General features: G+C 46.2%; 3 protein-coding genes, 1 long non-coding RNA gene and 1 other non-coding gene across 16 annotated transcripts; 3 read left to right on the top strand and 2 right to left on the bottom strand.

Annotated features, from left to right (window-relative positions):
• Positions 1–65,037: 65,037 nt before the first annotated feature.
• Positions 65,038–246,825, top strand: ARNT2 (aryl hydrocarbon receptor nuclear translocator 2). 10 transcript variants are annotated; one of them, XM_043489616.1, is made up of 20 exons: positions 65,724–65,833; positions 74,972–75,066; positions 99,294–99,408; positions 106,684–106,731; positions 117,586–117,799; positions 122,937–123,150; positions 160,766–160,868; positions 163,449–163,514; positions 164,037–164,122; positions 194,019–194,095; positions 204,708–204,842; positions 207,336–207,410; positions 213,811–213,962; positions 223,396–223,468; positions 224,672–224,795; positions 229,551–229,650; positions 232,255–232,393; positions 233,108–233,273; positions 240,307–240,472; positions 242,767–246,825. In XM_043489616.1, exons 3-20 carry the CDS (start codon positions 99,296–99,298, stop codon positions 242,927–242,929), a joined length of 2,214 nt encoding a protein of 737 aa, XP_043345551.1. In that variant the 5' UTR covers positions 65,724–65,833; positions 74,972–75,066; positions 99,294–99,295; the 3' UTR covers positions 242,930–246,825. The 10 variants fall into 10 exon arrangements, with proteins under 10 accessions (XP_043345554.1, XP_043345556.1, XP_043345557.1 ...); XM_043489619.1 differs by lacking the exons at positions 65,724–65,833; positions 74,972–75,066 and adding an exon at positions 65,038–65,162; XM_043489621.1 differs by lacking the exon at positions 74,972–75,066 and having other exon boundaries at positions 65,580–65,833; positions 233,123–233,273; positions 240,307–240,443.
• On the bottom strand, positions 68,311–78,705 carry LOC122454975. Its single transcript, XR_006273560.1, has 3 exons — positions 78,601–78,705; positions 70,445–70,550; positions 68,311–68,419 (listed from the first exon to the last, which is right to left on the bottom strand). It is a non-coding gene; the product is annotated as an uncharacterized LOC122454975 (long non-coding RNA).
• An 80,987-nt stretch (positions 246,826–327,812) lies between the features above and the next one.
• On the top strand, positions 327,813–383,747 carry ABHD17C (abhydrolase domain containing 17C, depalmitoylase). Its single transcript, XM_043490204.1, has 3 exons — positions 327,813–328,542; positions 377,453–377,632; positions 382,273–383,747. The coding sequence occupies exons 1-3, from the start codon at positions 327,950–327,952 to the stop codon at positions 382,490–382,492; spliced, it is 993 nt and encodes a 330-aa protein (XP_043346139.1). The 5' UTR covers positions 327,813–327,949; the 3' UTR covers positions 382,493–383,747.
• A 15,603-nt stretch (positions 383,748–399,350) lies between these two features.
• Positions 399,351–399,486, bottom strand: LOC122419907. The gene has a single exon (XR_006263114.1). It is a non-coding gene; the product is annotated as a small nucleolar RNA SNORA1 (small nucleolar RNA).
• An 8,473-nt stretch (positions 399,487–407,959) lies between these two features.
• Positions 407,960–568,798, top strand: LOC122454886 (cell migration inducing hyaluronidase 1). 3 transcript variants are annotated; one of them, XM_043489572.1, is made up of 29 exons: positions 407,960–408,249; positions 497,607–497,717; positions 500,211–500,357; positions 500,871–501,009; positions 501,740–501,976; positions 506,272–506,451; positions 509,684–509,754; positions 510,522–510,617; positions 511,222–511,343; positions 517,220–517,352; positions 518,155–518,346; positions 526,418–526,593; positions 528,725–528,934; positions 535,636–535,841; positions 536,616–536,685; positions 537,973–538,101; positions 540,571–540,656; positions 541,671–541,802; positions 543,017–543,052; positions 543,133–543,288; positions 546,539–546,719; positions 547,985–548,200; positions 553,131–553,342; positions 554,541–554,726; positions 558,109–558,313; positions 558,492–558,578; positions 559,503–559,660; positions 563,655–563,755; positions 565,878–568,798. In XM_043489572.1, the coding sequence occupies exons 2-29, from the start codon at positions 497,624–497,626 to the stop codon at positions 566,003–566,005; spliced, it is 4,086 nt and encodes a 1,361-aa protein (XP_043345507.1). In that variant the 5' UTR covers positions 407,960–408,249; positions 497,607–497,623; the 3' UTR covers positions 566,006–568,798. The 3 variants fall into 3 exon arrangements, with proteins under 3 accessions (XP_043345507.1, XP_043345508.1, XP_043345506.1); XM_043489573.1 differs by lacking the exon at positions 407,960–408,249 and adding an exon at positions 495,085–495,913; XM_043489571.1 differs by lacking the exon at positions 407,960–408,249 and adding an exon at positions 495,713–495,913 and having other exon boundaries at positions 558,495–558,578.
• Positions 568,799–575,986: the final 7,188 nt, after the last annotated feature.

Raw genomic sequence — 575,986 nt, 5'->3', positions numbered from 1 at the left:
TGTAAGCCATTGGTGGCTTGAAATCACCTGTAACATTGTTAGCAGTCTTCCCTGGTGGCTCAGTGGTAAAGAATCTGCCTGCCAATGCAGAAGATGCATGTTTGATCCCTGGGTTGGCACGATCTCCTGGGGGAGAAAATGGAAACCCACTCCAGGATTCTCACCTGGAGAATCCCATGGGCAGAGGAGCCTGGTGGGCGACAGTCCTTGGGGTCAAAAAAGAGTCGGACTGAGCAAATCAACAACAACATCCATTGGAGGATGGCCACTGCCTGGAGGCTTCCCAGGACAAGGGCTTGGGGCTGGGGAGTGTTGTACTGGTTGGTCTCCAAGGCTTCTTCTCTACCCAAGGTTCCTTAATGCCCCAGGTCAGGGCAAGGCAGCCTGCCATCTGTGGCTGGCTGCTTGCGGGTGTCAGTGGACTGAAGTCTTCTCCTGAGTCCCACAGAGGGAGCATAGCCAGAGAAACCAGCTCTGCTATTGGTGAGGAGGTTCAGAAGACAGACTCCTCTCTGCCTCCAATCCTCAAGTCATTTTCCATGTGTTTTCTTACTCTCCACTTAGTAGTTCTGGTTCTATCTACAGAATACGTTCAGAATTTGACCAACCCTCCAAGCAGCAGTCTGAGCTACCCTCCATAAAAACCTAGCACTGCTGGGACTTCCCTAGTGGTCCTGTGAAGAGTCCAACTTTCAATACTGGGGACATGGGTTCAATCCCCGGTGGGGGAACTAAGGTCCTACATTCTGTGGGGCAACTACTGAGCCTTCAGGCCTCAACTAGAGAGAAGCCCGCGCCACGATGAAAGATTGCTCATGCCCCAACTAAGACTCAATGCAGCCAAAAATAAAAAAAATATTTTAAAGATAAATAAAACAAAAGGTCTCTTTGAAACAAATGAACAGGGACTTCGCTGGTGGTCCAGTGGTTAAGACTGTGTTCCCAACACAGGGGGCCTGGATTTAATCCCTGATCAGGGAACTAGATCCCACAGGCTGCAACTAAGACCCAGTGCTGCCAAAACAAAACAAAAAAAGAACAGATGAAAACCCTTCCACTGCTTTGCAAAAATCTTCATGGATTTTCCATTTCACTCAGCATACTAGCCAAAGTCTTTTGATGTAGGAGATCCCTCTGGTCCTTCTCTACCCTCCCCTCCAGCCCCTTCCACCCTTGCTCCAGCTTCTCCAGCGTGAAAGTCAATAAACTCTTCTGCATCCTCAGATCCTTCCTGCCCCAGGGGCCTCTGCACTTCCTGCTCCCTCTTACCAGGACCTTTCTTTCATCAGAGATCAACGAGAATAACTCCTTCTCTCTTTCCTTTGCTCAAAGATCAGATAACTCCTGTGACCATTGTATGCAAAATAGGAGCTTTCCACTGTCTCCCCTACCTTGCTTTGTTTATTTGTAGCATTTATCCTTGATGTGCTTATTTAACTTATATGCAGAGTACATCAAGAGAAACCCTGGGCTGGAGGAAGGGTAAGCTGGAATCAAGATTGCAAGGAGAAATATCTATAACCTCAGATATGCAGATGACACCACCCTTATGGCAGAAAGTGAAGAAGAACTAAAGAGCCTCTTGATGAAAGTGAAAGAGGAGACTGAAAAGTTGGCTTAAAGCTCAACTTTCAGAAAACTAAGATCATGGCATCTGGTCCCATCACTTCAAGGCAAATAGATGGGGAAACAGTGGAAACAGTGTCAGACTTTATTTTTGGGGGCTCCAAAATGACTGCAGATGGTGACTGCAGCCCATGAAATGAAAAGACGCTTACTCCTTGGAAGGAAAGTTATGAACAAGCTAGACAGCATATTAAAAAGCAGAGACATTACTTTGTCAACAAAGGTTCCTCTAGTCAAGGCTACAGTTTTTCCAGTGGTCATGTATGGATGTGAGAGTTGGACTATAAGGAAAGCTGAGAACCGAAGAATTGATGCTTTTGAACTGTGGTGTTGGAGAAGACTCTTGAGAGTCCCTTGGACAGCAACGAGATCCAAACAGTCCATCCTAAAGGAGATCAGTCCTGAGTGTTCATTGGAAGGACTGATGTTGAAGCTGAAACTCCAATACTTTGGCCACCTGATATGAAGAGCTGACTCATTTGAGAAGACCCTGATGCTGGGAAAGATTGAGGGCAAGAGGAGAAGGGACAACAGAGAATGAGATGGTTGGATGGCATCACCGACCCAATGGACATGAATTTGTGTAAACTCCAGGAGTTGGTGATGGACAGGGAGGCCTGGCGTGCTGCAGTCCATAGGTCACAAAGAGTCGGACACGACTGAGTGACTGAACTGAACTGTACAGCACAGGGAAATCTACTCAGTGCTCTGTGGTGATCTAAACGGGAAAGAAATCTAAAAAAGAGGGGATATATGTATACCTATAGCTGGACTTCCCTGGTAGCTCAGATGGTAAATCTGCCTACAATTCAGGAGACCCGGGTTCAGTCCCTGGGTCGGGAAGATCTCCTGGAGAAGGAAATGGCAGCCCACTCCAGTACTGTTGCCTGGAAAACCCCATGGACTGAGGAGTCTGGTAGGCTACAGTCCATGGGGTTGCAAAGAGTTGGACACGACTGAGCGACTTCACTTTCACTTCCATTCATAGCTGAGTCACCTTGCTGTACTAGCAGAAACTAACAGAACATTGTAAAGCAACTATTCTCTGATAAAATGTAATTAGAAAAAAAGAAAAGCCTGGACTCCAAATGGTACAGCCGCAATGTGGTAGAACTTCTATCAGTCAGGCTCCTTGAAGGTCTATGTGGAGCAGAGCTCCCTGCTGACCCCTACTGGTCATGGGCAACTTCAGCAAGAAAAAGATTTGGTGGCATTCAACCACTGAGATTTGTTAGTTACATCTTGCACAGCATAACGCAGCCCGTACAATGTCCAAATTCGAGTCTCCTGCATTGGCAGGCAGACTGTTTACCGCTGAGCTCCCAGAGAAGCCCATGTGTACATATGTGTGTGTATATGTAACTATATGTGTCTATGTGTGTGTATGTGTGTAAGTATGTGTGTTGAGAGCTGGTGCTGAGGTGTGTTCCTGTCCCCAAGAAGATTAGGATGAAGTTGGTGCTGCAGAGTCCCGTCTACTGTGAATCCTCTTTCCCATCCTTGCTGAAGCCTGGAGCTACTCCTCCTCTGAGAATGTGGCCTCCCCATCTCACCTTGTCTTTCAGGCTTCCTCTTGAAGTGGAACTGAGCCCCAGCCTCCCTTCTGCTTACCCACAGAGACAGGCTTGCACTGTTGCTTTAAGGGGCTCCTGGGATGCTCTGGGCAAGCAGAAGGCAATGACAAATGGCTAGGGGTGGGTGGAGTGCAGAGTTTCCGGGACTCACAGAGTTCTCTTTATAGTCCGGATCCTAAGTCTGTGGTTCCTGACTCTCCTGCAAGTGGGTCTGGACGGATGCTTCCCAGGAGGCCCTCAAAAGCCCACAGTTCCCTACAGAGCCCTAAGGATCCCCACTCCCAAATGGATCACTTGCCTCATAATCCCCAGGCATCCTGCTCCCCTTGGGGCTGGGTATGAAGGCTCAGCGCCAGGCACCACTGGCATCTCCCCAGATCCTCTGATTCTAGGCTCCAAACCTCAGCATTTTCTGCCAGATGGGGCGCAATTCTAATTCAAGGAACCTGTGTCCCCATGAAGGTATGAGCCAGTGGAAGACAGGAAGAGCTGAGAGATAAGACTTTTTAAAAGCTTTGAGCTTGAGGTAGGAAAGGAGAGAGGCTGAAATGAAATCTCAGGCCACTCAAATCTCTGTCTGTCATCAATTCTTATCTTCTCCCCTAAGGCTGATGAATTTGTCATTGAAAAGGGTCAGCCAGACAGTAGTGGGGGCAGAGTTCTGGGTACCCTTTACTGTAATTTCTATTGCCATAATCACTGCCGATGTCCCTTCGATGACCTGCCTCCAGGGAGCCTGAACATTCAGAATGCAGGGCACTGACCTACCGTCTCTAGCTACAGAAGAAGGAGGGGGAACCCAGTTGTTCGTGTCCGCTGTTCTCTTATCCTGTGCCTGGTAATTTCATATTCCCCGCAAGCCTGCCAAAGGATGACAAATATTTCTCTCATTCTCTCTCTCCCTCCCTATCCACACACATATATGCTTCTTCCCTCTTCTCTCTGGCTCTGCCTCTGTCTCTGTCTCTCTCTCTCACACACACATACATACACACACTCATTTAACAAGTATCTACCAGGTTGCCATCGTAGATTCAGTGAATAAAGAAGACAGAGTCTGTGTTCTCACAAAATGTATAATCCAGTGGATAGAGTTGCATTAAAGAAATGTGTACTTGCCACAGAGAAGAACAAAACCTGAGTCCACATTGGATCTGTTTCTTCTACTTTAACCTTTGCTTCCTGTTGCTACCGGTACTCATCACTGAAAGGCTGCTGTCTATAGCTATAAGCACGTATAATGGCCTGCCTCAGGGAACCCTGCTGCTCTGCCTGATGTTAAACTAAAGTGCCTTTGTTCAGTCCCCAGGGAGATACCCTGACCCTGCCCACATGTGAGTGGCTACAGGAAAGAAGGAATTAACACATCCCCATTTAACACATCCTGTCCCCAGTGCTGGCCAAGCCAGGAGATGTTTTGTAAGACTCATGACCATTTTACTTTACCACCTCACCTCCTCCCCTTCTCTGTTCTATAAAAAATCACCATTCAGACCCTGGTAAGATGCTACTCTAGGACACTAGTCCACCATCTTCTCAGATGCCTGGCTTTTCAAATAAAGTCACTGTTCTTTGTCTCAGCACCTCATCTCTTGGTTATTGGTCTGTTGTGAGGCAAGCAGACCAGGTTGCAATTGTATTGTGTCATCATGGAGCATCACAGGGTGTCTTAAGAGAATGTAACAGGATTTGGGCACTTGGGGAGGCTTCCTGGAGGCAGTGGCATTTGTGCAGACACTTACAGTGAGAAGGAGTTATTAATAGAAGACAAGGATTAGGGAGAGGGAGGTAGCAGCATTCGTGAAGGTCCTGAGGTATCAATGAGCTCCATGTAGCAGAGGAGCAGCTGAAGGAGGGCTAGGGTAGGAGTGGGCATGGCGGGAAATAGAGCCAGAGCAGGGAGCAGAGGTCAGACATGAATGACCTTGGAGGCCCCACAAGGATTTTGCCCTCATTCTAAGAACAGTGGGTGGCCTGAGAATGGTTCTAGGAAGAGGGACACTTGGTCAGATTTGCATCTTTTTAAGAAAAGTTTTTATTATTATTATTATTATTATTTTGGCCACACTACACTGAATTTGGGATCTTAGTTCCCTGAGCAGGGATCGAGGCTGAACCCCTGCAGTGAAAGCAGGAAGTCCTAACCATTGGACCATCAGGGAAGTCTCCAGATTTGCATCTTAAAGCCGCCTGGAGAGAACTACAGGAGAGCAAGGTGGACGCAGGTGTCCATTCAGAGGGACCAGGGTGGCGGTGAGGATGGAAGACAGAGAAGGGGGACATCCAGACATGTTTAAGAGCAGAGCTAATGGGACTCGGTGGGAACTAGTTTTGGGTGTTTTGAGAGAGCGGCCTGCCAGGGACAGCGCTCAGGGTTTTAGCTTGAGCCATCAGGCAGGGTTGGGGCCGAGAAGTCCTTCGCTGAAGTCAGGAGTGAAACTGGGGACAATCGATCTTTGGTTCAGACTTGATATGTCAAGTGTGAGGTGTCTGTGGGGTACTCAAGTGGGGATTTCTGTGAGATCCACAGAACAGGAGCTCAGAAGAAAGGCAAAATTGTGGGGATGTGTGGGTAACTGAAGTCCTGCAGCAGACTGCCTGCCTGGGAGACAGCAGAGACTGCAAGAGCGGGGCTCCAGGGTTTACATCCTGAGGGGGGAAGATGAACTGGCTAAGAAGAGGGGCATGGAGTGGCAGAGGGCAATCTTGGGGAAGGTGCCAACTACGCCAAGAGAAGCTCTTTCAAGAAGGAAGATGTGTTGGATGCCATCGAGAGCCAGGAAAAGCAAGTCAACGCAGACGGAGAAGCGAGCCTGGGGCTCAGCATGTCAGAGCTGGGAACAGTCTTGAACTTCGCTGGAACAGGTGTGGTGGGGGTAGTAGAGGGAACAAAGGTTGGAGCTGGCGGAGGAGTGAGCAGGAGGGCGTGAGGTGGAGGAACTAAGGTCTTGACAGCTCTCCAGGAGTGGTGGAGGTGGGGGAGCATGAGAACTTCAGGAAAAGGGCTGCTTGTTTATTTCACTTGCTGGATTTTTGTTTTGTGTGTTTTTTTTTTTTTTCATCTAGGAATGACTTAAGGAGTGGGAGGCTAATAGGATGGATCCAACAGAGAGGGAGAGGCTGGTGAGGATAATGGGGGATTCTAGAACCCTGAGAAAGCTGGGAGTGGGGTGCAGGGGGAGGGGCTGACTGCTACTGGGAGGCGGGGGTTGAGGGGGCTCCTCTATGGGATCAGGGTGGGAAGACAAAGCCTGAGAGCAGATGAAGGCAAGTCTGTGGATGCCAAGGAGGTTCCTGTCTGGTGGCTTCTGTCTTCTCTGTGAAAAATGAGGCCAGCTGATACTCAAAGAATGGGGGAGACAAAGGAGAGGGCAAAGGTTTTAAAGAATAAAGAAAGTATGAAACTAGTGAGTTTTAGCTTTTTCATCAGCAAGGTTTAGGGATAATGAAAGGACTCCTGTTATCACAAATGGCAAAATTTATTTTTTTTTATGACTGGGTAATATTCCATTCAGGCTTCACAGGTGGCTCAGCAGTAAAAAATCTGCCTGCCAATGTAGGAGACGAGGGTTCAATTCCTGAGTCAGGAAGATCTCCTGGAGGAGGAAATGAAAACCCACTCCAGCACTCTTGCCTGGAGAATCCCATGGACAGAGGAGCCTGGCGGGCTACAGTCTATGCAGTTGCAAAGGATTCAGACATGACTTAGCAACTAAACAACAACAATTTTCCATTGTGTATATGTACCACATCTTCTTTATCCATTCATTTATCAATGGGTACTTAAGTGGTTTCCATATTTTGGCTTTTTGTAAATAGTGCTGCAATCAATGTTGAGGTGCGTATATCTTTGTGAATCACTGTTTTCATTTTCTCCAGAAAAGTGCCCAGAAGTAACATTGCTCGTAGTAGATCATATAGTAGGTCTATTTTTAGTTTATTGAAAACCTCTATACTGTTTTCCATAGTGGCTGCGCAGTTTACATTCCTAGGAATGTAAGTGTTCCCTTTTCTCCACATCCTCACCAGCACTTGTTATTTTTTGTCTTTTGTATGATAGCCAGGCTGGCAGAGGTGAAGTGGTACCTCACTGTGGTTTCAGTTTACATTTCCCTGATAAGGAGTGATGTTCAGCATCTTTTCATGTGCCTGCTAGCTATCTGTATGTCTTCTTTGGAAAAATGTCTCTTCAGATCCTCTGCCCATTTTAAAAATAGGTTTTTTTTTTTTTATATTGAGTTGTATGAGTTCTTTATATATTTTTAATATTGTTTTGTTTTAATTTTTTAAAGTTGTTTTGATGTGGACCATTTTTAAAGTCTGTATTGAATTTGTTACCATATTGCTTCTGTTTTATATTTTGGGGTTTTGGTCATGAGGCATGTGGGATCTTAGCTCCCCAACCAGGGATTGAACCCATACCCTGCACTGACAGGCAAAGTCTTCCAATGTCCAAAGTCTTCCAGTCTTAACCACTGGACCCCCAGGGAAGTCCCTGTCTAGTTTGGGTCATCAATTCATCAGATTTTGGTTGCAAGTATCTGCTCCCATTCAGAGGTTACCTTTTCATTTTGTTGATGGGTTTCCTTTGCTGTTGTCCTCAAAAACTCAATTAGCAATCAAGTTTAGAATAAAAATAGGAAAATTTATTCAGGCCTGACTGAGGTTGATAAGCCAGGAGACAGACTCTCAGAGGCTCTTAGAACTATTGTGCATGTTAAAAGTCATAAGCACAAAATGTTCGTTTTCTAGATAAAGGATCATTCATCAAGATGACCTACTGATATTTACATAAAGTTCACCAAAGACTCATAAGCCAGGGAAGCACGGGTACCAAGTGAGCAGCAAGTCACCATGACCCCTTACAGAGCCGGGAAAGAATGTCTTTCTTTTCAGAAGTTCATTGCTGGCATCAGAAGGAAGGAAGAAAATTGATCTTCAAGCTTGAGCAGGCACTCCCATCTCCGAGGAGGTCTGGTTAATGTGTAACACAGACGCACACTGCATATTAGGGAGGGAGGGCAGAGGCCCACAGGCACACACACAGAGAATTTTATGTTTAATTTTTCTTTGTCCTGCCTTAAAGTATAAATTTTATTTCATCGCTCTGCAAAAGCTTTTCAGTTGGATGCTGTTCCATTTGTTTATTTTTGCTTTTGTCGCCCTTGCCCAAGGAGACATAATCCAAAAAAAAAAAAATTGCTAAGACTGATGTCAAAGAACTAACCGCCTGTGTTTTCTTTTAAGAGTTTTATGAACCTTGAAGGTATTATGCTCCGTGAAATAAGTTAGACAAAGACAAACGCTGTATGATTTCACATATATGTGGAGTTTAAGAAACAAAACAGATGAATGAACAAAACACACTGAGACTCAGAGATACAAACTGCTGATTACCAGAGGGGAGGACAGTGAGGGGTGGGCAAAACAGGTGAAGGGGACGGAGAGGTTCAAATTTCCAGCTGTAAAATAAGAAGTCACGCGATGTGACGTACAGCGTGGGGAATACAGTTAACTGTTGTTTGTCAGTTGCTCAGTCCTGCCTGACTCTTTAAAAAAATAAACAAGTAAAGTAGGCAGAGTCTTAACTGCTGGGCCACCAAGGAAGTCCCAGCAAATGCGTCCTTGACAGCATGTTGTACAGACGGCCCCAGGGTCTATGACAGCTGTTGCCATGGCAGCAAAGATTGGATCTTTGGGGTCTGGACTTAGCAAGAATGTTAGGCTGCTTCTCGATCTTGCTGTGTTATTACCCTTGCTCTACATCACTCTCACACATCCTGGGGCTCGTGGGAGCCAGCAGAGTCGCCCCCGGTTGTTGTCAGCACTGGGCCATATGGTGGGAAGAACAATGAATTCCCCGTGTGGCTGAGCCAGCGCAGTATGCTTTTCTGTTAAGTGGAGGAACAGTCACCTCCTTCCAGGTGCCATGGAAACAGGTCACATAGCATGCACTCTGCCCTGGGGAGTGGGCAGGGGGTCCTCTCACCCAGACACTACCTGTCATATAGACAAATAGAAACTAAAATCCTCCCTGTTTTATTGATCAGCTCTTCTGTATTAGGCACCACTGGGGCAATAGACAGAAACAAGACTGTCCCTGGAATTAAGCTGTTTACCAACCAACTGGGGAGGCAGACACATTATCAAGTGAAGTTCAACTGCAGGGTGTTAACTTCTGGATGACCAAGAAGACGGAGTATAAGATTACATCACCCAGCCCCCTACTGGGTCTTCCAGGCACCTCTCCCTCACTGCTTCCCTTCTCAAGTGTGTTCTCTGCACTTTCTCTCTATAGCTCTCCCTCAGTTTACTGCAGTCCGACTTCCTACCCATAACTTTCCAAAAAGCTTATCTTACCTACGGTGTCCGTGACCTTAAATAACTAAATCCAACAGCCCCATTGTTTTTTCTTTCCCTTCCCTCTTCCTTCCTTTTCTTTCTTCTGCCAACATTTAGCTCAGTTCCCATGTCCTCTGTCTTACACAGCTTGGACTGCTATAACAAAATGCCATAGACTGGGGGGCTTGAACAACATGCATCTCTTTCTCGTGGTTCTGGGGACTGGAAACTCCAAGATGAAGGTGCTGGCAGGTTCTCTTTCTGGTGGGGGTCTTCTTCCTGGGCAGGCAGACACCACCTTCTTCCTGTGTCCTTCCTTGGTGGAGAGTGAGCTCTGGGGTCTCTTCCTCTTCTTGTAAGGGTGCTAATCCCATCCTGGGAGTTCTACTCTCATGGCCTCATCTAAACATAATTCCCAGACTCCTCAGGTGGTCCGGGGTTAAGTATCCACCTGCCAATACAGGGGTCACAGTTTCAATCCCTGGTCCCGGAAGATCCCACATGTCTTGGGGCAGCCAAGCCTGTGTGTGACAACTACAGAGCCTGTGCTCTAGAGCCCATGCTCCACAGCAGGAGAAACCACCACGGTGAGAAGCCCTCGCACCGCAGCTAGACACAGCCGGAGTGCAGCAGTGAAGGCCCAGCACAGCCAAAAATAAAAATTAATAGATAAAGCATTAAAAATAAAAAACAAACCTAATTACCTCCCAAAGGCCTCACTTCAAGCTATTAGCAAGTTGGTATTCTACACAGAAATCCGGGAATTAGGTTTATGAGGCCATGAGAGTAGAGCCCCCAGGATGGGATTAGCGCCCTTATAACTGGAGGAATAGACCTCAGAGCTCACTTTCCTCTCCCAAGGAAAGACACAGGAAGAAGGTGGTGTCTGCCAGCCCTTAGTCAAACTGCAGGTTAGGGCTTCAGCATATGAATTTGAGGGGACACAAATGTCCAGTTCATAGCACCTTCCTTCTTCTGTTGACTCCACGTTGTCCATCTCCTGTGGCTTTCCTCCTCTCTGGTAACTGTCTTAGGCTGCCCAGTTGGCCTGTCCTTCTTAGGGAATGAAGCTCCCTGTGCAGGGCTCAGTCCTGGGCCCTGTTTTTGCCTCATCCATGCACCATCCCTTAGACATCCTGCTCCCTCCCAAGGCTCCAATGACCATCTCCATGCTGACAGCTCCCAACAACCAAGCTACCCTGTCTCTCCTGACCTTCAAACCCACACCTCCAAACACCACTGGCTGCACATAAGGCCAATCTATCTCCTCGTGTCTAAGACTCAACTGATAATTTTCCTCCCTACCCCAGCTCCTCTCCTCTTCCCAAGTGTTTTGTCTGTTTTGGTGGCACCATACCCACCCAACTTCTCAAATCCAAGATGTAGAAGTCATTCATGAGCTCAACTCTACTCCTCACTCTCAACAATCAAGCCTGGGTATTTGTCCATTTCCCTCCATCCCTGTTGTCTGCCCGTCATCCTCTCTTTTCCAGATTATTGCAGCAACCTCCTAACTTTTATTTACAGGTTGGCCTTTCCCATTCTTCATCATGTGGTTGAAATGATCTTTCATAACTCAAATCAAGGTCGGGAGAGAGAGGGTAGCTTGGTTGTTGGGAGCTGTCAGTACAGAGATGGTCATTGGAGCCTTGAGAGTGAGCAGGATGTCCTTTAAATGGCTTAAGTCCTTTAAATGCTTAAGTCCTTTAAATGGCTCCAATTGCAATTGGAGTAAAGCAAAATCTATTATTATAGAGGTATTTTAGGACCTTACTGAAATCCACATTGAGTTCTGCCTTGGTCCCAGAGGAAATTTCAATTTATTTACAGCATAGAAATAGGAGAGGACAATCAAGTCAATTAAAAATGGGCAAAGAATCTGTATAGACTTTTCAGCAAAGATATGTGCAAGATAGAATATTTATCTGTCTATCTATCTGTCAGTCTTCATCACCATCTCTCTGTTCAAGATGGTCAAGAAGCACATGGGAGAACATTGAAAACATTATGCTGTGTTAGAGAAGCCAGTGGCAGATGGCCTCATGTTGTATGATTCCATTTATCTGAAATGTCCAGAACAGGCAAATCTGTAGAGACAACTAGATTAGTAGTTTCCAGGAGCTGGGGGATTGCTTAGGAGAAAATCAGGAGTGACTGTTAATGGGTATGGTGTTTCTTGGGGGAATAATGAAAATATACTGAAAGTAAATAGTAGTGATGGTGGCACAGCTTTGAACATACTAAAACCCACTGAATTGTATACTTTTAAAAGGGTGAGGGACTTCCCTGGTGGCCCAGTGGCTAACACCCCATAGTCTCAATGTAGGGGGCCAGGGTTCTATCCCTGATCAGGGAATTAGATCCACATACCACAACTGAGAGTTCACATGCTGCAATTAAGACCTGGTGCAGCCAAGTAAAGAAATATTTTATAAATTAAAAAAAAAAGGATGAATTTTGTGGTATGTAAATTATATCTCCTAGGGGCAGTGGTAAAAAATCTGCCTGTAATGCAGGAGACCTGGGTTCGATCCCTGGGTTGGGAAGATCCCCTGGAAAGGGGAATGGCAATCCATTCCAGTATTCTTGCCTGGAGGATCCCATGAACAGAGGAGCCCAGTGGGCTACAGTCCATGGGATCACAGAGTCAGATAAGACTGAGCGACCAAGACACACGCACGCACAAAAAGTTGTATATATAAAAAGAGTGCCTGGGACGGTGTTGAACCAAGTCATAGAAGAGGAAGCAGCATGGGGAGCTCTGTGGGGAGACCTGGAACATTCTGACTATGTGGGTGGCTGGGGTAGGATTGTGTCCTGGCAGGACGTTCTTGGCCAGGATGTGTGGAGTGGGTTTGGACTGGGAGGAGGTGGGGATGTTTATCAGGATGAAAGATATGACCTCTATGCTTAGTGAACTGGAGCATTTCCTGGTCCTGACCTTAGCACCATTTGCCATGTGCCCAGCTGAAGAGGCGTCCCAGGCACTGAGAAATGACTCACCGCTCTCCGTGCTCATGGTCCTCATGAAGATGGATTATTCCCCAGCTGCCTGTACTGTCAACACCATCTGGGTGGTGGCCTGGGTCATGGCCCTTCCTCCCTGAAAGGATCCCAGCAGTGTGTGGGCCAATGGGCCCTGGCTCCTGACCACGAGATGATTGGTCTGCAGTCACTACTGACCCCAGCCGGGGCATCTTAGTGTCTGTCTGGGAAGCAGACACAAAGAGATACAGGCGGGGTCTGTCTGTGGCCTTGAGATGAATCTCAGATTTCTGGGTCTCAGGTTTCTGACACTGCCCTGGCTCTGCCCTTCCTGAAGCCTGGCAGTAGCGGGGCAGTGGGTAGAGGTGGGGTGAGGGGTCAGCTATCCCACAGATGCCCTGAGCCACCCTATCTCTTCCAGGATATCCTCTTCTGAATGTCCCCCATGGGCTGGAGAGGGGTCATCCTCCAGATGAGTCATCAGGGCAGTTGAACCCCATGTGGCCTTGAAATAGTGTGGGACCCTATGATCCTTGTTCCGCCTGTGTCTTGTGCCTGCCTTTTGCCTGTGGAAAAACTCTAGCCAAAGAATAAGCTTAATCAGAGAAGTGAGAACATGCAGACACAAAGGAAAGCAGTCAAAGCAGGCCAGTGCCCACTGTGTTCTGGAATTGGGCATCTTTGTGATTTCTGTCTTCAAAGCCCCTAAGTCTAGCATCTGGGGCCCATCAGGATACATCCTGAAGGACTTGGCACTTTTTTTTTTTTTTAAGATTTATTTATTTACTTATTTTGGATTGTGCTGGGTCTTCATTCCTGCACAGGCCACCTTCAGGTGCGGGGAAGGGAGGCTCCTCTCTAGTTGTGGTGCTCAGGCTGCTCTCTGCAGTGGCTTCTCTTCTTGCAGAGCATGGGCTCGAGAGTGCTTGGGCATCAGTAGCTGTGGCTCATAGGCTTAGTTGCTCTGAGACACGTGGGATCTTCCTGGACAAGGGATCAAACCTGTGCCCCTTGCATTGCAAGGCAAATGTTTAACCACTGGACCACCAGGGAGGTCCAGGACCTAGTACTTCTTAATCGTGATTAGGAAGGCACCGCATCTGGCCTCCCCATCAGCCTATGGTCCAGAAGGCCTGCAAGCCCCTCTTGTGGTTCAGGAAGTGCATCCCCTTCTCCGCCACAGATCAGTATCTGTAGAGAGCTGCTGTGACCCACAGTGGACTCACCATAGGCGCAGTGAGAGAACCAGGTACAGTGAGGCCATCTATGTGGGTGAGAGGCATAAACCATCAGCCTGAAGGTTTAGTTTGATGTAATAGGACCAGATCTATAGAGTGCCACAAGTCAAAATTCTTGGGGAAAAAAAAAAACATCAGGAGTCCGAAGTGAACTTAGTCACGTTGCCAGGGCTTGGAAGGGCCCCAGAGGCTACTCTGTTATTCTTCCAGGTCCTGGGAAGGTGCTGCCCAGAGTGACTTGGAGGGAGTGACAAGTATGGCTGGGGGTGATTCTTGGTCTTCTGATCAATCCAGGAAGTTATTTTGAGACAAACCTAGGACCTGGGATCCTTCACTGCAGTGTCTGCACCTGGACACACCTCTCCTCCAGCAATAAAATAGAAAGAAATTGTAGGGGACTAAAAATAACCATGTGCATGAGCAGTTGGGGCAGACTCTGGACCTAAAGATACAAAGAGACCAAAAAACCCAACTGTCACTTCCGAAGAGCCAGGAGCAAAAGCAGGGTACTGCCCATGCCCTCTGCACACACAGTACCACCTAAGAGGTGGGCAGACCACCTAAGTCACCCCTCCAGCCTGGTCCTTGGATACACCCCTCCCCTCACCCTATATAAGAAACAAGCTCACTGCCCCTCCTTTTGGGGAGTAAGCAAGCGAAGGACCCTGCTGTTTGTTGTCTCTACCTCCAGCTGCAGCAGGGACCCCAATAAAGCCTCGCCTGAATTCTTGTCTGGCCTCTAGTCAATTTCTATTGATTAAGGAGGCAACGAACCCTGAGAGGTAATAGTTCATCTGGAGGATTTTTAGCAGTGGAAGTTTGACCCCATCAACTGAATTGTGTGTGATGTCAATTTCAGGACCTAACTTGGAGTGGGCATGGGGGTGGAGCATGAGTGGGGGCTACACACAGGATCAGGGTCACCAAGTTTCTCAAATATGACTTGGCACATTCTTGCCAAACGAGATTTGTACACAGATGCATTGTGTTTTTGTGCACATGTTTTAAAATGTTGTTTTCATTAAACATAAACATTTAAGGTAGACTATAACTTTCCTAAATCCATTCTGATACTTTCTCACTTTTTTTCAGATACTGGCAGCATTTAAAAAATAAAAAAGCAATTGGTTTGAACCCTTCTCAACAATGATGGTCCTCCCAAATTATATTAATCAGTCATCAAGTATTCAAATATTCATATAACACCCACTGGGTGCAAATATGAGTGAGAAATACAAGTTATGCAAATTAGACATTTCAGTCATTTAAAAATAATTTCCTACCCATATGGGCCCTGTTGTTTTAAGTTTCAACCAAATGATAGCACTTGTCTTTGGCCCGCCGCGCTGTTTTCTTCCCCATGATCGCAGCCTCCCTGGAGTTGTTTAAAGGCCAAGGAAGTGTTTGAGTCTCCACATGCAGGAGGCCTGGTCTGGGTGGGAGCCCGTGGTCCCCGCACACCTGTCTTTGACATCAAAACAGGGACCAGGCAGTCTCACTTCTTGGAAAGTGAGAGAAGGGGCATTTGGTAAAAGTGACAAATTTTTTTTCTCAACTTTTAATTTTCTATTAAAGTATAGGCAATTAACAATATTGTGATTGTTTAGGTGCACAGCAAAGGGGCTCAGCCATCCATACACATGTGTCCATTTCCCCTCAAACTCCCCTTCCTTCCAGGCTACCACATAACATTGAGCAGAGTTCCCATGCTGTACAGTAAGACTTTACTGGTTGTCCATTTTAAATATAGCAAAAAAAAAAAAAAGAATATATAGCAGTGTGTACGTCCACCCCAAGGTCCCTAGCTATCCCTTCCCCCATCCTTCCCCGCTTGGTAACCATAAGTTCTGCTCTCTTAAGTCTGTGATTCTGTTTCTGTTTTGTAAATAAGTTCATTTGTATCATGACTCTCTTATTTCATACTTCCTCTTTTATGCTTTCCTCTCTTTTCCAACTATTATTTGTTAAGTGCTAATATTTTTTCTTGCTATTTTTTTCTTTATGCAGATTAGAAGCTATGTATCTTATTTATGACATTGGTTACTATGTTTAAAGAAAAAACACATTCGAACTTGTCTTTACTCCAGTGAAAAATAACTCTAAGTAAAATAAGAAATTTGATACGCCTTTAAATGTCTCATTATCTCCCCCAACATTTAACATGATATTTTGCTGGAATAATCTATCTACTCTTTCAGTGCCAAGTTATTATTAACAGTCTCTTTTTCCCTAAAACTTTTTTGAGGATGTATATAATGTCTGCATTAAGTTAATATTCGTGTTAGTGGGTGGTTTTAAACTTAACTACACATTTTATAGGTTTCATACATCATGTCTTTTGTAATTTGTCTCCTCCGTGCCTGCGGGCTTCATTCTGACCCTTTTGGGGACGTGGGGGGAGTGGACTGATGTGCACCGCAGCATGGAGCCCGCCCTGCCCACGCCTGTGCTGTGGCTTACCTGGGGTGGGTGTCATTCTCCTTCCCTTGGCCTTGTCTTTGGCCGCGTGTCTTGTCGTGGCCAGTGGTACAGTGGCTGAAATGCAAACAATATCAGTTCTGAGTTTGGACTTCAAAAGTCCTCCCTCTTTTCTGCTCCTCCTCTCACCCCTCGGGCCCCACCAGGGGAAGAGACGTTCTTGCTCCTCTGCTGGTCCCAGGGAGGAGGCCTCCAGCGAGGAGCAGTGCTGTCCAGTCACATCCCTCCAAGACCAGCCAGGCCCTGTGGCCACAGATGCCTGCAAGGACATGCAGGAAACACACTGGGTGAAGACCAGCCTTGGCACGTTGCCTTCAGAGCTGCCTCCATGGGAAAGCTCTGCCAGCTGGGCCAAGGGTATACTCACCTGGGCAAACATAATTCTGTCATGATAGGGAGTAGCTTCTGGTTCAAGGCCAGTGTGTGATTGGCTTTCTCCTAAAAACCAAGAAAACTAAAAATGATGTTACACACTGCTCTCAGTATAACCCCACTGTTGAAAGTTCTCTGACACTCAACCAAGAAAGGAAAAGAAACTTTGTAAAAATTTATTTATTTATTTATTTGGTGCCATGGGTCTTGGTTGCAGCACACGGAATCTTTAATCTTAGTTGTGGCATGTGGGATCTAGTTTCCTGACCAGAAATCGAACCCAGGCTCCTTGCATTTGGAGTGAGGAGTCTTATCCACTGGACCACCAGTGAAGTCCTAAGAAGTAAAAGAAGCTTGATCATAAGGAAGGAGAAGGAAAAATTACCATGACTTATTTATAGGCAATACAATTGTCTACTTAGAAAACTGAGAGAAGAAATAAAAATACTGGAAAAATTAAAGTGGCTGACTACAAAATAAGCATTCAAAAATCCATAATTGCCCTGGTAATAATTAGATAGGAAATATCATGGACTCCGTGAGCGAATAGCAACATAATTTATAAAATGCTTAAGAGGAAACTTAGGCTGAAATTGGCTAGGTCTTCATTTTTAGCAATGTTGTGTTTTTCACTGAGGGACATAAAAATCAACTTGAATAATTGAAGCAAAATGCCTAGGCAGTGAAACAGTTATTCCAAGATATTAATTCTCTCGAAACCAATTTATAAATCTAATGTTGATTCTAACAAAAATACAAGATCATTTTTGAACTTGTCAAGTAGACCTAAGTTCATCTAAAGGAATAAATGCTCACAAACAGCCAAGAAATTCTTGAGGAAATAAAAATGCCAGTGCTTGTGCTATGAGCATTGGCTGAAAGCTATGATAACTAAACGAGTCTGGTTATAGTTCAGAAATAGGCAGATAAACAGAAAGAAACAAAATTTAGTCTAAACTAAATGCATTATATCTACTACTGTGGGCAGGAATCCCTTAGAAGAAATGGAGTAGCCATCATGGTCAACAAAAGAGTCTGAAATGCAGTACTTGGATGCAATCTCAAAAACAACAGAATGATCTCTGTTTGTTTCCAAGGCAAACCATTCAATATCACGGTAATCCAAGCCTATGCCCCAACCAGTAGTGCTGAAGAAACTGAAGTTGAACGGTTCTATGAAGACCTACAAGATCTTTTAGAGCTAACACCCCAAAAAGATGTCCTTTTCATTTTAGGGGACTGGAATGCAAAAGTAGGAAGTCAAGAAACACCTGGAGTAACAGGCAAATTTGGCCTTGGAGTATGGAATGAAGCAGGGCAAAGGCTAATAGAGTTTTGCCAAGAGAACACACTGGTCATAGCAAACACCCTCTTCCAGCAACACAAGAGAAGACTCTACACATGGACATCACCAGATGGTCAACACCAAGATCAGATTGATTATATTCTTTGCAGCCAAAGATGGAGAAGCTCTATACAGTCAGCAAAAACAAGACCGGGAGCTGACTATGGCTCAGATCATGAACTCCTTATTGCCAAATTCAGACTTAAGTTGAAGAAAGTAGGGAAAACCACTAGACGATTCAGGTATGACCTAAATCAAATCCCTTATGACTATACAGTGGAAGTGAGAAATAGATTTAAAGGACTGATAGACAGAGTGCCTGATGAACTATGGATGGAGGTTTGTGACATTGTACAGTAGACAGAGATCAAGACCATCCCCACGGAAAAGAAATGCAAAAAGGCAAAATGGTTGTCTGAGGAGGCCTTACAAATAGAAGAGAAGTGAAAAGCAAAGGAGAAAAGGAAAAATATTCCCATTTGAATGCAGAGTGCCGAAGAATAGCAAAGAGATAATAAAGCCTTCCTCAGCAATCAATGCAAAGAAATAGAGGAAAACAACAGAACGGGAAAGACTAGAGATCTCTTCAAGAAAATTAGAGACACCAAGGGAACACTTCATGCAAAGATGGGTTTGATAAAGGACAGAAATGGTATGGACCTAACAGAAGCAGAAGATATTAAGAAGAGGTGGCAAGAATACACAGAAGAATTGTACAAAAAAGACCTTCATGACCCAGATAATCACGATGGTGTGATCACTCACCTAGAGCCAGACATCCTGGAATGTGAAGTCAAGTGGGCCTTAGAAAGCATCACTATGAACAAAGCTAGTGGAGGTGATGGAATTCCAGTTGAGCTATTTCAAATCCTGAAAGATGATGCTGTGAAAGTGCTGCACTCAATATGCCAGCAAATTTGGAAAACTCAGCAGTGACCACAGGACTGGAAAAGGTCAGTTTTCATTCCAATTCCAAAGAAAGGCAATCCCAAAGAATGCTCAAACTACCACACAATTGCACTCATCTCACACGCTAGTAAAGTAATGCTTACAATTCTCCAAGCCAGGCTTTAGCAATACGTGAACTGTGAACTTCCAGATGTTCAAGCTGGTTTTAGAAAAGGCAGAGGAACCAGAGATCAAATTGCCAGCATCCGCTGGATCATCGAAAAAGCAAGAGAATTCCAGAAAAACATCTATTTCTGCTTTATTGACTACATGAAAGCCTTCGACTGTGTGGATCACAATAAACTGTGGAAAATTCTGAAAGAGATGGGAATACCAGACCACCTGACCTGCCTCTTGAGAAACCTGTATGCAGGTTAGGAAGCAACAGTTAGAACTGGACATGGAACAACAGACTGGTTCCAAATAGGAAAAGGAGTACATCAAGGCTGTATATCGTCACCCTGCCTATTTAACTTATATGCAGAGTACATCATGAGAAACGCTGGGCTGGAGGAAGCACAAGCTGGAATCAGGATTGCCGGGAGAAATGTCAATAACCTCAGATATGCAGATGATACCACCCTTATGGCAGAAAGTGAAGAGGAACTAAAAAGCTTCGTGATGAAAGTGAAAGAGCAGAGTGAAAAGTTGGCTTAAAGCTCAACATTCAGAAAACTAACATCATGGCATCTGGTCCCATCACTTCATGGCAAATAGATGGGGAAACAGTGGAAGCAGTGTCAGACTTTATTTTTAGGGGCTCCAAAATGATTGCAGATGGTGATTGCAGCCATGAAGTGAAAAGACGCTTATTCCTTGGAAGGAAAGTTATGACCAACCTAGGCAGCATATTAAAAAGCAGAGACATTACTTTGCCAACAAAGGTCCATCTAGTCAAGGCTGTGGTTTTTTCAGTGGTCATGTATGGATGTGAGGGTTGGACTGTGAAGAAAGCTGAGTGCCGAAAAATTGATGCTTTGGAACTGTGGTGTTGGAGAAGACTCTTGAGAGTCCCTTGGACTGCAAGGAGATCCAACCAGTCCATCCTAAAGGAGATCAGTCCTGGGTGTTCATCGGAAGGACTGATGCTGAAGCAGAAACTCCAATACTTTGGCCACCTCATGCGAAGAGTTGACTCATTGGAAAAGACCCTGATGTTGAGAGGGATTGGGGGCAGAAGGAGAAGGGGACGACAGAGGATGAGATGGCTGGATGGCATCACTGACTCGATGGACATGAGTTTGAGTAAACTCCGGGAGTTGATGATGGACAGGGAAGCCTGGCGTGCTGCAATTCATGGGGTCGCAAAGAGTTGGACATGACTGAGCGACTGAACTGAACTTTAAGGAAATTAGTATATGATAAAGATGCCATTTCATAGCAGTGGTCTAAATAATGTTAGTTTTTACAAACTGGAAAAGTTCCACTGTTTGTAGTAATGTAAATTGGTGCAGCCACTATGGAAAACAGTATGGAGTTTCCTCAAAAGATTAAAAATAGAACTACCATATGATCCAGCAATTCCACTTCAGGGTATTTATCCAAAGAAAATGAAAACAGTAACCCTTATTCATTGCAGCATTATTTACAATAGCAAATCATGGGAGCAGCCTAAGTGTCCATCGATGAATGAATGGATAAAGAAGATGTGGTGTGTATATATACACATACAATGGCATAGAATTCATCCATAAAAGAATGAAATCTTGCCATTTCGACCACGTGGATGAAGGAATCACGTTAAGTGAAATAAATCAAACAGAGAAAGACAAATACTGTATAATCTCTCTTCTATGAAGAATCTAAAAAGTAAAACAAAAATAAAAAACCAAACTCATAGAACCAAAGAACAGACTGATGGTTGCCAGAGGCAGGGGCTTGGGGGGCAGGGAGAAATGAGTAAAGTGGGTTAAAGGTAAAAAGGAAAAATAAAAGATAACTTAAAAAAAGAGCTGCAGCCAAGACTCTGAACCTGGGGAGACCACCAAAGGGACGTTACATGCCACGGAAGCAAGTCTGGGGCTTCAAGGACCTTGGCAGGGGACCCCAGAATGACTGCTAGTGGGCACTCTCCTGATTGTGGTCACTCTGGGCAGGCTTGGGCTCCGCTGAGCCCTGGCCTTCAGCCCCTTAAAGGTATGTCCTAGCTTCTAATAATTCTTTTGTACAAAGCAGGTGCACAAGAAGTACCCAGCACATTCATTTTGCTATACAACAGGAAACTAACATTGTAAAGCAACTATGCTCCAAAAAAAAAAAAAAAAGCCTGGAAAAAAATAGATAACGAATAGGGAACTCTACTCAATATTTTGTAATAACCTATAAGGGAAAAAAATCTGAAAAAGGATACACACACACACACACACACACACACACATAACTGAATCGCTGTGCTGAACACCTGAAACTAACAGTGTTGTAAATCAACTTCAATAAACAAAGTTTTAATTAAAAATTTTTTTAAAGTACCCAACACAAAGTAGGTTCTCAGTAAGTATATCCTAAAGAAAGGAATGAATGAAAATGGATTTCAGCCTTATATGCTATTCAGTGAAATACCAATTGATTGATCACATATGTATTTATTTGGCTACACTGGCTCCTAGTTGCAACATGCAAGATCTTTAGTTGCAGCAGAAGACTCTTAGTTGTGGCATGTGGGATCTAGTTCCCTGACCATGGATTGCACCCAGGCCCCCAGCACTGGGAGCGTGGAGTCTAGCCACTGGGAAGTCCCAATGAAATAATGATTTAAATTGGCTTGTTTCCACAGTCAGTCTTAGGACTTATGCATGGAGCCAGAGTTTTCCCCCTTAAATGCAAAAAACCATGAACATAAATTAAACTTGGAAGTATTAATGAGAGATACCTTTGGAAAGGTAAGCAAATGAGGATATTAAAAAAATAAAGCTAGAAACTCTGCCATATATATCAGAAATAATTCCAGCTGGATAAAATATGTATATGCTAAAGTAAATGAGAATGTTGTTGATTTGTCCATGTAATGCCTTTCTGACTTCTGTTTCCTAGCCTACTTCGTCTGTTATGAAATCCTTCTATTATTTCTCTACCATGTTTCTTTAGAAAATCATTATGTTGTAGTCAAACATACTTCTATTTCAACAAACTCAAATAAACAGAACAATATGCAAACTACAGTTTTGAAAGAAGCTAAAGTGTTAAAATTTTACAGAGACAGAAACAAATTTCACGTTTATTTACTGGCCAATCAGGACTATGTTTGCCTTATGCTGTGATCTGAATGTTTGTGTCCCTAAATTCACACATTAATACTATTTGAAGGCAATGCAGAAGGAAGAGCTATAGTGCTTTTCATTCCAATGAAATGTTTATTTCCCTGATAAATGGGCTGTTACCACATAACGCATCATGGGTCCTCTCTGAAATCATTGCTCATTTTCATCCAAGAGACCGATTTCCTCTACTTTCACTGCATAGCCTCATGGCGGATACTTTGCAAGAGTTTAATAATGCATTTGCAATCTCAGACTCTTCCTCTCCAAAGGACTGTCTCTGTCCTTCAGGCATCGATGCAACTGCGACCAATGTTCTATTGTTGTATTTACTCTCAATCACATATGAAATAGCCAAGCACCTGAGTTCTCATGGTCTGAGCCTCTCCACTGTTTTCTACCCTCATTTGTGTTACTTCTCTTTTTGGCAACATCTGAAAAGTGAAAGTGTCAGTCGCTCAGTCATGTCCAACTCTTACTGCGATCCCATGGACTGTAGCCCACCAGGCTCCTCTGTCCACGGAATTCCCCAGGCAAGAATGCTGGAGTGGGCTTACATTTCCTTCTCCAGGGGATCTTCCTGACCCAAGGATTGAACCCAGGTCTCCTGCTTGCAAGCAGATTCTTTACCATCTGAGCCACCAAGAAGCCCTGGCAACATCTAAAGTCTGTGTCAACGCCCATCCTGTTAATAAAGATGTGCAGATAGATGCAATGAGCCTTGGGACTTCCCTGGTGGTCCAGTGGTTAAGACTTTGCCTTCCAATGCAGGGGGTGCAGATTTGATCCCTTGTCAGGGAACTAAAATCCCACTTAAGTAGAACAGAAGCAATATTGTAACAAATTCCATAAAGACTGAAAAAAAAAAAAGAAAAAGATGCAATGAGCCTCAGCCATTTGGGGTATCTGAGGGACAACAATGAAACATTTTTTATATCTTGCAATGAATTCCCTATAATAGATGATTACATGTCACACTCCTCTGCAGAGGATGCTGATTCTACTGTATCAGGAGAAGCAATTTATGGTGTCAAATGAGGTGGAGAGTGAATGTGAGTTTTCCTAAACTTTCTCCTGTATGTTCAACTTTCTCACTGAACTCATTAGAACTGATTTATGAGAAGTCACCAGAGACATTTCCAAGTTGATGAAAAAAAGGTTACATTCATTCGTCAGAAAGACAAACTGAGTGGGTTCTCCGTAAAAAATATACACTCAACAGACAAAAAAGCTCAGTACATTTGTCTGCGCTCTACAGTCAGTGCGGCAAAGTAACCCTGTGCTGAAAGGTGTTAAATCACTCACAGACAGGCGCCGTTTTGATTTGGTAGAATTTGTAATGTTTTGCAAAGAGGATGCTTGGTCTGTTGGTCACCTAAGTGACTTATGTCAGGAAGATCTGTGTGCTGATGTCTCAAGGGAAAGACTAGTGAACCATCTCTAAAAAGCTCCAAGTTAGAGTTAAATCCTTACAGCATCCATACAATAGATCTGGGACTTCCCTGGTGGTCCAGTGGTTAAGACTTTGCCTTCCAATGTAGGGGGTTTGGGTTTGATTCCTGGTCAGGGAGCTATCCCACATACTCCACAGCCAAAAAAACACAGAACATAAACAACAGGAGCAATAATACAGAAAATTCAATAAAAACTTTAAAAATGGTCCACATCAAGATACATAAGTAAAAATGTTAAAGAAAAACAAAGCAAGCAAAATGAATAGACCAAATGCTAAGTTGAATTTATTCTCAATTTCTCTCTCTCTCCCACCCTCCTTGCTATGCTAGTCTGTTTTAGATATTGAGCTAAACAGGGCACTGGTTGTAACCTCAGCTTAAGGGTCCTACTTTTGCACTTTGCAGATACAGGCAACAAGCCCGAAGTGGCTAACCAAGCACAGATATGAAGATGTGTATATGTCTGCACTGAGACTGCTTTATTTTTGAAACTTTCCATCCATCCATGCTTCCATCCATTTCTTTATCTCCTTACACACACCTCCACCGTCATTAATTTGTGGCATAGCTCTCCAGAGTAGATACAAACCTAAAATTTTAAAGTCTTTCTTGAATTAGTTACAACATTGCTTCTGGGCTTTTTATTTTGGTTTGGTTTTTTGGCCTCAAGGCAGGTAGGATGTTAGCTCCTGGACTAGACCAGGGATCAAACCCTCACCCCCTGCACTGGAAGGTGAAGTCTTAACCACCGGACTGCCAAGGAACCCCACAAAGGTAAACTCAAGTTCACAGTCTCCCTTTTGTATACAAAAGATAGCATATTATTCCTACCGTTCTGCACTTTGTTGTTTTTGGCGCTCTGATTCAGCAGAAGAGAGATTTATTCCTGCTCCCCCTGCCCCATCCAGTGACAGACCATTCCATCCTGTGGAATCACTACACTGTTTTCAATTTTTTATAAAACACAGTTTTCTTCTTCTGAGCATTTTGGTCATTTCCACTGTTTTAAACTTAAAACTACAGCGAATAGAAACTAAGTTATTCCGTGCCAGTGCTAGAGTATCTGGTATAATTTTCAGAAGTGGAATTGCTGAATGAAAGAGCAAAAGCGCTTGTAACTTGGATGAAGAGTGCTACATTCTCCTTCGGGGGCGATGTGGTACAAATTTCTGCTGCTTCCCAGTCGCACACGGAGTGCAGGGAAGTGGGGAATGTCGCCCCCTGGTGGAGACAACCAGGTATGCATTATCTGTAGAAAACTTAAAAAAGCGATACTAAAATACTGAAATCTGGAGTGTTTTCTTTCTGACCCCGTGAACTGACCCCATAGACTGTTGCCTGCCAGGCTCCTCTGTCCATAGGATTCTCCAGGCAAGAACACTGGAGTGGGTTGCCATTCCCTTCTCCAGGTGATCTTCCCAACCTAGGGATCAAACACAGGTCTCCTGCATGGCAGGCAGATTCTTCACCGACTAAACTAGGAGGGAAACTTGGAAACTTGACAGTTCCTGATAAAAGACTTCTTCCCTCCCCCAAGATCTTTGATCTAAATTCTAAATATACAATATTGTAAAGTAACTAGCCTCCAACTAATAAAAATAATTGGGAAAAAATAAGAAATAAAAAAATTTTAAAAAGTTCTAAATAATTTCTGCAGTCACTGTTGGATTTTAATAATCTACATGTAATCATTGGGTTCTGTCTACGTGGAAATTAACCTGGAGGACTCATAGTTAGGCTGTTAGCCCCCTTCAGAGTCAGCTATTGGTGCAGAATGAGAGGCAAATGGTTACCTAGTCAGGGTATGTTTCTGAACTGGGGGCCTACTTCTGATGCAGTCCTATCTTGAGTCCACATGGTCCTCCATATCCTGGGCTTAAACAGTACTTCCCTGGTGGTCCAGTGGTTAAGACTCTGCGCTGCCCAGAGAAGAAATATTGTTTGACATTTCTTATATGTGGAATCTAAAAAGAAATGAAAAAAATAAACTTATTTACAAAACAGAGACTCTCAAACTTAGAGAACAAACTTATGGTTGCTGGGGGGCGGGGTAGAGGGGGAATGGTGGAGGAAGGGATAGTTAGGGAGTTTGAATGGACATGTACACACTGCTGTACTTAAAATAGATAGCCACCAAGGACCGACTGACTGGCACAGGGAACTCTGCTCAGTGTTATGTGGCAGCCTGGATGGGAGGGGGGTTGAGGGAGAGCTAATACATGTATATGTATGGCTGAGTCCCTTTGCTGTTCGCCTGAAATTATCACAACATTGTCAATCAGTTATACTCCAAAATAAAATTTAAAAAGACCCCGCTCTTCCAATGCAGAGGGTGTGGCTTCAATCACATGGAACTAAAATCCCATGTGCCCTGGAGTGTGGCCAAAAGATTAAAATTACAAACAAACACAAAACTAGGATCATGCAATGACTATAAAGATGAAAAAACAAAACTCAAACTACTTCAGTTCTGTCGTTCTGTGTGATCACTTAAAGCTTCTACTTGCATTTAAAACTTTATAAAAATTAATCTTGGAAACAGAAACTGCAATGTTATTCCTTATTAGCAAGACAGATGAATAGGTAAACATATAAAAATGTTTGTTAATGAAATGCAAAAGCACTGAGCTGTGATATTTGTGTACTGTAGGTTCATTTCTGTGCCTCCTAATCTTTTTTACTGATATGATTCATTAAGGGTGTGAAGTTCAAGAAAGAAAACAAAATAACTGCACTTCTCTTCTGGACATAATAATAACATTTCCTTTGACTTCATTTTTACTGAAAATAATTAATATATATAACAGAAGAGGCGTTATATTAACATACGATCTTCTCAGGGTGTCAAAATCTGCCTGGTATCTACTTCTCCTCCAGCAAACATGAGGAGGAGCCCAATAATGTCATCAGTGAATACTGTCATTATGTTGTAGGATGTCTGCCAAGCTGAACATTGGATAAAAACACCTTGGTGTACCCTTATTTTATATTTCTCTTATCACGGGTTATGGTGGACATTTTTTCCTATCTTTAAATGCATCTTCTATTTCCTCCAGCTTTTTAAATTTGGGGCATTCACTTTTCAGTTCTTTTTCTTGTTCCCTCTCCTGTTTTCTTCTGGGAAAGTCTCCTTCAAACCCAGAACAATGTGACACTTTCAGTGGTTGATTGCTCAATAGAGACCAAGACCATCTGCTCCCTTGTTCTGGACACCGCTTCTATGAATACAACCCCAGCACCCATTATTAACAGCTTCCTCAACTGCTGACTGATGTTGAGTTTAGAGTTCACTAACCTCTTAATTCCTTTGGATAATGACATCCCCCCTTAGCCCTATCATCCGTATTTCTGTATATGTGCACTTAGCTTTTGGAACCCAACCAACGATGCCTTGTATCATGTGGAAACTTTATTAGATTTATGCCATTATTCCAGCTTGTGGAGATTATTTTGCTTTTTGCTTCTGGCACCTGCAGAAGCCTTTAAGGCTTCCAGCATCATATCAATGGCAAATTGAATAGTCAGAATCATCTGTCCTTATTCTGATCACTAAAAAATGGGGGAGTGATGCCCAGGCTAGACCCTTAGGGAAGATGAGGAGATAGTTCCCTTCAGTTGACATTATCTCATGAATGAGCACATTGCAGGAACAATTTTGACATACTTTTTAGTACTTTACCATTATTTAGAAAGAAATATATGCTCTTCATAGAAAGTTTACAAGATACAGGAAAACATAAAGTAGAAAATGAAACCTCCTCTCCAGAAACAACACTGTATCATTATATAATGTTAATATTTCTTTATAATATGTATCTGTGCTGTCTGAGAGAGTAACGCCCAGCCACATGTCATTATTAAACCCTGAAAAGTATGCTGGTCCAAATTGAGATGTGATGTGAGAGTAAAATACACTGGAGTTTGAAGACTTAGCATGGAAAAAAAATGTAAATATTTCATTAATAATTATTTATACTTATTACATTGTTAAAATCATGCTAATTTTGGAATATTGGATTAAATTATATTAATCAATTAATTTGAGTTGCTTCTTTTTACTTTTTTAATTTGGCAACTAGAAAATGTTAAATTATGTGTGTGGCTCATTATATTTCTATTGGACACTGCTGCATATTTTCTGCACACTAGACCCTCATGTGCTGCGCTTGGATACTTAGCTGTGTCTGATGCTTTGCAACCCTATGGACTGTAGCTCTCCAGGCTCCTCTGTCCATGGGGATTCTCCAGGCGAGAATACTGGAGTGGGTTGCCATGCCCTCCTCCAGGGTATCTGCTCAACGCAGGGATCGAACCCAGGCAGATTCTTTTTTTTAGACCCTCATGGTTTGACCTTTTTAAAAATTTCTTAGTTTATTTTTAATTGGAAGATAACTGCTTTACAATGTTGTGTTGGTTTCTGCTATACAACATGAATCAGCTGTATGTGTGCATATACCCCCGTCCCTCTTGAGCCTCCCTCCCACCCCTCACCCCGTCCCACCCTCTGGGTCATCACACAGCGTGGAGCTGAGCTCCCTGCGCCATGCAGCAGCTTCCCAGCAGCCATCTGCTTTGCATTTGGGATTGTACATATGTCAATGCTACTCTCCCAAGTTGTCCTACCCTCTCCTTCCTCCACTGTGTCCACAAATCCATTCTTTACATCTGTATCTCTATGCCTGCCCTACAAACAGGTTCATTAGTCCCATTTTTCAGGATTCCATATATATGCATTAATATACAATATTTGTTTTTCTCTTTCTGATTTACTTTGCTCTGTGTGACAGACTCTGGGTTCATCCACTTCACTACAACTGATTCAATTTCATCCCTTTTTATGGCTGAGTAATTTATTCCATTGTATATAGGTACTGCATCTTCTTTACTGATTCTTCTGTCGATGGACATCTAGGTTGCATCCATCTGAGTGATCTTAAAGGCTCACGACGTGGATGGGTTATCCATGTCTTCTTTCAGGTATGTATCCAATCACATGTGCTAGAGGAAGCAACTTAAAGAAAAATGTCCATTCAGTGGACATGAGTTTGAGCAAACGCCAGGAAATAGTGAAGGGCAGAGAAGCCTGGCATGCAGCAGTCCATGACTGAGCGCCTGAACAACAACAAAGCGTATTTAATATTGAAAACATAGTATCTACAAGCCCTAACGTCAAAAAATCATAATAATCTTTCCTCTCCCTTTATTTACCACCCCTCAGTTGACTCTTGCTACTCCATAACCAAAAATTCAATCGTTTTCCTTAAATCCTTGTATTCCCATCAGTTTCTGGCTTTGAGGGAAGGAGGAATAATAAGGTTTTTTTCTTTGTTTGTTTGTTTGTTTTACCTTCAGAGAGCACATTTGAAATACAAAAAAAAAAAGTTAAAAAAAAAAAGAAAAATGTCCAGTAGCTCACCACCACCTTAGCCCCTATAACTCTGGTAAGAGCTAAGTCCAAGTGGGCTCAGAGGTGCACAGTCATCCAGGCCTGGCTAATGACAGATTCCATCCTCCAATCAGCAGTGAGCACGTGACCCAAGTTATCACAATTGCAGTCAGCTCCAGACCTGTACAACTACCTGAAAAGAGATGTGGTTTCCATCAGGGTGGCCTGTAGAATAAAACCCTCTATCTGCTGGTGACTGTTGCTAACCACACACAGAAATACAGCAATGGGGAGGGAAGCAGTACAAGAGATGGTCAGGGACAGACCACCTTGTTTGTGCACCTGGATACAAACATTCCTGAAGCTGGCATCCCTGGGCTTTTCATTGAAAGAGTCAATATAGTCTATTTCCCACTTTTCCCTCTTAATTCAGTTTTAGTGACATTTCTGTCACTTGCAACCTGAAGAAGCTTAACTAGTACATGTACTGTGAGTATTTTGTGGAGAAGCAAATGCTTTTTCTGGTAAAAGAGTCTGGCACCGGTTCAGCATCTGTAACTTATTGGCAACATCCCTTTTGACTCATTCTGTCTATACTGTTAATTGCTCTGAAATACCAAATGCATCTTTCCTTGGGATGTTCACCACCCTACCTTTCTCCATACACTGTGTCCCAAGCCAACTGCTATGTTGATGATGTAAATGAAGAAAAACTGCAATGTTTTCTTGTATTTTTATGCAGTTATTCAACATTATCAGCAAAGAGAGAAGGAGTTGTGAAGATATCAGAATTTACTCCTTGACCAAACCAAGGGTCTGTTTTATCTTTACTTATCCCTGTCCATGCCCATATTGTTTATTTTTGTTTTTGTTTAGTCGCTAAGTCATGCCTAACTCTTTGCCACCCCATAGACTGTAGCCCACCAGCCTCCTCTATCCATGGGAATCTCAAGGCAAGAATACTGGAGTGGGTTGCCATACCCTCCTCCAGTGATGTTCCTAACCCAGGCATCAAACCTACATCTCCTGCATTACAAGTGGATTCTTTACCACTGAGCCCCCAAGGAAGCCCCATATTGCTCATACCTGGGGGATTTGAGATCACGCTATCTGTAAAGAACATTTATGATTATTTCACTCATGGTTGTATCTTGAACATTATGACAAATGTCAAAAACATTTGAAATGCAATCTGTAATGACTGATGATAATTATGTTAACATGGTATCAATTTTCCCTTCTTTATTCAGTAGAATTTGGGAGAGTGGTTTTTAATATCCAATTAGATTTTTGGTTTTATGTTTTATAGCTTTAATTGATTCATGAGTGTTAAATGTGGCTCCTGCAATTCCTACTTTTTGGATCATAAATTTTATATATTATAATATGTAATATTATATAATTATGATTATAATTTATATGATCCAAATGGATCTTGTGTTTTTATAATAAAATTTAATGATTTATGTAGTCATTTTTAGAAATGATTAATTGTAACTTGAAAATATGATGTCATGTACAGTTCAAGGTATGATTATGTATATTTGTACATATACACACACACACATATATATATACATGCATAGTGCTATTGATTCAATAAGTATTCAACCTCTCAAGTTTCACGTTTGGTCTGTTTTATCTATAATGCATTCATATTGCTATGTTAAATCTTCCAATACCAAGGGCAATGCCAAAGGACTTTGTCAAGGCTTTCATTTATGCATGTTTGCTATCAGCCAACAACTTCTAAAATCATTCCAAATAAACATACAGTAAAAAATAAAACAACCCAACCCTGCTTTGCAGCGCACATTTAGCTTCAAGGTAAGTCCCTCAGGCCCTTCTTCTAACGGGATAATTTGACTCCGATTGTAATTGTGATCCTGGCAAATCATTTAAAAACCTTTCAAAGGACTTTCCTGGCGGTCCAGTTGTTAGTGTGCTTCTACTCCAGGGTGTGTGAGTTTGAACTAAGATAACGCATGCTTCAGCCAACTTAGATCTTTAAAAATCATTCAAGAAATATTTATTGAGCAGCCACTCTATTTTAGGTAATATGCAAGATTTCAGTTCCTCTTTGTGTATCAGATAAATTTGCTTTGTTTATTTTTACCTTTTCATTTTGTGTATAGCTTCATGGCTATTATGCTTTTTATTGTTGATTAAACCTCTCAATTTAAAAGCCTTCTCACCCGACCTACCCAGGGTGCCAGTTGTCAGCTGGTTTCCTCTCAACTTCCCATATATCCTTCATTACTCTGCTTCATGTCACTGGAGCTGGCCCCTATAAACACTGGATATAATATGTGTTTGCTATTGCTGCTTGAATGAAGAATTTTTGTATCTTTATAAGTCAAGTATTATGCCTTTGTAAGTCAAACAGCTCAGGGACTCCTTTTTCTCAGCACAGTCTGTATGATCTGACTCCATACAATGCCTTTGTTATCAATATACTGACCGTGGTATTCACTAATCGGGCTGCCTATTTCATAAATAACAAAACAAACATTTGTTCAGGCTCTTATATGTCCACAGCACTGTTGGGGAGGAACCTTGGGAAAGCATCGTAAATTCATTCAATCTAAATTCTTCACTGGGACTTCCCTGGTGGTCCAGTGGTTAAGACTCTGCACTTCCAGTGCTAGGGGTGTGGGTTTGATCCTGGCTCAGACAGTAAAGAATGGCCTGCAATGCAGGAGACACAAGTTCAATCTCTGGGTTGGGAAGATCCACTGGAGAAGGGAATGGCGACCTACTCCAGTATTCTTGCTTGGAGAATTCCATGGACAGGGGAGCCTGGAGGACTATAGTCCATGGTGTCGCAAAGAGTCAGACATGACTGAGCAACTAACACTTAAACTTACTAAGGGCTTCCCAGGTGGCGCTAGTAGTAAAGACCCTGCCTGCCAGTTCAGGTAGATGTAAGAGACACAGGTTCAATTCCTGGGTTAGGAAGATCCCCTGGAGGAGGGCATGACAATCCACTCTAGTATTCTTGTTTGGAAAATCCCATGGACAGAAGAGGGCTGCAGTTCATAGCGTCGCAAAGAGTCGGACACAATGTTGAAGGGACTTAGCATCCATTCAGGGAACTAAGATCCCACATGCCAAACTGTGCAGCCAAAAAATACAGTATTTCCTATTTGTCAGATTCTAGCCTGGCTATTGGAGAAGGCAATGGCACCCCACTCCAGTACTCTTGCCTGGAAAATCCCATGGATGGAGGAGCCTGGTAGGCTGCGGTCCATGGGGTCACTAGGAGTCAGATATGACGGAACAACTTCACTTTCACTTTTCACTTTCATGCATTGGAGAAGGAAATGGCAACCCATTCCAGTGTTCTCGCCTGGAGAATCCCAGGGACAGGGGAGCCTGGTGGGCTGACGTCTATGGGGTCGCACAGAGTCGGACACGACTGAAGTGACTTAGCAGCAGGAGCAGCCTGGCTATTGAGGAGATATGAGTGAAGGCAGGTGTGTAGCTTTGGCTGTCTGAGGGGAAGGTAGACAGCGCAGAGCCCAGCAGAGGGCAGGGCCCTGGTATTGCCAATGAGTCAGTGTAGGAGTGGCGTGCATAGGCAGGCCAGACACAGAAACTGTGGCTGTGTCACACTGTGAACCTCATATATTCACCAGGGCAGTGGGACCCAGGCCGTTCCAGAGAGAGGCCTAGGGGCTTCCAGTGGGGACACACCTGCTATATCCCCAGAACGTGGTCTGCTCCACGCCATTTTTAAGAGACTGTTTCCATGACCAAGAAAGACAGACCTGACAGCGTACAGGTGGTGATGGGTCATGGTAGTGAGATGATTTGGGCTTTATAGTCATCCATTGTTTTCTTTGTTTTTAACTTTTAATTTTGTATTGGGATATAGCCAATTAACAACGTGATAGTTTCAAGTGAACAGCCAAGGGATTCACTATACATATACATGTATCCACTCTCCCCCAGACTCCCCTCCCATCCAGGCTGCCACACAGCGTTGATCAAGGTTCTGTCTATACAGCAGGTCCTTGTTGGTTACTCTTTTAAATTATCTTTTTAATTTTAATTTTATTTTTAAAAACTTTTTATTTTTCATTGGGGTATAGCCTATTCACAACATTGTGATAGCTTCGGGTGGACAGCAAAGGGGGGACTCAGCCACACATATACCATCCAGTCTTGTAGATCAGTGATTTCAAACTCAGAGAGGAAGCCTTGAAAAGTGATTGCAATAGAAAAGGGAAAATGGAAAAGAAATGACTTGTGCCTAAGCGCGAGTGATTCATGGACTGCCATTTAGTTTTTAATCCCCAGCAAGCTTGCTTCATCTTGGTTCCTGTGCCATCAAAGGAAATATAACGTGTGATTTCATCACATTTATTCCCAGTGATGTTAAATAAAGCTGAAAGCTCGGCTGCACATTGATGTGCACTCAGAGCGTGGCCTGAAGCTTAATAAAGCTAATTTAAAAGAACTCAGGCCATAGCATTTATCTTTCACCCAAGTCAGAGGAAGAACTTGGATGCATTCTTTTGAGCAAATGCATCCCCTTCTTTAAATAAAGCTGCATGGTTCACTCCAGCTATATCTGTAAAAATGCATACCTCCTAAAGTTTATACTTTAATTTCTAATTCTGTGAGCAATAATACGTACACAAATATAAGACTTAGAGGCTAAGTGGAAAATCACAGGAGCCCTAAATGTTAGGGATTAAACTGTCACTTCATCCTTTTCATTTCACAGATGCAGGATCAGGCCTGGGCATGAGAAGTGACTGACCCAAAGTAGACAGTGTCTAGCTCCTTAAGGCCCAGACAAAAGGGAAAAAAGGGAATGTGGAAAGCAATGAGACACTCTGTTCAAACAAAAGCAAGAACAAAATAAGGCTTCTTTTTCAAACCTGAAATGACTTGAAGTTTAGATGCTAAAGCAATTCAAGAGGCATTTTCCTTTAGAAGTAGTTTACTTCATTTGAGGCCATTTGTCTTCCTTCCTTAATCCTCTCGGGCATGAATTTAATATCTTTACTCTAAAATAAATAGCTCCTGTAAGGCTCAAATGACAAGAAGGATATTACAGCCTACCAAGTCCAATAAGATAATGAATTATTTTGCAGGCTATTCTCTGAGTTGGTTGAAAAGTTATGGGTTGAAAGTTAAAGTATTAACTGCTCAGTTGGGTCTGACTCCTTGTGACTCTGAGGACTATAGCCCACCAGGCTCCTCTATCCATGGAATTCTCCAGGCAAGAATACTGGAGTAGGTTGCCATTGCCTTCTCCAGGGGATCTTCCTGACCCAGGGATCAAACCCAAGTCTCCTGGGTCTTCTGCATTGGCAAGCGAAGTATTTACCATCGGTGTCACCTGTAGTAAATAACTTCTTACTGACTTTAAAACTAATATATCTTCTTTATAGAGAATTTAGAAAGCAGGATTTGGCCACATGTCAGCCTGAGCTTCCATGGAGAAGGTGTACCTCCTATTACAACTACATGGAAATGGTAGATAGAATGTAACTGAATGATGGGATGTAGCATTCAAGTTCCCCTCCTCACTAACCTCATTGATGCGAAGGAAAGTCAACACAACACACATAGAACGTAATGGCAGAAGGGGTTCTCTTATTTTAAAGGTGTCCTCTCTTCACTGTGAACTAGAGCAAAGTAAACTGTTCCAAAAAGGACTCCGTGAACTCAGATACATGAAAAAGAGGTTTCAGTTTAATTTTACTGGTTTAACTTGCTGCCTCTCCAGATCTCTTGAGTTCTCCCTCCTCCCTCCCTCCCTCCCTTCCTCCCTGTCTTCCCTCCCTCCCTTCCTCCTGGTAATGAAACTGACAGAAGATACAAAGCAGGGAGGGATCAAGAAGATGCTTTGGAGGGGCATGAAGGACTAACAGTTGAATGCCTTCCAGGATTGGGGGTGTGCTGCTGAAGGTGCTAGGAGAGATGGATGGGGCTATTTCAGAAATTTCCCCTGGAGTTAACACTTCACTTAGCATTCTTCCTGCAGATCCTGACACAATTAAAAATTCTGTTTTCATCTTCTTGCAACTTGTATGAGGCCGGAAGGGATTTTTCTTCAGGGCCATTGAACATGCACAGAAAGATGATTTAGGGAAACATTAAACTGCATGTAAAGTCTTCCTATATTTTCTTCCTGATCTACCTCATTGCAAGGAGAAGTTGAGCTCTGTGAGGCAGGCGCTGCCCAAAGGGCACGGCCCTCAAGTCTGCTGTCAGAGCCTCGGCTCTCTGAGCAGTGACCATGCCCAGGGAACTGGAGAGGCTGAGGGGCAAGTCGGGCAGGGGGTGGAGAGTCATGACATTGGGAGGGGCCAGCCCTGCTCCTGGCCGGTGCCTTGGAGTAGAGCGCAGCACCTTGGAGGGAGATGGCTGCACCTCGGGGAACAAAACCTCTCCTGGGGTTCTCAGCCCTGCCAGAATGCTGGTGCTCAAGCTGGGAGTGAAAGCCACACAGTGATGCTTCTAGAAACACCGCGCATCATATCCACATGCTCATTTTGTTCCAACCTTGGACAGCAAGGAGATCCAACCAGTCAATCCTGAAGGAAATCAGTCCTGAATATTCACTGGAAGGACTGATGCTAAAGCTGCAACTCCAATACTTTGGCCACCTGATGTGAAGAGCTGACTCAATGGAAAAGACCCTGATGCTGGGAAAGATAGAAGGCAGGAGGAGAAGGGGACGACAGAGGACGAGATGGTTGGATGGCATCACCGACTCAATGGACACGAGTTTGAGCAAGCTCCAGGAGAGTGGGTGTAGTTCATGGGGTCGGAGAGAGTTGGACACAACTGAGTGACTGAACAACTGTGCGTCAGGCCTCATTCTGATAGGCAGGGCAATGAACCCAATTCATTAGAGTATGAGCCCAATTTCCGCCGAGCCATCAGGGAAGCCCATAGAAAGAAAACACTAAAGAAAAGGATCTACATGTGTGCCTGTGACTGCATACAGATATACCCAAGCAAGGAAAATGAAAGCAGAGATACACAAATATTTTTGAAAATTGAACACCTTAAGACAGGAAGGATGATTTACATATGAGGAGGTGGTTGCCACAATAACTACTTCTTTTTTAAAAACTTGTATTGTTAAACTTGCCATAGAAACATAAGACTTTATAAGCTGAAAAACAACATACTTTTCAACAGATATAAACTTCGAACATATCATTTTAAAAAAAGAGTGACATTCAGTTAACATCTTATTTTTTTTTCCATTTATTTTTATCAGTTGGAGGCTAATTACTTTACAATATTGTAGTGGTTTTTGTCATACATTGACATGAATCAGCCATGGATTTACATGTGTTCCCCATCCCGTTCCCCCCTCCCACCTCCCTCTCCACCCTCTGGGTCTTCCCAGTACACCAGGCCCGACCACTTGTCTCATGCATCCAACCTGGGCTGATGATCTGTTTCACCATAGATAATATACATGTTTCGATGCTGTTCTCTTGAAACATCCCACCCTCGCCTTCTCCCACAGAGTCCAAAAGTCTGTTCTGTACATCTGTGTCTCTTTTTCTGTTTTGCATATGGGGTTATCGTTACCATCTTTCTAAATTCCATATATATATGTGTTAGTATACTGTATTGGTCTTTATCTTTCTGGCTTACTTCACTCTGTACAATGGGCTCCAGTTTCATCCATCTCATTAGAACTGATTCAAATGAATTCTTTTTAATGGCTGAGTAATATTCTATGGTGTACATGTACCACAGCTTCCTTATCCATTCGTCTGCTGATGGGCATCTAGGTTGCTTCCATCAGTTAACATCTTAAAGATATAAATAAACTTATTTTGTCTTAAAAAAACTTTTATTTTTATTTTTTTCATTTATTTTTATTAGTTGGAGGCTAATTACTTTACAATATTGTAGTGGGTTTTGTCATACATTGACATGAATCAGCCATGGTTTTACATGTATTAATTGAATCTATTTAAATATTTAAAAAGAAACTGTTGTAATTGGATGCAAAGATTTCAATCAAATGATGAAAATACACAATAACCATACAAAAGTCAAATCAAGCAGAATTTTATCTTGGTATTTAGAGACAATGACCTCTTCTGGTCTTTATACCTAAAAATGATCAGAGTATTTGGCTGTTTTCTTTTTTTTTTTAAGTCTTTACTGAATTTATTACAATATTGCTTCTGTTTTATGTTTTGGGTTTTTGGCCAAGAGGCATGCAAGATCCTAGCTCCCTGACCAGGCCTTGAACCTGCACCCCCTACATTGGAAGGCGAAGTCTCAACCATGAGACCACTAGAGAAGTCCCCAGAGTATACTGAGGATCAAAGCATCATTACTCAATATCTACTGAATGTCCATGCCTACTGGTGAGGAAGAAGGCTGGACACCACATATGATTCAAAATAACGTGTGGGCAACTTCCCTGGTGATCCAACGATTAAGACTCTGTGCTTCCAATGCAAGGGCCATGGGTTTGATACCTGGTCAGGAATTAATATCTCACATCCTGTATGGCATGGCCAAATTCACTCCTCTCAAACAAAGCAAAACCCAAAATAACATGTGGACCACCCCAAGTTTCTTTACTCTGATAGGCACCAGTCCCAACTTCCTGCCCCAAATGCCCTACTAGAAAACCCACCATGGTGTATTCTAGGACATTTTTGGACTATACATAGAAGAAGTGAACTAGGAGTATGCAGTTTTTCAGGCTTCCCTGCTGGCTCAGCATGATAAAGAATCCACCTGCCAGTGCAGGAGATGCTGGTTTGATCCCTGGGTCAGGAAGTTTCCCTGGAGGAGGAAATGACAACCCACTCCAGTACTCTTGCCTGGGAAATCCCATAGACAGAGGAACCTGGTGTGCTACAGTCCATGGGATCGCAAAGAGTCAGACACAACTGAGCGCAACAATAAGCAAACTCTGTCCCAACCGAATGTGTGGCCTCACATAAAATATCAAACTGGATCTCAGCCACCAGGGGCTTCCACAAGAGGGAGTGGTTATGATGTAGAGGGTGTGAGGGGAAGGAAAACTAATTCATACTTATGACTTAATATCTGTGATATGCATCCTCAAGCATGACTTCTTCACTTTCGCTGCATGAATACATGAATATTCATATATCTTAGTTACAGTTCAGTTCAGTTCAGTTGCTCAGTCATGTCCGACTCTGTGACCCCATGGACTGCAACATGCCAGGCTTCCCTGTCCAACACTAACTCCCAGAGCTTGCTCAAACTCATGTCAATTGAGTCTGTGATGCCATCCAACCATCTCATCCTCTGTTGTCCTCTTCCCCTCCTGCCTTCAATCTTCCCCAGCATCAGGGTCTTTTCCAATGAGTTGGCTCTTCACATCAGGTGACCAAAGTATTGGAGTTTCAGATTTAGCATCAGTCCTTCCAGTGAATATTCAGGACTAATTTCCTTTAGGATGGACTGGTTTGATCTCCTTGCTGTCCAAGGGACTCTCAAGAGTCTTCTCCAACACCAAAAGCATCAATTCTTCAATGTTAAGCTTTCTTTATGATCCACCTCTCATATCCATACATGACTATTGGAAAAACCATAGCTTTGACTAGATGGACCTTTGTCGGCAAAGTAATGTCTCTGCTTTTTAATATGCTGTCTAGGTTTGTCATAGCTTTTCTTCTAAGGAGCTAGCATCTTTTAATTTTATGGCTGCAGTCACCATCTGCAGTCATTTTGGAGCCCAAGAAAGTAAAGTCTGTTACTGTTTCCATTGTTTCCACATCTATTTGCCATGAAGTGATGGGACCGAATGCCTTGATCTTAGTTTTCTGAATGTTGAGTTTTAAGCCAGTTTTTCACTCTCCTCTTTCACTTTCATCAAGAAGCTCTTTAGTTCCTCTTTATTTTCTTCCATAAAGGTGGTGTCATCTGCATATCTGAGGTTATTGCTCTTTCTCCTGGCAATCTTGATTCCAGCTTGTGCTTCATCCAGCCTGGCATTTCGAACCATGTACTCTGCATATACAGTGATGTGGTGTTGGAGAAGACTCTTGAGAGTCCCTTGAACAGCAAGGCAATCAAACCGGTCAATCCTAAAGGAAATCAGTCCTGAATATTCATTGGAAGGACCACTGCTGAAGCTGAAATTCCAATACTTTGGCCATCTGATGGGAAGAACTGACTCATTGGAAAAGACCCTGATGCTGGGAAAGATTGAAGGCAGGAGGAGAAGGGGATGACAGAGGATGAGATGGTTGGATGGCATCACTGACTTGCTGGACATGAATTTGAGAAAGCTCTTGGAGATGGTGATGGACAGGGAAGCCTTGTGTGCTGCAGTCCATGGGGTCACAAAGAGTCAGACACAACTGAGCAGCTGAGTTGAATTGAACTGAACTGAATTCTGCATGTAAGTTAGATAAGCAGGGTGACAATAGACAACCTTGACGTACTCCTTTCCCAATTTGGAATCTGTCCATTGTTCCATGTCTGGTTCTAACTGTTGCTTCTTGACCTGCATACAGATTTCTCAGGAGGCAGGTAAGGTGGTCTGATATTCAGTTCTGGTTTGTTGTGATCCACACAGTCAAAACCTTTAGCATAGTCAGTGAAGTATATGTTTTTCTTAGTTACAGTATATCACAATTTAACTACCCATTTTCCTGTTTACCTATGAGATATTTCTGGGTTTTAGGTGTTATGATATTACTTGAAATGCTTATATACCATCTCCTGGTGCATTCATGTAAAGATTTCTCCAGGGTATATATTTATAAGTGAAATTGTTAGGTTATAAATCATACACATTTCTAACTTTACTGGATATTGCTGAATCTATTTCAAAATAGTTCCCTTCATTGTCTCAAGGTGGCTGCAGCAGTTCCAGACATCACATCCAAACACAACAACAGTCCAAAGAAAAGACATAGTCTTTTTGGATTCTTCTTCTTAGAAATGAGAGAACCTTTCTCAGAGACTATACAACAGACTGCTTTAAATCTAATAAACTGAGATTGGCATATTCCTGTCTCTAAACCAAGCATTGGGAAATGGAACCCGTTAGGCCTGACCTTCTCCTTCTTTCAGATTTATTTATTTATTTGTTTATCTTTGGCTGCACTGGGTCTCCGTTGCTTTGTGCAGGCTTTCTCTAGTTGTAGAGAGTGGGGGCTACTCTCTAGTTGGCTTCTCATTGCAGTAGCTTCTCTTGTTGCAGAGCACAGGCTCTAGGGTGTTCAGGCTTCAGTAGTTGCAGTGCATGGGCTCAATAGTTGTGGCTCTTGGGCTTAGTTGCTCTGTCGTATGTGGGATCTTCCAGGACTAGGTATTGAACCCAAGTCCCCTGCATCGGCAGGTGGGTTCTTAACCACTAACCCACCAGGGAAGCCCAGATCAAAGTGTCTTAACTTCTGCATTATTATTGATGTTTGGAGCCAGGTACCTTTGTCGTGAGCAGCTGTTCTGTGCTTTGTTGAAGGTTTGCAGCATCCCTGTCTTCTACGAACCAGATGCCAGTAATACCTTCTCAGATGCCACAACAAAACTGTGGTCAAGATACTGCTGGATATCATCCAGGATGGGAGGAGGGATGAACAAAACAGCCTCTGGTTGAGAACCACCGGCTTAGACTTGGAGTGGAAGAGACAGAGGGAATTCAGCCACCATGACCACCGTGACTCCAAGCAAGGGTCAGGGCAACAAGCATGTGAGTCTCCCAGAATCGTGTGTGAAGTGCCTCCATGCAGAACACTGCTGTTTCTATTACAGGCTTCTTCCTAGGAGATGCTGGACTGATAGGAGTTTCTGCTGTCAGCCCGGCAGAGGATTCAGTCCAGAGTCTGGAGTGAGGCAGAAGGTACCTATGAACAGGAAACAAACTCAGTTGTGCAAAGAGGAGAGCTGTCAGGACAGGAGCCAGTCACATCATTACTGTGGGGGTTTGGTTTCATTTCCAGGTCAAAATGTCGCTGAAAACACGATTCTAGTTTCTCTTTAGCTCCCTGACTCTTTTAAAATCTCTTGCGAGGGCCTTAAAAATATTGTTGGATATTGAAACAAGATGTGCCTGGTTTATTTTTTTTCCCACTCAATGTATAGATAGCATGGGCTAATGTTCAGTCTTCTGTTTCAGGGACAGTGACATGCTGTTCCTAAGGGGTGACAGAGTTGCAGCAGCTTTCTCTGCAGTTATAGAACCCTTATTTCAGGATCTCTCCACTCTCACAAGCTCTTTTGTCTTAAGCTGGAGAAAGTTCATCCTAGGAACTATTGCAGCAACAGCTTCCACCCCCTCAGTGTTCTCTGAAGGTCATGATAAACTTAGGACATCTTTGACATAAGTGAAATTGTTCTGTCGACAGTTGGAGATGAGAAACTAGCATTCATATATTTTTCAAATGTGATCAACTGCAGGACTTACTTCTAATGTACCCACTTTACAGATGAGAAAACTGAGGCACAGAGATGTTAAATGAATTGGACCTCTTGGTATCAGTAATCCCCAGGGCAGGGGCATAAGATTCAGAAACTAAGCAGGTGGAAGGAGAGACAGGTGGTTCCTGCTGAGTCACTGGAGACCTTGGTTGGACCAGAGATGTGACTGTTCGGAATCCAGCCCCTGGGGAAGTGACCTACAAGTGGACTTGAATTCAGACTTCTCACCTAAAAGCCTTTTTCTTTCTTTTACTGAGAAATACTTTTTTTAAAAATTAATTTTTATTGAAGGAAAGTTGCTTTACAATGTTCTGTTTCTGCTGAATAGCAAAATGACTCCGCCATAAGTATACATGTATCCCCTCTTTTTTGGATTTCCTTCCATTTAGGTCACCACAGAGCACTGAGTAGAGTTCCCTGTGCTGTACTGTAGGTTCTCATTAGTTATCTACTAATATTTTACACATAGTATCAGTAGTTTATATATGTCAATACCAATCTCCCAGTTCACCCAACTCCTTCCCCTCTTGGTGTCCATATGTTTGTTCTCAATGCCTGTGTCTCTATTTCTGTTTTGCAAATAAGATCATCTCTACCATTTTTCTAGATTCCACATACATGATATATGATATTTGTTTTTCTCTTCCTGACTTACTTTCACTCTGTATGACAATCTCTAGGTTCATTCATGTATCTACAAATAAGCCAATTTTGTTCCTTTTGAGGCTGAATAGTATTCCGTTACATATATATGTACCACAGCTTCTTTAACAGCCTTTTTCATTACTCCTAGTTGCCACCTCACCACCCCATTGATTTTTACTACTTCTGTCACATTTTCCTCCACCACAGTCCTGGTGGCCAAGAGAAGCACAGGCAGCTTGTGGCATCTTCCCTGTGGCCCAAGACCGCCTTAGAATAGGAGACCAGAGAGCCTCTTTACCTTTTGTCTTCTTCAAGGACGGCTATCTTGGGAAAAGTAAGAAGCTCTTGGAAAAAGTAAGAAGCTCATTAGTAAGATGTTGAGTCTTTCTCAACATGCAGGTCTTTTCCTTATCTACAAAGAAGTTTCAACCTGCTCAGGATTTGTAAAGAAAACGCTCCCACCAGCATCTTCCAGGCTCCTGAGAGAGTCTGTGACACTAAAATCACAGGAGCAAATAGTAGAAGGAATACTTCCATCCTGCCCAGCTCTAAAACTGCCTTTTGTGTCTCCTATAAATGTATTCATTTTATTCATTGGACAACCATGGAAACCAATAGCAAAAGCACTTTTAATAAGTTTCCTAATTCAAAAAGCTTAATCACATTTTGGCAGCTTTTCCATAGGACACCAAAGCAAAAACTCTGTCCTCTCCTGCTTGCCACTCAGCTCTGGGTATTAGGCACGTTTTTCATATAACATCTCAGGAGTTAAGGAAGGAGAAACTGTCAGCTTCCTGACCCACAGTTGGCTCTGCTTCCCCTCTTTGTGCAAACTAGACCTCTTCTGTGAATCAATATCTTCCTTTGAATTTGCAAAGGAGGGAGAGGACCTGTGAAATGTAATTCATGAATAAAATGTCGGGGGGTGGGGGGTGGGGTGGGAAATAGCACCTGCCTGAAAGTTGGAGGGATGCTGGGGGTGAGGTGAGCAGAGCAAGGCTTGAGCAGAGGGAAGCGGGGAAGCCCTCAGAAGGTGCAGGAATCAGAACAGACCTGCAGCAGACAGAGATCAAGATGGCCCAACTTATCCATGCTGAGGGCTAAGAACTGAAGGATGCCTGGGATGGGGGACAGGACAGGGGGCCAGACCAGGAAGTGGTCTGTGTTGGGGCCAGTGTGAGGAAAGCAGGAGAGACTCCATCTTGAAGCCTGTCACCCATCTTAAAGACAGGATGTGAACTGGGCCTAAACCCTGCCCAAGAGTGAGGAAACCGTTGCTAGTGAAAATCAGGTCTCCTGGAGACTTCCCTCCCTACAGATGACAAAGGGAGATTGTAGTTGAGGTCAGGCTGCCCCTGTTAGATTAACCATGGAGACATCCCCCCTTAATGTATAATTATCATCCCCCCTTTACCCCCACCTTTAACCTTAATTATTTGTTCTCCTAGCACCTATTTGTTATAAAACTCAGTCAGATACAACAGAGGTTGCAGATGATAGCTTATAGTAAATGATGTCAGATTCGTGATCTCTGAAGAAGATTTAGCTCCAGGACCAGGGACCAGGCTTGATCACTCAAGAGCTTTTGTGTAGCTGAGTTTTATTAAAGTAAGAAAAGGCATAGAGAAAGCTTCTGACATAGACATCAGAAGGAAGATGGAGAGTGCCCCTCTTGCTAGTGTTAGCAAGGGAGTTATACACATTTTTAATTAGTTATTACAATTATTCAGAAGAACGTCTTGAGGTTATAAAGATCTTACTAGACTCACTCCCATAATTTACATTTTAAGATAATAGGATTAGCCAGAAGGTTTTCAGGAAGGAGAAACTGTCCTCAAGCAGGATACATTGCTGTTATATAATCCTTAGTACGGAGTTCAAACTGAATTGTTTGTTGTGTAATCATCAGTTCTGGGCTTAAAGAAAAAAATGTTGGTGAAAAGACAGCCCTCAGATTGGGAGGAAATAATAGCAAATGAAGAAACAGACAAAGGATTAATCTCAAAAATATACAAGCAACTCCTGAAGCTCAATTCCAGAAAAATAAATGACCCAATCAAAAAATGGGCCAAAGAACTAAACAGACATTTCTCCAAAGAAGACATACAGATGGCTAACAAACACATGAAAAGATGCTCAATATCACTCATTATTAGAGAAATGCAAATCAAAACCACAATGAGTTACCATTACACGCCAGTCAGGATGGCTGCTATCCAAAAGTCTACAAGCAATAAATGCTGGAGAGGGTGTGGAGAAAAGGGAACCCTCTTACACTGTTGGTGGGAATGCAAACTAGTACAGCCACTATGGAAAACAGTGTGGAGATTTCTTAAAAAACTGGAAATAGAACTGCCATATGACCCAGCAATCCCACTTTCTGGGCATACACACTGAGGAAACCAGATCTGAAAGAGACACGTGCACCCCAATGTTCATCGCAGCACTGTTTATAATAGCCAGGACATGGAAGCAACCTAGATGCCCATCAGCAGATGATGGATAAGGAAGCTGTGGTACATATACACCATGGAATATTACTCAGCCATTAAAAAGAATTCATTTGAACCAGTCCTAATGAGATGGATGAAACTGGAGCCCATTATACAGAGTGAAGTAAGCCAGAAAGATAAAGAACATTACAGCATACTAACACATATATATGGAATTTAGAAAGATGGTAATGATAACCCTATATGCAAAACAGAAAAAGAGACACAGAAGTACAGAACAGACTTTTGAACTCTGTGGGAGAAGGTGAGGGTGGGATGTTTCGAAAGAACAGCATGTGTATTATCTATGGTGAAACAGATCACCAGCCCAGGTGGAATGCATGAGACAAGTGGTCGGGCCTGGTGCACTGGGAAGACCCAGAGGAATTGGGTGGAGAGGGAGGTGGAAGGGGGGATCGGGATGGGGAATACGTGTAACTCTATGGCTGATTCATATCAATGTATGACAAAACCCACTGAAACGTTGTGAAGTAATTAGCCTCCAACTAATAATAATAAAAAAAAAAGAAATAGTGCAAATAATAAGTTTTTTTCCTATGTACCATTATGTATAATAAATTAGGAGAAACATTAAACAAATTAAAAAAAAAAAGAAAAAAATGTTTCATGTGACTAAGGAATGTAGAGAAACAAAGATGTTTGTCCTTTCCTCCTCCTTGAGAATTCTAGACCCCATCTCCTCCTCTGCTTCTGTTAGGTCTATACCATTTCTGTCCTTTATCAAACCCATCTTTGCATGAAATGTTCCCTTGGTATCTCTAATTTTCTTGAAGAGATCTCTCGTCTTTCCCATTCTGTTGTTTTCCTCTATTTCTTTGCATTGATCGCTGAGGAAGGCTTTCTTATCTCTCCTTCCTATTCTTTGGAACTCTGCATTCAAATGGGAATATCTTTCCTTTTCTCCTTTGCTTTTTGCTTCTCTTCTTTTCACAGATATTTGTAAGGCCTCCTCAGACAACCATTTTGCCTTTTTGCATTTCTTTTCCATGAGGATGGTCTTGATCCCTGTCTCCTGTACAATGTCACGAACCTCCATCCATAGTTCATCAGGCACTCTGTCTATCAGATCGAGTCCCTTAAATCTATTTCTCGCTTCCACTGTATAATCATAAGGGATTTGATTCGGGTCATACCTGAATGGTCTAGTGGTTTTCCCTGCTTTCTTCAATTTAAATCTGAATTTGGCAATAAGGAGTTCATGACCTGAGCCACAGTCAGCTCCCGGTCTTGTTTTTGCTGACTGTATAGAGCTTCTCCATCTTTGGCTGCAAAGAATATAATCAATCTGATTTTGGTGTTGACCATCTGGTGATGTCCATGTGTAGAGTCTTCTCTTGTGTTGCTGGAAGAGGGTGTTTGCTATGACCTGTGCATTCTCTTGGCAAAACTCTATTAGCCTTTGCCCTGCTTCATTCCGTACTCCAAGGCCAAATTTGCCTGTTACTCCAGGTGTTTATTGACTTCCTACTTTTGCATTCCAGTCCCCTATATTGAAAAGGACATCCTTTTTGGGTGTTAGTTCTAAAAGGTCCTGTAGGTCTTCATAGAACTGTTCAACTTCAGCTTCTTCAGCATTACTGGTTGGGGCATAGGCTTGGATTACTGTGCTATTGAATGGTTTGCCTTGGAAACTAACAGAGATCATTCTGTCGTTTTTGAGATTGCATCCAAGTACTGTATTTCGGACTCTTTTGTTGACTATGATGGCTACTCCATTTCTTCTAAGGGATTCCTACCCACAGTAGTAGATAAAATGGTCATCTGAGTTAAATTCACCCATTCCAGTCCATCTTAGTTCACTGATTCCTAGAATGTCGATGTTCACTCTTGCCATCTCCTATTTGACCACTTCCAATTTGCCTTGATTCATGGACCTAACATTCCAGGTTCCTATGTAATATTGCTCTTTACAGCTTCGGACCTTGTTTCTATCACCAGTCACATCACAACTGAGTATTGATTTTGCTTTGGCTCCATCCCGTCATTCTTTCTAGAGTTTTTCTCCACTGATCTCCAGTAGCATATTGGGCACCTACCGACCTGGGGAGTTCATCTTTCAGTGTCCTATCATTTTGCCTTTTCATACTGTTCATGGGGTTCTCAAGGCAAGGATACTGAAGTGGTTTGCCATTCCCTTCTCAAGTGGACCACATTCTGTCAGAGCTCTCCACCATGACCCGTCCATCTTGGGTAGCCCCACATGGCGTGGCTGTTTCATTGAATTAGACAAGGCCATGGTCCTTGCGATAGATTGGCTAGTTTTCTGTGATTATGGTTTCAGTCTGCCTGCCCTCTGATGCCCTCTCGCAACACCTACCCTTTTACTTGGGTTTCTCTTACCTTGGACTTGGGGTTATCTCTTCATGGCTGCTCCAGCAAAGCGCAGCTGCTGCTCCTCACTTTGGACGAGGGGTATCTCCTCATGGCCACCCCTCCTGACCTTGAACGTGGCCTTTCTCCTCTCGGCCCTCCTGCAACCACGCAGCCGCTGCTCCTTGGACGGGGGGTTGCTTGCCGGGCCTGCCGGCAAAATAAACAGGTCGAGGACGCAATCACCAGAGCACCTGAGAAATAAAAGACTAGGAAAGATGGGGTTGAGAGGGACGGAGTCAGCTTGTGACTGATTCCGACGACTTTATTGAGGGGTAACATACATGTATATACTAACAGGATTCACCAAATTTTAGATCAAAGACTTGCATACGTGCAGAACTGCAGACACTAGTTTTAGCTCAGGAGTTTTATCTTAACTCCAGCAGAGCATGGCACCAACGTCTTACAATCAGGTAAAGAGTACCTAGACATAAGCCATTCACAGGAGCCAGATAATCTTATCAGAGTCAGGAAAATGGGCAAATGGTGGCTGCAGCGATTTCCTTGAGGGAGGTGAGAAAGGCCAAGTTGCACTTTAACAAATCAGGGGTGGCGGGACAGAGAGGGACCTCTTGATGTCTCTCAGGGCCGAGAAGGGGCCTGAGCAGTCAGGCCGGCTCCCTGCAGTTGCTCCTCTTGGCCGCCACCCCTGACCTTGGGCGTGTGGTAGCTCCTCTCCACCGCCACCCCTGACCTTGGGCGTGGGGTAACAGAAGCAGAAGATATTAAGAAGAGGTGGCAAGAATACACAGAAGAACTGTACAAAAAAGATCTTCATGACCCAGATAATCATGATGGTGTGATCACTCACCTAGAGCCAGACATTCTGAATGTGAAGTCAAGTGGGCCTTAGGAAGCATCACTACAAACATAGCTAGTGGAGGTGATGAAATTCCAGTTGAGCTATTTCAAATCCTAAAAGATGATGATGTGAATGTGCTGCACTCAATGTATCAGCAAATTTGGAAAACTCAGCAGTGGCCACAGGACTGGAAAAAGTCAGTTTTCATTCCAATCCCAAAGAAAGGCAATCCCCAAAAATGCTCAAACTACCACACAATTGCACTCATCTCACACGCTAGTAAAGTAATGCTCAAAATTCTCCAAGCCAGGCTTCAGCAATTCGTGAACCATGAACTTCCAGATGTTCAAGCTGGTTTTAGAAAAGGCAGAGGAACCAGAGGTCAAATTGCCAACATCTGCTGGATCATCGAAAAAGCAAGAGAATTCCAGAAAAACATCTATTTCTGCTTTATTGACTATGCCAAAGCCTTTGACTGTGTGGATCACAATAAACTGTGGAAAATTCTGAAAGAGATGGGAATACCAGACTACCTGACCTGCCTCTTGAGAAACGTGTATGCAGATCAGGAAGCAACAGTTAGAACTGGACATGGAACAACAGACTGGTTCCAAATAGGAAAAGGAGTACATCAAGGCTGTATATCGTCACCCTGCCTATTTAACTTATATGCAGAGTACATCATGAGAAGCACTGGGCTGGAAGAAGCACAAGCTGGAATCAAGATTGCCGAGAGAAATATCAATAACCTCAGATATGCAGATGACACCACCCTTATGTCAGAAAGTGAAGAGGAACTAAAAAGCCTTTTGATGAAAGTGAAAGAGGAGACTGAAAAGTTGGCTTAAAGCTCAACATTCAGAAAACTAACATCATGGCATCTGGTCCCATCACTTCAAGGCAAATAGATGGGGAAACAGTGGAAACAGTGTCAGACTTTATTTTTGGGGGCTCCAAAATGACTGCAGATGGTGACTGCAGCCATGAAATGAAAAGACGCTTACTCCTTGGAAGGAAAGTTATGACCAACCTAGACAGCATAGTATAAAGCAGAGACATTACTTTGCCAACAAAGGTCCGCATAGTCAAGGCCATGGTTTTTCCAGTGCTCATGTATGGATGTGAGAATTGGGCTATAAAGAAAGCTGAGCACTGACCAATTGATGCTTTTGAACTGTGGTGTTGGAGAAGACTCTTGAGAGTCCCTTGGACTGCAAGGAGATCCAACCAGTCCATCCTAAAGGAGATCAGTCCTGGGTGTTCATTGGAAGGACTAATGCTGAAGCTGAAACTCCAATACTTTGGCCACCTCATGCCAAGAGTTGACTTATTGGAAAAGACCCTAATGTTGGGAGGGATTGGGGGCAGGAGGAGAAGGGGATGACAGAGGATGAGATGGCTGGATGGCATCACTGACTCCATGGACATGAGTTTGAGTAAACTCCAGGAGTTGCTGATGGACAGGGAGGCTTGGCATGCTGTGATTCATGGGGTTGCAAAGAGTTGGACACAACTGAGCAACTGAACTGAACTGATCTCTTCCTCGAGAACCCCAGACCCCTTTCTCCTCCAACTTGAGGACCCCAGATTTCTTATCAACCTGCCTAGGAGGTGACTCTCACTAACAAACAACCAGCCACGTATTGGGGGTATAAAACTGGGCCTCTCTGAAACATCAGGGTCCTTGTTGGGAACAGATTACCCTCAGACCCGCTGTCATAATAAACTGTTCTCCACTGTCTTGGGCGTCCTCCGAGGTGTGTTTTGTGACTCTGGATTCCACAACAGTCTGGAGTGTAAGAGGTGGGCTATGTTAATTAATTCACATGGAGTTCAGTTCAGTTCAGTCGCTCAGTCGTGTCCAACTCTTTGCAACCCCGTGAACCGCAGCACGCCAGGCCTCCCTGTCCATCACCAACTCCTGGAGTTTACACAGACTCAAGTCCATTGAGTTGGTGATGCCATCTAACCATCTCATCCTCTGTCATCCCCTTCTCCTCCTGCCTGAAATCTTTACCAGCATCAGGGTCTTTTCAAATGAGTCAGCTCTTCGCATCAGCTCTTTGGAGTTTCACCTTCAACATCAGTCCTTCCAATGAACACCCAGGACTGATCTCCTTTAGGATGGACTGGTTGGATCTCCTTGCAGTCCAAGGGACTCTCAAGAGTCTTCTCCAACACCACAGTTCAAAAGCATCAATTGGTCAGTGCTCAGCTTTCTTTATAGCCCAATTCTCACATCCATACATGAGCACTGGAAAAACCATGGCCTTGACTATGCGGACCTTTGTTGGCAAAGTAATGTCTCTGCTTTATACTATGCTGTCTAGGTTGGTCATAACTTTCCTTCCAAGGAGTAAGCGTCTTTTCATTTCATGGCTGCAGTCACCATCTGCAGTCATTTTGGAGCCCCCAAAAATAAAGTCTGACACTGTTTCCACTGTTTCCGCATCTATTTGCCTTGAAGTAATGGGACCAGAGGCCATGATCTTAGTTTTCTGAATGTTGAGCTTTAAGCCAACTTTTCAGTCTCCTCTTTCACTTTCATCAAAAGGCTTTTTAGTTCCTCTTCACTTTCTGACATAAGGGTGGTGTCATCTGCATATCTGAGGTTATTGATATTTCTCTCGGCAATCTTGATTCCAGCTTGTGCTTCTTCCAGCCCAGCGCTTCTCATGATGTACTCTGCATATAAGTTAAATAGGCAGGGTGACGATATACAGCCTTGATGTACTCCTTTTCCTATTTGGAACCAGTCTGTTGTTCCATGTCCAGTTCTAACTGTTGCTTCCTGATCTGCATACACGTTTCTCAAGAGGCAGGTCAGGTAGTCTGGTATTCCCATCTCTTTCAGAATTTTCCACAGTTTATTGTGATCCACACAGTCAAAGGCTTTGGCATAGTCAATAAAGCAGAAATAGATGTTTTTCTGGAATTCTCTTGCTTTTTCGATGATCCAGCAGATGTTGGCAATTTGACCTCTGGTTCCTCTGCCTTTTCTAAAACCAGCTTGAACATCTGGAAGTTCATGGTTCACGAATTGCTGAAGCCTGGCTTGGAGAATTTTGAGCATTACTTTACTAGTATGTGAGATGAGTGCAATTGTGCGGTAGTGTGAGCATTCTTTGGGAGTGGAATGAAAACTGATGTTTTCCAGTCCTGTGGCCACTGCTGAGTTTTCCAAATTTGCTGATACATTGAGTGCAGCACATTCGCAGCATCATCTTTGAGGATTTGAAACAGCTCTACTGGAATTTCATCACCTCCACTAGCTATGTTTGTAGTGATGCTTCCTAAGGCCCACTTGACTCCACATTCCAGGATGTCTGGCTCTAGGTGAGTGATCACACTTTCTATTACCTCTAGCTTAAATGAGATATAACTGACATACAACACTGTACAAATTTATGATGTAAAATGGGCTTCCCTGATGGCTCAGTTGGTAAAGAAAACACCTGCAATACAGGAGATCTGGGTTCTATCCCTGGCTCAGGAAGATCCCCCTGGAGAAGGAAATGGCAACCCGCTCCAGTATTCTTGCCTGGGAAATCCTACGGACAGAGGAGACTGAAGGGTTATAGTCCATGGGGTTGCAAGAGTTGGACACAGCTTAGTGACTAAACCACCACTAACGTGTAAAATATGGTGATTTGTTACACTTACATATTATGAAATACTTATCACAATAGAGTTAGTTAACACCTCCATCATTTAGTGTAATTTCTTTTTTTGTTTTTTTTTTTGTGGTATGAATATTTAAGATTTACTCTTTAGACAAATTTCAAGTTTATAACATAGTACTGTTAACTATGGCCCAGGGATCCCCAACCTATAGCCCAGGGGTACCCAACCTCCGCGATCTGATGCCTGCTGATCTGAGGTGGAGCTGTCACAATAATGATAGAAATAAAGTACACAATAAATGTAAGGCACTTGAATCATCTCAAAACTGTCCTCCACACCTCTGACCGTGGAAGAATTGTTTTCCACACAACTGGTCCCAGGTTCCAAAAAGGTTGGGGACCACTGCTATGGCCAGGCTGCATGACCACGTGTTTTCATTGCAGAACTTCTCACAATGGCATGATCGCTCCAGTGCGGGATGCTGTTAAAAGCAAGAGAGCATCTACATTTAGCACAGATGGTCAGAAGGAAGCCTTTAAGTAGGACAATGTGTGTGTACTAAGTCACTTCTGTCATGTTCGACTCTTTGCGACCCTGTGGGCTATAGCCCCCCAGGCTCCTCTGTCCATGAGATTCTCCAGGCAAGAACACTGGAGTGGGTTGGCATGCCCTCCTCCAAGGGATCTTCCCAACCCAAGGATCGAACCACGTATCTTATGTCTTCTACATTAGCAGGTGAGTTCTTTACCACTAAAGCCATCCAATAAACGTGTTTAACTTCTGATTTATTTAAATATGAAGAGAAATTTAAGCACTCTTTGAGTGTCAACAATTCCAGCCTCATCAATTAGATACAACTATAGTAAACGCATTTGATAGCATTTAAGCTATTCTTTTTTTCTTTTTGCCTAATTGTAAAGCAAGGGGCTAAAATCACTCATTTTGATTTACCCAATTTCCTACTGTCAAGTCCTTGCCTGATGTGATTATGTTAACGTGCTAATTGAGTGTGATGTCCTTCATTGTACAAGTTACCTTCAGCAAAATAAGAAAGTAGTTCTGAAGCATGTTTTCTTTGATGGTGTTCTGGGATATAAATAAAACAAATGCCTTGTGAGAGCAGGAAATGTTATCTTTTGGGTTGAGCTGGCTTAGGTACAATTTAATTTAAATAATTGAACATATTTATGAGGTGCAAGAGACAAATAAAAAAAGAGCATTTGAGCTGTGTGTGTATTGTTCTTTGCCTTCACCATTTGAGCTGCAATAACAGTGAGCATGCTGCTATGTGGGTCACAGTGTTTTAGGGGGGACACAAGCCAAGAATATTCTGCTTATGTGCCCCTCAAAGCCATCTTTTACTTGAATTTATATCATGTTCTATTTTTTCCTGACTCAGCTTACACAGACATTTTTGTTATCTTGCATGTTAATATTACTTCTGATTCTTATCTTGAAATCTCAGAAAAAGACCTGAGGCCCAGGTCTTGTCTGAGACAAGGAATATTTTTTAAAAGACTGAAAGAATCCATTGTTTTCATTTGCAAATAGTCCCAAGAGTAGAAAGAACTTAGGAATGTGAGGTCCCTGCTCCCAAGATCATCTCAATGGGCTTGGGGATTTCTGGTGTCGACTTAAAAAAATGCACAATGGGAGAGTTGTGAATTAAGCTTTATTTGGGACAAAATGAGGTTGATAGCCCAGAAGAATAGCACCTTAGAGAGCTCTGAGAAACTCAGATGATAAGGCAGTGGGGGAAGGTCAGTATAGATGTGATTTTGGTGACGGGGGAGGACATGCAATCTAGCATGCATTTTTTGCAGAAGGTTACTGTTAGTCACAAGGAGCAGTAGTCACCATGAAGGATTTTAGTGCTTGTCTACATGTGAGGAGATACAAGAATTTGAAATCAGCTCCTGAAAATATATACCTAAAGACTTGTCCTGCCAGTTTCCCCAGAGCACAGAGTGCCTCATTTCTGCTCTCCACCCTGAACTCCTTTCCTGGGGTGCTGAAGGTCAGCAGCTGCAGTAGCACCTGATTTAATCCTTGTAGAGGTAGATGGCAAGTGCCAATTTATAGTTGACACTGGTTAACCTGTACTGCCTCAAGACAGAGCCAAATGTCTGTGTGTCAGTATTCTGTATTAGGAGACCTGTAGGGCAAGTCAGGTGGAGACCATAACATCGAAACCAGAGCTGTGAACAGTGTGGTGCAGACTGCCTAAGAGCTGATATGTGCAGTCAGACCTTGGATCTGTCTCTTACTCGCTTGGTGAGTTACTTAATCACCCTGAGCCTCTGTTTCCTTATCTGAACAATGGGAACAACACTGTATTTCATTGACACCATCAATTGTAAAATATATTTATTTATTTATCTATATATTTATTTATAATTGATTTATGTACCACTGCAAAAATCACACACACACACACACAAGAAACACTTGGGTTTTCACCATTTCCATAGGTGTGTGGCCGTGAGATGTTTCTATCAACATTTCAAAAACTACCCTCTGTGATATTGTAATAAGAGATGAATGTTTTTATATATTTGTTAAAACCCATAGAATACATACCACCAAGAGTGAACCATGATGTAAACTATGGACTTGGAGTGATTATGATGTATCATTGTAGGCTCATCAATTGCTTTTGCTTTAAATATTTATTTATTTTTATTTATTTGGCTCTCCTGGGTCTTAGCTGAGGCAACGAATTCTTAGGTGCAGCACGAGGGACCCAGTTCTCTGACTAAGGATTGAACCCTAGCTCCCTGCATTGGAAGTGCAGGGTCTTAGTCACTGGACCACCAGGGCAGTCCCTAGACTCATCAGTTGTGACAAAAGTACCACTTTGGAGCATGATGTTGATAGTGGGGAGGTTGCACTTGTGTGTGCAGGGGGTATATAGGAACTCTTTGTACTTTCTGCTCAATTTTGCTGTGACTCTTAAAACTGTTCCAAAAAATATACAGTCTACTAAAGAAAGAAGTGGAAACATTTCTAGATTAGAGGAAATGACAGAGACATGGCAACATGCGATCCTGCACTGGACTCTAAGTCAGAATTTTTTTTTTTCTATAAGGAACATTTTTTGGGTAATTGGGGAAAAATAAGTAGGGTGTGTGGCTTAGATAATTATTTAATCAGAGATAACTTCTATATTTGAATAATTATAATGTGCTTATGTAAGACAGTGTCCTTGTTTTTAGGAAATACACACTGAAGTATTCAGCAAGGCTTCCCAGGTGGTGCTAGTGGTAAAGAACCCACCTGCTAATGCAGAAGACTTAAGAGACGTGGGTTCGATCCTTGGGTTGGGAAGATCCCCTGGAGGAGGAAATGGAAACCCACTCCAGTGTTCTTGCCTGGAGAATCCCATGGACTGAGGAGCCTGGTGGGCCACAGTCCATGGGGTCACAAAGAATCGGACACGACTGAAGAGACTTCGCATGTATTCCGCAGAAAGGGCTGTCATGTCTCCAGTTATTCTCAAATGGTTCAGAAAAATAATGTGAACATGTACAGAGAGAGAGGAAGTGAGAAAGCAAGTACTGTGAAATGTTAACGATTGGGGTGACTGGCAGGTGTCTCAGTGGTAAAGATTATCCACCTGCCAATGCAGGAGACATGGATTTGATCCCTGGGTCCGGAAGATCCCCTGGAGACAGAAGTGGAAACCCACTCCAGTATTTTTTCCTGGAGAATTTCACGGACAGAGGAGCCTGTCGGGACAATAGTCCAAGGGGTTGAAAACGAGTCAGACACTGCTTAGCGATTAAACAACAACAACAGATACAACAAGCAGAGAGAACTGGAAAATTTCAAAGGTTCACCTCTAAATCATATACTAGATGGGTTTTCAAGTTCCCCTCTAGAAGTCTGTGACCATGATTAAAACAGGTAGATATTCAAAAGACCAAAAGCTAACCCCTCAACAAGGGAGACTAAGCATTCCCAAAATAAATGTTCTTGAACAGAAACAGATTTCCCTTGAACACTGTGTCCTACAGGAAAGGAAATCATTGTCACCTGCCCTTTATTTGTGGTCATTTGCATTCTAATGATTGAACAGTCACAGACCAGTTGGCTGGATAATGAGTTTGGTCTAGACGTGTCGTATCAGAGAGACCACAGTGGATGCCAACAGAATTTCGAATATCACCTGGAAAGAGAGATTGATCATTAACTCTGTTAATTCACTGGGCATTTTTAAGCAAAAATTACCTCTGTAAATATATAACATGTGAGAAGACCCAATGCACACAGTATTATCTGATAAAAACACCCCGAGAACCTGGTTACGCTGAGAAAGAAAACTGTTGTCGACTGTGAGGTGGTTGCCAAAGTGGATTCACACAAATGGGAATGTGATTACCTAACAAAATATCACTTTCACATGCTGAATTTCTTCATTTTTAAGACCAAATCAAAAATGCCCTAGCTTGTGAAAATTGTTGTCGTTTGTGAGATGGTTTCCAAAATGGATTCACACAAACGGGAAAGTGATTATCTAACAAAATATCACTTTCACATGCTGAATTTCTTCATTTATAAGACCAAATCAAAAATGCCCTAGCTTGTGAAATAGTAGTGTCAGAGTGATGTGAGAGTCAGAAAGTGCTGTACATAGAAGAGGAGTTGTTATAATTCCTACTGGAAATGGAATTATTAAAATCCTTCTCATGCACTGGGAAAAAAGGAAGACTTACATGGGCTTTCCTGGTGGCTCAGCTGGTAAAGAATCCGCCCAAAATGTGGGAGACCTGGGTTGGATCCCTGGGTTGGGGAGATCCCCTGGTGAAGGGAAAGGCTACCCACTCCAGTATTATGACCTAGAGAATGCCATGGACTGTATAGTCCATGGGGTCATAAAGAGTCAGACATGACTGAGCGACTTTCACTTTCACTTCACCACATGGCATAGAGCATTGAGCTTTGGGTGGAAGACCTTTTTTCATACTCATTTCCCTCTTGTTCTCCAAGAGTAACTGATGTAGCTTTTCATATGGATCAAAACTATAGCAGGAAATTAAAAATAAAAATCCAGCCTAGAAAAGTTAAAAAATATAGATGCTAGGGTTCCTTCTCACTGGAAATGTGTGAGATGTTATAGAGAGAAGCAACATTTCATTCTGTGTATCCTATCAAGGAGGGGATAGTAGAGAGGCATGGTGGATCACATGCTCACTCATGTCTGATAAGATACTTAACCACTCTTTCCATGACTATTAGAATACTTCATGAAGAAAGAAAAAGAAAAATAGTCACTCAGTTATGTCTGACTCTTGTCGACCCCATGGATTGTAGTCCATCAGGCTCCTCTGTCTGTGCAGTTCCCCAGGCAAGAAACCTGGAGTGGGTAGCCACTCCGTTCTCCAGGGTATCTTCCCTACCCAGGGATGGAACCCAGGTCTCCTGCATTGCAGGCAGGTTCTTTACCACTTGAGCCACCAGCAAAACCCCAGAATGCTTCATAGGGGTCAGGATATGAACTCAGTATCAAAGGAAAAAAAGCATAAAGGCAGTAGCTCACAGCTTAATGAAACAAAAACATAAAAAATCAATCCCAGTATAGTTAGATATGTGCTGAAACAAAGGAAACGGAGGGAAATGGAGCCCCTCCGTGGGAGAAATCATGAAGTCACTGCTTTTAAGTGAGGAGGCAATAATGGTAAGAAGCTCATGGGTTGCTGTTGTTGTTTAGTCACTAAGTCGAGTCTGATTCTTGGTGACCCCATGGACTGTATAGCCTGCCAGACTCCTCTGCCCACAGGGTTTCCCAGGCAAGAATACTGGAGTAGGTTGCCCTTTACTTCTCCAGGGGATCTTCCGGACCTAAGGATTGAACCCATGTCTCCTGCCTTGGCAGGCAGATTCTTTATTTTATTACTGAGCCATTAGGAATGGGGGCAGGGTGGGGGGGCAAAGGAAGCCTCTTGGTGTGTGTAGGAAATAACAAGTCCTGAATTTTACTGGAAGATAATTGTTGATGGGGAATGGAGATTGAGTGTCAGAGGTAAAGGTCCTTTCCAAAGGCTCAGCCCTTGAACTAACTGGTAAGTGCTTCTTTTGTTGCCTGCTAACTTCCAGATGTTCAAGCTGGTTTTAGAAAAGGCAGAGGAACCAGAGGTCATATTGCCAGCATCCGCTGGATCATCGAAAAAGCAAGAGAATTCCAGAAAAACATCTATTTCTGCTTTATTGACTATGCCAAAGCCTTTGACTGTGTGGATCACAATAAACTGTGGAAAATTCTGAAAGAGACGGGAATACCAGACCACCTGACCCACCTCTTGAGAAACCTATATGCAGGTCAGGAAGCAACAGTTAGAACTGGACATGGAACAACAGACTGGCTCCAAATAGGAAAAGGAGTACATCAAGGCCATATATCATCACCCTGTCTATTTAACTTATATGCAGAGTACATCATGAGAAGCACTGGGCTGGAAGAAGCACAAGCTGGAATCAAGGCTGCTGAGAGAAATATCAATAACCTCAGATATGCAGATGACACCACCCTTATGTCAGAAAGTGAAGAGGAACTAAAAAGCCTCTTGATGAAAGTGAAAGAGGAGACTGAAAAAGTTGGCTTACAGCTCAACATTCAGAAAACTAAGATCATGGCCTCTGGTCCCATCACTTCAAGGCAAATAGATGGGGAAACAGTGGAAGCAGTGTCAGACTTTATTTTTGGGGGCTCCAAAATGACTGCAGATGGTGACTGCAGCCATGAAATGAAAAGACGCTTACTCCTTGGAAGGAAAGTTATGACCAACCTAGGCAGCATATTAAAAAGCAGAGACATTACTTTGTCAACAAAGGTCTGCCTAGTCAAGGCCATGGTTTTTCCAGTGGTCAGGTATGGGTGTGAGAGTTGGACTGTGAAAAAAGCTGAGCGCCGAAAAATTGATGCTTTTGAACTGCGGTGTTGGAGAAGACCCTTGAGAGACCCTTGGACTGCAAGGAGATCCAACCAGTCCATCCTAAAGGAGATCAGTCCTGGGTGTTCATTGGAAGGACTGATGCTGAAGCTGAAACGCCAATACTTTGACCACCTCATGCGAAGAGCTGACTCATTGGAAAAGACCCTGATGCTGGGAGGCGTTGGGGGCGGGAGGAAAAGGGGACGACAGAGGATGAAGTGGCTGGATGGCATCACCGACTCGATGGTCATGAGTTTGAGTAATCTCCGGGAGTTGGTAATGGACGGGAGGCCTGGTGTGCTGTGATTCATGGGGTTGCAGAGTCAGACACGATTGAGTGACTGCACTGAACTGAACTGATGTCACTTTCTGCATTTCTCTTTGTTAATTTTCTCTCCTTTAATTTTCTCTCACTTTGCAGTGGCCATCTGTGCAAACATCTTTCTAGCCATTCCATCCTTCTCTTGGAATGGCAGCCCCGTGTTCTTGAGTGCTGCTTCTTCATGGCTCCAGCCACAGGGCTTCATCAGGAGTCTCGTTCTTCTTACATGATCAGGCCTCCTATCCCAAGAAGGGACAATCAAGGTCACCTGCCAAATGGGCACAGCTGGCATAGAGGCAGGCATCCAAGCCAGGGCGAGCCTCAGCCTCTCTCTGTTCATGGGGGCCACAGAGAGTATCAGAGAGTTTGAGAGCATCTCCCAAGAGACAAACATCTCCAGGGAGGAAGATAATGCCTGTCCTATGTGGTCCAATCACTGTCTGCAAACCCACTCAATCACAGCCACCCTGGGGGCCAAGTGACTCTGGCCCATGCTAAAAGGAAGAGCTTCAGTCAGACTCAGGAGCAGAGTCTTAGGGTCCCAAGCTACAGCCAAGAGTAAACAATAAACTTCAAATCAGCATATCTTATAGTTGCTTTTGTTGTTGTTCTGTCAACAACCAGAAAAATCTTAGCTAAAATCTGTACTGCCACTGTGATTTTTGTCAGTTTCTTCTTGAATTCCATTTCATATATATTTTTAATTGGAGTACAGTTCCCTTACAATGTTGTGTTAGTTCCTGCTGTACTACAATGTGAATCAGCTATACTTGTACATATATCCCTTCCCGCTTGAGTCTCCTTCCCATCCCACTCCTCCAATTTCTTCTTGAATTTCTAGTAGCATCTGTTGTATATATTTTCATGCCATGTGTTTACATTCCTAGCCTCTTGCCATCTTAAAGTTAAAAGAAGACAACAATTCCTGGGATGTTATGCATCATACAAAGGAAGTCCTGTCTCTCATACCAAAGGGATACAAGCAGAGTCAAGGTGCTTGCTTTCCCCCACCCGGTCTTATCAGCATTTTGTCTGGCAACCCAAGTCATTTCTGGGAATACCATACCCAGAATCACATGCTATGGGCCCCAAGGGTCTGTGTGTGTGTTTTTTTTTAAATGCAAATCTCAGCTTCCAAAGCAAGAGCCTCATTTGGAATTTAAAAGAGTTCTAGGTTGTTTAACATTTGAGTGGAATTCCTGAGCCTGTTAACTGGTCACAGTCTACTAGCTCTCTTAATTAGCAAGAGACACTGTATTGTGGAAACACCACTCAGTATTCAACAATGACTAACCGCTCTGTTTCAGACTGTTTACTTAAGAGTGAGGTTTTCATCCACAATGTTTCTGGGTAGTTACTTATTTAACACTGAGAGACGAGAGAGGATGAGCACCCAAATCACTCATTCCTCTACTACTTCTCAACACCCTCTTCATTCCACGCCACCCCCTCGTCCCAAATCCCAGCACTGTGGGTAACTTGGCTCCACGTCTTATCTGGCTAGAAATACAGATCAATGGAACAGGATAGAAAGTCTAGGGGTAAACCCATGCACCTATGGTCACCCAATCTATGACAAAGGGCTTCTTTGCTTGGTGGCTCAGTAAAGAACCTATAATGCAGGAGATCTGGGTTTAATCCTTGGGCTAGGAAGATCCTCTGGAGGAGGGCGTGGAAACTCACTCTAGTATTCTTACCTGGAGAATCCTATGGACAGAGGAGTGTGGCAGGCTATGGTCCATAAGGTCGAAAAGAGTTGGACATGGCTGAAGCAACTTACCATAGCACACACACAGCACGATCTACGACAAAGGAGGCAAGTGCATACAATGGAGAAAAGACAGTCTCTTCAATAAGTAGTACTGGGAAAAGTGGACTGCTACATGTAAAAGAATGGAATTAGAACACTCCCTTGTAACATCATACACAAAATTCAACTCAAAATAGATTAAAGACCTAAATGTAAGGCCAGATACTATAAAACTCTTAGAAGAAAACATAGGCAGAACACTCTGACAAAAACTATAGCAAGATCTTTTTGATCCACTGCTTAGAGTGATGAAAATAAAAACATAAACAAACAAATGGGGCCTAATTAAATTTAAGACCTTTTACAGAGCAAAGAAAACCATATAGAAAACAAAAAGACAACCCCTATAATGTGGATGGTGACTGCAACCATGAAATTAAAAGACGCTTGCTCCTTGGAAGAAAAGTTATGACAAACCTAGATGGCATATTAAAAAGCAGAGGCATCACTTTGCTGACAAAGGTCCGTCTAGTCAAAGCCATGGTTTATCCAGGAGTCACGTACGAATGTGAGAGGTGGACTATGTAGAAGACTGAGTGCTGAAGAACTGATGGTTTTTTTTTTTTTTTTGAACTGATGGTTTTGAACTGTGGTGTTGGAGAAGATTCTCCAGGGTCCCTTGGACAGCAAGGAGATCAAACCAGTCAGTCCTAAAGGAAATCAACTCTGAATATTCTTTGGAAGGATTGTTGCTGAAGCTGAAGCTCCAATGCGTTGGCCACCTGATGTGAAGAGCTGTCTCACTGGAAAAGACCCTGATGCTGGAAAAGATTGAGGGCAGGAGGAGAAGGGTACGACAGAGGATGGGATGGTTGGATGGCATCACTGACTGAATGACATGAATTTGAGCAAGTTCCGGGGGATAGTGAAGGTCAGGGAAGCCTGGCATGCTACATGCAGTCCATGAGGTCTCAGAGAGCCGGATACAACTTTGCAACTGAACAACAACAACAAATTATGGGATATAATATGTGCAAATTAAGCAACTGATAAGGGATTAATCTCCAAAATATACAAACAGTTCATGCAGCTCAATAGAAAAAAAAAAACACCACCACCAAATCTTGTCTAGCTATTGAGCTGTGTGACCTTGGGAAAGTCAGTTTCCTGCCCTGAGCCTCAGTTCCCTCATCTGCAAACTCTGGGGGCTGAATTGGGTGATGCCAAAAGTCCCTTCCACCTGGAAGGTGTGGGGATTGGGGGAGAAGATAAAACATCTCCTTCTCTGTTAAAACTCAAATATGTTTATTACTTACTAAAAACCACAGCACCACAGACTCCAAGCAGACTATGGGACACAAAGTGTCCCAGTGTCTTGTAGCCGCCCACATTCTAACTTTTATTGCCATGGACAAATGCAAGAAGGACTAAAGATATTTGTAGAGTAACATTTTAGAAAAATGGGGAGAAGGCAACAGCACAGTTAAGGCTTCCCCAGTGGCTCAGACGGTAAAGAATCCACCTGCAATGTAGGTGTTCAATCTCTGGGTCGGGAAGATCCCCTGGAGAAGGGAATAGCTATCCATTCCTGAATTCTTGCCTGGAGAATTCCATGGATAGAGGAGACTGTTGGGATACAGTCCATGAGGTCACAAAGAGTCAGACATGACTGAGTGACTAACACTTTCACTTTTCAACAGCACAGTTGAATATATGTGTGCCTGCCAGTACAACGGTCATGTTCGCTACAATTTTAGTTTTTTAGGGAGACTATTAAAAATATGTTTGGAAAAAAAAAATATGTTTGGAGATAATACCAAAATGAGCCACATGGAGTGGCTGACATGTGAATGCCAAGGGAAGGAACTAGCTTACTTAAAAGGGGTGTGGAAAGTTGGAGAAGGGAAAGAGTTTGGTGGCAGCGAGGGTACAGTGATGCTGGGGGCTACGTGAAGATGCTCTTACAGAGCAAAGCCTAAAAAAGAATCGTCTGGGTAGCAGAAGCATTAAAGATGGATTTTTACCTTGCTTGAGATGGAGTGACAAATCTTCAGTCAAATATCCTTGTTGTTCTTGATTAGTCGCTAGTCATGTCTGACTCTTTGTGACCCTGTGGACTGTAGCCCCCCAGGCTCCTTTTTCTATGGGATTTTCCAGGCAAGAATACTGGAGTGAGTTGTTAATTCCTCCTTCAGGGGATCTCCCCAACCCAGAGATCAAACCTGTGTCTCCTGCACTGGCAGGTGGATTCTTTACCACTGAGCCGTCAAGGAGGCCCTGTGTATTTGTTAAGTGCATGGGGGTATTTGAGTGTACTACCATTTGGGAGGATATGGAACAGAGCTGAGCTCTCATTTAACTGACGTTGGGAAAAATCATGGGCAGCAACTTGATACAAGGATGGGGTGGTCCCAGCTGATACCTAGGCTGTTCTCTCTCTATACTGCAATATCTGTCTGGGCCTAGTCCACCTTTTTAAAATTATTTTTTAATATTTATTAATTTATTTGGCCACACCTAGTCTTATAGTTGTGGTACGTGGGATGTAGTTCCCTGACTGATCTCGGGTAACCTTGGCCTGCAGTGGTTTGAAGCGGGGCTTCAGTTGCCCACCAGAGATTGAGATGGGGTCTTGGAGATAAAAGGACCAAATCTTAGCCACTGGGTCAGTGGTCAGTGACAAGGTCCTTCGACTTTGCAGAAAAGAGTTCCCACAGAGATAGAAAGTCGTGAAACCAGTATTTACTAGAGGACAGTTGGTGTGGATAGACACACAGGCAGGCTGAGAGAGAGAGTCATGCGCCCTGGTGGTAGTTTGAATCACTTTTAGGGGGTATTTCTTCCCGGTTTCCTTTGGCCAATCATTTTTATTTGCCTGCTACTGACTCTGTATTTGGTTTATCTCAGGATCCCTTCAGTGTGCGTGTGGGCATCTCTTAGCCAAGACAGACTGGAGTGAAGAGGCCTATGGGTAGGTTGATACCACTTACTAGGGTGGCGCCCCCTCCCTTTTTGACCACCATGGAGCCTTTCTGTGCATATATAGCTGGGAAGGTCTTCTTAACTTTGAGAATGAGGAATATGTGGTCTTTTATGTCTTATTTGGGCAGGGCTCAGGGTCCTCCTTGGGCTTCCCAGGTGGCGCTAGTGGTAAAGAACCCGCCTGCCATTGTAGGAGACATGAGACTCAGGTTTGATCCCTGGGTCAGGAAGATTCTCTAGAGAAGGGCATGGCAACCCACTCCAGTATTCTTGCCTGGAGAATCCCATGGACAGAGGAGACTGGAGGGCTACAGTCCATGGGGTCACAAAGAGTCAGCCACGACTGAAGCGACTTAGCAAGCACAGCCTCCTGTGTCATCCTGTTTTTGTGGAATTTCTGCTATTTTTTAAAAAATAATTTTTATTTATTTATTTTTGGCTGGGCTGGGTCTTCCTTGCAGCACATAGGCTTTCTCTAGTTGCAGTGAGCAGGGGCTACTCTTTAGCTGCAGTGCTCCGGCTTCTTGTTGTGGTGGCTTCTCTCGTTGGGGAGCATGGGATCTGGGGCATGCAAATTTCGGAGGCTAGGGCACATAGGTTCAGTAGTTGTGGCTTTTCGGCTCTGGAGCACAAACTCAATAGTTGTGGCGCTAGGGCTTAGTTGCTCCATGGCATGTGGGATCTTCCTGGATCAGGGATGGAACCCTGGGTCCCCTACATTGGCAGGTGATTCTTTACCACTGAGCCACCAGGTAAGCCCCGGGATTTCTGCTGTTATGGAGTTTCTGTCTATAGAGGAGAAACTGTTCAGCGTGGGGCCCATCTATCTCCTGCCTCATGACCAGGGATGGAACCCAGGGGCCCCCTGCATTGGGAGGTCAGAGTCTTAGCCACTGGACCACCAGGGAAGTCCCACCGGCCTGGCCCACCTCGGTGCTGGTTGCATTCGTGCCCTAGTTTTCCCTTGAAGTGTCTTTCTTTCCACCTCTCCATATTCTGCTCATTTTTTTTCAGAATAGTTTGTGTGTTCTTGATCACTCTGGCCTCTCTCTGCCCCCATTCATTCACTCACCAGTGGCCACACTGAGCCCCAAGCAGCTGTGTGCTTCTGGAGTACAAACACCTTATTCTGCTGCCCTCATGGCCACGCAGACCAGAAGTCCAGGGAGGGCAGAGCCCCTGTGGCTCTCTTTCCACAGTCCACCCAGTACATCGCCTTGTCCAGGCACACGCAGACATTCAATTTCATGGAATCGATAAACAAATGAATATCATTAAGCGCCTATTAGTCAAATCAATAGTGACAAATACTCCCCTGGAAGACAATGCTGATTTGAAAATAACATCCCAAGCATTTTTTTTCTCTACTCGCCCCCTCCCTCTCCTCCAAGTGCTTCTTTGTAAGGATTTAAGACAGTCTGATGCTTTTGCAAACGTGTCCACATTAAGAGGCCGTCTTGCCCTTTGTGGGTCTCACCTGGGAGGGGTTCATGCTTCACTGGAGCCGTCTCAGTGGGTGCCATCTCCTTCCTGTGAGCAACCGTGTTGTCTGGAGAAGAAACAGTCCCTCCCAGCTCCCTATGGCTAACTTCACCAGGATGTGCAAACAAAAGCTCCCAGAGACTCTTAAATTCTCAGGTGGTTGTGTAAAAGCTCCTGCAACAACTTTGGGTGATAACCAAAGACAGTCACCATGCAGAAAGGAAAGTCGAGCTGACAGCCTTTCTAAGGGCCGAATCCTGCACAATTTCCCGGGTCTGGTGTTCATTGGATGCCCTCGGCAGCTGTCCTTCCGTGCCCGTGGCCTTGGAGGTGCCGGGGGCTTTAGGAGTCTCGGCCCTGGGAGCCGAGCGGCGCGGCGCCGGCATGCTAAGTGGGCAGCACTGGGGCGCCTTTGTTTCTCTCCATCTTCCCTCTGAATCTTAATGGGCGGCCCCCCACCCTCTCGGGCCCGGCCCCCGGGCCCAGGGACAGCGCTCCTCGGAACTGTGTCCTGGACCCCCGGGGTGGGGGTGGGCGGGGGGAGACTCGGACCCGGAGAGCGGGGAGGGGGCGCGCCTCCAGCCCGAGCCTGGGCACCTGAGCGGCCCCGAGGGGGCGGCCCCCGACTCGGGGGTCCGGCAGCCCGCCGCCCCAAGTCTCGCGGTGCTGCGGCCCGGCCCGGGGAGCGGCGGCCGGGGGCCCCCCGCCGCGTGACAAAGGCTGAGGCCGGAGAAGGAGGCCGGGGAGGGGGCGGAGGCGACAGAGGCGGGGGCGCGGGCGGCCGGGCGGCGGGAGAGCGCGGAGCAGCGCCCGCCCGCGCCGTCCTTTGTGTGGCGGCGGAGGGGCGGCGGAGGGGCGGCGGCGGTGGCGCCTAGGCCTACGCCGGCCGCGCCTGCCCCGGGGGGCGCCCGGCTCCGCGCCGCCCCCGCTCCGCGCCCCCGCCCGGCGCGCGCCCAGCCTCCCGAGCAAGATGGCAACCCCGGCGGCCGTCAACCCTCCGGGTGAGTAGCGGCCGCGGGCCCCGCCGCAGCCCGCGGGCCCTGCCGGGGGCCGGAGCGGGCCGGAGGGGCTGGGCGCGCCGAGCGACCCAGGGGACGCGGAGCCGGGGAGCTCAACACCCCCGTTCCCGGGTGGGGTTGTGGGGGGGGGAGCCGCTGTCATTCTGCGCGGCAGCCTCAGCACCAGCTCCAGGATCTCCATCCCGGTCTCTGCCCATCCCGGTCTCTGGACTGCGTCCCCTCCGATCCGGGAGCGGCGCACGCCGACCTCGCATCCCTGGGAACCAGAAGCGCCTGTCCGGGGTCCCCTGAAATTCCGAAAATATCCACCTTCGCCTTCCCCATCCAGCGCCTTTTTCTCTTCCGGCCCCTGCCCCTGTGGCATCAGGCGTCAGCCGGTCGGGACGGGTACGAGGGTACCGCGCTGACGGAGGGAAAAGTTCGGAGCCAGGATTCAACAGGGTGGAACTCCGGGATGGTCCCCTGCCCGCCCCGCGCCTCAAGCTTTGGTCCTTTGATCCCTTGGCGACTAGCTACTGTGTGTCCCCATCTTTAATGGACACACACACACACAGCCTGTAGAAACAGCGTGGAGAAGCCCAGGCCAATTCAACGTCCTCTGATTTATAAGGCTGACCAGCTCCCAGGGTGCGGTCTATGACAACTCTGCTTACTGGACAGATTTCAAAAAAATGAGAAGAGGTCCTGATTCAGTGGGAATAGCGACATGGTTTGAAATAGTAGCAGAGAAATTCTATTGTGTTTGGAGAAATGCCCTATCTTGTGAATAGGACAGCCGGAAAGGTGTCCGAGAATGCAAAGGTGGACAGCTCGGCTGACTGCTGCAAAGTTTTGGTTGCTGTGCAGTGACTGCGATGGCCATGGCGTGGTGTTCGGGTGCGGGGGAGTCAGACGGAGGTCAGCCCTTGGGGAATTCCCGGTAGCGGGTAGCCGGAGTGCGTAGCGTGCAGGGTGGGGGGCAAACACGCGCAGTAGCTAGCAAAGAAAGAAGTGTCCTCAAAAGTTAGAAAGGAAGGATCCCTTCCATCTGAAGTGGTAAGGCAAAGCCTTTGAAGACTGGGCACTTTAGAACTGGACTTTGAAGAGTTGGAAGTGTGAACACACAGACCCAGGTGCTGAAACCACTTGCAGGTGGAAGGGATGGTGTGAGTCACGGCGGACTTACTCTGAGCATGCGCAGATGCAGTGAGTGATTGAGGCTCCAGGGGTGGAAGAGAGAGCAGGAGATTTCACAGGAGCGTTTTGGCAGTGGCCAGACTTTAGAGTAGGAGGAGAAGGGAACAACAGAGGATGAGATGGTTGGATGACATTACCAACTCAATGGACATGAGTTTGAGCACACTCCAGGAGATAGTGAAGGACAGGGAAGCCGGGCCTGGTGCAGTCCATGGGGTCGCAAAGTGCTGGACAGGACTGAACAACAACAACAAGGCTTTAGAGTGGATGGACTGAGGATATGGACTCCCGCGTTCCTCATTAAGAGAATTCTCTATGGTATTGCACAGGGAAGTCACATGATCACAGTGCTTCTGGAAGATCAGTTTGTCAGCTCAGTTGAGGTAACATACGAATGAGGGAGCAAGACTAGAAGCAGAGAGTCCGGGTTGAGATGAGGCAGGTGCTGGGGAGGTGAGACTTAGTGGCCCTGGCTTAGAACACAGAGAAGAAGGACAGTACTGTTGGGCAGGTGGAGGAGCTCAGACTTGCACCACTTAGACTGGGGGCAAGCCTAAAGGAGACACAGACACAGAGGTGAGGAGCCTGAGTAGCTCCAAGGATGGAGGTTCCATTTGCAGAAACAGGGAGTCTAGGAAAAACAGATGAGTCTCCTGTCTAGAATGCTGAGTTTGAAAGCAGCCTTGCCAGTTTGCTTGCGACTGAAGCCTGCAAGTTCAACCTGTTCAGCTACTTAAAGATCAGTGTTAAGTTAATGGATTTAAATGTTATATTAGAAAAAGCAAGGGACATTAAATGAAGATATTTTAGTCCAATATAGGTTTACATTGGAAATAGGAATAAAATCAGAGGCAATGTACATTTATATATGTAGGCTATGGGGCTTGCCCAGTGGCAACCCACTCAAGTATTCTTGCCTGGAGAATCCCATGGAGGGAGGAGCCTGGTAGGCTCCAGTCCACAGGGTTGCGAAGAGTCGGACACAACTGAGCTACTTCCCTAGCTATTCACTAGCTTGCTAGCGTGTGAGATGAGTGCAATTGTGCGGTAGTTTGAGCATCCTTTGGGATTGCCTTTCTTTGAGATGATGGCAAGATCCATCATTGTTTTATGAGCTTCCAAGAAAAAAAATTAACTAATTCAACTCTGACATACTATCAATTGTTAAATGCACCTCCATTTCAGTGACATTTTAGACAATTGCATTTAGAACCAGTGAAATACCATGCCTTAAGAAAAAGTCAGTTTTGCTTCCTGACCACTTGTGGGTAAAACATACGGTCTTTTCTTTTCCAATAAAAAGCTATATAAAGTGTACCCTTTCGGCATCTGCCAGGGAGTCCAGTGATGAACCAATAGCCTTTTAGCTTCTTCAAAAAACAGGAGTGATATCTGAAAAAGAGATATATTTATTTCTCAGTCACGATTTATTGAGCAACTAGTATGTGTCAGTTGCTAGGTACTGTGTTAGCTTGAAGTTGGGAAGAGCTGGGCTGGTTTGAGGACCCAGAGAAGGCCAGGGTGGCCAGAGGACAGTGGGTGAGCAGGGGTGATGGTGATGTGGGAGGTTGGAGAAGGGGGTAGAAGCCACACATGGGAGGCATGGATAGGGATAAGGGGTTGAGATTTGATGCTAAGAGCAATAGCTAAGAAAAATAGCAAGATTTGATGCTAAGAGCAAGAGGGCTTGAAGGGTCTTGAGCAGTTGAGGTACGTGGTACCACCTGCAGTGACTGCTGTATGGAGAGTGGACTGGATGGAGGCAAGAGGAGAAGCCAGCATCCTGTTAGATCTTGCTGACATGGACAAGGGCGGCGGTGAGCATGGAGGGAAGGGGATGGATTTTAGATCTATTTGGAGGCCAGATTGCCATGCCGGGCAGCTCCGGAGGCGCCAGGTATATCCTTGGCCACATTGCCTGCAGCAGCCCTTTTTTTGGGTTAGCACCATAGCTATATGGTATGGGGTTTGGAGAAAGAACAGTTGAGGTTGAGTCCTGACACCTGGGTGGTAGGAGGTGATGGGGAGATAGTGAGGTGCATGTGGCCGTGTGGTGTCCGTGAGGCTCCTGCACTGGACACTGGGGTGGAGGTGCCTGGGAGACACTGGAGAGGAGCCGCTGGGGAGGCCGTGGGCCACGTGGATTTGAGCAACCAGGGCTGGAGAAGTAAGTGAAGAGTGGTTTTTGCCAGGCTCTCAGCAGCTTCTCTAAGCCCTTTCCTTGGGGGACGTGAGCTCCCAGAGAGTGGAACACCTGGACCACATCCCCTGAGTCCCCCAGTCACCTCCATAACTGCCTCATCCTTGGCATGTGCTGAGATGCACGGGGAAGTCATTTTTGTATCTTTTCCAGAACCACGACTCCACTGCAAGTGTCAGCTCAGTGCTGGGCTGTCCTTAGGAAAGGAGTGTGCAGTAGACTTGCCCAGTGGTGGGATCCACTGCGTGGGGAGCCAAGGAGGTCCTCACACAGAAGCGGGTGGAGCTCCTGTCATGCAGGTCAGGCTGGTGGGCTAGCTGAACACACAGAACTTGTTCAGTGAAGAGAAACGGGATCTCCCACTTCTGGTCAAGCCCTTTCCCTCTTGAGGGCTTTAGCCTGTGCTGCTGTGTTCTCTTCTGAGGATGAAGAACTGCTGACCTGTCCTTCCTGCTGTCTCCTACCCACTCCCCACACCTAACCATTTTCCCCCATGCTACTCCTTTTGTTTCCTTCTGGTCTCAGCTTGAATTCTTACTCCATTGGAAGAGGTTCTCCTGATCCCTTTATCTGCGGCTCAGTGATAAAGAATCCGCCTGCCAATGAGGGAGATCCAGGTTCGATCCCTGGGTTGGGAAGATTCCCTGGAGAAGGAAATGGAAAGAAATCCCACTCCAGTATTCTCGCCTAGGAAATCCCTTGGACGGAGGAGCCTGGTGGGCTCCAGTCCATGGGGTCACAAAGAGTCAAACATGACTTAGCGACTAAACAACCACCACCACCACCACAGCAGAAGGAGGACAGGTCAGACGGATAGCAGCCTGGGGACCAACTGGTGGTCTCTGAAGACCCATATCCCCACCAGGTTCCCTGTGGACATCCCACAAGGTGCTCCCCTTCCCAGCCTCCTGCTCTGGGTGTGGAACTGCTGCTGTGTCTTGTGTGACCATCAGCAGTCACGGATAAGGCCCCCTGGGCTGTTCTCATTTGCCTGCCTCTCCCACCCTGCCAACCCAGGGGTCGACACGGGTCTCAGGAAGGTGGCATTGAGGACCACTGGCTCTGCAATTGAAAGCAAGGCCCTTTGCGGATAAGCAGAGCCTGCATGGTTTCCCAGACTGTGACAGTTGGGCCATTTTCCAGGCAAATTCATAGAAAAGCAAAAATGTTCACCGGTTAGGAGTTCTTGATTTTACACCTCATGTGGGACATCTTACCGCTCTGGTTATGTTGCGAGGGCAGCTGAGCAGAGCCTGGAAGGGGGGTCTTCTCCCAGCACCCTTCTGAGGAATTGGATTCTTTCTTCCCATAATCACTTTTTCCCTGAATACAGCAAGAAAGATGTGTGGATTATAAGAAATTTGGAAAATACACGAAAGTGCTAAGATAGTTCTCCTAACCACCATTAATATTTTTGCATATGTTGTTACAGACTTTAAAAAAACATTAGAAATTAACACAAAATAGAATTTTAGTGTATATTACATATCGTATATTGTAAATTAATTCTATATTGAAATAAAATGTACAGTTTACCATTTCCTTCTCCAGGGGATCTTCCCGACCCAGGGATGGAACCCATGTCTCCTGCGTTGGCAGCTGGATTCTTTACTGCTGAGCCACCAGGGAAGCATTTTATTCCTAGTTATCACCAGATGCTATTCTTTCTTATTTGAAGAGACTCTGACTGAGCCAAGTGGCAGAGCATCTAAGAACCCAGACATGGGGGCCCAGAGATGTGTCTGTACAGTGCTTATGAACTGTGGGGGCGCATTCCTGGTTGTCACAATACCAGGGTGGGTGGGAAGGTAGGGGGGTGGTGGCATCTTGGGGGTGGTGGCCAGGGATACTGGCAAACATCCTCCAGAGCACAGGGCAGCTCCCACCACAAAGAATGATCCAGCCCTAAGGGTCACCAGTGGGAGGCTGAGAAACCCCGGTTTACAGGGACAGGACTTCTCGTGGGTCTCTGGGCAGTGGCCACTGGGAAAGGAGCCTGAGAGTTCCAAGGGGAATGTGGCTGACAGATACAAAGGGGCCTGCCCCCGAGACCACCACTCCAGAATAAGAAACCACGGTGGCTTTAGAAACAAGATGGTACTTTTCAGAAAATTATGATATCCGCAGTGGAAGTTAATTTAAATATGAAATAACAGAACTGCATGAATTTTTTTATTATTATTTTTAGAACAGCATTGCTTTTTCTATCACATCAGCAAGTTCGAAATGAGGCCTCGTCTGGGTTCATTTGCTATAATTTGATATGCTTGATGGATTCCAAGCCCCCCAAAGAATGAAATGAATGAATGTGATCAAGGATCACAGCTGTGTTCTTTCTCTTTGAAAGCATTTCAGACCAGAAGACTTCTAATTCTGTTCAGCCAGCCTTCCCTGGGCACCCCTCTGCCCCCCGTACCCGATTCTGGGCGGGTGGAGAGATTCTGAGTGAAATAGGTTGGCCGCACTGTGTGTGCAGCTGGTCTCCTCAACAGGCGGTATTGGGACAGCCTTATGCCAAGGACCGGGGGACTGTCATGGACAGGAGAGAATGTGGACCCCCACCAGCTCCTCCTGGAGGGCAGAGAGAGAGAGTTACAAGAATGGCTTAGGACAGGGGCTCCCAACCTCCAGGATCTAATGCTTAATGATCTGAGGTGGAGCTGATGTCATAATAATAGAAATAAGTGAGTGAAATGAAAGTCGCTCATCGTGTCCAACTCTTTGCGACCCCATGGGCTGTAGCCCACCAGGCTCCTCTGTCTATGGGATTTCCCAGGCAAGAATACTGGAGTGTGTTGCCATTCCCTTCTCCAGGGCATATTCCCGACCCAGGGATTGATCCCAGGTCTCCTGCATTGCAGACAAATTATTTACCATCTGAGCCACCAAATGTAAGGCACTTGAATCATCCCCAAACCATCCCCTTCACCCCTCTCCCTGTCTGTAGAAAAATTGTCTTCCATGAATCCAGTCCCTGGTGTTAAAAGTTTGGGGACCGCTGGCTTGGGGGGTGCATAGCTCATTTTAGCACCAGAGTGTATGCCTTTTCCTAACGTCAGCCTCACAAACCACAGGTCTGTTTCCTGCTGCCTGCCCAGCATCTCCCTCCACGTGTCCCCCTCATTTTGCAAAGCCAGTACCCTCTCCCCAGGTCCCCTGCAGCAGTGAATGGCATCTCTCTCCATTTACTGGTCCAAGCCTGACATTAATTATTTTAATTGCTTATCCACCTAATTAAGCAAATATTAATTGAATGCCAATTGTGTGTGCACAGCAGTGTGCAAAGCCAGGCGTGGTCCCCACGCCCATGGAGATCCCTGTGGGGAGAACTGGTTGTTTATTAAAGAGTCATGAGCAGGAGGGTATTATTAAAGTAAGTATTAGGGGAAAAATGTGTCTTTGTGTCCAGATGCAATAGGAAGCCATTGAAGTGTTGTGAGCAGGAGGTGGATTTTGAAAAGACCTCCCTGGCTGTTGAATCAGGCCTACAGGCTGAGGGCATCCATCCCCATGGTCCAGGGAGGGGACTGCAGAGGCCCTCTCTAGGTGGCAGTGGACATGGAGAGAAGCAGGTTAACCCCTGAGATGAAGCCAACAGAACCAGATCAGAACCAGATGATGGATCAGGTGGAGCTGATGAGCGCGGCAGTGGCCAGGTTCCTGATTCAGTCCCTGGAGAGGCAGGGTACCATTTCCCAAGACAGAGGTTGTTGATGAAGTCCCAGTGCTTGCGGGTATATTGGTGGAAGGGGCAGGGAAGTGATGGATTCAGTCCTGGACCTGTTGAGTCTAAGGCATCAAGAGTTCAAGGCATGCAGGTGGGGCTTTGCCAGAAACCCCAAGTTGCTTCATTTCGCTTAGAGCTGAGATTTTCTTTCCCGCTGTAGGAGCCTCGATATTAGGGGCTTCCCAGGTGGCTCAATGGTAAGGAAAATGCCTGCTAAAGCAGGAAACACGGGTTCCATCTCTGGGTCGGGAAGATCCCTTGGAGAAGGAAACGACAACCCACTCCAGTATTCTTGCCTGGGAAATCCCATGGACAGAGTAGCTTGGTGGGCTATAGTCCATGGGGTTGCAAAAGAGTCGGAAACAACTTAGCAATTAAACCACAACAACATATCTAATATTCTTGAATGAATGGATGGATGGATGGTTTGGTCACCCAGTCTCCCACATTTCAAACCAATGAAAAGCAGCGTGACCATGACAAGGTTCGTTTTTTTGTTTTTAGTAACTTTGTTGTAGTAATTACAGGCTTACAGAAAAGTTTTGAGAAGACTACAGAACTCCTGTATTCCCATCATCTAGATTCTTTAAGTGTTAACATTCACATTTGCTTCATCAGTTTCTTCAGGTTTTTTTTTTTCTCTATTTTCTGAACATTTTTTTCTGAACCGTTTGATAATACCTGGTAGACAAAAATGAAAATGAAAGTGTTAATCGCTCAGTTGTATCCGACTCTTTTGTGACCCCGTGGACTATAGGCCACCAGGGTTTTCTGTCCATGGAATTCTCCAGGCAAGAATACTAAAGTGGGTTGCCATTTCCTTCTCCAGAGGAATCTTCCCAACCCAGGGGTCGAACCTGGGCCCCATTTTAATTCTAAACACTTGAATGTGTGTAAACTGAAAATAAGCACATCCTTCTACAGAACTGTGATTTATGAGCAAGATCGGGAAGCTGGCATTCATATAACAGTATATTCTAAGCTGCAGACCTTGTTCATATTTTACCAGTTGTTCTTCATAGCCAAAACCATTTTTATGGCTTTAGGTTTAATCTAGGATGTCAACTTATGATGTCTCTTTGGTCTCCTTTATTTATGGAATAACTGGTCTGGTTCCCCCCCCACCCCCATTATATTTTTAATGAGTACAGGCCAGTCACTTTGTAAAATATCCCGCAATCTGGTTTTGTTCGATGTTGCTGCATGATGACCTTGGGATTGTGCTTTTAAACTTGTTTGTTATCAAGGACACAACAAAAGTGATGTTATATCATAAGGCTGTTTTTAGCAGGCATTACTTAAAAAGCAAGTCTCTGGGTTGATAAGTCAAGATCTTGTGCAGACAAGGCTATGCAAAGGTGATTAGTGGTTTCAGATGCCCTTTCCTGTGTAAATGCAGAGAGTGTGTTAGTTGCTCAGTCGTGTCTGACTCTTTGAGACCCCATGGACTGTAGCCCGCCAGGCTCCTCTGTCCGTGGAATTCTCCAGGCAAGAATACTGGAGTGGGTGGCCATTCCCTTCTCCAGGGACCATTCCTGACCCAGGGATCAAATCTGTGTCTCCTGCATTGCAGGCAGATTCTTTACCATCTGAGCCACCGGGGGAAACCTTTCCCCGTGTGCTCGGCAAACCTTGGTGGGTTCCATACACCATACATAGGCGGTTTCAGGTGTTCCTTGTCAAGTGCAAGTCCCAGGTTTTTTTCTATTTTTTAAAGACTGTAAGGGTAACATTTTCCTAAATAAGTATCGACTTCATTTGACAAATAATTATAATCTAACTATGTAAGGATTATCATATCTCTAATAAAGTCAATAGGGAGTTGAAGGGTTTAATTACCAACTTTCCTGACATACAAATTGGAAAGCTTTTCAGGTAAGTTGCTCATGTGGAATTCCTGAAACGCATTGCAATTAACAGTCAGATCTCCATTCAAACAGTAATTAGTGTGTGATTTGACCTGTTCTTTGTGGCTGATGCGTATCTAGGGTTAGATATATATTTGTGTTTATTTTAGGAAGTGAATTTGCTGCTTTTTTTTTGGCTGTGCTGTGTATGGAATCCTGCACATCCTGCGTTGGAAGTATGGAGTCTTAACCACTGGACCACGAGGGAAGTCTCTTGCTGCTGCTTCTACCGTTCATTTAAAAACACATTTGCATTTTACTGTAACTTCCTAAAGAAAGACCTAGTGACTTAAAAATCAGATTTGGGGGGGTTCGTGATTTGCCTGCAGAAACTTGCTGAGTTTTTCCCAAGGTCTGAGAATGCCCCCCCACTGCCGCTCTCTCCTCTCTGCTCCCTTCCCTCTCCTGTCTCCTCCGTCCTTTCTTCCTCCCTCTATCTCTTTCTCCTCCACCTCTTCCTTTCTTCCATTTGTCCTCCCTCCCTTGTCCTTCTCTCCCTCCCGCTCCCACTTCTCTTTCATCAAAGACCCAAAGGAACCAGACAGGGTGGAAGTGTTCAGGTCACCCCAGTAGTTCATGCTGGGTCATCCTGCTGCAGGTATTTAAAAGCCCAGACTCTGACTGTGTGAGTGGTGACGATGCAAACACCGTCCGCTGGAAGATGGTACAGGTGAGGGCCTCAGTCTTCCCATCTGTAAAATACGCTGAATTCTCTATCAAGCACGACAGTGCTGTGTGCTCAGAATTCAGAGGCGAGGAGGACACTGCCCCCTGGGGTTGAGACAGGCCACGGCGGACCTGGTGTCCGTGGCTTGTGGGCTGGCTAGCTACCCCCTCGTTTCCACTGCTTCCTTACCTGTATAGTGGGGCTCCTCACTTGGTTTTGATGAGAATTAGATGGTTCTCCCTAAGAACTCTGGGGATGAGGCTGGCACATGGTAAACACTGGGTCAGAGGGCCCTTTGCTCCTTGTGATTGTCACAGGAGCGTGGAACACAGCACAGGGTTCAGGAGTGAAGGGCGGCTTTCCAGCTGGGCAGGGAAAACTTGGGGAGCAAATAACCAAATGTGCTTATGAAAGAGATGGGGTTCTTGTGCAGTAGGCAGTCTGGGGTTGCTGGGGCTCTTCTGTGCATGTGGGGGTCATTAGCTCTCCGTGCTCCAGTATTCCTCCTCCCAGGCTCAGGGTTGAGAAAGCCCTGGGAAGAAGTCCATCAGCTGTGGCAGCAGTCCCCTCCCCCACCCTGCTGGACTCCAGCTTTCCCCTCCTGTTGTGCTGTGATTGTCCTTCTTGCCATCCCTCCCTGTTTGCTAGACTTTCTGCCTTGGTCTTGCCCCTAAGTGCAGACCAGTACATAATGCCCTGTCACCCCCCTTTCTCCTCTCTCATTGGCATAGTAGGGTGGGGGGAGGGTCCCATCACCCTAGGACTAGTCTCCCTCTTGGCCCCTCCATCCTCTAGACAGACTGTGATGGGCTCCCCACCCAGGAGGGTCCCCCGTTGAATGCCCAGGGCTGCTGCAATTGCAAACATTATACCGGGATGCCTGGAAGTTGCCTCTGCAGGCAGTGGCTTGGCACTCTCCCCTACCGTGTCTCCTTCCACCTCTTAAACCTGGCTTCACTGGGCCTCAGGCTGCATCCTAAGACATTTCAATTTCCTCAAACACTTTGTGGACAGAATAGGCATTAGAACGTGTGTGTCTTTTTAAGTTTATTCATTCATCTTCGTGCATTCAACCAGTATTCATTAACTGTCTGCCTTTTATTAATCATGGTGCTTAAGTGCTGGGATTATCCTGGTTAGAAAGCACAGCACAGTCTGTGCTGTTGAGCATCCACAGTCTGCACCCATAGTCTGCTAGCAGCCCTTCCTTTCCTTGGTCATTCAGGCTGAGTATTCTGGTCCTTTCCCAGAGCATAGGCGCTGTTGTGCCTATTGACCACTAGGTGGCGGAGTCACACAGGTAGCTCAGTCACTGGTATTAGACCTGCTTGTTAATACCCAGTGCTGGCTAGAACTAGCCTCTAGCCCAGTTCTAGAGGCTCTGCCCATAGGTGGTGGTCAAGTCGGAAGGAGGTTGGCCTGACATTTGTATTTCTTTCTTTAAAAATTTTTTTTAAAATGTTTATTTATTTATTTGGCTCTGCCAGGTCTTAGTTGCGGCACTCAGGATCTTTAGTTGCGATGTGCAAGCTTTTGGTTGCAGTATGTGAGATCCAGTTCCCTGACCAGGGATGGAACCTGGCCTCCCTGTTCCAGTGGTTAAGACATCTGTTAATTAGATGCAGACCTCCTGGATTGATTCTCTATCTCTTCTCTCATTCCCCAGCTCCTTGATTGCTTTCTGTGTAGGGGTATATTTCTTTAGAAAGCAAACCTTCAGTCTCGTTCCTTGGGAGAAATGTCAGCCCGTTGGCATTAGGGGTTAGAAGTTTGTTATTATCATTAATGGGTTGCTGTTGGGAAGGTAGAGAGGATGAGACATATGTCATTGTGCTGCCTTTAACTGGAAAATGTGGCTTTTTTTTCTTTTTTCTCTTTTGGACTGTGCTGCACGGCATGTGGGATCTTAGTTCCCCAGCCAGGGATTGAACCTGCTGCATTGGAAGCATGGAGTCTTAACCACTGGACCTCTAGGGAAGTCCCAGAATATAATGGCTTTTAAAAGAAGCATCTATATTCACTTTTTCTTTTAAAAGATTTTCTAATTGGGTAAAACAACAGAAGCCAAACTATACCATTATGTACTACTATTTACAGCTTGGAAAAAGTGATTTAAAGGTTTGAAAATAGAAGGACCAGCCTTGGTGTGTCAGGCCAGTGCAGACAAAAACAAAGCTGTGGTCACAATGTTAAAATCAGTAAAAATGAAATTATTGTCAAAACATCTAATGGTAAGAAGAAATTATTAGCCTGTGATTTGTTGGTTTTGATCTTAATACACCAAACAACATTTTATAATTGATATGAATTTCTTATCACATGCAGTGAAAGCCCATCTTATTGCTTTACTTTTAGCCATCAAATTAAACCTGCCTTATCCCTTCCAGCTGGCTGTTGGAACATCCAGTTTCATGTTTCCTGGGGAATACCACCCCCCGCCCCTCCCTTGGTCATTTGTGACACTTTGGACCTTACAGCACTCAGGAGAATTGGAAATGGGCGGTCTGTTGTTTAGTTCAAGTGGGCCATCAGGAAGTTACAGTGCCAAAAAATAAGCAAAATTAGGAAATTGGTGGATGAATTATTTATTTTTAGTTAACGCATAGTTTGACAGTCTTTGTTTCCTAATCCAGAAAACTGAGTCCCTTTATTGGGGCCATTTATATGTACAGACTTATTTCTACCACTCTTTTTCCTTTTTGTCCCACTTTTTCTTTTTCTTTCCCCCTCCTTTGTTTTATTGGAGATAAGGGTTATATTTACCATTCTGTTCTTTCTTGCTCTGCTAGTTTGGAGGTCATATATAGTATGCATGTTAATTACCACTTTGGAAGCATGATTACGCACACTCAGCAGACTTTAGTAATACTGAATGGTCTAGCATCACCTCAGATCACGCCATGAAGCACATACTAGTATTATTTACTTATAGTCAATGCATATTTATATTTATTATGTGGTCATCACTCTCTTTGCTCAGTAAAGCAGAGAGTCCTCCCTGTGCCTGAGACCTTCCATTTGGGGTTGCTTTGGTTTCCTTATCTGTAAAATGAAATAATAACAAATACCTACCTTCAGGAGCAGATGAGGTGAGCTGTTGAAATGAGACGATGCATGTGAGGTGTTTAGCGGTGTTTAGCAGTGTGCTGGATGGTGTCTGTGCTCAGTATGTGTTAGCTCTTCCTATCATTGGAGTCATTCTGGCTCTGAGGACCATTTCCACAGGGATCTGAGAAATAATTTGTAATGGAGCTAAGCAATGGCAGCCTTGAGCAGTAAGCGTGGAAGCACACAGCAACTCCTAACACTAGGAACACAAACCTGTCAAAGCAATGAGTCCCATGATCAGTTATGTCACATGTCCTTTTCAGCGTCTATTGAGATAAACTCAAGTTTTTTTTTTTAAAGCTTATTTAAGCTATTAATAGATCTCCTAATGGTGAATTATCTGCATCTTCCTGGAATAAGAGGAACATGGTAACCCTGCACGGTTCTCTTAATATTATTATTGCAAGATAATGCTGGATTTGATTTACTAAGATTTTATTTAGGAATTTTCCATCCATATTAATGAGGGAGATGTTTTTGCAAATACAGAATTTATAGTGTAGTCGGTGAAGTGTGCTTGTCGAATAATTCATATATACAGATTACAAATATTCATTGTGTCTGTGAGAGAGAAGAAGGAGAAAGAAGGGGAGGGGAAAGGAGAGAAGGAGAAGGGGAAAAAAGGAAAGACGGGGAAGATGAAGCAGGGGAGGAGGGGTGCAGGGGAAAGAGGAGAGTAGGAAGAAGAGGAAGGAGAGGAGACACAGAGAAAAGGAAGTCACAATATATTTGTCAGGATTGTCTCACTCTCAAAAGACATCCCAGAGACTTCCCTGGTGGTCCAGTGGTTAAGACTTCACCTTTTAGTTCAGGGGCTATGGGTTTGATCTCTGGTCAGGGACCTAAGATCCCACATGCCTGGCAACCAAAGAACCAAAACTATAAAACAGAAGCAATATTGTAACAGATTCAATAAAGACATTAAAAATTATCCACATCAAAAAAAAAATCTAAAAAAAAAAAAAAGACAGCCCTATTCAAACCAGACAGTAATTGTTCCTAAAGTTAAGATAGCCAGGTGGGCATTTGGCTTCAGGTAAAGATCCAGAGGTGCTAGCATTGTACTTTTCACCCTGTTTATCTTCCGTAGGTCCTCTCGCCCTCCTTCCTTGTACTGGTTTTAATCTCAGGCAGAATCCCCCTAGTGGTGGTGACGTTTACATCTCATCAGCGAAACTCCGGCAGAAGTCAGATGACATTGCTGAGCCAGGGTCTCTTGCCAGGGCATGCAGTGCTCTGAACAGACCTGGGCATGTGCCCACCTTTGGGAAGGAGAAAGAAAGACTCTCTCTCTCAAAGGGAGTCTCCATCACAGCTTTAGATGTTCTCTCTGGCCTCATCTTGTCTTGACTTTAACATGTCTGGCTCTGTGTTTACAGGTCTTTTTTATTTTCACTTTTTGGCTGTGCTGCATCTGTAATGCAGCGCGTGGGCTTCTCCAGTTGTGGCACTTGGGCTCTCTAGTTGAGGTGTATGCATTTGGATCCCACTTGAGCCATACAGACTATGAGTGGAAGGGGGGACATACCTGAGATGTGGTTCCTAGCACTGTCACTGAAGTGAAGAAGGGGAAGTCAGGACAGGCAGTACAAGACCTTCTGGATTATCCCTAATTGATCAGGTGCTTTTGTGTGTCCCAGATTCCAGTTACTTCATTTGGGTTGCACAAAACTCCCATGAAGTTTTTTTAAAATATTGTCTAAAATTTTTATTATTTATTTTTGGCTGTGCTGGGCCTTCTTGCTGTGTGCAGGCTTTCTCTAGTTGCGGTAAGCAGGGGCTACACTTCTTTGCAGTGTGCGGGCTTCTCATTGTGGTGGCTTCTCTTGTTGCGAAGCGCGGGCTCTAGGGTGATTGTGCTTCAGTAATTGCCCCGAGGCATGTGGGATCTTCCCAGACCAGGGATTGAACCCATGTCCCCTGCATTGGCAGGCAGATTATTAACCTCTGGACCAGCAGGGAAGCTCCCATGGAGTTTTATTTGATATCATCTTCCTCCCTGTGTTTATGGAGGAGATGCTCAGAAGCGTTCCCACTTCAGCAAGACAATAGAGTGGGACAGCTGGTCCTGAATGAGGACTCCTCTCCCTTAGTGGGGCTGCATCTCCAGTCAGGATGGCCCATGCCTCCTCTTCCAGAGTATCTTCTCAGGCAAGCCACCATCTGTGTCCCTCGTGGCTTTACTATAGCATCCTCTCGTCTGTAACAGTCAGGTGAAATCTACCTGCAGGCGGAAGACAAAATGCCTGGACCCTTACTGCTTCACTGTCACCTAGAACCTTTCCTTTTCAGTTGTCTGAGTCATAATTTTCCTTTGGTCTATCGACAAAGCAACTTTTACTTTTTTCCTCCCAAACATTCCTAAAAAAAACAAACAGGCCAACAAAGAATGGATTTGTAAAAGCTCACAAACTCAGGCTTCCAGACACAACTGAAGCCCAAAATCTTTGCCTCAGAGATATGAATGTGGAGCTGTCTCTGTCTATGGTTGCTTCCAGGAATCTGACATGAACTTTGTCAAAGTCCTCGTGAAAAACAAATCTTGTTTTGCAGCACAAAGAGCTCAAGTTGGAGAATCACATAAGACATATAGCAAATGAGTTGTTAAAGTAAAAGCATATCACAAAGATATTTTCACAAAGTACCTGGGATTATTAATCCATATCTATTTGCTCTTAACCAAATTTTGGCACATTGGGTTGTTTTGCTTAATAGTATATTCTCTAGGGGACCCAGGGATTGAACCTGGGTCTCCTGCATTGCAGGCAGATTCTTTACCGTCTGAGCCACCAGGGGTGTCCACTGAAGGTCTGCTTAGAGTAGCCTTGCTTCTGTCAAGATGAACACAAATGAGATAATCAAGATGAAGATGAACAGGTACTCAGAACAGGGACTGGAGCCTTTAAATAGCTCAAGAAAAGGAAGAATGTCCTTCCTGGGAGCCTGAAATGCTGTGTAGTCATTGACTTTTTAAATGGATAGACTTTGTGCTTCTGCAAGTGTGGCTCTCTGAATGGCATTTTTAAAATCTGAAGTCCTAATGGGCATGTTTCTTTTCCACTCTCTTCCATGAAGATGGCTATATCAGTAGCATCTCTACAGGATGACCACTGAGGATCCTGATCCTTGTTGTTTAGTTGCTCAGTCATGTCTGACTCTTTGTGACCCCGTGGATTGTAGCCCGCCAGGCCCCTCTGTCCTTGGAATTCTCCAGCCAAGAATACTGGAGTGGGTTGCCATTCTCTTCTTCAGGAAATCTTCCTGATCCAGGGATTGAACCCAGGTCTCCTGCATTGTTCTTTACCATCTGAGCCACCAGGTAAGCCCATGATCTCTATTTTAGGTTCCCCAGTCCATCCATGAGGCTCAATTGAATTAAGTACTTTAGAACTGGAGGTTTATCATTTTATTGGTGTATGTATAAAAGAGAAAAGATGGAAATGTGATTGATTGCCTTGCTCCTTCTGTGGTCAGGAAGGTAGATTCTTGAGGTCTGTGTTTCTTCTCAAGATAAATGTTGGTTTTTTACTGGTAGCTCCTAACGGCTCCTGGGTCATGCTGGTCTCTGTATTTACTTTAAAAAAATTTTTTTTTTTCATGTGGACCATTTTTAAAAAAGATTCCCAAGTGGCTCATTGGTAAAGAATATGCCTGCAATGCAGGCGATACAGGAGACTCGGGTTCAATCCTTGGGTCTTGAAGATCCCCTGGAGAAGTAAATGGCAACTCACGCCAGTATTCTTGCTGGGAAAATCCCATTTACAGAGGAGCCTGGCAGGCTACAGTCCTGCGGTCACAGAGTAGAACCTGACTGAGCAACTAAGTGACAGAGCACATTTTTAAAAAAGTGTTTTTATTGAACTTGTTACAATATTGTTTCTGTTTTATATTTTTTAGTTTTTTGGCTTTGAGGCATGTGGGATCTTAGCTCCCAGATCAGGGGTCAAAGCTGCACCTCCTGCATTGCAAGGTGAAGTCTTAACCACTGGACTGCCAGGGAAGTCCCCTTGTCCCCATATTTTCTACTTTGAGCATAGCTGGACAAGTAGAGTTGGGTTTTAGAATATCATCTTAGAGAAGATGTAAAACAGCGATCACAGGAGCTCCAGGCTGCCACCAAAATTCACTTCCTCTCGATCTTCTTTCAATCAGAGCAAAACCCAACTTCTTAATGGCGCCTTTCTCCCAAGGCTACTACATAGGAGGGGAAGGGCCAAGGAAAGAAAGGATTTGGTGAACACAATGGTGTGGTCATCAGTCATTGGGTGATTTTCTGTCTGTCTTTATGAAGAGGAACAAAGTTTTCACTTCTCCTAAGCTGGTTAAATTATCTTGTTTATTTTTTAAAAGAATATTTATTTATTTGGCTGCACTGGGTCTTAGTTGTGGTTTGTGAGATCTTTAGTTGTGGCATGTGGGATCTAGTTCCCTGACCAGGGGTCGAACCTGGACCCCTTGCATTGGGAGTGTTAGCTCCTGGAACACCAGGGAAATCCCTAAATTATCTTGTTTAGAATGCATTTCACAAATGAAAGGCATTCTTTTTGACACAGTGCTGTTGAACAGCTATCTTCGCTTTGACTGTGATAACAAAATACTGCAGACTGGGTGGCTTCAACAGCAGAAATTCATTTTCTCACCATTTGGAGGCTAGGAAGCCCAAGGTCAAGATGCTGGCCTGTTTGGTTCCTGACAAGAGCTCACTTCCTGGCTTGTAGATGGCCACCTTCTTTCTGAGTCCTCACAGGGTTGGGAGCAGAGAGACAGGGAGAGGAAGTCAGCTCTGTCCTATCTCTACTTAAAAAGAAACTAATTCCATCATGAGGGCTCCATCCTTATGACCTTATGACCTCCCAAAGACCCCACCTCCAAGTACCGTCCCATTAGGTTTTAGAGTTTCAACATGACTTCCAAGGGGACACCCTTCAATCCCTAGCATTGGCACAAAATTATTTTTAGGATATGCACGTGAGCTTCATCGAGTCCTACTCTTTGCAATGCCCTGGACTGTAGCCCACAAGGCTTCTCTGTCCATGGAATGTTCCAGGGAAGAATACTGGAGTGGCTTGCTATTTTCTCCTCCAGGGGATCTTCCTGACCCAGAGATCCAACCCACATCTCCTGTGTCTCCTGCATTGGCAGGTGGATTCTTTACCTACTGAGTCATTGGGAATGCTTATTGTAGTGATCCGTGTTTGGGTGTTAAGATCCTAGACTCCGGTGGCAAGAGTGAGAAGAGGAGACCTGACTTGCAAGGTGGGGCTCTGTGGCTGTGTTTGTTCTGCTGAGACCTGAGCATGTGTGCTTTATGTACCTGTCCGCCTCTCTTCTGAGACATGTAAGAGTGACTTCTTGGTTCACTGCTCAAATTCATCCTGCATTGAACTGTCTCACTCCATTCTGCATTTGTGTCAGTGACTGGTGGTACCTGATAGAAGACAGGTGCTCAGAATACCTTAGCGGGAGGAAAGCAGGGAGTTTTGAGCCTCAAGACTGAAAACAAGCGAGGTTCTGCTGATGGGAAGACTGGAAATCAGCTTACCAGATGGTTTGGGAAGGAAAAACGGAGTTCCATTTTAGACTATGAAAGTGTGAATTGAAAGTTGCTCAGTCGTGTCCTACTCTTTCTGATCCCGTGGACTATAGCCCGCCAGGCTTCTCTGTCCATGGAATTCTCCAGGCAAGAATACTGGATTGGGTTGCCATTCCCTTCTCCAGGGGACCTTCCTGACCCTGGGATTGAACCTGGGTTTCCTGCATTGCAGGCATAGTCTTTATCATCTGAGCCACTGGGGAAACCCTTAAAATATGGAGGCTGACGTTAACTGTGACACTGCCGTGGTGGTGGTAGTTTAGTAGCTAAGTCGTATCCAACTCTTTGAGATCCCATGGACTGTAACCTGCCAGGCTCCTCTGTCCATAGGATTCTCTAGGCAAGAATACTGGAGTGGGTTGCCATTTCCTCCTCCAGGAGATTTTCCCGACCCAGGGATTGAACCCGCATCTCCTGCATTGCATTGCTTCTCTTGTTTTGGAGCACAGACTCAAGAACACAGGCTCAATAGTTGTGGTGCACAGGCTTAGTTACCACTTGGCATGTAGGATCTTCCCAGAGCAGGGATCAAACAGGTATTCCCTGCATAGGCAGGTGGATTCTTAACCACTGGACCACCAAGGATTCTTTACCACTGAGCCACCTCTATACATTATTGCCAAGTAGTTGAAGATCACATAGTCATACATCTTAGGAAGATACAAGTCCTTTATTTTAATCCTGTAGTCATGGCAAGGATCTCTAGGATAAAGGTGTGGCCCCATAGCCCCCCAAGCCCTGCTTGGTACTCTCTTGGTGACTTAATCATTTACAAGGCATTTAGACAGTCCCATCCTATCTCATGCAGCATTCTCTGCTGCTCTTCAAGTCTACTACAGTTCCTCCTTATTCCTGAATCTGTCTTCTGAGGGATTGCAGTTTGTATCTAAGTAGCTTGGGTCTTCACTGTTGTGCGCGGGCTTTCTCTAGTTGCGGCGAGCGGGAGCTACTCTCTAGTTGTGGTGCATTGGCTTCTCATTGCTGTGGCTTCTGTTTTGGAGCACAGGCTCAATAGTTGTGGTGCACAGGCTTAGTTGCCACTTGGCATGTAGGATCTTCCAAGAGCAGGGATCAAACAGGTATTCCCTGCATTGGCAGGTGGATTCTTAACCACTGGACCACCAAGGAAGTCCCATATATCTTATATATAGGGAGGTTTTCAATCTTAGCTCATCTAGAATGCCTGTTTATGTTTGAAACTGAATATTTGGAGAACAGTAAGTTCATGTGGCATGCCTTGTCTTGGGATTGCTGTTAATATACTATCAATGTAGATGATGATGACCCATGTGATCATAGGGTCATTGATCACCCACAAGTTCAAGGATGCCAGAAATGATCCTGAAATAGGTATTCCACTGCTTGTCCATTCAAAATTTGAGTCATTCATTCAGAAGCCAGGGCCAGATGCTAGGGCAAATATTGTAAAGCTGAATTTCATTGGATCCCTGACATCTATGTCTGCCTCTAAGCTTTTGTATCCTGCCCTACTAATGTACTCTGAGCATTTTCCTGTGACATTATTCTTTAAAATCGTGATATTTAATGGCTGAGTGATTTTTATCTGCGTGGGTGTTCCATAATTTATTAGCTTTTAACTTTATGTCAGATGTTTTAGTTCATTTGGTTTCTGTTCAACTTCAAACTGTATTTGGACAGTCAGTATGCATCTGAGTCATTCATTTTTCCCTTATCCTTCATATCCTTGGCCACCATGCCAAGGCCTCAGCAATAATCAAGAAGTGGCCTCTTCTGCTTTGTACAGGAAGGTGTCTTGCATATTTGAAGACAGTTTCATCTCTCCTTCTGCCTCAAGGACTCTTCTTCAACCTGGGTTTTAAGCGAGGCTCCCTCTAAGATGCTCTCAGGGCAGCCTGTCCATTGATCGACCCAGAGCCTTCAACCCAGGTGACCTGCCCTGTCTTCTGCCCGACGCATGAGACCCACTTTCCTCTGATGGTCTCCGGCTGTTGATTTGACTCAAGCATGAGATGATCCATGGTGGAGGCCCCACTGTGGTTAAAGACATGGGCCTTTGTTTGTCATCTCCCAGAGGGGGCAGATTTGAATGCCAAGTTCATGCTTACTGTCTTCCTCTAGAGTCATTACCTCACCGGTGACCTCCCGACCTTCTTCTTTGGCTGTTACTGGTTACTCATCTTCTCCCTAGGTCTGTGGGTTTTGCCCTTTTTATAAAGCTCAAGGTGGGCTTGGACAGTGGCAGGGATACAAGTGCTGACACGCTAGTAGACTCTGGTGCAGTGTCTTCAATCCAAAGGGCACAGCATGGCCCAGGTGGGCCAAGGAGCAGGGCTCTGCATAAGCCAGCATTGTTAGCTGAGGTGGGAGGCTATCTCCCAAGGCTGCCTTGGGACTGGTTCCAGTTCCCTAATGCCAAACCTGCCTGCCAGCCAGAAGTGACTCAAGCCTGCAGACAGGGCTGTGTCCAGGTGGGAGGAATCAGCTGATGGGGGCAGGACCTGGCCTCTTCTTCTCCTGGGTCCGTTGGCCATCTCTTACCCTGTCCAGCACCTCCTGCCTTGCTGCAGAGAGCACCCTCCACCACCACCACTTCCTGCTTGTGGATGAAGGCTGCCTTACAGAGGGTGCACAGCTGGTTAAAGTCTAGCAAGGACCTGGAGTCAGAGTCCCTTGCCTCTCAGTCTAATGGCTTTTCTGTACATTGTTTTTGTTTTGTTTTGTTTTGTTTTTGGCCACACCTTGAGGCCTGCAGAATCATCCTGGACCAGGGATTGAACCCATGCCCCCTGCATTGGAAGTGCAGTGTCTTAACCACTGGACCGCTAGGGAAGTAAGTCCCTTTTCTATGTTGCACTGTGCTTAGTCACTCAGTCGTGTCTGACTCTTTGTGATCCCATGGACTGTAGCCTGGCAAGCTCCTCTGTCCGTGGGGATTCTCCAGGCAAGAATACTGGAGTGGGTTGCCACTCCCTCCTCCAGGGGAGCTCCCCAACTCAGGGATCAAACGCAGGTCTGCCACATTGCAGGGAAGTTCTTTAGCATCTGAGCCACCAGGGAGGCCCAAGAATACTGGGGTGGGTACCCTATCCCTTCTCTAGGGGATCTTCCCAAGCCAGGAATTGAACCGGGATCTCCTGCATTGCAGGTGAATTCTTTACCAGCTGAGATACCAGGTAAGCACCCCTTTTCTATACATTGTGCTATAAAAACCCCACCCTCCAGAGGATCTTGGGGAGTCCTGTGCCTTGCCTTCCTTCCAAAAGTGGAAGGGACCCTTTCTCCCTTGCTTGCTAGGAGGACTTCTTTTTTATCTCTCACTGAAATATTTTGATAACAATCTAGAGATTTCAGTATAGATTGTGGTTGCACAAGAAATCCAAGTCACCAATTTTTCAGAACCTAAGCAGTTAACATTAGAAATTTTGCTGCAAATAAATTGATCAGTATGCAAGACAGTTGTCACGGCTGAATCATGGTCCACAGTTAAGGTAAACAGATCTGTGATGACATTTTCTGAGCAGAATACAAATGTAGCTCATTTCCTCCCAGAGCTTTCTGACATTTCTTCTACACGGATAACAGATTCTCCCAAGAAGGTGTTGGTCACAAGGAAGAAAGATCTTTGTTTAATCCCTCTGTAAAGGTATGGCCGTGATATTTGATGTGCTTTCCTTGGAAAAAAATTGTTCTAAGAGAGATGAATAGTGGGGAGAGAGTTTTTCTTTGGTTAGCTGCCCCTCACTCCCTCCCAATCATAGGGGAAACCTTTTGGGTTTTTGCTTATTTGAATGGTTATTAAAATATTACATTGTCGTATTGTGAAAGTTTGCATGTCATTAATTTTTTTTTTTTGCAATGTGACAAACAAGGGATATTTTTCCTTATTTAGATTCATATGAAATAGTAGTGGGGGGAGACGAAACAGAATGTTTTTCCATTTCCTCACGGTTTTTTCATCTGTAATGCTCTCAAGTTTCACATTTTCCCCCAGGTTTTCGCTGCCTGTACTGTGTTTTAGAAATTCTATACACCGCCTCTGCATTTGAAATGTGAAATAGTCCTTAGCTAGATGCTGCATTGTAAGCCAGCTCTGTATTCTGTGTTATGGTGAAGCTTTCAAAAGCCTCAGCTTGTGCTGATGTTGAAATGAGCTGAAAACCTGCAACTTTGGGTAAGGGTAGGCAGAGAGTCATTCCATCCCTGTGTGTAACAGGAAACAGAGTTTCCTGGGGTGGGGGATGGATATTGGCATTTGGGGTGGGGTTGCCCTGGATAGAGCTATGCCTGTCTGTCTGTGCATTTGTCATTGGTTACGACCAGAGATCCTGAGCAAGGAGTTATGCTGGAGGGTTGCATTTGAGGTGGGGGTTTCATTCTAGATCCTGTTGGGAGTTGCATTTGGGAGAAAATACCTGAAAGCTCCAGTGACTGGACATGAACAAGAGGGCATGCCCCTCAAAGCAGGGACGTGAGTCTGCTCAGAAATTATGGGGCAATCAGGGGAATCCATTTGGGAAAAGGGCATCTTTCACACCATGCTTCATTCCTTCCCAAAATATTTACAGTCCTTGGCCAGGATAGCGCGGGTGCAACCTCCTCCAGGAAGCCTTCTTGGATCTCCCCAGCCATTCTCACCACCCAGGGTCCAGTCTTTTGCACAACTCAGAGCTCTCAGTGTGAAATTACCCGACTATGTGTCATCACACTCAGGACTGAACTTGTCAGCGGCAGGATGGGGTCTTTTCATCTCCAGCTCTCCCACTTGAAGCACAGTTCTTGGCTCAAAATCAGAGCTTTGCAAATGCTGTTTGTATGGATACAGGCCCTGTTTTCTTATAGCAGCTTCTGCATAAAGAAGGGATGTCCTGATTAACCCCATTTCTTAGTTGAAGAATAGATGGGGAAACTGAGTCTCATGGCAATGAAGCCAGAACTAGAAGCAGATGCCTCTTTAGTGCGGAGGAAGGTATAAACACTCATGTCTCCACTTTTTTCCAGTCCCCATGTATCAAGTGCATGGAGTGGTTGATGTAAATATGCGACCAAACCAACCACATTTTTCTTCCTCCTCCAGAAATTTTTTTGCCCCGTGCAGTCTCAGTGTAGGAGGATCAGGTGACCAAGGCTTTTTAGAATCTTCCTTTCTGGGCTCTGACGATGACACATCATGTATTCTGAGGCATTGACATCATCTCCTTCCTCCTGAACGCCCTCTTGGCAGCTCCATCATTCAGGCTCTGTCATCTTTCACCTGGACCATTGTGACCTTCATTCATTCACAGGAGAAGTGCAGGTACAAGAAGAATGAATCACCAGGGACAAGACCTAGAATGGGAGGGGCAGGGACTGGCCAAGGACAAACTTCCTTGGAAAAGTGATGTTTGAGCTGAATCTAAATGAGCGTTCGGCGTTAGCTTGGTGAAGAAAGAAGAGAAAACTTACTGACCACAGGACACAGCGCATGCAAAGGCCCTGAGGTGGGAGGGAATGTGGTGTGTTCATAAAACCGGTGCGGCAGTGTGGCCAGAGCCCTGAGGTGGGCAGGAGAGGTGGATGGCAGTCTGACCACCCAGGGACTGGCTGGGAGCTCCACATTTGTGCTGAGAGCAGAGAGAAACTGCTAGGGGATAGAAAGACGCAAAGCCTGGACCGGTCAGCTCCAACTCCCCTGTGAATGATGAGAGGGGGGAAAGAGAAGCAGAGAGGCCACGGGAGGAGGCCCTGTGACAGGCCCGCAGCAGAACCCAGGGGACAGAGGGAGCGTGAGGACGTAACGGCAGGACTTGATGACTGGGTTTGGGAATTGTCACTGAAGAAATGGTATTGATGCCGGTGCCTGTGTGAGTTCACCTGGAGAGAGAGCAGAGCAGAGGGGGCTGTGTGAGTGCCTGGAGACCTAGAGGAGGGGGAGTTGGCTGAGGAGAGGAGGAGGAGGGGTCTGCGAGGTTGGAGGGAGAGGGTGCGGCCCCTGGCAACCAGGAGAGCCTGGTGATGGAGTGGGCAGCCACACCCTGCAGAGAAGGGCAGGGGTGGAGGTGAGATCCCCATGATGATGGCAGCTCCCTAGCAGGGCGACAGAGACACAGGCCTGATGGAGGGGGATTGAAAGGAGACTGCAGGGTGAGGAGATCCTGAGGGGGATGCGACGGGGAGCAGTGACTCTGCCCCATGTGACAACTCTTACTCTGACGAGTTCTTCATCTCCTTTCAGGATCAATTTGCATTTTGATATGTGGTGTTTTGGTCAGTAGGATGCATTCATGTTTCTGTGGCACTCAAGCTTCTCCTTTTGTTTATTTATTTATATATTTGGCTGCGCCGGGTCTTTGTTGCGGCATGCAGGATCTTTAGTTTTCTGTGTCCATGAGGAGGAAGAAAGTTTTCACTACTCCTACCCTGGTTACATTATCTGTTTATTTTATTTTTTTTAATATTGTTTATTTGGCTGCACCAGGTTTTACTTGTGGCGCTTGGATCTTTAGTTGTGACATGTGAACTCTTAGTTGCAGCACTTGGGGTCTAGTTCCCAGACAAGGGGTGAAACCTGGGCCCCTGCAATGGGAGTCTGGAATCTTAGCTACTTCCCTGGACATTCAGCAGGGCAGTCTCAAGCCTCTGTTTTTTTTTTTTTCAAGGTGCTGACCATGACCTCCACACACCTCTCAGTGGAATTACTTTGCTGGTGTCCGCTTGGGACACCCAAGGAAAACCAGAGTGGAGAGGCTGTGGTTGGTTCACGCAAGATTTCTGGGCTCCCCTGCTGGGCTGTGTGAACCCTCTGAAGGCCGAGTAGAGCTGTGTAGGGCCGTGGGGCCCCAGGGCTGTGATGGGGGCACGTGCACCTGTTTAGGTGAGGCTCTCATGGATGAGAGCATGGCATCACCAGGAGGGAGTCGTGTCCACATTGGTTCAGGGCGGAGGGTGTGTGTGGGTGAAGTCCTGCAGGGGCCTTGGGAGAGTGGAGGTTGGGGGCAGCCAGTGGACGCACTCTCAAGGCCTATCTGCTGACCCTTCCCTGGGGTATGGGGTGGGCCAGCCAGGTTAAAGGCAGAACTCTGGGTAGGGAGCTGGTGTGAGGTCAGTGAAGGACGAGAATCCCAGCTCAGGCTCCTGGGGCTGTGGCAGCCCCTCTTGGCCTCCCTTTGCACGGGTATCACCCTGGGGACATTTTGCGTGGGGGCTGCAGAGGAGTCAGTTGTATGGCCAACCCCCTTCTGTGGCCCACTGTCCCCTTTCCTGTACTCCTGTGAGACATAGCCGTAAAAGCCAAATCACAGAAGTGATCTAATTTCTTACAGAAAGTAATTATACTAAGTTTTGTTAGTGTCTATGTATATGTTACCTGGTTTCCCAAGTGGCACTAGTGATACGGAATCCGCCTGCCAGCACAGGAGATGTGGGTTCAAGCCCTGGTCTGGGAAGATCCCCTGGAGAAGGAACGGCAACCCACTCCAGTATTCTTGCCTGGGAAATCCCATGGACACAGGAGCCTGGTAGGCTACAGTCCATGAGGTCCCAAAGAGTCGGACACGACTGAGCATGCGCACATGTATGTTACTTAGCAAATGCTTAGACGTCGTTTCTGTGTGCCAGACATCATGCCAAGTGCTTTACCTATATTAGCTTTTTTAATCCTCATGGCAATGTCATGAGGAATTTATATTATTATTATAATATAATAATATTATGGCTATTTTATAGACAGAAGACTGGGGCATAGAGAAGCTAAGTTTTGCTCAAGGGTTGTGGAAAAGTACAGACATGCACACACAATATCTGCTTTAAAAAACATTCTTGTCTTGGGAGGAAGTAAAAGGAGAAGAGGGACCATACCTTCTGCCAGGTATCTGACATAAGGGATCTTCCTTAAGCACCACAATAACTGTCAATAATGTGGGCATTTTCGTTATTTATAGATGAGGCGTCTGTAGCTTAAGGGGTGATCCATAACTTGCCTGTGGCCACAGTGACCCAAAGCATGGACACTTTGTGCACATCACAGAGTGTCCACCTGGGTCTGTGGTTTAGAGCCTGGACGGTATGATGGCTCCTGTTGCCCCTCCTCCCCTACCTGGGAAAGGGTCTGCTGGCTGCCCAGCCTCTGCCTGGGCCCCTTGAGGTGGCGAGGGCCCTGCAGGGGTGGGACTGACCCATGAGAGCCCGCTACCCCTCTTCTCAGCCCCGTGGCCAGGGCATGGCACTGACCTCTCTCTGCCCCTGCTCCCTCGTCTGTAAAATGGGCTGATTTATGCCTCTCTTGTAGGCTGGATGTAAAGCTCATGTGAAGAGATTACAATAGAGTGAGCACCTCATGTAAATCTTTTAGGTGAATCTCTGCCTGTCAGTTGTAGGTGTAAACTTAGCCCCTCCTTTTCAGATTTCCTCCCCATTTTGGTCACCATAGAGCACTGAAGAGAGTTTCCTGCTCTCTACAGTAGTTCTCATTAGTTATTGATTTTATACACAGTGAAGGTAAAAGTGAGGTCGCTCAGTCATGTCCGACTCTTTGTGACCCCATGGACTGTAGCCCACCAGGGTCCTCTGTCCATGGGATTTTCCAGGCAAGAGTACTGGAGTGCATTGCCATTTCCTCCTCCAGGGGATCTTCCCGACCCAGGGGTTGAACCTGGCTCTCCTGCATTACAGGCAGATGCTTTACAGTCTGAGCCACCAGGGAAGCCCCTAGTAAGTGTATATATGTTGATGTTTATCATCATCATTAAGCCAACCCATTCCATTGTTGGACACTCTTTTTATTAAAAAGTCATCCTCTTCCTTTGACTCATTCATTCACTGCTTCTAGCTCTCCAGCTATATATGCTTTTGAATGTGTCTTACAGTGAAACCCTTTAAAAATATTTATTTCTCTATTTGTGATCATTAAATTAACACATCTTTTGATTAATGTTAACTTAGCACAAGTTATTTGGGAAAAAATCCTAGTATATTTAAAGGTAAAAAGAGCTTTTAGGAGAAAATAAAACCCACCTGTAATTTCCACAACAAAAAATAGCCAAGTTTAACACATTGGTGTACTTGTATCTGCCTTCCAGTCTTTTTCTGCACATATAGCAAGTACACACACACACATAGCCCCGGCATCCTCTTGTGCGTGCATGCTCAGTTGCTTCAGTCATCTCTGACTCTTTGAGACTCCATGGACTGTAGCCCGCCAGGCTCCTCTGTCCATGGGATCCTCCAGGCAAGCATACAGAAGTGAGTTATGCCCTCTTCCAGGGGATCTTCCAGACCCAGAGATGGGATCCTTATACTCCTGTGGTTCCTGCATTGCAGGTGGGTTCTTTACTGCTGAGCCACCAGGGAAGTCTTTCTAATTGAATAGCATTTTCTATTCCACTTAAAACCATGCTCTGCCTTGGAGACCCTCACCTCTGACACCAGGTGAGTGAACTCTTTCTGCCCACTTTTCCTGGGTGGATGTCCTAGGAGCTTTGCTAACTTATAGTCAAATCATATGGAGAAGTTGCCAGGTTTAGGGAGCAGGTAGTCGCTTATCCAAAGAAGGCTGACAGCAGATCAGTTGGTAGATATGAATGTAGGTTATAGATGAGAGAGATGTATATTTTATATTTTTATTTGAATGTACTAAGAGTGGTTTTTAAAAGACGTTAGAGAAAAGTTTAACCTTTCAAGTGAATTTTGGTCCCATTGATTGCATGTTTTGCTTGGTTTGTTTGGTATCTAAAACACTATGTTAGTTACCACGATGGTATTTGGTAAAATGAGACATCCATTCCATGAATCAGTTAAGAAATAGGAACAGCAGCAGATTTCCTTGATGTCATAAAGTGTATTTGTCTTAAACCCACAATTATATTCAAGGACCAAGCAAGTTTACTTACCATCACCATAATCATGATCATTTTAATCATTGCTGCTTTAGAGTTTTTTTCCCCTCCCAGACACTGTTTGAGGCTCTTTATAAACATTATCCTTAATTTTTCAAGTGATCCTTTAAAGTAGATTATTATTAAGAAGTTTTTGGGTTGTAATTTGAAATCAGATATGTTTCACTGCAGAACCCCATGCATGGCCTTTCTTTTCCCAGTTACTGGTCATTATTATCAAATATCTTGGAAACTCTGGCCAATGAAATAAAGACTTGAAAAGAAATGAAACATTTAACTCTTTGAAGTGAGAAAATAGTATTATTTATAGCCCACAGGTTTGGTAAAATTATAAAATTCATGAGACTTAATGACAAATTATTAGAACAAATTTGAAAATCTGGTGAAATGGCAGGACACATGGCAATGGCCCTAGAAACTCTTTATCCAGGAATTCAGATTTTGAAAACATAATACATACACAGAACAGCAAGGGAGGGGAGGGCAGCACCTATCTTAGCTGCTGGTCAAATCAGTTGACATCACTTGTGAAGAGTTACTGCAGCACAATTGTCTTCATAGCTACTAACCAATCAGAAAGTATCTGGGAAAGGTGATCTCATTCATACTAGTAGCAATGATCATAATACACAACACAGTATCACATCTTAGTAGCATCATAAAGTAGAAATAAACCGAATGCTGGGACTTCCCTGGTGGTCCAGTCGCTAAGACTTTGAGCTCCCAATGCAGGGGGCCCAGGTTTGATTCCTGGTCAGGGAGCTAGACCCCACATGCCACAAGTAAGCATTTTCATGCTGCAACTCTAGATCCCATATGCTGCAATTAAGACCTGAAGCAGCCAAATCAATAAGTAAATAGAATGAAAGTGTTAAAGAAAAGTTAGTCATTATTTAAAAAGAAAAAAACTTACGGGAAAAAGGAAGGACTAGAATAAATGAGGTTAGGACAATTGATCTTTTCTTCTGCTGTGGACTGAATTGTATCTTCCCAAAATTCGTTTGTTGAAGCCTTAGTGCCCCAGTTGACTGTTTTGAAGATAGAGCTTATGGCAGGTAGTTAAGGTCATGAGGTCATGAGTCCAGTGCCCTAGGACTGGTGGTCTTGTAAGAAGAGAAAATGTGATGACGTGGAGGGAAGGTGGCAGTCTGTAATCCAGCAAGAGGGTTCATACTGGCAGCCAATTTGGCTGGCACCTTCACCTTGGACTTCCCATTCCCCAGACTCTGAGGAAATACATTTCTTTTGTTCAGGCCACTCAGTGTATGGTATTTTGTTATGGCAACCGGAGCTGACCAAGACGTCTTAGTTAACTCTACCTCTTAAGGCTTTGTCTAGTATTAAAAAATCTTTCAACCTAAAAAAGCTAGCAACAAATAGGAGAAAGATTGTCAAGTATTTTCAGAAAATTTGGCAAAGCTTCAGTATCTTTGTCATAAAAAACGTCTTACAACTTGATGAGAAAGAACATCTGAAACTTAGAAGAGAAATGGATATAAGATATAGGAATGCAGGAGGAGGTCCAAGAGGGAGGGGATATATGTATACCTGTGCCTGATTCACTTCACTGTACAGCAGGAACTAACGCAACATTGTGAAGCAGTTATCCTTCCATCTAAAAAAAAAAGAAAAGAAAAAGAGATCTACAAATGCAATTTACAAGAGAAAAGCAGAACTAGAATGAGCCACTTTTTCTTAGAAATGCTTCTTGAAAATGGGAAAGAAATCTAAAAGAGAGGGGATATGTGTATACATGTGAGTGATTCAGTTTGCCCTACAGCAGACACTTAACAGTGTTGTAAAGCAACTATGTTCCAATAAAAACTAATTAAAAAAGAAATGCTTTTCAAGTTGGAGAGGGGGTAGTTTTGGCCATTGTGGCTGATGAGCTGACATCCATCTGTATGTTTGGGTAGCCCTCTTTGCTGCGGATGCATTTGTGCCTCTCAGTCTTCAAATTCTGTTGATGTGTTTGCTCCCTTGCTCCTCTCCCTTTAAAGCCATGGTGCTCTGGCTTTATAGCACATGCATGTCACATGTAAAGATGGCAGCTGGCTCAGTGTACCCATCACGTGACCTTCATGAAACATACACTTTCTCCATGGTAGAAACTACTTGTGTCTACCTGCCAACTTACACTTGGCATCTTGTACCAAGCCGGGAGGGCACAAGAATATACCCAGTGGGCGTTGATGGAGGCAGGCTGGTTGTGGGCCTGTCCTCACTGGCCCTTCTTCTGGGTGGATGAAACTTAATCATGGGAAATGGTCACGAAGAATAAGATGACAGCAAGTCTGGGCCCTCCCCCTGGCCTGGCCCCTGGTCCAGGGGGCACACCTGGGCAAGTCACTGGATCTCTCTTTCCTTGCATCCCTCATCTTTCTGAAGAAAGGACTGGACTTTCCAAACTCCTCAACCCTTGCCCCATAGGCAGGGTTTTTGTGGAGCATTACAGTCCACAACTTTGTTTTCCCCACATAAAATGGGACAGATACCATCTTCTTTCCTAACTGCACATTGTCTTCCGTTTTCCGCTCCTTCCTCCTCCCCGTCAACCTCTGAGCCAGAAGGTAACTGCAGGTGGGCCTTTCCAAGTCTGCAGACACGGGTGAAGATCTCTCACAGCTTGACATGTCCTTAGTTCAAATGCAGGAACGAGGTAGTTGACTTTAAAAAACTAGAGTCACGTGAAACATTATTTGTTCAGAAAATGCGTTTTAGGAGTCTCCACATGGACTTCCCTAGTAGTTAAGTGGTTGAGAATCTGCCTGCCAATGCAGGGGTTCCTGCATGGGTTCGATCCCTGATCTAGGAAGATCCCACATGCAGCTAAGCCCATGTGCCACCACTACTGAGCCCGCCCGCCTTGGAGCCTGTGCTCTGCCGTGAGAAGCCGCACACCACAACAAAGAGTAGCCCTGCTCGCTACAACTCGAGAAAGCCTGTGAGCAGCAATGAAGACCCAGTGCAGTCCCCCTAATTAATTAATTAACGTTAATTAGAGACCTTTATGGTATCCTGGGATAGTCACAGTTAAATAAATGTCCTCCTATTAGGACTTCTCAGTCTATTTTGGGTGGACGTTGAAATCTTGGAGAAGGGAATAAGTGTGTGGCTTTTCCCCGGCCTGTATGACCACAGAACCCTTTTCTTGGAAAATCTTAAGGGCCTGATGTTCTGCGGGACTTACTTTGGGAAGTGGGGACTTTTGTTTTTGCCTGTGTTTGCACGGGCACTGAGTCAGCCTTCACTTTGAGGCCTTAAGACTTAACAAGGTTTAGCCTCCATTTCAGGAAAAAATACAAATTTCTTATCAGAAGCAGACAGATGTCAGATTATGAGGTCATTGCTGTCCGTACTGCCTAGCTGTCACAAATACAGTACAGTCACTGTCTACAGTGGAGAGGATTACATTAGTTGAAAGAAAAACCTGATAGCTCTCAAATTTTTGTAAATATAGCGGAGTGGCTAAATTAAGATTATGTCTGTTAGTACTGTGAGATTCTTCTTCAGAAGTTTCGAGGGGACTAGTTCAAGTTGACCTTAGAATATGTTTATTAAACACAATGTCTTTGGACATAACTGAGGATCAGATGCCTCTGTGGTTTCTGGGAGGAGGCAGAGAGCTGTAACTTCTGAGCATCACCAGCATTCCTTCACTAACAAGGGTCCAGATTTTCATATTTATCCAAGACTGTCTTTCTGAAATACATTTTTGTAGACTCTTGCTTCCCTTCTGCCCTGGATAAGAGTCCGGCTGAGAAAATCGAGCCCTGTGCAAGTCATTCCCAAGAGCAATAAACAGAATCAGAGAGGCCACTGGAGGATTTCTCTTGCCATTTAATGGTCTGAGGACAGGGCGTCTGAGTTCACGAACTCGAAGCAAAGTGGGAAGGAGAAATTCTTTAACTGTGGTTTCTTTGAAATGTAGAATGCTCATCATTGCCTTAACAAGCTTCCAAAAGTTTCTAGCTCGTAAGAAATAATATATTATGGTAATGAAGAACAGGGAAGGCACTCTCATCTAATGACAGGCCTACTTATGCTTTAAATTAATCTGCCTTGGAAGGCCTGGCTGTGGAGAGCCGCCATCACTGGCTTACCGTGCAGCCTGTTGTCGTTGTTCAGTCTCTGAGTTGTGTCTGACTCTTTGCGAGCCCAGAGACTGCAGCACGCCAGGCATCCCTGTCCTTCACTATCTCCCGGAGCTTGCTCAAACTCATGTCCATTGAGTCGATGATGCCATCCAACCATCTCATCCTTTGTTGCCCACTTCTCCTCCTGCCCCCAATCTTTCTCAGCATCAGGGTCTTTCTAATGAGTTTACATCAGGTGGCCAAAGTATTGGAGTTTCAGTTTCAGCATCAGTCCTCCCAATGAATATTCAGGGTTGAGTTCCTTTAGGACTAATTGGTTGGATCTCCTTGCAGTCCAAGGGACTCTCAAGAGTCTTCTCTGGCACCACAACTCAAAAGCATCAGTTTTTCGGTGCTCAACCTTCTTTATGGTCCAGTTCTCCCATCCATACATCCCTACTGGAAAAACCATAGGTTTGATGATATGGACCTTTGTCAGCAAAGAGATGTCTCTGCTTGTTAATACACTGTCTAAGTTTGTCATAGTTTTCCTTTCTTGTGGCCTGAGGGGGTGTTTTTAAGGCCCTGGGACCTCACAGTCCTCATCATGAATGGAGGGCCAGGAAGGGCTCTATAGTCAGGGATTCTGAGTCCAAATTTAAGTGGGGAGCAGACTTTCTGCTTGAACACAGATGCCCAGGGTGAGGTCGGAGCATTTGTGATGCTGCTGCAGGAGACTGGCTCTCCAGGTTTGCCCCAGTGGGCTACCAGTATTTGGGACCAACAGTGGTTCTTTCCCTGTAGCTTTTGCCATGTGCCTGAACTCCTGAACACCTTACCTGCCTCCAGGGGACAGGAAACAAGAGTTCTTTATGAATGCTGTTAGCTATGAGAATTTTTTTTTTTAACCACCGAAACTAAATACAGGTGTGCTGCCTGGGATGTTGTTTTCCAGAGGAGAAAGGCAGAGCCCAGACTAGGGAAGGGCTCAGTAGGATCACATGACTAAGGAAGGGCCAGGACCCAGGTCCCCCGGTTCTCCTCCCAGGTGGTGCTTTTGGTCAGCCGGACAATTTTTCTGCTCATCCCTGGACTTCTCTGTCATTAACAAAACCTCTCCTCTTTGCCGAATTACAGAAATGGCTTCAGACATCCCTGGCTCAGTGACGTTGCCCGTCGCCCCCATGGCGGCCACTGGACAGGTGAGGATGGCGGGGGCCATGCCCGCCCGAGGAGGAAAGCGGCGATCCGGGTAAGCCCCCTCGGCGTTTCTGGGAACTGCGTTGGATATGCGTTGCACAACATTCTTGACCTGTTAGGAAAATATTGTCTCTCCCTGTCCCAGAGAGTAAGAGCTCAGCAGTTTGCATCCTGTTTATTAGATTCCGCGGGATTCCTAACCAGGCATGTGATTGCCTCTAAGTGTTTTCGGGCCTCGGCACCCAGCTGGGGACTTCTGTTTGCTTGTCCTTGCTGTGCGAACGGCTCTGTGGTCCTGCTGGGCCTCGCTCCTGCTGGGCCACCTCTCTCAGGGAGGGGGCTCACCCATCCCTCTGCCTGAGCCCCCCAGCCAGAGGCAGCCCTGAGGGTCGAGCTTCAGCTCCTGTGGGCAGCAAGGATCCCGCTGGTGCTTTCTGTTCTTTGCTCTGGCTACCAGTCTTTGCCAGGTGCTGTGCAGGAATTCCTCTCAAAAAAAAAAAAAAAAAAAAAAACTGGCTCTAGTCCCGCACCTAAAGGCTGGGCAGCTTCCATTGTAACCTACTCTGCCCGTAATGTTGGTAAGAGTGATGAGTTCTGATGGGACCAGAAAGACCATCACTCTTGAGCCAATGGAACCCAAAACAGCATCTACTCATGATGTCCCACATCTGTGACTGAGCGCAGGCCTCAGAAACAAATCAGCCATCACAGATCCCTGAAGGAAGAACACAGTCGACATTGTCAGACTCTTGTTTATCAACCAACTCCTTTTCTTCATTGGATCAACTTCATTTTCAATGAAATATTTGATATACAAAGTTTCTCACGTAGAGTCAGTTTGTCCTGTGAATGCATTTTCCCATAACACAGGTTCTCCCCGGGAAGACAAGGCTCCTCATTTGTAAAATGGTCGAGCATTTTAAACCCGAGAGTCTCCTCTTAACCAATGCGATTCTTAAAGGTGCCTGGACTGGCCCCAACAGGCGTGGAGGTGAGGGGCAGGTGCGTTTTGAGGATCTAGAATGAAATAGGGTAGGATGAAAAAGCGCCTTCAGCGTTATCATTTCAGATGGTGAGAAGACTGCTGCCTGTGTGCTGGTCTTCAAAAGAGAGGCTAAGATTTTGGTGATTACGGAGGGGGTTATGGAGCCTGGTTCCCCACCTTCCCTTGGTTCAGCTCCCTCCCACCCCTAAATGCCCCCAGGGTGCTGATGCAGCCAGAGTTCCATCTTGACAGTGGGACCCATGGAGCTGTTGCGAGCAGTGGGGGGTTGCGAGCAGTAAGCCTGCCTCCGGGGCTTACTGCAAACCCAGATATCCTCCTTTAACCAGCTCTTCTTTCTAACTAGATGCTAAGCTCAGTGGAATCTGGGTTGTTAAAAGAATGCACTTCCTGTCAACATATCAACTTACTGCATGTTTTTTTTTTTTAAAGAATCCAGGTCTTTTAAAAATTATTTTAAATGCCTATGCTCTCTCACGTCCATTCCCTGGGGACAGAGCCTCAGTGCGGGCCCAGTCCTTTTTAAGAAGCCGGCACAGGACTCTCTGATGCCGGAAGGTAGGGCTGGGCCAGCACCAGGGACAGGCAGAGAGGGAAGTGGTCTCTGAGAGACTCTGCCCGGAGTCTGTGCCACCTCCCACCCCCTGCCCCCACAGGCTGTGTGCTAGGCTTCAGCGAGCGGAGGCTCCTCCTCTCCTCCGCCGCCGAGTTCCTGGCCCCAGCCTGACGTCTGGACCCTGACTTCCGCTGGCTCCCTGACTGATGATCGGACAGTGGACTCAGGCGTCTTTGTGAAGGAGTCCTCCCAGCTGCCCCTTTCCCTCCCAGATCACATATACTCAGTGTGACTCTGGAGGTGGAGGGGGACCGTGGTAGGGGGAGACTGGGACACAGCCTAGAGCAGGGGTCCCCAGCCAGCTGGGTCCCCCACGGTACTGCTCCATGACCTATTAGGACCTGGGCTGCATAGCAGGAGGTGAGCTGCAGCAAGCAATACTTGCAGCCGCTCCACATCACTCGCGTCACCACCTGAACTCTGCCTCCTGTTGGGTCGGTGGTGGCATTAGATTCTCATAGGAGCTCAAACTCCACAGTGAACTGCACATGCGAGGGATCTGGGTTGCCTCGCTCCTTGTGAGAATCATCCCGAAACCTTCCCCCCCCACCCCATTGGCGGAAAAACTGTCTTCCATGAAACCGGTCCCCAGTGCCAAAAACGTTGGGGAGTGCTGGCCTAGAGTTCTGCTCCACTTAGAACCAAGGAAGCCCAACGCCAAGCAAAGGAACCAGAGGTTCAAGGGGATGAGCAACGATTTTCTGACACACCCTCCCAACCAGGAGAAGGAGGGCACACACCCCCAGAGGCAGATCAGGGAACCAGCCGCCTCCCGGAGGCCTGTCCTTCATTTTCTTCATTCTTAGAGCCCTGCACCTGCCTCCATTTCCCGCTTCAGAGGGAGCAGCCAGAAAACTGTGCTTCCTTCTGCTAAGGCCCTGGGCCTCACGGGGGGAGCTCTGTGTCTCAGCAAAGAAACCTCCCTTTTCACAGGGTGGTTTCCAGAGTAATTCTTACATCTGATATCTTTACACGTTTTGCTGAAATTCTGTGATGGAGGCCATCAATGTTGTAGAGTTGCCACAGCAGTGATAGGCTCTTCTGCTTTCAGCCCCCATGCTTGTACAAAGGAGACCCCGATGGAAGTCATGTTCCTCAAATAGCAGGTCACCCCACTCAGGGTCCCCGCCCGTGAACTGTGGCACATTTACACACGCTTCCCCACCCTTGCCACCTTGCCCCTCCTCCTCCTTCTCTCCTAGAGTGTTTGGCACAGTTGGAGACACGGGGCGGGGGGGCGGCGTGGGAGAAGGAGAGAGGAGAGGTGGGCTGTGTTGTTGTTCAGTCGCTCAATCGTGTCCAACTCCTTGTGATCCCAGGGACTGTGGCACACCAGGCTTCTCTGTCCTTCACTGTCTCCCGGAGTTTGCCCAAACATGTCCAGTATTCTTGCCTGAAAAGTCCCATGGACAGAGGAGCCAGATGGGCTACAGTCCATGGGGTTGCAGAGAGTTGGACATGACTAACATGACTTAGCATATTAGCACACATATCCATTGAGTTGGTAATGTCATCCAACCATCTCATCCTCTGTTACCCCCTTCTCCTTCTGCCTTCAATCTTTCCCAGCATCAAGGTCTTTTCCAGTGAGTTGTCTCTTCACATCAGGTGGCCAAAGTCTTGGAGCTTCAGCTTCAGCGTCAGTCCTTCCAATGAATATTTAGGGTTGATTTTCTTTAGGATTGACTGGTTTGATCTCCTTGCTGTCCAAGAGGTGGGCTGTGGCGGGTAGAAAGTTCCTTCCTCCCGCTCCTCTTCCCTGCCCAGGTCTTCCCACTCTGACTTGGTTATTCTGGTGGAGGAACTTGTCCCAATTCCCAGGATAACTACCCAGCCCTGGGGTTTCAGAGCCAAGTAGAACTGACCCCTAGCGGGTTTGGCTCCCCTGGCCACATGCCTGGCCCAGTGCCGGGGATCCTCTGGCCCGAATGTTCCTTCCACTCCCTGACAGCCTCCCCAGTACACGTCTTAGCAAGCTGCGTGCTCTGCGGGCAGTGGGGACACAAGGTGAAGGTTCAGAAGTTTCAGATTCTTTGCAAAGTGATTCCACATGTGTGGGAGAAGGAAGCAGAAGCCAGTCACCTGGGCTGCATTTTTGTAGAGCGCTCCCTGATCCCGGTGAGGGGGTGGGACGGGGCTGGGGGCACCCAGGGGGCACACCGGGCTCTTTCCAAAGACAGGGGAGTGGGCTGTCATTAGGTTGTGCCCGCTCCAGAGTCAGCCCCTGTTGGGAAGGGGAGCTAAGGGTGGTGGGGACCAGGAGTCCTAGCCCCTTCCCGCTGCCTTGGAGTCAGATGCGGGCTTCTAAAGCATCATCATTGAGGGGAACGATTTCCAAATCGTGTGCAGCCAGTACACCGGCGTCTCCCTGCAGTGTAAGCCCATGGCTGCTGGAATGTGGTGAAATAAAAGGCATGTTACGTAAGTACATGTTTTGCTTGGTTCGGATTTATGCAGTAGTGATGTTGTCATCTGGCATTTGCTGGCACCCATGTCCCTTCTTCACCTTTTGTCAATAGCAGCTTTGAGCTGGCCCAGGGTTGCTCCTTTACTGAGCTCTACAACCAGCCTAGCGGGCACAGCCTCTCATCTTTTCTCATAAGAACAAAAGTGGATTCTTTGATGACTCACAGTGGATGATGCATTATTATTATTATTACACAATCGCTGTGAGGCAGATTCACATTGCTCACTGTGAACCAGATGCAAGCTCAAAAGTGCCTTTCATGACTTTTTATTGAGGGTAGAAATCATGCAACAGGAAAGTGAGGCAAAAGGCATTTTCAGCCCACCTTTGGAGGACTCTTGTATCATCCACTGATGGTACCGAATTCTTCAAAGTGAACACAGTAGGACTTAAAAGTCATATTTTGATCTCTGTCCTTTATTATCCAGATGCTGTGGTATAATAGAGATACATAAAAGACGTAAAACAAAGGATGATTTACTTGGAGGTTTTATAGCAGGAGAAATAAACAGAACTATTGGAGTCATATTTAAAGTGGAGTATCTGAATTGGTGACAGAAGACCCAAAGACAGGGTCTTGGCAAGGAGTCTTCCAAAAGATCCTTCTGTCCTCATAAGTTGCAATTTTTCTGTGTGGCTGATGAGCAGTGAGTCGTTTTGGGGTCAAGTGAGTTACCCTGAGGATCTGAACAGTCCTTTGTGTCCTGTTTTCTCTCCTGAGTTCACCCCGACACGATACATTTCACAATTCCTACATGTGATCGCAGCTCATATGTGATCACACACCTGCATGGGTAGAAAGGTACAGATTGGTGGTCCCTGAATTTCCATAGAGAAGTCCTGCTTCCTGTTTTCAGCAGACTTCAGAAAACTGCCTCCAGAGCCTGGCACTCCGTCTCTTACACTCTGCTTGATTGAGTTGACGTGGTCCAGACTGGGACTGTTTACCGTAAAGCTCTCCTCTCTACCCGTCTGCCGCTTGAGGATGGGGTAAAGAATTGAGCTGTCCTTATGAAAACGAGGGTGATGAATAGTCCTGATTGGCCTGGGGCTTCCCCGGTTTCAGCACTGAAGTCCTGTACCCCCACGGATCCCCTCCTTCTGGGAAAATCAGGACAATTGGTCACCCTCAATACTCCAAAGATCCTGCAGGCTGAGGAGGGACAGCTATCTAAAAAATTGCATCTTGCAGGAGTCAGATGATCACACTCCTATCAACTGGAGCTGAAAGGCATTTTAAAGATAACTGATCATCTCACAGCCACTTGAGGTTTTTCTAAATGCTTGCATAAATCCATTGGAATTCTGAAAATGCGATTTCTTTTTCTCAACAACTGAGCTGTTTTTGACAGCCCAAGGGTGTTAAGTAACCTTTCTGTCTGCAGCAAAGTCGCTCTTATGCATGATTAACACTAGGTGGCAGTGTGGTTCCGCAGTGCTGCAGGAACCCAGAGACAGGCTTTTTGGTGCTTTCTTCTCCCAGATGTAATTTTCAGGAAAGGTGAGGCCAGGCCTTAGTAGCTAAGAAGCATATTGATGACTTTCCTTCGTTTAGAAAGTTGTGCATTCAGCCTTAATTTTCCCACAACGTAGACAACTCTGCTGCTGCTGTCTGGTACCCCGTTACCCAGTCTGCATTGTGGGGGGTCCCTGTCTCTCTCTCCCAGGGATGTTTTAATTCTGTTTTTCCTTTCTTATAATTTTCTTCCCTGCCTCCCCTCCTCTTTGTGCACAAGTATTTTTGCTATCGTTACCGTCGTCTCTCCAGTTATATATATAACCCCTTTCGTTCCTTTATTCTGAATGCAAGCCCTCATGTCTGGAAACTGGGGGTTCTAAATGGGCATAAATCCCATCGGGTCATCTCAGATCAGAACTCTGGTCACACTGCTCATGAAACAAGATAAAAATAAACAAATGATTGTAAAAAAGACAGTGTTCCTTTGCCCTGTGTCATCCCAGTCCTGTGGTTTCCCAAGTAACCCCAAGGCCTCGAGAGTTTACCTCTTTAGGGGGCTCGCCCATGTGCTTGTGGAGTGATAGCTCTTCTCTTGAAAGTTGGCCTGGGAGCCTTGAGCCCTCCCCACATTACCACTACCCCCTGCGCCCCAGCCTGAGAGCTGAGGATGGGGTCATATCCCCCATGAGGCCAGCAGCTGTGGCACCTATAGTGTGGTCCTGGAGCACACCCGCCGTTCTTGTGGCAAGCTCCTGGCCACCAAGCAGGCTGGACTCCCTTCTGCCTGGAGTCCAGCGGAACTGTGTCCTACTCAATCCATCAGGTCCCCTGAGAACAAGATGGGGAGTGCAGAATGCCCGAGATGTTCTTCCCCAAGGAAGCCCACTCCCAGAGAATGTCCAGGAGAGTCAAAACATCTGTACTGTTTTTATTTTGTTCCTGAAGACTCTGTACACCTCGTACTAATTAACTGTTCTGCCCTAACATCTTCAAGGAGTAAAATTAATTGACATTAGAGAGGGCTGCTTTGTTGTTTTTCTTTTATTGAGAAGGAGAGTTTGGGATATCAGCTAAACAAATATCAGTCAAAACTTTTTGTTCTGTGTTTGTTTGGAGAGACCCAGTAAAGTGGGAATCCGAGTATGTCTTGGGTGAGTTTCAATAAGCAGACGGCCACTCTGACTAGCTCAGGCACCAAACAACTGTATCTCCTCCCACGTCCATTGACTTGGACCCAGAGTTTATAGGGTAATGGCCTTAAATGCCTTTTTCACTTAGACTCATCGAGGCCAGCCAAGTCGTCACATGGCACAACCAGCAGTATGTCTTCTTTGCCTCTAAAGCTTCTTGTTTCCCAAGCTCCCTGGAGCTCTCTTCATCTGTTAATATACCACTAGATAGTCAAAGGAGGAAGTCCAGTGTTGACACATGACGTAGAGGGGTGCAGGTGTCCCCAAAGACAGTGGGAGATAAGAGATGTTGATTTTTCCAGCACGGCAGCCTGTAAAGTGTTCTTGAAGGGTCGAGTCAGTATTTCAGCACTTTGCAGAAGCCCTCAACCATGTGATTAATAACGCTGGTACCGTAGACCTTTCATTTTGTCTTTTCTTGTCCCAAACCTGTTTGAGGACTGTGTGGAGATACTGTTTATTGCACTGTCAAGGGCTGGGATTGTTGGAGAGCAGTCTGACCAAATCAACCCCCCTCTGAGCCAACAGCTCATGTGTCCAGTTAAATGTTCTACTTCTAACGAATGTTCACTTGTGAACTTGACTTTTCCAGAATGGACTTTGATGATGAAGATGGCGAAGGTCCCAGCAAGTTTTCAAGGTGAGTTTCCTTTATGTTCCCTAGATTTAAAGAAGCCCAAACAGCCAGTTATCACCTTGTTGGAATGTACAGGGGTTTGAATGTCTTTCATCACTGAAGAAAACCATTGCCTGTTACATGGCATGGGAGGGGAGTTTGGGGGAGAATGGATACGTGTATATGTATGGCTGAGTCCCTTCACTGTGCACCTAAAACTCACAAGGTTGTTAAATGGCTGTACTCCAATACAACATAGTTTTAAAACCTTTAAAAAAAGAAGAAAAAAGCCATTGCCTGTAGCTTGATGGCCTTGTCCTTCATTCTGTGCTCATATTTGGCTCAGGGACAGGTCACTCTTAGCAAAACCTGCTATATCCCAGCCTAGATTTTCAAAAGTTAAGTATTAACAAGTGACTAACTCTCTTAGCTTTTTAAATTAAACAGACTGCCAGTTTTAATGGATCCCTTTTTAAAATACAGGCCTAAAGTTCAAGTTTAGAAAAACAATCAAGATAAAGCCTCTTTTTCTACCATGGGAAATAAGGAGAAATATAAGAAACCTGGGTGGCCCTGTTCTGGATGCAGAATACTGGACCTTAAGTTCCTAAGAGCTACATCACTCACTGGCCACATGACAGCATCTCTAACTAGGCTCTGCAGGGCTGTCTGGAGTGCAGACTGCCTTCCAGAAGGATGCTAGCCTATGGGTGCTGTGATGGTAGGTGCGTCACTTACATGAAGGATGAGGCGTGCCCAGTCCCATGGCTCTTTATTATTATTATTATTATCTTGTTTTAAGTTACGGGAGGAAGTTTGGCAATGTTGAGAAAAAGAGCAAAGATCATTCCTTCAATTTTAGCAAACTTCCCATCTGGAAGGACCTGCCTTGACATTCCTCCCCCCGCCACCCCCCACTGCCCAAGAATTCCTAATTCTTGGTTGCTGATGAATTTGAAAACCTGCCCTGAGTGATGGGTACCTTTCTCTGGTATGCACAGCCCACAGTTTGGACTGACAGCCTCGGTTATTTTATAAAAGCTTTTGAGGACTTTCCCGGCGGTCCAGTGGCTAAAACTTCGCCTTCCAATGCAGGGGGTGTGGGTTCGATCACTGTTCAGGGAGCTAAGATCCCACATGCCTCATGGTCAAAAAACCAAAACATAAAACAGAAGCAGTATTGTAACAGATTCAATAAAAGCTTTAAAAATGGCCCACATTAAAAAAAAAAAAAAGCAAAAAACTTTAAATGTTTAGAAGAATGATGTCTGTATTGAACTCTGTACCCATGACCTCCCCCAGTTTGCTCATTCCCACGGAAGTTACTTTTGGTCGGGTTCCTTTTACCCGTATTATAGGTGTGAATCCTTTCCCCAAACCCAAGAGGAACAGGCATCTAGTTCCTATTCCTGGGCCCGGACTCTCCAGGTCCATTGAAAGTCTCAACCTTGATTCACTTTCCTCCCCGAGAACTCTTGAGTTCCATCCTCCCCTCAGTTCCCGTGAGACAGGAGCGAGGAGGTGGAACCCTCTTTGATCTCGGATGACCCTTCTAATCAAATCAAGATACAGGTTTCAACAACAAGAGCATGTATTATTTTCCCCTGGGTGCAGACAGAACCCAAGGGACGTCCACCTCTTTCTTAGGATACAAATGAATAGCAGGGAGCACTGTGTTCCTGAAAGGAAGCTGGCCTGGGAAATAAGGGCACATGTCACCCCAGGTTGGTTTGTGCTAGCCTTACACAGCTTCCCTTTGTGAGGAAACAAAGCCTTGTGATTCCTCTGGATCAGAATTCCCCTGGAGATAACGTTCCATAGCATGTTGACCTTAGGAAGTGACAGTTCCTGGGTCTCAGAACAGAAGGAGGAAGAGAGAGATGAGGAGTGACATTTGTTTGACATGGAAGATCAGTGTCAGTGATGAAATAACAGTGCAGGGACACAGAGAACTCATTGTCTGAGGTCCCTCCAGGAAGAAACAGAAACCCTAGACTCTGTGCTGTAAGCCTGCCCTTGAGTCAGGTTGTACATAAGTCAGGGTTCAAACCTGGGCTTCTGTGAGCCACATCCTCCCCCCTCCCCACACATTAAAAATAAGAGGGAAAGATGGGGCGAGCTAACAACATAGGCTGGTGCTGGCGGGAGCCTGGGGCCGCTTCAGTCTGTCGGCAGAAGGGTTGATGGACCCATCGGCTGCTGGGGACATCTGAGCTGCTCCCAGCTGGGGAGACCACTGAGTCCACCCCTCCCTTCGCTTTGCCAGCTGCACTGGCCACCATCCAGAGGCAGGCCAGAGAGACTGCTGCAGGCTGTCTCCCTTGGTGGCAGGCATGGCATGCCTTGGGGCGGCTTCTGTTTCCTGCTCCTTGTTCACAGTCAGCCGAGGGAGCCCTCAGGCCAGGTGTTGGAAGAGAGAGGGGCTGAGAGGCAGGCGTCTCGCCAGCAATTTGCTGTCTCAGAACCCAGCCAGTGCACTAGACCATGGTTTCTGTCACCCTGAGCTACCCTGGTGGCTCAGACGGTAAAGATCCCCCCTGCAGTGCACGAGTCACAGGACATGGGTTTGATCCCTGGGTCCAGAAGATCCCCCACAGGAGGGCATAGCAACCCACTGCAGTATTCTTGCCTGGAGAATCCCATGGACAGAGGGGTCTGGTGGGCTACAGTCCATGGGGTCACAAAGATTCAGACACGACTGCGCAACTGACACTTCACTTCTTTACATCACCCTGATGTGTGCAGCCAGCTTTCCCAGCTTCTCTTGACTGTGGTCCCAAATTCAAATGTCCCACCTGACATCAGGCGTTGTGTCTCAATTTCGGATTTGGGGAATATGGTCACAGTCACATAGGAGGTACATTGTGGCCAATTAGGTTTGCTTCCTATGTTCTCACAGCAGGTCTCAAATATTAAGCTGCTTACAGCTGGCTGCCTGATCACACAGATGTGCACACATGCATTTTTTAATAGATAAAAGAAGATTTATTTATATATGTGTGTGTGCTAAGTCTCTTCAGTCATGTCGGACTCTGCGACCCCATGGCTATAGCACTTAAGGCTCCTCTGTCCATGGGATTCTCCGGGCAAGAATACTAGAGTGAGTTGCCATTTCCTCCCCCAGGGGATCTTTGCAACCCAGGAATTGAATCCTTGTCTCTTGTCTATTGCGTTGGCAGGTAGGTTCTTTACCACTAGTGCCACCTGGGAAGCCCTTATAAATATATACATGTATATATATCCCCTGCCTTGGGCTTGATCCAAAAAATACTGATGGTGGCTTAAAAAGGGATTGCAAAAAGTTTTTTTAAAGATTTATTTATTTTATTTGGCTGTGTTGGGTCTTCACTGCTGTGGCAGGCTTTTCTAGTTGCAGCCAGTGGGGACTACTCTGTAGTTGTGATGCGTGGGCTTCTCATTGTGGTGGTTTTTCTTGTTGCCACCACCACAAGAGAAGGGCTTGTGGGCTCTAGGCATGCAGGCTTCAGTAGTTGTGGTGCATGGGTTTAGTTGCTCTGAGGCATGTGGGATCTCTGCAGACCAGGGATTGAACCTGTGTCCCCTGTGTTGGCAGGCGGATTCTTAACCATTGTACCACCAGGGCAACCCCATAGTAACTTTTTGAAAAATGTTCAAATTCTTAAGTATATTACTCTTCCCCTAGAGCTGGCTGCTTCCAAACTTAATATTTTGCATGTTTTCTCTCTATTGCTTGGTGACTATATTTGCTTCTCCTTTCTGCAGTTGTCGTCTTACAGCTGATTTTTGCTGATTTGTCAACAGATGTTTTACTTTCTATTTCGCCAGTTCTGGAGGAAATGTGTAGGGGTACTCAGCTGCTGTGCACATGTCCACACCTGTGCACACGAAAGGGCGCACACACCTGGTGCCAGGGCCAGAAATGCCCGAGACTTGCTTCACCGTCCTCAGGTCTCAGGCTTCCCTCCCACATGCTGGTAATGCTGCTCTGGGGGCTGGGACATGCAGGACAGGGCTCTGCTGACCAAGGTGCTCCCTTCCCCACACACAAAGTCACGGGCAACCTGGGGACAGAAGCTGGTCTGCAGGGGCCAAGGAGTAGACTGGGGATGAGGAACCGAAGACCAGAGGGGACAGTTTATTGAGCAGTTTGTTGTTCAGTCACTCAGTGGTTTCCGACTCTTTGTGACCCCATGCACTATAGCCCACCAGGCTCCTCTGTCCACAGGATTTCCCAGGCAAGTATACTGGAGTGGGTTGGCATTTCCTCCTCCAGGGGATCTTCCCAACCCAGGGATCAAACCCGTGTTTCCTGTGGCTCTTGTATTGGCAGGCAGATTCTTTACTGCTGGGCCACCTGTATTGTGTAGTGGTCATTAAAACAGAAGAGTGGACACATGAAATAGAGATGTTCTTAAATGTTGGTTTTTTTTTTAAATTTTTTAATTTTTGGCTCTGCTGGGTCTTCCTTGTGGTGCCCAGGCTTCTCTAGTTGTGTCACATGGGCTTTAGTTGCCCCACGGCATGTGGGATCTTAGTTCCCCGACCAGGGCTCAAACCCTAGTCCCCTGCATTGGAAAGCGGATTCTCAACCACTGGACCACCAGGGAAGTCTCTAAATTTGGAGTTTATATCTTAGGAACACCCAAGTGCTCACTCCCAAACCTTTCATTTTTGTTGCTATGTGCTATCACCCTGATTTTTTGCTGCGTTCTTACTCATTCTGCATCCTTTCTCAGAAGACTCAGAAGGTCTTGGAAGGAGTTCTCATACCTGTTGCTCTGAATTTATTTATAGTGCATGGGGCCGTTTACAAACCTGGAATCAAAAGACCTGGATGGGTTTTATTAGCCTCTCTTCCACCCCTTCCTTCACCCTTCACCTTTTGAGGACCGTCTCTGAGCTTCCCTGTGTTCCACCTTTAATCTGTATGACTTTCAACTGTTCCCTCGGACATGGTCGAACCCGGTTGCATTAGTTCCTAAGGAGTTGTGATATTTTGCAGGGTTTCGCAAGTGAACTGCCAACATTATCTAAAAGTAAAGCTATCCACGATAGGAAGATTTTCACAGAATTTTTTTCCTTTTTCTTTTTTATTTTTCATTTATTTTTATTAGTTGGAGGCTAATTACTTTACAATATTGTAGTGGGTTTTGTCATACATTGACATGAATCAGCCATGGTTTTACATGTATTCCCCATCCCGATCCCTTTTTTTCCTTTTTCATCACACCCATTTTGACATTTTCCTCTTGGTTTTGTGCAGTATTTATGCTTGTGGGCATTTTTTTTTTTCTGTCTCTCTGGGTTGTAATGGTATTTTCATCTTTTCCCCTGAATTTACCACCCTCTTTTATTTAGAGCTCTGACCATCATAACCCCATTGATAAGGGGGAAACATGCAATGTGGGTGTGTCCTTTATTTTCTTCCCGGCAGAAAAAAGAACAAGATTGTCATTTCACAGAATTCTCAGTGTGCATCTTAGCTTAGAGAGCCAGGCGTTTTGTTTCACGGTGGAGGATGTTCAGAGTACTTCTGATGCAGAGAGGACGGCCAGGAGGGACCAAGGATTACCCTCATCTTATCAGTCACCTTGTGGGGGACACCCTGACTTGGCCGTGTGGACTGTGTTTAGAGTAAGGAGAATTTCAGCTGAGCCTTTGACACTGCCGAGTAAACACCCTTGTGAGCACTCTCAGCCTTTCCAGACGCTCTCCCTGCCTCGACAGCCTTCGTTCCTTTTATTTTTTACTGTGATTTTTTCTTTCCTTTTTAAATTGGATGTAGTTGCTATGCAGTGTCGCGTTCGTTTCTGCTGGACAGCACAGTGAGTCACTGTACGTCTCTGCCTCCTATTTGGATTTCCTTCCCACTTCAGTCACCACAGAGCCCTGAGTAGAGAGGTCCCTGAGCTGTGCAGTAGGTCCTCCTTAGTTATCTGTTTTATACACAGTATCAGTAGTGTATGTGTGTCAATCCCAATTTCCCAGTTCATCCCACTCCCCTCCTCCCTTGGTAATTAACAAACTTGGTAAGTTTGTTCTCTGCATCTGTGACTTGAATTCTGCCTTGCAAGTAAGTTCATCTCTACCATCTTTCTAGATTTCACTTGTAAGCAGTATTAGAGAACCAGCCTGTCAATGCAGGAGATGTAGGAGATGTGGGTTTGATTTCCGAGTTGGGACAATTCCGTGGAGGAGGGCACGGCAGCCCACTCCAGCATTCTTGCCTGGAGAATCCCCATGAACAGAGGAGCCTGGATGGCTGCAGTCCGTAGGGTCACAAAGAATCGGACATGACTGAGCGACTTTGCAAGCACATACAGTGTTTGTGTTTCTCTTTCTGACTCTCTTCGCCCTGTATGACAGCCTCTAGGTCCGTCCCTGTCTGCAGATAGTACAGTTCTGTTCCTTTTCATGGCTGAGTAGGCCCGCTCTGGTGTTCTTGCCCGGAGAATCCCAGGAATGGGAGAGCCTGCTGGGCTGCCGTCTAACTCCAGTGTTCTTGCCTGGAGAATCCCAGGGACGGGAGAGCCTGCTGGGCTGCCGTCTAACTCCAGTGTTCTTGCCTGGAGAATCCCAGGGACGGGAGAGCCTGCTGGGCTGCCGTCTATGGGGTCGCACAGAGTCCGACACAACTGAAGTGACTTAGCAGCAGCAGCAGCAGTATTCCATTGTATGTAGGTACCACATCTTCTTTATCCGTTCCTCTGTTGATGGACATTTAGGTTGCTTCCATTTCCTGGCTATTGTAAATAGTGTTGCAATGAACATCAGGGTGCGTATGTCCTTTAGAATTATGGTTTTCTCCAAGTGTATGTCCAGGAGTGGTACCACTGGGTCATATAGTACCTCTGTTGTTAGTTTTTTAAGGAACCTCCATACTGTTCTCCATAGTGGCTTTGTCAGCCTTAGTTCTTATGAACCAGAGAGGTCTGGCAGAGAACTTGGGTAGAACCTACGCAGTGTAGCCTGTGACGAACCAAATTACCAGGGGAGATAGCTTGAGACAGTCTTGTCGTTTCGGTGGGTTGGGGCTGAGATTAGGGCTGGAAGCTGTGGGATTAATGCTATGTCGCGTGGAGACAGTCCTCTGCCATCAGGCCTGTCTGGATCAGTGACCTCTTCATAGCTGTTTGGCTCTCATGTCATTGGCTTCAATTCTGATGTCCTTCTCTCCTTGTTCAGTGACCCCAGCTCCTTCTGTTCTCCTGCAGAGATTAACCTTGATGTGAAGTGGCCCGCGTATCCTGCACTGCAGGCGACTTCCTTACCCTCTGAGCCACTGGGGAAGCCAACGGTCCTGGATAGCCCCAGGCTTTGTGGGGAAGAGGGGATCATTTCTGGAGGCCTAAGTAGCCCCAAGCTGTGTCTGTAGAAGCTACCACGCTTCTCTTCCCCGTTGAGCCTTAGGTGTCTCTGCCTGTCTGTCTCCCTGGAGTTCCAGCTCTGACTCTGGGACCAGACAACGCTCTGCTGGGGAGCTGAGTTCAAGTCCTGGTAAATCAGCCCCTCTCTGAGCCCCAGGGTCCTCCTCCACAAAGGACATTCCTGAAGACAGTGTGGGATGGACCTGAATCCCACTCTTTGGTTTCCCTTCGCAGACCCCCCGGACGCTGAGTTGGCAGAGAAGCGCGAGGCAGCATGCAGCCGCAGCTCCTCCTCCTTGCTCTTGGCTTCCGTAGCCATGTTCCTGGGCCAGGCAGTGGGTCCTCTGGTCCTAGCGGAGGGGTCACGGCTGATGCTGTGCTGTGTCCCTAGCGGTCACCGTTGCAAGGCCCCCACCCTGGTGCCCATGTGCAGAGGGGCTCATTGCTTTATCGATGCTGCATGTGGGGCCCATGGAACTCAGATGCTAAGTTCACAGGCCGCCCCTGCAACCCCTCCAAGCAGATTCCCATCACTCTGCACCCTGTGGAGGAGGTGGCTTTGGTCCTGGAGACACTTCCTTCTGTTTTCACAAGATGGCATTGTTCCTGTTTCTTGCCTCTGTGATCCTTCAAAATGAAACCATATATATATATGTATTTTATTCAAAATGAAACCACATATATACATATTTTATATATATTTTAATAGATTCAGTAGCTACACTCACTTGTTTATCGGATCTTGTTGCTAGGTAATTTGCAGCTCTTCCTCATTTTGACCTTCTGTTGGTAGCTCTTTTAGTCTTGTTTCATGAAGCAGAGCATTTTCTGCATTAGCCAATCGATACTGTTTTAAACAGTTGTCCTCATGTCTCCTTCAAGCACCTGTTCTCATGAGTTGGGTTGAATCATCATGATGATGAAATTGCTTTAGATCCATTTTAAGAACTTCACAAAGACTCTTCTCAGATGTTTTAGAAAACAAATTGGTCTATGGATCTTTTGGAAATGGGATCAGAAGTAGACATGCCCTAGACCTGCCTTGGGGTGGTCGCCGTGGTAACTAGCAGGAAGCGGGGAGGGAGGGGGCTTGGACTCTAACCTGTGTATTTGGGACATGCTTGAAGGAGTGGAGAGGAAGGTCTGGGTCTGCGTTTTTAGGAATATCTGCAGGATCACAGCACACAGACTGAACTGAGGGCCTGTCTACTCCTGCCCAAAGGCTTCACCCCAATTCCAGCCCTTTCTTTGATCCCACTGATACTCTTCCCATAGTGCACCCCCTTTACCTGCTGCCAGGTCAGAGCCAACTGCCTCTCAGCTCCTCCCCCACCCTCTCAGCCCCTGTCGCCCCCAGGACCACCTCCTCCTCTCCTCTCTTACTCTCTCCTGTGGGCTTCACTTTCCATGTGCCCCTCAGAGCGTTTGATCACTTCTGCCTTCATTTCCACTCTTCAGGGTGATGTTTTACTGTCCTGACCAAACGCTTCGCTCCTTAAGGACAGGAGCGGGACATGCCTTGGTTCCTTTGGCCTATCCTCTTTGGGCACCTGGCTCAGTGCTTTCAATACAGAGGTGCTCACCAGGCCACCCAGATCCACTCACTGCAGTCTTTTATTTTTTTTTAATATTTATTTACTTATATTTATTTATTTGGCTGCACAGAGTCTCGGTTGTGTCACCCAGGATTTTTAGTTGAGGCATGTGGGCTCTAGTTCCCTGACCTGGGATGGAACCCGGGCCCCCAACATTGGGAGGGCCGAGTCTTAGTCCCTGGACCACCAGGGAAATTCCCTCACCACAGTGTCACTCCCCCTGTTTTCTTTGTATGTTCAGGTGAGACCTGCCCGCAATCAGGCCCACTTGGCATCTGCTCCTGGCCTGGAGGGCAGGGTGTACAGAGTCCCGTGAATACAAGCGGTGTGTGAGGCAGCCTTGCCCGGGGCTCTTCCTTTCTTGCTGTCACTGTCACCCTCATCCTATGAGCACCCGTGAAACCCTAAATCCCACAGCAGACGTATGATGTCTTTTTAGACAGTTCTTTTACCCCACATGACAGCTTCGTCTCAGTGTCGTGGAACTGGGCTGGCTGTTACTCCCTGTCAAGCCTAGAGGTGCTCATTTCGAGACAGAAACACTTTCCTGTCCCTTCTGTTCGTTTTTCATCTTAAACACATCACCGAGTGTCGCTTTCAGAATTCCTGGCAGCGCTGGGTTTTTCTTAGCTGGCTCCGTTGTTACAGAGCAGGTACACATATTCTGTTACTAGGCTGTAGGAAATGTGCTGCCGGTAGAGCAGGGGCTTGTTCACAGTGTGATGGGATGTGAGTCTATGGCATGGCTGTCTGCTTAGGGATACCAGGAATGGCGAGGAGGCTAGATGTGTTTCTCATTGTGGGTCAAAGTAAACCATTTGTTCAAGTCGGTGGTAACTATTACGTTCAATGTGTGTGTGGATATTCGTGCAAGCCTAGCATTCGTGGGTGCACTTGGAAAGCGTGTTTGGTTCAGTTTGGACGCCTGAAGGGTCATGTCTTCATGCTTTATGCTTATTTAAAAATATTAATACCTAGGTACATGGGAACAGTGGAAGCTTTGAGGACATATTTAGAGATGAGACTGAGGTGTCTGTGGAAGTCTGTTCCCACCCCATGCCCTGAGACAGAATCTTCCTAAGGTGTCCAGAAGCTGCTTTAAGATGTTTCCAAAGCATGGAGGTTCCTTAAAAAAAGTAAAAATAGAACTGCCATATGACCCAGTAATCCCACTACTGGGCATGTACCCAGAGAAAACCATAATTCAAAAAGACATACACTCCCCAGTGTTCTTTGCAGCACTATTTACAATAGCCAGGACATGGAAGCAAGCTAGATGTCCATTCACAGAGAAATGGATAAAGAAGATTGGTACATATATACAGTGGAATATTACTTAGTCGTAAAAAGGAACGGAATTGGGTCATTTATAGAGATGTGGATGGATCTAGCCTGCATACAGAGTGAAGTCAGAAAAGCATATCATATATGTATGGAATGTATATTAACACATTTATGTGGGATCTAGAAAAATGGTACAGATGACCCTATTTGCAGGGCAGGAATAGAGATGCAAACATAGAGAATGGACGTGTGGGGAGGTGGGACGAATGGAGAGAGTAGGATTGACATATATACACTACATGTGTAAAACAGATAGCTAGTGGGAAGCTGCTGCATTCCACAGGGAGCTCAACTTGGTGCTCTATGATGACCTAGAGGGGTGGGATGGGGGATGGGTTGGGAGGGAGGTCCAAGAAGGAGGGGACATGTGTATACATGTGGCTGATTCACGTGGCTGTACAGCAGAAACTAACACAGCTTGTAAAGCAACCATATACCCCACCGACACACACACAAGGCACTGAATGAGCCATCACGAGTTCGTCTTCTGGTGACTTGGTGTTAGGGGTGTGCCGTTTTACCCCATTAGACAGTAAGCCCTGGTCTGATCCGTCTCTCTTCCCCCACCCTGGTCTCGTGCTTTCGGGAAGAGAGAACCACAGTGAGATCGAGAGGCGGCGGCGGAACAAGATGACTCAGTACATCACCGAGCTCTCGGACATGGTCCCCACGTGCAGCGCGCTGGCCCGGAAGCCCGACAAGCTCACCATCCTGCGCATGGCCGTCTCTCACATGAAGTCCATGCGGGGCACCGGGAACAAGTCCACGGATGGTGCCTACAAGCCTTCATTCCTGACAGAGCAGGTACCCGTTCAACCCTCGTCTGTGCTCCTTGCTCCCCTGGGAACTACATTCCTGGGAGGGCAGAGAACGGTGAGAAGGATGGCGTCACCGAAAGGCTGAGGTGGGGACGAAGGCAGGAAATTTTATTCCTACGCTTCACCGGGAAACTCTCTTCTGGGGACTCTGTTTCTGATTTTGCATCCTCTGCTTTTTTTCCCCACCATGTACCTTAATAAGACAGGCTTCCCTGGTGGCTCAGTGGTAAAGAACCTGCCTGCCAGTGCAGGAGATGCAGGTTTGATCCCTCGGTTGGGAAGATCCCCTGGAGGAGGAAATGGCTATCCACTCCAGTATTCTTACCTGGAGAATCCCGTGGTCAGTGGAGCCTGGCTGGCTACAGTCCATGGGATTGTGAAAGAGTCAGACACGACTAAGTGACTGAACAACAACCACCTTAATAGGACATCACTCAAAACAAAGCAAAAAGAGATATTGTGCTTAGCATATGCTAACCCAGGAAAAAGCCAGCAAACCCAGTTCTGTGCTAGACTAGCAATGACGGTGTCATCATGATGAAAGTTTTGGTAGATGTTGCAGCAATCATAGTGACAGGATTTACCAGCCAGCACGTAGCCGGCCTCTGCCCTGAGCCCAGTTGAAGTCATGTCCTTTCTGGGCAGGATTTCACTGAATCCTTATTCTGCTCAAGGAGGAAGCTGCTGTTATTCATCCCTGCTTTAGCGATGAAGAAGTGGAGGCTTTGAAAGTGTCTACTGCTCAGTGCAGACCAGGGGTTGACACAGGGTGGTCAGACCCCAGAACCATGTATTTTAACAGCTATCCTAGCCTTTGCAGACTTTGGAACAGTGAACCCATAAGGTGGTCTGTGGGAAGTATTGATATATTATAACTTGACCATTCCACGCCCTGGAAGGCCTGTGTTCTGGGTCCTTGTTCTTCCCCGTGCTGGTCAGACATTGTCAGCTTGTATTCGCTCATCTGTGGACAAACATGAGCTTTCTGCCTTCCTGACCCTGAGGGCTTCTGCAGGATAAAGGGGACAATGGACTTGGTGCTGGCAGGGGGACAGGGAAGTGATGTGTTGTCAGGGACACAGGCAGGAAGAAGTGCTCAGGCTCGTCAGGGGCTGCCCGGGACAGAGTCAGCACTGGCCTGCTGGGAGGGAGCCCCACATTTGCATAGAAAGAGAGCAGAGGAAGGGGTTACATGGGGAGATTTGGGAAACCAGTGAGAACAGAGCGTTGGAGGAAAGGGTGAGAGGTGTGTCCAGAGACAGAATTGTGTGTTTTGCTGGAGTGAGGAATCTAAGCATTAGGTTTAGAAAAAGAGCAAGGAAAGAGGAGCTCACGTGAATTCCTGTGCGGCAGACTTTTTAGCAAGGGTTTTTTTGTCATCCCAGTGCCCATGTGCTCTTCACCCCAAGGTGTGAAGAGGTGTGGCAGTGGGGAGACCCTCGCTGGGAGCCGTGGAACACAATAGTCCAGGGCAGAATGCCCAACCCATTTCCACCTTTGTAAAAGGGTTAGGGTTAACACAGCGATGGCTCCCACCTGGCAGGGTTGTGGAGACAGGTAAGGGAGGAAGCAGAGTAGAGTGTTTAACACGGGGCTGGAGTGGAATGAAGGATGACTAACTGGTGGATAGTGTGAAAGTAGTGTTGATTGCTTAGTCATGTCGGACTCTCTGTGACCCCATGGACTATAGCCTGCCAGACTCCTCTGTCCATGGAATTCTCCAGCAGAGAATGCTGGAGTGGGTTGCCATGCTTTTCTCCAGGGGATCTTCCCAACCCATGGATTGAACCCAGGGTCTCCTGCATTGGCAGGCAAGTTCTTTACCACCTGAACCACCAGGGAAGCCTAGCTGGCAGGTCAGCAGACAGAAATGCATTATGCACGTCCTGACCGCTGGGGTTGGTAAAAGGCTTTTCCTCTACATTTCTTTAATCCTTATAAAAACCTTGTTGGGGTCCATATTTGACATTAATCCCTTTAAGTGACTGGGGATTAAAAACGTGGAGGGCCTTTCCTAGTGGTCCAGTGGCTAAAGACTCTGTGCTCCCAATGCAGGGGGCCCAGGTTTGATCCCTGGTCAGGGAACTAGATCCCACATGCCCTAACTAAGAGTCTGCATGCTACAACTGAAGATCCCACATTCCATAAGTAAGACCTGGTGTAGCCATATTAATAAATATATTTTTTTAAATGCTGTTTAAAAAAGAAAGAAAATGGAGAGAAGAGAGAAGGCAGTTATGCAGGTCATATGCATCCTCTCCCCCTATTCATCTCTCAGTTCCTTGGTAGGCTGTTGATAATGACAACAGCCACATGTGTTAAGTACCTACTGTTCGCCAAGCCCTTACTAAGTCCTTCACATTCAAGATCTCATTTAACCTCACAAAATCTGCCCCCCTACCCCAAGAAAAAAGCATGAAAAAAAACAGAAGCCAAAGATATTACATCGGGAGCCCAGACTTGCACAGTGAAGTGGAAGAGCTGGAGTTGGTGGTCTCCTTTGACTCCACCATCTGTGCTTTTAGACCTTCATGTTGGCTTAACTGGAGGATAGGGGCAAGGCTGCTTCTGGATTCAGGGCACAGAACCTTGGTCATGAGTGGGGTGCTCCCAGAAGATGAAAACCAAAGGCGAGGGTGTAGAAAGAGGGGCCCGTGAGGATGGTGAGCTCTGGCCCATAAGCCCTTCCCATAGTCCCTAAAAAAGGGCTGAAACTGTGAAAACATAAATGGAGTCAACTTGTCCACTTCCTCTCCTTCGGAGACACAGAATTCTCTACTTTCCCAGACAACCTGTTTTATGTGTTACAGTCCTTCCTGTTGGGAAGACCATCTCAACACTGAAAATAAAACCGCTGACCCAGTCTTCTGAACTAAGTCATCATCAAGAGGGATGGCACAGCGGAAGTGCGAAGCAAGACAAAGGGGGAAAATAAACGTTTCTTTAAAAAATGATTGTATAGCCTGCTTCCGCACCCAGTTCCCAGGCAAAGGATGTTAGAGTTCTGACTCAGCCGAGGGCTCGGAGACCTCCCTGGGTTCTGCTCACCAGCTGACTCATGTTTCCTAGTCTTTGAGCTTTTGGGCGCCCTCAGGTCGGGCACGGGGCGGGGCCGGATGCTCCAGGCTCCACACAGGTGGCCCTTACTCTGTTACAGCAGGGCTTCCACATACAATTTTTGTTGGTTGTTTAATCATTCAGTCATTTCCAACTCTTTGTGACCCCATGGACTCCTCTGTGTCTGTCAGTCTCCTCTGTCCTTAGGGATTCTCCAGGCAAGAATACTAGAGTGGGTTCCCATTTCCTACTCCAGGGGATCTTCCCAACCCAGGGATCGAACTCGAGTCTCCTGCTTTGACAGATGGATTCTTTACCACTTGAGCCACCAGGGACGCCCACCTGCAATTACACGGAAGCAAGGAATTTGGGGCTTCCCAGGTGCTCAGTGGTGGAGAATCCGCCTGCTCATGCAGGAGATATAAGAATTGTGGGTTCAGTCTGTGGACAGTCCATGGACAGAGGAGGCTGGCGGGCTACAATCCATGGGGTCACAAAATAGTCGGACACAATTTAGTGATTAAACAACAAAACAGCAAAGAATTCCCAGTAAGAACTGTTTGCCAACTGCTGATCAGAAGAATCCCTTTTTGCTTTGGGGCCTGAGCAGTGTGTGAGGTGCATGGAAGGCTGGCTGTGGACTCCGGCGCACGTGGAAGAGTTGGTCCCCAAGTCCTGCAAGGACGGAGCCCCTTGCATTCAGCAGGAAAGGGCCCCTGAGCCTGACATGAGACTGACAGGGGAGACAGCTGCACCTGGGCTGCCTGCAGGCCCTGCAAAGAGAAGGCATCTCATTTGAACAAAGTTGATCTTGCCAGCTCTGCATCCCTCTTGGGATGTTGAGGGCTTCCTGCCACCCATTCATCCTTCCTGCCGGCACCAACAGTCATGAGCTCTGTGAGTCAGTGTGACTCCAGGGCTGGCACAGCTAAACTCTCTTCTCACCGCCAAGGGACACGGACAGTGTAGGTATCCCTGCCACCTCCTGGGATTCCCCTGGGATTCTGTTTAGATGTCGGCTGTCACAGAGTTCTGGGAGTTTCACAGATAAGACAATGTAAAGTGATGCCCTTATATCTGCTGCCAGCCTTCAGCTCAGCAAGGAAGAGAAGAGGAGTGAGAGCCCTGGCAGCATGGCAGGCAGTGGCTGGGGGGACTCCTGGGGCCTCTCCTTCTCTCCTCCCACTGTCCCACGGTCCTCCCCTCCCTTCCCGGACCATCCTGTGCTCCAGTGACATGACTGCAGTTTGAATATTTAGGAGAGGCCATTCACACCTCTGTGACCCAATACCTTCTGATTCCCTTGGGCTGGGAATTCCCTCTTTCCTTAAGAGAGAGCAAGTTAAGGGACTTCCTTAGTGGTCCAGTGATAAAGACTTCACCTTCTGATGCAGGGGGTGTGAGTTTGATCCCTGGGCAGGGAGCTAAGATGCCACATGCCTCATGGCCAAATAAAAGCATATTGTAACAAATTCAGTGAAGACTTTAAAAATGGTCCACATTTTTTAAAAAAATCATAAAAAAGAGGACTAGTTAAAGACAGTTAACAGTGTTTGGAACAGCTGTTTCTTAGCGCTTAGTATGAGCTTTCCAAACTTCTTTAAAAAAATAACTTATTCATTTATTTTTGGCTACATTGGGTCTATTTGGGTCTTCATTGCTGAGTAGACTTTCTCTAGTTGTGAACAGCAGGGAGTACTCTTCCTTGTGGTGTGAGGGCTTCTCATTGCAGTGGCTTCTCTTGTTATGGAGCACAGGCTCTAGGCGCATGGGCTTCAGAGTTATGGCGCACAGATTTAGAGCTCCTAGGAATGTGAAACCTTCCTGGATCAGGGACTGAACCCATGTCCCCTGCACTGGGAGGCAGAATCTTATCCTCCGTACCACCAGGGAAGTCTGTCTTGTGCACTTTTAAAGCTCATTTTCCAGAAAAAAAAAAAAGAGTTCCCAAAAGCATTTGTGTATCATAATGAGCTTCTGAATGAAAGTTGAAGGTTGCTGATGAGACTGTTTACTTGACCTGGGTTCGTCCGTGTCGGGTCCTCATGGTGATCTTCTCTTCCCAGGAACTGAAGCATCTCATCCTCGAAGCGGCTGATGGGTTTCTATTTGTAGTGGCAGCTGAGACGGGCAGAGTGATTTACGTGTCCGACTCTGTCACCCCTGTGCTGAATCAACCCCAGTCAGAGTGGTTTGGGAGCACCCTCTATGAGCAGGTACATCCTGACGACGTGGAGAAGCTGAGAGAGCAGCTGTGCACCTCAGAAAACTCAATGACAGGTCAGTGTTGCTCTCTCCGTGAAGCTTTCTCCCTAGAAAATCTTTCCTTAAACATACCGAGGAATAACACTGGAACAAGTGTATTACCATATGTAAAATAGATAGCCTGTGGGAGTCTGATGTGTGATGAAGGGCACCCAAAGCTGGTGCTCTGTGACAACCTGGAGGAATGGGGTAGGGAGGGAGGTGTGGGGGGTAGAGAATAGAGGGGACACAGGTTTGCTTATGGCTGATTCACACTGATGTATGGCAGAAACTATCACGATATTATAAAGTAATTATCCTCCAGTTAAATAAATTTTTAAAATACCAGGAAGAGGAAGTTTGAGGTCAGAAAAAGTTGCCTACAGGTGAAGGACATGTTTGACTTAGCTTGTTTAGTAGCTTCATTTATCCTGTAACATGTTTTTTTTTTTTAATTTTTTTCATTTATTTGTAGCATGTTAAAAATTCATTTTTAATGCATGATTTTTTCCTATATTTTACCTTCAATTATGGGATGTTGCCACTAGGAGGCATTGTTGACACATTAGCCACAACCCACTCAAGTGTGTGATTATTTGTGAACCTAATTGTAGGTGTTGATTTTCCAGGCTTTACTTATGGGAAGTGAAATTTCTTATTGAGACATTTAAATACAGTTAGCTCTGCTATACCACAAAATAACATGTTATAAAAATCACTGCAAGAAACAAAATGATGAAATAAAAACCACAGGGCTTGGGAGGGGAAAGTGGGCTAGACATGACACTAAAAATTTGTCAGGGACAGATAAGAACAAAACTAGGAACCTAATAAAAATGGGAGCATGGCTTGACACATTAAGTGGTTAAGAAATTTATGGCACTTGACCTTGAAACCTAACTTGAAGTTAACTTGTGTAAGTGAGCCTCAGAACTTGGGTGTTGGTGTGAAAATGGTCCAAGGACCATCATGTGAAATCAGGCAGAAATCAAGAACTGTAACCTAATATGTGGATAGTTGTGGCTCATAACAGACGTGGTAAATCAAGGCAGCTTCTGTGTGCCAGACTGTGTACATTTTGTGAATTCCTGTGTGGCTGTATTCAGCTGGGTGCAGTTTCTATGTTCATGTAGTACTTCTTAACAGATAAAATCAAGCATAAGCAAACACAAAATTCACATTCTGATCAAACTGTCGCCCAATGTATCAGTGTCACTGGAGCAGAATTGCATTTTTAATTATTTTGTTTATTTATTGGGCTGTGTTGTGTCTTAGTTGTGGCATGCAGGTTCTTCATTGTGTCATGCGGAATCTTCCGTTGCAGTGCACAAACTCTCTAGTTATGGCTTGAAGTCTCAATATTTGCAGCACATAGGCTTAGTTGCTCTTTGGCCTGTGGAGTTTCAATTCCCCGACTAGGGAATGAACCCGTGTCCCCCTGCATTGCAAGGTGGACTCTTCACTGCTGGACCACCTGGGAAGTCCCAAGATTTGGTTTTTCAAAAAAACCATTATAGTAGAGCTGAGTATACCATGATAGGGCTTCCCTGGTGGCTCAGACAGTAAAGAACCTGCCTGCAATCCAGGAGACCTGGGTTTGATCCCTGGGTCTGGAAGATACTCTGGAGAAGAGAATGGCCACCCACTCCGGTATTTTTGCCTGGAGAATTCCATGGACAGCGGAGCCTGGGGGGCTCTAGTCCATGAGGTTGCAAAGAGTCGGATGTGGTTGAGCAACTAACACTTCATACCATGATCTCTACGTTCCGCTTTATGACAGATCTGTTTGTGTATCGTGTTCTTCCTACCACACCGAGAGCCACTGGAGCCTCATTTTCTTCCGTGTCTGCCTAAAGTACCTCACTGAGTGCTCGGCACACAGTAGGTATTCAGCAGAAGCCTGGTGAGCAGTGAGGCAGTGCTTTTATACTGTAGTAGTCCGCTAGGGTTGACGTAACAAAACACCACAGACTGGGTGGCTTAAACCACTGCCATTTATTTTCTCACAGTTTTGGAGGCTGGAAGTCCAAGATGAAGGTGTTGACAGGTTTGATTTCTGGTAAGAGCTCTCTCCTGGGCTGCAGACAGCCACCTTCCTGCTCTGTGTTAGGGTTAGTTTCTCAGTTGCATCTGACTCTGCAGCCCCATGGCCTAGAGCCCGTCAGGCTCCTCTGTCTATGAGATTCTCCAGTGAGAATACTGGAGTGGATTGCCATTCCCTTCTCCAAGGGATCTTCCCGACCCAAGGATCAAACCTGGGTCTCCTGCATTGGTGGGTGTTTTACCGTCAGAGCCACAGGGGAAGCCCCTCCCTCCAAAGGGCCCAAATCTCTGGATAGGAGTCCCATGTCCAATCTTCTCACCACTCAGGATGAGCTGGGTCTACACTATACTCCAATAAACCAAACTATACCCCAATAAAATTAATTTTAAAAATGTTTTTAAAAAGTGACAGGAGTACCGCTGTCTGAACAATAATAGTAATTTTCTCAGTGTTGGTTATCAATGACACACACAAAGAAGGAAGATAATGAAGGATTAAGGTGTGTGGACTGATTCTATGATGTGCGGGGATGAGCTTTCCGTATGTGTAAAACAATGGTGCTGAAACAGACTCAGAGAAAGACATGGTCTGCCATCGCACAGCTGGGGCTGAATGAGAGAACTCCCTACAGACATCACAGGGGACACGCCTTGGGAAGTTAACGATCTTGGAAGGGATGTGAAAGGGAGAATACATCAGCCAGGAAGTGCTGGTTTGACAGCTGAAATCACCTTCCCTGAAAAGAGCTGTCTTTTTCCCCCCCCCGACTCCAGTATTTGAACACAGGATGTGGCTTATGAAAGCAGTCAGGAGACCCAGCTGGAGCAGTCAGTGGGTGGGGGAAGTGATGGTCAAAGGCAGGTCAGTCTCCGGACCAAGGGTTTAACAAACCAGCTCGCCAGAGTTGGGTGGACACTTCTGTCTGTGGGAAGTCTTAATGTGTGTGGCAGTGTTGAAAGGGGCAGCGTGAACCACATTTGGAAAGAAAGGTCCCTGGAGTGGACGTTGGATGGTGGCCTTGGCAGCCAGAGCCAGTGTAGTGGAGTGAGTCCTCCAAGACGCCAGAGAAGAGCCAGTGAACCCTGAGTGGCTGGGCTCCATGAGGTGGGGTGGAGAGGGTGGTGAAGAGGACTGGGTCTCTTCTGGAACCAGAGAGGGTGCAATGTGAATCTCCCAGGACACACAACGTAAAAGCACATTGATCCAGTGTAGGGAGCTTGGGATAGCTCACTGCAGCCAGGCTGCCACTGGCCTCAGGGTTTTGCTGGACCAAGGACTGGACAGGAGCTGGGCTTTGTAGCCAGCCAAAGTGCAGATGTAATGAAAACTAGTAATAAAAAACCACAGGGATGATATGATGCCTTCAGTGATTGGACTAGGGCTTCTCAACCCTCCTGTCCTTAGGCATGGTGGGTTTCAGGCCCGGAGAGAGGTGACATGGCCCGTTGGATGGAGTGTCAGGGTGGGAGGCAGGGTGTGGGGGAAAGGAGCCAGGCAAGGACTGCTGGGGTGGGGCTGGTTTACCCAGGGCAGCCTGGCACACTTGACCCAATGAAGTTCCCCTTCTCTGAGCCTCCCAGTCAGTAGAGAGTCCCTGTTCCGTACATAGGTTTTGCAGGGCGGCCTGGACTGAGCATGTGGGGCCTTGCGTGTGCATGGCAGCCGGGGGACAAGACGCCTAATGACAGTGGGGCCTGCAGACGCCCATGCTGACTTGAGGATCCCAGAAAAACAATGCTTGCACAGAATTGCAGTCACTGGGGGTGGTGGTGATGAGGGAGTTCTTCTTTGTGGAATTGAAATTTTCCCCTGGCTGGAGGAGTGATGACAAAGAGTGGGTCAGAAGATTCACAAAGTCTCCTTAGAATGGAAACCAGGCATCATGGAATTGTTCAGTTGCTAAGTGGTGTCGGACTCTTTGCGACTCCATGGGCTGCAGCACACCAGCCTTCCCTGTCCTCCAGTATCTTCTGGAGTTTGCTCAGATTCTTTGTCCATTGAATTGGTGATGCCATCCAACCATCTCATGGAGTGGTGTGGACCAGTGCAATGATGTGACTTGTCTGTGAATAAAAGCTGGGGTTTGTCAATGTGAGGAGGGGCTGGGGGAGCCCTCAGCTGGCAGGAGCAGCACTGCTCATAGAGAAAGTGCTGGGAGGGCCTTGGGAGCCGCTTGCTGGTTTGCGCTCTGCGATCTTGGCTGGTCCCTCTCTTCTCTGCCTCTTGTTCTCCTTATCTTAGCCCAGGACATTGCTAGGCCCCTTCCAGCTCTGTTCTACCCTCTTGCCCAAGGCCCCGGTATAGAACCTAATCTACTGATTGGAGAAATGGTAGGAGGTTGGAGAAGAGGAGCTAAAAGCTGCCACCAGGTTCCTGGCTCAGGGCCACACCCGCAGGCCCCTCTGGGCCCCGTTCCCATGAACTCTGTGGGTTGTCTCAGCCTGGTGGGCAGGGTGGCAACATTGGCCCTGGAAACCCAAGAGCTATGCAGGACACAGGACATCAAAAGTAAGTGGGGAAATCTTTTCAGATCTCTAAGAAAAAGTTAATTGAATCTTAGCTTTCCATGAAAATTAAAATTATATTTTAAGTATTATTTTTAAATATTGTTTTAAAAATGCTACACAGAGACATGCATCATGTAATAAGGGTGGAGTTTTCTCTCTCTGAACAGTTATATAAGTGGATTTTGAGTAGCAGGAAAAAGAGGTCAAGAAATGACTGAAACTTTGTGCATGCCAAGTCTCTCAGTCGTGTCTGACTCTTTGTGACCCTATGGACTGCAGCCTGCCAGGTTCCTCTTTCCATGGGATTCTCTAGGAGAGAGTTAACATGACTTCCTCCAGGGGATCTTCCTGAGTCAGGAATTGAACTTGCGTCACTTATGTCTCCTTCATTGGCAGGTGGGTTCTTTACCACTAGCACCACCTGGGAAGCCTGACTAAAACTATAAAGGAATTCTCAATGGCCAGTATCCAATAGATTGAAATTGAATAGCCAGTGACCAGGAGATTTTTGCACATCCAGCTTCTTAGGTTCGAATCAACAAAGTTCCCAAAGGGAAAAAGAAGAGCCATAGAGAAAGCATATTCATTCTCCAGGACTTGGATTGGCTGTAGCTTGAGGGAGATCCTGCTGAGGAATGTTTACTCACAAGAAGAACCTAGCTCCTTGTGAGAACTTGTCTTGGTAGGAGGGTCAAAGGGATCTGTCGTCTCATGCTGAGTGACTCTGGATGTAAACCTGGAAAGTCTCTCCACCAGTGCCTTCCTCCCAGAGACCTCCATGCCAACAGGAAAGAGCAGCCATGGAACCGGCCTGGTTCAAGTGACAGAAGATCAACTCCTGGGGATTGAGTGAAGAAGGAAATTCATTGGCTCGGGGAACTGAAAGGGGTGTATTAGCTTCAGGCTCAGAAGGATCCAGGTGATTTGAACCCTGCTAACGAAAGCAGGCTATGGTTTTTCCAGTGGTCATGTATGGATGTGAGAGTTGGACTATAAAGAAGGCTGAGCACTGAAGAATTGATGCTTTTGAACTGTGGTGTTGGAGAAGACTCTTGAGAGCCCCTTGGACTGCAAGGAGATCCAACCAGTCCATCCTAAAGGAGATCAGTCCTGGGTGTTCATTGGAAGGACTGATGCTGAAGCTGAACCTCCAATACTTTGGCCACCTCATGCAAAGTGTTGACTCATTGGAAAAGACCCTGATGCTGGGAGGGATTGGGGGCAGGAGGAGAAGGGGTCGACAGAGGATGAGATGGTTGGATGGCATCATCGACTTGATGGATGTGAGTTTGAGTAAACTCCGGGAGTTGGTGATGGACAGGGAGGCCTGGCGTGCTGCGATTCATGGGGTCGCAAAGAGTCGGACGCAACTGAGCAACTGTACTGAACTGAACTGAACTGAACGAAAGCACAGTTAGTCTGTTATTCGCACATTTGGTGTTGATGAATTTGATAGTAGCAAAATTTACTTGTAACCCCAGCATCAGTACCCACAAAGTGTTAGAGGTCATTTGAGGACTGGCACAGAGGCCAGGGTCACACGGGATGACACCCTGCCTTCTGGTCTCAGCCCCCGTAACTAGAAACACGTGCTCTTCTCGTGTTTTGTGCTGTGATGTTTGGTCTCTGTGCTTTCTGCTGGTGACTTTGCTGTTTAACGTGACCCCCTAGAGCAGTGCTGAAGTCGCTCTAATGTCCTTAAGCACAGGGCTGTAGTGTGCCCCCCAGAGAGAAGACATGTGTTGGATAAACCTTGTTCAGGCATGAGTCATAAGTGCTGTTGACTGTGAGTTCAGTGTTATGAATCAAGATGTGTTAAAGAAGGTGTCTTTAAATAGAAACACAGAAAATAAGACTCTACGTCCGTCCATTGATTAATAAGAGTGTTGTGACCAGAGGATGGCGGGAATGTAACCCTCAGTCTCCCTTAGGAGCAATGGTTCAGTGTTTGCTCATTCACTGTTTGCAATGACTTCACAGAACAGAACTACTGCAAATGGTGAGAATCAGCTGTATGTCTTTGTTTCTTTTTAAACCTTTATTGAGGTGCAATTGATATACCAAAGATTGCACATATTAAATGTATACAATTTGATGAGTTTGGACTTAGGCCCACACCTTTGATACCATTACCAGCTTCAAGATATTAAACATACCCTTCATCTCCAAAACTGAAGAAGAGAATGGCTACCCACTCCAGTATTCTTGCCTGAAAAATCCCATGGACAGAGGAGCCTAAAGGGCTACAGTCCACAGGGTCTCAAAGAGTCAGTCAGACACAACTTAGTAACTGAACAACAAAGCTTTATAACACCAGCAGAAATAGGTTGCCTTTTCAATACTTCTAGCAAAAATCCTGGGACTGGCTATCCTGGATCAGCTTGGACCACCTGCCTTGCCCGATTCCAGGGGCCAGGGAGGCTGAGCTGGCCTGTGAGGCCAGCGTCTCCACCCAAGACACTTGGACCCAAGAGCAGGGGAGATGTGATTTCCTGGAGGAAGTTAGTGCAGTCACTCAAAGGAAGAGGGGGATGCTGAGCAGGCAGACTGCAAATTGGTGCTGGCTGGGAGAGCCAGGCTCAGGGTGATGCTCCTGGGGAGGGGTGGGTGTTCTCCCAGAGAATGGGGAGCACCTCCTTTTACCGGGAATGCTGGGGACACTGGGGTGACAGGATTCTGAGCTGAAGATGGAGCCAGTGTCAGGTATAAAGGAGGGCAGTGGTCAGATAGAAGTCTGATGGAGGGAGGGGCCACAGAAATAATTATTATGGATCTCAGAGTGACCGGAGCCCCAGCTCACTGTGGAGGGAGAGGAACCAAGAAGAGGTCCCAGTGGTACCAGAGTCTGTGACTGTAACAGGATGCGCCTGAGGGGTAGGGTTCAGAGGACCAGCAGTGCAGCCAGCTGCCCAGGAGAGCACAGAGGGGGCAAGCCCTTCTCTGTGTCTTACATGAGGTAGCCCAAGACCCCTCCCATCCCCCAAGCCTGTCTGCCGACCCTATCCCTGTGGGTACTGAAATCTGGACAGCCCTGGTCCTGGCTGGCAGACACAGGAGACTCCTGTTCAGTGGCCTCGAGCACTGTGCTGTGTAGGAAGGGCTTGGATCCATGGACTTGTCAGACTGAGTATATCGGTTCCTTTCCCCACTTTCCTTTTCTGTGGCTCTGTTTCTGATCAGCTCTTCCTTCGTTCAGAGAATTGGGTCAGCCTTTTGGTTTAATATAAGGAAAAACTTTGCAGTTGTTAGAAGTATCCAAAGGCACAGGGTATAAGCAAGGCTGGGTTATCTTTCTTCTTCCCTCCTTCCTTCTTTCTTTCTTTTTCTTTCTGTCTTCCCTTCTTTGCTTCCTCCTCTCCCTCCCTCTTTCTTCCCTTTCTCCCTCTCTTCCTTCCTCCCTCCCTCCCTTCCTTCTTTCCTTCCCTTGTCTTCCTTCCTTCTTTCCTCTCTCCCTCTCTTTCTTTATCCAGTCATTACTTTTTCAAAGTCATGTATGTGGGACTTCCCTGATGGTCCAGTGGTTAAGACTTTGCCTTCCAATGCAGGGGGTGCAGGTTCGATCCCTGGTCAGGGAGCCAAGATCCCACATGCCTTCTAGTCAAAAAATCAAAACATAAAACAGAAACAGTATTGTAACAAATTCAGTGAAGGCTTTAAAATTTAAATCATGTATTTATTCATTCATTCATTCATTCAGCAAATACTTGTTCTGCACAGCAGTAGAAAGCTCATCTGGGACACAGCCTCTCCTCATCACCGACAGGCGTTTCCAGCTGCTGTTGGATGAATGGACCCCCATTTCCTAACTGTTCCAAATGATTTGTGATAATCTGGGGCGAGCCCCAGCAGGGCTGCTCCCCAAAGGCTTTGGCAGGAAAGCTCCCGTGCATGATTCACATGTCCCAATCAGCTGTGATTAAGCTTCCCTATCTCCCCGAGAGCTTTGCCGAAGTCCAGAGATGCTTTCAGTCTTGGATCACTGGGTTTGGCCAGGCCACGGTTGGGCCACAGGGAGCAGCTCCCCGGGAAGCCTGCTCAGCCAGCTCAGCTTGAGGACCTGTCATCACACCGCTCCTGGGAGGGGTTAGGATGTTACACAGGCTCTGCAGTCTCCCTGCTGTCTGCGAGAGGGGACGACGCCTGTGGGACTCAGTGCTCGTTTCACTTTTCTTTTTCACCCAACCCCAACAGTGAACTATTCATAGCTATAGCAAACTCTTTTACCTTTTTAAATTAATTAATTAGCTAATTAACGTATTATTTTTGGTTGTGCTGGGTCTTCGCTGCTAAGCACGGGGTTTCCTCCAGTTGAGACGATTGGGGGCTTCTCCCTAGTTGTGGTGGCTTCTCACTGTGGAGCATGGGCTCTAGAGCCTGCAGTCTCTAGAATGTTGTGGCACACAGGCTTAGTTGCTTCGAGGCGTGTGGAATCGTCCCAGACCAGAAATCGAACTGGTGTCCCTTCATTGGCACGCGGATTCTTAACCACTGGACCACTGGGGAAGCCCCATCTTACATTCTTATAGCACATTTCTACCCTGTTAGTAGGAACGTGCTGCAGATTAGACCCAGTCATGTGAGGAGAGGTGACCAATACACCTGCCCAGGACTGGGGGAAGGTGTTGGCGCTGGTACTTTATAAAGGCTTTCTGCTGACTCTGCTGCATAGATGGGCTTCAGAACCCTCACTTCTCTGGGCCTGAGTGCAGTTCTGTTCATGGAGTGAGGGCGGGGGTGGGGGTGGTGGTGTTGAACTTATTTCACAGGTGAGGAGCATGGTGCTTGACGTCACTGGGAGCTTCCCAGGACCACACAGCTGAGGCCCAGCAGCTCCTATAGATGGAGCGCGTCCTCAACGCAGACAAAGCATCTGTTTCTTCTGAGGCATCGAGATACAAAGAAGCCTGGAAAGCCTTGGCCTGGCCTGATGCAGCACATGCAGAGCAGTCCATCTGTGAACTCTGGGGGCCCAGCTCAGAGGGAAGACAGGGCAGCAGCCCAGTTCAGGGTCACATGACTTGTAGATGGTGTCAGAGCTTTGAGACTACAGTCAGATTCCCCAGGGGTCTCCAGGGTCCCCTGGTCTAGCACAGTCGTTCTCAAAGTGTGGTCCATGGTCCAATTGTGTGAGCATCACTTGTAAACTTGTTAGAGACATTGATTGTGGGCTGAACCCCAGACCTACTGAATCAGAAGCTCCAGGGGCCCAGTAATCGGTATTTTTTCCCACCCTCCACATCATTCTGATGCACACTGAAATCTGAGAATCACTGGTTTCCAGAAACCATCCTGGAACTTGAGCTCAAATCACCTGGATTGAGTCCACCTCTATTTTGACCTTGTTAAGCTCTTTGATGTCTTGAGTTTAGCATTCCTCCTCAGAAAGATGATACATGGTTTTATAAAGTGTCTTATGAACAGTGAAGCTGAAGGCACATGTGTAGTTGACCTTGGAAGGTAGACCCTGGTAAGATGTAGTAAGTGGGCTCTGTGAACCAGCAGCACCTTCGTCTCCTGGGAGCTTCTTAGCAATGTAGTCCTAGGCCCCATCCTGAGCCTGCCGACTCAGAGTCTGTTGGGTTGATCAAAAAGTTCATCTGGGTTTTTCTGTATGATGTTATGGAAAAACACAAACAAACCTTTTGGCCAACCTAATACATTTTAATGAAATGTCCAAGGGATTTATGTGCACAGTCTAGACTGAGAAGCCCTGAACTAAAGAATTCAGCAAGTTGTGGTTGGGGGCATGCAGCAGCTGGGATCAGGGGCATCCTCCGACTGCTAGGCATGGCTGGGTGCTGGCAGGAAGTGGTGGAGTTGGCCCCAGCAACTATTTTTTTTTTAAGACTTTTGATGTGGACCATTTTTAAAGTCTTTATTGAATTTGTTACAGCATTGTTTCTGTTTTATGTTTTGGTTTTTTGGTTGTGAGTCATGTGGGATCTTAGCTCCCTGACCAGGAATTGAACCCATACCCCCTGCATTAGAATGCAGAGTCTTAACCACTGAACCACCAGGGAAATACTGGTCGCAGCAATTTCTGCTGACCAGCTTGGATTTGCCCTCAGGTCCAAGGCCAGGCCTTCAGGGAGAGCAGTTGGAGGAGCAGCCTTTGGAGGTTTGCAGCCCTGGGACCTCACTCAGTAATCTGCACATGACAGATTCTCCATCAGTATGGGGAGGAGGTTTGCAGGGTTGGTGGTTAGCATCCTCCGCTGGGGAAGAGGAGGGGAGCAAGGAGCTGAGGATGGCCCGTGAGAACCCGAGCTAGAGCAGAAGCAAGTCCAGTTATGAATGACACCACAGAGGACAGCAGGCACGCCTGGGAAAAGAGCCAACGGTTGTCAGCATTGAGCCTCACCCACCGAGGCAGCTGGGCCTCCTTCATGACACTTTGCACAGGAGAGCAAGGACAGAATTGTGTTAGACTCAGCCACACAGTTGGGTCCTTCAGGGAAAAATGTCAGGCTGATAATTGGTCCCACAGGGGTCCCTGAACTAGGAAGTCCACCCCAATGGTATCAGTTCTGGAGAAAGATGGTCTATTTCCAAATGTCAATCATAAAGGTAACTTCATGAAAACCAGACTTGAAAATCTATAGCTTATTTTCCTTGGAATAGCCAAACTCCCTCTTTGGACTGATGCCAGACCCTGAAATCCTAAACACCTTCAGCAGTCCATCCGTTTGTTGCCATATTAGGTAACACCAATACATGTGCCCCCCCACCAAAAAAAAATCCCCACTTTATCCAAGTCAACTGTGAGCACTGTTAGAGCATTTCTGTTGTTTGAAATAAAAATAAAGTGTGTTAGTGGCAAGGAAATTATGTTTATTTGATTCCAGCTCCTTAGAAATTGCCCAATTGTGTAATAAACACTTAGGCCACTGGAAAAAGCCGTTTAGAGTTGGGTCGCCAGAGGTGCTTGGTGAATGCACGTGAGAGTGAAATCTGAACCTCGCGGGCTGGCTATTTTCAGGTCTTCCTAGTGCCTTTCCCACTGGAAACCACAGCCTGCTTAGATGTGTTACCCCAGATGTCTCTCTGGCGCCTGTTCAGTTCTTTCTCATTGTTAAATATTTATACAACCTGCCTTGTTTTGCTTTCCTGTGTCCATAGCTTGCTGATGCTGCTCAAACATTGGTGTTTTTCTCTCCTGTTTATGGTGAAAGTTATTTCATGAGTCTGGACAGATTTCCAACTGGGGCTGCTGGGTTCATTATCACTGTGGTGTCACAGCAGATAAAGGGCTCGGGCAGTGTTTGCACACACATCCGCAGATTGTGGCTGGAGAGTCAACTTCTCTGCTGGCAGGGAGAGCAGAGAGAGCTCCCCCAGCCCGCGTGTGTGCTCACCAGGGTGACTGGAGGATGACAGGGGTGGGCATGGGGGCGAGGCGAGGCCCCTGGGGGTCATGGAAGGATCCCTACATGTGGAGTCAGATGCACCTGGTGACAGTTATGGTTCATGACCCTTTCTTTTGGGTGAATGACTTAACCCTCCTGGGCTCAGTTCCTCACCTGTAGATACAGACCTATAGGACTATGGTGAAGTTTGTGCGACATGACACATGCGTGTGTGCTAAGTCACTTCAGTCATGTCTGACTCTTTGTGATTCTATGGACTGTAGCCCGCCAGGCTCCTCTGTCCCTGGGATTCTCCAGGCAAGAATACTGGAGTGGGTTGTCATTCCCCTCTCCAGGGGATCTTCCTGACCCAGGGGTCAAACTCACATCTCTTATATCGCCTGCATGAACAGGTCGGTTCTTTACTACTGGAACCATCTGGGAAGCCTGACATGACACGTGGGATAGTATTAATGATTGCATTTGAGAACTGGGGAGATTTCGTTCACTTTTAAAATTTTATTTATTTATTTATTTATTTTTGTCTGTGCTGGGTCTTTGTTGCTGCAAGTGGGCTTTCTCTGGTTGTGGCACGCTGGGGCTACTCTCTAGTTGTGGTGCTCGGGCTTCTCACTACAGCGGCTTCTCTTGCTGCAGAGCAGCAGCTCTAGAGCACAGGCTCAGTAGTTGTGGCACAGGGGTTTAATTGCCCTGAGCCATGTGGAATCTTCCTGGGCCAGGGATTGAACCCACGTCCCCTGCATTGGCAGGTGGGTTCGTAACCACTGGACCACCAGGGAAGTCCTCATTCACTTTTAAATAATTTAAAATTAGATTAAAACACCTTTCTGAATCAGTGGTTTTCCAGACTATCCGTCTTGCTTGCTTTATTCCTCTTCTTGCCCCAATAAAGCGTCACTGAGGATTTTGGCACTGTTGACAAGGGAATGCAGGGTAGCCTGTGACCTTTCTGAGTTTTGTCCAATTGTGAAAGGATGGCTTCCTCCTCCCACCCTGTGCTTGAGGTCATCTATCACGCATTCAGGAGGAGGGGGTGTGAAGATGTGTGTGCTCTCTTTCTCTCTTTGTTCTGTCGATTCATTTGTTCATCCGGTATGTATTTATTGAGTACCTACTCACTTTGTGCAAGATGCTGTGCTGAGTGTTGGGGATACATGTGTGCTCTATCGCTTTAGTCGTGTCCCACTGTTTGCGACCCCATGGATTGTAACCCACCAGGCTCCTTTGTCCATGGGATTCTCCGGGCAAGAATACTGGAGTGGACTGCCATGCCTTCCTCCAGGGAATCTTCCTGACCCAGGGATCAAACTCACATCTCTTACATCTCCTTCAATGGCACCACCTGGGAAGCCCCACTAAACTGATGCAGTCTATACCAGACTGATGCTCTCGTGGAGGTTACAGTTCAGTGAGGAAGAAAAACAGCAAAGAAATGATGACTTGCAATACACTGTGACAGGTGTTAAGAAGGCAGAGTCCAGAGGGCAGGGAGAATGAATAACATAGGATCTGGCTCATCTGGGCAGGCTGGAGTGGGCTCCTGTGAGTGCATGAGGCTTTGTGAGACCTGGCATGGAAGCTGAAGGCTACCCATGGAGAGGGTGGTGGAGGGTGAGGAACGTTGGTGCTTAGTCCCAGAGCAGTACGTAGCCAGGTCACTGCAGGTCTTTAGCCAGGAGAGTCCTAGCTTCCATGTTGCTTCTGAGAAGCTCATTGCAGCTACAGAGTGGAGAACATGTAGGGAAACCAGCCTGGGGGGTGGGAGGAGTCAAGGTAACAAGGGTGTTGGAATTGTCCAGGGAAGGTGATGGAAGCAGGGATTAGGATGGTGTCCTTGAGCTGCAGTCACAAATCACCACAAACTGAGCAGCTTAAAACAACAGAAATTTACTGTCTCCCAGTTCTGGAGGTCAGGAGTCCAGAATCACGATGTCAGGAGGGCTGAGTCCTTCTGTAAGCTATGAGGAGGCTGTACCAGGCCTCTCTCCTAGCTTATGGTGGTGGCCAGCAATCCTGACATTCCTTGACTTACAGACACATCATTCCTGTCTCTGCCTCCATCATCACATGCTTGTATGTCTCCATGTCCACATTTCTTCTTCCTATAAGGATGCTGATTGTGTTGAATTAGGAGCCTCCATGATAAGAGCATTTTAACTTGGTTATAGCTTGATTGGGCTTCCCTAATGGCTCAGACAGTAAAGAATCTGCCAGTGATGCAGGAGACCAGGGTTCAATCCCTGAGTCCGGAACATCCCCTAGAGAAGGAAGTGGCAACCTACTCCAGTATTCTTGCCTGGAGAATTCCATGGCAGAGAAGCCTGGTGGGCTAGACAGTCCGTGGGGTCACAAAGAGTCGGACATGACTGAGCAACTAAACAACAACAACACAGCAATATGTTTTCCATCCCATTATAAAAGCATGTGAATTAGACTTGAGAACTCTGAATCTTGCTTCAAATTCACTCTGAGATTTTACCACATAAAAGAACCACTGGTGCATTTCTTTGAAATGCTAAGATCACCTCCTAAAGATCTGTTTTCTACAGGACCATTTTTGTATCCTGGCTTTTCTTGAACTGAGGAACATGCAAGAAGTTCTTGAAACACAACCACTTTGTAAATAAGTTTTTAAAATTTCCAGCTCCTGAAATGGTGGTTCTCAAATCTCCATGCACATCAGAATCTCACTGGATGTCTTAACAATTGTGATATCAGGTCTTCACCCCATTTCTCTGGATTCAACTGTGTCAAGCCCAGCATCTGTGTTTGTAAAAGCAACGCTGGTGATTCCTGTATGAACTAGATGCTGCACCCTGGGGCACCTCCTGCGGGATAAACCCCCATCCAGTCAAATAATACAGCCTCATCTGCGTACACCAGGAGAGAGAGTTCAGCAAGATCAAAACCACAAAGAAACAAAATATTAAAAATGTAATCAGTTAGCAACACCATTGAAAAATGAGCAACTTCAGCATTTTTGAACCTCTTTGCAAGTCTTGATTTCCTTCTATTTTTTAATGATTTTTTTTTAATTTTTTTTTTTTTGGCTAGGTCTTCATTGCTTAGCTTGGGCTTTATCTACTTGTGGCAAGCAGGGGCTACTCTGTATTTGTGGTATGTGGGCTTCTCAATGTGGTGGCTTCTTTTCTTGCAGAGCACAAAGTCTAGGTGAGCGGGCTTCAGTTGTTGCAGCACACAGGCTCAGTAGTTGTGGTACGTGGACTTAGTTGCTCCAAGGCATGTGGAATCTCCCCAGACCAGGGATGAACCCATGTTCCCTGCATTGGCAGGTGGATTCATATGCACTGGATCACCAGGGAAGTCTGAGTCTTGATTTCTTAATAAAGTGTCTTTTGTCCTAACGTTGTGTCTTTTTTTCTTAAATGTATTTATTTAGCTGCAGGAGGTGTTAGTTGTGGCATGCAGGATCTTTAGCTTCGGCATGTGAACTCTTAGTTGTCACATGTGGGATCTAGTTCCCTGACCAGAGATTGAAACCAGGCCCCCAGCACTGGGAGAATGGAGTCCTAACCACTGGACCATCTGGGGAGTCCCTTTTGTCCTAACTTTGATGCTCAAGAAATACAGACAAGGACACTTTTCCCCCTCCATGTGTCAATATAAGAGATAAATATAACAAAAATAACCTAGAGTAGCATTGTTTTTAGACAGATGAAATTATCTGGACTCATTGCTTCCTGCTGGTATGATTTCAGTTTCAGTAATATTCTCACATGACGGTCATATTTTGTAATGCTTTGGTTAAAAATAACTCAATTGCAAAACCTCCAGTGTGATCAAGAAAATTAAAATAGTTTCCTTTCACTTCACTGAAAAAAAGAGATACATTCCCCTCTGAAAGGTTGTGACTCACACCTAACGGTTAAAGAAAATGCACTTTTAGCACTGGTCTTTCCTGTTTATTGCTTGCTCAGGAGACGTTAATTGAGGAAAACATCTGCATACGTTTTTCCCGTTATTTTTGTAGATTGTTTTCTTATCCTCCAATTTTCTCAGGCAGCCATCCGGGTTTCAGTTCTCCATTCTCTGGTGATGACATGAATTACTCTCCAGTAAGTAGCTGATAGTGTTATTCTTTAACCTTGAGTTGAAGGCTCATATGCTGGGGACCTAGAGTCACTAGAGCAATGTGCTGTGTGGACCCAAGAAGTCACAGGGCCAACATTTCTCTGGGTCACGCTGTGCCTTCCAGAACACGCCTGACTCTTTGTGGAATGTCCACGGGGCAGAGCTGACGGCCTCGGCAGTCAGTCCCATCTGCTTTGGAATAATATCCTTATGCTCAGCCAGTTTGGTCACCCCTGTGGTGGTGGTTTAGTTGCTACGTCATGTCCGACTCTGCGACCCCATGGACTGTAGCCTGCCAGGCTCCTCTGTCCGTGGGATTCTCCAGGCAGGAATACCAGAGTGAGTAGCCATTTCCTTCTCCAGGGGATTTTCCCAACCCAGGGATTGAACCTGGGTCTACTGCATTGACAGGTGGGTTCTTTGCCAATGAGTCATCTGGGAAGCCCTAGGGCCTGGAGTGGCAAGCATTTCCCTAGCCATGGGACTGACATGTGCAAAGGCCCTGTGGCATGGAAGCTGCTGTAATGTTGGGGGAGGTGAATAAGGTCATGCAGTGTGATGAGGGGAAAGACCAGGCCATGGTAGCCCTGGAGGACAGTTATGCACTAGAATTCAAACCATGTGCAAGAAATGGTCCCTGAAAAAACATTCACATAATCTGTTCTTCATTTTTATGCCTTTTTTGCTCCAGGGAAGGAAATGGTTTCATTTGGAATCCAAGAATGAAGGGAACTAATATATAGAGAGATGCTCTGTGAAGTAACTTTGCAAATATTTCTCATTTAATCCTCATGACAAGATGTGGTTTTTGGAGTTTTGATTTCTTTTTTTTTTTGCATATGGATATCCAGTTGTACTTTGGTCACCTGATGTGAAGAGCTGACTCATTGGAAAAGACCCTGATGCTGGGAAAGATTAAGGCTATTTGAAGAAGGGGATAACAGAGGATGAAATGGTTGGATGGCATCACTAGCTCAATGGATATGAGTTTAAGCAAACTCCAGAAGATAGAGAAGGACGGGGAAGCCTGGTGTGCTATGTAGTCCATGGAGTCGCAGAATTGGACTTGACAGAGTGACTGAACAACAACAATCCATTTGTTCTAACACCTTTGTTAAAAAGACTGTCCCTTTTTTACTGAATTTTCATATAGTTGTTTTTTTTTTTTTAATGTGGGCCATTATTGTTTCTATTCTGTGTTGGTCTCCTCTGTCAACTCTTTTGCAGTTCCTGTGATGATCTCCTGATGATTCCCACAGAATGTTAGATGTTTGCTTGTCACACTCACCTCCTTTTTCTTTTTTTTTTCCTGTGACTTCTGGGACAATTCTCAGAGGGTCCTTCTAATTCATCAATTGAGCTTTCAGCAAGGTCACTTTGTACTGCCTCCACTTGAGTTTTCAATGCTGAAATCATGTTTTTCATCTAAAACTAATCTCTTCTGGTCTCAGGTTGTTCCCTTTTTTATTTATAGAAGATCTCCTCAAATATCACTGAGATTTGGTATTCCGAAATATTGTTTTCTTTCTCAGAATGTGTTTCATAGAGTGGCATGGTATTCTTCTAACTTTTCAGATCAACTTCCTTCCTTTTGGAGTAGAATTTTTTCATCTTTTATTGATTTTCATCTATTAAGCTAACCTTGCCCACTCCCTCACCTTTTTAATCCTGGGTTCCTAACATTTATTAAGACTTGAAATTACTCAAGTCTCTGTATATTTCTTTGAAACTTAATTTGTTTAGGTTGAGGGCCTGGTTGTTTGGGAAGGGCTGAGGTTTTGCAGGCAGCAGCAGCTATGTGCACTGGGTAGCCTCAAGCCAGCAAGAGCGTCACCCACTGCTCTAACTAAAATGCTGCCCCTTGGAAGTGTTATGCCCGATGTCCGAATCCCCGAGTGGGAAGAGAGAAGGCCTCCAAGACAATGCAACTCGCAAAAAGGGAAGTTTATTGTTGACTCGAGTCAGGGCTCCTGCCGCATCCAACGCAGTGGTGCGGGGTCAGAGAGCCCCGAGCCCAAGCTGTTACACAAATTTATAGGGTGAGCACACGCCGTTGGTAGTTGGTTTAAGTGGAATGGTTACAAGTTTGCAAAGCAATTTCATTGGTCAAACACAGTCAAAACTTTCGAGCGTGCAGTACTTTCCCGGGGGTTTCCGCCCCGTTCCTAATTGGCAAACAGCGGTCAGTGTTAAGCTGATTGGTTGTATCCAGGTGGCCTGATAATCTTACCACCCAGAAGTAGGAAGGCCTACTCCTAATCTAAGCTGCCTGCCATGGCGTTACTTCTGCTTGCCTCACAGAAGCAGCCTCTCCTCTTTATGGGGCAGGTGGCTGCTGTATGTCAAGGTCATGTGAGAGCTCTGTCCTTGGCCTTTCTGGGTCCAGACCCTGGGCGACCTCTCCTCTGCTTTCTGACCCCCTGTCTCTTTCCTGCTTGCAGAATTTGTTGTTGGTCAGTCACTAAGTCATGTCTGACTCTTGGCAACCCCATGGACTGCAGCATGCCAGGCTTCTCTGTCCTTCACCATCTCCCACAGTATGCTCAGACTCATGTCCATTGAATCGGTGATGTCATCCAACCATCTCATCCTGTGTCACCCCCTTCTCCTTCTGCCCTCAATCTTTCTAAGCATCAGGATCTTTTCCATAGAGGCTTCTATTAGGGAACTCTTTCACATCCTTCTCAGGCAACCCATTCCTTTGCAATTGTTGGGCTACAAGACTGCTCATATCCATTCCCATCACATCCTTAGATGTACGGTTTCTTGCAGAAATCCCTCCATGTTTCTGATCCCTCCATGTTTCAAGGCCCCTTCCACTGTTTTTCTACATAGGTGCAATTTTTCCCTGATACTTTTTTTTTTAGTATTTTTTAAAATTTTTATTGGTGTATAATTGCCTTACAGTGTTATTTTGGTTTCTGCTGTGTAGCAAAGTGAATTGGTTATATGTGTACATATACATTCATGCATGCATGCTCAGTTGCCTCAGTTGTGTCTGACTTTTTGAGACCCCATAGACGGTAGCCCACCACGCTTCTTTGTTTTAGGGATTCTCCAGGCAAGAATACTGGAGTGGCTTGCCATTTCCTCCTCCAGGGGATCTTCTGGACCCAGGAATCGAACCCTGCATCTGCTGTATTGCAGGCAGATTCTTTATTACTGAAGCCCATACATACACACATATGCCCTCTCTTATAGATTTCCTTCTTGTTTAGGTCGCCACAGAGCACTGACTAGCCTTCCCTGTGCTGTACAGTAAGTTCTCTTCAGTTATCTGTTTTATACATAGTGGTGCATATATGTCAATCCCAATCTCCCAGTTCCTCCCACCACCACCTGCTTCCCCCTTGGTGTCCATATATTTGTTCCCTGCATCTGTGTCTCTATTTCTGCTTTGCAAATAAGATCATCTGTACCAATTTTCTAGATTCCACATAAAAGTGATAGTTGTTTTTTTCTGACTTACTTCACTCTGTATGACAGCCTCTGGGTCCGTCCATGCTCTTTTTGTATTTCTCTGATCATTTCATGAGCAATTTTCAGGGCAGGCGATGCATGACCTGCATTTGCCTTCTTGAACTGCGTGTCAGTCTGGGCTCTGTTCACACCCCAGGCAGCCCTTCTCTAGCCGAGGATGGAGAGTAGGGTTAATCATCTCCCCTTGGGCTTACATTTCTGGCATTTTTGTAGCATGATACCCCGAGAGGAATGTATTTCTTTAAATCACACTCCAGCATATTCCAAACAGGACGAGGAATTTGTACTTTGTCTACAGATTGAATAGCAGAAGAGGTGCTGGCCGCAGGCGGGCTGGGGGGGTGACGATTTTCTAATGAATAGCAGAGCCTGGGCTGAGCACGAGGCACTCATGTGATTCATGTTTGGAATGCAAGCACTGGAGAAAGTGGTCAGGCTCTCGGTCTTTTCAGGGACTTCTGAGAACTGTTGTTCAGGTGATTGAGGTTGATGTGGCCAGTCACCGGTGGTGGAGCTCTGTGCTTTGGATTTACCCCAAATGTTCTGGTCTTGGGCTTGTCGTTGTTGTTCAGTAGCTAAGTTGTGTCCAACTCTTTGAGACCCCATGGACTGCAGCATGCCAGGCTTCCCTGTCCTTCACTATCTCCTGGAGCTTGCTCAAACTCTTATCCATTGAGTCATTGATGCCATCCAACCAGCTTATCTGCTGTTGCTTCCTTTTCTTCCTGCCTTCAATCTTTCCCAGCATCAGGATCTTTTCCTATGAGTCAGCTCTTCACATCAGGTAGCCAAAATATTGGTGCTTCAGCTTCAGCATCAGTCCTTCCAATGGATATTCAGGGTTGATTTCCTTTAGGATTGATTGGTTTGATCTCCTTGATGTCCAAGGGATTCTCAAGACTCATCTTCAGCACTCAGCCTTCTTTATGATCCAACTCTCACATCTGTACATGACTACTGGAAAAACCATAGTTTGACTATATGGACCTTTGTTGGAAAAATGATGTCTCTGCTTTTTAATATGCTGTCTAGGTTTTTCATAGCTTTTCTTCCAAGGAATCTTAATTTCATGGCTACAGTCACCATCTGCAGTGATTTTGGAGCCCAAGAAAATAAAGTCTGTCACTGTTTCCATTGTTTCCCCATCTATTTGCCATGAAGTGATGGGACCAGATGCCATGATCTTAACTTTTTGAATGGTGAATTTTAAGCCAGCTTTTTCACTTCCCTCATTGCACACAGTGATTATCCCTCTGATGCCCTCCTTTTGCAGAGATGTCACCTACTCCCACCTAGTTAGTGGCTCATTAGCACCTTCCCCAGATGGTGGGGTGGGGGGAAACAGAAAGACTGACATGAAAACCAGACTGCCTGACAGGGAGGCTCCTTCTCAGTGTCTGCTCGGAGGCTCTTAGTTACTGCACTCAGTCCTTTTTGCCAGCTCTAGTCAAGGGTTCCCATAAGCCCTTTTTTTATTTCCCTGTTTCACAGCTACAGGCTAGAGTTATAATCCAAACCTAGTCACTAGTTCCCTTGGTCCAGAAAAGCTAGAGGGCTCAGAGGATCAATGTTACCCCTCAAAACTATCTCTACTCCTGAAAACAGTCCACTCCGGGGTTGCCCTGGATCATGGTTCTGCTCAGTGAACATTGTTCCTGTTGCCAGTTACTTCTTTTCAATGTTGATTTAGGAAAAAAAAAAAATCACAACTTAAAGGTGAGAGTTATGTTCTATCCAAGGACCTTACTGAGGACTGTGGCCTGGGAATCAGCACTCAGATTGCTCTGAGGAGCTCCTCCAAAGACGTAAGGGGAGAGTCAGGATGTACAGGTGCTCCTGTGCTCATTCGCTAACTTGTGTCTGACTCTTTGTAATCCCATGGGCTGTAGCCCGCCAGGCTTCTCTGTCCGTGGGATTCTCCAAGTAAGAATATTGTAGTGGGTAGCCATTTCCTTCTCCAAAGGATCTTCTCAACCCAGAGATAGAACTTGCATCTCCTGCGTTGGTAGATGGACTCTTTACCACTGAGCTACCAGGGAAGCCCCAGATATATAGGAGTTTTTGTGAAAAACAAAAACGAATGTGCCAGATAGTTGAACATGCAAACATTATCGTTAATCACAAAAAACAGACATCTCAAACATGTTAGTCCTTTCTTTGTATGGGAAGATGCAAGAATCTGGGCTTAATGAAATCATTCCTCTGATCACATCTCTGCTATCTGGGGCCAGTATCCTGTTTTTCTCCATCCTGAATCCCCTCAGGGCACACCATCAGGCTGCTGCAGATGCTGATGGCTTGATGGCAGGCAACATTTATTGTTTACCTAAAAGACAGGCAACAATTTTCTGTCCACACCAGCCAGCTTTTTCACTGCAGACTGAATGCTGTCTGTGGAGAGCTGGGGCCATGAATCCCCAAGTCCGGCATCTCTCTTTCCCTGAGTGGCAGAGGTGGGCAACATTGGAGAGTCATGCTCTCCTTACAAGTTTTTTGCTTCTGAAATCGAAATGATTGTTATTCTTGCACTTAACGTACAAATCATAAGAGTTTCCCCAGGCAGTTCTGGGGTAGTTAGAAGGTTTGCTTTTTCAGTATGATGTGGCCTTTGCAAAGCACGTTCAGTATCTGTTGCCAGCGACATCAGGGGATGGGTGGGTCTGTGCGAAGCACATTTCCTAAAATCTGGCAACTCTGGCTCTTCTGCCTCTGTGTGAGAGATGGCGGAACAGCCCCAAAGACTGGGCTCCTCTGTTCTCTCCTGTTCATGCCTTCCTGGCTGCTATGGCTGGGCCTCAGCCTTTCACACTGAGGTCCATCTAGACAGGACTGCACCCCTTTTGCAGACCCCTCACTCCATTATGCCTGGGCTTGGGGCACCCTGCCTCTCCAGCTCCACCTCTCTGGACATCCAGGGCTCCTCTTCACACCGCCTGTTCCAGGAAGCTTCCCTTGATACCCCTTGGTGCCCTCTAACATGAAGCACTCTCTGCTCTGTGCTGCCCTTGCATTGTCTCTCTGTGCCTTGTCTGGACTGCTCCTCCTTAGTTGAGTTGGTTGAGTAGCTGGGTGAGAATGGTGTCTTGTCTCCCTGTAACTGTGAGCCTGCTGAAACCTGCACTTGGAAGTTTCCATCAAGTGGAGCCGATTCATAGATTCCCGCTCCCTGTGAGCTTCTAGGTGTTCATGAGCTTCCATGCACCTTCTGTTGACAATATTATTTTGACAAAAAACTACTGTATGGTTTATTTCTGTTTTGGGGTAATTGGGCTGCCTTTTGTAGTCCATTCCTGTCCCAAACTCATCGCATGGCTACTGCCCTCCTCTTCCCTCCTTCTGTGAGTTGTGAACACTGGATGTGATGTGGGAGAGCCTGCCCAGCACATGGTCTCAGTGGGCAGCGTGTAACTCTAGCTGGGTAGAATGGCCTCCCTTGGTTGCTGCCATTAAACCACGTGTCCTTTCTCATAAAACACCTTCCAGAGAAAGTGCCAGTGTTCCCAGCAGATAAATAGCTCTGAATGGGCTAGTGTGACACTCATAGCCTGCCATTTACTGGAGATGCAGGTTTGAAGGAGATGCAGCTTTGATCCCTGGGTCAGGAAGATTCCCTGTAGGAGAAAATGGCAACTTATTCCAGTATTCTTGCCTGGGAAATCTGGGCTTCCCTGGTGGTTCAAAAGGTAAAGAATCTACCCGCAGTGCAGGAGACGCAAGAGATAGGGTACTAACTCTGGGTTGGGAAAATCCCCTGGAGAAGGAAATGGCAACCCACTCCAGTATTCTTGCCTGGAGAATGCTATGGACAGAGGAGCCTGGTGGGCTACAGTCCATGGGGTCGCAAAGAGTCAGATATGACTGAGCACCCACACACACAATAGAAAAGAATACAGGTACCATCCTATCAGAGAACAAAGCATTCCCTGAGCCGTAGGGGATTCCTAGAGGAATAAGACAGTGTCCCTTGTGACCTCCCTGGTGGTTCAGTGGTTAAGACTTCGCCTTCCAAAGGGGGTGAAGGTTTGACCCCTGTTCTGGGAGCTGAGTCGGACATGACTGAGCACACATACACACTCACGGAAGCTAAGATTCCCCACATGCCTTGCAGTCAAAAAAACCAAAACATAAAACAGAAGCTATATTGGAGCAAATTCAATAAAGACTTTAAAAATGGTCCACATTAAAAAAAAAAAAAAAGTCCCTGTCCTGAGAAGCCTGAAGGCTGTCATCACTAGTAAATGATTGCATGTGGATTTGAAAGAGTAGAGCAGTGTTGCAGACGAGATAATTATGAATGTATTCTTGATGAGAAAAAAAGTGTGGAAAAGTCTTCTCTCCAGGGCAAGAATTTTAGAGGCAAGGGAAAAGGGAAGCACTTTCTGATACATTTCATCTCGTAGCTTCAGCTTCATATTCATCTCCAAGCATCTGCAACTTCAGACCCCTGAATGTGACTTGAGCAGTGCTTCTGGGTGGCGTTAGCCTGGCACGGCTCGGAGCAGAGCAGCAGGAATCCACTCAGCCACTCCTCCCCGGCGCCCAGAGGCTTCTCTAGAGAAGAGTTTTCTCACTCTCCTTTCCCAAACCTGAATGAGCTTTTGCTCTTTGTGAACCTGTCCCATTGAACCATGGACTGCATTGCTAGCCCACCCTATTCTCTGAGAGGCTCTTGGAGAACTGCCCTCTGTCCCTAAAGACAAATGGAAACCAAGTTTTTTAAGGAATCTCCAATAGTGTTCTCCATAGTGGCCATATCAGTTTACATTCTCACCAACAGTGCAGGAGGGTTCCCTTTTCTCCACATCCTCTCCAGAATTTATTGTTTGTAGACTTTTTGGCAATGGCTATTCTAGCTGGTGTGAGGTTAAGACATGTATATAGATGCAAATCTATACTACAATGAGAGTGAAAAGAGACCCCACTAATAACCATGCTGGGTCATTAGGCAAAAGCTAGTATGTGCAGGTGTGGTCATTCTAACCACACCTGCTCTGAGGGGTGCTGCCCCTTCCAGAACTCCATTCAAATACAGATGTAAATCCCTTCCAGTGGTGTCCTTGGGATGACTGAGACGGGCTAGCATGATCTACAGGTCTCTAAAATCAGAAGGAAAAACTGAAAAGCAGTAAACACGTGATAAGAATAACAGGGTGGGGGGAACTGGCATTTTCCCAGTCTACATTTATGATTCTGAAACAGCTACTGGCTGGCTACAATCCCCTGCAGATGGCTGACCTACTGTCCCCTCACTGCCCATCTGCTTCTGTTTGGTGGGTGCTATCTTGTTTTCTGCTGAGGGAAGTATGCTGTGAAGAGCACAGACTTTAGATCAGATCCTGACTCCCCACTCCCCTGTGATGAGGCCCATCTTGGCTGGATTTTTCAGTATCTTTGGGCTTCAGTTTCCCCATGGGAATGGGGCAGTCCACCCAGGGGCTAGCAAGAAGAGGATGTTGTGGGTCTCTGCCCAGGGTGCCAGGAATAAAAGGTTGCATTGTTTAAGAGAATCACAAAACACATGTAGAGAATGAACTTGTGGACTCAAGGCAGGAAGGAGAGGGTGGGATGAATTGAGAGAGTAGCATTGACATGTATACACTGCTGCTGCTGCTAAGTCGCTTCAGTTGTGTCCGACTCTGTGCGACCCCATAGATGGCAGCCCACCAGGCTCTGCCATCGCTGGGATTCTCCAGGCAAGAACACCGGTGTGGGTTGCCATTTCCTTCTCCAATGCCTGAAAGTGAAAAGTGAAAGTGAAGTCGCTCAGTTGTGTCCGACTCTTAGCGACCCCGTGGTTAGCGACCCCGTGGACTGCAGCCTACCAGGCTCCTCCATCCATGGGATTTTCCAGGCTAGAGTATTGGAGTGGGGTGCCATCGCCTTCTCCATATATACACTACCATGTATAAAATAACTAGCTAGTGGGAGGCTGCACTGTAACTCAGGGAGCTCAGTCAGTCAGAAATTTTATTCCAGGGGAAAAAAAAAATAAAGCCTAGTAAGAGTTAATGGCTGTTTATGATCACCCTGTACCAGCAGTTCTTGGCAATATCAGTGATAAAATATTTCTCCCCTCTGAGGCTGGTGGGTCCCAACACCCTTCTCCCCAGTCTAACTTGGTACACCACTGTGACCTAATTCCTCGGGTTGTGATGTAGATCAAACAAATAATGCACAGAAAATGCTTAATAATATTTTATGATAATAACCGGCCCTTAGTAAAATCCTCTAAAAGTTGATCCTTTGTCCTTCCTTTTCTGTCCAAAGTCAGAGATTGTTGTATTGATCTGGACTATTTGGTTACATGCTTTAGTTGTGTCTGACTTTTTGCAACTCTATGGACTGTAGCCCTCCAGGCTACTCTCTCCCTGGGATTCTCCAGGCAAGTGACAGAAATTAAAATGGAACTAGTTTAAGCATTAAAAGAGGGAACTTTCTGGCACCAGTGATTTGAACACTGAGAGGGTACTCTTTCACTGGTTTATGTTTTCATTGCTTTCTTAGAATCAGCTTCATTGTCTTAGATCCAATTCTCCATGAAGTTGGACTCTTTACCGCTGAAAAAATTATGTTCAGATTCCTAAAGAAAAAGAGAGGAATGGTAGAAGTGGTCACATTTTGCCTTTGGAGGATTCTGACTGACGTGGCTGGATCATGTCCTAGTCTTCCAGCCAATCACTAAGGACGGAGGAGTAAGGTATGGTGATTGGTCCAACTTGTGTCAGGTTGCCCCGCCCTCACCCAGTCACTTTGGGCATAGGGTGGATGAGGTGCTAGGATTGGCCTCAGTTCAGTTCAGTTCAGTCGCTCAGTTGTGTCCGACTCTTTGCGACCCCATGAATCGCAGCACGCCGGGCCTCCCTGTCCATCACCAACTCCCGGAGTTTACTCAAACTCATGCCTATCGAGTCAGTGATGCCATCCAGCTGTCTCATCCTCTGTCGTCCCCTTCTCCTCCTGCCCCCAATCCCTCCCAGCATCAGGGTCTTTTCCAATGAGTCAACTCTTCGCATGAGGTGGCCAAAGTATTGGAGGTTCAGCTTCAGCATCAGTCCTTCCAATGAACACTCAGGACTGATCTCCTTTAGGATGGACTGGTTGGATCTCCTTGCAGTCCAAGGGACTCTCAAGAGTCTTCTCCAACACCACAGTTCAAAAGCATCAATTTTTCGGTGCTCAGCTTTCTTCACAGTCCAACTCTCACATCCATACATGACCACTGGAAAAACCATAGCCTTGACCAGACGGACCTTTGTTGGCAAAGTAATGTCTCTGCTTTTCAATATGCTATCTAGGTTGGTCATAACTTTCCTTCCAAGCTTGTGTCATTTACTCAGTCCTCAGCCAGTCACCATGGATACAGGGTGGATGAGGTACTATGATTGGTCCAACTTGTGTTAGGTACCCAACACTCAACCCAGTCACTGTAGCCTGCGAGATGGGATCTTATAAGATGACCGCTTCTTGTTTGACTTTCATAATAATGGAATATAATACGTGTTATTTGCTCAATCATGTCCTACTCTTTGCAGTCCCATAGACAGTAGCCTGCCAGGCTCCTCTGTCCATGGAATTCTCCAGGCAAGAATACTAGAGTGGGTGGCCATTCCCTTCTCCAGGAGATCTTCCCAACCCAGGGATTGAACCCAGGTCTCTCGCACTGCAGGTAGATTCTTAACCATCTGAGCCACCAGGGAAGCCAATAATGGAATAGCACAAGGTAACCAACAAGGACCTACTGTATAGCACAGGGAACTCGACCCAATATTCTGTGATAACCTATATGAGGCAAGAGTGTTAAAAAGAATGAATATATGTTTATGTGTATGTATAACTGATGGACTTCCCTGGTGGTGGTAGTGGTAAAGAACACACCTGCCAGTGCAGGAGATGTAAGAGACACGGGTTCGATCCCTGAGACAGGAAGATCCCCTGGAGAAGGACATGGCAACCCACTCCAGTATTCCTACCTGGAAAATCCCATGGGCAGAGGAGCCTGGTGGGCTATATATAGGCCGTGGGGTCACAAAGAGTTGGATACAACTGAAGAGACTGAGCATGTCTAGCTGAGTCACTTCACTGTGCACCTGAAACCCACACCACGTTGTAAATCAGCTACAATAAAGTAAAACTTTTTTTTTTTAATTTATTTTTTTATTATTATTATTTTTTTTTCCAGTGGGTTTTGTCATACATTGATATGAATCAGCCATGGATTTACATGTATTCCCAATCCCGATCCCCCCTCCCACCTCCCTCTCCACCCGATTCCTCTGGGTCTTCCCAGTGCACCAGGCCGGAGCACTTGTCTCATGCATCCCACCTGGGCTGGTGATCTGTTTCACCATAGATAGTATACATGCTGTTCTTTTGAAATATCCCACCCTCACATTCTCCCACAAAGTTCAAAAGTCTGTTCTGTATTTCTGTGTCTCTTTTTCTGTTTTGCATATAGGGTTATCGTTACCATCTTTCTAAATTCCATATATATGTGTTAGTATGCTGTAATGTTCTTTATCTTTCTGGCTTACTTCACTCTGTATAATGGGCTCCAGTTTCATCCATCTCATTAGAACTGATTCAAATGAATTCTTTTTAATGGCTGAGTAATATTCCATGGTGTATATGTACCACAGCTTCCTTATCCATTCATCTGCTGATGGGCATCTAGGTTGCTTCCATGTCCTGGCTATTATAAACAGTGCTGCGATGAACATTGGGGTGCACGTGTCTCTTTCAGATCTGGTTTCCTCAGTGTGTATGCCCAGAAGTGGGATTGCTGGGTCATATGGCAGTTCTATTTCCAGTTTTTTAAGAAATCTCCACACTGTTTTCCATAGCGGCTGTACTAGTTTGCATTCCCACCAACAGTGTAAGAGGGTTCCCTTTTCTCCACACCCTCTCCAGCATTTATTGCTTGTAGACTTTTGGATAGCAGCCATCCTGACTGGCGTGTAATGGTACCTCATTGTGGTTTTGATTTGCATTTCTCTAATAATGAGTGATGTTGAGCATCTTTTCATGTGTTTGTTAGCCATCTGTATGTCTTCTTTGGAGAAATGTCTGTTTAGTTCTTTGGCCCATGTTTTGATTGGGTCATTTATTTTTCTGGAATTGAGCTTCAGGAGTTGCTTGTATATTTTTGAGATTAATCCTTTGTCCGTTTCTTCATTTGCTATTATTTTCTCCCAATCTGAGGGCTGTCTTTTCACCTTACTTATAGTTTCCTTTGTAGTGCAAACTCCTAGAGGAGAACATAGGCAAAACACTCTCCAACATAAATCACAGCAAGATCCTCTATGACCCACCTCCCAGAATATTGGAAATAAAAGCAAAACTAAACAAATGGGACCTAATGAAACTTTTTTTAAAGAGAATACTACAAAAGCATTGTGGTGGAGGAAGTTCTGGGTGGGCAGAGAAACAGATGTCCCTAGTATAACTCTACTGCCCAGAGACCCCTCTTCTAGTTTGAGAGGAAAATAGTTTGGCTACAACTTGAGTACTAGAGAAGACTCTTGAGGGTTCCTTGGAAAACAAGGAGATCAAACCAGTCAATCCTAAAGGAAATCAACCTTGACTATTCATTGGAAGGACCTGAAGCTGAAGTACCAATACTTTGGCCCACCTAATATGAAGAGCTGACTCATTGGAAAATATCCTGATGCTGGGAAAGATTGAAGGCAGGTGGAGAAGGGGGCGGCAGAGGATAAGATGGTTGGATGGCATCACCGACTCAATGGACACAAGTTTGAGCAAACTCCAGGAGATGGTGAAGGACAGCGAAGCCTGGCGTGCTGCAGTCCAAGGGGCCGCAAAGAGTCGGACATGACATGACTGAATGACTGAACAACAATAGCAACAACTTGAGAATTGGTATATTTATACCCTTTAGCTGTGTCGACACCTGGCAGAAATAGTGAACTATGAAGAAGACGTATCCACCTCAGTGGCAGAAGGGCGGCTCTCTCCTAGGCTCCAGAGATGCAGTTTATGGTCTGGAGCATTTGTTCTGGAGCAGGCCTCGGGCACACTGCTTAGATTCCTGTGTTGTGGAGGTGGGGTGGGGGGTGGTGTTTGTTCCTGTGTGCACAGCTGCTCTCATGGCTGGGCTCAACCTCCTGAGAATGAGGAAGGACACATTGTCACTGGAACAGCAACCAAAGTCTCTTCCAGCCCCTGGGCTTCCCTTTCAGGGGCCACACATTTTTGGAACAACATCAAATATTGTCCATCATGGAGCCATCACTGTGCTTTTGTTGCTAATCATTTTCTCTTGTTTTCCTCCCTTTTAAACCAAGATAAGATGTTTCCAGTTTTCTTAAGGATTCTTTTGATGAAATAATTCTAATTTATATTTGTATTTCTGTGGTAGCCTGGGGAGCTGTTTTATGAGCACAAAGCCTTCTTTTGTGATCTTATCCAAGACAAACTTAGGATCCTTCTTTGTTTCAAAAAGTTACTACCGACCAAAATAGTACTTAAAAAATCAGCTTACTGAAAACAATTATAGAAGGGCCCTCTGCCCATATAAAAGGCTACTCTGTTGTTGGAATCATTATAATCATTGCTCTTCTAATGTAGGAGTCAGCAAATGTTTTTTTGTAAAGGGTCAGATAGGAAATATTTTTGGCTTTGTGAGCCATGTATTTATTCTCTTTCACAATTAATTACTCAATTCTGCCTTCATAGCCTGGAAGCAACCATAGGCAGTAAATAAGTGAATGGCCAGGGCATGTGTTCCAATAAATATTTAAAAACCAGAGACTGAGCCAGCTGTGGGTCATAGGTCAGAGTTTGCCAACTCTTATTCTAAAGCATCTTTTCTTTTTAACTGTCTTTGAAAAATTGTAGTTAAAATCTGAGATGCGTCATAATTCTTTCCATTCCATGGAGTGGAAACACTGAATATTGGTCAATGTGTTGGCCACAGGGTTCACTAGGAGCTGGTATTAAGAGCCTTAAAATTTTTTTCATTTGATATAGTAATTCCATTTTCAGGAATCTGTCCTAAGATGATACGGCTATTTTTTCCTTTATAGTTGTTTACCACTGCATCATTTGCTGTGGAAAACCTAGGAGTGAGTTAATATCCAATAATAAATTCTCTACTCAAAATAATACCACAGAGCCTTTCAAATAACATTGATGATTAAATCCTTATGAGTTTATGTTGTAATAAAAAATGGAAAAATATACACCATGAAACCTCATTTAGTTAAAAGAAATGAGCAGACACGCATAGAAAAAAGATTGACAGAAAATATGCCTAAGTGTTGATATTGGATTGGTCAAAAACGTGCTTCGGGTTTTCCTGTACAATGTGACGGAAAAATCTGAACGAACTTTTTGGTAACTCAATAGTTTAGAGAGGAAGATTATCTGGGCTTTTACTGTATGTATGGTTGCTTGATTTTTTATTTTTTTTTTTTAAGATCACTTTAGTTTTAGAGGCTTCCATGGTGGCTCAGATGGTAAAGAATACGCCTGCAATGCAGGAGACTGAGGTTCAATCCCTGGGTCGGGAAGATGCCCTGGAGAAGGGAAAGGCAACCCACTCCAGTATTCTTGCCTGAAGAATTTTGTGGACAGAGGAGCCTGGTGGGCTACAGTTCATGGGGTCATAAAGAGTCGGACACAACTGAGTGACTAACACTTTAGTTTTATAATTTAAAATTTTTAATTTTAAGGAAAAAAGTAAGGAGTTCTTCAACCTTTTAGCCTGAGGCAGTGTTGTGTGCATTATTCTTAGAGCAGCCAAGAGGCAGGGGCTGGGCCAACTCTAAGAGAGCTTCTCAGACCTTTGCTCTGTATTTCAACACAGTTATCTTAAAGCTCACAAAGTGGCTGCCTGGAGCCTGCCAGTCACTTATATTCTAATTCTCAAAGGAGGTTATTGAGCTCCTCTGTTTAAGTCTTTGAATCCCCACAGAACTGTCAAAGCAGGCAGGTCTGATCCTGTTTCCAGTGAAGGAGACCAAACACAGAGAAAGAAGGTGACCTGCTCCTCTCCCACACTTTCACACACAGGAGCTGTGACTCCTATTGTTGCTGCCCTGTTCACTTTGAAGTGGCAAACCTAGACAGTGTGTTAGAAAGCAAAGACATCACTTTGCTGACAAAGGTTCATATAGTCAAGTCTATAGTCTTTCCAGTAGTCATGCACGGTTGTGATAACTGGGCTGTAAAGAAGGCTGAGTGCCAAAGAATTGATGCTTTTGAACTGTGGTGCTGGAGAAGACTCTTGAGAGTCCCTTGGACAGCAAGGAGATCAAACCAGTCTATCTTAAGTGAAATCAACCCTGAATACTCACTGGATGGACTGATGCTAAAGCTGAAACTCCAGTATTTTGGCCACCTGATGTGAAGAGCTGACTCATAGGAAAAGATCCTGATCCTGGGAAAGATTGAAGGCAGAAAGAGAAGAGGGCAACAGAGGACGAGATGGTTGGATGGTATCACCGACTCAATTGACATGAGTTTGAGCAATCTCCAGGAGATGGTGAGGGACAGGGAAGCCTGGTGTGCTGCAGTCCATGGAGTCGCAAAGAATTGGACACAGACTGAGTTGTCTGAAGAACAACAACTTCAGATTTGGGCTATGTCATCAAATTTCTCCCAGATTTGGGCTATGTCGTCAACGGTTCTCCTTCGTACATTGAATTCAGACAAAATATCTGCTTCCACAGCTGCCTGTTGTGTGGAACATTTCTGGGGCTTCTTTGGCAAAGGGGCCATTGTGTAATGTGAGCCCTCTGCCCTGGTGACCAGCTCAGAAAAAAGCTTGTGGCTTTTGTCCTAAAAGAAGGAAGCTGATTGGGTGGGAGGCTTTGGGCACTGGACTGACTACGTTCAAAGAACGATGAAGCCAGAGAGCCAGAGTGAAGGGACTAGTGGATGTGGATGTTGTGGTCCAGAAGGGGATATCTGATTGTAAAGCCTCAGAGGAAGCAGTTGTGGATGCCTGTGAGTTCCACAAAATGGTGGTGGGTGTACTGTCTGCCAGGGAGTTGGGGGAGCATGCTCAGAGTTGAGGAAGGCAAGGACAGAGGCAGGGAGGTTGGGTGGATCCTTCACATGGATGCCGAGCCCATCCATGATGGATGGTAGCACGTCTTGGGGGCAAAGAGAAAAAGTATGAGTGATGTGCTGATGTCTAAAATGAAAGAGGAGAGTGACCCTAAGGTGGGAAGACTCCGGAGACCACAAGGGCTTGTGGGTGGATGAGGCTGACCTGGTGTGTCTGGGAGGAGCCAGGGTTATGTGAGAGGAGTGCTGACTTGGAAGGGCTCTGGATGCCCAGGAAGATGGCAGACCTGCCTCTGAGCCCATAACACATAGGATATGAGAGAACAGGTTTCTTCTGAGAAGTGATGCCACCAAGGAAGAAGGTCAGGCTTTCTGAAAGGAGTTGAGGATGTAAACGGTTGTTAATTTCAGAGTGGACATTCCAGAGGGCACCCTGGAGGAGATTAGGGAGGAGAGGAGCAGGGGGCTGGGATGGCTGTAAAGAGGACAGAGAGAAGTGACCGGAGTGGCCGGGAGTTTAGGCACTGGCTGCAGGAAAGCAGGATGGGATTCATGGTGGGACCAGCCAGTGATGGGATTGACAAGGAGGGAGTCCTCCTGACCTAATGGATGTGGTTGGGGGTGGGAGGAGATTCTGGAAGGGGTCAGCATTGGTCTGGTTGATGGTGCATCTTAGGGACCCACTGGGGACCTGCCCTAGAAATCCAGACCCATGGTTCTAAGCAGACCTGAGGTTTCTGTGGGTCAGGAAAGAAGTAAAAGCAGTGTGTGTGTGTGTGTGCGCGCGCATGCACATGCTCAGTCATATCTGACTCTTTGTGATCTCATAGACAGTAGTCCACCAGGCTTCTCTCCATGGGATTCTCCAAGCAAGAATACTGGAGTGGGTTGCCACTTCCTACTCCAGGGGATCTTTCCAACCCAGGGATCGAACCTATGTCTCTTGTGTCTCCTGCCTTGGCAGCCGGGTACTTTACCACTTGTGCCACCTGGGAAGAGCAGTATAAATAGTGGGTATGTCTCCATATTCTGGGGAACCCTATCATAAGTAAACCCACTTCCCAGCTGTCCATGGAATAGGGGGTGATTCTCAGTCCATCATGCTGGGACTCACTGCCCAGGGCCAGGGGATGGTCTCATACCTCCATACATCTTCCCTGCTATTAAATCTGTTGAAAATCCAGTTTCCATTAACCCTCAGGAACACACCTACTGCAGAAAATAGGCATGCTTTCCATTCCCAAGGAGCCTGGAAAGGGGGTTCGTTGCGCCAGAGGAAATTGGAGAAGCACACAGAGAAATAAACTCTGAAGGAGTCATCCCTCGGGGTCACGACAGCAGACTGTGGAAGTGTGTTTTCTCATTTCCTCATGTTCCAGGGCTCATATGCTTCACAGCTGTGATTTATTTTCAGAGCACACTTTGGAATTTGACAGACTCTCAGGCTGGCCCTTTTCTCAGCTGAAGCCGTTTGCCATTTGGCGGATGACAAAGCCAGTGACAATTTCCACTAAAACAGCCGTGAAAAGAAGACATCTGATAGACAGGTGTCAAACCTGGGATGCAGACAGCACTGAATCGCTGACAGACACCTAGGGTCTCCGCTGCGTGGGAAGTGCCAGAGTCTCCCCCACCCCCGATCAGCAGACTGAGAGCTGGGCTTGAATTCTGGGATACATGTCCTGCTTGAATTCTGGGATACATGTCCTGCTTAAAGATGTGTGGCTCCGTAGTGGGCATGATGTAATTGCTGGTGTTTAGAGAGCTGAGCACCTCACACCCTACAGAGCCCTGATCCACATGGGGTATGAAGGCTGCAGGGTCCCAGCTGCTGCAGCAGAAGGTAATGGGGAAAGATAGATGATCCCGCCATTCAAAGCCCCTACTGCCTCTTCTCTGCTTGGGAGTGTGAGCCATTGTGGCTGGGGGGGTGCCTTCTTCAAGGGCTTTTTTATTTCAAGTGATAGAAACCCATTCAGGGACTTCCCTGGTGGTCCAGTGGCTGGGACTTTGACTTCCACTGCAGTAGGGGGTGGTGTGGGGTGGTATGAGTTCGATCCCTGGTTGGGGAGGTGGGATTCCACATGTCTCATGGCCAGAGGACCAAAAAGCTTGGAGCAGAAGGGTTATCATGGTAGATTTGATGAAAGAAAAAAGTGTTAGTTGCTTGGTCATGTGCGACTCTTTGCGACCCCATGGACTGTAGCCCACCAGGCTCCTCTGTCCATGGGATTCTCTGGGCAAGAATACTGGAGTGGATAGTCATTTCCTCCTCCAGGGGATCTTCCCAGCCCAGGGGTCGAACCCTTGTCTCCTGCAGCTCCTACATTGGCAGGTGGATTCTCTACCACTGAACTGTCTGGGAAGCCCCCATACTAGCATGTTACTTAATGCCAATTGTGTTAAACAGTCCTTTCATGGATGGGTAAAAATGACTCAGTCCAACTAGCATATATAGTCCTGCCTCAGTGCCCATGCAGGACCTGACACAGAAAGCAAAATCCACAGAGGCTCAAGTCTCTTCTATGAAATGGGGTAGTATCTCTTACATAAAATCATGTAGCATTTGTACATATCCTTGGCTGTGTCTCACATCATGTAGGGTCTTAGCTCCCCAATCAAGGATCAAACCTTTGTGCCCTGCAGTGGAAGCTTAGAGTCTTGCCCACTGGACTGCCAGAGAAGTCCCCCTCCTGTACACTTTAATTAATTTCTTGATTACTTGTAACAGCTATATGTAATAATAGTGTAAATGTACGTGCGTGTGTACTGGGTCACTTCAGTCATGTCTGACTCCTTGGGAGGAAGGAAGGAAGGGAGGGAGGAAAGAAGGGAAAAAGGAAAGAACGAAGAAACAGACATGAAGCTCTGCATGAAGAACCTAGAAAAGATTTCCCAGAGGCTGTGCCGTATGAGGTGGTCCTGAAGGGTGAATTTACCAGAACGACAGCTTGTGTGGACAGGGAGAGAATTTCTGGCAGGAAGGACCACATCTGCAAATGCCGGAGGGCGCAGGGCGCTTGCAGAAACATCTGCCTGCCGAGGGCTCTGATGAGGCCGCAGTCACAGAGAAACACTTGCCTGTCGAGGGCTCTGATGAGGCGCAGTCCACAGAGCTGCTCCCTGCACCGTGTGGAACTCTCTAACCACATCTGGGCACTGAGCACCCAAAACGGGGCCAGTTGGAACTGAAATGTGCTGCTCCTGTAAGATACACCCCAGTTTCAAAGATATAGTATGAGAAAAAGCGACATAGCCCATTAATAATTTTTGCATGAATTGCATATTGAAAGGATAATGTTTGGGGTATATTTTTAGAAGTAATTTTACCCGTTTCTTTTAACTTCTTAAAAACCGCTTCTGTTAGAACATTTACAATCACATAGGTGGCTCTTAGTATGTTTCTCTTGGACAGGACACTCGGAAGTGTAGGGGAAATGAGGTTGAGTGGCAGACAGGGACCAAAGACTCTCTAAGGAGCTCCTGTATGCAGTGCAGTTTTAAAAGTTTTTATTTTATACTGGAGTACAGTTGTTTACAATGTTGTATTAGTTTCAGATGTACAGCAATGTGATTTAGTTACACATGTATCTGGGCTTGTCTGGTGGTGCAACAGTAAAGAATCACCTGTCAATGTAGGAGACGTAGAAGATACAGGTTCTATCCCTGGGTCGGGAAGACCCTCTAGAGTAGGAAATGGCAACCCACTCCAGTATTCTTGCCTGGAAAATTCCATGGACAGAAGAGCCTGGCGGGGTACAGTCCATGGAGTTGTAAAGAGTTCGTTATAAGTGAGCAACCGAACAATAAATACATGTATCTATTCTTTTTCAGATTCTTTTCTCATATAGGTTATTACAGAGTATTGAGTAGAGCTCCCTGTGCTTTACAGTAGGGATACATGAAGTGGTCGGGATATACTCATCACTATATGGAGCTTCTCTGATGGCTCAGATAGTAAAGAATTGCCTGCAGTGCAAGAGACCTGGGTTCGATCCCAGGTTTGGGAAGATCTCCTGGAGAAGGGAGTGACAACTCACTCCAGTATTCTCGCCTGGAGAATACCATGGACAGAAGAGCCTGGTGGGCTACAGTCCATGGGGTCTCAGAGAGTTGGACATGACGGAGTGACTAATACACACACACCATATAAAATAAATAATCAACAGGGACTTATACCTAGCAATGCAGTTTTAAACCAAGAGGTGCACAGTCAGATATGTATTGTTTAGACAGCCATGTGAAAGGTGGATCAAGGAGAAAGGATGCTGAGGGCTGGAAGTGAGTCTCCCTTGAGGAATAAATGATGAGCCAGACAAGATGGCAAGACTGAGTGTTTGGGAGGTGAGGGAGAGAAAGGTGAAATGACATTTAGAATTCTGACTTTGATTGTTGTTGACTGGAGATGCTTTAGCTGGTGTCTGGGTATGGTTGATGCTGCCTTTGAGGTGTGCAGTCATCCACTGGTGGTTTAGATCTTGGTGCTGGAGGTGTAGATGTAGGTTCGTTAGGGTAGAGGTGATGGTTTGGGATGATTTAAATGCATTACATTTCTTGTGTACTTTATTTCTAATCTGATGCTGCCGCTGATCTGACTGGAGGGACCAGTCCATGGCCCGGAGGTTGGGAACTCCTGGCATAAGGGATACATAGAACAAGGAGAGAAGATGGCTGAGGTTGGAGCCTCTGGGAGAGGGAGGAGCCTCTGGGGGAGGCGAGTGGAGAGTGCTTGTCAGAAGCCAAGGGGAGGGAGGATTTTCAAGAATCATTGTGCCTCAGCAAAAACAGTCAGATAAGTCAAAGGGAAAGCATGTTTTGGATTTAGCAATAAAAATGTCGTTAGTGACCTTGGTGAATGCCGTTTCCATGAAGCCGTGGAAGACAAAGCCAAACTGGGAGGACTTGTGATGGAATTGGACAAAGCAGAGACAGCGGGTGTGGACCATTCTTTGAAGAAAACAAAGCATTAGGATTGTGTGGATTTCATTGCTTAAAGAATGTTGGGAATTCCAAGAAACAATTTGCATGGCCCCATGTGTTTTCACTTGGAGAGCTCTCCCCTCACCTGTACCCCACAATCAAAGACAGAGGTTCATGCAAATGTCTTTTCTCTCTCTCTGTCTCTGTCTCAGGCCGGATCTTGGACCTGAAGACCGGGACAGTCAAGAAAGAAGGGCAGCAGTCATCCATGAGGATGTGCATGGGTTCCCGGAGGTCCTTCATCTGCAGGATGAGGTCTGTTTGGGGGAGCAGTGGGCTGGGGCTCTGGTGGGGATACTCCCTTCCCCCCCTGCTGCTGAGCATCCTGAGGGGCTCTCAGATCACACCTTTACCCTGGTGACGTCACCTCCTAACTGCAACCCCATGTCACCTCCTTCTTGGTCTGTCTCACCTGTAAATGGAGATGAGGAGTTGGCAGTTGGACGTAGAATTCTGGAACTCATGGGAGAGCTTGAGGCTGAAAATACAGAGTTGAGGGTTGACATCAGTGAGGTTGGAAAAGACCCTGATGTTGGGAAAGACTGAAGGCAGGAGGAGAAGGGGGCAACAAAGGATGAGATAGTTGGATGGTATCACCGACTCCTTGGATGTGACTTTGAGCAAACTCTGAGAGATGTGAAGGACAGGGAAGCCTGGCGATGACAGAGAATCGAACATGACTGAGCAACCTAACAACTGCAGGGGCCGGCAGGGGCAAGCCGAGTGGCTCAGACTCACATGCATTAGTGTCCACCAGGGACAGAATGCATCAGTTAATGTAGTCCAGCACAGCAAGGGCTTTCCTCAGTGCTTTGGCCAGTAGAGTAAATGCCCGTCCTAGCTAGGGGGACATTCATTGTAGCACAGCAGGGTGAATTCTTCATTGCACCATCTAAGAAGTTGCCTTGTGCATAAATTTATTGGAAGTATCAAGTATTCCATTCCTAAGTAGCCTCCAGTGCCCTTATTTAATTAATTTATTTGTCTGTGCTGGGTCTTATTTATAGCATGCAGGATATTTGATCTTCATTGTAGCATGCAGAATCTTTAGTTGCAGCATGCAAAGTATTAATTGAAGCATGTGGGATTTAGTTCCCTGACTAGGGATTGACCCCAGGCCCCTTACATTGGGAGCACAGAGTCTTAGCCACTGGACCACCAGGGAAGTCTCTCTAATATCATTACTGTGCTGTGCCTAGTTCCTTAGTCATTTCCAACTCTTTACGACCCCATGGACTAGAGCCTGCGAGCCTCCTTTATCCATGGAATTTTCCAGGCAGGAATACTGGAGTGGGTTGCAATTTCCTCCTCCAAGAGATCTTCCTGACCCAGGGATCAAACCCAGGTCTCTTGCATTGGCAGGCAGATTGTTTACCACTGTGCCACCTGGGAAGCCCTCCAATACCAGTATCACTGACCTATCGACCAGAACCAGGTGGTTCCCTCCCTGCCCTGGTACCTTTGGGTTGCTTTTTCCAGTGCCACACCCACACTACCTGGATTTACCTGTGAGGCAAGGAGCACTGCCATCTGCTGAGAGCATGGCCTTCCCCTCCAAATAAAGCAGCTTAGTTTCAGGAAGACACTGGGCACAACCTGCCAGAGGGCAGAGGGCTGTGCCAACATCCCTAGGCGGCTACCTCTTGGATGGATCCTGCTGTGAAAACATGCCCATTCTGGCAGCTGCCCCAGGCCTCAGAATATAAATGGACTCTTGTCTTTGCTACACTGAATACCGAGACATTGAGGACATCATCTACCGTGAGGTTGGGAAATGGAAGTGTGAAATGAGAACACAGGTCAGAGGTTGACCACAGTGCAGGCTGTGGATACTTGGAACCTGGGATGCAGAGACAGTTATGGAGAAGGGAGGCAGAAAAGATGCTGCTTGAAAGGGCAATGGGACACCTCACACCCCCTGCCTCCCAGAGAAGGACCCATAGAGAGATCTGATTCCAGACTCATCCTCCTCCTGTCCCCAGTTTGTCCGTTGCCATTCACAGGCTCACAATGGTTTGCTCATTTCTAGTGCCAGAACATTACAGGGGAGGAGGGACTTTCTACACTGTTAATCTGAAGCCTGAGAAGATGATTCTGTTTGTCAACTGGCAACATCTGTTTTGAGTTGATGCCTCTGCTTGGGCCTGAAGAGATGCTGTAGCTGTCATCACCACCCTTCCCTTGTTCCCTGAAAGCCCCCAAGTTACACTGAAATGATCTGCAGGGTGGAGCATGTGTCTGTCCTTAGGTCTCTGGCTCCTGGGCTGGGCCGGAGACCGTCTGCCTGTGCACTGAAGAATGGGTCCCCTCCCTTGCCTTCGGTGATGATCAGAATTCATAGACATGCAGCCCTGCTTCTGCACTTTGGGAAGAAATTAGCTGTACGGCTCACCTGAGTAAGTGTGGTCACAATAGATAAGGTTCATATACTTGCCTTAAGGTCAAACCAGTCAGTCCTAAAGGAAATGAACCCTGAATATTCATTGGAAGGACTGATGCTAAAGCTGAAGCTTTAGTACTTTGGCCACCTGATATGGAGAGACAACTCTTTGGGAAAGACCCTGATGCTGGGAAAGACTGAGGGCAGGAGGAGAAGGGGGCGGCAGAGGATGAGGTGGTTGGATGACATCACTGACTGAATGGACAGGAGTTTGATCAAACTTCAGGAGATAGTGAAGGACAGGGAGGCCTGGTGTGCCTCAGTCCAAAGAGGGTCACAAAGAGTCAGACATGACTGAGTGACTGAACAACAATAAATATACCTGCCTGCAGCACTGTGGGCTTTATAAGGTTGGCTGGCTCTTCACCCGTTCTAATGTGTTTCTCACATCTTAGGTGTGGAAATGCTCCTTTGGACCATCTTCCTCTAAACAGACTAACCACCATGAGGAAGAGGTTCAGGTCAGTAGGCCTTTCAGTTTTTATCTTTATTTTTAAAAATATTTATTTATTCGGCTGTGCTAGGTCTTAGGTGTGGCACATGGGATCTTTAGTTGCAGCATGTGGGATCTAGTTTCCTGACCAAGGATCAAATCTAGGCCCCCTGCATTGAGAGCACAGAGTACTAGTCCCTGGACCACCAGGAAAGTCCCAGTAGGCATGATGGATGTTTCGGGCCTATGCCAGTAGATAGCTTCAATGCACTAAGCTAAGGAATAGCTGAACTTGAAGACAGGTTAGCCATGGAAAGCACCAAGAGACTCACACTTCAGAGTTACTGTGGCTCAGCTGAGAAAGGTGTTGGGTGGATTTATTGTGGACGTGCATACTATGAGGGAGGAGGGAAAGGAGGATGCTGGGAAGTGAAGATTCAGAAACACAAGGTCAACAGGTGAACCCAGAAGCTTAGGTACTAAAGGAGTCATGGGCATCCTTGCCTCACCCCCAGGTGCTGAAAGCCTGCTCATGATGTTCTTTCTCTAGGAATGGCCTTGGCCCTGTGAAGGAAGGAGAAGCCCAGTATGCTGTGGTCCACTGCACAGGCTACATCAAGGCTTGGCCACCAGCAGGTAAGGAGAACCTGCATCTTCATTCCCAGGGAATTGAATGCTGGTTCATGTCACCATGGTATCCTGTTAGAAATGCATTCTTATAGAAAGAGACTGGAAAGTACTCTTATTTTCCATTGTAGTTAGAATGTAATGGTCTTTGTAATGGAAAAAAAATCTTGCTACTTGAAACAAAGGTTTGTAAAAGAGTGATCCTGCAAAGGTGATTGGCGCCTCACAAATCCTTTCTGTGATCTGTCACTGAGAGCTCTCTGGAAAGTCAGAGGGACATTTGAAATGATAATTGTATTCAAGTTGCTAGAGAAATGCAAATCAAAACCACAGTGATGAAATACCTCTCACACTCACTAGTATGGTTAAAATAGACAATAATGCATGTTGGTAAGGGTTTGGAGCAACTGGAACCCTCATCCTTTGCTGGTGGGGGTGTAAAATGAAGCAGCTGCTTTGGAAAACAGTCTGGAAGTTCCTCAAAATGTTGAGCCTAGAGTTGCCATATGACTCAGCAGTTTCACTCCAAGATATATACTCAAGAGAACTGAAAGCTTATATTCACAAAGAAAATTGTACCTGAATGTTCATAGCAGCATTATTCATGGTGGCCAAAATATGGAATCAAATTACACGTGTACATTTATGGATAAATAAAAAGTGGTATACGCTTATGATAGCTTCAATGCACTAAGCTAAGCTAATAATAATTCAGCAATAAAAAGCAGTGAAGGAGAAGGAAAGGGTGGGACAAATTGAGAGAGTAGCATTGATATATACATTAATACAATACCATGTGCAAAATAGCTAGTGGAAAGCTTCTATATATCACAGGGAACTCAGTTCAGTATTCTGTGATGATCTAGAAGGGTGTGATGGCAGAGGTGGGAGGGAGGCTATGTATATTATGTATGGTGAAACAGATCACCAGCCCAGGTTGGATGCATGACACAAGTGCTCGGGCCTGGTGCACTGGGAAGACCCAGAGGGATCGGGTAGAGAGGGAGGTGGGAGGGGGGATCAGGATGGGGAATACATGTAAATCCATGGCTGATTCAAGTCAGTGTATGACAAAAACCACTACAGTATTATAAAGTAATTAGTCTCCAACTAATAAAAATAAATGAAAAAATAAAAAAATAATTAAATCACAACTTTTTTTACAAATAAGGAAAAAAAAAAATAAAGCTAATGAGAAGAGCATTAATCCTCTAGAAGAAATTTATAGCTACCTTCCAGGTCTAAAACTTAAAAATGCCTTTCAATTATTTTGTATATTTCTTCATACAAATTAACAGTTAATAGTTATAAAGATTTCTTCAGGATAGATACAGTCAGCCCCAAATCTTCTGAAAGAATAAAGCTAAACACTGTTTAGCTTTGAGAGTCCTTTGGACTGTAAGGAGATCAAACCAGTCAATCCTAAAAGAAATCAGTCCTGAATATTCATTGGAAGGACTGATGCTGAAGCTGAAACTCCAATACTCTGGCCACCTAATGTGAAGAACTGACTCCTTGGAAAAGACCCTGATGCTGGGAAAGATTGAAGGCAGGAGGAAAAGGGGATGACAGAGGATAAGACAGTTGGAAAAAAAAAAAAAAGAGGGAGGGGTTATGTGTATACTTATAGCTGATTCACATTGTTTACAGAAGAAACTTAAACAACACTGTAAAGAATTGTCCCGCAATTAAAATTGACTGGCAGATACCAGGGCTGGAGAGAGAGGGAAAAAAAGCAATGAAGTACTGATTCATGCTATAATATGGGTGAACCTTGAAAACATCATGCTAAATAAAAGAAAGTTAGACACAAAAGGCCACATTACAATTCCATGTATGTGAAACGTCCAGAATAGGCAAATCCATTGAAACAAAAAGTAGATTTGTGGTTTCCAGGTTCTGGGGGGAGAAAAAAATTGGGAGTGACTGCTAATGGGTTATTATTGTTCAGTTGCTAAGTCGTGTCCTACTCTGTAACCCCATGAATTGCAGTACGCCAGGCCCCCCTGTCCTCCACTATCTCCCAGAGTTTGCTCAAATTCATGTCCTTTGAGTCAGTGATGTCATCCAATCATCCCATCCTCTGCCACCCCCTTCTCTTTTTGCCTTCAACCTTTCCCAGCACAGGGTCTTTTCCAATGAGTAGGCTCTTCTTGTCAGGTGGCCAAAGAAGTGGAGCTTCAGCTTCAGCATCAGTTCTTCCAATGAATATTCAGAGTTGTGTTTCTTTCTGAGGTGACAAAAATGTTCTATATTTAGATAGTAGTAATTGCTGCATAACTGCGAATCTACTAAAAACCATTGAATTGTATTCTTTAAGATGGCAAATTTTATAGTGTGTGAATATTTTATTTTACCTTAATTATATTCCTTCGCTGATGCTCTTCCTTCCTTTGTGGAGATCTGAGTTTCTGATCTGTATAATTTCCTTCTTCATGAAGACCTTCTTTTTAACATTCCTTACAGGACAACTCTGCTGATGATAAATTCTCACCATTTTTGTTTTTCATAGAAGGTCATTATTTCTCCTTCACACTTGGAGGATAATTTCACTGGATATAGAATTTTAGGTTGGTGGTTATTTTCTTTCCACACTTTAAATATTCACTTCACTTTATTGTTTGCATGGTTTCTGATGAGAAGTCTATGTGATTCTTATCCTCATTTTTCTATATGTAGTGTGGGACTTTTTTTCTGGCTTCTTTCAAGATTTTTCTTTGTTTTTGGATTTTTGCAGTTTGAATATGATAGTATAGTTTGTTTAGTTTTTGTGGGATTTTTTGGTTATCATTGTTGTTGTTGTTGTTTAGTCCCTGTGTCCAACTCTTTGCGACCCCATGGACTGTAGCCCACAAGGCTCCCCTGTCTTTGGGATTCTCTAGGCAAGACTCCTAGAGTGGGTTGCCATTTCCTTTTCCAGGGGATCTCTCCAGCCCGGAGATTGAACCTGCATCTCCTACTTGGCAGATGGCTTTTTACCACTGAGCCACTAGGGAAGCCCCCCATTGATTATTTGTACTGGTTGGTATTTTTTCTGAGCTTCTTGTGTCTGTGGTTTGGGGTCTGTCATTAACTTTGGAAAATTCTTGGACATTATTTCTTCAAATATTTCTTTTGTTTCATTCTATTCTCCTTTTGGTATTCCAATTACACGTATATCTTTTGAAACTGGACTACAGTTTGAGGGTATTCTGTTCTGGGTTTTTTATTGTTTTTTGTCTTTGCATTTCAGTTTTGGAAATGTCAGTTGATATATCTGCAAGCTCACTAATTCTATTCTTAAGTATGTCCAGTCTACTGATGAGACTGTCAAAGGCATTGTTTTCTGTTAGTGTTTTTTTGTTTTTCTAGCATTTCCTTTTTATTCTTTCTTAGAGTTTCCATCTCTCTGTTTACATTACCCATATGTTCTTAATTTTATCTACTTCTTCCACTAGTGCTTTGAGCATATTAATCATAGTTATTTTAAATTCCCAGCCTAGTCATTTCAAAATCCATGTCATAGCTGAGTCTGGTTCTGATATTTAGTTGTCTCTTTGAGCCATGTTTGTTCCTGCCTTTTAGCATATCTTGTAAATCTTTGTTGAAATCCAGGTGCGATGTATCAGGTAATAAGAACTGAGGTAAATAGGTCTTTACTGTGAGGTTTTATATTAATCTTGTGATAAGTTGGCAATGTTTAATGTTTGAGATATAGATAGATATTGATATATCTGATTTATTTATAGTATATCTTATTTGTATATGTTTTTCTACTTAGACCATGCTCGTGCCTGTGCTCAGTTGCTCAGTCCTGTCCTACTCTTTGCGACAGTATGGATGGTAGCCCACCAGGCTCCTCTGTCCATGGAATTTTCCAGGCAAGAATACTAAAATGGGTTGCCATTCCCTCCTCCAGGAGATCTTCCCAGCCCAGGGATGGAACCTGCATCTCTTGCATATCCTGTATTGGCAGGCAGATTCTTTACTACTACACCACCTAGGAAGCCCATACTTAGATCATAATGCATAAAATCATCAAGGTGTTGCTTGCCTTAAGGTTGAGCTCAAAGACAGGAACTCAGAAGGCAGTGATTCGTGTACAGTGTCCAGAGCCTGGACCCTAGCTTTGTAGTTCCATAGTCCTGACCATGCTGCAGAACTCACCAGACCCAGGGTCTTAAAGAGAGTCCTTCAAAGCTGACGTGTTAATCAGGTAGAACTCTGTGATGCCCTGGGGCTTCCTTGTCACTGGCATGGATGCCCATGGCTATTGTCCGGGAAATCTATGAGGTTTGAAAGTACTTGAGACAACAGATTTATGCTGGAAGGTTGTTTGATGAGAAGCAAAGAAGAGCAAAGGGCTGTGGGCAGCCTGGTGAAAGATTTCTAGCCGTGGCTCTCTGGGACATGTGATGGCCTCAACCAAGCCATCTGCTGAGCAAGGCTCTTGGGCACTAGACTGAGGCCCAGCCCTTGGGGAATGCAAAGATGTGTTGGTGAGGGACAAGCAGGTACACAGATGACTCCAGGGCGGTGTGGCCAGGCAGTCAGCCCTGTGGATGGAGGTGGGGTCCTTTACCCGCCCCAGCGTCAGGAGAGGCTCCCCAGATGAGATTCTAGAAAGCTACTCCAGTCCTGCCAAATTCAGCCTCTTGGGACCAGTGGACCATCTCCTTCTTGATGCTCTCCTCATTTGAATTCATCGTCCTTGTTATACCAGGCAAACTTTGCTTCCTGTTTCTGGCCTCAAAGTGCTCTTTTTCTACCATTTTATTTGAGTGCCATGCCTGCCTACCACAAGAAAGGAGGCTAAGGGCAAAGGCAGGTGACTGCATGCAGAGAGTCTGCCAGGAGGATTCAGGGCAAGACTTCCCTGGTGGTCCAGTGGTTAAGATTCCACTCTTCCAATGCAGGGTACATGGGTTCGATCCCTGGTTGGGGAGCTGAGATTCCACTTGTCATGTGGCCAAAAAGAAAAATTCTAAAAAAGTGATTCAGGGCCCGCTTTTCTGGAGTCCTGTGGAGTTCTATACCCAAGAGAGCTGAAGGGTACAGGCTAACAGGGCGGAAGGGCTTGTGAGGCATTAAATCTCCAACAACTGCCCTTGAAACTTTGCCACATGAGAAACAGTTGAAGGAGCCGGGAGTGTTTATCTTGGAGAAAGCAATGCATGACTTTTGTCTTCAAGTATTTGAGGGGGTGTCATATGAAGGAGGAATTAAACTTACTTAGGATAGTTCCAGAGGGCACAATTTGGACCAAAAGGCGGATTTTTCACTGAATAGGAAGAAATGAGCAAAAGCTCTAAACAGGGTGTTACATACATTTACAAATATGAATACACACACATGCTAAGCATCTGGAAAGAATTCAGCCTCCTGTTCATCAGAACTGCAAGTTAAAATAATTTTATACCATCTTCTTTTACCTATCAAGTAGCAAAAAATTTATAAGACAAAATACACACTATTGGGAAGGTTCAGAAAAATGGACACTTTTGTGTTCTGCTGTGCGTGTGTGCTCAGTTGATTCAGTCATGTCCGACTCTTTGCAGCCCTATGGACTGAAGCCCACCAGACTTCTCTGTCCGTGGAATTTCCCAGGCGAGAATACTGGAGTGGGTTGCCATGCCCTCCCCAGGGGATCTTCCTGACCCAGAGATCAAACCTATGTCTCATTAAGTCTCCTGCATGGCAGGCGGGTTCTGTATTCACCTGGAAAGGTGAATATTCTGCTGATGGGAATTTAAATCAGTACAAACCTTCTGTAGAATAACTTGAGAATATATATTAAATGCCTTAAAATGTGCAGTCAATATACGGGAATTAATCAGAGATGTGTGTATTGTATGGTTAAACATTGTTGTGAAAACCTTGAATTGTTTTAAATTTCAAAGTCTAAATATTGTAAATATCTAAATTTCAACAATAAAGAATTGGCTAAAACTAGCATGAAATGTCTATATGATAGGATACTGTGCTGTGTGCTATGCTTAGGTGCTTCAGTCGTGACTAACTCTTTGTGACTCCATGAACCATAGCCCACCACTCTCCTCTGTCCTTGGGGATTCTCCAGGCAAGAATACTGGAGTGGGTTGCCATGCCTTTTTCCATCGGATCTTCCCAACCCAGGGATGGAACCCAGGTCTTCTGCATTGCAGGTGGATTCTTTACCGTCTGAGCCACCAGGGAAGCCATGATAGGATACTGGACAACCATAAACAGGCGTGCTTTCAGAAGGTATTTGAGAATGGAGCATGAGCCTTTCCTAGTAGTCTAGTGGCTGAGATTCCACTCCCAATGCGAGGGCCTGGGTTCAGTCTCTGCTCAGGGAACTAGATCCCACATGCTACAACTAAGAATTCACATGCTGCAGTTAAAAGATTCTGTATGCCAAAATGATAAAGATCAAAGATCCCACGTGCCATAGCCAAATAAACAAATAAATCTTTAACAATAAAAAAAGAATGAAGCAAAGTGCTAAGAAGTATTAAACAGAATGACAGGTTATGCAATCATGATCCCACTTTTATTTTTAGATTATAAATGAATGGTGTATCTATGTGTTGAAAAATTGTACATAGAATAGTAATCATATTTCTGTGTAGTATATTATTGGTTACTTTTTTCTTCTCTCTTTGGTCTTGCATTTTCCAAATTTTTACATGACTTTCATCATCAGAGAAAATGGCATTTTTAGGCAACCAAGTAGAATTTTCTAAACAGCGTTTCATACCACTGGATTGAGTGGTTTGCTATGAATTCAGAAATTGTGTCATTTTGTTTGTTGTGTGTGTGGTTTTTTGTTTTTTGGTTTTTTTTTGGTTTGGTTGTTGTATTTAGTTGCTGTGTTTCTATCAAGATAGAAATTCTGGAAATTAAGCTTGTATCCACACATGATGATTCAATCATGCCTCCAGCATCATGAATTGCTATATGTCTTGTTCTGTGGCTGTTAATGCTGTTTCTTGATTAATAACTCCATTTTTCTATTTAAACTTTTTAAAAATATATTGGAGTATAGCCAATTAGCAATGTTGTGATAGTTTCAGGGGCACAGCAGAGTAACTCAGCCATTTTTATACTTGTACCGATTCTCCCCAAACTCCTCTCCCATCCAGGCTGCCACATAACATTGAACAGAGTTCTCTCTGCTATTCTACTCTAGGTCCTTGTTGGTTATCCATTTTAGATATAGCATGGACTGTATTTATGTGATTGATAACTCCATTCATTACACATATCATACACTATTTTTCACTTACATTTAGAGCCCTCAAGGCCAAATGCATGCTTCATTTTCTCAACCCAGTGGTGAGCACATAAAATGTATTACTATTTCACACACTCTCCAGGAGATTGTGATGGACAGGAAAGTCTGGTGTGCTGCAGTCCATGGGGTCACAAAGAATCGGACATGACTATGTAACTGAACAACAACAGACCAGATGGGTGGATGGATGTGTGAAAGGAAAGAAGAAAAGGGTCTTCCCTAGATTAAAAAAAAAAATAGTTGTTAACCTAAGGGGAATGGGTTTTGAAAGAATTCTTTGCCAGAATTTCCAAAGATGTTTATAGAATCCACTTTCCCAGAAATCTTCTGAGATGGCACAGACAGTCATCTGACATAGATGAGGTGGCTGGAATGAGGTCATTGACACGCTTACTCTATAATAAGGTCATGGTACCAGAGCACTGGAACGGCCACTCACTTGATGCTTGAATGACGCCTTGTAAATGTCCACGAGGAATGCTGTCCCTACTTGCTCATGGGCTCAAACTCCTTAATTATAAACAGTGACTTGGTTAGGAGATATGAAGGTGCCTAAGCACCAAAGTTGCTCAGAATACCTACAGGCGACCTTAGAAGTCTCTAAAGGTGAGTAGGAGCAGTAGATTTTGTGAAGCAGCAGGGACCTTGTGAATAATTCTTTGACAGCCCCCTGGCAACACTTGTGCTTATTTCTGAACCAACAAGTTGTGCAGGCAAACTTTTACCTGGTACCTGTTGACTCCATTGTAAATATAAACATCCCCCAAAATTCTGCTATATTCCAGAAACCCTTTCTATTACACAGTGACTTTCCCAGTAGCAAAGGAGACATCACCCTCGGTGCAGAAGAGATCACCAACGGCAGGTTGCGTTTTCCAGTTTGTGAGGTATGCTTAGGGTCCAGGGGTAGCTTTGAAATTCTGAAGATGGGAATTGCCTCCACCCCATGGTCACTGCCCCAGCGCCTTGCATTTTTCAGACTGGCATTCTGCTTTGAGCCAGACTCCATGTCTATCACAGGGACCTCTCCTCTAGTCATCATCATCTGATGTGCTTGGTTCATCACCACAGAATAATCCGTGGAAAATGTCTGATTAACTGCTGTGTGTCTGCACAGGAGAGCCAGGATCTGCCCCGGTGGAGGGGGCTGTGCTTGACTGAGATCGGGTTACCTCCCTCTGGGACCATCCTGATCAGGAAGAGGCTTGGTTCTTGGCGGCCTCTGGTGCTTTCTCATCGGCAAGGCCGATGCTTTCCTTCATGATGCTGCTGGACTTTCAGTAAGCCTTGGCCACAGCATGCCAGAGGCCTGAGGTTATTTCAGGGTTTTGGCTATAATCTGCAGTGGTCAGGCCAGTGTTGCCACTTCAGCAGACAGCTCAGCCCCACCATGAGCTCATCCACAACAGCCCCGCGCTTCTCACAGTTTTCCGGTTGAACACTGTGTTTGTTGTTTTTTTTTTTCCCTTCATTTGAAAGTCTCCAAAGACTGCTCTTCTGTTGGAAGCTACGCACCCACAAGGCTGGATTCCCTCCTCTCACCAACCCTCAGCCATTCTGTCCTGTCCAAGATGGACATATTGATGTTTGATATTCTGGTTGGACATAAGAGCCATGATCTTAACTTGTGAGATGGAGCATTGGCCACCTCTTCCATCCTCCTCATTCTCAGGCAGGGTAAAGCCACTCTTCCATTTCTTTCAGTGGATACTTTCTGAGCACAAGCCATGGGCCAGTTACTTTCCTAGTTCCTGGGGAACCTAGGGAGAGTCTGATATAGCACCTGCCCTTTAGAAGCTCACAGTGTGGACTTCCCTTGTGGTTCATTGCTTAAGAATCTGCCTGCCAATGCAGGGGACACTGGTTCCATCCCTGGTCTGGGAAGATCCCACATGTCTTGGGATAACTAAGCCTGTGCACCACAACTACTGAAGCCTGTGCTCTACAACAAGAGAAGCCACTGCAGTGAGAAGCCTATGCTCCACAAGAGTGTGACCCCACCTCATTGCTATTGTAGAAAGCCTGCACACAGCAATGAAGACCCAGCACAGCCAAAATAAGTAAACAAGTTAATATTTAATTAAAGTAAAAGAAGTCACAGCACAGTGGAGGAGACAGTTAGACATGTGGGTCATTGCAAAGCCCTAGATCAAGGGTCACACAGAGGACTCATGAGAGAAGCACATGGACAAGAGATCCTGTCTACTGGGAGTGTCAAGGTTGTCTGCTCTCTCCTATGCTCTGTGGCCAAGCCTCGCTGAAAGTCTAATAGGTGGAGAGTAACGTTTGAGCTGAAATGTGAACATAAAGGAGTTTTCTAGGTGGAAAAAATTGCTTTCTAGGCATGCAGAGTTGTGTTATGTAATGACCATGGTCTTCATTTCAGAGTGCTCACAACATGCGAATCACTGTGCTAAGGACTCTGTGCATTGTGCTTCAGTGTTTGTGAAAGTGTTTGGTCACTCAGTTGTGTCTGACTCTTTGCGACCCCATGGACTATAACCTGCTTCTGTAGGCTCCCCTGTCTGTGGGATTTTCCAGGGAAGAATACTGAAGTGGGTTGCCTTGCCCTTCTCCAGGGCATCTTGCTGAACTGGGGATTGAACCCAGGTCTCCTGCATTGCAGGCAGATTCTTTACCATCTGAGCCACCGGGGAAGCCCACTTCAGTGTTCACAACAACTCTCATGAGGTCCAGGCATTGTGATTACCTCCCTCCTGCAGGTGACATGCTGGAGGGTCAGCATAGCAACTTAATCAGCCCAGTTCACACAGTTAGTAAGCAGCCAAGTCAGGGAATGAATCTAGGCCTTACTGATGCTCTGATGTCGGGGAGAAGAGAGGTGCTGCCTTGGGAATCATGTGTGATTGACTGTGGCTGGAGGGAGTGTGGCCGGACAGGTGGGTAGACTCAGATCCTGGAGGCGAGGCCTTGTATGCTAAGCCTGGGGGTTTGGACCCTCCTCTGCTCTCTATGGAGTGTTACTAAAAGCCACTGAAAGTTCTTAAAGATCATTCTACAAGCTGGATTGAAGTGAGAGGAGGGACAAAGATAGGCCTGATGGTGGGGGAGCCCAGAGAGGACTGACCCAGGAGAAATTGTGAGGCCTGAATGAAGGCAGTGGCCATGCAGATGGAGGGTTGCGTGTCGAGTGTACAGACAGCAGGGAGATGTGAGCTGATGGGAGAAAACAGGTAAGGGCTGGGCCATGCTGGATACACAGCTGGTGGATGAGGAGGCTGGAATTCAACCCCATGGAGGCCATACCCCAGAGTCCATGTGTTTTAAGAACTATGAGAGATTGCCTACCCCACACCTGCCAATTAATGTGCAAATAATATGGGACTTTGGATCTGCGATTTAGATTTTAGATATGTTGTTGTTGTTCAGTTGCTCAGTCATGTCTGACTCTTTGCGACCCCATGGACTGGAGCATGTGGTCATTAATTTATATTATTCATCTGTCTTTCAAGAAACAGGTTTGCCATTTGCAGTCAAGTCCAGGACTTTGTTACTGACAATTCTTCCATCTTTCTGGTTTACTTGCTCACCTCTGCTGGCTTCTGGACTGTTTCCTCCATATGTGATATCACGTCTCAGTGCCAGGTGGGCCCTTTCAGTTTGCAGACTTAAGCCCTTCCTTTGTCCATGCTCAGTTACTGAGTGCATCTGATTCTTTGCAAGCCTTTGGACTATAGCCTGCCAGGCTCCGCTGTCCATGGGATTCTCCAGGCAGGAATACTCGAGTAGGTTGCCATTTCCTCCTCCAGGGGATTTTCCTGACCCAGGGATCAAACCCCCGTCTCCTGCATTGGCAGACAGATTCTTTACCATTGAGCACTTGGAAGGTGCACTCCCTCAAGACTTGCCCCCGTTCTTGCCACTGTCAAGCCAAAGCAGTTCTGAGCTTGTAGTTTGGTCTTGCTGGGGACCCTTCCACAGCCTCCCTTTTCCTTCATGTGTAGCTTCCTTAGCACTCCCCTTCACCCCATCTTGCTCAAACAATCCTCCCTGGTTTCTGATATTGAGGTGTTTGTCTCTCATCTCAGATTCTGGGAGTTTCCACAGTAACTTGGGAGGGACAGGTAATTAGTTACTCACGTGGTCTCAGGTTGCTCTTTTGACCCCAAAGCACCTGTTGTACTTCTAAGCTTTGCTTTGTAAGTGGGAGATCCAGGTCTTTAAGGTCACCAGCAGGAACCCTAAAATGCAAAACACCTACAAGTCAGCATTTCCTAAAGTATATCCTGAGATCTCAGTCTCAGAGATACTTCATAAAGAAAGGAGTCCCTGGTCAATAATTAGGGTACCTTTCTCTCTCTTAGGGATTCCCTTGTGGCTCAGCTAGTAAAGAATCTGCCTGCAATGCGGGAGACCTGGGTTTGATCCCTGGGTTGGGAAGATCCCCTGGAAAAGGGAAAGGCTACCCACTCCAGTATTCTGGCCTGGAGAATTCCAGGGACTGTATAGTCCACAGGATCGCAAAGAGTCGGACACGACTGGGTGACTTTCACTTCACTTCACTTCACTTCTCTCTCTTAGAGACTCGTACTCCAAAGTTCCATGTTTCCTGAGCATGCCTACAGTGATGAAACTTCTTTGTCTTTGTTTAAACTATGTTTCCCAAATGTATTTGGCCAGAGAATCTTTTTTTTCCCCTAAAACTTTTAACTGTCCCCCAGAGAATACTTTGGAAACATGCTGTGAACAAGTGGCTGTTTTTTTCCCCTGTGTTTGGCGGAATGCAAAAAAAAAAAAAATATATGTCTTAATTCTCATGTGAAGATGTGAGTCCCAGGATAGACTCCACCCGGCATTACTGAAAAACAACCCAACTTTCCGTGAGTGTTTGCACAGGTTAATGCAACCCTTTAGTTAAACATGAAGAAGCCTTTCTGGCCAACAACTCTAAACTTCATCTGAAACAGCAGTCTCCAGTTACACTTCACTTGTGAGTTGTTTATATGACTCGGGGTTTCTTTAGACCTGGCATTAGTGGAGCGTATTTCCAAAGAAAAGGTAATTGAATGTGGGGCAAAACGGGCTTGTGAAACCAATTAGGAAATCATTGAGATCTGTTTAAATGGCTGGAGTTATTCCATTCCTATTAAAAACCACTCTGAGAAATGCTGAGGTTTCTGCCAGGAAGCATTCCCTTCTGACACCATTCCTGCCAGCCCTGGCATCCAGCCTTGGCCACCCGCCCTTCCTCAAAGCAGCCTGTTCTTTTCTCTGTTGTAACACTTACCACCTGGCATTGTGATGCTCTGGTTCTCTGCTTCCCCCACCTGCTGGCAACTCCTTGAGAGCAGGAGCTGGTGGCATGCACGCTGAATCCCTACTCTGTAGCATACTGTCAGGCACTTAACAGGTGCTCAACAGGTATGTCAAAATGATCCCATGGCCAAACTCTGAGCTGGTGTCGGACCAAGAAAGTCAGAGTCAAAGAGAACCTTCAGCGTTACCCCAAGCCAGCCCCTCCTCTCCATAGAGGGGAAATCTAAAATCCTGTAAGACTCCGCATCTCAGCTGACCCCAGTGCTTCTCCCCTCCCCTTGACCACAACCCAGACCCTGCATGGGAAACCTGCAGCCAGGCAGAGTTCAGATGCCAAGGGCCAGCTCAGGAATGAGATGATTCTGTGTTTGTTGATGAGTGCCAGGGAAGCCGTCACCAGCATCATAGCAAAAACTAGAGCTGGACATATGGAGCCCCACCTGCCAGTTGTTGTTACTGTTCAGTTGCTAAGTCGTGTCTGACTCTGCGACCCCACAGGCCCTGAAATTGGTGACCAGCCTTTGAGGTTTTTTGGAAAAGGAGCTTGAAATATGGTCAAGGCTGTGCTTTGGCAAAATGAAAAGTAGCAATAGCATAGGGAGAGGTGGGACCAAGGAGGGAAGATGGTTGGAGTACGTGCTAGAAGAAGAGACTTTTGAGCACCTGTAACAGGAAGGTCAGGCTTACCTGGTGGCTCAGGAAGAATTTGCCTGTGCAGGAGATGCTGGTTCGATCCCTGGGTTGGAAAGATCCCCTGAAGGCAGGCATGGCAACTCACTCCAGTACTCTTGCCTAGAGAATGCCATGGACATAGCAGCCTGGCAGGCTACAGTCCATAGGGTCGCAAAGAGTCGGTCACGACTGAAGCAACTGAGCGTGCACGCAACAGGAGGGTTGTATGAAGGCAGTGTCTGGAGGGGTCCAGGGTCCGTGACTGGGGGCTGCTGGAGAAAGGAGCATCCTCTCCTGGGAAGGGAGTCACAGTCAGGGAGATGGAAGCAGCCAGATCACAGAGTCTTTGAGACGTGGACAGCTGAGGATGCCGGTCTTTGACTACAAAGGGTGAAGTTCCCAAGGACCACGTAGAAGGAGGTTATTTGGGAGCTGGTTACTTTCAGACAAGTTACTTTGAGCAAGGCCAGGTGGAGGCTTGTCGTCATTGGAGAGGAATGTGGAGCAGAAAGCAGCAAGACACTGATGGTGGTAAAAAGTGACAGCAGAATTGGGATGTGAGTGCTACCGGGAGACTGGCTATGATGAGTGCTGAATTGGCATCGTGGCAGAACTCTTGGTGCCAGCCAGTGCCCAGCCTGCCCAAGACAGAAGTATTATGACCAGAAGCTGGAGAGACAGTGTAGCCCCAGAGCAGGGATGGGTGACAGGTGGGCTGTTAGACAGCCCTACTTTTTAGATGCCTGTTCTGTACCAGTGAGGATTTATAGCTTCTAGGAGCTATTAATGGGGGAGAAGTCAGTCAATGAAGCATGTCATTTATTTCTGAACTTTGTATGTGCCTGCATGCTAAGTCCCTTCAGTCATGTCTGACTCTGTGTGACCCCATGGACTATAGCCCACCAGGCAACTCTGTGGGGATTCTCCAGGCAAGAATACTGCAGAGGGTTGCCATGCCCTTCTCCAGGGGATCTTCCCGACCCAGGGATTGAACCTGAGTCTCCTGCATTGCCAGGTGGATTCTTTACCGTCTGAGCCTGAACTTTCTATTACTGAAAGCTAAAGATAGCATGGAAGAGCCACAGCTAAGCCACAGAGAGAATGAGAGGGTCAGTCTTCTGAACTTCCTTTGGAAAACAGTCCACTGCTTTCCAGTGACATCCCTCTTCTGTCAGGGGGAGGTAACATGGACTCAAGAGTCTTGAGGTGGGCAGGAAAACTAGGGGCACCTCGTGGCCCACTCCTCTCTATACCCCTGGTGAGACTCAGGCCTGGTAAGGGCAGTTCTTGTGCCCCCTAATTCCTTTTTTCTGACATCCCTGCTGGACCCCCGTATGGCTTTATTGTTATAGGCCCTTAGCCCTTTGTTTATAGATGACACCTTACTGGAAATGAAGCTCTATCTTCTGAGTCAACAAGTTTATACAAGAAATATTGCTGATTCATGTCAATGTATGACAAAACCCATTGAAAAAAAAAATAAATAAATAAATTTTTTAAAAAAGAGAGAAATATAAAAAAAAAATACATAAGTATTGAAAAAAAAAAAAAGAAAGAAATACTCATGTACAGCCTTCCCTTTAGGCACAAGAAGATGGTGTGTTTATTCTCATGATTCAATGGCAGTTAATTTGGAAAGAAATGTTGCATCTCTGCCAAACGTTTGACAATTAAATGTCTAGCATCATCATGTGCATTTTCCCTCAATTTGGTAATCAGGAGCAGGATTCTAAAGGCTGAATTTAAGTACAACATGCTCATGTTTCTGACATGGTTGGAGAATGAGGTGTGAACTGGGAAAATTCCCCAGGTGTATGAAGCCCACTTTTTAAAATACAAACATCACAGGCCAGCCTTTTTTCTTAATCATTTTTTATTATTATTACTATAAAACAGCCCATCTTATTAAATTTAGAAGATCTATAAAATCTTAAAAAATAAAATTCACTTAAAACCCATTTTTTAACAGATTTTTTTGATGCGGACCTTTTTTAAAGTCTTAATGGAATTTGTTACAATATTGCTTCTGTTTTTATGTTTTGGTTTTTTGGCCATGAGGCATGTGGGATCTTAGTTTTCCAACTAGGGAATCGAAACCACACCCCATGAGTTGGAAATCAAAGTCTTAACCACTGGACTGCCAGGGAAGTCCACTGAAAACCCATTTAAAAAATTTTTTAATGTATTATGAAGTAAAAAAAGAAGTCTCCCTTTTCACCCTGGTTCTATTCTAGACATTTTTAACTTTTCATGGGTATCATAAATGTTTCCAAGTTGGTACTTAAAACACTACTTAATTCTTTTAAATGACTGCATAGTATTCCATCAGCTGCTCCCCAAATTGGAATGTTAAGATGGTTTTCAGGGACTTCTCTGGCAGTCCAGTTTTTAAGACCACCTTCCAATGCAGGGGGCACAGTTTGAATCCCTGGTCAGGGAACTAAGATCCTACAAACTGCAAGGTGTGGCCAAAAATTAAAAATAAATGAAAAAAAAAATTTTTTTAAGATTGTTTTCAGTTTGGGGCTCTTGCAAAGGGTACCATAGTGGATGTCATTGCACATGATTCTTTTCCCATGAGCACTTCTGTTTCTGCAGGATGGTCTCAGAAGTGGAATGGGATGATGCAAATACATTTTAATAGATGTTATCAAATTACCTTACAAGGCAGATTGCAGATGGGTCCATTCTTCCCCTCTCCTCCCAACTCTGAATGTTTCCATTCTTTTGTAAGTTTTGCCAATCTGATAAGTATTTTGGGGGGGTGAGGGGAGATGATGTATTTTAAATTGGATTGTCTTCGTTAGTGAAATTGAGCATCTTTTCTGGATATATCAACTATCTGTACTTTACTGTGAGTTGCTTGTCCATGGTATATATGCACATTTTCTTGTGGAGTGATTTGTGCTTTCCTTATTTATTTGTCCAGATGTTAGTTGTTCAGTCATATCCGACTCTTTGTGACCCCATGGACTGTAGTCCTCCAGACTCCCCTGTCCTTGGAATTCTGCAGGCAAGAATACTGGAGTGGGTTGCCATTACTTGTAGGAGGTCTTTATAATATTATAAATATTACAGCTTTGTCTACTGTGTGTTGCAAATCTTTTCTTCCAGGCTGTTGTTTCTCTTCTCATTCTGTTTGTATTATATTTCATTGCACAGAATTTCTCATCTGCTTACATAAGGGGCCCAGAACATGCTCTTGTCTTTTCCCCTAATAATTCAGAGTTGGCTTGACAAAAGTCTAGAGCTGGATGGGAATTGAAATGGTAATTCAAAGGTGTCCTCAAGGTTTTTCAGCTCACTGCTGTCTCCCCTGTGGCTATTGTTTTTTTTGTGTGTGGGTTGTTTGTTCCTTTTTATGCTCCGTAAGGATTCCCTGTCTTCAAATTCACCTGCTGGTAAATAACTTCACTCTTTCCAGGTGTCTTTTTTTATACTGTGCTATCCAGTCACAGATTTCTGGTTCTCATCCTTCATGGTCTAAACCAGGGGTCTCCAACTTCTGGAATCTAAAGCCTGATCATCTGAAGTGGAGCTGATTGATGTCCCAGGTAGCATAGTGGTGAAGAATCTGCCTGCCAACACAGGAGACACAGGTTCAATCCCTGGGTTGGGAAGATCCTTGGAGGAAGAAATGACAACCCACTCCAGTATTCTTGCCTGGGAAATCCCATGGACAGAGGAGCCTGGCGGGCTACAGTCCATGGGATCACAAACAGTTGGACACAACTGAGCACGCATGCCACGCCATCCTTCATGGTATAGAGGAGGGGTCCCCAACCTCTGGGATCTAATGCTTGATGATCTGGGGTGTAGCTGATGTAATACTAATAGACTTAAAGTGCACAATAAATGCAATGGGCTTCAATCATCCTGAAACCATCCCCACTGCCTCTCATGAAAAAATTGTCTTCCACAAAACTGATCCCCATTGACAAAAAGGTTGAGGACTACTGGTCTAGACAACTTGTTGGTACCATGGGTAGAAGGAATGAAATAGACTGTGAGTGGGGCTGACAGCCTTTCCTGAGAGTGAAGTGCCCAGACTGTAGTGAATGACCTTTGAGATCTCTGTTTGGGCTGGTAGAGACCTTGTTCTGGTTTTCTGAGACTGATAAACATAAATTTGTTCATGGAGAAGTTGGCTTTTGTAGGCTTTTTTCTTACATGAGAAATACTTATTCAGTGCCTCGCCCTTGACTGCATGGGACTCAGAACTGTGACACTGTAAAGGAACTGTACTGGACTTGTTAAGACACCTCCTTCCCCTGACACATCCCCAGAGACATTTTTCTCTGGCCAACGCTGATCCCACCAGACACAGAGACACACCCGACTCTGATGAACCCTTGTCTATAAAGCCTTCAGGAGTATTCTGCCAACAGCTTCCCAGCCAAGAGGTGTGTCACAGAGTACTTCTTGTTATAGGTTTTTTGCATCTGTTTGTCTCCCCTGCTTATGACAGGACCAGATCATATGCATTGCTGTATTATTTGAGCTACTGAGCACAGGGCTTAGAACATAGAGGGGCCCCGGTGAGTGTTTGGTGACTGAGTTTCTTTTTCGTCTCCTGCTCATACACCCTGCAGAACCTACCTAGAAGGAACCCAGGTTTACTAATGGGTTCCTTACCCATTAGTGGGTTACTACCACTATTTAACACTGTTATTTAATCATTGCTATGGAAAGAATTTGTGCAAGTTTATAATAAAACACTAAGCTAAGATAACAGAAGCAGCAAGCAGGTTTTATTTTACGGCCCGCTTTGATGAACTGTTTTGTGCCTGCTTTTCAGTAACTGGTAAGAGGGACATCCCTGGTGGTCTAGTGGTAGAAAGTCCACCTTGCAAGTCAGGGGACAAGGGTTTGATCCCTGGTCAGGGAACTAAGATCCCACATGCCTCAGAGCAACTAAGCCCACACACAGCAAGTACTGAGCTACATGCTCTGGAGCCCACTTGCCGCAACTAGAGAGGCTGTGCATCACATCAAAAGATCCCACATGTGACGAAGACCTGATGCAGCCAAATAAATGAATGAATGAATGAATGGATAAAATAGCTGGGGGGAAAATATGCCATTATTTATTAGTGATTAGTGATGCTTGTCTTGGGTACAGAAAGGGGGTGTCTCAGTTCACATGTTAGATCTGTGTCACGGCTAACCTATATGTTCAAAAGTGAACATATAGAGCATTCACAGAGGTGTTATGGGTTGGAATGAATTCCCTACAGAATTCATGGGTTGAAGCTCAGTATTTTAGAATGTGACCTTATTTGGCAGTAGAGCCCTGCTAAGTTAAGATGAGATCATACTGGTGTTGTGTGGGCCCCTAATCCAGTACAACTTGTGTCCTTATGAAAGGGTAAACCAGCTACAACCTTTGTGCAGAGAAACCTGTCTTTGAAGGGTGAAAATCACAATTAAACTCTCATTACAGACTATTTCATAATTAACAACTATGGCCCCATTCCATATCAAGACTTCATGATGTGACCAAAACAGTAGGGAAGCTGTGGTTTGAAATGCCTTTCTTATTAAGTGTGGGTAAAGTAGGATTTGCCTTATGAATTAAGAATTTAACTTATGAAAATAGAATTTATTTAACTTACAAACATAGAAAAAGAATAACAAAATAACATGAGCAAACTAAAAGGACAGAATTAATGAACAAATATAAATGAGAAAGATTAAATTAGAAAACAAAATTATTCTCCTGTTGATAATAGTTATTCATCAAGACTGGTAAAAGAAAACCTATAGGGGTGGGATGGGATGGAGAAGATGGGAAGGAGGCTTAGGAGGGAGGGGATATATGTATACGTATATGGTTGATTCATGCTGTTGTACAGCAGAAACAAACACAACATTGTAAAGTAATTATACTTCAATAGTAAATAAATCAGTTCAGTTCAGTTCAGTTGCTCACTCATCTCTGACTCTTTGTGACTCCATGGACTGAAGCACATCAGACCTCCCTGTCCATCACCAACTCCCGAAGTTTACTCAGACTTATGTGCATTGAGTTGGTGATGCCATCCAATCATCTCATCCTCTGTCATCCCCTTCTCCTCCTGCCTTCAATCTTTCCCAGCATCTGGGTCTTTTCCAATGAGTCAGCTCTTTGCATCAGGTGGCCAAAGTATTGGGAGTTGCAGCTTCAGCATCAGCCCTTCCAATGAACACCCAGGACTGATCTCCTTTAGGATGGACTGGTTGGACCTCCTTGCAGTCCAAGGGACTCTCAAGAGTCTTCTCCAACACCACAGTTCAAAAGCATCAATTCTTTGGCTCTCACCTTTCTTTATAGTCCAACTCTCACATCCATACAACTGCTGGAAAAACCATAGCTTTGACTAGATGGACCTTTGTTGACAAAGTAATGTCTCTGCTTTTTAATATGCTGTCTAGGTTGGTCATAACTTTCCTTCCAAGGAGCAAGCATCTTTTAATTTCATGACTGCAGTCACCATCTGCGTTGATCTTGGAGCCCCCAAAAATAAAGCCTGACGCTGCTTCCACTGTCTCCCCATCTATTTGCCATGAAGTGATGGGACCAGATGCCATGATCTTAGTTTTCTGAATGTTGAGTTTTAAGCCAACTTTTTCACTCTCCTCTTTCACTTTCATCAAGAGGCTCTTTAGTTCCTCTTTGCTTTCTGCCGTAAGGGTGGTGTCATCTGCATATCTGAGGTTATTGATATTTTCCCCAGCAATCTTGATTCTAGCTTGTGCTTCCTCCAGCCCAGCGTTTCTCATGATGTACTCTGCATATAAGTTAAATAAGCAGGGTGGCAGTATACAGCCTTGATGTACTCCTTTTCCTATTTGGAACCAGTCTGTTGTTCCATGTCCAGCTCTAACTGTTGCTTCTTGACCTGTATACAGATTTCCCAGGAGGCAGGTCAGGTGGTCTTGTGTTACCATTTCTTTAAGAATTTTCCATAGTTTGTTGTGATCCACACAGTCAAAGGTTTTGGCATAGTCAATAAAGCAGAAGTAGATGTTTTTCTTGAACTCTTTGCTTTTTCGATGATCCAACCGATGTTGGCAATTTGATCTCTGGTTCCTCTGCCTTTTCTAAATCCAGCTTGAACCTCTGGAAGTTCACGGTTCACATACTGTTGAAGCCTGGCTTGGAGAATTTTGAGCATTACTTTCCTAGTGTGTGAGATGAGTAAATAAATAAAGACTGGTAAAAGAGAAAGCTTTTAATGAGTCTAATCCTTATTTTCTAAAAAAGAAAATAAATGCTTGTTAAGGGTGAAGAGATTTATCAAAGAAAGTTTAAAACCTTATAAACATAGTGTGCATGATTTAAATTTATATATGTTAAAATTTTGGGGAAGAAAGTTAATTTCTGGGAAAATTGAATCAAAGAAAGGTTTTTTTTTGTTTTTTGGTTTTTGGTTTTTTTTTGTTTTTAGTGAGAGGAGATCAAAACTAGGCAATAACTTGAAAAAGCTCACAAAGAACAGCTCTCCCAATGGTGCCAGGCCTCAAAGTTTTATGAGCAAATTATTTCAACATTTACAAAGCATAGGAAGACAGCAAGTGTTTGGCTTTGTTTCTTAAAGTTCCCAAAACTTTAATACAAAACCTGACATGGGCACTTCAAAAAGGAAAACAATGAACCCAATTTCATTTATGAACATACAGGTGCTGAATACAACATTAGCAAATCAAATTATATATTTATTTATTACAAGACTACTTGAATGGTTTAATATTAAGAGACCTGTTAATTTAATTAATTAATGGAGGAAAGTGAATTAATTTTATCCATTAATGTTTTTAAATAAGTATTTATAAATCAGTAATAGAAATATGTTTTCTTAGTGCAGACAATACAAATATCTGAAACCAACAATCAGTATCTTACAGACTGGTGAAATATTAGAAGGGTTTTTATTAAAATGAAGACTATAAGAAGAATGTTCACTACTACCTCTATTAATCAGCATTTGTGTTGGAATTTATACTCCAGGCACTAAAATAAGAAAAGAAAGTAAAGTATAATTACTTAAAAGGGAGAAAAGAAAGAAAGTTATAGAATTAACATTACTTGCAGATACTATGATTACCTAAAATATCAAATCAAATCTACTGAAAATATTTTAGAAAATTGGGTGCAAAGCCATTTATAAATACTAAAAAAAATCAGTAACACATTGGAAAATAAAATGTGAAAAGAATACCCATCTATAAAAATAGCAACACTTTATATATAGAAAACTATAAAACACTGATGAAAGAAATCAAAGATGACACAAATAGATGGATAAATATACCATGTTCATGGATCAGAAGAATCAGTATAGTGAAAATGAGTATACTACCAAAAGCAATCTGTAGATTTAATGCAATCCCTATCATGCTACCAATGGTATTTTTCACAGAACTAGAACAAATGATTTTACAATTTGTATGGAAATGCAAAACACCTCGAATAGCCAAAGCAATCTTGAGAAAGAAGAATGGAACTGGAGGAATCAACCTGCCTGACTTCAGACTATACTACAAAGCTACAGTCATCAAGACAGTATGGTACTGGTACAAAGACAGAAATATAGATCAATGGAACAAAATAGAAAGCCCAGATATAAATTCACACACCTATGGACACCTTATCTTTGACAAAGGAGGCAAGAATATACAATGAGAAAAGAGAATCTATTTAACAAGATGACACCACCCTTATGGCAGAAAGTGAGGAAGAACTAAAGAGCCTCTTGATGAAAGTGAAAGAGGAGAGTGAAAAAGTTGGCTTAAAGCTCAACATTCAGAAAACTAAGATCATAGCATCTGGTCCCATCACTTCATGGCAAATAGATGGGGAAACAGTGGAAACAGTGTCTGACTTTATTTTTGGGGGCTCCAAAATCACTGCAGATGGTGATTACAGCCATGAAATTAAAAGATGCTTGCTCCTTGGAAGGAAAGTATGACCAACCTAGACAGCATATTAAAAAGTAGAGACATTACTTTGTCAACAAAGGTCCGTCTAGTCAAGGCTATGGTTTTTCCAGTAGTCATGTATGGATGTGAGAGTTGGACTATAAAGAAAGCTGAGTGCCAAAGAATTGATGCTTTTGAACTGTGGTATTGGAGAAAACTCTTGAGAGTCTCTTGGACTGAAGGAGGTCCAACCAGTCCCTCCTAAAGGAGATCAGTCCTGGGTGTTCATTGGAAGGACTGATTTTGAAGCTGAAACTCTAATACTTTGGCCACCTGATGTGAAGAGCTGACTCATTGGAAAAGACCCAGATGCTGGGAAAGATTGAAGGCAGGAGGAGAAGGGGATGACAGAGGATGAGATGGTTGGATGGCATCACCAACTCGATGGATATGAGTTTGGGTAAACTCCGGGAGTTGATGATGGACAGGGAGGCCTGGCGTGCTGCGCTTCATGGGGTTGCAAAGTGTCGAACACGACTGAGCGACTGAACTGAACTGAACTTAACAAGTGGTGCTGGGAAAACTGGTCAACCACTGGTAAATGAATGAAAGTAGAACACTTTCTAACACCATACACAAAAATAAACTCAAAATGGATTAAAGATCTAAATGTAAGACCAGAAGCTATAAAACTCCTAGAGGAAAACATAGGCAACAGACTCTCTGACATAAATCACAGCAGGATCCTCTATAATCCACCTCCCAGAGTAATGGAAATAAAAGCAAAAATAAACAAATGGGACCTAATTAAACTTAAAAGCTTTTGCACAATGAAGGAAACTATAAGCAAGGTGAAAAGACAGCCTTCAGAATGGAAAAAATAATAGCAAATGAAGCAACTGACAAAGAATTAATCTCAAAAATATACAAGCAACTCCTGAAGCTCAATTCTGGAAAAATAAATGACCCAATCAAAAAATGGGCCAAAGAGCTAAACAGACGTTTCTCCAAAGAAGACATATAGATGGCTAACAAACACATTAAAAGATGCTCAACACCACTCATTATCAGAGAAATGCAAATCAAAACCACAATGAGGTACCATCTCACACCAGTCAGAATCGCTGCTATTGAAAAGTCTACAAACAATAAATGCTGGAGAGGGTGTGGAGAAAAGGGAACCCTCTTAACACTGTTTGTGGGAATGCAAACTAGTACAGCCACTATGGAGAACAGTGTGGAGATTCCTTAAAAAACTGAAAATAGAACTGCCATACAACCCAGCAATCCCACTTCTGGGCATACACACTGAGGAAACCAGAATTGAAAGAGACACATGTACCCCGATGTTCATCACAGTACTGTTTACAATAGCCAGGACATGGAAGCAACCTAGATGTCCATTGGCAGACAAATGGATAGGAAAGCTGTGGTACATATACACAATGGAATGTTACTCAGCTATTAAAAAGAATGCATTTGAATCAGTTCTAATGAGGTGGATGAAACTGGCCTATTATACAGAGTGAAGTAAATCAGGAAGAAAAACACCAATACAGTATATTAACACATATAGATGGAATTTAGAAAAATGGTAATGATGACCCTATATGTGAGACAGCAAAAGAGACACAGAGGTAAAGAATAGACTTTTGGACTCTATGGGAGAAGGCAAGCTTGGGATAATTTGAGAGAACAGCATTGAAACATGTATATTACCATACGTGAACTAGATTGCCAGTCCAGGTTCAATGCATGAGACAGGGCTCTCAGGGCTGTGTGCTGGGACAACCCTGAGGGATGGGATGGGGAGGGAGGTGGGAGGGGGGTTCAGGATGGGGGACACATGTACACCCATAACTGATTCATGTCAATGTATGGCAAAAACCACTTCAATATTGTAAAGTAATTAGCCTCCAATTAAAATAAATTAATTAATTAAAAAAATAGCAACACTTTAAAATGCATGTTAGCATTAACATGAAATGCAAAATGTTTCTTAAACTATAAAATAATATTGAGGGATATGAATGTAACTAATATGTGAATTATGTATGAATATAGCTAAGTGGAGAGTCGTGTATGCTTTGATATAAAGGCTTAGTATTACAAAGATTTCAGTTTTTTCTAAACCAATCTATATGTTTAATACAATTTTAATAACTGTCCCAGTGGAATTTCTTTCAAATGAAAGTTAATTCTGAAATTTGTATAGTCCACTAAATATAAAAGTAGCTAATAAAATTTTCATTAGCAGTACTAGCGAGTAATTGCCTTACCGTATGTGAAAATTATCTTTTAAAGCCTAACTAATTAAGATGTGATCAATGAACTTTCTAAATCCAATTATTGAACAAACATAAGACCTAAAACAGACCCAAGTATCTTTAGAAATGTGGTGTGTGATGAGGGAAGCATTTTCAAAAGGAAAAAGTAGTGCACAGTTTGAGGACAACTGATCATTTACAAAACCATGAGATACAGCATATCAAAAATTTCAGATATATTAAAGGTAAATGTGAAACTATAAAGTGCTATATGAAAATATGAGTGAATATTTTACATGATCTTGGGGTAGAGGTTGTACTTTTCAAAGAATGACCCCCAAAGGCAAAAACCAGAGTAAAAACTGACAGTTTTGATTATCTATACTTTAATAATACTCTAGAAATAAATGAAGAAAACACTAAGGAAAGAAAAACATAAAAAATAACTTAAATGAGACCCACATATATGTGTGTAATAAAATATCTTTTTTTACTTAAATTGTTTATAACCTGCTTTGGAAACTTTTCAGCTTATTGAGAAACATTTATGTATTTTCATCTTTCTCAATAAGCTGAAAAGTTTCCAAAGCAGGTTATAAAACAATATTAGTAAAAAAAGATATTTTATTACACACATATACACACAGTAAAGGACATAAGGATTTTACTGTAATCAAGGTTAATTCCAACATTTATCTTTTTATTTATCTATAGTTTTCTAGGGTCTTTCCTGAGATCCAGTGGTTTAGACTCTGTGTGTCCACTGCTGGAGGCTTGGATTCTATCCCTTGTCAGGGAACTAAGGTGCTGCATGGTGCGGCCAAAATAAAAAATGATATCATATAGTCTTCTGAATTTGCTTCAAAAAGGCTGGCCAGAAATATACCAAGATATCATTTTTTTATATTCTTTTGGTAGGTGGCTTTTTACTCCCCTTATTTCTATCCCCCTTTTTTCCAAAATATTGTTTATATACCAGCTGCATTGAAATATAATTCATGTATCACGAAGTGTATAAATTAAAGTATACCATTCAGTGGTTTGGAGTGTATTCACGTAGTTTTACAACTATATCATTACAGTTAGTTTTTAAATATGTTCATTATCCCAGAAAGAAATTGCACACCTATTAGCAGTTAGCAGTTACTGTTTCCCCCCAAATCTTAGATGACCACTAATCTACTTGTTTGTTTCTATGGAATCATCTGTTCTGGACATTTCACATAAATACACTCATGTAATGTGTGACTTTTTGTGATGGACTTCTTTCACTTAGCATGATATTGTCAAGATTTTCCAGGTTGTAACAGGTGTCAGTATTTTCTTTTTTTATTGCCCAATAATATGCTAGTATCTGGATCTGCCACATTTTGTTTATACATTCATCCCTTAATAGATATCATGGTTGTTTCCACTTTGGGACTGTTGTTGCTGTGAACATCTATGTACCCATGTTAGTGGACATATGTTTCCATTTCTCTTGAGTGCACATCTAGGAGTGGAATTGCTGGGTCATATGGTAGCTCAGTGTTTAGCCCTTTGAGGAACTGCCAGATTGTTTTCCAAACCGACTGCACCATTTTACATTCCCACCAGCAGTATATGACGGTTCATTTCTCCATATCTTTACCAGCACTTCTTATTGCATTTTTTAAAAATTGTAGCCCATCCTAATGGATATGAAGTACTCTCATTATGGTAGTGACTTACACTTCCCTGATGACTAACGATGTTGAGTATCTTTCCATATGCTTACTAAGCATTTGTATACTTCCTCTGGAGGAATGTTCACATCCTTTGCCCTTTTGTTAACTGGGGCTATATTTGTCTTTTTATTGTTCAGTACTAACCGTCAAAACCAGTTTAAAAGATCATCTATTACTTGGGAATATTACCCGAACGTTTGGAAAATAGAGAACATCCAGATATCTGGGTGATAATCTGGAGATTATGCATCATTGCCCTGTCAGAGGCTTTTGGTCAGAAAAGCATGTGAGAGCTTGATCCTGAATCCTTTCCGCCAGCTGGTGCCAGAGCCCACCCCTGCCTTCCTGTGGTCACCCACAGCCTCCTCCAGACCCTGGTAGTCTGAGCGATGATGATCACAGCTTCCTTGGCACTGGGGTCCCTACAGCTGCAGAGCCACCTATGCAAATATTCAGCCCCAGTGTTTTAGGTGCCAGCCCTTCCATGGGAAGACTGAGCCCAGCATCCTGAGGAGAACCTTGAGACAGGCACATAAATCAACTTCTTTAAGGAAGTTTGGGTTTACTGAAGAATTTTCTGGATATTTCAAAAACACTTGGCTCTCATTCACAACTAAAGATTACCTGCCCACATTAAGACCAAAACTATTTATTTAATAAGTTACAATTTTCCTCTTCATTTCTACAAAGCCAAATTATGGTAACATAATTTTAGCTGGTGTATTAAAATGCATTCTTACAAAGGAGCCTATTTATACACTTCAGTTCAGTCCAGTCGCTCAGTCATGTCTAACTCTTTGTGACCCCAAGGGCTGTAGCACGCCAGGCTTCCCTGTCCATCACCAACTCCCGGAGCTTGCTCAAACTCATGTCCATCGAATCGGTGATGCCATCCAACCATCTCATCCTCTGTTATCCCCTTCTCCTCCTGCCTTCAATCTTTCCCAGCATCAGAGTCTTTTCCAGTGAGTCAGTTCTTCACATCAGGTGGCCCAAGTATTGGAGCTTCAGCTTCAGAATCAGTCCTTCCAATGAACATACAGGACTGATTTCCTTTAGGATTGACTGGTTTGATCTCCTTGCAGTCCAAGGGATTAAGAGTCTTCTCCAACATCACAATTCAAAAGCATCAATTCTTCAGCACTCAGCCTTCTTTATAATCCAACTCTCACATCCATACATGACTACTGGAAAAACCATAGCTTTGACTAGACAGACCTGTGTCAGCAAAGTAATGTCTCTACTTTCTAGGTTGGTCTAGATGCTATCTAGGTTGGTCATAGTTTTTCTTCCAAGGAGCAAGCGTCTTCTAATTTCATGGCTGTGGTCACCAACTTCAGTGATTTTGTAGCCCAAGAAAATAAAGTCTGTCACTGTTTTCATTGTTTCCCCATCTATTTGCCATGAAGAGATGAGACCAGATGCCATGATCTTTGATTTTTGAATGTTAAGTTTTAAGTCAGCTTTTTCACTCTCCTCTTTCACTTTCCTCAAGAGGCTATTTAGTTCCTCTTTGCTTTCTGCCATAAGGGTGGTGTCATCTGCATATCTGAGGTTATCGATATTTCTCCCAGCAATCTTGATTTCAGCTTGTCCAGCCCAGCATTTAGCATAATGTACTCTTTATACACATTATAATATAATATATATTATACATATGTATATATATATATATATATATATATGATGTACTTTTTAAACACTTAAAGGACTTGTATCTTTGGTTCCCATTAAGTCTTCTCTGCACTTCTAGGCTGATGCACCTTCTTTTTTTTAATTTCTAAAATAATTAAATTTATTTATTTATCAACTGTACCATGTAGCATGTGGGATCTTGGTTCCTTGGCCAGAGACTGAACGCATGCTCCCTGCACTGGAAGGCAGAGTCTTAACTGGACCACTGGAGAATTCCTGATGCAGCTTCTGAGACATTTTATTTTGATGATAAATCAGGGCTTCCCAGGTGGCACTAGTGGTAAAGAACCTGCCTGCTAATGCAGGAGATGTAAGAGATGCAGGTTCGATCTCTGGATTGGGAAGATGCCCTGAAGAAGGGCATGGCAACCCACTCCAGTATTCTTGCCTGGAGAATCCCATAGACAGAGGAGTCTGGTGGCCTACAGTTCATGGGGTCGCAAAGAGTAGGACACGACTGAAGTGACTTAGCACACACTCATGCATTTTGTTGATAAAACCACCACCATTTTATTATACTCAGATTCTGTGGGCTAGGGGTGGAGACAGGGTGCAATATGGATGACCTGTCTCTGATCCTCTGAGTGTCTGGGGCTCATTGTCTAGAAGCCAAAGAGCATCACTTCCACTTATTTCATTGATCAAAGTAGTCTCAAGGAAATCTAACTTCAAGTCTTGATAGAAGGTACATAAAGAGCATTTGTGACTACTTTTAAAAATCTACGAAAGCTCTCAACACTGGTGGGGTGAAGAATCAATCAACAAGTGAACTGTGGTGTCTCTAGGCAGATGGTCTCAGGGGTCAGCCAGTGACAGCCTCGTCCTGCAGAATCCCTCCTTCCACAGGGTAGAACAGAAAAACATGATTTTTTTTCATCCTGACTGGATTCAAGGGTTCTTCCCACCACTCACTGTCTCCTCTGCTTCCTGTTCTGGACTGTAGCATAGCACCCTCATCCTTAGTGTGGCAAAGGTGTATCTGAACCCACTGTTCTCTTTGTACACAAATACACCGTGCATGCATGTTCAGTCACCTAAGTCATGTCCAAATCTTTGCAACCCCATGGACTGTGGCCCACCAGGCTCCTCTGTCCATGGGATTTCCCAAGCAAGAATACTGGAGTGGGGTGCTGTGCTCTCCTCCAGGGCATCTTCCCAACCCAGGGGATCGAACCTCTGTCTCCTGCATCTCCTGAATTGGCAGGTGGATTCTTTACCACTGAGCCACTGGGGAAGCCCACAAATATACCTGCTACCAGCAATTGGGGAGTGAAATCAGGGGAGTGAAAAAGAAGCTGACATTTGGGTCTTGGGTTGAGGGGGGTTCCACACCATCCTCTCACTCAAGCCTCACAGCATGCGATGGATTATATCATACCCTTTTGGACCTCAGTTTTAATGCAGGCTGAGATGGAGCTTGGCTCAGTGGTGAAGAATCTGCCTGCCAGCGCAGGAGATCCAAGAGACTCAGGTTCAATTGCTGGATCAGGAAGATCCCCTGAAAAAAAAAATGGCAACCCACTCCATAATTTGAAGTGTCTGTATATACTTCTTACCCAACTTTCCTGTATAACCAAGTGTTTTAGCCAAGTTTTGCAAATGTATACATGAATAATTTGTTTCATCTTCCTTTGGTTCCTCAGCATCTTCCATAGATGCAGATGATAATGTGCCATGAAATTATCAAAAGAGGGACTTCTCTGGTGGTTTAGTGGTTAAGACTTCACCTTTCAGTGCAGGAGGTACAGGTTCGATCCCTGGTCAGGGAGTTAAGATCCCACAGGCTGCAATGAGCAGTTTGAATGCCTCAACTAAAAAAGATCCCGTGTGAAAGATCCTGCGTGCCTCAGGGCCGAAACATAAAATAGAAGCAATAGTGCAACAGATACAATAAAGACTTTAAAATGGTCCACACCAAAAAAAGTCTTAAAGAAACAAATTATCAAAAGATATCTGGCAGAGAACTGAGCAGGAAATGAGCAAAGGACTGGTTATTCATTGACTGACTCCCTAGACCCTGCGGGGTCCACAGTAGATCTACATTTTTAATCATGTAAGTAAAATCATGGACACCTGTACCTCTTTTCAAGTCACCCTGGACATGTTGCTGACTCTGGCATCTTTCATTTCAGGAATGACTATACCTGAAGAAGATGCCGATGTGGGACAAGGCAGTAAATATTGCCTGGTGGCAATTGGAAGACTCCAGGTAAGAAGGAGCTCACTGCCTTTTTAATCTCCAAGGAGGGCTTGCTATTGCAGAGAGCAAGAGTCTGTGGTCTGGATGACTTTTTCCATCTCCCGTGTCCTCAGCACGGGTTCTGCATCTCACCTTATGGGAGAAGATGAGGCTGAATCTGGGAGAAGAAAGGGGGGACTGTGACCTGCGAGTGGCAGAGTTCTCACTTCAATGAGAGTCTGCACCAGCCCATCCTGATATGCACCAGTTATTGCAAAGTTGAGCTCTGCTCACATCACACCTGTTTTCTTTTTTAATTGAAGTATAGTCCATTAACAATTTCATGTTTGTTTCTGCTGTACAGCAAAGTGAATCAGCTCTATGTATAGAAATATCCCCTCTTCTTTAGGTTTCCTCCCCGTCACCACAGAGCATTGAGTAGACTTCCTTTTGCTGGACAGTAGGTTCTCATTAGTTATCTATTTTATACATAGTATTGGGCTTCCCAGGTGGTGCTAGTGGTTGAGAACCCACCTGCCAATGAAAGAGACACAAGAGATGTGGGTTTGATCCCTGGGTGGAGAAGATCTCCTGGAGGAGGGCATGGCAACCCACTCCAGTATTCTTGCCTGGAGAATCCCATGATCAGAGGAGCCTGGTGGGCTATAGTCCATAGAGTCGTAAAGAGTCAGACACGACTGAAGTGATTTAGCACATCAATAATATATACATGTCAATCCCAATTTCCCAATGCATTCCACCCCACTTGGTGTCCATAAATTTGTTGTCTACTTTTGTCTCTGTTTCTGTTTTGCAAATAAGTTCATCTGTACCACTTTTCTGGATTCTACATATTTGTTTTTGTTCAGTTATTAAGTTATGTCCAACCCTTTGTGACTCCATGGACTGCAGCGCACCAGGCTCCTCTGTCCTTCATTATCTCTCAAAGTTTGTTCAAATTCATATCCATTGAGTTGGTGATGCTATCCAACCATCTTATCCTCTACTGCCCCCTTCTCCTCCTGCCCTCAACCTTTCCCAGCATCAGGGTCTTTCCAATGAGGTGACTCTTTGCATCAGGTGGCCAAAGTATTGGAGCTTCAGCTTCAGCATCAATCCTTCCAATGGATATTCAGGACTGATTTCCTTTAGGATTGACTGATTGGATCTCCTTGCTGTCCTAGAGATTCTCAAGAATCTTCTCCAGGACCACAATTCAAAAGCATCCACATATAGGTGATATTGTATATATTTTTTCCTAATTCTTTTCCATCGTAGGTTATTACAAGATACTGAATATAGTTCCCTGTACTATATACACCGTCAGTCCTTGTTTCACACCCATGTCTAGTCACTGTGAGTGTTTCCCTGTGGTCTGCAGGATAAAGTACCCTCTCATCTTACGATCCCATCTCCTCCCTCCCCTCTCTCATGCCCTATTCCCAAACTACATCATCACCTTTCCACAAGCCTGCCATGCACATCCCCACCATTGTGGACATCCACAGGCTGTTACTTCTGCCTGTTGTTAAAGGAGGCTCCTTAAACAGGAGAACTCCTTCCCCTCTTGTTTACTTCTATTTCCTCATCCTTCAAGATTCAGTGAAACAACTCCCTTGTCTGCTTAGTCAAAATGAATCACTCGCCTCCCTACTCATCCAGCATCGAGTTTATATGTCAGTTAAGATTCTTCACTGTCTGTTTTCATATAGTTAGTTGAGGGCAAGGTCCTTCCTTGCAGACTCCTCAAGGGCAGGAAATGTGTCTTTTTCATCTTTTGAGAATTAGATATTCTGAATAATGTGTTAATGTATAAATCCCACTGGCCTGATGTCTAGTGCACCCAGTAGCCACTAAGTCTTTCTTCCTGTGGCATTGAGGGCCTTTCAGGTACTGATGGTGAGGCCGTAGTAGATATAGTTCAGAGAACACTGGTACCGCATGTCTGTGGCTTCCTGGATCTCACCGTTTTCAGATAGATGAATAAGCTGTTTCATTAACACATGATAAGCATTGTTTATTCCTTGCAAACAGGGGAAGAAAGAATACTTGAGTGAATTCAGTTCACAAATGTAGAATTTCCAAACGGTGTAATCAGTGCCTTAGACTCGTTTGGGCTTCCTTGGTGGCTCAGTGGTAAAGAATCCGCATGCCAATGCAGGAGAAGCAGGTTCAATCCCTGGTCCTGGCAGATCCCATGGAGAAGGAAATGGCTACCTGCTCCAGTATTCTTGCCTTGGAAATCCCATGGACAGAGGAGCCTGGTGGACTCCAGTCCATGAGGTCACAAAAGAAGCTCAGAAGTGTAGAGAAAGTGGTCTGCTGTTCCAGTTAGTCCAAGGTATGACCAGGGCAGTTTCAAACATTTTATTTGTTTTTTAGATTAATTTTATTGGAATATAGTTGCTTTCAGGTAATGCTGTATTAGTTTTGCTGTACAGCAAAGTGAATCAGCTACACATATACATATATCTCCTCCTTTTTAGATTTCCTTACCATTTAGGTCATCACAGAGCAGTGAGTATCATTTCCTGTGCTATACAGTGGGTTCTCATTAGTTATCTATTTTATACATAGTATGAATAGTATATAAGTGTCAGTCCCAATCTCCCAATCCATCCCACTCTTCCTTCCCCACCTTGGTGTCCATATGTTTGTTCTCTACATCTGTGTCTCTATTTCTGTTTTGCCAGCAAGCACATCTGTACCATTTTTCTAGATTCCACAGATAAGTGATATTATGTAGTGTTTGTTCTCTACTGACTTACTTCACTCTGTATAACAGTCTCTAGGTCCATCCACCTCCCTAAATGGAACAATTTCATTCCTTTTTATGGCTGAGTAATATTTTGTTGTGTACATGTACCATATCTTCTTTATTTATTCCTCCATTAATGGACATTTAGCTTCCATGCCCCAGCTATTATAAATAGTGCTGCAGTGAACATTGGGATGCATGTATCTTTTTTCAAAATTTGTTTTAATTGGAGGCCAGTTACTTTACAATATTGTGGTGGTTTTTGCCATACATTGACATGAATCAGCCATGGGTGTACATGTGTTCCCCATCCAGACCCTCCCTCCCCATCCCATCCCTCAGAGTCATCCGGGCACCAGCCCTGAGCACCCTGTCTCATGCATCAAACCTGGACTGGTGATCTATTTCACATATGATAATATACATGTTTCAATGCTATTCTCTCAGATCACCCCACCCTCGCTTTCTCCCACAGAGTCCAAAAGACTGTTCTTTACATCTGTGTCTCTTTTGCTGTCTTGCATATAGGGTCATCATTACACCATCTTTCTAAATTCCATATATATTCGTTGATATACTGTATTGGTGTTTTTCTTACTTCACTCTGTGTAATAGGCTCCAGTTTCATCCACCTCATTAGAACTGATTCAAATGCATTCTTTTTAATAGCTGAGTAATATTCCATTGTGTATATGTACCACAGCATTCTTATTCATTCATCTGCCAATGGATGTCTAGGTTGCTTCCATGTCCTGGCTATTGTAAACAGTGCTGCGATGAACATTGGGGTACACATGTCTCTTTCAATTCTGGTTTCCTCAGTGTATATGCCCAGCAGTGGGATTGCTGGGTCGTATGGCAGTTCTATTTTCAGTTTTTAAAGGAATCTCCATACTGTTCTCCATAGTGGCTATACTAGTTTGCATTCCCACCAACAGTGTAAGAGGTTTTCCTTTTCTCCACACCCTCTCCAGCATTTATTGTTTGTAGACTTTTGGATAGCAGCCATTCTGACCAGCATGAGATGGTACCTCATTGTGGTTTTGATTTGCATTTCTCTGATAATGAGTGGTGTTGAGCATGTTTTCATGTATTTGTTAGCCATCTATATGTCTTCTTTGGAGAAATGTCTGTTTAGTTCTTTGGCCCATTTTTTGATTGGGTCATTTATTTTTCCAGAATTGAGCTTCAGGAGTTGCTTGTATATTTTTGAGATTAATTCTTTGTCAGTTGCTTCATTTGCTATTATTTTTTCCATTCTGAAGGCTATCTTTTCACCTTGCTTATAGTTTCCTTCATTGTGCAAAAGCTTTTAAGTTTAATTAGGTCCCATTTGTTTATTTTTGCTTTTATTTCCATTACTCTGGTAGGTGGGTCATAGAAGATCCTGCTATTATTTACGTCAGAGAGTCTTTTGCCCATGTTTTCCTATAGGAGTTTTATAGTTTCTGGTCTTACATTTAGATCTTTAATCCGTTTTGAGTTTATTTTTGTGTATGGTGTTAGAAAGTGTTCTAATTTCATTCTTTGACAAGTGGTTGACCGGTTTTCCCAACACCGCTTGTTAAAGAGATTGTCTTTTCTCCATTGTATATTCTTGCCTCCTTTGTCAAAGATAAGGTGTCCATAGGTGTGTGGATTTATCTCTGGGCTTTCTATTCTGTTCCATTGATCTATATTTCTGTCTTTGTGCCAGTACTATACTGTCTTGATGACTGTTGCTTTCTAGTATAGTCTGAAGTCAGGCAGGTTGATTCCTCCAGTTCCATTCTTCTTTCTCAAGATTACTTTGGCTATTCGAGGTGTTTTATATTTCCATACAAATTGTGAAATTATTTGTTCTAATTCTCTGAAAAATACTGTTGGTAGCTTGATAGGTATTGCATTAAATCTATAGATTGCTTTTGGTAGTATACTCATTTTCACTATATTGATTGTTCCGATCCATGAACATGGTATATTTCTCCATCTATTTGTTTCATCTTTGATTTCTTTCATCAGTGTTTTATAGTTTTCTATGTATAGGTCTTTTGTTTCTTTAGGTAGATTTATTCCTAAGTATTTTATTCTGTTCGTTGCAATGGTGAATGGAATTGTTTCCTTAATTTCTCTTTCTGTTTCTCATTGTTAGTGTATAGGAATGCAAGGTATTTCTGTGTGTTAACTTTATATCCTGAGACTTTACTATATTCACTGATTAGCTCTAGTAATTTTCTGGTAGAATCTTTAGGGTTTTCTATGTAGAGGATCTGGTCATCTGCAAACAGTAAGAGTTTTACTTCTTCTTTTCCAATCTGGACTCCTATTATTTCTTTTTCTTCTCTGATTGCTGTGGCTAAAACTTCCAAAACTATGTTGAATAGTAGTGGTGAGAGTGGGCATCCTTGTTTTGTTCCTGACTTTAGGGGAAATGCTTTCAATTTTTCACCATTGAGATAATGTTTGCTGTGGGTTTATCGTATATGGCTTTTATTATGTTGAGGTATGTTCCTTCTGTGCCTGCTTTCTGGAAGATTTTTATCATAAATGGATATTGAATTTTGTTAAAGGCTTTCTCTGCATCTGTTGAGATAATCATATGGTTTTTAATCTTTCAATTTGTTAATGCGGTGTATCATATTGGTTGATTTGCGAATATTGAAGAATTCTTGCATCCCTGGGATAAAGCCCACTAGGTCATGATGTATGATCTTTTTAATATGTTGTTGGATTCTGTTTGCTAGAATTTTGTTACAGATTTTTGCATCTATGTTCATCAGTGATATTGGCCTGTAGTTTTCTTTTTTTGTGATCATGATGCTGTGATCACTCACCTAGAGCCAGACATCCTGGAATGTGAAGTCAAGTGGGCCTTAGAAAACATCACTATGAACAAAGCTAGTGGAGGTAACGGAATTCCAGTTGAGCTTTTTCAAATCCTGAGAGATGATGCTGTGAAAGTGCTGCACTCAATATGCCAGCAAATATGGAAAACTCAGCAGTGGCCACAGGACTGGAAAAGGTCAATTTTCATTCCAATCCCAAAGAAAGGCAATCCCAAAGAATGCTCAAACTATCGCACAATTGCACTCATCTCACACACTAGTAAAGTAACGCTTAAAATTCTCCAAGCCAGGCTTCAGCAATATGTGAACCATGAACTTCCAGATGTTCAAGATGGTTTTATAAAAGGCAGAGAAACCAGAGATCAAATTGCCAACATCTGCTGGATCATTGAAAAAGCAAGAGAGTTCCAGAAAAACATCTATTTCTGCTTTATTGACTATGCCAAAGCCTTTGACTGTGTGGATCACAGTAAACTGTGGAAAATTCTGAAAGAGATGGGCATGCCAGACCACCTGACCTGCCTCTTGAGAAACCTGTATGCAGGTCAGGAAGCAACAGTTAGAATTGGACATTGAACAAGAGACTAGTTCCAAATAGGAAAAGGAGTACGTCAAGGCTGTATACTGTCACCCTGCTTATTTAACTTATATGCAGAGTACATCATGAGAAGCACTGGGCTGGAAGAAGCACAAGCTGGAATCAGGATTGCCAGGACAAATATCAATAACCTCAGCTATGCAGATGACACCACCCTTATGGCAGAAAGTGAGGAAGAACTAAAGAGCCTCTTGATGAAAGTGAAAGAGGAGAATGAAAAAGTTGGCTTAAAGCTCAACATTCAGAAAACTAAGATCATGGCATCTGGTCCCATCACTTCATGACAGATAGATGAGGAAACAGTGGAAACAACGGCTGACTTTATTTTTCTGGGCTCCAAAATCACTGCAGATGGTGATTGCAGCCATGAAATTAAAAGACACTTACTCCTTGGAAGGAAAGTTATGGCCAACCTAGATAGCATATTAAAAAGCAGAGACATTACTTTGCCAACAAAGGTCCGCCTAGTCAAGGCTATGGTTTTTCCAGTGGTCATGTATGGATGTGAGAGTTGGCCTATAAAGAAAGCTAAGCACCAAAGAATTGATGCTTTTGAACTGTGGTGTTAGAGAAGACTCTTGAGAGTCCCTTGGGCTGCAAGGAGATCGAACCAGTCCCTCCTAAAGGAGATCAATCCTGGGTGTTCATTGGAAGAACTGATGTTGAAGCTGAAACTCCAGTACTTTGGCCACCTGATGTGAAGAGCTGACTCATTGGAAAAGACCCTGATACTGGGAAAGATTGAGGGCAGGAAAAGAAGGGGATGACAGAGGATGAGATGGTTGGATGGCATCATCAACTCGACGGACATGGGTTTGTGTGGACTCTAGTAGGAGTTGGTGATGGACAGGGAGGCCTAGAGTGCTGCAGTTCATGGGGTTGCAGAGAGTCAGACATGACTGAGCAACTGAACTGAACTGAACTGAACTTGTCTGGTTTTGATATTAGGGTGATGGTTGCCTCATAGAATGAGTTTGGAAGTTTATCGTCCTCTGCAATTTTCTGCAAGAGTGTGAGTAGGATAGGTGTTAGCTCTTCTCTAAACTTTTGGTAGAATTCAGCTGTGAAGCCATCAGGTCCTGGGCTTTTATTTGTTGGAAGATTTCTGATTACAGTTTCAATTTCTGTGCTTGTGATGGGTCTGTTAAGATTTTCTATTTCTTCCTGGTTCAGTTTTGGAAAGTTACACTTTTCTAAGAATTAGTCCATTTCTTCCAAGTTGTCCATGTTATTGGCATGTCATTGCTGATCCTTTGTATTTCTGTGTTGTTTGTTGTGATTTCTCCAATTTCATTTCTAACTTTGTTGATTTGATTCTTCTCCCTTTTTTTCTTGATGAGTCTGGCTAATGGTTTGTCTATTTTATTTATCTACTCAAAGAACCAGCATTTAGCTTTGTTGATTTTGGCTATGGTCTCCTTCGTTTCTTTTGCATTTATTTCTGCCCTAATTTTTATGATTTCTTTCCTTCTACTGACCCTCGGGTGCTTCATGTCTTCTTTTTCTAGTTGCTTTAGGTGTAGAGTTAGGTTATTTATTTGATTTGTCTCCTGTTTCTTGAGGTAGGCTTGTATTGCTATGAACCTTCCCCTTAGCACTGCTTTTACTGAATCCCATAGGTTTGGGGTTGTTGTATTTTAATTTTCATTCGTTTCTATGCATATTTTTATTTCTTTTTTTATTTCTTCTGTGATTTATTGGTTATTCAGAAGTGTGTTGTTTAGCCTCCATATGTTTGTATTTTTAATAGTTTTTTCCTTGTAGTTGACATCTAATCTTACCACATTGTGATCAGAAAAGATGCTTGAGATGATTTCAATTTTTTTGAATTTACCAAAGCTAGATTTATGGCCCAGGATGTGATCTATCCTGGAGAAGGTTCCATGTACACTTGAGAAAAAGGTGAAATTCATTGTTTTAGGGTGAAATGTCCTATAGATATCTATTAGGTCTAACTGGTTCATTGTATCATTTAAAGCTTGTATTTTCTTGCTAATTTTCTGTTTAGTTGATCTATTCATAGGTGTGAGTGGGGTATTAAAGTCTTCCACTATTATTGTGTTACTGTTAATTTCCCCTTTCATACTTGTTAGCATTTGCCTTACATATTGCAGTGCTCCTATGTTGGGTGCATATATATTTATAATTGTTATATCTTCTTCTTGGATTGATCCTTTGATCATTGTGTAGTGTCCTTCTTTGTCTCTTTTCATGGCCTTTATTTCAAAGTCTATTTTATCTGATATGAGTATTGCTACTCCTGCTTTCTTTTGGTCTCCATTTGCGTAAAATATCTTTTTCCAGCCCTTCACTTTCAGTGTATGTGTGTCCCTTGTTTTGAGGTGGGTCTCTTGTAGGCAGCATATATAGGGGTCTTGTTTTTGTATCCATTCAGCCAGTCCTTGTCTTTTGGTTGGGGCATTCAACCCATTTACATTTAAGGTAATTATTGATAAATATGATCCCGTTGCCATTTGCTTTGTTGTTTTGGGTTCGAGTTTATAAACCTTTCCTGGGTTTCCTGTCTAGAGAAGATCCTTTAGCATTTGTTGACCAGCTGGTTTGGTGGTGCTGAATTCTCTGAGCTTTTGCTTGTCTGTAAAGCTTTTTATTTCTCCTTCTTATTTAAATGAGATCCTTGCTGGGTACAGTAATCTGGGTTGTAGGTTTTCCCTTTCATCACTGTAAGTATGTCCTGCTGTTCCCTTCTGGCTTCAAGGGTGTCTATTAAAAGATCAGCTGTTATCCTTATGGGGATCCCCTTGTGAGTTATTTGTTGTTTTGCCCTTGCTGCTTTTAATATTTGTTCTTTGTGTTTGATCTTCATTAATTTGATTAATATGTGTCTTGGGGTGTTTCACTTTGGGTTTATCCTGTTTGGGACTCTCCGGGTTTCTTGGACTTGGGTGGCTATTTCCTTCCCCATTTTAGGGAAGTTTTCAACTATTACCTACTCAAGTATTTTCTCATGGACTTTCTTTTTGTCTTCTTCTGGGACTCCTATGATTTGAATGTTGGGGCATTTAAGATTGTCCCAGAGGTCTCTGTGGCTGTCCTCATTTCTTTTAATTCTTTTTTCCTCTCTGCTTCATTTATTTCCACCATTCTATCTTCCACCTCACTTATCCTGTCTTCTATCTCAGTTTTTCTACTCTTGGTTCCCTCCAGAGTGCTTTTGATCTCAGTTATTGCATTATTCATTGATTGACTCTTTTTTATTTCTTCTAGGTCCTTGTTAAACTTTTCTTGCATCTTCTCAATCCTTGTCTCCAGACTATTTATCTGTAACTCCATTTTGTTTTCAAGATTTTGGATCATTTTAACTATCATTATTCTGAATTCTTTTTCAGGTAGACTCCCTATCTCCTCCTGTTTGGTTTGGTTTGGTTTGGTGGGCTTTTATCATGTTCCTTTACCTGCTAAATATTTCTCTGCCTTTTCATCTTGTTTAGGTTGCTGTGTTTGGGGTGGCCTTTCTGTATGCTGGAAGTTTGTGGTTCCTCTGTATTATGGAGGCTCCTCCCTGTGGGTGGGGTTGGATGAGTGGCCTGTCGAGGTTTCCTGGTTAGGGAAGCTTGCCTTGGTGTTCTGGTGGGTGGAGCTGGATCTCTTCTCTCTGGAGTGCAACAAAGTGTCCAGTAGTGAGTTTTGAGGTGTCTATGGGTTTGGTGTGACTTTTGGCTGGCTGTATTTTTGTGCTCAGGGTTAGGTTCCTGTGTTGTTGGAGAATTAGCTTGGTATGTCTTGCTCTGAAACTTGTTGGCTCTTGGGTGGAGCTTGGTTTCAGTATAGGTATGGAGGCTTTTGGATGAGCTCTTGTCGATTAATGTTCCTTGGAGTCAGGAGTTTTCTGGTGTTCTTAAGTTTTGGATTTAAGCCTCCTGCCTGTGGCTTTCAGTCTTATTCTTACAGTAGCCTCAAGACTTTTCCATCCATACAGCACCGATGATAAAACATCTAGGTCAATGGTGAAAAGATTCTCCACGGTGAGAGACACCCAGAGAGGTTCACAGAGTTATGTGCAGAAGAGAAGAGGGAGGAGAGAGATAGAGGTGACCATGAGGAGAAGAGGGGGAATCAAAAGGAGAGAGAGCAATCTAGCCAGTAATCAATTCCCTGTTTGCTCTCCACTGCATGTATCTTTTGAATTATGGTTTTCTCAGGGTATATGCCCAGGAGAGGGATTCTTGGGTCATATGGTAGTTCTATTTTTAGTTTTTTTAAGGAACCTCCCTGCTGTTCTCCATAGTGTTTGCACCAATTTACATTCCCACCAACAATGTAGGAGGGTTCCCTTTTCTCCACACCCTCTCCTGTATTTATTGTCAAACATTTTGAACTCGTACTCATGACCTAGAAGGATCTGTGATATTAAATCCACGTGGATTGTTCTCTAACTCAGTCTCTATCACTGTCTCTGTCTCTGTTAAAACTGCTTCCCTGTGGATTTCTCCATTCCAGGTGACCAGCTCTCCTGTGTGCATGGACATGAGTGGGATGTCGGTGCCCACAGAATTCTTATCTCGGCATAACTCTGATGGGATCATCACGTTTGTGGACCCAAGATGCATCAGTGTGATTGGCTACCAGCCTCAGGTAGGTGGTTTTGAGCTCATGGAGTCGGCTGGAAATTTAGTTTTATTTAAAGTGCACTTGGGCTTCCCTAGTGGCTCAGATGGTAAAGAATCTGCCTGCAATGCAGGACACCTGGGTTCAATCCCTGGGTTAGGAAGATCCCCTGGAGAAGGGCATGGCAACCCAATCCAGTATTCTTGCCTGGAGAATCCCATGCAGAGGAGCCTGGCAGGCTACACACCATGGGGTCACAAAGAGTCAGACACGACTGATTGATTAACACTTTCACTTTCAAAATGCACCTACCTCATTTGTTCAAGATATAATACAGTGACGATACAGGGAAACACAGCATAAAAAGCCATCTCCTTGCCTGGGTAATGGCCTTCCAAAGCAAAAAAGGTTATTGTATGCAACTGCACTGCTTAAAATTAACTCTCTATTTTTTGCACTAACCATTTTGTTTAATCTAGCTCTAGATTTTTCTCAAACTAGAATTAAGATGTGATTCCTGCTAATTGTTCTATGAAAAAGAGACTCTCATATCAATTAATTTTGATGAATACCAAACAGGAAATCTCCTTAGAAACGTTAAAAGTATATTCATGTGAAAGACCCTGAAATGTCTTAAAGATGTTCCCTGAATTTTGTCTCACCATTTGTTTCTCAAATGTATATGGATCCTCTTTTTACAAGAGGCACATTTTCAAGGTCTTTTTTTTTAAAAAAGTGAAAAACACAAAAGTAACAAGAAATGCCAAAAGGCAGGAGAGATTGTTCCAAATTAAGATAAACCATAGAGATAAAATAACAGGATGCAATGTAAGAGCCTTCATTGCGTCCTCAGCCTGAAGACGTATAACTATAAAGGACAACTGGGAGACAAGTAAGGAAATGTTAATATGTTTGGTGATTTTGTCAAATAATTATTGATTTTTAAAGGTATAATATGGTACATTATGGATTTGTAAGGAAATGTCATTTATATGGGGCTTCCCTGCTAGCACAGATGCTAAAAAATCTGCCTGCAATGCAGGAGACCCTGGTTCAATCCTTGGGTCAGGAAGATCCCCTGGAGAAGGGAATAGCAGTCTATTCCACTGTTCTTGCCTGGAAAATTCCATGGACAAACCATGGGGTCGCAAAGAGACACATATTTCATATGTGAGGAGTGTCGTGATTCCTGCTAATTGTTTTCAAATGATTCAACAAAAACTTAAATATATAAATATATTTTAAATGTATTTTAAAATAAGATACATGTAAATATATTTTAGATATATTTGTGCATAGGTATGATATTTCATTTGCATTTACTTTTTATGTTTCACTTATATATTTGCATATATATGAAAGAAAGAGAAAAATGCAAATGTGACAAAATACTGACAGTTGATGAATCCAGTTAAAATGACCCACAGGTGTGAATTGCACTGCCCTTTCAGCTTTTCTGTAGATTTAAATTTCTTCCAATATAAAAAGCATTTGAACAAAAAAAAAAAGAAGAAAAAGAATCTTTGTTCTGATGAACAAAGTTTGGGTGACATTGATGGGTTTTTTTTTAATTACATGTCTATTTTAGAACTAGAAACAGACTAAATTGAAATATGGGAACCATTCATTGAATTCTTCATCTCCAGACTGATGTAAACCTCAGAATACTGGGATGGAATGAAAGGGAAAATTAATCTCTTTCCACATTCACTGTGACCTCTGATGGCCTCTGTTTCCAGCCAGATTCATTTATCCACCAGCCATCTTCCATGGGCATCTGGATCTAGGTGTTTCTTGGCACAGATAAGACTCCTTTCCCCTGTCCGCGTCAGCACCCACTGAGGCCTTTTGCTGATTTGGGTTCTGATCGATGACTTTGTTGAAACTCTTTGCCGCTGAAGATACTTCCAACTGGACCAGTTTCCTATAACCCATTTGCTTTTGGACGGTTTCTCTCATTCCAGTTGGTTTCATTGCAAAACACTTTTGTTTGGGGTTAATGCTGGGTCCTTTGAATAAAACATAGATGAACAAAGGTAGGTTGTCAACAGACTTAACAAGTTTAGTTATTTTATAATAACTGCTTTTCTCCAGGCACGAGAGAGCTGCAGTTCCCCGCATTTAAACGATTCCAGGTTTCATAGGCTACACATCCATCTTCATGCTACCACTTGTGTTCTTTTTATGTTTATTAAAATGTTTGTTAGAGCTTGCCTGTACAGTCTGCCTTTCCAAGGCAAACAGAAATAAAATTGCATTCTGAAGCTGCTGCTCTAGTGCCTTAGCAAAATTAGAAGTCAGTACTGAACATGCCAGAGGCACTGAGGATGGGGCACCAGATGCCAGCTCCTTAATCGCTCAAGGAGAACATTTTCATCCACTTTTTTTTCCCCCTTATGATGGTGTGAGCTAGAGGAGATGAGTTGAAGGGGATGTATGTGAACCTTCTTGTCTAACAGTGATATATAAACAATGAAACTTGGGGTTGGGGAGTATTAAAGCTTGTCTCTCTCTCTTTAGGATCTTCTAGGAAAGGACATTTTGGAGTTCTGCCACTCCGAGGATCAGAGCCATCTTCGGGAGAGTTTCCAGCAGGTACCATGAATGTTCATTTCCAGCTGATGTAGAAGCCGGGTACACATGGATATGGTCCTTCCATGTGCCAGGCAGGCAGCAGGGACCCCTTCTCCAAGGCATCAGAGGGCCTCTCAGACCGAGGGGAGGCAACAATCAGGATGGGTCTTAACAGATGAGCAGAGAAGAAATGACAGAACATTCTAGACAAGAGGCCAGCACCAGAGATGCAAGGAAGAGCACAGCCTGTTGGGAGAGTTTTAAGTAGTTTCTCATGGCTAGAGCGACACTGGCCAGCTTGTAGGGAGGAGGTGGGCAGTGGTCAAAAATGAGGCCGATGAGGCCAGATTCTGAAGGGCCTCATATGCCATCACAAGGAACTTAAATTCTCTCCTGAGTCGTTTAAGTGAGGATTCCCTTGAGGATTTGAAGTGGAGCGGTGTTTTTGAAAAACCATTTTGGCAGCCCAGGTATGTGGAAGAGACAAGGATGCAAAATAAATGGAACAAATGACAAATCAGAAGGCTGCTTCTGTTGCCCTGGTGATGAGACCAGAACTGGGGCAGGAGCAGCAGAGGAGGTGGTTGCTGGGGTAGCGATGCTGACAATGTGGATAGAGACAGTGAAGGAGCGAGAAGGACCAAGGGTGACCATGGGGGTCTGAGAGAAAGGCCAGGGTGCTCACTGCATCCAGAGCATTGTTAGAATTGGATGCTGTTTACTGAGCACCTACTATGTGCCAGGCAGTGTGGAAAGCCCTTTTGCACACACTGCTTTCCTGAAACTTCACAACAGTCACAGGAGTGGGTGTTATTATCCTCATGCTACAGGCAAGTCAAATGAAGCTTCGTGAAGGAATTCCATAAGGTCACATGGGTAGGGAGTGAGCGAAGCAGGACTGTCACTGCAGACCTGCCCCCTCTGAGCCCGGGTCCAGAGAGAGAGCCAGTTCCTCAAAGGGCTCCGAGGACTCGCTTTAGTCCCTGCAGGGAAAAGAATGGGTGATGTTACAGAAGAAGGGCCTTTGAATTGCTTTTTAAGAGGGAATCATGGTTTGTCATTCATTTGAGAGAATAAGTCCTTGACATTCTGCTTTGCAAGTGGTTCAGAATGAGCTCCTCCGACACTGAGCTCTCCTGTGAAAGGCATGGAACTGTCTGCATGCACAGGCCTAGGGCTCCAGTTACACCACACCTGTATGTTCACATCACTTGTGCCCTGCTGCTCTGTTCTTCCCAGATATCACCAGCTCCTGGTTACCTTTCCAACTGCTAGACTGCTTTGTTGTCCATCCTTCCTCTCTGCCTGCATCTCCAAGCCGTGATACCCTAGGGCTCTGTTCCTGGCGCCTTCTCTACTTCTCTCTGGTATCCAGGTGATTTTACCTCCTGGATGAGTTCAGTCCAGATCATCACCTGGGGATGTGCAGATACCGAGCCCACACCTGCACTTGAGCGCCCGTGAACCTTCCCACACAGCGCTCGCCTCTCCTCACAGCCCCCAGTCTCCTTTGTGCCACTGGTCTTCTGGCTGCAAAATCAGAAACCAAGAAAGTCTTCACTCTTCCCTTGATCTCCCACATCCTGCCCGATTGGTCCTCCTGTCTCCAGCCCACCTCAAAAGACACCTGTAACCTGCCCTCTTCTCCCTCTCTTGTTCTTACTGACCTTGCCCAGGCCACCCGTCCATGTATTTTGAGTTTTACAACAGCTTCCTTGAGCTTCCCAGGTGGTTCAGTGGCAAAGAATCTGCCTGCCAATGCAGGAGACAGGGGTTTGATCCCTGGGTTGGAAAGATCCCCTGGAGAAAGAAATGGAAATGCACTCCAGTTGTCTTGCCTGGGAAATCCCATGGACAGAGGAGCCTGACAGGCTGTAGTCCATGGGATCTCACTCAGACACAACTTAGCAACTGAACAACAATGGGCCCTTTGCCACATATTATCCTGTATAATCCTCAACCCTTCACAATATCTTATCATTACTACTTTTTGCAGTGAAAACCAGGACTCAGAGAGGTTCAGTCACTTGCCCCAAGTCACACAGCAAGGTGACAACAGAACTGGAATCAGAGTCTGCCTCCTTCCGAAGTGTCCACCTCCGTCCCCAAACTCCCCACACAGGCCTCTCCATCTGACAGCACCTTGGAGATTTTAAACTGCTGACACTGTCAGAACCTGGCTAGTTTGGAAGAGAAAGAAGAGTAAAACATCGATCCCACCCTAGGATTCTGCTTAAGTAACCCTTGCTCTGAGAGCAGCCACCTCATTCCAGGGGCAGGAGGTGAAACCAAAGCAGCCCCACCCGATAGCCGGCGGCTAGGGTGGGTCACCTGGCTCAGCAGGCAGCAGCCAGCAGCCGCCTGGACAAGCTGGAGAGCCAGGCCAGGGCTCCTCGCCTGTGTTCTTTGGGTTCCAGCCACCAGCGGTCGGGGTGGAGGACAAATGTTGATAAAAGGAAGTGACTTATTTTTGCAAAAAAGCACAGAGGAGGCTGTGTGAGTTCAGAGCAAGCTCTTTAACTCTGGATTTAAACAGAAGTTTTGAATGACCCAGATGTGACACTTTAGAGTGGGATCGCGAGTTCATGAGGAATTTGTGGTTGGTGGGATGACAGCATGCCAGACGGGGCCCCGGTGGGTTGGGAATCCAGAGTCTGCTCTGGACTCTGCTGTTGGATCCCCTCTTTGGATCCCAGGTGACCTGGATGTCAGATGGAAGAGTGGGACCCAGGGAGATTAAGGCAGGCTCCTCTTTTTCTCTGCTCAAATGTCTTCCAAAGTGATGATGGTGGTGGTGGTGGTGGTGATGAGTAAAGGTGTTTGCAGGAACAGCTGGGCTGGGCTGGCTTTATACCTGGCCTTGGTGGTCTCAGGTACTAGCATCATACCTGAATAAAGCACAGGTGAATGCACCAGCCTGGTCTCCAGGCCTGGACTGTGACACCCCCACTGCCTTACATGCGTGGTCCCACTCACATGGCACCTTAGGTCTCCCCACCTCCAGACATGTGCTCATCTGCGCTCTCTGCCCCAGGGGACCCTTCCCCAAAACTTTGTTATTGTTCAGTCACTCAGTCATGTCTGACTCTTTGCGACACCATGGACTGCAGCATGCCAGGCTTCCCTGTCCTTTACCATCTCCCAGAGTTTGCTCAAACTCATGTCCATGGAGTCAGTGATGCCATCCAACCATCTCATCCTCTGTCACCCACTTCTGCCCTCAATCTTTCCCAGCATCAAGAGTCTTTCCCAGTAAGTCAGTTCTTCGCATCAGGTGGCCAGTACTGGAGTTTCAGTTTCAGCCAGAGCATGTCACCCAAACCCACCTCCCTCCAGGAACCCTTTCAGGATCCTGAGAAAGGCTGTCTCCTTGACTTCCTGGTAATCCATGGCACCTGATCTTATGTTTCTGTCGTTGTGTTTGCTCTCCGAGTTACAGTTACCCATGCGCCTGCCCTTCCTGTGCTGGGTGAGAGGCTCTCTGGGGATGACATGACTGTTCTGTCTCAGCTCTAGCGAGTCGGGGAAAGACAGAGGTCAGGTAGAGGTCAGGTACGCGTGGGGTCCCGTCCTGCCCCTGCTCCTCCTCAATCATGAGGCTTTGGCAGGAGAGTTCCCTGTTTTCATTGTTGTGGTTCAGTTGCTCAGTCGTGTCCAACTCTCTGCAACTCCATGAACTACATACAGCACACCAGGCTTCCCCATCCTTCACTATCTCCCTTAGTTTGCTCAAACTGATGTCCATTGAGTTGACGATGCCGTTTAAGTGCCCTATGTTATATCTTTTTCAGTTCTCTGATACTTCGGAGATCCTTGGCCAGATGCAGTGGAAGCTAATTGCTTCTTGGGACTTTCCTGGTGGTCCAGTGGTTAAGACTCTGAGCTTCCAATGAGTGGGACCTGGGTTTCATCCCTGGTCAGGGAACTAGATCCCACATGCCACAACTAAGACCCAGCACAGTCAAATAAATAAATAAAAAGAAACTAACCTTTCCTTTCATGGTGCCCCATGGGCAGAATCAGATTTCTGTCCCATGAGAATGGGGTGAATGGGGCTCTTTTCATTTCTGAGTTGAAGACAGCAGGCCTTTAATTTTGAGATTAACCTCCTCTGTCACAAGGCTTTGGCAGGGGAGTTCCCTCCTTTGTGGCTCAGCTTCCAGATACACCAGGCACTGTTATGAGGACCACGGGAAGAGACACGCACAAGATATTTGTAGGTCAGCCCCCGTCAGGTTCAGGGCTGGGCTCCCTCCCGCCCTTGCTCTTTACCCATGGCTCCAGGGGCCAAGGGGCTTCCTTGGTGGCTCAGACAGTATAAAGAATCTGCCTGCAAAGCAGAAGACACGGGTTCCATCCCTGAGTCAGGAAGATCCCCTAGAGAAGAAAATGGCAACCCACTCCAGTATTCTTGCCTGGAGAATGCCATGGATGGAGGAACCTGGCAGGCTACAGTCCATGGGGTCACAAGGAGTCGGACACGACTGAGTGACTAACAGCAGGGGCTGAGCTCGCATACAGGCGGTGCCTGAGAGTGTGTGTTCCATGAAGTTAAAATATTCACACCATCTCAGGCATCCTGGTTAGAGGAAGCAGGAAAAGGCACCATCCTCAAGCTTCAGAGCACAGTAGACATGGTCTCACCATGGGGGCGCTGCCTGCACCCCAGGTGCTTTGTGCAGACTCAGAGAACCCCCCTGGAAAACGGTCCTGAAGGGCACGTGGCCTTGACCTCTGGCCCACTTCCTGTTGAGGCTGCAGCTTTGCTAGCAGGCATCCCTCGGCATCCTGGCCTGGCCTCACCCCACCACATAGATGTGTTGAGTCAGCTCAGAAAATGTGCTTGAGGCGCCTGCTCCCTGCCAGGTCCTGGGCCGAGGGTGCAGGCACTCAGTGACCATGGGGTTTCTGCCCCCGGCTGCTGCTGACATTCAACCAGAATAAAGTACAAGTGCCAAGGGTTGGGGGCAGGGGCCCGGGTCCCAGTTCTTATCTCTCGTCGCACTGTGATCTGCAGTCAGGAGGCTGGTTGCCTTGCAGCCCCAGGATCTGGGACATACAGACCAGGAGGGGGCGCTCCTGTCCCCCTTGCTTTGTGCTGGAGGCGTCATCACACCCAGCCCTGGACCCATCAGCCGTCTGTATCCTTTCTCCTTCTTTCCTGATGCAGCTGAGAGCTGCCCCTGGTGTCACCTGCACCCACACCCTGCCATCTAGTCTCTGCATCTTGGGGTTTCTGCGTGTGATAGATTGTGTGTGTGCATAAAGCTGGAAAGCCAGCTCTGTGTCCTCTGAAACACCCTTGTGGTTTGGAAATAAGATTTCGGTTCCTGTCCCAGCGTTTCTACCCAAGTTTTCTGATCTCAGGCAACTTATTTTATTTCTGTGACGCTCAGCATTATCTTTGTAAATTGTAAAAGCCCACCTCTCCAAGTTCCTGTGAGGGATTACATTGAGAAGTATCTTGGAAACTGTACTGCAACATAAAAGTCATAATGGAGGAGCTTCCCTGGCAGTCCAGTGGTTAAGATTCCCACTGCAAGGGGCAAAGTTTCCATCCCTGCTCAGGGGACTAAGATCTCATATGCCTCATTTTGGGGGGTGGGCAACAAAAAAGTAACAATAGATAATGCATAGAAATTTGCTATTTTACTGTATCTCCTCCCAGAGAGTATATTTAATCCAATCTGCAATGTTAAATGGAGTTTAAGAGTTTCTTAATGTGAAGCGTGAAGAAATAAACCCACGAGTACAACGTCACTACATACCTGAGTTAACCTCATGGGGGCACGGGCACCAAGCTCGGAGTGCCCTAGTAGCCAAGGCAAAAAGGGAAACCCTCCAGCTTATAGAGTTTTCATGGCCTGAGTTCTAAAAGCTAAAATATATAAAATGGGCTGATATAAAATGGGCTTTGAAGGGGTGGGTGGAACAAATTGGGAGAGTAGCATCAACATAGGTACACTATCACGTGTCAAATAGCTAGTTAATGGGAAGGCGCTGTATAGCACAGGGAGCTCAGCTTGGTGCTCTGTGATGATCTAGAGGGGCGGGACGGGGGGGTGAGAGGGAGGGAGACTGAAGAGGGGACGGGATATGTCTTTATGTAGAGCTGGTCCACGTTGTTGTACAGCGGAAACGAACACACCATTGTAAAGCAATTACACGCCAGTATTTTTTAAAGGGCATTGCTTTTCACAGCGTGGTGACAGAACTGCCCCAGTGCAGTGTCCCATCTCAAGGGGGAGTGGACTGAGCTTTCCCTGAGGGTGACCGCCCTCCCTCCGTGCCCGTCGTGGCCGTGATGCTCCTGCTCTGGGCTCCCGCTGGCCCCCGCCAAGCCAGCACTGCCTGCTGCCTCCCCGCTCTGTCTGGCACCTTCCTTCCTCCTGCTGACTTCCTTCTCCAAATGTTTGCTCAGGTGGTGAAGCTGAAAGGCCAAGTGCTGTCGGTCATGTATCGGTTCCGCACCAAGAACCGTGAGTGGGTGTTGATCCGCACCAGCAGCTTCACCTTCCAGAACCCGTATTCTGACGAGATCGAGTACATCATCTGCACCAACACCAATGTCAAGTACGTACCCGCCCGCCCCTCCCCAGGTCCCAGCCGGCGCTGGTGTTCCGGGCCGCTCTCCTCCCTGCAGGCTCCGGCTCTGCCGGCAGCTGCAGATCCCTGCAGGGGGCTAAGGAGCAGGACGAGGGGGAGATTGGCCCCTCTTCACTATCTCCTCCCCGGTCCCCCTTCTCAAGGCCCTCCTGATTGGGAACCCTCAGTGCTGACTGATGACCCTGGTGGTACTCCCTCTCCATCACACTGTCGGTCAGTTCAAGTTGCTCTGGTTTCCATGATCTTCTCCTCCCCGAGTGCAGGGCCCAGCAGAGTGGAGCTGGGGGCTTCCTTGGGGCTCCCTTCTGTGCCAGCTAAAGCCGGGAGGTAGAGGAGTGAGGCTGAGCCTCTTGGTAGTTCTGGGACGTGAGGGGGCAGGCGGCATGGGGATGAGCACCTCAGGGTTACAGGGCTTCTTGGCTGTCTGGTCACCGACTCAGTCCTCTGAGATCCTTGCTGGCTTTGCTGCTGTACCCTATGTGTGTTAACACATAGACCTGAGCTCCGGTCCTGGCCCCCAATTCCCTGCTGTGTGACCTTGACTGTGTCCCTTCATCTCTCAGCCTCTTTCCCCATTGGTGGAAGGGGTGATAACAACTCTCTCTCAGGTTCCCCGGAGGGTTTGATGAGGTCAGGCTTCTAGATACAGGCAGGTCACACCTCCTTTCTGGACTTATTCTCGAGGAAATATCAGAAGTCCAAAGAACCAACATGGACAAAGGCAAAATGATGTCCACATGCAAGGGAGCACGTGGAAGCTGTGCCCAGTTTTGGGGGTGGCAGGGGGGCAGGGCGTGAGACGAGCTTACATGGTGGGAACTGTGCCCATGCGTCCCCGTGTCTCCGGTCAGCGGCACTGCTGCCCTCCACTTTCCCAGGTTCCACACTAAGCTGTGGAGTCTGTCCCCAGCCTGGCCACCTCCCCGTCCTCATCTATGACAGCCCTCCTCGCTGGTCATCAACACCTCCAGGCCATCACTGTGAGTGACCTCCTAGCTTGCCCAGAGCTCTCATTGCCATCCCCGGCTCCCTGAGTTTGGTGGTTCCCGTCTGGGTCCCCAGAAGCAGCCTCCTTTCTAGCACCACCCTGAGTGTCTCAGCTTTGGCCCTGCTGCTGGACCACAAGGCACAGAGCTGGACAGATGGGTCCACACAAGACCCCTCAGAGGACCAGTGACCTGGGCTTCAGTCCCAGCTCCCACCTGGGCAAGTCACCTGCTCTTTCAAAGCCTCAGTTGCTCGTCTGTAAGATGGGGAGAATGACAGACCCCACCCACCCATCCACCCTTGGATCCTCAGTGTAGATGGTGCTTTTATATCTCTCTGGTGGAGCAGCAGCCCTGGGCGGTGGGATGGGGGGGTCTCCAGTGGTCATTACTGATTGGATAGAGGCAGCTCCATCCCCCCTGCCACGTGGCGCAGATGCACGGCAGTTTCGTGGCTTGTTCTCTGCCCGTTCCACCAGATTGGCTAAGCACGTGCTTGCTTCTAACTCTGGGCACATCGTGTTGTCTTCCAGCGAACAGGGAGCCAGGGCCATCTGCGTGAACCCCTCTTTGTTCATGTGGGTCTGTCTAGTCGCCTCCTCTCCTGCTCTGCTGGCTGCCAGCCAGGGCGAGGCCACCGTCTCCAAGGCCAACCCTCCACTTTCCTTCTAGCTCCTGGTACATCCTGTCTCCCATGGCCCAGTGCTTATCCAGTCACGCTACAGGTTTCCTCCAGAGGCCCTTACCTGGGCACATGCCTCCTGATCTTAGAAGACCCCTCTGTGGCCACCCTGCTTGCTTCCCTCCCTGCCCTGCCACGTGTTTGTATTGGACGCCCTCGCTGTTCATCTCTCCTTGACCTCCGAGAACCTGGTGTGGTACCAACTCTGCTAACTTGCCACCAGGGACCCCCATCAATAACCCGTTCTCACTGGTCACTTTTCCCCAACTGTCAGGCCATCTCCTCTCTCTTTACATCTTACTCCTTGACTCACCTGATGCTCTGACTTTTCTTACACCTCCTTCTCCTAGTCAAGACTTTCTTGGTGGTAAGAATAGCAGGAGTGAATCTAGTTAAGTTGTAGATCCACTAATGCAAAAAGGTAACATTTTTTTTTTTTTGCTGGGCCTGTGCCATGTGGGATCTTAGTTCCCTGACCAGGGATTGAACCCGCCCCCCCTTGACCACAGTGGAAGCATAGAGACTTAACCACTGGACCACCAGGGAAGTCCCATATCTTTATTGTTTTTTAATATCTGACTTTGTCCAGTCACTGCTTGGTAAACTTAGTCCAATGAAGGAGTTTTTGCTTTTCCCACTCTCCCCGACTTGGGCAGGAGAGGGAACAGAGTGTGGTGCCTGTTAGTGCTGGGCCTGTGTTCTGCCTGGCCTTGGAGAAAATGACAAAGCTTGAGAAACAGGAGGAAGAGTGAGACATGCAGAGTGCAGAATCTTGTAGCTCCTTCTTTGTTCAGCAGCATGGGGTGTAGAGGTGAGACACAGGCCGGACCTGCAGGGGCTTCTAGGATGAAGTAATAGGTGGGCTCATTGACCTGGAGCCGGGGTTGGGCAGCAGGAGCCCCACGGGATGAGGCTGAAATGAACAAGAAAGCAGGTCTGCTCAGCATCTGTTCAAACTGCAGCTCATCTGCAGGCTCGCCTTGCCCGTCCCAGCCCCACCAGCTACCTGTGCCTGGAGCTGTGGAGATGGGCCAGCCTGCCACCATGCCAGGCCATGGGCAGCATCCGAGAATGTCCACTGTTTTGATACTGACATATTAACCAGCTCTTAGTGATAGCTACATCCACTTATGATCCTGCCCCTTTTCTGTTTACCTCGTCTGCCTTCCTCCCCACACCTGGGCTCTCTCCTGGTCCTCCCTCTGCATGCGTGATGCCTGGTGTCCATGGCCTGATCCAGGAAACCTCGGAGGGTGTGATGTAAACAGCCCACCTGTCACTGAAGCCACTCACGTGCGGGCCGCGCTCAGCAGTAGAGAGCAGATTGCCAAGCTGGGGATCGGCAGAGTCCTCTGGATTTGGGGCAGAAGAACAGACTGAAGCTCTCCTTTTTGGGGTTTTGGTTGTTTTACATTTATAACTATTCTTTTTTTTTGTTTTGGTTTCACTGCATCTTCATTTCTATGCACGGGCTTTCTTTAGTTGTGGTGTGCAGGCTTCTTATTGCAGTGGCTTCTCTTGTTGCAGAGCATGAGCTCCAGAGTTCAAGCTTCAGTAGTTGTGGCGCACAGGCTTAGGTGCTCCAAGGCATGTGAAATCTTCCCAGACCCCTGTCCTGGGATCGAAACCATGTCCCCTGCATTGGCAGGTGGATTCTTAACCACTGGACCACCAGGGAAGTGTGCACCATGCTTCATTCACCTCCAACATGAGTACACGCTTCAGCACTCATAGTTGCATGCCTTGTAATGCAGCACAATGGATGGTCACTGAACACGTGTGCCAGGCGCCCAGTACTCTCAGGATGCCTCTGCTCTGGTCCCTGCCACCCCAGGTGTCTCCCATCACATGGAGAGTGTGAGAAGTGAGTGGCAGGAGGGAGGGAACGCAGGAGGGAGTAAAATGCCACAAGGAGGGCATGGGGGAGGCAAAGAATCAACAACTTCCACCCAGGGCCTCTGAGAACGCATCCCTGGCAGGTAGTGTCACAGGGGGGCCTGGAAGGAAAGGAAAGCCCCCTCCTCCTAAAAGCAGCCACAGGCAGAGGCTCTAACCTATTTTCCTGGAAGTCAGGCATCATGGACAAAACAGAGCACTCTGTCCCAGGGGTGTCCTTACATCTCTTCTCAGAACGATTGCTGCCCGCAGCTCACTGAGGTTGGACCGGGTGAGGAGCTCCCTCCGCACACAGACTCACAGCAGAGGCTGAACTAGTGTCTGCTGGCCTTTAAGGCCCTCTGCGTGAGGATGTAGCAAATGTTGCCTGTGGACAGTAGAGGGCAGTGACAGCCATCATGTGAACAGTCTGGCTTCCAGTTTGTACCTGCCCGTCCTCGCCAGCAATAGGCAGACTTATTGTGGAAACGTTCTTTCATGCTCTCTGCCTGTGGGGGGGACAGGGGAAATTGCAAACCCAGTTGCATTCAGTCCGGAGCATCCAAAAGAAACATCCTAGGGAAACAGAGTGTGAATGGTTAACATTTGAAGCTGCTGAAAGGGAGGCCTCTTTGTCCCCCACTTGCCTGTTTTCCTATTACTTTGAGGCAGGAAAAGGGAAAGTCCAGAAAACACAGGCTCCCGTTTTACATGCTGGAGGCCCAGCTTTGAAAAGTGCCCGCGTCCGGGTGTCTGGGAATGGACACCATCAGGAAGACACGCCGTGGGCTGCCGCTAAGCAGGGGTCATTGGCATGACTCAGGCGCTGTGTCTTCCTGTGTCCCACTTCTTAACAGGGGATGGAAGGCATTCCTTCACATCTGCTGGGGCTGAGCACGCGCCCTCCTGTGCGACCACCCCTTACAGAGTCCCTGCGGGTCTACATGACCACAGCTTCCTGTTGTGCTGGTGTGTGTGTGTGTCCTTGAAACTCCACGGTCCCCATATCTTCCGGGAGGGCTTCCTGGGGGGTCCAGCCTACCTGGCTGGTAGTTGGCAGGATGTGAGAGCAGAGAGTAAAAGGAAGCAAAGAAAACCTACAGGGAAGGTGTCGCTCCTGGTCTGTGCAGTTTAGTGAGGAAGGAGCCGAAACACCCTGTCGAATCACTAAGCCCCATCTTATCTTGGGTCCCGCCCTCTCGTCCACCTGCAGCAGACAGCTGGCAGAGAGCCGGGACCCACGGATTCTGTCTGGGGTCCTCTCTGGCCCACCTCCTGCTCCTCTACTTCTGCCTCCATCAAGGCTTCGCCATCTCCCAGGTGACCATCCATCATCCCCACTGGTCGGTTCTCCCTGCCTTCCGTCTGGCCCTGGAAGCATCTCTCTAAAACCACACTCAGGCTGCTCCCTGTCCCGGATCATACCAGTTCTGAAACCTTTCACAGGCACCCAGAGCCCTTCACAGCGAGCATGCAGATGGTGCTCAATCCGTGGGGGTGAGGGGACAGGATATTATTATCCTTGCTCTGGTCAGCTGAGCTCTCCCGCCCCCGCCACCCTGCTGGCTCTGAGCTGGATTCCCATTACTCCCAGGGGTATGATGGCAGACTGCCCCCGACAGCCCCCCTAATGGCTGGTTGCTCACTTACTCTGGCGGAGTAAAAACCTCTGCCCTGGGAGCATCAGAGATAATTGACAGCATCTGCCAGCGTGCTGTACCTCCTGATGCAGCCAGGCCACTCTGACAGGAAGCCGGTGCTTGGTGTGTCTGCGGATCATTAGCTCTGGGCCCCCAGCTAATGGGTGGTGGGCGGGGGCAGCAGTCTGTGGAACGGGATCCGGTTCCCTTCTGTGTGCTGTCGGTCAGCTTTCAGCCCAGCCACCCTGTTTCTCCCTCTCTGGAATTTGCAAGCACACCAAGGTTTATTTTCATTCCATTGCCATGAAATGTCCGAGAAAGCTCCTCAGACCGCTTCTCAGGATGAGGCGGCCCTCGGGTCAGCACTTCTTCCCCACGCGCTCAGCTGCGGAAGCGGAAGCCAAAGGCCCAAACTGAGCATCTCATGTCCAGACCACAGGGACAGTGAGGTTGGCATCCTGGGTCTTTGCCAGCCAGGCCTGAGACTTTGTTTTCTTTCTATATCCTAGCAAAAGTCACTGTCTGTGGTCTTAGAGCCCCCAGAGCTCAACAGAGCAGAGAGCAGACGCCCATTGTAATACCTCTGGCTCTGATCACGTCTGATCATGCTTCTGTGCTAACTAAAGCCCTCGCCCTCCTCCATGCATCACAGACACACACCAGGGCGCACAGCTGGGCAAGTGGAAAGGGCTGGGTTTCTGCCTCATTCATCCCACGCACCAGGCCCCCCGGCACAGCAGCACAGCTGCCCACTCATCAAGATTCTGTGCTTGGGCTGGACACCAGGGCTGAACCACGAGGTAGGAGTGGTTCTCATATCCTGGAAAACCTTCTGTGTTCAAGGTTGAGCATTTGAAAGCTTATGAAAGGAAGAGGGGGGTGGTTCATGGATTCCTGCCCTGGAAGGGAGCTCACTGCTACAAAAATCCCACAAAAATCCCAAAGAACAGGTTTTTGTTTTCTCCTACCTGGTGGCTCAGGACGGTGTCTTGGGCTCACAGCTCTGGGATGGGATGCGTGGAAAGGTGGTTCCTATTAAATCTTTGGGATGGAGTGCAGGGGCTGATGCAAGACACACTTGGTTTTGAATCCTGGGTTTGCCATACTGACCAGTGTCACCCTGGGCACGTCATTGAACTCTATGAGCCTCAGTTTCTTTATCTGTAAAATGGGACGTTTTGCAGAGATGTGAAAACGTTGATGAGGTTCTGACTCAGTACCACACTTGGATTTTAGAGGGCGTGCCAATGAGAGATGAGGGTGCCTGCAAGATGTAAATCAAAGTTAAACACAAAGCTGTCAAATCAGAATCAGAAAATACAGAAAGTTGTCATTTTTCAATAGATTATATCAATTCTTTAAAATGTTTTTGAAATGTCCATTTTTTTGAAAATTATTTTTAGTGCTCCTGTTTCCTGGTGTTACTGGGCTTAGGCTGCCTGGTGGGCAGTCACATGGTGTTGGTTTTATTGTTAAGCTTTTCTCCAGGCTCTCACGCCAAGGTTGGGAGACATACTGCGGACTTCCCAGGTGGCTCAGTGGTGAAGAATCCACCTGCCAATGCAGAAGACACTGGTACCATCCCTGGGTTGGGAAGATCCCCTGGAGAAGGAAATGGCAACCCACTCCAGTATTCTTGCCTGGAGAATTCCGTGGACAGAGGAGACTGGCAGGCTGCAGTCCACGGGGTCACAAAAAGTCAGACACGACTGAGCAACTAACACTTTCACGCTTTTCACTTTCTGATAGAACCTCCCTTCTTCCTGTGTTGTGATCTCTAACTCAGCATACTGCCATTGTTTTTGCCAACTTACCTGTCTGCCCCTGGAGGCTGTCAGCTCCCCAAGGCCAGAGACCACATAAGTTCTGAGTTATCTTTTCTCTCCAGTGCCTGGCAGACACTTGGCATAGATAGCTCAGCACACTTCACTGAAGACATGGCTCACCTGGGCTTAGTTCTTTTTTTTTTTCCTGGCTGCACTTGGAGGCACATGGGATCTTACTTCCCTAACCAGGGACCGAACCCACGCCCCCTGCATTGACAACTCGGTGTCTTAACCACTAGGCCACCAGGGAAATCCTGCCAAGCTTAGTTTTAAATAAACTATTCACTGGGTCTTCCAACTAGGTGGGGTCCTCTTTTAAGATGTCTTCTCTTGTAGGGGGCACACACGCTAGGGGCCCCAGTTAAAAGGAGTGGCTGGAGGTGTAAACAGTGTTTAGATTGTACACCTCTGAATGCTGAGGAAAAGAGTTGAGAACCACAATTTAAGTTATTTTGTGTTTGTCCAAAGCAGAATTGGAACTCAAACTGGGAGTCGTAGGGAGGTGCGTATGTGCTAAGTCGCTTCGGTTGTCTCCAACTCTTTCGAACCCATGGATTGTAGCCTGCCAGGCTCCTCTGTCCATGAGATTTCCCATGCAAAAATACTGGAGTGGGTAGCCATTCCCTCCTCCAGGGGATTTTCCCAATCTAGCGATTGAACCCAGGTCTCTTGCATTGGCAGGCGGATTCTTCACTGTCTAAGCCACCTGGGAGTTTTAAATATAAAGGGGGTTTTAAATATCTCTATCCCAAGGACTGTAAGCTTACGTTGTGAGGCTAACATGGTCCATATGAGTGCAGACTCTGAGCAGAAAGCCCTCTGACCAGCATCTTTGCTCTCCCCCTGACCCAATCACACCGCTCCCCCCCGGGAGCCCTCCAGGTCCTCAGATGCTGATTCAGGTTGAGACTGTTCAGCAGCGGCCCCTCTGCAGGGACCTGCTCCCTAACTGAGCTGGTCCACAGCTGCCCTGCCTCTCCGTCCGCTCCAGGGAGGGTCTCATGGGCTCTCCTCCGTACACCTCAGGCCGCAAGTGAAGGGTGCAGGGGATCTGTGAGCTGTTCTTGCTGCAGTCCTGCCTGCCACCTTCCCGTCCCTGGTGTGGCCAGGGTTGACAAAGGGACACCCTAGCATCATTCATACTTTCATAGTGAAAATGAACACAGAAAATCTTTACAGTTAATGCAAGGACTTAAGATTTTTTTTTTCCATGTTCCAAATCTCACTCAGTCACACAGGGTGTAACGTTTGTAGCTGTAATCACAGCATCCGTAACATTTGGTGCTCAACTTTTCCGCACACTCTTGTCACACCTTGTGGTGTTTCCAGTCTTCCCTGTGGCCACCGCTGCTGACCGTGTTTACTCAGCAAATGAATAGATGTGGTTTACAAAGCCGCTCCCCTGTCACAGCCAGCTGTGCGGGGACAGCTCTTGTTTCCTGCCCCTGAATCATTTCCTTAGCACAGCCCCTGCTGCAGAGCGACCACCTGCAAGGCTGTGACCGCAGCCGCCCTTTCTGATGTGGCCTCCGTCCTGTTTTCCGAGAAGACTGCGTCCACACAGGCTTCTCTTGCAGGGTGTGAGCGGGATAGTTTCAGTACCATGCCAGCACACTGCGCACTTTTACCAACTCAGTAGGTGAAAAATTGTACTTTGAGATTATTTTAATTTGCGCTTATTTTGCTTATTTTAATGGTGAAAATATTTCCCTACTTGCTCATTATATGTATATAATATATATATTTATGTATTATTGTTGTTTAGTCGTGAAGCCATGTCCGACTCTTTTGCCACCACATGGACTGTAGCCCTCTAGGCTCCTCTGTCCATGGGCTTTCCCAGCAAGAAATCCCATTTCCTTCTTTAGGAGATCTTCCTGACCCAGGGATCAAACCTATGTCTCTTGCGTGTCCTGTGTTAGCAGGCAGGTTCTTTACCAGCTGAGCCACCAGGGAAACAAAAGCAACTATACTCAATAAAATTGACTGTTTAAAAAAAACCCACTTATTTCCTAAATATTGGCAACCTAAGCCAGGTTTGATCCCTGGGTCAGGAAGACCTCCCCTCCTCCCAGAGGAGGAAACAGAAACCCACTCCAGTATTCTTGCCTGGAGCATCCCGTGGACAGAGGAACCTGGCGGGCTACAGTCCATGGGGTTGAAAAGAGTCAGACACCACTGATCGACTAGCACTTTCACTTTCCAACTTACAATATAAGACTTGGAGCCTTGATTTGGAACATGAAGAAATAAAATCAGTCAAAACTGAAAACGATTTAGAGATCCAACGGTTGTCACCTGCTGTGCCCTTGGGGAGCAAGGGACATTCAGGTTCCACCCTGTCACCCCCACATCTATTTTTCCTGACTCTGCTGACCCCTTGTTTCACAGGCAGCTCCAGCAGCAGCAGGCAGAGCTGGAAGTGCACCAGAGAGACGGGCTGTCATCGTACGACTTGTCGCAGGTGAATTTCTGGAAAACGCTTTCCCAATTAGAACTGTCTCCAACCAAAAGACTGCAGACTAAATCCCCTCAGCCCAGCAGGTGCTGTGGCTCCCTCCACCCACACTGCAGAAAGCATTTTGGGCCCCATAGAGTGTGTGTGTGCAGTGGAGGTCTACCGTGACTCTTCCATGCAGAACTGAGCCATGCAGAGTGTAGAACGCAAGTGTTGGGAGCTGCGGTCAGCCAGTACAGTAAGTTCCCTCCATACAGAGTTCAAGCTATGAGCTTTCAAAGATGCAAATGTGGGTTTGCATATCCAACCGCATGAGTTAGTTCTCATGTCTGGCGTACACTATCATGTGTGTACAGCATGTACAGTGGTTGTGCCTGTGTGTATTTTACTGTACAGTACTATATAGAGGACAGCAGTGCAGTGTCTATTTCAAGCCCAGGGTGTCGGGAAGCAAGCATAAAAGCAGTGATGATGTAGCTGGTGCTCCTGTACTTTTTAAGGTACTGTACTGTAAGATTAAAAATGTTCTCTTAATTTTTTGTGCAGATATGTGTGAAAAGTATTATAAACCTATGAGAGTAAAGTACTATATAGCCGAGTGTGTTAGTTGGGCACCTAGACTAACTTTGTCAGACTTACAAGCAAATTGGTCTTGTGAACATGCTCTCAGAACAGAACTGGTTCGTATGTAAGGGACTTACTGGTACTGAGATCCAGAGGCTGTGTGGGAACTCGGAGACCACCCAGCTCTGAACCTTGTCAGCCCTGCAGCCTTTACGCTGCCCCTCCCACCTTTAATCTGCACCCCAATGTTCTCAGGGCACCTCTTCCTGGCCATCTCCTCAGGCCCCCCTCCTTCCCTTCTCCTTCCGCCTCTTCTCACTGCTTCTGGCCTTAGAGAAACTGAAGCTTGTGTTGATACTTGGCGTCTCACTCCAATTAAACTTTATGTTCACTTTCCCTGATATTTAGACTAAGTTGATCATTTTTATTTCTCTCTCTCCAAGTGATCGGTGGAACTCCAGTGAGCCTTCTGTGACCCCTTGTTCACACCCACACCTGTGTGTTCTAGGCTTTCACATATACAAAACTCCCTGCCCTACCCAGCACCCCAGCCTGAGATGCCAGCGATTCCGAGGGAGGGGAAACTGGTGTGTCTGTTCTGCCCCTCACACCCAGGGATGCTGTTGTGTTTTCATTTGCAAACAGGTGCCTGTCCCCAACCTACCAGCCGGGGTTCATGATGCAGGGAAGTCTGTGGAAAAGGCAGATGCAATCTTTTCCCAGGAAAGAGATCCACGGTTTGCCGAAATGTTTGCAGGAATCAGTGCATGTAAGTTCCCAAAGAGTGCTGACGTGGTGGGATGGTGGGGTTTATAGTCGCCACAAGCCAGCTGGAGGCAGCCACCCTTGAGGGTGAATTTACGGTGACTGCTGCAAGGTGTAAAAGGAACACAAAATTCAGGGGTCCTAATGCATCCTCTCTATTCTCAAACTCACCTCTCATTTACCTGTTACCTGGGGCAACCACCTGACATCTCATGGGCCTCTGACAAACACCTGGGCCTCTGACATCTCATCTTCAAAATTTGAGGAATTGGAGTAAATGAGCTCTATTCATCATGGTACAGTTTAGTATTATCAAGCCAAAGACATGTCCCTATTTTTAAAAAATGTTAATCTCTAATGTAGAGAGGACCATATTTTAAAATAAAAATATGCATAAAAAGGAAAGTAAAAATTATCCAGTATCCTACCACATAGATTTAATCTTTTTTAACTTTTTAAAGCTTGTCCTTTTTGTCTTTCTACACATTGTTGTTGTTCGGTTGCTAAGTTGTGTCTGACTCTTTGCAATCTCCTGGGCTGCAGCACACCAGGTTTCCCTGTCCTTCACTATCTCCCAGAGCTTGCTCAAACTCATGTCCATTGAGTCAGTGATGCCATACAACCATCTCATCCTCCGTCTCCTGCTTCTCTTCCTGGCCTCAACCTTTCCTGGCATCAGGAACTTTTCCAATGTGTCAGCTCTTCGTATCACGTGGCCAAAGTATTGGAGCTTCAGCTTCAGCATCAGTCCTTCCAATGGATATTCAGGGTTGATTTCCTTTAGGACTGACTGGCTTGATCTTGATGTTCAAGGCCAAACAACGAACATGGAGGGAGCACAGCGCCCCCTCCAGCAGGAGACAGCTGGGTTAAAGATTTACTGAGCATGGCCCTGCCCATCAGAGCAAGATCGTTTTCTCCACATATGAATTCTTTTTATATACAGAATTGAGCTCATACTTTTTGGTAGCTTACTTTTTCACATGTCTATTACAACCATCTTTCTAGGTTATTAAATAATCTGCATTGTTACTGCCTGCATAGTGTTCCAATGTATGAGTGTTCATAAATCATCGTTTGTGGTGGTCACCAAGGTGTCCACCTGTGTTAGTGTCACTATTAGAGAAAGTGGTACCATTCATGGGACTTCCCTGATGTCCAGTGGTTCGGACCCAGTGCTTGCACAACAAGGGTTGCAGGTTCAATCCCTGGTCAGGGAACTAAGATCCCTACTTGCTGCACGGCGCAGCCAAAAAAATAAATAATAAAACGATATAAGAAATTTTATAAAGAAACAAAATGGTGCTGCCAAAGTTCAGGTGTCACATGGAACCCACTTGTGTAGCCGCCTCACTCGCCCACTCAGACTCCCACTGAGATCAGCAACATATAAAACTTGGAAATGTTGTTGTCAGTTCCAAAATTCAGGAAAAAAGATTCCATTTTCATGGGATCAGCGAGGTACAGCACAACTGGGATCAGTTTAGGGAGATACCAGCCGACTCATGCCACAGAATCGTGGGAAATGCAAAAAAGGGACAGGACCCCAGTGCCTCCCAGGACCAAGGAGCAGGGACGGCGTGGCCCAGGGGAGGACAGAGAGGCCCTTGGCAGGTCCCAGTCCTTCTGTCAGCTCGTGGGGTGGAAGACCCCAGCCCTTATTCCCACGTGGCTGGGGACCAGATGCTAAGAAAGCAGGAAGCTACCTGAACGGGTGGCTCAGATGGTAAAGATTCCATCTGCAGTGCGGGAGACCTGGGTTTGATCCCTGCGTTGAGAAGATCCCCTGGAGGAGGGCATGGCAACCCACTCCAGTATTCTTGCCTGGAGAACCCCATGGACAGAGAAGCCTGGTGGTCATAGTCCATGGGGTCACAAAGAGTTGGACACGACTGACTGACTACGCACAGCACAGCCTGAGCTGAGGGCAGCAGGTGCCAGCACAGCACAGCGTCCAGCCCCGAGCAGAGGACAGACCTGTTAGCATGACGCGAGGGCTCCCTGCTGGTGCTCCCCCTCCTCCCCATCGCGGGTCATCCACATGTGCCAGCTGCCCACAGCAGTATTTCCTCCACTTTCATAGAGAGATGTGGTTTCATCCAGCAAGAGGAAACAATCCCACATCTCACTGGTTCCTCTTCCTCTCAGATAAGCCTGAAATATTTGGCCACACCCACAGCATTTCTGGGAAATCCTTTTGAAATTTTAATATTGTACAGACATAGACATCTTCCCATAGAGATGACAAAATAGAAAAAAAAAGTTAACAGAAAAGGAAAAATAAGGGGAAGGAAAATACATAATCTCAAAATTTTTCCAGCAACCGAGCTGCTTTCCTATATGAAAAAGCAATAGAGAGTTGGCTCAGTGGTTAAGAATCCACTGTTCCATGCAGGGGACGTGGGTTCGATCCCTGGTCAGGGAACTAAGATCCCACACACAACGGAGCAACTAAGCCCACGTGCTAGAAATACTGAGCCCTCACACTCCGGAGTTTGTGCTCCACAATAAGAGAAGCCCTAGTGCCTCAACTAGAGAAAAAACCCGCACATCACAAGGAAGACCCAGTGCAGCCAAAAAAAGGAACAGAAGGACCTTCTCAGATATGTGCCATCTACTTATACTTCCTGGAAAAAATGACTTGCAGGAGAAGTCATTGTGAAATGAATCAAAATACAGAACACAAGATTGGAAATGATAGGTTGGAAAAGCAGCAGCAATGAAAAAGTGAAACTAGTGACATGTAGAATTAATATAAAAATTGTTAGAAGATACAAAAGATATTTAAAAATAAAAACCCAAGTCAAATCAGTTCAGCAAAAATACATACTTTGGGTGAGGGGACTAACAACCAAAATTTCTCATCAGTCTATACTATTTTATCTCTGACATTTACAAAGATATATAACTTCAAGTATTTAAACATAACTACTAATGAATGGTAAAAAGAAAGAAAAAAAAAAAGGAAAGGAAAGAGGTCTCACTGCCAAACCATTTCCAAGAAAAGACAAGGACATTTTTAGCAACTTGCAAAATACTTAGAAGAAAAATAAAGTGAAATAGCAAGAAACTATGAATAGCATGAGTAGTGCAATAAGTTGATGCCCAAGGGCTCCTGACTGATAGTTCTGGAATAATTGGATAGTTCTGGAATGGTATGCCCCCCAAAAATGATATTACCATAACAAAATGAAACTATTTAACCTGGAAGAGTTGATGGTGATGATGCTCCAAAACCAAGGAGGAAAGCAGAGGTGTTGACCTTGCCACACAAAGAAAAGTTAGAGCGTTCAGTGGGCAAAGAAGCTTATTTTATATAGATAAAAGGTGGAACCTAAAAATGAAGATACATCATGAACATTGAAATGTGAAATCCAAAAATAGTCTGAAACACAAGAGATCCTGATAAAGCCAAATTGCAGTGGAAGATTTCAATATGCCTTTCTCCATCTCTAACAACTCATGTAGCTCAAAGTAATAAAAAAGATATAGAAAATTAAAAATTATATATATATATAATTTTAAGTGTATGCGTGCTCAGTCGTGTCTGACTCTTTGCAACCCCATGAATGATAGCCTACTAGACTCCTCTGTCCATGGGATTTCCCAGACAAGAATACTGGAGTGGGTTGCTATTTCCTCCTCCAGGGGATCTTCCCAACCCAGGGATCGAACCCATGTCTCCTTCATTGGCAGGCAGATTTTTTTTACTACTGAGCCACCTGAGAAGCCCATGTGATTTTAGAGACATATGTAATTTTGTACCACACAAACATCCTGGAGCTTTGAGAAAAATAAATGTTTCTTATTTAACCAACAACCAAAAATCTTAAATACATGAGAGAAAAATGGCTTGTTTATAGTCAAGAGAAATTCAGAAGTCTTTCTTACTCCTGCAACTTTTAATTTTATTTAATTTTTTGGCAACCTCATGTGGCTTGCAGGATCTTAGTTCCCTGACCGGGGATCAAACCTATGCCCCTAACAGTGCGAGCATGGAATCTTAACCACTGGACCTCCAGGGAAGTCCCCCTCCTGCAACTTTTAGCCTCGTCTCTTTCTCTCCAAGATGCAAGGCCTTGTGATTAGGTTAGAAATACACACCCAAGAGTCTGATCCCTTTTGGTCCTGTAGGGATTTCCCACTGCGCAACATCATCATTGCAGCAGAAGACCATGGAGCAGTGAAACTGCTCAGCGCCTCTGTGTTTTTAAAAACGTCATGGAGGTTTGTTGACACATGTGGGACATTTAACCATGGCCCCTTTAGCCCAATCCCGGGGCCCCAAGTCTGGGATCCTGAGTGTTCATCACTGCTAATGGCCACCCAGGGAAGGATCGGCCTGCTCCGCCCATCCCCCCACCAGCAGGCCCAGAGACAGGTGCAGATGTGGGGTCTGTCTAGGCACAGAATAGCTGCCGTGTAACTCATCTGCATCTCCTTTATTCTGGTATCTTGCTGCAAGTAGAGATGTTAGAGATTATAGGAATAAGATGCAAGCGAGGTCTTTGAGCTTCTGGGGAAATGGGAGGGTGCTTCGAGGGAGCCCTGGGCCCCTCGATTAGAAGAGGGAGTGAGAGAGCTCCCATCCCCACTTCTGTTTCTCAAACTACCGCCCTCTTGCTCGTGTCAGATCTAAAGGCCCAGCTGGGATTTAGCCCATTTCTTTAGCCTCTCTCTGTGGGTGCTCGGGGCTCCCTGCCCTGGGGTCTGTAGGGCTGGAACTCTTCCAAGGTGACCCTTGCTCTACTTTTCCCAGCGGAGAAGAAGATGATGAGCTCAGCTTCTGCAGCAGGAACGCAGCAGATCTACTCCCAAGGAAGCCCGTTCCCTGCTGGACACTCGGGAAAGGCCTTCAGGTACCAGTCAGGAGTGTGGGGCACCGGGCAGGGGTGGGCAAGAGGGCAGGAAGAGGGCCCTCCCCAGTGAAGCCCTGGGTCTCAGAGTCTGGCTCTGTGTGCAGCAAATACTGCCAACCTCACTTAGTGCTTACCCATTCGAATGCCCGGGCTTCCCAGATGGCTCAGTGGTAAAGAACCCGCCTGCCAGTGCAGGAGATGTGGGTTCAATCCCTGGGTCAGGTAGACCCCCTAGAGAAGGAAGTGGCAACCCACTCCAGTATCCTTGCCTGGAGAATCCCATGGACAGAGGAGCCTGGCGGGCTACAGTCCATGGGGTCGCAAAGAGTCAGAGATGACTGAGCACACACACACATACACATTTGTATGCCAGGGCCAGGCTGAGGGGTCCAGGAGCTCCAGTTCTGACCTGCAAGCCCTTGATGAGCCACCGTAAATAGAAGGTGTCAGTTACTCTTTCTTGGATGTGAACGGTGCCAGCCACTGTGTTGTGCAGAGGTGCCTGCCATGGAGAAGGGAGTGGGGTGGCTCTAGCCAGGACAGACCTAGGGACACCTGACAAGGCAGCAGGAAGTACCCTGTCCCTGGGTTTCTGGAGGCCAGAGCGACCTCCAAGGGGGAGAGGACCACTCAGCCCATCAGCCTAAAGGGCTGCCTATGGGAGGTATAAGTAGGATGTTGTGCTTCTGGGGGTTGGTTCTTAGCATCAGGGATCTCTTGTAAGTCACTGAGGAAGCCAACAGCACCACCAGGGATGGGGTCTGGCTCCAGGGGCTCCCAGGGCAGCAGGAGCAGGGGCTGGGGAGCTCAGACAGACACCTTCAGGGAGGGCGGTGGGGACTTGTGTGAGCCATCGGGTGCCCCCAGACCCACTAGAAGAAGCATCTCAGACCCGTGCCTGGTGGGATGGGGCTCCCCAGGCAGCCCAGCCTCTGACTGACTCGGCCAGAGCTGAATGTCCAGTTGAGAATCAGGCAGGGACCAAGACTGGGCAGGTGGACCAGCCACCCCAGGGAGAGGTCCCAGCTGGGATGGCCCTCACGAGGGGTCAGTGGACCGACCTCAGGGAAGCAACAAGTGGTCAGCAGCTGCTCCATGAGACATTAACCCCTGAGGTCACAGAGTGGCTCTGCCAACCCCGCAGCTGGGCTGTAGTAGATGGTGACTTGTTCTGAGTCTCTGGGGAACTCTGTCCTGGTGCAGCTACTCTCTAGTCTGGGGATGGGAGGACAAGATGGTGGCCCCCTGTGAGCTGCCCCTGAGACATGATCCCTGCAGGTCACCTGGCTCTGCGAAGCACTGGCTAAGGCTCCAGGCTCTTCCCCTGCTGCTGGTTACTCACCCACTCAGCACATGGTAATCTGCTGTAGTTCCATGCCAGGACCGCCTAGGCCTGTGTTCATTGAGTCCTTGTAACACTTGCTGCTTCCCCCTCTCCCTCCCCGCCCCCTGCCATCTGGACAGAGGGCAGCCAGGATGAAGCAGAGGCCAGAGATGAGGAGGCTAGCCAGGCACAGCATGGTGGGGGCAGAGGTAGGGGGAGGCCCGGAAGCAAAAAATCAGATGGGCACCTGCTGCAAGGGTAGGTGCACAGGCATCAGGATTGTGCTGAGCGGAGTCCAGGAGACAGGAGACATGGGGACTCCTGGAGTCTGGGAGAAAAAGAATAAGATGAATACCTGAGTCTTGACTGCTCTGCTTGGCTTGGGAGTTTGGTCTCCATCACTGGGACGGCTCATGATAGAAAAGGGGCTTGAGGAAACGAGGTCCTGGAGAAAGTTTGTGATGACAGGGTGTAAGGGGTGGAGTGGAGGAGTGAGGCTGCAGGCAGGTGCTTAGAACAGATGGTCCAGGCAGAGATGCAGAGTCTGCACCAGCTGTTGTCACTGAAACAGAAGAGGGGGGCCAGTCCCCTTGTGGAGCCTGGCATTGGGAGGCTCTCACTAGATCACTGGTCTATAGAACAAATGTGTTAATTAGTTAAGAGTGCCATGAAGCTGTAAGCTTGTAGGATGGACAGTTTCCTGTACATCTGCAGGGCCTGAGCTGGATTGAGTGGGAAGGGACATGGGGTGAGTGGCACTGAGCCCTTGGCAGGATGGCACAGCTATGGCTGCATGTCCCTGAGTTTGTCCCCCACCCAAGTCCTGCTATGGTCCCACGGGCCCTGTGCACCAGGACACTTTTCCTGGGGTCCACAGCACTCCTGCCAGCTCTCCAGTCAGTGCTGTGAGGGCAGCCAGGGCCAAAGGGTGGAGGAGACCCCAGCCACCCCAGTAGAGAACAGTGATCAGAAAAGGCCCCGAGGTCACATACACACATCAAGAGGGAGATGGGAAATGAGCCCTGTGTTAAGTGAGGAAGGGATCTTGGGAGTGAAGTTCTTAATCACGGTTAGTGCAGGAATTTTTTTTTTTTTTTTTGCTGCACTTCATTGCGGCACTCTGGCATCTCTAGTTGTGGCACACAGGCTTAGTTGCCCCTAGGCATGTAGGATCTTAGTTCCCCAGCCAGGGATGGAACCTGAGCCCCCTGTGTTGGAAGGTGGAGCCTTAACTGCTGGATCACCAGGAAAGTCCCATGGTGCTCTTTCTTCCCTCGCAGCTCTGCCGTGGTGCACGTGCCTGGAGTAAACGACATCCAGTCCTCGTCCTCAACAAGTCAGAACATGTCCCAGATCTCCAGGCAGCTCAACCAGAGTCAGGTGGCCTGGACAGGAAGCCGGCCGCCCTTTCCAGGACAGGTATGGGCATCAGCAAGGGCGTTGCCCCAGGTCCCCAGAGGGCGCAAAGCACCTGAGCTGTGCTCTCTGGGGATCCCGACTCTGAGACCAGGTCAGTACATGGAGCTGGAGCTGATTGCCTCAACCACGGCCGGGCTCCTAGGAGCACAGAGGCGAAGGGTACTTTGAGAACCAGGTACACATCAATGATACCAAGGTTTCACAGCCTTTTCTCCCAGCAGTCTGGAGGCAGCTCTGGGGAACCCAGGGGAGGGGATAGGCACTCAGAGACCCTCCATCAGGAGCAAGCCCCTCACCACTCAGGACCTCAGTTCCCTTGGCCCAGGAGTGCATGAGGACATCAACCTGGGGATGCGCCTGGCTCCCTGTCGTCACTGTGGGGACATCTGTATCCTGGACTGGTAGAGTCCTTGCCAAGGTCCCCTAAGCAGAAGGCAGAGGACTTAGATCACTGAGTCCCTGGAGGGCAATTTCAACCAGACCCTGAAGATCCAGGGCCTGAGTCCTGTTTCTTGGGCCAGCACATGTTGGCCTGATCCTGGGCATGGCGCCCAGCAGGCCAGGAGGCCACTAGAGTCACTGTCAGCCCAGAGCAGGGCTGCCAGTGCAGGCTGGACCTGCGCGGGACAGTGACCAACCAGGGCCGCTGCGGGGGGGGGGGGGGGGGATGCTGCTGGTGATGCTGGCCTTCTCTCCGCCTTGTCCTGATTGTAGCAAATCCCCTCACAGTCCAGCAAGACTCAGTCTTCTCCCTTTGGGATCGGAACGAGCCACACATATCCCGCAGACCCCTCGTCCTACAGCCCTCTCTCCAGTCCGGCTACCTCCTCGCCCAGCGGGAACGCCTACTCCAGCCTGGCGAACAGGACTCCAGGCTTCGGTAGGTGGGGACAGAGGGGAAGAATTTCTGGAAGAGCCAGCTAAGATAATTTCTGAACATTCTGGGTTTGGGGGTTTGAGCCCTAGGCTCTCAGAACCCTGGTACCAGGTCTGGAGATTTCCAAATTCTCTTCTCTCTGGCCATCAGGAGGCCAGTGCTGTCCCTAAGAGACTTGCTGCCTAGACCTGGACTTTGTAGATTGACTTTATCATTGTCAAGGCTCTCAGTCTCCTGTGTACTGACGTCATCTGAGTGCTATTTTAACCATTTATGGCCCTTGGCAAGGACTTTTAGATCACCCAAGTCAAAAACCCTATACAGTAAGTCCCCTACTTATGAATGAGTTCTGTTCCAAGAGTGCATTAGTGAGTCCAACCAAGTTAGCCTAGATATCCAACTAACACAACTGGCTATATAGTACTGTACTGCCATAGATTTATAATACTTTTCACACAAATAATACATTAAAAAAAAGCAAGCATTTTTAATCTTAAAGTTCCATACCTTGAAAAGTACAGTAGTGCAGTACAATAGCTGGGCATAGTTGCATCTTTGAAAATTTTTATATAGGGAACTACTGTGATCTTGTTTCAAAAAGCTAGGGAAGTATGGGTCATAGGGATGATACATTGCGTCAATAAATTGTGTACATGATAAACATTGTAAAGTTCTCTCTGTTTTTAGTATTACAAGAGGGATCCTATCCCACAGAAGAACACCTTGCTTAGCTTTGTTTGCACAACTCCAGGCCCTAAAGGGTTAAGTGTCTGCTCCCTCTGGTGGACTTCCCAGGAGCCCCACCACTGCTCACCCTGCGGGTGTTTAAATGACTCACTCCGAGTGTCTGCCAGGGTCCGAGTCCCACGTCACAGAGCAGGAACTCAGAAAGGCTCCTGATGCTGGCAAGAAGCCTGAGCTGGTGTCCCCTTCCTGCAGGGCTGTCTGTGGAGACAGTCATGCTCAGGGGGCATTTCCTCTGCAGAATGGATCATTCTCAGGCAAGCATGAAGCAGAGTCCAAACACCTGAGTTTCCATTTGAGCTGCAAGTGTCCCTTTAGGGCTATGTCAGCTTTAGGAAGTTTGTGGTGCCTTGCCCCTGGCCCACACCTGAGTTGTCAGCTGCCCTCATGCCCTGTCCAACCCCACCACTAATAGCAGCACTTTTGGCCCCGCAACCCCAGGTCTGGTGGTTGGGGAAGCATTTCCCAGCCCTTTAAGTGTCCCTCCCCCTCAGATTCAGGTGTCTCTCTGAGTGAATCCCATAGACTTGTAGCAGGTTCTCATACTCAGCCTTTAAATATCCTTGCCAGATGATCCGGTGAGTTTAGAAGCACAGCCCCCTGTTTCAGGAAGGAGAGGCCCTTCCTGAAAGGCAGCTGCTTTCAAGCCAGCCAGGAGCTCAACTTAGACCCACCCTGAGGTTGGAAGTCTCTGGTTCCCAGGAGGGGCCCCAGCTTGCTGCATGTGGAGAGACACCACCCGCACCGCCAGTCTCAGCACACTTGGCACGCGGGCACCTAGTCCTTCCTGGAAGCACAGGGCCCACCGGGCACTGACCTACTTGCTGGCCCTCCTGACGCCAGGCCCTGTGCTGAGCCCTGGGAGGAGACTCGGTTCTGACCGGGTAGAAGGTTATAGTGCAGACCCCGAGGCAGGGGAGACAGACAGGTACAGGGAGGCAGGCAGGCCCGTGCTGGAGGTGCAGCAGCCAAGTCTGTTGGAAGCAAGTGGGGGAGTCAGAAGAGGCTCCCAGGAGAGTCAGCATTTCCCCTGGTGTGGCCTAGAAGCATCTCAGGGCGGCTCTAATGAGAAATGAGAGGAAGCCATCCCCTGCCCCAGCGATTAGAGCTTTTAGCTCTGTGCCTCTGTCTGGTCTCCACTTACCAAATGCTGGGCTCTGAAGTGCAAACGGAGGTGGAACACAGGAAGGACAGAGCCGGGGGCTGAGGCTGCCATACAACCCGCTGACCACGAGCAGGACTGCACAAACGGGGCTCCAGGCTGAGCGGCCACTGTTAGAGCTGCCAGGCTGCTAGCTTACTTCAGATGATGATAATACTGTAATAATCATGAGAGCAGCTCACTCATACCACATGCTTACTTTGTGCTCAACGCTTTGCACACTTGAATTTATTTAAAGCTCATGGAGGGCTTCCCAGGTGGTGCTAGTGGTAAAGAACCCACCCACCTGCCAATGCAGGAGACATAAGAGAAACAAGTTCGATCCCTGAGTTGGGAAGATCCCCTGGAGTAGGAAATGGCAACCCGCTCCAGTTTTCTTGCCTGGGAAGTCCCATGGACAGAGGAGCCTGGCAGGCTACAGTCCATAGGATCACAAAGAGTGAGACACAACTTAGCGACTGAGCATGCACACATATACATATGCCTTCTGAGATGGCCCGCACCCTGTCTGTGAAGTGTGTCTCTCTAAATAAGTCTACTTCTTACCTATCAGAAAAGAAATGTCTTTAAATGTTGCCAAATGTCCCTCCAGGATGAGGGTAAGGGCAAAATCACCCATGCCTGAGAACCACTGAGCTAAACCCAGCCACTTAGGACCTCTGAATGGGACTTCAGGTAAACCTTGAGACTTACTGCAGTTTCCAAATCAAATGAATCTCACCAAAATTTTTAGTTAGCAAAAGTTGAAAGAACATTGAGTGCCAATAATTTTTTTAAGGAAGTTGTCATCCCCTTTGTCTACAGTCTAGAAACTGACAAGCTCCCCAAGATTCTGACTCTTGTGAAAGCCCACCCGGTCAGCCCAGATGGTAGCAACCTACTCGTATATTCTGTTTGGAATCCCTGGGCTGGCAGGTGGCCCAGGCATCCAGCCAGGGGATGTAGCAGCCTAGGTCTTACGCAGGCCGCCCACAGAACACAAGAATCACGGCATGGCTGGAACCCATGCTTAAGGTTTGCAGTCACACACCTGGCTTTCGGATAGATGAGGCAACAAGAGGATGTTGATTACCACTGGGGCTTTTTCCAGAAAGAGGCTTGTAGGTACATATCCTGGGGGCGGGCCACGAACATGCCCTGTTCAGGGCTTCAGCATCAGAAGGATCTCGGTTCAAACCCTGGCTCTGGTATTTATAAGCTAAATGAGTTGGGCATATTTCCTGACATCTTTGAGCCCCAGTCTCTTCATCTGAAAAACGTGGACGATGAACTCATCTCATAGAGTCAGAGTGAAGAAGAAATTAAAGAATGTCTAAAAAGAACCCCAAAGGATGCCTAGCACCTGGTCAGTACTCCAAAAATGCCAAGCCCTTTCCCACTTCCTTAGCTAGCTTATGCTGTTTCTAAAGCAAACCAGTCCTTCCCTGATGGCCCAGTGGTTACGACTCCGCATGTCCAGTGCAGGGAGCATGGGCTTGATCCCTGATTGAGGAGCTAAGATCCCCCATGCCACGCATCAGGGCCATAAATAAGTAGACACACCCTATAGCAGTGTTAACTATTTAGTTGTCATGTTGCACTTTACATCCCTATAAAAATAAATAAATGAATAAAGCAATCCAGTTCATTGATTTTTTTTTTTTTTTCTATTGCACACAGTTAGGAAGAGCACTTCCCTTCCCAGAAGTTTAAGAATTTTTGTTCTGAAATCTTGTCTTGTTCATGAATACAGCCACCCCCAGACACAAGTTGGGGAAGCTAGTCTTCCTCTAATCCTCCCCCTCCACCCCCTCCCCTGGCTCTGGCTGTCACCAAGGAAGACTGATGAGAGGATGGGTATTAGCTTCATTATAAGTTGGTGATATCCAGGAAGCCTTCAACAGGAATAGAAGTGAAAGTGTATAGAGCATTCTTGTTTCTTCCTCCTTTGCTCCTCTTTCCTTTCCTTCATGCTTGCCTTCAGCAGATACTTTTTAAAATTTATTTGGCTGTGAGGGATCTTAGTTTTGGCAGGTGGGATCTAGTTCCCTGACCAGGGATTGAACCTGGACCCCCTGCATTGGGAATGCAGACTCTTAGCCACTGGACCACCAGGGAAGTCCCAGCAGACACTTATGGAGACCTGCTTTATTTCAGGCACTGTACTCAGTGAGGCCTGGAACAGACGTTTTAATATACAAGGTCCCTGCCCTTGAGTTACTCACATCTGGGGATGAGTCATCTTAGCATGACGGACACCATCCTGAGAGACAATGCAAGTGCCACAGGCCAGCTGAGGAGAGAGCATGGAGTCAGTCGTTCAAGGTCACAATCGATCAGGTCTCGGAGTACGAGTAGAATCCTGCAGGCACAGAGCAGGGGGAGGACACACATGCCAGAGAGAACACAGGTACAGCAGCACCAAGCCAGTCATCCCTGAATACATGAGGCCAGCCCCCATGGTCTGCCCCAGCCTCACCTTCAGCAGAGGTGCCTGTGTCCATCCATCCTCTGTCCCCGAAGCAGATGGCCCAGCTCATGCTCAACCTTGCGGCCTCCAGGATGGGGTGGGTATCTGACCAGTGGGGCTCCCGTCACTGCTCCAGCTGGGGCTGCTGCACATTTCGTCTTCTTTTTTTAAACATTTTATTTATTTATTTATTTTTTGCTATGCTGTCTTTGTTGCCGCATGTGGGTTTTCTCTAGTTGGAGCTAGCAAGGGCTACTCTTTAGTTGCAGTGCACAGGCTTCTCATTGCAGTGGCTTCTCTTGTTTTGGAGCAGTCTCTAATGTGCACGGGCTTCAGTGGTTGTGGCCCTGTAGCATATGGGATCTTCCCAGACCAGGGATCAAACCCAGTTCCCCTGCACTGGCAGGCAGATTCTTAACCACTAGACACCCAGGAAAGTCCTACGCATTTAGTCTTGCCACAGTTTTGAACCAGGACTGTTCTAGATTGTTCTATTCACAAATCATGGCAACCCACTCCAGTGTTCTTACCTGGGAAATCCCATGGACAGAGGAGCCTGGTAGGCTACAGTTCATGGGGTCGCCAGAGTCGGATACGACTTAGCAACTAAACCATCACCATTCCCAAATCGGGCCAGGGGATATGATTCTATGGAAAAGTTGTCCCTGGCTCATGGAATATCATGAGAGAGTGTTCTGGAAAGGCATTTCAGCAAAGCCAGATGCATTTGTTTAAACAACAGAATCCTATGTGCACAGTAGATTGAACTCCTTCTTGTGTACAATAGGGACTTGTATCCTTACCTGAGCTTCTGGACCCCTTTACCAACTGTATTCACGCAGACCTTGAAAGGTGCCGTGGTGAACCATTCAAGGGAGAATGTTTTATTAAAGCCCTTCGTGTCTCAGGCAGTAGGTGAGATGTGAGAGAGAAAGGGATTGACTCTTCCCTCTGAACACCATCTAACACTCCACCTGGGATGAACCCAGTGCCCACTCATCAGGCGGGGAGTGGGGTCGCCCATGGTCAGTACGACTTGAAGAACAAGTGGGGCCAAGATGGGATCTGTTTATCCAGAGCTGCACAGTGAGCCCATCACCTCCAAAATGTCATTGAATGGTTTGGAACAAGGAAAAGTGCCTGCAGTTTTTAATATGCCTTAGGATAAACCAACCCTGGTAGACTTAAAAAATACTCACAACCTGAAAGTTGGGAGTTATATTTTATTTGATGGGAATGGGCTTTCCTGGTGGTTCAATGATAAAGAATCCTGGCAATGCAGGAGACCAGGGTTGGATCCCTGGGTTGAGAAGATCCCCTAAAGTAGGAAATGGCAACACACTCCAGTATTCTTGCCTGGAAAATTCCATGGACAGGGGAGCCTCGCAGGCTACAGTCCATGGGGTCGCAAAGAGTCAGACATGACTGAGCACGCACAGGATTTAGGACTTCAAGCCTGTGAGGTAGCATCTCAAGTAACCGTTAGAGAACTGCTCAGAGGAGGCGAGGGGAGAAGCCAGGTCATATAGAAGTTTTGCAACAAAGGGCAGGTAGTCTGAACATCAAAAGATTATTGTTAAAGACCAGATAACCAGGTTAAGGAATTTAGCACTTTTCCATGGATGGGAAGATACAAGAGTCTGGGCTCACTGAAATCATTCCTTTGATGTACACCTCACCTATCTGGGGCCAGTATCCTATGTTTTCACACCCTGAGTTTCCTCAAGGTTCCCAGTAGGGAGTGGCTGCAGACTGATGACTGCTAGATGGCAGGTATTCTTTTCTTCCTCAGTCCCCTCAGGGCTCACCAGCTCACAATTGTAGTAGCTGCAATTGCTGATGACTGTGACATCCTTGTTTACTGTTATGGCAGGAAATATTCCATTTCTCGCCCCCTCGGGTTAATCTTTAAAATGTTTTAGGCAAAATTCTGCTCTTTTTTCTAAGTTTTGTTTTTCCACCAGGTATTTTTTGTAAATTATGGAGAGAAGCAAGGTCTCTCTTGTTCACAAATTAATTTGACAATTCCCACAAAGAGACCTATCCCCTTGTCTAAGCTGTACCCAAAGGCCTTTCCTCTCAAACTAGTGGTGCTGAGAAACACTGCTAAAGAGACGGGCAGAAAGAGCCATGGCTCTTGGCCCCCATGGAAGGACCCTCATGGAATGCCATGTGTTGCTTCAGCTGAGTTACCCAGAAGGCAGTGAGGCTGGTGGAGGTCAAGTTTTGCTGGGTGAGGCTCTTCTACCGGCAGGACAGGGTTCCTTTAAAGAGCAGTCTGTGAGCCGGGGCATTTGCAGTGGCAGAGACTGCATATTCATTCTCCTGCACATCTAGGAGATGGCTTCTCTCAGCCACAGACCTGCCTCCAGCAGTGATCATGAAGGACTGAGGTTTGTAAGACTTTAAGCACCCTGGCAGGTGCGCCTGGGGAGAACCACCCTCACTGCCCGATACCCCACCGTCTGGCAGAGAGCTCCTGTTTCTGTTTCACCCACCCAGCTCTCAGGTGCCAAACCAGCTTCTTATCTGTCAGCCAGCATGAGGCAGAGGGGGACAGTGAGCACTGTCAGCCTGCCCTGGATGGAGTGCTGGGGTCCTCTGGGCTGCAGTGGTTCTTGGGTCTCCCAAAGTCATGGGCTGGCTTTTAAAGGAAGTGTCCTCTACGTCGGATCTTTCAGCTGAGAGCGGACAGAGTAGCGGGCAGTTCCAAGGGCGGCCCTCGGAAGTTTGGTCGCAGTGGCAAAGCCAGCACCACGGACAGCAGAGCGGTGAGCCGCACTCCCACCAGCAGCCCGGTCAGACTGAAGTGTTCCAGGTAAATCAGCGAGCACCGCCTTCTCGTAGGTACCCGCGCCTTCTCTCTGCTTCCTTTCCCCCTCGGTCTCTGCCTCCCTGCTGTAGCACCGACTGCTGATAGATTGTGAGTTCTGGCCCCTCCCAGGAAGGTCGTAGCCCCGACTCCAAGGGCTCCAGGAGGAGAAAAAGGCGAGGCTCCCTTCTCAGCCCCACGCACGTATTGCTGATTGAAGCTGCCTGGGCGCCTTGCAACTCCTCCGTTGTCTGATCCAGCTATCCTCAACCTTTTTGGCACCAAGAACCAGTTTTGTGGAAGATGGTTTTTCCACAGATAGTGAGAGGGGATGGTTTCGGGATGATTTAAGTGCATTACATTTATTGTGCATTTTATTTCTATTGTTATTACATCAGCTCCACCTCAGATCATCAGGCTTTACATCCAAGACATTGGGGACCCCTGGTTTGAGCCATACCCTAAGTGTGCAACAGATATTGCTGGCATACCACAGTGCAGGACTCGACCCCCTTGGGTGTCAGAGCCCCACTTTCAGCCAGAAAAGTTCTCACTGGGAAGAGGCTCCAAATGGGGGTGTGAGCCTCCTGGTGTCCCATCCACCCCACCAGGTCTTCATGTGGGAGAAACACCCGATAACTAGAGCCCCAAGTGCCTTCTGTCACATTCCAGAGCCTGCCCCCAAGGCAAGGCTGGAGCAGGGACACCCGGGACCCACAGGACTATAAAGCCCTCATGGGAGAGCTCTCCATTTACCCCACTGTCACCCACACTGGGTCTTCCCTAGTGGCTCAGTGGGAAAGAACTTGCCTGCCAATGCAAGAGACGTGAGTTTGATCCCTGGGTCGGGAAAATCTCTTGGAGGAGGAAATGGCAACCCACTCCAGTGTTCTTGCCTGGGAAATGCTGTGGACAGAGGAGCCTGGCAGGCCACAGTCCATGGGGTCACAAAGAGTCGACCATGACTTAGTGACTAAATAGCAGCAACACCTCAGGCTCCTTTCCCCCCAGTTCAAGCAGCACCTTCACAGGCAAAGTTCTAGAACCCAGGTCCCCAAAGAGACAGAATCCTTTTATACTTGCAGAGAGGTGCCTCACCCAGGCCCTCACCTGACCACTCCTGACCCGTGATGACTATCCCCCTTCCTCCACCCGTCATGCTGAGCCCTGGCCCACCCTTGTGCCTCACAGTCACCGTGTAAGGCAGATTTCCCTAACCTGGCTCTTCATGGTCACGATGCTAAAAGGAATTTTTGGTCAAATACGTTTGTGAGACATGATTAAACAGTTATTCAGTTTCTTTTTTAAAAAATTATAATTGCTTTACAATGTTGTGTTAATTTCTGCTGTACAACAAAGTGAATCACCATATGTTTACATGTATCTCCTTCCCCTTGAGCCTCCCTCCCACCCTGCCATCCCACCCCTCTGGATCATCACAGAGCACTGAGCTGAGCTTCCTGTGCTATCTGGCAGCTTCCCACTAGCTCTCTGTTTTACACATGGTGGTATATATCGGTCAATGCCACTGTCTCAGTTTGTCCCACCTTCTCCTTCCCCTGCTCTGTCCACACGTCTCTTCTCTACATCTGCATCTCTATTCCTGCCCTGCAGATAGGTTCGTCTGTGTGACTACAAGACTTAACAGAGCCTTTATATACTATTGATGACTGAGGGTTTTCAGGTGAGCAAAGTACACCTCGTTTCCCAAACTCATTTGTCCACAGCATTCTTTTCTCCCGGAGTGTCTCATGGGCCGAGAATTGGACACAGCACGCTTTGGGGAAATTGCCATAAAGGATTGAAATATAGCTCTGCCCATTTTCTGGATGGGTAGTCTGAGTCCCAGAGAACTTGAAGGACTTGTGAAACGTGAAGTCTAACCCCACAGGGATTTGGCCTTGTCCTCGATGTACACGGTGAAGACAGACCACTCAGTTCTCCTTACACGTAACCCTCCTGCCCTTCCCTGCATTGCAGTGCTCTTGTATCTTGATTGTTGGTTGTGTGTATAACTTGCTTGGTACCAAACTAGTACCAGTGGGCCTCTTGTTCACCCTGTGTCCTGACTAGGCTTTAAATAGACAGAGCTTCCTGCTGCAATGACATCTCCCAGGACAGCAAAGCTACCCAGGGTCTAAGACATTGGAGGAACCCAGCAGAGCATCTGTCAGATGGTGGGGGCAATAGGGAGGGTATGTGTTCCCAGGCTGCCCTGTTGGAGAGATGCCGTGAGGGTGGCGGGCAGGCTGGGCTCCTGGGACATGCCACTGCCCGGGAGAATGAGGGATAAGCCGACTCCCCTGCGCTCTTTTCCTCTCTCCCACAGGACATGCTGCCCATGCCCGGAGATCCAACCCAGGGGACCGGCAACTATAACATCGAAGATTTTGCCGACCTGGGCATGTTCCCGCCGTTTTCGGAGTAGCTGCGGGCAAAGCCAGGCTTCACAGAGCAGTGTCCCCCCTGCTGTGACGTCGACGCCGTCATGAACGGGACCCCCTTGGCCTGCTTGTCCTGTGGCAGGACCGCCCCCCCCCCCCGGCAGAAGACACCTCGTTTCCCCCTGCCCGTGCCGTGTTCCCCCTGCCACCGTCTCATTGCTCAGCTTCTAACCCTCAGCAGTGGCTGCTCTGCCACCAAACAGGAGCCTGGTAGACATCAGGGGTGGGTTTATTTATTGTATTTTACTTGTGTGTGCTTGGGAGGCCGACCCATTGGGTTCCTAAAATCTGGTTGTGAATAATCTCCTGTCGGACAATTCATGTCTATGAAAAGTTCACTTACAGCCCAGAGAGCCCAAGCGGCATGCCCAGGCCTGCCCTGGAAGCTGGGACCTGGTTCCTCCTGGCTTTTAACTTCCGTCCGCGTGGGGCTCAGGGCGGAGTGGGGAGAGAGGACACAGCCTGTGTTCTCAGAGCTGGGGGTGAGCAGCCGGGGACCCACAGGGGGACGCCGGCTCCCCCGTCTCCCGGCCCAGCCGCGTCCGTCTGTGTTGCCATGAGACGTGTCCTTTGTGCCGCGTGATGTGAATCCCTGTCCTGATGGGTGTGTTGTGCCCGTGTCTGTCGTGTGTGGCAAGAGCGAGTGTCTAGACCCCAGGGTGTGTGGCGGAGGTGGAGCCCCAGCCAAGCTGAGGAGGACACGTGACCAGAGGGAGCCAGGCCTGGGGCCTGGGTGCCAGGCCAACAGGCTGAACTGAGCAGGCGGGCGCTTGATAGCATCCCCGGGAGTCCTGGCCCAGAGCTGCTCCATCTGCTAGGTCAGTTCTTCGGTCCAGGTGGGGACAGCGGCATCTTGAGAGGGGCAGAAGGTGGGTCTTTGAGGGAGAGGACTTGGGCTCCAGTTCTGGTTTTGCCACACACCCCCCACCCCAGGGCCTTGAATCCCTCAGGTTGTCTCAAGACAGAGTGAGAGCTGACTTCTAGAAGTTTGCCTGGCTACCTTCTGAGCCCCTGGCCCCTGGCTTGCTGTTTCTCTCCGATCTGAGATGATTCCCCATTTTTACTTACCACCACTCCATCCCGTGCCCTTTACAGTAAGGAAAGAAACTCCTGTGTCCTTTTCCCCATGGTCCCCCTCCTGTCCTGCCTCCCCATCCCATCAGCTCACCGACACCCATAGGGAGACACACTACCTACCTGTGGCCACCTCTCGGCAGGCAGAGGAGCCCATGCCCCCTGCAGGCGCCTGTCTCGGAACAATCCTTGTACCCGTGTTCCCAGGGTTCTGAGGGGCCTGGCGGAGTGGAGTTGCTTCTAGGCTGCCTGAACCGGGAGTGAGCCCCACCTGCAGCAAGGAGCCACTCGGAGAGTGTTTGCTCTCACCCTCTGCATCTCAACCCGAGCACTGGCCGGCATCCAGAGCGGATGGGTGTCCATTCTGGCCTGGGAAGCTCCAGCTTGAAGTCCAGCATTGTTCACGAGCTTACCCTCGGCTGGTAGCCAGCTTTGTGTGATCCCAGGTCATGGGCTCTAAATTAAAACTGACACTTTCTAGAGTGGCTTTTAATCCTCGTGTATATAGTGGCGATTGGATTTGGGGTTTAGATGCACAGGATATCGTTTTTAACCTTTAGAAGCCTTTTGGCTCCTGGGGAAATGGCAGGTGGCTTGAACGTCCCCCGACCCTGACAGAACCAAGACCCAGAAGGGGCCTCCCCTTGGTGTGCCCCACCCCTGGGGTCACCTCTGCCCCCCCTGCAGCCTTGAACTTGTCCCAGACAGTAGACTTAATTATTTCCCAAAAAGAGGCACCAAAATAGCTTTTGGATCAAAGAATGGGTTCTCAGTGAAATGAAAACAGACTTCTTGTGACTTTGAGTCTATAAGTCTGAAAGTTTGAGGGGGGAGGTATGTTTGTCTCTTCTGGTTTTGGAGGGAATTTGGGGGTTTTCTGACGTACACACACTGATCAGCATGCTGACTGGGAGCCTGCCACCCACCTGGACTGTACTGGGTGCTGAGGGGATGCAGAAGGACAGAGGAGAACAATCTTGCCCCCGGGACCTTTTATCTACTTACACAACGTCTAGGATGAGAACCTCTCAGTTCTTAGTCCTAGTAGGCAAGAATTTGTGGGCAAATGAAAGCCAGATGTAACGGGAGAGCATCATAACTAAACAGCCCCAACCTGACTTCTCTGGTGGTCCAGTGGTTAAGACTCTGAGCTTCCACTTCTGGGGCCTGGGTTTGATCCCTGGTCAGGGAACTAAGATCCTACACACAGCACAGTGTGGCCAAAAAAACTAAATAAATAAGCCCACCTCCCCTTCCAGCTTTGTCCCAGGAGCCCTGGAGGGGCATCTGACTGCAGTGTGACTGGCAGTTTGAGTTTCCTGTTTTCTTTATTCCCCATTCCACGATTTGATTGTGTTAGAAGCCATCATGTGGCCTCTCAGAAAACAGGAGCACCCAGAGGACCACACGTCTGAGGGATTCTTCCCCACCCCCCCCCCACCACACACACACACACACACACACACAAGGAATTTTGAGACAAATGAGCATTAAAGTCCTAGAGAGCCTAGTAATGTCAGTTTGCAGAAACCCCTCCCTCTGGTCCTGCCCATCCAGGAGGCCAGAATGCCCACGGACCCTGCGTCGGCGTGGCCTTCAGTTCAACTTCCTTTCCTACTGGAGATGGATGAAAAGCTGGATTGGGAAGGGGAACAACACTAGGACTTTGGCTCTGGGACTCTTCCTCACTCACACCTCATCTTGCATCTCCCAGGCCTTCCAGTGACTTCCTTCGGCTGAGCAAGCAGAAGGCTCTCCCCCAAATAGAGCCATGTGGTGGCTGCCTGAACCATTGGTGAGCACACAGACACAGCCACGCTGAGCAGGGCTTGGCCAAGGCGGGGTTAGTGACTGTGATGGTGGCTACAGGGGTTCTACTGGCTTCATCTTTAGTTTTGGTTTCAGGGAGCAACAGAGCCATCACAGACACCCACATTCTTCTCTGCATCCCCCAGTTGGTCAAATTCACCCTTTTGTTGTTTCGTGAATACCTGTTGCAGTGAGAATACTGTTAGTTGGTGGGACTGACGTTAAAGAGCATGACTCTCCTGAGTCCATAAGAGACTCTGTCCCCCAGACTAGCCACCCTTGACACTGTCAGTGCCGTGACCAGGCTCAGTCTAGAAATGAGTCAGGCCCCAGGGAAATGACCATGTTCCCTCCCCTCTACGTCAGCACCTGGACTAGCAGATGAGCCCTGAATCTCTACCCTGCCCCTGACGCACCTGCTCCCTAACATTTATGACATAAGCAGGACCATGCTGGTCACTTCACAGCTGTAGCCAGTCATGAGTCAGGGTGGAAATGCTCCTTCTTTTACTGGGAAGTACGGGTTTGATCATTAAGTCGCTGTGTTCTGACTTGCCAGGGACAACCCAACTTGTCCATCCAGCCCTCTCTCCTGGCCAGATCCTCATCTTGGGTACAAAGGGATCTGACTATCCTCCTTTTCCTCACTGCCTAGGGGCAGAGCAGCTTGAGAGGCATCATGCTGGAATACCCGCACCTCTTCATGCATAGGTAGGTGTGCCTGGGTCTTAGGGCCAGAGACCGTGAGCGGTAACCATGAAAGTGGAAAAAGGCAGGTTTTATGGGAACAAGGCAGTCTGCTTCCGGTTAACAATCTCATTTTCCTCCAAAAACAAGAGAGTTCCCAGATGAGCTTCAGAGGACAGTTTCAGCACTTAATCGTTTCTCTTTTAACCCTTCTTCTTATGAATGTGAACCGTGCTGTGGATAAATCATCATTTGTATTGCTCGAATGTTCTCTATGACTAACAGTTATTAAGTCAGTTGTGTATATGTGTAACTAATGGAACTGCCTTTTAAAATTTCATTACAATAAAAATGACTTTGCTCTGAACACTGAATAGCCCAGGCCAGCTTTGTCACTGAACAATTCATAGAACCTGCTCTTGAAGTTGGGTAGATGCTCTCATGTTACTCTTCTGAAGGGCTGTGTATTCTTGTCCCCAGGAAAGGGTGTAGAAAGCATATATGCTTAAGAGTGACTCTGTCAGGGGATCAGGCTACATAAAATTTTTAAAGAAACTAATAATTCTCAGCTTTGTGTGTTAGGCAAGGCTCTCTGGAAGACTGTTTGCAAATGCTATTTTTGTGACCATTATTAACCTCTGCGATGTGGATATTACTCCTGGTTTATAGATTCAGAAACTGGGACTCAGAGAAGTTAAGTGACTTATCTAAGAACACAAAGGTTGATCTTAGGTCTCATTACAAAACCTTGTATCTGTTGTACTCTTCAAACACTCTCTTTCTTAAATTCTCCCAGGGACTTGCCTGGAAGTCCAGTGGTGGTCCCATGTTTAAGACTTCTCCTTACAATCCTAGGGGTGCAGGTTCCATCCCTGGTTGGGGAACTAAGGTCCCACATGTCTTGTGGCCAAAAAATCAAAACATAAAATAGCAAGTATTGTAACAAATTCAATAAAAACTTTTTAAAATGGCCTACATTTTTCTTTTAAAAGAAGATGTGGGATTGGCATAAAGAAAACTAGATCAGTAGAACACCATAAAGAATCTTAAAAGTATGCACATGTTCAGAAAGGAGAATATTTGGTATGTGCGCCGCTGAAGCAAGCCAAAGCTGTTATTTACAAGAGTCAGCATTACAAATCATGGGACCAGACAGACTTCCAGTAAATGGTGCCAGGGAAAAGCACATGGGAAAAGAAGTAACTGTACCCTTATCTTACACAATGTACAAAAGATAAATTCCCCACAGATGAAAACATCTGAGTGTTGAAAAGCAATATATGTAAAATCTTTAGAAAAAAATCTGGGAAAATATATTGATGAAATCAGTTAGGGAAGGAGATTTTAAACCAGGCACAAAGACCACAAACATACAGAAATTTTTAAAAAGTTTTGTTTGAGGTCACTCAAAAATAATCAGCTTAAAGAAATGGACAAAAAAAAAAAAAAAAAGAAATGGACAAGACAACCAAAAAACTGGTAGAAATATTTGCAATGTATGTACCTAACCAAGTGGTATTCGCATCATTCAGAGAGACTATTCTGAATATAAGGATTCATAAAAATGAATAAGAAAAATACAGCTCAACAGATAAGTAACCAGAGGCTTCCCTGGTGGTCTAGCTGTTAAGACGTTGCCTTCCAGTGCAGGGGATGCAGTTTCAATCCTTGGTCCGGGAGCTCACTTCCCTAAGTACCAAAACATAAAACAGAAACAAGATTGTAACAAATTCAATAAAGACTTTAAAAATGGTCTGCATCAAAAAAAGAATTGTTTTTCATAGATAAATGATCAAAGTTTGAATTGCCAGTTCATAGAAACTCAGTGGCATTAGATGTGTGAGAAAAGACTGAACCTCACTAGTAATGAAGGGAAATGCAAAGTTTAAGCAAGATAAGGTCTATCTCTCAGACATACCAGGTCTGATAACTCAATTGTTATGATCATATGGGGAAACAGGACAGACACTCTGGGAAGGGTTACACAATATCCCAACATGTCAAAGATGTACGAACCCTATGACTCAGTGAATCCAACTCCAAGTGTCTTTCCTAGGAAACCTCCCACATGTGTACGACAAGGCAGGTGAAAGGAGACCTACTGCACTGCTTGTTGTAGTGAAAAACTGGGAACCTGTCTAAGCATCCTTTAGTAATGAAATGAATAAACTGATTGATGTAGGCCCACAAAATTTGTGTGCCGCACTTAAAATGATTTTGTAGAAGTGTGCGCACCTTCTAAAAACATACTATTACATTTAAAAGATTGTACATATTTTATAACTCAAGGCGATTACGTATTGTGTTTCTGCATAAATAGGCATGCAGCAAACATTTTTTAAAAAGCACCTCCTGGATGGGTAGGTACAACTGTGAACAGAGAGAGGAGGAGTGGACAGAGTGACTTGTGTGGTTGAATTCCTTAAAGCAGATTAAGGCACAGGAAAGAAAGAGGTGTTGATTGAAAATAAAGAGAAAGATATGGTATTTGTTTTTCTCTTTCTGTGTTCTCTTACTTCACTCTGTGTGACCGTCTCTAAGTCCATCCATGTCTCTACAAATGATCCAATTTTGTTCCTTCTAACGGCTAAGTGATACTCCGTTGTGTATATGTGCCACATCTTCTTTATCCATTCATCTGGAGAAAAAGTATCTGAAGCAGTTATGGCAAAATGTTAAACAGCTATTTCATCTTGGTGATGAGCATATGGTATACTTTTCTCAAATTTGCTGTATAGTAGAAAAAGTGTTAGTCACTCAGTCATGTCCAACTCTATGCGTCCCCATAGACTGTAGCCTACCAGGCTCCTCTGTTCATTGGATTTCCCAGGCAAGAATACTGGAGTAGGTTGTCATTTCCTTCTCCACAGATCTTCCTGACCCAGGAGTGTTCCATTGCATTGATATAAAATTCTGTGTGCATTTATATTCATGAAAGATGAAACTCTAGTAACCTATCTCCACATGATAGAATCTCAAATGAATTTACCTTTTATGTACTTTTAAAATATATATATATATTTGTTTGCTTACTTGAGTGCACCTGATCTTAGTTGCAGCATCTAGTTCCCTGAAAAGGGAATTGAACCTGGGCCACCTGCATTGGGAGCTCAGAGTCTAAGCCACTGGACCACCAGGGAAGTCCCTATCCTTGTAATTTTTAATGTTATTTGTTTTACGAAGAATGTATGTTACTTATAAAGTCTTGAAAAATAATGAAAAGCAAATCACCTGTCAGAATAAGAGAATAATTCACTTAGCCACACTACCTTGAAATCGTTGGATCCCTGGTCGAGGAATTAAGATCCTGCATGCCATATAGCGAGGCCAAGTAAATAATTTGTTTGAACCTTGAAACTTTGAACTTAAAAAGGAAAAAAAGAAAGAGCCATAGCTGGACACAGCTATGCCAGATCAGGCAGTGCAGGAATTGCCAGGTAAGTTCAGAGGAGAAGAAATAGTGAAAAAAGCCCGAACAGTTGCCAGGACATGGCTTCACCTGCATCCTCCCTTTAATTCTTCCCCCAGCAATAGACAACTAGATAAAAGCACACTCTCATCATAGATAGAGCAATAGTAATTATTTTCCTGGTGTTACTAATGATGTACACTCATTATTTTTAAGATTGTAGCATATAGAAAAGCATGAAGAATGAACGATTGTATTCTGATTCACGCTATTGATGAGGGCCCCAGTGAACAGAGAAAGGCGATGGGGATGAAGCACAGGGGTGTGGAAGCGTGAGGCTGCTCAGGTTGGGAGGGGGAATAAAGCAGGAAGAGCATCGGCCAGGTTCTCATGGTGCTTTCTCCACTCCCTAGACCCACCTCCCAGCCTCCCCTCCCAACAGCTCCTTATCGTCCTCTGGGAGGAAAATAAGGTCATCTCCCTGTTAACCATGTTGAAGCCCAACAGTTATGAAGTTAGTTCTCCCACAAACCCTCTCAAGCGTGTTCTTTCCATAAACACTTGTGTGGCACCTGCCACTTGTCACACACAGGGCTGGAGCTACACAGTGAAGACCCAACCCCACCCCTAGAATATGAGGTTCCTAACTTATGGTTCCTGGGGGAAGGATGGGGGAAGGGATAGTTAGGGAGTTTGGGATGGACATGTAAACACTGCTGTATTTAAAATGGATAACCAACAAGGACCTACTGTACACACAGGGAACTCTGTGTTATGTGGCAGCCTGTATGGGAAGGGGTTTAGGGGAGAATGGATACATGTATATGTATGGCTGAGTCCCTTTGCTGCCCACCTGAAACTATCACAACATTGATAATCAGCTATACCCTAGGACAAAATTAAAAGTTTTTAAAAATGCATTAAAAATTTATTTAAAACCTTGATATGAAATATCTGAAATTATTGTCATATTTGTGATGGGATGTTGTTTAATTATTGCTCTAACTTTATCTTTGTCTCATCCAGTATTAAAGCATGCAGTAGGCACTTGATAGGGCTTCCCAGATGGCTCAGTGGCAAAGAATCCGCCTGCAAATGCAGGAGACATGGGTTCGATCCCTGGGTTGTGACAATCCCTTGGTGAAGGAAATGGCTACCCACTCCAGTATTCTTGCCTGGAAAATCCCATGGACAGAGCAGCCTGGTGTGCTATAGTCCATGGGGTCGCAAAGAGTCAGATGCCACTTAGCGACTAAACAACAACAGCAATGAGGCACTTAATGTGTTTGAATTAATAAGTGATATTATTTAGTTATGATTGAATGAGTAGCATTATTGAATGCCATTAATGAATGACAAATGTCATTTTAAAACCCTCTTATACTGTTGGTGGGAATGCAAACTAGTACAGCCACTATGGAGAACAGAGTGGAGATTCCTTAAAAAACTGGAACTAGAACTGCCATATGACCCAGCAATCCCACTCCTGGGCATACACACCGAGGAAACCAGATCTGAAAGAGACACGTGTACCCCAATGTTCATCGCAGCACTGTTTATAATAGCCAGGACATGGAAGCAACCTAGATGCCCATCAGCAGACGAATGGATAAGGAAGCTGTGGTACATATATACCATGGAATATTACTCAGCCATTAAAAAGAATACATTTGAATGAGTTCTAATGAGATGGATGAAACTGGAGCCCATTATGCAGAGTGAAGTAAGCCAGAAAGATAAAGACCAATACAGTATACTAACACATATATATGGAATTTAAAAAGATGGTAACAATAACCCTATATGCAAAACAGAAAAAGAGACACAGATGTACAGAACAGACTTTTAGACTCTATGGGAGAAGGCGAGGGTGGGATGATCTGAGAGAACAGTGTTGAAACAAGTATACTATCAAGGGTGAAGCAGATCACCAGCCCAGGTTGGATGCACGAGACAGGTGCTCAGGGCTGGTACAATGGGATGACCCAGAGGGATGGGATGGGGAGGGAGGTGGGGGGGGGATCGGGATGGGGAAAACATGTAAATCCATGACTGATTCATGTCAATGTATGGCAAAAACCACTACAATAGTGTAAAGTAATTAGCCTCCAACTAATAAAAACCAATGGAAAAAAATTTAAAAATAAAAATAAAATGCCCATTTTGATTGCTAATATGAAGTAAAAAATTTTATTGTGGTTATGTTAATAAAAAGAAATCTTTATGAAGAAAAAAGTAAAATGGATAACCGACAAGGTCCTACTGTACAGCCCAGGGAACTCTGCTCAGTGTTAGGTGGCAGCCTGGATGGGAAAGGAGTTTGGGCGAGGACAGATACATGTATCTGTGTGGCTGAGTCCCTTTGCTGTGCATCTGAAACAGTCACAGCATTGTCAATCGGTTACACTCCAATATAAAACAAAAAGGAAGGAAAGAATCTGACACTCCAGAATGTGCTAAGGGTTTAGGCGGAGAGCACCCACCCTGCAGATGGACAAAGGGAGGTGGGTTGGGGGAAGAACTCAGAAGGCTGTGATTCGCATGACTTCGTCAACAGGTCCCAACAGATGGGGCCCATCAGAAGCAGAGCCTCCCCACTGGGCACCCGGCTTGTTGGCTCAGCTTTTGCAGAAAGCGCTTAATGGGTTCCCGTCTCCAAGCCCAAGACCCTTATAAATCATGAAATAGGTACGCCGCCCCTCAGCAGGACACCGGATTAAAATGCCTGGAATGCAGCCGGCCTCTGGTTCTACAGCCCAGCTCCTAATTCTTCCCACACATTTCACTTAAGACTGAAATAAAAATGCCAAAAACAAAGAAACGTGACCTGGCGCTGACGGGGAAGAGAAAAAACATTTCATCACAGCGGTTTATCAGTGTGTGAGCCCTGTTCTTCCACCAGGGTCCTTGACAGTAAAAGCCATACTGGCTCATGTTTCTCATGGAGTCTCCACATCCCTAGAGGGCTACCATGTTTTCATCATGGCCACATTGGGGCGTAAGCTGGACCCACAGAACTGAGCTCCATCATGATGGCATCACACATGGGTTATTGGAAACCTTGGTGATCCCTCAGATTCCCGACTAGTCTTCTGAGATCTGCCTTTGGAAGCCACGGAAAGTCACCTTGTCACATCAACTCAGTGAGCAGCCAGGATCCCGAATGCTCATAAGGTGCTAGAAACCTTGGAGTTATGTTTTCTTAGGTTCATTTCCCACTGGCAGAATGCAGTGTTAATGTGCTTCCAAGTCACCACGTAAGGGGGGTGGGGAGGAGACTTTTGTCTGAAGCATGGGTGCTCACACACTTCCTGTGTGGCCTCTTCCAGGGGCCAGCTCCTGGGAAGGTGGGACAGAAGAGAGAAATGATCCAGGGTGTGGTCCTGAGGAGGCTTTCAGTGGGGGCTTCTTCAGGCTTTCTGTTCATCAGTCTCTGTGCAATACTTGGGACAGTACATGGAACTCAGCGAATGATCTTTAAATGTTAAGGAATTCTTTTGCTGGACAGCTGAAACTAACACAACATTGTAAATCAACTCAACTCCAATATAAAATAAAAATTAAAATTTTTTGGAAAAACTGTAAGAAATTCATTTTGCTCTAAGTCACAAGCATTGGACAGAGGAGGCAGAGGCAGGTTCCTCAATTGTCCAGCTCCACAGTGAGTTCATCACGACTGCTGGCAGCTTGAGAGTTTTCTGGATCCTGCGTCTGAGCCAGGGACGGGTGTGCACACTTGTATTGTCATTCCTGTCTGCCTCAGGGAGATGGAACGTATTGAGGGCAGTGGAGAGCTGAGATGAGATGCAGTTAGCATTGGGTCATGATGAAAACTGGCTGAGCTCAAGTGAGAGGGATGGGCTGGGAGTGGGGGCAAAGGGGAAGAGGACCAAGGTCAGGAGGATTGGGGAAGAAAGAGCCTCAACTCTGGAATCTTTGAGCTTTGCCCTTGACTTTGAGTGGTTCTCTTACAATTTTGTGGGTGTGTGGTCGGGAAGGAAGTGTGAGGAGGTGCAAAGAATAGTAAGTAAGGGGTGACACTTAGCCTAATCCGAACCAGGATCAAGAAGGATTTCTAAAAAACAACATATAGGAAACACTTGAGAACCCAAGGGTGAAGGCACTTCTTGTTGCCTGAGAAGACAGCTTCATGATGCTGGAGCCAGGTGATAGAGAAATGGCATATTCCAAACAGATAGCCTGAAGATAAAAAAGAAATGACAGAGGGACTTCTCTGGTGGTCCAGTGGTTAAGAATCCACCCACCAACGCAGGGGGTATAGCTTTGATCCCTTGTCTGGGACCTAAGATCCCACGTGCCTTGTGGCTGAAAAACCAAAACATTTAAAATAACAGAAGCAATATTGTAATATGTTCAATAAAGACTTTGAAAATGGTCCCCATCAAAAAAAAAAAAATTGGAAGAAATGGGAGAGAGGCAGAAAGTCAAGCTGTGTGGCAAGGGCCAAGATGGGAATGTTGGTTCTGAGTGCCCAGGGTCTGCCAATCCTGGAGACGGCCCAACATCCAAAGGAACTGAACTCCAGCATGACTTTAGACCTTCTGAGCAGAACACAGAGGTCCCTGGGACTCTGTTATTCTGCTGGGGAGAAAAAAGTGGCTGCCCATGGACCTCCATCCATGTTCACACATCCCAGCTCTCTGCTTTCACTTTCAGGCACCAGAGTCTGGGTCTCCTTATCGAAAGGCTGTCTTCAGCCTGCTGGATTCTACTTTGCAGAAGCATACAGAGCCCAAGTGCCTAAGGTTTTTACATCCGCCAAGACCAGCCCTTTACCAATGATCAGTGACAGTCCAATAACAAATAGTACACTGCAGCAAAGAATAGGAACAGTTACACTTCATTTTTCTATCAGAAAACAAGAAATTCAAAAATATTTTTAAAACTATGCCTGCAAAGAATTTCACCTTTCCTTTTCAATAAAAATAAATCTTAAATTTTAGAAATATTTGATAGTGTAGATGTGGAAAGGACCTTGTCCACCAAGAAACCTGTTTTTCAGAACTTCCCTTTTGGTCCAGTGGTTAAGAATCTGCCTGCCAGTGCAGGGGACACTGGTTTGATCCCTGGTCTGGGAACTAAGATCCACATGCTGTGGCCCAGGTGCCACAACTACTGAAGCCCGCACACCCTGGAGCCTGTGCTCTGCAACAAGAAGCCACCGCAATGAGGAGCCAGCACACCGCAACCAGAGAGGAGCCCCTGCTCACAGCACACAGCAACAAAGACCCTACCCAGTGCAGTCAAAAATAAATAAATTAATTAATTAAAAAACAAGAATGGGGAAGAAAGTGGTCATCTTAAAAAAAGGGGCGGGGGGCAAAAAAAAATCTATTTTTTCCAGGACTAGGGAAATCTACTTTATCCTGGTTGACCTGAGACTTTTCCTGTTTTAGCAGTGAAAGTCCTATGTCCCAGAAATGAAGAAAACCAGGACATCTGGTCACCTACCCAAGACCTCAATATTTCCTGACAAAGATAGAACCCCTGAAAAGGAAGGAAGATGTTGACGGGGTTTTATGGAACCACAGAAGTTTAATGCTAGAGGGAATTTTGGTAATAGATGAGGAAAAGGGGGTTCCGAAGTTTAGTCTGTTTATTCTGTTTCCCAGAAGCTTGGGCAACAGAGGAAACTTATCTCAGCCTGATTATTCTAGATGAGTGAAGCCAAGAATCATACCCACAAACAGCCCGTGAGAAGCTGGGGACTAGGTGGCACAGTGGTAAAGAACCCGCCTGCCAATGCATGAGACACAAGAGATGGGGGTTCGATCCCTGGGTGGGGAAGATCCCCTGGAGGAGGGCACGGCAGCCCACTCCAGTATTCTTGCCTGGAGAATCCCATGGACAGAGGTGTCTGGCAGTCTACAGTCCATGGGGTCATGAAGAGTTGGACACAACTGAAGCAAAACATTTTTCTTCTCTCCATCACTTTCAACACAGCAGGTATATAGAGAATGATCCTTCCACTTTGACCTGAAAAAGGCTGACCAGGTCATATGTGCACATTCTACCCGAGTCCATCTCATAAAAGGAATAGCAACTGAACACAAATCTGGCTTGGCAGTTTGGCTCACGGACAAAAACCCTGAGTTTTTTAGTATTTTTTTTTTATTTTATAACTTTTTTTTTTAAGGTTCTCATCAGTTTTCTATTTTACAATAGTGTATATATACACAGTATCAACAGTGTATATATGTCAACCCCAATCTCCCAATTCATTGCACCTAACCCTGAGTTTTTGAGGTTGAATTTCTGAGAAGGGGCTTCCCTGGTGCCTCAGATGGTAAAGAATCTGCCTGCAATGTAGGAGGCCTGGGTTCCACCCCTGGGTTGGGAAGATCCCCTGGAGAAGACAATGGCAACCCACTCCAGTATTCTTGCCTGGGGAATCCTGTGGACAGAGGAGCCTGGCGGGCTATAGTCTATGGGGTTGCAAAGAGTTGGACACAACTAAGAAACAGATCAGGTAGGCAGGACGATCAACCCATGACACAAGGCAAGGGGCGGGGGAGAGTTCCACTTGCCTGGTCTTCCACCAGAACACGCAGGAATGCAGACTCTCTGTCTCAGACGTTATGGCTCAAACAGAATATCCAGAAGTGCCTGAAGCAACACGGAAGGTCCCTTCTACCTACACAGCAGCCAAGGAAAGCATGTCAGGTCCTGAAGAAGCACTTGGACAGGCAGAGACAACAGCTGCCTGAGCTGGAACGACGGGTGGATCGGATGCAGAAACAGCAGGCCTGGGAGTGATGTCAAGCAGCTGGGCATCCTCAGTGCCAGATGGTGGTCATCATGGACTCCCACTGCCAGAGAGCACTGACCAAGCAGGAGGGTTCCCCCTCTTCCCTGAGACCCTCCTTTCAAGCATGTCCATCTGCCACCACCACCACGCCACAGTTGCACAGATCTAGAAGACATATGCTGAAGCTGAAGCTCCAATACTTTGGCCACCTGATCAGAAGAGCCAACTCATTGTAAAAGACCCTGATGCTGGGAAACACTGAAGGCAGAAGGAGAAGTGGGTGATCGAGGATGAGATGGTTGGATGGCATCACCGACTCAATGGGCATGAATTTGAGCAACTCTAGGAGATGGTGAAGGACAGGGAAGCCTGGCATGCTGCAGTCCATGAAGTCGGAAAAGAGTCAGATATGACTAAGCAATTGAACAACAACAACAAAGAAGATGTGGTGCTTATGGAAGCCTCGGACAGCTGACCCCAATCCCCAGGGCACAGACTCCTCACCCCAGGAGGAGGGAGGGAGTGCAAGATCTCCAGCAGAGAGGTGGTTCTCAGGATGCTGAGAACCAACTTCACTCTCTCTAGGAACAGAGTGGACTCGTTGAGAAATGAAAGATGGAAGGGGAGACCATTTCTGGAGAGGCAGCTCCTAGCTCTAATTTTTTTTTTTGTAATTTATAAAATAATTTGTTATTTATTATTTTTAAAATTTACTACTTATTTATTATTTTTCTTCTGGTTGCCCGGGATCTTTGTTACCGTGTCCAGTCTTTAGTTGTGGCACGCAGGCTTCTATTATTGCAGAGCACAGGCTTAGTTGCCTCATGGTACGTGGGATCTTACCTCCCTGACCAGAGTTGGAACCTGCATCCCCTGCACGGGAAGGTGGATTCTCAACCACTGGACCACCAGGGAAGTCCCCCCAGCTCTGTAATTTGTTGGGACAAAAGGAGGCAGAAATTATGGCGAGGTTAAAGAAACAGGGCAGGGGAGACCCCTGACAGGATAGGAGCAAATGGCACAAATCCCTAAAACCGGAACTGTCTCTTCTTGCCCAGCAATCTGCATCAAAGAAGGCAGTGTGGCAGAAAAAAAATGTAACACAGAGAGAAAGACCAGCTGTTCTAAAAAATGTGAATCTACATGTTTTGATTTTCTTTAAAAATAGCATCTCTTTATTTATTTGTTTTGGCCATCCCACGGAGTATTCAGGATCTTAGTCCCCCAACCAGAAATCGAACCTGGGACCCCTGCAATGGGGGCACAGAGTCTTAACCATCAGATCACCAGAGAAGTCCCTGAATCTACGTGGTTTGAGACTAACAAATAGGTTCACTGACAAAGGTTAGGGATTTTTGTTCTTTTTTTCCTTGTTTTGTTTTGCATTAGAAGCGTTGCATTCTTATCTTTCTGAAACCTTTTTTCTTAGGAGGCCAAGATTATGCTCCAGAAATACCCTAGAATGGATAGATACCTAGGATGCAGTACAGGAATATTCATCTTTGTATCTCTACCTTCCAACACAATGTCTGGAAAAGTGATCAAGCATGTTTTTAGATGGATTGAATATCAGAAAATGCATCCAAGGGCCATGATAAATTTGCCCACTGGGGTACCATACTCTCCATCTGTATTCACCTCCTTGGCCTGGAAATAATGGTGATGTACTCACAAAAACACAGAGACTACAGGGGGTTGACCTAAACTTGCAATTACAACTTTGACTTTTAGAGGGGGTTATCATTCACGCAAAAGGGTGGAACAAATCCCAGAGAAATTTCCAGTGGACCCTGGAGACTCCTAGATGGTTATGGATCAGTGGCTAATGTTGAGTAGGAAGAAGTTCAAAGGAGGGGCTGGATGTCTGCATGTTTATCTACTGGACAGTGTCTCATCTCCAGTACCTTTACTGCCTGCTGCCTGACCCAGCCTCTCTGAGTCTGATGAAATGCTCACTCCTGGGATCTTCCAGGAGGGACCCCACACAGGAACGCCTGGGATAGGCAGGGGCTGGACCTGGAAGTGTTGTTCAGAGACTCAGTCTGTGTGTGGATCTGTAAATCACAGACTGTTGCTCTATTTATTTACATTATGTATATTTTTTGCTTCCATATGGGCCTTTCTGATTTGTGTTGGGATCTGAAGACCGCAAGAAGAGAGGAGCACAGTTTGGGGAATAACAGTCAGATGGTGAGTCTGATTGAGCTTAGAAAGAGGGGAATCCACTCAGATTTCAGAGATAATGTCTTTTGTCCTTTATCTGGGCTTTCCTGGTAGCTCAGACAGTAAAGAATCCGCTGCACTGCAGGAGGCCTGGCTTTGATCCCTGGGCAGGGAATATCCCCTGGAGAAAGGAATGGCTACCCACTCCAGTATTCCTGCCTAGAGAATCCCATGGACAGAGTAGCCTGGTAAGCTACAGTCCTTGGTGTCAATGGTCCTTTATCAATAATAGAGGGTGTTTGGGGAAAGCTAGGTCACAGCTACCATGCTGAGTCTGAGGCTCAGAGCGTCTGTGGAGATGAGATCAGCATGGTGGGGTAGAGTGTGATGTACGTGTGGACGAGGTTCAGCTCCAGTTCCAATACACACAGTCTCCAGCTGCTGTGTTTGCATTTCTCAGCATCAGTGATGTCTGCAAAGGTGCTTCTCTCATGGGGTGAACAAAGGGTGGAAAATGGTATTTCCAACTCAAACAAGATAAAGATGGAGGTATTCCGGAGCAACACAGGAGGTGTCCATGCTGACCTAAGATAGCAAGAGGACCCAAGATAGCAAGACCAATACCCATTCCAGGCATGGGTCAAAGGCAAAAGCAACTGGGCAAGAAGCATGGAGCTAGAGAATACTGCCTTTTTGGAATGGGTACACCAGCCAATGCGATCTTCCCTCTTTTTCTGTTCATAAATAAATTAAAAAATACAGGAGGGAGTGTGTTTTAGGAGGAGGATTATTCTGGAAAGAGGATGGTGGTTACATTTATTGAAATTCTTCCAATGACACGTGTTGCATTTTTCAAGTGAAGATAAAATTCACATAGCATGTTCCATTGTACAATTCGGTGGTTTCAGCCTATAAACAAGGTTGTGCAACCGCCGTGACTAATTCCAGAACATTTCATCACCCCATAAGGAAACCCCATACCCCTCCTCTTCCCCTCCTCCCTTCAACCCCTGCAGCCACTAATCTCCTTTCTGTCTGGATGGATTTGCTTGTTCTGTACATTTCATATAAATGGAATCCTACTGAATGCGGCCTTTCGTGTCTGGCTTCTGTCATTTAGCCGTAAGGGTTTCAAAGTTCATCCATGTTGTAGCGTGTATCAGTACTTTAATCCCTTTTATTGCCAAATAACATTCCTTCGTATTAACATGCCACTTCATTCTCTTAACAGCCTTTCAAAAAGCAAACTTTTTTATTTTACCCAAGTCCCAGTTATTAACCTTTGTTTTTGTGGACGTGCTTTTGGTGTTCCTAGCTAAGAAATCTCTAACTCAGGATCCCCATGGTTACCTCTATGTTTTTCTACTAGACATTTTATCATTTTTTTAAGATATTTTAAACCAAGATGTTATTGTTAATTTTTAAAATTTATTTATTTCCAACTGAGTGGGGGCTACTCTCTGTATTCTGTGTGGGCTTCTCACTGCAGTAGCTTCTCTTGTTGCAGAGCACAGGCTCTAGGGCGTGTGGGCTCAGTAGTTGTGGTTCCTGGGCTCTAGAGCACAGGCTCAGTAGTTGTTGGCCCACAGCATGTGGGATCTTCCCAGATCAGGGATGGAACACATGTCTCCTGCATTGGCAGGTGAATTCTTTACCACTGAGCCACCTGGGAAGCCCTGATATTTTATCATTTTAAGTTTTATCTTATTCTTGGGTACTTTCTCTTCATATGTGTTGCTTCAAGGGGGTTATTTCACCTTTGTTTTTTGTTTCATTTTTCTAATTTTGGAGGAGGGAAACATTCTCAGCTCCATGAGACTGGGGATCTCTGTTAGTTCACTGATCTCTCCTACAGCTGGGAACATTACCTGTCACACAGTGGATACATGATGTTTGATAAATGAATTAATTATTTCTAAATTTCCCTCTCCCATCTGCCAGAAGCACCTCAGCTTCCTTGTCCTACTTGGTGAGAACTTCTTCTACTTCACATTCTTCTTCCTACACAATGGACTGCATTGTCCTAGGTGTGAGCCACGCTCCCATTCCTTGAGTTTGTAATCACAGAAAGGCCTACGGAAGGAACATATCCAGGGACCTCCCTGGTGGTCCAGTGGTTAAGAACCCACCTTCCAATGCAGAAGATATGAGTTCAATCCCTGGCCAGGGAACTAAGATCTCACATGCCACGGGGCTACCAAGCCCTTACTCTGTAGAGCCTGTGCTCTGCAACAAGAGAAGCCCACGTGCCGCAGCAAGGACCCAGTGTGGCCAAAATTTAAAAAGAAGGAAGAACCTATCCAAATTACTAAGAGAGAAAAGACATTAGAATGTATATCAAAAATGCTTCCCACACTACTTTAGGCATTGTGGTTGTTGCAACAGAAAATTTATTTGATTCAGATTATTTTAGAGTTATAAGGGAAGCCTTTCCTATCAACAATATGAGGCCTTTACATATTGGGGAATTAGCTAAAGTAAAACTACAGTGAGACATCCCTCCCATCCATCAGAATGGCTGAAATGAAAAATAGTGACAACACCAGACACTGGTGAGGATGTGGAGAAGATATATGGCTCAGACATTGCTGGTGAGGATGCAAAACAGTACAGCCACTCTGAAAAGTAGTTTGGCAACCCCTTTCAAAACTAAAGAAGTGGATTTACCATACAAATCAGTAATAGCCCTCTTGGGGATTTATCTTAGGAAAAGGGAGACTTATTCTTCACTCAAGAAATTGTAAATATTTTTAAAAATTGTCAATGAATGCTCAAAACAGCTTGTAGCACAGGGGAGAAAAGAAGCTAAAGTTAACTTAAAGTTAATCTTTAAAATATATTTCAATATGCAGTACATGCTAAATTGCTTTAGTCATGTCTGTCTTTTGTGACCCTATATGCAGTTCAGTTCAGTCGCTCAGTCGTGTCCAACTCTTCGCGACCCCAGGAATCACAACACGCCAGGTCTCCCTGTCCATCACCAGCTCCCAGAGTTTTCTCAAACTCATGTCCATCAAGTAGGTGATGCCATCCAGCCATCTCATCCTCTGTCATCCCCTTCTCCTCCTGCCTCCAATCCCTCCCAGCATCAGGGTCTTTTCCAATGAGTCAACTCTTCGCATGAGGTGGCCAAAGTATTGGAGTTTCAGCTTCAGCATCAGTCCTTCCAATGAACACCCAGGACTGATCTCCTTTAGGATGGACTGGTTGGATCTCCTTGCAATCCAAGGGACTCTCAAGAGTCTTCTCCAACACCACAGTTCAGTAGATACAGACAAATACTACTTGATTCCACTTATATTAGGTACCTAGAATAGTCAAATTCAAAAATACATTGGTAGATGCCAGGGACCAGGGGAAGGTGGGGGGAAGGGGAGTTAGGGTTTAATGGGGACAGTTTCAGTTCAGGAAGGTGGAAAATTAAGAAGATGGATGACGGTAAGAGTTGCACAAGAGTGGAATGTACTTAGTGCTACTGAGCTGTGCAGTTATATATGGTTAAAATATTATGTTTTACATTATGTGACTTTTACCGCAATAAAAAGATATTTTAAAAAAATAACAGACTATTGATTCATGTAATAGCTTGGGTGAGCCTTGAGAAAAGCCATTCTCAAAAGGATACATGCTACTTGATTCCATTAATGTGAAAGTCATCGTGAAATAACATCATTACAGAGACAGAGAGGGGATTAGTGGTTGCCAGGGGTTAAGGAGGGACAGATGGGTGTGGGTAGAGAAGGTAACATGAGAGGGTCTTATGGAGATGTTACAATATCTGCACTGTGGTGGTGGTTCTGCAAGGCTCTACACACACACATGTCTTGCATAAAGCTACACACACATGCACACACATACAAGTGAATATAAAACTGGTAACATCTGAATAATCTCTGTGTATAGCACCAATGTCAATTTCATGGGTTTGAAGTCATCTAAGCTATGAAAGGGGCTTCCCTGGTGGCTCAACAGTAAAGAATCCACCTGCCAATTCAGGAGACACAGGAGACCTGGGTTCGATCCCTGGGTCAGGAAGATCCCCTGGAGGAGGGCATGGGAACCCACTTCAGTGTTCTTGCCTGGAGAATTCCATGGACAGAGGAGGCTGGTGGGCTACGGTCCATGAGGCCACAAAGAGTCGAATATGACTGAAGTGACTGAAATGCACATACAAGCTATGAAAGAGGAAAACAAAGGGGCAGAGAAGGCAGGAAAAGGATGGTTGCGACTTCCCTGTACATTTCTCCACAGTCTCCTATGAAGCTATCATTATTTCAAAATAATTTTTTAATGAGGCTTTAAGTACAGTATATTTCTAAATTACAAAATGTTTTTCCAGTTATGCTGATATGAACTAGTGTCCAACCTTCAAGAAAGCCAAAAGGGAACCATAATTTTTTTTTAACAAACATGTATTAAGGAAGTACCATCAGCAGTGTCAAATGACACAGCTGTCAAGTAATATCCGGCCTGGAAAGTGTCCATTGACCTTGGAGCTTAGGAGTCACTGGGGACCCGGCTGGAGCAAGGCCAGCGGTAAAGCTAAGGCAGGATCCAGGTGCCCCTTCTGTGAAGACTAGCCCCCAAGGGCACAGATTCCAGGAAAAAAAAGGTCCCCAGACCTCAGTCACAAGGTGACACCCAGCTTTCAGAAAAACTCAGTGAGTGAAACAAGCAGCTAGTTGACTGGATGATTTTGGGCAGAGCCAGCAGGTGAGGTTGTGAGGTTCAGAGGTCCCAGGAGCACGCAGAGAGCCAGGGGGCAGGGAGATGGGAGGCCCTGATGGACACTTTTTATTGTACAAGCACATGTTCAAGGTCATCTAAGGATTGTAAATGAAGTACTCACCCAGGCTGCGCTCGTGCCGGCTGGACGTGCCGTCCTTAGACGACAGTCTTAGGATAAAAGATGGGACCTATGTGTGCTTTCCTTCCTCCACTAAGTGGTCATTATTGATCTCGGGAATACAGCGTTGGTCTCATGAGGCTAGAAAAGACAGTTGCGAGTTTCTGTCATTCAGTTATAGACCCTTGGCCACACAGAGCCATGTGCAAACCTTCTGATCCATTCTCTCAGAACCTGGGAGTTTATTACATCAAATTTACTCAACAGAAGGAAAAGATAAACCCACAGAATTCTTCATTTCAGTTGTATTTGTGTAATAAGTAATGATTTAATATTAAACTATGAATATTTCATTCCCTTTGTCCTCTTCTGCCCTGACCAGCCTCCACTCAGGGAGCAGGAAGAGCCCCCATCTTGGGAATAGAAAGCACCTTTTTAAAAAGTATTTATTTATTTGGCCATGTTGTGTCCTAGCTGCGTCATGTGGAGTCTTCCAGTTGCAGTGTGTGGGCCCAGTAGTTTCAGTGGGCTTAGATGCTCTGTGGCACGGGGGGTCTTCGATCTGCAACCAGGGATCTCCTGCTTTGCAAGGTGGATTCTTAACCATTGGAACAACAGGAAACTCCCAGAAAGCACCTTTAAAAAGAGAGATTATATACAGACGCAGAGAAAATACTGAAGAGACTTTGCAAGATTCGGCCTGTATCAAAAGTTTGAAAGCATTTTCTAGGCATCCTAGGATCTAGACACAAAAACACAAAGCCAAGATTGGAGAGCTGAGGGGAGCTTTCACTTCCCTTTGGGTACAGAAGACTCATGATGACCTAATGATGATCGTTTTGCCTGCAAGGGTTCAGAATATGTCACCCCCAAATATGGCATTTTGGCGTAGTGATTATTTTTAATTAAAGATATTTGAGAAACAGCCAGTGCAGGATGCACAATCTGACCCTCTTTTGCCCCCTCGAAAGCAGAAGATAAATCTCCCATGAAACTGCCCTCCCATTCCTGTCTGGGAAATCCCCTGGACAGAGGAGCCTGGCGGGCTACAGTCTATGAGGTCTCGAAAGAGTCGGACATGACCTAGCCACTAAACAACAACAACCAGGAGGGTAGAAGGCAACCTTATCACCAGAGACAGGGAGTTAAGGGCTGAAAGGCTGTAGAAAAATGTCTTGTTACTTTTTTATCATCTTGCTATACTGAGCCCCAGTTATTTTTCTGTTAATTCTTCACAAATGTATTGTTTCTTTGTTATAACTTCATTTTATTTTTAATTGGAGAATAATTACTTTGCAATGTTGTGATGGTTTCTGCAATACATCAACATGAATCAGCCATAGGTATACATGTATCTTTTATCTGAGAGGGATAAACCTGTTCTGGTCACTTCTTTGAGTTTCATATTTAGAGGGATTCCTATTTATACAGCCTTAATCCAACTTGTTTGTCTTATTTTAATCTGTCCTTTTACTACAAGTTTGGGAGCCACTTACTCCATCTAAAACATGAACGAGAAAATGCTAGTCACTTCTGTTGTGTCCAACTCTTTGCAACCCCATGGACTGTAGCCCACCAGGCTCCTCTGTCTATGGGATTTCCCAGGCAACAATACTGGAATGGGTTGCCTTTTCCTCCTCCAGGGGATCTTCCAGACAGGGACTGAATCTACATCTCCTAAGGCTCCTGCATTGCAGGTGGATTCTTTACCACTGAGCCACCAGAGAAGTCCATCCTGGTCAATATCAGCACCCAGTGTCTGATCCTGAATTAATACAACACACAGATTCTGATCCCGGGTCAATACTAACCCCCAGTGTCCAATCCCGGGTTTGCCAACACAACAGAAGGTGGCAAGGTCAGAGGATGTCACCAACAAGAGAAGCAGCCCTTGCCAATGTCTAGGGATCAAGACTTCTCTTAATCCCCTAGAAATTAGACCACCTTCAGGGAGCTGAAAAGTAGAGCAAAAGCGAAAGGAGAGTCTCAGATTTGATTCCAAAGGTACTAACTTTTTTTTTTTTTTGACGTTTTATTTATTTATTTTTTATTAGTTGGAGGCTAATTACTTCACATTTCAGTGGGTTTTGTCATACATTGACATGAATCAGCCATGGAGTTACATGTATTCCCCATCCTGATCCCCCCTCCCACCTCCCTCTCCACCCGATTCCTCTGGGTCTTCCCAGTGCACCAGGCCCGAGCACTTGTCTCATGCATCCCACCTGGGCTGGTGATCTGTTTCACCATAGATAGTATACATGCTGTTCTTTTGAAACATCCCACCCTCACCTTCTCCCACAGAGTTCAAAAGTCTGTTCTGTACCTCTGTGTGTCTTTTTCTGTTTTGCATATAGGGTTATCATTACCATCTTTCTAAATTCCATATATATGTGTTAGTATGCTGTAATGTTCTTTATCTTTCTGGCTTCAAAGGTACTAACTTTTAAAGCAGAGTTGAGTGAAAGAACAAGTTTCCTACCATCTACAGAACTAACCTGAGTCCAGTCACAGAAAAATAAAGTTGTATTGACACACAAGAGAGGTATGGCTATATCTTGTTGCCGTGCCTCCATGACAGCAGGGGAAACTTGAACATGGGGGACTGTTAGGCAGCCACAGAAATCATCTCCATGAAAAGGTTGGAGCAGCCTGACTGAATGTGGGCGTAGCCTTGACAGAAGCAAAGAACTTAAAATTTGTCTGTTTGTTTCAGATGCAGGGCTGTGTGGCTTTGTGTGCATCTAGCCGTCAAGTACAAGGAAAGTGTGGATGGGGAATTAAGGAATTTGGTGGTAAAGAATCCACCTGCTAATGCAGGAGATCTGAGTTAAAGCTCTGGTCCAGGAAGATCCCACATGCATCAGAGCAACTAGGTCCATGTGCCACAACTACTGAGCCTGTGCTCTGAAGCCCAGAAGCTGCAACTACCAAGTCCATGTGCTGCAACTACTTAAACCCAGAGCCCTAGAGCCCATACTCCACAACAAGAGTAGCCACTGCAAAGAGAAACTCAAGCACTGCAACTAGAGAAAAGCCCACACAGCAACGAAGATCCAGCACAGCCAAAAATAAATGAAATTAGAAAAAGAAAAAGGAACACCAGTTTTCTGGGATTTCCTAGAAGGGAGATGCTAAGCTCAAAGTGTGTCTTTAGGGAAAAGAGATGTGCTGTGTTAGTTGCTCAGTCGTGTCCCACTATTTGCAACCCCATGGACTATAGCCCGGCAGGCTCTTCTGTCCGTGGGATTCTCCAAGCAAGAATACTGGAGTGGGTTGCCATTCCCTTCTCCAGGGGATCTTCCTGACCCAGGGATCGAACCTGAGTCTCTTGCATTGCAGGCAGATCTTTTACTGTATCAGCCACCAGGGGAGCCCAGGGAAAAGAGGCAGGATGTCCTAAACCGACTGTGGGAGTGTCTCTCTCTTTCAAGCAGCCCCATTACTGAACAGACTGCTAGATACCCCCTCAGACGTACAGCCTTTGAGGAAATCTGTCTCGGTGTTTGACCACCAAGCCAGAGCGACACAGGTGTTCCCCAGGAGTCCCCACAGACCTGTCCAGGGTGTGTGAGGTCCCATCTGGGAAGTAGGGAAAGCAAGGCTGGACTTAGACACCTGCTTCTCCCTCTGTGCCTCACAACCAGATTTACAGCACAGGCGCAGGGAGGAGGGTGGTCCAAGAAGGGGGCCAAGTCCAAACAGCACAGCATCCTCAGCCAGGTGGTTGATAGAAAGGTGTATCCTCATCCAAGGATGTGTGTGTGTGTGCATGCGGCAGGGGGCTGGAGCAGGGTGAAGCAGAGAACCACTGCCTTCCACCCCCACCCCCCACCCCTTTTACTAGACTGCCTCCCTTCTAAAGCCAACCCAGCTATGAGCGGGAGCTTGCTGATCCCTATGGCTCCTTTGCTGGGAAGAGAAAAGAGGAGCGTTCTTGTCACCGTATTCAGCAACACTAGACTTGCCACTCAATCCATGTTGACTAGATAAATCATACCATCAGAATGGTCACCCCTCCAGGCCAACCTGCGATCCTCTCACCCAGCCCCTCACTCATATTCATCACTAGATCAACCTCTGAAAGACTCTGGATTTTCTCTGAATTCCCAGGTACGTATTGTAGCTGCTACGCAGTGTGGCCGTACTTGTTTGATTTATTACTCTCTGAGAGTCCTGGAGGTCAAAAATCCAAACCCAGTCTCACTGTGCTGTAAAACTAAGGTGTCTGCAACTGGCTCTCTTCGGGCGGTTCCGGGAGAAATTCCTCTCCTTTCCTTTTCCAGCTTCCTTGGGCTGCCTGCACTCCTTCTCTCAAGACCCCTCCCTCCGATAACTCCAATCTTTTCTTTTCACAATCAAACATCTTCAACTACCAATTCCAATCCTCCTGCCTCCCTTTTATAGGGTTTGTGATTCCCTTGGTCCACCCAGATAATCCAGGGTCATTTCCCATCTCAAAATCCTTAATTTCATCACATCCGTAAGGTCTCTTTTACCCGTATAAAGTGACATAGTTCCAGGATGCAGGCATAAGGATGTGGACCTCTTTGGGAGGCATTGTTCAGCCTACCACACCTCCCAAGGGAACTAGAGTCTCATTCAATCGGAAGTGCCGTGGTTCTCAAAAAGCAGCCGTGTTGGGACTGCCCTGGTGGTCCAGTGGTTAGGAGTTCTTCCAATGAAGGAGGTGCAGATTTGATCCCTAGTCCTGGCCAAAAAACAGAAACAATGTATAGTGAATTCAATAAAGACTATAAAAATGGTCCGCACCAAAAAAAAAATTTTTAAAAAAAGCAGTCATGTTACAATATGGTCTGTTCTCAGAGTTGCCTCGCAACACACCAAGGAGGAGGGACAGAGCCGTAGACAGTCAGGAACTCTGAATTTGAGCCTTTAGGGTGTTCACTACTCCACATTCTCATCCTCTGGTGTTTTCTGGTATTAATATAAAAGGCAGTAACATGGAACTTCCCTAATGGTTCCATGGTAAAGAACCTGTCTGCCAATGCAGGAGATGCAAGAGACACAGGTTCCATCCTGGAATTAAGAAGATCCCCTGGAGGAGGAAATGGCAACCCACTCCAGTATTCTTGCCTGGAGAATTCTATGGACAGAGGAGCCTGGTGGGCTACAGTTCATGGGGTCACAAAGGGTTGGACACAAGGTTATTGACTCAACAACAACCACCACCCAAGGCTGCTGTGCAGATGCGTGGAGATGACACATGCGGGCAACACTCTCCGTGCACCTGGGAAATCTGCCTCCTGCCCTTATGTGCCCCTCCCTACTTAACATGTCCTGCTCTCTCATACCTGTGATGCCTACAAGTGCTGAATTTGACCGTGATGAAGTCGGCTCCGTGACAAGAGCCATTTTTCCTCTGCTGGCAGACTTCAGTGAGGGCCTCTGCCATTCAAAATGCAAATGACTCACACTTGATGGATGTGCAGCATAATTCAAGCATGTCTGGGTTTCCTGTCACTGTCAAGGTTGGTGGAAACTCTAAACAGATACGCACACGCACACTCATGCACATTCACCACCCAGGACACTACGGTCTGCTGATACAACTTCCTGCTGAGTCAGCAAACATTGAGTGACCCTGCTCCCCGCCAGGAGGCCATGACCCGGGCAGATAGACGGTGGGGACCCAGAAGGAAAGGAGAAGTGGTCACCGCTGTCCCGGCGCCTCTGCAGCCTCTCAGCACCTCTCCGCCCAGGCTCCTGCCCTCTAGCTGGTCTTCCACACTGTGGCTCACAAAACATCTGTTTAAAAGTGCAAATCCGGGGCTTCCCTGGTAGTCCAGTGGTTAAGAATCCTCCTGCCAACACAGGGGACGCAGGTTCAGTGCCTGGTCTGGGAAGATCCCACATGACACAGAGCAACTAAGCCCATATGCCACAACTACTGAGCCTGTGCTCTAGAGCCCTCAAGCTGCAACTATTGAAGCCCGCACGCCCTAGAGCCCATGCTCCACAACAAGAGAAGCCACCGGTCATCATAATTTGAGAAAGCCCATGCTCAGCAACGAAGAAGCATCACAGCCAAACAAATAATAAAAATCAATTAATTTAGAAAAGATAAACATGCAAATCTGATTGACGCTTCTCTTCTTAAAACCCTTTATGGTTCCCCCCTGGCAGAGACCATGCTTTGGCACATGGCCTTCAAGCGCTGCCTTAAGGCCCAGCACACCCGTCACTCCAGCTTCATTGCCCGCTGTTGCTTCCCTCACCCACTGGCCTCCACTTGACTGCTCCTGCAGGCTGTCTCTGGCCTCCTTGCCTTTGGCTTTGCAGCAACTTTGTTTTTGATGCCCAAGTCCTTAACTAACGTTCCTTCCAAATTTAGCTCAGGCCTGACCCCTCCAGGAAGCCTTCTCTGGGCCCCGGCCTGATGAGGCTTTCCTACCCCCAAGCTCATATCTGTGGCTGGGGCCACTTTGCATGAAACAGCTGTGGGTATTTCTCAACAGATGGTCCTCTTAAGGACAGCGGCTGTCCTGCTCACTTCCATATCTCCAAAGCCTCATATAGTGCTCGGCACCCAGTAGGAGAAGAGGATTAGAATGAATTCAATCCGGATTTCGGTGGTGGTCCCACGGTTAAGACTCCCAATGCAGGAGGCCCGGGATCAACCCCTGGCCAAGAAACTAGATCCCACATGTCACAACTAACTGAAACTGAAAAGATCTCGCACACCACAGTTAAAAATCCTTCATGCATGCTACAAGGAAGATGGAAGATCCCGAGGACTACAACTAACACCTGGGACAGCTAAATAAATAAGGGACTTCCCTGGTGGTTTGTGGCTTCCCAGGTGGCTCAGTGGATAAAGAATCCACCTGTAATGCAGGAGACACAGGAGACTGAGGTTTGATCCCTGGGTCAGGAAAGGTCCCCTGGAGGAGGGCATGGCAACCCACTCCCAAATTCTTGCCTGGGAAATCCCATGGACAGAGGAGCCTGGTGGGCGACAGTCCGTGGGGTCACAAGGAGTCAGACACAACTGAGCAACTGAGCATGCACACACTGGTGGTCCAGTGGTTAAGACTTCCCCTTCCAAAAAAGAGGGTTTGGACTCAATCCCCTGTCAGGGAGCAAAGATCCCATACCCCTTGTGTCCAAAAAACCAAAGCATAGCGTCGAAGCAGTATTGTAACAAATTCAATAAAGACTAAAAATGGTCCACGTCAAAAGAAAAAAACTTTAAAATAAACTAATTAAATAATTTATAAATAAGCAAACAAATAAAATGAATTCAACAAACGTTCATCCCAGCAGAAGATGTTGAGCTACCCTGTTTTGTGCCCTCTTCAAAGTGCCTCAGCTCCCCAGTGTCGGTAAAGCTGCCCGTAGATGCTGCAGTTTACAAAAATCTCCCTTGGTGGCAGTAAACCATTAAACCAGCAAGTCCAGCACTTTGGAAACTCCCAGAAAAGGACAAATGTGACGGAAGCTGGCATTCATTACTCACCACCAACATTTGTTTTTCCACCAAATGTGATTCTTGATTAATGCTTTTGTAAAACATTTGGGAAAAATAGAAGAAAACGATTAACGTGATATTCTCTGATTCCCATATCCCTGTCTACCATCATCAGCAATATATTACCCTCAGGCATCTGGTGAGCATCTCTCCTCTCTGCTCAACCCTTTGGAGTAGCAGGGAGAGATTCAACAACCCCATTTGAAGCAACCATGTCGATGAGCGTCACATTGATGTCACTGACCCCAGGAAGATGGTGACACAGAACAGTCACCGTCTCCTGCTTGAAGGCTGACGTGTGAGCCGAGAGAGCTATTTTATTTATTTCTTCATTTCCCCCATTCCCTGCCCTCAAATGGCTTTGGGGAAAAAAATTATTTTTTCCAACCAAGATTTGGACTCAGCTGATATAGAAGGCAATCAGCAACCGACGAAGATTTCTTGTAATAATTGTTCAACAACAGTTACCTCTTGTTGACACTAAATGTGCTGTCATTTTTCCCTAACAGGATCTTGGTTTCATAGTGACCAACCCCACATTTTACAGATGTGGGAGCTGAGTGAGACTCATCTTAAATTTTTATTTATTTATTTTTGGCTGTGCTGGGTCTCTGTTGCTATTCAGAAGCTTTTCTCTAGTTGTGATACAAGGGCTTCTCATTGCAGTGGTTTCTCTTGTTGCGGAGCACAGGCTGTAGGGTGTGCGGGCTCAGCAATTGTTGGGCACGGGTTTAGCTGCCCCATGGCTTGTGGGATCTTCCCACTTGTGCCCCCTGCTTAGGCAGGCGAATTCTTAACCACTGGACCACCAGGAAAGTCTCTCATCTTAATTATTGACCTGAGACGTATTTCTATGTGTTTTGTTATTCGAACATTTCTGACCAGAGACTTACCAATCTGCTGTTAGAGAGAACCAAGGGAAGTTGTTAGAGCTTCAAATTGACCAAATGTTCATTATGCAACTTATGATTGTCATAATCACTCACATTTTGCTATGTTAGGTTTTTGTTCCAACCTTGTGTATATCATCAATGTGAAATTTCAAAAATAATACATCCTGAAATTTTGAGTGAAGAAGCTTTTGGTGAACTTTATACTTTCTCTGATTGTCCCAGTGACATATATGCTAGCGTCTCAGAAGATGATAGTTCTTCAGAACATAGTTCTGATTCAGATGATGTGAATATTAGACCAACAAAAAGACAAAAAACCTTAGTGATTGATTCTGATACAGAAGGTGAACATGAAACTCACCATACTAGAGAAGGCTCCTTTGCATCAATCCTTTGTTTTGAGTTGAAGACAACATTTCATGAAAATTAGGCTTTACAGGTGTGTCAGGTATAACTATTGAATGTAATAACCTGCAAAGTGTTAGTGAAATAACAGAATTAATTTGGGGGCCAGCCAAAATAAAAACCGTCATAGGCGATAATTTCTGCAAAAATCCTCCAGTCAACAATGAGTTAACTAACTTTACAAATGACTCAGTCAGTAAGTGACTGAGCCTGAGGTTTGACCTTAGGACAGTTCTGACTCCAAAGCCCATGCTCTGAGCTACTGCATTCAGTGTGTGTGTGTGTGTGTGTGTGTGTGTGTGTGCGCGCGCGCGCGCGCGTGTGTGCCTGCCAATGCACGTGGCGTGCTCAGTCACTAGGTTGAGTCTGACTCTTTTCGACCGCATGGACTATAGCCCACTATAACTCCTCTGTCCTTGGAATTCTCCAGACTAGAAGGCTGGAATGGGTTGCCATTTCCTACTCCAGGGGATCTTCCTGACGCAGGGATCGAATCCACATCTCATGCATTGGCAGGCAGATTCTTTACCGCTGTGTCACCTGGGAAACATTCAGTGTCTGAGTCCTCAAACTCTGCCCCAAATCCATGAGTTCTGATTCAGACAATCCTAGCAGCCAGAGGTCATTGGACCCACCACTCTCTCTTATCACCCACAGCATTTCTGCTAAAGCAGCGAGCTGTTGCCTCCCAAGGTGGTCTGCTCAGCAAACATTGTGAGGTGAGCCTCCCCCCGCCCCCCCGCCAGTTCAAAGCTATTATCGCTCCACCCATTCACACTAGTTTGACCTCTGGGACCTCACAGAATCATCTTTTGCAGGATGGCCCTTGGGATATCTGGAGACATTAATCCCTTTCCTAGCCTCTATCAGGACACAGGATGGAGCCCAGGGACTGGCCAAGGGGCCAGCACAGAAGTTGAATTGAGAGAGGGGACTGATCTTGAGGAGGTCATTGGCACTTAGAATTGCTGGGGTGACATGTAAGGTCTTCCCAAATTTTCCATCTGCCAAATGGAGCTGAACTTAGACTTCTGCCTGGGGATGAAGATGGCAATGGCTGCTCCCGTAAGAGTGGTCCAGAGGCACACCGAGTGACGAGGAAGGTGAGAGGGGTGAGAAGACACAGCAGCAGGGGCAGTCACTAGGCCTGGCCCATCCCTCACTGCATCCAAGGGCCCCTTGTGGAAACAAACGGCCAGATCTAAGAAGTGATTCCCATGCTCTAATCCTGTCTGACCAGCTGGACTCCCCATCTTAGAGGGGATGGTTGTGACTTGGCTCTCCTCTGTTCCTTTTTCTTCTTTTGCTACTGCAGTCTCTGAAAAAGAGTTGAATACTGGGACTTCCTTGGTGGCTCAGTGGTAAAGAATCCACCTGCCAATGCAGGAAACACCATTTCAATCCTTGATCCAGGAAGATCCCATATGCTGTGGGGCAACTAAGCCTGTGTACCACAACGACTGAGCCTATGCCCTAGAGCCCAGGAACCCCAACTACTGAGCCCACAAGCCATAGCTACTGAAGCCTGCCCACACTCAACAAGAGAAGCCACGGAAATGAGAAGAGTACCCTGAACACCACAATGAACAGTAGGCCCCAACTGCCGCAACTAGAGAAATCTCCCAAAGCTGATGATGAATGGCATCAACGACTCAATGGACATGAGTCTGAGCAAACTCCAGGAGATGTTGAAGGACAGGGAAGGCTGTCGTGCTGCAGTCCATAGCATCGCAAAGAGTTGGACATGACTGAGGGACTGAACAACAACAGAGAAACCCCTTTCAGCAACGAAGACGAAGCACAGCCTTAATATATAAATAAATAAAATCATTTTAAAAAACAACCGGATACAAGGATAGCAGACTTTCTCTGCAGAGGGCCAGAGAGTAAATATTTTAGGCTCCTATGGGCCATACAGTCTCTGATACAACTACTCTTCTAACACAGTAAGAAAGCAACCATAGACATAGGCACAGGTCAGTGGATGTGGTGGTCTGCGGCAAATCTTTAATCTTAGACACTGAAATTTTAATTGTATACCATTTTAATGTCAACAATATTACTTAATTTTTTTTCAAATACTTAAAAATCACTCAAAGTTTGCCAGTCATACAAAAATAGGCAGGGGTCTTATTTGGTCCAGAGCCCATAGTTTTCTGACCCTTGGTCTAGGATGTTTACTGATGCCAAGTGTCAGCTGGGGTGAGAGACTCTGGACCATAGGATTTCCCAAGGGCTTTGACCCAGGACTCTGAACTTGAGCCACGTGCAGTTGTATTCTGATGACTCTTCTGGAAATAATGTGGATCCTGGCTCTGAGTGGATCCTCCCCTGCAGCTCCATTTCTTTGCCCAGGGCTGTGCCAAGTCCAACATCAGGTGCCTCGTCACATCCGTTTGCGTCTTCACTTGGTGGTGTCACTCCTTGGAAGGCTTGGCCCGCACAAGGGGAATATTTGACAACTGCCTGGAGCTTTGACTCGTTGCTGAAAAAGGGCCTAGGGGAAGAAATATGATCAAGAGGAAACATGAAGGCTTCGGGACAATAGCAATTTGACAGGAAACCAGGCACTTGGGGAAGCAGGAATGAACAAAGATTTGGGGCAGGCCACTGAGTGGATCAGCTAAGTTGCTTCATTCATGTCCAACTCTTTGTGACCCCATGAAGTGTTGCCCTACAGGGTCCTCTGTTCATGGGATTCTCCAGGCAAGAATACTGGAGTGGGTTGCCATGCCCTCCTTCAGGGGGATCTTTTCAACGCAGAGATTGAACCCGGGTCTCGTTATGTCTCCTTCATTGGCAGGCAGGTTCTTTACCGCTAACAACACTTGGGAAGCCCCAGTCAGCAGAGGACTCTGTAGTTATTCTTCCTGGAGCTGAAAGTTTCTATTTTCCCATCATAAAACATTTCTTAAACTTGATGTACCTTTTTTTGGGTGCTGTGATGAGAGAGTTTCTAGTAAAAAAAAAAAATACAGCTAATTTTAATATCTTCCGTTGTTTGTAGCAAGTTGTTTTCTTAATCTGGACTTGGGGTTTTGAGTTCTGTTAAATATTGTTATTTCTTTTAAATCCTTTGTTTGTCTTAGGAAAGTCCCAGGGCTCTTATTCCCGTTTGTGTGTTGACTAGTTCGCCAAAACCACTCTGTTCAGTTCTGTTCTGTCCTGTTTTCTGTGCTGCCTGGGGAAAGGAAGACCATATGGTTAGAATGGAAATAACAGGGTCAGAAGACAGAGGCTATCACTAACCAACAGGTCAAAGGACTTACCTTCACCCTTCATTGCTCCTTGCCCCAGGAACGGGTATAAAACTCCCCAGGCCCTGTCGTGAAGGTGGGTGAGAGGTACGGAGTAGACAAAAGAGTCAGGTCTTACTGCTCACAGGAGAAGTCCAAGGTACGTAAGTCTCCTACATACAAACCTTCAAGCTGCAAATTTTCAAAGATGCTAATGTGCATCACTGGATCACTTTTTCAAGAGGGTAGATAAAATTGAGTCCCGCAAGGAATCAGAACCTGTGCCATCAATGACAGACATGAGTGACATCTCAGCTTGCCCTCCATCTCCTGTTGCTGACGACCCTTCCGCTCTACCATCTCCCACCTCCCCTCCCACCTCCAGTCAGTAACTCTTCTTGCCTGTTCACTTGATGCCAGCCCCTGTGTGCCCACTGTTGTACTGTACTCCTGTACTTCTCAAGGTTCTGTACTGTAAGATTAAAAATATTTCCTTTATTTGTTGTGTTTGGTTTTTATGTATTATTTGTGTGAAAAGTATTATAAACTTATTACAGTATGGTACTATACAGCAGATTGTGTTATTTGGATAACTAGGCTGACTTTGTTGGACTTAGAAACAAATTGGACTTACAAACACGCTCCCAGAATGGAACTTGTTTGTATGTAGGGAACTTACTGTCCTTTTGCCAGTCGAGTTCTGACCCACTAGCCCAAGGAAGGAAATGAGACATTTCCAAGTTGTCAGCAGAGTGATTATGTGAACCATATGTTGAAGGCATTGTAAATATCTATTAGTTCACAGATTATGGGACATGTTGATGGGTTCTGAGAACGTATGATTTCACTTAGGCGAGGTATCAAGTGTGATCAAATTAATAAAGACAGAAAGCAGGGTAGAGGTGACTAGGGGCTGGAGGAAGAGGGGACCGGGCAGTCAGTGTTTATTGCAGACAGAGATTCACTTTGGGAAGATGAAGTTCTGAATATGGATGCTGATGACAGTAAAGTGAATGTACTTAATGCCACTTAAAAATGAATAAAATGGTAAATTTTATGTCTATTTTACTACAATGAAAAAATTACCCATTCACAAAAGAAATATAGGGCTTCCCTGGTGGCTCAGTGGTAAAGAATCTGCCTGCCAGTGCAGGAGACACGGGTTCAATCCCTTGTCTGAGAAGATCCCACATGTCGAGGAACAACTATGCCCATGCGCCAAAACTACTGAGTCTGTGCTCTGGAGCCCAGTAGCCACAACTACTGAAGCCAGCATGCCCTAGAGCCCACGCTCCACAACAAGAGAAGCCACCACAATGAGAAGCCCGCGCACCGAAATAGAGAGTAGCTCCCACTCACTGCAAGTAGAGAAAAGCCCACACAGCAGTGAAGACCCAGCACAGTCAAAAATAAATAAAACTATTTTTAAAAAATGCAAAACATACATTCCAAAACCTACAAAACTTTGTTGAAAGAAACTCTAGAAGACCTAATAAATGGAAAGACATCCCATGTTCTCAGATTGTAGGACTCAGTTCTGTTAACCTGCTGCTGCTGCTAAGTCGTGTCAGTCGTGTCCGATTCTGTGCGACCCCATAGACGGCAGCCCAGCAGGCTCATCTGTCCCTGGGATTCTCCAGGCAAGAATACTGGAGTGGGTTGCCATTTCCTTCTCCCAGTTCTGTTAAGATGGCACTACAAATAGAGCTACAGATTCAATACAATTCCTCTCAAAATTCCACTTAGTTTCTTTGCAGACACTGACAACTGATTCTAAAATATATATGGAAAAAAAAAATATATATATATGGAAAGCAATTCCCTGATGGTCTAGTGGTTAGGATTTTGGGGTTTCACTGCTAGAGCCCAGGTTCAATCCCTGGTCAGGGAACTGAGATCTTGCAAGCCTTGCTGCATGGCTATATATATATATACACACACACATATATATAAATTCGAGGGACTCAAATTAGTTAAAATTTCTTTAAAAGAAAACATAAAATTGGAGGACTCACACTTCCTAATTTCAAACTTACTGCAAAAATGTAATTACGGAGACTTCCCTGAGGGTCCTAGTGGCTAAGACTCTGCACTATCAATGCATGAGTTCCATGCTTGATCTAGGAACTAGATCCTGCATACCACAACTAAGACCCAGATGCAGTCAAATAAGTAGATATAAACATATAGTTTTTAAAACTTATATATATATATATATATAAAGCTGCAATTATAGAGAAGCCAATGTGATAGCAGTGTAAGGTTAGACATATAGATCAATAGGATTGTGCTGAAAGTCCAGAAATAAACCTCACATTTAAAGTCAATTGATTTTCCACAAGAGTGCCAAGATTATTCAATGGAGAATGAATAGTCTTTTCAACAAAATGGTTTTGGACAACTGTATATCCACGTGCAAAAGAAAGACTTTGGACACCCTACCATATATGGGGTATGAGTTAGGGGGTCCAACTTCATGTGCAAAATTTAACTTAACATGGATCAAAAGATTAAATGTAAGAGCTAAAATAAAGCCCCAGACACTGCTGGTGGGATTATAAAATGGTGCAAACACTTAGGAAAACCGCTGGGCAGCTCCTCAAAAGACACACAGCAATTCCACTCTTATGAATATACTCAAGAGAAACACAAAGATGTATTCACACAGAAATTTGTACAAAAATAGCTATGCTACTCTTAGTCACTCAGTCGTGTCCGTCTCTTTGCGACCCCACGGACTGTAGCCTGCCAGGCTCCTCGGTCCACAGGGATTCTTGAGGCAAGAATATTAGAATGGGTAGCCTATCCCTTCTCCAGGGGATCTTCCCAACCCAGGAATCAAACCAGGGTCTCCTGCATTGCAGGCGGATTCTTTACCAGCTGAGCTACCAGGGAAGCCTAATATTCATAGCAGCATTATAGCCAAAAGTGGAAACAGCTCAAATATCAATTAACCGATGAATGAATAAAGAAAATCATGTGGTATATCTATATGATAGAATATTGAAAGTGAAAGTCACTCAGTCGTGTCTGACTCTTTGTGACCCCATGGACTATACAGTTCATGGAATTCTCCAGGCCAGAATAAAGGAATGGGTAGCATTTCCCTTCTCCAGGGGATCTTCCCAACCCAGGGATCAAACCCAGGTCTCCAACATTGCAAGCAGATTCTTTACCAGCTGAGCCACAAGGGAAGCCCAAGAATACTGGAGTGGGTAGCCTATCCCTTCTCCAGCGGATCTTCCCAACCCAGGAATCACGCCCGGGTCTCCTACATTGCAGGCAGATTCTTTACCAACTAAGCTATCAGGGAAGCCCTGATAGAATATTATTCAATCAAAATTAAAGAGGAAGGACTGCAAGGAGATCAAACTGGTCAATCCTAAAGGAAATCAGTCCTGAATATTCACTGGAAGGACTGAAGCTGAAACTCCAATACTTTGGCCACCTGATTCAAAGAACTGATTCATTGGAAAAGACCCTGATGCTGGGAAAGATTGAAGGCAGGAGGAGAAGGGGACGACAGAGGATGAGATGGTTGGATGGCTTCACTGACTCAATGGACGTGAGTTTGAGCAACCTCCAGGAGTTGGTGATAGACAGGGAAGCCTAGTGTGCTGCAGTCCATGGGGTTGCAAAAGAGTCAGACACAACTGAGCAACTAAACTGAATTGAATTGATTCAAGTTACAGCATGGATAAAACTAAAAAAACATTATTTTAACTCTATTGTATTCTAAATAAAAAGGACCACATATGTTTTATTTCAGCTGCATAAAATACATTAAATAGACAAGTCAAGAGAGACAAAGGTGATTTGTGGTTGGCTAAGGCTGAGGGGCAGTGCCTGCTAATTGCTACCATTTCTTTTTGGGGGATAAAAAAGTTGCAATGTTGATTGTGGTGATGACTGCACAACTTTGTGAATATGCTAAAACCATTGAATTGTGTATTGTAAATGGATGACTTTTGTAGTATGTGAATGGTATCTCAAAAAAGCCATTATGGAAAAAATTATCCATAATCATCGTTAATATGTTGGTATGTATTTTTACAACATCTTTATGGCCTTTTCCCCACTTATTTTATTAAACACGTTTATTTATTTTTTTTGGCCACACCTTGTGCATTATGTGGAATCCTAGCTCATACCATAAGGTGTAAAGGGTGTAGTGCCCATCACAGGGGTCCTTGGGAGGCTGGGGTTCTCTGTTCCTCCTACACAGCTCCCTATATGCTCCACTGGTCTCCCCAGACTACTGGTTTTTCCAGTAAGTCACATACGGGTATGAGAGGTGGACCATAAAGAAGGCTGAGCACCAAAGAATTGATGCTTTTGAATTGTAGTGCTAGAGAAGACTCTTGAAAGTCCCCTTGGATGGCAAGGAGATCAAATCAGTCAATTGTAAAGGAAATCAACCCTGAATATTCATTGAAAGGACTGATGTTGAAGCTGAAGCTCCAATTCTTTGGCCACCTGATGCAAAGAGCCAACTCATTGGAAAAGACCCTGATGCTGATAGATTGAAGACAAAAGGAGAAGGTGGTGGCAGAGGATGAGATGGTTGGATAGCATGACCGACTCAGTGGAACATGAGTTTTAGCAAACTCTGGGAGATAGTGGAGGACAGGGAGGCCTAGTGTGCTGCAGTCCGTGGGGTCCCAAAGAGTGGAACATAACTGAGCAACTGAACAACAAGATGCTCCACAGATGCCTCAGAAGCAATGAGCATAGGGTAGTGGGTGCCAGCTTTTGTCCATTTTTGCTTCCCAGGTCACTGAGTCACACAACATTGAATGTTTGTTACTCATTGTCACTGAGCTCAGTACTTTATGGTGAATCTGGTCACTTACGTCTTCATCAGTCCCACGTGATAGACGTGGTCTTTTCTTTACAAATGAGAAAATGGAGGAAGTGTAAGTCGTCTGAGGGTACAGAGAAATCTGTCACCAACTCCTGCCTTCTCAGATCACACTGTGAAATGTGGGAAACCCAGGGATAAAGCTCCATCTGATTTTGAGATTCTGTGGTGTACATCCTTCATCTTGTGGGCAAACATCTATTGAAATCCTGCTTTGCTCACAGCAGGTCCTGTGTATGGCTGTTGCAGGCAGATGGGTAATGTTGAATACAAGATCCCTGTCTTTAGGAAGGTCACTGCTTGCTCAGTCCCTTAGAGAATAAATGCAGCTTCATTTTCCTATTTCTTTTCTTTCTTTTTTTTTTTTTTGGTTGCACAGCATATGGGATCCTAGTTCCCTGACCAGAGATCAAACTCATGCCTCTGCATTGGAAGTACAGAGTCTTTAAACACTGGACCTCCAAGGAAGTCTCTTGCCTATCTCTCACCTGATGAAACCTCCTCATTCTTTTTTTATCTAATGTAGCAGAAACCTTGATAAGCTTTTCTTTCATCTCTTCATGGGCCAATGGTAAAATGCCTCTGACTTTCCCTAGTCTTTGGACAAGAAGAGCTAAGGGAGCCATCTACCTATGTCTAGGCTCAGTCTTTATTCCTTTGGAGTCCAGCCCCTCCCCACCAATGGTCAGTCTCCATGGTGACGGGGTAGGCACTTGAAACTGCCCCCAGGGAGCTGGTAATGGCTTTCTGAGTGATAGCTTTGCTGCTTGCTCCCCGCCCCCTACCCACTTACCCTTGGCCCTGGGAGCAGGAGGGTGAGTGGTGATGGGGGAGGGGCTGTAAGGATTCACAGTCTGCTCCTGGGGCTGTAGAACTCCCAGGGCATCTTCAAGGTTGAAGCACTGTACCGAGGCATCAGACATTCACTGTGCTTGCTGTCCTCTGGGTGGGAACTGCTACCTGTAAGAAGTTAAGACAGACTGATTTCTTCCAAACCCAGCCCATTCTGAGAAAGGAAGTTAACCAGTAGCTGAGGCTGGTGTATTTTTAATCAAAATGTAGTTCTCTGACCGGCAACATTAATGTCTTCCAGGAACTTGTAAGAGGTGCAAGTTCTTTCCCCTCCAACACCCTCCTCCCAAGGTAGACCTACTAAGTCAGAGGCTGAGGGTGGGGCAGGCACAGTGAAATCATTTGGTGGTGTTTCAGGGGGCCTCCAGGGAGCTCTGGTACCATCGTCGTTTATGTCTCAGCACAGAAAAGAATTCAGTAAGAGACAAAATGATAGATAAAAAGTGGTTTATTAGAATAGGACACTTGTGAGGTTTATAGGCAGACAGATGAGAAATGCCACACCCTGAGAACACACTGGACTGGGCCAGTTTTATGATGAAAGGAAAAGTGGGGCAGACAAGGAGGACTCCTTTGTCTTTCTTGAGTAGACGCCGTGCTTCCATCATCACTCCTCCTCCAGGTTGGGCAGGCAAGTTTTCTTGTCCCTACAGGTCAAGTTAGGTCCACAAATTACTGTTTTTCATGTGTGCAGAAGCGTGTCCTAGGGATAATTAACTTGCTGAGCTCACTGGGTAGGATATGGGGCTCACGCCACCATCGTTTTACTGTTTGGGGGCATATCGCCTGCTTCTGCTGCATGGTTTTGTTGCTAAGCAAGTCTGCTTGGTTCCGTGGTTATGCAAACCTGCTTTCTTGAGTAATCATTAACTTACAGGCATCCCATATTTATTCTACTTACAATCCCCTGTGCTAAGTCACTTCAGTCATGTCTGACTCTGTGACTCGATGGACTGTAGCCCACCATGCTCCTCTGTCCATGGGTTTCTCCAGGCAAGAATAGTGAAGTCGGTTGCCATTCCCTTCTCTAGAGGATCTTTCTGACCCAGGGATCCAACCCAGGTCTACCTGCATTGCAGGCAGGTTCTTTACCCCTGAGTCACAGGGAAAGTCCCCATAAACCCCTGGTGGGGTTAACTATTTAATCACCTACTTTGTCCCTTTATTCTGTCCCTATCACAGTAGTCTGTGCTTCATCAAGCCCCCCACATGATCCCAAAGTATGTTAAAACTTGAGAGCTGTTGTTCTAAAGCAGTGGGATTCAAATTTATCTGCACTTTGGGCTCAACTGGAAGCTTCAAAGGGGGCTTCCCAGGCTGCCTGTGACACAAGAGATGCAGTAGACAAGGGTTCGATCCTGGAGGAGGAAATGGCAACCCACTCCAGTATTCTTGCCTGCAGAATCCCAAGGACAGAAGAACCTGGTGGGCTACAGTCCATGGGGTTGCAAAGAGTCGGACACGACTTAGCATGCAGCACGCAGACACACCCATCCCGGTAGTGGGCTGCAGCCAGCTTGTACCAGCTTGCAGGATCTGGATAAAGGGAGTTGGTTACAAAAGCACTGAGAAGGCCAGAGAGGCAGAAAAAGAAATGGAGTGAGCCCTACAGGAGAGAGCTGACAGGGAGCAGGTGCTGGAGTCTGGGATCTAGACAGTCCTGAGTGGCAGCTTGCACCCCTACCATTGCCATCACTTTGGTGTTCCAGGAAGTCAACGCCTACATTTCTGCCACATCTCGGCAACCTGAACTGGAACCCAGGAGTCCAGCCTCCCCACTGCTGCTGCAGGAACAACAGCTAGGAAAGCCTTCTAGTATCCCTCTTCCAAACTTCCCCTAGTGCCCACCCTGGCCAGAGTCTAACTGATGTGCAGGAGCATCTAAATGCAGTGTGCAGGGCCCAGCCTCCCTTCACACAAGGCAGTGTACGGAGGAATGGAAAGGGGTCTGAGGGCCGAAAGGACCAGCACAGAGTGAATGGGGGAGACTTTCATGACCTGAGGTACCTAAATAGGAAAGTACAGTAAGTTCCCCTTATACACGAACCTTCAAGCTGCAAACTCTCAAAGATTCGAATGTGAGTTCACATGTCCAATCATGTAGGTTAGCTCACGTGTCTGGCGTACATTGCCATGTGCTTGCATCCTCTAGAAGTGGTTGTGATGCAGGAGATAGGCGGACTCCAAGTTAGACATTTCCAACTGGCCTCCTGTTTGCATTTCACGGGGCACGAAGAAGTGGGCTTCAGGCTGGACACTTAGAACTGTTAGCATTTCTTGAGAGAGAGGTGGACTCCAGTTAAGGCATTTACAATCAGTCTCCTATTTGCCCTCTGAAATGAAAGTAACAGAAACAAGGTAAATAGCCTATGTTTGTCTCTTGTAAAACCTTAAGGTAATAGTCATGGTAATAGTCAAGGTAATAGTCAAGATAGTAGTCATGGTAAGGACAAAGAGAGGCAAAATACTGTTTGAGGAAAGGATTAAGGGATCTCCGTTCCTCTATTTTTGGGACAAGGTAGACACTATACATTCGCAGAAAATGACTCCTTGTGGATCAAAAGTCAGGGGATAATGCCAGGCTGTAATGAGTCTTTTTCCTCCCAGAAACCTTCACTTCAAGATCCATCTTGGCTGAGGGGTGTGTATGTAGGGGAGGGTCCTAGGGTAAGTCAGGTATAGAAAAGGAACCAGACAGTTGGTCTGCAGGAAGCCAAAGACCCAGAAGAACGGACATATTAAATGACTTAACCATGTCTTTACTGTGTTCCTCTTCACTAGGGGGGACGCCCATACCCTTCTCTCCAGGTGTGCATCTCTGCCTTGCTTCTGTCTTAACTAAACAAACCATTTCTCTGTGTTCTCCTACTGGTTCTTGTGCTATGTCTATAATAATAAACTTTGTACCTGCATTTACAGTTTCTGCCTCTGTGATAAGTGCATTTTTCACCGGAGGCAAAGATCCAGGGTAAAATAGCTTCTAGCCTCTAACCCTTGCAGGCCTGGTAGTTAGGATTCCTGGCTCTTCAGGCTATCCAGGTTCAACTCCCAGGCAGAGAATTAACATCTCACTTCATGCCACTGCTCACTACTGCCTTGCTGAGATCAGTTGTGTTTGTGTGTACTTCACTGTACAGCCATGTATAGTACACAATAGTACAGCATCTTTATTTCAAGTCCAGAATGTCTGGAAGCAAACATAAAAGCAGCACTGATGTTACCAGTCCTACTGTACTTTTCAAGGTACTGTACTGTAAGATTAAAAATGTTTTCTTGGGACTTCCCTGGCAATTCAGTGGTTAGGACGCTTCATTCCAAATGCAGGGGTCATGGGTTCAATCCCTGGTCAGGGAAATAAGATCCCAAATGCCGCATGGTGTGGCCAAATAAAAAAATTGATTTTTAAAAAGGTTTTCTTTAGTTTTTGTGTTTGTTTTTCATGTGTTATTTGTGTGAAAAGTATTATAAGCCTATGATAGTACAGTACTATTAATATATAGCTGACTGCGTTAGTTGGGTACCGAGGCTAAGTTTGTTGGACTTAACAAACAAATTGGACTTATGATCACTCTCTCAGAACGAGACTTGTTTGTATGTAGGGGACTGACTGTATCTCAACTGCACCCCAGGCAGAATATCAGCTCAGAGTGAACTTGTCTCACAAAAACAGGTTTGTCCATTCTGTTATTCACTCATGCATTCACAAGCACGTTCATTTAGTTATTTGTTAGTCCAACAAAAATCCAGCCAACAGTGAGTGATGGAAGCATCCCTCCTTCCCTCTTTTATACCCTACTGACTCTAAGTCTCTGTGTGGGCTTTGAGGATTCCATGCAACCATTTGTCCTGCACAGAAACTGCAGCCAAGAGCAACAGGAGAGTGGGTGAGGACACCTAGCCAGGCACTTCACAAGCTCAGTAAATGGCCTACAAACCTGGCGCTGTGATTCCTCATGTTTTGCCACTGCTCGTGGTTCAGTGTGTTAGCACAAGTATGTGTGCCCGACACACAGTGATGCCAAACACACCAAAACGTCAGAGTTTGGAGCGGGGGAAGTTTTATTGTAGGACCATGCAAGGAGATGGGTGCTTGCACGCTCAGTCCTTCACACCCTAAAAAAGCCCCAAGCTCTCCAAAGGGTTTCAACAAAGCACTTTTAAAAATCCACTGAGCCAGGGGGTCAAAGGGTCTGTGATCAGTTTATGCACAATTCTCTGATTGATGGTGAGCTAACATGGGGGTCCCAGGAGTGAACTTAGGCTCCAAGAGGCCTGGGGCTGTGTGCTCGGGGTCTTCAAGTAGTTAACATCTTCCATTTGGTGGGGGGTTTCACATCTGTAGAACAGCTCAGGAAATTTGCCTCAAATACTATTTGTATCCCTGGAGAAGGGCAAGGCAACCTACTCCAGTATTCTTGCCTGGAGAATACCCATGGACCGAGGAACCTAGTGGGCTACAGTCCTTGGGGTCGCAAAGAGTCAGATATGACTGAGTGACTGAGGGACTAAACACTATATGCGTCAAATACTATTCAGAGAGGAGCTAAAGCACAAGATATGGGGAAAGGCCTGTCCTGGGAAGGTCCCAGAGGGTCCTGGTGGGTTACAAGTTTACCTCCAGGAGAGCAAAGAGAGCTTTCACATCAGTCTTTCTATTAAACAGGCAGAAGCACACCTTCTCCTTGAGGGAGCGGGCCTTTCTCTGGCACTGAATTCTAAATAGAATCTGTTGAGTGGAGCTTTCTAAGACAAACTGGTCCAGCAAAGTCCATTTGACCACTTCCAGTGTGGACATCAGAGAGAAGCCCAGGGACCAACAAGAGTCCTCTGTGTCCAGAGTACCTGCTCCCGCAGGCACTTGGGAGTCTGGGGGAAGACCGTGTATTCTGGGGGGTGGGTATCTGTGATGAGACGAGGCCCCCTGGTGCCCTCCAACCTCAGCTTTTGCTGATCACAACCACCTAGCAGAGCCACCCTTGGGTTGGGATGAGCAGAGGGTGCATCCACCGGGGAGGGTCACTGTCCTGCTGAGTTGTCTCCTGCTTCCCATTGAAGTCTGCTACGGGAGGGGAGGCTGATGATGGTGGGAAATGGCCCTCTCCCTCACCTAAGACAATCCCCCGTTTTAAAAATCACCCTTCCAGCTCCTCTGGCAAGAGCCTTACACGGAATCAGGGGAGCCTCTGTGTGAGTTGAGCGGGGATAGTCTGAGGGGAGGAACGAAAGCACCTGAGGACAAGGATGGCCTTCAGGCTAGAGTGTTGCTGTTGTTCAGTTGCTCAATTGTGTCTGACCCTTTGTGACCCCATGGACTGCAGCATGCCAGGCTTCCCTGTCCGTCACTATTTCCTGGAGTTTACTCAAACATCGAGTCAGTGATGTTATCCAACCATCTCGTCCTCTGTCGTCCCCTTCTCCTCCTGCCTTCAATCTTTCCCAGCATCAGGGTCTTTTCCGCCGACTCTTCACATCAGATGGCCAAAGGATTAAAGCTTTATCTTCAGCATCAGTCCTTCCAGTAAATATTCAGGCTTGATATCCTTTAGGATTTATCTCCTTGTAGTCGAAGGGACTTTCAAGAATCTTCTCCAGCACAATTTGAAATAATCAGTTTTTTGGTGCTCAGTTTTCTTTATGGTCCAACTCTCACATCTGTCCGTGACTACTGGAAAAACCATAGCTTTGACTATACAGACCTTTGTTGGCAAAGTGATGTCTCTGCTTTTTAATACACTGTCTGGGTTTGTCATAGCTTTTCTTCCAAGGAGCAGATCACAGTGGACCCAGTGAATAGATGTGGCAGTTCCAGAGAGGAGATTCTGGTGCAGCTGAACGAGTCTTGGTTAGCCACCCTGGGTGGGGTGGGCACGGAAACAAGGGGAGATGTGAGGTTGAGTCTCAAGGAGAAAGCAAAAGACAGAAAAAAGGATCTGACATGAAGGATAAACAAAGAGAATAAGTAATACATACAGTAAGAGGTGACAGATACAAATTGGTACTTGTCATGGGCACATGCCATCTACTTCTACAAGAGTTAAATCATGTGATGCTGTGGCTTCTGACTTTTAACATCCCCTGGAAAGAGTTCTGGGTGGAGAGCAGGAGGAGGAACTCTGTGCTCTGGGAAAAATGGGTAGAACAGGCCTTTGAATAGTTAAATATTTTCAGAAGCTGATTTTTACGAGCCTTAGGTAGGAGTTAGAAGGGTTCCAGATTAGGTGTTTACAAGAGACAAACACTGGCTATTTACCCTGTTTTTGTTGTTATTTCCATTTTGGAGGGGAAAGAGGAGGCTGATTGTAAATTCCTCAACTGGAGCCCACCTATCTCTTGTTTCAGGAGATGCAAACCGGAAACTAGTTGTAAGTGTCCAGCCTGAAGCCCATTTCTTCATGTCCCATGAAATGCAAACAGGAGGGCAGTTGTAAATGTCTAAACTGGAGCCCATCTAACTCCTACCTCAAGCCCAATTTATATATCTCCTCAGATCTAGAAAAGCACTAAAATCCTTCATGGTGATGACTGCTCCTCAGGATTAGCAGAAACCTTCTGTAAATATATGTGCTTGATTGCATGTAGTCTCCCTTCACCAAAGGGCTTCCCAGGTGGCACACTGGTAAAGAATCCATCTGCCAATGCAGAAGACACAAGAGATGCAGGTTCGATCCCTGGCTTGGGAAGAGCCCCCGAGAAGGAAATGGCTACCCACTCCAACATTCTTGCCTGGGAAATCCCATGGACAGAGGAGCCTGGCAGGCTACAGTCTATGGTATTGCAAACTCTCAGACATGACTTAGCAACTAAACAGCAGCACCCTGGAGGAAAAACCATAGTGTCTCCTAGAGGGACCAAAGGCTGATTGGCACATTTCTACTGTTTTTGGCTATGGTGTTCTGTGGCCAGAGTGACCAGGATGCAGAGGCTCAGCAGGAGGAGGAAAGCCATCATCGCATGCAATTTGACGTTCTCATGGCAGGAAGTCAGTAAGTTGTATGAGAATTCTCTAGAGGTCAAGTTGACAGTCTCATTGTGTTTTGCAAGGATAGCAAGGGAAATATTTCATTTCCTGTTTGGTATGTGTCATTTTGCCATCTGGAGCTGACATCGACTTAATGGAGTCAACCTTGATGGATTTGTCTTCCAAAACCAAGAGGCCAATAGCCTATCGGAGGGCACCTGGTGATCAGCCCGTGAAAGGAAGAACATCTCAGTGACCATGAAGCCGACCACACGTGGAGGCACCTATCGGCACTAGGAATGAACTGTTCTCATGGTGGGAACTACCAGAGGGCCGTAAACATGTAGAGATATATGGGTGATTAAAATCCAGGTGAGCTGTGTCTCAAGGACACTGTGCCCTTGGGTCTTACCCTTCTGTATGCTATTTTTTTTTTTTTTTTTTGGCCATGCAGCATGTGGGATCTTAGCTTCCCAACCAGGGATTGAACCCCTGTCCCCTGCTTTGGAAGCTTGGAGTTTTAACTTTTGGACCATCAGGTAAGTCCCTGTATGCTACTTATTGATCCATCCTTTTATCTGCTGCTTAACAGAGCTGGAGCAGAGACTCTGCCAACTCCATTTCTTGGATCCACTTGCCAGAGGGGGTCCTTTTAGAATTTGCCAAAAAAGAAGCATTAGAAAGAAACTGAAGAGAGGGAAGGGGAAGAGGGACTTCCCCCCTGTTTTTCCCTGTTCTTGGCCAAATTGCTCCAGAGCAGCATCTCTGGGCACCCCCCAGGACCAGACACCTGTGGAATGCCAGGTCTGGAGTGAATAATAAAGGTATTTCTTTAAGAAGGCCTAGAATGGCATCCAAAATGTGTTCAGCGGCTTCTGAAAGAAGACCAGGGCAAATACCATCATAGGGGACAAGAACAAGTCCAGAAAGCCAGGTTCCTCCCTAGATATGGAGGATGAAGCATTCAGAGACAATTCAAGGAGAAAAAGCTACAAGCTGGTAAAATAAAACATAATACAACCATGCACATACACAAATGTTCAACTCCACCAGTAATTTTTTTTAAAAAAAGGAACAAAGAATCAGTAGTGAAATGCCATCTTCTACTTGTGTAGACAGTTTAATGTAGATGATAAACATTGATTCTCAGGAAATAATTATTGTTAGGCACAAAATAAATTATGTAGTGGCTTCTTTACTGATATGTTATTTACAACAGTGAAAAAGTTAAGACTATATACCTAATAGAATGATGTTAGGTAATTATTGTAACTTGACAATATGAAATACTATTTAGATATTTAAAGGTCTAAATCATACATTTACAATATACAAAATGTACTTTGTAGGCTAAGTCTACCATATAGAATAGTACCTTTAAAATGTCTAAGTTAACATAATCCTGTAAACAAGAATCTATTGACATATAAAAGTGTTTGCAGAATAACATTACTTAATAAAATAGAAAAAGCAAAGTTAATAGCAAGTAGTATAAGGATTTTCCTGGCAGTCCAGTTGTTAAGACTTCACTTTCCAGTGCAGGGGTTTTGGGTTCGATCCCTGGTCAGGGAGCTATGATCCCACATGCCTCATGGCCAAAGAACCAGAATATAAACAATAGAACCAACATTGTAAAAAATTAAATAAAGACTTTAAAAATGGTCCATATAAAAAAAACAAACGTTCACTATGATCCCATTGAGTTAAATACATGCATGTATGTGTATGTATGTAAAATAAATTTCTTTAAAGGGAAAATTTTCAAAGTCCTCTTGCCCAAGTCTCACCCCAAACCAATTAAAGCATGATAATAATTTATTGGGGGACTTCCCTGGTGGCCAATACAGGTGACACAGTTTCAACCCCTGGTCTTGGAACTAGATCCCATAAGCCATGGTCCAACTAAGCCCCACAGCTACTGAGCCTGAGCTCTAGAGCCCACAAGCTGCAACTACTGGAGTCCACTTGCCTAGAGCCCATGCTCTGCAACTACAAAGTAGCCTGGCTCACCACAACTAGAAAAAGCCCTAGTGCAGCAATGAAGACCCAGTGCAGCCAAAAATAAAAACAGTAAATTTTTTTTAAAAAGTACTTAGTAGTATAGTACTCAGGCCTCAGTAACACCTCAGGAGATTACCACGTACAGTCAGGATTGCAAAACAGTGCTGTAAACACACCTTGTCTTAATCTATGCCCTCTTCTCTATACCTCTAAAATTAAAGTGCTATTTCAATTTTTTTATTAAATTGGTTTGATTTAATTAAGTTCATCAAAATTGGGTTCCTTCTGATTGAATTGATTCTTTTCGAATTTAATTTTTGATGAATTCCACTGGATCCCAATCGATTTGTGTGTGTGTGTGTGTGTGTGTGTGTGAGCATTTGGTCTTTAGGAAAACAGATAGTTCTCATGGGACAGGCTTGTGGCAGAGAAGTTTGGAGCACTTTGCTGGATCGAGGTGTCTGGAATGTCTCCGTAGCCATCCTGACCTCACCTGGGTAAGCCATCTTCCCTGCTCCCCATCTGAAGAACATCTATGTCCATTTATTCCACCATGCCTTTTTATTATTTTTATTTTATGTTTTGGCAGTGCCATGCAGCACCCAGGATCTTAGTTTCTCAACTAGGGATCGAACCTATGCCCCCTGCATTAAAAGCGTAGAGTCCTAACGTTCCCAGCAGAGAAATTCCCACCACCAAGCTTTTTTTTAAAGGAGTCAGGAGTCAGGTGGATCACAGCATAGCCGAGGGGACTGAGCTGTCTAGTGGACTCACCTTTGCAAGGAGGTGGTTCCAAATGTTTTCAAACATAAAAAAAATGGCATTGAGCACCTCAGCAAACTCAACATGTAGGGCCAACAGTAGGGTGAAAGCCTCCTGAAGAGCCCCATCCAGCTCCACCCAGCTTGGTCCAACTATTGGGACCCCTCCCATCACTCAGGGTCTGTCTGGACTTACCACCTGCTGCCTGTCTTTGTTTCCATGGAGACTCTGTTGCTAAAGGGGAGGAAAAAGAATGTTCTCTCTACTCTTCTGAGTTCTGTGGCTGAGATCCTGTATGCAGTACAAGATTAACAAGGGAAAATTTTAATAACATAAATATACACCTTGTGTATGGGTTTCCCTGGTGGCTCAGTGGTAAAGAATCCTCCTTCCAGTGAGGGTTCCATCTCTGCATCAGGAAGACCCCCTGGAGAAGGAAATGGCAACCCACTCTAGTATTCTTAGTGGAGGATTCCATGGACAGAGGAGCCTGGTGGGCTGCAGTCTATGGGGTCAAAAAGAGTCGGACACGACTGAGAGGCTAAACAACAACAACAATATGAGCCCCACATTCTGTCCAATGAGCTCAGTAAGTTAATGATCCCTGGGACATGCTCTCTGCACACACAAAAAACAATAATTTGTGGACTCAGCTTGACCACGTAGAGACAAGAAAACTCTCCTGCCCAACCTGGAGGAGGAGCTGATGATGAAAACGTGATGTCTACTCAAGAAAGACAAAGAAGCTCTTTACCCCCTCTCCATTTTTCCTCTGATTATAAAACTGTAGCCCAATAAATTCTCAGGGCGTGGCATTTCTCACCCAACTGCCTGTAAACCTGACAAGCATCTTATTCTAATAAATTACTTTTATCCATCACCTTTCTCTTGCTGAATTCTTTTCTGTGCTGAGACATAAAGGACTAGGGTACCAGAGCTCTTTGGAGCCCCCCAAAGGACACCAAATGGTTTCAGAATCAGATGAGTTTGAGAAACACTTGTCCTTCCTGGGAAGTTGTTAGAAGTATCAACTACTGAGCCTAACCTCAGGCTTAGGAATTAGTGACTCAGGTATTTTTTAACATGCTCTCCGGATGATTCTTGGAGTGAAAAAATGGGAGAACTGCTGTTTCTTTCTTTTTTTTAATCAAACACATAGCAGTTCTTTTTTATTGGAGTGTAGTTGTTTTACAGTGTATGCTATGTCTTCTCTACAGCAATGTGAATCAGCTATATGCATCCATATATCCCATTCTTTTTGGATGTCCTTCCCCTGCTGTTTGAAAACAATGGTCTTAAAACCTTACTGTTCAGTAGAATTGGTAGGGGAGACTTAGTCTGAAAACAGTACTGAAGCTTAGGCCTCAGAAGGTGATCCCCACTCAGTCGCTTGAAGTGAGGTCCAGTCATTGATTATTTTTGTTTGTTTTTTTAAAGTTTTCCTGGTGATTCTAATGCCACCAGGTCAGAAAATCTTGGTTTTTAAAATTTTTAATTGAAGGATAATTACAATATTGTGTTGGTTCCCGCCATACATCATCATGGATCAGCCATAGGTATACGTATGTCCCCTCCCTCTAGAGCCTCCCTCCCACCACTCATCCCATCCCAGCCCTCTAGATTGTCGCAGAGCCCTGGTTTGAGTTCCCTGAGACAAATGAAAACCTTAGTTTTAAAAAGAAAGGTGGTCTTGAGCAGAATACTCTAGAAGGAGCACTGACACACACACACACACGCACACACAGATACACACACACACACACACACATACACACAGCAGGAGCTCCAGCTGGTCCAGCAGAGTTGCAGCATCTCTGATGTTTATAACGCAATTAAATTCATGCCTTTCGTTAGTGACCTTTGGTTAGGTTGAATCACTTCCTTTGGAAATAAGAGAAAATGCCTCCATTGTTTTTGACAAGTTCTCCTCATCTTTGAAAATATTTTGCGAAACGACTTTTCTCCGACTTGGAAGCCTCCAACTTCCTCTAGATTTTGTCTCTACTGACCTAAGCAGACAACCACATAATGTTGTTGGAAAAAATGCTTGGTTTAATAGGGATATTTTTCACATCGAAATTGGAAGTGCTCTTCAGCTTCAGCCACTGCAACCCACCCCACCCTATTTTATGGCGGGGATGCTGAGACGCAGAGAGCCTCCAGATATCTCGTTGAGAGTGAACAGAATATTTATAGCTGAGCTGGGAGCAGGGCCAAGCCCTTGCCACCTTCCCCAGGTTTATTTTTTCCAGATGACACTATATGGGCAGTAAACATTACACTGGAACTTTCCCTAGTGCAGTTGGAAAGTGTAGGGCCTCTGGGCATCAGCATGTCCAGGTTCAAATCCTAGCTCAACTAGATGCCAGCTGTGAGAATTTTGACAAGTGACTTCCTCTCTCTGTGCCTCAGTTTCCTCATCTGTAAAATGGGGATTGGGACTTCCCTGGTGGTCCAGTGCTTGAGAATCTGCCTGCCAATGCAGGGGAACATGGGTTTGATCCCTGATCCGGGAAGATCCCACATACTGTGGAGCAATTAAACCTGTGAGCCACAACTACTGAGCATGTGTTCCAGAGCCTGGGAGCCACAGCTACTGCCCCTGCCCTAGAGCCCATCTCAGCAACAAGAGAGGCCACTGCAATGAGAAGCCTATACACTGCAACTAGAGAGTAGGCCCCACTTGCTGCAACTAGAGAAAGCCCTTGCAGCAACAAAGACCCAGGGCAGCCAAAAATAAATAAATAAATAAATTTAAATGGGGATGCACAGAGTTCTTGTGGGAATTAAAGGTAAGGCACACGGAATGAGCTTGCATGTAAGTAAGTGACAGTCCTTTCTCTGGTCCATGAGGTGCTTTGCCCCATTTTTTTGCACCAATTTCCAGCCCTTCTCTCACTTTGGCCTTATGTCCCCTCCCGGCATTCTGTTTCTCTGTCCTGGGGGTCTGTGTGCTAAGTCAAAAAGCCTGGACCCTCACACTCCAATAGCGGGAAATGCTGCTCAGTAAACTGAGTAGGTGGAAGTTTGGGATCCGGGAGTAGAGGGCGCCCGAGATGAGGATTTTTGAGCACTCTTGTTCAGAGCACAGACATATTGATATATCTAGGCCATCAGCAAACCTTGCCAACTGGGCTGCTTGGGATGATGACCTTGGTCCAGGGGAAGCTTAAGCCCTTTCAACAGTGATCAGAGAATTCCCCATCATCAGAGACTTGGCCTGGAGTGTGGAGACCACTGCAGACATGGTTTGGCCCTTGATGGGCCATGTGACATCTGGCTGGACACCGGGCTTCTCTGACCCATTCTTCCCCTTGGCCCAGCAGGTACAGATGTTTTCCACTGGTTATAAAGTGCTATGACCTTGTTGCAATTGATCCTCACAATGATGGGTAGTGGGGGCAGGTGTTGTTACCCCATGTGATGAAAGGAGAAGCCGACTCTCAGGAAAACTTGCCCAAGGTTGTGGTTTAATACAAGGAAAAGGCACAGAGGAAGCAGCCCCCAGCCTCCCAATGCCACCCTGTTTTCTTATACCCACCTCCATGGGCTGACCTCACGCCCCCATCCCTCCCCCCACCATCCTGGCCAACCAGCCTGGGCTTCTCTCCTCTGTCCTTCCTTTTCCATGAAAGTTTACCTTTTTTCTCCACCAGGGCCTAGTTTAAGGCTAGACTTTTTAAAAAGATTTTTGTTGAAATATAGATAGTTGATTTAAAATGTTATGTTGGTTTCAGGTATAAGGCAAAGTGATTCATATATATATATATATATATATATATATATATATATATATATCTCCAATACTTTGGCCACCTAATGTAAAGAGTTGACTCAATGGAAAAGACCCTGATGCTGGGAAAGATGGCAGGAGGAGAAGGGGGCAACAGAGGATGAGATGGTTGGATGGCATCACTGACTCAATGGACATGAGCTTGAGCAAACTCTGGGAGATAGTGAAGGACAAGAAAGCCTGGTATGCTGCAGTCCATGGAATCGCAAAGAGCGATTATATATATTATATATATATATAAATATTATATATAATATATATATTCTTTTTTAGATTTTTCACTATTATAGGTTATTACAAGATATTAACCCTGTGATTGTAGGCCCTTGTTGGTTATCTATTTTATAAACAGTAGTGTGTATATTTTTAATCCCAAACTCTGATTTATCCCCCAACCCAGTTTCCCCTTCAGAAACCGTGTTTATTTTCTATGTCTGTGAGTCTATTTCTGTTTTATAAATAAGTTCATTTGTATCTAAGGTTTAGATTCCACAAATATGAATATTTGCCTGTCAGACTTACTTTACTTGGTATCTTGATCTCTAGTTGCATATATATTATTGAAAATGGCATTATTTCATTCATTTTTATGGCTGAGTAGTATTCCATTGTATATCTATCTGTCCCACATCTTCTTTATACATTCATCTGTCAGTGGACATTTAGGTTGCTTCCACGTCTTGGCTGTTGTAAATAGTGCTGCTATGAACACAGGGGTGCGAGTTTCTTTTCAAATTATAGTTTTCTCTGGATATATGCCCAGGAGTGGGATTACTAGATCACATGGTAGCCTTATTTTTGTTTTTTTAAATGAGGCTAGGCTTTAGACAAAGTGATCCAGTCTGGCCCACAGTGGGTTCATGCTTTACCACTGTCAGGAAACTGAACTAATATTTAGCATGACTTCCTCAGATGAAATGTCACTCCGGAAGAGAATGACTGACTCATGCATGACAGAGATTTCTGGTACCTTGGCAGGTCAGAGAGACAGCTGCTGCTGTTGTTGGAGCTGGCCCCTGGAGGGTGGAAGAGACACGGAACTGAGGAAGAACTGAGAGGCTAACCATCGGGCGTACTGCACTCCACTTTCTGACCTCAGCTTCTCCGTCTGTACCAAAGTGAATCTAGGTGCTGGCTGATGCAACATGCAGCTCCAGTCTTCCCATCCTCCTTATCGTCTCAACACCCATTGCTGTGGGTCTGTGGATTCAGGGGATATACTGGTGCTTTCCCCTCCACTTCCCTACCTCCCTTATGAGGAATTCCAAGTTCCCTAAAAAATCTCCAACCCCACCGTCTCTCTTCCAAGAGCTTTGACACACTTCAGGCCTTTTCAACTTCACCCAGGCTTCTACCGTCCTGTTTGCATCTTGCAGACAGAGAAACTAGAAACAGGAAAGCAAAATGTTGGATCCAGAGTCTTTCCTGGTGGTCCAATGGTTGAGAATCCAACTTGCAATATAGGAGACATCGGTTCAATCCCTACTCGGGGAACTAAGATCCCACATGCTGTGGGGCAACTGAGCCTGAATGCTCTGGAGCAAAGATCCTGTTTGCTACAACTAAGACACAAAGCAGCCAAAAATAAATAAATATTTTTTAAAAATAATTGTTAGCTTCAACAAATAAAACTTTAGTAGCATTTGGCTGTCAGACTTGTGGAGTGAGTACAAAGTGGGTGGGATCCTGTTCTCTCCTTCAAGGCAGTCAGCATGGAGCCAGTCAGCAATGGAGCCAGATGAGGGCCACTGGAGGGGAGGAACCAAGAACAGGAGGGGTTTGGAGGAAGGAACTTTGCTCCGCGTGGAGACACCCAGCCAGTCAGGAGCTGGCAGAGTCTGTCCTGGAGTGGCAGTCCAGGAAGGAAGGGAAAGTGGGTCACTGTGGGGTGTTGGTCTTCCTTTGCATTTATTGCACAAACAAAACAGCAACAACAGAAATCAGGGGGGAAAAAATAAAACAACCACAATCTTTTCCCCTTAACACATCAGATGTTTCTATTTTTCCAAGTCCTTTTCCAGGCCCTAGTGACATTTATGCAAAAATGTTTTGTTGCACTAAACACAGCAGGGCCTGACTCTGAACTCAGCTGTTCCCACTCAGCCTCACATACGAGCATGCTTCCATGTTGCTACACAAACTTCCCCGGTTTAATAGCTGCAGTACGCATCACTGGATGCTTTCGTCAATGCCTCCGACGACAGATGAGTTGTACAGTTTCCTGAAGCAAGCATGATCATTAATGTGATTCAACAGGTTTACTCACTTATTCAACACTGAACTTCATGTTATATTTCTCTCACTTCCTTGATAACTTGGGAGGTGAAATATGTATCAGTTCTCTTATTGGCAAATTGTATCTCCTTGTCAACCAAGTACTGCAAGAAGGTTAAATTATCTCACTTCTTCATACAGAGAAGGAGAAATGTGGTATGACATCCCTTATTTGTAGAATCTTAAAAGAAATGATACAAATGCAAAACAAAAAGAGACTCACAGACTTAGAGAAAGAACTTATGGTTGCCTGTGTGTGTTAGTCACTTAGTCATGTCCGACTCTTTGCAGCCTCATAGACTATAGCACGCCAGGCTCCTCTATCCATGGAATTCTCCAGGCAAGAATACTGGAGTTGGTTTGCCAATCCATTCTCTCCAGGGGATCTTTGCCTGTACACACTGCTATATTTAAAATGGCTAGCCAACAGGGACATCAAGGAACTCGCTCAATGTCATGTGGCAGCCTGGATGGAAGTGGAATTTGGAGGAGAATGGATACATGTATATGTATAGGTGAGTCTCTTCGCTGTCCAGCTGAGACTATCACAACATTGTTAATTGGCGATACTCCAATACAAAACAAAGTTTTAAAAAAATTATCTCACTTCTGTGAAATGAAAAATGTTGCTGCCAAATCAGTAAAGAAATACTGTTGTAGCCATCCATTCATCACATTATAATGGCCCCAACAGTGGGCCCTGAGGGGACTCAGGAGGAGAAAACACAGGATGCTGTCCCCAGACAGTTAGGATGCATATCAGTTCAGTTCAGTTCAGTTCAGTCACTCAGTCATGTCTGACTCTTTGCAACCCCATGAACTGCAGCACGCCAGGCCTCCCTGTCCATCACCAACTCCTGGAGTCTACCCAAACCCATGTCCATTGAGTCAGTGATGACATCCAGCCATCTCATCCTCTGTTGTCCCCTTCTCCTCCTTCCCCCAATCCCTCCCAGCATCAGGGTCTTTTCCAATGAGTCAACTCTTCGCATGAGGTGGCCAAAGTATTGGAGTTTCAACTTCAGCATCAGTCCTTCCAATGAACACCCAGGACTGATCTCCTTTAGGATAGACTGGTTGGATCTCCTTGCAGTCCAAGGGACTCTCAAGAGTCTTCTCCAACACCACAGTTCAAAAGCATCAATTCTTCGGAGCTCAGCTTTCTTCACAGTCCAACTCTCACATCCATACATGACCACTGGAAGAACCATAGCCTTGACTAGGTGGACCTTTGTTGGCAAAGTAATGTCTCTGCTTTTTAATATGCTATCTAGGTTGGTCATAACTTTCCTTCCAATGAGTAAGCGTCTTTTAATTTCATGGCTGCAATCACCATCTGCAGTGATTTTGGAGCCCCAAAAAATAAAGTCTGACACTGTTTCCTCTGTTTGCCCATCTATTTCCCATGAAGTGATGGGACCAGATGCCATGATCTTAGTTTTCTGAATGTTGAACTTTAAGCCAACCTTTTCACTCTCCTCTTACACTTTCATCAAGAGGCTTTTTAGTTCCTCTTCACTTCCTGCCATAAGGGTAGTGTCATCTGCATATCTGAGGTTATTGATATTTCTTCTGGCAATCTTGATTCCAGCCTGTGCTTCTTCCAGCCCAGCGTTTCTCATGATGTACTCTGCATATAAGTTAAATAAGCAGGGTGACAATATACAGCCTTGACGTACTCCTTTTCCTATTTGGAACCAGTCTGTTGTTCAATGTCCAGTTCTAACTGTTGCTTCCTGACCTGCATACAGGTTTCTCAAGAGGCAGGTCAGGTAGTCTGGTATTCCCATCTCTTTCAGAATTTTCCACAGTTTATTGTGATCCACACAGTCAAAGGCTTTGGCATAGTCAATAAAGCAGAAATAGATGTTTTTCTGGAACTCTCTTGGTTTTTTGATGATCCAGCAGATGTTGGCAATTTGATCTCTGGTTCCTCTGCCTTTTCTAAAACCAGCTTGGACATCTGGAAGTTCACAGTTCACATATTGCTGAAGCCTGGCTTAGAGAATTTTGAGCATTACTTTGCTAGCGTATGAGATGAGTGCAACTGTGCAGTAGTTTGAGCATTCTTTGGCATCGCTTTTCCTTGGAATCGGAATGAAAACTGACCTTTTCCAGTATTGTGGCCACTGCTGAGTTTTCCAAATTTGCTGGTATATTGAGTGTAGCACTTTCACAGCATTATCTTTTAGGATTTTAAATAGCTCAACTGGAATTCCATCAAGGGGTGATTTTCAGTAAGCCCACTCTCAACTTCCCATATATACTGCTACTAAGTTGCTTCAGTGATGCTTAACTCTTTGCCACCCTATGGACGTAGCCCTCCAGGCTCTCCTCCACGTACAGGAGCATAGCCTTCCACATTCCTCTGTCCATAGGATCTCCAGGCGAGAAAACTGGAGTGGGTTGCCATTTCTTTCTCCATCCCATATGTAGAAAAGTGCTAAATTCCTTAACTCGAGATGTCTGGTTTCTTTAATTACCGGTAATCTCTCTCTCTCTCTCTTTTTTTAACCTATAATGGGAACATGATTAACCTAATAATATAAAATAATTACATACAATATGGCTGGTCAAGCAGAGAGATGGGGTAAGTGGAAGTGCATGCATGCACATGTTTTCATCTGCTCAGCCAGTCTATGTCTTTTGGTTGGAGCATTTAATCTATTCACATTTAAAGTGAAAGTGAAAGTGAAGTTGCTTAGTTGTGTCTGACTCTTTTCAACCCTGTGGACTGTAACCCACCAGGCTCCTCCATCCATGGAATTTTCCAGGCAAGAGTACTGGAGTGGGTTGTCATTTCCTTCTCCAATTTATATTTAAGGTAATTATCAATACGTATGATCCTATTACCGTTTTCTTAATTTTGGGGGTTTATTTTCTGTGGGTAGGGCTTTTCCTTCTCTTGTTTTCTGCCTAGAGAAGTTCCTTCAGCATTTGTTGTGAAGCTGGTTTGGTGGAATTCTCTCAATTTTTGCTTGTCTGGAAATCTTTTGCTATTCCGACTACCTGATCTTTGTTGCAAAAACTCCTATATATCGTGGCTCCTCCCTTGCCTCTTTGGTGCAGAACCTCAGATTGTTCTGAGAGTCCCCGGTCTCCTTCGCTTTAAGTCCTTAAAATTTCCACCAAAATAAAACATGACGCTCAACATTTAGGTTGTGTTTTGTTTTTTTTTCAGTTGACAATTTGTCACCCCAACACCCTCTGCTTTATATGTAGAGAAACAGGGCCTCTGAGCACTTAAGTAAGTTGCTCAGGGATTTCCCTGGTGGTCCAGTGGTTAAGACTCCACCTTCCAATGCAGGGGGTGCAGTTCGATCCCTGGTCTGGGGACTAAGATCCCACATGTCTCATGGCCAAAGAACCAAAACATACAACAGAATGATATTGCAACACATTCAGTAAAGACTTAAAGGAAAAGAAATTTGCCCAAATGACACAGGTTGTGAGGGGCTGAGCCAGCTGGCCGCAGAACCCGGAATCGCCTCTCTCTATGAGGAGCTGGATGTTGATGGGAGGTTGATCCATGAACACTAGAGATCAGCTTTTCTTAATTTTCAAATTCTGTCACGTGCTGACTGTTTGTACACTGACATCATCCTCACAACGTCTGTGGCTTCTGGAGTGGGAAAGAGAATTTTGCTTCCTGGGAGGCCCCTGAGAGCCTCTGTCACCCTGAGTGGAGGTGACACCATCGGCTGGTGATCACACAGGTGCCATTAATGAGCGAGTGCCTGTGCCCACATACAGGTACCCTGCCTTGCCTCTCCCTCAAGCTTATCAGCCAAGGTGCCGCAGACCCCAGCAATCAAAGGTCAGGCGAGGAGGGACTGGCGTTGTGTTCTAGACAGGGTTTGACCGAGAGGAGAGTGTGCACTGTGTCTGTCTGGGTGTGTATACTGGGGCAGGTGATGCCTCCAGGCCAGGTGCTGGGCAACCAACCCTCTCATCCCACGGCAACTGGACCAAACCTGAGGGTCAATTCAGATGGAGGCTCCTGCAAACACAACCTGTCAGTCCCCACACAGTGTCTGCCCTGGGCTGGCGGGCAGCCTCCAGCTTCCTGCCTGGGTACAGCACCTTGGTTGATAAGCTTGTGTACATAGGGTATCCAGTTATAAAAACTGAATTTGTCATCTCTCTGCATGCGTGCTAAGTCACTTCAGTCGTGTCCAATTCTTTGGCACCCTATGGACTGTAGCCCGCCAGGCTCCTCTGTCCTTGGGGATTCTCCGGGCAAGGATCATCTCTCTAGATTTAACTAATTATAGCAAATTTAGGGTTGACTTCTAAATTTTTAATTTTATATTGTTTATTTATTATAGAGGCACAATAAAAACCCAATCCAGTATTCATGCCTGGAAAATCCCCTGGATGGAAGAGCCTGGCAGGCTACAGTGCATGGGGTTACAAAGAGTTGGACACGACTAAATAGCAAAACAACATAAGCAAAAGTGCCTGTTGTGGCGGCACTGCCTGGAATAATTTGCAATCCACACGTTTTTCACGACCTTCTCAGGTTTTCCCCTTCATCCTCCAGGGGACAGAATGGGAATGAGTAATTGCATCTGACTCTACTATGACCTCAACTGGCGCATCTTCTCAAGAAGACTTTTGTCTGCTGACTGCCCTTTAGGGGAGTGTGTTTATATTTATGTCTCGTTTATTCTCCTCTTCAGTGGGTTGTGGTTTTCCGGGAGAGAAGTACATTTCGCTTTAGGATAAAATGGAAAATCCGATTGTTCAATACTCAATAAATCCCATTTCCTCTCCTTTTTTTTTTGAAAGATGAGCTGTTCAGGCATGTGAGGAATGATGACTGCTTAAGAAATACAAGGCTTCCGGTATTGGTCAGTTTCTGTGGTATCTCGGCCTTTTCATTTTAATGACGTGAATCTTCTCTGCCATTAGGTTAATCTTACTAGAGCATCCCGTGTTCATTGATCACTCAGATCTTTACTGACAGGCCCCAGCATGCACTTTGTCACTTTCCACTCACATGCCTTCTGCTTTGGAAATATTGAATTAAGTTCCCAGCTTCCAGAGATGCTGTGCTCCTCCCAGGTCTTCACATGTGCTGCCGGTTTTGCAAAGAACACCTTTATTTTCATTACCTGCCTGGACCATTCCTCTGCATCCTTTAAGCATGAGGTGAGAACATTCCTGCTGGCACAGTGGATAAAAATATGCCGGCCAATGAAAGGGACATGGGTCCTCAATCCCTGGTCCAGGAAGATGCCACCTGTACACCACAACTATTGGAGTCCAAGAGCCCTAACACTCGAGTACCACGATACTGAAGCCTGTGCACCGAGCCTGTGCTCTGCAACAAGAGAAGCCACCTGTAGTACAGAACCTGCCCACAATTCAGGAGACCTGAGTTTGAGCCCTACGTGGGGAATATTCCCTAGAGAAGGGAATGGCAACCCACTGCAGTATTCTTGCCTGGGAAATCCCATGGACAGAGGAGCCTGGTGGGCTACAGTCCATGGGATCCCAAAGAGTTGGACACAACTGAGTGACTTTCACTTTTTCACTTCCACAAAGGTCAAATATACACCAACTTTCAAAGACTAAGTAGAAAAAAGAGAATGTGAAATATTTCAGTCATGATTTCAATGTTGATTGCCTTACTCTCACTGCAGTGGACATGGGGTCAATCCCTGATCAGAGAAGTTCCACATACCATGCAGTGTGGCCAAAAAAAGTGGATATATGTACGTGTGTAACTGATTCACTTTGCTGTACACCTGAAACTAACAGAACATTACAAATCAGCCATACTTCAATAAAAACATTTTCTAAAAAGATTTCTGATTTGGTCCCCATTGTCTCTTAATGAGGCATTTCTCCTTCCTCCCTCACTCCCTCCCTCCCAACACCAGCTACTTCCATCTCATTCCATCTGGGAATCTGACCTGCCCACTGTCTTCCTGGTCACTCGTCCCATATTCATGAAGTCTCCTTGGCTCTCTGCCTTCCTCTCCACCCTCACTCCTGCCTTAGTCCTTGGTGACTTCAGTATCTAAGCTTCTTGACCTGAATCCCCCAACTCCCCTCCCTCTTTTCCCCATTAAATTTCCAAAATCCCTTTACTTCCCTCGTATCTTTGTGGGTCATTATCACAATCTAGTCTTTAAAATATCTTCACTTCCCTTATTCTTTCTTCCTCTGTCATCATTCCCTGGCAAAACTCCCATCCTGGTTGATTCCACCTCGTGGCTTTCCTTGTCCTTGCTCCTGATGCCCTGAATGTCATTGGAGGAAAGTTCACAATCTAGATGTCTGGTCCACTTTGCTTATTTATTTACTTGGTTGCACTATGTCTTTGTTGCTGCGCTCGGGCTTTCTCTAGTTGAGGCGATCGGGGGCTACTCTAGTTGCCGTGTCCAGGATTTTCATTGTGGTGGCTTCTTTAGTTGCTGAGCATGGGTGGGGGCTTCAGTAGTTATGGTGCACGAGCTTAGTTGCCCTGCAGCATGTGGGATCTTCCTGGACCAGGGCTCACACTTGTGCCCCCAAGAATTGGCAGGCAGATTCTTATCCTTTGGACCACCAGGGAAGCCTGACTAGTTCACTTTAAAAGTCATAACCGCAAGCTGGAACAGGCAGGCAACACCCCGTGGCAAGTCCTTTTTTTTTTTTTAAAGTAAATCTGCTTTTCTCTTCCTCAAGATGACAATTTTATTAAGTCAGGCTACTTCTCCCTCCGTGTCCATCTGAGGACCAGATGTCCACTGAGAGGCTGTGTCTTCCCTTAGAACAGTTTTCAGGACCACCCATGCGTGTCCCTGTAGGGACAGCAGTCTGTTTTGGGCTAGAACCAACATTCGGAGCTGATTGATTCATGCATGACCCAAGCATTGGTTTTTCCTTCCTCCCTCAGCTAGGAGTAGAGAACCTTCTTCAGGACACTGGGTGTGAGCTAATGCCTTGATGCATCATCTCAGGACTTCCCTGGTGCTTCAGTGGTTAGTACTCTGTGCTTCCACTGCAGGTGGCACAGGTTCAATTCCTGGTCAGGGAACTAAGATCCCACATGCTGTGTGGTGTGGTCTAAAAATAACAATAATAAAATACAATAATTCTTTTTAAATCTTAAAGAAATGTATCATCTCAGTACAGCACAGAGATTATAGCCAATATCTTACAATAAATTTAAATGGAATATAATCAGTAAAAGAGCTTCTCTGGTGGCTCAGACAGTAAAGAATCTACCTGCAATGCAGGAAACCCGGGTTCAATCCCTGGGTCGGGAAGAAAGGAATGACTGGAGAAGGGAATGGCTACTCACTCCAGTATTCTTGCCTGGAGAATTCCATAGACAGAGGAGCCTGGCGAGCTACAGTCCACGGGGTTGTGAAGTATATTGAATCATTATGTTGTACACCCGAAATAATACAATACTGTAATTCAACTATACTTCAATAGAAAGAAAGGAATAAAAGAAGATAGTAAGAAAGAAAGGAACAAAGGAAGAAAAAAGAAGGAAGGCAGCATTTCAGATCATGGCCAGACCTGCTGAAACAGTGTATGTGCCAAGTTGTGTTTGACTCTTTGAGACCCTGTGGACTGTAACCCACCAGACTTCTTTGTCCATGGGATTCTCCAGGCAAGAATACTGGAGTGTGTAGCCATTTCCTCCTCCAGGGGATCTTCCCAACCCAGGGATCGAACCCGGGTCTCCTGCACTGCAGACTGATTCTTTGCCACAGAGCCACCTGGGAATTTGAAACAGAATCCACTTTATAATAGGATCCCCCAGGTGAGTCCAGTACACACTAAAGTTTGAGAAGCAGTTATATAAAACATGCTATTCTGCTTTTAGATAAAAGAAAGCAATCCATTTTTATTACGGAGGGCTGTTGATAATGGCAGGAATTGTGACTTCAAGTTGGTAGCCTTTATGTTTTCATTAAATTACTATTATATATCTGTAATGCTATTTTCTCAATGTTATTGTGACTGTATTTCTGAATGGTTATGAACTCTCTATTTATACACTTGATTGAAAAGATTCCAGAGAAACAGTCCTAAATCTCTTTCCATTCCTTTCTCTCAAGCTTTAAATGGTACTTAAGCCTTTGTTTGGGCTTCCGAGGTGGTGCTAGTGGTAAAGAATCTGCCTGCCAATGCAAGAGATATAAGCGTGGCTGGTTCGATCCCTGGGTTGGGAAAACCCCCGGAGGAGGGCATGGCAACTCACTCCAGTATTTTTTTGTAAAAAAAATATTTTACTTTTTAATTGAAGGATAATTGCTTTACAAAATTTTGTTGTTTTCTGTCAAACCTTACTCCAGTATTCTTGCCTGGAGAATCCCATGAACAGAGGAGCCTGGCAGGCTACAGTCCTTGGGGCCACAGAGTCAGACACACTGAAGCAACTTAGCACACACACATGAGCCTTTGTTTAACAAAATGAAACTTCGTTTTTCACATTCAATCAGCAGACTTCCTGAGGGTTTACACTGAGAGTGATGTGGGAGGGTGAGATGGGGAATTAAAAACTACTGACAGGTCCTGTTTTCAGGGGGCTTACAGTTTATAGCAGAAAGCTAATACACCCATCCAAGCAGCCACAGAACAAAGGAGAATGTGGGTCATGGAATGAGATGCTTAGACAAAGTGTCCTGTGATTCAGAGATGGGAGTGGTCACTTCCTGCTCCTGGGCTTAGGGAGGCTGTCATTAAGAGGTGGCCTTTGTGCTGAAGGATTTAGACAACCAGAGGTGGAGGGAAGCTGTTTTTATAGGAGAGGACACAGACACACTTGGGTGATGCTGATTCAGTTCTGTTCAGTTCAGTTCAGTCACTCAGTTGTGTCTGACTCTTTGCAGCCCCATGAACTGCAGCACGCCAGGCCTCCCTGTCCATCACCAACTCCCGGAGTTTACCCAAACTCATGTCCATCGAGTCAGTGATGCCATCCAGCCATCTCATCCTCTGTTGTCCCCTTCTCCTCCTTCCCCCAATCCCTCCCAGCATCAGGGTCTTTTCCAATGAGTCAACTCTTCGCATGAGGTGGCCAAAGTATTGGAGTTTCAGCTTCAGCATCAGTCCTTGCAATGAACACCCAGGACTGATCTCCTTTAGGATGGACTGGTTGGATCTCCTTGCAGTCCAAGGGGCTCTCAAGAGTCTTCTCCAACACCACAGTTCAAAAGCATCAATTCTTTGGTGTGATGCTGATTAGGGTGTCTTAATTAGGAGGCTTGGTTGTCAGGGGCAGAAACTCAACCCACTTCCTCATTAAGGCAGAAAAGGAGATTTTTGGCTCATGGAATTCATGGATTTTTTAATTTCTATTTTTATTTATTTATCTATTTTTGGCTGCTGGGTTGTCGTAGCTGCGTGCAGGCAGAAAGCAGGGTCTCCTCTTTCGTGTGGAGTTCTGGCTTTCTCACTGTGGTGACGTCTCGTTGTGGAGCACAGGCTCTAGGTGCAGGACAACCTTAAGACATGAGGGCCATTCAAAATCTGTTGTTTTACATACTTTTTTTTAAAAAAAAGTCTTCATTAAATTTGTTACAATACTGCTTCTCTTTTATGTTTTTGTTTCTTTGGTCACAAGTTCTCTGCATCAGAGATGGACACTTCCTGCATTGGAAGGTGAAGTCTTAACCACTGGACTGCCAGGAAAGTCCCTCAAAATCTGGTCTTAAATCAGTTTTCTGGGGGAGGGCTAAGCCACACAGCTTGCAGGATCTTAGTTCCCCAACTAGGGCTTGAAAGCAGGCACGCTGCAGTGGAATCTCAGAGTCTTAACCACTGGAACACCAGGGAAGTCCCCAGTTAAAAAAATCTTTTAAAGCTTCTTTCCATTTGTACCCACTTGGGTCTATACATCAGATATTTATTCTTCTATACTTCTGCCTATGCTACTTCTTCTATACGAACATATTGGCCGAATTCTACAATTTTGAACTTAAAACCAACCTCCTTTCCTAAAATATTCCCTCCCTTCCCCAGCAGCGCCCATTCTTCTGGGTGTCATCTTACACACCCTTGGAGTTCAACACTTGTAACATGGCTCAGTGATTACCTTTTCACATTTGCATCCTCTGACCCCCACGCAGAAACCCAGTTTCAATCACAATAAGTGTTTTCCCTGTACCTAAAATAATGATTAAATGTCTCGATAAATTTGAGAGCTATGACACAAAGTGAAAGGGAAACTGAAGTCGCTCAGTCGTGTCCGACTCTTTGCGACCCCATGGACTGTAGCCTACCAGGCTCCTCAGTACATGGAATTTTCCAGGCAAGAGTACTGGAGTGGGTTGCCATTTCCTTCTAGGCTCTCTTTATTACAAGGGATCCCCAAGCTCCCATTCTGTCAACTATTGAAGATTAAGTTTGATATAATCAGATCCTGTGAGAGGACACTCCATTCTAACACAACCCATCCAGCTTTTCCAGAGCTCTGATGTGATTCTCCCTTCGACTGACCCCTGAATCCTGCTCTCTGCCATCCTTGCCTGCAGATTCCAAATTCTAGCCCTTGGAACTTCCGGAAGTACAATCAGACTTCCCAAGTTGGCCCTCGTGATTTGTTCTTCAGACTCAATATTGAGCGTTCTTTCAGAAACTCTTCAGAAGACAGGGTGTGAGGCTGTGAGCGTGCTTCAGCCTGTCTGGAGCAATCTGGATATGTGACTTCAAAATGGCACGTAGCACCCAGGTGTGGTCGGACTGGGAACAGGACATCAACAAGGAATGAGCAAGAAGAATCGCCAGTGGTATTGAGGGCACAGTTGAGATTGCGTTAACGTGCTATAGTCAGTCATAGCAGTGTTCCACAGCCCATGACCAAGAATGAGACAGGTGTTTGTGTTTATCCAGGGCTGGAGACTGGCAAGGACAGAGCCCTTGGACAGAAGAGGACTCCCTGGTGGTCCAGTGATTAGGTCTCTGAGGGGCACAGGCTTAGTCCCTGGTTGGGGAGCTAAGATTCCACAAGCCATACGGCATGGCTTAAAAAAAAAGTGAATTTGTTCAGGCTTTCCTCTCTACCTTTCAGGACAAATTTGTGTATTTTTAAAATCTATTTCTCCTCCTTATTTGGCACAGCAAATGATAAGACACCTTCCACATTATTTTCCTTATTATATGTCGCTTAAAATTGGATACACTCATGATCCCTTTAACAGAGACTGCATAAGAGGACATAATAAACTTTGTCTCCTCAGACTTTCAGAGCTGAAGTGGAGTTTCTAAGTCATCTATGACTAGGGTTCTTCTGTAAGTGTGTGAGAATCAGGCTCCCAGGCTGGGTGCCATGAAGGATAGGAATGGGCCTTCTAGATCTCTACTCCCGGTTGGAAGAATATGGTGGGTGGGGACTGGGGTGCATATGTAAAACCCTCCATTATTAGACTGACCATTTCAAAGAAAAAGAATGGTGAAAATTAAAGCAGGAGTAATTTGTTCATCATCAAGGAAAAATGTCTGACTATCAGAGTGTTTAAACAACGTCACAACAAAGCCGAACACTGACCTTCTTTGAAAAAGCAAACTGCACCTGACTGGGAAATAATGCCCCTTAAGAGGGTGAGACCACAACGTATGTCACAGGGACAGTATGACCAGATCAGAGGGCTTTTGACTGAATTTAGAAGAAGAGGGAGTTTCTGGCAGTCCAGTGGTTAGGAATCCATGCTTTCACTGCAGAGGGCTCAAGGAACTAAGATCCTACAAGCTCTGTGATGTGGCCAAAAAAATAAATCAATAATAATTTTAAAAAAGAGGAAGAGGGAGACAAAAACAGAAAACCTGTGAAAGCAGTTACTGTGGAAGACAGGTTCAATGTATACAGAAAGAGCCACGTGATTTACATGAGACTATTATTTGAGAGATTTTATGTGGTATTAGAGAAGACTCTTGAGAGTCCCTTGGACAGAAAGAAAATCAAACCAGTCAATCCCAAAGGAAATCAATTCTGAATATTCATTGGAAGGACTGTTGTTGAAGCTAAAGCTCCAATACTTTGGCCACCTGATGCAAAGGGCTGACTCATTGGAAAAGACCCTGATGCTGGGCAAGATTGAGGGCAGGAGGAGACGGGGGCAACAGAGGGTGAGATGATTGGATGGAATCATTGACTCGATGGACATGAATCTGAGAAAACTCCAGGAGATGGTGAAGGACAGGGAAGCCTGGCGTGCTGTAGTTCATGGGGTTGCAAAGAGTTGGAAATGAGTTAGCAACGGAACAACAATCACTAAGTTATGTCCAATCTTGCAACCCAGGGACTGTTACCTGCCAGATTCCTCTGTCCATGGATTTCCCAGGCAAAAACACTAGAATGGGTTAATATTTCCTTCCCCAGGGGATCTTCCCAGCTCAGGGATTGAACCTGAATCTCTAATGTCTAAGGCATTAATAGGCAGATTCTTTACCACTGAGTCACCTGGGAAGACTTGATATGGATCACAGTAGAGTGTAATAAATGCAACCTTGCAAGAATAGGGTGATTTGGTGTGATAGGAACTCAAGATAGGAATATGAAGATTCAAAAGCATATACACTTTTTAAATGACCATTTATATGGGAAATTGAACTAGTGCTACAGACTCACAGAGCATGACCATAGACTGAGGGCCAGGAACTGTACCGGGCCCTGAAGATATGATGATATTTGAGACAAACATGGTTCCCACCCTCTTGGAGGTTCCAGGTTAGTGGGGCTGAAGGTAGAGAGGGTAGCGTATTTAAGGAATTGAGAGAAGATTCTCATGAGGTAGGGCATGATTAGAGACAACTTTAGAGAAGATAAAGAACTCAGAGGCCATATGAAGGAGTTTAGACCTTACTCTCAACCTAGAAGGCAAGGGGCTGCTACAATCTCAGCCCCAGAGATGGCATCTTCCATTAAACTGTGAGCAGGTTCCCAGCTGCTAACCACGTCTTCTTGAAATCCTGGATGGTTGACATCCACCAGAAGGGTCGCAGCTTGAGATCAGCTCTCCAGAGGAGACGTACGGCACACCTGAGACGGTGCTGTCTTATTGCACCCTGGAAACCAAGTGGCTGGGATTAGGGAGGTGATTAAGATGCACAGCCCACCTGGGACAATGCACTTGCCAAGCACTTGGTTGCCTGAGCTGCTCAGACCTGGGAAGGGCAAAAAACACACGCCCAACCCACAGAGACTGAACCAGAACTGTATCGGAGTGTCTCCTGTGGAAGTACAGGTCAGCAGTGGCCTGCCGCAGGGGCTCTGGGTACAGCTGACCTGGGTATGGCATAAGCCCTCTTCGAGGAGGTCACCATTAACCCGAGGATAGAACCACCAGAACTTACACAGGACCAAGGAAACAGACTCTTGGAGGGCATAAACTAAACTTGTGTGCACCAGGACCCAGGAGAAAGGAGCAGTGACCCCACAAGAAACTGTCCCAGACATACCCATGAGTGTCCAGAAGTCTCCAGTGGAGGCATGGGTCGGCAATGGCCTGCTTCAGGGTCAGAGGCACTGGGTGTTGCAGTTGTGCCTGGGACCTTTTGAAGGAGGTTGCCATTATCTTCATTACCTCCACCATAGTTTGGCTTCAGGTCAAGCAACATGGAGGGAACACAGCCATGCCCATCAACAGAAAATTGGATTAAAGATTTACTGGGCATGGCCCCGCCCATCAGAACAAGACCCAGTTTCCCCTTCAGTCAGTCTCTCCCACCAGGAAGCTTTCATAAGCCTCTTATCCTTATCCATAGGAGGGCAGACAGAATGAAAACCACAATCACAGAAAACTATCCAAACTGATCACATGGACTACAGCCTTGTCTAGCTCAGTGAAACTATCAGCCATGCCATGTGGGGCCACCCAAGACAGACAGGTCATGGTGGAGAGTTCTGACAAAACGTGGTCCAGTGGAGAAGGGAATGGCAAACCATTTCAGTATTCTTGCCTTGAGAAGCCCATGAACAGTATGAAAAGGCAAAAAGGTGTGACACTGAAAGATGAACTCCCCAGGTCAGTAGGTGCCCAATATGCTACTGGAGATCAGTGGAGAAATAACTCCAGAAAGAATGAAGAGACAGAGTCAAAGCAAAAAAAACACCAGTTGTGGATGTGACAGGTGATCGAAAGAAAGTCCGATGCTGTAAAGAGCAATATTGCATAGGAACCTGCAATGTTAGGTCCATGAATCAAGGCAAATTGGAAGTGGTCAAACAGGAGATGGCAAGAGTGAACATCGACATTTTAGGAATCAGTGAACTAAAATGGACTGGAATGGGTGAATTTAACTCAGATGACCATTATATCTACCACTGTGGGCAAGAATCCCTTAGAATAAATGGAGTAGCCATCATAATCAACAAAAGAGTCGAAAATGCAGTACCTGGATGCAATGTCAAAAACAACAGAATGATCTCTGTTTACTTCCAAGGCAAACCATTCATTATCACAGTAATCCAAGTCTATGCGCCAACCAGTAATGTTGAAGAAGCTGAAGTTGAACTGTTTTACAAAGACCTACAAGACCTTCTAGAACTAACACCCCAAAAAGATGTCCTTTTCATTATAGGGGACTGGAATACAAAAGTAGGAAGTCAAGAGCTACCTGGAGTAACAGGCAAATTTGGCTTTGGAGTACAAAATGAAGCAGGTCAAAGGCTAACAAAGTTTTGCCAAGAGAATGCACTGGTCATAGCAAACACCCTCTTCCAACAACACAAAAGAAGACTCTACACATGGACATCACCAGATGGTCAATACTGAAATCAGACTGATTCTATTCTTTGCAGCCAAAGATGGAGATGCTCTAAAACAGTCAGCAAAAACAACACTGGAAGATGACTGTGGCTCAGATCATGAACTCCTTATTGCCAAATTCAGACTAAAATTGAAGAAAGTAGGGGAAACCACTAGACCATTCAGGTATGACCTAAATCAAACCCCTTACGATTATATAGTGGAAGTGACAAATAGATTCAAGGGATTAGATCTGGTAGACAGGCTACCTGAAGAACTATGGACAGAAGTTCATGACATTGTACAGGAGGCAGTGATCAAGACCATCCCCAAGAAAAAGAAATGCAAAAAGGCAAAATGGTTGTCTGAGGAGGCCTTACAAAAAGCTGTGAAAAGAAGAGAAGTGAAAGGCAAAGGAGAAAAGGAAAGATACACCTATTTGAATGCAGAGTTGCAAAGAATAGCAAGGAGAAATAAGAAAGCCTTCCTCAGTGATCAATGCAAAGAAACAGAGGAAAACAATAGAATGGGAAAGACTAGAGATCTCTTCAAAAAAATTAGAGATACCAAGGGAACATTTCATGCAAAGATGGGCACAATAAAGGACAGAAATGTTATGGACCTAACAGAACCAGAAGATATTAAGAAGAGGTGGTAAGAATACACAGAAGAACTATACAAAAAAAGATCTTCATGACCCACATAACCACAATGGTGTGATCACTAACCTAGAGTCAGACATCCTGGGATGTGAACTCAAGTGGGCCTTAGGAAACATCACTACAAACAAAGCTAGTGGAGGTGATGGAATTCCAGTTGAGCTATTTCAAATCTTAAAAGATGATGCTGTGAAAGTGCTACACGCAATATGCCAGCAAATTTGGGAAACTCAGCAGTGGCCACAGGACTGGAAAAGGTCAGTTTTCATTCCAATCCCAAGGAAAGGCAATGCCAAAGAATGTTCAAACTACTGCACAATTGCACTCATCTCACACGCTAGCAAAATAATGCCCCAAATTCTCCAAGCCAGGCTTCAATAGTACATGAACCATGAACTTCCAGATGTTCAAGCTGGATTTAGAAAAGGCAGAGGAACCAGAGGTCAAATTGCCAACATCTGTTGGATCATCAAAAAAGCAAGAGAGTTCCAGAAAAACATCTATTTCTGCTTTATTGACTATGCCAAAGCCTTTGACTGTATGGATCACAACAAACTGGAAAATTCTGAAAGAGATGGGAATACCAGACTACCTGACCTGCCTCCTGAGAAATCTGTATGCAGGCCAAGAAGCAACAGTTAGAACTGGACATGGACCAACAGACTGGTTCGAAATAGCGAAAGGAGTACATCAAGCCTGTATGTTGTCACCCTTCTTATTTAACTTATATGCAGAGTACATCATGTGAGATGCCAGGCTGGATGAAGCACAAGCTGGAATCAAGATTGCCAGGAGAAATATCAATAACCTCAGAGATGCAGATGTCACCACCCTTATGACAGAAAGCAAAGAACAGCTAAAGAGCCTCTTGATGAAAGTGAAAGAGGAGAGTGAAAAAGTTGCCTTAAAACTCAACATTCAGAAAATTAAGATCACAGCATCCAGTCCTATCACTTCATGGCAAATAGATGGGGAAACAATGGAAACAGTGAGAGACTTTCCTTTTTTGGTCTTGAAAATGACGCAGATGGTGATTGCAGCCATGAAATTAAAAGATGCTTGCTCCTTGGAAGAAAAGCTATGACCAACCTAGACAGCATGCTAAAAAGCAGAAACATTACTTTAACCACAAAGGTCTGTGTAGTCAAAGCTATGGTTTTTCCAGTAGTCATGTATGGATGTGAGAGTTGGACTATAAAGAAAGCTGAGTACTGAAGAATTGATGCTTTTGAACTGTGGTGTTGAAGAAGACTCTTGAGAGTACCTCAGACAGCAAGGAGATCCACCCAGTCAATCCTAAAGGAAATCAGTCCTGAATATTCATTGGAAGGACTCATGCTGAAGATGAAACTCCAATACTTTGGCCGCCTGATGTGAAGAACTGACTCATTGGAAAAGACCCCAATGCTGGGAAAGATTGAAGGCGGGAGGAGAAGGAGACAACAGAGGATGAGATTGTTGGATGGCATTATTGATACAATGGACATGAGTTTGAGTCGGCTCCAGGAGTTGGTGATGGACAGAGAAACCTGGCATGCTGTAGTCCTTGGGATCACAAAGAGTCGGACACAACTGAGCGACTGAACTGAACTGAGCTCGTGTCAAAGGGATATCATCAAAAGATTCAAAGCAGGGATATGACATGATCAAATTTTATGTGGGACAAGAAATGAGGCAGAGGCTAGAAGCTGAGATGGCAATCTAGGTAAGAAAGGATTATAGCCTGGGTTAAGGTGGGGATAGACTCAAGGCTAGTGAGAAATCAGAACCAGCAATACCCAGGTCAATTACAAATAGAAAGTGAAATAGAAGAAGGAATCAAAGAAAATATCAAAATTTCTGGCTCTGGCTTCTCGCCAGTGCCTTCCACGGTGTTGAGAATATAAGAGGAGTGCTGGCTCAGTGGAATGGGGGCTGGGGAAAAAACTGAGCTCAGTTGTGGACACGTTGACTGGAAAGGCTCTATGGATCAATCAGATGGAGATGTTTCGAAGGCAAGGGGAAGAGCAGTTTAAAGATGTGAGGTGAGCAGTGGACTAGTTTTCAAGATTATCCAGAGAGAAAGAAGTTCTCAAAATGAGAGTATGCATTTGCCTATGTCTGTGAAAGAGAATTGGAAGCAGACTGCACAGTAGGTGCCTTTTTTTAAAAAATTCTATTTTTGTCATGTTGAGTCTTAGTTGCAGCATGAGGGAACTTTAGTTGCAATGCACCTCTCTAACTGTGGCACACAGGCTTCAGAGCACTCGAGTTCAGTTCCTCACCCCCCACCATGTGGGATCTTAGTTTCTTGACCAGGGACTAAACCTGGGATCCTTGCATTGGAGGGCAGATTCTTAACCACTGGACTACCAGGGAAGTCTCAAGTAGGTATCTAGTTTAATATTAATTCTATTCATACTCATCACATTTTTTTCTTTAATTTTTAAAATTTTTATTAATTAATTTATTTATTTTTGTACCATGCCAGCATGTGAGAACCCTCCTAGGGATCAAACCTGTGCCCTTGTAGTAGAAGCACAGATTGTTAACCACTGGACCACCAGGGAAATCCCAATCTTTTCGTTTTTTTTAAATAAATAAATCTATAGGGTTCAGTGCTCTGGAGGTTTTAGTCTGCTAAATTAAGAACATAATTGCTTTCTTGGGGGACATGGCAAACATCAAGAGCTAAATTGAGAATGGGAATGTCTATTAGTATTTCAACAAAAGTTGATATTATTATTATAAACATTGGTGTCCCAGTTATTGATGGAGAAATGATGGACTTTAAAAGTGTATATCCCTGGCTCTTAATTTTTCTTTCTCTTCTATTCAGGTTGGGGAAAATCTTTTCCTAGAATTTTCACTCACATAGATATTCAGAGACCCGAGGAACTGTAGAGAATCTAGACTCTTTCTCTTTCTCTCTCTCTCTCTTTTTTTTTTGGATGCAGTGTCCTAACCACTGGACCATCAGGGAATTTCCTACAGTCTCTTAGAACTGCCAGTTGGTGATAAGTTCACATGCTGTAAAGATAAGACACAGCGCTAGGGTGAAGAAATTCTCTTGATGTATCAAGACTCTGAAGAATGCATCTCATAGTCTCCTGGGTTTAAGCTGTATCTCAGAAATTAGTGGCATGCAAATTATTTGACTTGCCTGTTTGCATAAGATGTCCTTGCCACGCTTCAGGGCATACCAGACACAATCATACCGTAATTACAGGGGAGCTCTGGGGACTGGCTTCAATTAACCAAGCTGCTTCTCAGTTATCATTATATTATCCATATTTATAGCATTTGACATTTCCACAGTGCTCTTTAATCATATTGCATGTGGGTTGCCTTAATCTAAATCTTTCAGCATACTTGGGATACTCGCTGTTCCTGTTCTCTGGATCTTCCAGATGGAGAAACTAGGCAAGGACCAGTATCCAGGGATAGAACCAGAGAGCTACAGTCTCAGGTCTTCTGGACAGGCCAATGGTGGTTATGCATTTATTCTAAAATTCAAAGGCCTGCTGCTTATCAAAGGATAAGGTTGGGTAGGTCAGTGGGATCATAAGACACTGAACTAAAGGCAAAGACACTGTCTTTATTTATTTTTAAAATATTGACTTCTATATATTTATTTGATTGTGGTGGGTCTTTGTTGCTGCAGACTGGCTTTCTCTAGTTGGGGCAAGCAGGGGCTATGCTCTAGTTTCAGTGCACAGACTTCTCATTGCTGTGGCATTTCTTGTAGCAGAGCATGGGCTCTAGGTGTGTAGGCTTCAGTAGTTGTAGTACATGGGCTCGGTATGTGGTTCAGAGGCTCTAGAATACAGGCTCAGTAGTTGTGGCATACGGGCTTCCTTGCTCCGTGGCATGTAGGATTTTCCCAGACCAGGGATCTAACTGGTGTCCCTTGCATTCCAAGGCAGATTCTTAACCACTGGACCACCAGGGAATCCCAAAGACACAGTCTTTAGTGCAAAGGTCTGAGGACTGGACTTGTCTAGAGCAATGCAATCTCTGAAGCTGAGTGTCCTAGTAACCACTGTTCTATCAAGACAAGAGTTGTAGGGTTTCTGCTACTGCTGCTGCTGCTGCTAAGTCACTTCAGTCGTGTCCGACTCTGTGTGACCCCATAGACGGCAGCCCACCAGGCTCCCCTGTCCCTGGGATTCTCCAGGCAAGAACACTGGAGTGGGTTGCCATTTCCTTCTCCAATGCATGAAAGTGAAAAGTGAAAGTGAAGTCACTCAGTTGTGTCCGACTCTTAGCGACTCCATGGACTGCAACCCACCAGGTTCCTCCATCCATGGGATTTTCCAGGCAAGAGTACTGGAGTGGGTGCCATTGCCTTCTCCGTCTGCTACTGCTAAGCTGAGTTAACTCCAACTTCTTTGGGTCTAACGGTTCTCTAGTCTCTCTTGGTTGGACAGTGGAGCTTGGGCAGGGTAGCAAGGGTTGTCTGAAACAGAGATACCAAATATAGGGCCCCAGCTTCTTCTGCCTGCTGATTCCTCCCACAGCTTGAGCCTGGATTCTAACTGGAGAGATTCTGACAAAGTCTTATATCTGTTTATGAATGGATAATATTACCACTCTGATCTGCATGCAGCAGCCCCATAGAAAATATTAACGCTACTCACAGCACACAGTTGTCACATGGAGTTTGATATGCATACTTTTGCATGTAGATCTATCATTGTCTTTGGCCAGTTTCCTCCAGATCCATCTAGAAATGACTTCCCTCTGTCATTCCACATCAGATTCACAAAGAAGACAACAACTCCTCTCAACTCGCCAACATTTCTCTCTTTCACTGTAAATCACAAATCTCACATCTAAGTTTATAGATATAGAAATCATTTGATTACAGGGATGAATTTGTTAGAAAGATTTTTTTTGCACTGAATATGAAACCAAATGAATGGTAAATTGTGTGATTTTTCCCCCCCCGACTTAATTAACATTATGCTTAGGTTTTGCTTTCTCTTACTAGATGAGTAATTTTAAAGAAGAATAACCTGTCTGAGATTCCTTCCTAAAGCTCAGTGTTTGATCAGGCACTGCAGGCTCATTTTGTAAATGCCATTACTCAGTCAGGTGCTTTTTTCAGTGAATGGCTTTCCCAGAACTTTAACCAGGTCCTCACTCGACCTGGAGTCACACGTTGTCACACATTCCAAGGCCATGTTCCAAACCTCGCATTCTTTATTTCTTTATTTTTAATTGGAGGATAATTGCTTTACAATGTTGTGCTGGTTTCTGCTGTACAACAATATGAACCATCTATAAGTATACATATATCCCCTCCCTCTTGAGTCTCCATCCCACCCCCAGCTTTCCTTATTAACCCACTGAATCCTTTGGAGGGAGACAACCACCAGCAAAACTCACTGACCAGCTGAACAACTCCTTCAACCCACCCACTCATGACCTCACACTCTCCACGTAAATACATCTCCTCTCTCATTTACAACTGATCTTGTAGGTGAAATATCCTTGGTCAAGTCTGGTCCTCTCTTTGTGTTCTTGATTCTCCTCTGCACTCAACCTCCTTTTTCAGTAGTCATGTACGGATGTGAGAGTTGGACCATTAAGAAGGCTGAGCGCCGAAGAATTGATGCTTTCCAACTGTGGTGTTGAAGAAGACTCTTGAGAGTCCCTTGGACTGCAAGGAAATCAAACCAGGCAATCCTAAAGGAAATCAGCGCTGAATATTCATTGGAAGGACTGTTGTTGACGCTGAAGCTCCAAAACTTTGGCCACCTGATGTGAAGAGCTGCCTCATTGGAAAAGACCCTGCTGCTGGGAAAGATTGAAGGTAGGAGAAGAAGGGGACAAGAGTGGATGAGATGGTTGGATGGCATCACCGACTTGATGGACATGAGTTTGAGCAAGCTCCGGGAAATAGTGGGGGACAGGGAAGCCGAGGGTGCTGCAGTTCATGGGGTCACAAAGAGTTGAGACACAACTGAGCAACTGAACAACAAAGACCGCATCACAAACCAACTTCTCTTTCTGTTCAATTTGATGTCCTTCACAGCTTTTGATTCCAAGCGCTCTGCCTGACAAACTTCCCACATATGAACCTCAACTCACAATCAGCTTCCCAGGCAACAAAATCTGCGACAAGTCCTTATTTACTGGCTAGCATGGAGGTAGGGCTTTATGAAAGTGAATTCTCTCCCTCCAGATGCTGACTGACTTCCTGGGTTGCAACTTCAACTGCCTGTCTCTATACATTCAGGATATTTTCTTTTGCTCAAAAGTCACCTTCCTGGGGACTTCCCTAGCAGCCTGGTGACTAAGACTCTGTGTTTTCACTGCTGAGGGCCTGGGTTCAATTCTTCGTTGGGAAACTAAGATCCCACACAAGCAGTGTGGTAAGACCAAAAAGAAAAAAAAAAAAGCCACCTCCTCCCTGATGTCTTTCCTGATTGCCTGCTTCATGGGGGTGGAGTTTGATTGCTTCCCTGTTGCTTCACAGCATTCTCTGTTTGCCTCTATTAGCACTTGCCTGACTGGGCTGGCACAGAACAGGAACTGAATGGACGCTGAGTGACTAAGCGAGTTCTGCCTGTCCAGCAGGACATTCCCCTGTTGTCAGAAACCAGGGCCACCCACTTGGAGCCCATCCCAGATTAGAGAATGTGTATCATTTATGGTTTCCAGGTCCTACCTCCACTTTGTTTATTATGTCTCTCTGAATCCATTTATCTAAAGACTACCAAGTTCCAGTTTTGTTAGAAGCCAAAGTGTGGAAGGAGTACAGGTAAGATGGTTCTTTGGGACACTAGTCCACCACCCTCTTGGTCTGTTGGTTTTCAAAATAAAGTTGCTATTCCTTGCCCCTACAACTCATCTCTCGATTTAGTAGCCTTTCATGTGGCAAGCTGCATGAGCTTGCGCTCGGTAACAAAAACAGTTTTTAAAGTGATTAGATCTTGATATCCCAGCTCTTTACTGATCTACATGGCACAGAGTAGAGGCTTGATATTTTCTAAACATTTGCTCTAACCATGAAAGTGTAAGTGTTAGTCATTCAGTAAGTAGTGTCTGACTCTTTGCAACCCCATGGACTGTAGCCTGCCAGGCTCCTCTGTCCATGGAATTCTCCAGGCAAGGTCACTGGAGTGGGTAGCCATTTCCTTCTTTAGGGGATCTTACCGACCCAGGGATCAAACCTGGATCTTCCGTACTTCAGGAAGATTCTTTACTGTCTAACCAGGAAAGGAGGTTAGCAAGTGGGCACAGCAGAGAGACAATACATATGATAAGGGTTGCGTATTAACGTTTCAATGAGAACATTATTGACATGACTCACTGTCCATAAGGCCAAGGTCAGGGGAGTTCTCAGTGGTTAGGACTCTGCACTTCCACTGCCAGGGGCCTAGGTTCAATCCCTGGTTGGGGAACTAAGATCCCTCATGCTGCATAGTGCAGCCAAAAGAAAGAAAAAGAAAGAAAGGACCAAGGTCAGGACAAGCATTCTAGGCTGTCCAATCAAATAAGGAGTGGGTAACAAGAGAATTTGCAAGAGGTTCAATGAGAAGAAAGGAGAGAGGTGACGGAATAGGAAATTGTAATAAGAAAAAGGAATTGTAACTTCCAGGGAATGACACAGTCCCATATAACAAGGTCCAGGTAGTGATAACATTTGCGTATAGTTCAGTGGAGAAGAAATGAAAACATCAGGAGGTGTGAGGCAACAGAGAATTGTAAAGTCAGGCTCTTCACCTGGTGGGGCCTCACTGAGAGAAATGACTGCCTCATTTTTAGGGAAAGGAAGGTAGAGAAGGGAGGAGAAGGAGAAGGTAAGCACATTGGAAAAAACAAAAAACAAAACAAAACACTCCGAGCAAAAGCACATTCCTGCACTAAGCAGGTACCAACATTGTGAAAGCCTGGGCAGCCAGATACCATAGACTCCAAGAGAGAAGGATGGTCCTTGAGGGTGGGGTGTGGGTTGTTTTGTTAATCTTTGCATTTCCTGCAGAAACCACCATGTTTCTGGCACATAGTAAGTCTTGGTAGAGCTTTGCTCAACTCAATTATAGTAAAATTACTTCGTCCTCATGTGAATGAGAAATTATCTTTGGGAAGTTAATTTTTGAAGAATCTCCAAGAATCCAGAAGAACATCTTCATTCCTCTAAAATACTTTCGTTCCTTTTTTTTTGGTTTGGTTGATAATAACTTACTCATTTTAAATTATAAAATAATACACACCTAGAACTTAAAGAATATACACAGAAACAACCAACCAAACCCAAACCCCCAAAATCTCATTCATCAGTGATTTTTTTTTCTGGGTTTAAACTTTTAAAGTATATTTATTGATACATGTTGTACATATTTTGTGCTGTTTTCACTAGACATATTCTGGATATTTTCCTATGATAACAAATATGGCTCTTTCATCTCAGTTTTAATGGCACATATTGGTCTATTGTCTGGATGTGCTATCATTTTCTTTCTTAGACTCTGATGTTTTCAATTTTTTGTTTTGCTTTGTTTGCCATTACAAACTATACTGTTACAAACATCCTAGTATTTAAAATCTATGTGCAAAATGGATTATTTCCTTAGGCTAAATTTCAACTTGAATTACTTGATTACAAGTTTGACATATTTTAAGTCTTCTGACATATATTGTGAAGTTTCTCTCCAGAAGGTTGTCCCAATTAATATTTCCACCAGAAAGTTGTATCTGAGAGTGCTTACTTTTCTAAATCATGTCCAACAGAGCGCTAGTGGTTTTTATTCCATTTTTTTCAAAAAATTTGGGTCAGTGCAAGAAAGTTCAAAATAAATTTTTGAAATTTGCTTTTAAAACTGAGTCTAAACTTTTTCTCACATACCTATTGGTTATTTGTACTCCTTTTTATAAAATGCTTGTTCAAATATTTTATCCATTTTCCCCATTGGGGTGTTTTGTCTTTTTCTTTTTAAATGAATTGATGGCAAATAATTTGGCCTAGATTGTTTTTCAAAATCCTAAAAATAAAAAAATATATACATTTTTTATTATGGAAAAGTTCTAATATATACAAAAGTAGAGACAATTGAATATGAAACGCCCATGTACTCATCAACTCAAGCCCCAGATTCAACAATTATCAAGTCCTTATTAATCAATTTTGTTTCCTTTTTTTTTTTTGGCAGCAAGTCAACATCATCTCATTTCATATATAAATTAATTTCAGTATATAGAAGATTGAAAATTACGTGGTGAGATCACTAACTTTTTCCTATGTGGTTTCTGCCTTTGGTATTTTGCTCAAAGATATATAAATCTTCATCTATATTTTCCAGTTGTCTTTTGGTTTCCTTTTATTTTTTTAATCTATCAGAATTGAAATTTATCTTTTTTTAAATATTTAGCTAATTGCTAAATAAGTTAGTATAATCCTACCAATTTAAAACATCAAATTTATTACACATGAAATATCCACAGACAGCTAGATCTGTCTGGTCTTATGCTGGTATTACTGTTTTTTTGAGTATGTCCTTAACATTCATTACCGTAAATTCCCTGGAATAACACTACAGATCAATCACTCATGGACAGTTTTCATGTGCAGCTATCCGAAATTAAAAAAAAAACCCAAAAACCTTAAAATTGAAGCCATATTGTTCATTATCACCATAAAACTAAATTTGCAAGCTCAGCATATAAAAGGCTGTGCCTTCTCACTTCCCATTTTTAAAAAAGTCACTTCTATAACTTATTACATGTTTGCACATGAAACAAGCATTTAGAGATTATTAGAAATTGTATTCCAGTAACCAGTTAAGTCTGTTTAGAGTTCCTATTATGTGCTAGGACATAAGGTTTTATGCTGATTGTGCAGGGGAAACAAGTTCTTATCTTCAAGCAGCTCATCAAGTCCAAATTCTGAGATAGATTCTGGGGACTCTGGCCCTCCCATTAAGAATCCGTGAATAGAAGACTAGTAAGAAATGCAGGTCTGAGGACATAATCATCCATGTGAAGAATGGAACTGTGAAGCACCTATCTGTGGGTGGTTGGTGTTTGATTTCTCTCAATCCTTATTTCTCTGGTGCTTTCTCAGCATTTCATGGGTCTCTGAGCTCTCCCCAGCTGGGGCTCCAGTGACCTCATTTACAACACTCTTGATAAGAGCCCTTAGGCTGAGAGGTTCTGGGAAAAAGATACTTCACCTCCAAAAGCTTTCAGTTGAATGGCAGGCCCTTACCCTAATGAGCACTGGCTCAGATTTCCCAGAATGGCCTCAAATGTTATCTATACTATCTTCAAAATTATCGGCTTGATTTTCTTCACTTTTCCAAAGGATTTGTTTAATAGATATCTCCTCAAAAATCTACCCCATCTTTAGTCATACTTTAATAATTTTTTTAAATGGAGGAAAAAGCAGCCATAGCTATTCCACTGTTATCAACAAAATATTCTTTGACTTTATTGAGAAAGCAGTTAAGAACAATGTTTGGATCTTTCTTTTCTGTTTCCTAATCAGATTCCTAATTATTGCATTAGGCTACAGGTAACAAAATACTCAACTATTAATACAGTTACATAAAGTGACTTATTGTTCTCATATAACAAGAAGCTCAGGGACTTCCCTGGTGGTCCAGTGGTTAAGACTTCAGCCTTCCAAAGCAGGAGGCCCAGGTTTAGCCCCTGGTTGGAGAACTAAGATCCCACACGCCTTGTGGCCAAAAACCCAAAATACAAAAGAGAAGCAAGATTTTAACAAATTCAATACTTAAAAACAAAGTAAAAAGCCCAGGTGAAAGCAAAGCTGGGCAGTTGTTCAGCAATGTCATGAGGGGCCTAGACTTTTCTTTTTCTTCTCCACCATCTTCAACTATGAAATTCACTCTCATTGTGGCAAGGTGGCTCTCATAGCTCTAGTAATAATAATGCCTGCAACCCAAGTGGGAAGTAAGGGAAAGGAAAAGAGAAGCATGCCAGATAAGTTTGGTTCTGTTAAGTCTTTCTAGAAGCTCCGAAAAACACTTGACTTAGAGACTATTGGCCAGAACTGTGTCCTGTGGCCATCTTCACAGCAGGGGAGGCCAGGTGACTATGTGTCTTAACTGGGAGCATAGTTGCCCAGAACAAACCCGATCTCTGTTATCAATAGTAAGAAAGATGGGGAGAATGCCACAATTCCTTAGCCAGCAGACATGTGCAGTCTATTCCTAGGGGGATGCTGGCATGGACTTGGGCTTCTTTATGTCTTTCTCAAAGCCTGTACTCTGACAATACTGTCTGAAAGAGGAGGAATAACCCTGGTCTCTTGATGCATTCACTAAATCACTCACTCATTATTTAATTGATCGATTTAATTAATATTTACTGAGCATCTCTTTAAACGAGGCATAGAGGAAAGAGTGACCAAAACAGACATCATCCTAGCCTTCACAGAGCATTCAGTCCTAAATTTAAAGAAAAAAATAAAATAAAACAGGGCTCTCTCTCTCTCTCTCTCTCTCTCTCTATGTATATACATATATTTCCCCCCCTCTAATTTGGTCATGTTGCTCAGCTTGTGGGATCTTAGTTCCCTGACCAGGGATTGAACCTGGGCCCTGCAGTGGAAGTGTCAATTCCTAACTACTGGACCACCAGGGAATTCCCAGGGGTCAATGTATTTTTGATCTCTTTTTACCTTCCACTGAAACAACCATATCGTTTTGAAGCATAAATATCCTCTGATGGTCAGTGAAAAATGCTGACACAAGTGGGGTGATCTTGAGCAACTCAGAATCAGGCAGACTGATCTGGAAGAAAAATTCAATGTGCAAAAAGCCAATATTAAATAGTAGAGACCAGTGCATTTAACTACTTGGAACCCTGTTCAGTTTACTGACCCAGAATGGCTTAGCAGGATGCAGAGTTATTCTGTGCAGTAAATAGTTCAATGAGCTTGTTGAGGGCAGAAGGAGCTCTTAGCCACCTCTGCATTTCGCAGATTGACTCAGTGACCAACTCATGGTAAGTACTTAGTAAATATGTCTGCTGATCCAGACTCAAAGTTTTACCTTTCTCTACTAAAACTCAGGAAGAGCCAAACAGACATTCTTTAAGATCAAAGTGATCAGTTAGTAATCCCTGACCTTTGAAAATAGTGCAAATATATAGGGCAAATTTATTTTTCCTGGGCTGCATGTTGAAGTTTTGCAACCAGTATGCCAAGGCAGGCTGCCACCTTTGTCGTGGGTGTGAGAGGTGTGGCAGAGATATTAAACTCTCCCTCCTGGGGAGGGGCATTGTGTTGAGGGGCTACATAAATTTGACTATGACCAGAAGAGGCATGAGGTGAGAAAGTTTGGGGAGCTCTATTGTACAGCATACACAAAAACTTTGGTTTGCGGTAAAACTTCAAGTGTGAATAACTTAAAAATAGACTTCAAATACATAGTCTGAACAGTTTTCATCAACCAGATGTTCTTTAGCTAACTTTTTGGATAGCTCAAAAATATCTAAAAAGCACTTTTGTGAAGACAGTCTTTTGAAGCCAGGTCCAAAAGGTTACTGGAATCACTATGGGCAAACTCATTTAAAAGAGGGTCTCAGTTTAATATTCCCACAAACCTGAACCAACATACTGTCCAGGGAAATAAATACTCTTTGAATCTACCTCTGTGTAATCTTCTAAGAGAATGAAAATAAAAACCAGGCTTTTATTTACTTATGTATTTATTGGTATTACACTGCATGATGCTCGCTCCACAAATCCTTTAGGAATTTAAACAAATATTTTTCTTTTTGGCTGGGCAGCAAGTAGGATCTTAGTTCTCCAACCAGGGATTGAACCTGTACCCCTGCATTGGAAGCACAGAGTCTTAACCACTGGACCACCAGGAAAGTCCTCCAAATTCTATTCTCATCTTGAAAAGATTAGGGAGTGACACACTTGGCTAATCATCTTACCTTCCCACAGAAATATCACCACTGAATCAGGATTCAAAACCATTTCCTTAGCTTTTGGGGTTTTGTTCTTTTTTTTTTTTTTTTCTTAATTCACAGGGAAAAGTGTTCTGAATCTTCTGCCAATACTCTAGTTAAATTGTAAGGTATCTGAAAGCAGGGACTGTCTTCTCTTTATAGCTTCAACACAAAAGTTCTAACATCTTAGGTACTGTGAGCATAGGAAACATTACATCAATAGATGCTGAATGCCAACAGTATTTTTGTATTCAGTAGCAAGTTATACAGCTTTTTAAAAAGGGAAACCTAACCTCCAGAAGATAAAAATTTGGTTTTGGGGCCTTCCCTGGGGTCGCAGAGTCCGAACAAGACTGAGCGACAACAACTGGTGGTCCAGTGGTTAAGATTCCACGATTACAATGCAGGGGGCGCGGGTCCCATCCCTGGTTGTGGCAGTAAATACCACATGCTTCAGCTAGCCAAATAAATTAGAAGAAAGAAACAAAGAAACAAAAAAAAAAGGTTTTGGGTGAAAGATCACCAAGTGTGAATAACTTTAAAATTGACTTCAAATATTTAATCAGAACAAGCTTTGCTAACCAAGTTTTCTTTAGCCAATTTTTCAGATAGTTTCAACAACATTTAAAACTTATTTTATTGAACAAATAATCTTTTCAAACCTGGTCCAAAAGGTTACTGCAAACAAGATGGGCAAATTCATTTAGATGAGGGTGCTAAAAAATAACACCTTCCACAAAAGCCAAGAGGAAAGTTTAAATTCTCCTGGACATCTGTGAGTTAACACAAGAGACCCAGAGTGGTTATGCTGCCAATTTCCTTGTCTCTAGCTGCCCTGCTGGCAGTCAGAAAGGGTATCTCCTGTCAATTCCTGAAAGGGAATTCAGCTGCCAAATCAGGAGGAAAAAGGAAGTTGTGGAAGGCTCTGTGAAATTGGCACCAGAGGCTCCTCAGTTTCAAGACACTGAAAGTAATATCTGGAAAAAAAGTATATCACTTAAAGGTGAGTGCCAAGATTACAATGGATTTAAATAATCGTAAAATCTCTCCTGATTAAGACCATTAAAAATCCTGGATTCCAGAAACAAGTCTAGAGGAACTAGGGCTGTAAAGGACACCTAGTTACCACCAGAAAATCTACTGCCCTTGGGATGAGAAAGGACAGTGGCAACGTAGTATATTACTAAATATATAGAGTGGCCCTGTTATAATAGCTGACTATTATGGACACAGGGGTTTACTGAAGGCCCAGTCATGCTCCAAGGAAAGTAATACTGTAGTTTAGCTGGTAAGTTGTGTCTGACTCTTTGTGACCCTATGGGCTGGGGAAAATCCATGAGATTCTCCAGGCAAGAATACAGGAGTGGGGTACCATTTCCTACTCCAGTGTATCTTCCCCACCCAGGGATCGAACCTGGTTCTCCTGCATTGGCAGGCGAATCCTTTACCACTGAGCCATCAGGGAAGCTCAATACTGTAGCTACACAGGCAGAAACAACCTCCTGTAACAGGGAGATGCAGCGATCCATCGGCGCTATATCCCACACCACCAGTTCCCCTGATGGTCCTGAGACTTTGGGAAGAGCCAGTTCAGAAAGCACCAATGGACACAAAGAGCCAAGAATTTCAGGTTCATTTCAAGTCTCTTTCATTCGTTAATTGTTCAATAAGTTCCCAAAAATCCCCACGCATGAGAAAACTTGGATTTGGGGAAGGGAATTCCAGGGAGAGGGGAAAGAGAGGAAGAGTCCGATCTGGGAGTATACCTGCTCCCCTTCCATTGTCCCCACCCGCCACCGTCTCCCGATCGGCCCACGTTCCCCCATGCCTAACCAGGAGCGCTCCGCTGCTCCGGGCCTCTGCGCTCCCGGAGAGGCCCTGTCGGCCTCCGGTCTTGCTTCCCACTGGGGCAAAGGTGTTCGCGTCCCCTCCCGGAACCCCTCTGGGGATCTGCCCACTTGCCCCTGCATACAGACCCTGCTCCGGGCGCCTGGGCGTCCCGGGGAGGAGGACGCGCTTCCCAAGCCAAAGCAGGTGCCCGCGCCCCCGCGCGCGGAGTCGGGGTAGGCGGCGGGGCAGCCCCGCCCAGACGCCGGCCCGTCCCGGGTCCCGGCAGGGGCACGGGCCCGCTGTAACCCGGAAGAGGCGGCGGCGGCGGCGGGCGTGCGGGAGCCGGGGGGCGGGGGCAGGGGTGGGGGCGGTGCGCTCCAGCCGGCATGGCCGCCGCCGCCGGCTTTGTGTGCCGCGCGCGGGCCCCGGACGCCCGCGCCTCTCCCGGCCCGCGGGGCCGCCGCTGACCCGCCAGGGCTCCCAGCGCCGCGCCCGCCGGGCCGGCCCCGCCTCCCCCCCTGCGCTTCCCCGCCCCCTCCTCCAGCCGCCGGGCGGGCGGGCCGCAGCCGCCCTCCGTTCGCCCGCTCCTCGCCGCGCGCCCGCCCGCCCTCGCTCCCCAGCCGGCCTGCCAGCCTGCCTGCCTGCCTGCCGTGCCGGCGGCGGCGGCGGCGCGCTCCAGCCGCCCCGATGCCCGAACCAGGCCCCAGGATGAACGGCTTCTCGCTGGGCGAGCTGTGCTGGCTCTTCTGCTGCCCGCCCTGCCCGAGCCGCATCGCCGCCAAGCTGGCCTTCCTGCCGCCCGAGCCCACCTACACGGTGCTGGCGCCGGAGCAGCGCGGCCCCGGCGCGCCCGCTCCGGCCTCGGCCGCTTCCACCTCCTCCGCCTCCGCCGCGGCCCAGCCGGCGCCGCAGCAGCAGCCCGAGGAGGGGGGCGCCGGGCCCGGCGCGTGCAGCCTGCACCTGAGCGAGCGCGCCGACTGGCAGTACTCGCAGCGCGAGCTGGACGCCGTCGAGGTCTTCTTCTCGCGCACCGCCCGGGACAACCGGCTAGGCTGCATGTTCGTGCGCTGCGCGCCCTCCAGCCGCTACACGCTGCTCTTCTCGCACGGCAACGCGGTGGACCTGGGCCAGATGTGCAGCTTCTACATTGGCCTGGGCTCGCGCATCAACTGCAACATCTTCTCCTACGACTACTCCGGCTACGGCGTCAGCTCCGGCAAGCCCTCCGAGAAGAACCTCTACGCCGACATCGACGCCGCGTGGCAGGCGCTGCGCACCCGGTGAGCCCGGCGAGGGTCGCCAGGCCTGGCCGGCCGCTGAGAGGGGGCCGGGCTGGCATCCCCTGGGGGCCTCTGGGGCAGCCTGAGGGGAGAGGGACCCTCCTTCGGGGTTGTGGGCGAGCAGAAATTTCCTCCCCCCACGCACACACACACCCCGCTCCGCGGCCGTCGTGGCTTCTCTTTTCTTGTCCATCCTTGGCTTTCTTTCACCCCCTTCAAGAACCCCGCCAGCCCTCTGGTTCCTGGAGAGTTCAGATTCGCAGGGTTTTGCCTGCTTTGGCACGCCTGGGTGCCCCCGATCTCCCCAGCTGGGTCTTTTGTGGTTCTGGGCACCACAAGTGGCAGTGTGGGCATGCTTAAATACGGGGCAGAGACAACTTGGTTCGCGTTGAGTTTGTGTGAACCGGCGGCCAGAGGCTGGAGGGCCTCAGGGTGAAGTGACCTTGGGCAAGGCGCATGAGCTCAAACCTCTTGTTTCCTTCCTTGTAAAGTCAGGGGGCGCGGCGGGACGGCTTCCAAAATACGTTCCTGTTGTAAAGTGCTCAGCGGGGCCACGTCTGGGCTGCCTTGGAGGGAGCTGGAAGATCGGGTGGTGTGAAGTTGGACTTCTGGGGCTAAGTAGCTGGCACGGCGGTCAGGAAGTTTAGCTGGTGGTGGTGGGCCTGGCGTCTTTATCAGAAACTTAGTTAAAAAAAAAAAACACCAAAAACCCCACAAAAACCCAGGAGGAGTTCGAATCTTGTGCTTAAAGGGCTTGCGGAATCTCTTGACCTTGAATTAGCATTCACAGAAGGACTAGGAAGTGTCCTCAGTAGTAGGAAGTGTCCCTCAGTAGGGAGTCTTTTATGTGCAAGGCACAAACTGGGGGCTTGGTTTTGGGGCTAGACATGCTAAGACCAGCAAACCAAGCTTGAGTTTTAGTCTCTAGTCACCCAGAAGTCTGGTAAGTGGGCAAGTCACGTCCACCTGTTTGTGCTCCAGTCTGGGTGTCTGTGGCTTCACCCCAGCCACCTGGTAGCAGGATGGTGAAAACACCTGAGGTCATGTCTTCTCTGACATCAGATTGCTTCAGATGAAAGAGCCCCCAGAAAAGGTATAATTGGCACTGTTACGCTACTGACAGGTGTAGTCTTTATCTAAAATGTGTTTGCCTGGCACTTGCAGACTGCCAACATTAGTAATTTTTGTCTTCATTCCTGTTCATGCATATGTTCATAAATTATTCTCTGCCTTTCTGGGAAAATGGCCTATCCATCAGGGACATACTTATTCACATTCTTCTCCTGAGGTCTTGAAGGACATCGTTTGGATAAAGCTTTTTGAAAGTGGTTTAGGCTGAGGTTGTACAATTCTTGAGACCTCCATGGACTGTAGCCCACCAGACACCTCTCTCCATGGGAGTCTCCAGGCAAGAATACTGGAGTGGGTAGCCATTTTCTTCTCTAGGGGATCTTCCTGATCCAGGGATTAAGTCTTTGTCTCCTGCATTGACAGGTAGATTCTTTACTGCTGAGCCACCAGGGAAGCCCCTGAGTCAGAATTTACAAGTAGTTAAAAAGTCACCTGTTTCAATAAAGAGTTTCAAATACATGTTTGTCACACATGATCTATTGCTAGTAGCTGCTGTTGGTCAAGCTATTAAAATTAAGGGTTGGCATTAGATCTTAAAGTGAAATATAATCCCACTTTGAGTAGGTTATTTGGTGAAATTTCTGTAGAACACTGTTCCTATATGTAAGTGTCTAGATTAGAATGAAATCTTTTTCAGACGTGAGGCAAATCCTTTGCCCTGAATATGCAGGTGTGTCTGTGTTACAACATACATGAGACATAATTATTTCCTAGAGACGTGTGTCATATGTAATTTAATTATGGGCATGGCTTTGGGTAAGGTTAAATTTTGAATTGTGTGATGGGGTGGTGCTAGTGGTAAAGAACCTGCCTGCCTGTGCAGGAGACATAAGAGATGTAGGTTCAATCCCTGTGTCGGGAACATCCTCTGGAGGAGGGCATGGTAACCTACTCCAGTGTTCTTGCCTGGAGAATCCCATGGACAGAAGAGCCTGGTGGGCTATGGTCCATAGGGTCCCAAAGAATGGAACACAACTGAAGTAATTTAGCACACACAGACACACAGCACATAGCTCACCTTTGCCCAGAATTGATTTAGTTTTATGCCAGAACTCACATCAAGGTTGATTTACTCACCTGTTAAATAGCTTAGAACTTAAAGGCTAAATGACAATCTTAGGATTTAAAGAAACCTTACACACCTTGTGCTTTTCAAACTTTTTTGATCGTGACCCCACAAGAAGGAACATATTTTATGTTTTACATCTAAACCAAGCACACATACACATCGGTGTCTATATATCTGAAGCAAATGTCTTGCAAAGCAGTAGCTTTGCCTGTGAGCACTACACATGTAGACTATATTCTGTTTTCTTTTTCTGTTTTTAAGAAGAAGAAAAAGAATGCAGGCTGGGAAGGACTAAGTTAATTTACCTTCTCATTTATGGACTCTGTCCTTATGCACCCTCATTTGACAGAGGCTCAAGGAAGACCAGAAAGGTCTCCTGATTGCTAGTTAAGGACTGTTTCCACATTACCATGCGGTCTGATTTATCAGATTTCTCTAGAGGTGTGTGTACGTGTCTCAGTTATTCTAATAGGCTAGGAGTTACTTGACTCTGAAGCTAAGTAATCCCTGAACAGCCTTTCCCCTTGGTCTGCTGTCTGTAGATTTCTGTTCTACTTTGCCTGGAAGATGCCCTTTTCTCCACCCATTTATGACTCTGTTCAGGTCATGGCCCCGGCAGCAGTACCTCCCACCATATGTACCCATTGTTCTGTGGCTAATTAGCTCAGATCCCCTTTTCTTTCTTAAAATGTTATTTATTATTTCATTTTTGGCTGGCTGCGTTTTCATTGCTATGTGGACTTTTCTCTAGTTGCGGTGCACGGGCTTCTCATTGTGATGGCTTCTCTTGTTTCAGCTCCCAGGCTCAGTAGTTGTGGCACATGGGCTTAGTTGCTCCACGTCTTGTGGGATCTTCCTGGATCAGAGATTGAACCAGTGTCTCCTGCACTGGCAGGCAGATTCTTTGTCGATGAGCCAGCAGGGAAGCCCCTCAGGTCCCCTTTTCTACCCCCAGTCTTCATGCCTTCTGTGGGGGAACTTTCTCTTTTCTGATCTCCTGATGAACCAGGCTGCTCAGAACTCTGATTGGAAAGCCAGCCCCATCCTAAATCATTTCCATCTCTGACTTCGGTTGTTCTCCCAGGAGGGCTGTAAGGTGATTGTGTCAGTGCTATGTAGCACCCCCCGACCCCCGCCCTGAAGTACCCTGCCTAGTATTTGCCCTCCCTTCTGGTGCTCACCTGGCCTCTTGTGTGGGCTCTTTTCCTACACCTCTAGTTCTCCTTCCCGACTGGATCCTGATTGGGTTTGTGAGCCCTTGGTGCTCCTGTGCAGGTGGTGCTCTGCTCCTTCACCTGCACTAATCGCACTGTGTTGCTGTTCTTGTTTAACTGCATCTCACTAAGTTGGAAGTTCCCTGAGGGCAAGGACTTCCTGTCTTCTGTATTCCCAACAACAGGCAAAGTGCCTTAAGATAATAGGAACTCATTAAATGTTTATTTAGTGGTTTGCACATATGGGCACCCCATAAATAGATTCAAATTTTCCCAATTTTCTTAAAATGAGTTGCATCTATTTTACCTCTAGGATCTGGTATCCATGGGCATAACCATAGGCAAAGAAAGGGGTTACAATGTATTGGCTCAAGGTCTGATCCACTTTGTATCCACTATCTCTCATGCTTGCAACCTTGAAGCATCTCTGTTGAACAGCAGAGTAACAGTAACCCTTTTGTATTTCTCTGCATCCTTTCTCCATGCTGATTGGCCAAAATGTTATCTTGGGTTTTTCAAGATGATATGGAAAATTCTGAACAAACTTTTTGGCCACACTCTCTGCATGCTCTAGCGATGGTTCCAGTCCTTGATGGAGGACTTCAGACACAATCACTGCCTAGTGTTACCATAGGTAAAGGTAGCACATCCCCTAAGTAAGTAGGCAAGTCATCTAAAGTAAGGGTTTGGGGAGGAAGTAAACTTGAAGGCAAGAAAGGTGGGTCATTGCTAGTTGGCCAAGAGGTGATCATTTTAAGCATTTGAAAAATGACTGAAAAGTGTGTAGAAGAGAGGTTGGATTTGAAAGGAGGGTATAGACTGAGCTTAGAAGAAAGAAGCTGATGTTTTGTAAGGTTCGACTGCTATAGCAAAGTACCATGGAGTGAGTGGCTTAAAAGCAACACAAATTTATCAGTGCTGGAGGCTGAAAGTCTGATATCAGGGTGTCAGCACGGTCAGGCTCTGGCAAGAACCCTTTTTCTGGTTGCCAGCTTCTCATTGTATCCTCACAAGGTGGAAGAGGCAAGGGAGTTTTCTTGGGCTGGTTTGTAAGGACTTCCCTGGGGGCTCAGTGGTGAAGAATCTGCCTGCAATGCAGGAGACCCGGGTTCGATCCCTGCCTAGAGAAGGGAACGGCAACCAACTCTAGTATTCTTGCTTGGAGAATTCCATGGACAGAGGAGCCTGGCAGGCCACAGTCCGTGGGGTCACAAAGAGTCAGACACGACTGAGTGACTAACGCTTTTACTTTTCGTAAGGGCACTGATCCCATGCATATGGGTTTCACCCTCAAGACCTAGTCACCTTTCGAAAGCCCCATGTCCCAAAACATCACCCTGTGTGTTAGGTTTCAACAGATAAATTTTGGGAGTGGGACACGTGCTTACACTCACACACACATAGACACTATTCAGCCTACGGGCAGTTGGTATTGGAACAGTGAGAGAGACCGTGAAGAATCTAAGCATGGTGGAGGCCTTGAAGGTTGGGACATGTTTTACATTTGAGTTACTGATGCCCTTTACAAGCGTGCTGTGTAGCCAGGCAATTGAGGGAGTGAATTGGAGTCACTTAGAAATATCTGTAGAAAGGACACTATGAAAATAAGTGTAACCTTATTGGAGGGCAGTGTTGTAATTTGGGCTGGAGGGAAGGGGAGTGATTAATCTGTGCAGGAAAAGCTGCCTGTTGGTTAAGGTGGGATTAAGTAGGCGGATTAAGCCTCCTCAACACACATGTTTTTGGATGTGAGCAGCTTTAGGCTGCAGAATTGGGGTTTCTGATTCAAGAGGGAGTGAATCAAAATCAAGCTGATTTGAAGGTGTAAACCCAAACAAGCAAATAACTCAGAGGATGAGGTGTAAGTAAGGCAGGGAGAATTTTAGCTGAAATATTTTCATCTAGAGAAACAGGAAAGTAGGGGCATTTGTGAGTCAATTTGTTGTTAGTGTTTGCCATCACCATCTACAGAAGTTGTTTTATGCAAAAACTGTGGAGGAGAGAGGCATTTGGTAATATTGTCAGAGAAGGCAAATGCTGAGAGAGGAAGGTAGGTAAGAATTTTCAGGGAATTGCCTGGCGGTCCAGTGGTTAGGACTCTGTGCTTTCGCTGCAGGGGCCCAGGTTTCACCCCTGGTCAGGGAACTAAGATGTCACAAGCAGAGATGCTGGGAGAAAAAAAGAACTTACAGTGTCTAGGTACAAAAGTGTTAGTTGCTCAGTTGTGTCCTACTCTTTGCAACCCCATGGTACTGTAGCCCACCAGGCTCCACTGTCCATGGAATTCTCCAGGCAAGAATACTGGAGTGGGCTGCCATTCCCTTCTCCAGGGGATCTTCCTAACCCAAGGATCCAACTTGGGGCTCCTGTGTTGCAGGTGGATTCTTTATGGTCTAAGCTGTGACAAGTTATAAGACTATTTCCCTTCACTTATTCCTTCCTTCAACTAATGAGCCATTAACTATCAAACACACATATATTGATACTGTGCTTGTACTGGTCACTAAGATAGTTTCCCTTGCGTATTGTTGAGGGGAAGCTTTCTTTTTTGTGTGTGAGATGGATTAGATTTTAGAGACACTTTAAATGTGTAGCCATGTGTTGCTCTTTTATAACTTTTGCCTTTGTGATATAAAGGATCCATAATTGGAAAACCTCTGTCTTGGGAAGACTGTAGTGGATACCCTCAGGTAGTGGGATCTTGAAAAGCACCTTCTGTTGGTTGTGGATGATGTTTACATTTATGAGTCAGGATGGATTTCTCCTGGGAAGAGCCAAACAGTGACTAGTTTCCCAAGCTGGTTAAAGTTAATGACCTAACTTCTTTGTTCTCAGTTTTCTCAGAGGGAATTCTATGGTACGATGAAAGGAGGAATGCTTGTGTTTCTACCTTAGTTTCACTGATTAGGGACAAAGTAAACAGAATGTTCTGTGAGTGGTGTGATACGTGAATGCGCAATGATGTTCCTAGAATGGAAATAGAATAGCAGCTTGACATTCAAGGTCGTCAGTATGCAAATATCCCATTAAGAAGAATGTAACTCTTAAGAACAGACCTGTTGAAACTGACAGGTGCGGTGTGTTTCAGTGGTTTGCTATGGCTCCACTCCCCTCCTCCAGTGCTCTTTGACTGTACCTGGTTCTTCATTCCGCCCTCCCCGATCTGTCATTGCTGGGTTTTTCTCTAGCACAACCAGATTCTAAGCTGTCACCCTTATCCCACTAAACTTCACTTTCCCATGGTTCTTTTTTCTAAATTTTCTAAAATATTTATTTCTTTGGCTGTGCTGAGTTTTGGCTGTGGCATGCAGGATCTTTGCTGCAACCTGTGGGATCTTAGTTCCCTGACTAGGGATCGAACCCAGGCCTCCTGTATTGGGAACTCAGAGTCTTAGCCAGTGGCCACCAGGGAAGTTCCTCTGATGGTTCTATTTTTCGAGGGGTCTCACTTTCCTCTAGTAAGCTAAGTACCAAAGTGTCTGACAAGCGTTTTCCGTTTCTGTGTTAATGGTCAATTATTCCTTAATAGGCTTCCTCTTCTGAACATACTTGTATTTATTTAGGGCAATATTGGAGGCTCAATCTTATCTAAAATTCAGTCTGAAAACTACTGGTACAATGGAATATTGATGGAAGGCCTTCCTCGCACCCCCTCTTTTTTCCCTTGAAGTCATTTGAGTGATACTATCCTGAGGTCACTTAGAGCAAATCCTTAACATCACTCCCAACCTTCTGCTACTGCCTGCTTTTCTGTCCACCTCTCCAAATTAATAACTACTCTACTCATATGAGGGCTTCCCAGGTAACTCAGTGGTAAAGAACCTGCCTGCAGTGCAGGAGACCCAGGTTCAATCCCTGGGCCAGGAAGATCCCCTGGAGAAGGAAATGTCAACCTACTCCAGTATTCTTGCCTGGGAAGTCCTATGGACAGAGGAGCCTGGCAGGCTACATTCCATGGGGTCTCGAAGGAGTCACACACGACTTAGCAACTAAACAACAACAACTACCCATATTAATAACCCCATGTAAGACTCCAGAATCTGCCTTCAGGGATTGTACTATTCATGGTGGTGGCAGACTTACTTTCTCTATTGGATTTTGCTTAAGCCAGTGTTGAGGCCGTAAGTCTGCTCCACTTTAAGAAGCCTTGGGTACAAGAATCTGAAGTCTCAACACAGCTGTACTTAGGAGATCATTATTTGTGTATTAGAATGATTTTTTCCGCCCCTCAGGATCGCTTTAAATAATAGGCTTGCCGATTCATAAAAGCTTTAATTTGCAAAAGTGAGATGAACACAAAACCTTTTGAACTAGGGAAATTAGTTCTAATTCCAACAGTCCCTCTAATCCGTGTTGTCACCTTGCACAGGGAGGCACTCTACACTTCTGAGCTTCACATTGCATTGTTTTCAAAACAAGGGACGCAAATATAGTACGTTCCCTACATATGAACCTTCAAGCTGGGAACTTTCAAAGATGTGAACATGCGTTCCATCAACCTCAGGCATGAATGACCTTGCAGCTTGTCCTCCGTCTCCTGTTGCTGATGACCATTCAGCTCTGCCATTTCCCACCTCCTCTCTCTCACTCGATGCCAGCCCTTGTGTGCAGCTGTTGTCCTCTACTCCTGTGCTTCTCAGGGTATTGTACTGTAACATTTAAGTGTTTTATCTTTTGTTTTTGGGTGTGTCATTTGTGTGAAGAGTATCATAAATCTATGACAGTACAGTAGTCTATAACCAATTGTGTTGGTTGGGTACCTAGGCTAACTTGGTTGGACTTAGGAATGCTTTCCAGGAATGGAACTTGTTCATATGTAGGGGATGTACTGTACGTGTCTTCTGAGGTGCCTTCTTTAAGTAAGGCTGTGTTTTGTGATTTTTAAGGGAGAGTATCTAATGTTTCTTAATTTGCTTCTCTTGACTACACTGAGAAATGTGTCTCTGCAGGAATCTCAAGCCTGGCTGCATCTCGGCAGCCCTGGGTAGATATTTTTCTTGTGTGTGTATCTAGACATCTGCATGTATGTGTGTCTGTGTGTGTATATGTATAAGTGAACATGAATTCACATGTGTGTGCGTATGTGTATGCTTGCATGCAGCCTCGGTTGAGTTGCACTTGCCTAGAGACTATAGTTAAGGATTGGACTCTTTTCGACCCCGTGGACTATAGTCCACCAGGATCCTCTGTCCGTGACATTTCCCAAGCAAGAATACTGGAGGGATTGCAGTTTCCTTCTTGAGATCTTATCGACCCAGGGATCGATCCTGGGTCTCCTATATTGCAGGCAGATTCTTTGCTGTCCCAGCCACCAGGGAAGCCCTCCAATTGGTTAAGACTTGAAGAAAAGTGAATGCTAGGGAAGATTGTTTTAATACACTTATATAGTTGGTTTTAGTCAAAGGTCTTTGGTGGCCAGAAACCCACTTGTGTGGACCATGTGAGGGCACGCAGCCATGCTCATATTTGCAGGATTCCTGAGCCTCATGGGAACTGAAGCTGGGGTCTCGGAAGCCATCAAGACCCTGGATTCTCACCCTCTCAGCTTCTTCTTTCTGAGCTGGTGTCTCCCATGTCCTCTCTGCATGCCTGCTCCCTCTTTCTACAACAAACCTCTTCTTGCTTCTTATCTCTGCGCATCACCTCACCCCCGCCCCCCGCCAACCCAGCTGTGCTTATTACCTTCCCTCTCCATACTCATCTGCCCAGGAGCTGGTCTCCCTCTGGCTTCTAGACCCCTCGTTCCCATGCCTGACTCCCCTGTTGTACCCCAGGATGGTAAAGCTGGGGCTGAGGCTGTGTAAGTGGACAGGGCTCCTCTCTTGGGGATGAGGTGGGGCCATGGCCGGGACCATTAGCTGGCACTTCTGGGCCTCAGTGAGTCCTGCTGCAGGTGGAGAGTGTTGTGCGGGGCAGTCCTCACTCTCCACTCAGCCCCTGAGTGCCCCGTTGTGCGTCCGACCAGAGCACGGACCTTGAAGAACAGATCATAATTAATAGACCTTAAACCAGGTCAGTGGAGCAGTGACGTGGTTGCCTCGTGACCAGCCTGTGGCTCCCTCTCTGAGCCTGGAAATGGAAAATTATGGACTGATAGGACTCTCCTCTCTAGTCACCTCTTTTCTGTCTGCCCTGCAACTGGGGCTGCTGTGGCAAGTTGGTCTGTGGTGTGGGGACAGAATTCTGCACTGCCCATGTAGTACCCAGAGGCGGTGGGTGAAGGAGAAGGGAGAAGAGGGGGAGCTCCCAAACTCTGCAGGGTCCCACAGACTCCTGTGTCTCAGGATCAGAAGAGATGCCCAGCTTGGAATGGTGGAATGACTTAGTCCTTCATTTAGATGATTTATAGCTGGAGCTGATTTCTGGCTCTTCTGTCAGAGTAGCTCAGGCAAGGTTGTCTCAAGGGGAAGCTGAAGAGAGGGATGTGATTGCACACCTTCACTTTGTCTGACGTCCTTAATAGTTCTGGGCAAGGATTTTGGAGTCAAACAGGTGTAAGTTCAGGATCTGCATGGGCCACTTATTAACTGCTTGACTTCGGGCAAGTTTGCTAACCTTTTTGAACCTCAGTTAAATTTTACCAGGGTGCAGAATTGACCACTTCACTTCCTGTCTCTTCAGCATCAGGATTATTTGAGGCTGATTATTTTAAGAAACTGCAGACTCAGGAGAAGCTTTGGAAATCCCAAGTAGATGTTGTTGTTGTTCAGTTGCTCAGTCCTGTCTGACTCTTTGTGACCCCATGGACTGCAACATGCCAGGCTTCCCTGTTCTTCACCATCTCCCAGAGTTTGCTCAAACTGCGCACTGAGTCGGTGATGCCATCCAACCATCTCATCCTCTGTCTCCCCCTTCTTTCCTCAGTCTTTCCCAGCATCAGAGACATTTCCATGTGTAAGGGAAATCTCCATTTGTAAGGGTATCTTCCAGGCTGCTCCTGGAAGTGGGAGGGAGATGACCTTCATCATGAATGCAGAGCTCTCAGCGGTGCAGAAGGTGATAACTTAAATCTGCATTACAACCTCACCTTTGTTTTCTCTGCTTTTCCTCGTGACCTCCCAGAGAGTATCCTACTACCCTCTTCTTTTACTTTAGCTGAAGAAGGCATTTAAGGTGAGGGCTTCCACCGTTTCAGAGTTACTCAGTTTTCCTGTGTCTTTCCCAGATACACGTGTCATTAAACTTGTTTGCTTTTCTCCTGTTAATCTTTTATCAGTTAATTACTAGACCAGCTAAAGAGCCTAGAAAGGAAGAAGAGAAAACTTTCCTGTGCCTCCAGTGATAACAGTAATAATAATAACAATGCTCTTACGTCACATGCTCTGGCAGTGTTTTCCACAGGGTCAGAGCAGAGCAGACAGGGTGGTTTTGTTGTTTAAGACTCAATGAGCATGAGTTTGAGCAAATTCCTGGAGATAGCGAAGGACAGGGAAGCCTGGTTTGCTACAGTCTTTGGGGTTGCAAGGAGTCGGACACGACTGAGCCACTGAACAGCAACAAGATCTTTGAGAGCATTCCTCACCAGGTGCTCAGATTGTACTGTAGACCACATGCTTCGCTGAGTCGTGTCCGACTCTTTGGGACCCCATGGAGTGGAGTACATGGATAGCCATTTCCTTCTCCAGGGATCTTCCCCACCCAGGGATCTAACTTGCATCTCTGTGTCTCCTGCATTGCAGACGTATTCTTTACCACTGAGATGCCAGGGGAGCCCAGACCGGACACTTAGATCGGCTGTTAAGGAAATTGCTCCTTCCACCATCTCCAGAGATGTTAAGTAATACCCTGGTCAAGGGAGCTTGGTGGGTGTAGCTATAAAAGAACTGTAAAGGAGTGTTAGTTTTATTTGTGACAAAGGGGAAAGAGCCTCTCTGAATTTCTTCCTCTGGGCTCGAGGGCCCTACATATCGTGCTCTGGCTTTGGAGAGTGGTGTGCGTTAGTATTTTAAATCAGATAGCACTTCATCTACTGAGGTGTTTATATCCCTAAAGGAGATCTTAAAGAGAGAGGAAACCTTACCTGTAATCCAACACCTCGCAATTACTTTGCCAGCCCTTCCTCTGCTCTCTTCCCTCACCCTGCTGGTTCCAGGCTTAGCTCTCAGTATCAGAACTTGTGTTCTGGGTGAAACAAGATATTTCCTCTCTCTCCAGCACTCAGGACATTCTGGTTGCTCTTTATTACTGGGACGACCTTCGATAGATTGTTGTTGTTGTTCAGTCACTAAGTCATGTCCTACTCTGTGACCCCATGAACTGTAGCATGCCTGGCTTCCCTGTCTTTCACCATCTCCCGGAGTTTGCTCAAACTCATGTCCATTGAGTCAATGATGCCATCCAATCATCTTGTCCTCTGCGTCCCCTTTTCCTCCTCCTCTCAATCTTTTCCAGCATCAGGGTCTTTTCCAGTGGGTCAGCTCTTCACATCAGGTAACCAGAGTATTGGAGCTTTGGCTTCAGCATCAGTCCTTCCAATGAATATTCAGGGTTGATTTCCTAGGATTGACTGGTTGGATCTCCTTGCTGTCCAAGGGACTCTCAAGAGTGTTCTCCAACACCATAATTCAAAAGCATCAATTTTTTGGCACTCAGTCTTCTTTGTGGTCCAAGTCTCACATCCATACATGACTACTGGAAAAACCATAGCTTTAACTATACAGACCTTTGTTGGCAAAGTGATGTCTCTGCTTTCTAAGATGTTGTCTAGGTATTGATATATAGAGTTATCTTTATTTCCAAAAGTTGGTCTAGGGAACTGAATGCACACATTTCCTTCTGAAATATGAATGCTTCCATGATGCCTTGTACCAGAGATCTTATATTGAGTTTTCAAGGCTCTGTGAAATGGAGCTCATTGATAACTTCCACAATATTGATTTACTTCAGAGTGTTAAAATTATGGCACCATGGTGAAACTGGAAACCTGTTTCCAGAAAGCCTAGGTCATTCGCGTTCAGTGCTCAGACTAACAGTTAACTGTTGCGCGTCATTGATTTGCTGGGTCACTGAGAAGAGCCCTGTACTTGTTAACCGAGCACTGCTTAAGTCCTCAGGTGGAAAAGGAACACAGAGAACCTCCAATGCTGATTATTAGTTTGTTCCTTTAGTTTATGTTTTTTTATCTAAAAAAAAAATTTTTTTTTTCTTTTTTGGCCATGCTGCTTGGCATCTGGGATCTTAGTTCCCTGACTTGGGATCCAGCCATAGTCTCTTGCATTCGAAGTGCAGAGTCTTAACCACTGGACCACCAGAGAAATCCTCAGTATACATTTTTAAATGGGCAGTTACATTGGAGGAAAATTGCAGAGCAAGCCTTTATTCAGAGTATATTTACAAAGACGGAGTTTGCAGACGGTAATTATAACTGCTGGCTAACACCTCCATTATTATGGTTGGTAATCACATGAGAATTCTAACTTACCCAAAACTGTTCTTAGTGATTGTCATGGACAGAACCAGACCATATGCAGTGATAATTATATTGACTGTGAAGGTCTGTGATACCAGAATAAGATTCTTATACGTTGGTTTAACTAGAACAATTTGATTTATCACTGTTGTCGTAAATAATGCAAGGATATTTCAGGATCTCTGAATTCTGGAATTCAGAATTTGGTTGAATTTTTGGTTGCTATGTTGTTTAATGATTACTGTTGTCTTAACATTCATACCATTTACGTATACATATATATATAAAGCCATTCATGTGTTAATCATGTCTAAACATTTTCTATAACAAGGCCACAAAAAATAATTTTTAAATGAACCTGGAGTCATATTTAATTGGGATATGTTAGTTTTTTCCTACTAAAAACATCAAGAAAATTCTAGAGAGGTATGTTAAGAACATATGAAGCTAGAATATAATTGCAAAAGAGAAGTAAGATAGTTTGAGCTGTCATCTAACTGCAGAGGGTTCCATCTCAGTCTCCTTCCCTAAAGTCCTGGCGTTCTGGCTGCTTCAGGTCTGCACCCACCAGGCAGTCCTGCGGGACCTCCGCCTCATCATATTGTAATGACAGCTCTTCAGGGCTCTGGCCTCTCAGTATACTTTGTTTACCTAGCTCCCAGTTGCAAAGTCCCCGCTGGTTCCTTCTTCCTCATCTGTTCATCACCCACAACTATCTATTCTTTTTTCTCTTGCTGTCTTGCCCCTGCAGTACCTTAGATATGTGATGATGGGGGCTTGGACCAGAGTGGTAACAGCAGAGGTGGAGGGACGGGCTCAGATGTGGATGTTTCTTTAAAGGTAGAAGCAGCAGTATATGCTGGTGCCTACTGAGCAAGGGGTGTGTGGCTGATGCCACTAGAACAATAGGAAACTTAGAGTTGCAGTTGATTAAGGTTGGGTGGGGGTGTAAGTAAGTGGTTCAGGATTGGGAGGAAGGGGAGGTCAGGAGTCTAGCACTGGATCCAGTGAGTCTGAGGTGTCATTTCTTTTTTAAGAAATAATTTTATTTATATGTTTATTTTCACTTTTGGCTGTGCTGGGTCTTTGTTGCTGTGTGGACTTTGCTCTAGTTGTGAGCAGGGGCTGCTCTCTAGGTGCTGTGCACCGACTTCTCTTATGGAGCAGAGGCTCTAGGACGCGTGAGCTCAGTAGTTGTGGCACACAGGCTTAGTTCCTCGTGGCGTGTGGGATCTTCCCTGATCTGGGATGGAGCACGTGTCTCCTGCATTGGCAGAAAGATTCTTTACCACTGAGCCACTGGGGAAGCCCCGCGCATCAGACTTCTCAGTGGAGATGAAGAGCAGACAGTAGGGTGTAAGTCCAGTTCAGGAACGAAGTCTGGACTACAGATAAATTTGGAAATCGTCCCTTCAAAGAGGGAAAGCAGTTAAACCAAAAACAAACTTGGGAGAATTGGCATTGTCCCTGGGGTAGCCCTGCCTCTGCCCACCTCCTTGCCAAGGTCACCCCGTAACAGCCTGTTTAGTCCTTTCATCTGGTTTTGCCAGGCCCCTGAACAAACCCAACAGGGGAGGGTCAGATGTTCCGGTGGATGTCTAGTCTCCCCGGGAGACGTGGGCTTCCCTGGTGGCTCAGATGGTAAAGAATCTTCCCACAGTGCAGGGGGCGTGGGTTTGATCCCACGGTCATGGGGTCGCAGAAGAGTCAGACATTACTGAACGGCTAACAGTCTCCTCAGGAGACATCACCGTGGCGTCAAGCTGTATGTGTTCTGCTTGCTTGAGTTGTGGCTTTTTGGTCACCTTCTGTCCCTGGGGTGTGATCACTGCTCTTGCCTGCCATCTCTTCTGAGGAACTGGGAGAGCAGCTTGATGGCTCCGAGCTTGCCGAGAACCCCTGGCAGCCTGCAGAAGGCTCTGCCTGCTCCTGTGTTCTGTGGTTCTCCTAGGGGGCCCATCATTACCGTCTGCTTCCTGGCTTCTGCTAGACCATCTTCTGAAAACCCTGATGCTGACTCAGATGGACCCAACCAAGTTTACACATCTAGTGTAAAATGTGAGAGTATCATAGTCACTTTGGCAGGATTAGGTATGGTGAAGATGACAGTTTTAATTTGCATAATCCCACCACAGATCTATTTCCATTTATTTTCTCTCTGAACTGAAAATGGAACAAGAGTTTCTTTTCTTTTTTTTTCCCCATTTATTTTTTTATTAGTTGGAGGCTAATTACTTTACAATATTGTAGTGGTTTTTGTCATACATTGACGTGGATCAGCCATGGATTTACATGTATTTCTCATCCCGATCCCCCCTCCCACCTCCCTCTTTACCCGATCCCTCTGGGTCTTCCCAGTGCACCAGGCCCGAGCACTTGTCTCATGCATCCAACCTGGGCTGGTGATCTGTTTCACCCTAGATAATATACATGTTTTGATGCTGTTCTCTCGAAACATCCCACCCTCGCCTTCTCCCACAGAGTCCAAAAGTCTGTTCTGTACATCTGTGTCTCTTTTTCTGTTTTGCATATAGGGTTATCATTACGATCTTTCTAAATTCCATATATATGTGTTAGTATACTGTATTGGTCTTTATCTTTCTGGCTTACTTCACTCTGTATGATGGGCTCCAGTTTCATCCATCTCATTAGAACTGATTCAAATGTATTCTCTTTAATGGCTGAGTAATATTCCATGGTGTATATGTACCACAGCTTCCTTATCCATTCGTCTGCTGATGGGCATCTAGGTTGCTTCCATGTCCTTGCTATTATAAACAGTGCTACAATGAACATTGGGGTGCATGTGTCTCTTTCAGATCTGGTTTCCTTGGTGTGTATGCCCAGAAGTGGGATTGCTGGGTAATATGGCAGTTCTATTTCCAGTTTTTTAAGAAATCTCCACGCTGTTCTCCATTCTTTTCTTTTTTAAAATAAATATTTATTTGTTTATTTGGTTGTGTTGGTTCTTAGTTGTGGAGCTCAGGTTTCAGGGCATGTGGGCTCAGTAGTTGCAGTACTCAGGCTTAGTTGCCACATGGCATGTGGGATCTTAGTTCCCTGACCAGGGATTAAACCTGTGTCCCCTGCGTTGGGAGGCAGATTCTCAATCACTGGTCCACCAGGGAAGTCCTCGAGACAAAAGTTTCTTGGGGACATTTATAGACATTTTTAACTTCTAAATTCCATCCTTGTATTGTTTTTGAGTCATTCTCCCATCCTCCCTTTGACTAAAGGATTGCAAAGCTAATTAATTCACACCCCAGACAGCTGGAATCTAAATCTTTGAGGACTTGTCTCTTCCATGAGCACCTCTTTTCTGAAAAGTGCTGCTTGGAATAAAAGACTGTATATTTATGGGAGGAAAACATGTCTTGACTTTTCTGTGTCTTTATCTGGTATGCCCTTGTCGGGCCAGCACAGGCTGTTCAGAATCTACCCCACCCCACTCCCACTGACTGGTCTCCTCTGCACAACCTTGCCAACCAGGCAGCCAGCCCTCTCTCTGCTCCCAGAACTCTGATTATATGTCTGTTCTAGTCTCATCACCTGGTCTTTGGTTTGTTCTGTCTGACTCCTGCAAGAATGTAATCTCCTTGGGACTTCCCTGGCAGTCCAGTGGCTAGGACTCCACAGTAACAATGCAGGGAGTGTGGGTTCCATCCCTGGTCTGGGAAATAAGATCCTGTAAGATGTGGCAAAAAAAAAAAAGGAGGGACGGAAGGGAGGGAGGGAGAAAGGAAGAAAGAAAAGAATACAATCTTCTTGAGGACACGGCCAGACTGACTCTTTTGCTTGTACAGAGACCCCAGTACAACACCCCTTGTATTGTACCAAAGACCACTGAGTGTCATCAAAGCAGTGAGGAGAATGACTGGGTGCAGGAGGGGGTGACGGGTGGGTGGTGCTTTTACTGAGGCCTCTTCCTTTGCAGGTTTAAGATTCAGAGTCTTCATCTCCTTGCTTGCCCCACCAGTTATCTGTGGCCGCCCCAGCTTTCCCTGGAGGAGGGCATGGCAACCCACTCCAGTATTCTTGTCTGGAGAATCCCACGGACAGAGGAGCCTGCTGGGCTACAGTCCTTGCGGTCGCAGAGAGTCAGACACGACTGAGCGACTAACACATACAGCTTCCTGTTGAGGTCTCTGTCCTGAATGGGATGTGAGTGTTCACCCCAGCCCAGGGGAGAGAGAGGGGCAATTCGGACCCTGGGGACTGAGGTCCTCCCCACAGCCCACCGTCCCCTCCTTCACATGACTGGCCCTCCTTCTGGAAGACAAAGCTGCCTACAGAGGCCACCCCAAGAAGGGTGACAGGAGTACTTCGAGGTGATAGGGGGACGTTTGTCTTTCTTGTTGTTGATGAGCCAGGAGTGGATGCAAGTCTACCTGCTGTCAAAGTGCATGCCCCCAGTCCTCCATACAGGTACTGATGACGAGCTCATGCTTTTAAAAGACTTGGAGAAGGTGGTTGTGGCTGCTATTGTTGAGGAATGTTTATCTTTTTCATCTCAGCCGACAATTAAGAGAAAGCAGAATGGGAGAAAAATGTCCATCCAGTTCCACTGACTGCCTTCCTGTTGTCTTCATTTTCCTAGGTCCTTGAGACTTCTACTCCAGCTAATTTTTTTCCCCCTTGCCATTTTTTTTTAAACTTTATTATGATTGTTGTTGTTCAGTCACCAAGTCGTGTGTGTCTCTTTGCCACCCCATGGACTGCACCATTCCAGGCTTCCCTGTCCTTCACTATCTCATGGAATTTGCTCAGATTCATGTCCATTGAGTCAGTGATGCCATCCAACCATCTCATCTTCTTCTGCCCTCTTCTCCTATTGCCTTCAGTCTTTCTCAGCATCAGAGTCTTTTCCAGTGAGTGGGCTCTTGGTATCAAGTGGCCAAAGTATTGGAGCTTCCGCATCAGTCCTTCCAATGAATAGTCAGGGTTGATTTCCTTTAGGACTGACTAAATCAATTTGATCTCCTTGCAGTCCAAGAGACTCTCAGGAGTCTTCTCTATTATGATATACAAGGCAAATAAAATATTAAATGCCATGTCTTTCTCACCCACCTTCAACCGCTATCAACATTCTGCCATTCTTATAGCATCTGTATACTTCAACCCACGCTCCATCCTTACTCTTTTGTTATTATTTTATAATAGGTCTCTCTCTTTTTTTTTTAAAGGAAAGATCTGCATCTTTGAAATGCACAAATCTTAGCTGTCTGCCTCCCAGTAACATCTTCTTGCTGTCTGCATCAGCCTGTGATGAACTAGCTGCAGACACGAGCTTTTCCTGGTATGCTCTGGTATTGTACTATCTTTGGAGCATGGATTGCCATGTGAGAATAAATTTAAGGAAGATATTAAATAGACTTAATACCAAATATTTATCAAAGGAAAGGTTTTAGAATCTTGACCCTTGATTTCAACACCAGCATTGTAAAGATAGAAAAGTTGGGGACCCCAGAGTGTGTTCCATTTATCTAGAAATAGTAGGTTACAGTTAATATATATATCTTTTTCCTTTTTTGGCCACACCATGTATCTTGTAGGATCTCAGTTTCCAAACAAGGGACTGAACCCAGGCCATGGCAGTGAAAGCCAGGAATCCTAACCACTAGGCCACCAGAGAACCCCCTAAGGTACAGTTAAAAGATCACTGATCTGGAGCTAAGAGATGGTGGCTTCTAGGCCACCATTGAGATATCCAGTTCTGTGGCCTGGAAAGTCAGGTAATGTCTTTGGGCCCCACTTTTTCTCCATTTGTAAGAAGATGGTTTGCATTAAATGTCAGTTCTGGTTTAACCATCATTCCTGGGCTGTCTGTGTTGTGCTAAGCACATTTCACTCGGTACATTATTTTAATCATCAACATATCTATAAGGTGGAAACTGCTATCTCCACTTGCAGGAGATCCAGATTTAATCCCTGGGTCACGAAGATCCCTTGGAGAAGAAAATGGCAACCCGCTCCGGTATTCTTGCCTAAAGAATCCCATGGACAGAGGAGCCTCGTAGCCGACAGTCCATGGGGTGGCAAAGAGTCGGACATGACTGAGCAACCAACACACACCAAGATTTGAAAACTGAGGACCGGAAGGGAGGAATGACTTGTCCCAGGGTCACACAGAGATGAGCCACGATTGTGGGCCCTGTCATCTTGACCCTGGGGCGCTGGTTCAGAAATCACAGTATTCTCTGTTACTCTTCTACCAAGGCGATGGGGTAGGGTAAGCATCATCCAAGATGCTCGAGACTGTACGTTGGGATGTGCAAAGAAAACACCAGAATTTATATTCCTGCTTGCTATTTGTTTACTACTAGTTTTTATTGGAGCCTAGTTGCTTCACAGTGTCGTGTTAGTTCCTACCGTACAGCAAAGTGAATCAGCCGTGTGTGTGGGTGTGTCTCTCTTTTGGATTTCCTTCCCGTTTAGGTCACCACAGGGTACCGAGTAGAGTTCCCTGTGCTATAGTGTAGGTTCTCATCAGTTATCTCTTTTATACACAGTAGTATATATATATGTTGGGCTTCCCTATGTTAACCCCAATCTCCCAATTCCTCCCACTCTTTTTCCCCCTTGGTGTCCATACGATTGTTCTCTATGTCTGTGTCTCTGTTTCTGCTTTGCAAGTAAGATCATCTATACCATTTTGTTAGAATCCTGCTATTTTTCCATGTATGTTTTTGTTTTAAATGTTCATAAGATTTTATAGGGTTTTAAAACATGTATATATAAGTTTTTATCCATCTACGTATGTACACCAGGAGTACATGTTCTCATTTTTATGAAAAAGGATGCATGATGAAAAGTGTGGGCAACAGTGCTGTAGATTAATATGGTTACTTAATATTTTGGGATTTCTTTTCTCAGAATTGTAGGATCTGAGCATAATGAGAAATTAACATTTTTAGAAATGACAGTCCTTGGGCAAACTGAGTGTCTGATGTGTGTCAGGTGTTTGGCTAGACACTTGGTACCAGTGTCTTGCATTGTTACCAGATCTGCTTCTGCAGTACCAGAAAATCTTCAGTTGGCATTTAAAAGATGACTGAATTCCCCCAGAGAAGTGACCTGCTCCTCCCTCCCTCCCCCTCTCCGGACATAGACTTCAGTGCTTTTGTCTAACAGAATTCTGAAGACAAAAAAAAAAAAAAAAAGCCTCCTGAACCTTTGGAAATCAAATGAAAGAAAGAATAGAAATGATTCTTTCATGTTGAGATGTCCACTCAGGTTCTTTTCAGCACTTGGATTGGATGGTCCTCACTAATTTGCTTTTGTTGGTAAAGTGAAGGGGGCTGAGGATGAGGAAACAGAACCCTTGACAACTCTCGGGGAGCTCCATGGTGCAGAGCAAGGACAATGCAGCCCGACAGCCTGGGTTTGAAACCTGCCTGGGCATCCCTTTTGTGACTTGGTCTCCTCTTCTGTAAAATGAAGGAGTGATAGTTGTATATGCAGTCGTGTTTGTCATGAGTAGTAAATCAGTAAATGTAAAGTGCTTGTATGTACATTTGTTCATATGGATTTTTAAAACTCTGAAGAGAAAGAGGGAAAGAAAAGGAAAAAGTTTATATCAATAGTAGATATCTTTTATTTTAAAGATTTGAAAAATAGCTTACTGTATTTCTACAAGGTTTTGTAATCTCCAGAGTACTATCACAGACACTGTCTTTGTTCCTGAGAACAGTTCCATGAGAAAGGCAGGAGAGACACTGTTAATCACTACTTGATACAAAGATAGAAGGAAGTGGAGGAGAAAATGACTTACATCACCTAGCAAGTGCTCGGTTTCAGTATATTTCTTTTGACTTTAAAAATGTTCCAAGAGTTCCCTCTTCAATTTGTTGCCATTAGGAATTACTTCCACAGTTGTTTTCTAATGATTTTGTCAGCTGTGTGCAAATATTCCAGCAACATAGTCTTCTCATGTTTGATGCCACCCCCCTTTTAAAGATATATATATATATATATATATATATTCTTTTGCCTTGTTTTTTATTTATTTTATTTATTTTTCCATTTATTTTTATTAGTTGGAGGCTAATTACTTTACAATATTGTAGTGGTTTTTGCCATACATTGACATGAATCAGCCATGGATTTATATGTGTTCCCCATCCCGATCCCCCCCCGCCCCCACCTCCCTCCCCTAAAGATATATATTTTTTAATGTGACCATTTTTTTTTTAAGTCATTATTGAATTTGTTACAATAGTGCTTCTGTTTTATGTTTTGTTTTTCTGTCTGCCGTGTATGTGGGATCTTTGATCCCTGACCAGGTATCAAACTGCACCCCTTGCGTTGGAAAGAGAAGTCTTAACCACTGGACTGCCTGGGAAGTTCTACCTCCACCTCCTTCCCTTTTTAAAGCACTATTGAGCTTTCTTTCTCATTCTTCTCTTTAATTTCATTCCCAAAATTGGTTTTAAGGAGCCATTATGACCTATTTTAAATAATAGAATAGTGTTTTATTCCCTATTGATTTAAAGTTGAACCAGTTTTTCCAATGAAATGGCAGAAATTCTCTTTTTAGATGGAAAGTGAAAATCCTTAAAAACCCATCTGAGATTTATGGACCTGGCCTGGAGGGATAACTACAGAGTGGGATTCTTACCTTCAGGAGCTTGAATTATCATTGCAGATGGTTTCCTGGAGTCAAGTCCCCTGCTCTCCCCCAAGGATATAGGGTGTTTATCACAACCAGCTACTCAAGAGCCTACTACTCGGCAGTTTTTAATAAGGGTTTACTGACTTAAGCCCAGACTGGATCTGGACAAGCTTGTGTCTCAACAATCACGGGACAACAAGTATTAGTAAGGTAAGTCGTCTGACCCTATTGGAAATCTCTCTGCTTTATGAGTTCTTATCAGGCTCTAGGTCCCTTATAATTTCTTGGAAATGAGAGGGTCTCTGACCCTAGGAGAGGCTCTTGCAGTAGAAGAGTTATATCCACAGCATTATAGATTTCTTGGCAGAATGGATGCCTGGTGTAAGACAGCATTCATAATGAAAATCATTTTAAATCCTTTCCTTCTCCTCCCATGCCACTAAAATTTAGTCTTCTTAAATTATGGCCAGAGATATTAAACAGCATGATCATTTCTCTGGTTAACTGTGCTGTGTTCTATAAGTCCATTATATGTGTGTGTGTGTGTGTGTGTGTGTGTGTGTGTGTGTGTGTGTGTGTTAGTTGCTCAGTTGTGTCCAACTTTCTGTGACCCCATGGACTGTAGCCCGCCAAGCTCCTCTGTCCATGGGATTCTCCAGGCAAGAATACTGGAGTGAGTTGCCATTGCCTTCTCAGGGAAGGGAATCTTCCTGACCCAGGGATCAAACCCGGGTCTCTTACATGGCAGGCAGATTCTTCATAATCTGAGCCACCAGGTAGACCCTTAGGGTATACAGTCAGATAGATGATCCTTGGAAGGGACAAGAGAACTGGAGTGATCTGGTATATCCCTAATGCCAGTTCATGGTGTAAGAAGACACTTTGACTTGTTCAAAGCAAAATAAGGAAAAGGCAATGCAGGTTTCCAGAAGCTGGATGTATTTAAAGGTCCAATATTCTGAGATTTTTGCCACTCTTGCTTTTGCTGTTAAAATCTTTAAAATTACAGTTAAGCCCCCTGCATATATGAATGAGTTATGTTTCAAGAGCGCATTTCTAAGTCCAATTTGCTTGTAAGTCCAACAAAGTTAGCTTAGGTACCCAAGTAACACAATTAGCTATGTAGTATTTTACTGTAATGGATTTATAATATATTCGCATCTTTGAAAGTTTGCAACTTGAAGGTTCGTATGTAGGGGACTTACTGTGTTTTATTTGGCAGCCTAAATCATTTCCCTATTTTATTGGCATAGGGAAGGAAGGGGCAGTTGGGCTCATGTCTAAAATCTAGAAATCCAGGAGCTACTCAATTGTCTAACTCATACTTCCTTTAGGAAGTTATTTTAATTTCTAACATCAAGTGCAAAATTTGATTCATCATAAAGTTCTTAGTACACTTTTATGATCTGCTATCAATTAATTCATCTGTGTAATGTTTGTTTTAGTAATAAGTATCCCAAAGCTTCACCTTAAAGGGTAAAAGCCAGGGAAATGACAGTAATTTACCTCTAACCATCTGGTCCCTGTCTCGCTGCCCACCCCCGCGCCCCCTCCCCCCACCCCTGCCACCAGCAACCTCCAAGTCCCAGGTAGCCAACAATCTAAATCCCAAATTTATCTTTGCCGGTAATCCCTATTTTTATGTTTGAATGAATACCTGAATCAATATTTGCATATCAACAGTGGAATCCTTCCAAGATGAATAGCTTTTCTTCTGTTAAGCTCTGCTCTTTTTTACTTTTCTCCCCTTGGTCCCAATTCATTCATTCATTCATTCATTCATTCTTTAATGCATTTTTATTGTGGTAAAATTCACATAATATAAAACATACTGTTGTAACTGTATTTACCTATACAGTGGCACTAAATACATTCACATTGTTGTGTAACTCTCACCGTCATCCATCTCCCAAGTTTTTCACTTTTCTAAACTGAAACTCTGACCCCATTAAGCACTAATTCCCCATCTTCCCTCCCATCTCACTCCCATCCCCAACCCCTGGCATTCCACCAGTGTACTTTCTGACTATGAATTTGACCATTCTTGGTACCTCATATAAGTGGAATCAAACAGTATTTGTTTTCACCTACTGTATACTGGAATGCATCTTTAAGATTCCTTAACATATGTCCTGCAAACAGATGATCCCTCTCCCCCGGCCCCGTGCTATACAGTATATTCTCATTAGTTGTCTGTTTTATACACCAGCAGTGTACACACGTCAATCCCAATCTCTCCATTCATCCTACCCCCTCCTTGCCTCCCCTCATTGTCCATATGTTTGTTCTCTATGTCTGTGTCTCTATTTCTTCTTCACAAATAGGTTCATCTCTACCATTTTTCTAAATTCCACATAAAAGCATTAATTTGCAATATTTGCTTTTCTCTTTCTGACCTACTTCACTCTGTATGACAGACTCTAGGGCCATCCATGACTCCTCCATCTTCCCTCCCTCACGCCTTCTTTCCTTCTTTTTCTTTATATTCTAATCTTTTTTGGCTGCGTGGCGTGCAGGATCCTAGTTCCCTGACCAGGGCTTGAACCTGTGTCCCCTGCATTGGAAACGTGGAGTCTTAACTACTGGACTACCAGAGAAGTCCTTTGGTCCCAGTTCTTGCTTGTCTTTCCACCCATCATCTGTCAGATACTGGGGCACCACTATCAGGTAAGCTCCAGGAGGGCAATGATGGCATCTCCTTCAGCTCTGAATCTCCTGTAGCACCTAACACAGGTAGAGCCTCTGTCAGTGTCAGCTGAGTTAACTCTTCTTGTACTTGCTCTGCTCTTTAGCAGGCTAAGTATCCCCAGTTCCTTGGAGCATGCTCTCTGTGAGCTGGTTCCGGATTCCTCACCATCTGGGTCATCCTTTCTTAATGCATTCCTGTTTAGTGACTTTTGAGACAGGCCTCGAGTTACAAGAACAGTCCACTAGATGTGGTTTGACGGGAGGGAGGTACATTGGTACTGTCCCTCCCAGGACCAGACTCATTTGGGTGATACAATCTTAACTATGAACAGGCAGCCCACTGTTCATACATGTGCTCCTCTGAAAATATTGGATTAAGTTCAGTGATGGTCTATGTTACATGGAAGTTTTCATTCTTTGAAAGTTTGTTTTTAATAATTATATTCCCCAATTATATCTCAATTTCCAGATAGTCTTTAAAATGACATTTATTTCTAGCTTTTCATGTATGCTCTTTAAGTGTCCTTTTTTCCTTTACAGTTGAACATACACTCTCAGTCAGAGGCCAGTGGGCATTTGATGGATACCAAAAAAAAAAATCCAAGCTTTTGTCCATCAGATACTTTTCATCCTTGCCTCAACCATATTAAGTTTTTGATACTTCATGCTTATTAATGTTAGCTCTTCTCATTTTTTCCATTTTCCACTCATTTGATGAAATATAAGCAAAACACACTTAAGCAGAGGTTTGAAAATCCTTATTTGGTAGCTGACCCCTTTTCCCTCAGAGCAATTAAGTTGAATCCAAGTAGGAGGCCCCACTTTCTCCCCTTGTCTGGGTTCCTCAAGAGCTTAAGATGCCCTTGAATAGAGTCCCTAAATGGTTGCAATGAAATATCCATCTGATTTCAACAATGGTGCTGAGTACGGTTGCTGCTGTCCTTAATGGACCACCCTCTGGTAGCATCATTCTCTAGGATACAGATGTCTACGTGGGTGATCTGGCAGGAAGGTGGCTTAGATAGGAAAGTGACAGTGTTCCTGAGAGCCTTTAGAAGCATTCTTCACAGGGACTTCCCTGGCCCTCCTGGTTAAGGCTCCACTTTCCAATGCAGGGGGCACAGGTTCAACCCCTGGTTGGGGAACTAAGATCCTGGGCGCACAGTGTGTGTGTGTGTGTGTGGTGTGTGTGTGTGGGGTGTGTGTGTGTGTGTGTGTGTGTGTTCCGGTTGGGGAACTAAGATCCCGGGCGCACAGTGTGTGTGTGTGTGTGTATGTGTGTGTGTGTTCCGGTTGGGGAACTAAGATCCCTGGCGCACAGTGTGTGTGTGTGTGTGTTCCGGTTGGGGAACTAAGATCCCAGGCGCACAGTGTGTGTGTGTGTGTGTGTGTGTTCCGGTGTGTGTGTGTGTGTGTGTGTGTTCCAGTTGGGGAACTAAGATCCCGGGCGCACAGTATGTGTGTGTGTGTGTTCCGGTTGGGGAACTAAGATCCCTGGCGCACAGTGTGTGTGTGTGTGTGTGTGTGTGTGTGTTCCGGTTGGGGAACTAAGATCCCAGGCGCACAGTGTGTGTGTGTGTGTGTGTGTGTGTGTGTGAGTCGCTCAGTCCTGTCTGACTCTTTGCAACCCTGTGGACTGTAGCCCACCAGGCTCTTCCGTCCCTGGGATTCTCCAGGCAAGAATACTGGAGTGGGTTGCCATTTCCTCCTCCAATGCTTTGTGGTATGGCCAAAATTTTAAAAAATAAGTTGTCTCCACAGCTCCCTCATAATTTTTGCCTCATTTTAATCTTTTGATCAAATTTAAGACCCTCCCCTCAATTTTTTTTTTCCACCTCACATGCAAACGAGATCAGATGTCTAGTTTGTAGCTTCTTTTCCTTAAACCACCTTTGAAGATTTAAAAAATACTTATATTCCTTTTCTTCCTGTAAGTGTAAGCCCCATGCTTTACCCCTCAGTATCTCCTTGCCATTGACCTTGTTAATATTCAGTCTTGATTTTTAGATCCAGTTCTTAAATGTGATGGCTGCAAATTAGCATCCAGCAGCTTGGAGGATGGCGGCACAGGTCCAGTGCAGTGTCGTCACTGTGCTTCAACCAGAAACGTGGCTGGTTTGGAAAGGGCAGAGTGAGGTACAGGAGGGATGGAATACCTTCGAGAGCCAGTATGAATAATGTCTGTGTTTCATCTCTTCAAACCACACTCCTCATTTATTTTAAAGAAAATGCCAGTGGGGTGCTCGTGGAGAGGATACCGCAGTAAATAACGTAGGATATCTCATCACGCATCCAACTATGCCAACATGCTGGGGAGAAAACTTAGTAATGCATGACCCTAGTGGTGGATGACATTTTAATGACAGAATTTAATATTTTTATTCAAATAAAATGCATACAATAATAAATCAAGAGATTATAACAGAAAGTGATAGTAACCCCTCTTCTTCCTTACCCCCAGCACCCTGGAGTAATTCTAGATAGTATTTATTGACTTTCTGTGGATAAACATGGGAAATTTTTTTTTTTTAATTATCCAGTCCTGATGACTTTTTATTTTAAAATTTTTATTTATTACTTGTTTATTTTTGGTTGTGCTGGATCTTAGTTGCTGCTCAGGCCTTTGTCTAGTTGTGGCAAGTGGAAGCTACTCTCTAGTTGCAGTGCCTAGGCTTCTCATTACAGTGACTTCTTTTGTTGTGAAGCATGGGCCCTAGGCATGCAAGCTTCAATAGTTGCAGCTCCCAGGTTCTAGAGCACAGGCTTGATTGTTGTAGCTCATGGCATGTGGCATCTTCCCAGATTAGGGATCAAACTGCTGTCTCCTGCATTGACAGGCGAATTCTTTACCAGTGAGCCCAGGAGAAGCCCCTAATGACTTCTTGCTATTTTTAGTGTCTGATAGTTACTTTTGTTTCTTCATGGGCCATGTTCATGATTTTAAATTCGTAAATTTAAAGTTTATGTCCAGCTCCATCCACTTTAGTCAGTGTCCATTCACCTTCCTCTCCCCTCAGTTCCCACTTGCTGTCAGTTTGACAGGAAGTCCTGTCAGTTCTTACAGCCTCAGGGTTGTCCATTGTCATAGTTCTCTCTGAGTATGCTTCTGTTATGCCCGTCTCTTGGATTTTATTTTTTCTTTTGTTGCTCATGCTCTCCCTCTCTTTGTCTAGTTTGGTGTCCTGGGAGGTCTCTTCAATTTTATTTTCTAACCTATGAGTTAAACTTTCTAGTTTAGCTATCACTTTTTTTTCTCTTTGACTTTCCCTTTTTCATAGCATACTGTTTTTGTTTTATGAATCTATTTTCTCAGATTTGTATCTCTCTCTTTTTTTTTTCTTTTAGTATGTTTTTGAAGCCTTAAATACTGGTCCCTTACTTGCCTGTTCCTCTGAGGACACATTTGGGTGTCTTCTTTTTGCTGTGCTATGTGACATGTGGGGTCTTAGTTTCCTGACCCAGAATCAAACCCTTGCAGTGGAAGCATGGAGCCCTAACCATTGCACCACCAGAGAGAAGTCCCAACAGTTGGGTCTTTTGTGCTGCTTGCGTTCCTTGTATTTTGGTAGTTTAGTTTAGTGGTTAAGAGCTTGGTCTCTGGCTCAAACTCAGGTTGAATCCTGGCTTTAGCCTACCAGTACAGGAGACATGGGTTCAATTCCTGGGTCAAGAAGATCCCCTGGAGGAGGGAATGGCAACCCACCCCACTCTTCTTGCCTGGGAAATCCCATGGACAGAGGAGCCTGGCGGCCTACAGTCTATGGTGTAGCAAGAGTCAAATGAAACTGACCATGCATCGGCCAACCCCCTACCCCACCCACACAAGGGGAGAGAATAGAGAAACACACTTTTATTTTGCCAATTTTTATGACAGTTCTCATTATTAGTCCTTTAAATCTTGTACCAAATAGTGTTTCCTTGTTAGCTTAGTTACATAACCACTGTTATTATGTTTTTGTACTCTAGTTTCTTGGAGAATTTGTTGTTGTTCAGTCGCTAAGTTGTGTCCCACTCTTTTCAACCCCATGGACTGCAAACCGCCTGGCTCCCTTACTCTTCACTATCCTGGAGTTTGCTCAGACTCATGTCCATTGAGTTATTCTTGGAGAATAACCAGAGTCAAAACAGTCAAAGACGTGCAAGGAAGAGGCAAAGAGGTGGAAAGGGAAGTGTCTCCCGAGCACCTTAGTCTGTGGGTGAGTTTCATGAAGAGGTGCAGGTAGTATATACAGAGAATGTTCTCTGCAGTTTCTACAAATTAACAAACTGTTGGAATAGAGATTGTGAAATGTGAAACCCAAACGACTGCATTTTAGGATAGCACTGCCATTTTGAGTAAAACCCCCTCCGGAGGAGAGAAAACGAAATTTTAAGACAAAGAAACTCAACGAGCCAATCAGGGGAGGACAGGAAAGTCCCTCACCCCCCCTTACTCTAACCCACCAATCAGTAGCAAATAAGACACCCTTAGTTGAAGAATTAACCAATCCCCTTAAGCTTCCCTTCCCGCTTCCCCTGCTGCACAGTATGAATTAACCAATCCCCTTAAGCTTCCCTTCCCGCTTCCCCTGCTATACAGTATAAAAATGATTCGCCGCTTTCACTGGGGGCTCCTTCGCCCTTGTGTGAAGAGAGTCTCTGCTTGAACTTGTAATAAAGTTCCTCACTGTTTTTGCATCGATCCGCGGCTCCTGTGGTGTTTGGTGGGATTCCGCGATCCGGGTACATCATCTACAGATCATCTACAGTCTCTTCCCTTAAAAATTTTTTAAAATTTGTCTTTTAAGCCATACCATGCAGGATGCAGGATCTAGTTCCCCAAGCAGGAATCAAACCCATGCCCTTTGCACTGGGAGCTGGGAGTCTTAACCACTGGACTGCCACGGAAGTCCCTATCTACAGTCTCTTCTTCCTTAGACATTCTGGGAATGATGAGCTCTTGCAGACATGGGAAGGTTACTAGTTCCTGCTCCCTGCTGTCAGCGAGTATGGATACCTGCACGTTCTTAAAGCTTTGAATTCTGTATTTTAGTTTAGCATTATAGGTTTTGGTTATTTTGGTGAGCAATGCATTGATGAAGATTTTATTGTTATTTTGCCTTTCAATAACCTTGTCTGTCATTGTGGTTTTGATTTCTCCTTTGATTCAATTCTTGTGTAGAAAACTTTATATGTATATATGAGAATGAATTTTATGTATATGAAATGAATATCATGGACTATTCCTCCTCTTGGTTAATTGCTTTGTGAAATGGAATATTTCCTGCCATATCAGTTAACAAGGGATTGTTGAGCCGATCAGTCCTAAGGGAATTCAGGAAGGAGGAGTATATCTTCTATCTAACAACCACAAGGCTGCAGCCACTCCCTATGGAAGAGGGGATCTGAAAACACCAGAAGCTTGCCCCAGATAGCTGAGATACATATAAAAGGAATGATTTCTGTAAGCCGAGATACAAGCGCTAAATTCCTCTCCTTGAGATATCTGGTTTTCCTTGAATAGCAGTAATCTCTGATGTTCAGATTACCTGCCCTTTGTTATAAGACTTTTTATATAACCTGGCTGTCCCACCCCCACCCCAGGCCAGCAATTCTTTCAGGGCTACTTGAGATGCTCCCTCCCAGGCTTGAAGTCCTAAGGATTTCCCACCAAATAAAACCTAAGTCTTAACTTCTAGGTTGTGACTGATTTTTAAGTTGACAGTTTCTATTTCTGTTGTTAAAGTGTAAAATCAAAATATTGTTGACTCATTTGAAAATGTTCTAGTGGATATGATGAATTCTTTTTTTTTTTAATTTTTTTTTTTTATTAGTTGGAGGCTAATTACTTCACAACATTTCAGTGGGTTTTGTCATACATTGATATGAATCAGCCATTCTTAAGAAGACTTGCCTTGGCGTCTTCCAGTCCTTGAGGAGCTCAACTTTCCTCTCCCTTGAGGCAAGAGATTAGAATTGCTTAACGTGGCTTGGTGGTCCTTGCACTTAAACAGGCAGTTGGCCAGTGGAGGGTGTGTTGTAGTATCTGGTTCTTTGAGAAATTCTATCTGGTTGTTTGGCAGCTGACTCTTCTCATTTTCCTTGTACCTTTGCTGAAGAATGTCTTCTGTGTTCAGTCAGCCTCTGCCTGGAAGGGTTGAATAGTTTGCATTCTTCTGAGTTACTCCCAATCCTTTAACAGTCCTAGTCCTAATGGAGCATTCTTCTAAAAATTAGAGTAGAATCAGTCTCCATAAGTAGATATAGCTTTCCTGACCAAACTGGGAAGATACTGGGTGAGAAAGGAGGGAGGAAATGGAAGCGCACAGTTAAGAACGGTGGTCCGCAACATCTGATTTTCAGGTGTGCGCTGTGTGTGGTCTGAGCCTTCCTGCGGGCGTGGAACCAGTGACTGGTCTGGCTCTGCTGATTTCTGCTGCACCAAGAATTCCCGAGCCTCCAGTAAGATCTTGAAGCTTCATGATTTAAAGATATGAGTGTGGAGTTAGGGGAAGGGCCAGTGACATGCTTAAATACTTCGGTGAAGGAGTCATTAGGCCTCTTGCACTCCTGACTTCATCCGGCTCTCAGGGTCCTGTGAGGCTGTGACCACCCCTCCCTAGCTGTTGTGAGTCTCAGGGCAGAGGGGCTGAGCTCTGGAGGCAGACATCTGATGTGAAGTCAGAGCCAGGCTCCACCACCTGTCAGCTTCGGGCATTTCATGAGTAGCTTCATGCATATGTGTTCAGTCTCTCCGTTGTTTCTGACTCTGTGACCTCATGGACTGTAGCCCATCAGGCTCCTCTGTCCATGGGATTTCCCAGGCAAGGATACTGCAGAGGGTTGCCATTTCCTCTTCCAGGGTATCTTCCCGACCCAGGGATCAAACTCCTGCATTGGCAGGCAGATTCTTTACCGCTGAATCATCTGGGAAGCCAATCAGCTTTATGGCCTTTGCTAAAAACCACTAGACTCCCAGAACTGCATGTTAAAAGAACTGACAATAGCAGCTTAATGGCACCTTTAATGTTGTGAAAGATGGCAGATTGTTGTTAGAATTAGAGATAAGGTATTCCACAGATCTTCATTGCCTCTGAAGCTGAAACTCTAATCCTTTGATCACCTGATGCAAAGACTCTTTGGAAAAGACCCTGATGCTGGGAAAGATTGAAGGCAAAAGGAGAAGAGGGCGACAGGATGAGATGATTGGATGGCATCACCAACTCAATGGACATGAATTTGAGCAAACTCCGGAGATAGTGAAGGACAGGGAAGCCTGTGTGCTGCAGTCTATGGGGTCTCAAAAGAGCTGGACACGATTTAGTGACTGAACAACAGTAATAAAAATCATCCTCAACCTCCTCCTCCTTATCACTCTCCTTGTCATGGTTCATCCCGGGTCACCCGTCTGTGTGCCAAGTACCTTCAAATGATAAACAGCAGTGAGCCCCCCAGTGGTTCCTGGATATTGTTCACAGGTCGAAGGGACACCCACCTCCCCTGGGTTAAGCACCTCTAGGCTGGCCTGATCAAGTGTGGTTTGTGACCTGAGCCTGTAGGGCAGAGTGGCAGTGACTAGGGGGTAGGGATGGGGGCAGAGGAGGCTAATAGGGGCCTAATCCCCTTGGAAGATGACGTCAAAGGACCTGAAATGCCCCAGGAAAATGCCTGGAGGCGTTGAACACATGGGGCCATGAACAATGTGGTGATTTACTTTGGATTTCTGATCTGTCAACTGAGGGGAATGAATCAGGCCTGGATCTGCCTCCCCAAATCTTTCAAATCAGGAACTCTTATTGGGATGTTTATTTATTTTTATTTATTTAATTGTCTGCGGCAGGTCTTAGTTGCAACACTCAGGATCTTTACTCATCATTGAGGTACATGGGATCTTTAGCTGTGGCATGCGGGCTCTAGTTCACTGAACAGGGGTTGAACTCTGGCCCCCTGCATTGAGAGCGTGAGGGTCTTAGCCACTGGACCACCAGGGAAGTCTCGCAGGCACTCTCAATTTGGAATAAAGAGAGTGTACATAATCAGACCATTAGACTATAAGCCCTAGGAGGGCATAGCGCAGATCTTTCTTTGTTCTTTTACCCTTATCCTGTATCACCATAGATACATAGAAGTCCCACAGTGATTATTTGAGAAATAAAGTATCCCCTGCTTTATCTCTGTCCTGGGATAGAACCCAGTCAACATGGATGTATATAACCAGTGCGGGGTGGGAGAGGTGGGGGCTAGCTCAACTGACATATTTCTTATACAATACTCGATTCAGATATTCAGTTTATGAAAACTTATAACTTTGCCCATAAATTTTGCTTTGTGCCAGAGAAGTAGCAAGTCTGAAATTATAATAAAAACTTAATATTTTCATGAACATTTTGGCTATACTGTTTCACTTTTTTTTTTTTTTTGGCTGGGCCATGTGGCATGTAAGCTCTCAATTCTCCAACCAGGGCTTGAACCTGCACCCCCTACATTCAAAGTGCAGAATCCTAACCACTAGACTGCTAGGGAAGTCCCTGTTTCACTTTTGTTTTTTTAATATGAGGAATTGTGATATGTTGTGAAAGATGGTGAAAATAAGCTTCTTTTTGAAGGTAAAAATGCATAGTATTGAAAGTGTTTGTTAATACTTCATAAAAGATTTGTATATTTTGATTTCTTTCCAGTTTTGAATGAAAAAAAAAAATGTTCTTTTGATGAACTTTGCAATTCTGGAGTAAATACTCTCCTTTATCCAAATTGCCTCGACTTAATGGGAACTCACAAACCATGGGAAATTGTCAACAGGGAGTCAGATGTATTAGAAATAATAACGTAGGAACATTCCAGGACTGAGGAGAGAGATTTGAAAGTTTAATATGTTAAAGTACCCGTTGGCGTCTTCGATGGAATTTTGGAGAGATTGGGACTGTTTGAGGTCCAATGGGCTTAGAGAGAGGACAGGACCCAGCTAGGGAAGCCAGTTTGGAACAGGGGGCTGCTAGAGTGAGGGGTGAGCGCTGAGAATCAGACATCTGGAGGTTGTTGATCAGCCTTGTTCAGAGGGTGGAGTACATTTATGATGCTCAGAACAAAGGAAGAGAAGATGGATCCAGCAGCAGATTCCCAGAGCATTGCCTGAATTAGAAGACTCCTGACTGTGTCTGACAGTCCACTCTTGTTTCATTTCCCATCCTTTGGGGTGTATGTGTGGGTGAGTATGTGTGTGCGCGTGGGCGCACTCAGTTGTGTCCGACTCTGGGATCCCATGGACTGCAGCCTGACAGGCTGCTCTATCCATGGGATTTCCCAGACAAGAATAGCGGAGTGGGTTGCCATTTCCTTCCCCAGGAGATCTTCCTTACCCAGGGATTGAACCAGCATCTCCGGCATTGCAGGCAGATTCTTTGCTGCTGAGCCATCAGGGAAGCCCTCTTTTGTTTTAGCATATTTTAAAAAATATTTATCTATTTGGCTGTGTCAGATCTTTGTGGCGGCACACAAGATGGCTCAAACTCTTAATGTTTTAGTATCTTAATCCCAGTGTCTGCCAGTGGGTCCTAAAGTCCCATGTTCCACAGAGCACATGGAATCTGCTTCTTCAGGTGATCTGGCCATCTCTGCCCTCCCTGAGTTCCTTGGATGAGTGGGGATGGGGTCACCCTCACGGGCTGCTTACTGCACTGCCTTACATTGGACTTCTCTGGTGGCTCAGACGGTAAAGAATTTGCCTGCAAAAAAAAAAAAAAAAAGAATTTGCCTGCAATGTGGGAGACCTGGGTTGGATCTCTGAGTCAGGAAGATTCCCCTGGAGAAGGAAATGGCAACCCACTCCAGTGTTCTCATGGACAGAGGAGCCAGGTGGGCTACAGACCATGGGGTCACAGTGAGTCGGACACGACTGAGCGACTTTCACATTCATTCATTCATTACATTAGATGACAAAGACTGGTTTATGAGGATATCAGAACAGGTTGGAGTGTGTGGAACGGAATGTGGTGAGCTGGGTATTTTTGAGTTATTAATGTTATGGTACATGATGTTCTTAGTGGGCCAAATAAAGGCTTCCTGTTTAATGATAAATAAGGCCATGGCGTTTGCCTCTGTGTTTATAGGCTGTGTAGTATTTTAATTAAAATGTAATGTTGAAGTTACCTCAAGGCTGTATTTTAGATGGACTGGAAAAGGAAATGAAGGCTCCCGTGTGGGTAAGACCTATGAGTCACATAGACGCTGTCTGGTGTTTGGAGGCTGCAAGGCTGGCTCCGCCACCCAGCATCCCAAGTCCTCTGTCCTTGACAGCCTCGGGGGTGATATTTCAGAGTGCAGCCAACCTGTCTAACAGCTGCCCTTGGGTATTTAGATACAGAATTGGAATTCTGTGCCGCTGTTACTCAGACGAAAGGTGCCACTGAGAAGAGAGGCGTCTGTCTCCATCACCACGTCCCACACTGGCCTCATCTTGTGATGTCCCTGAGTGAGTCCTTTCATGTCCCCCAGAAAAAGGATGGCAGAGCTGGTGGGCTGTGCTAAGGAGTGGTTTTCCTTTGTTTTGCTTTAAAAAAGAGGGAAAAAAAAATTCAGACAAGGTGGAGAGATAATGGAAAAGATAAGAAGGTCTTTGTGATTAAGTAAAACAGAGCTGTCACCCCCATCCCACCTTCGTAAGTGCCACTGAGCCTCCCTGAAGCTGCCCTTGGAGATGGCTCATGAGTAGAATGTTCTACCAGATTTGTAAAAGAACACAGTATTAGTGACATGCATATCCTTAGAATCTTCTTCCTTTTAAAAAAAGTGAACTATATTTACTATTTTATTTTTGTAGTAAAATCTCTCCCCCCGCCTTTTTTTTGGCTGTACCTCGTGGCTTTCAGGATCATAGGTCCCAATCAGGGATGGAACCGGGGCCCTGGCAGTAAAAGTGCCTAGTCCTAGCCACCGGGCCACCAGAGAATTCCCTGAAATCTCATTTGAACTTCAGGAGAGCTAGCCTTTCTTCCTGGTATGCTCTAATAAGGAAATAATTAGTAGAAGTCAGATTTAAGAGAATTGTTCACTTGTCCCCTTTCTTTTTGTGACCAGATATACGTAACATGAAATGGAGACTTTGGACCAGTTTTAAGTGGACAGTTCTGGGACATAGAGTCTGTTCACATTGTTTGGAAACCATCACCACCATCTGTGTCCAGAACTTTCCATTTTCCCAGATGAAAACTCTGTGCCCCTAAAGCAGAATGTTCACATTTTAAAGCATGATTTATTTCAGAAATGCTTAGGTTGGGCGTCTGGACATACTGATTCCAAATCGTTTTACATTTGTGTTGCAAGGCGATGATAAAAGACATGACCGAGCTGTTACACACCACCCTAGCCTGGATAGGTAGGAGCCCATTGAATGCGCCAGACAACTAAAGCCTAGAGCGTGACTGATAATTCTGCCTGATGCTGAACCTATGCTGCACCCCCTCCAATATGCTTGTGCTGGTTTGGCTGTAATTTGTGTGATTGACAATTCTTCCCCAGTTTGTCCATATTCTGGAGCTATAATATACTTACAGCAGTTATCTTGGTACTTACAATTCAGAGTGAAGTTTTAACCTTTCTCAAAGCTTTCGTTTCCTTGTCTTAGAGTGACCCATCTGTGTGATCTCTGAGGAAAGGGTCTTTCCATCCACCTGTCATGTAGTTCTAGTTATTTCCATAATTGATGTTGTGAACTTACTATGCTTTTAAGAAGGAGGAAAGTGGAAGCGGGGGAAATGGATGGTTCTGGAAGTCAAATGAAGAGTAGAGAATACAAGGGGAAAAAGGCACAAAGAAGGAATGAGACTGAAGAGAAGGGAATTGAGATGTCATCAAGGAGGGACTCGGGACTTCACCGGGTTTGTCCCAAGGAGGATGTTTATTTAACAGACTTCCATTGTGAGTGTACACAAAACATTAAGGGAGCAAACAGTACCAAGCCCAAGCTGATGGGAGGGAGAGAACCAGCATTCTGGTTTCAGATTATGTGTCATCTTGTGTCCTGGGGTCACATTCAATCTCTACCCGTGCCACGTCTGGCTGTAGACACATGAAAGCAGCCTAGAGGGGGAACAAAAAGGGAGTCCGTGGGGTTTCACTCATCACCTCATTTAATTCTCCCTGTAGATCCAAGGCAAGGTTACACCGCTTTAGAGCCCAGGAAACAGGCCTGCTGGTCGCTGGAACTTCCCTGGTGTCCAGTGGCAGGACTCCGCTTCCACAGCAGGGCAGAGGGTTTGATTCCTGGTCAGGGAACTAAAATCCTTCATGCTGCCCTGTAGCCCCCCCAAAAATAAATATAAATTTTTTTAATTAAAAAAAGATCAGATCACTGATCGTGGCAGAGCAGGGCTCCAGTCCTTGAGTTGTATAATTCAAAGCCTACTCTTTCCTCTAACCCACTGTGCAAATCTCTACCCTCCGTCCATGCCCCAGACCATCACAGTCATGACTACATGCTCTGAGCTGCTCACAAAAGGCTAATGTTAGCCCAGATTCACGAGAGAATAGTGGAAGCTCCACCCAGGTCAAAACTCCAGGAGCCCTATGATTGGGTGCTTGACCAGGTTTGGGGCCTCGAACGGTAGCTTCAGGACTCAGTTCACTTGCTCCTTCTCTCAACTTTGCTTTCTTGTTGGTAGCAATTTTTTTTTTTTTGGCTCTACTGCAGGGCATGTGGAATCTTAGTTTCCCGACCAGGAATCGAACCCTCACCCCTTGCAGAGAGTCTTAACCTGGACCTCCAAGGAAGTCCTATAGTGATTTTGAGGAGATTCTTTCTGAGCAGTGACAAAGGTGATGCTCGGCAGAAGAGGGCACAGGCGTCCTGGAAGAACTCCTATTGACTAGTCTTGGTTCCAACTCTGCTTCTCCCAGAAGCAGTCACTCTGGCTAAGGAGGTCCACCTTGGGCTTGTGTTCATACCTGCAGCTCCAGGGTCAGGAGAGAGATGCTCTGAAGATCCAGCAGATCAGAAAAGCCCTCTGTCGGCTGTGGGTGACCATCCATGAATGTCTACTGGACATCTCGGCAGTTGCGAGTCCCTGTGAGGCAGGGCAGACGCTGACCATGCCTTGTGTGCTGTGGCTGTTGGGAGAACTCACCTTACAGTGAGATAAAATAATTTGAAATTGATTCTTGGGTTCCTAGTTCTAAGAAGTGACTTCGGCCCTCAAAGGGATAGTTAAGATTTTTTTTTTTTTTAATGTATTTCCCTGTCCCAGAGATTTCATGAGCTCTGTCTTTTACTTTCAGCTGTGTTTCTGGGGTATGAAATAGGGAAATCCTTTAAGCCAGAGGTCCCCAACCTTTTTGGCACCAGGAACTGGTTTTTTGGAAGACAATTCTTCCATGGACCAGGGATGGGGGATGGTTTCAGGATGATTCAAGGGCTTTACATTTACATTTATTTCTATTATTATTACATCAGCTCCACCTCAGATCATTGGGCAATAGATCCCAGAGTTTGGGGACCTCTGCTTTAAGGCTTTACTTTGGTCATGTGTCTGTTTTCAGTCTGTATTTGGTGTGAATGGGAGTGACATATATTAAATGCCTTTTTTAGCAGACGGTTGTGACTTACATAAGCCAGCTCATGTAATCCTCTCAAAAACTGTAGGGTAGGTGGCATCTAACCATTTCACAGGTATTTATGCAGCTGTTGGTGGGGGGAGGGAAGACAGCATTTCTTCTGGCTTTTCCAACGTGTTAGATAATTACAGAATGCCAAAAGAGCCCCAATTATCATTAGAACAATTTTATGCACAATTATACTCAAACATGTTCAAGCAAATTATTCTATTTTAATTGTAACAGAGCTAAAGAGAGGTGATTTTCGTATTCTTTAGGACTGTTAACTTTTCCTCTGAAAAGTAATTTTTGTAAAAAAATTAAGTCATGCCAAGTCTTGTTTATTTTTGCTTTGACACAGAGAAAGAGTATTGTAGGGGAGAGAACAGTCTCTAATGTCACAAAGAATCATGTTGTTTTGGGACTTCCATGGTGGTCCAGTGGTTAAGACTCTGCACTTCCAAAATTGATCTTTTGGCTTGGCCAAAAGATAGAAAAAGAATTGTTTGGAAGGTGGTTTTAGACCTGGCACAGATAGCCAATCCCTGTGCTATCATTTGGAAGGAAATTTCTAACACCTAGGATAGAATGAAATCCCATCCCCGAGGGTAGATGCTACTTTACAAAAATTGGATAATGCTTGTCTTTTTTTTTTTGGCTGTGCTGGGTCTTCGTTGTCACTCAGGCTTTTCTCTAGTTGCGGAGAGTGGGCTTCCCATTGCAGTGGCTTCTCTTGTTGCAGAGCACGGGCTCTAGGGTACCTGGGCTCAGTAGTTGTGGCTCCTGAGTTCTAGAGCATAGACTCAGTAGTTGTGGCACACAGGCTTAGTTGCCCCACCACATGTGGGGTCTTCCCAGATCAGGGATTGAACCCATGTCTTCTCTATTGGCAGGCAGATTCTTTACCACTAAGCCACCAGGGAAGCCCCTTGTTATGTTTTGAAATACCTGAGTACCTATAAGAACGGCTCCGTTGACCAGGCGTGCATCGCCACACCGCTGCCTCCTGGTGAGGTAGGATTTGCTGGAATGCCCTCATTCTGTGTGTTGTGTCATTGTCATCACAGTCCATTGAAGAAGAGGACACATTACCTTTTCGTTTACAGATACAAGCTGTGATGCGTCTGGTCCATCTATTTCCATCGGACCTGGGCCATGTTGTCTCTCCCGGAGCCTCTGCGTGTGGCTGTCTCTGCTCCTGCAGCTGCTGGCCTGGACGGACACCCTAGCCCTCGTCCTTCCAGCTGCTGGGCTTCCCGCACCCCGGCAGGAGGCAGCATGAGGACCACCTAGAGGCTCACCTATCTGACATTGACCTCAGTCTGATTCATAAAGATTTTCCTTAGAAGGAGCCCTAACAGTGTGACTCACATGTGCCTTCCTGGGATGCTCCACAGTTACCTGGAACCCACTGTCTTCCCAAGCTGAACATATTATTTTAAAAAATAATTTACTTATTTATTTGGCCGTACCAGGTCTTAGTTGAGGTATTCAGGATCTTTTAGTTGCGGGGATCTAGTTCTCCAACCAGGGATCAAACCTGGTCCCCTGCGTTGGGAGTCTTGGCCACTGGCCCACCAGGGAAGTCCTGAACAGTATTTTCTAAAAACCAAAATTCCAACCACCCATGATCTCCTTCTCAACATCTCTGTGTGTGCCCATTTTCTGTCCCTTAACTATAGAATTATCTTCGTGTCTGCCCCTTCCCCACCACTGCTTGCTGCACAGACACGTGATGTGAGCCACTCAAGACATGTCTCACCCAGTCATTCTTTTCCTTCCAGTAGCACAACTTGTCACGTCTCCATCCTCTGGGGACCGTGTGCACATTCCCCAGATGCTTTCAGAGCGGGTGACAGCTCCTTTGGACGGCCCTGTGGTTTCGGAGGTGAAACCCTCACCCCACCCGGACAGGCTGCCCTCGGTGTTCTTAGGATGTTCCTCTTCCCTTTCAGCTCTTGCCTTTCTTCCCTTGTGTTTTCAGATTTCCCCTCCTGAGTGACTGGCTTCAAGCTTCTGCTTCTGTGCTTCCTGATTTCCTGGCCCCAACTGAACATTCCACTAGCTGTGCTCTGATGAACTTACTGACCGTGATAGTCATGTTGCCTAAACTTAGCTTGGTTTTAGTGTTATTTCTTGGTTTGAACCTCATTTCCTTATTCAGTTCCCCAGAGACTAATAACCCCGGAGCTCATATTTATCCTCATCACCTTCACTGATGCTTCTGGTGAAGGAGGCTAGTTTAAATGTTGCATTTGGCACACTTTATTTTGTAACCAGTGTTGAGAAGGATACCCTGAGCGCTGGCTCAGAGTTTTGAAACTTTCACAGTTATCATCATCTTGCTTTTCAATGTCCCTTTTAGCCACATTTCCTTGGTCAGGAAAAAGGAAACAAACCACTGACGTCGCTTACCATTAAAATTTTTAATTGTCTCAAACAGCACCCATGCAGTAGGTACTTAATTTAAACCATGTTTCCTTTGCTTTTGCCACTGGAGTTAAATGACCAGTAGAAATCTGTTTGTGAAGCATCAGTATAACATTTAGAAAGCCTAAACCTACAAAGGTACATTTTAAAAATGGAAAAATAAGCATGTTTCAGGGGATGGATGCCTTTTTATCTTCCTCATAATTAAAGTATAAATCACACATTTGTGGTTTTTTTTTAAGTTTTAATTTGTATTGGAGTATATAGTTGCCTAACGATGTTGTGATGGTTTCAGGTGGACAGCAGAGGGACTCAGCCACACATACATGTGTCCACTCTCCCCCAGGCTCCCCTCCCGTCCAGGCTTTCGCTTAACACTGAGCAGAGTTTGCTGTGCTATACAGTAGGTTCTTGTTGGTTATCAATTAAAAATACAGCAGAAGTCACACATTCGTTAAGCTCTGGCTACAGAAAGTAAAAGGTGGATTTCCCATTTCTGTGGCTGAAGGTGAGTGTTCCCAGGTCATCTGTGTTTTCTCCAAGGCCGTGTTTACCCCCCTACTTCCCTCCCATCCAGACCTTTTACTCTGAGGCTTTGCTCTGAAGTTTATTAGGGCTTTTCGGTATCCTCAGACCTCATCCTTCAATTAACTTTCACATTACCTTTTGTGTTTATCTTTGTCCTATGTCTAAAGGTATTTCCACTAGGAGTCCTAGCTCTGAAATATTTAAAATGTTGACTTCAAAGTTGGTGGAACTGTGCCAAGCATGCTTCATCTGAAGATAAATGGAAATGCTCTTCACGCAGGGCAAAACCAAGGCCCGTTAACTTAAACAGGATGCAGTGTGTCTTAGGGAGGCTCAGCTTGGCCGTGTTTGTAGACAGAAAGGCAAGCTTTATGTTAAAATGAAAACAAACAGATTTTCCCTTATCAGTGAAGGGAACATCCCCACTGGACGCAGTCCTCTTGGTACTCTCAGCCTCCTCCATGAGAACCTCCTGCCTCAACTCCTGCTCCTGCTGCCATGCCCTTAGGTATGGGGGTCAGGGCAGGGGTTAGGGGGAGGTGTGCTCCTGGGAACGTGTCCTGTATGCTGAGTGGGAGCCAGAACTTAACATTTGTGTCATTGATCTGAGCTCAGCATAGCTGGTGACTGCAAGAAGATGCTAGACGTTTGAAAGAAGCAGGGAGCAAAATTTGTAGGTTTCCAAGGGGTTACCATACACATGGCATTCCCTGCTGTGGAAAGTAATCATTCAGGGTCATGACTTTCCCCTAGCAAACGTTGGGAGACCTTATTCCTTGTGTTGTATTTTAAGTAAATCTTAATTCCCCGACCAGGGATCGAACCTGTGGCTCCTGCATTGTTAAGCACAGAGTGAATCTTCATCGCTGAATCTCCAGGGAAGTCCCTGCACTGCATTTTGAGTTTTCTAGTATGTTTTTCTCAGAACCCATCCTGACTTTGGCCCCATTCACTCTGTCATGCGAGTATTTCTACGAATTTACAGGCGAGCGGCTACTGGAGTTTGTCTCCGACTCTTTACCTCTGTGGGCAATTTCTTCCTCCTTTTTAAACTCAGTGCTCTGTGGTGACCTAAATGAGAGGGAAATCCAAGGAAGAAGGGACGTCTGTATATGTGTAGCTGATTCACTTTGCCGTACAGCAGAAACTAACACAGCATAGTATTCCAGCTATATTCCAATAAAAATCTTTTAAAACAGGATTGTCAGGATGTCTAGGATTCTGGGCATTGTAACGCTGGGGATTGAAGATCTGATGGACTGTGCTCGAGCTTGGGACTTAATGGAATCAGAATTTTGGCCTGAGTAAAATTTGAGGGATCCAGTCAAAGAAGGGTTAAGGGGCAGCAGAGACTGTAACCAAGAGGAGACTCAGATGCAGAGGCTGGTGTTTATGTGATGCTCAGGCTGAGGATGCTATGAAACTAGGGCCTCTGAATGGTCCTCTGGCAGGCCTGGGGCTCTGATCATCAGCATCAGGACTTCCAGGCTCAGTTATAGCTACAGTGTAAATACAGGTCTCAGCTGTTGAGTCTCTCCACATGCCAAGGGTCAGATCTGAGTGTCAGAGCCTGCTGTGGGTCCCCAGGGCCAGCTGTGGCAGGCCTGGATGCACACTTGCAGGAGATGATGACATTCTGACTGGAGACTCTGCTGTAAAATAAATGCATGGACTCTCACTGGCTAAGAGTGGCTTTTCCCTAGGGATCCATGTGCAGACAGTACCTGCTTGCATATTTAAGTCAGGACTGAAGATTTCGTGGGGAGGTCCAGGGAGAGTCTGATAAGAACGTGTCTGTCTGACATGCAAATGGAGCTGTAGTTGGCTACAAGCAAATGAAGTGCTTTGTTCACATGGCTTTGACCCCGCCTGACCTTGAATTTCTTGCCTCATCTGCTGTGACATCCTGTGTCCTAATCACTCATCTTAGATTTAGATCTGTCTTTAACTTGTCCCCCACCCCAAGCATTTATATACATTCCTTGCTTCCCCAGCTCGACTATAAGCTCCTTGCACCTACCCAGTGTTTTATGTTCATCTTTCTGTACCCCCAGAGGTTCTGTGCTTAGTCCTTAAAGAGGCGTTCAGCAATTATTATTTTTAATGCATTATTTTTAAAACAATAAATGACATCTTCCAGGTGTAGAAACTAGTCCCCTGTTTGCATAATCACTAAGCTAATTGGTCACTGCCAGAATAAGTTGAGATCTTTAGCTGGATTTCTCATGTGACAGTCCACTCGTTTCCGTAATTTATCTTCGTCTTCATCCTGACTTTGACTGCTATGTTGGAAGCATTGCCAGCAGAGAGTTAACAGTTGAGGCATGGATTCAGTAAAATCCTTTGGAGAAAAGATGTAAGAGTAGTAGGAAGGCTACGACAGGAGGAGGGGAGCCAGGAAGGGGCCACACCTGTGGGTGTTGGGGCTGGGGGAGGAACCAGGAGTTGAATGCAGTCGAAGAAGAAAGGCATCATGGGCTTCCATGGTGGTCCAGCAGTTAAGATTCTGTGCTTCCATTGCAGAGGGCACAGGTTCAATCCCTGGTCAGGGAAGATCCCGCATGCTGCAGGTTGTGGCAAAAAGAAAAAAGGAAGGAGGAGGAGAAGGAAAAGAAGGAGGAGAAATTGGATGAGGAATTAGGGAGAAGGAGTTGCATCAGGAACTTCTGAGAGCAGCTCGCTGGGCATTGCGGTGGCAGGGGTGGATTTCAGGGGCTTCGTTGGGGATGAGGATGTGGTGGGGAGGGAGAGATGAGAGATGGGGCTGTCATTTAGAGAAGCACCCATGAAGATGGGCCCTTTCTTGGATCCAGAGACTTGGAGATGTGTGTGGTGCTGGGATTAAGATTGGTTCTGCATGGGTGGGGATGAAATTTTCAAATTTAGGGGAGGGTAAGGATTCCAGTGCTTGGGTGGAAAGTTAGCCCTGGGATGGAAAAGTAGCACCTTTTCCAGACACATGAGGGGGCAAGGGGGAAACAGCAGAAGAAGAGAGCTATTGGGCATAGGAAAGAGGAACGGCCTCCATGTCTCTGGGTCTGGTGTGTTTATAGTTGAGAAATGCGGAAGTTTACTTGTAAAAGCCTGTCTTTGGGGGTTGGACACATGGAAGAAGAAAACATTGTTTGTGGACTGTTGTAAGAAATCACTTTTGATGTTTTGCTGTCATGATGCCCCAAATAGCAAATTCTAACTAAAAAAGCAAAAATCCTGCCTGTCTGCGTCATGCCACGAAACTGTCCTGTCCAGTCTGGACGAGCTTAACATCTGTTTTACTTTAGGATAAAGGTTTTGGACTTGGGGATTGTTGATGTTTTTTGGGGTGGGGGGTGGAAATATATATATATATATATATTTTAAACTTGATCCTAAGAGCTATGATCTTCAAATGCCCTGAATTTCACCCAGACTTAGTAACAGATTCCATTTACCATCTCTCTTTTTATCCTTCATCTTTTAATTGAATTTGAGAGCTAAAAGCACTTTAGAATCTGGTTTGACACTTTTTACTCAGTGCCAAACAATGGTTAGTTTGAGGAATCAGCAAACCCACTGGAGTTTTTAAGTATGGAAAATTTCTAAAGGAATTTACATTCTTTAAGATTCCCAAGACATTCAAAATATCTTATTTTGGAACCATTGGTGTAGAGGTCATCAATCGTCTACCTTTTTTTTTTTTTTCCATCAAAACAACATCTTAGTGGTACCATAAAAATGACCCACTTCAGTCTCCTCATCTGTAAGAGGCGGATGTTTGACCAGAAACCTTAGTTTTCCTGAAAACCTTCCATACCTTCAAAGAAGTAGCCGCCCCCGAACCCCATCCGTACCTCCCAGGCTTCTCATGTGTTGTTAGACAGTATAATAAACAGGGAAAAATCTGTAATGTAATACTAACAAATCTGAACATTTCACTAGCACTTTAGTTTTCAAAGCCTTTTCAAATACGGACACTGTAAAGAACACTTGCTGACTCCTTGCAAAATGGTATAGCAATTGTGCTTCCTTGATTTATCCATTTTAACAAATCACTACCTAATAATTATAGGAAATTAGAAATGAATATTTGAAAGAAGAAACATTACCTGGTTCTCACTACCTGAAAATAACCATTATTATCATTTTAATAGATTACTTTCAAGTCCCTTTTCCATATAGATTTTGTTTGAAGGAATGTAACTGTGACCCTGTTTTTTGCTGGCTGCTTTTTATGGAACATTTGAACATGAGTTTTCCCCACATTAGCTCTTGATGAGATGTAATTTCTAATGGCCTCATGTTTCCATAGAAGGTTTGTGTTTAGCACAAAATCTATCATGATTCATAACAGTTTCCAGGAGGGCTGTCTCCATAACTGAAATATCTGGTGAGCTTTTAAAAAATATTTACTGTTGTGAAATATAATAGAATGGTAGCCAGTAATGTTCATAAGATTGTAAATGTTCTGCTTAATGAACTGTAAAAGGAACAGTTGTGACAAGACATAGACTAATAGGGACTTCTTTGGCGTCCAGTGGTTAAGACTTTATGCTCCCAATGCAGGGGGCCCTGGTTAGATCCTTGGTTGAGAAACTAGGATCCCACATGATGTGCAGCTCAGCCAAAAAAAAAAAAAAAAAAGATACAGACTATATCCAGTGATCCATAAGCCTCCCCTAAACAACGTGCTTCTTCCCAGCCATAATCTATTTCCCCCCTCCTCCTGTCCTTAACCACTACCCTGTTTTTTTTTTTGGCTTCACTTCTTTGCTTTTCTTTCAATTAAGTATCCCTAAGAACCCCTTTGGGGCTTCCCTGATGGCTCAGATGGTCAAGAATCTGCCTGCAGTGCAGGTCGGGACGATGCCCTAGAGGAGGAAATGGCAGCCCACTCCAGTATTCTTGCCTGGAGAATCCCATGGATAGAGGAGCCTAGTGGGCGACAGTCCATGGGGCAGCAAAGAGTCGGACACGACCGAGCAACTTTCACTCGAGCACCCCTTCATGGATCACAGCCTTGCTGTGGCAAAGGGGCTTTTGTAACTCAATGAAGCTGTGAGCCAGGCCACACAGGGCCACCCAGGATGGACCAGTCACAGTGGAGGGTTCCGACAAAATGTGGTTCACTCAAGGAGGAAATGGCAGCCCAGTCCCGTATTCTTGCCATGAGAACACCGTGACAGTATGAAAAGGCAAAAAGATACAACACTGGAATACAAGCCTCTTGGGTCCGAGGTGTCCAATGTGCTACTGGGGAAAACGGAGGACGACTACTAGTAGCTCCAGAAAGAATGAAGCGGCTGGGCCAGAGTGGAACTGATGCCTCAGTTGTGGATGTATCTGGTGGTGAAAGTAAAGCCCAGTGCTGTCAAGAACAGTATTGCATAGGAACCTGGATTGTTAGGTCCATGAATCAAGGAAAGTGGACATAGTCAAACAGAAGATGGCAAGAGTGAATATCGACAGTTTAGGAATCAGTGAATTAAAATGGATAGGGATGGGAGAATTTAATTCAGATGACCATTATATCTCCTACTGTGGGCAAGAATCCCTAAGAAGAAATGGAGTAGCCCTCATAGTCAACAAAAGTCCAAGCAGTGAAGTTTAATTTGGGTGGGTTTAAGTTTTTTGCGCACGGTGTGTTCTGTGTATCTGCTCATTCTGATTGTATCTCATCCATTCTGAACAGGATGTCTTTACCATTCATCAGCGTTGTCCTGTGATGCTCTGTGACACCCCTTGGGGCTGTCTCCAACCACCCACAAATAGTCCAGAAGATATTTCTAATCCATGGTGAATATATCTGGGGGAGGAATTGCTAGGTCCCTGGGAATATGTCATTATTATATCTTTATTTTTTGCGAAGTGCTTCTATCTATCCTCTTACATCCCTATCAGGAAAGAATGAAAGTTCCTGTGGTCACATTTTTGTCAACACTTGGTATTGTCAGCATTTAAATTTTTGTTAGTATCACACTGTGGTTTTCATTTGTGAAATCTCATTTCGTTTTTACTAATGAAGTTGAATTACCCTCTCTGCCATTTAGATGTCTTCTGTTATGAAATAATCATTTTGTAGAGTGCTGTTTTTCTGTACTTGATCATTTTTCCCCCATTGATGTGTTCTTTGTTTTAGTTGTGAGCCCTTTGCTGTTTCTATGTGTGGCAAATAATTTTTCCCACTTGCCTTTTTACTTTCTTAATGATGCCTTCTGAGGACCAGAAGTTCTCTCTCTCTTTCTTTGGCTGTACAGGGTCTTAGCTGCGGCACAGGGGATCTTAAGTTGGGGCATATGAACTCTTAGTTTCAGCATGTGAGATCCAGTTCCCTGACCAGGGATCAAACCCAGGCCCCCTGCATAGGGAGCATGGAGTCTTGGCCACAGACCACCAGGGAAATCCCAGAGTCCTTTATCTAATGTAATGCCAGTTGTTGTATTTCCCACTGTTAGTGGCTAGTGTTTCGCATAGTGAGGTTTCCCAGTGAAAACGCTGAGTTGTAAAGTGTTTGTTGTTAAGGCTGTGGGTGTCTGTGTGTCAGAAGCAGGATTTGTTGAGATTGGTGCCAGGTGTGTCCTGATGCCCATGAGTAGAAATTCTGAAAGCTGAGCATCCTTCAGTGAAAAGTTCAGGCTGCTCTATAAAGACATTTCAAGGAGGTCATGATCTTGGGGAATGGACAGAGTCAGGACATGCAAGAAAAGGCTGTTCGGGTAACTGCACACCCACCTCCGCCCTTTGAGTCTGTGCCCGGTGCTCCTTTATTCATTCAGTGTAGCCCCCAAGGCCCATGAAACAGGGTGTAAAACAGTGTCAGGTTACTGAGAAAACAAGTTTTGACTCTAAGAGTAACACTCACTACTATTGATAGGTTATCCTGTATGGTTCTCATCATTACGCAGATCTGATCAGAGAAGGTAAGGGTTAGTCTGATGCCATTTTAATCTGGAAGTCTTTTACTTTATTTTTTTACTTTTGGCCACACCACATGGCGTATGGGATCTAGTTCTCTGACCAGGGATCGAACCCATGCCCTCTGCAGTGAAAGCTCAGAGTCTGGACTGCCAGGGAATTCCTCTTTTACTTTTAACTTTTAACATTAACCATCTCTTACTCCTCTCCCCTTCAATAACTACCTTCAGTTTTTATTTTCTTCTTCCTCTTATTGTTGTTTATTATTTAGTTGTTTTTTAATTGATAGCAAAATATCCTGCCACAGAGCTGGCCATTGTGGAAAGAGCCTACACTTCAAATGTGGGGGTTGCAGGTGTTCTTCTCTCCAGGCGCCTTCTGACACCCTGCAATCCACCCCATGCAGCATCCATTGGCCTTCATGCTTTGGGGTGTCAGAGCCTACCTTAATGAAAATTGTGGAGGGAGAAGATGACCCCTAATCTTAAGTATACTTCCCCTTCCAAGGGACTTTGAACTCAGTTAAATCCTACAGAAATGGACCTCCCGGTCCATCAGAGAAGGAACTCAGCAGTGGTTCCAGTGGAGGGAGGTCTTCCCCAGGATAACTTCCCTTCAGTCCATAGCATCTCCCTGGGGGATGGTCTGCTGATGAATGATAACAGAGTCCCTTCCTGACACCTGTCAAGATTTCATCCTCATTGAAGGGATTCGTTTTTTAAATTTGTGGATGTAAGGCAAGAAATCTTGGAGCCATGAGTTCCTTCCTCAAAACCATCCATCAAAACTCTTTTTGCTGACTCTTCTTATAAAAAGACGTATTTATTTGGCTGCATCAGGTCTTGGATGTGGCATGTGGGTTCTTCCTTGCAGCGCCCAGGCTTAGTCTTTGCAGCACAGGGCTTAGTCCCTCCTTGGCATGTAGGATCTTAGCTCCCCGACTAGGAATCAAACATGCGTCCCCTGCATTAGAAGGCAGGTTCTTAACCACTGGACAACTAGGGAAGTCCCGCTGACCCTTTTTTTAATCACTCGTTCTTCCAACTGAAATGAATCCCAGGCAGGAACGCCAGACAAGACTTGGCATCCTGGGACCCTCTTCTACAAGCACAGTTGTATTAGATGGTGTCAAGTTTGAAGGCCTGGGCCCACACAGAAACTGGTTTTTTGTTTTTTGCTGCACCAGGTCTTAGTTGCAGCATGTGGGATCTAATTTGAACCCAGGCCCCCTGCAGTGGGAGTGTGAAGTCTTAGCCACTGGACCACCAGGAAAGTCCTAGTTGTAGGAGTTTTGTGAATTTATGACACTGATGTTTGGCTTCCTCGCTCTCTCTGCCACATGTCAGCTAATGGCCCGTGCCCTCTGGCTTCTCCAGGTATGGCGTAAGTCCCGAGAACATCATCCTGTATGGTCAGAGCATTGGGACGGTCCCCACGGTAGACCTGGCCTCCAGGTATGAGTGTGCTGCTGTGATTCTCCATTCGCCGCTGATGTCTGGATTGCGTGTGGCTTTTCCCGACACCAGGAAAACATACTGCTTTGACGCCTTCCCCAGGTGAGCTCACTGCTGTACAGTAAGTAAGTACTAAGACATCCAGTGACCCAACTTCAGATCAGAAGCCGCGGTTAATTGTGGGTAAACCTCTCCTGAATGCAGCTAGCCATCAGCCCCTGTGCTGGGCTCCTTGGGACGGGAGGTGGACGTGGCACATGCACCAAGGACCTAGTCCTCTGGGCCAGACTCATTTGTAAAAAAAAAAACCCCTGCCAGATGACGTCTAAGGACCTTGCTTGTCCTGACATCCAGGATTAATTGGTTCAGCTGGATGTACAGGATTAAAAAAAAAGCAAAACAAAAAACAAGTGCACACATGTCTTAAAGGAACTTCTGGTACAGTGTTCATTTGTTCACTCAGATGGACATGTATTGTTGAGTCACAAGAAATAAATCAGAGGTCTAGATACTCACATAGGTCTTCCCTGATAGCTCAGGCTTCCATCCCTGGGTTGAGAAGATTCCCTGGAGAAGGAAATAGCAATCCTTTCCAGTATCCTTGCCTGGGAAGTTCCATTGACAGAGGAGCCTGGAGGGGCTACAGTCCGTGGGGTTGCAAAAGAGTCAGACACGACTTAGCGACCAAATAACAACAAATACTCATATAAAAACTGTAAGCATCCCGAAGTTTGAAATTTCTCTTATGTTTTTGGTCAGACCACTAGGTAAGAGAAAAAGTGAGGTAAGCTATGCCGATGATGGGTGTCAGGGACAATGTGAGTCCTCCATACAGCCTTAGACGCCTCCTGCTGCCCACCTGTGCCTGAAGCCCCCCTCCCCTGCATGAGAACCCACGGCCAGACCCCTCCTGCCAGCACCCCAGGGGCAGCAGAGCTCCTGCCAGCCTGGCCCCTGCTGTTTTCCAGTCCCCAAACAGAAGGAGGAAAACTGTAAACAGAAGGAGGGTAGCTGTATTATACAAGCGAAAGCAATGGGCACATTGCCTTCTTGAACACCTCTCTTTGGAAACCAGTGCTTTTTTTAAAAAAAAAATCTAAGCTGAGGAAGGGCTTCACTGGTAACTCAGATGGTAAAGAATCCACCTGCAGTGTAGGAGACCTGGGTTCGATCCCTGGGTTGGGAAGATTCCCTGGAGGAGGGCATGGCTTCCCACTCCACGATTCTTGCCTGGAGAATCCGCATGGACAGAGGAGCCTGGCGGGCTACAGTTCATGGGGTCGCAAAGAGTCAGACATGACTGAGCAACTAAGCACAAGCTAAGGAAAGTATTTAATAAAGATTATTTGCCCAGGATACATCCGAAATTCTGACAGCAGGACACCCATGGCCATGTTATAGAAAACCTCAACAGGAGTATGTACAGTTTTTGGATTTTGATCAACACCTTCATTGCTGTCATTCTGTTATTATTGGGAATGAGGGTGGGGGGAGGATCATTTGGTGGCATAAACATCTGTTTCACAGATGGGATTGTTTCCCAAGAAGAAACTTTCTCCACACCTTGGGTGAACTCTGTGCAGCCTGTATGAGGTTCAGCTTCATGGGAAAGTTAAGCAAGCTGCAAATTTCCAGTGGCATGGCTGAGAATGCTAAGCAGGAACCCTGTGCATCTCAAATGTGGCCTTATTTGTGTTGAATGGGTAATGAGAGGCCCATTTATTGAAAGGAAGATATTTAGTGTGTTTGTGGAAAGCCATGCAAGGGGTTACCCTGGCAACAAAACAAATAGGTTTCCCCCTGACTCTTAAATTAGTAGATACCTTAAAATACAACCACAACAACTAATTGCAGCTTATTAATTAATAGGAAACCAGCATGCTACTCTTACTGGGTTTGAGTGATCTGCCAGGCATGGGCTAATCATTTCATGCTCCTTGTCTTGAAAGACTCATTTTACAGTGAGGAAACTGAGGCTGAGAAAGTTAAGTGGTTTAAGCAGCTTCATTAAGGTGGGTGAGTGGAAATAGGCAGAAAAGGCCATTCTTCCTGTTCAGTACCATAAAGTATTAAAATGAGAGACTTCAAACCATCAGTAGTCACATGAACTGTCATCACTAATTGAACTTGAGGAATGTTTTCTTAGGGTGTCTATTGCTACCAAATGCACACTTGTTTCTGTGTCCCTCTCTTTAAAGGAAGGCACTTTCCCATTTCTTTTTTAATACTGAAGAATAGAGATAAGGGACTTACCTGGTGGTCCAGTGGTTAGAGACTCCAAGCTTCAGTCGCTGGTCGGGGAACTGTTATAGGATCACACATTGCCATACAACTCGGCCAAATATGCATATATTTATAACTTATATAGTATATATATATAGAGAGAGATAAGTAATCCTAATCATTGCTTGGTTGGTGGTTTATTCTCTCTTGCAAAAAAGTGAAAGTGTTAGTCGCTCAGTTGTGTCTGACTGTTTGCAACTCCATGGACTGTTTGTAGCCCACCAGGCTCCTCTGTCCTTGGGGTTTTCTATACAAGAATACTGGAGTGGGAAAAAAAAAAAAAAAGAATACTGGAGTGGGTTGCCAGTCCCTTCTCCAGGGGATCTTCCTGATCCATGGATCAAACCTGAGTCTCCTGCATTACAAGCAGATTCTTTACTGTCTGAGCCACCAGGGAAGCCCTTATTCTCTCTTACCTCCTTTATATTTAGAATCAAGATGGTGGCATTTAACTTCAAATACACCCTCCAGGCTGTAGAGAGCCCCTTAAATCATGCAGCGTGGAACTGTCAGCAAATAGATTTTTAATGGAATATAATTGGACTTTTGCATTCTGAGAAGAAGTCACTTTAAAAATTAAATATAAGAGGATAATAGATTTCTAAACAAGATTCCTAATCTGCCAAATTGACTCCTGCCACAGTAGCCCTGATCTTGGCAAATGACATGGCAAGTGAGATCTTGCATTCTTCCTGGACGTTGTGAGGTGGTTGGCAGCTTCATGAGCTGTTACCAAGGCTCCATGACAGCTGTTTGTAGCTCTTTGGAATGTGTGACGGATGTCAGAGCTCTGTCCTAGCTCCACAGCCTCATGCCTGTTCTTTAATAATCTTCTCCACGTTTCAGGCCCTCTGTGGTTTAACAGAGACAGTCCCTCCTCTTTAACTGTGTCTCCCTGAAGATGAACATTTCATATGTCAAGTGCAGAGCACCTGGTTGCGGTCCATGTTGAATAAATGTTTGTTGATGTTTAGTTGCTCAGGCGTGTCTGACTCTTTGTGATCCCATGGATTGTAGCCCACCAGGCTCCTCTGTCCATGGGATTTCCCAGGTAAGAATACTGGAGTGGGTTGCCATGCCCTTCTCCAGGGAATCTTCCCAACCCAGGGATCGAACCCAAGTCTCCTGCATTGGCAGGTGGATTCTTTACCACTGAGCCACCAGGCAAGCCCTGAATAAATGCTAGTCATGACATAACAAAATGACCCCTATGGGTAGAACCAAATCGATCCTTCTGTAACTTTGGCTAGGATCAGATACAGAAAGTCAGCAGTAAGGGGTCTCTGGTAGGAGGTCAAACTGGACAGAGGGTTACCTCTCTATGTGTTTGTAGGGGAAATGACAGTGACCTCCAGCAGAGAAGTCACCGACGCACCCAGCCTAACAAGCCTTACTAACTTCTCAGTTCCTCTTTGGGAAATGCTTTCAGAGCCTATAGTTTATTCTTTTGGAGATCCTCAAATATTCATCCTCTATGGGTAGATTGGGCTTCCCAGGTGGTGCAGTGGTAAAGAATATCCCTGCCAGTTCAGGAGATGCAAGAGGCGTGGGTTCAATACCTGGGTCAGGAAGATCCCCTGGAATAGAAAATGGCAACCCATTCCAGTATTCTTGCCTGGAAGATTCTATGGACTAGAGGACCCTGGCAGGCTACAGTTCATGGGCTCACTGAATTTTGGGACTTCTCTGGTGGGTAGATTTGATTTTTGTAAACAGAATTCATTCAGGATCCAATCTAGGCATATATTAAATTTCCAAGCTAGATAGTACAGTTTTTATTTAAGGATGAGGTTTTCGTTTATATGAAACGAGGCTTCTGACGACCTTGCTAATCAGTGCTGAAGATGGCTTACACACAGAGAGTCCTGAAAACTTGAGTGGCTGCGTGTTCAGTGCCCAGCCTTCAAGAGACATTCATTCCAGCATGTTAAGTTCTAGCTTGTTTATTTTTTAGGAAAAAATCCTCTCTCTGAAATATGAATGTATCAGAAATATTATTTACCGGATGGGTAGTCAGATGACATTTAGGAGTTCTGTTTTTAATAAAATACTTTTACAAAACCACAATGGCTAACGGCATTGTGGTATTCTCAGTTGGATCCTGGAACAGAAATAGGACTTCAGTGGAAAAGTTCATAAAATTCAAATAAAGTCTGGAGTTTAGTAACATACCAATGCTGTTTTTTTGGTTTGGACAAACGGACTATGATCATGTGCGTTGTTGGCCTTATGGGAAGGGGGTTAGGAGTAGATAGGAGCACTGTGTTATCTTTGTACCTTTCCTGTAAATCAAGAATTATTGTGAAATGCAAAGTTAATTTTTTAAAAAAATGAACTACTAGAAAAGTGAGGGGAAATTCCTCCAGGGCACGTGCCTTGTTTGCCTAGGATGCTGACTGAGTTACATTGAGTGTGAAGTCTGTGATCCTTCTTTTTTCTCCCCCTTTCCTGTCTTGAAGCATTGACAAGATCTCCAAAGTCACCTCTCCTGTGTTGGTCATTCATGGCACAGAGGACGAGGTCATCGACTTCTCCCACGGCCTGGCCATGTACGAGCGCTGTCCCCGGGCCGTGGAGCCGCTCTGGGTCGAAGGAGCCGGGCATAATGACATAGAGCTTTACGCACAATACCTAGAGAGACTAAAACAGTTCATTTCTCACGAACTTCCCAATTCCTGAAGACGACGACTTGATCTTACCTCATTGACTGTGAACACGAGTCCTCCGTTTTACACATGCTTTCCCTGGACAGCGGTCATGGCGTGATCACCACAAGGAAGCACGCAGCTTTTTGGGCATCCTCATCAGAGAGCCGAGGACTTCTCAGTCTTTCGTATCCACAGGTTCTACCAACTCACACATCATGTCAAACCGAACAGTTGTGACTTCCAGCTTCATTGCCTTGCAGGGCGGGAATGAGAGCTGAGTGGGGGAACCACTTTCTTGTGTTGTAAAAAAGGTTGCTCACACCCCTTTCTCCACCTTACCCGTCATGTAGGATGCATTGATGCAGGACTCAACCTCTCTCTACCCGTGTTCTCAGTATTTGACCTGCAGCTCTCTTTCAGCCACTGGATTCATGGGTTCAGTCCATTTGTGAAGCTGTAATAGTTTAACTGGAAACCATTGTGATGAAAATTCCTTCGTTCATTTTTATTAACATGCTGATCTTTTCCCCCAAACAAATCAATTAAAGGGTAATTTACTGGAACTATGGTAAATGGCTTCATCAACTGGAACCATATAAATATAACTGGAATATTCTTAAACAAAATGAAACTTTTTTTTTAAGTGTAAATTTATTACTACTAGCCCACAGAGTTTTAATATTTTGATTGTCTGGTTGGTCTAACAAAGAACCTAGCCAACTTTCCTCCTTGTAGGCTTTTTTAAAGTACTGTACATATTTGCAATCACATTGTGCATAGATTCCTATTGAGTAATTTTCTTCTGTCAGGCCACAACAAATGAACTGCAGATTCCTTGTTTGTAATGTAAATGATTGAATACATTTTGTTAATATGTTTTTATTCCTATGTTTTGCTATTAAAAAAATTTTATAACATTTCCAAGACAAAAAAAAAAGACAAGTTTATGCTTTGAAAAATTTAGGTAATTAAAATTTCACGAAACTAATCTTTTTAGTTTAGGAGTTATTTGGATTTTGACACTGGGGTCGCACCAACAGCATCAGAAATGTAAGATGCTTAAAATTGTTACACTACTTCTGTTGATTGGGGGTTTGGGTTTGAGAGTTCTTTGGTTTTATTAAAAAAGCATTTCTTTTTTTTTTTTTCCAAATTTAAAAGCCTTAAATGTACTGTAAGCCTCCGATTGTTGTACAGCTGGGTTGCGGGTGACTGCCAGTTTGTGTAGTGTTGCCTGGATGCAACACAGTGGTTGGTCATGGAATAAAGGATGCATGGATCTGAAAGCGTGGGCTCGTGCCATTTATTCCTTCCTTTCTCCTTCAAAGGAAGCATTTCGTCTGGATTTAAGAAGAAACCCTTGCAACTTACACACGGCTCTACCTTTCTCAAGGTGTATGCTTTTGTTCTGTGAAAGACTGTAGATTAATTTCGGAGAAACCAAGATAAGAAGCACATAGTGGTAACATGCAGTTACCACTGAGTCCAAATAGAGAATGCAGTGGGTTTTAGCTATGAAATGAGGGATGAAGGCAATCTCACTGGGACCTGGCTTGGACTGAGAACAGCCTGTTTCTTGGGAACATCTGAGCTGAGTCTTTTTGGTCCTTTGATCACTGACCGGAAAAAAAACAACTGAGGGATGTTTGTTTGCAAGTGTCAGAGGATTACACTTCCTGGGGAGAGAAATGATGGAAGAGGGCACAGGGCCGTGCTCCCGTGCATATGTGTCCCAGCACCTTGCAAGCTACTCCTTGGCCTTAGATCAGTACCTAAAATGGGGGGCCTTGGAAGGGAGGGGCCCCACTCACCTTATGATGCATCAGCGAAGTTCCAGAGGTGGTATTGTCCCAGAGGTCTAGGTGACCTTGAATGGAAACACATCCAACAGCATGCCTTTGGGGTGTGACAGCACCTAACCTAGGTTTGTGTGCTGTGTGTGCGTGCTTAGTCGCTCAATTGTGTCTGACTTGGCAATCCCCTGGACTATAGCCCACTGGGCTACTCTGTCCATGGCATTCTCCAGGCAAGAATACTGGAGTGGGTTGCCATGCCTTCCTCCAGGGGATCTAGGTTTGCAGAGATTTCTGAGTCCGTTTGTCTGTTGCTTGCATCTTCTGTAACCATGCCCCGCCCTTCCCCTCCTGAACTATTTAGTAAACTTTTTTTTTTTAAGAAAAAAAAATGTAAAATCAGCTTTTATCTAGTATATACTTAGATTAAAGAAGCAGTTCCAGTAATTAAAATAAAAGCTCAAATAGCTCTAAGGAGATAAAGCCTTCTTTTATGAGGAAGACATTTTAATAATTTGCACAATACAGTATTGTTACCTTTAGGCAGAATGTTGTACGGTAGAGCTCTAGAACTTACTTGTCTTGCATAACTGACACTGGTAAACTTAATTCTGTCTGTCAGCTTTCAGCAATGTTAATAGGAAGCTATCTGGTTAATGGGATACATCTGGTGGCTCAGATGGTAAAGAACCTGCCTGCAATGTGGCAGACCTGAGTTTGATCCCTGGGTCAGGAAGATCCTATGGAGGAGGAAATAGCAACCCACTCCAATATTTTGCCTGGAGAATTCCATGGATGGAGCAACCTGGTGGGCTACAGTCCATAGCGTTGCAAGGAGTAGGACATGAGTGACTAACAGTTTCACTTTCAGTGGGAAACTGTAGTAAAATTCACAGTTACAGAAGCTAAGGGGGTAAAGCCCCTGAAGTTCATTGTTTTAGTAACTTGATGTAGGTGGTTTGTGGTTTATATCCATTTGAAGTGGCTCATGTCTTCTGACTCCTGACTTTTTCCCAAAAACCAAGGAAGAGGGTTTTGTCTACTCTTTCCTGAAGTTTGGTCATGGGGACAGCCTTTCTCTGAGGATGGCATGTGTGATGACAGTGGGAATCCCAGGAGAGACCCCATGCATGACAGTTACAGATTTGAAACACACTTAGTGCTCAACCTAAAAGATCTGTTTTCTGCTCTGAGATGGGCTTGGAGTGAAGACCAACTCTCCTAGTGGAAAAAAGCTAAAACAATCTAGCACTACTAAATACAATGGAAAAGTCTTAGAAGCAGGAACTGGTAATAAAATAAAGATTATGTAGGCCAAAGACCAAGTAAAGATGAAGCTAGTTTTGTCTTGGAAGGAATTTGCTGAACTTAGGTTAACCTGAGCATTGCTTTTCCAGTCTGGTGGAGCTCAGGGAACTGTCAACAAACCATGTAGTGCCCTCCACAGTGGGAAGACTAAATGGAAACTGCCCTTTTTAAGGGAAAATCGTATGATCTTCTCCATAGACACAGACAAAACATTGGATGGAATGCAATGTCCCATTCATAATTAAAAACCAAACAAAACTTATCAAACTAGGGCAAGAAAGCAACTTTATGGATAGAGATTATCTTAAAAACAATCTAAAAAGCCAAGCATTATACTGAGTGGTAAAACAATGGGAGAATTATTCCATTTTATGTATTTTTAAATATTTTATTTTTAATTATTTTTTAAATTTTCTAAATTTTAAAACATTTTATGGCTCCCCTGCAGTGGAAGCATGGAGTCTTAACCACTGGACTGCCAGGGAAGTTCCACATTATTCCACTTTAGATTGGGAATTAGCCATGGTACTTATCATTCTTCAGTTCAGTCGCTCAGTTGTGTCCGACTCTTTGTGACCACATGGACTGCAGCACACCAGGCTTCCCTGTCCATCACCAGCTCCCAGAGCTAGCTCAAACTCATGTCCATCGACTCAGTGATGCCATACAAACATCTCCTCCTCTGTCGTCCCCTTCTCCTGCCTTCAGTCTTTCCCAACATTAGGGTCTTTTCCAATGAGTCAGTTCTTCACATCAGGTGGTCAAAGTATTGGAGTTTCAGCTTCAGCATCAGTCCTTCCAATGAATATTCAGGACTGATTTCCTTTAGGATAGACTCGTTGGATCTGCTTGCAGTCTAAGGGACTCTGCAAGAGTCTTCTCCAACACCACAGTTCAATTCTTCAGTGCTCAGCTATCTTTATGGCCCAACTCTCACATCCATACTTGACTACTGGAAAACCACAGCTTTGACTAGACGGACTTTGTCAGCAAAGTAATGTCTCTGCTTTTTAATATGCTGTGTAGGTTGGTCATAGCTTTTCTCCCAAGGAGCAAGCGTCTTAATTTCATGGCTGCAGTCACCAGCTGCAGTCATTTTGGAGCCCCTAAAAATAAAGTCTCACGGTTTCAATTGTGTCCTCATCTGTTTGTCATGAAGTGATTGGACTGGATGCCATGATCTTAGTTTTATGAATATTGAGTTTTAAGTCAACTTTTTCACTCTCCTCTTTCACTTTCATCAAGAAGCTCTTTAGTTCTTCTTCTCTTTCTGCCATAAGGGTGGTGACATCTGTATATCTGAGGTTATTGATTTTTCTCTCAGCAATCTTGATTCCAGCTTGTGCTTCATGCAGCCCGGCATTTCGCATGATGTACTCTGCATATAAGTTAAATAAGAAGGGTGACAATATGCAGCCTTGACGGATTGCTTTCCCAGTTTGGAGCCAGTCTGTTGTTCCATGTCCAGTTCCAACTGTTGCTTCCAGCCCTGCATACAGATTTCTCAGGAGGTAGGTCAGGTGATCTGGTATTCCCATCTCTTTAAGAATTTTCCATAGTTTGTTGTGATCCACACAGTCAAAGGCTTTGGTGTAATCAATAAGGCAAAAGTAGATGTTCTTCTGGAACTCTCTTCCTTTTTGATGATCCAACGGATGTTGGCAATTTGATCTCTGGTTCCTCTGCCTTTTCTAAATCCAGCTTGAACATCTGGAAGTTCACGGTTCACTGACTATTGAAGCCTGGCTTGGAGAATTTTGAGTATTACTTTGCTAGTGTGTGAGATGAGTGCAATTGTGCGGTAGTTTGAACATTCTTTGGCATTGCCTTTCCTTGGGATTGGAATGAAAACTGACCTTTTCCAGTCCTGTGGCCACTGCTGAGTTTTCCAAATTTGCTGGCATATTGCATGTAGCACTTTCACAGCATCATCTTTTAGGATTTGAAATAGCTCAACTGGAATTCCATTACCTCTACTAGCTTTGTTTGTAGTGATGTTTCCTAAGGCCCACTTGACTTCGCATTCCAGGATGTCTGACTCTAGGTTAGTGATCACACCATTGTGGTTATCTGGGTCATGAAGATCTTTTTTGTAATTCTGTGTGTTCTTGCCACCTCTTCTTAGTATCTTCTGCTTCTGTTAGGTCCATACCATTTCTGTCCTTTATTGTGCCCATCTTTGCATGAAATGTTCCCTTGGTATCTGATTTTCTCGAAGAGATCTCTAGTCTTTCCCATTCTATTGTCTTCCTCTGTTTCTTTGCATTGATCACTGAGGAAGGCTTTCTCATCTCTCCTTGCTATTCTTTGGAGCTCTGCGTTCAAATGGGAATATCTTTCCTTTTCTCCTTTGCCTTTCACTTCTCTTCTTTTCACAGCTATTTGTAAGGCCTCCTCAGACAACCATTTTGCCTTTTTGCATTTCTTTTTCTTGGGGATGGTCTTGATCACTGCCTCCTGTACAATGTCATGAACCTCTGTCCATAGTTCTTCAGGTAGTCTGTCTACCAGATCTAATCCCTTGAATCTATTTGTCACTTCCACTGTATAATCATAAGGGATTTGATTTAGGTCATACCTGAATGGTCTAGTGGTTTTCCCTACTTTCTTTAATTTAAGTCTGAATTTGGCAATAAGGAGTTCATGATATGAGCCACAGTCAGCTCCCTATCTTATTTTTGCTGACTCTATAGAGCTTCACCATCTGTGGCTGCAAAGACCATCTGGTGAAGTCCATGTGTAGTCTTCTCTTGTGTTGTTGGAAGAGGGTGTTTGCTATGACCAGTGTGTTCTCTTGGCAAAACTCTTATTAGCCTTTGCCCTGCTTCATTTTGTACTCCAAGGCCAAATTTACCTGTTACTCCAGGTATCTCTTGACTTCCTACTTTTGCATTCCGGTTCCCTATAATGAAAAGGACATCTCTTTTTGGGTATTAGTCCTAGAAGGTCTTCATAGAACCGTTGAATTTCAGCTTCTTCAGCATTACCGGTCAGGGCATAGACTTGGATTACTGTGATATTGAATGGTTTGCCTTGGGAACGAACAGAGATCATTCTGTTATTTTTGAGATTGCATCCAAGTACTGAATTTTGGACTCTTTTATTGACTATGATGGCTACTCCATTTCTTCTAAGGGTTTCTTGCCCACAGTGGTAGATAGAATGGTCATCTGAGTTAAATTCACCCATTCCAGTCCGTTTTAGTTAGCTGATTCCTAAAATGTCGATGTTCACTCTTGCCATCTCCTGTTTGACCACTTCCAATTTGCCTTGATTCATGGACCTAACATTCCAGGTTCCTATGCAATCTTGCTCTTTACAGCATCAGACTTTCTTTCCATCACCCATCACATCCACAACTGGGTATTGTTTTTGCTTTGGCTCCATCCCTTCATTCTTTCTGGAGTTATTTCTCCACTGATCTCCAGTAGCATATTGGGCTCCTACCGACCTGGGGAGTTCATCTTTCAGTGTCCTATCTTTTTGCCTTTTCATACTGTTCATGCGGTTCTCAAAGCAAGAATACCGAAGTGGTTTGCCATTCCCTTCTCCACTGGACCACGTTTTGTCAGAACTCTCCACCATGACCTGTCTGTCTTGGGTGGCCCCACATGGCATGGCTGATAGTTTCATTGAGCTAGACAAGGCTGTGGTCCATGTGATCAGTTTGGTCATATATATCAAATATATATACATTTAAATAATGGAATGCCATTTTATGTTATAAAGCGGGTACCAATATTTATTTGAACAGGTTGCTCAATCTTTATTTGAAGAGATTATTGCCCCAAATAATCACTTATAGATTTAATCAAATAATCTAATGGATATATTAAAAAATACATGTAAATAATTAAATGCTATTGAAAATTATAAGGTGCTATAAATATTTGATTTATAATACCCATTCATGGCAAAGGTTTGGATAAATAAGACACTTTAAATTTTTACAGCTTCGAAAAGTATATGGCAAGTCACTCCAGTATTCTTGTCTGGAAAAGTCCATGGACAGAGGAGCCTGGTGGGCTGCAGTCCATGGGGTTACATGACTGTGCCACACACAATAAGAAGGGTAGAGGGAGATGGGTTGGTAGCAATAAACTGGTAGAACTAAAAAACGATTTTTTTTACTGCTAATTTTATGCACAAAATTGGTTCAAATGTTCTAAAGTAAGGGTATGTGTATATGTGAAAGTCGCTCAGTTATGTTCAACTCTTTGCAACCCCATGGACTGTAGCCCTTGAGGCTCCTCGTCCTGAGATTTCCCAGACAAGAATACTAGGGTGGGTTGCCATGCCCTCCTCCAGGCGATCTTCCCAACCCAGGGATTGAACTGGAGTCTCTTAATATGTATTGACAGGTGGGTTCTTTATCACTATGCCACCTAAGGAGGCCTCACCCTATTCCCTCCCAGCCAGAGGAAAATATATATAACATAAAGTTCACCATTTTAACCAGTTTAGGGTGTACAAGTTCAGTAGCATTAAGTGCATTCTCACTGTTGTGCAGCGTCACTACCATCTACCCCAGAAGTCTTTTCACCTTTCTAAACGGAAACTCTGTCTCCATGAAATACTAACTCCTCATTTCCCCTCCCCCAACCCCTGCAAATCCCTTTCTGTTTTCTGTCTCTATGAATTTGGCTACTCTAAAAACCTCCTAGAAGTGGAGTTGCACAGTATTTGTCCTTTTGTGACTGGCTTATTTCACTTAATAGAATGTTGTCAAGGTTCATTCATGTCGTAACATTCCATTCCCTTCCTTTTAAGCCTGACTAATGTTCTATTGTATGTGTATACCACATTTTGTTTAACCATTCATCCATTGATGGGTATTTGGGTTGTTTCTACCTTTTGACTATTATGAATAGTGCTGCTATGAATATATACCCATATTCATATATATCATACTCATATATGTATATTGGAGACCCTGCTTTCAATTCTTCTGGGTATATCCAAAGGTGGAATTTCTGGATTGTATGGTAATTCTGTTTTAATTTTTTGTAGAAAACACCAAAATTGTAGTTCTTGATTTATAATCTTTTTTTTTAATTGGAGTATAATTGCTTTGCAATGTCATGTTTCTGTGGTATATCAATGTGAATCAGCTGCGTATATACTTATATCCCTTCCCTCTTGATCCTCCTTCCCACCCACCCCCATCCCACCCCTCGAGGTCATCACAGAGCATTGGCTTGCAATTCTCAACAAGAGTCTTGGGGTTCATGGCCCCTTGGAGATGTCTGTGGGCATTTTTCTGGGGAGAAAGTCCACAGTTTCAGCAGATTCTCAAAGGTATCAGTGATTCTTGAAGGACTAACATCAGTAAACTAGAGACTCATGTCTACAAATTCTTTTAAAGCCAATATTTTTTAATCCCAAGAACTGTGAATACAGGTTTTGGAGAGGTTACTAGGAGCTTGAAGCTATTCTGCAGGCAAGTCCAGGCAAGGAAAGGCATGGGCTGGCCAGGGCCCTCTGCACAAGGCGGGCATCTCTGGGTGTGCAAGAGTCGAGTGCAGGAGCATTTATACACCCAGAAGGGGCTGAGACCATTGGAAGAATCTTAGAGACAGCAGGCCTGGCTGTGAGTTTTTGTGCCATGGTAACCGTGTGGCTTGAGCAATTCTCTCTCTCTTTTCTTAAGGATTTTATTTTAAACATTTTAAAATTTGTTTATTTTATTTATTTTGACTGTGCTGAGTTTCTCTAGGAGCAGAGAACAGGGGCTACTCTCTAGCTGTGGTGCGTGGTCTTCTCGTGGCTTCTCTCATTGTGGAGCACAGACTAACTCCAGTACATGGTCTCAGTAGCTGTGGCGCAGTTTAGTTGCTCCGACACATGTGGGATCTTCCCAGACCAGGGATTGAATTCCTGTCCCCTGCATTGGCAGGTTGGTTCTTACCGTGCCACCAGGAAAGTGAAAGTCACTCAGTAGTGTCCAACTCTTTGCGACCCCATGGACTATTCAGTCCATGGAGTTCTCTAGGCTAGTATACTGGAGCAGGTAACCTTTCCCTTCTCTAGGAGATCTCTCCAACCCAGGGATTGAGCCCAGGTGTCCTGCATTGCAGGTGGATTCTTTACCAGCTGAGCCACAATGGAAGCCCATGCCACCAGGAAGTCCTTGGGCAATTCTCTTAACTGCCCTGAACCTGCTCTTCATCTCTAAAATGGTAGTAATCCCCACCGCAGTCATGGGAGGATCAGATGAGATTCTGTAGGTAGAAATGCTTTGTAAGAGGTAATGGTGTCTTGGACCCACTCATTAACTAGATGGCTGAGTTTGGGTTTAGAACAAACCAGAAAGCATTTTGAAAAGTCTAGTTTAAGACAGTCTGGGAAAAAAAAAAAAAAAGACAGTCTGCCCTGTTGTAGCTTAATCATTATTCTGCTGCTAAATGATTTACCATTTGGCCGGTCCCGGCTTGTTTACACCTGGCCCTGTCTGGCTCTGTCTGTGTGAAGGTGGGAAGGGCTTGGGCCTTCCAGACACACACAGATACTGCTTCCTGTTTTAATGCCCTTTAGAGTTCCCTTCTTGGGACTCCCAGATGCCCCTTAGATGGGCCTTCGAGGCATGTGTAAATCCTGAGCCCATCCAGAACTTTCTAAGATGGGACCTGGAGTGAGCCAGGATCTCTGGGATGAAAAAGATCCAGGTGGGCAGAGCAGTGGGTCCATTTGCTCGGCCCTGACATCTCAGCAAAGGTGGAGAGAATCAGCTCAGAGCAGAGCAGCAGAGGAGGTCTAGGGAAGGGTGAGGTGCTTTGAAGAAGGCAACTCAGAAGAAGTGATAATAAAAGATGCCCTCTTAAAACATTTTTTAGACTTTAAAATTTTATCCAAAAGAGTGCATAAACCCTATTTTTATAGTTTAAGAGGAAGAAAGGAACACCAGTATTCCCCACTAATGGACATAAGAAATAGAAATAGACTATTAGCAGGGAGACTTGCCTAGTGGTTTAGTGGTTAAGACTCCATGCTTTCAATGCAGGGAGTGTGGGTTCAATCCCTGGTCAGGGAATTAAGATCCCACATGCTGCATGGCATGGCTGGGGAAAAAAAAAAAAGAATATTACCAGGACCTTAAAAATTCACTTTCTAAAAAAAAAAAAAAATTCACTTTCTCCCCCATTCTCCTCCAATCACATGCCTTTTCCTTCCACACCCCACAGAGTAACCACTGTCCTGAATTTCCTATTAGTCACTCACCTGCTTTTCTTTATAGTAAGAATGTGTGTGTGTGTGTGCACACATGCGTGCATGTGTAATATCTGCTATTGGTAGACATTTTGGTTATCTTCCAGATTTTAGCTGTTAAAGATACTTTTATGTTTCTCATAATATGAGAGACATCTGGTTGCTGCTTCTTAACCCTAGTTATATGTTGAAATGAGAAGCTTTTAAAAATGCTAATGCCCAGATCCCACCCTGAGATTACAGTTTAGCCGGTCTGGGTGCCACCTAGGCATCTGGGCTTTTGAAAGCTCCCCAGGGGCCTCCAGTGGACATCTCAAGGCAGATCTTGACTCCATAGGTCCATGATGGGGACCTGGATTCTGCGTTTCTAGGAGGCTTCCAGGCGATGCTGATCACAGGACTCCATTTTGAGTAGTGCAGAGTTGTACGGGATCTGTCTGTTCAGCTTCACTAAGTAACGTCAAGTCATTTCCAGAGGAAGAGCACCGATTTCCCTCCCATCAACTGGACAGAAGTTCCAGTCATTCACACAGTTTTTTTGGTCATGTCACTGGGCCTGTGGGATCTTAGTTCCCCTACCAGGGATCAAATCCACACTCTCTGCACTGCAAGGACAAAGTCTTAATCGCTGGTCTGCCAGGGAAGTTCCAAGTAATTCACACTTGACATCCTCTGACTTTGTGAATTTTTGCTTTAAACAGTGGATGTGAAATATTACTTCCCTGATTATGCATGAGAATAAGCAACCTTTTAAAAACACATGGGCGTTTTGTAAGTTCTTTCATGTAAAATGTCTGGGCATGACTCTGGTCCACTTTTCTGACAGAGTTCTCTCTTTTCTAGGTGATTATATATTCCTGCACTAATCCTTTACTTTCACATGCTGCAAATATATCCTCCCAGTTTGTTCCTCACCTTTTTATTGTCTGGGCTTTCTAGGTGGCGCAGTTGGTAAAGAATCCTCCTTTTCAGTGTGGATACACAAGAGACATGGGTTCAACTCCTGGGTTGGAAAGATCCCCTGGAGGAAGAAACGGCAACCCACTCCAGTATTCCGGCCTAGAGAGCCTCATGGACAGAGGAGGCTGGTGGGCTACACTCCATGGGGTCACAAAGAGTCGGACATGATTGAGCATGCAGGGATGCTTCTTTATTGTCTTCATGACATATTTTGCCAAACAGATATTCTCACTTTTACTTGGAGAAACCATAATGGGCTTTTGCTTCATTATTACTTTAATAAGTAAACTCAAAATACATTAAAAAAATTTTTTTTTCAAAACCACAAGAAGAAATTGATAAATATCATCAGTGCCAATAACCCCAAATATTTAGGTGGCCTAAATATCAAGCTTCTTATAAATAAATCATGCTTCCTATATCCCTAATGTAGTAAAATTTACATTCTGGTAACAGTGGGAAAATAGGCAATAATCAGATAAATGGATTATAGGCTAAGTATTACCAGGTGCTTGGAGGAAAAGTCAAGTACAGGGGTCAATCAGCTTACTTGTGCCTGACCCTCAGCTCATTTAAGCCTTTTCAGATATACAGACAGATGTTTGTATTCCTAGAAATGCTAAGAAAGGTTTTTTTTCTGCTGAGAGTCACAAAGAGTCGGACACAACTGAGCAACTAACACACACTACCTTCCTAGTAGGCAGAAAGAATCCAGTTCTGTTAACTCATTTCTCTGTGTCTCGTTTCTATGGGGCTGGGCGGTGGGGGGGCACTATAAGGAATTTAAAAGAAACTATTTTAGATCGAGGGTCAGAAAATGTTTCCTATAGAATGTTGGAGAGTAAATCTTTTTGGTTTCGAGGGCCATATGGTCTCCACCCTTGAACCCTACCATAATTGCACCGAAGCAACCATAGCCAGTATGTAAATGAAGGGGTGGGCCTGTGTTCCAAGAAAACCTGATTCACAAAGCACGTGGTGGGCCAGATTTGGCTCATGGGCTGTAGTTTGCCAATTCCTGCCTTACAAATTCTTCCTTTGATATTGTTTATTGCTTGTGTTTCAGTCTAGAAATAACACATGCTTGTGGGAGGGGGTGGGATTCAAGCGATACAGGAGTATTTAAAGTAGAAAGATGAGAGGCTCTTGTCGTCTCTCTCCTGCTTTACTAATCCCACTCATCAGAGATGACCCACCTGACATACTGGAAGGAAGCCTGGGACACCCCCCCGACACACACACAGCCACACGAGCAACTCCAGGGTCTCAGGGTGACCTAAGCGAAGACGCACCCAAAGGGCAGGTGGATGTGGCTGGGTGGTGCTTCGCCCTCTGGGCTGCCTGCTGTCACCTCAAAGGTGAACTCTGTTCTTTTTGGTACAAGAAACTGATGGGTTTTTTCCTTTAAAACCAAGACCGGAACTTCCCGGACAGTTCAGTGGTTGAGACTTCACCTCCCAGTGTGTTGGTTCGATCCCTGGTTGGGGAGCTAAGATCCCATATGCCTCATGTTTAAAAAGCCAGAAACATAAAACAGAAGCAATATTGTAACAAGTTCAATAAAGACTTTAGAAATGGTCCACATCAAAAAAAATCTTTAATAAAAATAAAAAAGTAAAAACAAGATCACTCAGTGCACAAGTAGCAGTCAATAGAAAAAATCAGAATATAACAGGCATTCTTTTGTCAGGTCTCATTTACCAAGCAGACTGATACACAGAATTTGTTCTGTCCCTTCTGCTGTCCCTCCCTGCCCTTCTCCCTCCCTCCCTTCCTCCTTCCCTCCTTTTCTTCCTTTCACAAATGTTTTTGGTTCTCAGGATGTAGCAGTGAACAGACAAAGCCCTTGTCCTCTTGCAGCTTCTCTGCTAGGAGGGGAAACAGACAATAGTAGGTGAGCACATGAAAAAGTCAGACACGTGTTCTAAAGGAAACAGGAGACAACCGAGAAGGTAATTAAAGGGATGGAGTCTTTAGGCCTTTGATGCTGATGACCTCGGGGTTCAAAGTGCATCTGTGGAGTCCCTCTGCCTGAGCCTGAGTCTCGGCTCCACCAGCTTCTCCCTGTGTCACCGTGTGCACTCTCTGTGCCTCAGTTTCCTTGCTTGTAAAATGAGAGTGACTCAGGATTCATATCATAACACTGAGGTGAGGACTGTGTAAAGAACGTACTGAGCTCTCAATAAAAATGCCAGCTCTTATCAGCCGTAGAAATAGAACACTGTGGTCTCTCCTGAAAGAATTTTGCACGTGAACACATTAGTAAAATCCTCCTGGGAAGATGTGGGTACATGGCAGCATTATTCAATATGTGCCGAGTCTCTGTTCACTCTCCATATCACGCAGGGCACTGGCTTTTGTGTAGAATAGAACCCCTGGGGGCTCTTTTTCCTTAATAAGAATTTTCTTGGTAAAAATCTTCCTCTCCAGAAATACAAAGTGTTTTGAATTCTCTCTCATAGACTTACATTGAACAACGCCACCCCCCCCCCCCCACCCAACCCCCACCAGAAGGTAAGAGTGTAAACTCAGGAGAGAGCCAGGCTTTCCTTCTGAGGACAGTGTGTGTCCTGCCAGCAGCATGGTTTATCTTCAAAGACACAAAACAACCTGATATCACCCGGCACTTACAATGAAACAAACAGGGGCTCTTCTCCTTGAGTACATGAAAGAGTTTCTAAAGTCAGCCAGCCTCTCCCCATTGTCTTGCAAGCTTCCTTGCCTCCTGTATTTTTTATGTACATCAGTTTAATAATATGGCATGGTAACCCACCCCAGTATTCTTGCCTGAAGAATCCCCTGGACAACATTCTATAGGAAACAGAGCCTGGTGGGCTATGATCCATAGGGTCACAAAGAGTCAGAGTGACTAGCAGCTTAGCAGCACTAATGTGACTCATACCTCGACCAGAAGTTCATGTGTTTAACTACCCTCTGCTGCCTGGGAGCTTCCTTGGGAAGTTATCAGGTCTAGGATCCCCCAGGAGAGGATGGACCACACCTTCAGAGCGGGGAGGAGAGGGAAGGGAGAGGAGGGGAAGGATGAGACAGAGTTTCTACAATATGTCCTGGAATTCATATTTTCTAGTCATTAACTTTAGAAGGAGTAAGTATTATCTTTCTCCTATATATTTACCATTAGTTTTCAAAGGTATATAGATATAGCTGTGATTAAAAACCATTTTACAAAATCACTTACAGAATTCTTAGACTCACTAGTATCATATTGTGTTAAGTATATATATTGTTACTGTTGTTGTTGCTTAGTTGCTAAGTCATGTCCAAATCTTTGCGACCTTTATATATATAATTTTTTTTTCAGTTAAAAAAATTTTTTTGGCCATGCCGTGTGGCTTGTGGGATCTTAGTTTCTTAACCAGAGATTGAACCCTGGCCCCCAGCAATGGAAGCATGGTAGTCCTAACCTAACTACCAGGGTAGTCCTTAAATATTCTGTTTGTTGTTTAGTTGCTAAGTCATGTCTGACTCTTTGAGACCCCATGGAATATAGCCCTCCAGGCTCCTCTGTCCATGGGATTTTCCAGGCAAGAATACTGGAGTGGGTTGCTATTTCCTTCTCCAGGGGATCTTCCTGACCAGGGATCGAACCTGAGGCTCCTGCATTGGCAGGTGTATTATTTACCACTGAGCCGCCAAGGAAGCCATCTAAATGTTTTCTTCAACTACCTTCAAATCCTACGCTGCTGGACCAGTAGTTCTCAAAGTGTGGTCCCTGGACCAGCAGTGTCACCATCACCTGCAAACTCATCAGAAGTGTGGATTACTGACACCATCCCATACCTGCAGAATCAAAAACTCTGCAGGGGAGGGACCCAACAGCCTGTTTAACAAGTCCTCCAGGGGATTTGCTTCATTTTAAGTTTGAAAGGCTTCCCAGGTGGCTCAGTGGTAAAGAGACTGCCTGCCAATGTAGGAAATGTGGGTTCCGTCCATGGGTCAGGAAGATCCCCTGGAGGAGGAAATGGCAACCCACTCCAGTATTCTTGCCTGCAGAATTCCATGGACAGACGAGCCTGGCGGGCTACAGTCCATGGGGTTGCAAAGAGTCAGACGCGACTGAGCGACTAAGCACGCACACGCAAATTTTGCAAATCTCTGAGCTGGATTATTTGATGTTTAAATCCAAAAGGGGTCCTACTGAGAGGAGTTCAGGAAAAGACTCATTGTTCTTTGGCCCCTGGAACACGTACCAGGGAACAGGTTTTAAAGCTGTCCCAGTTCATCACTGACAGCCTCCTCTGGTCAGTACACATGCTTCTGAGGGCCAGCCAATCAGCGACAGCCTTGTTCCAGTGACCTGGCTTCCTTTGCTAAAGGTCACTTAGTGCCTGAATACTACCACTGTTAAGAGTCCACTAATCCCCAGCTGTATGCTTCCCAATCGCTCACTAAGGAATCCATAGTTTACCGTGTTTTGTCATTGTTGTTCAGTTGCTCAGTTGTGTCTGACTCTTTACGACTTTACGACCCCATGGACTGCAGCAGACCAGGCTTCCCTGTCCTTCATCATCTCCCAGAGGTTTAAACTCATGTCCATTGAGTTAGTGATACCATCCAACTATCTAATTCTCTGTCCTCCTGCCCTCACAAACAACAAATCCAGCTTTTTGCTTCAGATATAGCATAGACACCTCTTTCTTCAGCATCGCATGCAAAACATTGTGTTTAGTCCAGAGATGACGGTTGCTGACACTCACAGGGGCAGAGACAATCGTGAATGCATACAGTGGGCCAGGTGTGAGGCAGTACTGGGTAGAGAAGTGGAGATGTGAAGAGGCAGTCGTTATTATGACAGATACACCCCTGCAGGGCCAAATGAGGCACCCCCGCAGCCCTGGGGCCTGCAGGGTGTCAGTCTGTAACATCCAGATTAGCCCACCTTCCTGCATTTTTATTGGGCTTCCCAGGTGGCTCAGTGGTCAAGAACCCGCATGCCAATACAGGAGATGCAAGAGATGTGGGTTCAGTCCCTGCGTTGGGAAGAGGCCCTGGAGGAGGACATGGCAACCTGCTCCAGTATTCTTCCCTGGAGAATTCCACAGACAGAGGAGTCTGGTGGGCTACAGTCCATGGGGTTGCAAAGAATCAGATACAACTGAGCAAATGAGTACACACACACATTGCATTTTTATCTAAGAGGTGATCTAGGTGAAGAGAATTGCCCAAGAACAACTGATTTAGTGGCAGTTTACACGTAGTCCATTCCCATACCACTGTCCTTTCTTTTTTTTCCTGCACAAAGTGTAAAGATGTGAAACATAAATAAGATTGTCAATAATTTTTCAAGGAATTTCATGTCCCAATTCTTTTCACTGTCAGTCACCTTAGTTCCACCAAAGTCATAATCGTCAAGCTAAGATAGCCCTTTAAAAAGAAGTTTTGCCCAGTCCACAGCTGTCATGTTGGTCAGTTCATAATTCTTTTGGTTCAGCTTCTTTGATCGCCAATGGAATACGGACACACTTCAAAATTCCAAATTCAAATTTGTAGTCTTTGGGATCCAGTTTTCTCAAGCAATTTACTTTAGGACCCTAGAAGTTAAATATAGCAAGTACATTGCTATTTATTCCTTCATCTTTTCTAATATTGAAGAGGCTTGTGATATGTTAACAGGTTTCATTGTCACCACTGCAATAAAATTACAGTAATAGAAGCAGAACCTGTATTCTCAATATAGCCACATTAACAGTTTATGGACACCATGAACAACAGTGCCCATTTTCAGTAGAGTGAGGCTTTGCTGTACTTTCTATACTTTTGGGAAGAAGGCAAAAGATTTCATGGCATCATACAAAAACATACCAAATGTGTTTATTATGTTGCTGTTGAAACCATGAGGTATACATGTTGTAGCTAAGGGTAATAGCAGTAAAAGCAAAACCAAATCCTTTGTCTTGGCTGTCTAGGAATTTCACGGAGTATTCAAATACCATTTTATCTACATATATTTGTTTCCCAGGCCAGGAGTTTCTCTTTGGGAGTATTCTATGAATCTCACTGGAGAAATGCTGTTTATTTATTACTGCATCTGCTGAGCAATAGATTCTCAGTCTGTCACTGTGTTAGTCTGGGGACAGAGGGAAGAGTAAGATGCATGTCTGGTCCTCAGAGCTCACAGCTGAGGAAGGAAGGAAGAGGAGGAGGAGGAAGAGGAAGAGAGGGGAGCAAACACACATGGTGCTGTGATTCCACAACAGAATTCTCTACAAGCTTCCAGGAGAACCCAGGATTAGGGGATGACAGGGTTCCCAATGGCAGCAACATCTGAGTCATGAGGAGGGGCTTCAGGTCTGCCCTGCAGAAAAGAGATGAAGTGGTCTCTGAGCAGTGCCCTAATGATCCTGAAACGTAAACACGGAGCTGTCAGCTAAACACACTTTGCTCCCGGTGGCATTATGAGAACTAAAAATGAATTCACTGATCGTTGGAGAGAGGTCCCAAACATCTCAAGATCCAAGACAAATCAATCACGTTTGCTGTATCTATGCTTTGTGCTCAGTCAGTCGTGTCCTACTCTTTGTGACCCATGGACTGTATGTAGCTCGCCAGGCTCCTCTGTCCATGGGATTCTCCCGGCAAGAATACAAGAGTGGGGTGCCATTTCCTTCTCCAGGGGATCTTCCTGACAAGGGATTGATTGAACCTGGGTCTCCTGCATTGGCAGGTGGATTCTTTACTGCAAGTGCCACCTGGGAAGCCCAACTGATGTTGTAGTGAAGTAATTAATATGTATTCCGGCAGTGATGGAGAAGGAAATGGCAACCACTCCAGTATTCTTACCTGGAGAATCCCATGGACAGAAGAGCCTTGCAAGCTGCAGTTCCTGGGCTCACAAAGAGTCGGACATGACTGGGTCACTGAACACAGGAAGAAAACAAATACTTGTGGAGTGACTCTTAGTTTATGCAGGAACTGCTCTGGTCATTGGGAATCCAGCAGATGATAAAATGACTATATCCCTTTTTTGGCTGCATCTTAGTTCCCCCACCAGAAGTTGAACTCCTGCCCCCCTGCAGTGGAAGTGCAGAGTCCCAGCCACTGGACCACCAGGGAAGTCCCTGGTAGTTCTATTTTTAGTTTTTTTAAAAACGCCATATTATTTTCCATAGTGCCTGCCTCATTTTACATTCTCACCAATAGTGTACAATCTCTCCACATCCTTGCCAACACTTGTGATCGTCTGTATTTTGTTTTTGTTTATAGTGGCTAACATAATGGGTGTGAAGGGGTATTTCATTGAGGTTTCGATTTCCCTAATGATTAGTGATGTTGGGTATCTTTGCCTGTGCTTGTCGGCTATCTGTATACCTTTGGAGAAATGAGCAGTGCTTCTGTGACCTGCCAAGACACTGTCTAATGTCAAAGTGGTTTAGAGCCCTCATGGCAGCAATTCTTCCATAGCATCTACTAAGCTCACAAAGGTTTGGTGTGATTGGTCGGTGACATGTTCTCTTCCGGAGCAGGCAGCTTCCAAAGGAAGAACTACAAATGCTCAGACATCAAAGTGTTCCACTGGAAACAATGAAAACTAAAACTACAATGAAATATATTTTTATACTATGTTGGCAATGCGTTAACAAATAAGAATACCAGGTATTAAAGTGAATTCAGGGAAAGAGGCCCATTGGCATAGACTGTTAGAGTAGAGACTGATCCAACTTTTCTAGAGGGTAAGCTGGCTTTAAGTTGATGCAAACTTACATTGATCCCAAGGAAATAATGATAGAGAGGTGCAAAGGTGTTCGAAATCATAGTCTTATTTGGAATACTGAAACCAATATTAGGGGATTGATAGTATAAATTATATCCTTATTAGGGAACAGTATACCATTCAAAGATACTGTTGACGGAGACTTAAGATTTAGGAAGGGACTTCTCTTGTGGTATAGTGGATAGGGCACCTAGTAGGTTTGAACCTCGATCTGGGAGGATTCCCCAGGCCGCAGAGAAACTAAGCCCATGAGCCACAGCTGCTAAGCCTATGTGCTGCAACCACTGAAGCCCATGTACCCACAGCTTGTGCTCCGCAACAAAAGAAGTCCTCACGGCAAGACGCCATGCATCGTAACTAAGGCTGCAACTAGAGAAAGCCCACTCACAGCAATGAAGACCTAGTACAACCAAAAAAAAAAAAAGAAGATGACTTGGGGAAATGTTTATACAATATACTATTAAATAACAAAGTCTTATTATTACATATGAACATAATCTTTTGCCATTTAAAAATTATTCACTTTCCCCTCAAGTAGTTAATTTACTTGGTTCAAAAATGAAAAACCATAAAACCATACACAACAAAAATGTCTATTTTTTATTCCTAACTTCCATCATCCTGTCACCCCACCAAAACCATCACCAGTAAGACAGGAAATCATGTTACTGGTGTCTTATATAGCATCCTAGATGATTTCTTATGCATCTATAAGTAAATGCAAATAATCCTTTTTCCTTTCGCTTTTGGACAAATAGTAGCTTGTTATATACATTGATTTACACTTTGATTTTTCATTTTAATACATAAAACTGATCCTTATTCTTTTTTATAAAAAAATAGCTGCATAGTATTCTATTATATGGACTTCCCTGGTGGCTCAGTGGTAAAGAATCCGCCTGTTAATGCAGGAGACACAGGTTTGATCCCTGGGCTGGGAAAATCCCCTGGAGTAGGAAATGGCAACCCACTCCAGTATTCCTGCCTGGGGAATCCCGTAGACAGCAGAGCTTGGTAGGTTGCAGTCCATGGGGTCGTACAGAGTTGGACACAACTCAGCGACTATACAGCTTTCTGTCGTATGAATGTAACATGTTAGGTAGCCCTACCACTATGCGATGAGGCTGTTTCTAATTTTTTGTGATTACAAATAGGGCTGCAAAGTATAACTCTGTACATGTCATTTCACACATGGTGCAACTCTAGCTATAGGATAAATTCCTGTAAGTGGAACTGCTGAGTCAAATATGTACATTCTCAAAAATCTTGGCCAACTGCCCTCAGAGGCTGTACTAAACGGAGCTTTCATCAGCCAGGTATGAGGCAAGGCTCTGTTCCCCAACCTCACCCCAACCCCAACAAAAGTGGTATCATCAAACACTTGAATTTTTGCCAATCTGATAGAGATTTCAACATAGCATTACTTTGCATTTCTTTGTTTATGGGCAAAGTTGAGTCTCTTTGCAAATGTTTATGAACTATTTGGGTCTCTTTTTCTAACTGCATGTATATCATTTTAATTAAAAATGTTCATCTGGGGAACTCCCTGGTGGTCCAGTGGTTAGAACTTGGGGCTTTGACTTCAGGGTTCAATCCCTGGTTGGGGTACTAAGATCCTGCAAGCTGCATGGCACAGCCAACAAAACAATAAAAATAAAAGAGTTCTATCTGTGTATTCAGTCATTTACAGTGTAAACACTTTTACATACCAACTCTCTGTTAGACATTGTAGGAGCAAGTAAAGGGCTTCCCAGGTGGCAGTACTGCTAAAGAATCCACCTGCCAATGCAGGAGACACAGAGATATGGCTTCAGTCCCTGGGTCAGAAAGATCCCCTGGAGTAGGAAATGGCAACCCACTCCAGTATTCTTGCCTTGGAAAATTCCATGGACAGAGAAGCCTTGTGGACTATAGTCCATGGGGCTGGAAAAGTAGGACATGGTTGAGCAATTAAACGCACACACACACTGTAGGTAGAAGGGTGAACTTGGGAGATTCTGCTCCTTCTCTCCAAGGATATGTGGCCTGGTGGAAGAGAAAGATTTTGAGTTTAACGTTGAACTACTTATGGAATATTTATTGGGTTGGCCAGAATGGGTTCCCAAACAAGCTTTATGGCCAACACAATACACACATGTACATATTTGTGCATCTGTATATGTAACTTATCCATGGAAAAATACTTGGTTATATACTGTAAGTTAATAGAGAACATCTTTGGCTAGAAGTGATATTTTTTCTTTGGGCTTTTCTGTATTTTCTAAGATTTTTGTAATGTCTCGATTACACACATAATATTTGCAGTTAGGTGATTTCTCCTTTGTTCAGTTTCTGAATTTTCAAAGTCTTTTTGTTTGCTATTTTGCAAAGAATATATATGATTTTTGCATTTAGGAAAAAGAACTAAGTGATATGAAAACATCATGTACACACATACAAGTTTATACGTATTTTTTAGACACAGAAAAACACAGGAAAGCATGTTCTTTCTGTATGATAATGATGACAGCGAAGAGGAAGATGTAGAAATCTATTTTCAGAGCTCCTAAGTGGTTGGCTAGTGTTCTAGAACTTCCCATCTCAAATTCCAGTGTGGACCTCCCCTCACCAGAAAAACTGAGTACTTGTCTCTTCTCAGCTGGGCAACCTCTTCTGCATCCAACAAAACAGGAACTGAGCAGTTAAGAGTCCTGGAAATCTGGCCCCAGGGCCCAGGGCTGGGAATATCCCCTTTTCCATGCCAGCTTCAGACTCAGTGTCCAAGGGCGACCCCTGTTGGTGGAATTTAAAAGTGCCCATTATTTGTGATAGCTGTTAGAGGAAATCCAAAAGTTAGGAAATCAATCCGGAATATCCCTTGGAAGGACTGATGCTGAAGCTGAAGCTCCAATACTTTGGCCACCTGATGTGAAGAGCCGACTCACTGGAAAAGACCCTGATGCTGGGAAAGATTGAAGGCAATAGGAGAAGGGGGCAGCAGAGGACAAGATGGTTGGATGGCATCACTGACTCAATGGACATAAGCCTGAGCAAACTCCAGGAGCTAGTGGAGGACAGGGGAGCCCGGCACGCTGCAGTCTGTGGGGTTGCAAAGAGTCGGACAAGACTGAGCGACTGAACAGCAACAATTAGGACTGGTATCCCTGAGTGGGATTTTCTTGTGGGGTTTGCTGGAAGCCTTGAACTGATAGCACTCACTCCTTACCCTAGCTTCTTCCCAACTCTCCATGCCCCACTGTTGCCCCAGATTTGCCCACTGTTTGCCTGGGAAAACCAGTAGTGGCGCTTGAAGGATGAAGCCACAGCTGTGGCTGGCTTTTAAATGTCACACAGGCAGGCTGCTTTTACAGCAAGGATTAGCTTTGCTGGCCAGAGAGTAGAGTGTGGTGACTCCTGCTCTAAGTGACAGAGAGTTAGATCCTGCCAGCCGACTGAAAATACCAGACTTGGGTAGCTTATGGGAGCAGTGAGCAGGCAGACGATTCTACTATAAGGATGTGGTGGTGGGGGCTTCACCTCCCCTGAGAAAGGTAGGCTGGAGGCAGATGCACGTGGAAGAACAGCAGGCTTTCTGGATGGAGTCACACCATTTAAGATTACTTCCTGGGATTTCCCTGGTGGTCCAGTGGTTAAGACTACATGCTTCCAATGCAGGGGGTATGGGCTCAATTCCTGGTCAGGAAATTAAGATCCCACATGCATCGAGGCCAAAAAAAAAATTTTTTTTCTTTTTAATAAATAAAAAAGATTATTTTCTTCCCTATCTGGAGATTTTGCTGGGGGATTCTGACACGAACCAGAAAACCCAGCATGGCTTTTCTTGACCAGCTCCTGTGTCTGCATTTATAAGAACAAGACCTTGGATTGAGGAAAGTATGGGTAGTAATTATGTCAGAGTTGTGCTGCCAACATTCATCCAAAAAAAGAACTGCCCACATACCCCGTCCATCACTGAGTGCTGAGTGGAAGTGCTAAATGGAGCTCTGGCTGGAGAATCTGGTTTAGGACATGCAGAGCCTGTTTGTAATTCATCAGCATCGCTCTTTCCCCAGGGGCATCAGTCTGTGATAAAGAAAGCTGGACACCGAGGAATGTGCCGGGCATTTCTGGGCTTTGAGAAAACATGACTAAGCACTTCTCAGAGCTCATCAGCAGACAGGAATCCTCCTTTACTGGCTTCATCTTTCAGAGGCCTGTGGTACAGGCTTCTCGCCAGAGATCTCATGTCATGCAGGTCTCAAATCTACTCTCTCCTGATGGGAGGAGGTGGGGGAAGCCTGCTTATCACTCTCACTGCTTTAAGCAAGGCTGATTCAAGGCTGGCCCAAGGTCTCCATTTGGACTAAATGCTCAGCATTCTCCAAATGCCTGGTGTCTAGGGGATCTTATTAAGAAAGAAAAGAAATCAGGAATTAAGGAAGGGATGTGGGGGCCCTTGGGTACATTCTATCTGAATTTGCTGGAAAGGAAAGGCTGGGTGGGGGAGAGGTGGGGAGAGGGAGAACCTGCCATAGTACCCAGCCTGTTACCTGTCAAGAAAGGCTGAGAGTCCTGGTGAGGGACCTGGTGATGGTCAAGATCAGTTTTCTGAGAAAGGTCTAGAGAGGCACGGTGTTGCTTCCCTAGTTCAGTCAGGTAATTAAGGCTTCTGTCCCAGTGCAGAAAACACAGATACAGATCCAGCAGCTTCTGTCTGACTTCAAAGCCCAGACATGGATTCACAGCGTGGTGTGTGCTGCCTGCAATGAGGACCCTACCTGCAGAGTCAGTTTTCACATTGCGCTGGAAGGGAAGGGAGAAAGGACTGGCTATTCTAGGAGGACTTCAGTCCACCAGGTGAGTGGCTGAGCTGTAAGCTCCAGGAAAGTAGAAGAGGTACAGCAAACAGAGAAGGAGAATGGATGACTCCAAACCACAAAGCAAGTTAGTGGCTGAGTTGGGAGAAGATGCCAGGCGCCCTAGGGCCCTGTTATGGACTCTTTCCACTAGGACTGTTTCTTCCAGCAGGGAAATATCTAGACCAGTTGTGCCTTTTTGATCTGACCCTGGAGGGCCTCAGTCTGTCCAGTCAAAGGTAGAGAGCTCTCCCCCACATACAGGGAGGAGTCTAACTTACTGAAGACCTGCTGTGAACTAGGTACCTGCACTATTGTGTCCTCACACCCTACTAGTTGGTAAGGAAGCAATGCATTTTCCTGATGAGGAAACTGAGGCCCAGGGAAGTTAAGATCCCTGTGAAAGTGAAAGTGTTATTCTCTCCGTTGTGTCTGACTCTTTGCAACCCCATGGGCTGTAGCCCACCAGGCTCCTCTTTCCATGGGATTCTTCTGGCAAGAGAACTAGAGTGGGTTGCCGTTCCCTTCACCAAGGGATCTTCCTGACCCAGGGATGGAACCCAGGTCTCCCACATTGCAGGCAGATTCTTTACAGTCTGAGCCACCAGGGAATGATAAGATCCCCATCCGCAGTCACATACCTAGCGTGTCTGACTCTGGTTTCAAACCAAGATCTCTTTGACAGAAAAGCCCACGGGTCTCCCACTACGAGCAACTGCTTAATCTTATACTAGGATCTCTTTCTAAAGCCAGCCTCTCCTTACCAAAGGTGAGCTTGTGTGCCCAACACACAGTGAGGCCAAGCAAACCGAAATGTCGGAATTTGGAGCAAAAAAAAGTCTATTGCGGGACCTCAAAACCTGGAACTCTGGGAAGAGTTTCAGCAAAGCATTTTTAAAGGCAAGGTGAGGGACAGGGCAAGGTTGGTGGTTGCAAATGTCTTGGTGCAGTAATCTTTGTCCACTGAAATCGGGTCACAGTGTTCCTATAAACCTCCAACAAGACAAATGTTACTCTCTGTTCTCCAATTTTTTCTCTCTCTATGCAGGAATAAGTGTTATCCTCAAAGGTCAGAGCCTTGAGAATGGGCTATCCTTTGTATTTCAGGCTACAGGCAACACTGTTAAAGCAATAGAATACAAAGGTTAAAGCAAAAGAAACACATCTAATACGGACTCAAGATTTGTTCTTCCCTATTACGCCCTGATAAGATTAGGGGAAAAAAAAAAGATTCTGAGACTTAATAACCGTGAACCTCATCTCTCCGCGATTCTGTGCTAGGCGCTGGGCTTTCTCCGAGAGAGCCTCTCCCCTCGCTGGTTTGGAGCCGGGTTTCAGGCCTACGCACCGCGACCCCAAGCCCTCTGAGCGCGGAGAAGAGGCTCTCCGCGGCCAGCCGCGGCTGCTCCTGCCGTGTCCTGGGCTCCAGCGCCCTCACCTGGCTGCTGCCGCCGCCGCCGGCGGACTCCGCGCGCCCGGGCTCCCCCTGGCTCCGCGGGCTCGGGTCTGCGTCTCCCAGAGCGGCCGCCAGAGCCCGCCCGGGTCCGGCCGGGGCCCGGGGCCCCCGCCCGACTTGGGCAAGGGGGAGGCGAGCTTCAGCGGGGGGCGGGTCGGTGGCGCGCGGGCGTCAGGGGCCCCGGGGAGGAGCCAGCCCGGCGCGGCCGGCTGAAGAGCAGGCAGCTCTCTATAAAAGCCGCCGCTCTGGCGGGCGGCCGGGGAACGCGGGCGAGCGCAGCGCGGTGCACGCCGGCTGAGCCTGGCGAGGGCCAACGGCGCGCGGAGCCGGCGGAGCTGAGCGCGGTCAGGGGCTGAACCCCGCTTTCCCGGACGGACTACCACTCGGCTTGCCCGAGTCCCGGGACATAACCGGGCCGGTCAGTGAGCCACCCGACCGCTCCGACCGCGGCGCTTCTGGCCCGCGAGGCGTGAGAGTGTCTCGGCTACCGACCCAGAGGTAAGCGGGCCGGCTCGGCGCGCCGGGTCTGTGCGGACTGCCCAGCCTCAGAGGGGAGGGGAGATGAGGGGTTCGGCGCCTCCACCGGTGATAGGGAAAACGCACGGCGTCGTGGGCTTGTTTGTCTGTCCACTCTGTGCTGTGCTGTCTGTTCGTCTGTCTGTCTGTCCACGTGTCTGTTGATGGGCACACGTCCGCTGTGGGATTTCTCTGAGGTCGTGTGAGACTTTGCAAGGAGCAGGTGCCGGGTGGGGCACCAGTGTTCTCGGAGCGCATCCGGCGGGGAGCAGGTCCCGTTTTCCGTAGAGTTCCCCTGTTCTGAATGTCTCCGGGGAGATGCTTGTGCCCCAAAGTGTATCGTCGAGGAGTGACTGCTCCGAGGGTCCGATCGTGGAGTCCAGCTCACAGGGAGCCGGCTCACACCGTGCACTGGTGAGCGCACCTGGCAACAGGTCTGCGCCCTGCTGCTCGGCTTTGAGCACCTTTCCCCTCCGCCTCCTGCCGCCTCCCCGCGCGCGCTCTCCCCGACGGCGTGAGGCACCCAGCATCACTCTGGCACGCGACGGGAGGAGGTTAATTGAATGTTAGATGACAGGAGAGCCCCTACTGATGTCTAGACTGCGACGCCCAACCTGGCATCGCTACAAGAGGGTTCGGCAGTCCCTGGCGAGGAATGTCAGCTCCAAGAAAGGTCAAATAAGGTTGGGAAGAAAGACAGGGACCTGGCGGAGCCCAGGCCAGGGCCGTGGCCAGGTCTCCAGCTCGCCGCTCTGGGAACCAGGGCCAGAGACACTCTGGAGTGGAGCCGGAGGGACGCATGTGCTCTTAAGAAAGGAGCTCAGTGCGCCGAGGTCCTTCGCCGCAGACTCGCTGTCCACGCTCTGAAGACCGCCGCGGTTCCCCAAGGGTCCAACACTACGGCCGTCCCAGGCGCGCCGCCAGGAGCCGGGTTTGAGGTCCTGAGTCCTGCTTCGTGCAGCCAAGGCTGCCCACAGGTGAGAAAACCCTTTTAAAACTGAACTTTTGATGTGTGAGCCAGTGCCTGGCTGCAGGCTGGGAGCGAGTCTGTCTCTCCATTCCGGCGGTCTGGAGCGTGATCCCGGGCGCGCCCGGGGGCGGGAGCCGGCGGCTCTGCGTGCCCAGGCGCGGCGCCACCATGGACAGCTCCCAGCCGCTTCCTCCACTCCCGGTCGGTGGCCCTGGGTCTCCCGGGAAAGTGGCGCGGCTTTCCTTCCAGACTCGGAGAGTAGGGGTACAGGGCAGGCGGAGAGGGACCGATGGTCTGTGGGAGCCTTCGGGATCCCGTCCCGAGGCGACGTGAGCCACTCAGGAGGATAAAGGAAGCCTGGGTGGTTTGTGACCCGTTCCGAGATCCCCCTGAAGCTTAGCTCTTACCCGACTTTCAGTGTGGTGTCGTGGGGGCTTCTCTGCAGCACCACGGGGCCCTTCGAGGTGTTGTAATTGTGCACTGCACGCTGAGACAGTGAGATAATGCCAGGCCTAATTAGAGACCCCCCACCCCACCCCAAACTGTTTTAGGTGCATGACATAAGATCATGTTCCACTTTATTAAATTTTTTAGTAAATACGGTACCGGAAGGCGATACTAGTTTCACAGTTACAGGGACAGAAAAAGCAGATAGATCACGTTTACAGAGAATGAGTTTGGATGCGTTTGCAAAAGCACCTGTGCTGTTTTCCGAGCCCAATCGCTTCCTCCCAGGCGCATAACATTCTAAAGAAGCTTCCATTGGTTCCTCTTCAACCCAGTAGAGCATTCTGCAAGTTGGATGCCTGGAAACAGGCTGCGGGGAACCTGTAGGAGTTAATCTGGGCAAATTAAACATCTCCGTTCTCTGATAAGAAATGACATTGGTTGAGGCTCTTCTTTTTGTCATTTTTCAGCTGTGTAGAAGATGTAGCTTCCTTCATCTTAACATTATCAGAAATTCAGAAGATCTGCTTCTGTTTGTGTCTGGTAGAAGGCCTATAGAGAGTAAAATCACTCAAGCATCTTTATTTATTTATTTTTGAAGACAGCTTTTGTGACTTTTCAAAAGTCACTTAAACTCTGTTTCCCCATATGGAAACTGGGGACAACACAACCAACCTTGCAGAGTTGCCAATGAGAATTAAGTAGTAAAATGTAAAGCACTTGTATCCATGCTAAACACAAAGAAAGCTCCTAAAATGGTAGTGATTATAAGTATATTTTACCTTTTTTTTTTTTGCCATGCCACTCGGCATGCAGGATCCTAGTTCCCCAACCAGGGGTCAAACCCATGCCCCCTGCATTGGGTGCTCAAAGTCTCAACCCCTGGATCACCAGAGAAGTTCCCAGAGGTATATTTTAAAGTTGGTTGTGCACTGCTTTTGGATTACATTCACCAGCCCTCTGCTGTCTCTCCTAACCTGGTGATTGTTTGATAGGGACTCCAGCTCCACTTTATATTCATGTTCAAGAACTTGTTGATAGAAATGATGAAAGTGCTGAAGTTGATTACAGTGTTGGAAAAGACAAAAGCAACAACAACAACAAAAAATCCCAACGTGTTCACCAAAGATCAGTGGAAGAATGTTTGCATGAAACAAATCAGTTGCCAGTTTTCCCCACTTGGAGAAAGTAAGTCATTTTCAAAATGTTGTCACAGCCCTCTGGTTGAGATGATCTATTCTTCCTGATCCTTCTCTCAGAGGAATTCAGGATCTTCTGAGGGACCTCCTTGTCCTCTTGGAGGTGAGGTTCCCTTGGGTATTGATGGGAAGTGCCCTCTGCAGCCCCATTTCTTGACCTGGAGGATGAAGTGTGGGGTCGATGTACTAGGGCAGCACATGGTCTAGGAAACCCCTGAATGGTTGCTCCCAATCAGGAGGCACATGCCCTTGTCTTTGAACCTTGCTTGGCTGTGAGACCTGGACCAAAACACTATCATACTCTGTCCTGGAGCATTGCCACTTAGGTGGTCACAGATAGATCTGAAGATTTCCTCCAGCTTTGTCTTTGAGGTTCTGTCTGGTGTGTGCATGCTCAATCATGTCTAACTGTTTGCAACCCTGTGGACTATAGCCCTCCAGGCTCCTCTGTCCATAGGATTCTTCAGGCAAGAATACTGGAGTGGGTTGCCACGCCCTCCTCCAGGGATCTTCCTGACCCAGAGATCAAACGCTTATCTCCTGCACTGGCAGATGGATTCTTTACCACTGAGTCAGGTTGAATATGTGACGTCATGCAGAAGTTTGGATAATAGGGTTGTACTGAGTCCTATCTCACAGATTTTTCTCCCCCACAAAAAGTATGGGTGTACATGTGGGTGTCTGTGTGTGTTTCTTCCAGTTTCACATTCTGATGCTCTTAGATTTTCCATATTTTTTTTTTCCTTAGTAGATCAAAGTCATCTTAGCTCCCTCCATCTGGAAGGAGTGGAACTGATGGATGCAGTCCATGGATTCTGGGAATCTTTCGTCTACCTGGTGACGTGAATGACGACGTGGGCCCTGGCTGAACTTGAAGTCGTGATTCTCTTCTCTGGACTCCTGTACTATTCCAGTTTCCAGCACACAAGACTTACTGGTAGGAAAACTATCTAACTACAGAATTCTTTTGGAGCTCTGTCCTGGAGGGCCAAAGAGGGGGAGGAACTGGTGTGAGGGGCAGAAAGAGGCTCTTCATGGATCCTGTAGCACTCTGTCTGCTGCAGCAGCTTCTGAGTGGCTGGGACAGACAGATCAAATAGCAAAGGTGGCATTCAGTGGGGATGACTGGAGGGCTAACAGGGGTGACTTTCAGCATCTTTTGAGGCCTGCCACTTACGTGACCCCCTTTTAGTACCTCATGTGGTGTTGATGGAGCAGCACAGTTTGACAGGATAAACGCATTTTGCATTTGTAGGTATAACTCAAAAGATAAATATAAGCATGTTGGTTCCTAAAAGGAACAAAGTTATGTTTATGGGTCAAATCCACAAGATCCCATATCCATGATAAGTCTAGGCAACATCTCTCTCTTTTTAAAATTTTTTAATTAAGTAATTTGGCTACACTGGGTCCTATTGAATGGGCGTGAGTTTGAGCAGACTCCGGGAGATAGTGAAGGACAGGAAAGCCTGTGTGCTATAGTCCATGGAGTGACAAAGAATTGGACACGACTGAGCCACTGAACAACAACAAGCCCGGGTCCTAGTTGCAGCATGCAGGATCTTTAGTTGTAGCATTTGAACTCTTAGTTTCAGTGTGTGGGATTTAGTTCCCTGACTAGGGATCGAACCTGGGCCCCCTGCTTTGGAAGCTTGGAGTCTTAGCCACTGGACCACCAGAGAAATCCCTGCATCTCTCTTTCCGCATGATGGCAAATACCAAAATGGTTCACCTCCTCCAGGTATTGCATCAGTTGTTTCCTTCTGCTGCATTTTTAATCATTATATGGAGGCAACTCAGTTTCTTTTCAACAGGGAACAGGAAGTGATTACATTCTTACTCTCTTGGGTCTGGTTAGGTTAGCAGGAGGTTAGGATGGTAATGGGTCTGGGCAGAGACTGAGTTCCTTTTTACTGTTTTGCTGGCTGATCAGCTGGGCCCAGAGCCTCCTTCCCCAAGAGCCTGGCAGATGGACATTTTGGTAAATTGGACAGAACTGTGGTGCCTATTGGGCTGCTCTGGTGGCTCAGCTGGTAAGAACCCGCCTGCCAATGCAGGAGACCCAAGAGACTGGGGTTCAGTCCCTGGCTGGGAAAGATCACCTGGAGAAGGAAATGGCAACACACTCCAGTCTTCTTTATTATTCTCAATTTGCTTATTTTTAATTGGAGAATAATTGATTTGCAATATTGTGTTGTTGGGTTTTTTTTGCCATACATCAACATGAATCAGCCGTAGGTATGCATATGTCCATTCCCTCTTGATCCTCTTTTCCACTTCCCACTCAAGTATTTTTGCCTGGGAAATTGCATGGACAGAGGAGCCTGTTGGCCTAGTGCGTGGGGTGGCAAGGTCAGATACCACTGAGCGCTCACGCACACACATGGTACATATCACAGTGAGTCTTATTAACATCTGCACTTCCAGGGGCTCTCCTAGCCTCTCTGGGAGGTTCCCTATCCTCTTTCCTCTCTCTGCTTTGGTACCAGGCTTCATTCAGACTTGGCTGTTTGGAAGAGAGGCTGCCTGCAGAGAAATGTCATCAAATATACATTTGCTTTCTGCTTTGTACCCGCAGTGCCAGGAAACTCACTTCTCCACCCCAAGGGAGAGGAGCTGTGACTCTCCCCTCCTATGTTACCTTCCAGGGCCCCTCTCTAGGCTCAGTTTGGCTCCAAGCATCTGAGTCCACCTCTCCCTTCCCACCCCCTGCAGGTGAGGGAGCGCTGGTTTGTGTGTGGTGGAGCCCAGGCAGCTACCTCCCCCACTGACACTCACTCAGAACAGGTTTCCGCTCTCTAGCTCCGGACAGTCTGGCTCCTCGTGTGGGGAAATTGCTGAGGCATTATCTGAATCTTTCACGAGGACGGCCGCATGATAGATATAACTTGGGTTTAAAGTGCTTTAACCAGACAACAGCTTTTGCAAACCCTAAGCATTTCTTTCCTTCAGCTGTCCATAGAAGAGCTTAGCCATTAGGCATTTTCTGTCAGAGGGAAGGCCCATCTAGAAAAAGGTCCTTCTGGCATGCAAAGTATTTGTGCTAGACTATTGCCTCTCTTGTCTCTATTCATCATGGGGGGTGGGGTGGGCGTGGTGGGGCAGGAGGCCACAGACTTCTCCAGGAGCCTGCTATACTATGTGGCCCTTTCTGGGATCAGGAGTTCATGCTGGTGGCCTGAGGCTTTAAGGCTATGAGGACAGACCCAGCCCATGGGGCTTCCCAGGTAGCACTAGTGGTAAAGAACCTGCCTGCCACTGCAGGAGACTTAATAGACCTGGGTTCAATCCCTATGTTGGGAAGATCCCCTGGAGGAGGAAATGGCAACCCACTCCAGTATTCTTGCCTAGAGAATCCTCATGGACAGAGAAGCCTGGTGGGCTACAGTCCATAGGATCGCAAAGAGTTGGATACAACTGAAGCAACTTAGCTCAGCACGTGGGACCAAGGAAGGTACAGTGGCAGTTTTTTAGACTCGAACATGCAAGCAAGTCACTGGGGCGCTTGTAAAAATGCAACTTCTGATCAGACAGATCTGGGGGGGTGGGGCCAGCATCTTCATTTCTGATAAGCTCCCAGTTGATGCTGCTGGTCCACAGATCTTCCTTTAGGTCGTCAGGGCCTACATCATTGCTGACATTTTGTGATGCTAATGCAACTTTTATTTTTTTAAGGTCTTCATACTTAAAAATTTATTTATTTATTTATTCATTGGCTGTGTTGGGTCTTTGTTGCTGCTCAGGCTTTTCTGTAGCTGTAGTGCGTGGCTGTCTCATTGCAGTGGTTTCTCTTGTTGCGGCTCATGGGCTCTAGAGCAGAGGATCAGTAGTTACGGTACATGGGCTTAGTTGCTCCAGGCTTGTGGGATCTTCCTGGATCAGGGATTGAACGTGCATCTCCTGCAATGACAGGCAGATTCATTACCACTGAGCCACCAGGGAAGCCCTAACTAACTCAACTCGTTTTGGTGTAGTTAGAGTCCATTTCTGATGTCCAAGTAGATGGGGCCCAGCTGGCCGGTGTCCTTCTAATGACCTGCTAACGACCCTTCAAATTCTTGGAGATAATTGTTGTCACTCCTAAGCTGTCTTATCAGTAGACTAAATATCTTGAACCCCTTTGAGTTTCCCCTTTTCCCGGTCATAATAAATTTTCCAAAGCTCCCTGGGCCAAGTTACTTTTAAATGCAAGACCATTGTGAAAATGGCAATTTATCTTTGCCTGGCAGAGGCATTTGAGTGTAATTTTGGTGGTATTAAGAGATCACTTGGGGAATTTCATCTCAGTCCTCTTCCAGGCACTGAGAATGCGTGTTTACATTTCAACAACTTTATTTGACTCTGAAGGTCACAACTTTTTTTTTTTTTTTGAACCTGAAAGTGAAATTTAGGCTCAATGATCTTCCTCAACTGCCCTCCCTATGACATTCCTGCGGGGATGAACTGGCCATCAGAGATGCCCCCTGCAGCCCAAGATGCAGGTATGCAACTGCATCCACTGCTGCATCTGGGAGCAGGGAAGAAATTGACTACTGGTTTGAGCATCTTCTAGGGGGAGACCCTGTGTTAGCCATGGAGGAGGCATAGTTGAATAAGTGATCTCTGTCCTCCAGAGCTAAGAGTCCCATGAAGGGGTTGTTGTTTAGTCGCTCAGTTGTGTCCAGCTCTTTGTGGCCCCATGGACTGTAGCCTGCCAGGCTCCTCTGTCCATGGGATTCTCCAGGCAAGAATACTGGAGTGTGTTGCCATTTTCTTCTCCAGGGGATCTTCCTGGACCAGGGATCAAACTCGTGTCTTCTGCATTGGCAGGCAGATTTTTAACCACTGAGCCACCAGGGAAGCCCCGCCATGGGGAAGCAAACATCCAGATCAGTGGTTGCCATGCAGTGTGACCGGGGCTAGGACAGATGGGTCAGGAGGTGTGGTGGGCAGAGGGCCTGTTTGGGGCAGGCAAAGCCAGGGGACATCCCAGGAAGCTCCCCTGAGAAGCAGCATGAGAAGAGGTGCATCTAGAAGGATTAGCAGGAGTTTATAGGGCTTTTCTGGGGCTTCTCGGGTGGCTCAGTGGTAAAGAATCCACCTGCCAATGCAGGAGATGCAGGTTCGATCTCTAAGTTGGGAAGATCCCCTGGAGAAGGAAATGGCAACCTGCTCCAGTATTCTTGCCTGGCAAATCCCACAGATAGAGGAGCCTGGCGGGCTACAGTCCACGGGACCACAAAAGAGCTGGACACAGCTGAGCAACTGAGCACACACAGAGGAATTTTCTGGTGAGGCAAATGTGGAGAGTGGAGTTCAGAAGGCATTCTACACAGAGAGGAGGCCATGCAGAAAAATCCAGACGCACAGACAAGCCTAAACATTTCATTTCTTGAAACCCTTCTGTTCCATGAAGCTCTGTAGCTGCCTCAGGTGCGTACTCTCTAAAGTTGAAGAGAGAGAACATCCTTCTCGGCATCTGTAGGTCTCTGGAGCCTTTGTCTCTCAGGCCAGTGGTTTAAAACTACTTTAACCGTAAATTTTTTTTCTACAAAATCTTACTAAATCCAATCTACAAACCAGAGAAAGCGTGGGTGTGGCTGTGAGGGTTTGGATTTTGTCTTGTGGCCTCTAAGAATTCCACAGAACTGTAGGAGTTCCATGGAGCATGGTTTGTAAACCTCTGTCCTGGAGAATTTTGTATTGCTTTTGGCAGCCCTATGAAGAATGTTATCTTAGTTTTATTGTGATTGGTCTTGCTGCGTCTTCTTGACATTCTGGATGTCTTGCTGGTTGTTGTGTCAATAGTTGTCAGTGGAAGGAAACCAGCATTGTCCTGTGTGACACTCTGACAAATGTGGGGCACACGGACTCCCCGTGAGAAAGGGTGTGTGGCAGGTGCTGGCTCAGAAGTCTCCAGCAGTAGCTGTCCACCGGGGAACACGAAGAGAGCAATGAGCTTCTTGCAGAAATGGGCTTTCTACTTGCAACCTTGTCTAACAGTCCAAGACTTTTCAGATTCTAAAAAAGTTGGCAAGGGAAAAAAATAAAAGCATATTTCTGGGTATAAGACTCAACAAATTCTACCCAGGATCTTGCATCTCTTTTCACTGGTGTAAACTAGCCAAATGTGAAATTTAAAGGCAGGATGTTTTTGAGAGTGAGTTTTGAAAAGGGACTGTTAAGCCAGAAGCTTAAGAATGGAAAAGTTCCACTGGCCCAGGGTGAGGCGGAAGGTTCCAGTTCAAGCTGGAGCTCCTATGTGCGTCTTACAAAGCTCTCTCAAAGGAGAAAATTGATGCTCTAAATGGAACAATGCCTGAAGGGAGCCCCACTGATGGATGATCCTCGTTCTTAGAAAGGGATCTGAAGAACTCCCTGTATGCACTGTGTGGGCATGCGTGCTAAGTCACTTCAGTCGTGTCCAACCCTTTGTGACCCTGTGGACTGTAGCCCACCAGGCTCCTCTGTCCATGGGATTCTCCAAGCAAGAATACTGGAGTGGGTTGCCATTTCCTTCTCCAGGGGCTCTTCTTGACTTGGGGATTGAACCCCTGTCTCATGTCTCCTGTGTTGGCAGGTGGGTTCTATATTAGTAGTACCACCTGGACACATAGCAAACTCTAAAAGCATCATCATGTGACTGATTTAAGGTGATGAATGTAAGGCATACTCAGTCTAGAGAGCACTACTGGTTACTTGAGAAACCCTGATGGAGGGAAGGGACAGTGAGGGTTCCCTTCAGGATGTACATGTGCTGTTGCCTGGGGCTGGGTCTGCTGCCAAACCAACAACCCACTGAACTAGGCAGTGTCAAGAAAGCTGGTGATCAGCAGCCTCTCTATCCAGATGGCCTTGTGTCCAGGAGTCTTGACATCAGCCCCCATTGCTTTGGAAACTGGTCCACTGGGAACTATGGGCTTGACTCCCAAACTGTGAGGATTCAGCTTCCTCTTGTCTCCTAGGGCTGGCCTTACACTGGGGCTCTCCTAGGGCTCTTAGGTTGCCCTGATCTGTCGGGACAGGTGACCAATGACACAGGCTTCCTAGATCCCACAGGACTGTCTGATAGATGACTGTCTGATGGATGATGATGATGGTGATGAGCCTGAGCTGTCTAGTTGTTTGCAGCGGCTACTGCCCGGCTCTCACCCCGCTGTGTGCCCTCCTTCCCTCTGCTCCCTGGAGGGGGCAATGGTGCCTGCATATGAGTGATGAGGACACTTTTGCCCAAGGGTTCAGAGCTGGTACAGAATGATCTTTTTTTTTTTTTTTGCTGCATGATACGTGGAACTTCCCAGACCAGGGATTGAACCTGTGCCCCTTGCAGTGGAGACTTGCAGAGTCTCAACCCCTGGACCATGAGGGAAGTCCCAGGAGGACATCTTGGATGTCTGTCTAGCTCTTAGTCCAGTGCATCAGTAACTCGCCTTCTTTCCAGGGCTCTTGTGCTTGCTGTGTAGTAGGGGCCATTATTCCCAGCTTGGTCTCCTTGAACTCCCCTAATTCTTGGGGCTTAGGACTCAGCTTCCCAGGCAGATAGTGGCTATGCAGAGCAGTTCCCCATCCCATAAAGAACAACCAGAATGAACCTCAAAAGGACTGAGGCAGGGAGCAGATTTAGGCAAACCGTTAACATTTTTTGTTTGAAAAACAAACTGGTGGTTTATGACGAGCCTGTTTCAAAGCCGGCTGTGTTATAACCACTGAGTAATTCACTCGTGTGTCAATTTTCCGAAGGATTGGGTTCAGGAAAACCTCAAACATAGTGGCTAAGTACTTTTCCTTTCCTTTAAAAATTGTGTTTATTTTGGGAGGAATTTAATCCATATGTTTCAGATCTATTTCTATGTTACTCAGCAAAAGGTTGTTTTTTTTGCCCAGCATTGCTAAGCCATGAGTCCACTCCGTCCCTTTCTCTTCCCTTCCCACAGCCATCCCCAAGCTTCACCCCACAGGTGCTCACAGCTGAGCCCCAGGCTTGTTGCTGGTCAATTCTATAGCCTTTTATGTGTACTAAGTGTGGAGTCACTTCAGTCATGTCTGACTCTGTGACTCTCATGGACTGTAGCCTGCCAGACTCCTCTGACCATGGGATTCTCCAGGCAAGGATACTGGAGTGGATTGCCATGCTCTCCTCCAGGGGATCTTCCTGATGCAGGGATCAAACCCATGTCTCTTACATCTCCTGCATTGGCAGGAGGTTTTTTTTTTTTTAACTACTAGTGCCACCTGGGAAGCCCATTTTATGAGACACGAGAAACTGTAGGTCCTGGAGGCAAAAAGAAAAATCAGTGATGCTATTTCTGTCTTTCTTGAAAATTTTGATGTTTGATTCACTATAGATTTCTGGCATTTATTTAGATATGTTAAATGTTGTGATACAATATTAGTTATATTGATTGACTGAATTTTTGGTCCTATCTTAAATTTTGCATCTTCGCCTCGACTTTCTTCTGACCAACCTCCTTCAGGGATCTTTCCTGTTGGGAAGGCAAAGTCTTTTTCATAAGTGCTGGTTCTGTTCTGATATTTTCTGATGCAGAGCTCTCTGTGATGACCTAGAGTGGTGGGATTGGGGTGGGTATGAAGCTCAGGATGGGGGGCATATATGTATACATATAGCTGATTCACTTTGTTCTATGGCGGAAATAACACAACATTTTAAAGCAATTATGCTGTAATAAAACATATATATAAATATATCATATGGTTGTCTTGTAAGAATGAAAACAGATCGATATAGGAGGCTAAATATCCTACAGATATTTTGCAGAATGTATGAAAATTTTATGTATGATATGTGCTGTGCTAAGTCACTTCAGTCATGTCCAACTCTCTGCAACCCTGTGGACTGTAGCCCTCTAGGCTTCTCTGGTCCATGGGATTCTCCAGGCAAGAATACTGGAGTGGGTTGCCATTTCCTCCTCCAGGGGATCTTCCTGATCTAGGGTTTGAACTTGCATCTCCTGCATTGCAATCGGATTCTCTGAGCCACTCTGAGCCATTCTCTGAGCAATTCTCATTGCTGAGCCACCGGGGAAGCTCCAGTGTAAGACATAGGCAGTATCAATTCAGTGAGGGAGAATGTGGTTTGTTCAGTGAACATATCTGGGTATTATTATTTTTCACAAAAAGAGATCAGTGTCAGAGACAGGGGAGCAAGCTTTGAGGATGCTTAGGGATGCTAGGAGTCTTAGGGAAAGTGGAGGAGAGGTGTGTGGGTCCTCTCTAGACATCCATGTGATCTGAAGCTGATATTTTCCCTTCTCCGTTGCTTGTCTTCCATTCCGGGGATAGAGGAATTGTGTTCCGTGGTAAATATTTTGCCAGTTATGCTGGACTGATGTGTCACTGTGTCTGTGAGTTCTTAAGAAGGCCCTGAGTTCACCAGATTTCTCAATTCAGTTCCTGGGAACAAAAGAGAAAGCAGTTATAGGATCTGGGCTTCGGAGCTTTCATAGGCAGGGATTTCTTCTCAGTGAAGTGATTTTGTGAAAATAAAAAGTACAGCCATCTCGGAGGCACCAACTTGGTTCCCAGCATTGAGGAACCTCAGAGTTTCCTTTGATGACCTAACTGTGGGCTGTGTATATACTTGAACTTACTTGGTGGCAGAGCTGAAATCTGTTTTTAATTTTAAAATCATTGGGCAACATTGTTACAAATGGTAATAGATAAACATGCCCCGGGATTTTCTGAGAAGAACCAGTGCCAGTGAAGTTCATTTTTACTTTAAATATGCCCCACATACAGTTATTTTAAATAAGAAACTATTTTTAACATGGATAAGAAATGATGTTTTTATTGAATCTTGCTTATTAAGTGTAAGCTTGAGCTTCTGCTCTGCTGGGGTTGTTTGAGGACATTACCTTTCCAAAGTCGGGGGATCAGAGAGGTGTAGAGTCACATTTTGGTTTTATTTTTATTTTTTGGATGAGCCTCCCAGCTAGGGGTTACATTCCGCCACCTCACCCCTTCCTCTCTTTTTTTGGCCAGGGCACACGGCAGGTGGGATCTTAGTTCCCCAACCAGGGGTCGAACCCCGGGCCCTCAGAAGTGAGAGCTTGAATCCTGACCACTGATCCACCTGAGGTCACTCGCCTGGGTGTGATGGAGTTGGCAGAGGGACCCAGGTCCGTGTGAATCCAAAAGCCCATGCTCCAAATAATGACTGATGTTGCTTGATTCTTAAATTTTGAGGAAGCATGTTTAGGGGAATACTGTAATTCATAGTAAAGCATTTTGAGAATAATAGAAGTTTTGAGAATAACAGGTAACCCAAACACAGTTGTTGATTTACCAGCTTTTTCGGGACACCTAGGAGTCAGAAATGACTTCATGACATTTCCGTGCCGTGGAGAAGCTCTCAGTTGAGAAGATGGGTAGGCCTTCAGGTGCCTATAGTCTGTGCTGTAAGACGGGTGGACAGTATGGAACCACTGCAGATTGGTGGGAAATAACATTACTGGGGAAAGAGACAAGGTGTCATGGAGGAAGTGTGTTTTTTTTGAGTATACAATGTTGTGTTAGTTTCTGCTAATACACTAATGTATAGTGACTCAGCTATGCATATACATATAGCCCCTCTTTTTTGGATTTCCTTTGCATTTAAGTCATTACAGAGCATTGAGGAGAGTTCCCTGTGCTCTACATTAGGTTGTTATTATGCATCTATTTTATATACAGTAGTGTGTATATGTCAATCCCAGTCTCCCACCCCTCTTCCCCTCTTGGTGTCTGTACGCTTGTTCTCTGTGTCTGTGTCTCTATTTCTCCTTTGCAAAAATGGTTAGTCTGTACCACTTTTCTAGATTCCACATTTATGCGTTAATATATATGATATGTGTTTTTCTCTTTCTGACTTTACTCTTTATAACAGTTTCTAGGTCCATCCACATCTCTGCAAATGGCACAATTTCATTCCTTTTTATGGCTGGGTAATATTCCTTTATATACATACCACATCTTCTTTATCCTTTCCTCTGTTGTTGGACGTTTAGGTTGTTTTCACGTCCTGGCTATTGTAAATAGTGCTGCTATGAACATTTTTGTGCATGTATCTTTTGTAATTATGATTTTCTCAGGGTATATGCCCAGCAAAGGGATTGCTAGGTCATACAGTAGTTCTGGTTTTAGTTTTTTAAGTAATCTCCATGCTGTTCTCCACAGTGGCTGTACCAATTTACGTTCCCATCAACAATATAGGAGGGTTCCCTTTTCTCCACACCCTGTCCAGCATTTATTGTTTGTAGATTTTTGATAATATTGTTTGATTGGGCCTTGAAGGAGGATCTGGTTTTGCTGGCTGGAGGAGAGAAGGTTAGGAGGGAAGGACTAGCCTGAATTTAGTTTAGAGTATCCAGAAATCAGATATTTGGGGGAAGGTCTAGGAGTTCCCTGGAAATGAGACCATACAAGTGAGGACAGGTGATGGTGGTCCTTAAAAGCTGAGTCAGGGCATTTTTCTATGTGAGTTTGATGAGGGGAGGGGTGTAATCAGTAGTTGGACACTAGACCATTGCTCCTGCTGGCAGGTGGCTTGGGTGTCCCTCACTTCTGAGGGTAGTGTTCCTGGCAGGAAGTCCATTCGAGAATACCAGTTCTCACCTGAGAATGTACTTGTTAGGGTCTAGTGAAGGCATTAAGAACTGCATTGCCCATAATGAAATACTGGTGCTGGGGCCAGAGGGAGAACATTAAGCTGGAAGTGTTTCGGGGACCTCATGGCCTCACGTGAGGCCCAGTCCCTCTGCAGCTTGAGCTCTGAGCCTTTGAGGAGAATGTTCTGAGACCTGTGTGTCTTTGGAGTTATCCTCCAGGCCAATGCTTTCTGTATCCACTCTCAGTGTGGGAGCAGAATGTTCGAGTCTTCATCCTGTGACTTTTGTGCTGATTATTTTTATACTTAAAAAAATTTTAAGTGTATCTATTTATTTATGGCTGTGCTGGGTCTTGGTTGCTGCTCGGGCTCTTCTCGAGTTGTGGTGAGTGGGGAGGCTACTCTCTAGTTGTAGTGCACAGGCTTCTCATTGCAGTGGCTTCTCTTGTGGAGCACGGGCTTTAGGGCAGGAGAACTTCAGTAGTTGTGGTGCATGGACTTAGTTGCCCGGTGATACATGGGATTCTCCTGGATCAGGGATAGAACCCCTATCCCTTGAACTGGCAGGCAGACCCCCAACCACTGGACCACCAATAAAGTCCTATGCTGAATTTTTATAAGCACCTTCCTAATTCTTTACAAATTCTTGGGCAGATTCCTGACTACTTTGTTTGACTGACCTGCAGCAGAGGTGGTGGAAGGAATGTGGTTGAAAGGGACAGAGTTTTCATGTATAGCTCACCTTTAGGGAGGACAGAGTCGTCACTGTGAAGGGTGCTCGTTCAGTTCAAATAGTCCAGCTCAACTGGATGAGATGGGGACCCTGAGCGCTCTCTGCAGAGGTGCCAAGGTGACCTTCCAGCCCTTAGCTCTTCTCTGCCCTGAAGTTGTAATTAGACATTCGGTGATTTCAGTGAATTGAGCCCATCCAGGGTACCCTGAATATCTGAGAGTCCCTGGGACAGCAAGGAGATCAAACCAGTCAGTCCTAAAGGAACTAAAGAAACTCAACCCTCTTGATGTTGTTCAGTCACTAAGTCTTGTTTGACTCTTTGCGGCTCCATGCCAGGCTTTCCTGTCCTTCACTATCTTCCAGAGTTTGCTCAAACTCATGCCTGTTGAGTCGATGATGCCATCCAACCATCATCCTCTGTCACCCCCTTCTCCTCTTGCCCTCAATCTTTCCCAGCACTGGGGTCTTTTCCGGTGAGTCAGCTCTTCCCATCAGGTGGCCAGGCTGTATTGGAACTTCAGCTTCAGTATCAGTTGTACCAGAAAGCATTTCCTTAAGGAAATGCTTTTTTTTCCCCCCACAACACTTTTGAAACACCTTTAAACAGACCTTAGCAAGGATTTGAAACAGAGATCTGGGTTAGCTTCTCTTTGCTGATTACACTCAGGCCACATAGTGTTTTGTAAATGGATAGGACTACAGCAAAATTCAGAGTCAGTAATGTGTACCCTCAGTGGGTCCATTTTTCATCATGGATGTTCTGCTTGAGAACTTGAAACCCAAGATGTACGCAACAGGAGACTGCTGGGAAATGAATGAGCAGGCTAAAGGTACTCTGGACAAAATGCTCTTATCACAGGACTTCTGGTGCATGCCCTATGTCCCACTTACATGGGTGATAAGTCAGCAATGCATTTATTAGTCTGACTTTTATCGAAAAAGATACCAGGGACTTGAAACTTTGAGTCAGTGCCAGGTGAATCAATAAAACCAGGACATGTTGCATTTGCTTAGCCAGTTTATTCAGCAAACACTTATTAATCCACCACTCTACACCAGACACGGAGTGTAATAAACCCAATAACTCATGCTCCTACCTGGCAATTCAAGTTGTGAGGGGTCATGTGAATAAAAGAGAATAGTAAAACATTCTACATCCATTCAAGGCACAGAGTGAGCAGAAAAGTGAGAGGATTCCTTTATTCCTGGAGGATTATTGCTTGATTTGAACGTGACAACATAGTGAGAATCTGTCAATCAGAGATAGGACCTTTGGATACTAGGAGGTCAGACCATGTGGTTCATGAAAGGAGCTACCAGCAGTTTAACAAGGTGATAGTATATGGACTAAGCCAAGTGGGGTGAGAGATGAAGCTTTGAAGTGAGAGATGGCAGGAGACGGATCTCTCTCCCTGTCTTTCTTTTTGGTTATTTTGTAAAATACATGATATATTTTCTTGTAGTCCAATCTGTTGACCATTTCCTTCAGATTTCTTCTTCTTGTTGTTCTTTAGTCGCTCAGTTGTGTCTGACTCTTTGCGACCCCATGGACTGCAGCATGCCAGGTTTCCCTGTCCTTCACTATCTCCCGGAGTTTGTTCAAACTCATATCCATTGAGTCAGTGATGCCATCCTCTGTCACCCCCTTCACCTGCCCTCAATCTTCTTCTGTCAGTGTATAATTCTAAAGTCTTAGATCACCACTGGTAGTCCCACAGATTGATTTTTAAGCTCCTAGACCTGTGTGGAAGTTACTTCAGTTCATGGTGCAAAGAGAGATTCTCACTTCATTTTCCCCTGAATCAACCAACCCATTATCCAAGCACAGTTTTCTTGAACAAGCTCTGCTTTATCCATTGGCTCCTGCTGCCAGTGAAAGCTTAGCGGATCTGGTTACCAGTGGAGAAGATGGCCGGGATGTGATAAGGCTAGTGTGGCAGGAATTCAGCCAGACATTTGATCTGACCATCTGGGCGGGCTTCAGAGATTCCATCTCAGCAGACTAGACCTGGCTATGTCTGGAAAGCTCTGCAGAGATGTGGCCAGAACTACTAGCTGTTCTACTCTGAAAATTTAGCCAAATGAGGGTCGGTCCGGTGGTGCACTGGGCTGCTAGCCTCCCTGGGAAGCGCTGCCTGGGGGAAGGAGCTCGATCATTCCTCCCTGGGGAGGGTGATCATCTGTGTGTCCCAGTGAGTCAAGATCTGAGAGATACCACCTATGGGAATTCCCAGGCATGCCCAGACTATGGGAGCCCTGGTCCAGAGGGATGCCAGCATTCTGAATGCAGTCTCTTCCACGAAATAGGAATGTACACTGTGTATACCGTATATACACAGTGTAAGGAAATTTGTTCCTGACCTATGTTGAAGAGGTAGCTGAAATAACCTTCCCATCCTCTGGGTTCTCAGATGCCATGATTTATAAGGCTAGATGTCCTGTCTTCTCCCCTGTCTAGGGGGTCATATCCTATTTATTTATAGAAACTCAGAGTTTATTGTAGAATGTGACGGAGTCACTGCCTGCTGCCTCTATGGAATGAATGGATGAATAACTGATGATTGACTGTAACTGTTTTTTCCATGTCTTCCCACAGCTGTACTACTTAACATTGGGGCTGGCAACTCATTTTAAACTGCTGGTCCTTCTCCTTAATAAGATCCTGGTAAAACCTTGACTTTAATGTCATGTTACTTCAGGACTTCTTCCTCATTCCAGGCTTTTCTTTTTCATCGAATACATGTGATAGTCACACTCTCCAGGAGTCTTTACAAAACATGTTTTCAAAAACCTTCCTTTGTATCAGAGTTAGAGAAGAAACTCACGTTCTAGAAAGACTTGCAAGGTAATGGAGGTTCCTAATGTTTCAGATCCTATTTGGAAGATATGTTGGGGCAAAAATGCTGAGTTTACCTATTCTTTTAACTTCTCAGAAACCTGTTAGAAAGTGGAGCTACTGACCTGCAGGTGTGGGGGTCTGTGGGACACACAGCTCAGCCTGGTGCACTGGACCTTCTGTGGCTGGACTGCACCTACCAGCCAGCTGGCTCATCTGCATCTCAATTCAGCTGGCAGAACAGCTGGAGGCTGGCTGGTCTAGGATGTCCTGACCCACGTGCTTGGTTTTGGCATGCTGTCTTCCATGGGGCTGAGGGGACCATGTATACCATGTCCAGCATTCTGCTACTGGACCATGTATCTCTCATCATCTAGAAGACTAGCCTGGGTGTGTTCTAAGGTGGCTGGTCTGGTTCTGTGAGACAGAGGAAAAGCATGCACTGATCTCAAAGCTCAGTGGCATACCATCACTTCTACTCCCTTTTTAAAAATGTCTCAGTTTGTGTATTTCTTTTTAAAAATATTTTATTAATTTATTTGGCTGCACTGGGTCTTTTTTTTTTTTTAAATAAAGTTTCTCTTTGTTTGGCTCCAAACCTTCTTTTATTTACTTTTGGCTGTGCTGGGTCTTTGTTGCTATGCTGGTTTTTCTCTTGTAGCAAGCAGGGCTACTCTTTAGTTGCGGTGTGTGGGCTTCTCATTGCAGTGGCTTCTCTTGTTGAGGAGCACGGGCTCTAGGGTGTGAGGGCTTCAGTAGTTGTAGCTCCTGGGCTCTAGAGCACGGGCTCAGTAGTTGTGGCACATAGGCTAAGTTGCCCTGTGGCATGTGGGATCTCCCTGGACCAGGGATTGAACCTGTGTCTCCTGCATTAGCAGATGGATTCTTTACCACGGAGCCACCAGGGAAGCCCTGTACCAGGTCTGAGTTGTGGCTTGTGGCATTTAGTTCTCTGACCAGGGATCAAACACCAGTCTCCTGCACTGGGTGCTGGGAGTCTTAGCCACTGGACCACTAGGGAAGGCCCACTTCTGCTTCCTTCTCTTGGCTGAAGCAAGGCTGGTTCGTGTTCAGGGGGAGGAGATTCTGATTCTGCCTGGTGATGGGAGAAGCTGCAATGCCCTTGGATCCAGGGAGAAGAGAAAAGGGTGGGAGTGTGTGTTCTTAGTCTTGTCTGACTCTGTGACTCCATGAACTGTAGCCCACCAGCTCCTCTGTCCATGGGATTCTCCAGGCAAGATCACTGGAGTAGGTTGCTATGCCCTCCTCCAGGGGGTCTTCCCAACCCAGGGATCGAACCCATGACTCTTGTGTCTCCTGTGTCAGGCAGAGTCTTTACCACTAGCGCTACCTGGGAAGCCCACAAAAGGTGGGGGAATGGGGCCATGTTTGCGATCAATCCACCACACCTACATTTGATAGAATTCCTTCCTCCTTAGTAATCTTGCACTTAGATGTACTTACGTGGTGACACCTTGCATGATTTCTCTGAGTCTCGATTGTGCATACATGTCCTGGCGTTTGCATTCATCTCAGCAGGCACCTGGGTCATCAGTTCTGCTCTTGGAGATGTGTTGGCCAGCCATCCTCCAAGTACAGTCACAAGGACAAGCCGGCACCTGAGAGTGGTCGTGTCCAGGAAGGAGGGGACTGTGGGGTGGAAAGGGGCCATGCCCCACAGGATCTTGGCTGCATGCCCTGAAGGCTGGCTGAGGCTGTCAGCTGCTGCTGGGCAGGTCCTAGAGCCCCAAGGAAGCCCTGTTCACCCTTCCTGCTGCCCTTGCCTTTAGCTGGGTGTGGGTGAGCAGGTCTTGCCAGCTGAGGTTCCTGCCCTGACCCACCGTGTCAGCAATGCAGCTCCCAGAGGACCGGCCCCAGGTCCTGCCCACACACCCGGATGTTGACAGGGGCACGGCTCCAGCACCAGCCTTCATGGATGGTCTCATCGCTTTTAAGATAATGACCGTGGGGTGTGGGCTGGCGGGAGCAGTGACATCACTTTCCTGCAATTCTGGGTCAGTTCCTGCTGCTTTTCTATGCATCTCTGAATGACTGAAATAAATCTATGGGTTGGTTATGTGTCCTGGAAGGTTTCGAGCCTGCCGACATGCCTGTCTTGTAATGTGGCCAGGAGAGTGATGGCTTTGAGGTCAGAGTTCCTGGGTTCAAGATTCTGTCACTGGCTTGTCGTCTGAACTTGAACCGCAGGTTTCACTTTTCTAGGCCTGAGTTTTCTTATTTGTACCATGATGGATCCATCCCTGATTTTGTGAAGTAATACTGAGGTAAATCAAACCAATCAATCTTCAAGGAAATCAACCCTGAATATATGTTCAAAGAACTGATGCTGAAGCTGAAGTTCCAATACTTTGGCCACTTGATGCGAAGAGCTGACTCATTCATTGGAAAAGACCCTGAGGCTGGGAAAGATTGAGGGCAGGAGAAGGGGGCAACAGAGGATGAGATGGTTGGATGGCATCACCAACTCAGTGGACATATGTACATACGTCTCTTCCCTTTTGAACCTCCCTCCCACTCTTTCCCACCTCTATAGGTTGTTACAGAGCCCGGGCTTGATTTCTGTGAGTCATACGGTAAATTTCCATTGGCTATCTATTTTACATATGATAGCGTATATGCTTCCATACCACTCTCTTCATTCATCTCACCCTCTCCTTCCTCCCCACCGCCCACATCCATATGTCTGTTCTCTGTGTCTGCATCTCCATTGCTGCCCTGCAGATAGGTTTATCAGTACTATCTTTCTAGATTCCATATATATGTGTTAATATATGATATCTGTTTTTCTCTTTCTGACTTACTTCACTCTGGATTCATCCACCTCATTAGAACTGACTCAAGTGCGTTCCTTTTTTATGGCTGAGTAGTATTCCATCATATATAAGTACCACAGCTTCTTTATCCATTCCTCTGTTGATGGACACCTGGGTTGCTTCCATGTCCTAGCTGTTGTAAATAGTGTGATGCAGACCATTTTTAAAGTTTTTATTGAATTTGTTCAATATTACTTCTGTTTCATGTTTTGGTTTTTTGGCCACAACGCATGTGGGATCTTAGCTCCCTGACCAGGGATAGAACCCACACTCCCTGCATTGGAAGGTGAAGTTTCAACCACTGGACTACCAGGGAAGTCCCTCAGTTGGTTACTATATATTTATATATAAATAACCTTTATATCCTTTATATCCTAAATTTATCAATATGAAGAAAGGGTCATTCCAGGCTCACAGACTAGAATCATGGAGATAAGAGTTAGGTATTTCCTTCCTTCCCACCTTGATTTTATCTGGAAGGTTCCCTTGTGGGTAAGGAGACATATCTTCACAATGACAAAATTCAACAGAGTTTCTCATGTTTCCACCCATGAGAGCCAGCATTCCAGTTGCCTCTGAGTTCCACGTGGTCTTGGCCGGAAGGAGAAAAAGTACCCAGGGCTTGCACTGGGTACAGACCTTCTGGGGCAGGACGGCTTCTCCATGCCACTGTTCTCCACTGATGTTCCCCAGAGCCGGGAGGAGGTGGGGGGATTCCTGACTCCATCGTGGATCACCCTGCCTCCAGAGCCCATTCTGTATGTCCTCACATAAGAAGACCAGCAGTTACTGCCTCATCTTTCTCGCCCAGCACAGAAGTGGGGTGATCCCAGGAGACGATGTATGAAAACCAGACTTTGCTCCTCCATGGGTGAATAGCACTTGGTGTGGACTACCCCTCCCTGAGGGCCGTGGGATGGCTGGACTCTGTCCACCCATACAGTGGGCAGCGTTTCTCCCTGGAATGAATGTGTAGTCTTCCAAAGGCTGCGGATGACCTCACACGGCTATCAGGTGACCAGGCAGGCATGCCATCCTCCCAACAGATGTATGAACACTATTCAGTTCAGTTTTGACCGTATTTTTAGGTCAACTTGAATTAGGAAATGTCCAACCAAGAAGGTTTAGTTTTCGGATTCTAGTTTTTACTAGAGTATAATTGCTTTACAATGTTGTGTTAGTCCCTGCTGTATGATGACTAGTCAGCTGTACATATACGTATATCCCCTTCCTCTTGAGCCTTCCCCTGCCCCCATCTGACCCTCTAGGTCCTCACAGAGCACTGAGCTGAGCTCCCTGTGCTATGCAGAGGCTTCCCACTAGCTCTGTTTTACACACAGCAGTGTATTTATGTCAAATCTAATCTCCCAATTCATCTCACCCCTCCCCATGTCCACATGTCCATTCTCTATGTCTGCATCGCTATTCTTGCCCTGCAAATAGGTTCATCTGTACCATTTTTCTAGATTCCACATATATGTGTTAATATACAATACTTGTTTTTCTCTTTCTGACTTACTTCGCTCTGTATGTATGACAGACTGTAGGTCCATCCACATCAAAGCAAAACCGAAAAGAATCTTGCAGCAAGCAAAGATAGTTATGTAAAATTCCTTGGGCTGGAGTTAAGGCATGAAGGTGGTGATAATGATGGTTATAGTTTTTTGAATACCTACTATCCTTCAGGCATTATGATCAGTATTTGCATCTCTTGCCTCTTTGAGCTCTCCCTGCTGCTCCACAAGCTTGGGTCTGTGCTATCCAGACAACCTAGATGAGACGAAAAGAGGCCCAGAGAAGTTAAGCAACTGGCCCAAAGACACACAGTAAATCTGTATGTGTGTGTGGTGGTGGAATGGGTGGGGAGGTCTGCTGTTTGAGCTCAGGTCTCTCTTCTTGGCTTCTCTCTCTTGTCTTCTGTTATGGGGAGCCTCCAAGATCCTATCTGGAAAATGAATCTGCTGGACTCTAGGATCCCTTTCCAGCTCTGAATGACCCTGATCTCTATGCCTTAATGTCTTGCTGAAGAAAATGGTGCCTTCTGCTTGCCCTGTTTGTAAGTGATGTTGCTGTAGCCCCAGAGAGTATGTGAGGCCAAGTTGAGAGTTGTCATTAGATGGTAAGAGTTCTGGGAGAAGGAACAGCCACCCTAGGTTTTTTTTTTTTTTTTTTTTTTTTTTGGCAGCACTGCTCAGCATGTGGGATCCTAGTTCCCTGACCAGGGATTGAACCCTCACCCTTCTGCAGTGAAAGTACAGAGTCCTAACCACTGGACCACCAGGAAAGTCCAGGAACCCTGATTTTTATTTTCGGCTTCCACACCAAGTGGCTGTGTGGCCTGAGACAGGTTGACCCTTCTGAGCCTGTGTCCCTGCCTGGAGACAAGAAGCTTGTGTGCAGTTGTCCCTAGGACCCTTTGAGCCTTGGAGGAGAATGCCATCTCCTTTCCCCTGCTGCTCCAGACATGCGAGGGCAGATTTTTAGGCAGAATCAGACTTTTTTTGGCTGCACCATGCAGCATGCAGGATCTTGGTTCCCTGTCCAGAGATGGAACCCTGGCCCCCTTCCTTGGGAGCTCAGAGTCTTAATCACAGGACCACCAGGGAAGTCCCAGGATCAGGCTTTCTTGAAGCATCTGTGTTTTTCCTGATGGATGACTGGGATTTCTTCACATCAGGTGAAACATTTCAAAACTTCTGGAAAGGACTCTGACATGAGAGCAAATGGATCTTCTTTCTGTAATAAAATCTCTTCCCTCCGGTTAGGACAAGCCTTTACAGAGTTCTTATCACAGTACCTAAACCACGTGGCGAGCAAAGGGAGAGAATTTTGCTGTTGCTTTTGTCGTTGTTGTTGTTGTTGTTCAGTTGCTAAGTTGTGTCTGACTTTGTGACCCCATGGACTGCAGCACGCCAGGCTTCCCTGTCCTTCATTATCTCCCAGAATTTGCTCAAACTCATGTCCGTTGAGTCAGTGATGCTATCTAACCATCTCTTCCTTTGGTGCCTTCTTTTCCTTTTGCTTTCAATCTTTCCCAGCATTGCAGTCTTTTCCAATGAGTCGGCTCTTGGCATTAGGTGGCCAAAGTGTTGGAGCTTTAGCTTCAGCAACAGCCCTTCCAGTGAATATTCAGGGTTGATTTCCTTTAGGATTGACTCATTTGATCTCCTTATAGTTGTTCAGTTGCTAAATAGGGTCAGACTCTTTGCAACCCCATGGAGTACAGCACGCCAGGCTCCTCTGTCCTTCGCCATCTCCCGGGGTTTGCTCAGACTCTTGTCTCTTGAGTCCGTTTCGTTCCTCTGTAATGTGGGAGATAGACCAGGCCCGAGTTTCTCAGGGAACCAGTGCTGGGAGCAGGTCCGTGGCTGAACCACCATTGCTGACCTGCAAGTGTACGTTTGCCCCGTGTGCCTTCAGCTAGCACGAAAACCCCAGTTTCTGTGTTAATACCCGCCCCCATCCCAGCTCCCACAACTACATGAAAGCAAGAGAGAGAGGAAGACTGACACCTCAGTAGCTCAAAGAACAAGCTTGGCGCGCTGGGAAAATCAGCTGAGAGATCCCATCACCCTGGGGAGAAACTGGTCGGCTTCAGCCTGACAAAGCTGCTGGAGGCAGTTTGTGTTCTGTGAGTCCAGTCCAAGGCAAAAGGAACACACAGAAGATGATGATTATGGGTGTTTTTAAAAATCTGCTTCTTCCTGCCCAGCCCAGGACAATATTTACAAAGCAGACACGCAAACAAGAAGACCTTCTTTTCAGGTTTAAATGGCCCCGTGAGCCAGGCTCTCCCCATGCTGGAGTCCTTGTCTGGCAATCCCTGAGGTAGGTGTTGAAAGAGAGCCTTTGCCAGCCCGTTGAGCCCGCCTGCGCTGTGGTGGTTACGGTGTGGTTAGTAAGTCCAGGGCCGTGTTGCTCCTACTTGAATAAGACACAGACCCCTTTAAAGGAAGAACATTCTCAAGGATGTCCCAGTGTTGACTTAAATTACCCTTATTATTATGTTATTTAAAAATACAAATATCACACCAGGTATACATTCCTTCAGCTTAGAGTTTTTGTTTTTTAAAAATTATTTATTTTATTTATAGTTGGGCTTCCCAGGTGGCGCTAGTGGCAAAGAGTCCGCCTGCCAATTCAGATGTAAGAGACGCAGGTTCCAACCCTGGGTTGGGAAGATCCCCTGGAGCAGGAAATGGCAATTTCACTTTCTTTCATTTGTATTTATTTTATTTTGGTTGCTTTGGGTCTTCATTGCTGCCAGCAGGCCTTTCTCTAGTTGTGGCGAGTGGGGACTACTTTCTAGTTGCTATGTTCGGGCTTCTCATTGTGGTGGTTTCTCTTGTCTCAGAGCACCAGCTCTAGACACTTGGGTTTCAGTAGTTGCAGCAAGTGGGCTCTAGAGAGCAAGCTCAATAGTTGTTGTGCACAAGCTCAGTTGTACTGCAGCATATGAAATCCTCCCAGACGAGGGAGGATTGGCAGACAGTTTCTTATCCACTGTACTGCCAAGGGAGTTCCAGCTTACAGTTCTTTACAATTATAAATTTAAAACAATTTTACAAATGATATACCAACAGAACTGTAACATGAATGAAATTCAGATCATCCACATTAGCTCAGTATACTCCCTTGCCAATCTCTGATGTTGGGCTTCAAGAAAGAAAGCTTTATTGCTGATATCTCATATTTCACTTGTTAGGGTCTTGATTGATTTGATTTTGTGCATAAAGGACCATTGTTTGAGTTATCCTGTATCATCCCCCTGCTCCACGTGATAACACTGAATTCATCTGGAGCCACAAAGCCATTATTTTATTAAGTCAGTCTCTAAAAGGAAATCAATGTCTAACAGCAAAAAAAAAAAAAAAAAAACAACAAAGAAGTTAAATGCTGGTTCATAGGTTGTTCTTCATGGCATGTTTACTGACTGCTAATGAACAGTTGAATGTTAGTGCAGGTGAAGTCAAGATATGTCTAGTGCATCTGCTAGCAACCTTCAGAATCTCCTACCATTTGGGGAGATTGGTATGCCCGTACCAACATGCAGTCTGGTGACTCACTTCTACCATTTATTCTAATTACAGTGAAAACTTTTTTGAGGGCATTTAGATATCATTCAGTCAGGACTGGATCCCAGATGATGCAAATGTGGGCGCTGAAGCTGTACACAGCACTTCATTAGAAGGTGCTCATCTGGATGACCCTGAGTTTATGCTTACATCGTAGTGCCCCTGAGACTATGTCCATAGGGGTCTCTGAATCCTGGTTTTGAAAAACACTCTTCTGGAGACAAGCCCAGAGTGCTCATGGAAGGTAGAGAGATCTCCCCAATGGTGGGGGATGGCCCAAGAGAACAGTTTTCTGCCAGAAACCAGGAGAGAGCACATGGCACTGCATTTACAGTGATCATCGATTCACTGTATGTTTTATGGAACTCTGTCTTTTTTAAAAGATTTTTTCAAACCATTTTTTTAAAGTCATTATTGAATTGGTTATGTTATTGCTTCTGTTTTATGTTTCGGTTTATTGGCCACGAGGCATGTGAAATCTTAGCTCTCCAACCAGGGATTGAACCCGTGTTTTCTGCATTGGAAGGTGAAATCTTAACTACTGGATTGCCAGGGAAGTCCCTGGAACTTCATCTTTTTCATATACCTGGCATAAGGGATAGGAAAAGAACAGTGGTAGAATTAAGTATAACGTCTCCCTTAGACAGTGGCTTTGGAGAGTTTGAAAAGCTCTTTGGAACGGCTCTCTAGACTAGACTGTCAGCCCTGGAAGAGAATTAATATCTGAGATTTAGAGTTTGCCACTCACTTTGCACAACAGTATACTGGGTTTTAAAATTTTTTTTAATTGATTTATTTGGCTGCACTGGGTCTTAGTTGCAGCATGTGAGATCTAGTTCCCTGACCAGGGTTCGAACCCAGACTGTATTGGGAGCATGGAGTCTTAGCTACTGGACCACAAGGGAAATCCCTAGTGTACTGTGTGATCATTTTTACTTTCCAGTTCTTTTTTCAAATGATGTCTGACTATCTCCAGGAATTGAATCCTAAGAATGGTAAAAATTTACCACCTTTAAGTAATGTCGAGAATTGCTGCAGCCTTTTGAAGACCACTCCCTGCAGAGAGATGTTAGAGTAAGTTCCTGGTCTGGTCAGAGGGTGTATGGGATAAGATAAGAACCATCTGGATGTCTAAGTTCTGGTGCATTTGTTTAAAATACAAGAGCCTCAGTTTACAACACAGGAAATAGCCTGTGGAAATGATTTGATGGTCGATGCTAAGTGAGCATCAGAAACACAAATTACCGTGAGTTTTTGTGAGGTTTGGATTGTGGGATGGACTTGCTCAGGGCAGATTTAAAGAAGTGAGCAACTGTTTGGGGACCTAAATCACATCTGCAAAATCCTTTCCCAGTAGCACCTATGCTAGTGTTTGACCAAATGACTGAGCAGGTGCCAGGAATCTTAGTGAGGGAATCCTGAAACCCTGCCAACCACAATTGATACACTGAGTTCTTTCTTAATAGTAATATGGATGTACAACATGATAATATGGTTGGGACCACCCTAAGTGTCTTATAATGCAAAATAAAGCTTACAAATATAGCTTGAAGCTATTTTACCTTTTGATTTAGGTAAGATTTGTTTTGAATTCTCCTGCAAAATGGTTTACCACTTTTTTGAATCGTGCTCTTTGAACTTGTTCTTAAAATGGTTCAGTGACTTGGCTTATTGGGAACTTGTCTGTTCCTTGTTGATCCACCTACCTTCCTTGCCCATTCATCTACACATCGACTAGTCTCTTCATCTAACAAATTACCCACCAGTCTGTCTGTCCATCCATCCATCCTTCCATTCATCTGTCCATTCACCCATCCAGCCAGCCATTCATTCATCCATCTGTCCTTCCATCTGTCCAAACATCCACCCATACACATACCCATCCATCTAGTGTTCTATCCATCTGGTCACCTGTCCAACAATACATTCAATTCTACTTCCTCCATCCATCTGCCTACTCAACCTTTCAGCCACTCATTTACCTATCTATCCATCAGCCTACCCATCACCGAGACATCATCTTTGTTATTGATTTGTTAGAACTGTTTGAACACTAATTACATGCTAGGTCCTGCAGTGGGCACCAGGATGCTAGGATCAAAACATTTACTTTAATCTGCTTATACCCTACCAGAGAAGGGGGACAGAAAAGTAAACAGATCATTACAATTCAACATGAAAAGTCCTTTAATAAGAGACTATGTCAACTGGCTTATAAGCCCAAAGCAGGTGGGAACTAATCAGGTCTGGGGAAATTCAGGCAAAGAGGAGACTTATGAATTGGCCTCACCCCAGTGAAAGCCTGTTGCTGCTCCCCCAGGGCATGGAGAAAGCAACCACTCTAATTCCTTCTGAGTTCGTTGTTTCACCTGGTGCAAACAGATATACTGCAGGAATCCCAGCACACAGCCCTGGAGGGCTAGGTCAATGGCATCAGTTTTAATCTCTCCTGGAAATGGTCAAGGGTAACTGTCATGAACACTTGAGACATGCCAGAGGCAGCCCTGATCAACTGACAGTGATGACTGTCGTTTTCCATCACATTTTCTGTGAGCCTCATTTAAACATGGCCCGCAGACACCTTGACTTCTCTGGCGTAATTTGTCCAGCTGCTTTGAGTGCCAGAGAATTCTTGTCACTGTGCCTGAGGGCTCACTGTCGGCCTGGCTTTCATTTTGACTCCACGTCCTCTGATTCAATGCAGGTTGTCTGTGACCAACTTTGGCAAACCCCTCATGATAGTGTGTTGTTCAGAGTATGGTCACCTCAGTGGCCAGCTCCAGGAACCACTTCAGTGCTTTTCTCTTCATGTCCATTGGAAGCTTTTTTTTTTTAAAACAAAGGTACAGAGTCAGTTTAATGGATAAAGGATACTCTTTTTAGCAAATAGTAGGGGAAAACAATTGTATATGCAAATGTAAAAAAAAAAACACCCTTACCTTAACCTCAACTCCCCCCACAAACTATAAAACATTTAGAAGAAAACATAGAAGGAAATTTCTGTGACTTTGAGTTAGGCAAATTATTTTTAATTATGATACCAAAAGTACAATCCATAAAAGAAAAAAATTATAAATGGAACTTCATCAAAACTTCAAAATATTTTTTTCTGCAAAAGACACTATTAAGAGAATAAAGCTGCAAATTGTAGAGATTGCTTAGACAATATTTTAAAATCTCCTGACAAAGGACTTGTATGCAGAATTTATAAAGAACTCTCAAAATTTAACAGTAAGAAAAAGCCCCATTTAAAAAATAGGCAAATTACTTGAAAGGACACTTTATCAGAGAAAATATAAAGATGACAAGTAAGCACAAGAATAGATGGTCAATATCATTAGCTATTAGGGAAATGCAAATAAAAATCACAATAAGATATCATTACATACCTGATGCAATGGATAAACAAACAATTGACAATTAGTGCTGAAAGGGTATGAAGCAAGAAAGTACCACTCATTGGTGGGAATACAATATCATATAGCTACTCTGGAAAACTGTTTTGCAGTTTCTTGTAAAGTTAAATATACACTTATATGATCCAGCAGTCTTGTTCCTAGGTATTTACTCAAGAGAACTGAAAACTTATTCACACTTATTTCACACAAAAAACTGAAAACTTATTTAACACAAAATCCCATATATGAAAGGCTATAGCAACATTGGGCTTCCCTAGTAGCTCAGATGATAAAGAATCTGCCTGCAATGCTGGAGTCCTGGGTTTGATCCCTGGGTTGGAAAGACTCCCCTGGAGGAGGTCATGGCAATCCACTCCAGTATTCTTGCCTGGAGAGTCCCATTGACAGAGGTGCCCGGTGGGCTACAGTCCATGGGGTCGCAAAGAGTCGGACACGACTGAGCAACTAAACACAGCACATAGCAACATTATTCATAATTGCCCAAACCTGCAAATGCCCCAAAAGTTTTTGAATGGGTACATTGATACAATGCATGATTCTATTATATTGCATCCCCAAATATACGTATATCCATATAGTGGGATGATAGGGACCAAGTAGCAGGCATTAGTCATCGTCAGGGATTAGAAGGAGAAATTTTGCCTACAAAGAAACAGCATAAGGAAATTTTGGGGGTGATGGAGCTGTTATGTATTCTGACTGTAGTGGTGGTTGTGTAAATTTATGAATGCATGTGTTAAATCTAATAGAATCAGACACCTTTTAAAAAATAAGTAAATTGCAGTCTGTCTCTCTCTCATATTATAAATTCAACTTTGTCTTGGCAGTAGATTGTTTTGATGGTATTTTCAGCAAATTGGCATTTGACAAAAATAAAGTACTATGCTACCATTTTTTTTTTTTAATTAGGAAGGTACCAGGTATTTGGGAAATAGGCATGTTAACAAGGTACTGATATATCTCCCTCTTGAGTCCTGTGCTAGGAAGGTCACTCACCCAATTAAACAGCCACTCCAGATCTCGAAGTTTCTGTTGTCATTTTTCTAGCTCCTCACTACTCCTTTTAAACCATTATTCCCTCACTGACAAAGAAAAAAAAATCTTTGTGGAGGCTAATTTTTAAAAATTCACTTATTTACTTTTCGCTGTGCTGGGTCTTCATCACCGTGAGTGGGCTTTCTCTAGTTGCAATGCTTGTGTTTGTCCTTGCTGTGGCTTCTCTTGTTGTGACACTCAGGTTCGTGCGGCATGTGGAATCTTGCTGGACCAGTGATCGAATCCATGTCCCCTTCATTGGCAGGAGGATTCTTAACCACTGGACCATGAGGGAAGTCCCATGGAGGCTAATTTTGATCAAGATTTCAAGATTATTTTTCCTCTTACTACCGCTGCACTAGTATGCCAAACTGATATAAAAGGTGTGTCCCTCTGGTGGGGGATATTTTTAATGGAGGAGGCTGTGCATATGTGGGGCAGGGAATATATGAGAAATCTCTGTACCTCTGCTCAGGTTTTCTGAGACCCTAAAATGGCTCTAAAAAATTAAAGTTTATTATTATTATTTTTAAAACAATATTAATTTTGAAAACTGATTCAGATCCTAGCTCTGCCACTAATCAAGCATATGGCCCTGTGTGAGTTACCTATTTTCTCACCTGTGTAATGAAGCTAGTAACATCTGTTTGAGGGCTTGTTCTGAGGATTACTTGGGCTAAGGCAGATGAAGTGAGAAGCCCAGGGCACAGGAAAATACTCAGAGAAGGGGACTTGCTTTTGTCCTCAGCTATTGTGATTATTTCCAGGGGCATTTGATCTTTTCAAGTTGTAGTGTGAGCATGCTTCTATTTTTCCACAGGCAAACTTGGCTGTCTGATCAGACTAATCTGCTTTATGGTTAACCACGCTCATAAAAAACATTTGGTCAAGTCTTGCTTAATGCAGTAGAATAGCAAAGTGATGGGTCTAATTTATTAGGCTAAGAAAACACTGAAATGAATCGTGCAGTTAGCAAACACTTGGCTTAGGCCAAGGGATCATCATGCGCACTTTATCTTGAAAGGTTAACACGCCCCATCGTGGAAAGGGACAGGGCTGAGGCCAGTTATAGCTCATTCAAGACAGAGCTTGACCAGGAAGCTCTATACTTTGGAAGTTATTGAGCCTCCATGAATAAACCTAACATTTGGATTCACTTTTTTAAAAAAATTATTTATTTTTAATAGGAGGATTATTTCTTTACAATGTTATGTTGGTTTCTGCCATACATCAACATGAATCAGGCATAGGTATGCATATCTGCCCTCCCTCTTGAACCTACCTCCCACCTCCCACTCCCGGTGGCTCAGACGGTAAAGAATCTGCCTGCAATGCATGAGACCTAGGTTTGATCCGTGGGTCAGGAAGATCCCTTGTAGAAGGGAATGGCTACCCACGCCAGTATTTTTGTCTGGAAAATTCCATGGACAGAGGCGCGTGGTGGGCTACGACATTGGGTCACAATGAGTCAGAAACGATTGAGTGACTAACACTTTCACTTTTACCTGGTTAGAACCTGGGAAGAAGGATGACTGAAAGATCAAGAAAGAAAATCACCTCAGTGCCTACATATTCGAATTGTCCTATAACCATTATTTTTGGCACTTGCTGGTCTTGTGCATCATTTCGATTAATATTTGCTTGCATAATGAAGTACCTCTTAATGTTAGGATTTTAAAAAGACAGTTGAGCACAGAGAAGCTTACAGCAGTCATGCTGAAATACTAGAGGACAGGCTTCAGAAGAAATTCATCCTTTTACATCACTGTATGTTTTTCCTTTTACAACACAGGATGAATTGTCATTTTACGAATGCTTTTGTCTCTTGGAAATAAAGGTGGAATATGAAAAATGAAAATGAGAGCTAATAATACCTATCCCCACTTGACCTTGAACAAGTTAATTACCCTTTTGGAACCAGAAGCAGGTCACTTCTAGTTCCAGAGGGGTTAGTAAAATGGGAACATTTTAACACTTCCTTCAGAAAGTTGTTGTCAGGACTGAATGGGTTAACACAGATGTTCTTAAGACAGTGGTTGGCACATCTTGAGTGTTCTGTAAGCGTTAGCTGCTATCATCACCAGCATCATTTGTTGTGTTTATTTATTTATTTATTTTTGACCTGAGGGATCTTAATTCCCTGAGCAGAGATCAAACTCATGCCTCCTGTATTGGAAGCACTTTTTTTTAATCGGAATATAGTTGCTTTACAAATGTTACGTTAGTTTCTGCTATACAACAGTGGGAATCAGATATGTGTATACATATGTCCCCTCCCTCTTGAGCCTCCCTCCCACCCCCTTCATCCCACCTCTCTAGGTTGTCACAGAGCACCGAACTGAGCTCCCTGGACGCCTGGGGTCTTAACCCCTGGACCACCTGGACCACCAGGGAATTCCCATGACCATCACCATCTGTGATAGGAGCAGTGATACTGTTTTAAGAGTAGGCCCCAGAAGCACCAGAAAGGTGAGGTAACTTGCCCATGGTCAGACAGCAAGGGGCCCCATCTGACTAGAACTTGAGCAGGTAATCTTCCCTGGTGACCTAGATGGTAAAGAATTCACCTGCAAGGTAGGAGACCCAGGTTCCCTCCCTGGGTCAGGAAGATCACCTGGAGAAGGGAATGGCTACCCAACTCCAGTATTCTTACCTGGGGAATCCCATGGACAGAGGAGCCTGATGGGCTACAGTCCATGGCTTGACACGACTGAGTGACTAACACTTTCATAGGTGATCTCAGAGCTAGCACTCTGAAGTGTGCATTTCAGAATAATTTTGCCATTTGATAAGTACAAATTACAAATATCTTTCTGAAAGGCAAATTTGATCATGCTCTCTCTCATTTATTTTAACTTAAAAAAAATTTTTGGCCACATCCTGCAACGTGTGGGACTTTAGTTCCCTGACGGGGGATCAGACCCATACCCCTGGCATTAGTAGGTGGAATCTCAACCACTGGACCACCAGGGAAGCCCCTTCCCTCTCATTTAAAACCCACTAGTCTCCTTGCTTCTCAAGGATGGGAGGGCAGGATTGGTTTGCTGGAGTATCTCTAGGACCTGGCTTCTTAACCGGCAGTAGGAGAAACTTACTGATTAAAGTTGAGCCTCTGCCTCCCATCCATAGTACTGTCTCTGGCACACACTCAGGGTAGCTCAGAGCTTGGCTACGTCTCCAGCCCTGTCGGCTTCCTGCAGTTCCCTCTGTGCTCCAGCCAGGGCGGCATGCTGGCCCCCAGCTCCTTTGCCTTTAAAGGTCCTCTTCAAGTTCCATATGTCCCTGACAATCTGTTGTTTGTCCTTTAAGACCAAACTCAATGTCACTGCTTTTTACCACAATGCACAACATGCGGGTACTTAGGATGTCCTCATCCACTGAGGCTCTTTGGTTGGACCTTAAAGGACCAATTGTCTTTGGGTCAGTGAATATGGGAAGGGTACCCAAGCCAGAGGGAACAGCATGGCAAAGGCACAGACCTGGAGGCACTTCCCTGGTGGTCCAGTGGTTAAGACTCTGCCCTTCCACTGCAGAGGACAAGAGTTCAACCCCTGGTCGAGAAAGATCTTTCATGCCACATGACCAAAAAAAAAAAAAAAAAAAACACAGACCTAGAGATGGTTCTGAGAAAACCATCCAGTACTTCCTCCAAATGGTGATTTTTTTCTCCAGTGTTAATTCTATGATCTTTCCAATGCAGATTTAAATTTTACTGTTGCATCTTCAGTTTCCTTGTAACCTTCCAGGGTCCCCCTTTTACCTCTATTTTCAGTAGCAGCCTTGATTTTGCCAGTATCTTACCTTATCTTGGATTTTGTTCTGTTTTGTTTTGTGGGATCCACATGTTCTTGGAATATGTTGAAATTGTGAATTAGATACATTGTCACACTTATCCTTGCCTCTGGCCTCATGTGGGGTATTTTTTTTATGCTGACAGAGTTTCATAGGATCCTTTCTAAGGTGTCTTGTTTTTCACTCATTTTTAATAATGAGAGGTTTATCTAGACTTGAAAAGCAGCGAGCTGTATTCTGCCTGCACCTCTCATTGGGTGTGGGGCATGTCCAGTGACTCACAGGCTGTAGGCGATGGGAGGTGGGGAAGTGGGTGGGGGAGGTGGGGAGGGGCCAGACTCCACCAGGGATACTTCTTTCTGCAGGGGGCTCCTCCCCTAAGGGACTAGATTTCATTTTTAAAATATTTATCCATTTTTGGCTATGCTGGGTCTTCGCTGCTACATTTGGACTTTCTCTAGTTGTGGCAAGCAGGGGCTACTCTCCAGTTGCAGTGCTTGGTCTTCTCACTGCAGTGGCTTCTCTTGTTGTGGAGCATGGTCTCTAGGCATATGGGCCTCAGTACTTGTGTCTCATGGACTTAGTTGCTCTGCTGCATGTGGGATCCTCCCAAACCAGGACTAGAACCCGTATCCCCTTCATTGGCAGGTGGATTCTTAACCATTGGGCCACCAGGGAAGCCTGGGGCCAGATTTCTGTTTCCTACATTTGGTTTGGTGCAGCCTCCTTAGCAGATACTGTCTCTGACTGTCAGCACCTTCCTTTCAGATGCTGATAGCGTGTGTCTGTGTTCTACTTGTTGCGTGCCTTCAGCATCCAGGGCCCCTCAGTCCTGGGGACCCTAAGGGGCAAGTGGGGAACCTGGACTTGTCCCTCGGTAGCATCTCGGCCCCCTCCACTTCTACCTGTTGGAGCACATTGGTGAAGCTTGCCTGGAATAGTCCCCTCTGCCTACCCCATGATACTCTCTCAGGAGGGAGAATTTCTAGTGTTTCTTCTGAGGCTTCATTTATCCTGGCCCAGCCTGTAGTATCCTGGGCAGAAGAAGCTGCTTGATCCATCCAGCCTGTTCCTGGCCTCCTGTCCTCATTATCTGCACCTGTCTTCTTAGCCAGTGGTCATTTCCCTGAGAATCTTACAGGGTAGGTATCTGGTGATTTTCCTAACAGCATGATCTTGCTCAGACATTATAAAAAGGGTTTTAAGAGAATGACAGGATCATTTGACATCGACAAGAAAACAAAGCAACTCTGGTGGCAGAATTCTAGAATATGGGTTGGGGATAGGCAAGGTCAGTGACGTTGATTTCCTGTTTCTTCTCCCAGTGTTCATATTCATGGGTCTGAACCAAGGGACATAGCTCTTGTGCAATGGTGAGGTCTGCTTTATACTCTTCCTTTGATGACTGGACAGAAGAGCCTGGCAGGCTGCAGTCCATGGGGACACAAAGAGTTGGACATGGCTGAGCATGCATGTACTTCTTGATGACTGACAGGTGCTCAGTGCAAGTGGACAGTTCCCCTGCTCCTCTTTCTGAACCCTGAGAGTCTTTCCAATGAAATTATAGTAGCTATTCACTTATTTGGGAAAACAGGGTAGAAAGAGGTTCAAAGATATATGCAGGTAATTCTTCTGCCTCTCTTAAGACTTCTGTGGCTTCAGAACTGAGAAGGCTGCTGACTGAGCCTGGCCTTGAAGAACTCATGCATATGCCAGACTTTAGACTGGCAGGGAGGTTACTTCTCCTTGTTCTGGGAAAGAAACATGGGGAAACACTGTACCTTGGATTCTTTGATCATGAAAATAAGGCCACAAATACTTGCCAGATAGTTTGGTGATGAGGATGGAACGAGGCACCTGGTGGAAAAGTGCCCAGTGTGGTGCCTGAAGTGGAGCTGAGACTCAACAAGGGCTCTTTTCCTCCTTCTCTCTTTCCTTCCTTCCTCCCCCACTTCCCTTCTTTCCTTCTCTCCCTCCCCTTTGTTTCCCAGCTATAAAAATGAGGAGTCAAAGATTCTTTAAGTAAAGAAACTGAATCTGTCCTGTTTTAAAAGTAAAAGACCATGTTTTATTATTGGGCTATAACTTAGAAACATCAAGAAATAAGATTTTTTTTTTCCAAAAGGAGGGGGGGGGAAATCCAGATCTTTTCTGCTCCAGGAGCTCCAGGAGTTAAAGGAAAAATGATAAACATGTCAGAATGACTTCTTTATTTCTATTTATAATCTTTGCCATGCAGCTCAGTGGAGGGTGAGGTGCTTTTTCCAGCAGAGAAGCTTTCCTTGGCCAAGGAAAGGCAAGAATAAATACTTTTCCTGGGATGAATCCATCAACAGTGCCTTCTTTCCAGTATTCTTCCAGGTTGAAATTTATGCATAAAATCCAAGTGAGTTAAGAGTGGCTGTGACTTGCTAAAGCAAGTGTTCTGCAGTGCGGTTTTGCCATGCAAAGTCAGTGCTATTATTTTCGTTTATTTATTTGGCTGCACTCGGTCTTAGATGCAGCAAGTGAGATCTTTAGTTGTGGCATGCAAACTGTTAGTTGTGGTATGTGGGATCTACCTCCCTGACCAGGGATCGAACCCAGGCCCCCTGCATTGGGAGCATGAAGTCTTAGCCACTGGACCACCAGGGAAGTCTCTGAAGCCACAGAAGTCTTGAGAGGGCAGAAGAGCTGTTTGGCTATTTCCTCAAACCCATTTCTGCCTCATTCTCCAGAGCCTCCTTCAGGCTGAGGTCCGTGCCCATCATCATGGTCTTCCTGTCTCCCACCTCCTAACCTTGCTTCTGCTTCACCTGGGCCACCCTCCCACTGCCCCTCAGAGAAGCCAGGTTTCCCAGCCCAGTTCAAGCTGCAGCTCCTCTGGGATGCCTTGCCTGGCCACTCTGGATCTCGAAACGTCCTTTCCTGACTCGTTCCCAGCCTCCACTGCTGCCAACTCTGTGACTTCCTCCAGTGTTCTCACATGGCCCCATCTACTGCATTTACTTTTTAAAAATTTTTTAAAAATATTTATTTATTTGGCTGTGCTGGGTCTTATTTGTGGCACATGGGATCTTTAGTGGCAGCGTGTGGGCTCTAGTTCCCTGACCCGGGATTGAACCCTGGCCCCTTGCATCAGGAGCGCAGAGTCTTAGTCACTGAACCACCAGGGAAGTCCCATTTTGCTAGATTTAAACTCTTCTCCTCTTGTTTGTGTGAGGAGGGGAGGGCATGGGTCTTGGTACAGAATGCTGGGAGAAGAGACAGGGGTGAGTTGAGGTGGGGAGAATGCTGTATCTGGTATCTTCAGTCCCAAACACAGCACAGGGCATAGCTGCTACTGCTGCTTAGCCACTCAGTTGTGTCTGACTCTGACCCTACGGACTGTAGTCCACCAGGCTCCTCTGTCCATGGGATTCCCCAGGCAAGAATACTGGAATGGGTTGCCATGCCCTCCTCCAGGGGATCTTCCTGACCTAGAGGACAGAAAAGGGACCAATTCATACTGCTGTTTAGGAACCTACCAGATACCCTGACTCCAGGAGAGGAACTACAAACCAAGTGCAAGAGGTGGCTTCCCCTCCCCATGACTGCAGATCTTATTTATATGCTTGAAGAGAGGAAGGAGAAATCAATGGTTATATTTTTATGTTGGTAATATATACTCTGCCTACTTCCAGAAAAGAATGGAGCTAGCTGACAGTAAAGAGCTTACAATAAGGCTATTTATGTAGAAATATAAATTGAAAGCCAGGCAAAAGGAGGAGGAAGGAGCTAAAATTACGACGCATTAGCTGATATAATTATTAGGATTATATATAGCTCAGAACTGGGGATGTGGAAGGCCAGGGGGCAGGCTGCCCAGGAGTGTGTAGTATCTACCATTTGAGAAGAAGTGGCGGGAGAGTGGTTTAAGGAATTGGAAAATAGGATTTCCATAAATAATATGTGTGCAAAGGCAAAGAGATTATGGGAACATTCAGGGGTCGGGTGTGGCTGGAGAGGAGGATTTGGGTGACAGTTGCAAAGATGAGTGAGGTTTTTAATTTAGGAGGTTGTGGTGGTAGATTCTGACTTTATTCTTTTTTAAAATTAAATTAAAACTTTTTGGCCACATGTGTGGCACGTGGGGATCTTAGTTCCCTGACCAGGAATAGAAACTTAGGCCCCTGCAGTGGGAGCCCAGTCTTAACCGCCAGGGAGGTCCACTGACTTTATTCTTAAACAGTTGTGTTGGGTCATTTTGGAGTTGATTTTGGTGTTCCAGGGTCAATGTTCAGATAATGTTTAATTTTTCAGTGAGATCTATGGCTTGTTTCCATGCCCCACCCCTTGGAAAAATGTTCTGAGTACAGTATGTAAGTTTCAGCAAGAAGGGGCTACCCATGGTAGTCACCCAGCTGAGTAGAAGCTCTGTCTCAACACAGATTTCTACAATCACCAGGCGGAAGGAAGGGGAAACGGGAACCACAAGCTGGTCCCATTCACAGGTATGATATGCATCAATTCTGCTCATCTATGATTGGCCAATTGAAGTCACATGACTGTGCCTAAATTCACAGCAGACAGGAAAGCCCAAACTTACCCTGGACCCAAAGGAGAGGCAAACGTGTCTGTGGGTGGGTTTGTTTTTTGTTTGTTTTTCGATTTTTTTTGGAGTACAGTTGGTTTAAAATGTTGTGTTAGCTTCAGGTATACAGCAGAGTGAATCGGTTATACATACGTTCATTCTTTTTCAGATTTTTTTTCTTGTGTAGGTTATCACAGAATATTTTTTGAAGTTTTTAACTGGAGGATAATTGCTTTACAGTGTCGTGTTGGTTTCCGCTGAGCAACAAAGTGAACGTATATATACATATACGTGTATGTATATATCGTCCCTCCTGAGCCTCCCTCCCACTTCCCCAGGCCCACCCTCTAGGTCATCACTGAGCCCCAAGCTGAGCTCTCTGTGCTATAAAGCAGCTTCCCACCAGCCATCTATTTCACACACGGTGGTGCATCTACGCCAATGCTACTCTCTCAAGTCGTCCCACCCTCTTTTCCCCGCTGTATCACAGGACATGGAGTGGAGTTCTCCTTGCTATACAGTGGGTCCTTGTTGGTTATCTGTCTTACTCTGTGAAAAAGTGAAAGTGTTAGTAGTTCAGTCGTGTCCGACTCTGCGACCCTGTGGACTGTAGCCCACCAGCTCCTCTGTCCTTGGGACTTCCCAGGCAAGAATACTGGAGTGGATTGTCATTCCCTTTTCCAGGGATCTTCCCAACCCAGGGATTGAACCTGGTTCTCCTGCACTGGTTTTAATTTTGGCAAAGTGCTGCGTACTTGCTCCCCAACAAATCTATGCTTCGACCTCATGTGTTTGTATCACAACAGAAACCCTGTAAGCTTTAGGAAGCATCCACCCAATGTCAGAATTTCTCAGCTATGACCACAGGGGTCCATACCTACAGCAGGAATCCAGACAGAAGCTACAATGTAGCTCATGAGCTGTTGCAGAGAGAGTGGAGAAGTGTCACTTCATACCAACTCCTAGTGAGCACTGGTGGGTTCTGGAAGAGTTGTGTCAAAAGATTGGGTCAGGGGCTCAGACAGAAGGAGAGCTGGGATTGAGTTAGTAATGTCTAAGATGGGAACAGAAAAGTAGGGCATGGGAGCAGTTGCCGGGCCTTTGTCATTCTGGATCAGTTGTACCCCTCTGAGGGCTTCATGGGCCTTCCCAACTGATGCTAGTGGTAAAAAAAAAATCCACCTGCAATGCAGGAGATGCAAGTTTGATCCCTGGGTCAGGAAGAGCCCCTGGAAGAGGAAATGGCTACCCACTCCAGTATTCTTGCCTGGAGAATCCCATGGATAGAGGAGCCTAGTGGGTTACAGTCCATAGAGTCACAAAGAATTGGACACGACTTAGTAACTTAACACTCATGCACACACAAGGGTTTCACAGTGGCTGGTGTAGACATTGCATGCAGAGATTTCAGCCAAAGGATGGCTTCCAAACTCCACATCCTTGTGAGAATTCCAAAGCCGGTCCAGAGCTTATAAAGGATCACCCTATGTCCCCCTTGTTGCTGTTGTTGTTCAGTCACTAAGTCGTGCCTGACTCTTTGTGACCCCATGTACTGCAGCACGCCAGACTCCTCTGTCCTTCACTGACTCTAGAGTTCGCTCAAACTCATGTCTATTGAGTTGGTGATGCCATCCAACCATCTCATCCTCTGTCTCCCACTTCTCCTCTTGCCCTCAATCTTTCTCAGCAACAGGGTCTTTTCCAGTGAGATGGCTTTTCATGTCAAGTAGCCCAAGTGTTGGAGCTTCAGCTTCAGTATCATTCCTTCCAGTGAATATTCAGGGTTGATTTCATTTAGGATTGACTGGTTTGATCTTACAGTTCAAGGGACTCAAGAGTCTTCTCCAGCACCACAACTTAATAGCATCAATTCTACAGTGCCTAGTCCCAACGTAAAGTGCCTTTCTCCAATAGTTCAGCCTTGTGTGGGCATCTTCGTTCCTCTTTGGTGACACTGGGTGAACGTCTTTCTAGAGACCCAGAGAGAAAGCCATTTTCTGAGTTTCCATGGGCTCTCCAGAAAGGCTACTCAACAACTCACCCAGCCAGTTCTTTTCCAAAAATACCCACTTGTATTTTTCAAAAATGGAGGATTATATAATCCTTAAACCGGCCTCACCCATTTCCCTTCCTGCAAAGATGCCATGGCTGTCACTGTGTGGTTAGGACCTCAGGAAGCTGTGTAGCAGCACAGGATTTGAAATCTGCAGGCTTGTGAGCCAAGAAGTTGCTCCCACTCCTGGCAGGATTGGGTCCTAATCGGAGTGATGGTCGCTCTTAGTGATGGCCTCAGATTGTCAAGCTGGGTTCAACTCACCTTATGTTTGCTTTGTTCAGGAGGCCAGTGGCTGCGATTCAGAAATCACTTTTCATCTGGGTCCTTTGCCCTACCCATTTATGTATTGCTCATGGCAGGATATGACCTGGAGTGGGGGCCGAGGTAAGAATCTTCAGATTTATATTCACTGGAGCCACTGAAACACTTTGTGTACATTCCCTCCTTCATTCTACAGGGGTCCCCCACTTCAGGGATCTAACGCCTGATGATCTGAGGCGGAGCTGATGTAATAATAGAAATAAAGGGCACAGTAAATGTAATGCACTTGAATCATCCTCAAACCATCTCCTCGCCCCCGGTCTGTGGAAAAATTGTCTTCCACGAAACTGGTCTCTGGTGCCAGAAAGGTTGGGGACTGCTGCTCTATAGCATTTATGACAAGAAACTGGGGCATGAGTCATTGAGAATGACCATCTAGATTTTTTTGTCAGCCTATTTTATTATTTTACGGGGGAGAGAAAAGGATCTTACAGAGAGGGTGGGGAGGGGAAGAGAGGAATATTTATTGAGTGCTTACTATGTACTATTTATAGATCTGTGCAAGGCACTTCTGGTACATTATTCATTGAGCCTCATAACAAGCTCTGAGCTGTGGGTCTCAGTTATCCTGTTTGGCAGATGAGGAAACTGAGGTTCATCAAGTTGAATGACTTGGTCATGTTAGGGCAGGGTCAGGATTCAGAGGCAAGTCTAGGACCCCGGGCTGGGAGCCTAAGAACTGGATTGAGGACATCACAAACTGCAGAGGATGGTGGTAGAGGAAGAGGGAAGCTTCATCAAGCCTGTCTCTTACTGCTATTCATCCTTCCTTTTCTAAAGTCACAGCTCCTACTCTGGACCTTCCCAGAAATCTTTGGAGCTGTGCAAAAACATGCCACTTATTTTTTCTGTGTGTGTGTGGTATGTGTGTGTTCCTTGTCCCTGATTGATTTTCCTTTATTTAATCTGGAATTCTCTTGGACAGTGGTATTCCGTGGTAGCGCTGTTCCCCAGACTGGGTCGGAAGAAAGTGGGCAGCCTGTTCCTTATAAATACGGTGAGTCACATGTCTCCCCAGCTGCCAAAAAAATTCATGCAGAACCGAAGTCCTCCTTCCTCTGGCCTGCATAAATTTCTCAAGGGCTGGCAGAACAGTGCAGCCTTTGTGTTCACAGATTCTCACATTCTCCCGGGGTTTTCTTATCTTGGGAACCTGATTTTCCATGGGTCAGTGTTCTTTCCTAGGTCCACCAAACCTCAGTTCTGATCACTTGACTCAGAGGGTAGTGGTGGACCTCAGCAAGGGACGTGGAGTTGGGAGGCCTGGCTAGGCCACTCACCAGCTGTGTGATCCTAAACAACTCCCTAAACTTTCTGAGCCTCAGTTTCCTCATCTGTAAAATGGGGTGATAATTGTTACCGAAGGCATAGTCTATGGAAACTGGTAGGTCTGGCTTTGATTTCCAGGGACTTGAGAACTAGGTAACTTTGGGAAAGACTCTCACCCTTTTGAGAGCTCAGTTTCCCCATTCATAGAGTGGGGATTGCAGTAGTACTTAACCCATTAGTTTGTTGCACACAGTAAATGAATTGAAACATGTGAACACTTAGGACAGTTGTTGGTATTGGCAATGCTCAATGAATGTTGGATATTACAATTTTACTGTTATTATTACCCACTTTACAAGGTTGTAGTGAGATTTAAATAAGCTAATGATGTAAAAGTATCTGATACAGAGTTTGGGGGGCTTAGTGATACAGAGGTGGTGTTAGTGGTAAAGAATCTGCCTGCTAGTGAAGGAGACCTAAGAGACGCAGGTTCAATCCCTAGGTCAGGAAGATATGCTGGAGGAGGAAATGACAACCCCCTCCAGTATTCTTGCCTGGAGAATTCCATGGGCAGAGGAGCCTGGCAGGCTACAGTTCATGGGGTTGCAAAAAGTCAGACATGAATGCAACGCCTTGGCATGCATGCACACACAGAGTATGGAATACAAGAGTTCCTTCAAAATAGTTAAATTAGGGACTTCCCTGGTGGTCCAGTGGTTAAGACTTGGCACTTTCATTGCCTCAGCCCAGGTTTAATCCCAGGTAGGGGAACTAAGATCCCATAAGCCACGGGGCTCAGCCAAAAGAAAGAGTTGAATTAGGTCTTCAACATAAAGATGTGAAACCTTCGAGAAAGTTGGAAAGGAGCTGTTCAATTTCCGGAGTTCTGCTCAGCCAGTTGGATGCCTACTGTGCCCTGAGCTCTGTGCTCATTGCTCAGAACTTAGTGATGAACCTCACCCATCCGCTGGCCCCTTGGAGCACACCCTCTCACAGGGAAACAGCCATTGACCATGATGGAGAATGGAGGTGGCTAGATCATGGAAGACCATATTTGTTCTTCCCTGGCTTGTTGTATTCAGGAAGCTTGGTTTCTATTTTACTCCTAGTGGTTTCATATACTAGTGTTGTGTTGCTAGTGACCAGAAAGGTGAGCAGAGGTCAGATGATAAAGGGTCATGCTAACAAGTTATGACCCATAAGAAACTGAGAGTCATGGAAAGAGTTGGAGCAAAAGAAGGGCATGGGCACATTTGCTTCTTTTTTGTTTTTTTATATTTGGCCGCGCAGCCTGAGGGATCTTAGTTCCCCAACCAAGGAATGAACCCATGTCCCCTGTGTTAGAAGCATGGCGTCTTAACCACTGGACTGCCAGGGAGGTTCTATAACATCTGCTTTTTAGAAAGACAACTATGGCAGCCACCTAGGTTGGATGGGAGAGGGTCAGTAATGGTAGGGACCCCAAATTGGAAGGTTTTTTTTCCGTCAACCAGGTAAAAATAACAGGGAGTCAAAATAGACAGATTTGAGGGCTCTATAAGAGATAAAGTTAACAGATTTTATCCAAGAAGACAGGATGACAGGTCTTAATCAAGATGTGAGGCAGGGAAGTGAGAAGAGTGAAGATGAAGTCTTGTGGGAAGAAGAGGGGCACTTATATCCCCATGGGTCTCCTTTCTTTCTATGGAACATCCTCTCATGGGCTCCCTTTGACATGACCATGGGTCATGGGACAGAATTGAGGCTGAGAGGAGAGAACTAACCTGAGGTGGAGCTCTGGGGTCCCCTGAGGGGGCCTCTGAGGGGAATCCCCAGGTGAGTGTTTCTGCTTCACCATGGGATTGGGAAAGCTACAAGTCAGGAGCTCTTGATAACTCTCGGGCTTGCTAGAGACCACCATGTTGGAAGACCGTTTGTTATTGGGCCCAAGGAGAGTGACTTAGCCCGTTTTCTTTTCCTCCTGGTTACTGTACCTTGAGACTCTGGTCCGGTGATTGGATCGTATTTCGTCCTCAAGTGGAAAACCAATGAAGGTATACTAACTTATCAACATCTTGCCTGTCTCTGATATGGAGTGGGTCTGAGAGCCCCTTCAGAAGTGTCTAGTTGGTTTTGGCAGATGCTTCTAGACATGGCTGAAACTTGACACTCCTTGTACACAGCTGCCCTGCTCTGAGAGGCCCTTGATCAGAGCATTTCCCTTCAGTCCCAGAGCCGAGCTCAAGGCCTGGCTCCCCGAGTGGTTCCTGGCTGAGTACATGTACTTCCTTGCTGCCTGCTCCTGGGGCCACCACCACTGAGCCCTCGCAGGAAGTGAGGGTGATTGATGTTTGTAATGACCTCATGTTGTTTTGATGGTCTTCTCGTGTGTGCGGGCACAGCTCTGCCCCTTTCCAAACCAAACCCATTCTGAGCCAGGCCTCAGGTCTCTGAAACAGAGGTAAAGTTCCCTTTGACGTGGGTCTCGTGAGCCTCCTTTTAAGCTCCCTCTGACTGGCTCTTGTGGTGACTATATGAGCCCCATGTCTCCATCCTCAGTTTTCCACCGGAAGAACGAAAGAGACAGTGGACACACACAGAGCAGAAAGCTCTGACTGACATTAGCGGAGTCAACACCGCGTTTAAAAGAGTCACCTGCCCAGCAGTGAAGGCCACTGCAAGGGAGCGCAGTGTTTGTAGAAGCGAGCACAGCTGCTGGCTAACGGTCTGGTTTATTTCCTCCTGCCTTGTTGTTTGTGGCACACAGTGAGGACATTTCCAGCTTGAGAGCATCCCTCCACGCCGCCTGGTGCCATCTGGTTTCTGTGCCTGTATCCACTTCCATCTGCCACCACACAGGGCACCTCACACCTCAGCTTTTCAAACAGATGGTCAGGAAGCAGAGCCAAGTTTGGGAAATCATCAAACCCAGAGAGAACATGGCGCTGAGAGTTGGGAGTGGGGGGTCCGGAATCCAGTCTTGGCTGGGCTACCACCTGGTGGTGTGATTGCAGGAAATTTGTGTACCCTCCCTGGGCCTCAGTGATCTTGCGCGTGAGAAAAACAACAACAGGAACAACCCGCGAGCACCCTTCTTGCACACGTTGGAATGGAAGAGAGCAGGATTCTGGGAAGGGGACTGGGGAAAGCAGTTTGTTTGAGTTCCTTGTTGAAGCGAGAGTGTGCCTGTGTTTACGCCCCTGGGGAGTGCCAGCCTGTGTGGTTTTCCAGACGTTTGTATGTGCTAATTCCCGCTGAGTTAAGTACAAGCCGTTCCGTTGATGGCAGCCAACTTCAGACACGCTTGGACTCCCCAGAGGATTGACCAGTAGCAAAGCATCTACCTGTATGAGGGCCTTTGGAGATGATGCCCTCAGCCAGGGGACTCCAACCTGCCATCCCAGGGCCAACCTGCCATCCCAGGGCCAGAGTTACTCAGGACAGGGAAGGGATCTCAGGATCCCACTGGCAACCACAGAGGCCTCCTGATGGGGACCCTGCTTGATTTCTCAGTCCCAGGCTGACTCTCCCAAGAAGCCTTCTTCTTGCCCTGCCCTCTTCTATAATCCGCACACACACACACACACACACCCCATCACCTGGGGTCTCCTGTTCTGAGACTAGATGTGAGGACTTGCAGTTTCTCCATCCGAGCCATTGAGATGCCCCCCCCCCCCACTAAGCCATATGTGGGTTAATCATAGCAGGTTTGATAATTATTAAGAGAAGACTTCCCTAGCGGTCCAGTGGTTAAGAATCCACCTTCCAATGCAGGGACTTGGGTTCAATCCCCGGTCAGGGAACTAAGAGCCCACATACCATGGAGCAAGTAAGCCCAAGCGTTGTAACTAGAGAAAGCTCACTTGCCGCAGTGAAGACATAGCACAGCCAAAAAATGCAATAACAATAATTTTTATTAAGAGAAGGATGGAACAATTGAGAGAGTAGCACTGAAACATATACATAAGTGGCAACCTACTCCAGTATTCTTGCCTGGAAAATTCCATGGACAGAGGAGTCTGGTGGGCTACAGTCTGTGGGGTCTCAAAGAGTCGGATATGACTGACTGACTGAGCACAAAATAGATAGCCAGGGGAAATTTGCTGAATGATATAGGGAGCTCAAACCCAGTGCTCTGTGACAACCTAGAGGGGAGGGATAGGGTGGGAGGTGGGAGGGAGGTTCAAGAGGGAGGGTACATATATATTGTTATTGTTGTTCGTTCGCTAGATTGTGTCCGACGCTTTGCAACCCCGTGGACTACAGCCTGCCAAGCCTCCCTGTCCCTCACTATCTCCCAAAATTTGCCCAAGTTCATGTCCATTGAGTTGGTGATACCATCCAACCATCTCATCCTCTGCCACCCTCATCTTTTGCTTTCAGTTTTTCCCAGCATCAGAGTCTTTTCCAATGAGTTGGTTGATCATGGCTGATTCATGTTGATGTATGGCAGAATCCAACACAATATTGTAAAGCAACTATCCTCCAATTAAAAATAAATAAAACTAAGAAATCTACCAAAAAAAAAAAAAAGAGAGAGAGAGGGAGATGATAAGGATGCTCGGTGAGTTGTGTGTTTGGTCTGAGTTGAGATGGGTGAGACTTCAGAGGGGAAATGATGGATACAAGAAAAAAAACAGCCGAACCCCTTTGAACATCTTGTACATGCACGACCAGCAGGCCAGGTGTGGGAATTCTCACGAACACCTGGGACGTGTCCTGACCTCACAGAGAAGGAAGGGCCTGGCTGATGAGTGGTAGGGTTGAAATTCAAACCCAGTGTGCAGAGAGCAAGATTCTAGTGTAGACGTGACGCAGCTGAGGCTGGTGTGAGCATTAACTCGGCACACCCAGGGTGTGGCACACTCCCTCCTGTTGGTCTTTCCTCTAGGCCTGGGGTAGCAATCAGGTGTCCTTCAATATCAACTCAAGGGAGGATTATGACTGACACCTTCGTGGTCCCTGGGAAAGGGTGTGGTGTTTGATTAGTGATGTCTGCCTCACACTGGAGAAGGGAAGTGAGTGATATTTGCTTTACCTCCAGCGGATTCCAGTCAAGTGTCCCGGGCAGGAGTTCATGACTCGGGCTCGGCCACCCCCTCCTGCTGGTGCTTCTTCCTCCTCTTGCTCCCTTTCACCTACTCTTGGCCTCTGGAGGCATGAGGTCTTTTCTTGTTTGGGCCTTAGGCTCTCATCTTTGAAGTTTCTGGTGGAAACTGCTGGCGGGCAAGACACCTCTGTCCATCCTGGCTGGCCTCCCTGCTGTCTGCTGTCAAGAATCCTGTGGGTCACTCCGGTCCTCTCCTCCTCTCCCCACTGGCACTTGGAGCCAACTGTGTCCCCAGCCATACATCTGGAATGGCTGCCCTCTGTTTGTGTTGGGGGCTGGAGAGGTATCCACACCAGCCTCTGCCTCCATCCTGTTCTGACATCAGCAGCCTGGCCAGCTTCCCTCCACAGGGTGGCTCTTACCCGGTCTCATTTCACTGATTTATAACTTCATTAATAATGTGAAAGACCATTACTACATAGGAAGGACTCACTGTCTTTTTTTTTTTTTTTTGCTTTGGGCCATTCTAGGTCTTGGTTGCTGCATGGGGCCTTTTTTATTTGTGGCATGTGGAGGCTATTCTCTAGTTCTGGTGTTTGGGCTTCCCATTGTGATGGCTTCATTGCTGCAGAGTGCAGGCTCTAGGGTGTGTGGACTTCAGTAGTTGCAGCACATGGGCTCAATCGCTGGGGCTCCTGGGCTCTAGAGCACAGGCTTAGTAGTTGTGGTGCACAGGCTTGGCTGCTCCGAGGCATGTGGGATCTTCCTGACCATGGATCCAGCCCAGGTCCCCTGTGTTGACACCATTTGACCACCAAGTGAGTCCTCACTGTCTTTCATTTTTGATTCTTCTGACCTCTTTGAGCTTGCAGGATGTGAGGGGGCACTTAACGTTCTCAGTTCCTGTGTGATGAGTAGACCACATGGGACAGAGTGAATCAGCCCACCTGCCCCCAGTTCAGAAAGTGACCCCCCCTGAACCTCTGGGAGAAGCAGGTTGGTCCTACCTGTGGGCCCAGCTTTCATCACTTAGGTTGGGACAAGTAATGTTCTTAAAGATTTTCCAAGGAGCTGGTACCAGGGAATCTGAGTGAAGTGGACACTTCTTTCTCCATCTGGGTTTGTCACCATCAGCTTAGAGGAGAAGAGAGGACCCATCAGTACCCCCAAACTATTCTCGTGGTTTATTTTATGGGCTGACATGATGAACGAGCGATGTGGCTTTGAGATGCCTTGGTGTTCTCAGTTGTAGATGAAGGCTGGTCACTGAATGTCTGCTCTGTACCATGTGGGCATTGATGGTGTTGCCATGCTGTGTGTGTGTGTGTGTGTGTGTGTGTGTGTGTATGTGTGTGTGAGCTCATTAAGTGGCTCTCACAACTAACTCATGGTGGCATTCCCTTCCATTGACAAATGAGGCAACTGAGGCTCTGAGAGTTAAGTGATATGCCTAAGGACACCTGCCCAGGGAACATTCCTGAGCCAGGATGAAAATGCCAAATTCCTAACTACAAGGCCTAAGCTCTTTCTCTCACCCTCAGTAAAGCAGGCATGATTTTCTTCTTATTCTTGGAAATGTTCATAAGAATTTCCAGGAGAGGGCCGGGCTGGGAAGGCCTCTGTCTGACCCTCCGTTTAAACCACTCCAAGTGCTGAGAGTCGGCCAAGCCACTGCATAAATGGCCAGGGTTCAAACGAGTAAGCAAGGCCATCGCGCCTTCTCATTAACATCTGGGAAGAGAACAGAAGTAAGAGAACCCACGTCTCCATCAGCCATTGCATGCTGGAGCCAAGCCACAGGTGTCACTCAAGGCAGGACTCATGGCGGACCCTTAGGCTTAAAGGCTCTTCCTCCACTTCAGAGCCTGCAGACTGTCCTCCCACGAGGCCCAGACGCATTCTCACCACCCTGACCCTGTGGGCCGCCTGAGGGTGCTTCCATGCCTGTTGTCCCGGCCACTCAAACATCTATGATAAAGGCAGAGACCTGGCCTTTCTCCCTGCTGCTGAGGTGAGGCAGAGACTCACCTCTTAGACGTTCCTGCCCCCAGGTGTGTAAGTCATCACTTGTGAACTCCACAGTTTGCACATCTTTCTTTTCCCCCAGACATACCTTTCCATCACTTTCGTTCTTCTACGGTGAACCAAGCACCTTTCATGAGTGAGTTCGGGCAGCCTGTGTGTGGTGCATGCTCGTGTACTCAGTCGTGTCTGACTCTTTGCGACCCCGTGGACTGTAGCCTGCCAGGCTCCTCTATCCATGGGATTTCCCAGGCAGGAATACTGGAGTGGGTTGCCATTCCCTTATCCTAGGGCTCTTCCTCCCCCAGGGATAAGCCCCAAGTCTCTTGCATTGGCAAGCAGATTCTTTACCACTGAGACACCTGGGAAGCCTGCCTATGCATGGTAGGAAAATTAAAAATACATATGATCCCACCTTCAAAAAGGGAATTCTAACTTTATTTCACATAATAGCACACTTTTCCCAGATGCCTCAAATTCTGCATTATTTATAAATCTCATTTGCCATCGTTACCAGTTGGGTGTGTTTGTCATCTCCTTAAACTTGGGGAGAATACAGCTCTGCCCTCCTAAGGCCGTAACTGGGGAGTTGGCAATAAATGAAAGGAAACTGCATATAAACAGAGACCACTGTATAGCCTGACACTTGTTAACCGGAAGACAGTGATCTGAGAACTTTAAAAAACTCTCAAAGTTTGGGATGGACATATACACACTGCTATTTTTAAAATGGATAACCAACAAGAACCTACTGTACAGCACAGGAAACTCTGCTCAATGTTATGTAACTAAATGGGGAAAGAATTTGAAAAAGAATACTGTAAATGCATGTTTATGTGTATAAGTGAATCAGTCTGTTGTACAGTTGAAACTAACACATTATTGATCAAATATTCTCCAATATAAAATATAAAGTTTAAAGAAACTCTCACTAGAGAAATCCCACTGAAACAACCAAACAAATTATAACAGGAAACGTCATTTGCCCCTGAGAATTGGGGAGCATGCATTCTTATACCTGAGACTTAGAGAGGTTTTAACAAGATATAGTGGAGTTCCTCTCCATCCCCTCTACATGGCTGAATCTCTAAGCTGACAAGATTCATTCACTATCAGTTGACTTCTTGGCATTTCTACAATAAATCTAAATGGTCCCCATCTTTTCTTTCCTGTCTCTGAAAGGTTTGAACAAAGGTCTACACCATCTCTGTGAGAATCCCAAATAGATAGGACCAGTTGAGATATTTGAATGAAAGGCATAAAGGAGAAAGGCATTATTGAAGGGCTTTTTAAAAAAGTATTTTGCGGAAAAAAAAAATCACGTTGACTTCCTCTAAGACTTCTTCAGAACCTGAACCAGAACCTGGAAGTTAAAGCTCTGGCCCAAGTCTCGAATTGTCCAAAATAAATAAGGCTATGAACAGTGTGAATAATTCCATCACTGAGCTTGATTTGAAAGACATATCTTGAACACTGGACTTTACTCTTTCAAGCAACCCTATAGCTAATCCCTGGTAATATGACTCCCCTTTTTGTATAGGCAAACATTTTTCTGAAAATGTACATATATTCTCTCTAGCTTAGTGATGAATTTCTCATATAAGGTTTCCTCAAAGCAGGGCATAGCAGAATTGGATCTGCTAGGAAAAGTAGCAGAAGCTTTGAGATGACAGGTGATGGTTTTTTGCTTTTATTTTTCCCAGCCTGTGTTGCAGTTTCTATAATTACAAATACATTTTCAAGATAGGTGACACCAACAAATGGGTCTCTATGGGAGTGGTCTTGGTAGACTAAAAAATGGCACCCATGTTTTCGTGTCAGTTGAATCTATATGAGCTTGGAATTGGGTCAACATCTACCAGGTGGCTCACTGGTAAAGAATCCACCTGCCAGGGCAGGAGACATGGGTTAGATCTCTCGGTTGGGAAGATCCCCTGGAGAAGGAAAGGGCAGCCCACTCCAGTATTCTCATCTGGGAAATACCATGGACAGAAAAGCCTGGTGGGCTACTGTTCATGGAATTGCAAAGAGCTAGACACAGCTGAGTGACTGAGCATGTACTCATGCATGCACTAGCGACTGAAATTTCAGTCTGGTTCTTGTTTCTTATTTAAACAGAGGGCCATGAGCCAGCCTGCCCTTTCTTCCTCCACAGGAAGTGGTTTGTAAAATTAAAGTGGAGAATGGCCACTAGGAGTCCATGCTGCGGCCCCACAGTAGAGCCTACACTTCGAGCTAAGGGAGGCATTCTCAAGCACAGCTCCTTCTCTGCTCTGCCAGCACCCTGCCTGCCCCGATGGATGCCTGAGCCATCTGCCTGGAAGCCCTCAACCTTCCACCTTGGAATCCCTGGCATGGTCCCACATCCCTGACCTTCCCTTAGGTCTCAGAGGGACTTGTCTTTCCCACCTGGGCCCCTCCCTCCCCCTCCTCCATCTCCTGGATTCCTGATGTCTGGACACCCTTGTGGAATTCCTCATCCTTCTCCAGCTGCTGCCTTCTTTCCACCGATATATCGGGGAATGAGCAGCCTACCTCTGCCACTTTCAACTCCCCATCACCTCGTCCCTCGTGACCTCCTGCTGACCCATTTCTGCCTTCACTGCCCTACAGAGATTGTTTCAAAAGCCCCCAATGTTTTTCGTTCTTCTGGACTGCCCTGCCACCTTGGGCACACTTTAGACCAGCAGTTCTCAAATGCTGTTCTGTGGAACCCTAGGATCGACATAGATGTCTCAGGTGTTTGGAGGGGAGGCAGTAGCCAGCTGCCCCGAGATCCCACTTCAACCAGTGTACCTCTGTTCTTACCTGTAATTACTGGGATCTTGTGGAGAGATTATGAGATGGGCCATGCTTCTCTTGCTCACAGATAAAGTTTGAAAACCACACTTCTGTCCACTTGAAATGCTCCTGTTTCTTTTCCCCAGGTAGACCCACCTGAAAGGCCCACCCTGGGGTACTGCACTGCAGGTGCAGGGGTTTCTGCAGGTTGACCAAACACCTCAATTTGTGTTGGGTTTTTGTACGGAGTTTGGGAAGGCCAGCAGACCAGCATTTCCTTGATGGAATTTCCCCAAATTCTACTGTTCTTGAATCTCCTCTTGCAAATCTCCAGCTCTTGAGAGCCTCTTGGGAGTTAATGCATCTGACAGAGCATAGCAGAAGGGCTGTGTGTTTGTGTCTCTGTGTGTGTGTGCCTGTGGGTGTGTGTGCGTTCTTCCCATGGGTAGCCGGGCTCAAGAGTTCTGGCCACTTCTGACCTGGTTTCGTGTTCTTAGGGGATTTAGGACAGTGCAGCACAGAAGCCTGTTTGTCTTACAATCCCATGTGGGCCAGGTTTCCTGGTTTGGGCTGATGGCTGGCCACTTTCACATCCGCCCGTAGACTTTCTTTGTTCAATATTTCTATTTGTCATTTGCTCCAGATTTTGTAATTTAGTGCTTTCATCTGTTGGCAGCAAATCACGATTCAGTTTCCTGCAGTAATTACTGTAATCAGCGTGACGCAGCAGCCCATAACTAACTCTGATCGTGACGCCCTTAATAGCCTGTACCCACAGCTTTTTGTGTCTTGTTTGTGTTACAGTGTTAGAGCAATGCTGTAGGGAGGAAGAGACTCCTCTTGCTCAGGGACCTCCCTGAAGTGCCGTTCTGGTTCTAGAGCTGTGATCCTCTGACCTCCCTATGTGTCCATGGCTGAGGCCAGTCTAGGGGGCCCAGAACCTACCAGGATCAATCACTATCACCTCCCTCTTGCCTAGAGGGCAGTGTGGGCAGGGAAGGGGACTGTGGAGTTGCCTTACGGATGAATGTCTTTAGTTTCTTTTAGGAGATTCCTTGCAGTTTATTTCTGCCATCTGTGAACTCTTTGGAAGGCTGTGTTAACTGGGAACACAATCATCTTAATTTATTTTTAAAAACTGATGTCTTTGTATTTGGGGCTTCCCCCAGGGCTCAGTGGTAAAGAGTCTGCCTGCCAAGCAGGAGAAGTGGATTCCATCCCTGGGTTGGGAAGAGCCCCTGGAGAAGGAAATGGCAACCAATGCCAGTGTTCTTGCCTGGGCAATCCCATGTATAGAAGAGCCTGGTGGGCTACCGTCCATGGGATCACAAGAGTCAGACATGACTGAGCACGCCCCCGCCTCCATTTATTTATTTATTTATTGACTGTACCACATGGTTCCCTGACCAGGGAGGACTGAACCAATATCCCCTGAATTGCAAGGCAGATTCTTAACCACTGGACCAGCAGGGAAGTCCCTGAGCTCTCTAGTTCTTGATTGCTTCACAGAGACCTGCCCTTCTGGATGTCAAGAGGGTTGCATGCTGGGAAAGGTTAGTGGTGAGCGTCAGGTATCCCTGGGTTGACCGCCAGCTCCAGCTTGCTATCCCGACTCCTGGAGGGCCTCTGGGCACAGCTTCTGGCCACGGGGCTCTTCTGAGGGCTGTAGAGCCACACTCCGCCTTCCTGTAGCCTTCCCCACCCATGCCGCTCTGTATACAGAGCTCCTGAGGAAAGGTGGATTTAGAAGCAGACTGACCATGAGGGTGAGACAGAGATAGAACTTGTTGCAAGCATTCCCATCGACTGTCATTCAGATGAGTCCTATCGAGCATCACTTGCTCTGGCCCAAAGGGACGAGAGTATGTTTGCAAAAGCAGCTTTGGATGCCTAGCATACGCCAAGCAGAAGGCCCTCTTCCAAGTTGGCCTGTTTGTTTTGCAAAATCAGGTTCAAAGATTATGCCCTTTCTGCATTTAGAAATATTTCAATGGGTGTGAACTGATGGCAGTCATGGTCTTGAGTAATTCCCTCTTTGATCTAAGTTGCCTAAAATTTACCATATCAGACACTACTTCAGATTTCTAAAGCATTGGTTTAAAGTAAAGCTTGTGGGGGGGGGGGCAGTGAAGGGGTGCTTCTTGAGTAATGAAGTGTTGTTATTTTCCAAAACAGTGATCTATTTGTGTTCAAAGATTCTGTTTCCTGAAAGTGGTCCCGATGAACCTGTTTGCAGGGTAGGAATAGAGATGAGGACATAGAGAACAGACATGAGGACAATAGGGGAGGAAGGGAAGGTGGGATGAATTAGAAGATTAGAATCGACATATGTGTCTTGACTCAGCTGTGACATTTATAGTGTCCTGGGTCTACATGAAGGCCAGGGCCCTGTGTGGCCGCCCTCACCCTCTGGCGGTGGCCAGCCTATGCTGGTCTCGTCCATAGAAGGGCCCAGTTTGTCTCAAGCATGTGGAATCTTCCAGGCTGTCTTTGTCTGAACCTACAGTGTATCCACAAATTCTGGAAACAAATCCTATTTGATTTTCTATAGATGGGAGATATCCATGAAGACATTGTGCATGTTCTCTTGTGTCTCTAGAGTTTGTGGACAGCATGGATTTCTCTAGGGTTGCCTCAGTCCAAGGGACCTTGAACATGGCACTATGTCCTTCACTGTCTCCCTTCTCCTCCAGTTCCTTTCTCTCTGTCTCACCCTTGACCGCAACCAGTCTAGACAGATCAGAGTCTTGTCCCGACTGGGACATGGCGTTTTTGGTTTTTGTTTTCAAAAGAACATAATAAAAATCTAGGTGAAAATGGAAATATCTCCATGTTTATTTTTAAGTGTCTTTTTAAAGATGTTAAGTCCCTTTGTTGGGAAACGTCAAAGTAGATCCATGTATAACTTGGTTTGCTCATAAAAAGTGGCTCCTACTTGATATATTTAGGGAGAAGTGATTTTTCACATTAAGTTTTTCTCTATTTTTCTTTTCAAACCAAAAAGGGCTTGGAAAATGTCTCCACCCTCTCCACCACTGGTGTATTTTCCTGGCTTCACAATGCTGGTTTGGTCTTTCATTTCCTGAGCCGAAGAGTTAAAGACGCTCAGCTTTGACCTTCAGTTCTGCTTCTCTCTTTCAAATGGAAACAGCATCTTTTGGGGGCAGGTGTTAGTCATGGGCAGGGAAAGGCAGGGTTTGGAAGAGCAGAAGAAGGACTTTCTCTGTGAGAAATGAAGGTTGTGGTGAAAAGAGTGGTTTTCTGACATGTAGCTGTCTCTGCCAATTATTGTTCAGTCGCTCAGTTGCATCCAACTCTTCATGGCCCCATGAACTGTAGCCCGCCAGGCTCCTCTGTCCATGGGATTTCCCAGGCAAGAATACTGGAGTGAGTTACCATTTCCTTCTCCAGGGGATCTTCCCAACCCAGGGATCGAATCCACGTTGCCTGTGTTCTCAGGTGGATTCTTTACCACTGAGCTACTGGGGAAGCCCTGATTCAGTGCTTCCATCATTCCTGCTTTCTCACTGTGCAAGCGTTCAAGTCCTTTCTCTTCTTTCTTTCCTCCTGGATATTCTGCCAGCCACTCCCTCTTCTCCTCCCCCATCAAATCCAAAGGTGCCCCATCCTGTATCAGGCAGAAAATTTTGGTCTGCTATCAGATTCCAAGCCCAGATTTTCATTTTCCAACCAATAGGGTTTTAGCAAAAGGCTGTTACCAGAATCATAGCACTAGGAAGTTTTAGGTAATCTTTTTATAACAAGCCAGACCAATAAGGTAGTACTGGAAGGACCAAGCAGAGAAGTGCTAGAAGGATTTCAGAGACCCTGGCTGCACTGAGCCCTATTCTTGTTGCTGTTTTGTCACCAAGTCGTGTCTGACTCTTTTGTGACCCCATGCCCTGTAGCCCACCAGGCTCCTCTGTCCATGGGATTCTCCAGGCAAGAATACTGGAGTGGATTGCCATGCCCTCCTCCATGTTCTAGAAAGGTTACTTCCAGTTTCTCCCACCCCAATGCAGAGCTGGCCCGGGAATCACCCTCCGTTTCTCTCGTGACAGAGCCAGCCCAAAAGTCCCTTCCTATCTGCAGTCCTCAGCTGAACGTGGGCTAAGGGACGGTGTCTAGTCTGAGCTGGGGTGTACCCTGAGGTGCAGGTGGTGATAACCTCAGAGCAGCACCAGACTCTCCTGATAGCCTGGGTCCTTGGGGAATCTGACTGCCCCACAGGATTCGCTTTATAGAAACAACAGAACTAAATCAGATACTTTAGGACACTGCCAGCAGAGAGAGAATGTTGCTGCACAGGATTCCAGGCTCACCAGACAGATAGATAGATATGTAGATGGAATGGACAGAGAGAGACGGGAGGTGTATAGATGACCGGTGATATTGTCTGGAATCAGGTCAGAGGGATTCCCAGGCTCTTGGTAAAGAGGCATTCAAAACAGCAAGACCTGAAAGAATGCTGAGCTTCACAGGTGGCTCAGTGCTAAAGAATCCGCCTGCCAATGCCGGAGGTGCAGGAAGAGTTGAGTTCGATCCCTGGGTCAGGAAGATCCCCTGGAAAAGGAAATGGCAACCCACTCCAGCGTTCTTGCCTGGAGAACCCATGGACACAGGAGCCTGGTGGGCTACAGTCCATGGGGTCGTGCAGAATTGGACACGACTGAACACATGCGTGTGAATGTGTGTTGGAACCACATCATCTCTTTGGACATGAGGCAGGAATTCCCATTTTGCAATGGAATACACTGAGGTTAAGATAAATTGGGCAACTTGCTTTCATAGACTCAGCAAGTAATGGTCAGAATGAGTGTTGGGTGCAGCCTGCCTGGCTGCAAGATGCATGCTCCCCACTCCTGCCCTGCTCTCTTGGGGCACCCAGAGTGGCCTGTGCAGCTTTGGTGCCCAGGTTTTGGGGCTCTGCTCAAGGGTGTCTGGCACACAGGAGCTGAGGCATCTTGACTTGCAGCTGAGCCCTTAGAGTGGGGAAGGAGTGGAGGCTGCAGCTGGGGCTGTGGGGGTGGTGGGAGGAGGGGGCAGAAGCAGCTGATGGGTAGAGGGGGCAGGGACGCTCACTCACACCCACTCAGGTAAAAGGCGCTCTGCCCAGGGGCCCGAATGCCATTTCTCTTGGGTCAGCAGGAACCGCATTCCATAACACAGCAGCGCTGTTCAGAGGAGGCACAGTCAGAAGTCAAGGCTCGTGTGCATGTGTGTGTGAGTGTGTGTGTGTGTGTGTTTTCTTGGCAGGCCAGACTTAGTGAGTTAAGGAAAATAAAGAATCTGCCTGCAATGCAGGAGACCCAGTTTCGATCCCTGTATTGGGAAGATCCCCTTGAGAAGGGCATGGCAACCCACTCCAGTATTCTTGCCTGGAGAATCCCATGGACAGAGGAGCCTGGCAGGCTTCAGTCCATGGGCTCGCAAAGAATTGGACACAACTGAGCAACAAGCAATTTCAAGGAAAATAAAATCAAATCAAAGGGGAAAAAAAAAGAATGAGTTAAGGACACAAAAAAGGAAAGGGAAGCCTGTCTGTAACTGAGGGTGAGTTGAGTTTGGAACCTGAGGAAACGAGCTTCTGAAGAAGTCAAGTGCAACGTCACTGGTGGCTTTCTGCCCTGCTTTTCATCCCTCATCCCTGCCCCAAACTGAGCCTGCAGGGGTCCCCACACATCCTTGGGCTGCAGAGCAGGCAGACAGCCCCTGGCCTTCCCGGGCAGCAGAGAGCGTGCAGGGCGCCAGGCCACAGCAGACTGCAGAGTGGGGAGGGCGGCTGGGAGAGAGGCGTTTGTCTTTGTGGCTTCTGCAGCATCTACGTGGGCTGGGGAGATCTTAGCTGGCTTGTGAAGTGCTCCCACTGCTCTGGGTCACCCACCCAGAACTGAGCGAAGGGGATGAGGCTGAGAGGCCTTGCTGTACCGGGAACTGTCCAAGCAGGACTCTGAAGGCAAGGGAGCACACAGGAGAAAAGCGATTTCCCTTATACACCGCCACCCCTGTGGGCTGTGTGCGGCCACAGCGCAGAGCCAGATGCATGTGGAATGCGCTCATTCAGCTGTGGTTCATTGGAACTTTTAAAAAAATGATTGTATTTATATATTTATTTTTGGCTGTGCTGGTTTTGCATTGCTGCATGGGTTTTTCTCTACTTGTGGCGAGCTGGAGTATTCTCTAGTTGCGGTGCACAGGCTTCTCAGTGCAATGGTTTCTCTTGTTGTGGAGAATGGGCTCTATGGCATACAGGCTCCAGTAGCTGCGGCTCCAGGGCTCTAGAGCACAGGCTCATTAGTTGTGGTGCACAGGCTTAGTTGCTCGGTGGCACTTGGGATCTTCCTGGATCAAGGATCGAACCCTTGTCTCCTGCATTGGCAGGCGGATTCTTTACCACTGAGCCACCATGGAAGCCCCATCCAGCCTTTTTATTTGTCCAGGCATTGTGCTAGAGACTTCACATGTATTTTCATTGTTTAAAAATTGAAATATAGTTGATTTACAGCGTTGTATTAGTTTCCACTGTACAGTATAGTTATTCAACATTTTTGCTGATTGTCCTTCATTATAGGTCATTACAAGATAATGAGTATAATTCCTTGTGTTAAATAGCACAGTATATCCTTGTTGGTTGTTTCATTCTTTCTTGCTGTTTTATTTAATTATTGGAGTATAATTGCTTTACAACATTGAGTAAGTTTCTGCTGAAGAGCAAATATCACATGTATTTTCATCCCTTGTCCTTACAGCAGGCCTGCCAAGTGGGTACTATGAATCCCAGTTGAGGAAACAGAACTGTCAGAAGAGGGGTGGGGTTGGGTCCCAGGTCACATGGCTGGTAAAGATGGGGTCTGGATTTGAAACTGAGTCTTTTTGAATTTCCTCCTCTCAAGGGTTGCTGAGGCCAGCAATGGAAGAGAAAATCACAACCGCCCAATTCTGGTAGGAGGTGGAAAGTGGAAAAGGGGGCGGGTTCAAAGTCCAGAGAGACCTCAGAGGGGATTGGAGGCTGGGTCCCAGAGGGCTGGTGCTCCCCACGGCCCAGGAAGAGAAGCTTGATTTGGAAATGCGGTAGAAGGGAGAGGAGGTCAGGCAGAGAAGAAGCAGAGGTGACCTAGATTCTCAGGTTCCACAGGGTGATGCAGGGGCTCTGGAACTGGTGAGCTGGAAGCAGGCAGATACTCTGGGAGCAGTTGGACCTTTCCCAACCCTCCTCCAGGGCCCGGACCCCGCCGCCAGGCCTGTTGTCTCTACCCTCTGCCTTGGTGCTTCCTCTAGGACTGTGGAAAGACAGTCAGCTCTAAATATTTGTTTGGATTTTTTTCTGGAACCTCTTTGAAATGGGAATTAAATACCTGGTGATTCTGAAACAGGCTACTCCATCGGCAGGCCTGCTTCTGGCAGGACCCCCTAGTGGCCCTGGCAGGGGCACAGGCCATAGTGCTGGGACTGCTGGGGGTCCCAGCCCGGGGCCCTGGGCCATGAAGCCCCTGAATGTTTGCCCACGTGCCCTGGATGCAGCAGCCTGGGCCATACGAGGGAACGCTAGGGGGTCCAGGCAAGGAAGCCAGAGGTGGTTTTGGTTACATTAGAAATGCCAGCAGGTTTCCTTGAGTGGACAGAGTCCTGTGGTCAAGAAGCAGGCAGGCTCGGAGGCAGGCTGGCTCCCCACGGATTGGCTGCCTCGCTTCCACTCCATTAGCTGACAAAGCTGCCCTCTGTCCCCACTGGCCACACATGGAGGAGGACACAGCTTGTGGAAACATTCAAGCTGCTAGCCCAGACCCCAGCCCAGCATGGCTGCAAAGCCACTCCCTTCTCTTATGAGACAGGGAGAGACCATGCCCGCCGTGAAGGAGCAGCTGTAGCTCAGTGCCAGCTGATTGCTGCCATGTGGGAATTTGGCCCCAAGTTGCCAGATTTTCCAGTAAAGCTGAGCATCGAGACACTTGTGTGAAATTTCTCAATTTCTGAAATTCTTAATGATGCTATGCAGGCTGAACTACACATCTGCAGGCCAGACTTGGTCCCTCAGCTGCCAGTGTCCTCTGCTCTTGGCCTTGAGAATCCAAGGACCACCTAAGCAAAGGGTCCCCATGCAGGTGATGGGATGAAGGTGGGATGGAGAGAAGGTTTGAAGAGGGGCCTCAAAGTCCACAGGCAAGGAATGCACCATCCTGCCTTCACTCCCCCACAAGGGTAGTGCATGCATGCTAAGTCATTTCAGTCGTGTCTGACTCTACGACCCCACGGACTATAGCCCACCAGGCTCCTCTGTCCATGGGATTTTCTAGACAAGAATAGTGGAGTGGGTTGCCATTTCCTTCACCAGGGGATCTTCCGGACCCAGGGATCAAAACTGAGTCTCTTATGTCTCCTGCATTGGCAAGCTGATTCTTTACCACGAGCGCTACCTGGGAAGCCCCCAAAAGGGCTGAAACTGCTCTAATTCTGCATCTGCCATCTTGGTGCAGTTATAGGGGCAGGAGGAAAGGGGAAACGATTTCCAGAACTCTAACCTTGTTTCTCTTTCAGGCATTTCCAGTGCACTTGGCCTGACCTTCTGTGGGTTAAGCTGATAAGGTCTGCCAAGAAGGAGGCTCTTTGTCCCTCTGCTCCCTTCTGTCCACAGCTTATATCCTATAGGTCCTTGTGGCCACCAGAGCCCTCCCCACTAGGAGGATTGGCCAATGAGGAAGCTGCAAGGCTGGTGGCCAACCAATCAGAGCAGCTGGCAATGTTGGTGGGAATTAAAGACAGTTCAGCTTAGGGGAAGAAAGCACAAGATTTAGAAACAGACAGACCTGGAGTCAACTCACAACTCTTCCTCTAACGAGCTACATGATCTTGAGACAGTTACCAAATCTTCCTGCAACTCTCTTCCTTCATCTGTAAAATGGGAATAGGAATTCCTACCTATGGAAGATGCGTGGCACAGTACATGGCACTTATGTTAATAGCAAATCTATATTTGTCATTGATCTTCTCTCTTTTTTTTTTTAAATTTGTTTATGGCTGCTCTAAATCTTCATTGGGGCATGTAGGCTTTCTCTAGTTGTGGTGAGCAGGGGCAACTCTAGTTGCAGTGAGTAGGCTTCTCATTGCGGTGGCTTCTCTTGTTGCAGAGCACGGGCTCTAGGGCGAGTGGGTTCAGTAGTTGTGTCCTATGGGTTTAGTTGCCCCGTGGCATGTGGGATATTCCCAGACGAGGGATCGAATCAGTGTTCCCTGCATTGAAAGGCGGATTCTTAACCACTATAACTCCAGAGAAGTCTGTCATAGATCTTGATTTGAATTTTTAACAGAAGATACAATGCCATGTTCTAAGCAACCAACTTATAAACTTATAAACACACTTTTGGAACAAATAAGTTGGATACCATCTGCTCATGTTTTATAGATGTATTTCCATTATCTCTTACCTTCCTGTCTTTTAAATGAAACCATGGTGGACTGAAAGGTAATAAATTATGCATAAAATACCCTTCCACTTTTCTTCTCTTCCTGCTTGGCCTCTCTCCACCCACTAGGACCTTTCCTCTGGTCTCCTATGTTCACTGACTCATCAGTCCAGCAAATATTTATTGAGTACACGACTTGCTCCCTGCTCTCCAGGGGCCCATAGCCAGTGAGGGTGGCAGGTGGGCAGATGGATGATCGCAGCCAGGGTGGGGGAGAGGGAAGTTCATGGTGCTGGAGCCTGGGGCAGGATGTCTGGCAGTCCCTGGAGTGAGGCTTGAGAGAAGATTGGGGCTGTGGAGGCAGGGACGGAGAAGAGATGGAGGCCAGAGACCTGCAGAGGGAGGATGAGGTGGACGCATTGGGTACTGCGGTGCCAGGGATGAGCAATGAGAAGAGGCAGGAGGAACCCTGGTTTCTGTTTAGACACTTGGGTGGATACCACCAGCGGGGCTTGAGAGCAGCAGAGGAAAAGCGTTGCCCTGAGAAGTGTTAAGTTAGATGGTGGAGGGAGGCCTTTGAAATGTTGGTGTTAGGTAGAGTGATCCTGTTAGTGACAATAGTGAACCTGTTTTGTGCCAGAAAGCAAAGCGACTTAAGTGGTCTCTCTTACTTCATCCTCACCATGGTCCCAGGAGAGCCAGGTTCACTTTTCTGGTAAATACATAGTGAGATTCAGAAATGTTAAATAATTGGGATTGACGCGTGTACACTACTATGTATAAAATAGATGGCTATTGAGAGCCTACTCTGTAGCACAAGGAACCCTGCTCAGTGCTCTGGGGTGACCTGAGGGGAGGAGATCTGAAAAAGAGGGGATATATATACGTACAGCTGATTCACTCTGCTGTGGACCAGAAACTCACATAACCTTGAAAGGCAACTATGTGTGCGCTCGGTCACTCAGTTGTGTCACTTTTTGCGACCCCATGGACTGTAGCCCACTCCACTGTAGGCTTTTCTGTCCATGGGATTTCCCAGGCAAGAATGCTGGAGTGGGCTGCCATTTCCTTCTTCAGGGAATCTTCTCGGCCTAGGGATTAAACCTGTATCTCTTGAGTCTACTGCATTGGCAGATGGATTCTTTACCACCGCACCATCTGAGAAGAAACTATATCCAATAAAAATTAACTAAAAAAATGTGTATGGCTAGTATAAAGTCAGTGATGGTATTCACTTTCTCCTCAAAAATATATATGTTTTTTTAAAAGTCTAAAATTCCTTATAGTCCCCTATCAGGTATACTGTGGTTTATGTTTTGGTCCCTCAAGTTAAATTACCAAGTTCTAAAGCAATTCTTCCTCACAGAGATCTATTTTCTTAAGAACAGCTTATAATAAATATTTTTAAAAGAAAAAAAGAAATGTAAGGTAATCAGCTGATCCAGGGTCACACAGTGAGCCAACAATGTGAATCTGACCCGAGAACCCATCTTCCCACTCAATTGTTCATGGATTTGTTCAACTGCCATTTACTGAGCACCTTCTATGAGACTTCTTTGGTGGCTCAGATGATAGAGAATCTGCCTGCAATGCAGGAGACCCGGATTCAATCCCTGGGTCAGAAAGTTACCCCCAGAGAAGGAAACGGCAACCCGCTCCAGTATTCTTGCCTGGAGAATCCCATGGACAGAGGAGCCTGGCCAGCTACAGTCCATGGGGTTGCAAAGAGTTGGGCATGACTGAGTGACTAACACTTTCACTTTCCTATGAGGCTGATACATTTTGGTGCTCTGGGTGTATCAGTCAAGGGTATCTGCCCTTCTGTGGGTCCTGCATGTGCCCTCTGTGCTAGGAGTTGTCTAGGCTGGGTGTGTAGACAATGCTTCTTCCAGGCTAGAGGTACAGTGGGTGTGCCTACATGGTGGAGACAGCCCATCCTGCAGAGACTCTTATCCTGGGTCCCCTCTACCTGTCTCCTAGCATCCCCTCGGGGGCTCAGGAGAGAGGCCTGCTGCTCACCAGGAAGGAAAGTTACACTGCTGGTGGCATGGCCCTGGGAAGGTAAAAGACCTCCCCTTGTTCTGCCCGGACACGGGGAGGAACCAGACATGGCCCATGGCCTCCCAGTGAACCAGGGACAGAGCCAGTGAGGACACAGCCCTGTGTTTGCCTACCTTCCCCTAGTTCAGGTCACTGACTCTCCACAGGGGCCTGCCCAGGGGAGAGCCAACCTCACATGCTCCCCTCCGAGGAAGGCAGGGCACCCCAAGGCTGCCACCAGCAACCGCTCGGGCAGGTTGGAGCAACCCAAGCCGGCCTCCCTGATACCCACAGCCTGCTCACGAGCAGCTGGTCAGTGGGCGTGGACTTCCTGCTCTAGTGACCCCAGCTGCTCGTGTGCCGCCTTCCTTCCTGGGGCTGAGCCGCAGCTACCCGAGCCCGCCAGGCGGCCTGCACCCCTTCCCTAAAGGCTCAGGGTGTCTCAGGCAGAAGAGCTGGCAGGGCTCCCTCCAAAAGCAGAGGCCCTTAAATAAGCCAAATGCCAGGATGTAGGGGCAGGCGGGGGTGGCAACAGCTGTGGGCCCCTCTTCCAGATTTAGCTAGGCCACCCCTCTGCCCGCTCCTTCCTCTCTGGGCTTTTTGGGTGGCCCTTGCCTCCACAGTGGGGGTGGAGTCCTGAGACCCACCCCCCGAATGACTCACGGGCTGGGGCGGCCTGGAGAGGAATGTCTGCTCATTTCAGTGAAGACTTTTTTCTTTTTTTAAAAAAGCTAATTGAACCTGAGCAGCTGCTCCATGGTGGGCTGGGGCCCGATGGGGCTGCCCCTCACTTCCTGGGTCCCCACCTCCCCTTCAGGGCCTGCCAGCATCAGTGAGCTTACCTGGTGATAGCAGAGAGTTTGGGGGTGATGGAGGCTGATCTGGGAGCCTGGTGAGGCTGGGGTGAGGAGCCAGTCAAGGCTGGGCAGGACCAGTCCTGGTGGGAGAGCTGGGGAGACACCAGACCCAGCTGCCCTGGTAGGCAGGTCCCAGGGCCCCAGAACCATCACATACCACGTCCTGTGCCTGTTCGTGCTTGAGAAAGAATGTCCACGTCAGCTAGTCCACAATGCCCCAAAGATGAGCGATTTATGAAATGATTTCAAACATGGACAGACTTTAAAACATTTTTGTAGTAACGAGTGATTTGACACTGATTTATTAGAGGATGAAGGTATTGTTTGAAGAGGAATACATTTAAGATATGTATTAAGCAAATATTGTGTTCCAGCTGGTTTATGTGCTGTGCTAAGTCGCCTCGATCGTGTCCAACTCTTTGTGACCCCACAGACTGTAGCCCGCCATGCTCTTCTGTCCATGGAATTCTCCAGGCAAAAATACTGGTGGGGGTTCTGTGCCCTCTTTGAGCAGATCTTCCCAACCCAGGGATCAAGCCCACGTCTCACTTGTCTCTTGCATTGGCAGGCAGGTTCTTTACCACTAGCACCACCTGGGAACCACCAGCTGGTATATAATTATTTCATAAAGAAAAAAACCTCAGGGATAAATCAATGAGTAAACGCTGGAAATGCTGGTTGCCATCTTCTCTTCTCTCTGGTTATCTGGTCTTTTGGTCTCCATCCAGGAAAGACAGGTGTTTGAGTAATGTTGCTATGAATTTGATTTTGGTTCAGTGGGACCAGACCAGCACTTATTCCAGCCTTCAAGAGTTCTGTGGTGACTTGAGCTGTCGCCTGCAATGGGGCAGGTGAGCCATAATGAGATAGAAAGTCCTGTCCGTGAGGCAGGTCGAGTCACTGGGTGTGATAGGCAGGGCAGGATTAGAGCCAGGAATGTGGGAGAAGGCCGAGGTCGTGGAGGCTCATGCAGCTGCACGCAATGACAGGGGAAGCCAAGAGACGTTCCAGGGCTGGCCCCTCCCGCTTCTGCCATTCAGATCTGGGTGAGCTCTTCCAAAACACCTCATCCCACCCATCCCATCAACAGTTCAGTCTGACCCCATCCTCGGTGGGCACGCCCTCCGCTACACCAACCCCACCCCGAAACCACTCCTGGAGGGTGACAGACAGGTGCCTCCTCTCTGCCTGCTCAGCCTGCATCACCACATGATCCTCCTGCTTCTGGCCAGAACATGTGGAATGAGGAAGGACAGTTGATGGAGTAGTTTTTGCCTAACCCCTTTGCAGTATCAGTGGGTGCCTCCCCTCCCACCCACTCACGCACACAGTGGGTGGGGGACCCACAGTCACATGCTCACATAGTCACTCAGCCTGCCAGGAGCACCCTTCCCCTCATCCTGGGCAGGTCACCTGCATCTTGCAGGTCTGGGTATCCTGAGGCTCTCCCTGCCCACCCCCTTGCCAGCCTACATTTGTTAGTACTTCTCCTGTTGTCCTCCTTCGTAGCATCCCATGTTTTCACTTAACATAACTGTGTTGTTTGTTGTTATGCACTTGATTTTGTGACTATTTGATACATGTTGGTCACACCAAGAGTCTGAACTTCAAGAGGATGAGGATCAAGGCTGTTTTGTTGAATGTTGATTCCCCAGTGCCTGGATCAGAGCTGGATTATTGAGTGAATGAGAGAATGGATAAATGGATGATAGACTTGGAGTGAGACAAGTCGAGATTTGAATCTTCATTCAGCTATTTCCTAGGTGAGGGCCTGTGAGTATCTCTCTGAGCCTCATCTCCATCTGTGCCTACAAACAGAAGCAAAATTGTTCACCGAGCTGTGCTGTTGAAAGCATTATAGTGATGCTTGCAAATCACATAAGCCGAGTCCAATTTCATGTTGTGATTCTTATGATAATAGTGATTGACGGCTCTAATGTTTAAAGAAGCCTCATAAGTGTCCTATGATTCACAAGCACTCTCTAGAGCATGTCCATCCCCATTTTATAGATTAGAATACTGAGGCTGACTTGTCCAAAGGCATATGGAGAGCAATGACAGTGCCTAGAGTTTTTTCTAACAGCTTTATTGAGATTTTAATTTACATGCCATAAAATTCACCTGGGGCTTCCCAGGTGGTGCTAATGGTAAAGCATCCACCTGCCAATGCAGGAGACATAAGAGAATCCAGTTCGATTCCTGGGTTGGGAAGATCCCCTGGAGTAGGAAATGGTAATCCACTCCAGTATTCTTGCCTGGCTAATCCCATGGACAGAGGAGCTTAGCAGGCCATAGTCCATGGGTCCACAAGGTTGCAAAAGAGTCAGACAAGACTGAGAAACCATAAAATTCATTCTTTTGAAGTGGATTGAGATGGTCAAAAAGTTCATTCATGTTTTTTGTAACATCTTATGAAAAAAAACCCGAATGAACTTTTTGACGAACCCAATAAAATTCAGTAGTATTTACTATACTGACAGAGCTATGTACCCATCATCACCACCACTATCTATTTTTTGAACATTTGGTCACCTCAGTTAGCAGAGACCCTCCCTATTAGCAGTTCCTGTCCATTGTGCCTCCCCAGTCTACAGCAACCAGAAGCAGAACCTCCTCTCTCTCTATGGACTTGCCTGTTCTGCTGCACTGGGTTTTAGTGACTGCACACAGAATCTTCCATCTTCCTTGGTGCACGAGGGATCTTTTAGTTGTGGCAATTGAACTTTCAGTTGTAGCATGTGGGATTTAGTTCCCTGACCAGGGATAGAACCTGGGCCCCCTGCATTGGGAATGTGGAATCTTAGCCACCTGACCATCAGGAAAGTCCAAGAGTTTGTATATTTTTAAATGCCCCAGATGGTAATTATGTAGCTTTTGTGAACTAGTGACTAGTGAACTTCGGGCTGTGTGATTAAAACTACTGTCATAAAGCAAACCTGAGCCAACAGAAGGTTTCCCAGGGTGAGGCAGAGCCTGGGCATTCCAGCATCCCCAGCAGCAACTGAGGACCACTTTGGGAGGATCCAGTAAGCTGAACACTGAGGAACTGATGCTTTTAAACTGTGGTGCTGGAGAAGACTCTTGAGAGTTCCTTGGACAGCAAGGAGATCAAACCAGTCCATCCTAAAGGATATCAACCCTGAATAGTCACTGGAAGGACTGATGCTGAAGCTGAAGCTCCAGTACTTTGGCCACCTGATGCAAAAAGCTGACTCATTGGAAAAGACCCTGATGCTGGGAAAGACAGGGCAGGAGGAGGAGGGGGCTACAGAGGATGAGATGGTTGGGTGGCATCACCGACTCAATGGACATGGGTTTGAGTAAACTATAGGAGATAGTGAAGGACAGAGAACTGCTGCAGTCCATGGAATCGTAAAGAGTCGGACATGACAGAGCAACTGAACAGCAACAATAAGAGAGCTGAGAAGCCACTCGAGGCAGGAATCAGGTTTGGCAGTATCAGCTAGTTCCTCCCTTTCCGCTCCAGCAAGATGCCTTTGACCATCCTCTGCAGTTGGTGGCTGTGTGGTAATGCTGGTTGCCAGGAGCAGCAGCTGGCAGTGCCACTAAGAAGACAGGTCCTACTCCATGTGCTCACAAAGACCCATTCAGAGCTCATCTCCCAGCATGGCAAAACCGCAGGCTTGTTCAGAGTGTTACAGAGTGACAGGATGCTGAGGCAGGATGTGAGTGCCAGCCGACCACGTGGCAGATGCTAATCAGCCAGTCTGCCCAGACCGGAGGGACCAGAAGCAGCAAGTTGGGATAATGAGAAGCAGAGAGGTTACGGCTCCTCCTGGGAGGCTCTCTGTGATTTTCCTGAGATGGCGATGTCACCCACATAGAGCTCTCCAGCCTGTATCCCAACCTCCTGTAGGGACAAAGGGGACTTTAACCCCAGGAGGGGAGCTGCAGAGCTCTCTAAACAATGAACAGGATGATCTTCAGACCATTAAGAGGAAGATGACCCTGATAAAAGAGAAAATGGATTATTTAGCAGAAAGTTTGGAAAAATCCTGTGAGAGAGCCCTGCATGGTCTGGGAGAGCTGACGAGGAGATCTCTGATTCTGGCCTCTGGGAGCCACGTGGCTTTCTCCTCCTCCGGCCTCATCACCTGGCCTCCACCAGCATTTTTCCTCCCGAGAATCCTGGAGAAGGGGCGGATGAGAGAGATCCGGTTTCCAGGCAACCACCCCTCAACTGTTCCTGCCCCCCATGCTCTCAGCTCTGACACTTTGGGTTGGCCTCACACAACCTGAGAGACACCTTGTAACACATTTACAGGCCCGTTGGCTCAGGAGCAGCTGGTGGGGAGGCAGAGGCCCCAGCCTTGCCAAGACCTAAGCCCCCGGGGCCTGTTTCTCCTTGGCTGGGACTCACGCAGCAGCTGGCCTTTCCAGGGAGGGAGATGAAGTTCTGTTCACATCCCCTGTGTGGGGGAGAATCTCTTCTGGGGTTACTCTTTCAATGAGTATATGTAAGAAAGGAAACCACCCCCTTGATATTCCTGGAGAGGATCAGAGACTCCTTGGAGAGTTCCATCAGCCTGGGGCCTGTGGGAGCTGGCAGCTGCAGGTGGAGGGGAGGCAGGCACCTGAGCGAGCAGGTGGTGGGCTTGGCTGGCGGCCAGGTGCTGGCGGGTGGATCTCGGGCCCCACACACAGGCACCAGGTGGGGACTTCAAATGCTCTGACAGCTTTGCTGGCCCAAAGGGCACAGGCTGCCCATGGACGGGAAGGCATGGGAGGGGGCGGGGAGCCTGGGCAGGAGGATGGGGTGGAGGAAGCTGCCGTGCAGAAACTGGTTTCCCAGCCTCTGAAAGTGGGGCCCACTCTGCAGTGTGGGGTGTACCCACCTCAGAGGGAACTCTGCAGGGTCACCCCCGCTGAAGCCTGCTCCCAGGGCTCTCACAGTTTGTGTGGCCCCCGATGAGCTCACACACCCTCCCCCATGGCTTTGGGGACCTTTTTAAACTGTATCTACAGCCCACACTGCTCTTCTGATCCCTGGATTTCCCCTCCTCCACACACACACACAGCTTCCTGTTGCACATTACACTTGGCCGTGATGGCAGCTCCAATCCTGCACGCTCTTCCAGGCAGCTAAGAAATCTGCGCACCCTTCTCTTGCCGGGGGTCCCACCCAGGCCACGAACCCCTGAGTCATCCCAGTCTCCTCCCTCTGGCTCACCCCCCCCACCCCCCTGCACACAACAGGATGTTACCCACTCTGCTGGTGCCCAGCTTCCGTGCAGGCAGGAGCCAGATAATTGTGGCGGAGGAAGGTCACAAAGGTTGTGGAGGGTGTCTCTTAATTGGAAAGTTGGGTTTGGTTAAGAGGAGTGAGCAACACTGAGAAAGAGTTTATCAGGAAGCGAGGCGTCAATTAGGGTCATTGGGAAGTCCTCAAAGTGAGGCAGAATGGAGATAGCCAGAAATAAGCAAGATAATCAGAGAAGGCAATGGCAACCCACTCCAGTGCTCTTGCCTGGAGAATCCCATGGACGGAGGAGCCTGGTGGGCTGCAGTCCATGGGGTCTCAAAGAGTAGGACATGACTGAGCGACTTCACTTTCACTTTTCACTTTCATGCATTGGAGAAGGAAATGGCAACCCACTCCAGTGCTCTTGCCTGGAAAATCCCAGGGACGGGGGAGCCTGGTGGGCTGCCATCTATGGGGTCGCACAGAGTTGGACACGACTGAAGCGACTTAGCAGCAGCAGCAGCAGCAAACAAGATAATATGAATGGGTGGGGGTACTTCCCTGAAACTCCAGGGGTTAAGATTCCATGCTGCCACTGCAGGGGGCATGGGCCTGATCCCTGGTTAGGGAACTAAGGGAAATAAGATTCTGTATGCCTTGCTGCTGGGCCGAAAAATAAAAAAGGACAAGGAAAAAAAAATCAGGTTTGAGCTTCCTATGTCATATAGCAATTTCCCACTGTCTATCTATTTTACATATGATAAAGTATATGTTTCAATGCTAGTCTCTCAGTTCATCCCACCCTCTCCTTCCCCAACTGTGTCCAGAAGTCTGTTCTCTATGTCTGTGTCTACACTGCTGCCCTGCAAATCAGTACCATCTTTCTAGATTCCGTATATGTGCATTAATATATGATATTTGTTTTTCTCTTTCTGACTTACTTCACTCTCTAGAACAGGCTCTAGGGTCATCCACCTCATTAGAACTGACTCAAATGCATTCCTTTTTATGGCTAAGTAATATTCCATTTGTGTATGTACCACAACTTTATCTATTCCTCTGTTGATGGACCTCTAGGTTGCTTCCATGTCCTAGCTATTGTGAATAGTGCTTCAGTGAACATTGGGGTGCTCTATGACAACCCAGAGTGATGGGATAGGGTGGGAGGTGAGAGGGAGGTTCAAGAGGGAGGAGACATATCTGTAACTGTAGCTGATTCATGATGATGCATGGCAGAAACCAACACACTATTATAAAGCAATTATGCCCCAATTAAAAATGAAATTATACATATATAAAGAATAAGTGGGAAAGGCATAGAAAGTATCAAGAGGTGAGGCTGTGAGGGGCAGCTGGGGACCACTTCTTGAGGGGCCTCAGACATCAAAGGCTTTACAAGGATGTAAAGTACAAGATGCCATAAGACTATTCTGGCAGCAGTGCAGTGGATGGATCAGAAGGAGGAAGAGGTTGGGGACAGCAGGCTGGTCAGGAGGCCACTGTGAATGCTCAGAAAGGCAACACAGTGGTTCATGCCCATGACTGAAGAGATGATACTGATGTAAGAGGTCACTGCAGAATGTACTGTGGGCGGGATGGGCCCCCAAGCAAGACTGGGAGGAGGCAGAGTTTGCTGGGCAGGAAAAGGTGCTGGTCTGGGAGTTCCCTGCGGTCCTCCTGAGAAAGCATCAGTTCCTTATGACCGTGGAACAGGCAGAACAAAGGCTTCCCTGGTGGTGCTGGTGGTAAAGAATCCGCCTGCCAATTCAGGAGACATGAGACCCAGGTTCAATCCCTAGGTCAGGAAGATCCCCTGAAGAAGGAAATGGCAACCCACTCCAGTATTCTTGCCTGGAGAATCCCATGGACAGAGAGGAGCCTGGCAAGCTACAGCCTATGGGGTCTCAGAGTCGGACATGGCTGAAGCGACTTAGCCTGCACACATGCAGCCAGAACAAAGACAGTGGCTTGAAAACCAGACAGTTTGGACCCTAGAAGAGACATATCACCTACCCATTATGTGAATTTGGACAAATCGCTCGACCTCTGGAATATGGGGAGGGGTGGGCTAGTTAGTAAGTAAAGAAATAGCCCAACGTCTGGCGCATAGGAGACATTCAGTGTATCGTTTGAAGCAGAGTCAGAATCTTTGGGATTCAGTGGCTGTTTTCTATATTGATTTTTGGAAATTGGAGAGGTACACATAATAACTAATAGCAGTAATGGAATTAGTCAAGTCTTGAGGAAGGCAGTTTATTTTTATGGCACCAGAAATGTTCTGACTGGCCTACGGTCATTTCCTCTGGCACCATCTTCCTTTGTACTGAAACATGTTTAAAAAAAAAAATCTTTTGTCCCATTCAAAGAAGGGCCTGACTCCTCTGCTTTCATGTCATAGCATACTCTGAGGAATATTCTCATTCCCTTCCTTTTACCTTTTTGTGCCAGGGCCCTGGAGAAGAGCCAGGCAAGGTGGTGCTTATCTTGTTTGCAGTCCTCAAAGAGAGAGAAGACAAAGTGTGTGCTCTGCTAAGTGTCTGGAATCCGTTTATTTGATTTTTGGCTTGTCTTTGTTCCAACATGAATTGAACTGTAAACAAGCGGGAGCAGCTCCTAGTAGGTGCTGAAATAGCTGAGCAGTGAAATGCCCCCAGTGGCCCTCACGCACGTCTGCCATCTCCATGAATCTTGCTAGGCTCACTCCTGTCCAGTCCTGGGATACAGAGACAGACAGGGGGCACTGCATCCCCTATCAATGCAAAGTCTTGACCACCAGAAGTGGGGTTGTAGCCGCACAAGAGAGTCAGTGGGAATAGGGTAGAAATCCATGCAGAAAACAGTGCTGTGCAAGATTCAAGGCCCATTTAAGACCTTAGGAGGGCAACACCAGATCGTTCTTTTATGGGCTGACAAACTAAGACTCTTTTGTTGCAAGTAACAGAAATTAAATTTGAGCTAAATTTAGCAAAAATGAAAAAAAAAACAGAAGGGTTGGATTTCTTGTAAGGACACAGGGTGTCTGCTAGAATCTAAAGCAGATATAAAGCCAAACCTCAAGAAGGGAGGGACTGGACGAAAAGAAAATGAATCAGCTTAGCTTTGGTCAGTTGTCGTCCCCCCGCCCCCTCCCCACCAGTCCAATCAGTCTGATCTAGGATCTGGGACTTCTTTATATATATATATATATATATATATATATATATATATATATATAATTTTATTTATATATTTAGGATGTGCCAGATCTTTATGGGGCTTCCCTGGTGGCTTGGATGGTAAAGAATTCACCTGCAATGCAGGAGATGCTGGTTTGATCCCTGGGTCGGGAAGATCCCCTGGAGAAGGGAATGGCAACCCACTCCAGTATTCTTGCCTGGACAATTTCATGGACAGAAAAGCCTGGTGGGCTACAGTCCATAGGGTCGCAGAGAGTCAGACACGCCTGAGCAACTCACACTTTCACTGTCAGTTGGATCTTCACTGCTGCTTGGGCTTTTCTCTGGTTGCGGAGAGTGGGGGCTACTCTCTAGTTGCAGCGCACAGGCTTCTCATGGCCATGGCTTCTCTTGTTGCAGAGCATGGGCACTGGGGCATGTGGGCTTCAGTAGTTGCAGCAAGAGGGCTCAGTAGTTGTGGCACATAATAGGGACTGGATGCATGGACAGGTTGACTCATATGAAATTACTATTTCTGAGGTTCAATATGGTTGAATAGCACCAATTTCATATTGTTCAACTGAACAGAGACATGTGCATGTTGAATTGCACTGGGACCTGGCTTTGAATCTTCATGACGAAACTTGGGGCAAATCGTGGGTTCCATGGGTTTGAAGGTCCTTCCTGACTCCAAGGTGCTGGAAATACAACTTCCAGGTTGAATCCTAGGGGCAACAGTTGGAGGCAAGAAGAAGCTTAGCCATCAGAGAGCTCTGGGTCAGATGCCAGCCGGGCACGACCCCTGCTTGTGCAGGCCCTGGGTGAGTCAGGTAGACCTGCCCTGAGTTGATAGCACCACCTCCTCTCTGAGCCAACTCCCTCCCATTTAATGGTGAAAAAGCAAGGGGTAACTTTTTCCAAATGAAGCTTCTGGAAGATCTTAGGCAGCACAGCCAAACTGGGCTGAACCCAGGCCAGCATCCTGGGCTGCAGCTCAGCTCAGCAGAGGAAACCAGAGCCTGAGGTGAGTGCTCTTCCTGGCTGGGAACCAGGTGTGGGCGGCAGCTGAGGGCCCAGGGGACATTTCAGGCTCTGTGCAGTCCCTCCCCTTGAACTCCATCTTCAGTAGCACCCATCTGGCAAGAGGCCCGGGACTGACCCGCATGCATGCCCGGGGTCCTGACTTCTCAGGGCAAGACTCTCAGAAGCATTCTGTCTGAAAGAGTGTCCGCTGTTTTCAGCAGATATGAATCAGTCACTGTTCTGCCCTTTCTGAGAGCACAGCTAGGAATGGAGGGTAGATTTTACAGCATGCTAACTGAAGAGCAGAGGCTTGCCTAAGCTCTTTGTGTACATTCTCTCTCTTAATTCTCTCAAAACCTGCTTTAGATGGAAGGGGCTGACAGCCTTGTGTGCTGGAAAGGAATCTTAACCTAGAGCACTGAGCAGAGAGCATTTGAATGGGAAACGGGAATACAGAAAGAGGAAAGAATAATCCACAAGGTACTATCATAAAATATTCTTGAGTCACTCCAAGGTTAAGAAGAAACCACAGAAATATCCCAGAATTTCAGAGCCCCTTAGTGGATGGTAGGTCTTCCCTCGTGGCTCAGACAGTAAAGAATCTGCCTGCAATTCAGGAGACCCGGGTTCAATGGCTGGATTGAGAAGATCCCCTGGAGAAGGGAATGGCAACCCATTCCAGTATTCTTGCCAGGGAAATCTCATGAACAGAGGAGCCTGGCAGGGAACAGTCCATGGGGTCACAGAGAGTCAGACACAACTGAGCAACTACCACTTTCGGCAGTCCTAAGAACTGAACTATAGATTCATGTAACAGTGTGCATGAATCCCAGAGGTGTTCAAAGGAAAAAAAGGTTCACCCGAAAGACTGCATCTTGGATAATTCCTTTTATATGATCTTCTAGAACAGGCAAAACAAATCTGTGGTTGGGTTCTGGTATTTCTCTGCTAGAGCAGTGGCTGCCTCTTGCGAAAGGGAATTAACTCAGACAAGGCACGAGAGAACTTTCTAGAGGAATGGTAATGTTCTGTGCCTTAGTTGGTGCTTGGGTGATGCGGGTATATGCATCTGTCAAAACTCAGCAAACCTGCACTTAAGATTGGTGTGCTTCATTACGTATAAACTTTACCTCAAAAGGTTAAAAAAATTAGGTAAATATTGAACTATTTTATTAACTAACTGCATGCTGAAGCAGTTGAGGGGTAGTGTACCAGTGCTTACAATTTGCTTTGAAATGCAACTATAAAAATAAGGTTGATTTATTGGAATATTACTTAGCCATAAAAAGGAATGCATTTGAGTCAGTTGTAATGAGGTGGATGAGCCTAGAACCCACTATACAGAGTGAAGTAAGTCAGAAAGAGAAAGAAAAATATCATATTCTAACACATATATACAAAATCTAGAAAAATTGTACTGAAGAATTTATTTACAGGGCAGCAATAGAGAAACAGACATAGAGAATAGACTTAAGGACATGGGGAGAGGGGAGGAGAGGGTGAGATGTACGGAAAGAGTAACCTGGAAACTTACATTACCACATGTAAAATAGATAGCCAATGGGAATTTGCTATATGGCTCAGAAAAATTAAGCAAGGGCTCTGTATCAATCTAGATGGATGGGATGGGGAGGTAGATGGGAGGGAGGTTCAAAAGGGAGGGGATATATGTATACCTATGGCTAATTCATGTTGAGGTTTGACAGAAAACAACAAAATTCTGTAAAGCAATTATCCTTCAATAAAAAAATAATTAATTAAAAAATAAGGCTGATTTCTGGATGGATAGAGAGATGGATGAATAGATAGCTATGCGATAAGGCAAATAGAGCAGCATCTTGTTAGTAGCATTTAGGTCGTGGGTATGTTGCTGTTTGCTGTGAAATTCTTTCAACGTGGCTGTGTTTGAAATTTTTCATAGTATGTTGGGGACATGCAATGATGTGGAGCCCTGGGGTCCCCTAGTGGTGAAGCAGAGGGGGTCCCCAGAGCTCAGAGCTTGTCCTAGAGCTCCTCCCAGCAGGCACCATCCACCATTTTTCCATCCTTATTCACCGCGTCACAGCTCTCATGTGGGACCCAGTTCTGAATAAGCACAAAAATACACATCTCCCTGGCTCTTCCTTTACAGAAAAACAAAAACAAAAAACAAAACCAGAGGCCCAGAGGAGCCTTGCCCAAGTTCTCCCAGGACTGCTGATTTCTAGTCATTTCTCCACATCAGGTTTATAGGAGCCCATTTGCCCCCCAAGATCACAGGCTTTTGTTTCCTAGCCTGGAGCATTGAATCACACCTGTGTGCAGGAGTACAGGTAACCGATCCCAGGCGTGAGGAGTCAGTGACACATGAGGCAGTAAAACAAACCTGGGCTGGGACTCCGCCTGGCGTCAGCTCCCTTATGTGTATTTGAAGTCATAGGAAACCAGAGCAGTTTCTACAAATAAATAACCCAGAGAGAGACAAGCCCCTCAGATCAAAGGAGGACTCTGGCCCAAACTTGAACCAAAACCAAGCATGCTCTCTCGACTCCAATCTGGCGGGCAGAGAGAGGAGTGGAGAAGGCCTATCGGCTGTGCAAACATTCCCCGTCTCTGCCCTTCCTGGGTTTGTGTGAGCCTGAGAACAGGAGCCGGGAGGAAGGCTGCGCTCTCTGAACTGCGGCCAGGCCCTGCCTCAGGACATTCCAGCCTGGCTTCCAGACACAGCAGGTGCCAGCACATTGGGCTCTTGTTGTGTCCGAACCTAGGGGGCTCCCCCATGGGCCGCACGCTAGTCTCAGGGTTCTCACATCAGCCCTCTGGGGCCCCTGGCCCTTTGTGGAAACTTTCACAGCCCACCTCCCTTGTCCTAAGTCTGGTGGCCCTGATGGACCACTAAATATTGGGCTTCCCAGGTGGCATAGTGGTGAAGAATCTGCCTGCGGAGCAAGAGATGTGGGTTCCATCCCTGGGTTGGGAAGATCCCCTAGAGGAGGGCATGGCAACCCACTCCAGGATTCTTGCCTGGAAAATCACATAGACAGAGAAGCCTGGCAGGCTATAGTCTGTAGGATTACAATGGGTTGGACACACCTAGCAACTAAACAGTAACAATGAGAACCTACTGTACAGCGCGGGGAGCTCTTCTCAGTGCTCTGTGGTGATTTAAATGGGAAGGAAATCCAAAGAGAAGGGGATTGTGTATACACGTAGCTGGTTCACTTTGTTGTGCAGCAGAAACTAACACAACACCGTAAAGCAGCTTTACTCCAATGAAAATTAATTTTAAGAAAAGGGCAGGGGTTTCCATCAGTTGTTGTTCTGCAAATAGTTGTGATTCTGGTGTGCCCATGAGAGGAGACTAACTCAGGGTCTTTGTGGTCTGCCTTCCTGGCTGACTCCATCTGGGCTTTAACTGAGACCCGAGGATTAGTGGAATGGAGGATAGCATTCCAAGGACTGTATGCAAAAAAGCCCTGGGGCAGGAAGGGAGCTTGGCTTCTTCAGAGGAAATGAAGAAGTAGCCATGGGGGCGGGAATGGAGCCTGGTGTGAGAGCATGTTGATGAGGAGGCTAGGCTGTGCGGGGCTGGACGAGGAGCTTGGATTTCATCCTACATTCGATCGGAGCCATTAGAGGGTTTTACACCTAAACGTGTCATGCTTTGGCACACTGGCTCGTCTGTGGGTGATGGACTGGTGTGGGGGTGGGAAGCAGGCTGCTAGGTGGTTCTTGTGGAATCCGACAGAAAAGTCCTGGACCATGGTGGTGGCAGTGACTCTCTTTTTTCCTAATGTGAGTCACCCTTCCTAGGGACATACAGGTTTCGGGGGAGGGCATGCACAATTGGATAAAGGAAATCTCTTTTCCCAGAAAACTCATTTGAGGCCTTGTCAATGAAAATGGACATTTTATGAGAGCAAAGAGACTTGTAAGAATCAACCTTCATCTTGCCCTCCCCTTTGGGCTCCTTAGGATTGTTTTTCCATAGCAAATGTCAGAGACACAGCTCAAGTTGGCCTAACCAAAAAGGAACTTCTTTGGCTCAGGTAGCTGAGAAGTCCGGGGACAGCACTAGCTTCAGGCAGAGTTGGATCCGGGTGCTCAAATGCTGTCTCTCTCCAGGGCTAGGTTCTGCCTGCTCTGTACAAGCTTCATTGTCAGGCAGGTTCTCCCTGCACTGAAGCCAGGATGGCTCCAGCAGTTCCAAGCTTGTCAGCCACGGTAGGATGAGAACCAGCTTTCCCATTAGTTCTTTGTCTCGGGTCATGTGACCACCCCTGAACCAATCACAACAGCCAGGGAGCTGAGCATGTTCATTTGCCAGGCTGGGTCACATGTCTACCTAGGGATCCAAGGTGACTGAATGAGCCCCACTTGAACCACAGGGACTGAGAGTGAGGGAAGATGTAGTTCCCTGTAGGGTGGTGGTGGTGGTTGTTCCATCACTCGGTCATCTCCAACTCTTTGTGGCCCCATGGACGATAGCCCACAAGGCTCCTCTGTTCTCCACTGTCTCCTGGAGTCTGCTCAAATTCATGTCCATTGAGTCAGTGGTGCTATTTACCCATCTCATCCTCTGCCACCCCCTTCTCCTCCTGCCCTCAATCTTTGCCTTCATTCATGGACCTAACATTCCAGGTTCCTATGTAATATTGTTTCTTTACAGCATCAGACTTTACTCTCACCACCAGATACATCCACACGTGAGCATTGTTTCTGCTTTGGCCCAGCTGCTTCATTCTTTCTGAAGCTACTAGTAATTGCCTTCACTCCTCCCCAGTAGTATATTAGACACCTTCTGACTTGAGGGGAACTCATCTTCTGATGTCATATCTTTTTGCCTTATCATACTGTCCATGGGTTCTCCAGGCAAGACTGCTGGAGTGGATTGCCATTTCCTCCTCTCATGGATCACGTCTTGTCAGAACTCTTCACTATGATCCGTCCATCTTGGGTGGCTCTGCACAGCATGGCTCCTAGCTTCCCTGAGTTTTACAAGCCCCTTTGCCGCAACAAAGTTGTGATTCATGAAGGGGTCCCTATACAGCAGGTCCTTTTTAAGCCAGCCCCACCTGATTGGATAATTGATGAAGCACTGAGCCAGGTGGGTCCTGCTGTGACTAGAGGCATTGTCTCTGTTCTAGGTGTGTGGTCTCCTGCCATCCTCTATCTTCCCTATTTAGCTCCAGCTCCTGACCTCGTGCTCCACCCAGCACTGTCCCCCTGGTGGGTCCCTCTGCCTGGATTCCTCCCAGAACCCACCTTCAGGTGTTACCTTCTCAGTGAGAACTTCCCTAACCATCCAGATAAATCAGCAGCTTCTCCTCACCTCATCTGCTTGACTTTTCTCTATGGCTCTTGACACCATCAAACACATACAGGATGCTCTTATTTGTTCTTTATTCTTTCTCTGCTCCCACCCACCCACAGTAGACTAAGCTCTAACCCAACCCAGGGCAGGGTCTTTTCCTGAGTGGTTTCCTCTGTAGTCCAGCGTCTAGAACCAGCATACAGGAGGCCCTCAATAAATATGTGTTGGATTCACCCAACTCCAATAGAGTCCTCTGGGCCGCAATCTGGTTCTCCCCTGTCCCTCCCCTCTGTCTCAGCCAGCATTATCCTTATAAAATACTTGTGTTCCCCTGGCTCCTCTGCTCTGCCAGTGTCCCCCACCCTCCACCCAAGCTTTCAGGATAAAGTCCAGACTCCTGAAAGTCACTCTGAAGGTGTTTCAGGTCTCGCGCTCTGTTGTCTCTGCCTCAGCTCGGGCTGCACCCTCGCCCTTATTTAGCATGGATTTTCTGCTCTTTGAAACAAAGGTATTTGTGGGATCGAGCCAAAGCATCTTCCTGTGGAGGATGGATAGGAGGGGGCCAGCAGATATCCCAGGAGGTGGTGGTGGTGGTGGTGGGGCTGGGGCATTTTCACAGCAATCTTTCTGGAGTCTCAGACTCAAGTGGGCACATCTAGGGGGCAACTGCAGGTCAGGAGAAGTGCCACACCAACTGCTGATGCTAGTATTTTAGGTTAAAAAACACAGCAGACAAAGTATTTGTGGCTAAAATCACTTATCCAGCTAGGACAGTGGCCACCACCCACTGGGAAGGTGTGGAGTCCGCGGTCTGACACAGGCAGCTCCATGTTCTGACTCTGTCCTGGGAGGGGATCCCCTTTGAGGGTCGCTGGATTCTGTGATCAGGCTGCTCTGAGCACCACCTGACTTTCCAGCTGCCAGCCTCGGGGGTACACAGGGCTCTGACGGCTATACCTCGGGGCATTTGCCCGGGACATGGTGTAAAGGACCAAAGCCCCATAGCCAGGCAGCATCCCTCCCTGATGAGCTTTCCTTCGGCAAGGAGAGGAGAGTCAGCTGGTGGGGCTACTGTGCCTTCTGTGGTTTGTGACCTGCAAAGCCAGAGTTGGGACCCAGCTCAACTTGTCCTTGATGTGGCAGTTCCTGGCTTCCCAGGGGGCTCTAGTGGTAAAGAATCCACCTGCCAATGCAGGAGACAAGCGTTCAATCTGTGGGTCAGGAAGATCCCCTGGAGAAGGAAATGGCAACATATTCCAGTATTCTTGCCTGTGAAATCCCATGGACTGGCAGGCAACAGTCCATGGGGTCGCAAAAGAGTCAGACACAACTTAGCGACTAAGTCACAACGACCTGTCCCCTCAAACCTACTTACATCTATTGATGTATCTACTGATGTATAAGGAGACGAGAGAGGCTGAGGAGGCTGGGGTGGGCTGGTGGAATGTACCCTGTCTTTCCAGGTGGGGATTGCTTATCTGTGGCCCCATCTGATGAACTGGTAAGACCAGATATGCCCAGTGGCAAGGAAGGGCAATCTTGGGAGGCTCCTGGGAGACCAATCTTGTAATGGCAGAAAGCATCAAGTGCCCTGCAAACTCAATGTTGGGGCCAAAGGGACAAGGTAGCCTAGGCCAGCTGGCCTAGCAGGGTTCTCTCTCCCCACACCTGTATACATGGAAAGAACTAGGACACCAGGACACTTGGGTTATTATTATAATTATTTTTTATCTTTTGGCCATGCCACATGGAGTGCGGGATCTTAGTTTCTCGACCAGGGATGGAATCCATGCCCCCTGCATTGGCAGCCTGGAGTCTTAACCGCCAGACCACCAAGGAAGTCCTGGGTTACTTTTAGAGTAGGCATTGCCCTCTCCAGAGAGCTCTGGGTTTGCTGGAAGAAGCCAGGATCCTTGGCTGCAGCCTCTGGGCACCTCAGGCAGTGGCAGAGGCAGGCTGGCCTTGGACTTGGTGAGTCTTGGGAGAAGCACCCATATCAGTAATCTGACTTCCTCCATGATCATAGGGGAGAAAACCAGTTTTAACCAACAAGGGCCTATTGTAGAGCACAGGGAACTCTGCTCAATGTCATAAGGCAGCCCGGGTGAGAGGGGAGTTTGGGGGAGAATGGATACATGTGTATGTGTGGCTGAGTCCCTTCGCTGTCCACCTGAGGCTGTCACAGCACTGTTAATCGGCTGTGCATGTCGTTTCAGTCGTGTCTGATTCTCTGCAGCCCCATAGACTGTTGCCCACCAGGGTCCTCCGTCCATGGGATTCTTCAGGCAAGAATAATGAAGTGGGTTGCCATGCCCTCCTCCAGGGGATCTTCCTAAACCAGGGATTGAACCTGTGTCTCTCAAGTCTCTTGCATTGGCAGGCGAGTTCTTTTACCACTAGCACCACCTGGGAAGACTTTAATCAGCTATACTCCAATACAAAATAAAAAGGTTTAAAAAAGAGAAAACCAGTTTTAAGAGGGAAGTTACTCTTTTTTTCCTCAATTGAGGGCAAGCCTTAAAAGGATGTTTTGAAAAAGAGTTATAATTTAAAAACATGTTAGCTTGTTCAGTGCCTCCAGTTTCTGCTTCAGCACTCCCACCTGTTTTTTCAGAGAGCATTGGACACAGAGCCCAAAGTCACAGAGCAGGCAAACCGCCAAGTGGGTTGTTCCTCCAGCAGTCTCTGGGCAAAGCCATTTGCTCATTGTCCACTGTGTGCTGGGTTGTAGGAAAGAAAAATGGGTTTATGTAGTGGCCACCTTTCAGGAGCCTGTAGCCCAGTGTGGAAGACATTGAGGTGCTCCAAAGATAGAATGAGAGAATTTAAAGAAAGGTTTGATCAGTAAGCTGTGGATGAAGAGGAAGAAGCAATTGTGGTAGACTTCAGGGCCAGGGGCGAATTCCTCAGGGGAGGTAGAAAGGGAAACCTAAAACAAACTGCCAATCTCCAAAGGTCAAGTGTGGCAGCTGGAAGCATGGCAGCAGAGAAAAAACATTTTAGTCAAGGAATTAACAGAGCATGCTCGAGTCCATCAGTGGTCAGCAGGAAGTTGGTGTAACAGTCTGGGACCAAGAACAAGTCTGCTTTCTTCTTTTTTTTTTTTCTAATATTTATTTGACTGCGCGAGGTCTTAGTTGCAGCATGCAGAATCTTTAGTTGCAGCATGTGAACTCTGAGTTGTGGCATGTGGGATCTAGTTCCTGAACCAGGGATCCAACCCAGGCCCCCTGCATTGGGAGTGGGGAAACTTAGCCACTGGACTGCCAGGGGAGTCCCACACAGATCTGCTTTGAGTACTATTTCCTTCTCCCCCTTTGCCACCTTCCCAATAGACCCCCTCACCCCACAGGTGCTGTGTCTTCATCCATGGAATCTTTCAGAAGAGTGGTAATTTAATACTGGGCAGTGTCAATAAGTCATCTTTTATTTATTTATTTTTGTCTCCCTCCTCTTCCCTTTTGGGAGCTCTGTTTTGCTTGAATCTGAGCCATAAGCCAAGCCCTTGTGAAATAAAACATGAACCAAACAACCAACCCAAAGGACTTCCTCCTCCTGGGTCTCAGAGGGGACAGCCATCTCCCCTACCTTGCCAAAAATCTTTAACAGAATAATAATAATTACTTATTTGGCTGAGCTGGGTCTTAGTTGGCACTCAGGGTCTTAAGTTGTGACATGAAAACTCTTAGTTGCATGTGTGGGATCTTAATTCCCCAACCAAGGACTAAACCTGCGCCACCTGCATTGGAAGGCGGATTCTTAACCACTGGACTGACAGGGAAGCCCCTCATACTTTTTCTAATAAGAAAGCTATTTTAGGACCCAAGACTCTGGCCTGCCTGTTTGCCACACTTCACATTGTCCAGGCAGAACTTTTGCCCAGGGCCCAGGGTGGGGCGTCCACTAGGTCATATTTGTGTTTTTCCCCCAGCTCCATAAACACATCACTCCACTGGCCTGGAGTTTCCTTTGTAAAGTCCTCTGTGTTGAACTTTTGAGAAAGCATTTTTGTGTAGCGGTATCTCTCAGGGAATGGCATAGCACTACCCATTTGTCAGTCAAAGAGGTAAAAATCCCATTTAGTAAGTCAAGCCAATGATTGGCTGCATCAGGCATTGAATGGAAACCAGACAGGAATGATGGTGATAAACTGACATATGGCAGCTTACAGTCCAGCAGACCACTCACTGTCCCTGTATCTCTCTATCCGTCTAGTAACCTTGAAAGGAAGCTGCAAGGATTCCCCCATTTTACAGCTGAGGAAATGGAGGCTTTATGGTTAAATGAATGGCAACGTTCACCCACGGCTCCTAAATGGGAGATCTGAGGCTTAAATTTGGATCTTGTCACACAGCCTGCATGCTCAGTCAAGGCACTGTTAAGCATTCCTGAGGTTGACACTTAACTGGTGGTTGACAAGTGTCTCTGGACTGAGTTGTTCTCTAAACTGGTGGTTCTTGAGCAACATCAGAATCCCTGGAGGGCTTGTTAAAACAGATGGCTGGCCCACCCCTGGAGTTTGAATCAGTCGGTCAGTAGGTCTGCAGTGGGGCTCAGAATCTGAGCTTCTAAAAGGTGGAGTCAAGGATGCCACCATAAAAACTGTTGCTCTGAACCTTCTTGAAGCTCGCTCTAGTTTGATCTTCTAAACCACTCTGAGTATCGAGGCTCTAAACTGGAAGTTTCTACAATGATGGAAATGTTGTAGATCCATGCACCCAACATGGTTGCTGTTGTTTAGTAGCTAAGTTGTGTCTGACTCTCTTTGCGACCTCATGGACTGTAGCCTGCCAGGCTCTTCTGTCTATGGGTTTATTCAGGCAAGAATACTGGAGCGGGTTGCCATTTGCTCCTCCAGGGGATCTTCCTGACCCAGGGATCAAGCCCCTATATCTTGCCTCTCCTGTAGTAGCTGGTAGATTCTTTACCTCTCGGTAGCCACTAGCTACCAGTGGTGATCAAACTCTTAAAAGTGCCTAGCATGACCAAGGAATTGAGTCTTAACTGTCTGATTTTAATTTAAATGTCCATAGCCACACATGACTTGCTGCCAGTGTATTGGACAGCCTAGCTCTAAACCAAAGGGCAAGTTAAATATGTCAATGCGGCTCAGTTGTTTACTCCAGTGTTTAATCTCCAATAAGTCATTGAGGAACTCTTCATTAGGGAACATCTGGTTTGCAGAAGAGTGAGGCTCATCATTTAGACTGCGATGCCTGATGCAGAGGCTGATGGGACTTCGGGATCCCTGTGGGGGCAGGGATCTCACTTCCTTTTCCACCAGGACCAGTGCAGTGCCCACTTGTGGGATGCATAGACCATGTGTGTTACATGAACAGGAAGGGAGACTGGTTACAGACCTGCCTTCCTACCTGCTGTGATGGTGGAAGGCTTTGACGCTCCCAGCCGACTTGGTGATGAGATGAGAGATCTGGGTGTGATGCCACAGCAGGACCTGACAGGATTTGTTCAGATATTCTTGGGGATGGGAGTGGTCTGTGATGGTGAAGTTCTCTCATCACAAGAAACTCTCCTCTTTGGCTCTGCAGGTGGCTCCCCATTGGGGATTTCCCCTCTCAGAGGAGGTATTTTGTTTGGGGAAGATAATTTTAAGACTTTATGGAAGTATAAAGGGTTCCTGAGGCAAGTGTTTACTATCCAAACTGTGACTAAAAGCAATGCCCCAGTTGAAACAGGGGCTAAAACAGAAATGGACCCAGTCTTACCTCTCCCTTTCCACCCAAATGAGCAGGGTGTCCGGGAAGGTGGCGTGTGCCCCATTATTTGGAGTCAGATGGCAATTCTCTGATCCATTTACTGCTCCTGATTATAAGCAACAATCTTCTGCACTGTGGATCTCAGTTTACTCATCTGTAAAATGGGAGGGTGGGACTGCATGAGATCCTTGCTACTCAAAGCATGGCTCACAGCCCAACAGCAGAGGCAGCCTCGCTTGGGAGCTGGTTGGAAATGCAGAATCAGATCCCACCCCAGACCCACGGAATGAGAATCCTCATTTTAACAAATTCTCCACATGGTTCAGCTGCACAGCCAAGGGCTGACTGGAAAGGGTCTCTGATCCCATCAGCTCCTACATTCTGTGAGCTTGATGCTAACTGGCAAGTCGCTTGGTGGTGGTGGTAGTTTAGACGCTAAGTCATGTCTGACTCTCTGTGACACCATGGACTGTAGCCCACCAGGCTCCTCTGTCCATGGGATTCTCCAGGCAAGAATGCTGGAGCGGGTTGCCATTTCCTTCTCTAGGGGATCTTCCCACCCCAGGGATCAAACCCAGTCTCCTGCATTGCAGGCAGATTGTTTACCATCTGAACCACCAGGAAAACCCTCCTAGTTTTTGGTAGTATTATTGTTCCCATTTTAAAAATGAGACAGCTAAGGCCCAGAGAGGTTGAATGACTTATCTAAGGTCACATGGCTGTTGAGAGCTGGAACTCAGAGCAGGTTCTTAGAGTTCATCTCCCAGACTCTTTCTCCCTTGATAGCAAGCATCCTTCATACCAGCAGCTCCCACCACTTGCGTACTGACCACTGGTCAGTCAGCGTACTGGTCAGGCCCAGAGCTTTACTATCTTCTATAGAGCCTCTCGTTTGATCCTCAGGTGAGGATCAAAATGACCTTGGAGTTTAAGAGGCATTATTTCAGTTTTACGGGTTAAAAAAAGCAAGGCCTGAGTGGTCAAATGGTTTTCCTGATCTTGAGCTGCATGGCTGGCCTGGAGGCCTCTGGGGCCTGTGCTCCAGGTCCCCACAGTGTCTTGTTGGTCTGAGCCGAGCCTAGGTTTGCGGAAAATGAGACTCGCCTTGGTGAGATGTGACAGAGAGTGACGGCTGTCCCTGTGCTGTCCCATCGCCCAAACCAGCTTCCAGGTCCCCCTGCAGCCCTACTGCACCTCCCCACACACACTCTCTCCCGCTCCCCACCCCCCACCCCGGGCCCCACCCCTCAACGCTTACTCTGAGCCTACCCCTCCTCCTTCTCCTCCCTCTCTTCATGGTAATCCCTAAAGAGAGTTTGGCTTCTGCAGGCTGCAGGTTCTGCAGGCTGCAGGTTCTGCAGGCAGCAAGGGCCTGCCTCCCCTCGGGGGCGGGGATGCTGTAGGGTATGGACCTGCTAATGCTGCTCCTCTTGGGGTTCAGGGGTCTCTGTGGAGGCTCGAATAACCCCGTGTTCCTCTTCTCCTTCAGGTGGTGGCTTCTACTACCCCAGGGCAGCTGGAGGAAGAACAGAGTCCCCGCCCGGGCCGAGTGATGGCAGCGAGGAGAGGCAGAGACTGCCAGGGGCAGGCGACGCCCTGCCCCTCCGCGTTCCTGGGAGGCCTGGCAGACACTCGGAGCTCCAGCTGGATAGAGTGGGGGAGCCGAGCTTCTGGAAAACTTTAGCTTGTTATTGTGAAGCCTTGTGAAGCAGGGTGTCCTGGAGTGCCAGTCGTTCCTCTTGCACACAACTCTCTACCCAAGGCGCTCACCGTGCTCTGCAAGGAAGGGGCCAGCTCACGACCAGCAGGACCCAGCCAGGCTCCAGCCAGCAGCTCCCTGAGGAAGCTTCTAGCATTGTTAGCCAACTTGTGTGCTTCCCAGGCCTTCCGCGGCTGGGCACCGTTTCCAGACCCTATCTTGCCAGCTGGAGAAGCCAAGTCCAGCTCCCGCTGCCAGAGAGCTTTCAGCGGCCAAGTGGAAAAGCTGGCCTCCTCCCCTTGGGAAGAAGTCCCAAGTGAAATTTGAGAACCTTTGGGATGCATATCAACGGGACCTTTCTCCATGTTTCTGTGCTCAGGGCCCTGGAAGCCACTCAGGGGGCACAAAAGCCTGGAGGACCACCCCACCCTTCCCCTGGCAATGTGGGGTCATGAGCTCTTTGAGGCGGGGGGTGGGGAGGGGGGCGCGGGTTGCGGTTCCCTCTGCCTCCAGTGCTTCAGACACAGCAGATCTGTTTCACGTTAGGAGAAACGTTTTGAGCATTACCCTGCCAGGTGGAATTGTTTTTACATCCATCCTGAAACTGACAATTTTTGTCTCTGAAATGGCCTAGGCTGTAATCAGAAGGTGTCAGGGCCACAAGTCCCTGTATCCCATGGGGAGTCAAGGCCCAGAGAAGCACATGCCTGGGTGAGGGTCACCCAGCAGTTAAGGTTGGAGGAGTGCCCACACCCAGATTGCTTCCCATCCCCCGGGCACCACCCTGCTCAGTGCCGGCCACATTCCTCTCCTAGCTCATGGCCCGAAGTTCAGCTTCATGAAGCCCCAGAATGGCCTGGGGCTTCTTAGCAGCAAAGAGCAAGTCAGTTTTAGTTTTGCTGAACAGGTGTAGGCTCGAGAACCGGGCCCTGGCTTTCCCTGAGGACCACAAGACACTCCTGTCTCCAGCATCCCCTTCTTTCTCTTGCAAAAGCGTGCAAACAGACACTCCTTTTCTGGGGGCCACTGGGAGAAGGGCACCGTTCGATGCCCCACTTCAGCGGCTCTGTTGAGGTGACTAGAATGGGTCCTGTTGTTCTCTCCAGGTCAGGCCAGGGCCAGGCAGGGTGCCTGCCAGGAGGACACCGTGGACATTGATGCTGAGAGCACTGCGCCTCCCTCCCCCAGCCTCCCCAGTGCACCTGTGCAGGAGAGACCAGGCTCAAGGCCAGGGCGCTCTGTCTCAGACCCTGCTGCTTACTCCGACTCACTGAACTCACACAAAGCACTTCACCTGGAGCTGGGAGGCCAGGGATGATCAGGTTTATCCCTGAGCTGGTTCAGAGGCAGGAGCCTGCGTGGCATGAGAGACATCTGGCCTGTTCCTCTGTGTGGGAGAATATCTGTTTGTTTTCAGGCTCCGGGGAGGATCTAAGGACATGGCCAGGGGAGCGGGAGCAGGCTGCTCTCCCAGCCTCGTTTACATACTCTAGTGTGCAACAGAGCACTCGAGGACGGAGATCTTTCTCCAAGAGTGTTATATTCTGAAAGGAGCATCAGGCATCTTTTTCTTTTTTTTTTAAGTTCCTGTCTTGAGGATTACCTAGACAAATTCCCATAGTCAGCTTCTGTCTGAGTAAAAACAAAAGAAAAAGTGGCTTTCATAAAATAGAAATGAAATAAAATTAATTTAATTTGTCACACAGAAAAATAAATCCAGAGTCTAGGGCTGTTTCAATTCTCCATGGGGTCGGAGCCTAGTTTCTTACTCTCTGCTTTACCTTCTTCAGCACATGGCTCTACCTACCTATGTGGCCAAAGATAGCTGCTAAAGATCCAGCCATCATATCCATATTCCAGCCAGCAGGAGGCGGGGCGGGGCATGGAGAAAGGCTTCCCACCTTTTGTGAGGACATATCCTGGAATTCACACACTGTACTTTTGCCATATTGGCTAAAACAATTCCAGAGACTGAAGAAGGTAGCCTTTATTCTAGGTGGCTGTGTGCCCAGACAAAACACAGGGATTCTTTTCCAGGGAAAATGGATATTAGGGGACAATTAACTATCTCTGCCCAGCCTTCCTCTTGGATGGGTAATATTAAAAGGGTTTATAATACACAGGCATCCTATTTAAGATTGCAATATTATCATCAAGACTTGTTTTAGAAGCACAGACTAACATTCAGTCAATTCAGTTCAGTCACTCAGTTGTGTCCAGCTCTTTGAGACCCCATGGACTGCAGCACGCCAGGCCTCCCTGTCCATCACCAACTCCCAGAGTTTACTCAAACTCATGTTCCTTGGGTCAGTGATGCCATCCAACCATCTTATCCTCTGTTGTCCCCTTCTCCTCCTGCCTTCAATCTTTCCCAGTATCAGGGTCTTTTCCAATGAGTCAGTTCTTCACATCAGGTGGCCAAAATATTGGAATTTCAGCTTCAGCATCAGTCCTTCCAATGAATATTTAGAACTGATTACCTTTAGGATGAACTGGTTGGATCTCCTTGCAGTCCAAGGGACTCTCAACATTAGAAATCAGCTAGTCCACAGCCTCATTTTTCAGATTAGGAAACTGAAGCCCAGAGAGGTTAATCAAATCAGCTGTGATCACACAGGAAGTTAATGGCATCTATTTTCCAGCGCATGTTCAGTGGGAGTGTTTTCTGGTTTTCTCTCTTTTTTGACTTAAGAAGAAGAAAAAATAGAGCTTTATTCTGGAGGGTAGCGAGCTGAAGCGCCAAGGATGAAATTGCATCTGTCACTGGGTCTCTGAGCTGCAGGACACGGGCTGGAGGTGGATGACGGGGCTGGCATGCCCCGATCTGCCCAATCCTGAGTCATGGCAGCTGAGGACTCGGCACTGGTTGGCTGGAGGGTGCCCATGCTGGCTTGGCCTCTGTGTGTGCATATGCCTTGTGTGTCTATGTGTGTGTCTGCCCCATACACTGACTCCAGACTGGCAAGCTTGCAGGTCTGACTCTGTGTGCTTCTGTTTCAGGAAAACACTCTGCCAGGATGGGAGCTGCTCACAGGCCGGACGTCTCCTTTAGGGTGATGCTGACCATCGGTTGGTTCATCCTGGCCCACTTTCCTGGTACCACATCCATGGGTAAGCCACTGCACAGTACCTGGGCCTCTGCCTGTCAACAAAGAAGGTGTAGCCACTTCTGGAAGCAAGGGACTGGGGGCCAGGAGCAGGAGCCTCGGGGTGGGGTCAGGGCCATGGGGTTCTGGCCTGACCCTGCTAACTCAGTGACCCCGGGCAGGTCTTATCCTATGCTTTGGTTTCATCAGGCAGCCTTGGGGGTTACAAATTCAGTGTCTACAGGTGCTAGGCATGTGATGCAAAGCAGTGATGCTGGCCAGGTAGGGATGTGGTCACCTGTAGAATGCAGGCCCCTCTTAAGGAACTCACCCTTCTCAGTCCTGGCCAATGGCCCCCACATGGGAAGAGGAGGGCACCTACTGCAGGGTCTATTGAATTTTTAAGAGAAACCAGAAATATAGACTTTTGTATAAAAGCTCTCTACTTGCTAAAGGATGGCAACCAATTGAAATTTTATCAAACAGTCAGGGTGGGGTGGAACAGACAAAAAACACACAGCTTCCAGCCAGCCTGATGTCTGGGAGCCACCTGACCTTCATGTTCCCTTCCTGATTTGCCATAAGATCTGGTGCATTAAGATACAGCGCATAAGATCGTGGGCTTCCCTGGTAGCTCAGACAGTAAAGAATCTGCCTGCGATGCAGGAGGCCCAGATTCAATCCCTGGGTCAGTAGGATCCCCTGGAGAAGGGAATGGCAACCCATTCCAGCATTCTTGCCTGGAGAATCCCAGGGACAGAGGAACCTGGTGGGCTACATTCCATGGGGTGGCAGAGTCTGACAAGACTGAAGTGACTTAGCATGCACACACACCTTCCCGCTCCTCCATCCCCTCCACAGTTATTTAAAAATCTACTGTTTCAGGCTTACAACTTAATTCCTAATGAGAGAAAAAAAGGAGGACATTGAGCAAGCATTCTCATCTTGTTTTGTCCGTGGCCTCTTCTGATCGCTTTCCCTCTGGGCTTTCCCCTGCTGTCCAGGGAGAGTCTCCCTGTTTCTGAGACAGTCTTCTCTGTTCACCATACATGGTACCCCACTGGGGTATAGATCCTTCTGAGCAGTAGAAGGAGGGACTCCTCCCAGTGCTTCTATTTGCAGTATAGCACCCACCATGGGCATTTTGAGTTCAGCTAAACATTCAGACTCACGAGGCTACCACAGGCCGTGCTTATGCATGTGTGCTCACTTGCTTCAGTCAACTCTGACTCTTTGTGACTTTATGGACTGTAGCCTGACAGGCTCCCCTGTCCATGGGATTCTCCAAGCAAGAATATTGGACTGAGTTGCCATGCCCTTCTTCCAGGGAATCTTCTGAACCCAGGGGTCGAATGCATGTCCCCTGCATTGCAGGCAGATTCTTTACTGCTGAGCCACTAGGGAATCCTGCAGGCCATGCTGAGCATCAGGCTAACTTTGAAGGGTTTAGGACAGAAACACCACCTGCCATTGGTGTTTCATCAGGCACTCCTCTTTCATTGGAGTGGTCTTAGTAACATCCCACAAGCCTCCCAGAAGTTATGTTCTTTGGTTTCCCAGGTAACAGCTCCTTAGGTGAGAGGAAACAAGGCCATCACTGGACAGGTATGGAATTGCCCCATCAGAGCCAGTATCTCTTATAGCAACTCCATAGATATAACTTTCAGGGTTGCTGTGTGGGATGTGCCCAGTTATCAGAGTCCCTGCACTCAGGGAAGCCCATAGTAAGACATCTCCAGCAGGACTGTTATAAATACAACGACTGTGTGTGTGCACAGTCACTCAGTCATGTCCTACTCTTCGTAGCCCCCTCGACTGTAGCCTGCAGGGTCTTCTGTCCACAGGATTCTCCAGGCAAGAAGACTGAAGTGGGTTGTCGTTTCTTTCTCCAGGGGATCTTCCCAACCCAGAGACTGAACATGCATTTCTTGTATCTCCTGCATTGGCCAGCAGATTCTTTACCACTCTACCTCATAGTTCCTGGTTTAGATGCCACTGACTAATCAGGGGTCACTTTTGTTATAATTAATGTTGCTTGGTAACACAGTTTATAGAATACCATCTTTCTCAGGTTTCCAGGGAAACAGGGAGAGCAAATTAACTAAAAGTCAAATTCTCATGCAGAAGGGGAAAGGGCTTTGCCAACTTTGCAAACGTTCTTTCCAGGGGAAAGGATGCCTTAGAATACAAGTAATCTAGGTATATCACTGTCTAACTTTAGATCCTGGAATATCTTGAGGAGTCATCTGGTCTACCCTTCATTGATAAACGGAAAAACTGAGCCCAGAAGAAGGAAGTTCACAGAAAATGCATGATGAACTAATGAAGGGCATGGGATAAATCCCAGGGATCCTATGTCAGGGGTTCTCTTTTCTCTCTAAGGCCCTGATTTTAGCTCTGGTAGGGAGGAGGCCAGAGCCATGAAAGTGCATGATAGCTCCTCCAACCCCATGATCTGTGCCATCCTTGCTGGGGAGGTTGGTGGATGGTGGCAGTGACACCTCTCTGTACTTGGCAGGGTCAGCTGAGTGCCCTGATCAGTGGCCTGAGTTGCAACCCTGGAATCCTGGCCATGACCCAGCCCACTATGTGTATATAGGCCAGGGCAGAGCACTGTTGCTCACCTCTTCTGCCACGGTCTACTCCATCCGCATCTCAGAGGGAGGTAAGCCAATCTCCTTCTCCCATGCTCCCCGTCCCATCTCTCTGGTCTGCTGCCTCAGAGCCCAGCAGATAGATGCAGGTTGCCATAACTTTAGATGGACAAAACAAATGTCACATGCTTAGAGCTCAAGTCAGAGCATCTGGTTGTTGGAGATAACCATCAACTCTGAGCACTTAAGGAATGCCTTGTCAGAGTCCAATCTTAATGAAAGAAGCATTTATAGAGGAAACTCCTTATTGGTGCTCTGAGCAGTTCTGCTTATCTGACTTTCAGATGCTTACTCATTGAAGGCAGAGCACACAGTGAAGGCAACAAACCAAGCAGGCAATATTTACCCATCGCAAGACAGAGAGAAAAGTAAACATCATAGGCACAGCAAACAGAAGTACATGAAGGAGGCCTTCTTGCCTGCCTGAAGGAGATGGAGGGCTCAGGAGGTCTGCCCTTCTCTCTGCTAGAATCTCATCACTAACACTTGTGTTCTTCAACCTCACTCCATTCCTACCTCTTCAGGAAAGCTAGTCATTAAAGACCAAGATGAGGCCATTGTTTTGCGTACCCGGCACATCCTGATTGACAGCGGAGGAGAGCTGCATGCTGGGAGTGCCCTCTGCCCTTTCCAGGGCAATTTCAGCATCGTTTTGTATGGAAGGTGGGTAGACAGTCCCCATGCTACCATGGGTACCATGCCACCCTTGGATCTGATGCGGGGGAGAATGTCCATAGAAAAGAGGAAGGTGAGACAGCAAGCCTTTAGTGCAAGAAAGGAATTATCACTACATCCTGCCAGATCACAATCACCAGCAAGACAGACACTGGCAATCTGGGTGAGTTGGAGAGGTACACGAGGTATTTTATTTACTGTGGCTCAGGTCTGGACTTAAGTTACAGAAACCCCTGCCCCCCTTTCAGTTGCTTTCTAATCATGTCATGGCTCAGGGAGTCTCTTTGAATGTTTATTAATAGGCTCTGATGGACAAGATAAAGAAAAATTCCAGGCAGTATTTGCCTCTGGCTATGCTCCATCACTAAGCAATTGAAAGTTCTCAGAAGCAGTAGCCAAGAATACACAGGGTATGCAATAGTTGTCCAGGTGATTCCACATCTGATATGAACCAAAATATAATGCACTTAGACCTGGAAAGAAGTGCCAACATGTTGACTATTGATGAGTATTTCTGCTTGGCCTGTTGGACTCATTTTGTTCTGGCTTGGGACTATCTTGGTTGCTCACGCTATGTCTACTGATCTTGGGCGGTCACCAGGTGTGATTGGTTCTACAGTGGCCACAGTGGGAGGCAGCAGCAGTGCCATCCCCTCTGGGCTCAGCAGCCACTAAACAGAGATGTTGGCCGACCACAGAGAGCCGCTTTCTCTCATAGGGCTGATGATGGCATTCAGCTAGATCCCTACTTTGGCCTCAAGTACATTGGTGTCGACAGAGGAGGTACCCTTGAGTTGCATGGACAGAAGAAGCTCTCCTGGACGTTTCTGAACAAGACTCTTCACCCGGGTGGCCTGGAAGAGGGAGGCTATTTTTTTGAAAGGAGCTGGGGTCACCGTGGAGTCATTGTCCATGTCATTGACCCCAAATCAGGAACAGTCATCCATTCTGACAGGTAAGGTTTACCTTCACATCAACACATTCATTCATTCAACACACACTTACTGGATGTGTGTCCTAGCCAGAGGCCACTCAGGGTGCTGAGCCGTGAGCAAAACAGAAATCCTTGATCTCAAGGAGTGAGGTCTCTCCTTCCCGAGGCATCTGCCTCATGAAGCTGAATTGAACAGGCACAGGCACATTCGCACACACACATGCACATGTTCACACAGCATAGTTTCAGGCTGGGATCATCGGTAATTAGGGGGAAGACATAGGTGGTGCAGAGTAACTCAGGGAGGTCATCTTACATCACGTGGTCAGGGAGCCTAGTGTAAACAAGAGACATTGGAGCCGAGGACTTTGGGGTGAGGCTGAGTCAGGGAATGATTGTTCAAGACTGAGAGCAGCAAGTGCAAGGACCAGGGCTGAGAAAGTGCGTGATGTTCATAGGACGGAAGGGCCAGCAGAGAGGTGGGAGGGCAGAGAGTGATGGAAGTGACATGCAATGATGGAGTTTCAGACAGAGGCAGATGTGCAGCCTGGGAGGCCCAGTAAGGGGGTGGGTTTTATTCTTAGCAGAATGCAAAGCCACCAAAGTGCTTTAAGAAAAAAATGATCTGATTTAGCCATAACTATGGAGAAGGAAATGGCAACCCACTCCAGTATTGTTGCCTAGAGAATCCCATGGACAGAGGAGCCTGGCAGGCTACAGTCCATGGGGTTGTAAGAGTCGGACACAACTTAGCGACTAAACCACCACATTTACATTATCCCCTCTCTCTTGAGCCTCCCTCCCGCCTCCCCCATCCCAGCCCTCTTGGTCATCACAGAGCACCACACTGACCCCCTGTGTCTACAGCAGCTTCTCACTAGCTCTCTGGTTTACATATGGGAGTATGTGTATGTCAGTGCTACTCTCTCAGTTCGTCCCACCCTCTCCTTCCCCTGCTGTGTCCATAAGACCATTCTCTACATCTGCATCTCTATTCCTGCCCTGCAAATAAGCTCATCGGTACCATTCTTCTAGATTCCTTATGTATACATTAACATATACTGATGGCTGATTTGCATTTTTGTACAGCAGAAATGAACACAACTTTGTAAAGCAATTATCTACCAATTAAAAATTTGTAAAATTAAATAAATAAAACAGAAGTAAAAAATCAAGAAGAATACCATCTAATTTGAAAGAATTGGCTGCTCTGTAGAGAGTGGATTGTGTGCGGAGAGCTAAAGTAAAGCTCAGGATTTCCCTGGTGGTTCAGTGGTAAAGAATCTTCCTGCCAATGCAGGTGACACATGTTTGATCCCTAGTCTGGGAAGATTCCACATGCCACAGAGCAACTAAGCCCACACACCACAACTATTGAGACTTGCTGTAGAGCCCGGGAGCTACAACAGCTGAGCCCATGTGCTGCAACTACTGAAGCCTGAGTTCCCTAGAGCCTGTGCTCAACAACAAGAGAAGCCCCTGCAATGAGAAGCCGTGCACTGCAATGAAGAGTAGTTCTCTGCTCCCTGCAACTAGCTAAAAGCCCACTCAGTAACATGGACCCAGCACAGCCAAAAACAAATACATAAAATTATTTTTAAAAAAAGTAAAGCTAGCAGAGGTGGTTCAGAGGCTTCCACATGTTCTGGGCGAAAGAGGTCACTGGCAAGGATTCAGGTAGAAGCAGCGGCGATAGAAGTGGATGGACTGGAGAGATATTCAGGAGGCAGACACAGCAAGTCTCTTCTCCCTGTCCTCTCTTCAGGCTTGGGTGTGAGCTGGTAGACTCTTCAGAGGCTGGACCTGACCAGTAAGCTCCCAGGGCTTCTTGTCCGGACCCTGCAGAGGCCAGTCCAGGTCATTTGGAGAGAAAGAGACATGAGGAAGGGCACAGCTGGAGTGGCAAGCAGACACAGCGGTCCGGGTGCTGCTAGAGGATGGGGATATTGAATTCCTCAAAAACAGGGCAGGAGCCATGAGCATCCACAGGAAGGCAGCAAGAACTGGCTGTGATATGGTGTAGGCTGGCCCATTCACCTTGCCCTCCAGTGGATATCAGTAACAGTAATACAATCACTGGACTTTGTGCAAAATCCTGTGTTAACTACTTTCTCCACTATATATAATTGAATCTTCATAAATGCCCTGGGAGGTGATTCTGTTGTTACACAGATGAGAGCACTGAGGTTGAATGAGGCTAAATTTACTCAGAGACTTCCCTGGTGGCTCAGATGGTAAAAAACAAAACAAAACAAAACAATCTGCCTGCAATGCAGGAAATGTGTGTTTGACCCCTAGGTTGGGAAGATCCTCTGGAGGAGGAAATGGCTACCTACTCCAGTATTTTTGCCTGGAGAATCCCTTGGATAGAGGAGCTCAGCATCACAAGCCTTAGGAGTGTTGGAGCTGGGATTCAACCCAAATCTGCCCAGACCCTGAGTCACTAAATTGCCCCCATGGGTCCCCTAGTGATAGCCACCTGCTTGGCCTGGGGTGGAGCAATCCTCAACCCAGGGGTAATGCAACCAGGATGCACTTGATTGACACAAAGGCTATCAGAGAGCTCCTCCCTTCAGAGGAGAGAGAATGGTCTACTCAGTTGTGCTCTGACTCCTGGATGCTGCTCCTTTCTTTAAAATTTTATTATATTATATTCAATTTATTCTTTTTTCTCAATTTATTCTTATTTTAGTTTTTATTATTAACTTTTACAGTCACTTTACAGTCTTGTATTAGTTTCTGCTGTGAAGAAAAGTGAATCAGCTACACGTATACATGTATCCCTCATTTTTGGATTTCCTTCCCGTTTAGGTCACCGCAGAGCACCGAGTAGAGTCCCCTGTGCTGTATCGTAGGTTCTCATTAGGTATCTAGTCTGTACATTGTAGTGTATACATGTCAATCCCAATCTCCCAGTTCATCCCACTCCTTTTCCCCCCTTGGTATCCATATATTAGTTCTCTACATCTGTGTCTCTATTTCCGTTTTGCAAATAGGTTTATCTGTACCATTTTCCTAGATTCCACATTTCAGTGATCTAATATGATATTTGTTTCTCTCTCTGACTTACTTCACTCTGAATGACAGTCTCTAGGTCCATCCACGTCTCTGCAACTGGTGTTTTGCTCCTTTTTATGGCTGAGTAATATTCCGTTGTGTATATATACCGCATCTTCTTTATCCATTCCTTTGTAGATAGACATTTAGGCTGCTTCCATGTCCCGACTATTGTAAGCAGTGCTGCAAAGAACATTGGGATGCATGCATTCTTTTGAACTCTGGTTTTCTCTGGATATAGCTCTGCTTCTTAAGTAGTACAATATGGATTGCTTGTGGCAGCCAATCAAATTGAATTCATCATTGAAGTAGATAATGAGATGTTATACTGATAGCTGGTGTGGAGATTCCAAAGTCAGGATGCCTGCTCCTTCCTTGTCTCCTTTGAGTAAAGTATGAGTCAGTGGGCTCAAGAATCTGACAGCTGAAGGTGTCTGAATAAAAATATTAATAAACACTAAACACACGCAGAAATGCAGGCTATGGTAACTTAAGACCTGGTCACCTGGAGGTTACTTGCATAAGGTTACTCGGAGAAATAAGAACCTAGATCAGCTCTGGTGAGGTAGTAAGCATTTGATTGGCTGGAGAGAAGGTTAGAATGATAGAGTGAAGGCAGGGGTGAGCTTGTGGTATGATCATGAGACCCCGAGATATGCTAGGATTATAGTGGACGTTTCATGGGAAAGGTCAGTGGAGAAGAAAGCAGCCTAGGTGGGGTCAGACCAGGCTACAGAAACAATTAAAAGTAAGTTTGAGGACCCCTGAGCATCCACACATTCCCACCACCCACAACCCCTAACCGCCTTTGTTTTCCTTTTCTCAAATCTTGGCTATTCATGGTGGTTTATTTTTGTAGATTCCTTGTAGAACTATTTCGCTTGTTAAGTTCCAAGACAAATTCTTTTGGAATTTTCATTGTCATTGTACAAAATCTTTATACTTAATACATTTGCTTTATATTTAGAGTTGGGATCATGACAAAATTGTATCTTTCCTTTGTAAATTCTTGTCACCTGTGGTGTGGGTTTTTTGAGATCTCCATTTCATAGCTGCTTTATATGCATGAGGATGGATTATCTTTGACAAGTCTCAGATTTTTTTTTTTTATTGCTGTAATAAAAGCTCTTTTCTTTAAAAATCATGACTCTTGAGATTTTGGATGGCATGTTAGCTGTCTTACCACAGGTAGGTGCTTAGAGCTCTCTTTTTGCACTGCTATTAGGACTATTAATATCCCCTCTCCCTGCCCCTTTCAGATTTGACACCTACAGATCCAAGAAAGAGAGTGAGCGTCTGGCCCAGTATTTAAATGCCGTGCCCAATGGCAGGATCCTTTCTGTTGCTGTGAATGATGAAGGCTCTCGAAATTTGGATGATGTGGCCAGGAAGGCGATGACCAAACTGGGCAGCAAACACTTTCTACACCTTGGATTCAGGTATTGGTCATCACTTCCATCACTTTCCCAGGCTCCAGAACACTAAAGCAACACTAGCCCAGACAGACTTTACCTAACTTGCTTCCTGGTTTCCCCAGGGCCACGTGACCCTCAAGGGTGACCCTGGAGGATGCAGGCACACACAACCACCTGCATTGGATGTATTACGACTTGTTTTTAAAGGGAACCTAGTTTTTTTTACAAGCATATTCCACTCTTCAAACTTCAAAGCTCTCTGTCTATATAAACTCATTCATTCAATCAGTCACTTACTAAATATTAATTGAGTATCTACCGCAGATAAGAACTGTACCTCAGATGTACAATGAATGGTCATTTTCCTTTCCTTTGGCGAAGGGATCATAATGTGCCTTGGGGGGTTGGGAGACATCTGTTTAGAGACCACATGAAGTGCCTCTGCCCTGCCAAGACCCTCCCAGCAGAAGGGGCACTTTGATGTGCCCCAGGGCAAGTTTTGTTTGCCTGGGTTTGCAGCGTCATGCCTGACTCTGGCGGTGTGCACGCTTTGGCATCAAGATAAATGCGTTATGGTTTATCCAACAGTAGCCACACCTTTGAATCATGTTGAATCAGATCTCGGTTTAGTGGAAAGTTGAGATCATCTTTCCCGTGGCTGTTGGAGATAGAAACGCCCCGCCCTTCGACTCTGCAGATGATGGGCAAGATGGGGGCAGGCCAGAGGCTCTTCTGGGCTCTGAGCAAAGCAATTTTACTGACTGGGTGGAGTCCCCCTGGGCAGGAGCAGGGCTCCGGGTTCCAGGGTTCGTTTTCCACCTGCCCATGGGCAACTCCCTCTGGAAGGATTTGGGCAGGAAACTTGAGCAGCCAAAGATGACAATGACACTGTAGTATTGCAAGGCTCCTTTGTTGATAAAAACTGAGGGCATTGCTATTTCATTGTCACATAAGCCAAAAGGCCAGTTTGTTAATCTACACCGAGAGGTAGAACCACAAAGAGACTGGCTACATATGGCCTCAGCAGAAGGTCCAAGATCTGGCATCCAATTTGTCCTGAATCTTGAGTCTGGGCTGGACCTCCTCCTAGGTGATGGCATGCAAGTGACTCACCAACTCTTTGAACTGTCCCCGTGATGTGTAAAATGGGATATTTCAAGAGTCAGCTCAGAGAACTCTGGGGAGGGTAAAGGTGATGATATGAGCAAAGTATTTGCTACTGTGGGTATCACAGAGTAAAACTCAATGAGCATTAGCAACTCTTCTCAAGAACCATGGAAAGCTTTATTGTTGTTCAGTCGCTCAGTGTATCCGACTCTTTGTGACCCTATGGACTACAGCACACCAGGCTCTTCTATCCATGGGATTGTTTAGGCAAGAATACTGGAGTGGGTTGCCATTTCCTCCTCTAGGGGATCTTCCTTATCTAGTGATTGAAACTGCATCTCCAATATCTCCTTCCTTGCAGGAAAGTTCTTTGCCTGCTGAGCCACCAGGGAAGCCCCAATGTATGATATAGGCAGTATCAATTCAGTGAGGGAGAATGTGGTTTGTTCAATAAACATATTTGAGTATTATTACTTTTTAAAAAAGAGATCAGTGTCAGAGACAGGGAAACAAGCTTTGGGGATGCTAAATGTGCCTCCAGCTCTTAATCTATCTGTTGATTTGAATTGGTGGTGTAGGAATAATAAGAAAAGTGGAGGAGAGGCATGTGGGTCCTCTTTAGACGTCCATGTGATCTAAAGCTGATATTTTCCCTTTTCTGTTGCTTATCTTCCTTCCCTGTCTTCCACTGTCTCCTGGAGTTTGCTCAAACTCATGCCCATTGAGTTGGTGATGCCATCCAACCATCTCATCCTCTGTTGCCCCCTTCTCCTCCTGCCCTCAATCGTTCCCAGCATCGGGGTCTTTTCCAATGAGTCAGCTCTTCGCATTAGGAGGCCGAAGTATTGGAGTTTCAGCATCAGTCCTCCCAGTGAATTTTCATGGTTAATTTCCTTTAGGATTGACTGGTTTGATCTCCTTGCTGTCTAAGAGACTCTCAAGAGTCTTCTCCAACACCATAGTTTGAAAGCATTAATTCTTCAGTGCTCAAGATGGGTGCTCTTAATATGTTCTGTGAGTGAAGGAGATACATAGGCAGGAGTTACATTGTTACCCTTCATTTGTGTATAGACCCACTTTGAATGACAAACTCAGAGCACATAAAATCGGCAGAAGATCTGAGACTTGGGCCCATCATGAGTTCATTCATCCAGGAAGTGATTATTGAGCAGAAATTGAAATAAAACACCAGGAAGAGACTAGTCATACTGAGTTCTTGCGGGAAGTCGTGAGGTCTTGCGGGAAGTCTTGAGCTCTCAAGGGAAGGAAGACATAAAAAAATTGATGATGGCATGTGAAAGAACAAGAAGGGGAAGGAAGAGGGATGAAGTTGGCAAGGTGGGCACAGGATAGCCTTTTGCTCAGTGCCGAGAAGCTTGCCCTTTATCCAAGTCAGTAAGCATTGAAAGATTTTTAAGCAAGTGTGACACAGTCTAATCTCCAACCTCAATGAACCCTAACCTTTGATCTGAAGATGAGATCAAAACAAAAATAATCAAACAAATATGAGCTATTGATAGCTCATATTAAGAGAGAGGGTGGCTTAGGTATTAGAGGTTGGATAAAGATGAATAAGAAAACCTCCCTGCCATAGAGCAGTGCATATTTCAATGGAGAGAAGAAGAGTGTACGACTTTCCAAAATCAGACCCTTCTTTTTCCTCCTTCATTCCTCATGGAAAAAACACATTTCTTTCCTTCCCAAGGCCCAGTGCCGATTTCTGGGGACTCAGACACATCTGCCCAGTTTTCCTCGAGCTTAACGTAGGAGAGAAATAACCTTTCTCCCTTGGAGCATGTCTCCTTGTTTTCCTGAAGGACTCAGAGCACTTGCTTCAGGACCTCACTGAGCCTGGCAAGTGGTATGTGGGTCTATGGGCTTGTTTGTTTATGATTCATGCCCCATCTACTGCCAGAATGGAGTTGCAGAGGCTCAGGATCCACAAACATCAGGCTGGTCAGATGGCCTTTCAGATGGTTAGGAAAGCCAGGGCTTGCTGAGAAAGGCTCTTGTTCTTTTGGAGAAGGGAAGCCCAGCCCAGGAACTCATTTCCCCAAACAGCCTCACCGTGATACTCTGTGTTAACTCTGCCTCCGGTACAGGCTCAGACAGATGAAAACTTTACTTTTTGTTGTTGTCTTTTTTTCAGACACCCTTGGAGTTTCCTAACTGTGAAAGGAAATCCCTCTTCTTCCGTTGAAGACCACATCGAGTATCATGGTAATAAATGGCGAAAGGCCATTCCCCCCTGGGTTTTTCTGACCAATAGGCTCAAGGGCTTTTTGAACCACTCTCCTCCCAGATGGTGCAGTGATAGAGAATCCGCCTGCCAATGCAGGAGACATAAGAGACTCAAGTTTGATCCCTGGGCTGGGAAGATCCCCAGGAGGAAGGTATGCCAACCCACTCCAGAATTCTTACCTGGAGAATCCCATAGACAGAGGAGGCTGGCGACCTACAGTCCATGGGATCACAAAGAGTTGGACTTGACCAAACACATACCCTTCTCCTTCCCCAGAACATGGCTGATCCATCTCCCAACACACTGTTGAGTGACTAGCTGCTTAATGGCCAGGTTACGTGAGTGGCAAAAGTTCATGCTGGTTTAAGGTCCATCACTAAGATAATGTTTACATTTTCAAAGAGATTGTCATTGGTTTAATCCCAAACAAGTGACACAGGAAAGATGAGAACTGGGTCAGAAGCAGCAAGAGTAATATTTTGATCTAAAAAGATGCTTTGAGGACTTCCCCCGGCAGTCTAGTGGTTAGTGCTCTGTGCTTTCACCACAGGGGACATAGGTTCCATCCCTGGTTAGGAAACTAAGATCCCACATGCTATGCCTTGTGGCCAAAAAAAAAAAAAAGTAAGATGAAGAAGTGGTTCAAGATCCAAATGTGCAGGGGGCTTTCTTTGCCTTAGCATCACATCTTTATTAATTTGGGGGTCTGTGTGGTCGCTGATGCCTCCGATCTCCTCTTTGATAGGACACCATGGCTCTGCTGCTGCCCGGGTGTTCAAACTCTTCCGGACAGAGCATGGTGAGCTTTTCAACGTCTCCTCATCCAGCGAGTGGGTTCAAGGTGAGGAGCTTGGGACCCCTTGGTAAAATTCCAGAGTGGGTTAAAAAGTCGGGACTTTGCAGAAGGAGAATTTTTCTTTCCACCAGTAAGACCACTTGATGGCTTCAGTGTCAACTCAGTTGGCAGCTGAGAGCTGTCTTTAATCCGGGCTCAGTGGGGAATAACCCAGAGGGATGTGCCCTCTCAGGGAATGCCTCTTCTGTGCCAGGCAATGGCACTGACAGGGAATGCAGACAGTAGTAGGACTTAGCCTTCAAGGAGCGCACACACAGGGACATGGAGGGTGGCGTGGAGAGCAACAATCTTCACGAGAACCCTTGGATAATGGGTTCATGGCTGGATCTCATCTTTCTCCTTTTGGCAATAATGAAGAATATCTGTTGCTTTTATAAAATAAGATAGTCAGTAAGAGGCACTTGTAATGAAAATTTGGGGGAGTTGGGGAGATTGGCAGATGGATTACAAGCTTCTGGGAGCCAGCCTGGTGAGAGCCTGGACATATGGTATTTGATTCCCACTGGGCTGAGGGTATTCAGAGGCTGCGTCCAGCATGGCAAGTCTCAGCACCCTGCTTGCCTAACTCTGATCTTTGTTTTCTGCCCAGATGTGGAGTGGACAGAGTGGTTTGAACATGACCAAGTGCCTTACACAAAAGGTGGAGAGAAAATTTCAGACCTCGGGGTCACTCACCCAGGGAAAATCTGCAATCGCCCCATTGATATACAGGTAACCAAGAAGTTATCAAGGCTTTGTCTTGAAAAAGATGCTGTAGATCACAAACTCTCTTACTATCTGAGTGGTGTGAGTCTCATGGCCCTGCTGTGATGTCAGTAATGCCAGAGAGTAGCGTTCTCGTTTTAAAAACTGACCTGGAAGCTGACTGTATGCTCCAGGCCTCCCCCCACCCATGACTTTCAAAGCCAGGATTCAGATTCTCTTCTGGGTCCTGCTGAAGAGTTCCTTTTCTGTCTCCTCAATCTGCATCTTCAGCCATGGGTGAGGGTGCCCAGTGCGGGGAGTGTTTGACCTTCTTGGCTTCATGCACCCATTCATTTCTTTGGGGGCTTCAAGTTCACAGGGTGTAGCTGGAATTCAGGTGCAGGCTGAGACCAGCCCAGGGGAGGACACCCACAGCCTTGTTCTGCACTTAGTGAAAGTCAGCCTTCACAGAATGGACAGTATTTGCTTGGGATCTTCACTTGGAGTTAACTCTGTTCAAAGGGGACCTGGGCTTCCCAGACGGTGCTTAGTAGTAAAGAACCCACCTGCCAAGGCAGGAGATACAAAAGATGTGGCTTCAATTCCTGAGTCAGAAAGATCGCCTAGATTAGGAAATGGCAACCCACTGCAGTATTCTTGCCTGAAGAATCTCAAGAATAGAGGACTCTGGCAGGCTACAGTTCAGGAGGTCACAAAGAGTCAGACACAACTGAGTGACTGAGCAAAGAGGACCTAGGCTTTCTCAGCTGGCTCCATCATGAAAGTGTGGCACAAATGGGCAGCTCTCACAACTCAGTGGCTCAGCTGGTGAGCTTGAGAGCTCAAAGGAGAATAGGAAAGACAGAGACATAGGCAAAGAAATGGAGTTTATTTCCTTATGCCTGGTCTTCTTCCAAAACAAGATTTGGGGCCACTTAAATGTCTGATAGAGAATTTGGCTTCCCAGATGGCTCAGTGGTAAAGAATCCTCCTGCCAATGCAGGAAACACAAGAGATAAGGGTTAGATCCCTGGGCTGGGAAGAACCCTTGGAGGAAGGCATGGTGACCCACTCCAGTATTCTTGCCTGGAGAATCCCACGGACAGAGGAGCCTGACAGGCCACAGTCCACAGGGTTGCAAAGTGTCCAACATGACTGAGCACATACACACACACACACACACACACACACGAGAATTTGGAGTCATTTCAGGAAGACGGTCTCTGCCCATTTTATCTTCTTTCAGCCAATAAAAATAGCAACATTTGTACACTACCTTTTCTCAGATTATCTAACTTCAGGTTCCAGATCATCTGACTGTTTTCACTCCTCCATATCACTCCACCCCCAAGGCATGACTTCTGCCCTCTGCCTTGCAATATAGAGGGACCGCAGGACTAGGGACCACTTTTCCAAGAGAGGACAGTCGGTTCTGCGGTCAGCAAAGGCCAGGGAAACCTTTCTCTTTGTTGGGCCAAGGCTGTCCATTCACATGGCTCCAGTGTGGTTGAGAAGGATTTACCCAGATTCCATTACATGTTATAGACTCTTCTCGGGTCCAAGAGAATCAAAAAGCGCTGACTCCCCCAAAGCACATACTTCTCAGATTTAACTTTAATTTTTTTCTTGCAACCCTGCATGTTCCAGCTCTAATTCTGAGAGAGCCCAAATTGGATTCCTCCAAATCACTTGGCTACAGGAAGTCCAGTCCTACACCAGGGCTGCTCCCTCCCCAAGCATTTCTGGAAATCCTCGAGGAATGTGTCCATGCTCTGCAAATCCCTCCAGTGTTTGCTCTGCCAGCTGTCTGGCTCCAGACCACTGTTGTTGAGAAGACCACTTCTCCATGCCAGGAAAATAGCTTTCCTTAGGCATTTCTTACTCTCAGGAACTTTGCTCCCAGCTGATATGGACTCTTCCCAGAGAGTGTCAAAGCACCGCTAATCCCAGGCTTAAACAGTCTGTAAAACTTTACCAAAGGCTTGGAGAGAACAGAGGAAACCAGTGAAAATATATGTATTTTCCCATATGTCATACATATAATAACATGTGACTGCTTGCGTCCCAGGTGGCTCAGTGGTAAAGAATCTGCCTACACTGCAGAAGACTCAGATTCTATCCCTGGATTAGGAAGATCTCCTGGAGAAGGAAATGGCAACCCACTCCAGTATTCTTGCCTGGAAAATCCCACGGACAGAGGAGCCTGGTGGGCCATAGTCCAAGGGGTTGAAAAGAGTTGAACATGACTTAGTGACTAAACAACAATGACAACATGACTGCTCACCAACTCAACAATCCCAGACCTTCCATGGGGAGCCAGTCCCATACTCTGTAAACACTAGTCTGCCACCACACTGCAGGGCCCATTTATTTTGCTGAACAACAGAAACTGATGCAACATAGTAAAGTAACTATACTCCAATACAAATTAAAAAAGAAAAGAAGTAGGAAGTGCTCTATCCTGAAAATGTCAGGCTCACCCCCTTTCTCGCCATCAACCGTTTGTCAGTAGCGGCCCCAGCCTTAGCCAGAGCATTTCTTTATAGTCATCAGAGGATTGAGATAGAAGCTACTCTGGGTTTTTCTGAAGTCAAAAAAGCAAAACCAGGATTATGCTATGTTTACCACAGGTGAGAGAAGCAAGATTTCATTCTCTTTATCAATAGAGTGTGAGACACATCTGCCAGGAGCTAAATGCCCGTTAATTAACCCACCAGAGAGACTGAGACAAAACTGAAATGCCCAGGTGCCTGTTTTTGCCACCATGGGAAATAACAGGTTACTGGGGTCACTTGCCACCTCTGATCACCCTGAGGGCCCCACACAAGGGGTCCCTGAGATACCTGCCGTCAAATCCTTTGGAGGGGAGCAGGTGTTAGGACATTTGTCACCTGGGTAGGATGGTGAGTTGGAAGGAAAAAGGAAATAGTTAAGACTAGCACAGTTGACCTCAACTCAAGGAAAGTTTTTCAACATCTGATCATTTGTGATTCTGCAAAATCAAACCCAAAAACCATAGTCCCTTGTTCCCATGTCTTCACCCTTCTGATGGTTCTCCTGGGCTGAAATCTCCTTGCTTCCCACCTTCTCTCTTAAAATTCACCCGCCTTTCAAGGCCTGTTCAACTTAATGAACTCACATATCCTTTGGGACCTGTGAGGTGCCCAAATCACCAAATTTAAGGTGGCACTGCCTCCCAGGTGCCAACTCTGCACTCACGTGATCCTGGAGAGTGAGTGCTGCCTTAAATGTTGCACCCTGGGTTCCTCACTAGCAAACTTGGCCATATCTATCAGTCAAGCTATTTAATTTAGTATCTCAGTTTCCTCCTAAACAAAAATAATTGTTCCTTCATGGGATTATTTTGTGGATTTAATGCAGCAATACGTGAAGCTTCTGATCTACAGCGAGTGCCCATAATTTTCTTTTATTATTTTAAAATTATTTGCTTATATTATTATTTATTATGATATTGCTTGTTTAGTCATTAACTTGTGTCTGACTCTTTAGTGACCCCAAGGACTGCAGCCTGCCAGACTCCCCTGTCCATGGGATTTCCCAGGCAAGAATACTGGAGTGGGTTACCATTCCTTCTCTAGGGGATCTTCCTGGACCAGGGATCAAACCTGCATTGCCTGCATTGGCAGACGGACTCTTTACCACTGAGCCACCAGGGAAGCCTATGATATTGCTAGTTATTTTATAATTATTATCTAGAATAACAATCATATTGTGTCTACTTAAAGTCAAGATCAAGTTCACTGAACAGTGGGAAAGCCCTTTTTACTCTTCTTATACAAAACTGAGTTCATTCTTATGATTTAAAAGGGAGAAAAAGAAAAACAATAAAATTGAATAGAGGTTTTCTTGAAATTTTTATTGGATGTTGTACCTTAAAAAATGTCCAACTCCCGTGGATGATGTTTTTAGGCTCAGTTCTCAATATTCAGGGATGTCCTACTGAAAAACATGCTGGCCTCAGGGGAAAAGATCTGGGAGTCAAGAGGAGTGGGCTTGAAAGTCAGGTGACCTTGAACTTGCACCTAAATCCCCGTGAGCCTTCATGATTTCCTCTAAAGTGGGCAGTGTCTGCCTCTCTGCTGTAGGAACCACCCCAGATAAGGACTGTGAGCGTGTTGCCTGCAGGAAAGGGCTGAATTTTCATTCTGGCTAAACTCACATTTCCACAGTTCTCCTCCCAAACCACAGACAACGGATATCTGCTGGGTTCAAAACAATGTTTCCTAAAAGTGCCCCCCCTTTTTTTAGATGGACTATACTTCACTTTCCTATTTGCCCAGCCCTGGTCCCTTTGGTCTTTGTGCCAAAAAGGACAACAGCTGCGGCCCTTGCTCTAAATTGCATGTCTCTGATGACAGCCACCGTGGTGGTGCAGACACACCCCGGCCCCGGGGTGAGCCCTAGCTGGCAGGGACCGTGCCCTCCTCTGAACCCGCTCCTGATATTCTCTACCTGGCCTTGGAGCTGCCATCAGCTGAGGCTCTGCTGTGTGCCTGGCTCTGGATTGGATGCTGAGATCAGGGAAGAAGCAATACCTGGCCCTTCCAGAGCCCACCACCCCCCTGGTAGGAGACAGACACTGAACGCAGGACAGGTGGAACAGCAGTGCAAGGGGCTGCGAGGCACCGCTCTGTCACTGGATGAGTCCAGATTCAGATTCTGGCCCTGCCTCTTACCAGCTGTGTGACACTGGCCAACCTCTCTGAGTATGTTTCCAGATCTGTAAAACCAGCATCAACCTCATAGACCTCAGAGCCAGGAAGAGAGAATGCAATAATGTGAGTTAATAATGTATGGAACTCAGGGACTTCCCTGGTGGCACCTAATGGTTAAGATTCTGTGCTTCCAAGGCAGGGGGTGAGGGTTCATTCCCTCGTCAGGGAACTAAGATTTCATGTGATACACAGTGAGGCCAAAAAATAAAAAAACAAATTGAAAAAAAATGTATGGAGATCCATAACTACAAAAGGGGTTCTCAAACTTAACTTCCCATTGGAATCCCCTGGGGCAGCCTTTCAAAGTTCTCATGTCCAGGTTGCACCCTGAACACAATCAAATCTGAGACTCTGAGGATGGGGCCTGGGCATGAGCTTTTTTTTTTTTTTTTTGGTGGCTGCACTGGGGTTTTGCTGCCACGGCAGCTTTCTCTAGTTGCAGTGAGTGGGAGCTACTCTAGTTGTGGCGTGCAGGCTTCTCATTGCGGTGGCTTCTCTTGCTGCCGAGCACAGGCTCTAGGCACTCAGGTTTCAGTAGTTGCAGCACTTGGGCTCAGGAGTTGCGTCTCACCGCCTCTAGAGCACAAACTCAGTAGTTGTGCTGCACAGGCTTTGTTTCTCCGAGGCATGTAGGATCTTCCCAGAGCAGGGATCAAACCCATGTCCCCTGCATGGGCAGGCGGATTCTTAACCACTGGACCACCAGACAAGTCCCAGCAAGAGTATTTTTAAAGACTCCCCACAGGATATGGAGTCACATTTGGGCACCAGCAGGTTGATCCAGTGAGTCTTCAGTAAATGTTGGCCACTGTGGATGTGCTGGTGGATGAGAGGGTACAAGTTGTAGAAAACAACCCGCCCAGCTCTTAAAAGAGCATGTGCTGGTGATAAACACTCCATAAACCATTCCCCAGTGTAGTCACTCACTGGTTTGGATACCAAATATGGTGGGACCCCAGGCAAGATGTTTATCCACCCTCTGACTTCATGCTCCCCTTCTTATAGCAGAACAGAGAAGGGGAAATGTTGGAATAATAGTCTAAGCCATTGTAAATAAGTTTCGCAGCAGCAACAATTTTAGACTTGTGAGTATATGTTTGTAACATTAATCATCACCTTCCTTCTTTACAAAGAGAAATGACTTTGTAATTTCTGTGCCATTCCCAGGCCACTACATTGGATGGAGTCAACCTCACCACTGAGGTTGTCTACAAAAAGGGCCAGGATTATAGGTTTGTGTGCTACGACCGGGGCCAAGTCTGCCAGAGCTACCGTGTGCGGTTCCTGTGCGGGAAGCCTGGTAAGCAGCCCCCTTACTGGGGACGCACTTGCCTCCGTGGCTCAGTTCCTCCAGCTGGCAGCTATGCACTGCGAGTTTGGGCGGCGGGGTCAGCCGCCTCCGGGCATCTCAGTGACATGGCGCTCCTGCCAAGTTCTTGATGGAGAGCCCTTCTATGACACAGGGACCGTGGGAGGGTCCTCGGAGTTGGCAGGAGCCAGTGGAGCCCCACCCTGCCCCTACGCCTTTCAGGAAGGGGAAGGGCCTATCCAAGGCAACTAGGGTGCCGTGGACGGAGCTGACCTTCCTGCAGCCCGCCCCCTCAGAGATACGCAGCCCATGGCCTCTCTGGATGCTATTATTTTAAACCCAGTTCCCGGGGTGCTTGTTAGCAGGGGTTGGAAATGGTCGGTTTCTTCTCGAGGGCACTTGGCCATCTCCAGAAGGCAGTCATTAAGGATGGGAGTTCTTTGGAAGGGGAGGCTGACAGCTACTGTAAATAATAGTTGAGAGAAACTATATTTGTTTTACATCTTTTGCAAAGTGGGTGTGGAGAGACAGCCCCATTTAACTCCAGCTAAGGAGTTAGTGGAAAATTCCCCTGCCCAGAGCTAATGAATGGCTCTTTTCTGGTAGGGTTTTTGATGACTTCAAAAAAAAAAAAAAAACAAACCCATACCAAGACTGGTTCGGGGCGAGCCTGGTGATTTGGGTTTTGGATAGGCAAACCTGGCATTTTCTGATTTAGGGAGGGTAAGGGAAGAGGTGGAAGTTTGCCAGGAACAAAGGTTTATCTCTCAGTCTCTCCTATTTTGGGTTATAGTGAGGCCCAAACTCACCGTCACCATCGACACCAATGTGAACAGCACCATCCTGCATCTGGCAGACAATGTACAGTCATGGAAGCCTGGGGACACCCTGGTCGTTGCCAGTACCGATTACTCCATGTACCAGGCGGAAGAGTTCCAGGTGCTCCCCTGCAGAACCTGTGCCCCCAACCAGGTCAAAGTAGCAGGTAGGACATTTGCTTACCCCTTCCTAGGCTAGATGAAACTGAAAATTGCTAGGTTTAAAGTTGACTGAAATAAAAACAAATTTATATCAATCAGCTATAGCCATGATAATGCTACATGACAACAACAACAACAAAAATTTCTTAAAATTCCATGGCAAACTTTTATTTCTTACTAATACATCTACAGGCTGTGTAGGGTTCAGCTTTTCTAGACTAAACTTGGCTCCAAGGGTTGGGTTCGGATCAGTTCCATGTGACTCTCATTCTTCCCAAGGACATATTATTATTCATGATGGAGAAGTGAACAGAATCATAGGAGGACTCCTAAGGCCTGAGCTCCTAACTTGAACCCTCTCACACCTACCTTCCAGTAGATCATATGGTCCAGCTCAACATGAATGGGGAACTCTATTTCTCCCATTAAGACAGAGGGGAGGGAGTGAATATTTGTTAGCAATAATTAACTTACCACAAAAATTTTAATGTCTTCTTTCTCTACTTTTTACATTTTCTTTTTCTTCTCCTAAATCTTGACTTAAATGCCCTGGTTATTTATGTTATGTGAGGTTACTGGAATTATAGATGATTGGACTGCAAGGAGGTCCAACCAGTCCATCCTAAAGGAGATCAGTCCTGGGTGTTCATTGGACAGACTGATGCTGAAGCTGAACCTCCAATACTTTGGCTACCTCATGCGAAGAGTTGACTCATTGGAAAAGACCCTGATACTGGGAGGGATTGGGGGCAGGAGGAGAAGGGGACGACAGAGGATGAGATGGCTGGATGGTATCACCGACTCGATGGACATGAGTTTGAGTAAACTCCGGGAGTTGGTGATGGACAAGGAGGCCTGGCATGCCGCGATTCATGGGGTCGCAAAGAGTCGGACATGACTGAACGACTGAACTGAACTGAACTGAACTGAGAGCTAAAAAAGGCGCCACCCAAATGGCTCAGTGGTAAAGAATCTGTCCGCCAATGCTGGAAATGAAGGTTTGATTCCTGGGTCAGGAAGATCTCCTGGAGGAGAAAATGGCAACCCATCTAGTATTCTTGCCTGGGAAATCCCATGGACAGAGGAGCCTGGTGGGCTACAGTTCATGGGATCACAAAGAGATGAACACAACTTAGTGACTAAACAACAACAAAGATGTAAAAAGAGACCTTGTTTATAGTCCAGGTCGATTATTCTTTGGGGAGGGGAGTCATGTATTGATTAGAGTTCTTGGTTGTAAGCGACAAAATCCAATTTGACTACTTTAAAAAATAGGAATTAATTGGGAAACTATTCAACTTAGAGAGCTAAATAGAAGCTGGGGAGTCATGCTGCAAACAAGGACCAGAAATAGGGCAGCTTCAGGGGTCTGGGGTGCAGGAATGCATGGGCAGCCTCCTTAAGGCATCACTATTTGCATGTCCTAGGACATGGTGCTCAAAAGTTACCTTCCAGGGAGACAGCATTGATTGGGTTGATGGCTCACGTGCTCACCCCTTGGCTAGGACACCATCATTAACTGTCCTTCGAAGACTGCATTGCATGGATACAGTCACTCCCCAGAGGAAAATTGATATGTATTAGTAGAGAAAGGAAAATCAATACTAGGCATCAAAAATATCAGTTGCTATATGTGGAATCTAAAAAACAGGTAGAAATGAACTTATCTACAAAACAGAAATAGAGTCACTGATGTAGAGAACAAGCTTATGGTAACCAGGGGCTAAAGAGCAGGAGGGATTAATTGAGAGATTGGGCTTGACACATACACACTACTGTGTATAAAACAGATGGCTGATAAGCACCTACTGTACAACACAGGGATCTCTACTCAGTCCTCTGTAATGGCCTATATGGAAAGGAATTTTAAAAAGAGGGGCTGTATGTATATATATATATATATATATATATATCTGTAAATATATATATGTATATATATATATATATAACTGATTCACTTTGCTGTATAGCAGAAATTAGCACACCACTGTAAATCAACTATGACCCAATAATTTTTTCTTAAATATATCAGCAGCCACAGGACCATTGTACCTAGAGAAGTATTAGAATCTGGGGGTAGAAGAATACTATGGATTGAGAAAGTATATCCAACATATTGAAAATATCTATCATCTTAGAAACAAAACTACAAAAAGTAAAATTCGACATAGTCTTTTTGGCTAGTGGAAGTGTGCTTGAGAAAGAATGGGGGCTTTCTTCTAAGTACAATGGCTTCTTAGACTTCCTAGCTCCCCACTTACAGGATGGCACCAAGGGAAGCAATTCCTAGTGAGTGCCAGACCCTTGGGTCTTCCCTGGGTGACTTCTGTGTCTCTCGAGGACAATAGAGGCAGACAGGCCTTCTGGGATGCCAGGTGTCCTCTGGGACGCTTGGCAGGAGTGGCATTCAGACGTTAGAGCTTTGTCACTGCCCTCTGTGAGGTGACCCTGATTCTGGGGCTGCCCTTGTGGCTTCTAGGGGGGTGAAAGCTTGCCTTTGAGGCCCAGCCTTCAGGGAGGGAGAAGAAGGAGCACCCCTGGAAGAGGCCCTGGTCTGTTCACACCAGCCCCCATCTGCACCTCAGTGTTGGGCTCCTCTAGGCCTGGAGGGAGATTTCAACATGAACAGGACCTAACAGGACAGCAGGTAGTGCCATGAGTGTCCTTGAGAAAGAGGGAACCGTGTGATATGAGGGCACTTCTGGCTCGCCCCACAGCATGGTTCAGGGGTGAATGATGGAGCGTGGCTCCAGGTGGTAGTGTTTGACCAGTGGTTCTAGGGGCTTCTTGAAGATTGTTCAGGCTGGACAGAGTGTAAAATGGGGCTGCTCTGGGTCCTGGGAGGACCAAGGAGGAAAGAGTGAGTAGAGAGGAGTGTACGCCCCCGACAGGACCCTCCAAGCTCCTTTGGTTCATGACCGCCCATGTCTGTCTCTCCGGGTCCCACAGCCCAGACTCCCCCAGGCCCCCTCAAGCAAGGGTGGGACCATCTTGTTCAGAAGCTTTAGGGCTTTTGTGAAAACAGCGCCCCCCTGCCCCCAGTGAGAAAAGTCCCAGGGAAGGGTATCTGTAAGTTGTGTGTATGTGTCTGTCTGTCTGTCCTGGGGAGGCCCTCATTTCTCCTCTTCGGCTCCAAGCCCGTTCTCTGGCTGTCCATCCCCCAGTGACATGGAGCGGGGACTCCAGCTGCCTTGTTCTTTTCCAAAATGGCGCCGCCACCGTTACCAATCAGTGTTTTCCTCCCCAGCCTGGCTGCAGAGCGGGACACGGCCTTCCTGGCTCCTCTTTCTTCACTGCCCCTAAATTCCAGTAAACAGGCCTTTTTGCATTTTAAGGCTTTTCTGATGGGAAACAGATGGGGATAACAAAGTCATGAAAACGTGTGAATCATCTAAAAAAAATATATTTCCAAGTTTTGCCAACCACAGTGGGATTCTCAACACCTCCTGACATGGCAATGAGAAATGTCTTCAATTTTCTACCCTGTTTTCATTCTCCACTTCCCACTTTGCTTGTAACCACCCAATATCAAACACACACACTTTTAAGTAATACTACTGTTAATTAGTACTAACATTTTTTGAGTTTCCTACGATATACTAAACACTTTACTTGAACCATCTTTCTCACTCTCCATGATTACATAAGAAAGTGGGGGCTACTGTTTTCTCCATGACCCAGATGAAGAAACATCTTCTTCTTTTCTTCATGGAAATTAAATGTCTAGACTAATGCTTTCCACTATGGTAGCCACCAACCACTTATGGCTATATAAATGTAATTAAAATTAATTAAAAAAAGGAAATTCCATTCCTCAGTCATACTAGCCAGATTTTAAGAGTTCAGTGACCACCTGGAACCAGTGGATGGCACGGAGTAGAGCATGCCCTTCATCTCAGAACTTTCTGGGGATTGCTGCTGTTGTAGACCAAGCAAGTCTGCTTGGAGGATATGAGCCAAGATTCAGACTCAGAGCTCTCAAGTTTGAAGGCTACGTATTCTCTCAGCATCTTCACTCAAAGATGACTAGACAGGAGGAGGACTCTAGGGCACTCTATAGCTTAAATCTGCCTCTCTGGGACCCTCCAGCCCAAGTCCCTCTGGGCTTGTCCCCACGGTCTGAGAAGGGCAGGCCCCATTGCCCCCTCCCCCAGAATCCCTGGATCATGCTAAGTCAGGAACCACTGCATGGGGTGGAAGATCCTCGATGTCCATTTTTCTTGTGAGCCCAGAGTATCCCATGCCGTGATTGCACTGCAGAGAGGGCACATTGTAGAACCTGGCCAGCCATAGGGTGTGGGTCCCTCTGCATCCCACGCCTTTCCCACCCATCATCTGTGCTCACAGCCCTTCTGGATTATTTGGGACAAATCCCTCTTGGCCATGCCTGCCTATTTTACCCCACACCCCCCTGCTCAACCCCTCCACCCCCGCTCTCAATACCCGCTTCCTTTGGCCTTCCTGTATCAGGGCTTAGAGAAGGAAGGGAGGGTGGGTGGAGGCCGGCTGGGAGAATTCTGCAGACAGGACAGGATGCTGAGAAAGCAGAGCACACAGCTTCCCGGGCATTGCGGCCGGGAGTGGCCTGTGAACACAGCGGCAGGGCAGATAAAGCAGCGGAGAGGTCTGTCAGAGCCCTGATAGGGAGCCCCACGGCAGGCGGGGGAGGAGGCGGTGGGACTGGAGAGTTCTCCCAGCTCTCAGTCTGTCTTCCCACCTCTCCTCCCAGGACTCTAATCAACACAGCGCCTCCATCCACCTGGAAGTCCCCCTACCCCTGGCTTCTTTCCCTCCTCCACCCCTCCACCCCAGCCCATGGAACCAAGAAAGCTGTCAAACCTACTTCCTATGAACTCCCATCATAAGCGTGAAGCCAATGGTGGGAGCCCTCGAGTCACGCCTTTGCTTGGGGATAGCCGCATGTGTCACTTGTGTCACACTGGCCCCTGCCATGTGCCCAGGGCTGTTCCAGGCACATTCCCTGGATTAATTCATTTCACAACTATCTCTACCTTTTGAGATGCATGCTATGATTGTCTCCATTGTATAGATAAAGAGTCTGAGGTTCAGGGAGCTTAAATGACATGTTCAGGGATCCACAGCCATGATCTGAGTCAGATTCTGACCCGGACAGCCTGGCTCCAGAGCCACAGTCTTCCCCATCCACTGTCTCTCCCCTCCAGTTGTGTTGAGACTGAATTCCTGAGGAGGGCCTTCTGGCCGCCCCCAGGAACAGAAACCTCTGGTTCCCATTCTGTCTGCACATTATTTTTTTTTGGCCACACCACTCAAGATGTGGGATCTTAGCTCCCTGACTCTAACCCGCTCCCCCTGCATTGGAGGCACAGAATCTTAACCACTGGACCACCAGGGAAGTCCCTGGACACACCATATTTTAAAGTGGATGCTGACAAATCGAGAGGAGCCCCCTGAACTCTGAAATGCATACACCCTGAGGGGTGGTTGGAAAGCTGGGGATGCATGGCCTGGTTTCTTGGCTCTGCCGAGTGCTGTGGGGACCCCAAGATGTGAAGGCTCACATTGAGCATGGTCAGGGAAGACTTCACTGAAAAGGAGCTAAATCTTGAGGAACAAAGTGATTTGCTCCATGGACAAATGGAGGAGGCTGTCCTGGCCAGAGAGAGCAGCTTAGGTAAAATCTCTATGAAGTAAAAAAGCAGAGGCTCGCTGGGGGTAGTATGGGTGGTGGGGTCTGGTTGGAGCAGGAAAGTCCTTGAGGGAAAGATGGCAGATAAGCCCACAAGAGTCTGGGTTTTACTCTGTTCGTCCTTCAGGCGGCTGGGCAGGGTGCTGTCCTTCTTGGAGCTGTGTGCGAATATCACCTTGGTGGCAAAAGGGACTTGGTTGATGTCCTTAAGTTAAGGCTCATGAGATGGGAGGTGAGCCTGGATTATCCGGGTGGGCTCGGTGAAATCAAAAGGGTCCTTAAAATATTTATTTATTTTGGCTGTGCTGGGTCTTCGTTGCTGCATGAGCTTTTCTCTAGTTGTGGCGAGCAGGGCAACTCTCTAGTTGCAGTTGCAGTGCATAAGCTTCTTATTGTGGTGGCTTCTTTTGTTGCAGAGCATGGGTTCTCGGGTGTGCAGGCTTCAGTAGTTACAGCACCTGGGCTCAGCAGTTGCAGTTCCCCGGCCTCTAGAGCACAGGCTCAGTAGGTGTGAAACACGGGCTTAGTTGGTCTGCAGCATGTGGTATCTTCCCCAGGCCAGAGCTTGAACCCACATCTCTTGCATTGGAGGTGGATTCTTTACCACTGAGCCACCAGGGAAACCCAAAATGGTCCTTAAAAGAGAGATACAGGAAGGTCAGAGTCAGAGGGAAAGACTGAAGGCAGGAGAAGTGGACAACAGAGGATGAGATGTTTGAATGACATCACTGACTCAATGGACATGAGCTTGAGCAAACTCCAGGAGATAGTGAAGGACAGGGAAGCCTGGCATGTTGTAGTCCAGGGGGTCACAAAGAATCAGACAGGATTGAGCGACTGAACCACAACGACAGAGTCAGAGGAGAAAGTGATGTGACGATGGAGCAGATTGGAGGAATTGGAGGAATGGGCCAGCAGCCCAGGAACATTGACCACTATCTGGATCTGCAAAAGGCCAGGAGCAAACTCTTCCTGGAGCCTCCCAACAGAACCGGCACTGTCGACTTCTGACTGCTGACCCAGTGGAATAGATTTTGGACTTCTGAACTCCAGGACTGTCAGACATTTCTGTTGTCTTTGGACTTCCGTGATGGCCCAGTGGTTAAGACTCCGTGCTTCCACTGCAGGGGGCATGAGTTTCATCCCTGGTTGGGGGACTAAGATCCCACATGCCACATGGCATGACCAAAAAAGAATAAGAAATTTCTGTTGTCTTAAACCACTAAATTTGTGGTCAGTTGTTACTGTAGCCAGAGGAGGCAAATACCAATTCCAAAGGGAATATTTTCTCAGCTTTGCCAGGCACTGGTCTCGCATCTTGAACTGAGATGCTTCAAAGAAACCACCACCTCCCTGAGTCTGCAGAAATCCAAGGCAATAAACATCCTCCGACAAAGTGCAGACCCTCCCACGGGATGTAACCTAGGTGAAGGACTGGACAGAGGAACCAGCCCTCCCCGTGGATGAGAGGGCAGGGTGAGGTCAGTCAGTGGGTGCTACTCGGGGCTCAGTACAACCGCAGCCTTTGCGTGTGGGCACCAGTGGTATCGAGGAGCTGAGCTCTCGTGCCCTGCTGCTCTAGTCAAGGTCACAGTGAAAGCCAAGCAGTGTCCGTAGTATGATTCGGGCTGCAAATCAGCACAAGAGATTGTTGCTATCTATAATCACATCCTCAGAAGAAAGAGACAGCACCTAGGAGCCAAGTCAGCATTCTCAGGGACGAGCTAAATTTAAAGGCAGCCTGTTGTTTTTGTTGTTGTTCAGTCTCTTGGTCTAGTCCGACTCTTTGCCACCCCATGGACTGCAGCTTGCCAGGCTTCCCTTTTTCACAGTGGCTTTGAAGAGGGGGTTTGTCTTGTGTCCAAAAGAAACCCAACTGCTAGGCAGTCTAGGGCGTGAGCTCTGTGGGATCATGCAGAGCCCAGGTGTCTTGCCTCTGGTTGCTGTGCCATCTCCAGGATATATTCTCAAACAGGCAAGGCTGGCCCACCACCAGTGCCCACATCCCACCCCCCGGGGGGGAGCGGGAGCCACCTGCAGGGTGCATGTATTGCCTCTGCTCATCCTCTGACCATGCTCACCTGCGGGGAGGCTAGGGAGTATGGTTTTCCGGGGGAGTCCTGTGTCAGCTAAAATAGAAGTTTCTCGTACTGACAAGCAGAAAGGGGGTAGGAATTAGGGGACAAATAGCCATTTCTGCCATGGGCTTCAGTCGTGAGCATTCACGGCTGGCTCTTCATCCAGGCAAGTAATTTCACCTCCCTGGGCTTCACTCTTCTATAAAATGGGGCTCAGGGTCATGGACAACCCCATGTACCATGGAAGCAGCAGAAGCACCTGGTAGGTCCTAGGCACCGTGGATACAGGCAGCACCTCTGATGCTCCCTGCTTCCCTTCTTCTGCCCTAGGCAAGCCGATGTACATGCACATTGGGGAGGAGATTGATGGTGTGGACATGCGTGCCGAGGTGGGACTCCTGAGCCGGAACATCGTGGTGATGGGGGAGATGGAGGACGAGTGCTACCCCTACAGCAACCACCTCTGCAACTTCTTTGACTTCGACACCTTTGGGGGCCACATCAAGGTACGACAAATCTACCTGGCAGAGTCCATCAACCCAACCAGGAGGATTCACACGATGCCATCCTAGGGGCAGGGGTGCTTGGTAGGGAAGGGATTGGGAGGCAAGGGGTAGGATCAAGAGAGGGGTACTCTCTGGAAGCTGGAGGAGTCTTGTGTGTTATCCACTGGTGTGCAATTCCATCTGTCAGTACTTGGGGATGAGAAAGATGATGAGGAACATCTCCTACTCCCCAGGCAGGTCCCACTGTGCTTCCTGCCTTCATGGTTCTCAATTTTCAACCATGGCTTCCGTTCCCTTGCTTTATTGGTTAACCCTGAGGACTTTCTAAAAGAAGGGGCATTTAACTCACACAAAGTCACATTTATAATAGATCCTTCCCAGGTGGTGTTAGTGGTAAAGAACCTGCCTGCCAATGCAAGAGACATAAGAGACTCAGGTTCGAGCCCTGGGTTGGGAAGATCCCCCTAGAGGAGGACATGGCAACCAGTACTCTTGCTTGGGTAATCCCATGGACAGAGGAGCTGCAAAGAGTTGGACATGACTGAAGCAACTTAGCACACACGTACACTGTTAAAATACAGAGAGGGTGATAAGCAAGAGAACTAGAAGTTCTAGCTTCACTGTGAGTTTCCCAGTAGAGACTCAAGACCAAGGCAGAGATGATGAGCTGCAGGGGTTCTCATTGTGCAACAAAGAAAAATGGTATCAATTCACTGGAGCTCTTGTTTTCCTAGCATTCACCTCATAGGGGGATTTCTTTAGCATCTCTCTATAAGGTGCCTGTACCTGGCATGTTGAATATCCTAAGACATGCCAGCCTTCTTCATGAAGCCATTGCTCCCAGTGATTTGATGTTAAAACTGGTGGAATAACAGTAGTACCTTGAAGTTTTGTAAAGATAATTCTTTTGAAACTAAAATCATATGCTCTAAGGATAAGACTTTTTAAGTAATCTAACAGAAAGGGATAATTGAATGAAATAGTTCATCATGGGGTCCCTGCTGGCATAGGTAAGACAATCTTTTTTTTTTTTTTGTCACAGGGGTCTATATTATAAGATTTCTAGCATCTCCAGCCCCTGCTCATTAAATTCAAGCAGTACATCCCAGTCACTGCAACCTCCAATATCACTTCTACATATTTCCAATCAGTGTCTGGGGAGGAGAGAGGGCAGGGGTGGTAGTATAAAATCATTTGAGAGATGAAAGCAAAAATAGCAGGTTTATGTCATTCAGGCTGCTGCAATCCTGTTTCCCATCTTGAGAGTAAATCCCTGAGTGACCAGAGCACTCCTTCCCACTTTGCCCAAACTAGTCCCCAGAATCATTCTTAACACAGCTCTCCAGGGCAGCCACTGCTAGAGTTGGCATTTCAATGGGCACCTGTTTTTGGAAGGAATGGTTAGCATGTCCTGAAGTCATCCTTCCCTAGTAGAAGTTAGCAGAGCTCAACCTGGGGCAGGAGTTGTTTTTGAACTGTGCTTTTATGGTGAGTTGCTGGAGTATAGACATTCATTGGGATCAAGTGGGTCCCTTGAAATGTGTAGGAATGGCTCTGAGTATACTATGACATAAGCGTGTGGAACACCCTACAGCTCACATACACACTACTAGAGTCACGGGCTGATGAAGACCCCAAGCGCAGCTTCCCCTTTCCCCAGCCAGGAGAGGGCCTCAGATGGTGGACCGCAACCTGGGCTCTTACTGCCCCAGGGTCCATCCTCTCTTGGACTCCTTAACCCTCCTAGGGTGCGCTTCTTGCCAGCATCCCTCAGGTTATCTCAGGGTTAACCCTTTCTCATAATGCTCAGTAGCTTAGGAGGCAGGGAAAGAAGGTTGAGGCTAACCCCAGCCACTGCACATTCTCACTGCACCTCTTGATCCCACACAATCCATTGCCCTGCACATCACTATATTGTCAGCAGCACCCTGTCTCCAGTGAGGTAGGAAGAGTCAGGCATCTCAACCCATTTGCAGCGAATGTCTTTGATGTAATGAGTCCCTGAGGTGGGGCTCAGTGAAACATTCTGAGGACAACACGTGTATGTGCATTTCTGGAATGTGGGCACCAGTGAGGGGGATCAGGGAGCAACCCCATGGACCCCTTCTGACTCTGGGCTCTGCTTTCCCAGTTTGCACTGGGATTCAAGGCCGCACACCTGGAGGGCGTGGAGCTGAAGCACATGGGCCAGCAGCTGATTGGTCAGTACCCAATTCACTTCCACCTGGCGGGCGACGTGGATGAAAAGGGGGGCTACGACCCGCCCACATATGTCAAGGATCTCTCCATCCACCACACGTTCTCCCGCTGTGTCACCGTCCACGGCTCCAATGGCTTGTTGGTAAGCACTTCCTTCCCGGGGCAGCAAGGGGTCCAGAGCCCCTTCATTTCCTTCATTTCCCTCCCTGATGCCTATCTGCTCACTGCTGGGCCCAGGGACTGTTAGCAATGGTGGGATGTTTTAGATCTAGTCACTTGGTCCAGGGCCATTGGGGGTGGAACCATCCTTGGCTCAGATTTGAGAAAAATATCAATTGAGAAGAGGTAACCCACCAAAGAAGAAGGAGAAAATAAGGGTGTGTCCTTGCTAAAGGGCACCAAGCTACAGAGATGGGTGAGCACTCAGTGGTCATGGGAAGTCTAGCTCTTGTGCTTCTTGGTTTGCCCAAGGATCATTCCATGAATGTGCGTCATGACAAATCTGTTTAACTGCAAATGAGGCAGGGGTCATGCCAAGCCTGCCTGATGGGCTTGTAGCGGTGGCAGGAGTGGGCCCTTTTCCCTTTTGTTCTGTTGAACCAAGTGTCTTCAGAGCAATAAGCACTGGGGGAAATGCCTTCATTAGTAAGTTGGTGTGTGTGTGTGTGGTTTGTCTTGATTTGCACAGATAATTTTTACACTCAATTGATCCTTCTTTAAGTGAACTCAGCTTACATCCTCCATAATTTTAAAGTTGGACATTACAAAATGGCACCCTGCATGCTGAATCCAGTTTGTGTTTTGCTTGGCTTGTATCATGTTTAGAGAAACATTTGATAATTTTACATGAAATGGAACTTTCTTTCAATGGACCAAACTCACATCCTCTGTGAACTTTTAAACCGGATGTCACAAAATGGCACCCAGCAAACTGAACCCAGTGGCCAGATGTGTTTTGTTTGGCTTAAGCGTTTAAAGAAACATTTGAATGAGTTTTCATCACTTGAAAATGGAGAGATTTCACATAAAATCTTGGATTCTTGGCTTCCTTTGAGAAGTAGGCTGAATTGGCAACACTAGACCCACATTCCTGCCTGGCCACAATGGACTGGGGCAAAGTCATAGCACCTCCGCCCCAAGGTGGGCTTTACTCTGGTTTACACCATGCCCACCACTTCCTAGTACATTATAGTAAATTCTCCTAGCAGCGCCACTCATCAGTATAAAGGGGAGAGCATGGGTTTGGGGGCATAGTCTAGAAGGGCTTGGTCTACAGGTGTTGATCTATGGACCTTGGGCAAATTGCTCACCCTCTCTAAGCCTCATATGGGGAACAGGCTCATGTGGAGGAGGGGGTCAGAGCACAGAAAGTGCTGTGGATGGGGCTGGAGGGCCGCTCTCAGGGGCTTCTATCAGGGCAGTGCTGCAAGGGAGCATCTCCATGGAGACAAAAACTGTGGAGAAGCCAAGGGAAATGGGATCTTCCTGAATTAGGAATGAAACTCGTGGCTCCTGCACTGGCAGGCAGGTTCTTAACCACTGGACCACCAGAGAAGTCCCTTACTCATTTCTTGATTCATGAGCTGCTCTCATCTCTCCTTCCCTCCTGAGCCCAAATGAGGAAAACAGACCCCTGGCCTTGTTTTCCCCCAAAGGTTCAGAGGCTAGGGCTTCCCCTGGCGGAGTGGGAAGGAGATGGGCCAGGGTGGGGTGGGGCGGAGTTGCGGAGTGTGCATCACAGATTAGCACAGACATCAACTGGAAATGGAGAGACTGGTTTTCTTCTCAAGCCCTCCCTCCCTCTACCTGGTTGTGGGGGTTGTGCCGTGCCCTCCCCCACCTGTCCCGGGCCACCTTAGAAACTCACTCTTTTCCTCTTTAGGCAGAATGATTGAGTTCTCGGTTTCCTTTTCCAACTCGTATTTGCATTTTCAAAAGCTCATTAACACAGGCTGCAAAACAAATCACGGCCTACTCCAAAGCTCTTTTCCTTAGCAGCTCAAAAAAAAAAAAAAAAAAAAAGAGGCAGAAACGGCAGAAGCTCAGAAGTTACAGTCTTCCTTTTAATAAGGTCATACTTGTAGCCAAGTTTCTCACTAAGACGAATTATATCATACTCACCCTAGAAGGCAGAATCAAGTATACAGTTCACTTCTGTTTGTATTTGTTTTATATTTTAAATTAATTTTTATTGGAGTATAGTTGCTTTGCAATGTTGTGTTAGTTTCTGCTATACAGCAAAGTGAATCAGCTGTACATATGCATGTATCCCCTCTGTTTTGAATTTCCTTCTCATTTAGATCACCACAGAGCACTGAGTAGAGTTCCCTGAGCTGTGCAGTAGGTTCTTATTAGTTATCTGTTTTTTTTAATTAATTAGTTTATTTTAATTGCAGGATAATTTCTGTACAACATTGTGATGGCTTCTGCCATATATCACCATGAATCTGTTTTATACAGAGTAGTATTTATTTGTCAATCCCAGTCTCCCAATGCATCCCATCCACTCCCCCTATTTGTATTTGTTTCAGTCATTTCCTTTTCATACTGTGTGCAGGTTGCAGGAGGAAGTCCTCATAGTTGGGGTGACCCTATGCCCTGATTTGCATCAAACAGTTCCAGTTTACACCCGTTGTCCCTAAATTAATTACTAATAAATAATAGTTAATTAGTAGTTAATAGTTGATAGTTAATTGGTATTAATAGTTCCCACTTTCACTCTTAAAAATGTCCTGGTTGAGACAATAAACTACATGGTCACTCTAACTGAAGCAGTTCCTAAGAGCTGAGGAATTTTACCCCTCAAAATCTCATGCCTAGACTCCACTTCACAACAGTTAAAGACTAAAACGGCTGTCAGGGATCACTTTCATGATCTCAATCATGAGGGAAGGTATCCAGAAGAACAAAGGGAAAATGCAGTTTGGGCAAGAGAATGGCCAGGAGTGTACACATTGCTTCCGGATAGCATTCATGAGGATTCAATGGGTACACCACACGTCCCTGTGTGTGTGTCTGTTTATCCAGCTCCTTGCTGTCTGCCTGAGAGTCCCTTGGACTGCAAGGAGATCAAACCAGTCGATCCTAAAGGAAATCAACCCTGGATACTCCTTGGAAGGGCTGATGCTGAAGCTGAAGCTCCAGTACTTTGACCACCTGAAGCAAAGAGCCAACTCACTGAAAAAGACCCTGACGTAGGGAAAATTGAGGGCAGGAGGAGAAGGGGGTGACAGAAGATGAGATGGTTGGATGGCATCACCAACTCAATGAACATGAGTTTGAGCAAACTCTGGGAGATAATGAAGGACAGAGAAACCTGGCATGCTGCAGCCCATGGGGTCACAGAGTCAGACATGACTGAGAGACTGAACAACAACATCTATCTATCTACCCACATATCTATCTGTCATCTATCTGTATGTACCCACCTCAAGCCAGATCACAGTTCAAGTGTCTTAATTCTAGGAAGTGTTCTAAGGAAGAACAGTCATCCAGTGTTAGGGCTGGAAGGGATTTCAGAAGTCTCCCTAAGGACACTCAGACAAATCACACAGCAAGTCTGTGGTGAAGCCAAACTTGAACTTGTGTCTTCCACTCCCAGCCCAGGTCTTTCTTACCTTATCACACTGCTCTCTTGACTCTATATGTTACTTCACCCCACTCCTAAAAAGAAGAAAGAAATGCAACACAAGACAGGAGCGTTTTTTCTCTGGTGCTGTTGAGAACTGGTTCGTACACAAAGTTTAGATTGTTGTGGCCACGTGTTCCGGGAAACAAACTCACTCAGAAGGACAATGCAGATAGTGGAGTGCAGTTTATTACACCGGTGGGCCCAAGGCAGAGTCTCCTCTTAGCCAAGGTCCCCGACCAGTTTTTGTGAAAACCTTATATACCCTAAGTGTACTTGCTCAAACCCACCTCCCCAAATTCCTTGAAACTAGTCTGGACAAGATAAAAGAGAGATATGATCAAAGTTAACCCATGATTCATGTGTCACAAGACTAGATAAACAGTGGATATTTATCAATAGGCCTGTGGTCATATCCTGATAAACATAATGGAATTTACCACTTTGTTCTGTTACAGAGATAATTAGCATATTCTTTTAGGCAACGGAGAATCCAAGTACAAGTCCTGAGGCTCTTTTATCCGGGGGAGGGGGGGGGGTCTGGTTTTCCATTGGTATGCCACTTCTATATACACCGGGCACAAAGTTCAGAGTCCACTGGGAGGGTGACCATGCGTGTAGCCTAATGTTCACAGCCTGGCCTAAGACGGAGTCCAGCTCTGTCTGTTTCCTCCTTCAAGATCAGACAGATGGAGAGGCGAGTCTCCATCCGTCCTTGCAAGAGAAGGGACTTGGGTAACTTTCTAAGTCTCGGTGTCATCGGTCAAAAGGGAATAGTAGTTGGATGAGGATTGGATGAGATAATATATGTAAAGCATTTCACACCCAGCAAATAAGAGTTATTTTTACTCCTTTCAATAAGGATTTTTCTCTCCAGAGCACAACTCAAGAGGAGGGATTTTTTTTTCAGGCATTTGTTAAAATAAGGATGTATTCATTATTCACTTGGATTCAAAGAATGAGAACCAAAGTATGATCCAGACAACTGGCAACTGGGTACATGGGATTTAAGAGGAACTGTGGGCGGCAGGCAGGAGGCCCAGGTCTGAACACGGCTCCACCTCCCTCCTCTGGGCTCCAGTGTCCTCCTCTGTAAAGTGAAGGCATTGAACTTGCTCTCAGATGTCCCTGCCAGGACAAGAAGCCCATGCTTTCTCACCTCTTCCTCCCAGGCTTGTCTGCCCAGGCTATTTATAAGAAACTTTCATTGCTCACTAGGAGGAAAGGAAGCAGTCCCATTGCATGAACTTGGTATTGGCTAAAATGCTCATTGAGGGACTGAATAGCATTCAAGACCACACCCTTGCCTATTATCAAAGATCAAGGGGGTGATACTTGTTTGAGAGAACAGAAAGCTTGCCTGGCACAGGGCAGCTGTGATTGTGACCCACCCTTACGGGTGAAAGGACACAGTTAGAAAACTGGGGTTTCAGCCCTGGTTTCGCACATGTGGGTTGCATGACCTTGGGCGAATCACTCAACCTTTCTGAGTCTCATTTTCCTCATCTCTAAAAGAAAAAATATCATTAGTGGCTTATGTAAGATTTCAGCAAGATTAAAAGGTATAAGCTCCCAGGCCAGTGCTGGGACATGAAGGGTCCGAGTTCCGGATACTTCTAGCGCAGGGCTGCGTGGGAGTTGGCGGAGTAGGTAAGATTTGTCATAGAAGAGACTTCAGAGGGAAGTGGGGAGTTTACCCTGGATTAGTGCTTCTCAGACAGGGGCAATTTTGTCACTTCCCTTTCCCAATGGAATTGTTTAGTCGCTAAGTTGTGTTCAACTCTTTTTGACCCCATGGACTGTAGCCCGTCTGGCTTCTCTGTCCATGGGATTCTCCAGGCAAGAATACTGGAGAGGGTTGCCAATTTCTTCTCCAGGGGATCTTCCCAATGCAGGGATCAAACCCATGTCTTCTGCATTGCAGGCGGATTCTGTACCACCTGAATCACTGGGGAAGCCTATCCCAATAGGATACTTGGAAATGAATGTCTGGAGACATTTTTGTCACAGCTGAGAAGGTTCGGCTGGCATCTAGTGTGTACGGGCCAGTGATGTTGCTGAACATCCCATAAGATACAGGATAACCCCTTGAATGGTAGCAGTGCTGGAGGGGGAGTTAGATGTTAGTTTGGGGGTGATAGATGAATTTTTTCCAGGGCCTATTGCAGCATCAGGTTGAATGATGTCATAGGGGAGCAAGAGTTTCCCTGATTGGGTGATGTCATTGGGCAGTCAGGACCCAGGGGCAGGGGTGGGGACAGAAGATCTCAGTCAAGGTAGTGAGGTATTTCTTGCTATCCTCACACCCCACTGTGGACAGGGGACCTTGGGAGGTAGTCAGCATCTCGATTGGGCCATTCAACTGAACCAGGATGCCCATTTGATGAGCAGGGATGCTGATGAGCAGAGTCCTGCCAGAGACAAGGAGGTACAGCTCCACCCAGAGGCCCTCTGAGGACCCTCGAGTTTTCAGATCGATGAGTTCATTAGATTCAGACACAGAAGGGGCCTTGGAGATCCTGGAGCTGAACTCCTTCATTGTGAGCTGGGGAGAGTGTGCTGGAGAGAGCTTGAAAGACTTGTCTGAGAGACTGTACCCCAGACTCCTCCATGTTTTAAAGTGGTTTCTAGGCTTAGCCCCCTGACTGTGATTCCAAGAAGGATATTGAAGAGCTGGAGTTTGCAACCCTTTCTGGCTTTCTGCAAATGAGGCTTGATATGGATTGTGGGCTTCAAAGCTGGCTTGTGTCTATGGGTGAGGGCAGAGTGAGGAGCCAGTCTTACTACAGTAAGCCCAGCTGGCCTGGCTCAGGTGCTTTCCCCAGGTGGCACTCTCCCCACTGCCCTTTCTTGGGGGACCTCTTGGTGAAATCCTCTCAGTCCTCGTAAGCAGTGTACTCGCTGTGTCCTCACCAGGTTAGCCTCACAGGACCTTGTCCATGGTCTCCTCTTAGGCCCATTCTAACATCTCGTCCTTTTCCCCACCCTGGGAAGCCTTGGTCACAACACCTCCAGCAGGAAGGGACTTTAAAGTCTGGCTCTATCGTCCTGTCCCACCCTCCCCAGGCCCAACACCCATGTCAAGTCCATTTTCAAATGCCCAGTGCCCCTCTCAGAGCCTGGTGGTTCCTGAAGCTGTGCGTGTGTATGGCATGGATGAATGAGCAAATAAGTGGTGATGCTGGGTGACCTGTCCCCTGTCTTGACCCCGGCAGGTCAAGGATGTTGTAGGCTATAACTCTATGGGCCACTGCTTCTTCACGGAAGATGGGCCAGAAGAGCGCAACACCTTTGACCACTGTCTCGGCCTCCTCGTCAAGTCTGGAACCCTCCTCCCCTCTGACCGCGACAGCAAGATGTGCAAGATGATCACGGAGGACTCCTACCCGGGGTACATCCCCAAGCCCCGGCAGGACTGCAAGTAAGCATCTCCCTCACGCGACTTCCCACCCAGCCTCTGACTCCTTGGTCCTGGGCTCCTGTGTGGCCTGGACCTTGCAAACTTAACCACCTGAGGCTCTCAGCTGCTCAGACACAGTGTGTTTTCTATTCTCCCTTCTCACTGGGCCTCATGGGCACCGGTCTTGTCCAGAGAGACCACTGTTCTCATCCTTGGGTTTTTCCGGGTGACACACAGGGCTCCTTTGAGGAGAGGAAGCAGGCTGCCACCTCAGTGCACACAGCCTGTACGCGTGGGTACCAGCTGCCCAGTGTGCTTCCCGACATGAGAGAGTCAGGACAGAGCCAGAGAGAGACAGAGTCAGAGAGAGAGAGACAGAGTCAGAGACAGAGTCAAGGACAGACAGAGTCAGAGAGAGACAGAGAAACAGAGCTTCCTATGCGGTCACCCTTCTGAGTCCAGGGTCTCTCCCTTAGAAACAGCCACTTTCCTGGGTTCCCCTTATTTTCATTTATTCTAGGATTCATCTCAGATTTAACCCACAAACTTGCTTCTACCATCAAGAGCCAGACCCCATTCAAATTCTGAGCATATTAGGGGTGTAAATGCACACCACTTTAATGAGAAAATTAGGTTTCAGATCAACAAATCAAGGGCTTCTCAAATCACTACTAAGAGGTTCCTTGAAGCTTCACTAGAGCCTTTGACCTGGGGCACCCCTCCACCCTGGACGGCAGAACGGGTGCCAGTTGTGCCCTCCGTCTGATGCCACTCCATCTCTGCTCCTGCCCACAGTGCTGTGTCCACCTTCTGGATGGCCAATCCCAACAACAACCTCATAAACTGTGCTGCTGCGGGATCCGAGGTGAGCAGAAACATCCCTGCCTTGGGTGGGGCTGGGGGAGTGGAGACGGCCAGGTCCAGCATATGGAATACATATGCCTTGAGCCCCAGTCTAGACATCTACACAGACAGGAGCAAGGTAAGGAGGGAAGGGCCAGCTTGGGAGGCAGATGGACTTGGTTTTCTTTTTCTGTTTTTGGCTGCACTGGGTCTTCATTGCTGTGCACGGGCTTTCTCTAGTTGTGGTGTGAGGGCTTCTCATTATGGTGACTTCTCTTATGGCGGAGCACAGGCTCTAGATAGTTGTGATACAGAGGTTTAGTTGCCCTGAAGCATGTGGGATCTTAGCTCCAGACCAGGAATCAAATCTGTGTCTCCTGCATTGGCAGGCGGATTCTTAACCACTAGACCACCAGGGAAGTCCAGGTGGACTCGGTTTTAAGTGATGCCTCTGGCCCTTTGTCACACTGATAATCATAGCTAACGTGATAATAACTCATTATTAGATGCCCAGCATATCAGTATTTTAAGCTCCAATAACTTAAAATTGTTATCACACTTTAATAATAATTTAAAAAATTATTTTGTGTTGCTGTGTATGCAAGTTTATTTATTTTTATTTATTTTTGGCCACACCATGTAGCATGTGGGATCTTAGTTACCCATCCAAGGATTGGACCTGTGCTCCCTGCATTGGGAGCATGGAGTCTTTACCTCTGAACCACCAGGGAAATCCCATAAACTCCAGTAATTTATCAACCTTGTATCAACCCTATGAGATTTGTGCTATGACCTACCAGCTGATGGGGAGGAAGGTCAGGCAGGGACATGCAGAGGGTCCAAACACGGCATTCTGTCTACCCCACTTGCCTCTCACCCAGCCCTCTGTGCTGCTCACCTTCCCGGGGTCCTAAGCAGGTCAGCTGCTGTCTCTGGTTCTCAGCTTCCATGTCTGCGGAATAAAAGGGAAAAGCTAAGAAAAAAGTTCAGGCGACCCTCGTGTTCTGTGTTGGGAGAGGGGGTGGCGATGGACCCAAGGTAGCTCTGAAATCCAGCCATTTGTTTCCCATGGCTGATACAGTAGGACCCCACGAAGGGTTTTAACAGTCAGGATGGAGCCCCACCTGCCCACAAAATATACTTGCCTCATACTTTTCACTGTTCTCTGCAGGTGTGTTTGGGGGTGGGGGGTGGGGCCATTTGGGTGATAGCACTAGGCTCACCCCAAGTCTGGGCCATACAGTTACCCCCACAAGAAGCTCCCTGGTGCTGAATTCTGTGCCTTTCCCCCTGTGTCCTCCTCCATCAGGAAACTGGGTTCTGGTTCATTTTTCACCACGTCCCGACAGGCCCCTCGGCCGGCATGTACTCCCCGGGTTATTCAGAGCACATTCCACTGGGGAAATTCCTTAACAACCGAGCGCACTCCAACTACCGGGTAAGTGCTTCCAGACTGCGCCTCCCTGCCAGCCCATTGGTCAGTCTTCCTATGCCTGCACAGGGTTAGAGCGAGAACTGCCACTGGTGACAGCCGGGAGCAAGTGCATTCCTAGCCTTGGCCTTGAAGGACACAAAGCAGCCTTCCATGGCCTCCCAGGTCCCGGCCGTCCTCAGCAAGGCTCTCCTGTGGCTGTTCCTGCCTTGGCCTCCACCTGGCAACTGGTCGGAGCCAAAAGGAGAGGCAGGAAGCGCCATCACTCAGGCTACTCCTCCTGGCGGCCCCTGCTTGGGGCACCTGAGATTGACTTTGCAGCACACGTGGTGGGGATGGGAGCAGTGATGAGTATGAAAAGCCCGGTCCTATGAGCTGGAGAAGATAAGTACCAGCTCCTGGAGAAAAGATAGAGGTAGCGTCAGCATCCTTCCCTCTGTTCCCTTTGTTTCCCTTGGTATACAGCACTAAAGAGGCAAGTGGAAACAGAATTTTCCTGTCATCTTCATTTACTCATCAGTAGTTCTGTGTGTAAGGAAATGGCAACCCACTCCAGTATTCTTGCCTGGGAAATCTCATGGACAGAGGAGCCTGGCAGGCTGCAGTCCGTGGAGTCGCAAAGAGTTTATTTACTTAGCAAATAAACAACAACAACAGTTCTGTGAGTCCAGCCCCAAGCAAGGTGCTGGGGAAGGGACTGGGATCTCAAGGGTGCCCAGGACCCCCAACAAGGACAACATCAAGACCAGAGTCATGGACATGCAGGAATGGAGCCTGGGAGTGGGGCTGGGACCAGAAATGCTGCCATGGGGATGGAGGTGGCGTTGGGGATGCAGGGACAGCGTCCGTGAAAGAAAGAGTCTGGAATGTCAAGGCTGGTCTTCTGGTCCTCTTCCTAGAGGTGCCGATGCAGGAAACTGAGACCCTTAGCAGGGAATGGATGCATTCAGGGTCAAAAAAAGAGATTCAACTAGAGAGAAGTGTAAAGAAATAATCTCAGAACAGCCCTGTGCTTCCACCTGGGAGGTGGGGTGGGGAAAGTGGTCCTGAGAGGAGGGCTAGGCCGTGTGGTCAGAGGGAGGACCCTGGGCAGTGTCACGTCCTAGAAATCAAGAAAGACGAGCTTCCCTGGACCAAGGGTGGAGGCAGGGAGGGTAACAGTGCCACCTGGACAGAGGTGAGGGAATTAACACAAGCTCCAGGTGGGTTTTTCGGAGGCTGCTGCAGGCCTGGGAGAGCCATCTCTCTGCAGAGCAGGCTTAGGGGCCACATCTCTGTGGGGGAAGAGGGGCTGTGGAGAGACAACTGTTGGCCGCTTATCACGACCCCTTCCTAGAGAAGCCTCCCCGTGAACGGGGGCTGGGCCACACAGGACCCTGGTGTTTGGGGAGGTTGGAAAGGAGAGGAATACTCGAGGGAGGATGGTAGCCAGGACTCCTGGGCACAGAGGGAGGGACGGGCCCTGAGGAAGTTGGCAGGGAGGGAAGGGGACAAAGAAGACCCTCGAGCTAGATGGATTCTGAGGCCTGAGCCAGGAGGAGCCCTGCACATGGCGTGGGCGCCCATGCCAATGTGAGCACTGACCCCATGTCCCCATGTGAGGGCTCTGCCCCGGGCTCTTCACCTGGCCTGTCTTATTTGGTCCTCACAGCAGGACCCTAGTGTCATCAGCCAACTGAAGCCCCAGAGGTGATGGGATTTACCCAAGGTCACACTTAGGAAGGATGTGCTGAGGATGGAGCCCTGCTTCTCCTGACTCACTCACCTCCCCACCGCTTAATTACACGCCAGCTGAAGATCACAGTAGCCAGCATCCTCAGTTATATAAAGAGGAGATGATGTAGTCAAACCTTCCTAACAGGCCGAGGGAATCCAGCCCTGAGGGTGGACTGAACAGAGCTACCCTGGACAGCCTTGTTCAGTTGCCTAGACTCATACTCACCTGTGGCTGACAAACTGGACACCTTGGGGGCCAAATAAGAAAGTGAGATTTTTTTTCCTTGAGTCAGGCAAAAACTGAGACAAAACTGGGGGAGGATCAAAGACCCCTGCTCCAAGGTAAAGATAAAGCTTAAGCTCAGCATTTTCTTTGCATCATTGCAGACACATTTCCCAAGATAACATATCTATTGTCTTTAATTTGGAACCTGGGCTTATAACTGCCCAAAGCAGTGTGAGTTCTGATAATGGACTTAGCTGTATGTCCTTGGACAAGATACTTAACCCCATCTAAACCTCAGCATCCTCATCTATACCTCAGAGACAACACCTTATTCCAGATTTGACTTGAGCCATGCAGAGCAATCCATGTTCTTCACCTCCCTCACTGCAGACCCCCCTATCTCTATTAATACATTCTGAGAGCAAAGCTGGTTTTACTAGAGCATTCAAGAGTATACCATGAGGCTGGGTGTGAGAAGATGCCTGCAGCCTGTGGTCCACAATAATGTGTCCCTAAATGTCCCCTCTCCCCAGGCTGGCATGATCATAGACAACGGGGTCAAAACCACCCAAGCCTCTGCCAAAGACAAGCGGCCCTTCCTCTCCATCATCTCTGCCAGGTAATCAACCTTGGGGAGTCCATGCACTCCATGGGGACCTCTAGACTCAGCCCTATTCCCTTCATCCACTCATTCATTCATCCTTCAAGTATCTTTTGGCATGTTCTGTGTCCTGTGCATGGAGCTCGCTGCTGGGGTTACTTTATGGGAAAACCGAGTGGGGCCAAATCTGAGTCAGGGTCAAGGCTTCAATAGTTGTAAGGAAAAAGAAATTTCAAGAGGTTTCTAGAAAAATCAGCAAAATCCAATATCTGCTTTTCAATAAGTTGACAGGGCTGGGATACAAAAGGTGAAGAGAAGAGAAAAGAAGGGAGGAATTTTGCCATCAATTTAATAGGCAGAAACATTGAGGTTGTACCTATTCATACATCTGGAGCTCAGCCCAAGGCCAGGAGCTGCTTTTAAAATATGCTGTCCAAACCTCCAGGTAGTTAGGAAAATCAGTATCCTTTAAACAAACCAAGGTGCTTGGTCTCTGTCAAGAGTAGGCAACACCAGTGACATGATCCTCCCAGTGGAAGACTTTTGCTGGCCTGGATGTCAGGAACATCCAGGCTCAGTGCTCCATTTGGTGGCTAAGATGTTGCAGCCCAGAAAAGGCACAAGGTCAGGGTTACTCCCTGGGGAGTAGAGAGCAGGGCATCTCAGACTCCCCTTCCTGGTCTGCATCAAGTGCCAGGTTTAGGACTGGCAGTCTGAACTTTCTCCAGGGCTTTGACCCCACCTTAGGGCCAGGGTTGGGGGGAGCAGTCCTCAAGGCAATGATGAACAAGAGAAGCGACATGTCTGTAGGCTGAACGGGGCTGGTGCCTGAAGATAAGACCTCTGACTTTGGCGTCAGGCTCAGAAAGCTCATTGCAGAGCCCAGCCTGGGTGGATTGATCGCTCTTTAGCCCGAGTCTTCTGGGCACCGTAAGCAGAGAGAAGCTCACCACCACCCAGAAGGGCAGTCAGTTCAAGAGGACCCCTTCCCCAACAATTCGGTCACCTGTGCCTCCCCACGGTATGTTCCAGATACAGCCCCCACCAGGACGCCGACCCACTGAAGCCCCGGGAGCCAGCCATCATCAAACACTTTACTGCCTACAAGAACCAAGATCACGGGGCCTGGCTGCGTGGCGGGGACGTGTGGTTGGACAGCTGCAGGTGAGTGAGGCATGGGCACAGGATGGAGACCATGTTCCTCCCCACCTCCCCCGGGTGGGAGACAGACACGAGCAAGACCGAAGAGTCCAGACAGACCAATGTTTGACCTTCTGGTTGCCCAGCCAGGCAGGGACATGGAAGGGCAGCAGGCAGTGACCCAGAAAGCCTGCTAGAGGCAGCATGTGGCTTCTGTCCACCATATCAGTGGCTGTGGGTCATGATTGCCCCCAAATAGTCACTGGGCTTGGCTCTAGGTCACAAAGTCAGTCATATCACCAGTCAGCAGGAGGAAGGAAGGAAGAAGGAAACCAGCACATTCTAGGCACCTCCTGTGTGCTGGATCCCTAGTCGCATTTATTTCTTACCATGTTTCTCAGAGATATAAACCCTCATGTCCATCTTAGACATGGTACACTGACGCTCTGTTGAGTGTATTTCCTGCAAGGTGAGCAGTTGAACTGGAACTTGAAATAGCAGCACATCAGACTCCAAGCCCAGAGGAAGAAGACACGGACCCCGAGCTCTGATCGAAGGTCCCCGTGGACAGCTATGGCCACACTGGACAAGAACCAGAGGGACAGGCAGCTGAGTTGGGGTTTTCTCTAAAGGAGAAGTGGAAAATGTCCTCCTGGTCTGCATTTGTTGTTAAAAGTGAGAGACCATGGACTTCCCTGGTGTTCCAGGGGTTAAGACTCTGCCTTGCAATGCATGGGACATGGCTTTGATCCCTGGTCAGGGAACTAAGATCCCACATGCCGCTTGGCAAAATAAAAGGGACACCAGAAACTATACGTGGGAAATAAATGTATTTCCCAATTTTATTGTGATTGATTTAAAGGAGACATGGGCTTCCCTGGTGGCGCTAGTGGTAATGAACCCACCTGCCAAAGCAGGAGACTTGAGAGATGCACATTTGATCCCTAGGTCAGAAAGGTCCCCTGAAGGAGGGCATGGCTACCCACTCAAGTATTCTTGCCTGCAGAATCCCATGGACATAGGAGGCCAGCAGGCTGCAGTCCATGGAGTCACAAAGAGTTGGATATAACTGAGCATATGAACACACACACACATCCAGAGGAGGAGGAATTACAGTGAGGACTTCACTGAAAATGCTCATGTGGGACATTGAACAGGCTTAGATGCATGATAGCTCCTCTCTTTTATGTGTGTTAAGTCTGAGATGCTCTTGTCTGACTGTCTGCTCTTGTCCCCAGGTTTGCTGACAATGGCATCGGCCTGACCTTGGCCAGGTAAGAGCAGTGGTCATTGCCCCTGACCCCTGTGGGATGCTGTCTCCAGACATCTCATCTCAGACACCTTCTCTCTGCAGTGGTGGAACCTTCCCCTATGATGATGGCTCTAAGCAGGAGATCAAGAACAGCTTATTTGTTGGCGAGAGTGGCAACGTTGGCACAGAGATGATGGACAACAGGATCTGGGGTCCCGGTGGCTTGGACCACAGTGGAAGGACTCTCCCCATAGGCCAGTAGGTTTGCAAGCATGGCAGCTTCCTTGTTCTGCCTGTTGTTGTTCAGTCATGAAGTTGTGTCCGATTCTTTGCAACCTCATGTACTACAGCACGCCAGGCTCTCTTATCCTTCCCTATCTCCTGGAGTTTGCCAGTGAATCAGTTCATCATGTCAGGTGGCCAAAGTATTGGAGCTTCAGCATCAGTTCTTCCAATGAATATTCAGGGTTGATTTCCTTTAAGATTGACTGATTTGATCTCCCTGCTGTCCAAGGGACTTGTGGCTTAACCTAAATGACAGCAGGGGAAGGAAAGATGCTAGTATGTGATCTCTACCTGTTGACTGTGAATTCCTCTGTCCTCTACTGGTCAGAGAAATCATGGAAACAATTGCAATTAACCAGCAGAGGGGTGAAATCTAGAATGAGAGAGAGAAAAGTAAAAAAACTGTTGAAAGGGAGTCAACAGCAGGGCACAGCTGTCAAAACATATAATGTGGTTCTGAGCCACGTCATGGGAATTTAGTGTCCAGGATGGGTGACCCTGGCTTCTTTTCTCCTTGGACAGTCCACTCACTTGGAGCATCTCACCCACCCCTGACAGAGGTGTGAGGATAGTCAGCCCTAAGCACTTGAAGGGGAGTAACCCAGAGGGCCATACAGCCCAGAGTCACGTCACATAGAGATGGGGATCTTCAAGCAGAAGATGGGACCAGACTTGGGGGAACAGCACGGGAGATGCTGTCACACAACCTGTCATGCACTTAGAAGATGAAACTCACCCTATGTGTGCCTAAGGGTCAGAATCGGTTTTGTGCGGGAAAGAATTTTCTAGCCATCAGGTCTGTTAAACAGCAGAGTAGCACAGCTGTCCTGGGGAGGGGGTCAGAGGCTCTCTATCGCTGGATGATAACCAGGTGGTGGGGCGGCGGGGGGCGGTGGTCACTTGGAGAGGTGATGAGCTAGCAGAGCAGAGGGACTCGCTTAATTCCTCGGAAAGCTGCAGGCTGAGTCAGCGGTGAGGATGGTGTTTCTGCTCAGACGTGAAATCAAGCCAGAGAGGAAGCCGCTGAGCCACAAGCAGCAGAGGGCTAAGATCAACCCTTCCTGCCCCGCCCCCAAGCCTTCTACTCTTTCTCAGGAATTTATCCTTCCTGCTCCTACAGGTGGGACCCAGGCCTAAGCCCCCAGCCCTAGAGGGATGGGCATCTTTGTAAAGATTGTGAGGACAGACCCACAGTCTCCTTGGGCACGAGCGATCTAGAAGCCCTTGTTTCTGTCTAGCCTAAGAGATGTAGCAATCCCTTCAGATCATTTTTATGAGCAACTCTGGGTCTGTGTATTTGAGTTTACACACTGAGGGTTCCCAGCCTCCCAGGGCCAGAATGTCATGATGACTTCCAGAGGTGAGTTTGTTTATGGAGGCCTGACAGCTTGGTCAGACTTGGGCAGGTTCCTCCAACTACGTTTGAGAGCAGGAGCCCAGGACTGTGCGAACCAAATTGTGGGGGATCCCTCCTGTATAGGCCTGGGTTGGGGTCCCAGCGTAGAGTAAGCTCACAGTTTAAATATAGAGCTAGTCAGAATGGGCTGCCCCTAAAATACCTTAAATGGAAAAATGCACGGAGCTGCTCCATGAGAACACGATTCAAGGCAATGACATTAATCAATTACAAACAGAAAGATACAGAAATTCCAGAAGTCCTTGGCAGACAGTGTCCTGAAGGCGTGTTGCCAAGACTGGCGTGACCAGGCCCTTCCTTGGGGGAACATGTCTGGATGAGGGGAGCCCAGCTCTGGAGATGGGGACAGCTGAAATATGGCCTCTCCCCATGGGCAGACACCCTTTTCTGCTTTGTTTTCCTTCCTTCTGCCCTTCCTTCTTTATGTTTATGGAAAGAGAGGGTCCTGGCCCAAAGTAGTTATTGCTGTTGTTTAGTCGCTCTGTCATGTCCAACTCTTTGCAGCCCCATGGACTGTAGCCCGCCAGCCTCCTCTTTCCATGGGATTTCTCAGACAAGAATACTGGAGTGTGTTGCCATTCCCTTCTCCAGGGGATCTTTCCCTCCGAGGGCTCGAACCCATGTCTCCTGCATTGGCATGTGGATTTTTTACCACTGAGCCACCAGGGAAGACCCCCTGAAGTAGAGATACCAGTAAAAACATAAAAATCAGGCTTGAAGAATGAGCAAGTCTAGATTCAGGGCCAGGCCCAAGATGGATCAGCTCAGCCATCATAAGCCTGTTTTCCACACCCTGTTCAGGAGTCTGTGGCAAAGGAGAGTGGCATCTTGTGTCCCCCTGCTGGACCTGAGGCAGAATTTCTGAGTCACTAGTTCTCCCACAGCCTCTCCTACCTCCAGCTCCAAGCCTTTTGCCTCTTACTCCATCTTCCCCTACCCAGGAGGGGCACCAGGGCTTTCTTGAGGTCCTCTGCCAATTCACAGGCTTGCCCTCCCCGTGGGTCCTGCCCTCTCTTCTAAGGGTGCTGGAAACATCACATTGAAGTTACTCTTCCATTTCACTATCACCTTCCATTCTGTGCCCTCCCTCTCCCTTGTTTCCCAAACCCAGCACACTGTCTGTCAAAAGGCTTATTCACAGAGAGGAAACTCATCTGGGTCTTAATCTAATTAAATTGTTATAGCAACTAAGACTAAGGGGATAATGACTAATGGCTGTACTCTCCCAAGGGACATGATATTAATATTGGCACTCTCCAAGAATATTCACCATATTTATCTGATGACTCTTGATAGGATGGAAAGATTTGGGGAAATGTCTGTGCAGAACATCCCCCAAACCTCAAGCCAACAATTAGACATCCATCCATCCATCTAATAATTTATCCAGCAATCATTTATTCTTGTGTACTGGTGGCTCATCAGTAAAGAATCTGCCTGGCAATGCAGGAGATGTGGGTTCCATGCCTGGGTCAGGAAGATCGCATGGAGAAGAGAATGGCTCCTTACTCCAGTATTCTTGCCTGGAGAATCCCATGGACAGAGGAGCCTGGCGGCCTATATAGTCCATGGGGTCATAAAGAGTCGGATACAACTGAGCGCAGATGCATGCATACTGTGCCCGTAAATGCTTTCTTAGTGAATGAATTAATGAATCAATCATGTTATGTTATAGGGGCAGTTTTGGGAGGTGGAGTAGGAATGAGGAATGACTTACCCATCATTACCATCCACCTTGGAGGGTGCAAAATCCATGGCGGCACCACATGGCCATCACCCTGACAGCTGACTCTCTTCACTCCACAGGAATTTTCCCATCCGAGGCATTCAGTTCTATGACGGCCCCATCAACATCCAGAACTGCACTTTCCGCAAGTTCGCAGCCCTGGAGGGCCGGCACACCAGCGCCCTGGCCTTCCGTCTGAACAATGCCTGGCAGAGCTGCCCCCACAACAACGTTACCAATATTGCCTTTGAGGATGTCCCGGTGAGTGGGCCTCCCCCCTGACCCGGGGCGGGCTCCCAGCAAACCCAGACTCGGCCAGTGATTCACGAGTCCCTGGGGGCCTGGAGTCTGAGCCATTGCCACCACCACAGGGGTTGAACATCCTCCTCCAAGCAGGTCAGGCCATGTCTCAGGTCTGTCTGCAGCCAAACTGGAAAAGTACAAGCGGAGGTTGCCCCACAGGTCAAGTCTGGGTGAATGCCCGCCTGCCCTCAGCCTGCTCAAAACCCACCCAGCCTTGGCAGGAACTTTCCGCTGCCCTCAGAGTTCTGAAGCTCTGTTCCTCCAAGGTTCTTGGGTTCAACCCCTGGAGTCTGGTGACTGGGCCACTTCAGTTGGCACAATTAATCTAAAAAACAAAAAACACAAAAAAACAGCAGTTTCCGAAGGAATTTTTGCAGAAGAAGCTCTGTTTAATCTCTCCTGGAGACTGAAACATAAACAGGGCCCTCCTGGCCCTGGACGGCAGCAAATTAGGAGCCAGGGGTGAGGTGGTCAAGATGGAGGGCTACCCCTGAGACGGGCAGGTCCAGGGCTCCGGGTACATTTTCTCTGGGTTACAGCATTCCCAGACCTCCCCCCTCTCCTCCTTCTGCTCCTGCCCTTTGCCGGTCTGCCCAGTTCCTGGCAGCTGAGGGAAAAGATGTGAAACTCAAGTTACTTAATTTCTTTACTCAGGCCACTGGAGGCCTGAAAGAGGTCAGTCATGGAACTCTCCAAGGGCTCATGTTGAAAGACTGCCTTCCTACAACAGTGTACACTCACACACACACTCACCCACACACACTCACATACACATCCTCGCCTCACACATATCCACCTGACGTGTGTGTGTGTTTGTTTTATGTATGTAATACTTTCTCATGCAAACACTCACCACCACCTCAATCTCATCTCCTCTCTGTCTCCGTCACACACACACTCTGCCCACCTCCTCGCCCCCTGCAGTCTTTTGAGCCACGTGTCATAGTATTCTCTGGGGTTGCACACAGCAGCCAGCCCTCCAGTAAGTAGAGGCCAAAACCGCATGCTGGGCCTGGGGGTCGAAGCACAGCAGACGTCTGGTTGTCTTTCTGGCTCCGTCTGAAGGGTCAGCCATGTGGTTTCCTGCACTGCCCCGGAGCCTCTCTGCTTTGGCTTGTTGGTAGCATCAGCAGAAATCAGGAACTTCACCCTGGCCTGCCGATGGCCACTACTCCCCACCCTCCACCTTCTGGTCCAGCCTCACTTTCCTGGTTTCTGTTTAGATTACTTCCAGAGTTTTCTTTGGGGAGCCCGGGCCCTGGTTCAACCAGCTGGACATGGACGGGGATAAGACGTCAGTGTTCCATGATGTGGATGGCTCTGTGTCCGAGTACCCCGGCTCCTACCTCACCAAGAATGACAACTGGCTGGTCCGGCACCCAGACTGCATCAATGTTCCGGACTGGAGAGGCGCCATCTGCAGCGGGCGCTATGCACAGGTGGGTGGGGAAGCGGGGTGCGCCTCCTCGGGGTCACTGCTATCTACTCGTAGGATGAGCATTGAGCCAGGCCAGAAAGAGACATGGGCTTCTTCTTTTTGAAAAAATCATTTTATTTATTTATTTGTTTTTGGCTGCGCTGGGTCTCTGTTGCTGTACACAGCTCTTCTCTAGTTGCGGCAAGCAGGGGCTGCTCTCTGGCTGGGGTGCCCAGGCTTCTCACTACGGTGGCTTCTCTTGTTGCGGAGCACGGGCTCCAGAGGGCAGGCTTCAGTGGTTGTGGCTCACAGGCTTAGTTCTTCCGGGATATTCCCAGACCAGGGATCAAACCCGTGTGCCCTGCGTTGGCAGGCAGATTCTTTACCACTGAGCCACCAGGAAAGCCCCATACGCTTCTTCTGTATCTTGTTTAAAAATTTTATCAGAGTACAGTCACTTTACAGTGTCGTCTTAGCTTCTGACGTACAGCAGAGTGAGTCACTGTACGTATACACATATCCGCTCTTTTTTAGATTTTCTTCCCATTTTAGTCACTACAGAGCATCAAATAGAGCCTCCTGTGCTTACAGTAGGTTCTCAATAGTTATCTATTTTATACATAGTGTATATATGTCAATCCCACTCTCCCAATTCATCACCAAAAAATCTACAAACAATAAATGCTGAAGAGGGTATGGAGAAAAGGGAACCCTCTTGCTCTGTTGGTGGGAATGTAAATTGGTACAGCCACTACAGAGAACAGTATGGAGGTTCCTCAAAAAACTAAAAATAGAACTACTGTATGACCCAGAAGTCCCACTCCTGGGCATATAAGTGGAGAAAACCAGAATTCAAAAAGATACATGCACCCCAGTGTTCATTGCAGCACTATTTACAGTAGTCAGGACATGGAAGCAATCTAAGTGTCCACCAACAGAGGAATGGATAAAGAAGACGTGGTACATATACACAATTAAAGAATACTCAGTCATAAAGAGGAATGAAATTGTGCCATTCTTTATTCTTTTTTATTTTTTCTCCCCACCCAATAGGATTTTCAAAAAGCCCAAGTGAAAACACTTTGTAAGCAGAGGTTAGGCTCCTGCACTTACTGTGTGACCTTGGGCAAGTTATCTAAACTCCTGAAGCCTCTGTTTTCTTATATGTAAAATCAGGATAATAGTTGAACTCTCTTAGTGAGCATGTAAGTGCCTCACCAGTCCTCTCCACCAGAAATATAATTCAGGCACATGAGCTCAAATGTTCCAGGAGTTACGTTAAAAAGGAAAAATAAATGAGTAAAATCTATTCTAATAATAGACTCTATTTAACTCAATATATTCAAAATGCTATCATCTCAACATGTAATCAGCATAAAAAATGATTAATGAGGCATTTTACATTCATTTTTTTTCCTGTCCCAAGTCTTCAAAATTCTCTGCATATTTTATGCTTGTAGCCCCTTCAGTTTGCATTCAAATTTTCTACAGTTAAAGTCAAAGCTAGTCCTACCAAAACAATAAAGCTGTGTTTCAGGGAAAACTCTCTTATACCACTTTTGAAATTTAAATTAATTAAAGTGAAATTTAAAATCTGGGGCCTCAACCACACTGCCCACATTTCCAGCGCCCAGTGGCCACATGGGCAGCAGACAAGGAAAGTGCCGGTAGTGTGAAAATATCGGTGACTACATTGATGTTATGCAGAGGAATAACCAGGACTGGATGAGCAGAAGGAACGAGTCACCACGGAAACAAAGAGCTGTAAGATGAGGAGGGTGGTAAGCCTGGGGGTCCCAGTGGGGGTAGGAACACGTAGGAGTGAGGAAGTCTTCACCACCACCCCACAGGCAGGCAGTTATCACCACTGTGGACGTCAGCACCCAGGGTGGGCATTAGAAGAGAGCTAAGGGGGGACTTCCTAGAGGTCCAGTGGTGAACACTCTGCACTCTCACCGCCAAGGGCCCGGGTTCATTCCCTGGTCGGGGAACTAACATCAAAAAAGAAAGAAACGAGAAGTGCTAAAGGTGGTAAGGTGGCTTGACATCCGGGGAGAGACAGGGCAGGGAGCTAGGGAAAGGGCCATGGTGGGGCGAGGGGCCCCGGGGGCGGGGCTGTGCCGGGAACAGATGCCCGCAGAGGCAGGAGGGGCTGGCGTCAGCAGGAGAAGGGCACAGAGGAAGAAGGGGCCAGGATCAGGGAGGTCCAGGGCGTTTCTTTCCGCAGTAGAAGGGGAGGTGATGCACTGAAGAGGTAGAGAGTGGGCCTGAGCCGGCGTCTGCAGAGAGCGATCAGGCTGGAAAGAGGTGCCACAGAGACTGGGAAATGCTGACAGAGGCATGTGGAAGGAGTGTCAGGCCATGCTACAAACCCAGTGGAGACGGCTAATGGAGCCTGGAGGGGCACCCCGCTCCCCACTGCGAGACTTCCTCAGGCACACCCCAGCGCCCTGCAGGGGAGGCGGACCAGTGGAATGGTCCAGGCCCAGGGGCTGCTGCGTGGGTGGGCAGGACAAGGGGTTTGACGCTCCGGGAGTGAGCAGGTGACGTCATGGTCCAGGGCAGCTCAGAAGGGAAGTGTGGTCGGAAGGGAGCTGATGGACGGGAGTTATGACCCACATAATTAAAGGGTGACCAGACCCTTAGGCCTTGCAGCCACACTCTGAAAGTGAGAGTATCCCTGATTCAGGGCCGACACATCCCATGTGGAAGGAGCCTTGATCTTGAGCTTCCTTCCCACACTTTCTTCCCGATACATTGCTCATCTTCTGTGGAAAAGGGCTGACAGAGCTTGGAGGTTATCGGAATTCGCTACTGGTTAATTACTATTAATATTCTCCTTTCCAGAGAGGGTGGGATGCATTGAGAGAGTAGCATTGAAACATATACGCTACCATATGTAAAAGAGATAGCCAGTGGGAATTTGCAGTTTCATGCAGGGAGCTCAACCCGGTACTCTGTGAAAACCTAGAGGGGAGGGGTGGGCTGGGACACGGGAGGGAGGTTTAAGAGAGGGGACATACGTATACCTATGGCTGATCCATATTGATGTATGACAGAAACCATCACAATATCATAAAGCAATTATCCTCCAATTAAAAATAAATTAAAAACATAAAAGGATGGGAAAAGAACATGTAAACACTAAAAAATAATAATAATATCCTTCCTCCACTTTACAGCTTACCACAGGCTTTAAGATGCAATACCTTTAAACGCTTAGACTCATGGCCACTCTGTTAGGGCAGGGTTGAAGTTCCTCTTCCCATTTTACATGTGATACAAGCAGAAAGGAAGAGAACTCCTTCTTTCCAAAGGCACAACGTTACTGAATCTTGATGTGATGTTTCTTCTTGGCCACAGCCACAGGGATGTCACCTGATGGACATGGGACAGATCCTAAAACAGGACACGGTGTTTCATTTTATTTCTTGGTTGTACTGGATCTTTGTCGCAGCATGCAGTCTTTCTCTGGTTGTGCACAGGGGCTTCTCTAGTTGCAGAGCACGGGCTCTAGAGCATGAAGGTTGGGTAGCTGTGGGGCATTGGCTTAGTTGTTTTCTGCCATGTGGGATTTTATTTCCCCAATAGGGGATCAGACCTGTATCACCTTCATTGGAAGGTAGATTCTTAGCCACTGGGCCACCAGGGGAGTTCTGGATGTGGTGTTGTTTGTTTTTTAATGGGTTTTTAAAATTGAAGTATATAGTTGATTTGGGGGGCTTCTCAGGTGGCTCGGGGAGAAGGAATGGCAACCCACTCCAGTATTCTTGCCTGGGGTATCCTCTTACCAGAGGAGCCTGGTAAGCTACAGTCCATAAGGTCGTGACAGTCAGATACAACTTAATGACTAAACCACTACCACCCACCAGGTGGCTCAGTGATTAAAAAAATATATATATATTCCTGCCAGTGCAGGAGACTCGGGTTCAATCCCTGGATCGGGAAGATCCCCTGGAGAAGGAAATAGCAACGTACTCCAGTATTCTTGCCTGGGAAATCCCATGGACAGAGGAGCCTGGTGGGCTACAGTCCATGGGGTCACAAAAGAGTTCAACACAACTTAGCGACTAAACAACAGCACAGTTGATTTACAAGGTTGTGCCAATCTCTGCTGTAAAGTGACTCAGTTATACTCATATATACTTTCTTTTTAGGTTCTCTTTTCCATTATGGTTTATCACAGGCTATTGAATCTAGTTTCCTGGGCTATACATGGGGACCCTCTTGTTTATCCATTCTAAATATCACAGTTTGCATCTATCAACCCTAGACGTCCAATTCATCCTTCTCCCTCCTCCCTCCCCCTTTTGGCAGCCACAAGTCTGTTCTCTATCAGGACGTGGTGTTTTAAACCAAGGGTGACTCCTTTAAACCAAGTAGTCAGGCTTTTCTGTCCCTTGGACTCAGCAGCTAACAGTCTTGCTTGCATGTTTGCCTCGGAAATGAGACACCATTGGTCAACCGATGTGTACCGATAGCCACAGGGACTGGCCACTCGAGCCAGACACCGAGGATGAGAGGGAGAAGTCGGCCACAGGCCAGGCTCTTTCTCAAATGCAGACAGGACAGTAGCTGGTTACAGGGGAGTTGCTTCTGCAGCAGAAGTGTGAAAATCCTCTCTCCCCTCCTCCTCCTTCCTGACCCCCCTGACTTTCCTCCCAATTTGCTCTCTGACAATTAAGCAGACACTCCCCAAGTTCCCATTGGTTTCCCCTCAACAGAGCACTTTTTTGAAGATGAACGGAGAGGGTTGACTGGCTGGGGCCGCATTCACCAGCAGAAAGAGATGCCCCCTTATTTGGCCTTCTCTCATTCAAGCTTTCTAAAAAGGGCTCTGTGAAGAGCAAGTGCTTGTGAAAGTGTACTCTGTGCTCAGATGTTAACCAGACGCTCCCGGGATGACCCCTTGTAATTGCCCCGTTGTGTGTTTCCTTTTTGGGCTCTAAAAGATGTACATTCAGGCCTACAAGACCAGTAATCTGCGGATGAAGATCATCAAGAATGACTTCCCCAACCACCCTCTCTACCTGGAGGGGGCCCTGACCAGGAGCACGCATTACCAGCAATACCAGCCAGTCATCACTCTGCAGAAGGGCTACACCATCCACTGGGACCAGACCGCTCCCTCTGAGCTCACCATCTGGCTCATCAACTTCAACAAGTGAGTGGGGGCCTCACAGGAGCAAGGTGACCTGGGGACAGCTGCCCTGGCCCCACTCAAAGCTGTGGTGATAACAGGGACTCGTTTCAAAGTCCTGGGCTTACTGCTCACAGAATCCCAGGCTAGCCCACATCACCCCTGCAGGAGGATGCACCTAGAGGACTTGACGTCACCTAGTGGTTAAAAGGCAGAAGACCCGGGCTGAGGTCCTGTTCCGGGCGTGGATGACCTTGCACAGGGTGTCTGACCCTCAGAGACTCAGTTCTTTTTTTCATCTAGGAGATGAGCCTACGTAGTGTTACTTTGCAGAGTTGTAGTGAGGATGGAGTGTGAGAGTGTACGGCAGGCGTTTCCCCAAGAACCTGGCCTTACAAAGTGCTCAATATATGGCAAAAATCTCTGGCATTCCCATTTTACAGAGAGAGATGAGACTCTGCATGGTGAAGGGGTGAAGCTGAGGGCATCTGGAGAGGGCTTCATGTATTTGTTTATATCATGCATCTTCTGTGCATGAACATCATTAACTTGGCACAATATTCCCATGAGACAGACATTTATCAGATGCAGAAAAGAAGACCCAGAGAGATGAGATGGGCCCCACAATCAGGCTGAACCAGGAAGGGGCTGAATCCAGATCTTTCAGACCCTGGTTTTTTTTACTCCAGCCCTACTGAAGTGAAAAAGTGAAAGTGTTAGTTGCTCAGTCTTGTCCGACCCTTTGCAACCCGCTGGACTGTGGCCCAGCAGGCTCCTCTGTCCATGGAATTCTCCAGGCAAGAATACTGGAGTGGGTGGCCATTCCCCTCTCCAGGGAATCTTCTTGACCCAGTGATTGAACCCAGGCCTCCTGCATTGCAGGCAGATTCTTTACCATCTGAGCCACTAGGTAAGCTCCTAGCCCTGTTGAAAGAAGGTCTTTTTATTTTTCCTAGCCAATGTTTCACATAGAACACACAGTGCAGACCCTGGGGACACCTCACTGACCCACTGCCATCATCCATTCCAGTCATCATTTCTCCCTCTGTCCTTGAACACTGTGTGACCCAATCATGACCAACAGTTCTTTCAAAACTCCGCACTGAAAAGTGGGCATGCCGTTCGATGGAGAATGCGTGGGTCTTTGTCCAGTGCACATCGAAGAGGCCCCATGACTGGGACATCCTTACTCGTCACCTGATGACTGTGCTTCCCGTTCTAGGGATGACTGGATCCGAGTGGGGCTCTGCTACCCCCAGGGCACCACCTTCTCCATCCTCTCGGACGTCCACAATCGCCTGCTGAAGCAGACGTCCAAGACGGGCATCTTCGTGAAGACCTCGCAGATGGACAAAGTGGAGCAGAGCCATCCTGGCCGCAGCCATTACTACTGGGACGAGGACTCGGGGTGAGGAGCCCTCTCAGGCTGTCCCCCAGCCTTCTCAGCAATCCCAGGCCCACCGTGCAGTGGGAGACCTAATACCCTTTGGCAGGCACTTCTGAGCTCAGGCGAATTGTACCATCCACCGCAGACATTGTTTCTAAAGCTTTGGGAGGAAAATAAGCACGCTCTTAATATACACATGGGTTGTAGGGAATCCACCTATTTTAGGAGAAACAATGTGAAAGCAGTGAATCTTAGAACTGAGAAAATGTGGCACATGACCTCAACTCCTTACATGCCAATCGGAGCTGATGATATCATCCTTGAGTCAGAAATAAGCAGAGAAGGCATAGGGTGAATTGTAACGACTTGTTCAGAGAATCTAGCATGAACTCAGCACAGCTGGTTTTGAGCACATACCTCTTTGTACCTCCACGTCCTCCCCTTTCTGCTGAACTGCACTAGGTCCTATTCAATAAGGACATCATGGGGACAGAGTCTCTGTTCCTGGAGACGGAGCTAGGAGGTCACCTTCCCTAGAGAGAGAGAGTTTTACTCTGACGTCTTAAGAATGCTGACATGTCTGCAGAGCGATGAGCCTGTTGTTAGCCAACTCTCCAGGGACTAAGGGTAAAGGATTGTTTCATGGCCATTTTTCCATTCTTTTTAAAAAATTTAAAAAAATATATTTTTATTTATTTATTTCGCCGCTCTGGGTCTTAGTTGCGGCTCATGGCATCTTTAGTTGAGACATGTGAACTCTTAGTTGCAGCATGTGGGATCTAGTTCTCTGACCAGAAGGGATCGAACCCAGGCCCCTTGCACTGGGAGCCAAGAGTCTTAGTCACTGGACCATCAGGGAAATTGCTCCACTTTTTTTTCCGTTCTTGAATTGAAATCAATGGTAAGGAAACAGAGGATGCTTAGAAATATCTATAAAGATAGGGCGTTATCAATTTGATTAAAGGGAAATTCATATTTGAAAATCAGAAGTGTAAGTAAAAATGTTGGGGTCTGGAGAAGCAGCATAGAGCACCCCTTCCCCACGTCAGTTCTAAACCAGTGGTGGGGCAAACAGGACAACAGGTGAAGAGGGACTGTCTCACTGATGACAGAGCTATTGGTGAGCAGAGCTTCCCAGTACTGGGTGCCTCTAGCCAGCCTTAGGCTACTTATTTCATGAGGGCAGCCATACAATGACACTGAAACCAGCATTGTGATTCATAAGTAGCCCTGAATGAGCCGTCACACAATGCTGGAGCTGTTTTTCTATAAGCTTTGAAAGGGCACCTAATTTTTTCTGTTAATTCTTACCTGAAAACTCTTCATTTGACCATATGATTTTTGAAAAACAAAATAGCACACCAAGATATAAGATGAAACAAGAGTTCGAATAACTCAGCTATGAAGCTCGTAGTCCAGTGGAGGAGAAAAGCTTGCCTAGGGAAACCTGGCGATGACAGTAGACTCATCTGATGTCCCATGGGAAAGCCTGTTTTTCCAGAAGTCAGCATACTGTCTTTGATATTCTGATGCCTATGCCAAAATATTAAAGGAAAGCATCCCATGTTCATATGACTGTGGTATTTGTGAATAAAACTCATTCCTTTTTGATACCCGTGGAGATTATAGCATGGTCTTTAGGGTTTAGGACCTGGGTAATGTTCATGCCTGCAGTAATATATGAAGATAATGAACACCATAGGAAATAATTTCCAAGTGACGTGTAAATAGTAAGGAAAAACTTCCCTGATGGCTGAGTGGTTAAGAATCTGCCTAGCAATGCAAGAGACTTGGGTTCAATCCCTGGGTCAGGAAGATCACCTGGAGAAGGAAATGGCAACCCACTCCAGTATTCTTGCCTCGGAAATCCCATGGATAGAGGAGACTGGTGGGCTACAGTCCTTGGAGCCACAAAGAGTTGGACACAACTTAGTGACTAAACAACAACAGGGTACACGGGGAAGCAGACCAGAGCCTCCCCCCATCCCACCCCATGGGCTGACTTATATACCCACACCCAGCAGTCAAATGAGTCACTCTACTTTCTCCGGGAAGATGTCAGTGAGGGGACAGGATGGGCCCAGGAGTGTTTAGAAAAATCCCTCTATATGAAAACTGCTGCTAAGTCACTTCAGTTGTGTCTGACTCTGTGTGACCCCATAGACGGGCAGCCCATCAGGCTCCCCTGTCCCTGGGATTCTCCAGGAAAGAACACTGGAGTGGGTTGCCATTTCCTTCTCCAAAGCATGAAAGTGAAAATTGAAAGTGAAGTCGCTCAGTCGTGTCCTATTCTTAGCGACCCCATGGACCACAGCCTACCAGGCTCCTCCCTCCATGGGATTTTCCAGTCAAGAGTACTGGAGTGGGATGCCATTGCCTTCTCCGATATGAAAACCAGAGAAGGAATTAAATATCCCTCATACAACAGCAGAAACTATTATGATTTAAAAAATGTAAACAAGGTGAAGTCTTTATCGCACCATCTATGCATAACATCTTCTTTTAGAATCATGAGAATTGCTTTGTTCCAGAGGTGTGAATTTTTCAAATGGAAACTGCCACTAAGCAAGTTGAACCTTTTTTGATCAAAAATTTTTTTAATTTAAGATTTTCCCCTTAGAGCAGATTCTGCTGCTTAATTTACCCTTTTTATTGGTTGCTTAGCTCATCACTATACCTATTGATTATCACACTGGGCTTTAACTCAGTGACAGCCTCAGGGATGAACTGGGTTGTAGGATGCTTGTTTCCTGTGTAGAAAGCCAAACTCTTAGGCTTTTTGAATTCTTAGGCTGTTTTCCATGATCTTTCTGCCTGACAAGTGTGTTACACTTTCTTACATTCTGAGCACCTGCCGTCGATGGCTACCTTCTATTCTGCTATGGCCTAGGACACCCAATAACCAGCTTGTTATAACTGGAGAAGTCAGGTTAGGAAGCCAGAGGGCTTTCTCCTCACCAGGCACAGGGTGGGAATAAAATGCCAGCTCTGCCCCTTTGGTGCTGTGTGGTCCTGGCAAGTTGCTTCACTTCTCTGAGCCGTTGAGATGTGAGAAATGGGGATGATAACAGTGCTTGCCGGACTAGATTGTCTGAGGATTAAATGAGATAATATGTCTGTTGATGGCATATGCCTAGCATAGCATAGAGTAGGTGCTTGGAAAATGAAAATTGTCAGTATTAGCTTTTTCCTCAATGCATTTTTTTTTCATTTCTCCAACCACGTACAATCTTGTGGACGTGGCGGGGGTGAGGGGTCCTCCTCCATTCTCTGGGGCCCACTGGGTCTAGTACTGTGGCCAGCACAGAGTGTGGAGCCAGAGGGAGGAAGAAAGCAGGGTGGGGGGGTGGAGGAGGAAGATGTGGATACCAAAGGGAACCGCCCGCTCTGCTCCTGTGTGCAGGCTGCTTTTCCTGAAGCTGAAAGCTCAGAACGAGAGAGAGAAGTTTGCCTTCTGTTCTGTGAAGGGCTGCGAAAGGATAAAGATTAAAGCTCTGATCCCAAAGAACGCAGGCATCAGCGACTGCGCGGCCACGGCCTACCCCAAGTTCACGGAGAAGGCCATCGTGGACGTGCCCATGCCCAAGAAGCTCTTCGGTTCTCTGCTGGTGAGTGGCTGACGGCCAGCCGAGCCCCAAGCCCCTCAGGGTCCTCTCCGAACCTCTGCTCCCCTCCTCAAACCCTTTCCCATGGCTGAGGGGTTATAGGGAAGTGAGGGGGCCAACCAGCCCCCGAGCTGGACGCTGGACCTCTGACTACCACCCTGAGTTTTTGTTTTCTCTCCAGAAGACAAAGGACCACTTCCTGGAGGTGAAGATGGAGAGTGCCAAGCAGCGCTTCTTCCACCTGCTGAACGACCTGGCGTACATCCAAGTAAGCCACCGTCCCCCTGCCCGGGGCATCTCTGCTCACTGAGACCTGCTGTCAGGGCCTAGGGCTGTGGTCGCCAGTGACTGCCAAGCAGGTGGCTGCAGACAACAGAAGCGTGTCCCCGCGAGGTTCACAAGCTGGATGCCCAGCACCACGGGGCTGGCAGGGTGGTCTCCTCCTGCAGGTGCTGAGGGCGAGTCCTTCCCTGGCCTTCTCCAGCTTCTCTGGCCACCAGCAGCCCTGGACGCCCCCATCCCAGCTCACAGCTGTGTCCCCCAACCTCCGCCCCTGTCCTCATGTGATTGTCTGCCCCATGTAACTGAGTTTCAGATTGCCCTCTTCCTTGTCCTTATAAGGACATTTGCCTTTGGATTTAGGGCCCATCCAAAATCCAGGATGACCTCATCTTGAGATCGTTAACTTAATTCCATCTGCAAAGGCCCTTGCTCCAAATACTCAACTCCCAAAGGTTGCAGTAAATGTGTCTTTTGGGGGGAGGCCATTCCAGGTGGCTCAGTGGTAAAGAACCTGCCTCCCAATGCAGGAGACACAGGTTCGATCCCTGGGTTGGGAAGATCCCCTGGAGGAGGAAATGACAACCCGCTCCAGTATTCCCACTCTTGTCTGGGAAATCCCATGGCAGAGGAGCCTGGTGGGCTACAGTCCATGTAGTCGTGAAGAGTCAGACATGACTGAATGACTGAGCATGCACACAAACACACACACACATCCTCCAGCCACTACACAGGGCTGCAGGAACTGACTGAAGTGGGTTTTATGCTCTGAACAGCTGCACTGGCACCCTCTGCCTTCAGAGCCTACATGGGACCCATGTGGGCAGGAGAGCCTCAGGGCTCTGATGCCTTCCAGACCACCCCCCCTACCCCCCGCCTCCACGTCACACTCTGTATTGCCTGTTGTCTGCAGGTGGACGGGAAGAAGTACCCCAGCTTGGAAGACGGCATCCAGGTGGTGGTGATTGACGGGAGGCACGGGCAGGTGCTAAACCACACTGGCTTCAGGAACGCCATCCTGCAGGGCATCCCCTGGCAGCTCTTCAATTATGTGGCGACCATCCCCGACAAGTGAGTCTGGCTGACGCCCCCTCCCTGTCCCTGGGGCCTGCATCACAGTCCAGGCTGAGGAAGCTTAGGGAGCCTCCAGGCACTGCCCACGGCTTCTTGGGTGGCTCATTGGTAAAGAATCCGCCTGGCAATGCAGGAGACTTGGGTTCACTTCTTGGGTCAGGAAGATCCCCTGGAGAAGAAAATCGCAATCCAGTCCAGTATCCTTGCCTGGAGAATTCCATGGACAGATGAGCCTGGCGGGCTACAGTCCATGGGGTTGCAAACAGTCAGACAAAACTGAGGGACTAAACAATAACAGTGGTCTGCCCATCCATGATGGGAGCTGGCCAGGAAGCCTCCCTACCTGGTGCCTCTGAGATGGGAGCCCAGGGCCACTATGAATGTAGGTCAGGCCGAGTCTACCAGCTACACATGGGAATCCTGCCCCGGCCCTCCGCCCCCACCCAGCACACTCTCCCAGCGTGAGCTCATCCTCCCCCGCACTCTTGCTGCAATCCAAGTGTTGGTGGCTGCCAAGCGTCTCCAGCCCCCGTCTCCCTCCTAAATGCCAGATATTTTTATCCAACAGTCACTTGGACTCTGCCACCCAAATGTCCCCTATGGAACTGAATTCTCATCATTTTTTTTAATCCCCTAAGTCAGACACCCCTCTTTGCCACTTTTTGGTGAAATTGTCATCTCCCTTCCAAGCAACTAGCTACGCCAGAGTCCAGGCATCACATTTGGTTCCGGTCTGTCTTTCGTTTTGACATCACCACACTCAGTAACCACACCTGTTGACTCCGCCTGCATTGTGGCTCCCCTGCTCATTATCCCATGACATCCTCTCCATCGCCTCCAAACAGTCTGCCACCCGCACTGTCAGCTGTGACCCAACAGACTCTCTTGCCCAGCCTCCCCCACTTGAATCCATCCACCATACTGAGGGGATGTGGTGTTGAGCTTCTTAAACACAGGTGTCCTCTGTCCCCTTTCCTAGGAGTAATTTCCCTGCCACCTTCCAAATCTAGCTCACACATCACCTGTTTGGTGAGGTCTCTTCTGATCCAATCCAAAGATTCTACCCATCCCTGCCCCCACAGAGGACCAGTGGATGTATCTGCTTCCTCATCTAGGGTCTGGATTTTTATCTTTTAAAGCCTTTTATTTTATATTAACGAATAGTCAATTAAGTGTTGTGATTGTTTCAGATGGACAGCCAAGGGACTGAGCCACACAGATACATGTATCCACTCTCCCCCTAACTCGCCTCCCATCTGGGCTGCCACATAACTTTGAGCAGAGTTCCATGTGCTGTACAGTAGGTCTTGGCTGGTTATCCATTTTAAATACAGCAGTACGGGGATCATATCCAACTCGTGCTTTCATTTCTGATATAATGGAGAATTCACTCCAAAGCCACAACCTGGACTAGCAGGCAGTCTAAGTGCTTCATGTACCTGTCACCCAGGAGGTGCTTGGAAAATATTTACTAATGAAAACAAATGTGCTTCCCAGATGCTATATGAGGGCCTGACTTGAATTGGACGCTGTGTGAGATTCCAAAGACAGGGGTGGTGCTTGACCACCTTTGGTCAGGAGCTTCTTCAGCACCATGTTTTCATGTGCAGATTCATACTGAAGCAGGAGATTAGCCGATTTGGGGGAAAAGAGGATCATCTAGAGATTTTTAGTTTTCGTGCCTTTTGGGGCCAGAGGACTTTTCCTGGAAATGAAATAAGATGCAGAAGCGCAGAATAAGAAACGGAAATTCAGGAACTTCCCTGGTGGTCCGAATGTTTAAGAATCTGCCTTGCAATGCAGAAGATGAGGCTTTGATCCCTGATCAGGAACTGAGGTGCTGCCAAGCAAATAAGCTCCAGTGCGTTGCAACTACTGAGCCCAAGCTAATTAAAAAAAAAAAAAAAGTAAGAAGCTGAAATGCAGAGCTGCTCTGTTGAAAACCAGGGGTGAGAGGCGTGGGGCCTCCCCATCACTCCATGACTGTCCCCGAAGAGGACAGAGCTGGCACACACCGCCCACCATCGGGGACCAGCACCCATGCCAGAGCCCGGCACACAAATGACCTCAGTGTGCATCTCTTAACCTGAAGGTACAAGGATTGTGTAGGACCCGATGGAAATGTGGTGATGGAAGAAGCAGAGTATTGAGTCACCCTGAGCTCAGGAGAGGGTTAACCCCTCAAGTTCATGCCCCCTCATCTCCACTCAGGCGGGACAGTGTGACTGTTCCATGCTACAAATAGGGAGAGGACACCTGTGTTTAAGAAGCTCCTCTCAGCCCGCGCTGCAGCGCCAGTGCCCCTTGCTGGGGACAGCCCTCACCAAGTACCTGCTATGAAGCATGCCCTGGGTTGGCACTGGGTACCCAGGCAAGAACCGGGTACCCCCTAGACCTCAGGGAGAGAGGCAGGGCTTGAAGGAGTAACGGAAGGCAGGTCCTTCCCCACTGTCCCCACAGGTCCCAGCCAGGTGGCCCCACTTTCCCACCCCATCCACAGGGCTGCCCCAGCCCCAGGGCCCCAGGGAAAGGAGGAGGCAACTGCTCCCACCAGAACCTTCCAGGATGGCTTCCGGGGGCTGCCTCTGTCAGCACCCCTTGGGAACCTCGTGTTGACAGGTGTGGGGGCTCAGTGGGCATGAGAAGCTCAGGCCAGGCAGAGAGGGGCCCCTGAAGACTGCAGGCTGCTTCCGGTGCTGCCAGGAGGCCAGGGCACATGAGTAGCTCCGTCCGTCTCCCACCCCACTCCCAGAGGGCATGCTCTTCATTTGAGTCCAGCCCAGCAAGCAGGCTTAGCTGAGCCAAAGGGGTGTTAACTTCGTTTCTGAATGGGAGTGACGGGACAGTCTCCTGGGAACAGAGCCCGAATCCAGAATCCAGAGTCAAGGGTGTTGGCAACTCACTGCCCCCCTCCTCCCCAGCCCCTCTGTGATCCAGAGGAGCCGGGGGGGCCCAGCTCCCCTCCTCTCTGCTCCTCCCACACACGAGCTCTTTATATTTTGATAGCTCTCTTTTTGCTCCCTATGGGACACGTATGGGGGTAACAACGGCTTCCAGAGTCCTATACGGTTTTTCCATGTCTGGACTGCGGTCTGTGGTTACAGGACTCCTCTGAGAGGAAAACTAGAAGCCCCAGTGGGCCTCTGCCCCTGTTTCTGTTCCTGGGGGAGGTGTACATTTCCTGCTGTCCGGCCCAGCAGGCTGCATGGACCCCCACGATGGCCGTTCTCCAGCACGTTGGCCTGCTCGCACCCAGGCCAGGGGACTAGAGATCTCAGCTCCTCAGCAGGACTCTTGCAAGTTGAGATCTTCAGTCTGGGCAGCCCCAGGCCTGCTCCTCCTCCCCCCAGGCATGGCTCCCCTTCGGCAGGTCATCCTAGCTATTGGCTTGGCCAGAGAATTCATTCAGGTTTTTCCATTCTTTTTGTTCAACCCAGTGCTTAGTAACCACATGCCTCCATCTCCCTATTTGTAGCATGGAACAGTCACACTGTCCCGCCTGAGTGGAGATGAGGGGGCATGAACTTGAGGGGTTAACCCTCTCCTGAGCTCAGGGTGACTCAACACTCTGCTTCTTCCATCACCACATTTCCATCGGGTCCTACACAATCCTTGTACCTTCAGGTTAAGAGATGCACACTGAGGTCATTTGTGTGCCGGGCTCTGGCATGGGTGCTGGTCCCCGATGGTGGGCGGTGTGTGCCAGCTCTGTCCTCTTCGGGGACAGTCACGGAGCAGCAGTGAGCTGAGAGCAGGCTCAGAGAGATCACCGGCACCAACTGCAGCCAGATGTGTGGGAGGGTGTTCAGGATGTCGGTCATCACATGGAAAGAGCCGGTCAGCTCGGCACACAATCCTGCTCTCCCTGGTCCCTGGCAGGGCTCTGGGCACTGCTGACTCAAGTCCCACCAGCCACCATGCAGCATTCCTGCCCGGGAACTCCTTACCCCACTTTGCGGTCCAGTCCTCTCATCTGTCCTTTCTGGTTCAGTTCCATAGTTCTCATGGCATCAAAGGGACGATACATCTCCAGAGGCCCGTGGACCAGAGTGCTGGAAAAACTCGGGGCAGACAAAGGGCTCAAACTGAAAGGTAAGGGTTCTTGCACTGACCCTGAGTCTGGATGCCTGGGCCTCCTGCTGAGGCCAGACCACTTCCCCCCACTCCTGGTGTGACCTCAGATCTTCAACACAACCAGCAGTCCACAGTTGTGCAGGGCAAGAGGCTACCTGGTCACTGTCCCTGCCCTGCAGCAATGCCATTCTAGCATGTGATCAGACACCCAAAGGAAATCGACAGAGTCACTTACTCAGCGACTCAGCAAGTGGCCCTCTTTATCCACAAAAGTATCAGCAGAAAGGGCTTCCCCAGTGGCTCAGTATAAAGAACCCACCTGCCAATGCAGGAGACATGAGTTCCACCCCTGGGTCAGGAAGATCCCCTGGAGGAGGAAATGGCAACCCACTCCAGTATTCTTGCCTGGAAAATTCCATGGACAGAGGAGCCTGGTAAGATACGGTCCATGGGGTCACAGAGAGTCGGACACGACTTAGTGAATGAAAAACAACAATCCACAGAAAAGGGCCTCAGTGTGACCCTCCTGTCTCAGTTCCTGCTACCTGGATCAGCCAGAGTCACTGCCTCTGCCCCAGCTTTCCTGCCAATGGCCAGCATTTGTACAGTCCTTTGTAGCTGGCAAAGCTCTCATTTGAGAATATATATGACTTGTCCAACGTCACACAGCTCTTCTACCATAAAGCCTGGCACAGACCCCTCGGGGAGGAAGCCAACCAGGACAAAAATGTCAGCATTTCATCACCATCATCACAGACTGTGTGATGAGAGAGTCCTTGGGGAGGGTTGAGAAAGGAGGTCGAGCAACCTTCCTGATAATAATGTCCACTATATTGGGTTGGCCAAAATGTTCATTTGGGTTTTCCATATGATGTTATAGAACATCGTATTTGTTTCTGGTTTTGTTTTTTTAAAACAGAAAACATGAACGAACTTTTTGGCCAACCCAATAGTTATCATGTAAATACCCAGCCTTGTGCTTTTCTGAACATCCTATCAAGATCTGTTATTCATTAATAACCTGCATGACAGGTACTGTGATTTCCAGTTAAGGTAGAGCCACTTGAGAATTAGTCATTTAAGATTAGAATTTGGATCCTGATCTTCTAACTCAAAGCCAGCCATCCTTAGCAGCCAGGCCATCCTGACTGCAAAACACATCAAAGCTAGCAGCCTGTCATATGGGAAGCTTATCCCAGGCCTCTTGCAGAGAAAATTCAGTAACAACGAAAGTCCTTCCGATGAGCCAAAAGAGAACACAAGGAGAAGAGAAGCGTCTTCCCCAGTCCAGTACTGGAAGCATCTAGGGGGCCTGTGTGCCTTAAATTAGGACCCTGGGACTTCCCCAGTGGTCTAGTGGTTAAGAATCTGCCTTCCAATACCGGGGGCACAGGTTCAATCCCTGGTCAGGGAACAAAGATCCCACATGCTAGATGACTGGGCCAAAAAAAAAAAAAATCAATTACTTAAGACCCTGTTGTCAAAAATCGATGAACATAAAGGTGACATTGTTCGGTCAAAGGACACTTTCCCAGGGGTGATGCATGTGTACAGCCTACCAGACGAGGCCATTCCCCAGTGTCAATGTGGATACCCACATCTTCAAACAGGGCTGAGCTCTGAGCTGTGGGACAGAGGGCCCCGCGTGGGGCTTGGGATTCCAGAGCTCTGGCCAAGCCATACTATCTGCTCAGGGCCCCTGGGCAAATTTCTCCGCTGCCCAGAACTTCCTTCTAAAGCCACAGAGTATTGGAGCTGGGGCAGAGATCTTGTAGTTGAATGCCATTACTTGACAGATGGGGACACAGGGCTTCAGAGAGGAGCAGGCTCTTGCTGCTAATTGTAGGGCCAGCTTGATGGCGACTGGTTTCTTTGGGGGGTCCCCTGCATAGAGCAGAGCCAGAACTCCACACAGGTGGCTGGAGGCTCAGGTGAGACCCTGTGTGCCCCATCCAGGCCAACGCCAGGCACCATTGGTAACATGGCACAAAGCTCTTCCCGGGGAGACACAGTCCATTGCGGCTGGACGAGGGGGTGCCTGGTGGGGGCCAGGGAATGGCAGTGGGAAACCCCAGAAGGCAGAGGGTACATGGCCATTCTCTCGTGAAGTTTCTGCTTACATGACTTTACTGCTTTGCAGAGAAAATGGTATTCGTCGGCTTCAAAGGCAGCTTCCGGCCCACCTGGGTGACCCTGGACACTGAGGACCACCATGCCAAAATCTTCCAAGTGGTGCCCATCCCGGTGGTGAGGAAGAAGAAGCTGTGAGGACCGCCGCCACCCCGTGTGCCCCCACAGTGGACTCTGACACTGGAATCTGGGCGGCAGCCCGGGGCAGGGAGGCTGGTTCCCACAGCCCCGGCCTGGCAGCTGCCCGGGAAGGCCACGTGTCAGCCCCGATGGGCCAGGGGGAGGCTTCCGAGCCCCCTGGTGCTGCCGCCTGCCCCACTCAAGTGTCCACCTGCAGCCCCAGGGCCCTGTGGGCTGATGCTGCAAACCTCCTCCCTGCAGCATCCCGGGGGTCTCCTTACCTGTGCCTCTGCGGTGGGGGCTGTGGGGACCACATGGAGCCCTGGGCTCTACTGGAAAAAAGGTCCCTTTGGCAGGAGTTCTGCTCCAGCTGGGAGGCAGCCTGGGAGTGGGAGGGTAGGGTCGCTCACAGATCTCCATGCTCTCCAGCACCATGTTAGGGTGGGAGGTGCAGGAAGAATCCTCATTCCTGCAAGCGGGACCCGACCTCCACCGGGTTCAGAGCTCGGGTGTAGACAGAGCTCACCGAGATGGAGCCAGCTGTCCTCGGGGAGGATGAGCCTGCCTCCGGAGGAGGTCAGCCTCTCAGGAGACTTGGCGCCCAGGCTGGGAGTCAGACTAGGTGACTTTTAAAGGCCCTTTTAGTTCTGAGAGCCCAGAAGTCTGTGGCTTCTCACGTTGTGCCCGGAGTCCAGTGGCAGGCAAGAACATTCTTCTCAGCCGACATCCATGATGCTGGGTGCTCCGGGCGGACAGGATGGAGGCGTGAGAAGCAAGGCCCAGGGTGAGGGGCTCGGCTGTCTGGCCCAACAGGCGGTCAGCGTAAGTGCCTTCTGATGCTAGGGGGAGAAAGCTGAGAGGGCTCAAATGGGGGCCGTGCCAGTTCCCAGGAGGGAAAGAAAGGGTTTATGTGCTTGGGTGGGTCTGGAAGCTTCTTGCAGGAGAGGCCCTGGGCTCATAGGGATGAAGGGCAGGGGGCTCATGGGTGGCAGGGATGGGGCAGCCTCTGGAGCGTTCAGAGAAGGAGCCCTTCCTGCCGAAGCTGGATGACTTTAAGTTGGCCCATTGCCCTGGACACGCTGGCCCACCCATAGCAGAGAAGCATGCATCAGAGGGAGGGCTGGTGGGCCCCTGACACCCAGAGTGTGGGCCAGCCAGCCCCACCCACAACTCCAACAGAGGCTGGAGTCAAGTCGAGAAAGGTGGGCTCCTCCATGGGGGGCCCATCTGCTCCCCTGAGAAGCGCTCACACCTCAGGGCGCCTGGGCTTTCGGAGCCAGAAAGGGCCTTAGGAGACACGTAGTCCAAAGCCTTGGTTGTATAGACGGGACGACGAGACCCCAAGAAGGGGAAGAACCACATGGCCAGAGCGGGGCCAGGATGGGAGCCCCCACTCCCCACACTCACTGCCACACCACGCTGCCTCAACTGCCGGCCAGAGGGGCCAGGCGCTCCTGAAGGACAAGCCCCCTTGAAGGGAGAAAAGATGAGACCAGAAAGGACCGTTTCTGCCCCAGCCCCCTCACCGTGCACACAAGGGCGCCCCCCTGTGGGCTCTGGAGGCCCTGCAGCCTCCACCTGGCTCAAACTTACCTGCCCTCCCGAGGGGAGCCCCGCTGCCGCAATAACTGCCCTGGTGCTACCTGCGTCTGCAGGTCCGCAGGCGCGCCCAGCAGACAGTGTCAGGCCACCCTGACACATCTTTGGGGAGCTGACTAGGTGGCTCTCCGGGGTCCGTCCACCCCAGGCCCTCTTGGAGAACTGCCCACCTTGGAGAGCCAGGAGAGCTCTGGAAAAGGAAAACTCTGTCTGTGGTTTATACTCTCTCGTGAGACCCCAGGGTCGCTCTGGGTCTCATGATGACCACGTCTGTCCCCTCTCCTGCCCCAACCACAAACTACGTCCCTTCTTGTCCCAGTCTGTTCAGCTGCACCCAGTGAGGCTCAGCCTTAAGTCCACCCCCCCTCCCAGGGTGAGCCAGTCGCCAAAGAGGTTTTTCCCACTAAACAAGTCTTTCAGCTGCTAGGGGGTGACAGTGGGACTCTGCCTTTAAGGACACGGCAGCTTCAGAGGCCTGAGTCCCTGGAGGGACCTCTTCCAGGAAGATCAGAGGCCGTGGGGAGGAGAGTTCAGATGACCTCATGTTCTTCTCGTCTACAGTCCTGTTGAGTTTTCCTAAACTCTTAATGCAAGGGTCTCACACTGTGAACCACTTAGGGTGCGATCACTTCCGATGGCCAGGAATGTTAACTGTCTTTGGTTCAGTTCATGGAAAGAAAATATCTATTTGAAAATCCTCAGAGTTGTACATTTGTCAAACAGCACAGGATCTGTGCATATAACGTTCCTTCCAAAACCATTCACCAAGAGCCCCTGTCTGGGCATGTTCTTGGTAGCACAAATTTTCTTACTGCTTAGAAAATTGTTCCTGTTGTTCTTTCTGTTTGGAAGCCTCAAGATGACTTAGGCCTTTTTAAAAAAAACAAAACACTCCTCTGAAATGCTTGTCTTTTTCCTGTTGCCGAATTAGCTGGTCCTTTTTCGGGAATTAGATGTATAGTGTGTTTTGTATGTAAACGTTTCTCGTAGGTGTCACTATGAACAAAGATATATTTTCTATTTATTTATTCTATTATGCACTTCGAGAAGTTGTTGTCAGAGAAATGAAGAATCGTCTTAAATGTCTTATTTGGGTATGTCCTTTGGACCGTTTGTAAGGGGTGTACCCAGGGCCTTCTGCTTGCAGCAGACACTGGCTCTGGTTTGGAAAATCTTGCTGTACTGTAGTAAACGTAAAAAAGATGTCATCCACCTGACTGCTTGTTTATTTTCCATTAAAGTGGGTCTCACCTTAAGCCAGAGAGCTGAGGAAAATAAGACAGGAAATTACCCTTTGCGCTGGCCGCTCATTTCCAAGAGCCAGTCATGTGTCATACCTCATCCTGTCCACAAGGGGGCGCTGAGGACAGCAGGTGGAGACGGTCCTAGAAGAGGAAAGCGGTCATTCATGTGGCCAGCACATCCATGCTGGACTGTGTCCTCCTTACTCCCAAGCATCAGAAAGCTGTCAAGGCAGCACCCTCCCTGGGGGAAAGCCAGAGGTTAGTGGAGTCTGGACTTGAAGCAAGACTGTTTCTTCCTCATGGGTACAGTTTGGTCAGAGGCCAAACATGATGTCTGGGGAGAACGTGGAGACTGAGGTGGAGAGATAGGTCCAAATCAAGCTGCCAGACAAGGGGGGGGGTGGCGAAGCAGGTTAGAGGGGACCCCTAGGCAGAGGTGAAAGAGGCTTGGGGGTCTGGGGAGGAGAAAGTGAGAAGCTTAGAATGGGGTGAATGGGAGGGTCCTACAACTGTGCTGTGCAGTAAGGCAGCCACAGGCCACATAAAGCCACCTACATTGAGATTAATTACAATGAAATACAATTGAAAATTCAGTTCCTCAGTCACACAGGCCCATCTGAAGCACTCCATAGTCCATATGTCTGCATGTGTACATGCTAAGTCACTTCAGTCATGTCCAACTCTTTGCAGCCCCATGAACTATTGTCCATCAGGCTCCTCTGTCCATGGGATCCTCCAGGCAAGAATGCTGGAGTGGACTGCCATTCCCTTCTCCAGGGGGTCCTCCCGACCCAGGGATTGAACCCATGTCTCTTGATGTCTCCTGCATTGGCAGGCAGGTTCTTCACCAGTAGCACCACCTGGGAGGCCCAGTACATATGTCTAGTGGTTACCATACTGATCAAGGAATATATAAAATATTTCCATCAACAAAGAATGTTCTTTTCTTAATGATTTCCAGAAAGCTTTAGGGGCTCGTACACTGGACTTTTAAAAATCTATGCTCCTAATGTGTGTGTGTGTGTGTGTGTGTGTGTGTGTGTGTGTGCAGTCCACTTAAAGGGGCTAGCACCAGACTGGTGCTATCAAGCTGTCAATAAACAAATAAAGTCATCCCTTGGTATCCACAGGGGACTGGTTCTAGGATCCCCTTGGACACCAAAACCGGAGGATGCTCAAATCCCTCACAGTCTGCTCTCTATTTCTGTGGGTTCTGCATCCCAGAATTCAACCAACCTGTGAAGTGTAGTGTTTTCCATCTGTGGTTGGTTGAATCAGTGAATGCAGAAACCTGCATATGTGGAGGGCCAGCTGTCCATCTGGCAAAGCAGCCTGGGCACCCTAGGTCAGTGTGAGTGGAAGGTCCATGGCCCTTGCCCTCAAGAAACTTCACCTGGGGAAGTGGGGAGATCGCATCTGTCCACTCACTTGACAACTAGTTCTGAGCATCTGCTCGGTGCCAGGCACGGCCCAAAGAGGAACATCGAAGACCTCCATGGAGGACTTCCCTGGTGGTCCAGTGGTTAAAAATCCACCTGCTAGTGCAGAGGACAAGGGTTCGATCCCCAGTCCAGGAAGATTCCACATGCCTCGGGGCAACTAAGCTTGTGCACCACACCTTTGGAGCCCACACTCTAGAGCCTGTGCTCTGCAACATGAGGCGCCAGCACCACAGCGAGAAGCCCGAGCACTGCAACGAGATAAAGCCCAGGCAGCAATGAAGACCCAGCACAGCCAGAAATAATCAATTAATTAATTTTAAAACGTAAACAAAAGGGAAGAAATAACACTAAATGAAAAAAAAAAGACCCTAGCGGAGACCCTGCAGTCCCCATGCCCAGTGAGTGGTGAGGCAGAGAGCTCTGAGGGAGGAGGGGTTCTCAGCTGGAGTGGTCAGGGGTCCATGAGCACGGGTGGGACTGGAGGCAGTCTGGGGGTCAAGGTCAGATGAGGAACGGGGCCCTTTCATAAGAGGCACAGCCTGGGTGCTGGGAAAGTACCCAGAGGTGTGGGCTTGAAGATGGCTACGTGTAAACCAGAACGCGACCATGAGAGGGAAGGTGGGCCAGCCAGACACGGGCAGCTTGTAGGGACCACGGGATCTGATGATGGGAGGGGGGTGACTCCTCAGCCAGCAGTTTGGCTGCTTCAGTAAGTGCACAGTTAGTGAAGTAGAAAAGGTACTTGGGAGGACTGAGAGACCAGGCTCAAAGGAAGCAATGAGACTGCAGCCAGCTCAGTGCAGAGTGCAAGGAGCAGGAGATACCCTAGAGTGGAGACAGGGCGGACACGGGGCCCCTTCACACTTGGCCCTTCAACAGTCACCAGACACCCAGAGGGAAGTCATTGCCAGGTGTGAGGTGACAAGGTAAGCACACCTGGCCCGTCTGCATGGAGAAAGCCATAAAAACAAGGAAGCGATCTAAGCGTCCATAGGCAGAGGAAAGACTAAAGAAGGTGTAGTACACATACACAAGGCTTCACTGCTTGCTGAAGGGTAAAGAATCTGCCCACAAATAAGGACGTGTGGTGTTGATCCCTGGGGAGGAGAGCATGGCAACCCACTCCAGCATTTGTGCCTGAAGAATCCTGCGGACAGAGGAGCCTGCTGGGCTGCAGAGCATGCATGCAGGTACAGTACATATGTACACTGGACTACTACTCAGCCGTGAAAAAGAATGAAATAATGTCATTTGAAGCAACATGGGTAGATTTAGAGATTGTAGTACTAAGTGAAATAAGTCAGAAAAAAAGACAAATATTATGTGATGTCACTCATATGTGGAATCTAAAAAAAATAGTATGAATGAACTTATTTACAAAACAAATAAATCTATGGTTACCAAGGGGGAATCAGGGGAGGGATAAATTAGGAGTTTGGGATTAACATATCTACACTACTGTATATAAAATAAACAACAAGGATTTACTGTATAGCACAGGGAACTATATTCAATATCCTGTAACAAACTATAATGGAAAATAATTTTTTAAATATAGATATATACATGTATATGTATAAACACATTACTTTGCTGTACACTTGAAACAGAGTCGTTCAGTTGTGTCTAACTCTTTTTGACCCCATGGACTATAGCCCACCAGGCTCCTCTGTCCGTGGGATTCTCCAGGCAAGAATACTGGAGTGGGTTGCCATGCCCGTCTCCAGGATCTTCCCCATGCAGGGATCGAACCCGCATCTCATAGCTCCTGCACTGGCAGGCAGGTTCTTTACCACTAGCGCCACCTGGGATCAACTATAATTTTGAAAAAAAGAAAAGAACAGAGGACAGGAAATTCAGAAGAGTAGAGTGTGCTCTGGGAGTTTCCCTCTCCTAAGGGCTCACCCCTAAGCCAAGTGAGGGGGGTCAGAGAACCCCTCGTGGGGGGACTGGAAGTATCTGGAGGAAGAAAAGATGGACATTTTACTCTTCAGCTGGTGCTTACTAAGACCTTAGGCTCATGGGGCACCGACTGCTCCCGGAGCTGCGGAAAGAGTTTCCTGGCGTCCCACCTCCCCATCATTTAGGAGAGAAGAGGCCAGAGGTGTCTCTGCTCTCGCCCTGGGTGACATAAGGTGGATACAGGCTGGAGCTGCCCTATGTTCCCAAGAGAACAGCCAGCAGTCTCTGGAGAAATGCCCCTCCACTCACTGGCTGGCGAGGATGCCCGAGGTTTCCATGCATCAGGAGCACATTGTGGAGGGACTTCTCTGGAAGTCCAGTGGTTAAAACTCCAAGCTCCCAATGCAGGGGGAGCCAGTTCAATCCCTGGTCAGGGAACAAGATCCGTAAGCTGCATAGCCAAAAATATTAATTATTAAAAACTGTAGAGCACAAGTGAGCTTGAAGGAAGCTTGCCCTACACAGGTGTCTGCCCAAGAGAAGGGATACCTGGCAAATGCTATGGGCATCCTCAAAGGCAAAAGCAGAAAGAGGAAGAAGGGGTGCCACCTGTGTTCAACTGGGAGATGTATTGCTCAGATCAAAGTGGGTAAGTGAGCATCGGTCAGGAATCCAGAAGACCATCCTGGGCCAAAGAGCCATAACACCTGCCACAACAGAGGACACTTAAGGTCAGTTTGCAATGGCACAAATTATTGAAGACTTTTTACCCCTCTTCCTCAAATCCTCCCCTCTCTGTGCCCCAAACCATGCTGGTGGGCATGGGGAGCCTTAGGAGAAGTGGAGGGGGAAGCAAGGCAGAAAAGAGAAAAAGAAGAGCCCCATGTCTCCATCCCCGTCTCCCCTGCCCAGGCTCCAAGACAGAGCCCAAATGAGATGGTCTGAGACCTGGGACCCTTCGCTGCAGTGTTTGCACTTGGACACACCTCTCCTCCAACAACTAAATACAAAGAAACTGTACATGAGCAGTTAGGGGCAAATTCTGGACCCCAAAGATACAAAGAGACCAAAAAACCCAACTGCCACTTTTGAAGTGCCTAGAGCAGAAGCAAGGTACTGCGCATGCCCCCTGCACACACAGCACCACCTAAGGGGTGGGCAAACCATAGAAGTCACACCTCCAGCCTGACCCCGGACACACCCTACCCTCACCCCACCACATAAGGAACAAGCTCGCCCCACCTCAGGGAGCTAGGAAAACTTGTTTGTTCTCGCTTGCTTTGATGCAGCAGGGACCCCAATAAAGCCTCACCTGAATCTCCTGGTCTCTAGTCAATTATTGATTAAGGAGGCCAACAGCTCCAGTCTGTAACACAGTAGGGGAGAGCAGTGTGTGCCAGTAAACTCGCTGTAAGCTGCAGGAAGAGAAAGCGCTGGTTTGTAGCTTTTGCTGGTGTCCATCATGTAAATACACTCATCACAGCCAGTTTTCAGCTACATGGCCAGATCCCAAGATTCCTGTCTGTTAACCACTGGTTCTGCAAGCTGGTACTAGCTGGCTTCCTTGCAGGCTGAAGGCTGAGTCAACAGAGGGGAATTGAAACAGTGCTGAGAAAAAAGATGTAGCTCTGCTAGACTGTATCCTTTGAGATCAGCTCCTTCAACAAAACTATTACACAGAGTAGGAAGGGAAGAATATAAGGATCACACTCCCCTGGAAGTATCTTGTCAACTCCCTTAAAAGACAGAAGCTGCTAAAAGAGAATTTTGCTTGTTTGTGTCTTTTAAACATCTTTCCCCTCTTCCCACTCCAAAGGGGAAACACTGCATCTGGTAGATGCTATGAAGTTGGGGATGAAGAACGGTCTCCTAAGAAAAATACCAAAGGCAAAATCATCAAGTTTGGTTCATAGGATGACATAAAATTATTAAAACGTAAAATTCTAAATCATCTTGAAAACTAATAAATTGAGGAAATGAGCTTAAAATCTATACCCCAGGTAAGAAGTGCTTTGGATGTGCTGGGTATCCTTGGTTTGCACCCAAGTTCATTTCTATGCCCTGCTTGGTACCCAAGGAGGCTGACATGGACCATTAGCAGTTCTGTGGTCCTTTGCCTTCCTGTAGGTTTAGAGGCTCCTTTGGGAGGGAGGGAAGTGCTGTGTCTGGGAGTTCATTGCAGGGCCCCCTCCTGGCCGATGTCTCAGGGTCAGCTGTTCGCTTCTAAGGAAGACAGGGCTTCAGTCAGGGTGCCTCTATAAGCCACTGTCTGCCTGGGTCCCAGACAGACTGCTCTGGCTCCTGGTGTCTCTATGCCAGGGGTGGTAACTGCTCCCCGTGTTCACAAGCACAAGATTATGGCCCTGCTCCTTTTCAGGATCCCTAAACTCTATTCACCTAATTTACAAATGTTCCCTTCATTAAACAAATTGGTATTATGCTATCTGCTGATACTTTCTACATAAGGTACTCTTTTTTTAATATTTGTTTTTATTTATTTGGCTGCACCAGGTCTTAGTTGTGGCATGCAGGATCTTTGATCTTCATTTCGGCATGCGGGATATTTAGTTGTGGCATGTGAACTCTTAGTTGCAGCACGTGGGATCCTGTTCCCTACCAGGGTTTGAACCCAGGCCCCGTGCATTGGGAGCATGGACTCTTAGCCACTGGACCACCAGGGAAGTCCTATATATGAGACACTCTTAGAAAGCAATAAAAGGAAGTCAGGGAACACCAAAATAAAAATAGGAAGGGGTCAGCTCACAAAAAAATAAATAGGAAATAAATATATGTATTAATATCTAAAAATTTTCAACCTCATTGGTAATTACAAGATGCAAATCAAAACAAAATGAGATAATATTAATCACTTGCCAAACTGAAAATATTTTAAGAATGATACAAGGCAAGAAGAAGCAGACATTTCTTGAAAGTGAAAGTTGCTCAGTCATGTCCGACTCTTTGCAACCCCATGGATTATAGAGCCATCGAATTCCCCAGGCCAGAATACTGGAGTGGGGAGTTGTTCCCTTCTCCAGGGGATCTCCCCAACCCAGGGATAGAACCCAGGTCTCCCGCATTGCAGGTGGATTCTTTACCAGCTGAGCCAGCAGGGAAGGGAAGCCCTTAGACATTCTTCAGTTCAGTTCAGTCGCTCAGTGATCCCATGGACTGCAGCACGCCAGCCTTCCCTGTCCATCACCAATTCCCGGAGCTTGCTCAAACTCATGTCCATCAAGTCGGTGATGCCATCCAACCATCTCATTCTCTGTCGTCCCCTTCTCCTTCTGCCTTCAATCTTTCCCAGCATCAGGGTCTTTTTAAATGAGTCAGTTCTTCACGTCAGGTGGCCAAAGTATTGGAGTTTCAGCTTCAGCTATTTCCAATGAATATTCAGGACTGATTTCCTTTAGGATGGACTGGTTTGATGTCCTTGCAGTCCAAGGGACTCTCAAGAGTCTTCTCCAACACCACAGTTCAAAAGCATCAATTCTTTGGTGCTCAACCTTCTTTATAGTCCAACTCTCACATCCATACATGACTACTGGAAAAACCATAGCTTTGAATAGACGAACCTTTGTCAGCAAAGTAATGTTTCTGCTTTTTAATATGCTGTTTAGATTGGTCATCTCTTTTCTTCCAAGGAGCATCTTTTAATTTCATGGCTAAGACATTCCTAGATGATGATAGAAAAGTAGGTTGGTGCAAGCTTTCTCTAAAGCAATTTTGTATTATGTAAAAATGATTTGAAAATGTGGGTAGACTTAGGCTCCAAAAGTCTGTCTAAGAATTTATCCTTGAGAAAGAGCTTA

This window comes from Cervus canadensis, chromosome 17, assembly GCF_019320065.1.
Source record: "Cervus canadensis isolate Bull #8, Minnesota chromosome 17, ASM1932006v1, whole genome shotgun sequence".
NCBI classification, from domain to species: Eukaryota; Metazoa; Chordata; class Mammalia; order Artiodactyla; family Cervidae; genus Cervus; species Cervus canadensis.
This window is presented reverse-complemented; position numbering and strand designations above follow the sequence as displayed.

Excerpts from the sequence above, each read along its gene's own strand:
- ARNT2 (XM_043489614.1), top strand. The coding sequence starts at position 65,803 with ATGGCAACCCCGGCGGCCGTCAACCCTCCGG. Across the intron at positions 207,411-213,810 it reads TTCGGGAGAGTTTCCAGCAG|GTGGTGAAGCTGAAAGGCCA; the intron begins GTACCATGAATG and ends ATGTTTGCTCAG. Across the intron at positions 223,469-224,671 it reads CATCGTACGACTTGTCGCAG|GTGCCTGTCCCCAACCTACC; the intron begins GTGAATTTCTGG and ends ATTTGCAAACAG.
- ABHD17C (XM_043490204.1), top strand. The coding sequence starts at position 327,950 with ATGCCCGAACCAGGCCCCAGGATGAACGGCTTCTCGCTGGGCGAGCTG. Across the intron at positions 328,543-377,452 it reads TGGCAGGCGCTGCGCACCCG|GTATGGCGTAAGTCCCGAGA; the intron begins GTGAGCCCGGCG and ends TGGCTTCTCCAG. Across the intron at positions 377,633-382,272 it reads TGCTTTGACGCCTTCCCCAG|CATTGACAAGATCTCCAAAG; the intron begins GTGAGCTCACTG and ends CCTGTCTTGAAG.
- LOC122454886 (XM_043489572.1), top strand. The coding sequence starts at position 497,624 with ATGGGAGCTGCTCACAGGCCGGACGTCTCCTTTAGGGTGATGCTGACC. Across the intron at positions 543,053-543,132 it reads ATCGGCCTGACCTTGGCCAG|TGGTGGAACCTTCCCCTATG; the intron begins GTAAGAGCAGTG and ends TTCTCTCTGCAG. Across the intron at positions 558,579-559,502 it reads ACGACCTGGCGTACATCCAA|GTGGACGGGAAGAAGTACCC; the intron begins GTAAGCCACCGT and ends TGTTGTCTGCAG.